At 35.2% G+C, this 438,837-nt stretch overlaps 7 protein-coding genes across 20 annotated transcripts; 3 read left to right on the top strand and 4 right to left on the bottom strand.

Annotated features, from left to right (window-relative positions):
• Positions 1–7,981: 7,981 nt before the first annotated feature.
• On the top strand, positions 7,982–215,216 carry LOC129004640 (NAD(+) hydrolase sarm1). 10 transcript variants are annotated; one of them, XM_054433200.1, is made up of 18 exons: positions 7,982–8,133; positions 71,941–71,991; positions 116,906–117,043; positions 123,360–123,914; positions 172,694–172,795; positions 174,030–174,185; positions 189,811–189,915; positions 190,538–190,692; positions 191,503–191,732; positions 192,856–193,553; positions 193,849–193,973; positions 194,732–194,884; positions 202,316–202,398; positions 207,068–207,167; positions 209,227–209,538; positions 210,061–210,184; positions 210,595–210,728; positions 214,412–215,216. In XM_054433200.1, exons 1-17 carry the CDS (start codon positions 8,050–8,052, stop codon positions 210,709–210,711), a joined length of 3,288 nt encoding a protein of 1,095 aa, XP_054289175.1. In that variant the 5' UTR covers positions 7,982–8,049; the 3' UTR covers positions 210,712–210,728; positions 214,412–215,216. The 10 variants fall into 10 exon arrangements, with proteins under 10 accessions (XP_054289175.1, XP_054289167.1, XP_054289191.1 ...); XM_054433192.1 differs by having other exon boundaries at positions 210,577–210,728; XM_054433216.1 differs by lacking the exon at positions 71,941–71,991 and having other exon boundaries at positions 210,577–210,728.
• Positions 215,217–218,632: 3,416 nt separating this feature from the next.
• LOC128983364 (mitochondrial E3 ubiquitin protein ligase 1-like) lies at positions 218,633–229,337 on the bottom strand. Its single transcript, XM_054402621.1, has 3 exons — positions 228,969–229,337; positions 220,749–220,794; positions 218,633–219,258 (listed from the first exon to the last, which is right to left on the bottom strand). Exons 1-3 carry the CDS (start codon positions 228,979–228,981, stop codon positions 218,910–218,912), a joined length of 408 nt encoding a protein of 135 aa, XP_054258596.1. The 5' UTR covers positions 228,982–229,337; the 3' UTR covers positions 218,633–218,909.
• A 9,659-nt stretch (positions 229,338–238,996) lies between these two features.
• On the top strand, positions 238,997–273,575 carry LOC129005039 (charged multivesicular body protein 6-A). 2 transcript variants are annotated; one of them, XM_054433802.1, is made up of 6 exons: positions 238,997–239,329; positions 249,701–249,810; positions 254,849–254,972; positions 258,355–258,471; positions 260,549–260,708; positions 273,442–273,575. In XM_054433802.1, exons 1-6 carry the CDS (start codon positions 239,267–239,269, stop codon positions 273,558–273,560), a joined length of 693 nt encoding a protein of 230 aa, XP_054289777.1. In that variant the 5' UTR covers positions 238,997–239,266; the 3' UTR covers positions 273,561–273,575. The 2 variants fall into 2 exon arrangements, with proteins under 2 accessions (XP_054289777.1, XP_054289785.1); XM_054433810.1 differs by lacking the exon at positions 273,442–273,575 and adding an exon at positions 263,003–263,214 and having other exon boundaries at positions 239,003–239,329.
• Positions 273,576–277,114: 3,539 nt separating this feature from the next.
• LOC128983207 (coiled-coil domain-containing protein 137) lies at positions 277,115–305,100 on the bottom strand. Of its 2 annotated transcripts, none has more exons than XM_054402413.1 (6): positions 304,773–305,100; positions 297,743–297,936; positions 297,080–297,189; positions 295,790–295,955; positions 283,078–283,295; positions 277,115–277,342 (listed from the first exon to the last, which is right to left on the bottom strand). In XM_054402413.1, exons 1-6 carry the CDS (start codon positions 304,847–304,849, stop codon positions 277,163–277,165), a joined length of 945 nt encoding a protein of 314 aa, XP_054258388.1. In that variant the 5' UTR covers positions 304,850–305,100; the 3' UTR covers positions 277,115–277,162. The 2 variants fall into 2 exon arrangements, with proteins under 2 accessions (XP_054258388.1, XP_054258389.1); XM_054402414.1 differs by having other exon boundaries at positions 304,711–304,827.
• Positions 305,101–315,539: 10,439 nt separating this feature from the next.
• LOC128983324 (uncharacterized) lies at positions 315,540–328,421 on the bottom strand. Its single transcript, XM_054402572.1, has 2 exons — positions 326,594–328,421; positions 315,540–315,699 (listed from the first exon to the last, which is right to left on the bottom strand). Exon 1 carries the CDS (start codon positions 328,233–328,235, stop codon positions 326,667–326,669), a length of 1,569 nt encoding a protein of 522 aa, XP_054258547.1. The 5' UTR covers positions 328,236–328,421; the 3' UTR covers positions 315,540–315,699; positions 326,594–326,666.
• A 7,526-nt stretch (positions 328,422–335,947) lies between these two features.
• Positions 335,948–362,272, bottom strand: LOC129004613 (uncharacterized). Of its 3 annotated transcripts, none has more exons than XM_054433168.1 (3): positions 361,998–362,272; positions 341,528–342,175; positions 335,948–339,937 (listed from the first exon to the last, which is right to left on the bottom strand). In XM_054433168.1, the coding sequence occupies exons 2-3, from the start codon at positions 342,130–342,132 to the stop codon at positions 339,379–339,381; spliced, it is 1,164 nt and encodes a 387-aa protein (XP_054289143.1). In that variant the 5' UTR covers positions 342,133–342,175; positions 361,998–362,272; the 3' UTR covers positions 335,948–339,378. The 3 variants fall into 3 exon arrangements, with proteins under 3 accessions (XP_054289143.1, XP_054289133.1, XP_054289124.1); XM_054433158.1 differs by lacking the exon at positions 361,998–362,272 and adding an exon at positions 344,226–344,365; XM_054433149.1 differs by lacking the exon at positions 361,998–362,272 and adding an exon at positions 361,394–361,784 and having other exon boundaries at positions 335,952–339,937.
• A 133-nt stretch (positions 362,273–362,405) lies between these two features.
• LOC129004629 (uncharacterized) lies at positions 362,406–392,522 on the top strand. Its single transcript, XM_054433180.1, has 3 exons — positions 362,406–362,472; positions 369,280–369,915; positions 390,820–392,522. Exons 2-3 carry the CDS (start codon positions 369,290–369,292, stop codon positions 391,385–391,387), a joined length of 1,194 nt encoding a protein of 397 aa, XP_054289155.1. The 5' UTR covers positions 362,406–362,472; positions 369,280–369,289; the 3' UTR covers positions 391,388–392,522.
• Positions 392,523–438,837: the final 46,315 nt, after the last annotated feature.

Below are 438,837 nucleotides of genomic sequence, written 5' to 3'. Positions count from 1 at the left end.
GTCGGTAGCTTTTGATGGTTCGAAACTGGACTCTGCTGTTACTGATCCTAGTCAGTAACAAAGCTACACAGATCATCGCACTCCATTCTATTCTACACCCATATCCAATCCTTCGGTTGCATGGCAACTTCAACAGAATTATCACAAAATTCATGCAAGGATAGATAAATAGATGTATAAAAAATATATCACAGAACATTGAGGTTTCTTTATTTTTTGCTTATCGTAATCCTGTATAAATATTGGGAGTTCCCCTATTATATGCAACAGCACAGACATTATATTGTATGTAATGTAGTGGACTTTGAGTTGATTTTAAAGCCTCTGGCCTAGTCCACACATGGAGACTGAGTCTGCAGACAGTAGACAGACAGTCTGTCGACACAGTTTCGGATACAAGTTTCCGATGTGTTTTGCGTCCACACTAGCCAGCCAGTGTTTAGTGTTTTCATGTTTGTTGGTATGGTGACCGAGGAGGACGTAATTATATCCTGTGCGGTCTTCATTTTTCTGAACCATGGGCCTAATGAATATAGGAAGAGACGATGTTGGACCCAAAATACAGTGTGTTCTGTTTCCCGTTCGAATGGGAAACACGGAGACAAGAGACAAAACTTTTGTCTCAAGTCTGCATGTGTGGACGTGTCTGGAGACAGAGGAGACTGGATACAAGCCGAAGGTGTTCAACTTTCAGCCCATTTAGTTAGACTGCAAAGCGGTAATATTACGATTTTTGGGCGGTAATAAAAGAGCTGGATTGAGTTTCTTGAAAGTTTTGGAATTAGTTTTGAATGATTTATATTATTATATGACATTTTATTGAATTGCCATCCCTTCAAGTTTGAAATCATAAGACCAACAAAGCCCAGCAAAATTTCAAAATCTATAGAAGCTAATATGTTGTAAGAAAGACTTAGTAAACCAAAAGTATGGCTTTTATTCATTCAAAATTACAACCATGTTTTAGTTAAGAACAAATACAATATTTACAAACAAATCAAATAATAAATATTATCAGGTGATAATGTTCACATCACCACATTCTCCCCCACTATTTTTCAAGGTAGGTATAGCATATGTAATCCCTTAGATATGACGGAGGCTTGGCATTCCTCTTGGGACGTAGTTCCCCCACAGCCGTCTCTGAAGTTGGGGTCTGAGATACCGTTTGTTGAGTTTCATTTTGAACTTCATTGTGGTCAATGTCTGAATTTATATTTTCAACAATCTCTCTCTCTCAGTAGTGTCGTCTTCAGGAGGTAGGCCAGCGGGTGCAAGATGTCTCAGGGATACTTGTGATTCTGACCCATCTCTTCTTCTGACGAGAGCGTACTGTGGATTTGATTCCAAAAGTTGAACTGGCTCCACAAGGTCATCATATTTATTAGATCTTACAAACTTTCTAAGCAGGACAGGACCAGGAGCAGATAGCCAAGATGGTAAGGAGTCTCCATTGGTAGTTCTTATGCTATGTATAACCCTTAATTTGGCAAACAATTTATTTTTTGAAAACTACTTTTTCCTTGCAATATTTCAATCAAAAGGGTCCAAAGGAACTTCAAAAAAATAATTTTAAAATTCTTATAAGTATTTTTCACAAATTTTTCATTTGTGCCATTTTTGGCACTTTGCCAAAGATGCGGAGATTTCTCTAGGAATCTTATGTTGAATTAAATACAACAAGTTTATCTGTATAGCACTTAAAAATAAACTTTAGGGTTTGAATAAGTCGACATTATCACATATTGGATATCAAAATTGTATAACTATAATTATATGTAAGATATAAAAAAATCAATTTCTCAACAAAAGTTATCAATCCCATATAAAATGGTATAAACGTCATTATAAAAAATAAACTAAAATGTATACACATGTAAAACCTCTACAAAAACTATGTGATTACAATAGAAAATACATTACATATTATATAATTTATTGATATCTCATTAGTCATGCCCATCAGGAAAATCGTTTGAAATTGCATTAGAGTATGTCCATCAAGAAACGTCATCTACTTTTGGTGAAACCCCACAAAACAATTGCTATTTTCTTTCAGTTACAGCCTCGCATTGCACTTTGAACACTCTATCGACGATTTTTATTTTTGCAAAATCTGCATCGACCTCTTGATGTATACAAAGAAAGGGTAGTGTCCAACACCATCAAAGCGTACATCTTCAACATACATCAGCGCAGCTGGTGTGAGAAGAAGTAAATCCTTGTCTTTTAGAACTTGTCTTTTACTCCTTTCTGTAAATAGCCTACCAAAGTCTTTATCGGAATGCACACTCAACTTTCATATAAGAAGATTTACTTTTAGCAGGAAATAAAATATTTTTGGTAGATATTTGTTGCCATGGATGGTCGGGATTTTTTGTAAAGCCAAAGTCTTTTCTAAACATCCTAGTGAAAAATCTTTCCTCACAAAAACATTTTTATTTTACAATTTGTGATAATAAGAGACATACATTTACAAATATGTAACTATGTACCTTTCACTTTTTTATAAACAGTGTGCCACTTTAGGTGTGCTCAATAAACTAAAAAAAAATAACTGCATCTTTGGTAATGTGCCGTTTTTGGCACGCCCAAAAATTTTCATTGTTCCCTGGTTCTTTGGCAATGTGCCATTTTTGTCACACTCAAATTGTTTAGTTTAAAAAAAAATCAATATTCATATTTAAGCTAATTACCTGGGTTATGTTTTCTCATCTTTAATCTGTGCAAATCACTTAGATATATAAGTAAACAGCCAAAAATATTGAAATAAGAAGTAATTTACTAACCTTCTACACTAAGCCTCCATACTTCCTTATCTATATGTTGGTCTAAAGTGATAGTAATTTCCAAAACATCCACTATAGTGCACTAAACCATAATAGCAATAGGCAAAGAACCTTTGGACGCCATTTGTTGGAATTAAAAAGTTAACAGGAGAACGTGACATTTTTTTGAATCCTCATGTGCCAATAATGGCACGCTGTCAAATTAAGGGATAAAGAATCTTTCGTGCGGTGTGCAGTTTGTCGCAATGCATAAAAGAGATCTGACTGAGTGAAGAGCCTCCTGTAATACTTGTTCCCATGCAGCAACTGGCAGGTTGTGGTTTTTCAAAGCTAGTAGGATGGTTCGCCATATTGTTCCATTAAAGCGTTTAATCTGAGAGTTCCCTCTAGGGTTATAAGGTGTTGTATGACTTGTAGCTACTCCATACTTGTGAAGAAAGTCCGTCAGCTCACGCGACACAAAAGATGAACCTCTATCTGAATGTACAAAGGACGGAGCTCCAAACATAAAAAGTAGATCTGAAAAACATTTGATAACTGTTGCTGAACTAATGTCCTTACAGGGGTAAGCAAATACAAAACGAGAATACTCATCCACCATGGTTAAAAGGTAACGGTTTCTGGTTGTTGATGGAAGAGGGCCCTTAAAGTCAATATTTAGACGTTCGAAGGGCGTGGTTGCTTTGATCAATTTTCCTTGGAATTGGTGAAATATTGTCTTCACTTCTGCACATGTTTGACAAGCTGACGTCATCCTTTTTACATCATCCAGAGAGTGTAGTTTAGATTTTTAGTTCTAATCCAATGAAACATTCGAGTGACTGCCGGATGGCAGAGAGATTTGTGTAATTCAAACAACTTAGCATTATCCTAGCGAACCGCACATGCCCGAGAGAGCGTATCTACTTTAACATTCTCCCTACCAGGTCGGTACACTATTTCATATTGATAAGGTGTTAGCTCTAGTCGCTAACACTCATAACTTAACGCTATCTCATAACTTTGTCGTTCTTGATTTTGCTTGTATGCCTCTTGTCAAAAATAAATGATAAAGCTTGCTTATCTGTGTATAATCTGAAGTCTCTTCCGATAAGAAATGGTTTCCATTTTTGAAGGGCTTCGACAATTGCAACGGCTTCTTTTTCAACAGCTGAATACAGCTTCTCAGATTTGTTTAGAGTCCGTGAGAAAAAAGCAATTGGCCGATTATCTTGACTCAAAGTTGCTGCCACGGCTATGTCAGATGCGTCAGTCTCCACTACCAGTGGCTCTTGCCCATTCCTAGGAGTAATTACCGAGTTTGCAATGTGTCAAGTTTGAGGGCTTCAAAATCTGCAACCGCTTCCTGTGACAAAGGAAAAGAATTGACTTGTGTCAGGTTTCTTATTTGATCAGAAAACCGATGTATCCATTTTGAATAGTGCGCGAAAAATCCTAGGACTCGCTTTAGTGAAACTTGGTCTTTGGGCACAGAAAGTGACAGTAGAGATTCTAGCCGATCTGGATCAGGTCGAATAGAGTTATGGGAAACTAAATGTCCCAACAAAGTTATTAAAGACTGGTTGAACTCGCGAAGAATGTAAGCCTATAACTACTCAGCTACCCAAACTATTCGTGGTGCATTACACTATAGATGCTGGGTTAGTGGACTCACAATGAAGTCTGAAAACACTCTTAGTATCCATTGGAGGTATTTATTGCATCAGCTCCTGAGCTTCTCACTTGTCCTTTGACTGATGAATTATTTGTTTTTCTGGAGTTTATAATAGAGTTGGATACAACTCGGACTCACTCATCCAACTAACGCTCAATCCAAACGAGTCTTCCTGTTCGACTTAGTGTTATAAGAGCCAGTTAACTTTTTATCCAAAACTCGTCTGTCCCAGTAAAGTGTGCGGGAAATTGAAGATTGCTCAAATTACGAAGTTTTTATCTCTAGAAGATCCGAGTAGGGATGTATTGTAACCACGAGAACGTAATGTATAGAATTATCCACCCCCGGAAATCGGACCAGGCAGTAACCAGTGTTGTATTATGGTGTTCAGCTCCTGTGTGTGGGCAGCAACCCTGCGGCTCAAGGCAACTCCGAATTTGGTATTGTCAAGTGACAATCGTATCTCATCCTTATATAATAATAATTGTATCTTCTAACTACTTACTCAATGCACAATAGTAATGTATTTCCATATAAGCGAATGCCGAAGACGGTTATCAATGTTGGTGGAGCGTGGAGGGAGATAAATATTAATTTAAATGCAAAATCGCGATTGTTATTGTTAGTACAACCAACACAAGATCAGAAAGACAATGATCATGAAAGAGTTGACAGAAAATCAATTAATAATAAAACACTTTATCTGCCCTGCCAATGTTGGATATTCAACTACGTCGGAGTTGTCTTGTAAACATGTTTGAGTTGCACCGTCGCATCGATTTGTGCGGCAATCTTATACAATTTTAAAAAAAGTCTTAAGTAGCTTTAAACGACATTTTTTTAATATTAGTAGGCCTAAATATAAGCACATTAATAGACAAATTTATATACTATTGGATAAATTCATAACCTAAATATTACCTCATATATTTTTCTTCAGTTCAAGGCAAGCCGTGCCAGGTCTTCATAGCTACGATCTCAGAATAAAAAACCGTATACTTCATCAAGTAAAAATTGGACTGTACAACCGTAAGACAGTTGAATAGTTGAACTATATAGACAGTTGTTGTCAATGGATATGAAGTAAGAATGGAAAACACAACTTCACAACTATAATACAGTTTTTGACTTTGCGTTATAGTTGACAAGGAACGCCAAGTCCCTTGTACAAGCCCATAGGCTGTTACAGACGGACGATTGAGAACAGACTACACGAGTTACAGTGTGAAAATATTCAAGAAAAATTGTATAGTGGCCAAAGATGTGCCATTGCAGAGCAATATATTACACTCAACAAATCGGTGACAATTTTATTCAGAGATGTTTCCAACTAAAAAAATACACAGAATACATTTTACATATGCGTCCAGTATATCAATGTAGGTATTTATAATTAGTGTGCCAGTCTAACTGTTAATTAATTCGTCTTCGCACCATGAATGTCATCAATGTAACAACCAATACAAATGCTTCTTCTTCTCACAAGTCGTTGTAAACAGCTGTTTAACCCGCATTCCATGGAGGTCGTTGGCTGCATTCTGGATCATTAGTTCTAAACTGCTTCAACATGTAAACCACATTCGTAGCGATGTGCTAGGTGGAGTTTATGGCTGTCGTATATTCCAAAATTCAAATAAATTGTGACCCTCGTCTTTAGTCATGTGCAGTTTTGTCGTATTTATTAGCTTCAATTTCGGTTTATTAGTCGAAGTCATGTTGCTAGTTGACAACCTGATAAAGAGGTTTATTTATTGAGTCGGCATCTATGATAAAATTATTCTATGTTAATTTTATGGATCTGTCCATGAGCAAAATAAAATTACAATGAAATTTGGTTCTAAAGTGAAGTGTGTTATGTGTACTCAAACGTGAACATAGTAGATAAGTTAATAATTTTGGTCCAAAGAATATGTTTCTGTTTCTTGATTATTTTTTTCGGGGGTATGGTACATAGGTAATATATGCTATAGCATATATCGTACGTAAATTGAACTACTCACCTTATGACTATATGGTTGTCGGTTCGATGAAAAAAATACAAAATCTGCTGGCTAAGCTGTCCGATATGTATAATATGTTTCGTAAAGGCTAGGTACGTTGGTTAAAGATCAACGATTGATCGGGTTAACCTAAAACTTGTTATGCTTTCCGGACTCCGGTGTGCGCATACTATATAGTTTTCTTAGAATCTTTGCATCTCAAGAAAAGTTGTATTGTACAACATGTAATGTTAATGTTATTGTGTCAAGACAAGGCGCCAGTACAAAGATTTTCACGGTTGCCGCCTCATCTGCGCCGCCTATTTTTGGCGCCCTTTGACCCATATTTACTTGGCAACGCTAGAATAGGCTCTTATAGAACAGGCTAGAATAGGTGTTTTGTGTTGTGGTCGTGACTGTTTTCGGCTCTTGAGTTTAACGTTATATATATATATTAGTGCAGAATTAATGTTTACATTACGAGACATTGTTGGCGTCCATTAAGAATGCCGTAAGTCAGCTATTTATTTATTTGATAGTGGTATCTCTTGCTAGCCCAGTGACTAGGCTGACATTGTTGTGCTAAACAAAAAAAAGTTATAGGAACACCATTTTAAGCTTTGATTGGAAATTACATATTAATAAAACACCTAGTGACTCTATTCACACCGCCTTCTAACATTACTTGTTACTGAAAATTATATATCACCGCTATACTTGTTTTACATGTTATATTGATATCTTAAACCCTCTTTAGATCAATGTTATAAATTTAAGTAGTAGCTTAAATCATTCGTCCATGATGTTCATTTAATCTGCTGCAAACCCATAGGAATTGCCAATTTTTATTTTAGTGATATTTACTTTTTTATAACATTGTGTCATTCGAAGATAAAATACAGAAGCTTTGTAGGATAATAAGGCGAAGTAAAACAGAAACCCCAACCCCATGCATAGGAGAAAAGGAATGCCACAATACTACTGTACAATGTACATGGTATTATACTAATACACTGCACAATAATCTGTTAGTATCATAATACATCCTCACACGTACTACTGACCTCTAGATGTGATATACATACCTGCGAAATGACTAATACAACTACGTTATCGTACAATTATTTATCTTCAAGTACCATAATTTATACAATGTTACCTCTATGCATTAGTTACATTCTCTTTGGCAACAGTAGTGTTAATATATTCAACAATTCCTCTACATCATAGTTCATACTCAGCTGGGTCAAAGCTATAGATGAGTAGGCAACTCTCTGAGAGGAGTGACTTTAATACAGTATTGTCCCGATACAGTATTTAATTCACACTCGTACATATTGGGTCTGAGTTACACACTCTCTGACGGAAGTAACGTCAATAGGTACAATATTTTCTCTGAGATAGAGTTAAGGTTAATCAGTACAGTTACAGTCCCCGATATCACAATTCACAATACACAACTCTGTGTCTGGGATCTCACTCCCCGAGAGGATTGCGTCTCTTCCACTTCCACTTGACTCTCACAGACGCTGGTCTGTGGTCAGTCCGCCCGCGTGTTCTCGCCGTGCGGGACGTGTCGCAGTCGCAGTGTCCGTGTATACACGCGTGTCGTGAAGTGTCAGTGATCATGCACACCAGTATACCACCTCCCCGCCTCAGGCAGTTCAAAAGGAGTATCACTGCACCGTCCGAACCCTACTCCAGATTTATGGTTCGTAATTATTATAGCATTTGGTAACTTTGTTTTTCTATAGTAAAAATATCACCAGATGGTTCCTTGCGTTATGATAAACCCCCATAACCTTTTGTAAATTTAGAATAAAAAATACCGGTATATAAAATAAAATCGGACAAAATGATAAATAGATACAAATTATTTATATCCGTCAAAATAGGCGCTATCAAACACGTCGTATGTAGAAATACTGTTTTGACAATGGCAATGCTATGAAAAGGCGTAATGAACCTTAACATACATACCAAGTTTTATAAAGATCGGTTGAAAATTTTCAAAAATAAAAATTTGTATGTACAAAATACAAAATGGTGGATATCTGGTTAACGAAGCGATTTTGGAAAAAATGCTATCCCTGATTTTCTCTTTATTTTGACCCATTGAACCATTTCCCGGAGTTTGGATGTTTACTTACCGGACACCCTGTAAGGGATGATCCTGGCTAATGAAACAGCTGATTTTAGTCAATAACGAAGATACACAGATCATCACACACCATACTACACTCATCCTTCACTCATATTTGGGTTAAAATACGCACCTAGGTGGCGTCCCCATTTAAATGATGGATAAATTAATAACGTGAAAATATGTATAGTTTTTATAAATTTTACTGAAACCATGTAGCGTATGATGACGCTATACTATTCTAAATTATTTATTTTCCAAGCTCTACAAAATAGACACACACAATAATATTAATTCCAAAGGATTGGGTATTTTGGCTATAGGGAAACCAAAACGATAAAGTAAATCGGTCCCGGGTCTAGACCTTAGCATGAGACCTACGGCAATAGTTTCGAGATGGTGTGCGTGAGTGTTCTACTCAATCAAGCTAGAACCACTGAACCGATTTAAAGAAAATTTCGCATCTATGCTACCTCGGCTTACATAGAAGGTTAACACATTGGTTTATTCCTCGTCTTAAATTTTCTTTGGACTACGTACGCCTCAATGGCTTCGGAAGTTTCAATGTTTACATTTCGGAGGATGTAAATAGCCAAGTACCTATTGAAATCAACTGTAATATTTGACAGTTCATTGATTTGTTTCCACGACAACAACTGGAAAACTCACAGTTAACGTATTTTGCATTGACATTTTAAATGTGAACAAGCAGAACTGTAAAATGCAGTTGATTTCACAATTCCTCACAGCTGCCATGCATCAGCCATGTTTTGGCTGAACTGTTTTTACTGTACACTACCGTTCGTACACTTTTACGGTTGTACCTAATCTTAACACACTGCAAACTACTTTTTAGTGGTATAGGTAAATCAGTGCGAGCTATATTCTGGATTTCTGAATGGAAACCTGATTAGTTTATATCCAGTTACGAAAGAGGTTATTTTACGATCAACCGGTTTGTAGCCGTAAAAAGCAGTTAAACCTTTCCACTGAAGAGGATTATGTCACCGTGCTGACTTTAATCTTTAGATACACCGTATGATTTAGTACGGAAACTGCAGTATGTGGTTGTGGTTGTGGAGTGATAGTGTAGTTTATGCATTATAATGTTGCATTCACTGGTTCACATTGGAAAACGGAATGAAAACATGAAATGTGAGAAAAGCAGAAGAGCTACAAAAAGAATATTGGAGTTAGGTCTACCCATAGGTCTACTGGTAATAACTTACAGTTTTCATGAATTTTACACTGCAGCCTTCAACAAAGATACAGCGATAAACCATATTTCGAGTAAACCTAAATCATAATATGGCTAGTAAATTACGCCACAGAATAAAGAGTATTCTGTGATTGTCGATACTTGTGAACTATAGTGTTGTAGTCACACAATAAAGAGTACGAGAGGTCGTCCAGTGGTCGAAACTCGACCAAAAATATGTAATGTACTCACTTATCTATTTTCACCCCACACTGTAAATAAAACATGTGATTGGAGTTTCTTCCATTTTGTTTTGATTTTCTGTTTATATTTCGTTGTTATTTCGTCACCAGCATGGCAACGCATAAGATCCATGTTAATTTTTTCAAATTTGTAAACTCATTTTTTGTGCTTATCTTTGAGCCTATTTAAATTTATAAAGGGATTCTGCACACCTACAGGAAAATAGCTTTCTAACGGTATGCGTAGATTTACCCCACGATTCACACGAGCTGAGAAAAAAGGTTTTAAAGAAACATGCTTGCCTATTAATATATAGATAGATTCTGTGATTGTCGATACTTGTGAACGAACGTGTTATAGTCACACAATAAAGAGTGTTATGTGATTGTCGATACTTGTGAACTATCGTGTTGTAGTCACACAATAAAGACTAGGCTACTTTTGTAAATTGAAACATAATTAACACAACTGAATTTATTGAACTCACAAATCAGACTAAACTAAAAAGTAAACAAAACATAATAATATAAACAGTCGTCTGACAGATGTTATAAATAAAACATATGGACTTATTTCTTGATACATAACACTCCTCCCCCCGTTAGGTAGTCCTTCAGATATGCTGGTGGTCGACGGATACGAACAGGTCGAGGACTCATGCTCATTGAAGTGTTTTGGGAGTTTGATCTAGAGACACGTGACCGAACAGGTTGTGGACTCGTGCTCATGCTAGTGGAGTCTTGAATTAAACCAAAAACGTTGAAACCAGCATCTTCTTGATGAGGGTTAATTGAACCTTCTATACCACTAAAGGAATTGCGAGATTGTTGCATCACTGATGGTCGCATTGGTTGTACGTCTGGTGTTCTCATCATAATAGGATTGCGAACCATTGATGGTGGCTGCACTGGAGTGATATGATGTGCTTCTGGTGTTCTCGTTTGAATAGGATTCTGGAGTAGTGGGTGGAATGGTGGGTTTACTGGAGATTCAGGATTATCCAAGTGTGAGTTGGTAGATGCTTTTGATGTTTCTGAGCGAGGTCTCAATTGGTCAATATGACGTCGTATTTCAATGCCTTCTTTTGTTATCAAATGGTAGCTCAGCGGCCCGGTTATTCTAGTGACTTTAGCAGGAATCCACTTTGGTCCTCGCTGATTACAGTTTCTTGCAAATACGGAGTCATTTTCTTTAAATTTCCTCTGAGGTGACTGTTGGTAATCGTGAAGCGCTTTATCCAAGATTTTCTCTTCTTTGTCACTTGAAGAATAATCTGGGTGAACTCTGTCTAAGATGGTTCTAATACGCCTTCCGAACAGCAGTTCACTCGGTGACATATTAGTAGAACAATTTGGCGTTATATGAGATGATATTAGGAACTGAGCCAATCTTTTTTGCCAATCTCCTTGAAGTATTCGTCGCAAAGAATTTTTTGTCGTTTGGACCATCCTTTCTACCTGACCATTCGATGACGGATGGTATGGTGCAACCACGACGTGGCGGATGCCATTGCTTTCATTAAACGATCGAAATTCTTGTGAAGTGAAAGCCGACCCGTTATCAGATACTATTGTGTCTGGAACACCATGTGTTGCGAAAAGGCTTCTGAGGACCTTTATAGTTGATCTTGAATCTGTAGAAGGCACCAAAACTACTTCTAACCATTTGCTGAAAGAATCGACAACAATCAAAAACAACTTGTTTTGGAAGAGCCCAGCGAAATCTATGTGGAGACGAGACCAGGGTTGTTTCGTTTTCTCCCAGGGAAGAACTGTTGCTCTTGGAGGGTTGTGACGACTTTGTTGACATGCTTGACAAGAATTCACTATGTTTTCTATGTCTTGATCAAGTTTTGGCCACCAGAAATAGCTTCGAGCCCACGCCTTTGTTCGAACAATGCCCTCATGTCCCATGTGCAGAAGCTTCAGAGCTTGTTGCCTGAGAGTGGATGGAATGATCACCCTAGTTCCCCAAAGTAAACATTGTTTGTATTGAGAAATTGAATTTTGACGAGAAATGAAAGGCGTAAGGTTGAGATCTGAGTTATGAGTTGGCCAACCACGTTGAGTCCATAATAGTACTTTAGATAGAAGTGGATCCTTTTCTGTTTCTTTTGCTATTATATTAGCGGTGATTGGTTTAACCTCATCGGATTCAATGTATAGCACGTCATTCAAGACTTCATTTATCTCTTGATCAACAACATTGGAGGAACATGGAAGACGACTCAAACCATCAGCATTCGGAATAGAAATCCCCGGTTTGTATACAAGATCAAAGTCATATCCATTTAAAAGGATACTCCAGCGAATCATTCGAGGTGACAGTGTGTTTGGTGTTTGTTTATCCACAGTGAAAAGACCCAGAAGTGGCTTATGATCTGTTCTAATTTCAAAAAGCCTCCCATATAAGTAATTGTGGAATTTTTTAACCCCTCCAATGATGGAAAGTGCTTCCCTATCTACTTGAGCATATCTTCGTTCTGACTGACTCATTGTCCTGGAATAAAACGCAATTGGAACTTCCTTTTCCCCTCGAACCTGACTAAGCACACAACCAATACCATAAGGAGATGCATCACAAGTTAGTATAAGATGGCTGGAGGGATTGTAATGAGCCAGTATACTATCGGAAGAAAGGAGTTTCTTTGAAGCATTGAAAGCAAGTTTATGTTTTTCCTCCCACCGCCATTTAACATTTTTGTCCAATAAGCGATGTAAAGGTTCTGCAACATTGGCTTTGTTGGGTAAAAAACAGTGATAGAAATTAAGTAAACCTAAAAATGCCTGCAGTTGTTCCTTGTTAGTCGGCTCAGGAGCATCTTGAATGGATTTGACTTTGTCCGGGTTAGGACGAATTCCGTCAGAGCTCACAACAAATCCCAAGAAGTCAACTGATGTAGATAACAAAGAACACTTTTCGCTTTGGAGTGTAATCCCTGCATCTCTAAAACGAGTGAATACTTCTCTTAATGTGGTAATCAATTCGTGTATTGTTCCTGCTTTAACCAAAATATCATCAAAGTAAGGGATTACATTGTCCAAGCCCGAAAGCAAACCCTCAATAAAATGTTGAAATATAGATGGAGCTGAGCTAATACCGAATTGTAGTCTTTTTGGTTTAAAAGCACCCTTGTGTGTAATTAGTGTCTGAGCTAGTGCCGACTTCTCGTCAGCAACCAGTTGTTGATAAGCTTGGGCTAAATCTAACTTAGCAAAATATTTCCCTTGGTTTAAGTTTGCTAAGAGCTGAGAGATTGGTGGAATAGGGTACAGATGATCTTGGATAGCTTTGTTTAACGTTGCCTTATAATCACCGCAAATTCGTATTTTACCATTGCTTTTTACGGAAACAACAATTGGTGTGGCCCAATCCGATACCTGAACAGGTTCTAACACTCCCTGATTAACTAACTTATTCAGCTCTTCTTCTACTGGGGCCTGCAATGCATAAGGTAAAGGGCGCGCTCTTAAGTGAATTGGGTTATAATTCTGGTCAATTTTCAGTTCGATTGGAGGTCCTTTATAGCACCCTAAAGAATTTGAAAATACATCGGAAAATTCACTTTTCAGATGTTAAACATCCAGCTGAGCTTTACTAAGAACTTCAGATTCATGACAGTTGATTGAAAGTACTCCGTTTACTTTAATGTTAAGACTTTTTTGCCAATTACGCCCCAATAAACTATTTCTATTACCTTCAGTTATGACTAACGGAAGGAAACCATTGAGCTTACCGTATTTCACATAAACATTAGTCTGACCTAAAACACTTACAGGTTTACCACTGTAATCCTTGAGTTTCCAAAGAGAAGGTTGCAGTTTACAGTTTTTATGAGAAATTTTATTCCATAGTTCTCCTCCTATGATAGAAACACCTGCACCAGTATCAACTTCCATTAGAACTTTGTGATTATTTATGTTGACAGTTGTATACAGTTCCGGAACTTTAGTGCAGTTAACTTCCTGGACGTATTGAGTTGTTTCGTTATTTGATTGAGGTGGAAACGTTTCTTCTTGTTCATAATTGGTTTCCTCTGACAAAACTTCATGAGCCCGCTGTCCCTTTGATCCGTGTTTTTGGCTAAAATATTCTTTGGGGCGTGGTTTCCCTCCTTTACAAACTCGTGCTAGATGCCCAATTTTCTTACAAATATTACAAGTAGTCTGTAGATGGGGACAATCCCTTCTAAAATGTCTTAGTCCACAACCAAGACAAACATTAGGTGTAACAGAGTGAGCTGGATTGTTGTTAAATTCAACAAATTTCCTGTTTGAATGGTCAATTTTATGTGCATTAGCAAAACTTGAGCAACTGAAAGAAAGTTCCTTAACTTACTTTCAGTTTGAAATAATTCATTTGACTTAGCTGCAATAACAACATCCTGAAGTTTAATAGTAGGTTCTTTCAAAACTTTATTCCTTAACTCATCACTTCTAGATCCAATCAAAATTTGCATAATTAATTCCCTATCCAAGTCTTTGAATTCACAGTTCACAGCTAATGTTCTTAGTCGAGAATAGAAAGAGTTAAACGACTCTGATTCTGCTCGATGACACTTCCTAAAATTAAATATTTCAAAAAGGACATTTTTGGTAGGAGCGAAATAGTCAGTTAATAGTTTTATAACATTTTTGTACGTTATTTCATTAGGTTGTGGTAAACTGTCAAAAATGTAAGTCACTTCCTCACCAGCTAGATTAAGTACTAGTGCAGTTTTCCTTACATCATTTGTAATGTCTGCAGCTAAAGCATACCTCTCAAATTGCTTAATCCATGTACCCCAACGCTGTGCGACACTTGCAGGATTTGTATGGGGGTCAAAACGATCAGGCTTATTGAGATCCATTATCCAATTATCCTCGTCACCAGTTTTGTAAATTGAAACATAATTAACACAACTGAATTTATTGAACTCACAAATCAGACTAAACTAAAAAGTTAACAAAACATAATAATATAAACAGTCCCTGACTGTATAATAACATAATAATGATCCCCCTTGTGTTAAACTAATATAATAACATGTTTAGTCATCTGACAGATGTTATAAATAAAACATATGGACTTATTTCTTGATACATAACAGCTACTCTACTCACCTTGACGCATCAATTACGACAAACTGTGAACAAAGATCAACGATAATAGAATTTTCAAGAATGTCCGTTGGTTTTCGAATTCTCTTCCTTTTTCGCCCCATATAAAACAAAACTTTAGCTAGTAAATCATGAAACAAGAAATTGGTCACAATGATTGAAATTATTATCTATAGTTCGGCCGCTTATGCTAACCAATGCTAGAGGAGGTCGGTCGCTATATAAGCGGCCCAACTATACATGCGAAACTGCCTCCAGTGTATCCTAGCCCTCAAATTGACTCGATTTCGACAAGTGTGCGAGAGTATTGCAATGAATGGATGTTATGTTCATTCATGCGCTGTAAAAAGAAGTGCTGAACATTAGACGAGTAGCCTACTGTAATACAATTTTCAAGAATTCTACCTATTAGCGTTCCGTAGTGTTTAAACCGTATCGAATTCTTCCTTTTTAGATAAAAAAAACTTACCAACTTACGATTTCAAGCAAACCACATGTAAATCATACGTGAAACGCCAACATAACATGTGTGTGCACTTGTGGCTAATATCGACGACATACGACACTGCCACCTCGCCCTCCATTGTCTCCGCTCGATTTCGAGCATCGCGTCGCCTCATACAGTAGGTAAGTTACTGCGACAGGTGTGCGAGTATGTCGCAAGTATCATTCGTCACTCTCCCTGCCATTGTCTTGCGGGGACAACATGGATTCGTTATAGGTCAGAGTTAACTGGCAATTGCGTGAGTAGTTTTCACTGTTTGAAAGATAAGGCAAAAAGTAAGTATAGAACATGTATTACAAAAGAATGGAAGACATCAATACAAATGGAAGTGGCACAGTTATGTCACATGTACTTGATCAGATATTGCAATGTGCTCAAATTCACGTACGTGTTCTTGCTAAGTCTTATTTCGCAAAAGATTTGAAAGACATCTGCAAAGTGTCGTTGCTTCAATAAACTACCAGTATTTTCATAAACTGTCGTAAACATTTGACGTTTAACTAAGTAACAATTGTAAATGGGCCAAACTTTACAATTTTTAATTTTTAAATTTTACTAGCTATTGTCAGATTACTAGAGAGACTAGCCACTAATGTGTGGTTTAGGGTCAATTGTACAGGATTAGTTTTTTTCACCCATAGCCCAGGCAACGAATGCAAAAAAATTGTATACAGGAAAACATTTGGAACAATATTTTTGACTTCGTAACTTTGTTTGGACTCTGTGAACATATCAAAAGTCCCCTCTCGTACCCTGTGAGCAAGGCGTAAGGGCTCAAAGGTGCACATTTTCGGATTTTCGTTAAAATATCGAAAACTATGCGTACTAGTGAAATAACTGCTCTTAACACAATTAAATTTTATAAAATTTGGAACAAGCGTTGTTCAGTAATATCTTTTGATATCTTGTAAAGTTTTCTCTTTATCTGCTATTGAAAGTCTTTACATTTACAAAAATACATTTCCCTCACATTTGTCGTTCTTTTCAATCCAACAACTCTCCCCAACAAAGAATCTAAAACATGCTTTCCAGATGGTTATAGAGCATCAAATTAATACCTTTCGAAAATATATGTAGTCCTAAGGATATTTCCTACATTTACTCTTACGATATTTTCAAATTGTAAAGAAATATTTAAATAGTAAAATCTTAAGTTTTAGGACAGCTGTCAATTAATTAACCTTTCAAATTTTCACCATTAACAGGCAACGTAATAACAGAAAAATGCACCATTATATACACGTAATGAGTAACTTATGTCTAAATAGCACGGTTAATAGTGTAGATTATTTGTATACTTGTGGGCTTGCTGACCGGATTCCTCACCTTCCGGACCTTGATAATATGAATTATGGGCCATTTTCATGGTAGAATATGTTGCAATTACCATGTCTATGCTTATGTGAGTGCCTGTAAGGCATTGGGGACAATGGGAACGTTACATAAATCACAACTATTACATTAAAACAAAACTATGTTTATTGACATAGCTAAGTGAATTCACATAAAACATGACATAGGTAGATTGCATTGAGTATATTTTCTTGTTCTGTTAATGGTTCTGACAATGGTTTTATACTGTGCTCAACACCTCAAACAAGAATAATCATCTGTCGATTTAGTTTAGCGCTACAATCAATCAATCAATCAATTCAAATCAATCAAATCATTTATTATCATGGACATTTACATGCATTGACATTGTCAGTGGAGCAGAACACAAAATATCAATGCTCATTGTCTAAATAATCAGAGGTATCTTGAGTATGAGTCTGTTGTACAAATTCCTTTTAACTACAGGGTTAACAATCACAATATACTATAAACAATTAACAAATACAACACGGTTGATTTAAGTTCAAGTCCATTGTATTCGAGAAATGTTACTTCCAAGTATTTTTTTTTTAATTACGGTGTCCTTTGTGGTGCAGTAAAGAACCAATAAGACCGAGTTGCACAGTCAAGGTTACAGGATGCGAGAAAATACACTCGAACTTGAATGTAAAAACGATTTCGTCCCACGCGACCACGCTTGACATTTATGGTTCCAAATGTCTCCTGGACTAAGCGACTAGCGACTTGGACGGAGTTTTATTCTTCTTTTTGCTGACCACAACATCAATTTTTTTTTAAATTTCGTTTTAACTAGTTTACCAAGTCATTTTATTCTCCTTATATTAATGTTTTTAAAAGATACCCATGAACAGAAAAAATAATTCAAAATGTTGGGTTACGCATCTTGTACGATGCAATGTATATAGCTTCAAGTGATTCTGTATTCAAGAGGGAAAGTAGCAAGGTGCCAAGGGGGCAGAGGCCAGAGGCTCAACTCCATGGGGGGCTTGGGAGAGTCTTGGGGTTTGGATTTGAGTAAGAGAGAATCAGTCACGTCTACGACCTTATGTGAGTCATTCCAACAATCCTAGCGGGAGATTATCTCATTAAAATACTAGTTGATCGTTCCCCAGAATTTGTACGTACCATGAGTAGATTATATTTTTACAAGTTACTATTGGTGTTAAGTTGGAGTCTTTCACGAATGTTAGATATGATTCTGTAAAATTAGGTTCTGTCTGTCTTTCCACCACGTAAATACCACTGGTTAGGTTGTAATGTTGCATCATAGACACTGTGAATATCGTATCTAGGCAATTTTGCAGGTTTGATTAGTTGAATCGCGTCTTTTTCTCAGGGCTTCAAAGTTCTGAGGTGTGGCTTTGGGAAGTAAGTGATTTTTCAGTATACTGTTTCCCCTTGGCCAGTATACTGAAAAATCTGTATACTGGCCAAGGGGAAACAAAAATTTTACCATAGATAAAACATACTCCCTTGACTAAAAAATTGACTAACGAATTTTAATTTTAGCGAATTTCCCCTATAGGGAATAAGCTATTACCGTAGTACTCATGGTAAGACCTGGACCCGGGACCGATTTACTTTTTCGTTTTGAGGTCCCTAGAGACCAAAAACACCATCCGTTCAAATTAATATATATAAATATCTAATATATAAAATTCTCGTGTCACAGTGTTTGTCTGCAAACTCCTCCGGAACGACTTAACCGATCGTTATGAAATTTGGTGTGTAAATTCTGTAGGTATGCGAATCGGACGTAAACTATTTCCCGTTTCGAAATTCTTAAAAGGGCTCCGCCCCAGTGGCTCTGGAGTTTCCCATGTTAACCTTATGAGAAATGGAATTAATGAATCTTAACAGCTGTTTCAATTAAACAAGTTGGTTCTGTTCTATAATGTTCAATAGCATTAAAGTTACAAGGATTACCAACAGGGTGCAGCACTATTATTTCTTTTACATTTATGACAACAGCTAATTTGCAACCAAAAGGTGAGTGAGCGTAGCGAACGAACTTCAACCTGGAGGCGAGTTAGCGTAGCGAACGAGCTAACCTGAAGGCAAGTGAGCGCAGCGAACGAGCTCCAACCTAAAGGTGAGTGAGCGTAGCGAACGAGCTCCAACCCAAAGGTGAGTGAGCGTAGCGAACGAACTTCAACCAGGACGTGATTGAGCGATGCGAGATCATCTTGAAAATTAAACGTAACGGTACTTTCTTTCCATCGGTCTGTCTTAGGGGAAACCTATAACTTAGGCGATACGAAGTTCGCCGGGTCAGCTAGTATATATATATATATATATATATATATATATATATATATATACTGTATATATATTTATATATGTGTCCGTTAGCGCGATAACTCGAGCAAAAATCATCCGATTTTGATGAAATTTGGTACAAACGTGTAAACCTACGTTTATTCGAAGGAGTTCGCGAACCAGCATGATCGTACTATGGGAGCAGGGGTTTATGGGGGTTTTTATGGGGCAAAAATTGGTTTTTCCCATTTTTGACCCAAAAACTTAAAATTTAGCATTTTCTTTCCTAACCATTTTGTAGAGCTTAAAAAAACAAATAATTTAGTATATAAATAAATAAAAATGCCTTTTTTGGCCGTTATATTGAAGCGTTATTATGCGCCTAATGGTTACGGAGAAAATTCTAAAAAATTCCCATGCTATTCTTATGGAGAATAAGTAAACTGTTGTTGTTTGCTTGTTTATGATCATATTTTGATCAAATTTGGGAAATGATCATACTAAATCAATCATACTAAACTATTAACATTTTACAAAAAAAAAACACCTTTTACCCTCCCTGTTGCAGCAAACCTAAGTACTCGTTAAACTAATGTTATTTAAATAGGGAATAAACGTGATATTTTTAAGGAGACATTTTAGTGTAAATCCAATCAGGCAAATGGAAATTCGCTTAGTCTGCAGGTTTGCTGCGGCGGTGGTATTTAACTTATGAAATTGACTGACTACTGTATATAGAATTACTGAATACTGTACATCTTAATGCATTTTAATACATACTGGAGGTAATGCGTTTATTTTTTAAAATTGTATAGGTCATTTCCCAACTGAAACAACAACGAATATAAAGTAACCTATATGCGTCTTCATAAACTTTTATGGCTTCAGCATTTCACAACGTCACTTTATCAACTAGACTCAAGCTGACGTAGGCGTGGACCAATATATACAAGTGTCACTTTAGGAGGCAGATGCAATTAATAACAACAATAGCTTGCGGGACCGTATATCAGGTCATCTTCAGATCTGTGATGGACTTAAAAGGCAACAGAAACCGAGGCCTTCTTGATATATTACTCACTCCTCTATATCATTCTAATGTGATGTTGAAATATTATCATAACAATATTTGTTTGTTATAAAACAATAGTGTCTGTCCAACAACACACAAGAATTGGCAGAACGAGTCATGATCTAACTCTACTGTATTAAAAATGTTTTAGGATTTCACTTGGTCTAAGCTGTTAAAGAAGTTAATTTTCAATAACTATGCTAGCTTTTGCTTCTTCATTAAGTACTTCCTTGTGACTAATAAATAAATTCCCTAGCCGCAGAAAACCTGCACGCTAGGGAATTCCCATTGCCTGATTGGGCTTTTAGTCAAATCCGTCCGTGAATATTCCAGATGTATTCCCTATTTGAATAACATTAGGTTTGACAAGTACCTAGGTTTGCTGCTTCTGGAAAGGAAAAAAGGCGTTTTCTTAATGTCAGTAGTAGGCATATGTTATATCAATAAATTTGCCAAATTTTATCGAAATATATTATTCATTTACAAGCATAGCCAATCTGTTTACTAATAATAAATAAAATTTCATTCACAATGTACTGTACTGTTTAAATAACTTGTCTACATAATAAAACACTTTATTAAATCACACAACGCTCCATGATCGTAAAACAACGCTTCACTATACGAAATTATTTCGGTAGTTGTAATGAAAGTTGGCTAAATTCCGGTTTCAAAAATACATTTTTTTAAATATTTTTTTTCAAAAATTTCCAAAAGTTAGCAATACCACCAGAATACCAGAATAGTTTCTGTGTTTATTGCTGAAGTTAGAAATAACTTAGAATTTAGTAAATCGGAATCCGTTCACGTTGTTGTAATGCCCCAATAAACTACCCCCACCAATGTTTGGCAATGTCAAGTAGCAATGGGTATTTCTGCTTTAATCTCGGAGACCTCAGCCAAAGTGCACCTGTCATAACACAGCTGATCTATTGTTGGACGCGCGCAGGGCAGCCAACATGCAACAGTCACAATACAACAACACAAACAATATATAATGACAACACGACAGTACTATATGAAATGCGAGTAAATTTACAAATTACAAAGTGGTTTGTTGTTGGTCTAACTAAAGTATACAAATGTATGCTTTTGGCGAGATCTCAAGGTTAATGTCCTCTATGATAAACAGGCAATTACTTGCATGCTAAGGCATCCGCTAACTAATGTTGTAACCAAATAAAATTCCCTGATACATGCTGGTACAAGCTAAGCAAACAAAAAAAAATTAATAAAAATTAAAAAAACAAATTAAAAATAAAATAAAATTTTGATAAGCTGGTTTACAATGCTAAAAAGTATCCTTGTCTTTTCCGTGACAATCCATTATATAACCGTCCATTATACAATCGCAGCAAATGGCTCTATCAGGCAAATAAACGAGTGATGAGAGTTGAAGGCAAATTAACAATTGTCAGATTCATAAAGAAGCTATAAACGCAACGATGTTGAAGGCGGTGTGGGCTGAATGATGATGGATCCTCAACATGAAGGCGCCAGAAAATTGCTACTACAAACACTGGGAAATGAGCTTCGCTGGTACAGTGCCTACTGCCTAGTTGATCTCTATAGTGTTGTTATTCAACACGTCAGCGTACACGTGGTCCGTGTAGGAATAATAATACGTCTTGGTCTCACTGAGTAGGGCCTATTTCAAGGAAATGGTTAAGATTTTGACTTGAGATGGGGTAGCCGAAGAATGGCAGAAACATTAAATGCGAGAAATTACGTTAGGGTTTCTCAATAAATACGGTAACCATATTTCCATATAGAGCGTATACACTTGGAAGTCATCTCCCTTCTCAGCATTGGTTGCGATAAAAGGCTGATGTTTTTGATCCCATAAAAGGCCCTTTATTTGCAATACGTCTTATGTCAGTATCTCAGGTAACAACATATCTGATTCAAGACCATTGGTATTTGCCAAGACCTCATTTGTATCAAAATATCCATCTAAAACCACATGAAATTGGGGGAAATAGCTCCAATCAAATTAAAAATTAACATGATTTTTACAATGTACATAGTTTTGTATAAGCTTATTTCAAATTGTGCTAACTTTGGAAATTCCCAGACAGTAAATAAGTAATTGTTTGATTTATTTGACTGAACATTAGCAATGACTTTACAGCACCGCGGGCAAACCTTGCCTAGACAGACCAGAGAACGAAGCTTTCAACCAGAAAGCACGATTGTAAATTAATCGGCAAGGTCTCGGAGAATGATGGAGTTTGTTTCTTAAATTTACTGCAGTAAAATATACAAACGTCCAACAAACATGATCAACTAGATTGCGTTATCAATAACGGCTATACAGGGTGATTGGTACTCAGTGTGACAAAATTTTTTTGGTGTAAGTACAAAGTAAATGAAGTGTGATAATGCATATCAAATGCTCCAAGTCTAAAAATTAGCTTCCTAAAAAATTATTTTATGTGTTTAAAAATAACCAATTTAATACAGCACAGAGAAGCAGCGATTTCTCAACTACCTGTATATGGATCTGAGTAGATACTGTCATTATCGTGTTCTACGTTAAATTTTGAACAAGAATAATAGAAAATGACGGAGGATCAGTTGTAAAAATTCCATTGTAAATAGATTCAAAGATAAAAATTAAGATGTTTGATAAAAATTTAAAAAAAACAATGGTCTATTGCATTTTTCACACCCTGTATACAAGAAAGTGTCGGAATATGTTAAAAACTGCGCCATTTTATGAGCTTTCCAACCATATGGTACACCATTGAGCTTTATGTCTGCTTATGTATGCTTTAGTGGTTTGAAGACTACAAAGCATGGTGTCTTTAACATTTAAAACATAGAAAGTCGGCGCATGTATTAAGCAAAAGTTGTATTTTTGTTTCAGCTTGAACAGTAAAAACAGTAAAAAAGTTCCCTGTTTTCTGGTATTCAAACCACTAAAACAAACAAAAAAAACACACCTCAATAGTGTAGCATATGGTTGGAAAGCTTATAAAATGCCGCAGTTTTTAACATATTCCGACACTTTCTTGTATACAGGGTGTGAAAAATGCAACAGACCAATGTTTTTTTTTTTAAATTTTTATCAAACATCTTAATTTTTATCTTTGAATCTATTTACAATGGAGTTTTTACAACTGATCCTTCGTCACTTTCTATTATTCTTATTAAAAATTTAATGTAGAACACGAAAATGACAGTATCTACTAAAATCCATATACAGGTAATTGAGAAATTGCTGTATTAAGTTTAAAAGCATGGTTATTTTTTAAAATTATAAAATAATTTTTTTGGGAAGCTAATTTTTAGACTTGGAACATTTGATATGCATCATCACACTTCATTTACTTTGTACTTACACCAAAAAAAAATTGTCACACTGAGTACCAATCACCCTGTATACGTACAAATGGTTAGCAAAAGTGTAGTAAAATCGATCTAGGTATACGGAAAAATCTTCAACCATATTTGGTACCAAAAAACATAGACGCAGATGTATAAAGTGTTTATAGTTTATGGCAAAGTGAAACCAAAACTAATAAACTGTGTGATCAATAACTGTCAGTTTTATCTAGAGCCAGCGAAATGGCGTCAGGGCAACCGTCCTTCGTACGGGGTTGGCGTATGAGTATTCCATTGTCTGTGATAAAATGCTTATTGCAGTCATACTCGCACTCTGCGAACGCAATGGGGGATACGGTTTGAAAAAAATAATATTTTTTAATATTTACGATATGGATATGCTATAGAATAACACATCAACCACAGCCATAACGTTCTACCACTGCACGTAAACAATAGAAAGAAATAATATATTATCAAACAATCGCACAATATCACAAATTATTTATTAAATTAAAAACATAAACATAACTAACTGTACAAAATTCTACTTAGACAGTTCTCATTGTCATTGTGTATCACTATTTCACAGCTTTTTGTTGCTGCTTTGTTTGGGTTTGTATTAATTGGTTTAAACATTTAAATTAGCTGTTGTCATAAATGCAAAAGAAATTAATAGCGCTACACCCCGTTGGTAAACTTTATATTTTTTAATGCTATCTTAGAATCAACTTGTTTAGTTGAAAAAGGTGACAAAATTCTTTAATTCCTTTTAAAAATTAATATTCATAAGAATAACATGGAAACTTTCACAGGGTTTTCACAACTTTAAAGGAGTAGGTCTACTGATCTACCTCCTTTCCTTTAATTCCTTTAATTTATGATAAATTGTAAAATCATCTATGTTCCCCTATGTAGTGTTGAATGATGTATTCAACTCTAGAAATATATTCTTTAAAAAAATTATCTTGAAGGTAATTTATCACAATAATAATAAAGAAAAATATTTTTTGTTCCTCGCAATTCTAAACATTCCATCACGAACTATAATAACAATAAAATTTTATATTTGCAAAATTTCTTATATTTGCAAAATTTCTCGTCGGAACGTTGACCACAGTGAGATAAATCTGTGCTCAAGGCACAAGGCAGGTTGGCGCGCAGTCTATCAGCTGATGCAATCAGCTGTTTACTCGGCATTAACATAACCACAGCCACCTGAATATCGACGTCGACATTCATCTAAATCTGTACAAAGTGTATTCAGAATCAGATTCAGGTAGGTGGTAGGCGTTCCTTGGAAATCCGTTTGGCAAAGCTACTTAGGTTCTGTTTTCAACTGTCAATCAGCTGACTTTATTAGACGGTACAGCTGAATAAGTGATTGCCTTATTATTGTAACAGGTTGCACTGTTTAAAGTGAAAACCGAAAGTTGTACCATCGGTTAGAAAGCACTGATTAGGAAATTAGGTGTACAATCATTGATCTATGTTGCGTTTGAATGAGCGTGCGATTCTCTGGCGTGCTTTCTCTAATCTCTACAAATTGATAAAGATAGTTAACTCTTACATTTTTAAGCTGGATAGGTTGACATTAAAACTTTTCAGTACTACCTTAAATAGGCTTAACGTGATATAGTACTCGATGGATAGGCCTACTGGTTTACAAGTAAATCTATATCGTTGGATAGAATTCACCTCAGGAACATGATTACATGGTCACAGCACTCCCCAAATCTCTATTTCCATTCCATTGTGATCGTACATTAAGTGTATTGTGGATACCCATTGGCGGAAGCTCAGCCATTTCATTGACTGATGCAAATATCAAGAAGCATTCTCACCTTCAAAAGCTGAGCTTAAGCTGCAGTAATCATACTTACTGCGGATCCTCAAATACTATGGATTTTTCGTAAAAGCTGTGTAAACATACGAGTCAAGGCCGTTATGTAAGATATTCAACTCAAGTGATCGTGGTAGAACGAATCAAATCAAATCAAATTTGGTTTTAATTCCAAGTTATTTACAATGCACCTATATACATATTGATCATACGAAACAATAGTAGTACTGTATTAGTAGCATAAATTTGGCTAGTTGTAGTGTATTTCTTAAATGGCAAGAGTTTGCGAACATCTTAATGTAATGACAGAAATAATTTTCACAAACACAAATAAGTTATCCTTATTTTAAAAACGTCCGTTTTTCATCAAGAATAGTTCCATGATCATGATATAAACTGTGTCGACGGATCATTATTTCGTGTTTTTTTATCTATATATATAAAAGGCAAAGCCCTCACTGACTGACTCACTCACTCACTCACTCACTCATCACTAATTCTCCCACTTCCCATTTACCTAGGAGGCTGAAATTTGGTACACTGATTCTTTAGGCATTAAATAGGAAAACTAAGTGGTTTTTATTCTGATCGGACTCTCGGGCTCCGCCCCAGTGGCTCTGGAATTTCCCATGTTACTCTTATGAGTACTTATATTTAAATGGAATTAATGAATCTTAACAGCTGTTTCAATTAAACAAGTTGGTTCTGTTCTATGATGTTCAATAGCATTAAAGTTACAATGATTACCAACAGGGTGCAGCACCATTATTTCTTTTACATTTATGACAACAGCTAATTTGTAACCAAAAGGTGAGTGAGCGTAGCGAACGAACTTCAACCTCAAGGCGAGTGAGCATAGCGAACGAGCTAACCTGAAGGCAAGTGAGCGCAGCAAACGAGCTCCAACCTAAAGATGAGTGAGCGTAGCGAACGAGCTCCAACCTAAAGGTGAGTGAGCGTAGCGAACGAACTTCAACCAGGACATGATTGAGCCATGCGAACGAGATCATCTTGAAAATTAAGAAGTGAAACGGGGCAAAGCCCGCGGGTTACAGCTAGTATATATATATATATAAAATAGTCAAACCCAATTCGAAACACATTTGCCTGACTTATTGGATTCATCCCAACAGAAGACAAACACCGCCGGACCCGAGACCATGGACCCTCAGGCGTGTCTGTGATTTGTCCACAGCAACGTAGTAATGCAGTGATGGTAATGGGGGCTGATTTGAAAGTGAAATGTTCACATTAGCCGAGCCCTGGAGCACATAGATGGATCGCTACCTCGAGAGATTCAAAGACTTGAAGAACATGGTTCTACTTCTTACGATTCTGAAATCTGAGAAAATTCAAACTCCAAGATTCCTTGAAAGTATGGTCTGTGTATGTTTCTCAGCCAAGGCCATTTATTTTAAGTCCAACTAGCTATGTACCCGTTCTACGTACGGGTTGAATGAAATATACGGTACAAACAATACAATGAGGAATCTTATTACGTCAAGTATACATTCAAGCAGTTAAAATTACCATGTCATTCTTATGAAGAAAGATAAAACTGTGGTAGTTTGGTTGTTTATATTTTAAACAAATTTTGCAATTTTTTGCATTTGCTATAAACGTTTGATAAAACACGTTTTTCCTTCCCTGTCGCAGCAAACCTAAGTGCCCATTAAATATAATATAATCCAGATATGGTATGACTTGTTTTCTGGGAATAGTTTAGTGAAAATCCAAGACAAATTGAAATTCGCCTAGCCTGCTGGCAGGTTAGCTGTGGCGGGGGTACCGGTATTTAAGTTTTAATGGACCCAGCTACGCGTAGTGTTTAATTCCTCTATGATTCAATCTCGTTCAGCCTATCCTGAACAAAGAAGGAGGCGTTATTGGATACCTTCCATAGGTTTATCCTGATGGTTGGGGGAAAAGTCTATTAGTTTTGTCGGCAAACCAATTAGTTTAAAATTGATGTTTATTTTATTCCTTTGTGGAATTTATATTGTGTCTGCAATAACCTTAGTTTGTATACAAGATGAGGGGTTGACATATACATTTTTTATCCTGTTAATGATTAGACATGTAATAAATCATCATCTGTCCACTATTGTAACATAAACACAAAATGCGTTAGAATGATTATCGTGAGCAACATTTGCATGGGGATTTAAAGATGAATATTTAAATTTGGTTTGCTTTACATTAATTGTTCAAAAATTAAAAACAGTCCCCAGACTTTTTAAGTTATACTTGTACGAAAACGTAATGTTATGCGAACGGTCGAGCGGAGACAGGAAAATAAGGAGGATATGGGGATTTGAAAGATGATTCCATTTGTTTTGTTAAAAACTGTCGTAGAGCAACATTCGGGTAAACCATAGATTAAAAGAGTAGACAATAGACCCTAGACCTATGGTGGAACTTCAAAATACCTCCCCTGAAAACATCTTCTAACTTTGTTAATACGGTCCAATTAACCCTGAACCACAAAAAAGGTTCGTCGGAGCTTCACCGTGATCTAAAACCACATAATAAAGTACAGGCAGAATAGGTTGTGGCTCAGTCGGTAGCGTACGGTACTGTTGTACAATTGATTAAACAGTGCAATTGAAAAGTCCCGGAACGGTGTAATATATTTTTCCATTACCACAGAAATAAAATTCCTCATTAGTTGATACGAGTAGAGGTAATACCAGAATATGACCTCACTTTCGGCGTTTTAGAGGCACTTTTAGGGCACTTTTTATAGGGGAAAAATGAGAAAAAAATGGAAGAGCTTTTTTTGGCCACTTTTTTAAAGATCCAGCTCTCGACCTATACACCCCTATATAAATTTTCTACTTTTTTAATACTGAAAAACACGTCTGGAATATGGCTCATTTTTTTGGCCACCCGGCTCTCGGCACGCGAACTCGGGCGCGCTCCTGGTCGCGGGTGTGCTCTAGGCATGCTCTTGACCCATGGCGTGCTCCCGGTCGCGGGCGTGCTCTTGGCATGCTCTTGACCCATGGCGTGCTCCATGCTATGGTCGGGCTCCTGTCCTATGCTCCCGCTCCTGACTCTAATGAATGACTGAGTGTAACCCAATGACCCCAATCAAAACTAATTGTTAATTTTTTCTGCCTGTCTGGCGCCAGTCTGTCTGGGGCAGGTTTTTTGACAATTTTTGGGTATAAAAGGGGGAGATTCTATCGTATCCTCACTCACTTGGACCACCTCGCCCGCCTGGACCACCTTGCCCGCCTGGACTACCTCACCCGCCTGGACCACCTCACCCGCCTGGACTACCTCGCCCGCCTGGACCACCTCGCCCACCTGGACTACCTCGCCCGCCTGGACCACCTCACCCGCCTGGACCACCTCACCCGCCTGGACTACCTCGCCCGCCTGGACCACCTCACCCGCCTGGACCACCTCGCCCGCCTGGACCACCTCACCCGCCTGGACTACCTCGCCCGCCTGGACTACCTCGCCCGCCTGGACCACCTCGCTCGCCTGGACCACCTCGCTCGCCTGGACCACCTCGCTCGCCTGGACCACCTCGCCCACCTGGACTACCTCGCCCGCCTGGACTACCTTGCCCACCTGGACCACCTCACCCGCCTGGACCACCTCACCCGCCTGGACTACCTCGCCCGCCTGGACCACCTCACCCGCCTGGACTACCTCGCTCATCACCTGAATCTTCTTGTTTTAACATGTAAGCTAGACTAGTGTAGGCCTAATATATTGTCGCGTGTCGGGTCATGGGATCAATTGGTTGTGACCAATTGATGCTTGTACTCATACTTGTACTCTGTATTTCTTTTAGTTTGAAGTTTAGTTTCTTTTAGTTCTTTTAGTTGAATTTAGTTTTGATTTAGAAAATTATAATTGCCAAATCTAATTGTGTGAAATAATTTTGAATATTAAAAATATAAAATTAATATTCAAAATTATTATTTTTATTAAATGAAATTTTTTAAATGTAATTTCTACTATATATAGAAGATGTCAACCTAGTTTTTTAGTTACATGTCAATTGTATGCTGCTTCCCTATCTAAAATGTAACCTTATTTTGTTATTACTATTTTCAAGTGAGTCAAAAGTGTACAAGTTATTTTTTTAAAACTTAGCCGAATCTCAATCACTGGGGACTTTGAGTCAAAAGTGTACAAGTTATTTTTTTTAAACTTAGCCGAATCTCAATCACTGGGGACTTTGAGTCAAAAGTGTACAAGTTATTTTTTTAAAACTTAGCCGAATCTCAATCACTGGGGACTTTGAGTCAAAAGTGTACAAGTTATTTTTTTTAAACTTAGCCGAATCTCAATCACTGGGGACTTTGGGTCAAAAGTGTACAAGTTATTTTTTTAAAACTTAGCCGAATCTCAATCACTATATAATTTTTTCATTGGTAGTCTTCTCTATATAACTAACACTAACTCTGTATAAATGTAGACTCAGCATTCTGCTAAAAAGAGTTTTTATTTAAGATTTAGAATTTAGTTTTGATTTAGAAAATTTTAATTGCCAAATATTATTGTATAAAATTGTTTTGAATATTAAAATTTAGAATTATGATTTGAATTATTACTTCTCATTAATTTAAATTGTAAAAATGTAATTTTTACTATATAGAAGATGCCAACCTATTTTTTAATTTCATATATAAAAATGAAGACCACATGTCAACATTGTTTTGCATCGCTCTCCAAAAAAAGCAACCTTATTCGCCACTACAAGGTAATACATAAAATGAAGGTGAAACTGTGCAAAGTTTGTGATTTAATCTGTGATAGTAACATAGCTCTAAAATCTCATATATTACAAACTCATAAGACTTGTAATTTCTGTAAAAGAAATGTTGTTGGTCATTTTAAAAGACACGTAAATTCTTGTAACAAATGTCCATATACAATGATTAAATTTGTCGGTGAATCGATTAAAACTGAACTTAAAAGTACTCTTCAGTCTTGTCCTCTACCGATAAAATGGACTTTAGTAAGGAGAATCAAATTTATAAAATATACAATAGATCAAAACGGAAAATTAGTTAATGAGAAAGAATGTATTGCAGATTTTAGAAGCCTTACTATCCTAACCATTGAGAAGAGAGATTTAAAGCATCAAATTGAAAATGCTCTTTTAAAGATTGATACTTCCATGCACAAATACCAAGCCGAAGGTAGTGGATGGATATATGACTATACTAAATATTGGCAGTTGCACGTTTACAAGTATAAGCCCCTAACTCCAAAGTCATATATCCCCACACCAAAAAGTATTAAATTGACAAAAGCAGTTTTAAATATAAAGAATGCTGATAATAAATGCTTCCTTTGGTCAATTTTAGCAGCTTTACATCCAAGGAATGCTAAAAATGCTGAAAGGGTATCGAAATATGCACCCTATGAAAATCAGTTAAATATGACAAACATAAAGTATCCTGTTAAAATATCTGATATAGATAAATTTGAAAGACAAAATAATATAAGTGTTAATGTATTTGGAGTTGAAGACCAAAAATTTATATATCCATTAAGAAGAACCAAACTGAATAGTAATGCTCACATAGATCTATTATTATTACAACAAGGTTGTAAATCACATTACTGTTTAATTCGTGATTTTGATAGGTTAATGCTACGGTCAACAAAAGATAACAGTAAAAAGCATTTTTGCAAGTTTTGTTTACAACATTTTTACACCAAAGATAAATTGGAGCGTCATATAACATATTGTAAAAACTTTGATGTCCAACGAGTGGAAATGTCTAAACAAGATACATTACAATTTAAAAATTATAAATATCAACTTAAAGCCCCATTTGTAATTTATGCTGATTTTGAGTGCTTTATAAACTCAAACAAGCATATTCCATCGGGATTTGCATTCGTTGTAGTGAGAGATTCTAAGATTATTTCTGAAGAGTTATATAGTGGTGCAAATGTTATGGATGTGTTTTTCGAAAGATTATTTGAGACTTATGATTGTATTAAAAGTCAAATGGCGATATATATTCCCCTTGTAATGACTCCTGAGCAAGAGGCATCTTTCCAAAACTCAACACATTGTCATATTTGCGAAAAGCCTCTATATTTTGATAGGGTACGTGATCATTGTCATTCAAATGGCCGATACCGTGGAGCTGCCCATAATGATTGTAATTTAAACTATAAAGTAACAAAGAAAATACCAGTATTCTTCCATAACTTGAAAAATTACGATGGACATTTAATAATGCAACACTTGGGAAAATATAATCGTAAATTAAATTGCATAGCCAAAGATATGGAAAAGTACATTTCATTCTCTGTTGATGATTTAGTATTTTTAGATTCCTACAACTTTCTATCCCTTCCATTATACAAATTAGCTTCCAATTTAAATACATTTAGATTTATAGACAATCCACTACTACAACGTAAAGGCGTATTTCCCTATGAATATATGACAGGACCAGATAAGTTTACAGAGTCTCTACCTCCAATTGAAAAATTTTACAGTACTTTAACTAAAGAACATATCTCTCCCAATGAATATGAACATGCAAAGCATATCTGGACCCATTTTAATATACATAATTTACAAGAATATCATGATTTATATCTTAAAACAGATGTATTGCTACTGGCTGATGTGTTTGAGACATTTAGAGACCTGTGTTTAAAGGATTACAAACTTGACCCCGTACACATGTATTCACTTCCAGGACTAACATGGGAAGCCTGTCTTAGAATGACTGGCATAAAATTACAATTATTTCAAGATATTGACATGCATTTGTTCATAGAAAGTGCAATCAGAGGAGGAGTCAGTATGATTTCCACACGTTACGCTAAAGCCAATAATAGATATATGGGTGAACATTATGATCCCAATCAAGAAAGTGTCTATTTAATATATTTAGACTGTAATTCACTATACTCTACAGCAATGTGCGAGCCACTACCCGTGGATGGATTTCATTGGACGAAAGAGATAGACTACAAAATATACAAAAACAATCAAAATGATGAGTTTGGATACATTTTAGAAGTTGATTTAAAATATGATAAAAGCTTACATGATTTACATAATGATTATCCATTAGCACCTGAGAAAATGAATGGCAAATTAATACCTAATTTAAATGACAAAACTAAATATATTTTACATTATAAAACATTACAAAAATATGAGGAATTGGGTTTGGTTGCTACAAAATACCATAGAATTTTAAAATTTAGACAGTCCAAATGGCTTGCACCCTATATTAATTTTAATATTGAAAAACGCAAATGTGCTAAAAATGATTTTGAAAAAGACTTTTACAAATTGTTAAATAATAGTCTCTTTGGTCGAACAATTATGAACCAACGCAAGTTTTGTGATATATATCTCAAGGATGAATCACTATTAACAAAATATGTCAATAATCCAAGGTTTGACTGTAGCAAAAAGTTCGATAACAATTTACATGCTATACATTTAAATAAATTAGTTGTAAAGTTTAATAAACCTATATATTTGGGAATGACCATTTTGGATATTAGTAAAGTAATAATGTATGATTTCCACTATAATTATATGTCAAAATTTAAGAATAAAAGATTTCTAATGACAGATACAGATTCTTTAATGTATTCTATAGTTACAGAGGATTTTTACAAGGAAATAGAATGTGACTTGCACTATTTTGATACCTCTGGATATAGTAAAGACCATTTCTTATACTCTGATAAAAATAAAAAAGTCACAGGCAAGTTTAAAGACGAATTAGATGGTCATATTATGTATGAATATTGTGGTTTAAGACCAAAGTTATATTCTTATATTCCTCTAAAATGGTTATATGAAGAAGACAAACAAGCTTTAGAGGTGAAGAAAGCTAAAGGAGCTGATGGTGCTACAGTTAAACATCTCCTTAGACATCAACATTATTTGAACTGTCTTGCCACTGGACAAGATTACTATGAGAATGTGACAAGAATTAAATCTACAAATCATCATCTTCAAACCTTAACTATGAATAAGAAAGTACTATCGTTTGACGATGACAAGAGGTTTATTCTGGAAGATGGTATCAATACTCTTGCACTTGGTCATTATAAAATTGATCAAACATAAATCTATATTTGCCATTATTCTTTAACCTTTCTTTGTCTATTACAAAAAAGCCATATTTAGTTTTATCCCAACATTGATGACAGAGATTTCTAAATTGGTTAAATGAAAAATCATTACCAACATGATTGTTATATACATGTTTTAAATTCAAATCATCTTGTTTAAATAATATTATGAAATTTACATTATCACGTAAATGTTTATGTACTTTGCTGTAAGATTGACACAAGTAAAAACAGTTAATATTTTTATGTCGACCCATTGAGAAAAATTGTGTAATATTTGGACTATTTATATCATCAAATACAACAACTGACTGTGATTTTACATCATTTGGTGTGATTTCACAGTCAGTAAACGTGTGTAATTTCACTTCGTCACACAAACTAAATATTTCAATTATTTTTTTATATTTTTCTTGTTCTAAAGATTTTGATATTAAATATAGGTTTGTAAATTTTAATCCTTCCTTTCTTACAATTAAATTATAAATTACAACCGTTTTCCCACTTCCACTGGGACCACAAATAACACATCGAATATTGGTAGGAAAAAGACCCAAATTCTTTGGTATATTTTCCTTAGTATGTACTATTTTAAATTTGTGTTTTTGTTGAATAAAAGACATTTTTTATATAATAAAAATGGTAAAAAATAATAAGAAAACATGTAAAAAGGGCAAAGGTTTATTCCTAAAGCCTTACAGGGGTCGAGGGTTATTGAATACTCTTATAAATAACCTTCCATTTCCACTTCACATACCATCATATCGGTACTGTGGACCTGGAACGAATATACGTGAGAATTTAGCTAAAAATGTACCTCCAAAAAATAAACTAGACTCTTATTGTAAAGAGCATGACATATTCTACATGAATAATCCCGATACCGCTGCTCGGAACAAAGCAGACATGAGATTAGCAGACTTAGCTTGGACTAGAGTAACAGCCAAGGATGCAAATCTTGCTGAAAGAGCAGCTGCTTATGCCGTGACAAATTTGATGAAGGCAAAAGCAAAGATGGGAATGGGATTAAAATTTAATAAAAAATATGGACAACTACCAGCTGTTAGAGGCCGCAAAAGACGTGCCTCACTTCCGGGGGGTGTACCTAAAAAACGAGCTAAAAAATCTAACACCAAGAGTAAAAGAGTGCGGAATAGTTAATTTAGACAGTTCATCTGGCACACATTGGACAGCATATCGTAAAAATAAAGATATTGTAATTTATTTTGACCCATTTGGAATCCAACCTCCAAAAGAAGTAATTAAATATTTTGAGGGACATAAAATCTTCTATACTACTGATCAAATACAAGATTTAAATAGTTCCATTTGTGGAATTTTATGTTTATCATTCATAAAAAATTTTTGTTTATAAAAATGGATTCATTTACTATAGCATTTTCGGGTACAGAGCCAGAGCTAAAGTCAGTGTTCTTTCCTCCCATTGAATTAAATGATGATTATGTAATTGGATTAGTAGATTTTCAAAGTTATAATTCTATATTTAATGTTAAAAAACCACTAAATACTTTAACATATTACAAAGTAGAGAAAATAACATTACCAAAGGGAGAGATCTTAGTTGATGATTTAAACCAATTATTAAATGGTAAACTTAAAGTTATAATAGATAAAAATGGAGAAGCATTAATTAATACTAAATCCAAACTTTTATTTAAAGGGCTTATTCCAAAATTAAATCAACTTAAAGGCAACAAATTAACCATTGGAGAAGGTGATGATGTTTTCTATTATGACCACAATGCTCCAGTTACAATAGAAATTTCTGAAGGAACATATGAGGTGGTTGAGCTTGCAAAGGAAATTCAAAAGCAAATTCCAAACTTTTTCCTTACAGCTAATAATAAAACTATGAAAGCGACATTACTTTCTAGCCACGTGTTTGATTTTACAAAACCATGTTTAGGGTCTGTTTTATTGGGATTTAAAGGTGTTTCTACTCCTGGTGTTCAGTTTGAATCTACAAATAAAATAAACATTAATAATGTAAATGTGATTAGAGTAAAATGTAATATTGCAAACGGGTCCTATTTAAACGGAAACAAATCACACACCATACATAGCTTTTATCCAGAAGCTCCTCCTGGCTACAAAATTATTGAAGTTCCAAGAAATATTATATATTTTCCTGTAAATAAGAGAAGTTTAGATGTTGTCAGTATTACATTTGCCGATCAGCACGACAAGGCAATTGACTTTAACGGAGAAGAAACTACAATTACTTGTCATATAAAAAAGATATGAGAATTTATAAGAATTTATCTATAAGTGCACAAAATGCTAGGTTCCTACGATCAATAGGACTAAAGTTAAAATTTTCTATTAATAAAAATGGAAGATTTTCTAGACGTTACAGGGAAATCCCAATTCGACGATAGTGTGGTTAAAATTACAAATCACTCCTATGTTCCCCACAACACTTTGGCAATAAATAATTCTGATGAAATTCGAATATGTATTAATAATCAAGATTTGCTAACTCTCCCATGTAGGAGTTATCTGTATATTAAGGGAGAAATTGAGAATCATGATAAAGGTCATTTTATAAATAATGCATTTGCGTTCTTATTTGATGAAATTAGATATGAAGTTGCAGGTAAAGAAATAGACATTGTAAGAAACCCAGGAATTTCTAGTCTTATGAAAATATTGAGCTCTTACAATAAAACAACTAAATTGTCAAATGTGGCATTTGATTCTGACACGAATTTAAAAGAGTTCCATAAAGGTGGCAAGTTTAGTACATGTTTGCCATTAGAGCTGTTAATGGGTGTATTTGAGGATTTTAATAAGGTATTAGTAAATGTCAAACAAGAATTGGTGTTGAAAAGATCCAAAAATGATTTGAATTGTATATTAACAACCACTAGTGCTCCAGCGAGTGGCACTGCTGATACGATTCCTAAAATTACACTTAACTCAATTCAATGGGTGATGCCACACGTGATACCATCAGATGGGGAAAAGTTACAATTACAAAAGATGTTATTGCAAAATAAAAATTTGCAAATTGCATTTAGAAGTTTAGAGTTGCATGAACTTCCATCATATCCCAATACTACAAGACATACATGGTCAGTAAAGACATCTTCCAGTTTGGAGAAGCCTAGGTATATTATATTTGGTTTCCAAACAGCTAGGGATAATAGTGCACGAAAAAGAACTGATGAATTTGATCACTGTAAATTAAAAAATCTCAAAGTATTTCTAAACTCTGAATATTATCCTTATAGTGATTTAAATCTCGACTTTGAAAATGGAGATGTCTCTAAAGCTTATGAGATGTTTATGAGATTTAGAGAGACTTACTATAATACTATCCCAGATCCTATGATAAGTAGGGCTGAGTTTATGAAGAAATATCCACTAATTGTAATAGACTGTTCTAGACAGAACGAAACAGTGAAGGAAGGAATTGTTGATATTAAATTAGAGATTGAAACTGCAGAAAACGTGCCAGCAAATACATCTGCATATTGTTTGATAATACATGATAAAGTGTTTGAGTACAATCCTTTGTCAAATGAGATAAATAAAATGTAAATAAAAGATGAAAAACATTCAACAAGAATTGGTTGACTCTGCAAATCAAATACGAGAGAAATATAGAGCTTTAAAACGTGGCAAGTTTCTAGAGGCTGAAGAGAGGTTTCAAACATTCCAACCTTTAATAGAGCCATTACAAGAATTAAAAAAAATCTCCAAAACAGAGAGGCCTCGAATGGAGATTCTCCCAATGACTCCATCTAGAATACCAATAATACCAAGATTGCAACCATTACAACAATCTACTCCACAGAAATTAGATTTTGGTCTTTTAGCATCAGACTATTTAGGAAATTACCTCAGTAAAAGTAGTATGACAGACACTACATATGGTATTAGACGAGAAGCAAATAAATTTTTTATTGGAAATAAGGAAGTTGACATTGCCAATGATGATGTTACAATTGCAAATAAAACCTACAAGGGGACAAAAGGTTTGTGGCAATTGTTAACTTTAAAAGAACCTGAGGATTATACTCCGGCTGATTTGCAAAATTATAAAGAAATTTTGGAAGCTACAAATGGGCATTTAAAGAGTTACAAAGATGGTGCACCAATTTCAAGTAATAGACATACTAAATATCTTAATATAATTAAACCTCTTTTTAAATCTGTTGGTGAAGGTTTGAGACAAGTGACTGGTAATAAAATAGACTATATTTATTGGGATGATCCTAATGAGCTTGTAGATAGGTTAAGACTTCTTTGGCTAAGTCGCCAAGCCGGTAACTCAGGAGTGGATAATGAAATAGATTCCATTATTGAGGAATTAAGAGAAAGTGGAATTATTTATTAAATAAAAATATGTTTATAGATAAATTTTATCGTTTATATAATCCATATAATAAGCCTGCAGAACCCAGGGCTAGTAGTGAACCTACTTTAAATTTACAAGACGATAGTTGGAATGGTTTAAACCATAAAATTGGTAATGTTAAAGATGGGGAGTTTGTAGATGATGTATCAACTTTGGGACAGACATTAACTAGAAAAGGTGATGTCTTTTTACAAGGTAAAACTAAATATGAGTTTTTAGAATCTAAGAATAAAAATTGGAATGCTAAAAAACAGAAAATTACTAATGTGGGAAAGGGTGAAAGTTTAGATGATGTGCCCACTTTACAACAGACTTTAATACGAAAAAAAGATGGTACATTTGTACAAGACAATAATAATTATGAATTTTTAGAATCAGAGAATGGTGTTTGGAATGCTAAGAAACGGAAAATTACTAATGTAGAAAAGGGTGAAAGTTTAGATGATGTGCCCACTTTACAACAGACTTTAATACGAAAAGAAGATGGTAAATTTATACAAGACGATAATAATTATGAATTTTTAGAATCAGAGAATGGTGTTTGGAATGCAAAGAAACAGAAAATTAGTAATTTGATGGACGGTACAGATAGTAAAGATGCTGTGAATGTTTCACAAGTTCCAAAAATGGAAGCAGGCTATTGGAATTTTAATAATAAAAGGTTAGTACGTGTTAAACCTGCCATTGATGACACTGACTGTGTTACAAAAGAACAGACTATAACTTATAATAAAAAACTATATTGTTGGGATGCCAAAAATCAATTTATAAGAAATCTACCAGAGGGAAAACATTTGGATGATATTTGTCTAATGTCACAAGCTATGCATTATGATGGATCGAAATTTGTGTATGGAGAAAAAAATTTTAATTTGATGGAATACAATCCTGATTTATTAGTTGCTGACCCCACATCTTTGAGTGGATTTAAGTATATAGATAATAGACCATATATACCAGAAAACTATGTATTTAAAAGAATGGAAGATAATCTATTGATTGGGGCTAATGGTGATGTATTTAGAGTTACAGGAAAGGATGATGTTATAAAAAATGAATGAAATTGCATACGAACTTCATAAACCTGCAAGAAAGAATTTCATAAGAAGGTCTTTCAAAGTATTAGGTATAAATGAAACCGTACAAATAGATTTAATTGATATGCAAAACTATGCTAGAGAAAATTCTGGCAATAAATATATTTTAACTTTAATAGATACATTTTCTAAAAAAGCTTATGCTGCTCCACTAAAGAATAAGACAGGGTTAGTGGTTACAGAAGCCATTAAAACCATTCTACCAAAGGGGGTTAAAAACATTCAATCTGACAATGGAAAAGAATTTTTTAATCAATATTTTAACAAACTAATGAAAAAATTAAATATTAATCACTATCACACATTTTCTACAACTAAGGCTGCAATTGTGGAGAGGTTTCAGAGAACTTTAAAGAATTGGTTATATAGGGAATTTAGTGCTCAGGGGAGTTATAAATGGTTGGATTTACTTCCAAAGTTAATTCGAAAATATAATAATAAGGTGCATAGATCTATAGGAATGAAGCCTAACCAAGTGAATGTTAAGAATAGTAAATATGTGCATGAGAGGTTGACTTCTAAAGTAGAGCAAGTTAAAAAGCCAAGATATAAGGTAGGTGATAGCGTAAGGATTTCCAAGTATAAACATGTTTTTAGTAAAGGTTATACTCCAAATTGGACAGGGGAACTATTTACAATAGCAGAAGTTAAGAATACAAAGCCTGTGACTTATATCTTGAAAGATGAAAATGGCAATATAATCAGGGGAGGCTTCTATACAGAGGAGTTGTTAAAGACAAAGTATAAGGACATGTATTTGGTAGAGAAGATAATTAGGAGAAAGGGTGATTCGTTGTATGTCAAATGGCTTGGGTTCCCAAGTAGCCAGAACTCATGGATTTCCACTAAGGATGTCCAAGGGAGCACGCCCGAGTTCGCGTGCCGAGAGCCGGGTGGCCAAAAAAATGAGCCATATTCCAGACGTGTTTTTCAGTATTAAAAAAGTAGAAAATTTATATAGGGGTGTATAGGTCGAGAGCTGGATCTTTAAAAAAGTGGCCAAAAAAAGCTCTTCCATTTTTTTCTCATTTTTCCCCTATAAAAAGTGCCCTAAAAGTGCCTCTAAAACGCCGAAAGTGAGGTCATATTCTGGTATTACCTCTACTGATACGTTCCACTCACGTGTCTGACTTTCATGTGGGTGGGAAATCCCAGAGGCCTTAAACCTCTTTAACAAAAAAAGACAAAGACTTTACTCTAAGCTCGAAGTTTACGAATATTGAATACTAAGCGTGCGTCAATAGTGAGCCGATGAATTGCATCGATATTCCAATTACATATAGGCCTCGTAGACTCTGACACAACATCATATTTTATCTGAGCAACACACAAAACTCCTACCTAGGCCATGTAGGTCCCGGCGCCAGCTAAGTACTCCGTACTCCCACATATGCCGCACATTGCGTTTATGACTTCTTTATGTCCCGGACGGCAACTGGTCGTTTTTCTAGATTGCCGTGTAATGGAATGATTCTCGGGACCTCCGGTCTCCGGTCGTTAGGTGGTTGCGTTGGTGGAAATTGAGTCGTTCGAAAATCGTGATTTCCTCGCAAGTAAAATAGCGCTCTAAATAATCGTACACCATTGTAAGACACTTGTTGTCTTCCTTAAGGTATACTATAGACTTTGACTATGGATAGAACTAGGCATCCTTGTTATCCTTATATATAATACGCGAAGGCGATTTTTACGAAACACTACTCCTCCGTTAATAATGGAAGGATTTTTACAAACGATGTGTCAAAATTAAGTTTTTTTTTTTTTTTTTGTAAACGCCCCCGTCCCCAATTCATGTAATAAAAGTCCTCGGGCTTTGCCCCTCAGGCCATCGAAATCCCAATTATTTCTTATGAAGAAAATATGTTGTTTACTTAAACAGACGAAAGATTTATACTAATTACAGCTGTTCATAGTAAAAACATGATACACACAAGAGCGTTCGTTTTCAGGAGTTCGTTTCCAGTTTCGATAACTGGAGTGGAGTGATTGATAACATCATCTTTTAGTTGACTCTTTTAAGTAATCGGAAATTGTGACTATTATTACTTTTGAAATAATATTTTGCAATTGCTCGAATTCGAGCAACAGGTGCACTAGTTCTATTTTAATTGTTGCAGTTAAAACCAGTTTTATTTTGGAGTAAAAATAAACGTAGTTGAGACGAGTCATAGACAGAGTGCGCTAATCAAAATCGCTGATTTTTGTCAAATGCGCAAAATTTTATGACAAGCCAACTGAAAGAAGAATTTATTATAATACATAGCAAATTTTATGTCACATCAACTATTACAGGATCGAAAATGGGACAAGTAAAATTTTTGACCTAAGCACACTTTTGAGTTGCTAATACAACATGACCAATTAAATCAAATTGGGTTAAGCTGGCCTATAATTGATTGACTGTATACTTTAGTACAATTACAATACCCACACGTTAATAATGATATTTATAAAGACGTTTTATTTTCACACATACATACTGTATGTAGTTTTTTAAAACAGATCAATTACTGTAAGTTAGCTTGGCATAAAAATCTGGTAACGATTTGTATGGTTTGTTGTATGAGCCGTAATACCAGAAATAATTATTGTTTACCGTACCAGTATTATAACATCTCGGCATTTCGTAACAACAACAATTAAAATCCAGGAACGATGTTTCGAATATTAATTTCGCCCGTGATGTTAAACTAAAACCATTTATAATTTTCATAAATTGTTAACATTACCTACGTTATTATTGAATTTTTTAGGTTTATCACACTTTTAAACAGCGAATTAAATCTTAATCTCATAACATTGTTGTAAGAAATACTAAAATCAATTCTTGATAACAGTACAGTTTATAATGATTATAGTATGTCATGATATTAAAATATCGATGTGTTCATTAGTAAAAGAGATAGCCAACCACCTTTTAGAAAAAATATCGTTTTCTTTTTGCTTTTATATTCAGAATTTGTTCCAATACATTATATATTTTTTGCTGGTTTATATATTAATTACTATAAATTAAGTTTTATCGTTTTTATACTATAATGATTATTGGTCATTATATAATGACCTATAATAATTGGTTTTATACTACTTCTTGTTGAAAAACTACCAACATCGACATGAAAACATTTCAACAAGTTTTAAAGGTTTAAACTAAGCTTTTAACATTTGGTTCTCGTCAGAAAGAATGCTACTCCGTGCAACATATATACCCCGGCTCTACTGATTGTAGCTGGGAGGACCGGTGCTGCTAGGTGTCGAGAGTTAGAACTACTTTACTCTCTCTAGTGATTACCACTACACTAGGCTACATGGGAGTGTACTATACTGTACTGTACTTGTATACTACACACACTTACACCTCAGCAGCGGCATTTGTTCTCCTTTTGATAGATTTGGTAGATAATATGAATTAGATGATCAGTTTCACAAACTAGGAACCATAGTGAAATTTATTGGCGTTTAAAGTAGGCTGAAAACTACAGTAACTTTCATACTTATTTACCATAGTATCAGTAATCAGTGGTTTTCTTTGACTTAGTTATTATTTGAACTACATTTTCCTGTCAATAGTTTGATTGGTTAATTATGTTAATAATTGGTTTTATAAATACAGTAATTGTTAATTCTGTTACCAAGCACAGCATACTCTGTGTTTATTATTTAATTAAAACGTGCTTGATACAATTAAAGAGCAACAGAAGATTTTATGTTTCATTTTTTGTAACAATTAATACTTAGTTTAGTTGGAAATATGTAGGAAAACATTTAATTTTATTTAACATAACATTGTGCATTTATTTCTAAATAATGTTTATGAGCGTAAGAAACAAATAATAATTTAGTATATCGAACTGTTTTTACGCACAAAATTCTAAAATACTAAAAAGTGTTTTATATGTGACCGTGAACGCGGTAACTTGAGTAATTTTTGTCAGATTTTAATGAAATTTGGTTTGAAGGTGTAAGGTGGGATAAACATTAATGAGTTTACGAACCAACATGATCGGACCATGGTAACGGGATTTTACAGGGGTTTCAGACCATGACAACGGACCATTTGAACCCCCCAGCAGAGCAAGATACAGTATTTCAGATCATGAGATTTTTGGAAAGCGCGTTGCAAAGTGTTAGGAAGCGAAGGTCCATTCCATGCTACGTTGGCCCGACAAGAAATTCAAAATTTACTTACCAGCTACAAAGTAAAAATGTTGCTTCAAAACGACAATAGCGTAGAAATGTTGAAACAAGTCGACAATGGCTTAGAAGAATATATTGTTATTAAAAATTATTACAAGTACATATCTAAACTATATCAATGATATACAATCAGATAAACGCCTACCTACAGTACATCAGTAGACTAAGCATATTTTTTATGTATCCGATAAAATCAACTCAATAGATTTTTATGTTTGTTACTACCTTTCAAAATAGTTTTTTTATGTTTTTTACTACCTTTCAAAATAGCATTTTTATGATTGTTGCTATAGTTCGGCCGCTTAGAAAGCGACCTCCTCCAGCATTGGTTTAGCATTAGCGCGCAGGTCGTTTTCTAAGCGGCCGAACTATACCTTTCAAAATAGCTCTTTTTATGTTTGTTACTACCTTTCAAAATAGCGTGTTTTATGTTTGTTACTACCTTTTAAAATAGCTTTTTATGTTTGTTACTACCTTTAAAAATATCAGTCCGATCATGCTGGTTCGCGAACTCGTTCAAATAAACGTAGGTTTACACGTTTGTACCAAATGTCATCAAAATCGGAAATGGGAAATTCGCTAAAATACACTAAATCATTTTATACGTACAAGTTTGATATTGTCAATTAAAATGTTTTGTGTGGTGTAGTTAGCCTAAATACAAGAGAGGAAAGTCGAGGGTTTTGATATAAAATATGTTTATTTTACGAGATAAAACTGAGTACATGTTTGTGTTTGTACTAGAGGCGATTCCCGAAAAATGAATGCAACAATGGAGGTTTACATATGGTCATGTGATGAGAAACAGATAGACTGTTTGGAACAAGGACGTTTAAATTAATACTAAATCACAAAGACAACTTGACTGAACACGATTTTTTATACCCTCGTGATTTCGTTACAATTCCACTTTATATGAAATGAACTCCATTCGAACTCTCTGATAGGCCCAGTTATAGGTCCTTTATATTTATAGCTGTACTGAAATAGCTCTTGTTATTGGGAGACAAAACATCGGCTATTCTCTTAACCACATTCCTCTGAATATGGAACATCTTGTCTTAAATAGTTCATGAAAATATTAGCTCAACTTTTAATTCACATTACACATTCTATAAGTGTTATGAAAGTTATCTTCAAAAACTAAAATCTTTCACAGACGCAGTAGTTTTCAAGGCATACATGTCCAAACTCTCCCCTAACTTTTCATTCCTATTACCATATAGGATTTGAAAGGGCGACTTTAAAACCAAATTTCAAAAGAAAATCACCGTCGGAACCACTGTTGATAATGGTTAATGAGAAGTGATCCTCCTTTTAGCGTATATACTGTATAGGGAAGAAGCTACTACCCTAGGTTGCACAAAAGACCTAGAGACCCAGGACTAATTTTCTTTACCATTTGCATAAATAATATCATACAGGGTGAATAAAAAGTCAAGACCCCCATCTAATATTTTTCAAAGTAAATATACAGAAATATCCTTTTGTTGGTCCTGCAATCTTAGCAGGAAGTTTCATTTTATGATATTGAAAATGTTGAGTGTCCAACAAAAATGGGGGATTTTGGGGGCAACTCAAAAGTATTAAATGCAAACCCCCTTCAAGTGACACCTAATTTGAAAGTGTTTACATACACTTAAGGAATGGTGAAAACCAGAGTTCGTGATCTCTTCTCTATCCAAAATGGTAGCCAATATTACCATTACATTGATTTTTTCTTATGTTTTAATGTGGAGATTTCAATACATTTGACGGGCTACCATGTTAGATAGAGAAGAGGCAGCGAACTCTGATTTTCACCATGCTTTATGTTTTTGTAAACACTTCAAAATGAGGTGTCACATGAAGGAGGCATACATTGCAAAATTTTTAGTTGCCCTAAAAATCCCCCATTTTTGGGAGAACTTGACATTTTCATAATCATATATGAAACTTCCTGCTAAGTTTGCACGAACACCAAAAGGATAGATATGTATATTTACTAAGAAAATATTAGATGGGGGTCTTGACTTGTTATTCACTTTGCATGCATTATGCGTGGGTGCTTGCGTGTGTGTTTGTGTTCCGATTTTGATGAATTTTGGCATGCATGTGTAGAGCTGGATGGACTTGAATAAGCTCGCGATCCACCAAGATCGCGTAGTAAATCATGCCTACTCTTTGTTCTGATGGAATAGAAACTAGGGTGGGTATGCATATTTTTTTTCAAAAATTTCTATTTAAATTTTTATTTTTGAAACAAAAAAATGATTTTCATTATATCCAGCTTATAAAGCTTACAAAAACAATTTTATGTTTTATGATATTTAATTAGACAAAGACGAGACATGTGGCAGAGAGACTAACGACATCTTATTGGACACGACTTCCGACACTGAGGTAGGAGTTTAAACTATATATTTGTCCATTAAATTCCATGTTGATGGCCCCTGGATTACTTTATATGACTATAATAATGGTACAATACCTCGTCAAGTAGTCCAAATGATGATTGAGGTTAGAAACCTACATGTTTCGCCGTAAATACGGCATCGTCAGGGTTACAAAAACGAAGACATCGATGTCACACGCACACAATAAATACACGGATACGAACATTTAATTACGGAAAGACAAAATAAACATTTAATTGACATTGATAGGCCTATCACACGCACACGATACGGACGGTCCCGGCGCAGGTAGTAGACTGCAGTGTCAGACTCCTTCCTCGTTGTTGTCCATGTTATCAGTAGGACAAAGGTCAGGTGGGCGGTTATTTTGGTGAATTATATATATTGGTGAATATTTTGGTTCGCTACTCGCTACAACGAACACAGGCCCAAACCACGTTTAATCAAACAAAATTCAGCGTTTGCCCAGCATTTAATCGACCTAAACCATAACATGAGTGAGATTGCTGACGGTCTTGAGGTGCTACATAAATGCAGGAAAGGTAGTAAACTAAACAAGTTAGAGGAATTTGAAATTTACAAATTGTACCACGACAACACTGCCAGTGGACATATCCTCAACGAAAAACTGCAGTTCCAGTCACACTCTATTTTCAATGTGCTAATTCACCAAAATAACCGGCCACCTGACCTTTGTCCTACTGATAACATGGACAACAACGAGGAAGGAGTCTGACACTGCAGTCTACTACCTGCGCCGGGACCGTCCGTATCGTGTGCGTGTGATAGGCCTATCAATGTCAATTAAATGTTTATTTTGTCTTTCCGTAATTAAATGTTCGTATCCGTGTATTTATTGTGTGCGTGTGACATCGATGTCTTCGTTTTTGTAACCCTGACGATGCCGTATTTACGGCGAAACATGTAGGTTTCTAACCTCAATCATCATTTGGACTACTTGACGAGGTATTGTACCATTATTATAGTTATATATTTGTCCATTTTTTACGCAAGCCAAAAAATGTAAACACGTTAAGGATGTACTGATACTGTATTTGATTTAATATTTACTTATATTCTTCGTCATTTGCGCTTAAGTAAGAAATTCGCGTAGAACTAAGCCACCAACAGAATGCGCTTATGTATATTACTGACTTCTGTCAAACGCGTCAACTTGTTTGACCAAACCAAACTGAAAAAAAAAACTTATTGTGAACTATACAACAGCACTATTTATGTTACATAAATACTGTCATAACCACAAGAATGTAGGAAAAATATTATTTAAGAACGTAGGACACTCGTTGATTGGCTCATTCAATTAATTATACTGTATATATGTTTTTTTTATTAAAAAAAATGCTTCAGCTGATGCAGGTAGATGAAAGTCAATAATAGTCGAATATAGAATTTAGCTTAATGGTTTGTATACAAAGAGTATTGAAAAATTATATTTTCAGATTGTCTAGTTACAGCAGTCCTCACAAATAATATATTACAAGCCCAACTTTTTTAGTTATACTTTGCGGAAATATGTTTCATCTGGGATTGGAATATTATAATCAAATATGGGTGAAATAATATGTACCATACAATTATTTTAGTATGTTGTTTTACTGATCTCCAATAACACTAAGATGAGGTTATTTAAATTTAAAAGAGAAGCAGGTCAGCTGGCTACCTCAGCCCAAGTAGAACTTCATTCCTCGACACATTGACTACAGCTGATGACACGTCTGCCCCGACCGCCGACCTCTCACATTCACATGCTCATCGCTCATCGCTGGTCTATTACGTTTTTATTTTGTACACTCGCATAGTTGCTATAATTGCTGAGTATTAAGAATAAAATTATCTATATTATTTAAAAATGGACCGCTTACACCTATCTGTTTATACTCCTCAAGTCACTGGACCTAACTATCTAAAAATTCTGCACAACGATAATTTACGTATCGGGAATATGTGTCATTAGAGGTCATACAAAATAGGAGTTCGTATTTTACCACGGCCCTATTTTACAACCATCACAACAATACTAGTATCTCTACTACCAGCGCAGCAACTTACAGTAATTCCTAGACCCATCGTCTATCCCGTCACCCTCTCAGCGGCGTAAGTACCTAGAGTGCAGAGTGAGGTGTGTCGACTTATAACCCATTGTTTGTTTATTGAGCCGTAAAAGTCAGCTGTTTAACCACAGCCTCATTTCCATCGTGTAAATGTCATGGTGTGAAGGTGGCGTCACTTCTACAGTGACATGTGGACGGGTAACTCATCATTGTTGGCACCATCGGGCACAACCATCGACATATAAAACTAACTGGATTGCGCGCAGGCCGTAAGGGTCGTGTAGAACTTTCCGAGCCAATACAGGAGTGTATCGGGGTTGCCGCTAGGGCAAATTGAAGGCAGCATGTGGGATATAGCGCGCGAAACCGTGTCTTCGACACTTGACCTTGCGCGCACGTGCGTGTTACAATAACCTCCCTCAAAAACTATTTTGTTAGCATGTAGAACCTTTGCTGGTAACGTTTTTCTTAATCATAAAGGTAATAATGAATTTGGCGAGGAAAGCCATGACATGAAATTAATCAAATTAATTGGTATTATGTTTAACAAAATTATATGCCACAGCATTTCTAAGCGTAAAGCTTCTCTGTCAAAGCTTGGTATGCGGCAGAAATTAAATAAGCTTATTCTTTTTAGCAATGTTTAGGCTAAATATGTTTCTTTGTTTTACAAAGTTTCCTAAATAAAATGTTCTTATACAATCTAACCTCGTTCTTACTAATACCTTACCCCAGAATATTTGGTATTTTACGAGCAACTGATAAAACCCATTTTAACATAAACTATTTTGTATTGTAACATTGAAACATAATTATTGGTTTCGTTAGAGTATTAAGTGAAGAAAGAACAAAGTCGTAAAGGTTTCTTAATTGTAATATTTTATTACTTTTACCAGCTGTGTGCCCGTTCTACGCACGGGGCTCTTATAGTAGTCAGTTGAAACCTTCTTATATTGGTTTGCATATTTTCAGATTATGCTGGCAAAACTATTACCTAATAAACCTTCGCAAATACAGTATCTGACAGTTTCAAGCCAAAACATATGCTTCGCAATTAAATGTCACGCGGCTCGTGTTGGTCCATATGTTAAATCCAATGATTAAACTAAAAAGAGCTTTATAGGCCTAGACCTATGAGGCATATCCCTAAGGTAAGTCTATAGTTGAAAGTTAGTTCCACAATGGCTAAAAGTATTTAAAGTATTGCCTCAACCTCACCATTTAACACTTTATTCGGGTTGACATTTTCATTACCTTTTTTTCGTGACATTGAGAAAAAGGACACTAATGCGTTAGCAACAGACATACACACAAAAATACAGAACTTAATTAAGGAATTTGCAACGCTTCAAGCATAACAAGTACATATAAAATTAGTATTTGAAATCTTTCTCAAAATCATAAAATTGTATCATAACAATTTATTTTAGCTTAGACTGAAGATGACCCGAAATGCTGTCAAAATGACGGCTTACAATATGAAATGAAGTACTATTAGACGATTTAGATTGGTAATTTATAATACAAATGACCAAAAGAGGCCACGAACTATTGATACATGAACAACGTAAATCGTAACGATTCATGATGGTTTGCTGAACAAATGTTTTACTAAAATGAGTTATCACTGTCTTAGCATAAACGAACATTTTGGAATCCAGACAGAAAAAGCAAAACTTATACAGTTTAGACAACAATTAAATTGAATACGGCTGTAATAAGGTGCAACACCAACGATAACTTATTTGTATCTAATCTATATTTATATAGATTCCATCATAAAAAAATTAAAATCGGAATTTAAATTATATTTGTTAAGGAACCTCAGTGTGAAATATCCGCCGTCAGTTAATATTTATTAATAATTGTTGTAATTAATAACTAAAAAAACTCGGTTATTTACAGGGTTGTTTTTACACTTTTATTACTTGTACAAAAGTTCATGAAAATTGATTATTAAAATTCCTTACATCGTTTTAGTAGAGAGTAAAGGGCTGGATAAAGTGCATCGTCCTGGCCGCGACAATGCTAAGATGTGGCGCAGCGAGACGCTTAATCCCACATGACACCTGCAAAATCTAAAACGCAACCCCGGTCGTTGGCTCAGGTCGCGGAGCCTAGCAGCCAATCCAGTTAGTTTTATATGTCGATGGGCACAACATTAAGGCCCCGGGTACGATACGAGCGGCGAGCGGCGAGCGGTGAGCGGCGAGCGGCATGAGCGGCGCCGCTCTGACATCGGGTCTCATTTGGTTGCGTGTAAATTTGTTGAGGGTGGCCACGATACGTCTGAGCGGCGAGCGGCGGTGAGCGGCACCGCTCAGCGCCGCTCATGGTTCCAAGTCAAAACCGATTTTCGCGAAAACGCCGCTCGCCGCTCAGGTGAGTCATGCTTCTGTTCGGCCTAAAATTACAGGGAAACAGCAACAAACATGCGATACGGGTCGATACGTGAGGTGCAGTCCGTGGAATGTTTGTGAAATGACCAGCACGGAAGTTTTAAAACACTTCAGTCACCAGAAAAGTATGGGAAAAAATTATGGTTAAGGTTTTTCTAAAAACTAAGTTTTTCTTTAAAGGCAATCAATTGTCAGATAGCAACCAAAGTTGCAATACGTCTTGCAGGTAAGCATAGTTTACCATTTTATACTAAACTAACTCATAAAACTTGAGAAATTTCATGAGCGTTATAAAAGTGCCGCTTGTATCGTGGCCATCACCGCCGCTTACGTGCCGCTCAGGTTGCCGCTCGCCGCTTTCCGCTCACCGCTCGCCGCTCGTATCGTACCCGAGGCCTAACATATGCACGATTGCGTCTTGGCTTCACACATATCGTTCTGTGCATATCGTACTTTTTAGTTGTCATTTTACCGATCACAGTACTGTAGTTCAATGAGTAATGTCATAGATAAAACATACTCCCTTAGTAGATTTCTCATTCTTATGGAACAACTAAAGCCAATTTTATCGTTTGTTCTGCCCGGTTCACTGTTGGAGGTCGAGTTTTGTTTACATTTTGTTTTTTTGTTATTTCAGTCATTTAAAACCTCGTTTAACCAAATAAAACGATATAATCATAAATAATAACTCATCCTCTAGCTATATAACCAAACAGTAAAGCATAAATCATTAAATTCACTCCAAAATAATAGAAACAAAATTTCGCAAACATTAGACACCAGTGTCACCGGACATGAACTAGTCACGAAAAACGAGCCTCAAAAATTACAATGGGATGGGAAGTCTACTTGGGTTGGTACCCACAGAGAAGTAATATAAATAAATAATATAAAATAAATAATAATAATAATAATTAATAAATAATAAATAAGTAAGTAAAATAAAATAATTTATATTACTTCTCTGTGCGGTACCTATAATTGCGTTGCTATAATGCATTGTACACCTAGTATTAATTCAATAATTTTATAATACAAACTTTAATGTTTGTTTATAATTTTTATCCAAGAAGGTTTTTCGGTCGTTAGGTCAATTGGAAAGAGTTATAACCACAGAATGGCTTGATCTTTACCATCATCAACGTTGCTGGAATTGCGAATGCCATGGCGAAACTGCTGCAACTTCACAAAACATTATCTTACACCGAATATGTAAGCCTGAGAGTTATAACCACAGAATGGCTTGATCTTTACCATCATCAACGTTGCTGGAATTGCGAATGCCATGGCGAAACTGCTGCAACTTCACAAAACATTATCTTACACCGAATATGTAAGCCTGAGAGTTATAACCACAGAATGGCTTGATCTTTACCTTCATCAACGTTGCTGGAATTGCGAATGCCATGGCGAAACTGCTGCAACTTCACAAAACATTATCTTACACCGAATATGTAAGCCTGAGAGTTATAACCACAGAATGGCTTGATCTTTACCATCATCAACGTTGCTGGAATTGCGAATGCCATGGCGAAACTGCTGCAACTTCACAAAACATTATCTTACACCGAATATGTAAGCCTGAGAGTTATAACCACAGAATGGCTTGATCTTTACCTTCATCAACGTTGCTGGAATTGCGAATGCCATGGCGAAACTGCTGCAACTTCACAAAACATTATCTTACACAGAATATGTAAGCCTGAGAGTTATAACCACAGAATGGCTTGATCTTTACCATCATCAACGTTGCTGGAATTGCGAATGCCATGGCGAAACTGCTGCATCTTCACAAAACATTATCTTACACCGAATATGTAAGCCTGAGAGTTATAACCACAGAATGGCTTGATCTTTACCTTCATCAACGTTGCTGGAATTGCGAATGCCATGGCGAAACTCCTGCAACTTCACAAAACATTATCTTACACAGAATATGTAAGCCTGAGAGTTATAACCACAGAATGGCTTGATCTTTACCATCATCGACATTGCTGGAATTGCGAATGCCATGGCGAAACTGCTGCAACTTCACAAAACATTATCTTACACAGAATATGTAAGCCTGAGAGTTATAACCACAGAATGGCTTGATCTTTACCATCATCGACATTGCTGGAATTGCGAATGCCATGGCGAAACTGCTGCAACTTCACAAAACATTATCTTACACAGAATATGTAAGCCTGAGAGTTATAACCACAGAATGGCTTGATCTTTACCATCATCAACGTTGCTGGAATTGCGAATGCCATGGCGAAACTGCTGCAACTTCACAAAACATTATCTTACACAGAATATGTAAGCCTGAGAGTTATAACCACAGAATGGCTTGATCTTTACCATCATCGACATTGCTGGAATTGCGAATGCCATGGCGAAACTGCTGCATCTTCACAAAACATTATCTTACACCGAATATGTAAGCCTGAGAGTTATAACCACAGAATGGCTTGATCTTTACCATCATCAACGTTGCTGGAATTGCGAATGCCATGGCGAATTTGCTGCGACTTCACAAAACATTATCTTACACCGAATATGTAAGCCTGAGAGAATTTTTAACTTTTCGGCGAAAAAGAAACAGCGTATGATCATTGGTATGATGCAATGGCGCCTGCAGACGAAACATACTGCACGTACCACAGGAGAAGGTAGTTCTTGTGGTTCCAAAGTGACGGCGCTCAAGCAGCCCGATATGAGATCCAAACCACAGACAATGGAAGAAACCATTGTTATTACAGTAATATATTGTCTGTGTCCAAACCACAAACCTATCTTATTGATCAAATTTTGAGATAATCATATTAGATTCGAAATATTTACTGGATATTACTAAAAACTATCATCACTAGTAATGTGTAATATATTTAATATATGAAATACATGTACGTAGTTAGGATAAAAATCAAAATCTAAAATCAAATTGCTTAAAGGTAAATAAATGTTTACACCAACTATTTTTCTTAACTTATAGAGGTTATAAATAATACAGTATTTTAAACTACAGAGTGATACTTTAATACTTTCTTATTAAATAGCGACCATACAAAGTAGGCATTTTAGCAGTAAAATTACACGATTTTAAAAAATCACAAGAAAATCATTTCGAAAAATGGAGAGTTGTTTTAACACAAATCTTAAGGGGTCATAACTTTAAGTAATATAAGTGGAAATTAATGATTCACCTTAAAAAATATTTTTTTAATAGGCCTACAATGTCAGTAAAATGGCGTCATTGGTTTTGCACACATAATTGAATTCTGAGATGAAACCCACCCATGACGTTTTATTAGGGTTTGTAAAACGTCTGCAATAGTTTTGTAGCACTTTTAAGTGCTAGCAGTGGCTTCAAAGTTATTCGCCCAAAAGAGCGCTATCAGCCCGCCTGATCGAAACATATTTATCGTAATATATTTATTTATTTAGGTCAAAAATTATTTGGCTTTTAGCTTTTCCTGATGGCGCCTGAGATAATGGTGATAGACTGAACTCACAACGGAAAGGGCGCGGAGCAGAAACCACACTATCCAAGTTTTTGCAATATGCTTCAAACAAACGCACGTTGTGCACTAAACGTGACTAAACCCAACGCTTTATGGCTACTGAAATTTCCACTTATCTATACGCCTAAAGGCATTTCGCCAGAATAATTTCCTTTATACCACAGGATAACGAATGGCTAGTCCCTATTCAGTGGTAAGACTGTTTTATTAATCATTGATTTTATTGATTTCATGAATAAACGATACAAGTACCGGTAACCTGAAAAATACAAAGAAAATTTAGTAACGTAATTGACTACGTATATCAATTCTGTAAAGATAGGTTTGACTCTCACATATTTTACTTCTCAAAAGGCAAGTTAAAAATAATTGTACCATGAAATAAAAATCAGTAGAAAATATTAAACAAATGACAGAATGGAGTGCGCTAGAGGGTGCGGCGGCAATTTCGCAACTTGGCGGGCTGGCGAGAGGTGAGGCCGGATGTGGGGAAATGGAGGTCTTTGGTAACCTCTGTCAATACGACACCTGTTGAGTGGGCGGGACATTACTGCACTGCACTTTGGAGGCCTTTGTCTACACCAGCGTGTAGTGCAAAATGCTACTGGACTACTGGAGATTTGGTGGTCTTTGGTAACCTGTGTCAATACGACACCTGTTGAGTGGGCAGGACATTACTGCACTGCACTTTGGAGGCCTTTGTCTTCACCAGCGTGTAGTGCAAAATGCTACTGGACTACTGGAGATTTGGTGGTCTTTGGTAACCTCTGTCAATACGACACCTGTTGAGTGGGCAGGACATTACTGCACTGCACTTCGGAGGCCTTTGTCTTCACCAGCGTGTAGTGCAAAATGCTACTGGACTACTGGAGATTTGGTGGTCTTTGGTAACCTGTGTCAATACGACACCTGTTGAGTGGGCAGGACATTACTGCACTGCACTTTGGAGGCCTTTGTCTACACCAGCGTGTAGTGCAAAATGCTACTGGACTACTGGAGATTTGGTGGTCTTTGGTAACCTGTGTCAATACGACACCTGTTGAGTGGGCAGGACATTACTGCACTGCACTTTGGAGGCCTTTGTCTACACCAGCGTGTAGTGTAAAATGCTACTGGACTACTGGAGATTTGGTGGTCTTTGGTAACCTGTGTCGATACGACACCTGTTGAGTGGGCAGGACATTACTGCACTGCACTTTGGAGGCCTTTGTCTACACCAGCGTGTTGTGCAAAATGCTACTGGACTACTGGAGATTTGGTGGTCTTTGGTAACCTCTGTCAATACGACACCTGTTGAGTGGGCAGGACATTACTGCACTGCACTTTGGAGGCCTTTGTCTACACCAGCGTGTAGTGCAAAATGCTACTGGACTACTGGAGATTTGGTGGTCTTTGGTAACCTGTGTCAATACGACACCTGTTGAGTGGGCAGGACATTACTGCACTGCACTTTGGAGACCTTTGTCTACACCAGCGTGTAGTGCAAAATGCTACTGGACTACTGGAGATTTGGTGGTCTTTGGTAACCTGTGTCAATACGACACGTGTTGAGTGGGCAGGACATTACTGCACTGCACTTTGGAGGCCTTTGTCTACACCAGCGTGTTGTGCAAAATGCTACTGGACTACTGGAGATTTGGTGGTCTTTGGTAACCTCTGTCAATACGACACCTGTTGAGTGGGCAGGACATTACTGCACTGCACTTTGGAGGCCTTTGTCTACACCAGCGTGTAGTGCAAAATGCTACTGGACTACTAGAGATTTGGTGGTCTTTGGTAACCTCTGTCAATACGACACCTGTTGAGTGGGCAGGACATTACTGCACTGCACTTTGGAGGCCTTTGTCTACACCAGCGTGTAGTGCAAAATGCTACTGGACTACTGGAGATTTGGTGGTCTTTGGTAACCTGTGTCAATACGACACCTGTTGAGTGGGCAGGACATTACTGCACTGCACTTTGGAGGCCTTTGTCTACACCAGCGTGTAGTGCAAAATGCTACTGGACTACTGGAGATTTGGTGGTCTTTGGTAACCTGTGTCAATACGACATCTGTTGAGTGGGCAGGACATTACTGCACTGCACTTTGGAGGCCTTTTTCTACACCAGCGTGTTGTGCAAAATGCTACTAGACTACTGGAGATTTGGTGGTCTTTGGTAACCTCTGTCAATACGACACCTGTTGAGTGGGCAGGACATTACTGCACTGCACTTTGGAGGCCTTTGTCTACACCAGCGTGTAGTGCAAAATGCTACTGGACTACTGGAGATTTGGTGGTCTTTGGTAACCTGTGTCAATACGACACCTGTTGAGTGGGCAGGACATTACTGCACTGCACTTTGGAGGCCTTTGTCTACACCTGCGTGTAGTGCAAAATGCTACTGGACTACTGGAGATTTGGTGGTCTTTGGTAACCTGTGTCAATACGACACGTGTTGAGTGGGCAAGACATTACTGCACTGCACTTTGGAGGCCTTTGTCTACACCAGCGTGTTGTGCAAAATGCTACTGGACTACTGGAGATTTGGTGGTCTTTGGTAACCTCTGTCAATACGACACCTGTTGAGTGGGCAGGACATTACTGCACTGCACTTTGGAGGCCTTTGTCTACACCAGCGTGTAGTGCAAAATGCTACTGGACTACTGGAGATTTGGTGGTCTTTGGTAACCTGTGTCAATACGACACCTGTTAAGTGGGCAAGACATTACTGCACTGCACTTTGGAGGCCTTTGTCTACACCAGCGTGTAGTGCAAAATGCTACTGGACTACTGGAGATTTGGTGGTCTTTGGTAACCTGTGTCAATACGACACCTGTTGAGTGGGCAGGACATTACTGCACTGCACTTTGGAGGCCTTTGTCTACACCAGCGTGTAGTGTAAAATGCTACTGGACTACTGGAGATTTGGTGGTCTTTGGTAACCTGTGTCAATACGACACCTGTTGAGTGGGCAGGACATTACTGCACTGCACTTTGGAGGCCTTTGTCTACACCAGCGTGTAGTGCAAAATGCTACTGGACTACTGGAGATTTGGTGGTCTTTGGTAACCTGTGTCAATACGACACCTGTTGAGTGGGCAGGACATTACTGCACTGCACTTTGGAGGCCTTTGTCTACACCTGCGTGTAGTGCAAAATGCTACTGGACTACTGGAGATTTGGTGGTCTTTGGTAACCTCTGTCAATACGACACCTGTTGAGTGGGCAGGACATTACTGCACTGCACTTTGGAGGCCTTTGTCTACACCAGCGTGTAGTGCAAAATGCTACTGGACTACTGGATATTTGGTGGTCTTTGGTAACCTCTGTCAATACGACACCTGTTGAGTGGGCAGGACATTACTGCACTGCACTTTGGAGGCCTTTGTCTACACCAGCGTGTAGTGCAAAATGCTACTGGACTACTGGAGATTTGGTGGTCTTTGGTAACCTGTGTCAATACGACACCTGTTGAGTGGGCAGGACATTACTGCACTGCACTTTGGAGGCCTTTGTCTACACCAGCGTGTAGTGCAAAATGCTACTGGACTACTGGAGATTTGGTGGTCTTTGGTAACCTGTGTCAATCATCGATGTATAATAAATAAATACATCGATGGTGTCAATACACCTGTTGAGGGAGCAGGACATTACTGCAGAGCACTTAATTAAACTTTATTACTGAAGTACCTATTATTTGTTTTCTGTTGTGTTTTAAATGCCACCAAAGTATTGTATTATAATTGTAGTCTGCAGACTCAAGGAAACAAGATCAATTTAGTTTGTTTATTAGACATCCATTGTTAGCTTTCAAGTAACGAGTTTAACAATATTGTTGTTAAACGCTCTGCTATAATAGAAGGCTGTCCTAAAAATGTCGCCCAAATGTTATGATTTAATTTGGATTTTTCATTTACTAGGAGGTCAAGTTGAGGCTGTACATCGCCTAGTGTTTAGCCGTAGAGTTTGGTTTGAGCCAGCAGTAATCGACGGTGGTTTGTCTGGCAGAAAGCAGTTATAAATCCATCCGCAGTTCCTGGCAGCTTTACAACTTAACATATGGCTGAGGTGTTTATGTACGCAGCAATATGCATTTCTGGATCGCAATCTATAGTTATAGGGTCACTGCACTTGGAGGACTGGCCTAGCGATAAGACAATAACAAGTGTAAAAGTGATAATGCTCCACTTGAGCAGTGAAGGTGCTTATGACGTATGCAGTGTTATGCAAACCAATAGCCTCACAGGCCAAGTGGTAATATAATTACTCTTACAACAATGTTTTGTACGTGTGAATATTTACAAAGGATATATAACTTGTGACCCCGGTTGAGGCCGCTTGTGCCATAAACATTCGACCATGAAAATTTGATAAATCGGATAAGGTAGTGGTAGGGTCATTTTCTTTGATCGGAGTCTTAATAATACAGTACAGTATTATGAGTATACTTGTATGATTGGGTTTTTTAAAAATCAGACAACCTGACCAAGATTGTACCAACCGAATCGCTTTCAACCTATACTAAGACGTGTTAGTCTCTTCGTAAATGATTTTCAATGCACGCTACTTCGACTGATTCAGAAATGACTGCAGAACACCGTTTATGTTGTTTAGTCTACTGCTCATGCTGGAGCTGGATCAAAACCAAATAGTAGGTACCATCGATGTGTATATATACATCGATGGTAGGTACTTCCAGTTGCTGGGAGGGGACACCGATGTATAAACAATGTAAAAAAACTACCGGCGCGGCGTCCGGCGGTTTCGCCGGTAAGTGTGTCCCATAGAACTACAACAAGTCTGTTTATAGTTCTATGGTGTGTCCCCGGCCTAAATGTTAGTTTTATATTGTTTTATAATGTTTTGCTACGCAAAACTAGCAAAATTGGCACAAACCTCGATTATGGTCACAATTTCATTGGAAAGTATTAAAGTATTATTCTTGGTTGCATTAAGAGACCTGCAAGTGATTGCGAAGTAACTTACAACGATAAAAATAACTTTTATGAATAAATCACCTCTCGTAACAATTGACACATTCAATGGTGAAATCATAAAAGTTGAAGTATTCATTGATCAACACCATTGATCCATTTCCAAAATCTGTGTTGGAATCGTATTTCTGTAACAGAACCTCAATATCGTGTTGTAAAGTATTCAGTTGATGTCGCCTTACCATACGTAGGTCTACCGGTACAATGTTGGAATTCACAATAAAGATTCCAAGGGCTATGGCACTTTTTGACAACACACAACACACAACAGATAAATGATTTAGTGCAGATAGGTTTATCTTTGTTGCGGAAAATGTAAAATACATTGCAGATGTCAGATGTCACTAGAGGCATTGTTATACTCTGTGCCTCAGTTTCGCGCCGAATCCCTTACCTTTCCCGCGGCTGCAGCCCGGCTTGGCGGGAGTGGTCCGCGTCCACTGGTTCGCCCACGGGTGCATTCTTGCAGCGAGAAACACCTGAACACTTGTACTGGACACTGGACCGAAACACTCACAAAATATAGTGTCGGAGCGGAGTACTATGCCTTGCACACGGGGACACCATAGTGTACAAAATACAGCTAAAACCCCCTGATACAAAATTACTTGAAAGGCGTCTTTTTAGCGAATTTCCCATATAGGGAGTAAGCTATTACCTTATTACTCATGGTAAGACCTGGACATAGACTCGGGACCGATTTACTTTTTCGTTTTGAGTTCTCTAGACACCAAAAACACCTTCCGTTAAATATATATATATATATATAAATGTTTGTGTGTGTGTCCATTAGCACAATAACTCAAGCAAAAATGATCTGATTTTGAGGTAAATTTGGTACAAACGTGTAAACCTACATTTATTCGAAAGAGTTGGCAAACCAGCATGATTGGAGCATGGGAACGGGGTTTTATGGGGTAAAAATGTATTTTCCCCCCATTTTGTCCTTAAAGACATAACATTTTGTAGAGCTCAAACAAAAATCAATTTAGAATATTGAAGCTTTTTTATGCTAATAGATAAAATAAATAATTTATAAATATAATACTTGTTTAAAATTCCACGTTTTTAAACGCACTAAAAAGTAAAAAAAAAATTATAACTATGTTGAGAGGATAACTTGTAAGATTTAAAACAAAAAACGTGGGACGCATGCTAATTTACAATTAACTACACCTATTGAACTATTATGATCTTATTGCATGCGCCCCACGTTTTTCGTTTTAAATCTTACAAGTATTTATTCTCTCAACATATTTATAAATTATTTTTTTACTTTTTAGTGCGTTTAAAAACGTGGTATTTAAAAAAAGTATTTTTATTGATAATTTTGTTCCTACTTTTTAGTCTTTAATGTGTAAATATGATTTATTTTATATGGCCTGTTAATACATAACCAAAATCTTATTATCTGTAATCAGATATTTTATCTTTACCTTGAAATGCTTGTTTTAAATTTTTAGAATATCTCGGGAGCAGAACCTGTACATCTTAAACTCTGATCTTCGAACTGTAAAATTTAAGTATTTACAGCTGACTTAAATTAATTGATATATTTACATACTTTCAAAATATAAACATGGTAAATTTGGAGCCCATGGGGCGTAGCCCAAGGGAAATATGAAAATGAAATTATAATATTGCATTGTCATCCATTTGTGAGCTATGTTTCAAGTTTCAAGTCTCTAGCTCATCGGGAAGTTAGTATAAAATTGATTGCAACATTTGTACCGGATAATAAAGCGAGCTAATAAAAACGTAAAAAAATGGAAATTTAAAATTGCCATGTTATTCTTATGAATAATAAGTAAACCGTTGTAGTTTGCTTGTTTATAAACATATTTTGATCAAATTTGGAAATTTACGACATTTGTTAATAAAAAACTGTCATCAGCATTAACATGGGGATGGAATGTCTAGTTGTTTTCCTATGTATTTTCCCAAGACGACCACGCGCATTGAACTGTAGGTAGACTTCCACCAATTTGCATGGACAGAATGTTTATGGTACTCCCTCGGAGGAAAGATTAATACAATTAGGTGTTCTGATGTGTATTATTATCAGATATCACATTAGCTACGATGACATCGGAGTTATTGATCGTAATGACTAAACGTTTAGCTGAGAAGTGTTTTGTGCAAGTGTTATGAGATAATTATCAGTTTAATCAACAGAAGAATATTTAAATGAATTGGAATGAGGCACAAATGACTTTGTTGTCATGTGAGAGGCTAGAAAAGAAAATAACAACAAAGAAGAGGAAATTACAACAAAAATTTTAATATTTTATATCAGATTTAATATTTCAAGTTTTATAATTTGAAAGTCGTTTATCGACGACATCAATCGTTTTCAAATTACATTAGTTGTGTTGTTTAATAGACTATTGGAGTCGTATTAGTCAAAGGTTCTATCAATAAATAGTGAAAATTAAGTCAAATTAGATTTTTAGCACTTTTCATTATGTCTGTCCACAAGCTTTTTAACAAAATTTTACCCATCATATTTTAAGAAATGCAAAATTAACAACTACAGTTAATTCCTAAGTTCCTCAAAATTGTAAAATGATAAAAAGTGTACAATAATCCTATATGATTCTTCCAGAACCCCCAGAAAGCAAAGGCAGCAACAGGAGGTAATCTATATAAATAAAATTAGAGTTTTGTCTGTACATTGCTTAGAATAATGAACTTTTTGGTTATTTTTACATTTCATAGGTCAGAGAAACCGAATCAAACCTTATCTCAATTTCTGTCTGTCTGTCTGTCTGTCTGTCTGTCTGTCTATCTGTCATTCTCTTGGTAACGCTAAAATACGCACTTTATTACAACTACTCCTCAATAACTATAGCACTGTCCCGCCTGAAACTTATTTTCCAAATACTATACATATATGAGATGGTTTTAGACGTATTTCATCGAATATGAGACAGTTAGATATTTAACAGTAAACCCTTGAAAATCAAGTTTTTGTCGATTTTTGACGTGGAATTTCTGGAAGCCCATGTTAACCTTATGAGAAATGAAATTATTGAATCTTAACAGCTGTTTCAATTAAACAAGTTGGTTCTGTTCTGTGATGTTCAATAGCATTAAAGTTACAAGGATTACCAACAGGGTGCAGCACTAGCACTATTATTTCTTTTACATTTATGACAACAGCTAATTTGCAACCTGGAGGCGAGTGAGCGTAGCGAACGAGCTAACCTGAAGGCAAGTGAGCGTAGCGAACGAGCTAACCTGAAGGAAAGTGAGCGCAGCGAACGAGCTCCAACATACAGGTGAGTGAGCGTAGCGAACGAACTTCAACCAGGACGTGATTGAGCCATGCAAACGAGATCAGATAGTAAAAATAAAAGTAAGCCTACCGTTATAGGATCGACCGGCAGACACAGAGGTAATTTAACCTTTTATTGATTGTCATACCGATCCGGAACAACAAAAAACAACATAAAATGAAGCTATGTATAATAGTTTGGCCAGCATATCTTAAAATATGCAAACCAACTGCTGTTCGTTATATAAGAAGGTTTCAACTGAATATTATAAGATCCCCGTGCGTAGAACGGGTACACAGCTAGTTAGAAAATAAAGGCAACTAATCATAAATGCGTTGGGCTTGGAAGGAATATGAATATGAAGCGAATATTATCATTACGGTTAGCATCATTAATGAAACAAACAATATAATACACACCAAAAATAGAAAAAAAACAAGTACCTCACAGTACAAAACAAGGCATGTTAGAGAGATGTATACTGCGCAAATACTTGCATCTTAACCTTCACACAGGCTTCATAAAAGTGTTGAAACTGCATTAAAGCCATCAATATTCAATATACTTGGACATGACAGAAAATAATTATGCACTAAGAGAAGTGTACAAAGGCGTTAAGTTTAATAATGTGTATAGCGTGCCAAGAGACGCACCTAGCATTGTTCATGACCTTACAATTGGTTTGGGCTAGCCGCCATCTTGGATACAAAGTATGGGAACAGAACGGCGGAATTGAAACGCAAATATATTCATCTGCCCACAGACAAGAAGCCTCAATGATTGGCCATTGGAACACTCTGTATCTAATTGATAACTGAGCCGGCAATGAAAACCTGTTTGCACGCATTTCCTTTTTCGGAACGGAAATGATTCCAATGTTTTTGTGTACGACTTTCTGTCTTGCAATTTAATTTGGGTTTCGATAGAAACCTCCTAGTTAGGAATTATTTTTATTTGGTCCCAATACATGTCCTTGTGTCTGTGAGCACTACAATAGCAGTGATAAGTTGTCAGTTGCCACATTCCGCTCTAGTGGAATACGTTCCTGCATTAGATACGTTGGGCACAGGCGGGCATATATTTGAGGAATTTCTATAACTTTATTTGATATTTTTTGCAATTGATTAAAGTACCTAATAGCTTAAATTAAGAATGTTAAAATCGTGTTAAAATTGAATAATATTCAAATAAATATTAATTGCACGAATAATTTATAGGATTTGAGATCCCGAAATTACGTTTGTTTGCTTGCTTTCCAATTAACAATGATATTGGAAATCCAATCTTAAAATTACCTCCCATTCCACCTCTCTGCTTTACTACTGTAAACTGATCAGTGGACACACCATTGCGGGGGTAACGGAGCGAGTGCCGTTCTATTCTTTGCCGGGGGGGGGGGGGGGGGGTTAAACTGTCAAAAGCGTCAGATAGGTCCGAGTGCCATTACAACCTATAGTTTGTGTATTCATTGCCAGAGCAGAGTGATTCAGGAGAGGGGTAGGCCTATTAGTAGTAGGGGGTGTAGTGGGCAGGATGTAACAGATACCGGTTAAAGTTTCTTAACTGGGCTTGGGCTACCCTAATATCGATTGAAAATTAATATCGATTCGATCGGTAAACCTTCATTCAATTTGTTCATAATCAGCAAGTTTGGTTAGGTTAGGTTATAACAGTTTCATTGTTCAACATTTTTGCTAAAACAAACAAAATTAAATAAACAAAACAAAACAAACTTTGCTAAAAAAACAAATTTAAAAACAAATTTTGCTCATCCCCCCTGGCCGATCTTTCCACCCCCATACTCGCCGTACCGTGGAGGTGGAACCGGTCACTGATATCTGGCTGGCACTCGCCCCACCAAGCCTGTAAAATCAACTGTAAAATGACCCTCGTCAAAGTAAGCTCCCTATACAGTACTCTTCGGCGCGGCGCGCGCCGCTGCGTTAACGGCGGGCGCGGCATGTTTGTGCGGCAGCCATGGAATTGGTGGAGGTATCAGGGCTACCAACTAGGGACTTTTATATTTACTTCAATCTTTAATCGTAGTAGCCTAGGCCCTACTATTCGTAATATTACATACACAAGACTTGCAAACTGATGATAAGAAAAAACGGCACTCGGCCATGCACTCCCATTGCGGGATCGGGTGCGTGATTGTCGCCTGCAAATATTTAATAGACAGTAATCCCCCGTCATCTCGATGAAGACCAAGACTCAACACGCCGATCGCTATTAACTATGGACGACCCGATTACGTTAATGCAATTAAAATTAAGATAAGTTGTGTCTATCGATACATTAGTTTTTGGAAACATATTTCTACAAACTGCATGTATAAAAACAAGAAACATAAGCAGTTGACCTCTTCAATGTCACAGAAACCTGTTTTTCATCCAATAACCCGAAACCGGAAATTTATTAAATTTAGTTACCCGCGAAGCCAAGGTGTAAGTAATCGCGGTTACACAAACCGCGAGACTATATTTAGACTGGCGCCGTGTTCAAAGTAATCTGCTGTCTCGAGTAATGTGACAGTTCAGTGGAATAGCAGACGACACGGTCCAGAGGAATGGAACAATCGGTAGGTAGGAACAGCGGACCATTGGACCGGACCGTTCGCGGAACGACGGCACGCGGAGTCGGAATGTGTGACTCACTCATTCATAGGTTGTTTCTTGAGTGAGGTGACTCACCGTACAATCAGCGACCGCTTTTAAGGTTGGAACGATATTTGCTGATATGTATCAATTAATTCATAATTTCAATTTTCTGCGATATTTTCCAAGGTACAGCAAGCGGATTTATTTCGTATTGTAATTGTTATGTAGTAAATAGAAACGTTTAACTTTTTCATCAACCAATTTTCATCAAGTGGACAGTCTTTGACATATAATAAAAACAGGTTTCTATGAATAACCACCTCTCGAATGTTAGATTAAATGAAAAGTTCATAGGGTAAGGCTATTATGTGAAAAGAAACTACGTTATACAAATTCTGTTGATAAAGTTAGCTATATATTATAATAAATTCATATATAGCCTACAATGAAGCGTTGTTGTATGCATAACGTGTATGCGTTTCATGCCTAACGGTTATCAAGAAAATTAAAATACCCCCGCTGCAGCAAACCTGCAGACTAAGAGAATTTCCATTTGACTGGATGGATTTCTACTAAAATATTCCCTGAAAATTGTCAGATTTATTTCCTATTTAAATAACATTAGTTTTAATGAGTACCTAAGTTTGCTGCTATAGGGAAGGTATTGAGGTGTGTTTTTATTGAAATGTTGATAGCTTAGTACGACATAGAAAAATTGCCAAATTTGATTAAAATAAATCCATAAACAAGCAAACAACAACAGTTTATTTATTCGCAATAAGGATAATATGGGAATTTTAAATTAAGAGTTTTTTTTATTATCTCCGTAACCGTTAGGCATACAACAATGCAACAATTTCAATTTACTTGGGCGCCCGCAGGATTTGGAACAGGGGGGCGCAATATATAACAAACATCTGGGGGTCCGGGGCCTACCCCGGGAAAATTTCTGAAAATATAGTGTTTTAAAACATATTTTTACGGTATTTGGACATTTGGTGACACATAGAACCAACCAAAACAAAATAGTATATTGAGCATCAAGGAGAATAAGTAATCGTGTTTTGCCAACATTCAAAATTAATAAGCGATTTGAAGTTAAGTTATTATGTATAATTTATATAGTTAAAACTACAAGCCAAACGAGAATTAGGAAAAATTTAAATTTACAGTTGAACTAGAGCTCGCCCCGTGTTCGAAAACTCTACCAAATGTATGTATTGTGCAAACTTCTCTATTTTCACCCCACGCCGTAAATAAAACATTTAACATTTTACAAAAAAAACACCTTTTTACCCTCCCTGTTGCAGCAAACCTAAGTACTCGTTAAACTAATGTTATTTAAATAGGGAATAAATGTGATATTTTTAAGCAGACATTTTAGTGTCAATCCAATCAGGCAAATGGAAATTTGCTTAGTCTGCAGGTTTACTGCGGCGGGGGTATTTTGATTTTCTGATTATATTTTTTGTTAGTTTGTCACATGGCAACCCATAAGACCCATGTTAACTTTTTAAAATTTCAAATTTTTTTTGTGCTTATTTTTGAGACTATTTTAATTTATAAAGGAATTCTGCACATATACAGGCAAATATCTTTTTAACAGTATGCGTAGATTTTCCCCTGCAATGTACAGGAGCTGAGAAAAAGGATTTTAATAAACATGCTTGTCTATTAATATATAGAAATAGCTAATGGCCCCATGGTTAATCTCCATAAAAAAGTTGAATTTCCATTTTTGACCCAATTAACATGAATATTTTCAAAATACAAATAAAACCTGCACATATAGAAGCGATAACCTTTCTTTTGGTACAACCCACGTGTAATTCGGTCCAGTAGTATGGTAAGACTAGCTGTCATAAGTTTTCCAAACGTTTTTTAATATATAAGATCAAGACTAGATAACAACCAAGAATGTGTATGTTTTGTTTTCTGAATAGTGTTGTTAAAGTATAAGAATCGTACATCTGTGAGTCAACTACTTATTCGACTTAAACATCAATTTAAAACATTGAAATATAGAAATGACCATTATGAAACGTAAACGTACTTTTATAAAATTTCTTAAAACCCACTTTTGATTAAAGAAAGTGATTACAGAATATTTTTGGGTATTAAATTTATTTCTTATTTTTTAGCCGGGGGTGCAAGTGCACTCCCTTGCACCCCCCCCCCCCTGTGGGTGTCCAGTATGATATTAGTAAAGCAAGAGTTGGGGGCTTAAAACCAACGAGAAAGGTTTATTTTTCTACAAAAATAACACAATTCTTTGAACCTAAACAGCTTATCAAATTGACATCAAAGTCGTAACGGAATTCCAGGGACTGCAAACTGCGACATCGACATGTGAGTTTTTTTTAACAACGAGGCGCCAAGACTCCTAAGAAAAGACACTTGAACATGTGGTATATTTATAAACTGACCCTGCACTCTGTCGGCAGTGAATAGAACTACTTCGCGCCGCGCCGGCAAACTCGCCTGTGATAGGCTCGTCTCAACCAATCACAGCCGAGTTTCCTGTCCAGAATATATCAAGAAGTTTGCCAGTTTTGTAATCAGTTTTGTTGTTTACGCGCTGTGTAGTTCGCGGGTGCCCCTTGCGCTGTGTTTTGGTTTTGTTCAGCTCGTTTTGTGTTTTCCAGTCTACAAATGAGGGAATTACCACAGGCGGCACAGCGGGAGAAGATGCCCAGAGGAATATTCCCTAGAAAAAAGGTCGGTCGGTTAGGTTATGTTTCAATTGACGTAATATAGATAACAGTTTTACAACTATTTAACAGTTTGTGCGGCTCCTACCTTAAACCTTAGAGCATTAGATTGTTCATTCATAAACTACAAACGAGTTAGCAAAGAGATATGTGACCATTCGTATTTTAGCCAGTTATTCCATAATAATAATAATAATAATAATAGGCCTACATAATAATACCAGTCGTATATTTACATGATTAATATAAGGGTAGCCCAGTTAAGAAACTGTACCCTGAAGATTTATTATGTATCAATAAGCTGTGTGGTAGAATCAAAAATAATTTCTTTGTATGTAATGTAAACATGATCATCTATAAGAATACAAAAGTTAACTAAGGTCAAAAGTAAACAACAGAATAAATTACATCAAACCTAGTCAATGATCAAACGCAATGCAAAAATTATAACTTATATTACAATTTTAAATGTGCTAAAATCACCATTAATGTGCCCTTAGCAAGCGGGTTTGTCGAAAAACTAATAAATGTTTTTGGGGAAGTTTCACATCCGTGAACCTTGTTAGCTTTATATAGATTATTTAGGAAAACATGCAAATCTTATTTTTTGGGTTCAACCAAGGCCGCACTAGATATACGTTCAACAATGGGAAACTTCTCTAAAATCCCGTTCCCGTAGTCCGTTCACACTGTTTCGCGAACTCCTTCAAATAATTAATGTATGTTTACATGTTTGTTCAAAATTTCATAAAAAATTGTGGTTTTTACTCGTGTTGTCGTATCCATATAGCCAGTGTACCTATATATGAATTTGAGCAAATGGTGTTTTTGGCCTCTAGGGACATCAAAACGAATAAGTAAATCGGCCACTGGTGTAGGTCTTCCCATGAAACCTACAGTAAAAGTTTTTCTATTTATGGGAAATTCGCCAAACCTTTCATAATTTTCGTCGCCTCGAGTAAACAGGCCCATATCACAGACAGGTTCATATCAGGTAGGCCCCTCTATAATGTGAAATGCACTCCTGCGTGGAATTTAAATGCTGTAAAATGCTTGTTTACGGACCTTTTACTGGCTGGCAGTTATTCTACAATTTCAATACAAGCAGACTCAAGTGTTTGAAAAGAGGTATAAACAAACATAAGATTCTAGGAGTTTCCCCAGCAACAAAAACTGTTTGTTTTTGGTAGTTATCTTGCATATTTGAAGGTAACAATATAATTTAGCTTCCTGTTTACCTCCTTTGTACGGACAAGACGTCAAGACATGATGTATTAAGCAGCCCTCAAAAACCTTTTTTATTTTAATAAAGAGGAAGGAGGTAACTCATATAAATTATTATTCAGTTCTTCGCGGTGGAACCATAAGAGTAGGGCCTAGGTCCTGAATTACAAGAACCTGTACATTCCGACAATTATTCCAACCGACCACTTTTGTCTTTTGATATTGAATAGGCCTCTAAATTATATACAATTGAATAATCATTATTGGGTGCTAACGGTTGGTATAAAAGACAAAGAAGACGCCAATTCCCTGTCTGTGACTGTATGATTTTGCCAACTCCCTCTTTAATGCCGTGATAGACTCCTACAATATATAAAAAAACAATACGCTTTGAAACATGCAATATGCAACATGCAATGTTTATTTGAAATTATGCAATAGTTTATTCAACTAAACCACGACCAAATACTTGGAGAAAAAAGTTATGGTATAAAATTAACCATCGTAAAGCATTTAGACTAAAGGAGACAAAACAGTGGAAAGACATATTTTAATTTGCTCTTTAACTAACTTGATCCAAAATGAAAACAAATAGGATAGGTACGCAAGGTATCGTCTTAAAGTGGAGCAAATAGAAACAGCAATACTGTACCTTCCGACAGTGAAATTTGGTTTTTAATCACTACAAGTCTTAGAGACATTTGGCAATCTGAAATTTCCACACGTAAACAAATCTCAGACAGAATAATATCGTACCATTCATGGTTTTTTATAACATTTTATTTCTTATCCACTCGTCTTGGCAATCCAGGGAAGTACGGTAAGCATAGCACTGAACACTGTTTAGGATAGACAGTAGTGTGTTTAGCGTTATCACTGTTATCTACAGTGGGTGGCCTTGGGCCAGGTCACGTGTTCAACACCAAGGTGTGCCTCCACCTCCACTGTCGCTCACTTACCACTACCACCACAGAATACAATGGTACGGGTACGACACAAACTGTTTGTATTTTAGCGTAGCGTAGCTACAGATATACATTGTATATCAAATTGTATACAGATATACATGTATATCTGTAGCCCTGGGTACTACCACACCACACCACTCACTGTGTACCATAACTGTTCAGACCGTTACGGTTACCCAGTTATGAATACTGTAGTAAAGCATACAATCCGTTACCAGTACTCCAACCGGGATACTTTAGAGTAATTTAAATTTAATTACATTAGTGATTGACACCCCTCCCTTCAATCATTGTATCATTGTATTTTACGCTGACGTGTATGTAGGAGTCCTGAGGACTATTGAAGCTAGGTAGGCCACCTACCTTACCCCGGTAGTATGAGGGTGGGACGAGATTTGTTGCACGTTTACGACACGAGTACAACGATACAAATTTACTATCCATTATATCTTATTCATTATATTACAGTTTAAACTCGCAATATACTATCTTTACCGTCAATATTAATCGAGACTACATAATCCATACAATCACCCAATTATACTTTTCATCCTCCTTCTATCAAATCTCTTTGAGATATTGCCAAATACCAAGAACGATGCTCGAACGGTTTTCGCACCTTGGTAATAAAAACTGAAAACCCCATGTGTCACTGAATTTCCCAGAAACTGAGAGCCAGAGTCGAGTGCCAACTTTGCCAATCTGACAGGACGAAAATAGAGTTGGCTGTTGGTAGTAGGGCTAGGCGACACCGAGGTTTGGAGTACATACATTATTGGAGTGGGGGGGGGGGGGCAGATAGCCGGTGAAATTGTCAAATAAAAATAACAACCAAGGTCTCAGGACAAGGTGTAAAAAAATACACCAGCCGCAGCAAACCTGCTGACTAAGCTAAGAAAATTTTGTGTTTTAAGGGTAAAAAAATGAGTATAAAACCAATTTTTACCCCATATAACCCCTGTAAAATCCCGTTATGATGGTCCGACCATGCTGGTTCGTAAACTCATTCAAGTTTATCCCGCCTACCCCTTTAAACCAAATTTCATCAAAATTACCCAAGTTATCGCTCAATCCTGTATCATTTTTTTTTTTATAGGTCTTTCCGTGCCCTTTCGTATAGTGTGAAAGGAGCGTTAAGTGTTCCTGTCAACGGTAGCGAACTGGCTCAACCCAGGTACTGTAGTTTGTTGGTGGGCCCCGGCACCACCCTACGGTATATACGGAACAGAGCACCATACTCTAAGCTCTAAGTAAACACTAGAGGTATAAATATTTCGAAAATTTCCCTCGTTTCCTGCAGAACCCGAGTGGTGGTCGAGGTGTTTTACAACCCTGCGACACTGACCCTCATAACCCGTTCTAAATTATGGTGGTGGTTAGATTACGTGTTCGGCGGCTTAGGTATCTTTTTGGACGGTCATAAAACTCGTGGTGGTTAAATATTTGACATACAAAGTGGCTTCGAAAATGCCCTCCAACGAACTAATCTAAATTTGAGGTTATGTTTACCTGTCATCTAAACAGATGGAAACGTAGCTCAAGTAGGGAATAAACTGCTTGCACAGGTCGGTCCGATGTAAGTGATTATAAGTACTGTACTGTATAACCTAAATGTAGCCCGGTCCTATCCCCATTTTCTTCCGCCGATGGGTTTACAGTTTTATAGCTGATGTACATATACCACTGTCCGTTTATCTTTTTCCCAGTCTATGAGACGTAGCCAGAGCTATGGAAAGAATCTCAACAGAATCCATAAAATAACATAAAATAAAATAAACAGAATAGTGATAAAGAACCGTCTTGGACAAATGAACACCTGTTTTTTTTTTGTCTTTTTTTGTCAGCTGAAATATTTGACTTCTGCAGATGAGCAAGTAGGCAAAATAACACAACTTATTTCGGGTCTTTGTAAATGCCCTTGATTTCGAATTCAGTTGGTTTTCTTTTTAATTTGTATTTGCCTTTCTATGAGCATTAATTAGTGGGATGAGGAACAGTTGTTAGTGTTCTAGGCAGATGTGTAACCTGGGTCGTTCACCTCACCTCGACGTCGCCGCACCCACACCACGTCTGCCCTGTCTTGGTCCTGTAGTCTGTGCATGCTAACTTGGCACTACTTGTGAGTTGCAGTCTAGGTAGCAGAGTTGTTGTAGAGAGCTCGCATTCAAATCTGAAGGTAGCTGGCTCGATTCTGGGCCAAGATGCCATTTGTTTTGGGGGTAATCATTAATCAATTATTGATGTTATTCATGTTATTAATAATTGAAGTTAACGAAAGATTAGGCTACCGTTGGATAACAACCAGAGCTTGGACAGTTTTATAAAAAAAACTCATGTAAAATACCAATGGTATAAAATGCACGAAAAATATGCTATAGAGTCCATCCATGGTTCACGCAATAGATTGGTCATTCTGTTCTACCCCTTTACTACAGCATCCATACTATAGGTTTCAAAGCAAATCAAAATTTGTTATGTCATATTTTTTGTATCCTAGGCCTAAACGTTGTTAAGGAATATCTTTCAGAAATCGGTATACGTTTTCTCTTCTTACTGATATTTTGTGTTACAGGTAGGAGGTTTGACCCCAGCCACCGCCAACCCATGGATTTTTCCCAGAGAGGTAAACTCAACTACATATTTAAGTGGAAAATATTTCTAAAAAATTGATCAAAATCCAAGCGCTTTTGGTAAAATATAAAAATATGAAATTAATCCGGCTCGAAGGACCAAAGCTTTTGAAGAAGTTTTTAATTATCTTGACTTCCAAAAGTAAGTACGCGCACTACTAAACGTGAAGTTGTTGGTGGCAGAGAGGAAGACCGCGGTAGACAGTCACGGTAGAGTCACTTCCAGCACCAATCAGCATCAGCTGTTCCAAGGTCAAGGTCAAGGTTGGGTCAAGGCCTTCATCGTCGCGTCAACTCGTCCGTGAATAGGCGACTGTCTTGACTGACTAGCATAGCATTTGGAGTACAGTACACCCTCTTCTGTGTCTGAGTGCAGTTACAAGTCCGACTGGTTCCAAAATAATGCAATTTAGTAAAGCTGTGCGTGGTACAATTTGTTATTACAAGGGCTCTTCGGAGAGAACGTGGTATTTCCACTAATGGTGAGAGTTGTAGCTAGCAAACTGTATAGCTCTTGGCTTTAACATAGCATTTGGTTAGAGTGTTGCAATGCAGTAACAAATCTGTCTGGCGCAACGAAATTAAGGATCATAATTATATACGATTTCCGATATAGTGACGCTTCAGGTTTTAAATTTTCACATTCAAAACTCGTGTATGAGGCATGACATTACAACGGAAGTGATATCATAGGATTCATAGCGGTCCCATAAACGTTTTGATAACTCTGTCCTGGCATTGACAAATGGTCCATTACCAACTTACAGGAGATCGAGATAAGGACGTTGGCCTGCTATACCCCAATGTTCGAGTGTTTATCATAAATCATGTTGAGTGTAAGTGTATTGCGGTCGAAGTTGGTGTCAGAACGTTCAATGTGAATTACGTTCCACACCACAGCTTGTTAAAATGTGTTGAATTTGCTTGTTATTCGTGTTCTGTTTCTTCGCATTTTGCATTTTCCCGTATTGTAACGAACGGACCAAACCCTGGACTTGCTACTGTCACAAACTGTCTAGCTTGGTAGCTTGGAGAATTCATTCCACCCGGTTGTCGTGGTCTTCATGAGGTTTTCAAAGCATTTGAAAAATCCTTGAGGGAAATTGGCATGCTCTCTTTTTTAACTGCCTGGACAAGAAGTGGAGAGAATCCGCACCTACAAACTCATGCAGTAGTTCACATATCACATACATAAGATCTCCTTTCCATTAGCGAAGGTTTCTGAGGGTGTGTTGTGTGTCAGCCTACAGTTGTACACGTACAGTACTCGTATCAGCCTGTTTGCTTTACGGCTATCACCAGTCCCCCAACAGCGCCATGGTTGTATATTGTATGTTTATCATTCATGCAGTAAGCGATCGTGTTCACTTCGTGTGTTATCTTTGCTAGTTTGCAACCAACATTTCACCAGCTTGACCCAGAAACAATACACGGAGGTGAACTAAAGTTGTTTTTAATGACACGGTGATGTGGGTGGTGCATTTATCAAATCACTTTTTACTCTCTTGACCCAGAAATAATATACGGAGGTGGACTAAAGTTGTGTTTAACGACACGGTGATATGGGTGATGCATTTATCAAATCACTGTTCACCCTCTTGACCCAGTAACAATACACGGAGGTGGACTAAAGTTGTGTTTAGTGACACGGTGATATGGGTGGTGCATTTATCAAATCACTGTTCACCCTCTTGACCCAGAAACAATACACGGAGGTGGACTAAAGTTGTGTTTAGTGACACGGTGATATGGGTGGTGCATTTATCAAATCACTTTTTACTCTCTTGACCCAGAAATAATACACGGAGGTGGACTAAAGTTGTGTTTAACGACACGGGGATATGGGTGGTGCATTTATCAAATCACTGTTCACCCTCTTGACCCAGTAACAATACACGGAGGTGGACTAAAGTTGTGTTTAGTGACACGGGGATATGGGTGGTGCATTTATCAAATCACTGTTCACCCTCTTGACCCAGAAACAATACACGGAGGTGGACTAAAGTTGTGTTTAACGACACGGGGATATGGGTGGTGCATTTATCAAATCACTGTTCACCCTCTTGACCCAGTAACAATACACGGAGGCGGGGGCGGACTAAAGTTGTGTTTAGTGACACGGTGATATGGGTGGTGCATTTATCAAATCACTGTTCACCCTCTTGACCCAGTAACAATACACGGAGGCGGGGGCGGACTAAAGTTGTGTTTAGTGACACGGGGATATGGGTGGTGCATTTATCAAATCACTGTTCACCCTCTTGACCCAGTAACAATACACGGAGGCGGGGGCGGACTAAAGTTGTGTTTAGTGACACGGGGATATGGGTGGTGCATTTATCAAATCACTGTTCACCCTCTTGACCCAGTAACAATACACGGAGGTGGACTAAAGTTGTGTTTAACGACACGGGGATATGGGTGGTGCATTTATCAAATCACTGTTCACCCTCTTGACCCAGTAACAATACACGGAGGCGGGGGCGGACTAAAGTTGTGTTTAGTGACACGGTGATATGGGTGGTGCATTTATCAAATCACTGTTCACCCTCTTGACCCAGAAACAATACACGGAGGTGGACTAAAGTTGTGTTTAGTGACACGGTGATATGGGTGGTGCATTTATCAAATCACTGTTCACCCTCTTGACCCAGTAACAATACACGGAGGCGGGGGCGGACTAAAGTTGTGTTTAATAACACGGTGATATGGGTGATGCATTTATCAAATCACTTTTTACTCTCTTGACCCAGAAACAATACACGGAGGTGGACTAAAGTTGTTTTTAATGACACGGTGGTATGGGTGGTGCATTTATGAAATCACTTTTTACTCTCTTGACCCAGAAACAATACACGGAGGTGGACTAAAGTTGTGTTTAATGACACGGTGATATGGGTGATACATTTATCAAATCACTTTTTACTCTCTTGACCCAGTAACAATACACGGAGGTGGACTAAAGTTGTGTTTAGTGACACGGTGATATGGGTGGTGCATTTATCAAATCACTGTTCACCCTCTTGACCCAGTAACAATACACGGAGGCGGGGGCGGACTAAAGTTGTGTTTAATGACACGGTGATATGGGTGATACATTTATCAAATCACTTTTTACTCTCTTGACCCAGTAACAATACACGGAGGTGGACTAAAGTTGTGTTTAGTGACACGGTGATATGGGTGGTGCATTTATCAAATCACTGTTCACCCTCTTGACCCAGTAACAATACACGGAGGCGGGGGCGGACTAAAGTTGTGTTTAATAACACGGTGATATGGGTGATGCATTTATCAAATCACTTTTTACTCTCTTGACCCAGAAACAATACACGGAGGTGGACTAAAGTTGTTTTTAATGACACGGTGGTATGGGTGGTGCATTTATGAAATCACTTTTTACTCTCTTGACCCAGAAACAATACACGGAGGTGGACTAAAGTTGTTTTTAATGACACGGTGGTATGGGTGGTGCATTTTTGAAATCACTTTTTACTCTATTGACCCAGAAACAATACACGGAGGTGGACTAAAGTTGTTTTTAATGACACGGTGGTATGGGTGGTGCATTTATGAAATCACTTTTTACTCTCTTGGCCTAGTCACCTTAAGGGTCGCTGGTACTAACTTATTTGATGAAGGAATTGAAAAAAAAAATGCTACGACGATTAACAGATTTTCATCTCATTTTCATATGGTAGCCTATCCAACATTCACACTCAGATTTCAAACCATGCATTTTACTCCTAAGATTTAATTTGGAATCATCCGGTTTATTGATAGGTCTATACTAGCTGTTGTACCCGTGCTTTGCAACGGGAAGAGGACACAAAATAGAAACATTTGAATCTTAACATCTGTTGCATATAATAGTTACACATCCGCCAACGCTTTTAGAAACAAAATTCAACTTTTATAGCCTTAATAGAAACGTTTAAGTTATATGACTTTTAAATCTGGTAAGTGGACACAACTATTTTGGTTTTGATTAATTTTAAATCTTGTGTAGGCTGATATTAGAAAAAAATACCAAATCTTCGAATAAAACATTGACATAGGCTTACATGATTTACCTTCATCTTACATATCTTTTAATTTATTATTGCCATTTTAAATTTCAATTTTGAAGTTGCAAAAATACTAATTATTAAATTTAAATGAACATCAAATCCTTCCATCTTCAGTTTCTTCACTCATAATAAATCATTAGCAAAACTAAGTCAGCTGTTATAAACTTTAGAAATATTGCTGTGCCTTATCAATACTGTTTTTTTGAAATATTAAAGAGACTATATCTATAGGTACTATAAAAAAAAATTAAACAAATAATTTAGCATTGAAGACAGCAGACAAAACTAATATGATTATCAAAGCATCAAGGACTAAAACATGTAATAGCAAATACAGTATATGTTTCATTGCATCTCCCGATTCTACTCTACAAAAATATCAACAAACAACTTAATATACAAACTCGTTCTTTTAATCAGTTCCATCGTCCATTGCCTTTACATTTTCACAATTACCATTAAGTAAACATAGTATCAGATATTTCATTGATTTTAGAAACAAAAGAACACTGTGTACTGATTAGTTTTATGATATTTTCCTTGGTTTAATTTAATCAGTGGTTTGACAAAACACAAATAATAAATGTATCAAATAAAGTAAATGTGAACTGAAAGCTGTGTTAAGATAAAATAAGAGTATTTTGTATTAGCATTTGATAATTAAATATAGTTACATATATATAACAGATTTTAGAAAACAAAAATCAACGTACAATTTAGTTATTGATGATATTCTTTAGTTTAGTTTAAGCATAGGTTTAGCAAAACACAATAACTTCATTTACCTAAATATACATATAAAAAACAATGTGATGTGCAAGTTATGTTAAGTTAATCTAACACATGTTAAGCAGTTTCAATTTATTTAAAGTAGGCTCCAAATTCATACAAACAATCTATACATTGTAATTTTGATACTGTTTCCATGAAAACATATCAATAACTTTATTTTCATAACTTAGACGCTTTGAGTGGGGCCTTGAGTTGATACAGCAACGGTTATAGAATCTTTTTTTCTATAATCATTGACATAGTTTTAGAATAAATAATCCATGATAAAAAGTTAGATTAAAATAAACCTACCTCATAGTTATGGAAAATATTATATTTAATTTCTTTGTATCAGCTGTCTAAAATTGTGAAATATGCAGTTTAGCAGTTCTTCTTGTTTACATTTAAATGCCAAAGCAAATGTAAACAAACATTGTTAGTGTTCTCATCACAGCCATGGAGACCAATCAATATTTACTTTTAAAATGTTCACCTCAGAATTTTTAAAGCCAAAGGGGCAAAGCCTACGGTCAGTATCGAAATGTGAATAGTCCTATAATGGTCCTTGGTATGGTAGCTATCATTTTGTATAATTTAAGCCCAGTTGGTTCGGTAGTTTTTGCACCTATTAGTAATACACATACAGACAGACACCATTAGATTTTTATATAATAGTATAGATTAATAGTACACGATTAATCAACAGTTTAAAAAGTGACTTTCCTCGATGAAAACTAGTTGAAAAACCCGTTACACGAACAGAACACATGCCACATGCTGATGCCATATAGGAGTTGGGCAGTTAACTCACCTGAGATAACCATCGGATATTACTCTCGTTGGAGATAACTGTCATAGTTATCTCTATGGAGATCTCAGCTTAGCTTATACGATTTCGTGCGAGGCCAGAGAAACGTTAACTTAACCCTAGACAGGTCATCTGACGACTCTCTGGCATCGCCACAGTCCCTTAGGTCTGCACCACTGAGTCAATAATGTATCGACTAGTACAGTAGGCTGTCATTAGTTACTGTACGGTACTGTAAAACGAGAAAAAACACGAAGAAAAATAACAAACAAATTATGACAAAGGAATTGTGCAGCAATACAAAATGGAATTTACATAAACATTTTGATGACAAATTCAAATACAAGCACTATTTGGAATCAAGAGTATAGGGAATACAATCGCAGGGAATTATACGTGAATTCTTTGAACCGGGAAAAACCGGGAATTATGCGTGAATTTTGTATTTAACCGGGAATTTTTTGCCGCGATCGCGCTTGACGACGATGACGTTTCCGTGACCGTGGGTGACGATAACGACGTTTCCGTAACCGCGGCAGACGATGACGACGTTTCCGTGACCGCGGGAGACGACGATGACATTTCCGTGACCGCGAGAAACGACGATGGCGTTTCCGTGACCACGGGAGACGATGATGATGTCCAAACGGCCGCGGGATATGTTAGTGATTTTGCCGCGATCGCGCATGTGGACGATGACGTTTCCGTGACCGCGGGGAACGATGATGACGTTTCCGTGACCGCGGGAGACGAAGATGACGTTCCTGTGACCGCAGGAGATGACGATGACGTTTCTGTGATCGCGGGTGAAGACGATAACGTTTCCGTGACCGCGGGTGACGACAATGACGTTTCCGTAACCGCGGCAGACGATGACGACGTTTCCGTGACCGCGGAAGACGACGTTTCCGTGACCGCGGGAGACGACGATGACGTTTTCGTGACCGCGAGAGACGATTATGACGTTTTCGTGACCGCGTGTGACGACGATGACGTTTCCGTGATCGTGCATGCGGACGATGACGTTTCCGTGACCGCATGAGACGATGATGATGATGTCCAAACGGCCGCGGGATATGTTAGTGATTTTGCCGCGATCGCGCATGTGGACGATGACGTTTCCGTGACCACGGGAAACGATGATGACGTTTCCGTGACCGCGGGAGACGAAGATGACGTTCCTGTGACCGCGGGAGACGACGATGACGTTGCCGTGATCGCGGGTGAAGACAATGACGTTTCCATGACCGCGGGTGACGGCAACGACGTTTCCGTGACCGTGGGAGATGACGATGCCATTTCCGTGACCGCGGGAGACAACGATGATATTTCCGTGACTGCGGAAGATGATGACGACGTTTCCATGAACGCGGTAGATAACGATATTTCCGCGACCGCGGGAGACGATAAATTCATTAAAATTTACTTAGAAAATATGGGTGTAATGGAATAAATTAACGAACTAATGAATTTTAATGAGCGTTGGTTGTGACCTCGAGCCCGCCGAGCGAGCGACCAATATTGAGATATCTTCTAATATTACCTTTAAGTATCTTGATGGAACAATGAACATAAATAATGGTGTTTGGTAATTTAAAAACTTATGTACTGTACAAACAACAGTTTGCCTATAGGAAATTGAATACTTGAAACAACCATCGAATACATACCTTGGTAGTTGAGTGAATGTATTAGTATTGTGAACAAAATGTTGTCTTTTTGATCCTGGCAATGTCATTACTGTAGCTCTTTAAATGGTTAAAACTCGCATTGATCAACGGGATTTTAATGAATGGTTTAGACTGTGCCAAAAGACCAGCTGACCTTGATCAGTAACTGCCATTTTATTCATTTTACAAACATTCACCACTTATCTTCAGCACCCTGGTGTTTTGGCGTCGTTCTAAGCTAATCCAACCCAACATTTCTAGATTTACCTGTATGACCTTGATCAGTAACTGCCATTTTATTTATTTTATAAACATTCACCACTTATCTTCAGCACCCTGGTGTTTTGGCGTCGTTCTAAGCTAATCCAACCCAACATTTCTAGATTTACCTGTATGACCTTGATCAGTAACTGCCATTTTATTTATTTTATAAACATTCACCACTTATCTTCAGCACCCTGGTGTTTTGGCGTCGTTCTAAGCTAATCCAACCCAACATTTCTAGATTTACCTGTATGACCTTGATCAGTAACTGCCATTTTATTTATTTTATAAACATTCACCACTTATCTTCAGCACCCTGGTGTTTTGGCGTCGTTCTAAGCTAATCCAACCCAACATTTCTAGATTTACCTGTACAACATTTTGATGATCGTAAACGTAAAACCAAATTTGTATTCACTTCTTGTAAAGCCCTATATTTAGTAATGGTCTATTTTTAATCACAACAAAATTTGATCACTCTCGTTGATAAAATCTACCATTGGAGGCGTATACTTAAACCTCTAATTGTCAAACAAGTTTTACGAATTCTCAATATAAAGTCAAGTTAATTAATGAGCAGTTTGCAATGAAGACTCATAGAAAGTTGAACTGCAATTTTTGTAATGGAAATGCTATAGCTAATTGGCCAATCAGATCGCGGCTCACGTCTGCCCTGATTCTGTTGAAGGTAGGCCTGATTATTGCTTTATATGAACGTTCAACTTATCTGATAAAGTTCAAGAAGGAGCGGCGATGAGTCATGTTTTTGCCAAGAAATATGTGTAGAAGCGCGGCTTTTGTAAAAATGAACTGGGGCCCATTTCATAATAAAGTACAAACTAATATTAGTAAATCAGCTGATCTCCCAATGCAAATCTAATGGAAATTACAAGTTACAAGTTGTAACTTGTAGTTTATTATGAAATAGGCCCCCTGCTTAATTTGCCTACTACTTTAGGGCCTTTGTATCAATCTAACTTACAAAACATTTAAACTGGGTATAATATTTTTTACTAAAACCTACATGCAGGCTAAAATTTGTTTTTCCTTGTATTTTTCCCAATTTCGTCTTAGTTTAGTAGCGCTGGACTTCTATTTTGGAAGTCTGGACATAAATCCCACCAGTTCCGTTTGTTTGGAAGGTCCAGGTCTCCATAGATCTTGGGTCCAGGTAGCTTACCCAGACTTCGCCACCACTGTATCTAAATCTACATCCCTAAAACGTACCGGGGCTACGCCATGTCGGCTTTTCCTTTGCACTTATAATATCTGAAAAACTAACCCTAACTAGGTTGATTTGATTTAAATTAGCTTATTAAATTATGAATGTTATATTTTTTAAATTGTTTCATACTTTCACAGCAGCTAATTACGGGATACCCTTGTAACGATGCTACCGATTTTTAGCGATGATGTGTGTGTATAATGGAATAATGGAAGATTTACATGGATAGATTAGGGTTACATGGAAGTAAACACCACTAAACACTTATTCTCTCGTGACTCTCTCGTGAAATGCCACTGGCGTAGAAAAACAAGTTAGGAACACGAACTTTAGTTACCACATGAGTGGCTAGGTGTTGGTGTGTTCCAAAGATAAATTGGTTAGGTTAATTGAACTGAGGGTGTAAGAAGCGCTGGATGTGGTTTAATTTAAAGGGAAAATGGCTTCACATTGAGGCTGATCGGGCCCATTGCCGTAAACACCCTAAGTCATTTTTTGACGAGCTGTGATTTATTAGTTTGCAACATGAAGACCTTATAACATAACTACTAGGCCTACCTGAAAATCTCAGAGTTGCATTGACATGATTAACTAATACATAGTCTACCTTACTATGGAATACTGAATTCTTGACTGAGATAATTTTGAATTACTTGGATTGGCAAGAGAGAACTATTGATCACGTATGTAATTTCTGTTACATTGTCTCAACACATTTTATGTCGGTTTCTCGTACGGGGAAATCCACTTTTTAAACCCCCGTTGCCGGCAACCCCTAACAAAAGCTAATTATTTCGTGTTCGGAATTTGGCAATCTTAATAACTTAATATATTTTAACTTATTTAGGTACATCAACCGGCGCGGCGATGTCAATCGTCCCAGCCAGGGAAAAAGAAAGGGGAGGGACGAGGTTTCAGATTCGGTGATATCAGTTTCTACGACTTTTGACGACTGACATTTGTTATAGCCAGACTGAAAGGGATTTTGGCCAGTACCTTGTTGCTTGCGCACTGGGTATATGTATGAAATGGTGACGCGCATACCCTGCAGGTTCTAATCTCTTAGAAAATAAAAATGTCTCTATGTAGAGAAAACCCATATCCGTTGAAATCGATACGTATAAATATTTTATTTTGGGTTGTGACCGTTATTTTATTTGATTTTGCCTTCCAATGAAGATTCTACTTCTGAGCTTATTGTTGGTTCCGTCCATAGAACTACAACTTTATTTCTATGGTTCCGTCCACCGTCCACCGCCCTCTTACTTCCGCCGCCCACGGTAACAATCAGCTGTCGCGCGCGCGGTACAGTGACTGGCATTATCTCGTTAGCCAAATAATCCCCTCAGGAGGGATCATGTGTCTTCACTCAACTGGTTTGTCTAGATCAGCTGACAGCGAGGAGGTGGGTGTCGTATCAAGTGGAGACTGTGTGTTTATGCATATGAGAATACAAAATGTGATGATTCAAATGTGCACATTTTGCGTAGGTAGGGCCTATGCTTTAATATTAGTATCATTGCTTGATAAAAATATAGAATATGGCCGGGTTTTAAATTTAATTAAATTGGGAAAGTAAAACAGTACACTGATATATTATCCTTTATATTAATAGGTAAGCACGTTTCTTGAAAACCTTTTTTCTCAACTACTGTGCATCGCAGGGAAAGTCTACGCATACTGTTAGAAACATATTTTCATGTCTATGTGCAAATCCCTTTATAAATTGAAATAGGCTAAAAAATAAACACATAAAGAATTTAAAATAAAAAAAAAATAACATTGAATTGTATTGGTTGCCATGCTGGTGACGAAAGAACAATGAAATAATATAAACAGAAAATTAAAACAAATGGAAGAAATTCCAATCACATGTTTCATTTACAGCGTGGGGTGAAAATAGAGAAGTCTGTACGTTTTGCCTGTACATTGTCTGTACATTCATCGCTTGGAGATAATTTTCCTTGTAAATAGTTTGCACTTGTAGGTATTTCTTGAGTTGATCTTAGCTTTTTACTTAAAGCTTCTACATTATTTTGAACAATAGTCTGACCTCTACAAATTAGTTCATAGGTCAGTTCTTCCTTGATTAAATAACTTATATTAAAATTAGCCATGATAATAAAAACTTTATCTAATTATTAGCAACGATTCCACACGTTCTTACAAAATTTATCATCCAAAATTACCCATACTTTTTTGCTTTGCTTTTTTGATTTTTTGCCTTGCCTGTACATATTTTTGCTTTCGAATATGTACAGGCTTTCGACCACTTTACGACCTCTAGTTACAATACAAGTAAGCCACAGGTTAGGTTGGTACACACATAATATACTGTGTAAATAAATATCTTTAGATAACTCCAAGTATAGAATAGAAATAATAAAATGGTATCTGGATATTGTCCATTTATAATTATTTTCTATGAGCTACTGTATTAGTTACTAGCGAAATAATTGGCAAACGCCTTTTATGTAGGCAGTAGTATCAAATTGGAGCGATTCTGTTAAAAATATGCAATTGTTTTATTTACTGAGGTATAAAATTGCATATGTAGGGTAATGATTTTTTAAAAATAATTATAACTTTCAAGTTATTATTTTTGTTTGTGGAGAATTACACTAGGTTAATTGTTTTCGCCAAGAAAAAGTCACTGTAGTCATAATATTCCGTGTATTGATATTTCTGTATTGATATTTCAAAGTGGAAAGTTGTACCATTTCCAAAATTTTGTTTCTATTGATCTCAGTCAGATTTTGATTTTAGACGCACGCTTGCGCACGCGTGCGCCACCAAAATACTTCATTATTAGCATTAATTTTGTATAAACATTTTAACGAGTAATTCTGTAACAAGACGTTCCCATCAGGTGTTGCCAGGCTAATTACAGGTGTAAATTAAATGTGGATTCTCAAATGAATCTTCATTATAGTAGACAAGCTGCCTGGATGTGCGGGAGCGGGCGGACCTTGAGTCTTGTATAAATCATCCAGATACAATCCAGCTCATGTATAGGAAGTATCAGATTTACTGATATCTGTAGACACCTAGCTGTAAGCCGTGAATTGTAAAACTGACAAATTAACTATAACAAGTTATGATGTATTAAAATATACACTAGTGTGCCCGTTGCTCAAAATCGAGCAATTGTCAAGTATCGGTATTTACAGGAGTTATTAAAAAACCACAGTCATCTTCTATGAGTGCTCAAAATCGAGCAATTGTCAAGTACTGTTATTATATACAGGCGTTATTTAAAACTGCAGTAATAACAGTCATAATTTTCTATTTTGACAAGTTTAATAGACTGAAAGCTTATGTAACTAATTGAAATACTCACTCTATTATTAACGGGTTGAAATAATGAACACTTATTGTAGAGATATTTTATCATTTTTTAGAAGCCGCCTAATTTTTTTGTGTTATACAAATATTTCCCTACTTATAGACAACATGTTAACAGCTGTAAACATTTCTTGCATGTATTCATTTGATCTGACATTAGGTAGGTTTTCTTCACCACTGTGACAACATGATTTGTATATTCTTCATGATTTTTTTACTTGCAAAATAAGTTGCATAGCAGAACTGGTAAAAATTATTCATCCCTCCAAGTGTTGTGTATCTGGATTCCTTACTGTTAGCATTGCTGTTAGACCAGGCCTATCTCCTACTCTTCTCATACGTATAGATTTCCTCTTAACCTCCCCCTGTTTTACATATTTCTTCTTTAAACTCAAGAAATTTTCAGTTCTTCCTACAAAGCTGATTGACTTTTTGAACCTCCTGAATATTACAAACATTAATATTTACTCCCAAGAAGCTGGCGAGTTTCTTTTTATATACAGCTGTTTTTGTTATTAAATTTGTTCAATGTAATTCTTATGGTGAAACCCCGGACTTGAAAGGATCTCACGCCCTTAAGGGTAAGAACTTTTAAATTCTAAAACCTTAATGCAAAAACTACGAAATGAGCCGAATCTTTTGAACGTTGAATTGGTCCACATATAAGGGAGGAATAGTGTTCAAAAAAACAGCTCTCACGTATTAATATAAGAGATTATTAATATTATTATAATTTAACGAACTCTTATAAATACTAGAGCATATAATAAGCTGATCCATTTGAAAATTCGGTCAAAAATACCTCGGTCGCGGAAAAAAGCGTATACTGTATTAAAATAACGCTTTCAACTGTAAGCTGAAGTGTTCGATTACTGAACATTTCCCCCAAAATAATTAGTCCTTGATGTTGGTTAGACTTCCAATTTTAGTAATTATATCAAACATTCGCCACATCATAAATATAGTAGGCTACTGTATTATGTGAAGACTTCTTGTCACTTTAATATTATGGTGTTTTCATTTGCGTCGCCCCTTGTCAGTTCAGTAACACCCTGTGTATCCACGTGTAGATGTTGATAGTCCCATGTCAGTTCAGTAACACCCTATGTATCCACGTGTAGATGATGATATCCCTACCACGACCGTGAGTCATATTCGTGTCTCAGAGAGATAATTGATGGCTGAGGAACCGGACCTCACGACTACCACTGGGATTGTTTGGGATAAGAATCCACCCGGATATGAATGAATTTAAACACAAATTTTAATCGAGTCCCATTGAATGTGGCCTGCTTAAAGATGTATTTTGGTTTTGATTTTAGGTTCGAGGAGCTTGGTAGTGTAATTATTACTTATGGGTGTACGCGTGATTTACAACGGGGTTTGCCCACATAGATACCTAACTTATATAGAACTAGTTTAGAAAATGTATAGCGTCAGAACCGGTAACGGAACATCCCAGAGAATGACGGATTTTAATAATCTAATATTATTGTTTTCTGGGAATTCAAGCTACCGAAAAACGGGAGTAAACCAGATTTTAAGAAACTATTTTTAAGATAAGTGTTTTACACGATTTTTTTAGAAATCTTTACTGTTCCTTTCTATACAATTTACAAACAAAAAGATACAGTGCATACAAGAAACAATAATCACAGAAATAGTCTAAAATACTTCGTTATAAAAATTGAGGTAATCTTTCTTAATGTTTATGACTGGCATCAAATTTCAAATAAGAAAAACATAACACTAACATTACACTTAAAACAAAGTAATTAATTAGTTAAATATTAACAATAAGATCTTATCTTAATAATATAATTTATGTTTAGAACAAGAACTCGGTTAAACCATCCTAGGTAAACCTAATAAGTAAACTTATTGGACCAATGAGTGAGGAGGACAGTTTCTACATAACCTATAGGATAATTTAACAGAGTAGGGTTAACATTGGTGGCAGATTGTCTCCATGACGACGCCACGGTATTATTGGCTAAAGAAATAACTGATTTTTGTAATCTTAAGCGTTATCTCACGCAACTCTACACTCCCATTGCATTTATCAGCTTCAAACCATGTGTGCTTTGCTGCCGGAATTGAATTTATTTTATAAATATTAATGATAAGTAATTTGATAAAAATTCATTTTTACGGAGCAAATATTGACCTTGCCAATCGTAAGTCAGATGAAAACTGGTAAAACGCGTTCAACAAACATTGATTATTTAAATTTAATTTAATTACAAACCAAGATATTGTCAAAAATTCCTTATGGCAGTTGCCAGATTCATTGTTCATTGCATAGCTATTTTCCTAGTCTACGTCTTAGGTACAGGTTGCAAAGAGTCAGATGAACATATGTTAAGAGTACACAATCAATTGATAACAGCCGTTCGTCTCAATCAGCTGATTCATTCATTCTTGGAACCGCCGTGTGACGCATCTCCCGCCATAACCTCTGATAACCATTTAAACGTCCGTGACTCACTCATTCGGCGGTCTGTGTTCTTATGATTACGCCGAGGAATGCGAATATTTTCACTCGTGTTGAACGTGAGTGTTTTTAGCATTAGTCGTTTAGATAAGTTTTATTTTTGGAATATGACTAAGGACTCTTTTGGTTAAAATGTGGCACATGTTAAAATTATTGTAGTCGAAGATTTTTACTGAAAATATCACGAATACTAGAAAAGACCCGGTATGGATTATAAACATAAACAAATGACGTTTTTGGCCCAAAAGTAAACAAAACCATATTTTAATTAATGCTATTAGTGTAGGGGTTTTTTTTATTTTCGGACCAAAAACGTCATTTGTTTATGTTTACGATCCATACCGGTATTTTTCTAGTATTCGTGGAAAATATGTTGTTACATTTAAACAAATGACATTAACATCGATGATATTAAATGTTAAAAAAAAATCATTAGTTTGTTGTACTAACTTCATATGATTAGTATTGGGTTACTGGAAGTTAAAAATTGGAAGAATTAAAAAAATTATAGTGTTAAGTTGTATCATGCTTTGTTGTCGTTATTGTATTACTGTATATACATTTGAGGCAATGATTTTCTGTGACATGACAGAGTTAGTTTGTATATCAAATCAAATCAATCTTCATTTTTAACAAATAATGGAGCAGAATTACATATGTAACATAAAAATTATCACATGGGCTTTTGCTTGTGCTTGATAAGAGTTCATCACTGGCTGCTAAATATTGATACTATTTACACAAAAGAAAAAAATTACCCTCCTTAGTCTAATATAATTTAAATGCATACGAGCTGTTGGCCCGTCCTACGTACGGGAATCGAGTAGTCCATTACAACTGTATATAGTGTGTCTACTAATTCAAGCATAGCTTAAGCAGTTCAAAACTTACCGTAAAGAAAAAGCTGCCAAGATTAATTAAAACATGTAATCATTGTTATTTTCCTAACCTTTCCTCAAAAAGCCAAGTAGTACAATATTTATAATCTTTCTTTTGAAGATTCGTGAGCTTCGATTCGTATACAGCAATGGTTATAGAATCTTACTTTTTCCTATAATCAATGACAAAATCACAGAGTAAATAAACTAACCTCATACTGTAGTTTTATAAAATATTTTTTTATTCAACCAGCTGTTAACAAATTATATAGCAGTAAAACAAACTAAATATTTTAAAGAATGCTAGAAAAATTAATTAGAACATCTAGTATTTTACTATGATAGTGGTTTAAATACCTTATTCATGCAATCCAATTGTTGTCTCCACAACTAGTTTCAACCTGCTAGGAGGTCATCATCAGGTGAGTACAAGGATGAATTACTTCATATGAAGGTCGTCAGTAACAGTTTTTTTACATTTACACAAACACACGACGAATAATAAACACATAGTGCGCACACATATTTTACCCACACCATAACTAGTATTTTACTATGTAGGCCTATATTAAAAAAAAATCTCTTATCTTCTTACCGAATAAATGAATGTATCAATGATTATAGCAATACACGTAGTGTAAATAAGTCAATTCTATGTATGTCATTTCATTTTTCATCCAAATGCTGAATTTGTTTTGAAAACGCTGAATGTTTACAGCTGTCACGTTAAGCAAATATACCAAAAGCTAGAGTAAAATGTTAGCGTCGGCTGCTAGACTTTTTTAAATTGTAAACTTAATTTCTAAAAAAACTGAAACCCTAAACTTAAAATATGGCTTCGACATTCTCTAGTTCTCAAAATTATCTTTCATTCAACACAAAAATCATGAAAATCCATCAAGTCGTTGATTCAGAATCGTGAAATAAAAAACCCCTGTTACGTTTTAATATATAGGATTTTAGGCGGAGCGAGAGTAGGAAATGGATTGGGGGCTGCGGGTTTGGACAGTAATCAAATAGACTCAGTTTCTTTTGTCGGTAAATGTTAAATATTAAATATTAAGAGCTTTGCACCATTTGTGACGAAAGAGTATTAACGTTATTTGGTGAAGGTAAATTTAAATTTATACAGCGAATGGGAAAAATATGTATATGAAATAAAGCTACGTAATAAAGTAACTCGCACAAACATACCATGATAGACCTAACTCATATAAGCTCCAGAAGCTCAAATCAAGTTTGTTTATAAAGTTTTACGATTTGGTTTTGTAAATATTCGGAAAACATTAAAACTATTACTATAAAACTATAACTATAAAACTATAACTATATAACTATAACTATAACTGTAAACACACAACGTAATGTCATTTCTTATGTAAAAAATCCTTTTAAAATACAATTGTATGAGCAATCGATGTGTTAGGACTATCGTGAAACGACCAAGATTATTAGCAAAATCAGGAATTTCCAATTAGTTAACGTTGCCACTTTATATAATTTCAACCAATATAATATAGTAAACACCTGGATTATCAAATCTCGTCCTGTCACATGCTCTAAAATGAAATGATAAGAGGTGATAAGAGTGAGTCAAGAAGGCGATAAGCACAATCAGTTGGTCCAAATGGAAGAGATTCAAGTCATTAAATGTAGTCGGGACGTTTACTTATCCGATAATGTTTCTAAACAAAATCGTACTTAGTAGTGTGTTAAACTTCGATAATTCTATGTTGTTAACTTTTCGAAGGAAATCTCTAGTGTATAAACACATCAGAAGGCATCCGAAGTGAATTTATAGTTTATTTTTAACATACAAACCTTAATTTTCTTTGTTATTACTGCAAAATACCTATCGATTGAATATTTTTTAGATCATGGTTCAATTCAAATTGATTGACACTCGTTGTTGACTTTTAGAAAAGTCGTGAGTTTATTATTGTTATATATCTGCTGGCAACACCAGGCGTGCGCTTTCAATGTTACATTGACCCAATCTTCACAACCCCAGGGAAGAAGAGGATTTTCAAAAATAAGTGTTATGTTATCTAATAGGTTCAAAACTAGTGGTTACTTAACGGAAACCCATTGACTGTATTACAGGTATTTTTACATTTTATATGTAGATTAGAAACGTACCCCTCTAGGGATACGAAACAACTGCATCTACTAGTAAGTTAAGCAATAAATTCACAAGTTACACTGTTACTGTAAATAAACAAGAACAAATTCTAACATGAAGCGTATTCCCCGCAAAAACAATGTAATGGATTTGTCATAGCTTGTTGATTGGTATATTCATATTGCTATTCCGAGTAATTGGTTCCAAAACTCCTGTAATATAGTGCATTCCTAAATACCTTTATTCGTTCCATTGACTTTTCATCGGTAGCACTTTATCTTTTTTTCTTCACATCTTATTACACTTGTGTCTTTTGTGTCGGGGAAGGTTCTTTTCCTTTCTCTGCATGGGAATGATCACATTGCCATACCTGTAAAGAGTACGCAAAATAGCTCATTGCCAATCGCGAAATCAGCTGATTTCCTAGTTTTCGTTTCTAGACCAACCACATCCGCGGATCCGGTACGTTAGTTATCAACCTGTATAACCTTTAAAAAGCAAACATAACCTAAATGGCATTTTATGCACATCTATGAAGTTAATCTGTGTGTTATGAGAAGTTAATTATGGTGATGGAAAAAATCTTGTCTGTATTACCATAGATTAAAGAAGTATACAAAAGTGGTATTTAATCTCTGGTATTACGAGCACAAACTTAGATTGCCGCTGCCGCTCTCGAAATATACGGCCATATGCAGTTCTCGAGCGGGATATACTTACTTTGCGCTCTTAATACACAAATTTAACTATCTTGTACAAAACTCATAACTAATTTTCTGTACGGGCTTCCTTCTGCTGTAGTAAATAGGTCCAGAATACGCGTTCTTAGAACGCAGCAAAACTGATTATGAAATGGGTTTGTGTAGAAATATTAACATTGACTTGATCGTCAGACACTTTGCGAGGGGATTACATCTCAAATATAGTAAAAATCAAGTAATCCTAGTAAACAACAAAAGATCTATATATAGAGGACATAAATTAACCTGTTTTCAACAGATTTATAAGGTTAACAAATCTACAAGTTTGTATGTGTAATCAATGTGATATATCAGTATTCTCTCTGTCTCGCTCTACCCACGCTCAAGTAATTTGCTTGGAAACTCAATAACAAATAAATATCGCGCGGAAAGTTCCGGAGTCGTCCTAAGTTGCAACACGTTGTGACAGGGGAGTAATCAGTTTGAGCTACTTATGAATAATAGTTGTGGGACGACCAAAGACGTGGGACTGCTCAAGTCAGTGATATGTAGACATGGATGTTTACATTCTGTTGCAAGTTTTTATAATGCCGTATGGATTGTATAGTCAGCTGCCTGAGTAAATCGGATGAAAGTTCTACCTTTTCTGGAGGATGCGAGCCGCCATTAAATAGGAGGCATTTCGTAGTATGGTAGTCGTAAAAATTATACTAATATTATGAAGGTTATACTAATATTACTGTATTAGGAAGGTCGGATTGGGCTGAAATTTGGAAAGCTCATATTCCTCATTAACTCATAGGTCTATTTGTATCTTACAATCACTTGGGCTCCTCCTCATTGGCTCTGGAGTTTCCGATGCTTGCCTTATAGGACAATGTATACATAAGTAAAAATAATAAAATACTCTTGACAGTTGTTTCAACTAAAGAATTAAGTTGGATTTTATGATGTTCATGTTATAGCAGTAGCAGTAAAAAGTTACATTGTTTAAACAAAGTGCAGCTCAGCACTATTTCTTTTCGTTATCCCCGTTGTAAAGCACGGGTACAGTAGCTAGTTTTCTAACAAATGCACCTCTTAAGAATCTCTTACGCGTTCAAAGAGTTAGGGTAGCCTGCAATTTTTATTTTACCAGGATCAGTGAATATACATACACCCTTGATTAATTCTACACTCGAATATATTGTTTTCATTGTTTCGCCTTCATTCTTGTTGTTTAATTCGTTGTGAATGTAAATTGATAAAGTTGTAATTCAAACTCCATCTTTGGTCGTTTCACACTCAACATACAATACAAAGATTGCAACCGTGCAAATTATTTTGTATATTTTTGAACATAGATTTCACGTGCCCGCTGATAGCTTTGTTATTTTGATGACTTGGTTGAATACCATATTAAAGAACGTATACTGTATGTCCTTATGTAGATTTCGTTTTAATGTTTAGGTACTATTTATTTAGTGATACTTTGACTCTATATTTAAACTAATAAAATACAATTTTAACCAGTTAAACGGTTTATTTGTATACTGTTGTTAGTTTCAACTAGTGCACTTTAAAATTAACTCTAAAATATTGAACAAAATGTTGTCAACATAATTAATTGTGATCTTAATCGTAGCAATAGGATGTGAAAATCGCAATAGATTAAAAATCAATTATTATAATATAGTATCCCAAACAACTACATTGGTGTTCGAACTTGGTATTGCACATTTGGTTTAACTACAAGTCTGTTTACGTCTTTACTCAGGTTGTGACGCAGGTTGCAGATTCTGGAACGCAGTCATCGCATTCCCAGCCAAACTTACCAACGTGGCAGCTGGAAAAGCTGGTCCAGATGTTTTGATTCAATTTGAGTATTTTTAGTCTGTTTCTGGTTTAGACCATTTATATTTTGGGAATTTGCTGCTACTCGAATTCGTACCACTATCGTGTTCAGTGTGGAATCGTGTGTTTAACCTGCTCATTAAATTTGATAATTAAATACCCGGTGTCGTTTAGCCACACACAACTAGCCTATGTGGTTCAGCTAAATACTCGTACGATTGTCGTACCATTCACTATGATAGTCAAAATCGTACATAGTCCAACCAACAGCTGAATATATTACAAGATCATAGTACGGTATTGACAGTTTGTTTATAATTTCCACCCTAAGGAAGCCTACCTTCCCACCGTTTGGGACGGCCTCGCCAATTTAGCGGGCTTTAGGCCGGCGTGGCGTTCCTACAGCATGATTCAGTGGGCTTCATTCATTGTGATGTGAATTGTGACTACTGTACTGTATCACCTGACATTAGTGTGAGTGTGAGTGCCACAGTAGCGCATGCGCAGCACGACTCACAGCTGGTTCTAGTTTTGTTCTGGTTTTCTCAATTGCGACCAGTTTACTTCGTTTCCTTGCTCGGTTGCGTTTATTGTTCAGTTCGGTTTTCTTATTTAGTGATTGTGTGTTTATTATGTAGATTAGCTCGCTCGCTCTCAATGCATTGTTTATATGGTTAAAATGTCATTTTTATTTCCATGTAATTTAATTTAACGATGGTAAACTTATTGTTAGAACTTATGTTTATAATGGTCAAAGGTAGTATTCAAAAAAAATATTAGTATTCTATCAACTAATAATATATTATAACTCATTAGTTTCAATTGCATTGCCAATTCAAGTAGGCCTCATTATACCGTGTTTAGGTTGAATGAAGATAGATTCTGTGCAATAATGCTAATACTAGAATTAAAAATGTAGTACGAAATTGTTCTAATAGATTTGAAAGAGCTGAAATTAGTCCTTGTCATTAAAATTCCCTAATAATAGCTGAATGTTATTGCATTCATTTTAGTCATTACGAATCATATAAACAATGATTTGTTTGATTAAATACGTTTGTTTGCTATTGAACTCAGTTGTGGTTTTATAGTGGTTTAGATATACAGACTTAAAATGTGTACCGGTATTGTTGTTGTGAAGATAGTTTTTCAAAGACCTATGTAAGCAATCAAATCATGAGTGTAAATGGTTATCTTGTATCCTATTTTCGTACCTAAAACACGTTGAACAGAGTTTATTTTAAACCATGACGCCGACAGTGTTTGTTTATGTACCGTTGTATGTGTATGTGTATGTACGCCCCGCGGTGTGAAACTATTCTGCACACAACACTACATAACAGCTCCACAGATCTAATATTGACGGTTGTTCACTAATTCAGTCGAGTTGTGTTGAATTCATGCGTGGGGCGGATGACGAGGCGTTGAACTATTACATAGTACAGTACTGTACCTAGTACCCAGAGATGGGCCTTCAAAATACTCTCACTGACTTACAAACATCTACCTAGTGTTCTTATTGTAACTGTTGGTCGTGCAATGCAGAAAGGTCTACCTTGAGTGTTCTATAATCAAATGTTCCCATCATTAACTTGGTACAGTATACTGCAAATGAACTCATCGTCCTACTGTGGTCAGTTAAGCTTGTTCTGGACGTTTCACTACTGGTTATTTTAAAGTGTTGATGTAAACTCGACGTTTATAAATTATCTAATTGTAGATTTCACAGTTTATGTTTTACCACTGTCAATTTGATTGTTTAATTTCTGTAATAAAATGGCACAAACAGTAGTTTACAAACAGATTGTCCATTTTAATCGTAGCAGCTTAAAAGGTAGTTAAGTAATATGTATAGAGAATGGATGTAAATGGACATGTATAAACAGGTATAACCTGAGGCCAGGTATAACCCGAACTTAAAGAGTTACCAGGCATAAACTACCTTAATGATGACGACTGCCAATACAAAGTAGTTCTGACAAATGAAGATTCTTGATTCTTAAAACATCTCAAAAAGATAACCCGCTGAGGTTGTGTTCAACCAAATTGAGTTGCGTCACGACATTACTTTATTACATAAGACACATTTTTGGGAAGTCATTATAATTATAATTCTCAAAGGAATATTTTTTACTTGGCCTTAAAAAGTACCGAGCTATGGAATTGGTAATTTTTAAACGTATCATTCAACGTGTTTCCGCGAAATCTTATTTTTTTAACAATTGACCATGTGATTCAATGGATTTTACTATAACACTTTACCTTTCATCAAATCCACATTTCTACGTGTTGTATGCTGTAATGTTAAGTGTTTACATAACTTACCATTGGACAATTATACAGGGTGTTAATTTGAAAACTTTCCATATCTGTTGTGTGCAAAGGTAAGTTTTTAACACTTGTTTGTTCTCATTTCCCCCTAATTTGGACATGCCAAATCCAATAAAATTATTTTCAATTTCGAAAAATGCCCCAAAAGGGCCCAATTTGGGGGGTAGGGGTGCTTTTTGAGAAATTTTCAAATATAAACATGGGTTGTGTGATACATCAATTTAAAGGTCTAATCACCCCGACTATTTTGGTGCAATAAAAATGTAATTATCTTTAACCGTATGTACAGGGTGGGTCAAAACGTTTTTAAAAACGACTTTGAAGTTAAGTGCCGTATTACCCAAACTACTGAACGGAACAGCGCCAAATTTCTTTCCAAGCTTATTCTTGATCTACTCTTTAAGATAACTTGTAATAAGGGCATTTTCCATGTTATCTTCTAATTTTTAAAAAATATCAAATTTTAAGAATAAAAGAAAGGTGATAACTCAAAATTCTTAAATAGCAAGGTATGACAAATTTCATACCACGTGAAAGGTCCTTTTTTAACAAACATTTTACGTATTTAAGTTTTCTTTCTATCTCTTACCGTTTAAAAATTGCAGTAGAAAAACTGAATTTTCCATAGTAATATTGTAACTAGTTTTCTAATAAAACAGCCAAAATTCGTCTCTAGACACATTTAATGGTGCATTAACTGAAGGAAACAATTCATAATTATTGATACCCTGATTGAGTCGTTACGTTTTAATTTGTGAAAAACAAGTCTTATAGCTGATGAGGACAACCTACATGTGGGCTGCTTTCTGTATACCATTGACTAGTCAACGGTAGTACTAATTTCAAAAAGTACTATTTTCTGTAGCATCTAATCGAATATGGTGTACACTTTAAAAAATAGACTTTATTTTTACTTATCGGGCAGAACAAAAGTGTTTCAGGATAACTGCAAAGTGTTTAACAATAAATATCCAGGCAAGACCTTAAGTCATAAAGCTGTAAATGATTTGGTTAAGAAATTTCTGAAACTGGCTCAGTTCCCAATGAGAAAAAAACAGGATGAAGGGTCCAAGATGAACTGACACAAGTAAAAGTAGTTGATCAATTTGTAATTAATCATTACATCGTTGAGCAAAGTGCAATGTGTTTTGTTAGAAAACTAGTTATAATTTTACCATAGAAAATTCAGTTTTTCTACTGCAATTTTTAAACGGTAAGAGATAGAAAGAAACATTTTTATTGCACCAAAATAGTCGGGGTTATTGGTCCTTTAAATTGATGTATCACACAACCCATGTTTACATTTGAAAATTTCTCAAAAAGCACCCCTACCCCCCAAATTGGGCCCTTTTGGGGCATTTTTCGAAATTGAAAATAATTTTATTGGATTTGGCATGTCCAAATTAGGGGGAAATGAGAACAAACAAGTGTTAAAAGCCTTACCTTTGCACACAAAAGATATGGAAAGTTTTCAAATGAACACCCTGTATAACATCAAAACTTTATCACATTCTTCTCTCACTGTGTATAAAAGGAGTATTAACCTAATTTGTTTGTTTATATTGATACTAGCAGAGTACCCGTCCTTCCCAGTTATACTCGTGCTGTGCCTTTAAAATGGGGGAGGACTCGGTTTGAGAACATTTGGTTCTTTAAATTTATGGTATGCTATATTATAACTCATCTACCATAGCCATAATGTTCTACCACTGCACATAAACAATAGAAAAAAGTAAATTATCAAACTTTCGCACAATATCACAAATTATTTATTAAATTATAAACGTAAGCATAACTGTAAACAATTTATAATTTGACAGTTCTCATTTTGTATCACAGCTTTTTGTTGCTGCTTAGTTTAGCTGTGTCATACAAGCAACAAAAAAATTACAGTGCTGCACCCTTTTGGTAAACATTGTGTCTTTGTAATGCTATTAAATATCATAGAACCAAGTTGTTCAGTTGAAACAGCTGGCAAAATTCTTTACCTAATTCCATACAAGAATAACATGGAAACTCTGAACACCCGTGGGGCCTAGCCCTATATTATTTTAACAACTTTAATACGTCTATGTGTTTCTCGAGACTATTAAGTACCTCTCTGCAAAATGTCAGCTCGATCGGTCCAATAGTTTTCACGTGATGGAACTTTGGTTATAACACAAACATCCATACTACTTTCACATTTATAATTTTAGTGGGATGTTGACTTCAAATATTTAGAGAATTTCCTCTATCTGATACATGACTCTCAGATGTTTTATTCCCTGGTGCTAGACAAAGTTTCAATCCATACTAAGCTGTGAAAAGTTTTACTATATTTATCACATTAATCACTGAGATGATTGTTCTAGACTGAGACAATCAGTTGTAGTTTCCCATGAACTGATTGTGGTACACTGTAGCATTTGAGGCCGACCTCTTCTCCTTTTGCAGAATCTTGAACTGCCTTGACTGTTTACCTCTCATAACTTGTCAGTTAGAAGTTGATGATTAGATCTGACCGTGAATTGTATACTTTTAGGAAACCCATGAGTTTATACGACTAGGTATAGAATATACTAAATAATTAGGGCTCACTATGGATATTGAACAGATTCTTTAATCGAGGCATAAGCTATTCAAGGTACAGTGTATAAATTAATTGACGAGTTTTTATTTTTTTTTATTTTACACTATTTTCTTTACAGTTATTTTCAATATTTATTTATATGGCCAGTTTTCTAGCCTTGAAAAAGTAGGCAACGTAGGTAATAAAGTTTTAAATGTAAATCTTTAGAAGGATACGTCTTAGTGACATACTGTCATGTGAATAATAACAAATATGATATATAATATCGAAATACAGCGAACTATTATCGTAAAAAATGTTTAAAAATATAAACATTTAATGTTGTTGGATATTACGTACATAGGCTTATACGTACTGTTGAACGATAAACTAACAAACAAACGCTCCATAACGTGAACATGTAAAGTTTACAATGTAAGCGTTTTCGATGACACAATCAGTTGTATGTGGTCCACAAAATGGGGTCACAAACAATGCAATAGTTTGTCAGCGAATCAGCTGATCCGGCTAACAGCTGTTTCTGACAACCAGCCGATCCAGGTGCACCTTCGTAAACAGATGTTGTCTTTGTGAAGGTGTCAGTGCTCCGGGGATTTACAGTGTTTTTCATGATCCGAAGTTTTGTGCGGTTGATATTCACTTGTGTCCCGTTGATCTACACTCACATTATTTTTATTTGGTGGTTGAAAGTGATGTGGACCCTTTATGAAGTCCAGACTCTCATTTGGAGTTACTCGACTCACTTCAAGGATGTAAATTTTAATTTGCCGGTTAGTAAGAGTTACCTTTAATGTTTTTAATTATTTATGATTTCGACGAATTCGTAAATTATAAATGTTGAGGTATCAAACAATTAATTTGGCTTGTTTGTCTTAGAAAGTGTAATATCACTAATGTATCTTCACTTGAAAAAAAAAACATATTTTATAAGTTTATACAATCGGGTAAATTAGTTTTATTTTTAGCTCTATAAGCGTTGCCATTTGGTTTATGATATGAAGTTATTGAATTTATTCGATGCACCTCATTTTTATTCACCGTGAAGCGTCCACTTAAGTTTTAGAAGAAAATAACGAACAACGTTTTTGTTGTACTTCAATACTCTTAATACTGCGTCATTTTTTCATCAGAGGGCCAGGCTTTCAAGTGACCATGATTATTGTGCACAACATAATTTATCATGAATATCGGATGAAGTGTAGGCTAATACTGCAAATAATTTATTTACATTTTCGTTAGAGTAATTCCAACTTAGCTAGGATATAGAATTGGTTACAGTATGAGTGGTTGCGAATTATTAGGTGACCATGCTCAACGGCACGCTATTAACGCCATATATGGTGTTCTAACAAGCGAAATACATGTTGTGAATCGATTCCTTTACGCTGTACTACTTGATACATAATGTAATTACTAAAATGTTTAGATGCCATATACAAACTACTGTACCAGAAACTGCCTTAGGCTGTAGGGGAGGGATATGATCGTTTTATGTTTTTGTTTGATATATAATGAAAGTTCAAGTTCTGTGATTCTATTCAACTGTAATATTTTTGTGATGTCATCGTTAATCAAATGTGATTCCATTATAGGTTTATTTTAATCTAATAAAAGCGCAGATTGTTTCTGAACTAAATTCTCATCAAGCAACAGTTTCTGCTCTGTTTAACTAAGTGCTTTAAGTGTACAAACGAAGGTAAACTATATCTTATCATCGCCAGTATTCCGCGTCTTTATGTTGCTTTTCAATGTTATCTTAACTCTGATAAGTAGATGTGTACAGTACAGGTAACTCGTGTCAAATTATATCCCTTCGCATTGTATAAATTACCACTTATAATGCTTATGTAACCTATTGTCTACCACCTATGGACCTATGTGGCAAGTAAAATATTTATCATCAATATTTTATTAACATAGATAGGCACTATGTAAGTAAAAACGTAGGGATATAAGTAGGGACCATACAAGATTCTTGTCATTCGCCTATTGGGTCTGATGATGATTGGAGTGTCCAATCGAAATCGATTACCACTTACCATCTTTAAGTATATTTATCGTCTTGTGAGTTATCAGTAGAAGCGTAAATATACAGTGTTTTAAGTGTCGTTAGCGTATCTTTTATTTACTTTCCGTAAAAACTTACACTAAAATCAAACTATCAAAAGTGTACACACTGAGTTTATTGCGGGTGGGGGTTTCATTACGGCATTGGAAGCTGGAACGAAGCACGGATAAACAACAGGGCTCTCATTATTTGGTTGCTATGTCCACCGAACACTGAATAAAACGTTTACTTCTTGGTAGTGTATGCGCTGTATACAATGACCACATACCCTATACAGTATATCTCTCGTTGCGGTAGAGATCAAACGTTCTTATCAGTGATTGTTCCTTTCCTCGCCTGTTGCCGCAAATGATTGACAGCTGTCAGTTTATCTCTTATCAGGAGGTCAAGGTTGTTTGTTATCTTACGCAATCTTCTCTCTTCTTTATTCACTTTATCTTGTTCATCGCGCTTTATTCGTTGCTCTCGTATTGTTTTTGTTACAAACTATTCGGAGTGTATCGAAACAATAATCTTTGTAAGAACAAGTATTTGCGCATTCGCAATCCGTAATATGGTCTAAAAATATTAGGAATCCTACAAAAACTATCCATAAGATAAAAGCGGAAAAGATCCATGTAACAACATGTGACTGATATAGAGCCTATAACTATTATGAAGTTTGTACAAATTCTTGATGTACTATTTATTTGTCATGGCGACCTTGCACACTAGTACAGCAAAGGTATTATATCTGATCCTAAACACGAAACCCAATTATTTGGTATAGTGCACTGAAGAAATCTTGATTATAAGAAATCGACTTTTCACATTATGGCAGTACAGTGTAAGCCTATGAAACGCAAAACTGTCCTTTAGCATCTGAAACTTAAGTTTTGACTGTGGTGTCAAGTTATTTCGTTTATCTGTTTTACTATTGTTTTCCACGCATATTCCTTGGTTTTCTCACGTAACGAGCCAAAATCATTGATTCATAGCACAGTGACGCGCTTGATCTAGTTTTCTACGTCCGGATCTGGAGGAGGCACTGTAGGAATGTAGGGCAAGAAGATATCTTGTTGATTGAGGTTAAGTTTGGCGTATTTTGGGGATAACAGTAAAATGTATTTTCGGATTGATACAAAACATATGCTTATACTTCTGTAAGGTTTCATATATTTCTCAGTTATCTAAGTTAGTTTGCTGAGAATTTCATCAACTATTAGGCAACATTTTTTATAGGTTATTTTGCGCCAGCGGCGCATTCTCAAAGACCATACAATAGCCATAGCTTTTCCTCAAGACTCTTATTTCAATATCAGTGTAATGTTTTGCGGTAAAATACTATGCGTAGTAGAACAGACATATTTCTACCATTGCTCAATAATACACCATAAGTCTATTTTATGATCAAACCACAATGGTATTCATCGGAATGCCCGTTTCTTTTGAACTGCATTTTTGTAATTTGCTAGCAAGAACAATTGAAAAGAACCGGTATGGATCACAAACATAAACAAATTACGTCTTTGGCCCGAAAATAAACATTATTTAACATTGCCTAAATGGAACTGCCAAAATATATGTTAATGCTATTAGTATAGGATTCGGGACAACAACGCCATTTGTTTATGTTTATTCATACCTGGTTTTATTCCAGTATTCGTGTTTGCTAGGACACTGCAGATGGTTTCATCCGTCATAGACCCCTGACCATCATGGCTCGCATTAACAGGCAAACAATTTAGAAGCAACAATTAAGGTTATGCAATTAATATAAAATTTGCATTTAAAGTTGTTAGCAAAAAATAAATCAACCCAGAACAGAGCCTAGTATGGATATCGATTTTAGCCTAAAACTACGACATTTCTAACGATTTAAAGTAAATCGTTTCAGCCGTTTTTGAATTCATTGTGCGCGCAAATGTTACTCGTATCTATATATCTAATTCCGTAAGACCAAAATTTTACAATGAAATTGTGAGTGAACGGCCGTAGAAAGCTGGGAGAGGTCTCATTTTAAAGGTCTCGGCATGACATTTTGGGGAAAAATATTCATTTTTCTTAATTATGCACCAAAACGTTGTTACGGAATAGAATAATTCACATTTAAATAGCATTGGAATCTAGGTAATGTCTGCTTTGTTTAGGTACTTTTTTTTAAAGAGGTTGGCGGCCTCTTTTACCCTTGCATTTGCCCGTCCACATAGACTAAGCGCCCGTGCGTGGATCGTTTACTGCAAAGTAAGGAGTGAGCCGGTACAGTACAAAGGTGAACTGTACTGATAAAATGTTATCGGCAGTGACCAGGATCCGATTCCGAACCCACGACATCGCTGCCTGGGGCCCGAAGTCCGCGACGCTACCGACTGAGCCACCGACTCACTAAAGCTTTAAAACATGTGGTTTAACTTTATTTAAATCATATGGTAATATCATAGATAAAACATACTCCCTTAGTAGATTTCTCATCCTAATGGAACAGCTGAAGACAATTTTATTGTTAGTTCTGTACGGTTTATGTAGAGGTCGTGTTTTGTTTACAATTTGTTTCCCGTTAATACAGACATTTAAAACCTCGTTTAACCAAGTAATACGATTTAATCATAAACAATAAATTGTCCCTTAGTTATTTAACCAAACAGTAAAGCACAAATCAAGAAATTAACCCTAAAATAATAGAAACAAAATTTCGTCGACACTAGCCCCTAGTGTGGCGTACATGAACTAGACATGAAAAACGAGCTTCAAAATTTACAATGGGATGAGAAGTCTACTTGTGTTGGTTAGTCTATGGTAATATGTAATGTAATATGTCTATTATAAAGCTGAAATATACTTTTTCCCAATTTTAAGGGTCTGGATTAGTTAATGAAGTACGATTGGTTGTGTTAGTTATGTTGAATAAAATTTTAAGTTAGAAGTAATTACTGGAGTAGGCAAAGGGGTATTTTTCATGCTAAAAATAAAACTAATATCTAGAGATCCTAATATGCCGTTTAGGTTTACAAGGATTCAATTCCCACTGCGATTAGCTTTTGCTATTACTTATTATATTAAAGCGCAAGGCCAAACCTTCACAAAAGTTGGTATTTATTTGAAAAAAGGGGGAAAACCAGTATTTACCCATAGTCAACTTTACGTTTCTTTTAGCCGGGTAAAGCGGCCAGGTGATGATAAAATAGTACTAGAACCAAATAAAGACCAAGGAATCGACCAAAATGGATAGGTCTACTATAAAACAAATGTTGTTTTCAGAGAGATTTTTTTTATAGAAGTAGCATTTTACAATTTGGATGATGACATTATCTCTATGTGTTTTATCTATGTGAATTTGTCTATATTCAAAAGAAATTTATATATACAGTATTTAATTATTAGTCATGAAGATTATTTGTATATTACTGTGAATATGCGCTATTTATTTACAGCTATGCCTTAGTCACTAACAAGACTACAAGATCGCGCCACTCATCCTACACTTATCCTTCACTCATATTTGAGTTAAAATACGCACATAGTGGTCCCCATCTTAAATAGTTGATAATTGATAACTAGCCAATATGACTGAATATTCCATACAGCATAGGATAACACAGTGCTACTATTTCTCAATTGGTCTTCTTCGTATATACACGGTTATGTTTGCAAACGATGAGTCAAGAATAAAAAAATCTAGAAAATGTGCATTTTGATCCTTTATTTTTAAATTTTATTCTATTCAAATGTTGTGTTATCAGCATACATCAATACATATTTAAAAAGGTTTGGACATAAAAACATTAAACTTCAGCGGTTGTTTGATAATTATGTGAGGGATAATAATACTTAGGTAAAAGTAATTATTTAACGCCTATTGGTTTAATACACGCCTCTATTAAGTTGGCTAAAATCACTTCAAAAATGATTTTGGTTTTAAATGTGATAGTAAGTAGCATTCAAATACATTCCACATCTGTAAACACTTAGTAAATTCAAACTTGAAACTTGTATGAGGTTCTGATCATTGACGTAAACGTAATTGATGTAATTCGCTAGCTACGAACGTCACGAGTTTTCTAATTACAGTTTAGGTGTAGATGATTACTGATTAGTAGCCTACTACAAACTGAGTTCATCAGTGGTGTAGGCCCTACTGACCTATAGTCTCGTGTATTATATTGTTAATATGATAACCATTCCGAATGGTTCATATTAAATATCGTAAATACGTAATTACCCATGTCAAAACTTAAGAATAAAAAAGATAAGATATGCACACACTTTGTCTTATACTAATGCATCTCTACAGATTTATAGTTATAAAATGTTGTAGTTGCATTGAGAGCGAGATGATAGTATATATCAGGTTAGCTTACAGTTCCAAGGTAACTACAGTGTTTGCTTGAAAATAAGCCTCTCTGGTGGTTATCCTATACTGTAAAGGAGTGAGAATGCGGGCTTCAGCTACCAACCACAAGAGCGGGGACTCCGTCGCCCTCAAAATGAAGAAGACAAGGGACAGGGCGGAGTTTTTCAAAATGGTTTGTTTTACTTGTTTAACGTGTTTAAACTATATCTTGTCAAAAATTGCAAATATAAGGTATATTATCCATATCCCTGCTTCAAATTATAGCTTCATTCCAAAATTCAATTCATCATTTCAAATTATTTCACAATTTTATACAGAATAAACAACCGTAACTGTAAATAATATTATTCATAATAATAACAAATTTTATCAAAACGAAATGTTTTTCTAAAATAATAAAACAGTTGTAATAATACAAATATGCTAAAGTAAAATATCTTAAATCGATTTTAAAATAAAATTATACTGTGGTTTAAATACATTTTGATTGTAAACAAAAGGAGAACACCTTCAATTTCTCAAACTTGTATCTTTATTATTTGATTTTGTTAAGTTTTTTCTATAGTCAATGGGAATTGGTCATTATCTACACAATTTTAAGCAATTTAAAATAATGTTGTTTTTTTACGCAACCCAAATTACAAGTACTGTGAGACCCTGTTTATCGTCAAGACAAGCTCATATATTGGTATATCTGTTTTCTGAATTAATTCTCGATCAAATTATATGCAGTGTTGCGTACTTTTTATGAGGTTTAGTGTTATTGGGACTTATTGTAAGAATAAGTAACACTAAACATTTGCTTTTCGCAAGCTAATAGCGTATGTATTGTAGGTAATTATTTGCCTGTTTTCTACCAGTCCGGTTTCCTGAATTGTTTGACAAGTCAATAAATAGTTGATTTATAAGGTACTAGATTCACACGTACGTTGAAGAATACGTTAAAAGTTAATCATAGATTCTATGCTATAAGGATGGTTTTAAATTAAGTTTCCAGGTGTATTCCAGTACCTATTAAATCAACAATTTATTGACTTGACAATCATTTTTGGAAACCGGATCTGTAGAAAACCAAAATAAACGTAAGCAATACACACTCTCCTTCGGATCGGAAATGGTCGGATCGGAACTGAATCATAGAAAACGAAGAAAACCTCTAGTGTCTAGCTAGGCTATCCCCATTCCATGTCTTATTTCCAACCTAATTGAAATTAAACGTGTTTAGATTATGGCTATGTAATTGGCTTATAATTAATTTTCCTTCCTGTATTATTGTGGTGGTTGTAATTTATAATGATTTTAAACAACATTTGGAATGGTTTCGTTTTTGTTTTGCGAGAAATTGTTCATATGGCTCGTTCTTTTTTTCACTAAACATGCTATCAACATTCCGGTTTTAACGCCTGCCCCTAAACGAAAAAATACTATCATATTTACTTTTGCATCAGTAAGCCTATGAGGAGAGCATGATTTTATATGTTACCGTTTCTAACAATGAATTTGAACAATAAAACTCGTTAATGAATCAATGAAGCCAGGTGGTTCTATTTCTTTGAAAACGTAACAAACATTTCTACGTAACAACTGAAGAAAAAAATATGCCAACGCAGTAGCAGCGTTAAATTTACTACTCAGAACTTGTTTGAGCAAAAATTAGCTGACACAAAATCTGATTCCCCGAAGAACACCTGTTATTTGACGTCACTGCTCAGCTGATCGAATATTGGTAGCACTGACTTGATTCTGTTGTATTGGCAATACTGATAGTGCGATGGTCTCGATAGTGCTGATTGCTGATAGTGAGTCAGTATAGTGAGCTAATCAACAGTCCTCGGTGCTGCAGCGGAGTATTGTGCAGTATTGTGCAGCACTGTGCAGCAGATGCAGCGATGGGTAAGCCGTTCTTCAGCGGGAGTCAGCATCAGCAAGTGACAACAATATCTGTAGACAAGAGTGTTAGGCTCAGGATAATCACTTATGGATTCGGGCAGGTCAGTTAAGATGATTTGTTCATTTTTGTATATTTGTTGGTCGATAAAAATGGCAATGAGTAGCTGATTAGATTAACAATTATAAATAGTAAAGGATTAGGTTTTTTACGATTTCATGTTTTTTTCGGTTGAAAATAAATTTGATCACAGTTCAATAACATTTCAAATATGTTGGAGGGAATCCGGACTTAATTTGTAGGGCAGTAATTCATTAAATTCAGTAATTGATTAAAATGGTGTTCACCTGTTTTAATCTATAAAACTTGATTTTTTTTATTAAAAAGAAGAGTGTTCATTTATTGAAAACCAAAATCTACCGAAACTGCAATATCGGATAATTTATTTTACTTTCTAGAAAATTACGAGGAACTAAACAAGCCTAACTGTGAATAGTGTATCGTTCGAAAATGCTTTTTAGTATGGTTTTTACATTTACATTATCTACCATGATGGTTTGACTAAATGGTTTGTATCGGATTTTTGTAATATAATATGAAAGGTCAATATAATATACTGCTCATCTTATGTTGATTTATTTCGTATGTGTATATAATGCACAATAAACTTTGGTACCTGAGTCCATCCCTCTTTTACAATACCGTACAATACAATATGTGTATATATAAGTTATAAATAATAGCATGGATAGAAGTAGACAAAAGTAGTGTCTACACTCCTTTTATCTATGATAATAGTTAATAAATAAATACTGTAATAGCTATTAGTTACAGATACCTCAATTACAATGATACATGTGCAAATTTATGATATCGCGAGATTTTGTTTTGTACAATTTGTGTTCTTAACCACAGGCATTACTTTTTACACTTATTTGTTAAATCTCATTTCTTATGACATCGCTTAAGAAATTAAAATAGTTTTTGTGTTTGAGCCGATGGAAATTCCTAAAAGTTCCGTATAAATTAATACTTTAGAAAATTTCCCATAATAGGGAATAAGCTATTACCGAAGACCTGGAATCTAAAATTGTCATGTTATTCTTTAGGAAAATTAGTAAATTGGTGTAGTTTGCTTGTTTATGGATACATTTTGATCAAACTTGGCAAATGTATTTATTTTATAATATATGCTATTGATATTTTACTAAAAACACACTTTATTACCCTCTCTGTAGCAGCAAACGTAGGTACTCGTTAAACGTAAAGTTATTGAAATAGATTTAATTGAAAATCAAATCAGGGAAATGGAAATGGGGGGTTTGCTGTGGCGGGGGTATTTAGTTTTCAGAGCAACATCCAAAATGGTGATATATTAATTTCTAATAGCTTAAACAATTTAAAAATTATTTTTAAATTACCTATAATAGTTTTTCACTTGTGATTTGAAAAATAAGGCATCTCCTGGTTGTACAATGTACACGTATAGCTCTCATATCGGACTTGTGATGCTTTTACAGATAACACGCTACAATAATAGACGATGGGTGATGTAATTTTAACAGCATTTAACTTTGAATATAAGCCTGCTTTTAGTTTACATCTCGCTATTTAAGAATGTAGATAATATTCTTGATCTTTTTTTAAACATCTATAAAGGATCCATTAGCTTAGTCCATAACGTACAAACCATGGTAAGCCCATACAATTTTCCACAGTCATCAATTCTGAGTTTTCACGCTCAACGTATTTATTAAGATAAAATTTCAAACAAAGTTTTATTCTAATGACAGTGATTGGTTACAATTAGTAGCATAAACTCTCGGGGAAGTTAAGAGTATATTGTGTGTTTACCGCACTCGTATGGAAATCCCATACGTACGGAATTACGTATGGGAACGACCACACTCGTCCGGTAAACACATATTTTCTGTGCTAAGTAACGTCATGTAATATTGTTATCCAAGTCCGTCTATTATCTGGAAAACTTTCTTGGTTAAGTGTTGTTAACTTGAAGGTTAAAGTTTTTTTTTATCTTTTACGAAACTTTTTTAGATATAGCTGTACTTTTTAAATAACGGATATATCACTATTTCTGGTTCAGAAAAATAAACAAATAGAAACACATTTCAAAACATTTTGATTTTACCTAAACTATAGCATAACCAAACTAACTAAGCATAACTAACTAAGAACAGCAAACAAACTGCCATGGGAAACTTAAATAATTGAGAAACAGTATTACGATTTTACTATAGAAATAAAATGTATTTTCAACTATAGATTGAAAAATGTTGGATTGTCAATATGTGCATCATAACATTGTTGTACTTTGTACTAAATTTGAAATCACACTTTTCACAATTAAATCATTATGTAGTTTTAAAAAGGTGCAGGAGGTACTCTGCATATCACTCATGATTTTTTTGAAAGAGCTAGTCTTGGTGGTATGGAAAAACTCAGCAGAAAATGTCGCCTTGTTGCTTCTGTCAAAAGCCACAATGGAGAAAATTTTAAGCCATCATTGTGTCGCTGTCTGAGTGGGCGTCAACTTGTTTGCGCTGCCATAACCAGAACTAGAAGTATTCATGAGTTTTGTCGAGTTACGTCACAGAACTTCATAAAGAAAACATTAATCATGCGGCTGATGATTTGTTGAGAATCCAACTACTTGGTTCTGTTGTGCGATGGTTTTGAACTTTATCTTTGCTAGATGTTATATATTCATCACGAACGAAGATTTTAATATTTATTGTAAAAAACACAAAAATAATAAATCTAGGGTGATAGTTTGGTCTCTATCTTTAAAAATGATATCTACCGTGTTTTACCTAATTATTTAGCCAGTACAATTGAAACAAATGCAGCATATATGTAATCACTTTGGAACGATTAACGAAATTATTCCCAGCTTGATTTTACTGAGAATATACATGCTATCCTTTCTTTATTCTGTGGTACTACAAAACGATTGAATTTTACATTGTAAACTGCAACATGCCGTGGGCTTGAAATTTGAATTTGTTACAGTACCATCATGGTTATTATAGTAAAAAAATGCTTTCGTTCCGCGGTAACTATCTACCCCTAGAAAAATTAATTTTTTATGTGAATAATGTCAAAGCTTTAGAATTTCCAACGATTGCTCATTTGCATTAGAACTATTGGAGTTAGGAACTATTAACAAAATACAACCTTTTGATGTTTTATTAAGTTCTTAGTAATTCCAAACTTATAGTCCACATTTTCAACTGATACAAAACGTTAATCAGATACACCATTGTATTAATCACTTAAAAATTAAAGATACGGAAACACTAATACACTAATACTATTAATACCAACATTGACTATATATACCTATAGTACCAATTAGCCTACAGTACTAAAAAAATAATACTAAACACTAATAATACGCAAATCAAAATAATCCAATTATACATTCCCCAGCCTTGATAGCCGAAACTATAGACACAGACAATAGATTTGTACTATCTATTCTATATCTATTCTATATATAATTCAGTTTTAAAAATCTTTGTACAACTAAATCTAGAGTTCTACTGGACCGATTTTATTAATTAATGGGTCGATGGAAAGCTTAGGTCGTGTAGATTTGCAAATAATTATGAAAGTTTGTTTTTATTATGATTTATGGTGAAAAATTTCAAACAAACATGTTTTCCATAAGAAATACATTGAAAACGGTGTTTTTCACACTTTTTATTTGGGTGCGACTTTTAGCTGCTTTTTTTAGTGTTTCCAAGAAGTGTATGGTATCAATTTGTAGGAAATTTTATTCTCTTTCAGAATATCACCTTCCACTTTGGTCGATTTCCTCACCATTTAAAAGTTATTTGCAAAAAAGCTAAGCAACCTCCGAATTTATAATAATGAGAAAATATTGAGTTTGGGATATTTTTGTTAAACTTTGTACAACTAAATCTAGACTTCTACCGGACCGATTTTGTTAATTAATGAGTCATTGGAAAGCCTTACTCATGTAGATTTGCAAATAATTATGAAAGTTTGATTTTATTTAATATTTGTGGAGGAAAAATAAAAATAACAAAAATACTTTAAAAACTGTTTTTTCAGGTTTTTATTTTCAAGTTTATATTTGTAGTCAGCTTTTGGCTGCATTTATTAAATAATTTCAAGAAATACACAGAAGTTATTTGTAGGAAATTTTATCTTCTTTCAGAATATCACGTGCATTTTCTACGATTTACTCACCATTTAAAAGTTATTGTCAAATTAGATAAGTGACCTCCAAATTTTTAGTTGTTAAAAATACTGAATTAGGGATATTTTTGTTAAACTTTGTACAACTAAATCTAGACTTCTACTGAACCGATTTTGTTAACTAATGTATCGTTGGAAAGCCTAATTTGTGTAGATTTGCAAATAATTATGAAAGTTTGATTTTATTAAATATTTGTGGTGAATAAAGAATAAAAAGCAAAAATACATTAAAAACCGTTTTTTTTTATAGTTAATATTTTAAAATTTCAATTTATAGTTAACTTTAGGTTTCCTTTTTTGAATATTTTCAAAAAACGCCCAAGAGTACTTTGTAGCAAATTTTATTCTCTTTCAGAATATCACCTTCCACTTTAGTCGATTTCCTCACCGTTTAAGAGTTATTTGCAAAAAAACTTAGCAACCTCCTAATTTATTGTGGTGAGAAAATATTGACTTGGAGAGATTTTTGTTAACTTTCTACAACTAAATCTACAGTTCTACTGGACCGATTTTATTAATTAATAGGTCAATAAAATCTGTATAGATTTCCAAATAATTAGTAAAGTTTGAGTTTTATTTATTTATGGTAGTAATGCGTTTGCCGGTATGAATAATCAAAAAAAATGTTATGGTAGTAATAATGGGTTAGCCAGTATGCATCATCTGATCATATGGAACTGTTATTTCCTTGATTTTTCTTTGTTTACATTTAGTTGTTTACTATTTGAATTGGCGGTTGAGGTGCGTAAAGCTGAATTTTTATTTCAGGATTAGTGTTGCCTACAGTATTATTTTGAGGCTTCTGTTTGGCTGAGGGAACATCATTACCGCGACGATACGGCTGATGCCATCGGCCTCGGTGGGGTAGTGGATAGAGTGATGGGGTGATGATCCGAAGGATCCGGGTTCGAATCCTACCCGTATCACAATTTTTTTGTATTGGATTTTTTTCATTATCAACAAGTTTGGTTGGTTAGGTTAGGTTATGACGGTTTAATTTTATAATAAAAAAATATAAAATTGAATTTGAGGCATTTATAATTTTACTCTATGAACAAAAATAATTTTTCAATTACTAAACCTTCGTTATAGTCAATCAGAAGCCTCTAAATGACACTGTTTGCAAAATTAATCCTGAAAAACAAATTGTGCGTCCGTAAAGTGTGTTTCTAAAGTGATGTTTTTAATCTGTACCATTAATAAGTATTGGTAAGATAAATGATGTATGGATTTCATAACCAAAAATTATTATTTTAAACTGTCAATTATAAATTATTCAAATTTAATTTATAATTCACAGTTTAAAATAGTATTTAATATTCGTTATTTTGAACTGTTAATTATAAACTAAATATTTTACATTAGTTGAAAAATGAATAACTTTACTCTTCACTACATGGTTGGTGATGGAAACTGTTTCTTTAGAAGTGTCTCATTTTTATGCCATAAATCTCAATCCAGATACAGTGATATACGATCCACGGTAGTTGATGAAGTCGTCAATAACTGGGACTACTATTGTCCTTTGATCGTAGGGGATAAGACATATAGACTAGAAGTAAAAAACGCGACGCAATACAGAAATTTGATGACCAAAGATGGGGAATACGCCGGTAATGTCGAAATCGAAGCTGCAGCAAGAGTTTTTGACTGCCAATTCAAAATATATGCTGAGAAATTGGATTATTTTGTAACGGTTGGTGAAGGCACAACGATCTATAAACTACGATTCTCAGGAAATGTGGATGCTGGGCATTACGATGTTTTGATAGACAATAGTATGCCTGAGAATCAAGAGGATATAATCTTACCAAAATCAAAACGTGGCCGTGCATCAAAAAATAGAAAAAGTAAAACATGTTCTGGCAGACGTGAATCAACAGCTCATAAAAATAAATTGAAGAAACCAAATTATAGTATAGATAAAGATTTACTCCAAGGGGTAAAAAAGTGTTTATCAAGCAATCAAAAGGATGGAGACCTAGAAAATGAAAAAGAAACAGAACAAGATAGTCTGACCAACACTTCACTCAGAGATGATGCAACTTCCTCAACCTCCTTAATTTGTGTATTGGGAATGCCAATACACAAATTAAATTAAAAAATTGGATCTGTCGCTACGAAATCTTAACACAAAACGGGGGTTATGTAATGGCACACGATTAATTGTTAAAGAACTCAAGCCCAATTTAATAATTGCTGAGGTTTTAACTGGATCAGCAGCACGTGAAATTGTATTCATTCCAAGGATTGACTTAGCACAGACGGACACAGATTTACCATTTGTTTTAAAAAGACGGCAATTTCCTTTAAAATTAGCGTTTGCTATTACAATAAACATAGCACAAGGCCGCCATTGGATAAAGTTGGGATATACCTTCCAGCACCAGTATTCAGCCATGGACAATTGTATGTTGCAATATCAAGGGTTAAAAGGTTTGAAGACATAAAAATTAAAATTATCCCTGGCAAAGAACAAGGAAGATTGTTAAAACATTCAGATGAAGTCTTTACAAAGAATATTATTTACAAAGAAATACTGTAAATAAAATATTTTTGTAAAATTTTATTTGTGTTTTTCATTATTTTACTCTTTTAGAAAATCAGTTTCTAAACAATTTCATTCTTAAAAAAATGTTCAGGTACTTACAAGGGCATATATTATGTACCACTGTACTTTCTAGGGACCGTTGTATTTAACTACAACGGGCTCTGTTGCTAGTTGTCTATAAATGAGTACATTTATCATCACTGGCAAAACTTTATTTGTCTACTTACTATTGTATTTACAGTACTACTGATTACAAAAATTGTCAAATTTATCCCTGAACGATTAATGTTTCAGGTAGAGGTATGCTGCGCGCATATAATCAAAAACTTAATCCCACCTAAATAGCTATTTATTTTCATTTTTGTTTTGTTTTCAATGCATGAGAGAACGCATGCGCACGCGGAACCGGAAGTACCGTGCACAGTGCAGTAGGCGTCTGTCTGTCTGTCCGTCGTAACCTTGACCGGTGCCCACTACAGCACGGTACCGGTCCCAGGTACAGCGGTTCTGGAGGGATTTTATCCCGAATGTGGGATAAAATGAGTTTGCATACCCTTAATGTTAGGCTATTTGTTGATATCAACACATGTACAATCAAACTGCCTATGATTCATTATATGTTTTATAACATGTAGTGTTTTGTGTTTATTTCATGTGTATGCTGTAAGTTAAGAAGCGATTTACTGCGTAGTGAGGGACAAAATAGGATAAACGGGATAAACGTGGTGACGAGAGTAAATACTTCTAGCGTCTGTTTAGTTGGTTCTGGTGTCAGGCGGCTGATGCCGTTTCACCGATGTTCTGTAATCGCAGTAGTTTGTAGTTTTCTAGTCATGTGTCAACCTATGTGAGCCTACATTGACGGTGGATTGACGTAAGTTTCCTGTGTTTGAGCCATCTTGTAAGGCTACTTACTTACATGTTCTGTAATGATGACCTTGTGGGTATTGTTGTCCATACACGTGTGAGTGATGCGTCTACAAAGTCTTGCTAGATCTGTATTGTTATATGACTCGTTACGCAAGAGTTTATAAAAAAATAACAATTCAAGTATTTGTGCATTTGATTAATTTGTTTGTCATTGTATAAGCTTGTTTATCAGCTAGGTCTTATAAATAGGTATGATATAAGCTCCACTGTTAGTGTACACATTTTACTTTTAGGTACTAACAGTAGAATACAATTTTGTTTGGAGAAGAAATATAGAAATGTTGGGCCGCGTGGCACGTACAACTTTAAACCTTGAAATACCTAAAGGAGTTGCGTAAGGATGACAAAATCGAAACTATTCTCTTAACACATTTTTATCCTTACCAATTAATGTACAAGTCATATATAATTAATAGTTTCACGCTGCACTATGACTGGTAGTGCATTAACATTTTAAAATCATTTAATAAAGTAGTACAATCAAGTGAAACAATTAAATTTAGTTCAATATGAGTTCTTTCTAATGCACGCGAATAACACCCCTTTGTAAAAAGTAGCCCTTTGTTGTTAAAGCTAACTTTTTGGTAAACTATTAAAACGCAGTTAATGTAAAGTATTGCGTAGGTATGCACGAACACTGTAATACAGGTAGACATTTTATTGATATATGGAACTATTTGTGCTTTGTTGTATTCACATTTAATGGTGATAAGTGGGATTTATACCCAGCATTCCGGAGCAGAATGCTCATGCCTAACTACTACAATTCACAAACTGCGCCCCCATTATTAGGTTTATGTATAATCCATATAAACTATCTAAGTAATCTGTATTCATCAGTAGTACACTTAAGTTGTTTTATTTGTCAATATTTTTTCCACTTATACTTATGTATAATTTTACCTAACTAACATGTCACCTGGTTACTTGTTGTAAAGTTATATGTAATGAAAAGTCTTAAATATTTAATTACTACTACAAATAACTCGAGTCCACGCCCACCTGCATATGGTAACATACACAAACCCACGACCCCACGCCATGTTGCAATTGAGTTGTTTATCCCAGCAACTTCTGGTAAACAGTGATAAAATATTGTGATCTGTTTGCAATGTATTACTGACGTTTATTACTATACCACAGAGTTATTACAAAACTTTTCAATTAACTACCTATGTATGCTAATTATCCATCATTGATGTTTATTTTCTGTATGTGTATACTCATGGAAGGGAATTTATTGTTTAGTATTTTTTGTTGCTGAAAGAGCACAAACAATATTCATATTTATTACTTTGGATGAGATAAAACACATAGAAAACCGGTAAAACCAATTAAACCTCCCATGGGACTGTGAGCTCTATATATATTATATATATAATTATGTATCAAAAGCCTTCTTCAGTCTGCTGTCAAAGGCAATCTATATAATTAATACGCTACACGAAAGTTTGTCGGTTGAACTCCTCCGCCATTTCTTAACCGATTTTATCCATTGACGTCTCATTGGAAAGAGCGTGTCGCGTAGATTTGCAAACTGACCTTACATTTTTGAAAAAGTCCCTTGGGCTCTGCCCCAGTGGCTTTAAAAGTTCCCATGTTATCCTTATGAAGAACATAATTGTTTACATTTTGATCAGCTGTATAATTTTATTGCTGTTATTTACTTTTCAAAATTCAATGAAACACATTGAGTACATTTATTTACTACTAGCTGTACCCGCGGGCTTCGCCCCGTTTAACTTCATAAGTATTCGCATGGCTCATTCACGTCCTGGTTGAAGTTCGTTCGCTACGCTCACTCACCTTTAGGTTGGAGCTCGTTCGCTGCGCTCACTTGCCTTCAGGTTAGCTCGTTCGCTACGCTAACTCGCCTCAAGGTTGAAGTTCGTTCGCTACGCTCACTCACCTTTTGGTCGGAAATTAGCTGTTGTCATAAATAAAAAAAAATTAATAGTGCTGCGCCCTGTTGGTAATCCTTGTAACTTTTATGCTGTTGAACATCATAGAACAGAACCAACTTGTTTAATTGAGACAGCTGTTAAGATTCATTAATTCCTTTTAAATATGAAAAATCATAAGATTAACATGGGGAACTACAGAGCCACTGGGGCGGAGCCCGAAAGGGTTTTTGAGATAAGAATATGCTTTAATGTTAATCGGGAATGTGAGCTATCATCATGCCAAATTTCAGCCCAATCCGTCCAGTAGTTTATGCGTGATTGAGCAACAAACACACACACAAACACACACACAAACATACACACAAACATACACACAAACTCACAAACTTTCAGATTTATAATATTAGTAAGATAAGATAAGATTTGAGTTTGTGTAAACATAACCCCCAAGACGGATCGTGTTAGTATGGTTGTATCTTAAATTTGTGTATTTATCGTTGTTTTGTGTCGCTATGATGGATTGTGTTAGCATGATTGTAACTTAAATTTGTGCATTTATCGTTGTTTTGTGTAGCTATAATTTGTTTATTATTTGTTGTTTATTTCTTTTAAATGTCTCCGACGCAACGACAACGAAACATAGACAGGAGGCGCAATCGTGATAACGACCGCAACTACAGAACAGTGGCGCGTAATAGGCTTAACTCATCAGCTTAACAGTCTGAACATGAACCTGGACAACTTCAACTATTTGGTTACAAATGCGCCCTTACACTACCCCAAAACGACTTTTCGTTCTCAATTGGCCCTCTATTAATGACCTGTGTTGCCTGTACAGCGAGGCATTTTGAGAAGGAGAGAACCGTCCGGAATGCTTTAGGTTTATCAATAACGAAGATAAACAGGGTCTGAGTTACACAACGGTAATATTTGAGTTGACTCTTTTAAATTCATTGTAAATATGACTGTTATTCAATCTGAAATAACTCCTGTAATACTTTGTAATTGCTCGAATTCGAGCAACATGTACACTAGTCAAAGAATTATAGAGAAGAATTAAGTTTAAAGTAACCTTCAGTGTATTTGGGTACGAAGTGGTATGCCATGCTACCCCAGATGGCTCATATTTGAGAGACTGGACAATCATTTTGGAGCAATCATAGACTGACACATGTAATTTTATTGTAACCTCCTTTAGTTAGTATCTACAGCATCTACACAGTTATCGAACTGGCGCGGAATATTCATTCCACCTACCTCCCATGAACTACTGAGTAAATTCCTCTCCTATACTTTGAATCGGGAGGGCTGGAACTGCACTCACGGTCAGTCCCTGGTCCTAATCCAACTACGGAACTGCACTCACGGTCACTTTGAACCTTTCTGGGGGTACCGGAACTGCACTCACGGTCAGTTTTTAATTAGCCTATTTTTAACACCATGATTGAATTGATTAAAACTTATTAAATTAGTTGAAATATATTGAAAAGTTTTGATTAAATTAATCTAAACGTCAAAAAATAAACTTACTACTGACATTGTAAAAAATACACATGTGTACAGAAAATTCTAGCATAGTATTTACGATAACATGATAGGCTATATTCCTATTATAACGAAGCTTCTTTTGTAAAGGTTAGGTTAGGTTAGTTATTGTTGTATTTATTGGGACAGACACTAAAACGTGTATTAAATAAAGTATTGGATAAAGTAAGACAGAGGACGGAATAAACAGATGACTAAGGGGCTAGCGAAGCGTTCAGCCGTGAAAGACCGATTTTTGACCGTGAGTGCAGTTCCATATGGCTTAGGCGGGCTACCCTTCCAACCCTTGTAAATTCCTTTGACCGTGAGTGCAGTTCGTTGTCAGCCTTTGAATCAGTATTTTGACCGTGTTTTTGTTTCAGATGTCAGATTTCCCGACCGAGGGGACAGACAATGTTGACGTCACACCAAAGATGGCCGCCGTCATGGAGAACTTCCAGAAGAAGAATTCTGTTGGCTCCATGCAAACACAGAAGACGGCCAGTTCTTCGGCGCAACAGGTAACTATGCAACTAACTTATCCTACTTAAAAATATAAATAGTTTGTTATGATAATAACAAAATATGAATCGGTCAAACTTTATTTTTTAGTACTGTACTGTAATTTCATTTAGGATATGTCAATGTTTGGTGCGTTGTCTCTTTATTTCTGCCAACAGGTGTTTGTAAAGTAAAGACAAATCCAAACCCTCCTTTTGTCTCTGTCCAAAGTCAACCTTGGGTTGACAATTCCATGGATAACAAAAAATCATGGAATAATTATTTGATCAAAATAATTTTATTTTTCAGTATTGAGTAATTTGTACGAGGAAAAGTTGTGGTCAAAAAAATGAACCTAATACTATACTCTTTCAAAACGTTTTCCTGCGTGTATACAACTAATAACCACAACCCAAAATGTATTTTTATGTTTTCAATTTGTGTAACATAATAGGCCTATCGATTTCATCAGTGAATTGGCAACTCCAACTTAACTCCAGCGATTCAATTTTTGTGGCGCTCTGTCAAACTACTGTACTAAATCTGAAAGCCTTTTCCGGTATTTCGCGTGCCTTATCACACAAAAGTTAACAATTTTATGCGACTAAATTTCAAGATGGCTACCACTGATAAAGACCCTTAATATCTGACATTTTATAAAATAAAATAAAATAAACATCAAGGCCAATGGCGTGAATCCATAACATTGGAATTTAGAACACAACAAAAGGCACATCTAGTAGTAACGGAGTAGTTTTGTAGCAAACATTTAAGTCCACAGAACATGTATTCTGGGTTAAAGGGTTGAACATTACCTTACAGACTACACTGATTACAGTTACAAAAACTAAATTGTTATGGAAGAGCTCGTATAGTAGTTTTACGTGCATTTAATATTTCAATGTATATTGTTTTCTCTTGACGGGGGCTTTTTGGTGAAATAAATCCGTATATTACGGTGTTCTTACCTAAATTTTATAGATTCGAAACGTTACTATACCGTATGAAAAAACATCACTATATACCAGACACTTATATAACTCCTTTGAATCCCATATCCAGCTTGAAATACGCTCTGCTCTTATTACATGAGCAGCGTAGAGAACTTCATAATAAGCTACTAATACAGAACTATCAAACAATTTATAGTATATTTCACCAGACAAGTTCTGTATATGCCCAAATCACGATCTTACCTCCGCCAGAAATGCTTCAAGGCTATCTCTAGGTTGAGTCATCATCATTCAATAGTTGGCAGACTTCCACCTCTTGGTCTATAAACAGTTATCAATTAATTGCCAAAGGTCTGTGTTTTACACTCGGGAATGGCATCAGAAGATTCGCGTGCTTGCTTATCGCAATTCTCGGTAAATCTTGTTTAATCGTTGAAGAGTTCAGTTCGCGATTGTTCGTCCAACATTGCGTTTCGTAGTTGATTTTGTGCCGTGGACTTGTGTTCCTTGTACTACTGTAATCGCAATGAGTTGGTAAGTGTCCTTTGTGGACTTAGTCCTAGCTTTTCTAGCTTACGTTTTACCATCTTGCATAAGTTTCTATTGATGTTAAAATTACATTGCGTATTGTAAAATGTGAAAGTTCCCAGATAATAATACAGTAATGATTTGCAAAAGTAAGTTAAATAAGCTTTCCATTATTTTATTTTGAGTTGGTTGACTATAAATATTGATTTTAGGAAGACTAACAACATCAATCGAAATGCTTCATAAAACGCCCGTTATGCCCTTTGATTTCAAATAGTCTTAGGGATCTCTAGTTTTTTACTTTCTCCCCCTATACCATAGTATATGGAGAAAGTATTGTTTTCGTCAAAATTTTCGAGTTTGAGTTTTGAGTGGATATATTTGTTTTGGGTCCCTCTGGACCCAAAAAAGTGGTTTTCGAAGTGATGTCTGTGTGTGTGTGTGTGTGTGTGTCTGTGTGTCTGTGTGTCTGTGTGTCTGTGTGTCTGTGTGTCTGGATGTGTACAGAGCTAGAGACTACACCTGAGGTCCGATTTCGATGAAATTTGGTATGTAGGTTCTAATCCATGGTATCTCCAGGCGTTTTTTTCATTTTTTTGAAATTTTGATTTTCAATGGGGATTTTCCCATAAAAACCCATAAAATACCGGAAAAATCGGATTTTCTCAAAAATGGCCCGAACGATTTTGATAAAGATTTAGTATGTTGTAGCCCTTTAAATTCTGAACAAAATGGTACAAATCCCATTTCTGTAAAAATTACGGTTCAAAAGTTATGGTAAATTATGTTATTTTCCCATAAGAACCCCATAAAATAACGAAAAATAGGATTTTACACAAAAATCCGGTTTCGATTTAACATAGTATGTTATGGTCCTTACAATTTTGATAGTTTCTTTTTCATTTTTATGAAATTTTTATTTTTAATGGGGATTTTCCCATGAAACCCCATAAAATAACGGAAAAATAGGATTTTTCCAAAAATGGCCCAAAAGGTTTTTATAAAAATTTAGTGTGTTATAGTTCTTTATATTCTGAACAAAATGGTACAAATCCCATCTCTGTAAAAATTACGGTTCAAAAGTTATTGTAAATTATGTTATTTTCCCATAAAAACCCCATAAAATAACGGAAAAAAAGATTTTCCCAAAATTGTCTCGAACGATTTTGATAAAAATTTAGTATGTTATAGTCCTTTAAATTCTGAAGAAAATTGTACAAATCCCATTTCCGTACTCTCACCGCTTACACATGATAAAGGTTGTTGACAAACTTATGGGAGAAAGTATGTGTCAGAATGCTGATACCGTTTATTGTTTTTTGTTATGGGTTGGCTATAAATTATATCATTTTAGCCGGGACTTCTCAAGGATACCTATCTCATTGTAATAAGAAACCGATAATTGATTCGTTCGAATTTTTGGAATCAACAAACAAGTTTACCTTCCGCTCAGAGCAAGACGGTTTGATGATTCATGTTCTAATTGCGAAAAATTACGCAACAGATGTCAGTGATTATCGATTGTAGTCCAAAATTAACTTTAGACGAGTTATTTTTGCCTTATCTCTTAGGCTCTTTGACAGCCCACTCAGATCGCATTTTGCTCGAGATGGGCAGCTCGCGTGATTTCGAGCAATCAAGACATTTGTATTTCAGAAGACGTGTTCAAGTAAGTTATTGTCACCACCTTTTGTATTTCTTCAACACTTTATCGGGGTTTTTCATATTTCAAATCTGAGATACAGTAAAACGAGGTTAAATAATTGAGGTGCAAACGTTGAAATCCATCAAGTGTAAATAAAGCTTATCAATTCTATTGTATTGATCATCAACCGCCATATTTTGAGAAAGAAGGAGTATTATTTTACATAGCACTTTGGTCGTACTTGATTACTTTGATATTTTGATGAAACTGATAAAGAAAAGATGCAAGAAGCACCACCGAATTATAAATAAAGTGTTGTCCTGTCCTAGCACCTGTGCACTGTTTCAGATTAAATGTTGAAGACTATTTTTTAAAATAATATATTTTAATTCTCTGTTTGAACGTTTTATCTTTTCCTGAAACAGTTTATCCTAGAAACGACAGAAATCTAAAATAGGGAAATTCACTAAAATCAACATACGTTCGAAATAAGCTCTACACATTTTAATGATGCAATCAACATCTCTTTCACTTAGACATATCATGCTTTGCCATGTTTTTAAGTACAAGGGGAGCAGGTTTAAAAAAAATGGCGTAGCCTATGGATACTGTGTAAATACTGTGGAAATAGTTAAACTATTTTAGGTTATATTCTAATAACGACGCAATACATGCGCCAGTTATAGGATATTTGACAGAATCTCGTGTTTTCAGATTGTTGAGAGTAGTTTTGGTTTTTGTTCCAATATGTCCAGTTTGTGTAAAAACCTTGAAGATGCATACCACAGCCCTGCAGCGTGACCGGTATGGATAAGGATTTGCAACATGTCATCACTTAACTTTTAAAAAATCAACCATGTTTTCTTTGCCTCAAAATAACAAATCACCATGCCTTGTTAGTTAGTGATTTGCGCATTGCGCACCTGTTTATTTTCAGAATGTTTCCAAGGCAAGCGTGAGTTTGTACCTTTGCCAATGAGCAGCCGAGCCAAACATTAAGGTTATCGGTTTTAAATATTTACCATCGTTATTATGAAAAACTAAATGCAGTAATCGTTTTAGAAACATCGTGGATAATCAAGCCAAGCGGTCGCATTAGTGATTGTTATTCTAGATTTTGGGAAACATATACACAACATAAACATGTACAGTCATTATTGTGCCCCGTTGATGAATAGTACCTGTACGAATACCTGTAGTATCGTCACTCATTCATTGAGCGGTGCGAGCAAAGCTCATACGTCGACTCTCTTGCATCGTCATTCGCAAACTCCTTCCACACGGCCGAAGCAATGGTTTAAAATTTTTTTGTCAATAATGAGAAAACCCAATTTTAACCCCATAAAACCCCCCAGTAAAACTCCGTTTCCATGGTCCGATCCTGCTGGTTCGTTTATTATTTATTATTATTGTTTATTATCGTATAAGTTTATTGTTATTATTGTTGTTTATTTAAGTTTCGCCCTTCGCCTTCAAGTCAAATTTGATCAAAAGCGAACAAAAACCTGACCACGTAAGGGGAGGAAAGGTCCAGGTAATGAAAAACTAAATTCAGTGGTGTGGTCAGGCATAATCCACATAGAATCGCGTTCACGGACGTATTATACAGTACTGTACAAATTTTAACGAATGGTGCAGGGACATCCAAATGAAAAAGTATACCGGTCTCTGGTCTAGGTCTTACCATCCCACCTACGGTAATTGCTACTTCCCTATAGGGAAATTCGCTAAAAGCTACACAGATTATCTCAATCCATTCTACACTCATCCTTCGCTCATAATATTTAAAATACACACCTAGGTGGCGTCTCCACCTCGAATAATTGACAATTGAAAATAATTTAACCAAACCTCTGAGAAATCATTAAAAATATTATTAAATTAGCAAAAATGTACCAAGTTTACACAATTTTGTTGGATTCTCAGCAGTGCATCAAGCAGCAGCCTTAAAACAGCGAAAAGTTTTCCCAGTTACATAAACTGCTCAAACCCGGAACTTTTAAAATTTCCATTCCAACTACATACATTTATTATAAGTTTTCATATTTATATTCTGGATTAAATTGCTCTTGGACCAACAGATTCTACTTCTTCTGAAGAAGTTTATTGTGTTCCTATCGATATGTACGAATCCGATCACGGAAATCTTGCCTAAAATATGCTCTTGACAGTTTTTTTGGCCCACTTGCTATTTAATGTGAATTTTGTAAAGCACTGCACTTAACTATTAGAATATTTCCACAAGTGCAATTTATTTCAGCATCTGATGGTATAATATAGTATATCAGTATACTAGTGGGTTAATCTCCCTCAAATCACGATCCCATCATACTTCATGAAGGATTTAGATGCACGATATCATCACATAAAAACACATATTGGCTACACTCAGAAATAGGCCAACAACAGTGCTATAAAATAATGCAACCGCTCTGTCAGAGAAAAAGTTGATATACTACCCCAGAGTTTTTAAGCTTGGAATGTAAATGCATGTTTCTGAAAAGACATATGACATCGCTGTGTTTTTGACTTCCTTTCACTGGGGAACAATATTATGCAACTATTTTAACCCCCTTAATAATAATTATCTCTACACAAATATTGTCTCAATTCTTTTAGGTAATAATAATAATGAAGCTTGATGGTGAGGGTCGATGACGCCCTGATAACTCCGCTTAGTTTTGTAGACCCCTCTTGGATCTCCACCTAGTATAAATGTAACATGGACGTTTTAAATCTGTCTAATATCCCCAAAAACCTTCCATAAACTAATACTATAAAGGAAGGACCTTTACGCTATTTTTGTACGCTTTTACTATTCACTAAGATTAGCTGATTGTGGTTTGGACCATAATATTGGTTTTAGTGAAGGCTATTTTTTTGTTTTTTGTGTACGTTACACAGTCATGTTTTGTAATCATTAATTCCATGAGAATAAGATTTCACTTGTCCATCATTTTCAAAGAATCCCAACAATGTTGACACCTCAGATCAAAATAGACTTGGTGACCAGTCTGGGATGTTGCCAAATCGACAAGTGCTTTCCTTGGTATTCGCATCGTCTTCCTCAGGCCTCGCCACGTCACACGTTGCCCACGTTGGTGTAGGTGTGCTGTGGCGTGACGAGTCATCGATGTTCGTAGGTCGGCGCATGACCAGTTCTCTATTCCTATCTGGGCGACGCTCCAACAATGTTCCCTCTTGTTGCAGATGCTGTCCAACTCGTCGTCGCGGGTGGCAAAGACGTGCACTTCCTCCAGCTCCTCGACGACCCAGAGGCTCCACATGAGTTCAGAGATGAAAGCGTCCTCCATGAAGTCTGACCTGACCGAGCTCAAAAGCTCCATCTCGGAGATGAAAAATATTTCCAGCGTCAACTTCAACTCCATGAGGAAATCCGTGGAGGATTTAGTAGAGCTGGATGACGCCGGAGGAGGGGAAAACGTAGAACCGATCGTCACGTTTCCTGACACTCCTGATGTGAACGGACCCGGGAACGCGACCGGGATGATCCTAGCACCCGTTACGTCGGCGGCGGCAACGTCTTCCTCTACTACCACGGAGTCCTCGGTCAAGTTCGAACAGAAGAGGATGAAGGTGGTGACAGACCAGTTCAGTGCCGAGAAGGAGATGGCCAACTCCGAGGAGCGCAGGAGGGTGCAGACGGGAGAGGTGAGCTACCAGGAGCAGAGCGCAGCGCAGGCCATGAGGGCGAGGCTGGAACTGGAGGGTGTGTCAGCGGAGAAGAGTCTCAACATGAAACAGGTCAGTGTATAACAAACACGTAAACTTATTTATATGAAAATTCCTTAACACCCTAGATTTATTCAAAACTGGTGTACAGATAAGAGTTAGAAAATGGTCGTGATTTTTTATTTTTTTGAGGTAAAGAGCTAAGCTGTAACATTTTAGTGTAGAGCCAAAATCAAGAATTTTACATTCTTCTAGTATAACTGTAGTCTTGGAGGTGTTCAAATGAAATCTTTTAAATTGTTGAAGGTCTCATTTTAAACATTAGATGCATTTAGGTAAGTCGGTGGCTCAGTCAGTAGCGTCACGGACTTCGGGCACAAGGCAGTGATGTCGTGGGTTCGGATCCTGGTCACTGCCGTAAACATTTTATCAGTACTGTTCACCTTCATACTGTACCGTTTCACCCCTTGCTTTGCTGGATACGTTCCACGCATGGGCAGTTAGTCTATGTGGACGAACCGCAGGGGGCTCACGCTTGCGTGGGTTCGTGGCCTGGGCGACCACGCGGACCCTAGCTCTCCCAGAGGGGAGGTAACTGCCCGGTGTCAGACCCGGCACCTCAGGTAGACCACAGTTATGGACGACTGGTAAGCGCCAGCCCCTTAGGGGGAGCCTCCAGTGACATTCCCTCCATTCAGGGTGGGGGGGGTGTTTAGCTCTCAGTGACGCCGTTAATTCCGCCTCTCCTCATCTACCTGTAACTGTGGTTGTGACTGAGTCCTACCTGTTGTGTTCGACTGACATTTTGTGAGGCATATCCTCGACTTTGGAAGTAGCCTCGTCCTGGGAGGTGAAATACCTAGCCCCCAGAGGGGAGGTAAATGCTCCGTGTTGGTATCGGCATTTTCAAGTTGGCCACAGACATGGACGACTGGGCATCGGGTCCCAGTGACATTCCTTTATCCAGGATGGAGGGGTGTTTAGCTCTAGGAGAGATGGAAGTACATCATAATCTCTAACCTACCTGTGTCTGTGGTTCTTTGGGCTTCGGCCTGCTTGTTGTGTGCGACCAGCATTCAGTGGGCAAATCCTCGACTTTGGAAGTAACCTTTCCTGGAGGTGAAAACGGGCAAGTACCCGCAGCTCACGGGGACACTCAAGGGCAACGTAACTTTCCGCAGTGTGAGGGCAACGGTTTGTAGGTACTTATGCAAACCAATCCCTGTCTCTGAGCACGGACGGTATGGTTATCTTGAGTGTGGGGGGTTCTTCCCGGAACCTCAATTGAGTCAAGGGTGTCGCCACCTCTGGTGGATAGGTTCATCCGGGTGGGTCCCACTTCTATACCTGCCTCCTTTTGGGAAACCCTGATGGCCTGGCAGTGATGTTGGGTCTGACGGGCAAACGAAGTAGATCGGGTGCTGGGTCCGAGCCCGCCAGGGGTATCTGGGGATCTATCGCTCTGGTTATCTCTGGTTTCCCAGCAATGGGTAAGGCCTCGATCGGGCAGCGGTGTAAATGGGAGGTTGGGGTTCCCCCCGTCAGCGTGCTGATGGTCCCCTTCCTCCTGGCTTCTGATGGCGGGTTCTGCCTGTCAGGGATTAGATAGGTCCCGAGTGTTGCTTGCACTAAATGCGTCGGGGCGCTCTACTATGGACCTCTAGGTCCCGGCCTAGTGGAACCCAGGTGGAGTGACGCTTAAACAAGCAGCCGGAATCCCTGGTTAGGATTGAGGGGCAACCCTCTTTCCGAAGGGTCTGCTTCGGCAGCCGGCGAGCCTGATGACCTTAAGTCATCCGCCCATGATGTGCTAAAGGTTGATGCGTAAGCTTCGGCCTACATCATGGGGCCCGGGTATGTCCTGAAGGATAGGTACCGGGTAAGCAGTCAGGGGGCTTCGGCTCTCATGACAACAAATGTAAATGTAAATGTAAAAATGTAAATGTAGTCTATGTGGACGGGCAAATGCGAGGTTAAAAGAGGCCGCCAACCTAGTAAAAACACCTCACTTTCTTTTATAAAAACATAAGTGGCGCATTATTCGCCCAATCATCATTTCACTCTTACCTCGCAATCGCAATGGTATTTTTAGACTCACAATTAAATGTTTAGACCCACTATGTCCAGTTAATCATACTCAATTCCAAATCAACGTCGAAAATACGTCCGGCACCATGGATAACCCCAGAAATCCGCAGATTAATGGCTAGACGTGATTGTATTTTTAGGAAAGCTAAACGTTCTCAAAACCAAACAGAAATGGAACAATATCGTTATCTTCGAAATAGAGTGAAACAGCTTTTGAGAAATTCAAAATTAAGACACATCCGTATGCTTTTTGAAAATAAAAATCAATCCTCTAGGGTTTTATGGCGCAATGTAAAAAGTCTTGGGCTTGGGAAGCAGTCTGAACCACAGAGAGTGAATGTCCCTCTCAATGAATTAAACGCTTTCTTCTCTTCATATGGTCAAAATATCGACCAACAACATGTTGTAAATTACATAAACGAAATCAGAAACCTCCCTGATCAGGACCTAGGACATCCTAAGTTTACTTTCAGACCTGTAGTGCAGTCAGATGTTCTTAACGCAATTCGTCGGATTCGTAGCAATGCAGTCGGATCAGATGGCATTCCAATTCGTTTTATAAAAGACATTCTCTTTGCTATACTCCCAACTGTCACATGCATTTTCAACACATCACTAAGGCAAAGTGTTTTCCCTATTTCTTGGAAGTCTGCCCTTATTCGTCCATTAAATAAGATCCCAGCCCCGGCATCTTGCCAGGATTTCAGGCCGATCAGTATATTGCCCGCATTATCAAAAGGCCTTGAAAGAATTGTGCACTGCCAAATGACGGAATTTCTGACTGACAACAACATACTTTGCAGCTTTCAGTCTGGTTTTCGAACGGCACACAGCACAGAAACAGCACTATTACGTGTGACGGACGACATTAGACAAGCAATGGAACGTCGGCAGGGTACAATTCTAACACTATTTGATTTTTCGAAAGCTTTCGACTGCGTAAATCATAATCTTCTTCTGGAAAAGTTAAGGGCCATAGGGTTTTCAAATGGTGTATTGGACTGGCTGGGATGGGGACGCGGAAAGGTCGCCCCCGGAAACATCACCCCCCTACGTCATATTGACGTCAGAGACCGGGGGGTGATGTTTCCGGCCGCGGACACTCAATTTCAGCTGCAGCATGCACTCGTCGATATGACGAGTTATTTTTTAGTTCGCGTATTAATTAGATAATTATATTCACTTATCATATACAATTACCAGATTTTCTAATTAGAATTGATGTTAACCGGATACGTTAACCCCGATCGTTTTCAAAATGCACACCCCGGAAAGGTCCCCCCCTGTCATGATCACCCCCGGTATACCTGCTGTAGGGCTTGGGCTCGTGACTCGAGCCAGCTATTGTTCACAAGGGTAGAGACTGTCCCATATTACCACCGCTCGACTGAACTCGCAAGAATGGGAAGGATTTGGTATTATTACGCAAACGTTGTGGATATTAAGATAAATACAAATTAACACTTTGATATTGTGCTTTCTCTAGACATTTCCCCTTAATTTTATACATCAAATGATGTATTTGACATCAAATGATGTATAAATTACATATAGTTTTTGACGTATAAAATGTATTTGAAACACGTGGAAATGAAATAAAATGTTTATAGTAATAGTGACAATTAAGTAAGGAATCAACTCGTATTAATATGAGCATGCTTCAACCACTCAACATCATAATACAGTCAGTACACACTTGACAAACATATTTTCACATTTCCTAATTCTTAAATTGTAAACATTGAGCAATAAATGCTGTATATAATTTTTATACATTTAAATAATTCTCTGGATTTTATGGTAAAAATAAATGCATTGAGAATATTCCTGATTTGATATTGGTGAAGGACTCTTTCCCGTAAAAAAGAATTTAGAAAGTAAATATTGGTTAGTTTCTTCGGCAATAAACAGGAAAAAGCTCACACTGTTTACGTTTGCGTTGACAGAGAAGCAAGCAACAGTGTCACATTCACTTTATTTCATGATTTCACACTGCTGATATTAAATAACTAAATTGAAATTGAAGTAGTACAGTTATTCCATAAACGGTCGCCCATTGTTTTGAAAGTTACACATTTATATCTACCTGTAGTTCGCAGAATATTATTAATACGTATAACTTAAAAGTTTGCAAGAGAACATAGTCCTAAGTATAGTATCCACTATTCTCAGAGTATTGATTTATGGAATTCGTCTGTAATTTGCAGACTATTAATTCGTAGAGTACAACTGTATTTATAGCGGGAAGTATTTTTTGTAAAATAGCTTAGACTTCCCCACTTCAGGTATCCCTCCCAAGAATACCTTAGCCAAATACGTTTGTTTAACATAGTAAAGGAAAAGTTTAGTTAGTTATTTACTAAAGTCAGTTTCATCTTTTTACTATAATTCGTACATTAACATAATTCATAATTATCAGTGTTATCTAGCCTATGTACTTAATTAATTTGGAAGGGGTTAATTTGTGAACAGAACGCCTCATTGAGTTTTAAACAGATTTTGAAAATGATAATGTAATTTGTAAAAAGTATACTCTGAAGTTGCACTAACAATAAAATCAGCTCAAAATATAGTAGGGGATTTTCCCCAGTGTTTTCTAGAGACCTCCTACACCGGTTCACATTTTTATAACCCTCGAAATTTTGGTATATCGATATAGACTACACACATTCTACAAACATGACATAACTTTCATGGCATAAACTTATAGGCCTACTTACACAGATTTGATTTCAGACAAATCTTGATTTTACCCAAGGGTAGAAGTATTAGAGATGTATAGTTCAAATCAAATCTACAGATTTCCTGAATACGAAGATCCGTTACGGTAGGAAAAAACAACATTTAAAATTGAAACAGTATGCGGGCAAACACCGACGATCAATATTTAAGTAAACTACTTGTAACATAAAAACGTCAATGACAGTTTGAAACCAGCTGTTAGTTAAAACAGCACTGAAACGACTTTAAAAATTATTAGCGTCGGCTGCTAGACTAAAAAAATTAAACTTAAAAAAATGAAATCATGGCATTGACATTCCCTTCCTTAGAAAATTATATTTATTTCAACACAAAAATCACGAAATCGCGAAAGTGGTTGATTCAGAATCCTGAAATGAAAAAAAAACTCTGTCACGTTTAAAAATATAATATAGGCCTATCACAATTAATTGCACACTCTAGTGGAAATCGATGAAACCCACCCATATGAATTCTTGCTTATCCGTTTACTTTTCCACTCTTTGCGTTTTTGTACATGCCAAGTCAAGTCTTAAAACATTACATTTAAAACAATTGTATTAAATCTTCCACAAATTACAAGAAACAGTGACTCATCCATTTTCCCCGATTCCGAATATTTGTGCGCAATCTTGGCGACTTATGTTCAATCTCCAGCATTTTGGAGGTGTTCGCAATTCAGACACACCCGTTCCCATAGTCCGATTATGCTGGTTCACGAACTCGTTCTAATAAACTTAGGCTTACACGTTTGTAACAAATCTCATCAAACTCGCAGCGTTGTTGCCCGAGTTACCGCGCTCACGGTCACATATACAGGGTGTATTTATAAAGTCACGCATGGGCTTAATATTTTCAAAACGGCAATAGATAAATCAATAAGATTTGGTACATAAACACCACACCTAAAAACAACGTTTTAAAGACTGTCAGTTTTCTGTCATATAATGGAGACATCCCGCAAGGAGTCAGAAGGAAATCTTAAATAAGAGCATAGGTTGATATTTACAGATAACCGTAGGCATATTCTACAACTTAGTAAAACGTTATTTTTTGTATTAAAGCCATTTTTCATTTAGGACACAAATGATTTTTCTTTTTGCTTTCTTTATTTGTTGTGCTCTTGGTCTTTAATGTTTACCAGGTTTTTAATGATTTATTTGTTGCCAAAAACAATTTAAGAATAGTTATTTGTGTAACTAGTGGTGAAAGTGGCACTTTGCTGCACACGAGAGCAATGTTTACGCACGAGCCGCAGGCGAGTGCGGAATGATCTCGAGTGCAGCAAAGGCCTTTTTCACTCGTGTTACACATTATATTTTTCCTACAGTCATTATAAAGCATATAAATAATTAGTCTTTCAAACACTATACAACACGTTTTTAGGTTCAGCTGGCAACACAAATGGTGCCCTAGAGAAAGTAGTACCCGCGGTCCGTATCACTCCGCTATTTTACCTCGGCAAGAAATATGCTCCGCGTTTTGAGAATATAGTTCCGTATGTTTTTGTAATTTGAAGTGGTTTCCGCGCCTTAAAAAAATGCTTTAAAGGTATTTTCTTGTTTGTTAAGATCGTAGGAATATTTTAAAAACGTTTAAAAGAAAAGTCCAGAAAGTTCAGAAATACCGAAACTATAAACACGAAATGGCAGGTTAAATCGTAGTTATAATAGTCAATCAGCTGTTCATAGTATTATTATTTTTAAAGTGTTGCCAACCTATTTCCAAGCGTACACGGATTACGTGCATAATAGAACCACGCTGTTTTGTGTTGTTTCGTTGGAATCCTGATGTGCGGCAAAGTATAAACCGTACGGCAAAGTATAAACCGTACGGCAAAGTATAAATATGCAGCAATTAGCAGCTTTCTGTACTATAAACAGTACAAGGAAGCCAACTTTGTCAGGTGACTGTAGGAAAAATATATTTAATTATTTACTTACATTATTTTTTTACGTAGTTAAAATGACTAAGTATTTGATTTGATAATTTGAATTATTATCAACATATTTTTCAACCTTTTCCCATATAAGAAGGTGTCCAAACACTACCAAATAGGTAAAGGTACTACAGTAGCAAAATGTGTATTTATAAAAAGAAATAAAAATAAGAAACGAAACACACAAATTTAAAGTGCGTAACACAAAAAATTTATCTTTATGCTTTTTTCTTCTTTTTGTCCTCTTGATTTTGATTTTGATATATTTTATTGTTTTAAATTATATTGTAAATGAAGTTTGTACCGGTACTGTATAAATTCCTTGACACTTTGTAGAATATTAAATTGTTATTCAGTTATATGTTTGTATTTTCTTTCCATAATTAAAATGTATAGGCCTATTAGACGATTTAGTACTCATTGTGTGTATTTATTTCTCAATTTAAGTACCTGTCTTCCAAACTTTGTTACAAAATCCTAAATTTGTGTTAGCGAATTTCCCCTATAGGGAATGAGCTATTACCGTAGTACTCATGGTAAGACCTGGACCCGGGACCGATTTACTTTTTCGTTTTGAGGTCCCTAGATGCCAAAAACACCATCCGTTCAAATTCATAAATTTGATGAAATTTGGTACAAGCGTGTAAACCTACGTTTATTCGAACGAGTTCGCGAACCAGCATGATCGAACCAAGGGAACGGGGGTTTATGGGGGGTTTTATGGGGTAAAAATTGGGTTTTCCCATTTTTGACACTAAAAACTTAAAATTTAGCAATTTCTTTATAAACCATTTTGTAGAGCTTAAAAAACAAATAATTTAGTATATTGAAGCGTTAATTATGCGCCTAATGGTTACGGAGAAAATTCCAAAAATCTGTAAATTTAAAATTTCCATGTTATACTTAGAATAAGTAAACTGTTGTAGTTTGCTTGTTTATATACATATTTTAATCAAATTTGGAAAATGCATTCATTTCATACTAAACTATTATCATTTTACAAAAAAAAAAAACACCGTTTTACCCTCCCTGTTGCAGCAAATCTAAGTACTCGTTATACTTTGATGGTTCAAAACTGGACCCAGCTGTTCCTGATCATTGGGCTTTAAATAAATGGTCCTGGCTAATGAAACAGCTGATCTTAGTCAGTAACAAAGCTACACAGATCATCTCACACCATTCTACACTCATATTTGGGTTAAAATACGCACCTAGGTGGCGTCCCCATATCAATTGATATTGATATTGATATATATTGAACTAATGTTATTTAAATAGGGAATAAATGTGATATTTTTACAGAGACTTTTTAGCGTAAATCCAATCAGGCAAGTGGAAATTCGCTTAGTCTGCAGGTTTGCTGTGTCGGGGGTATTTTTAATAATTATAACTGGCACTTTGTGATACATTAATTGAAGTATATACGAATGTTACTATCGTTTAAGCGATGTAATACAAGTTTACAGCTCAACATTTCAAATTTTGATTACATATTAAAAATTTGAACTCACGTATATTTTCCCCTTAGTAATTATGAAACATAATTTTGCAAACTTCAGTAGCAAAAAGGTTTTCTAAACATATACATCTTATAACAAAACTAATTTATTGGTATATCAACACTGATTGAAAGTCCTCTTCTCGATTTAAAGTGATTCTGATATTTTGATTATACTTTCATTATAAGGTACTTTTTTAAGGAATTAAGGTACTTTTTGGCATAACCTTTAGAATAGTATCATTTACATATTTGTAATTACTAACAATTAATTATTTCGATAAGTTTAAGGGATTAATCCCCTAAAAGATATCATTATGTTTATTCTTATTTAATAATCTGTTTCTAATTTTCAAATTATTAATTAAATCGGGGCCAAACCTAAAGCAATGCGATTCATTTTTAATACATTCAGAAATGATTATATTTTACACAAATGTGTTGCTTAACAATTACCATAGGGTGTAAGGTAAGTTTACTGATGTTGATAAGTATAACTACCATTTAATGCAACAGAAAAAATGTATACTTTACGCATTATCGTTGGTTATGAATTAAGTACCGGTATAAAAGAATCATTTTTTAAAGTCAATCTTTGCTCGCATTATTTAGTTGTCTTAGAAGTTTATACACATCTAAATCTACTGATTGATATTCCACCACAGCGTCTGCAATTTTCTTCTGTGGAAAAGCTGTTGTCCAAGCGACAATAATAATGAACGAGCGGCCGACCCTCAGAACAATGGACTGAGGAGGACGGGCAGCAGGTAGGCTGCCGAGCAGCCCAGCCCTACTAGGGGTAGCGTTTCAGGGGGGGACGATTCCGGGGTGTACATAGGGGATGCCTTGCCGGGGAAGACCTTTCCGTTTCTACTTGTTTGAATTAAAATTAATAACATAATTAGTTCATATCAACTAGATTTTGATAAATTACTTGTCAAGCCCTTGGGGGGGAACGATTCCGGTCGAGGACATAGATTTTATACCAGCTGGTTGTCTGGTTTCGTGACGTCACGTTTAGCCTGGGGGGTGATGTTTCCGGGGGCGACCATTCCGGCGACCCGCTGGGATCTTATCTGTCAGGCAGGCGGCAATGTGTTGAGGTTGATGACGTACGATCTGACTGGGAGACAGTTACTTGTGGTGTGCCTCAGGGGTCAATCCTTGGCCCTCTACTGTTTGTACTATACATAAATGACCTGAGCTCAGTCCTCACACACTGTAAATACCATATGTATGCCGACGACTTACAGATTTATACGCATTTCTCAGCAAAATATATCAATGACAGTGTTCTAAAAATCAACGAAGACATCGAGAAAATCATTACCTGGACTGAAAAACATGGACTTAGACTAAACCATACAAAAACAAGACCAATAATAATTTGTCATTCACGTTTACGAAACTCAATTGACCTTGACACAGTGAACTCAGTAACTATAAATGGGACAGCTTTACTTTACTATGACAAAGTGAAAAATCTAGGACTTACTATAAACTCGACGCTTACTTGGGGAGATGCAGTATTAGACATACGTAAAAAGGTGTTTGCATCAATCCACTCACTGAAGAAGTTACAGAATTTTTTACCTTTACACATAAAGTTACACCTAGTAAAATCACTTGTCTTCCCTCACTTCACTTACTGTAACTCTGTGATCAATGACATGACTGTAAATCTCGCTGATGCTCTCCAACGCACTCAGAACTACTGTATAAGATTTGTTTATGATCTGAGACGTAATGAGCGCATCACTCCTTTTTATGTTGATTCTAAATTACTAAAACTATGTGACCTAAGATCAATAAAAATTCTTATGATAACCTATTCAATATTAAAAACAAAATTTCCAAAATATTTTTTAAACGACTTCAAATTTGTAGCTGAAGAAAGTGTAAGAAATTCACGTTCTGCTTCAGTAACTTTGCGTATGCCTCATCATAGAACGGCAGTTTATGACAGAGCGTTTGTTGTTTCTGCTTGTCGCCTTTGGAATGATCTCCCTCTAGCCATAAAAACCCTTGATAGCCGTCCCCGGTTTGTGACAGCACTAAAAAATCTGTTTTCTGGACGTATGGCCATGGTTGGTATATCCTAGGCGTGCGCTTGGTTGATCACTGACAGGTGTGCGTGTGTGTGTGCTAGTTCTTGCGAGTGTGTGTTGTGTGTGTGCGTGTACGTGTGTAGGTGTGTGTGTGTGTGGGTGTTTATGTAAGGTGGTATGTTTTAAAAGTTTATTGTTTCTTTTTACATTAAATATTGTAAATAGATTATAGTATTTTATTTGTATTGTACATTGTTTTGTTTTATTTGTATGTTTAGATTTGTATAAACAGGTTAAGTGTAAGAGAGGGCCATGTGGCCCTAACTTTGCCTGACTAAATAAATCATTTTCATTTCATTTTCATTTCATTTCAAAATATACAATACTTGATCTTAAATTAATCAAGTATCAGACAAGTGAATTGCTGTGATAAAGTTGGGCGTGAGAGGCGGACTGCGACTCGGCACATCAAAGTCAATACTGTAGTGGTTCTCTCCGGGCAATATATCAGAATCAGTCGGGTCAAACGAGCGAATGTCAAGACTACTTGTAACTCGTCTGACTGCGATGAAGTGATTTGTTAACTGGTTCAAATGGTGTACAGTTTGAAATTGGATTGAGGCGCTTAAAAATGCACGAAGCTATCTGGGTTAAGTAAAAAGTGCGTTAAGTAATATTTAGTCCCCAGATTTTGTTCAAGAAAGATTATGAACGATCTTGTTGAAGTTTCATAGAGCAGTATTGTAGCTTAAACCCCGACTGGGCTAACAAACAGGCTAACAAACTAAAGCTGTTTTTTTTGTTTTTTTTTAAGGGAAGGCATCAAAACGCATTACGTAGTTTTCATCCGTTTTGCACGAATACTCTCAAGAACCATTTGGTTTGGAAGGAACCGAACCTTATGTGTTCTAATTGGTGATAATAATTTATCCATAGAGTACTTTTCCTTATAACATGGACATTATTACAATAATTGATTTACAAAAAGAACAAACGCCTAATCATTTAGCAATTCGTATTCGTCGAGTCAGTGAAGAATCCCAATATTTTCTCTGCGTTCTCCCTTCGTTGCGAAGAACGGGCGGAGCAACTAATAGTTAGTAATTCTGCTAACTCTTCTTACGGCATTAATATGTTAATTTGTACTATACCTATGCTATTTATTCTGTGTGTTTACATCGTGTGGTTCAAGGAGGACAAGCAATATTAGATTGTTTATTTTAGTTACAATAATACACAGGTCGGTGAAATAACTAGTGATGATCATGTAAAAGACAGACGTCATCATAAAAGGAACAAAAACTTATCCTGTATTAACACTGTTATCAGAGCATAAATTATAAATTACATAACTGTTATCCGTAAGCATAAACTAAAAATTATATAACTGTTATTAGTGAGCATTCACTAAAAATTGCATAACTGTTATCAGTGAGCATTCCATAAAATTATATGACTGTGATCAGTGAGCATTCCCTAAAAATTGTATAACTGTTATCAGTGAGCATTCACTAAAAATAGATAACTGTTATCTGTGAACATAAACTAAAAATTATATAACTGTTATCAGTGAGCATTCACAAAAAATTATATAACTGTTATCAATGAGCATTTACTAAAAATTATATAACTGTTATCAATGAGCATTCACTAAAAATTGCATAACTGTTATCAGTGAGCATTCACTAAAAATAGATAACTGTTATCTGTTAACATAAACTAAAAATTATATAACTGTTATCAGTGAGCATTCACTAAAAATTGCATAACTGTTATCAGTGAGCATTCACTAAAAATAGATAACTGTTATCTGTGAACATAAACTAAAAATTATATAACTGTTATCTGTGAGCATAAACTAAAAATTATATAACTGTTATCTGTGAACATAAACTAAAAATTATATAACTGTTATCAGTGAGCATTCACTAAAAATTACATAACTGTTATCAGTGAGCATTCACTAAAAATACATAACTGTTATCTGTGAGCATAAACTACAAATAGCATAACTGTTAAAATTTAATGAGTTTTATTCCAAACAAAACTCTTAACGTTATATAACTGTTAATAAAAGACACAACTTACACCAAACAAGCTTTATTTTTAGCACGGTGTGCAGTATTCATTTGTACACTTTTTTGATATAGTGCTAGTTAAAAACACTGGAAGAGTGATAAATCTTTATCAAGAACGAAAACACATTGCTACTTATTGTAATCATACTCGATTACGCGAAAATTCGTAATCGACATTCAAGTACTATAAACATAAAGCAGTTTAAACATGATATTTTTTGTATGATAAAATCCATTTTTGCTCGATTTTTCTGAAGCAGAAGATATTAAAGTTTAAATCGGCCTGTGGGATCAGAAGGGAAACCGCTCCTACAAACAGCTGATTTACATCTGAGTGCCATATGGACACAACAATGCGGGAATAAGCTGATTGTAAACTGATCAGCTGTGTGATGACCTACATGCGCTCGTGTCTTTATTATGGCGTGTTCGTTCGCTGGGAAACATAGCTGGATTGTTTTTGTTTGGTTTTATTGTTATTTAAATTGCAATTATGATATTTTATACGCCGATTGTTTGTACACAGTAATCAAATGGCTTTGAATAAGCCGGCCATGTAGAGTTTTCGTAATTACTGATTAGTTTATTTTTTTAGTTTTTTCAGATTAGTTTTTATTTTTTCTTGATCTTTTAAAAGAAATGTGGTACAGTTTAATAATTGACGTGAATGAAAGGGACAAATAAAACTGACTTGAACATTAGGTACACTCGTAACACAGAGTAAAAGGCTATTATATTGCATGTGATGTTAATACAGGGCGAGACTCTAATATTGCCAGTTATCTACAACGGATGAAAACAGTTTTTTACTTGTTCGGCCGTTTTTCTCCCCATAAAAAAATAAGTATCGACATAAACAAAACTTCGATTCTTAACAGTTTGTTTTAAATATTTTATTTTTAATTCTGTTGAAATTAATAATATAATAGAGAAACTTCTTGAGGCGCTTGAGTTATATACCTTAGAAAAGTTAATATTTAACTAAACTATCTGCACAATAACGAAGAGATAATATTATTATTTTCATATTTTTACATTCTACTAGTGCACCTGTTGCTCGAATATGAGCAATTTCAAAGTATTACAGACGTTATTTCTAAACGAATAACATTCATAATTTCCAAAGACTTGAAAGAGTCAACTCAAAGATACAGTAATATAATCAATCATCCCACTCCAGTTATCGAAACTGAAAACTAATGCTCCTATTGTGTATCTTGTGCAGTGAATACAAATTACTCCTCTTTGTTTAAGTAAACTAATATTTTCTTCATAAGATATACATTGGGATTTTGATGGCCTGTGGGGCATAGCCCGAGGACTTCTATTACAGAAATTACACAAAAAATACTTAATTTTGACACATAATTTGTAAAATCAGTCCATTATTAACGAAACAGTAGTGTTTCGTAGAAATCGCCTTCACGTATTATATATAAGGATCCCTTTACCAGAAGGATTTTATTGAAGAAGTTTTTTTTTCGTCAACGTTTTCGAGTTTGAGTTTTGGGTGGATATTTTTGGGCCCCCCCTGAACCCAATAGTGGTTTTCGAAGTGCAGTGTGCTTGTGTATGTGTACAGAGCTACAGGCAACACCTGTGGTCAAACTTTTATTAAATTTGATATGGGGGTAGGCCTAAAGCTACATTAGTTTTGTACAGTAGGTAACTATGGTATATATGACCTTTTAATTTGGATTTTTAATGATGATTTCCTTATAAAATAATGGGAAATCTTAATAAAACTCTCTTAGAACGAGTTTGATTAAAATTTAGTATGACATAATCCTTTTAAATTTAAACAAAAAATATTACAACCTCCATTCTTTAAAAACTACGGTTCAAAAGTTATTGAATTTATGATAACTTAATTTTTATGATTTCCCCCATACAATAACATGGTTAATCCCACTGCTTCCCCTTGATAATGGTTGTTTACAAGCTAATCGGAGAGAGTATGTGTCTTATTGCTGATACAGTTTATTTCAAATAGGTTATAACGATAATGAAAACAAATCAAGATACTAGCGTTTTCGATACACAATTGAAAACGACAACTAGAACAAGTCCCTCTCACGCGACAGTTAAGATTAAACCGAGGGCCAAATAATAAATATCATAGGTTAAACTCCGGAATTCAAGAGTTTATACTGTAAGAACGGTTTTTAAAACGCCCTATTCCATCGAGGGTTCTCTCTGCTCTCTAGTTGCGTTATTTCTTGCAATTACAAGAACTTGTAGAAATTCTGTCCAAGTTAGTTTAATGAATGGATCGGCCTTGGGGACAGGAAATCGTAGGAAGTGGGAGGAAAGGAACCAAGGATAAACTGAGAAGAAGAATAAACGTAGAATGGAGGACCGATGATATGAAAACAGAACTAATTGGAAACAGCCTTATTCATTATGTAGCATCCTACTCTAAGCGAAAATATATGACTAAAATTATTGTGCAAATATGCTATTGATCATCAGGAATCGATTAAACTTAATTAAATTTGCAAAACATTTTCATTCCTTGATGAAGCTTGTAATCACGTAGGCGTGGTCCCACCATCCAGAAAATGTTATACATACAGAGGGGAGCGTTTCATAAACTCCAAATTTCACAAACTCCAACGCTTAAAATATTAAATAAACAGAGCGGTTCATAACCTCCAATTTTCATAAGCTCCAAATCTATAACATTCAAATAATCACTGTTTCACAATGTCAAAATTTCACAAACTCCAACGTTAAGATACCAAATAAACAGTGCGGTTCATAATGTCCAAATTTCATAACCTCCAACGGTACAGTCTGAGCCAGAAGTCTCTACAGTGGTTGCCACAGTAGATAGCAGGCACCGTTCGCCAGCGCTCAACTACTGATACGTGCATTTTATGATTGAAGAACACTCAGCTGTGTGACTCAAATATGTGTTAGCACACAATGTGCAAATCAAATTTACATTTTTACATTTTTAATACCTTTAATTCAAGCTTTCAGCTGAGTTTCTTAACTGTTCCGTCTCTCAATTAAAAAGCCAATGATTACATTACAAATATCGTAAGAGATTTTTTTACCGATGAAAAATTTTAAAACATATAAATATGTTTTATAAGTATATTTTCTAATAGCTGTTAAAACGTCATAATGATTACATAAGTTGTTTTTTTGTTATGTGTAAAAATAGCCCTTTGTTAGAAATGTGCCGAAAACCTTGTACTTTATTCATTCTACCCCTTAAAAGGATGAGTTTAAACTACATAAAAAGGTAGAAACTAACATACATAAACGCAGAAATACATTTTTATAAGTAGGATTTAACTTATACATCATATTGTAGGTATACTGGTCACGTTTCAATAAAAGCTCATACTCGAGTATTTACACTTTTTTACTCGACAGCAGTCTCGTTTCTCTTTGCAACTTAATGTGGCTAGTTCAATAATGATAAGTTTTGTGATAATTTATATTTTGATTTGCCTTTTCAGTGGAGAGCTAAGCATTGTATACCTTTTATTTACCAATAAAAATGCGTAATCACAAACAGTGGAGTCTTTGACTGTCGTATAAAATATTAAGGTATGAAGTTGTTGTTGTTGTAACGATTATTGCATATTCTATTTAAAAATAGTGTTCAATGTAAATAATTCAACAAGTTATTAGATAGGTACCTTTTATAGTTTTTAGATTCTATTTAGCAAATTTCCCTATAAGAAAGTACAGTAGCTATTACCGTAGGTGGCATGGTAAGACCTAGGCCCGGGACCGATTTACTTTTTGATTTTGATGTCCCCAGAGGCCAAAAACACAATTCGTTAAAATTGTTATATTTGTATATATATGTGTACAGCTGTCCGTGTGAAAGCATGCATTTTCTAAATTTAAACCGACGACAGTCAGGCATTGCCCTGGTGTCTTAAAATGGTTATTGCGAAAGCAAGACAAAAAGGAAATTTTAGTTTCTTAAATTCAGAGGGTAATTCGGATGAAATCATCATTATTCTTTGGATTATGACTATTTCTCCTTTAAACTTACCACTGATAATTTTTGCTTCAATCATTTTTGGTGTCATTTTTAGCGAATTTCCTTATAGGGAAATAAGCTATTACCGTAGGTGGCATGGTAAGACCTAGACCCGGGATGGATTTACTCTTTCATTTTGATGTCCCCAGAGGCCAAAAACACCATTCGTTAAAATTTTTATATATGTATATATTCAATTCAATTCAAACAATTTTAATTAATGCAATTTTTTTAAAATACATAATCCCTTGTGACATGCAAAGCACGCGCGGGATGAAAAACATATTTTTATTAATACATTTCATTTTCTTGTTTGTGGCAGAAAAAAGCTCATTTTTCCTTCTTTGTCACTTTAACAGAACAGTGAGTAGACATTTCCTATTGCAACAGTTTTAATCATATAAATAACACTTAGACAAATTAGAATAATTTAATAAGAACACGGTTTTTAGAAAGACAATAAATTCTACATGCAATTATAAATAGTTATTTATCTAAAACAAAGCTAAAAATAAGTAACAGATTAGTTATGCTATATTATGATTGATAGAAAACAACAAAGCTTTTGACTTTATCACAGACCTTTTATCATTATAAACTTCATTACCGAACATTTTTACAAACGCATTAAAAATTTTGGACCAAGACAACAAAACTGATGCCTACTAGTTTCCTTTTTAAAAAAGCTTCCTGCTAACAAGTAATATTGTGCTGATCGAGATATTCTATTGACAGGTTTCATTTTAAACATGTACGGATATTAAAAAACAAACATAATCAAACAGTATACGTGCAATTGATTGAAGGTTAAAAGCTCTTCATGTTCCAAAAGATAACTTACTCTATCATATTTTTTAAATCCAAAAACAGCCCTCAGTGCATGTCTTTAATTGGTTCGTGATGACAGGTTGTAATATGGTAGGATAAGTACCCCCATAATGTACTATTCCATATCTCATCACACTTTCAAACCAGGAGATGTATACCTTTTTTAAATGCTCACTCCTAATGTTGTCTCTTAAGTGATATAAAGCATAATTTATTTTCCTTAATTTAATTGAAAGTTGTTTTACATGCTGCTCCCACTTTAAATGATGATCAACAAACAATCCTAGATATTTAACATATTCTACTACTTCAATACAACTGCAAGAACAATTATACAAACAAGGGTGTTTACGGTACAATAAATTAAATTCATTTTGTAAATTTTCTCGTGATTGATTATAATGTTTTGAGTGAAGTGCTTGATTTGCAATTTGACAACCCTCAAGGAGTGGTTTATTGGGCCACATTATTTTTTGATATATATAAACGACTTGCTGGAGCTTGATTTATGTTCAAAAATATTTGCCTATGCTGATGACACAGCTCTTGTGTGCTCAGCTTTCAATAAAAGGTCGCTGAAACTAAAAATAAGAAAAGATTTATACACGATATCAAATTGGCTAATTGAAAACAGATTGTTAATAAACTCCTTAAAATCGAATTGTTTATTTTTCGATGTTTATATATAACGATGTACGGAGGGATAATGCTACTTGATATTTAGATTCAGTGATATCACTACCGACCGTCCCCCCTCCGCTCCGCGCCACTTCCGGCGTTCGAGGCCGGTAGCACCATGGTGGAAGTAAATATTATTTACTCCGTATTTACTCGAGCCGTGCGTCGATTTTAGGATAAGTAAAAACAGTCGATGATGCGTAGAACCATTGCAATAATTAAATGCTGCTAAGTTTCATCGTAGGTGAACGCATTGCTTAGAATCTGTTTTAAATTACACAAGAAATTACAATATGTATACATGTACTAGGTCGGCCGCTTAAGCCGCGTTTACACCGGAGTTTGAAACACGAGTTGCAAACAGAAATTGCAAACATCTCTAAAAACGCACATTTTTAGACGAAACATTTCGCTGTTGCAAACAGTTTTTCAGTGTTTGCAACAGAAATTTTTGTTTCCACTTGAAGTCGGTAAAGATCAAAGGGAGTTGCAAACTCTCTGTTTGCAACACTAGTTTCGGTCACTATGAGCCGTTGAAACACGAAACAGAAACATTTCTCCGCCATCCCCTAGGCTACCACCTCCACTCTCACTCACGTGATCACTGCGACCCTGTGTCTCGATTCAGTGTTAAATTAATCGGGAAACTGCTGTTTGACTGTCAATGAATTAACACTAATCTCAAATGACAAGGTCGTCTAATTTAAAAATAAAAAAACGTCTCATGTGAATTAAAAGGGTTATAATTAACTCCTTGCAATCTTTAAAAAATAATAATAATTTTAATTTGATGATTTATACAATCACCGATGTTCACCCAGCATCGTCTCGGCCTACGTTGCTTTGACAACACGACACACGCCGCCGCGGCTAAAATGACATCGTCGAAACTTGACACTTGACATCCTCGGAAGGACTGATCCGAGGAACCAGAACGAGGAGAGTCATAATCAAGGTCGAAATTATTTCAAACAATTTCATGAAACATGGAAACAAATCATGAAATAAAAATTGCAAACATTTATTTGAAACTACTGTTTGCAACTGCTGTTTGCAATAAAAGTTTGCAACTTTTTGTTTGAAACTCCGGTGTAAACGCGGCTTTAGAAAACGACCTCCTCCAGCATTGGTTTAGCATTAGCGCGCAGGTCGTTTTCTAAGCGGCCGAACTATAGTGGATGCTAATCCACTAGTGGATCTGCTAACATTTTTAATGGTTACGTAACACTAAACATTACGTCAAGTTATTTATAGGCCTACTGTGAATTTATATTTATTCTGTGATTTACCTTTCGGGTTTTGGACGACTTTTAACTCGATGCAAAAAGTATATGTAACATAGTTACTACTCGGTGTAACATATTATGTTTTTCCGAGGGAAATATATTCTTCAATAACCAAAACGATAACAAATGATAAAATTGTAAGTAGAACCTTTGTTTTAGTAGGGTGATCCTTAATCCGAGTAGTTTTTGCGTGGACTAAATAAGGATCGATATACGGTTTTTTGTTAGTTTTTTATATGTCAAAGAGTCGTTTTCACCAAAACTGTTACTGTTAACACGAATAGATTTTTTACTAAACTCTGTACTACATTAACATTTCACTTCATGACGGTTACCCCTATTGTAATAAAAATACTAAACGGCCCAATCCATCCCATGTATTCCATCCCATGTATTACATGTATTATCGGTATTATACAACATACGAAAGGTGACAGTTGATTGGGCCGTTTAGTATTTTTATTACAATAGGGGTAACAGCTATTGTAACAGAATTAACAGCTGTTTAATTCAAAAGTATTATCCACATCATGAAAATGTAAACAAATCTGTGGAGGGATCTTTAAGGGCTTCTGGGGCAGAGCCCTAACGGGATTCACTTCGTTTTTTCTTTTGGTAACTCATCTAGAGACCAAGACCTTTCTTTTTACACCCCTACCAAGTTTCTACGACTACTAGTAGTTGTTCTCTCAAATTAGCGGAGACAAAGATTCCAATTAAATATTTAGATTCCTCCATGTTAATCCTATGGAAGAAAATCCAACTTTGATGGAAGATCCTGCCCAAACTAATAAAGATTTCAAATAATGAAAAAGACTTTGCAAAACTACAGATCAGGGCCATTCTTTTGACACTTTAATCATCGAAATCAGTCCAAAAATGAGAGAGGAGGTCTGTTTACAAAAATCGGCTTAGCGTATTATCTATATATTAATTTGAAACTGTTTTTCTTTTTCATAGCTATTTTGAGAGAACGGCTGGGCGTAGAAACTCGGTAGAGGTGTCTAAAGAAAGGTCTTGGTCTGTAGATGAGCCATCAAAAGAGAAACATGGTGAATTCCCTTGGGGCTCTGCCCCAGTGGCCTTTGAATTCCCATCCCATGTTATTCTTATGGAGGAAAACGGGGTTTTTGTCACAGCTAATTTGAGAGAACGGCTGGGCGTAAAAACTTGGTAGGGGTCTCTAAAGAAAGGTCTTGGTCTGTAGATGAGCCATCAAAAGAGGAACGAGGTAAATTCCCTTGGGGCTCTGCCCCATAAGCCTTTAAAGTTGCCTCTTCAGATTTGTTTACATTACGACCATATGCATAATTCTACACTACTTTTTAATGAAACAGCTGTTAATATTTAAATTGTGATTTATTGAATTTGTCAAAATGGGGTACAGTATTTGTAATGGGGTTTTCTGATTTTAAAATTGATTTTCTTCTGCATCGTGTCATGTTTTGCAATATAATGTTCTATTACCAAATCAGTGGAAAATCCTAATATCACAGTAACTCTTAAAATTATTTCTTTTGGAGTTAACTTATATCTATTGTATAGGTTGGTTTCTGCCTTTTTTACCACTTCTTGGAGATTGTACGTAGGTGATATTCGTTGGCATATTGCATCTGTAGACAAAACTTGGGTTGGTGTAGTTATTAGAATGGAAAAGAGCGAGAAATCCTGAACAATTTGATATAGGCTAAAAATAAAACTGAATTAACACTGTGCTACATTTCTTGAGCAATCCTTGAAATACCGATTTGCAAACAATGAAAACATAGAAAAAGTCATAGAACAGAACCAAGTAGAAGAAATAGAAATAATGTTTTTTTACACTAAAAATACTAAAAAAACAAGATCAGCTTTTTGAAAAAAGATAAGGTATTTACAAAAGATTTTGTTTATATCTAACTGTTGTGTAGATCGTGAGTATTTCCATAATCTTTTAGTCACCTGTAATGCTTCACAATTGCTCGAATTCGAGCAATAGGTACACTAGTATATATAGATTTCCGTAGTGGTTAATTATTCTATTCATGAGATTTACTTTCCGGAGAGAATTTGTAGAATAGTGTTTTATTAACTGTAAGGCTTTCTGTAATATTATTTATAATATGTTAACTTAAATTATCACTTACATTTCATTACACAGTTTAACTTTAACTAGTCTGAATCTCAATTTTTCAGTGAATATAAATTAAAATGTATGCAGGACTTAGCTCCAATTGATTAGGGGTTTAGGTTGGATAAGAAAAAGTACAGTCCAGCAAAAACTTCGCACCACGGCCTTGCTGGCGTTGCAGTCAAGAGGGAAGCTATCGTCAAGAGGAAACACCATACTTTGCAAAAAAATATATAGGCCTATCTTTTGTTTTGGTCAGAGAGGTTCTGCCTGTGGCTAAGTTGTAGCCAATAGTTTAATGCATAAAATAGCCTGTATTTTTTAATTTTTTACAAACAATGTTTCTGTAGATTGCTTAAACAGGTAGGGCAATTTAGCATTTTGCAACGTGTAGAAAGAAACTACAATCGTACGCGTGCCGTATGGACTAATGTTTAATTACCTAAGGACAAAATAAAAATTAATTTATCTTTTACTGACTTAAAAAAAAAAAACTGCAAAATCGGCATGTAAACTGCGAACTCAATTAGGCCTTTTACCATCAAAAACCTTAACTTTAGCAACAAAACCAAGATACCAGAAAACGCCAAATAAAATTTTAACACAAATCACTAATTTCACTAATTAATTATGGATTCAATATTAAATGGAAAACTCCTGCTTTGTTTCTATTTCAAAAACATTATAATGAGCTGATATATCCTAAACGTTTCTGTAAACATTTGACGCTTACTTTAGTGTTTAATCAATATTTTGTTTAAAGTGGAATGACCTCAACGGCTACTCTGGAACTAACCTGAGAATTAAACTAAAAAAGTTCATAGAGACAATATATTTTTTCACTAAAGCAATTACCATGACAAGTTCCAGTGAGCGGGATTTATTAATTTTGTTTGGAGAAGGTTTTAACTAGGTACATTCTGTTTCTCAAAGGAAAAGGGGTTAAAATCATATAGACTAGCATGCATAGTATGAATAAAGCACAGGGAAAACCTATAACAGTAATATTTTGAGGTAGTTTCCTTTTCTTTATATGCTTGTCAATGCTGGAGAAACATAATTTCGTGATTGGTTTCGACAAATGGGTAATCAAACCCTAACCATGCACTGCAGTGGCAAAAATGTTAGACGTGAGCCGTTGATTAGCTTTTTCAAATATAGATGAATATAAACTCGTTAAATGTTTTAAAATAAAATCATAATATATCCATTGAATATAACATGTAATACTATCTAACAACTAAATGGCTAAAGAGGATGAAGAAGCAAATAAATAGGTATTGTAATGTGGTCTCAACCATGGTCTCAACTATGAACCCGCTGAACGTTTTAAATAGGCCTATTTCGATAGAATGTAAAGTCAATCGCACTTTTAGCAGGAATTCCACCACATAAACTTAGAATAAGAGTAGTTTCTATTTTTGTTTATATTATTTTGACCAGAACCAAATCTAGGGTAAAGTTTAGTCAAAGGGATGCATTTACACTAATTTAGTTTACCTTAACGAAAGGAGAATAAAAGTAGAAATAATAACTGGGCCAGGTCGCTAATTCAGTGGGTTTTACCAAGAACTTAAATTATCTCCACATCTTTATATGCCTTTTCATATTTCACGAAGACAATTTCCGAAATTACAATCGGGGAAGCATTTATATCAAAGAATTTTGTTAACTATAGACTACCGGTAAGCATTAAAATGCACAAACATACGCCTGTAAATTAAGTTACCATTCTCCGTAATGTAATGACATATTTGATGTAATATAATGATAATTAAATGCTAGAAACTCAGTTTCTATATCCCGTAAACTGATGCTGAGCCGGCCAAACTCCTAGCGCCAATGCCGCGCCAAGCGATTTTATGCCTATTTTTAATCGCTTAAAAATGATACAAGCAGGCTCCGTATCAAAAAAAGCTTCAAATAAAAAATAAAATTCATACTTTGATCTAAAACTTTGCCTCAGGAATTTTTTTCCTGACCAAAAAATAAAAAAGTTCCTCGCTTACTACATTTTTCATGTTTTTTATGGTGTTAAAAAACAATCATCTGTTTTAATTTGCCTAAATAAATTATAAAAATTATGTTAAGGTAAAAACTAGCTACATAGTAATGAGCACTGGTTTTTCCAGAAAAATAATATATCAATTTGAAATTTGTATGTTAACAAATAAGTGTAGCAGAGCAGGTTGAGTGAATGTATGTTTGTGTAAAACAGAGAGGTTCATTCGGCCCGTCCGCCTCGGTATCCCGCCAATTCGATTGACTTATGGCAGAGACTGTACCGTTGGAGCTTATGAAACTTGGAGGTTATGAACCGCTCTGTTTATTTGATATTTAAAAGTTGGAGTTTGTGAAATTTGGACATTGTGAAACTGTGCTTATTTGAAAGTTATAGTTTTGGAGTTTATGAAGTTTGGAGGTTATGAAACACCCTGTTTATTTAATATTTTAGACGTTGGAGTTTGTGAAATTTGGACATTATGAACCTCACCCATACAGAGTAGGCGCTATACGCACACTTCCTTGTTTGACGAACTTTCTATAGTAACAATGTTAGAGTTTTGGCATGAGGTGCATTTTGGCGTTGATCTCGGAGATATCAAGAATTAAAAAGTTGTTGGAGTTTTGAGTGAATTGTGGTCAACAGATAAGACGTATTTGCGGCACTTGTACATTGATTCCACCAAACGTTACGTGATAGGTATCCCTAACAAATTGGTTACTAATAGTGGGGTCGTATAGCTGCATATAGTGGCAGAATATTTCAGTTCTGGCAGAGAGGCTGCAATTTTAGGTGGTTATAGTATACAAGTTTCTGAACCTAAAACCGCCCAGACCCCAATTTTTAAGGACCTCGGTCGTCCGTAATGACGTCATCAAAATGGCGGCCGTAAGAGGATGCTGGGTCCCCATGAATTGGCTATAACGACCGAATGCCTGAACCGATTTTCATTAAATTTGCCACACAAGTGCTTGAATACATTATCTCGGCTTGGGTTGAAAATGGTCAAGTTTCATCAAGTCATTTCAAAATGGCGGCTGTTCAAAACTAAAAAAATTATGAGGAAAATAATTGTGAATTGTTTTATACAGGGTGAGTTTTAAATAAGTTCCCCCCCCCTACTTTTTTATACATTTCTTAAGATATCAACTCTGAACCACGTCAGATCATTGTAGAGTAGCAAGTACTTCATTTTGACTGGGTTTAAATTTTTAGCCGCCATCTTGGATCCGCCATATTGGATACAAAGTTATTTTTTCAAATGTAAAGGTAGGGTTGTGACCCACCATTTCAAACAAGACTTTTACGCTGAATACGATGCTGCAATCCGCTTTAAAAAATGTTGATCCATTCTAAAGTTATGAGAACTTTTTATAACTTTATTTTTAGTCCATTATAACATTGTGCATTTACAAACTAAGGCCATAATCTCAAAATAGTGCTAGATAAAGATAAGTGGACACCACCATTCATTGTTGACCTATTTTCACTCGGTTATGACGGATGTATTTTTTCAGCCGCCATCTTGGATCTGCCATTTTGAAATGTGATAAATTATTTTATCCATTTTTGTTATCAAGCTTTCTTGATAAAATATTACAATTATTTTTATTTAAAATGTCAATATTTTAAAAATCAAATATGACAATGAAAAATGGATTGCGGCATTGAATTTAGCATAAAAAAGTAGTTCAAAATGATGGGTCACAACACCACCTTCATATTTAAAATAATTTATCACATTTCAAAATGGCAGATCCAAGATGGCGGCTGAAAAAATACATCCGTCATAACCGAGTGAAAATAGGTCAACAATGAATGGTGGTGTCCACTTATCTTTATCTAGCACTATTTTGAGATTATGGCCTTAGTTTGTAAATATACAATGTTATAATGGACTAAAAATAAAGTTATAAAAAGTTCTCATAACTTTAGAATGGATCAACATTTTTTTAAACGGATTGCAGCATCGTATTCAGTTTAAAAGTCTTGTTTGAAACGGTGGGTCACAACCCAACCATTACATTTGAAAAAATAACTTTGTATCAAATATGGAGGATCCAAGATGGCGTTCAAAAATTTAAACCCAGTCAAAATGAAGTACTTGCTACTCTACAATGATCTGACGTAATTCGGAATTGATATCTTAAGAAATGTATAAAAAAGTAGGGGGGGGGGACTCATTAAAAACTCAACCTTTATAAAACAATTCACAATTATTTTCCTCATAATTTTTTAGTTTTGAACAGCCGCCATTTTGAAATGACTTGATGAAACTTGACCATTTTCAACCCAGGCCGAGATAATGTATTCAAGCACTTGTGTGCCAAATTTCATGAAAATCGGTTCAGGCATTCGGTCATTATAGCCAATTCATGGGGACCCAGCATCCTCTTACGGCCGCCATTTTGATGACGTCATTACGGACGACCGAGGTCCTTAAAAATTGGGGTCTGGGCGGTTTTAGGTTCAGAAACATGTATACTATAACCACCTAAAATTGCAGCCTCTCTGTCAGAACTGAAATATTTTCCTGCTACCCAACCTGACTATAAGTATTATTAGGAAGATCCTTGTGAGAGTTATGTTGAAGGAACATATTTTAATTCTAGATATATTTCAATTTCTAAAACACCCACCATGAATTGATCCCATTACAGTATTGTGATCCGTTTTAATTGATCCCTATTATAATATATGAAATAATAATACACATTTGACAATCTCAGCATAAAATCCAGACTCCCTCTATATATTCCAACAAGTTTGTTTACATGTTTCCCAGATGACAATCACCTTCGCACTTTCGGGTCAATCACACCAGGCCACGTGGTAATGTGGGTTGGTTCTGGTTTGGTAGGTTGGTAGGGGGTGGAGTCGCGACAGTTGTAGGGGTAGAACAATCGATACACTCCAACTCCAGTCGATCCGTAACCGCGGTATGGGACAGCCTCTGGTGCTACGGAATGGGACTGCCCGGACTATCGAGAGGGTTCGGAATAGCGGGGTTGTTCAGAGCAGTGGGGAGAGTAGGGTTGCTGCGACGAGGGCTCGCCACCATGAGTGGAGACGAAGAGGAGGTGAGGTACACTAACACACTGATCGAAAAAATTAATTTGTGTTTGCGTCAATACTGTTTCGTTATTATTCCTCTGTGTTTAAATATTTTTATACACCAAAAACAAAATAATTCCAAATAATTTGGTAACCTACCATTCCAGGATGGACAGTCCTAGGCTTGTTCCCAAAAATTAAAAGTCTGTAAACAAATATTTATCAAATAATAATTAAACATGTACATTAGCTAGCCCACCAATGAAAAAGTATGGTTATAAAACAACTTTCTACTTAACTAGTTTTAAGCGAATCGCTTTGGAATTTGTATAGATAGGTTGTAGCTATATCTCTTGTCACATTGATCGCCGTAGGCGAGTGAGGAATGGTTTCTCGAGTGAGGCAATTGTACTTTGAACTCGAGTTGCACATTATACTTTTCCTACAGTTACCATAAAACAAATAAATTGGTGAAGAAACATAACCTATTTTTACACAGAAGTGAACTTTTAATATAACATTTAATGTGAAGTGACAAATACAACAGTACAACAGCTGACCAGCTGATTTACAGCCAGTGCGCATACGACGTTGCCTGCATGTTACGCGCTCAATATTTCGTGCCTTCACGTTGCAAATCTGGAGTGAGACAAAGTAATTAGAGTGAGACAATGTTGACATTGTCTCACTGGTGAGCGAATTGGCCACTTTGCTTTCTCAAATCAGTGAGAGAACATGTACATTGTTAGGTAACTGTAGGAAAAACTATTGTTCTATCTGATGATTGATGTACAGACAGACAGTCGGTATTGAGTAGTCTTGGCCACAGACTTCTGATTTGACAATCGTCAGTCACACTCTGTATACTTTTGGGTCCTCATTTGGTTGGGATTGCCACTAAATCTTTAAATGTTCACTTTCTTACGTAAGTCATAGCTCAGACTACAATCGAAAACCGCTAAGTTTGTCAATCGTCAGTCACACTGTCTACTGTTGGGTCCTCATTTGGTTGTGATTGCCACTAAATCTTTAAATGTTCACTTTCTTACGTAAGTCATAGCTCAGACTACAATCGAAAACAGCTAAGTTTGTCAATCGTCAGTCACACTGTCTACTGTTGGGTCCTCATTTGGTTGGGATTGCCACTAAATCTTTAAATGTTCACTTTCTTACGTAAGTCATAGCTCAGACTACAATCGAAAACCGCTAAGTTTGTCAATCGTCAGTCACACTGTCTACTGTTGGGTCCTCATTTGGTTGGGATTGCCACTAAATCTTTAAATGTTCACTTTCTTCCGTAAGTCATAGCTCAGACTACAATCGAAAACCGCTACGTTTGTCAATCGTCAGTCACACTGTCTACTGTTGGGTCCTCATTTGGTTGGGATTGCCACTAAATCTTTAAATGTTCACTTTCTTCCGTAAGTCATAGCTCAGACTACAATCGAAAACCGCTACGTTTGTCAATCGTCAGTCACACTGTCTACTGTTGGGTCCTCATTTGGTTGGGATTGCCACTAAATCTTTAAATGTTCACTTTCTTCCGTAAGTCATAGCTCAGACTACAATCGAAAACCGCTACGTTTGTCAATCGTCAGTCACACTGTCTACTGTTGGGTCCTCATTTGGTTGGGATTGCCACTAAATCTTTAAATGTTCACTTTCTTACGTAAGTCATAGCTCAGACTACAATCGAAAACCGCTACGTTTGTCAATCGTCAGTCACACTGTCTACTGTTGGGTCCTCATTTGGTTGGGATTGCCACTAAATCTTTAAATGTTCACTTTCTTCCGTAAGTCATAGCTCAGACTACAATCGAAAACCGCTAAGTTTGTCAATCGTCAGTCACACTGTCTACTGTTGGGTCCTCATTTGGTTGGGATTGCCACTAAATCTTTAAATGTTCACTTTCTTACGTAAGTCATAGCTCAGACTACAATCGAAAACCGCTAAGTTTGTCAATCGTCAGTCACACTGTCTACTGTTGGGTCCTCATTTGGTTGGGATTGCCACTAAATCTTTAAATGTTCACTTTCTTCCGTAAGTCATAGCTCAGACTACAATCGAAAACCGCTAAGTTTGTCAATCGTCAGTCACACTGTCTACTGTTGGGTCCTCATTTGGTTGGGATTGCCACTAAATCTTTAAATGTTCACTTTCTTCCGTAAGTCATAGCTCAGACTACAATCGAAAACCGCTACGTTTGTCAATCGTCAGTCACACTGTCTACTGTTGGGTCCTCATTTGTTTGGGATTGCCACTAAATCTTTGATTGTTCACTTTCTTACGTAAGTCCTAGCTCAGACTACAATCTAAAAACCGCTAAGTTTGTCCTTCGAATTATCACTGCCATAGTCGAGTTAACACAAATGTTGAAGTTAAACAGATTAACATCTAAATAAGGGATTACCCTAGTTTTAATGTGTTTTGATTAATTTGGTCAATGTAAATGCTTAAATATTCTGTAAGCCTGGAAATGTAAAATTACTAATATATTTATTTTATCCTCATCAACTAATTTATAATTATTGGTTTACAAAAATGTATTTCAATATACCATTGTTTGTTTTTATCCACGTAAAACCCTGATAATAATAAATAACTTTCACAAAACTATGTTTTTGTAATGAAGTTGGTAAATTAATTTGAAGCATTTAAGTCTCAGCTGTGACCTTTTGACCTTCATAACGCAGTCTCAGATTTCGTGACGACGTAACAACGTTGTAACACGCGACACAACACAATATAGATCTCGCACTCTGAGTCGCCATACAGTATACAGTACAGTTGGCAGGTCTTACATTTGTATTACTCTGCAGTGTTGATAACTTAAGCTACTGTGTAATAACTAAGAAAACCTAAATCCACAGAACGAGTAGTGTAAACAATAACCCTAGTAGCACAAATATGTATTATATAAATATTTCATATATTTAAAGTTGTATTTGATAGAACCTCGAATAAAATATATAAATAATATATCTTTAATAATAGTTTGATATATTCAAATATATATTTTAAATATTACCAAAAAGCAATGCAAAATATCAATTAAATATAAGTTTTGAATATATCAAATAGATTCATAATATATATTGATAAAATAAGTATAGAATCTATAATAAACATATTTTATATTTATATTTTTCCTATTAAATATTTAAAAAAATTATGTGTTGAGAATATTTTAAATATATATATAAAATATTTTTGAAACTATATTATATATTTAAAGTATTTATAAATATATTTTGAAACACATCAGATATTTTAATAATAAAATAATAATATATTTGTTGAATATATAGCCTATAATCTATTTTAATTAGCAAATAAATAATTGGCATCTTTTTGTTTTTTATAGTGTCTATCAATTTATACATGCATTTTTTGTACGATAATTGCTATTGTGAAAGCGTTAAAATTAAGTAAATAATAATACAAACTCTGAACGGTGTCACTCTATCATGCACGTAAAGAAAAAAATATGCATATAGTTAAGAGGCAGTATACATGTTCGACAGCTACATGTGGGTCAAACGAAAAACACGTGTTGATGGGTTTTATTTTTTTAATTACAATATGTGACATTGAATGTGATCATAGAAATCTCGAATGATTGGCTAGAAAAGGGTGCTAGTGACTGGCGACCTTTTAAGAAACTAATTACGGTTGTATATGACGTTCTAAAAATAATCATTTGATTTACATATGCCATAAATTACATAATATTTGTCATAATATTTAAATTAGTTTTTGTAGTTTACTTTATTTGTATTCGTGGAGACTACTCACTATTCACTACAGCACTATTTAACTCAACTACTTGATGCCAAAACAGATTAACAGAATCATATTATACTGTAGTACCGGTATCAAAAATATTTCAAGTATTGCAACCATTGCAACTGACGGCCACTCTTTCATCATTTGAAAACTTATTCTATCATCAGTCACAAATAGCTCAGAGGTAAGGTAAGAGGCTCATAAGGAGAAGGACCCAGGTTCGAGACCCATCCGGGCCAAAAAAGTTTTATCCAGTAATTTTTTCAAAATTTGTTTTTGTGAACTATTTAATCAATTTACTCAACTAATAATTGTGCTTTTCATACTAAATCTTTATTATTTTGTGTTTTTATGTTTAGGCCCCATGGGATGTTTGGAAGTGATATTAAATACATTTTTTATTTAAATATTATTCACTAAAATATATTATTGGAACATATTTTTTAAATATTTAATAGGTTCAAAAACATATTTTTTATATATTTAATATATTTTAAATATTATATAAAATTGACATTAATACACACTTGAGATATATAAAATAGATTTTAAATATATTTATTCATATGTATTTAATATATATTTGTGCTACTAGGGAAAGCGTCCTCTACGTAAACTGTAAAGGAACGTCTACAATTTTCTTTGGCTGATCCATAAGGACAACAAATCTATAAGAGAGTATGCTTAATGTATGTTAAATCAATGCTTGGTATTAACTAACCAGAGACAAGCAGTGTTGACAATGGTTGATGACTCAGTCAGCTGTTTCACTGTTCGTGTCTTGGCGGTTAGTTTGCGCGGGATGTTGGAATGTCCACGCCGTGGCCTGTCAACAGGGGTGTGCTACGACGGAGATGGAACCAGGTACAGTGGTACAGTACATTAACGTATTTCATTTCTAATTTGTGTCTTGCTTGCCAAATTTATAGAGGTGTCACGCCACACGTTCGCGGTAACACCATGATCACGAGACGATCCATTTTTTCGGTCGCACAAACTTTGCAGACATTTTACTTTACCACCGACATTATCTAAAGACTCAATGAAACTAAAATAAAACCTAATTAAATAAATTAAAAAAAATAAATAAATAAATAAACCCAAAAATACCGAAAAACTCTCGAGGTTACATAATCAAATTACAGTAACTGAAAAACTGCAATAATTTACCGGGTTTTGAACCTCGATTATTTGAAGTTAAAAATATATTTTTTCGGATTGCGACTATGCTGCACTCTGGTGGTATTCTGGTTCCCACCCATCCAGAGTAGGGTCGTGGCAATGAAAAATTACCCAACGACGGGTCCGAGTCCGGGCATCCGCAGACCCACAGTGAAAAAAACATGTCGTAACACTGGTATCGTGTAAATCAATGTCCTATTGGGACCGGCTAGTAGGTTGTATCTTCCAGGGAAGCTCTCTCCCACTCTCTCCTCCATACCCTTGCTAGCCTACAACGACGTAATACCTGTTCTGCTCAACCTCCCTTGATAGTATTAAGATAAGACAATCACCCTTTGTAGGAAAAGAAAAAATCATAATGTTTTCCTTCTTTTCTGAAGCGAATCAAATATTCTTGTAACATTTTAAACGTTAAAAACGTCTGCCTTATATACATAAGGAATATGTTTAATCTATTAGGGTCTAACTCATTGGTGTGCACAATAGTAAATCATTTGATATGCTTAACGGTTCATGGGTGTTAACACTCCCTGACCATGTTGTACCGGTACACACCTACACGCACCTACACTCTAACCACAGTCCCATACCAACACGACCTTCACAACACGCGTGTACTACTAGACTGTCCGTTCCGCATTTACTCCGACACTTGCTGCCAGAGGTATTAATAAAGCCGTGACGGACACAGCTTAACAAATTGTCTGTCGAGTTTGTGTTTATATTTATGTTTTTCGGGCAAGTTTCCTCGTTGTACAAGCAAGCATACTGAGATTATTACTCTGTAGGCCTAGTGCTGTTATTTTGCAAGGTTTCGAAGAACTATCGTATTTCTCAGAATAGAATTATTCATGTATAAATATTACAATAAGCGATATTTTTTTACGGTAATGGCATTTGTTTTTGTATGAATAAAGGTCATGCAACTAATTTTCTTATGTCTAACATGGCTTAAAATACTAATCCAACAAGTCGATGCATATTCTGCGTCGAACCAGAACGTGCAGGTGTGGGGATTTTCAAACAAAATAAAATGTATTAACCTAAATAAATTTTAGGTAAAATTTGAACCTACATTCACTCCGACAAGTTGGAAAACCAAGTGATTTCGGTTGGCGACTCGGCCAAACGGTTCCTCTTTACCAACCAGGGGGATATGCGCCAGTTTGCCAGATGTCCACTCACAGTGATAAATTATAATCTCCGTCGCAGACTGAAAATACATCAAGCCTTGCATGAAGCTCTAGACCATTGTGATTGACTGCGTGTATCAACAGTGATACGCAATAATTATGCTTACAGACATACGAATGTTTATCACTAAATTTATTCTGTCTTTACTATTATAAAATTGAGGTGGTGTCTGTATGTCTGGCTGCCAGTCTGTCTGTCTGTCTGCGGCTGCCACGACTAAAATACTAAACCGATACAGCCAAAATTAATCACAAAAATGAACCACATATCTAGCAATGTCATCGGCCTATTTACTTCCCTGAGTTCCTCTCGGGCTCTGCCCCTTGGATGTCCAAAGTTTTGAGGTGAGGTATTTAAAAGTAAATATTAATTGGTCTAAATGGATCATGAGAAAATTCACAATCTTTGTTTACATTTGCGTTGAAATTTCAATCTAAACATTCAGAACTGCTAAATGCGTAGGCCTACTTCACAATTTCAGACAGCTGATCCAAACAAATTAAACAATAGCTATTTACCTTACAAGTGTAGTAAGAGGGTTTTTACATCACGCAGGTGAAGGTTGTGCAACGAGCGGAAGCGAGTTGCATAATTTACCTAAGTGATGTAAACACGCTCTTGCGTAACGTGTAACGTACAAGATTTTACCTGACCCGACAATATACAGGAGGTTACGAACAATATTAATCATCATCCATTCAAGGCCCCACTAGAAAAATTTCACTCATCTTCTAACAGTAACGTTCATTTACAAACAAATGCTAGGTTAGGAAAATTCTTCAAAACATAACAATAACATTGCGCGTTGAACGTCGTTGGCTCCATAGAGGTATATTTTTTAAGTTAACCACTCAATGTGATTTAAATGGGTTTCATTACATCACCGAGTGAGTTTTTGATACTTTACATCACTCGAGAAGTAAGGAAGTTGTATACATCACGCTTGGGATAGGGAAGTGTAACATGGTGGGTTAGGTAAAATGTTTTACACAACTATGTGGTAGGTTTATTTATGTCATTGATTATGGAAATAAAGAAAGATTCTATAACCGTAAGTTATGAAAATTATGTTATTGATATATTTGAATGTAAACAGTAGGACAATTACAATGTTGGTCTTACTTTTGTATAAATTTTGTGGCTTTTGTCTATAAATTCTGGATTGGGCGGTATAATACATCTTCCCGTTGCGAATCACGGTTACAGCAGCTAGTACGTAAATAAACCAATACATAATGTTGTTACCGGTAACTCCTCAGTTATCTTGAAATTCTATGAGAGGAATGTTTTATGAGATTCTGAGCAACTCAGAGTTGCATACCAAATTGTATGTATACAATTGTGGTAATAAAAGAAATATTTAAGGTAAATGTACCAGTAGCTGACAGTGCTCCAGTAGCTGACAGTTTGAGTTTCTTTACATTATAATGTGGTCTCTTAAAAATATTTACACATGATTGCATTGTTAGAAGAACATATGTTTATTCTTGATTTGTTTACAAAAAAAATCAGTTAAATTTAGCCCATACTTGCGAAATGGTGGTGGTTTGAAAGCGACCCTGTCCGTACACATCACATTTAGTCGATTCCCTTAATGAAATTGTTAAGAAAGTTAGTTTGGTTTTTTGTCATTTCGCTAAATTTCTTAAATAGGCCTAGTATTAATGATTAGGCTCATTATTTTGATCAATTATACCTTTGTTGACAATTTCATGAAAAAATTGGGGCGTTAGGGGTTTTGGATTTAAAATTATATCAATGTCAGGCATTGGTACACAAAATCCATACAAGTTCCAATAGCTGACAGGGGATATTTGCTACTTGCACAATATTAAATTGGTTTCACCCAACGAAATTTGCATGCTATTTATAATTTATGTGATCTCACATTTTTATAAAATGATTTTAATTTTTTAATTTATAAGCCAAATTATCTTAAAAAATGTATATTTTTTTAAAATATATATAAAATATATACAGGGTGACAAACAAGTCTGGAAACGGTTTAATATCTTTTTAAATAAATCCGTTAGAAAATTCAAACCTTTCACATCAACTTACATGTATGAAAACTACTTTTTCCAAGCATTATCATTTTTTTACCTCTACCAGGGGACGGCCCACGAGGAGTAGGTACATAATCTTTAATGTAAGCATATGTTGATATGCACATCATTTTAAAGGTCTGGTCAAGTGGAGTCCATTGCCAGAAACTGCGTCAAAAAAGGTTCATCCGTTACAAAATGGCGGCTGTCCAAAGTTCTTGTGGAATATACCCGCACAGGCCTTAGTATTCGTAAATACTCGTATTAAACATTAGCTTGAGAGCTGAAACTGTATTTTTAAGTCAACTAGCTCATAGATTAATATTATAAAATCTTCAAAACAAATTTTACCGAGTTTCAGATTTCCCGGCTAATGTTGAATATGAGTATTTACCAATACTAAGGCCTCTGTAGGTATATTCCGCAAGAACTTTGGACAGCCGCCATTTTGTAACGGATGAACCTTTTTTGACGCGGTTTCCGGCAATGAACTCCACTGGACCAGACCTTTAAAATGATGTGCATATCAACCTATGCTTACATCAAAGATTATGTACCTACTCCTCATGGGTCGTCCCCTGGTAGAGGTCAAAAAATGGTAATGCTTGCAAAAAGTAGTTATCATACATATAAGTTGATGTGAAAAGTTTGAATTTTCAAACGAATTTAGTTAAAAAGATATCAAGCCGTTTCCAGACTTTTTTGTCACCCTGTATATATATTTTAATGTAAATATTATTTATTTTAAAATATGTAAAATAAATTTTCTTAATAACGTTTTATGTGATTTTATAATTTAATTATTAAGTTAGATTTTATTCGTCTTATAAATTATAAAACCTTTAGGTTTAGCAGCTAATACATTTAAGTTGCAGTGTCAGCTACTGGGACAACTGACTGTCAGCTACTGGTACAAGCACTTTTTTCACTGTCAGCCACTGGAACACGTACAAAGGTTGAATTAAGTTTAAAAATGTTATAAAATATATTTAAAAAACCCTTTTTGTATGACAAATTTGAAAACTACACTAAATTTAGAATCACATAAAATCCGTAATATCTCTTTAGTTCCTATTTATTCAAAACCACGGATTATTAAGTGCGTATAGTTTCTTATACTGTCAGCTACTGGTGCGTTTACCTTAGTTATAAATTACCTGCATCGAAACCATCCGGCAACTATTTATGCAGTATCTGGCCTGACTATTATCAGTAGGACTCGATTAAAAACCCGATTAATTCTAAAAGTAACGACTACGCTTGTAATGCATCCTATTTAATTAACTACTATGTAAGCCAGTGTGTAGTTATTTTCAAATGCGTTCGAGGTGTTGCATTTTCTAGACGTGAGTAGTTTTTGGTCTCAACACTTTCCAATTATCAAATAATTTTTCTGATGTTGTTTTTGCTTTTTATTTATCTTTGGAATATCATAGTTTTCATCTTACAATTTGCACATTGCAAACGTGAAACACTTACTACTCTAAAAAAAACGTCCACACATTTTTTCAAACGATTGACTTCACGACGAATTGGCTACCGATTTTACAGCCAACACACGTAGTCAAACGAATTAACCTCCAAAGTTACAGCCTGTAGCACCAAGTCCAACAGTAACGACCAGATTGTGGGTATTTTGAGAGTCCAGACGAAAATCGATTATAACCGATAATGCCGATGTTGTTTAGTCATAGACCGAACTGGCTGGGAATTCTGCCAATGAAGCGATTCGAGAATCGACATACCGAAATACGTAATTGGACGCGCTGATCGAATCTTTTCAGACTGCTTTCAAAAATGTATATTATTTGTAGACAATATAGTATATTACCGGTACCGTACTTACTAGTGATTGCTGAGGTGAACACGTTTATTTAACACGAATGATGGAGACCGGTAAACCGCTGAGCTGTATTTAGGTTGTAATTCAAAAGCAGCCCGCAGTGTTAACTGATTGCCGCCCCTCTGTAGGCGGTGAGCTGGCACAATTCATTAAAAAAAATCTTACATCTTCCTGATTTCAGTGAGTAAAAACTTAATGCGATGTAACCAAATAGGTTTATGTTTTCCGTACAGTACAGGGTAACCGGATTGTTATATGAATAATTATTTTAGTTTAACGTAGTAAGCTATAGTTAATGCGATTGCCACCGGTAAAATAACTTGAAACAGGTACGCGGCAGACGAAAGCGAACTTATTTGGTTGATAGTTCGATAACATGTTTCGATATATCGCAAGTCGAAAAGCCAACAGGTATGCCAACTGCTAGCCAGGTGTCTAGATTTAGCCGGGAAATGTAAGTCATTGTTGTCACAGATGTGTTAGAGAAGAGATGTGTTAGCAGTAGTACCAACTGCCATGGCGAAAGTAAGTTGACACATTTTATAGATTTTAGAGAAAGTACTAAGGTTCTTTTATTGTATATAGAATTTTTCTCACGAACCTCTTATTTAAACTTCATTATGACTTACACTACCTTGCAGGTTATGAGTATATTATCCATAGGACTATTACATCAGAAAATATAACCTCCTAAAAGTAAAACACAATATGTTACTACTATGTTTCTTAACTTTTGTAATTTAGCTTGATTTTGCTCATGCTTCCAACACAGTGACATAATAATACTGAGATCAAGTTTGGTACCTTTTTAATTCTTTTGTTTACCTACTAATTGATTTTTTAATTCCTAATTTAGTTATATTAAATCAGTAAAGACCTAATTTTGTTAGGCCTATTTGTAAACACGTACTGTTCAGTTTTCTCTTGTTAAAACTAACTAACCAACTGTGTTGATTCCTAAATAGAACCATAGAATAAAGGAGTAGACCTACTCTTTTGTTCAATGATAGTACTGCTGAGTTTTTCTGATTAAATTTTTTAAGTGGAAACCCAAAAACTATTCATAGGCCAAAGATTTAATTAGTACAATTTTCATATTTGTCAGAGACTGATCATCCAGTTACCAAAGTAGCAGACACTGGTCCGTAAATCTGTTCCTGTTTAGATGTGCTATTTTAAGAAGCAAACATCTTCATTTTCTCTGTCCATTTGTATTTAGATAGCTCTCAATAGTATTGTACTTATTCAATCATCGTTGGTATGTCAAGTTCCTCAGAGGGTTTTCATTGTGCATAGCTTGAGTTTCCTTTTAGGGAGATGAGGGGCTTCCACATTAAACAGTTGATTTTTTCTTTATATTATAACATTAAGTAGGCCCTATTCGTATTTTTCCATTAGCAACTCTAGAAATCAAAGCTGAACATTCTTAGACCATGGATGATTTTTTTGTCATGCTGCAGTGAAAACTTTTATTTTCACTTTATGCTTTGCGGAGGTACTAAATTAAAGTTGTCATTTTTACCCTAAGGAGAACTCCGAGAACATACCGAAGGGTTTTAATTTTTTCTTTAAAATGAGCTGTTTGTTTTCCTCATCTAAAAATTAAACAAGAGTCCACAAAGAGCCTCTTTAGGTTCTAGTGATAACGGAAATCTACCATTTGCTCTATAAATTATTTTACCTCGGTTCACATGTCTGGGTTTTAAAATTAAATAGATAAATACGAATCCCACTTTGTTGACAAGTTATTTTGTAGTCACTTACGTTGGTCACCATGTAAAATTAGATTAAAAAATACGAGAAACCACCTTGTCTTTAATGATAGTTCGCTGTAAGGCTACTTGCTCAATTTAATTGCATGCTTCAGCAGTGGAAAATGTATAAATCCCCTCCACGGTGGTACTTACTACTTATACGGAACATGTTGCTGATACTACAGTGGGGTGGGAGAAGAGAAACTTGTATTCAACATCAGCACACTCAAGCAATATATCTTAATGCAATGTTTCTAGTAGAACACACCATCCCTACATTAACATAACAAATTCTGATTTGTTGACAAAAAATACAAAACGTACATTTTAAGATTGTTGTTGACCGGTATTGTCTTAACTGAGAGTTGTTGGCGACATTACAAGTAATTAGCATACTTATGAACTGTTGTTGTACGTATATGAATAGTATGCTAAGGGGGCTCCAAGGCCGCAATTTACCTGTTATATTCCACAGATTTGCTCTCTGTAAACACGAAGCTGTTTGTTCTTTGGTAAATTAGTTTTAAAGCTATCTCCAGTTTTAAATTTAGTAAACTTCTTATATTCTTTTTTAACCACTCGACCCAATGTTCAACAGCACCTTCAAGTGTGTTTAAATGCTACTTATTAAAATATGAATGTTTATCACATGATAAATCATTTCCTCAAGATGCTGTAAAACAGCCAGCTGTCATCGTCATTTGGGGACCGAGCAGGTTTTTACATCCCTTAAGGCTGCAAAATCAGCTGCCCGCTTACTTTCTTAAAACATGAATGTATATTAAATACACAATCAGTATACCATAGCATTGCAATATGTTTTATTGTCACCGCTGCCTAGCAAATATTTATTATAATATTAGTATGATTATTTTTGCTGATTCCTCAAATTTCTTCACATAACCTTAAAGTTGTAGTTGTGTTGACTATCAATGTGCATTATTATTGTGGTGAATAGTTTATTCTGTTCTTAGCTTTTTTCTGTTTCAAAAACGAATAATGTTAAACGCGTATCCACGCGTAATGATGAAACGCGTTGTGGAATAGTTGTAATAGTGCGGTGAAAAATAGCGTTCGTACCACGGACCTTAAAAACTATCTCGAGCCCGCAAAACCTAATTTTCGGCTTTAGGTACGAAATATACTATTAAGACTTTTTTATATAGATCAAATAGTATGTAAACACTAGAGTCACCCCGTGAAATAAATATTCCATGCTGGAGATCGAGATCTCAATATGTAAGCCTACTGCATTAGAAATTAAAATGTAAAAAAATATTGGTTTACTACCTACATGAATATTGTTTTGACTTCTGAGAAATATTGTTTCTGTTTTTCGTAAATTTTACTCTATGCATATGCTGAACTCTAATTCTGCAAGCCTCGTTCTCACGAACCGCGGATCTCCCTTATATGAGCGCTTGGAGTGCATTTGATAATTTGCGTGCATGTTGAAGTGTACGGGAATAAAAATTGAGTGGAGAAATGAAGCTGTATCGAGTTTTTGGATTTATATATGAACAGGAACCTTTAATTTGGAATTCACAATACGAAGACCATAAAGGCAGAAATAAATTGTACGATGCGGGGAAACGAATTCAATCGCATTTCAGCGTTGTAACTTCACTAGGATTGCTTTCATAGCAGTGAAAGCCAGTTGAGCGAAGCAATCATGTATCACGGGTTTTAATCAAGCAATAAATGAAAAAAATGTTTATACATATGATACAAACATACAAAATACAAATGTTCCCACACTCTGCACTGCTAGCCTTTACTACTTCCTTACCACTTCCTACGTCATGGACCTGTTTCCCTCCCTTCCTAGAGCATTTTAAGATTGCAGATACATTAATCTAACTGCCCCAGACGGTTCCCACACACCGCACTGCTTGCCTTTACTACTTCATTCACCACTTTCCTACGTCGTGGACCTGTTTCCCTCCCTTCCCATAGCATTTTAATATTTAGATACATTAATCTAACTGCCCCAGACGGTTCCCACACACCGCACTGCTTGCCTTTACTACTTCATTCACCACTTTCCTACGTCGTGGACCTGTTTCCCTCCCTTCCCATAGCATTTTAATATTTAGATACATTAATCTAACTGCCCCAAAGCGTTCCCACACTCTGCAGTCTGCACTGCCAGCCTTTACTACTTCCTTCACCACTTCCTACGTCGTGGACCTGTCCCTTGCTTCCCATAGCATTATAGTATTGCAGAAACATTAATGTAACTGCTACAAACGGTTCCCAAACTCTGCACTGCCAGCCTTTACTACTTCCTTCACCACTTCCTACGTCGTGGACCTGTCCCTTGCTTCCCATAGCATTATAGTATTGCAGAAACATTAATGTAACTGCTACAAACGGTTCCCAAACTCTGCGCTGCCAGCCTTTACTACTTCCTTCACCACTTCCTACGACAAGGACCTGTTTCCCTCTCTTCCCATAGCATTTTAGTATTGCAGATACATTAATGTAACTGTTACAAACGGTTCCCAAACTCTGCGCTGCCAGCCTTTACTACTTCCTTCACCACTTCCTACGTCGTGACTTGTTTACCCTCTTGCCATAGCATGATACAACTATCCAACTATCACAAACGTTTCCCACACTCCGCACTTCTCGCCTTTACTACTTCCTTCACCACTTCCTACATCGAGGACTTGCTTAAGTTTACCATGTATGAGATGGATCCATGAATGTGATTCGCCGACGATTTTTTAAAGATAAAATGTTATTTGTTATAACCTTATTTAGCTACATAAATCAAATCTTTTAAATACTGTACCTAAGAAAGTATGTTTTATCTATGGCAATGCCTATTCATGGCAATAAACTTTCTTATTCTTATAGTGGTCGTTTCCAAATTATGACTTAAATTTAAAACTTAGACTTTCTTTGTATTATTTGATTAGAAAAATACCTAAGAAAATTAGAAACCCATCCAAATTTCCTGGCAGTCAACCTCCTCGACAATAGTGAAGCTACATATAGGCTCAAAAGAGTTAATCCAATAGACCTTCCAAATCGTTTTTAGTTAAACTTTTTAAAAGTTTTTTTATGTTAGTGCACTTGATGGAGTGTAACTAACCCATGTTAAGATGGTTATAAAATTTACTTATTATTCTAGTATTGAATAGATTGTAAATAAATACTTGTAAAAAAAAAATTTGATTAGTTGTCATCATACAATTTTTTCCCCTTTTTACTGTTTTTAGGTTGTGGTTTGATTTTAACATATGCTATAATTCTTTGTTTTGTTTACATTTACGTCGTTATTTTGTAACCATCATGGCAACCCATAAAGCCAATATTAAGATTAAAAAACTTTGAGTTACTTTAAAATTATATAGGCATTATCAAAAATTGAAATTGGTTAGGCCTACGTCTAAACCATCCAAACATTTGACAAAAAAACCTTTGTAAGTTTGGCTAAAATATGTTCAGCCGTTATGGAGATTAAGTGTTATAAAGATTGCATTGAAGTTGATCCCATAAAGAGCTTCGCTTCGCTCCGCTCAACTAAAAGTTTAAAAAACATGAGAAAACCTAACGGAATGCAACCACCTGGTACCACACGGACCACGGACAAGCTGTTCTCACAACGCGTGTCAATACGAGCCCCTGCTCAAGGACATCCGTGGTCTTTCAATATGAGGCCAGTGATAATATAAACTCTCACGCACTTACAAAGTTATAGAGTATTTATTGTGGATAATCACCTTAAAAGGAACTGTCACTGAAACTAGAATTAATTTGTTAAGCCTTCCTAAAAAAATGAATGTCTTTAAGAGGGCTGAATTAAGAAAAAGCTTCGCTGTAATGCACGGCGTTTTCCGTCGGGCGGAATCTATCAGAATCTACCGGGCTTTCCGTCGGTGAGTGTTTTAACATGGGATCAAATGGGACCCTTTTATGCACGACGGAATCTCCGTCGCGTTTCAGAATTCCGTCGGAGGCCGACGGAGGACATGAGGGCTGTACACATGAGGCCTAGGACCGTACACATGGCAGCGGTTGGAGCCGCGGTTACGCTGCGGTTGCGGTGTGAATTGACCGTCGCTCGACAGCCAGTACTGTATTTACCCAATTATTTTTCTTTTGAACGCGTAACGCTTGACAATTATTTTCAGCAAAAAACTCAACTAACTCATGCCACGCAATCTTTTTTAATTTATTTCCTAAACGTATCTTCTTTTTGTACTTCGTTACTGAACAGTTCAGTGTCAAATTTTTCTGGTTCCACAGCACCACGCATGGCCATTGTAAACTTACACAACGAGCACTACATCAACTCCAGCCACAGCTACACACTTCGCCAACACAGAGAGCGATGTCCACAGGGCAAGCGCGCAGATGTCTGTGATCAGAGAGCACAGAATAGAAATTTATATTTATATTCTGTGCTCGCTGTCTGTGATCCTATAGTAGCAACTGCAATCAACCGCGGCGGCTACCGCTCTCATGTGAACGCTCTCATGCCAACTCTAGTAACTTCAACCGCACGGGAGCACGGGAAATCTACGACCGCCGCGGTTTGTTGTGGTTGATTGGAAGAGGACGGTTGCATGTGAACGGTCCCATTTGCTCCTTTGTACTTTCAACCACCGCGGTTCCCGCGCAATGGCGACCGCGGCGGCTGCCGCCCTCATGTGTACAGGGCCTTTTAGACTCCGCCGAGTTTCGGCGTTTCGCCGGAGCTTGTTTTAACATAGGTTAAATGGGACCCTTTTATGCAACTGCGTTTTCCGTCGGGCGGAATGTAGTGCTGCCAACCTACCCCACGCTCTGTCATCCACAGTATTGAAATCACCTTAATTATTGTAAATAGAATATCATTATTCATTGTAATTGATTGAAGAGTACAAATATAGAGATGTAATTAGGGGAAAAAATTACTGCATGAGAATTACATTTTTGTTTAAATCCGCGGAATAATACAAACTTACTGTTTCGTAGGAATAATACGACTTACGTATTATCGGGACTGAAATGGGAATTTTTGTATCAACGGTATCACCCGGGATTGATAAGGTAATTTTGGTACCAAAGGCAATCAGCATCACATTGGCAAACTTGCAGTACTGCCAACACTGCCATCTCCTTTGCCGTCGTATATTTCTCTTCATGTACAAATAAGTATACACCAATACACAAGGATCCATCTTGGGTCACTGACGATGGCCAAATGAACGAAGTTGGTAGCACTGACCACCCCCAACACGGGCATCAGCGGATTCCGCTCGGCGGAGAAACTGCATAAAAAGGTACATCGATTTCGCCCAACCGAAAACGCCGTACATAAAAGAGGCCATTAATTAAAACATTTAACTTAAACACAACATTTAATTTAAACATTTAAGAGGCCGTTAAACATTTGAAAAGTATTTAAATTGCATGAAATCCCTAATGTTTTGATATGCAGCAGGCAAAAATCGTAATTAAAGGCAGAAATAGTGTTTGATTAGGAATTTACGTTGAATGAGTCTCAGTTTAAGTTTCAGTTGCTTTGATGATGCGTGTAAAAAAATAGACTAAAATAGTCTATTTTGAATATATGGAGCTTGAAAGTAGTAAATTTTTCATCTTTGGTACCAATTCACAGGGAGAATGCGTAATGCGATTCTCACCAAAATTAGCATTCAGGTGTGGAACAATAAGACAATAATCACTCGCTATTTTTAATTTTTTTTTAATTTGGTTTTTTATGAATTTTTTTAATTAAATAAAAAAAATTAAAATAGCTGTTTGTTTTGGGGAAAAATGTATCTGTATGTTGTAGTTTGAAAAAAAGTGATATGTCAACTCGTTTGGGCTGTGAATTCGTACCTTTGATGCCTTGCGCTGTCGGAGCACTACTCGTTGAGATTGTGTACACTAACACCGGGGCATTAGAATACAATGATAAACGTATTCTTTCAATGTTAAAAGATCTTAATAATTACGTGATGTTAAAGTATTCTACAGCCCCGGTGTTCTGCGCATGCGCCAAATCCTTTCTAGCTAGTAAAGCTTAGTGGCTTTCAAAATTCAATTGACCGTTTGTTGATTAAAAAATAACTCTTCTTTGAAAACTGAATTTAGAAGTTGCGTTAAAACTTAACAATTATATTTTGAATTTATATTGAACAATACTGTTGTTTAATTTTTCTTGCTACCATTTTGGTAGTCATGCAAAGTAGTAAAATAATTAAGAAATTACCAAGGTTATTCAGTTCATTAATCATTACCGGTACCTATTTATATAACCATCACGACACTATCTAATAATAATTTCTTACTGTATTTAAAACCCTTTCTATAAAATAGTAGGGTATAGCATTTATTCGACAATGATTGTAAAATTTCCCTGGATCTGATTTAATTTCTGGGAGGAAAGCTGTCTATCAACAGATTGATTGGGTGAACCCAATGTTGTCTTTCTATTTAGTCCAGCATTTTACAAAAACTGACATACAGCGGACACTCAATAGTCGACTTCCTCGTCACATATGTTAAAACAATACTGCAGTATAAGACGAGTAGACATAATATGTAATTCTAATATTTACTTTTCTTAATTTTGCTTGAAACCAAATGTTGAATCATGCTTGAACCATTGCTGAATAAACAAAACGCTTCAAGCAAATCGTTGTGCTTGTGCAACATTTTGCTTCAGGTGAAATGCTGGATCAGTGTGCGCCCAGCCTTAACAAACGGGAAACGGAGCGAGTGCCGTTCTATTCTTTGTCGTGGGGATTATAAACTGTCAAAACCGTTAGATAGGCCCGAGTGTCATTTGACTCCCCAGAGCGTAAGAGTGATTCAGGGGATGGGTATTAGTGGAAAGGGGTGTAGTGGGCAGGATGTAACGGAGACCGGGTAAAGTTTCTTAACTGGGCTACCCTAATTTTAAATTAATATCGATTCGATTAGTAAACCTTCATTCATTTTTTTCGTAATCAGCAAGTTTGGGTTGGTTAGGTTAGGTTATAACAGTTTCATTTTATCCCTAAAACAAATTTTGCTCATCCCCCTCTGGTCGATTTTACCACCCCCATACCCGACGCACCGTGGAACCGGTCACTGATACCTGGCCGGCACTCGCCCCGCCAAGCCTCAGGCTGTAAAATGACCCTCGTCAAAGTGTTTAGTCAAACGGCACTCGGCCCTGCACTCTTAACAAACATACCAAGTTTCATAAAGATCGGTTGAACAAATTCAAAGATAAAAATGTTCATGTAAAAATACAAAATGACGGATAACTTATCTGGTTAACGAAGCGATTTTGGAATAATGTTATTCTTGATTTTCTCTTTATTTTGACCCAAGAAATCACTATGTAAATTATGTCCCCACCTTTTTTGAACACCCTGTATTATATGATATATGAATTTGAACGGGAGTGGTTTTTGGCCTCTTTGGATATCAAAACAAAAAAACTACACCCTTTAATTTACCACAATATTACCACAATTCCTGCAGTAATAGCTTATTACCTATGTGGGAAATCGCTAAGTTCAAAGCAATACTGAAAGAGTGATCCGTGAACTAACGTTGGAAGGTTTTAAGTGAAGAGTCTAAACGTTCTGAAACTAGAATTGATCTTTAGTCAATATAGCTCTGAATGTTGTTCTTGCAACATGTGTTTTATTTGACACTCCCAAGGAAACAACTCTTCATTTCAGGAGAGAAATAACAAATTGGCTAGACCTGGATAATATTTAGGATAGATTTATTGGTAATCAGTATTGGTATTGGTTCATCATCACTCCCGATAGAAAAATCCGGCTACCATTTAACCTATGTGAATTTTTAACCGACTTCCCCACTACCAACAAAAGGAGGAGGTTCTCAATTTGTTTGTGGCGATGTTTTTTTTCTATGTATGTTCACCAATTGCTCTGTGATTCTTTTACCGATCAGTGTGGTTCCACCACCAAAATAACCAGGAGAGTTTCTATTTGGTACCTTATATATTATGTTTAAGTATAATATTTGTTTCGGTGAAAAATTCTGAAAACCTTAAATATTTAACATTTATTTTGTTTACATTTGTGCAGATTGTTTACATTTGTGCAGAGAAGGCAATAAATAATAATAACATTCCTACAGCTGTTAGTTGAAACCATTTAAATGAAGCTACAGACAATTCTTCATGAAACAGTTGCTTCATATTGATCAATAAACTATTTCTTGCCATGGAGCCTAAATTAATTACATTGAGAAAAATGCATTTTGTTTTGGTTACTATAAAAAATGTATTTTAACGTTTGACCTGATTTGTGTATACAGTAATTCTGTTTTTAGTATTGAATATTCTGACTTACAAAAACATATATGTTTCTGTGAATAGCTGTATGATATTGACAAATAAAGGTGTATTATGAAAACCAAAGCATTCGTAAAACAGGTCTAAATATAAATTAAATGCAATTATTCCTTACACGACCTAAGAAGTGTGACAGTGCATAATCGTCAATTGTCTTAAAAGTGTTAAATATTTTAATTACTAAACACGCATTTGCAGATGTGGAATGTTTATTAATATTCTCTACCCAGTTACTATAACATATCAATACTATTATGCCTGCTTCGGAAAGTCCTAGAGGAAGATGATTTGCAATTTCGACTAGGCTATATCTTGAGCAAACAAAACCCCCTACATGACTTACACCAATAATGGACAACTCTTTCTTTCTTAAGGAATATCTAAAAATGTTTATTTTCATACCCATTGATTATGTAACCTGAACAGGTGACTCAAGCAGTTTTAAAATAATTATTGTTCTGTGGAACTTTTGATTGTTTCAAACAGTTTTGCTTATCAAAAAACCTCAAGTAATTAATATATAAAAAATTATACAGTCACTAAAAATCATGAAATAATTTATTTTTGTAAAAAAATACAACCGACTTCAAACGCTCTAAAAAGAATGAAATAATTTCAATCAAGTAAACTTTTGTATTAGGCAAGCTCACGTATTTCAAGTCGGCGCGGCTCAAACTGCAAATATGATTGAAATTAAATATTGTGTGTGTATTTTGAAAATCAATAAATTGTAGCTGGATAACATAAATATATAAAAAAAATATACTGAACTGTTTTGTTTATATATTAAGGAAATATTTTCTTGTATTTTATGTTTACTTCAGAATAAATGCATTATGAAAATAACACACACAAATGTTCTATATGAATAGGAAAATAATTTAGTTTGATATTATGATAGGGAAAAGAAGCTAGTTTAGTATTAAAACGTTACTTTTCCAAGTTAGAAACATTTAAATGCTTTATAATCTTTTTAAAGATACTCGTTAATACCACTATAATGCCGATCTCTGATTACGGTAATAAAATAACACTTAACGCATAACTATGAAAAAGACATGCAGATTAACACCTTTAGTTATAGATAGTCACCTGCAATATGGACACCCTCTTTCAATTTTGTATCAAAAATCATCATAGAGCCGCGCTGACTTAAAATACGTGAGCTTGCCTAATACAATAGATTACTTGATTGAAATTATTTCATTCTTTTTAGAGCGTTTGAAGTCGGTTGTATTTTTTTACAAAAATAAATTATTAATCTTTAACCCATTACATCTATAATCAGTAGCTTCTCTTACTCATTATACCAATATTCTGATATGCTTGGCCCCCTTGTCTTGATCAAAGTCCACTTCTCTAGTCAGAGGTGGTGATATGGTTAGGATTGTCCGCTTGAAATCCATTGTAATGTAGGTGATAGTGAGCCTGCATCACTTAAAAGTATTGTGATCATTGTTTGTCTGTGTCATTCTCTGTTTTACATTCATTGAGATGGTGAGTAGGTGTTACATTAAAATTTATTGTCAACTTTAATATTTTCTCTTGCGTGATTCTCTGTTTGAAGTCTATTGAGGTATCGAGTATTGAGGTATTGAGGATGAGTTAGGGATTGTTGTTGATTATACTAATGTTTCAACCATACCAAGCTGAAATAAATACTTACTGTAGACTGTAGCATTTTTTACGCCAGATAAATTGTCATAGTTCAGTCAAACCTCGTTAGTACGAACCTCAGTAAAATGAATTCCTCGATAAAACGATTTCTAAATCCCTTTGAAACTTTTATAAAGGTCAATGCTAAAAACATCTCTGTACACACCTTCCTAACCTGTAGCACCTCTGTAATTATTAAGATAAAAACCTCAATAAGAGGAATTTGTTTGTGACATAGGCTAGGACTGATTAACCTCTATAAAACGAATATTCTTAGCAGAAAACCTCTATAAGACAAATTTCTCATGATCTTAACCTTCTTAGTCTGATTTTTCAAAACAAACAGAAGCTTGTCTCAACATGAAACCCCCACCCATCCCTTTTCCTTCCTCAGTCATTGTCTCAGAGCTAGGAGAAACCTCTTTATTAAGAATACCTCGATAGTAAAAATTTTTCCCCTGCTCCTTGAAATTAGTCTTATAAAAAATGGAATTTCAGACACACTCTGTGAATGGCTCATCGCTCATCCAAATACATTCTTCTTCCTTAACAAATTGGCTAGAGCTGGATAATATTAACAGATACTTAACAATTTAAAGTCTGTGGTGATTCTCTGTTCGGAATCCATTAAAAGAGGTGAGGGAATCTGTATACAACATTTTTGTCGTTCCGCTGTCTCCATTTAAAGTAATTTTTATCTTGTTCTGCAGGAGCAGAGGTCACTTAAGGCAGGGGAGATCACAGCACAAGAGAGTCAGAACATGAGCGCAGCCACCATGAGACTACAGACAGACTCTTTTACTGCTGAAAAGGTAATTCTTAATAATTTACATCTCTGTACATAGCAGTGTTGAGTTTGTATCAACATTTACATCATTGCTAATTTGGTTTCACAGCCCCTACACACCAAATTAATTTAAAACAAACTCAACATGTTCCTTTCCAGTAAACTTGTAGACATTTTGTATTGTATAATAGAACCATGGTAAAACTAGTATTATGTGGTCTGAAGCATGTTTAAGCACAATTTTCCTATAACAATTATCATTAAAAGCACAGAAATATGAAATTATAATATTAACACCAAGTTGCTACTTAGTAATGGCGTCCATATTGATATTTAATAGCATGACCAGTGACCACCCCATCAGCAGATAGCTTGATGTTCTGTTATCATTGAGCTGTCAAGTTGTTTAGCACTGTGAGGTGACAGTTAGTAGAACTAAGCTTGAACACTCACCTGTTCTGTTCAGTTACAGTGTAGGCTAGGCTGGTGAAGTTGAGATAGCAGTGGGAAGTGTAATAGTGATAGTGATGGTTGTTGACATTTATCAGGGTTTGAAGTTTACAAGTAAAAATATTGAAAGAATTCACATGTATTTCAGTTGGAAAAGTACTATTAATTTATAATCTTTAGTCAGACATTTATTGGTTCAAGGCCATTTTGAACACCAAAAGTCAGTTGAATTGTATTTGTGATATAGTAACATATTATACTGTATTGTTACTTAATAAATAATAAGAGTTTCACTGTGGGTATTATTTAGCGTTAAATTGTACTCAGAAAATTCCTGTAAAGAAGAAAGTGTGTTTAATTCATTCGCTTGTTAGCCTGTGTCATTAATTATCTATTAGAAGCCTGCCTACTACACCCTATTTCGAATTAGGATATTATTTTTATTTCAATTGTTGTTAAATTATTGTGATGGTATCACTAAATACAAAAACAAAATATTTGCCGATTGAAATACTTTCTATTCACCAAAAACTAAACATCACTGTGGAAACTTTTACAAATCTCTAAGAAACTGGAAAAAGCATATTAGAAGTTAAAGAGTGTATGCACTTCATAAGACAGTAATCGCCGAGAATTTGGACACTAAATCTTTAGCGACAAAGGTTTTCTGAATATCGTTCAATCATTAGAGTTGACATTATAGTTGAACTGTGCAAACTTCGTGAGTTGTATAGTTGAGTTTGTGCACCATGGTGCTCACCTGGTCCCCGGACAACCAGATTCAGTGGAAACGTTCTGAATGGTTACAGAAGGCCATGCAGCAGCGCCAGATGGTCAGCAGCACTGGGATATTCAGCAACCAAGAGAAGACTCAGCATCACATGGCGCAGAGCTCTCAGGCCAACATTACCATCACGACCAAGGGAATCAGCACCAAGTCTTCATCCCTACTATCCTCCTCCCAGGTAGATATAACCTCATAGCACAAACAGCAGTAGCTTTGAAAACTTGAGTACTGGTAATGTATTTTTATTTAATGAGTTTACTAATTTTAAATTATAAAACTAGTCTCAAATATTTAATCCAATTCCAAATTTTATAAAAAAATACCCCCGTCGCAGCAAACCTGACAACTAAGCGAATTTCCATTTGTCTGAATTGATTTTCAATTAAATATATTTAAATAACATTATAGGTCAAGTACCTAGGTTTGCTGCTACAAGGAAACTAATAAAGTGTGTTTTTTAGTAAAATATTAATAGCTTAGTACAAAAAAATAAGTTTGCCAAGTTTGATCAAAATATATCCATAAACAACCAAACTACAACATTTTACAATATTCTCCATAAGAATAACATGGGAATTTTAAATTTACAATTTTTTAATTTTCTCCGTTACCAATAACCGTACAAAAATACTTTTATATACTGAATTATTTGTTTTTTTAAGCTCTTTAAAAAGGTATAAAGAGAAATTGGGAAACATTGTGTTTTGAGGGTCAAAAGTGAGAAAAACCAATTTTTACCCCATAAAACCCCCCGTAAAGCCCTGTTCCCATGGTCCGATCATGCTGGTTCGCGAACTCATTCAAGTTTATCCCGCTTTACACCTTTAAACCAAATTTCATCAAAATTGGACAAAAATTACTCAAGTTATCGCGTTCACGGACACATATATATATATAAATCTATATATATATATATATATATATATACATATATAAAAATTTGAACGAATGGTGTTTTTGGCCTCTGGGGACATCAAAATGAAAAAGTAAATCGCTCCCGGGCTTAGGTCTTACCATGCCACCTACGGTAATAGCTACTTCCCTATAGGGAAATTCGCTAAAAAAAAAAAAAAAAAAAAAAAAAAAAAAAAAAAAAACAGTAGGTTATAGTAAGAATACTGTTGATCGGTTCTCAATGTTATTTACCCACTTGATTTCAAATCCTGTTTAAATTTACAAAACTGTTATTACCATAATAGCAATGTCTTGAGCATCTCCACAATCACAGCAACGTTCGTGATGATTTCCCTTGATTGTGAAATTACCCATGATGATTTACCTGCGACTGCGATATCAGGCACTTTCATGGTGATTTCCCAACTGTAGTGATTTCTAGCGATCACAGCAACACCCGTCATCATCTCTCGCAATTGTTGCCACAACCGTGATGATTTCTTACAACCGCGGCGACTTCCGCAAGTAGGGCAACATCATGATTATGATCTGTGATTTTTTTTATTGACACACAACGCATTTTTTAAAGTGACTTTTACTAATTTCAAATGTTCGACCTCCTACTACATTCCACATTATCAAAATTCACGTACAATTTCCAGTTTTCCTGGTTTCCAGGTCGGCTAAATAACTTATCCTGTTTATTAGCCAAGTCATTGAAACTTAATCTAAGTTGAGTATTGATGTAATATTATGTTTAACTAGCTTACCCCGTCGTGGATTTTCTCACGAAAATTTAAGTTAAACAAATGTGACTACTTAAGTTAAACTAAGGGAAAACTTCTTCATTTATAACATTATCCTATAACCAGGAGCTTCAGACTGCTCACTCTGAAACCATCTAAATAATGTTATTGGCCAGAAAACTATTCCCACTGTATCTCCTTTCACATAGGTTTACACGCTTAAACCTAATTTTCCAATAGGCCTACTCTGTTAGTTAGTTCTCCCATAACTTGATTGAAAAGTATTAATGTATCTTAAAGTAACATAAAAGATATAATCAACAGATCCATTATGACAGATTTAATGAAAGATATAAACCCTCAAAGGCCCTTAACAGGTCTACAGTGTCTATGAAGTTTTTACCAAGTGGAATGTTCTCACATAAAAAGTGGGTTTTCTCACCTCTCCAATAAAAGGAATTATTAACACTCGATAAGTCAATATCATGCATACATTTCTCTAAAAAATACATAAAATCTAATTCTTGACATATTCTGCCAAAAACGTATTGTAAAGCAACATACTCATCTGAAATTGCATGATTGTGACATTGTTTTGAGATATGGTGATCAGTGAGTGAGTGGTATTTGCCTTTTTAGCGAATTTGCCATATAGGGAAAAAGCTATTACCGTTGGTTTCATGGTAAGACTTGGACCCTGGACCGATTTACTTTTTCATTTTGATGTCCCTAGATGCTATAAAAACACCATCCTTTCAAATTCATATATATATATATATATATACAGGGTGTTCATTTGAAAACTTTCCATATCTGTTGTGTGCAAAGGTAAGGCTTTAAACACTTGTTTGTTCTCATTTCCCCCTAATTTGGACATCCCAAATCCAATAAAATTATTTTCAATTTCAAAAAATGCCCCAAAAGGGCCCAATTTGGGGGGTAAGGGTGCTTTTTGAGAAATTTTCAAATGTAAACATGGGTTGTGTGATACATCAATTTAAAGGTCTAATCACCCCGACCATTTTGGTGCAATAAAAATGTAATTGTCTTTAACCGTATTTACAGGGTGGGTCAAAACGTTTTAAAAAAGGACTTTGAAGTTAAGTACCGTATTACCCGAACTACTGAACGGAACAGCGCCAAATTTCTTTCCAAGCTTATTCTTGATCTACTCTTTAAGATAACTTGTAATAAGGGCATTTTCCGTGTTATTTTCTAATTTAAAAAAAATCTCAAATTTGAAGAATAAAAGAAAGCTGAAAACTCAAAATTCTTAAATAGCAAGGTATAAAAAATTTCATACCACGTGAAAGGTCCTTTTTTAACAAACATTTTACGTGTTTAAGTTTTCTTTCTATCTCTTACCGTTTAAAAATTGCAGTAGAAAAACTGAATTTTCTATGGTAAAATTATAACTAGTTTTCTAACAAAACACATTGCACTTTGTTCAACGATGTATTATGATTAATTACAAATTGATCAACTACTTTTACTTGTGTCAGTTCATCTTGGACCCTTCATCCTGTTCTTTTCTCATTGGTAACTGAGCCAGTTTCAGAAATGTCTTAACTGAATCATTTACAGCTTTATGACTTAAGGTCTTACCTGGATATTTATTGTTAAACACTTTGCAGTTATCCTGAAACACTTTTGTTCTGTCCAATAAGTAAAAATAAAGTCTATTTTTTAAGTGTACACCATATTCGATTAGATACTACAGAAAATAGTACTTTTTGAAATTAGTACTACCATTGACTAGTCAATGGTACTACAGAAAGCGGCCCACATGTAGGTTGTCCTCATCAGCTATAAGACTTGTTTTTCACAAAGTAAAACGTAATGACTTGTTTGTCAATAACAAACAAATACAATACAACGAGAGGTATCAATAATTATGAATTGTTTCCTTCAGTTAATGCACCATTAAATGTGTCTAGAGACGAACTTTGGCTGTTTGATTAGAAAACTAGTTACAATATTACTATGGAAAATTCAGTTTTTCTACTGCAATTTTTAAACGGTAAGAGATAGAAAGAAAACTTAAATACGTAAAATGTTTGTTAAAAAAGGACCTTTCACGTGGCATGAAATTTTTTATACCTTGCTATTTAAGAATTTTGAGTTTTCAGCTTTCTTTTATTCTTCAAATTTCAGATTTTTTTAAAATTTGAAAATAAATGGAAAATGCCCTTATTACAAGTTATCTTAAAGAGTAGATCAAGAATAAGGTTGGAAAGAAATTTGGCGCTGTTCTGTTCAGTAGTTCGGGTAATTCGGTACTTAACTTCAAAGTCTTTTTTTTTAACGTTTTGACCCACCCTGTAAATACGGTTAAAGATAATTACATTTTTATTGCACCAAAACAGTCGGGGTGATTAGACCTTTAAATTGATGTATCACACAACCCATGTTTACATTTGAAAATTTCTCAAAAAGCACCCCTACCCCCCAAATTGGGCTCTTTTGGGGCATTTTTCGAAATTGAAAATAATTTTATTGGATTTGGGATGTCCAAATTAGGGGGAAATGAGAACAAACAAGTGTTTAAAGCCTTACCTTTGCACACAACAGATATGGAAAGTTTTCAAATGAACACCCTGTATATGTGTGTGTGTTAGCACGATAACTCAAGCAAAAATGATCCAGCTTCGATGAAATTTTGTACAAACGTGTAAACTTAACGTTTATTCGAACGAGTTCGCGAACTAGCATGATCGGACCATGGGAACATGGTTTTATGGGGGGGATTTATGGGGTAAAAATTGTTTTTTCTCGTTTTTGACCCTCAAAACTTAAAATTTCCCAAACTTTCTCTAGACCGTTTTAAAGAAATTAAAAAAAACAAATAATTTAGTATATTGAAGTTGATTATTGGTTACGGAGAAAATTGTAAATTAAAAAGTTCCATGTTATTCTTATGGAGAATAAGTAAACTGTTTTAGTTTGCTTGTTATGGATATATTTGGATCAAACCTGGCAAATCTATTTATTTTATTCTAAGCTATTAATATTTTACTAACAAACACACTGTATTATCCTCCCTGTAGGCAGCAAACCTAGGTACTCGTTAAACCTAATGTTATTTGAATAGATTTAATTGAAAACAAATAGATATAAAGAAGTTAATCAGGTTAGTTAATCAGGCAAATGGAAATTCGCTTAGTCTGCAGGTTTACTGTGGCGGGGGTAGTTTTAAGTGTAGATTGAGGGCATTGTAAGAAAGCTTCTAAGCTTGAAAGTTTTAAAATGATAAACACATAGATACTTTGGGAAGGGTTTAATATAATTTTTTCTTTTAGGACTGGGTCTGTCCTACAATTAAGATCATAGAGCTGTGTGATGGGAAATGAGAATAAATCGATCTTCTTTTAAGGTGCACAGCAACCTTTACCCGGTACCATTAAAAAAAGTAAACTGTCCCTTATTATGTCCATGTCATAGTTGATATCTTGCTCATTTAGGATGCATTGATGTATGTGTGTTAGTGATCTTAATCACAAATGAATCATTCTTTGTGTAATTCTAATTCTACAGTAGTTTTCCTCATATTTATTTATAAAATGTGCAATTACGATCCATTCACTCATTATTCATCACAAACGTTTGTGACTCCGTGGTCAAGTGATTGCCTTTTTTACTAACTCACAGTGTATTGGTATTCTTACTCAGTTGTTCTTAAACTGTTACCAAACATGCATTTCAATCCATTTAGCATCCTGAAGGACCTGAATCTTTCAAACAAGGGCAAAATTTATTTAGTAAGTAATTTTTATTTTACTAGTGAACCTGTGCGGCTCAATGCCCCGCAAAAACATATGAATTTAGAAAACAAATTCATCGTGTTATATATTGACTCGTTGAAAATTAAATACAGTAATAATAAAGCATTAGAAAGGAAGCAATCCAGCCCTTTTCTAGCTGTATGCGTATTATATTTAGTAAATTAATAAGTGTTCAAGTTCAAGTATGTTACGGGGTAGTTATTTTTTAAGACTTTTAAAAACACATTTAACAAAACATTTTATCATATCAAACCAATAGGCAGTGAATGTAGCATATACCTATGTAGCATATTTTGAGGGTCATAAAATGCTGCTTGAAGACAACACTTTTAAAAATAAACACTGAAAAACAATATTTTTTTCACAAAAGCACTTCCATAAATACTACGATTTTAGTTTTAAAGTTACCTTCAGGAATATGACCCTGGTCAGAATTTTCCGTAATGAATATGCTTGTCCTACTATTAAAAGATGTAGGCCCTAGCCTTACTTAAAACAACATATACATATATAATATATAGTTGCTCATGACTGAAATTGGTCTGGCTAAGAACATTGCTGCTCTTTAATTAAATTGCTTGTGCTGCAAATACCAAAGATAACAGAAATTAGCATCTTTCCATTTTAAAAGGTAACTTTGTTTCAGACGGGCAAATTTGTTATCCTCGAAATCAAAATATGTCCTTACTCACTTGTTCCATGTTAGGACTTTAGATTCTACTTTACATTGTTTTTAACCGTTCCGATCATGAAGCCTTGGGCCATTAATGAGGCCCTTTTTGATGTATTAATATCAATAAAACCACTGCCTCCTTTTATTAGTCTAATCTGTGTCTTGGCAATCCACTGACCTCTATATTTAAAAACTCAGTTGGATTTCCTAGATGGGTGCCTCTGCCTTCGACTGTTTTCGAGGACCCACTCTTCCCCTTGACATACTGACAATTAATTACCTAACTTGTAAAGTTCATGTAGTAATTCATTAATACTGTTAGTTTATAAAGAAAATTAGATAAAAGGTACTTGGCTTGGTGCTTTCATAACTGCAAACTCAAAATACACCCACAAGTAAAAAAGAATCAAGTTATTGGTTAAAAAAACTTTGTGTAAAAACATTAGTCACATGAAGTAGATGATTTGTTTGATTTCTCGATCAGCTGTTTCGTTTCTAATGAATTAATAATGTCAAAGATTTGTGATTTTAAATATATCAATTATTATAGTAAAATTTTCTAAATATGGTAACTTTATTCTCAACTAAATTTTACTATTCCCAGCATTAAAATAAAGTAGTGAGATCCATTAGGAGTATAGTTTAAGGCACACAATCCTTGATTGAAATGTAGTATACATTAACAGTCATAATACACAGCAATTATTATGTAGTAGACTTTGACTATTTTCAAGTAACAAACATATGTTTCCGTAAATAAAAATTATCTCCCTTGTTATCCTTATGGAGAAATACGAAACTTTAAAGGGCCCCAGGGCCTCACTCTCTAATTATTTCCTTAAAAAGAATGTTTCCTGCACAACTTCACGTTACGCTCTTTCCAATGACACCAAAAACATGTCAATTGGTTCAGTAGTTTCGGAGGAGTAATTGTCACAAAAATCGTGCTTGCGTATTAAATAAGTACTTAGTGTACATGTTGCTCGAAATCGAGCAATTTCAAAAAGGTACAGGAGTTATTTATAAACAAATAACTTGTTTAAAAACTAATAACAGTCATAATTCCCGATGATTTTAAAAGAGTCAACTAAAAGATTATTAACTAATGGAATTACTCACAATTTACATAACAGTCCTATTCCAGTTTAAAGGGTTAATTTTTAACAATCAAACTGCCCATGGACGGAAAAAGGTAAGCTTACAATTTAAGACAACGTAAAACGGCTGCCAGCTTTTATAAAGTACCCGTACCTAAGTTATTTAGCCAATTTGTAGACAATAAGGTGTAGGCCACTTTAAACTCTACAGACAGAGTTAGGCAAAAACTGGCAGAACTCTGAAATAGTGTTATTTATACGGCTTACTCATATGCCAAATCCTTTAAATAAAAATTCAATAACTAATAACTTATATCATTAAACACAAACCAAATACCAAAACTATACATATTTTTAATACAACATAGATAATTTACACATTGACTATTTACAATTAACAAAATGTTCTTCTCACTATTAATGTTTGCTTCGCAACGGGAAAAATCTGTTTCATAATCATTGAAATAGATTTATAATAAATAATCTATCATAAAGGTTAAGATTAAATAAACCTACCACATAGTTGTTTTATTTTTTTTTTATCAGCTGTCTGAAATTCTGAAATAGGATTTGACAGCTCTGGTTGTTTACATTTAAATGTCAAAGCAAATGTAAACATTGTGAAATTTCTCATGCTTCCATGGAGACCAACTATTAATATTTAATTTCTGACAACAGCTGGAGTTTCAAAATAATTTTTGTTCCCCATGTTAATCTTATGGAGAAATACAAAACTTTAAAGGGCCCCAGCACCTCACTCTTTAATTATTTCCCTAAAAAGAAAGTTTCCTGCACAACTTCACGTTACGCTCTTTCCAATGAGACCAAAAAAATGTCAATCGGTTCAGTAGTTTCGGAGGAGTAATTGTCACAAAAATCCTGCTTGCGTATTAAATAAGTATAGATAGATTTTCAATAAACCATTTCAAGATTTAAAGATGAGATAGAAACATAAATTTTTATGTGATTTACAGTGGTGTCCCTACGCTGCTTTTTCCAACAAACCTATATTCAGCGACCCGATTTTTCCCCAACAATGGTTAGCGTTCTTGCACTGGAAAATGTACGACTACTCCACTGGTGCTTTATATCAAAGTGCACTATACCTGTATATATCTTCTATATATAAAGCCAAAAGTACCCATGAACTTTTGAGAAAACTACAAGTCACATCCCCATAAACCATATTATACTTAAAATGTTTGTCATGACGAGAAACCTTGTGCAAAACCATCCATTTTTTCATAAATTGCCCTTTAAGGTCATAATTGCTTTCCAAAGGGAACTTTCCATATGGTTAATGTTAAAAATACCTCAGCTGTTCTTATTTTGTATGTTACTAGCAGTTTTACCCGTCCTTTGCAACGGGAAGAGGACACGATATAGAAAGATTTTGATCTTTACATCTGTTTTCTAAAATAGTTACCCATCCGCAACCCTTTTAGAAACAAAATTCAACCTTTATGGCCTTTATAGAAACTTTTGTGGCTTTTAAATCTGGTAAGTAGTTGAAACCATAATTTTGGGTTTTAATGATTAATAATTAGCCACCATACCCGTGCTTCGCAACGGGAAGAGAACGCTAAAGAGAATAATTACCATTCCATATATCTGCTGTATGTAGATAAACTTTTAGTAATCCACTTAAAATATTAATTGGCTACTTTCATATCCCAGACATTATTTTTTTGGGAAATAAACCATACAAATACAACAGATTTTTATAAACATTTTGGAAAAAAGAAAGGCAATAAGTTAATGAAAAAAACTTCAACTGAAGGGTTATAATTGATTAAAAACAAATTTGTTAAAAGTTTGACATATTGATAGTAAAATGTACAGTTAAACATAGAAAAATATCTAATCAATTACCTACTAAACAGCTGCTTATTTGCATTAGTAATATTGAAATCAAGATGGAAGTTGTTTTCAGAGGCTATTTTTACATGAAAAGATTTTTCATTTGCTAGAATAGTTTGCTAATTAAATATGTTGCTTTATGACAAAAAATATAGTTCATCACACGGCAAAAAGCGTCTTTTCAACCCTCGCTCATTTTCTGAGCTCGAATGACTCAGGGAAATGAGTCACTCCACGCCCTAGTGATGAAACCCTAATTTCCTTAAATCCTCATTACCAACAATACAAAAAATATTCCTACCAAAAACCAAAAGAACTACCTACTACACGAAGAAGATCTGTTCAACTACACACTATCTATTTCATGGTCCCTGGACATATTGTTGTCCATCAGTGAGAGACTACTATTTCCCCTTATTCAAAGCAGGCAACTTACATTTTGCTCCTTGCAAATCAATCCCCTACACTCCTTCCATCAGGAGAAAAACATCTTGTCTGATATGACAGGCACTGAACCATTCTTAACCAAGAACCATGCAACCATAACAGTTAAAAGAAATGTATTTTCGTCCCTCCTCAAACCTAAAAAAATTGTTATACTTTTTATACTAGATTCTCTCTATCCTCGCAAAACTGATATCTCAATCAGACTGACAGAATACAAATTATTTATGAGCAATAGAGATATGAGACCAATTAACCCTAAGTGATAATCCACAATTTATGGAGGTCGATCTAGCCCAAGTGCGAACATTCCCAGTTGTGTAATGCTTACAGTCAGCTAAGTTAGCGTTTAGTCGGCAGCTTGAGCGTTGATCTACTTTAGTGTTCGCGCTACACTAACAGTTAGTGTGTGTGTTTAGTTTGTATGTTATACCTGTCAGTGTTTGTGAAATCGTGCTTTCAATCATGGTTGTTCTGAAACAAATCAATCGGGACAAGGTTTTCCCCAATAGGAGAATCTCTCAAGTAAGTGTATAGTGCTGTTGTTTGATTTAAGAAAAGAAGATGCTAGAGAATTAGATGTAACTTATTGAAAAAAATATGCTGTTGTAGAAATAGGATATCTTTGAAAACTACAATAGTTAATGGTAATGTTATGGAAATGGTCCAACAGCAATGTTATTTATCAGGGTAATCAATGCACTGCAAGAATGGCTGGTGAAACAAGCTGTTTACTCAATCAAGGAATTATTTAATATTTAATCTCTTATATATATAGAAGGCCATAAAATACTTTTAAAGCAAGAGATCTAAATTAACACAACACCATTGTATTTCTTTAAGAAATTACAAATAAAAAAAATTTCTATTGTTCATTTAGCTTATATCAACATCTATGTATATAATACGCTAAGCCGATTTTTGGCATTTTTTTTAACAGTCCTCCTTCTCATTTTTGGACCGATTTTAATGATTTAAGAGTAAAAAAAATGGCCCTGATCTGTAGTTTTGCTAAGTGTTTTTCATTTTCTGGAATCTTCATTAGTTAGGGCAGGATCTTCCATCAAATTTGGGGTTTCTCCCATAAGATTAACATGGGGGAATCTAAATGTTTAATTGGAAACATTGTCTCCACTAATTCGAGAGAATGGCTGGGGAGGTGTCCAAAGAAAGATCTTGGTCTGTAGATGAGTTATCGAAAGAAAAACAAAGTAAATTCCCTTTGGGATCCATCATCTACCAATACAATTTTAATACTATTTAAAGGTTCTTCCAAAAGAAGAGATACCAGTTAACATACTAATAATAACTCCGATGACGTACAGATTTAAGAAATATTTGATTCATTGAATGATCAACCATATTTGGTAACTAACACAATTAATATCATTTTTACACTTATTACTCTTTAAACAATGCTAAATGCTCAAAATATGTATAATTTCACACAATTTAGCGAAGTTAGATGAAGCCTCAATAAAACCGTCGATTTCGACGCGTTTCACCTACCGTAGTAAATATAACTAGCTGTTACCCGGCAATTGTTTTGTATAGGTTTGAATAACCAACATACTGTATTAGTCATGATTTGAAATAGTGCCACAATGTTTCCACAGAGTGCAGCACAGAAAACTATTTTACTTTAAGTCGAAATGTATTAAACCCCAAATGCAGCACACCTGTGCACTCAACAACGTTTAAATTCTCAAATGTTAAATATGTAAACATAAAAAGCTTTATCAAAGTATTATAAACAACAAAAGGGATGGCTTGGCTTAATATTTTTATCTTTTGTTCTATACCCACATAATCTAACATAAATTATTAAGTGAATAATAACCGTGCGTGCTATCTCAGGTATTCAAATGCCTCTCAATTTGACATTAACCCACCACTTTACTGTCATTAAAAGAAGGAACTCCAATAATAAATCCACCAAAGCTGTGCAACGTTACCAGACTGACGAACAATATACACTGGAATTTTGCGACCGCAGCTAAGGTTGCTTGCGTGGCGGCCGTGCTGCTCTTTTTCTCATTCTCTCTCTCTCTCTCTTTAAGCCGATAAAATTTGGCATGAGTGCGTAAGGCTATAGGGTTAGGCAAAAGTCTGGAACCCCCCAGTTAACTTTTTTTCGCGTTGCAGTAGGAAACCCTAACTCGGCACATATTTACAACATAAGAAATCACACTTTTTCATGAAAGTTACAACTTTGCCCCAGCCCCCAAAATGGGGTATTTTGGGGGCAGCCCCAAATTTACAAATGTAAACATCTACCATGTGACCCCTCATTTTAAAGGGTTTATCGAGAGAAATTGAATGACGCAAACCAGAGGTCAATATTACACCCCTAATCAAAATGGCAGCCATTTTAATATTTAAGATGACCAAGCAAGATAAAGTCTGGACACCCCCAGTTAGCTTTATAATGTGTGGCAGTGGGAAAACCAAACTCGGCACATGTTTACAACATAAAAAATGCACTTTTTCATTAAAGTTAGAACTTGTACCCGAACCCCAAAATGGGGTATTTTGGGGCAGCCCCAAAATTTCAAATTAAACACCTATCATGTGACCCCTCATTAGGGTTTCGCAAACTAGAGGTCAATATTACACCCCTAATCAAAATGGCAGCCATTAAATGAATATGTGATAGATTATAACCAAGCACTAATTTTCAAAATTGAATATTGAACCTACTTTTTACAACCTAGGTACTCAATGTGTTCTCTCTGGACTGTATGGACAAGTCCCATTCTTGTAAAAATATGCTTTAATTTTGAAAATTAGTGCTTAATTATAATCTATCAAATATCCATTTAATGACTGCCATTTTCATTAGGGGTGCGATATTGACCAATATGCGTAATTTAATTTGTCTTGAGAAACCCTTTAAAATGAGGGGTCACATGATAGGTGTTTACATTTGAAAATTTGGGGCTGTTACCAAAACAACCCATTTGGGTGTCTGGGGCAAAGTTGTAACTTTGATGAAAAAGTGCAATTTCTTATGTTGTAAATATGTGCCGAGTTTGGTTTTCCTACTGTAAAACGTTAAAAAGTTAACTGGGGGGTTCCAGACTTTTGCCTAACCCTGTATAAACTTGAATGAATTTGGGAACCAGCAAGATCGAGCTTTGGGAACTCTGTTATAGGGTTAAAAATGTTGCAAAAATTGGGTTTTTCCAAATTTTACTCTTAAAATGTGAAAATGCCCAATTTTTACTTCATTCATCACACAGCTTTAAAAAATTATTTTGTACATTGGGTTGTTGCGTACCTTACAAAGGTAAGGTTGTTGTATAAAATAAAAATAAAAAAAACATTTAATCCAAACGGGGAATAAATCTTGCACGTTTTTTTTTAGAAAATACTGTTTTTTAGTAAAAAGTCCAATACAAATGGAAATTTGCTGAGTCTGCAGGTTTGCTGTGGCAAGGGTATTTCTAATGCTATGCAAATTTCACCTCACATTTTGTGACATCATCAGGGTCCCTATATTCTAAAATAGGTACTGTAATAGATGAGTGAACGAAGTGAACGAATCTATGTATCGTGTATAGCGGAGTCGGAGAAAAGTTGTCTGTGAGTCCGTGTGTTCGCACCAAAAACTCAAGAACCGTCGCACTTATAGCTTTCAAATTTTGCACAGATAATTATGACACCAGTGGGAAGACCTCATTAAAATTCTAGACGATTCCGCTCAGTAGTAATTATAAAACCCTTAAAAAACATTTTTAAATTTGTCCCATAAGAATAACATTAGGAGCTACCTTCTTCTTCTTTTTATTTGTTTACGTTTTGCGACCAACAATTTTGTTGTCTACTTAAGACAGAGAGAACGACATTTACTCTAAGCTCTTTCATTCATGGAGTAAACAGTTTGGCGTCTATGAATATATATCATTATAATTTCACAGGTTTCAGAATAATGTTGTTTAAGTTAATTAAATTTCACAACTTTTTGAATGATAAATTGAACTTTACAATATTAATCGGCAGTTATATACCGTTTATGTTCAGTATTAAAATTCACCTTCAAACTAAAAATATATATGTATATATTTAGAACAAAGCAGCTTTTTACATTATTCAATTTAATGTTGGCATTGAATATTAAATATTCAATGTTAGTAATACATGAATGTTAAATATTCAAGATGTTAGTAATACTAAAATGCTATGCGAAGGGGGGGGGGAAACCGGTCCACGACGTAGAGAGTGGTAAAGGAAGCGGAAAGGTGAGCAGTGCGGAGTGTGGAAACACTTTGTGACTGTTAAATTAATATATCACTATAATACTTAAATGCTATGGAAAGAGAGGGAAACAGGTCTACGATGTAGGAAGTAGTAGTGAAGTACGTAGTCAAGGCGAACGCTTCGGAGTGTGGAAAGCCTTTGTGACAGTTAGATTAATGGATCTGCAATAATAAAATGCTAAAGGAAGGGAGGGAAACAGGTCCACGACGTAGGAAGTGGTGAAGGAAGTAGTCAAGGCGAGCAGTCCGGAGTGTGGGAACCCGTTGTAATAGTTAGATTAATGTATCTGCAATCCTAAAAATGCTATGGGAAGGGAGAGAAACAGGATCTGCAATAATAAAATTCTAAAGGACGGGAGGGAAACAGGTCCACGACGTAGGAAGTGGTGAAGGAAGTAGTCTAGGGGAGCAGTCCGGAGTGTGGGAACCCGTTGTAATAGTTAGATTAATGTATCTGCAATTCTAAAAATGCTATGGGAAGGGAGAGCAACAGGTCCACGACGTAGGAAGTGGTGAAGGAAGTAGGAAGTAGTTAAGGCGAGCAGTCCGGAGTGTGGGAACCCTTTGTGACAGTTAGATTAATGGATCTGCAATAATAAAATTCTAAAGGAAGGGAGGGAAACAGGTTCACGACGTAGGAAGTGGTGAAGGAAGTAGTCAAGGCGAGCAGTCCGGAGTGTGGGAACCCTTTGTGACAGTTAGATTAATGGATCTGCATAAATAAAATTCTAAAGGAAGGGAGGGAAACAGGTCCACGACGTAGGAAGTGGTGAAGGAAGTAGTCAAGGCGAGCAGTCCGGAGTGTGGGGACCCTTTGTGACAGTTAGGTTGTACCTGCAATACTTAAATGCCATAGGAAGGGAGGGAAACATGTTTACGACGTAGGAAGTGGTGATGGAAGTAGTTGAGGCCAGCAGTCCGGAGTGTGGGGACCCTTTGTGACAGTTAGGTTGTACCTGCAATACTTAAATGCCATAGGAAGGGAGGGAAACATGTTTACGACGTAGGAAGTGGTGATGGAAGTAGTTGAGGCCAGCAGTCCGGAGTGTGGGGACCCTTTGTGACAGTTAGGTTAATGTACCTGCAATACTAAAATGCCATAGGAAGGGAGGGAAACATGTTTACGACGTAGGAAGTGGTGGTGGAAGTAGTTGAGGCAAGCAGTCCGGAGTGTGGGAACCCTTCATTAGTTAGATAAACATATGTTGGAGTTTTAATCATTTTTATATGATATAATTACGATATCGTTTTAAATCATTATTGTAAGCCATACGATATTTTTAGGAGATTCCTTACGTCGTGCTTTGGCAATTAGGTTTAAGTTAGATTAGTTCAGTTTGGCTTAGTTTTTTTATGATAGGCCTCATAACAAATATGGAAATAGGCTTCATTTAATCAAAAGACATGTTGTACAGGAACGATGGATTTACCTCCTATCGATAACTGTTGGAAATCCATTACGTATATTACCAATGACATTGGTTAATTAATGGATGAGAAGTTAGGATTGTTTTTGACTAAGATTTAGTTGATTTGCCCATACAAATAACATTGTGTTCACCAGTGACACCGGTAAGTAGGCTAGGTGTGGGTGGACTCTTTCATTACCGGTACTGCGCATGTTCACTCATCCCGTTACGCGCAGAATAAGCGTACTACTAGTATTAGGAACCTTTTGTTGATGGTTTGAAACTGGACCCAGCTGTCCATCATTGATAGGGGTTCAATAAATGGTTCTGGCTCAGGTCTTAGTCAGTCACACTAACAAATCTAAACAGATTAAGGGCCTATCTCACTCACCTATAGTATATGGACTCATATTCAGCTTTAAATATGCACTTAGGTGAGTTTAGTCTTGATATTTAGGTACTCTATCTTTACTGTCTTCACTATATGTAGGCCTTATGGTCTTTAATGCTACCTAATGTGCAGTTTATCACAGTACAAAAAAATCCTGTTACAACATTGGGTAAACTAAACACAAAAAATCTTCAACAATACAAGTTTCTGCAACTGGACAATCTCTAATAACATATTTATATTTTCAGATGAGTTCCATGATAAACGGAACTGTAAAGAGCCTCGAGGATAGTGGAGGGTTGCAGAGTTTTGAAGATCTAGAGAATCTCAGTGTCACTTCAAGTCCTCAAGAGGTAAAATCCATAGATAAATATCATAGCGAATAACTGAATATGCATATTGTTCTAACTGTGATTATTATAACATTTATTTGGCTGAGCTATGAGCTCAATATTTTGGATGAGTAGTAAATCGCTCAGGTTTTAAATTGTTGTAAACATTTATTCCACCTTAAAAATCGCCATGAGATGTTCAAAACTCTTATTTACTGTTTCTTATTAAGGATTTCAACAACATTTTGTTTCATTCATCAGGGCAGGAATAATCTTTTTATCTCTTAATCTAGTGGTTATGGTACTTACGCTTTACTCTTTATTTTGGTCTTATTTGCTATCTGACTAAACTTTTTTTAATAGTTCAAACATCACAATCCCTTCTCTGTATAGATGCTCCCTATTTTTCCTCTTTATTTGCTTCCTCTTCCCCTATTCTCTTCCTCTTAGTAGTTTATAATTTTTTATCATTTCTAGGTCGTCTCTTTTTGTTTTATCAACCACATTTTACCTGTTTTCTTCTTGTTTCCTTTTGTATAAGAATACCTGATCACTTTTTACTGGAGCAATCTTGTCAGATTGATTGTGTTAGTTACTAGGTGTTAATGATTATGATTTATTTATGCAATGTTATCTTCATCAGGTGGCAGCTGCAATACACAAGTACTCCAAATTACTCGACTCACTAGTGCAGAGTATCAGACGGGGCGATGGCAAGCGAGCTCCAAACATCCTCAACAACATCAACGAAATGATGAGGAAAGCCTGGGCAGTGCCTGCCCATGGTCACGAACTGGGGTAAGAATTTGGAACATGTTTTTTATGAAATGAACATTTGTGTGCTTCTTATTTAATTTAATATGTTTAAACTTTTAAAATCTTTAGAAATGGAAACCATTATTGGTGCCAGGTCTCCTTTTGGGATGATATTATTTTGTTGCAGGAAAAAAATGTATGTGCAACTGTTGTTTTTTCAATAATTTGAGAGGGAGTTAAAAGAGTAGAACGTTGCATATTAGAATGATACACTCTCAAAATACATTCATATTTTGTACCTGACCAAGAATAATTTTTTGTAATAACAATAGGTAGAACTAAATATTTACGTGTCTGTTATTTTCAATAGATGCTTTTTTGTCTAATGTCAGATAAACCAATTTATCACTAAAGGATTTATGGTTAATGGAGGTTTCATTGATTTTTGGTTTATCTGAAGTTTATAATTTTTTATTTAATAACACAAGAACACATCAGGACTTGTCATAACAACTAGTGATATAAGGTATTGAATAATAAATAGTTGTTATTGTTCATTCCACCATTTTAAATTCATGTTTTAATAAAAAAAAAAAAATGTTGATAACCTGTACACATTCCAAGAAGTATTCCAAAGTAAACTATGCAATAACTTCATTATCCGAGCTATGTTCTGGGTACAGCTGGTCTGTAGTAAGATTTTTGTATTCCAGTCCTGAGTTGATATCCTGCCCATACCTTATCATTGTGTTTAGCCAAGTGGCAATGACAAGACCTGGTACTGGTAGTTCAGAGTCCAAGTCCCTCAGGCTAGGACAGCTACCTCCTCTAATAGCTGCTATTTTCTGTTAGGTATTCACTATGCAACGCTCTCCGAGACTGTGGTGGCTTGGATCTTCTGATGAACAATTGTTCTGTGGACGACCGAGAAGTGCAGTTCAGTTCGGCGAAGCTGCTGGAGCAATGTCTGACGACGGAGAACAGAGCTCACGTCGTAGAGAAGGGACTTGAGAAGGTGGTGAAAGTAGCCTGTGTATGCACTAAGAATGCCAACTCTGTGGACCACTCAAGGGTAGGAACAGGTGAGGATAAATGTAGCATTCAGTTACATGCAGATCATTTGTAATAGATGAACTAAGTTTTACAATTATTTACTATACAAAATTTAGATTAATAATATAGTTCACTTGTTTTTGATTGTCTAATGGTGGTATCCAATGTTTTAACTTCAGAAATCACTGTTTCATTACAAAGTATTGTAGCTTGAGGGAAAACGAAAGGAGGTTGGTATACAAGTTTTATTGGTAGCTGTTTTCAAGTACCGTACCATATTCAATTGAGAAAAGAGCCAAAATTAACCATCTAACGGGATTGTGCAGTCAACTATACTATAGTTAATTAGAACATTACTCGAGTTCCATAACTATTCAATGTTTGAATGTTACTCTATTCGACTTACTCAATTTGATATTTTTAACTCTTTATTTGAAATGTATAAATTATAAAACAAAAACTAGAGATAAGTTAAGTTATCATTTTCAGTTCATCATGTAAGGACACATTTACAGTCCTCAAATAGTTTTTAATGTTGTTAGAAAGAATTTATGACGGTATACAAACATACCAGTTATGATAACTAGGCCTACCTGAAAACTGTCAACTTTTACAAAGGCATCATGAAATTAAACCTGCCTTTTTAATTTCATGATGCCTTTGTAAAAGTTGACAGTTTTCAGGTAGGCCTAGTTATCATAACTGGTATGTTTGTATACCGTCATAAATTCTTTCTAACAACATTAAAAACTATTTGAGGACTGTAAACGTGTCCTTACATGATGAACTAGAAATGATTAGCTTAACTTATCTCTAGTTTTTGTTTTATAATTTATACATTTCAAATAAAGAGTTAAAAATATCAAATTGAGTAGCATAGGATTGAAATTGAAAGCATAGATACATGCATACATATCCTCTTCTGATGTTGACTAAGGCCTCTACTCTTGCCCCTCCACAGTCTTGCCCGCTTCCTTTACCATCTTCTATCTCTATCCTCCCTTCTTCACATCACTTGCAATCTCATCTATCACTTTCTTCTATGTCTTTCTTGCAGTCTCCTTAGCTCTAACCATCAACTTCTTTTTTCCTAAGAACTTTCCCTTCACAGATAAGCCTAAAGGAATACTGATAAGATGTTTTGCATTCTAGGAATCCTACAACATCTGTTCAAGCACAGTGAAGGGACGTGTAGTGATGTGATCAGACTGGGAGGACTGGACGCAGTGTTGTTTGAGTGCAGGAAGAACGATATAGAAACGTTACGCCACTGTGCTGGTGCGTTGGCCAACCTGTCTTTGTATGGAGGTGCGGAGAACCAAGAGGCGATGATCAAGCGTAAAGTACCCATGTGGCTGTTCCCTTTGGCATTCCACAACGATGACAACATCAAATACTATGCCTGTCTTGCCATCGCGGTCTTAGTAGCTAACACGGAGATTGAAGCAGCTGTGTTGAAATCAGGCACTTTAGACCTCGTGGAACCGTTTGTAACATCTCACAATCCTTCAGAATTTGCCAAATCAAACCTCGCACATGCACACGGACAGAGTAAAGATTGGCTGCAGAAGCTGGTGCCAGTGTTGAGCTCAAAACGAGAAGAGGCGAGGAATCTTGCGGCGTTCCATTTCTGCATGGAAGCGGGGATTAAGAAGCAGCAAGGGAACACAGAGATATTCAGAGAGATTGGAGCCATTGAGCCGCTGAAGAAGGTCGCTAGTTGTCCTAATGCTGTTGCGTCCAAATACGCAGCTCAGGCGTTGCGACTCATCGGGGAAGAAGTTCCACATAAGCTGAGTCAGCAAGTACCTCTCTGGTCATCAGAAGATGTGAGAGAGTGGGTGAAGCAGGTACGATCATCTTCTTAAACTTGCTCATTACATTACATATTGGTTTGAGCTTTTACTTCATGGCCTGTTCATAGTTATTATGTATGATTTGTAGTATAGAAAACTGAAACCTAATGCAGCACTCCATAAGTTTAATTAAAACACAAATCATTAAAGATTTAGATTTTTGTTGAGTGTAATATGTTTGTGGTTCACTACTTGTTAATTATCATAACTCACAAAATTTGCTGAAACTATATTTCAACACCATATTTTACACACAAATACAAATGTTTAAACAATTTTTTGTCAGTAGATTGGGTTTCTTGAGTACGCCAACAACTTTATCGAGAGTAGAGTTGATGGAGATTTGTTGCTGCAACTGGCTGAAGAAAACTTAAAAGAAGATATCGGCATTGTTAATGGAATCAGAAGACGGAGGTAAGACAACTGGAACACTTTTGGGGGTGGATCTGAAATTGTTTTCAACTTATATAGCAAACACTAAAATCTAGAGAATTAAAGAAAAAACATTATCAACATTTTGGACCCTTGAAATAGTATATTTCCTAACATGAGTACTAAGTGAGTCATGATATAGTTGAGACCATTTTTGGAAGTGCAAGATTTATCGAGCACCTTAAATAGTCGAGAATATGTATAGACCCACTTTCACTCATCGTGTTTTGAACTTTACTTTTCGCTACACTACAAAGACTAATTATTTTCTTAATTAAAACAGACATTGAACAATTCTTTATTACAGTTAGGAACATTACAAAACTCATAGCATTCGTACAGTTTTGGTGGTTGAAAACTGAAACCGATGACAAAACAATAACAAATCTTTGTTTGTTTATGTCTGCAAAATCCAAAAAAAGATAGTAAACATTACTTTTGCATAGTAAACATTCTTTATCCGTAGTAAACAATGTAATGATGAATTTTCGCAAAAGAATCAATCATGGTTGAGTTGGAGTTGTAACCATTTGATTGATTAAAAAACTGATAAGAATAGCTTGGAAAGTAAATAAAAAGTTAAATTCCAGCAATCAGTCTTGTATTGCCATTAAAAACCAAACTGTATCCTATTTAAAGTGTATAAAGTGTATATGTTTAAAGTGTTAACTCATTGTAGTGACTGAAACTGAACTGTTGTGGAACTGAAGTAGTCAGTAAAGTGTATACTAATGATTTAGATTCACAAGAGAACTTCAAAACCTCAAGAGAATGGCCGACTACAGCAGCAGAGATGCAACAAATCTCAATGCTTTCCTACAGAACATCGGACCCGAGTTTTCCATCTACACGTACTCCATGTTGAATGCAGGAGTTGACAGGGATTCTATCAGGTCTGTGGAATTTATTTTACAACAGAATCATATTGTAAAAGTATACCCATCTCTTGAAAATTGGAATCAAAACATTCCAACCATAGAAACATTTCGAAAAGTCCAGCGAAAGCAGCAAAAGTAAGAAAAAGGTCAACTTAACTAGGTCCCTGCGTCACGACAGGAGTTCAATGGACAAATTAATCTACAGACAAAGGTAAGTTTTGTATATGCCTATGAAGGCTTTCAACCCATTTGCATCGTCTTATTTATTTACAAAAAATACCAGTATCACTGAAACGTTAAAAAGAAAAAAAGATTTTTTCGACTATTTTTTATAATGTTTTATAGTATTTTTTTTTTTTAGAAGAAAAAAATAATAAATATACAGGGTGCGGCAGAAAGAACTCCCCTATTAGGAAAGCTAATAAAAACAAAACCAAGTAAGATATGACATTTTTATTGCTCTTAACCAAAAACACACATTATGCCATTTAAAAAAATATAAAATTATAGTGTTTGAAATAAAATGTCGTTTTAATGATCGATAATTTAAAATTATCGTGTTTTAAATCAAATGTCATTTAAATGGCGGCCTCCAGTGTTAACACATTGGTTCAAACGTTCCCGGTAGTTGTCCATTACCTTTCGGGTCATGTCGGGTGAGTTGGCTGCAACTTCATGCCTTATTCTTTCCTTCAGGGCTTCCAAACTTTGAGGGCGATGTTCGTATACCTTAGACTTTCCATTTATAGTCGAGTAAATCCGTACGAGAACCCTAAAAAAATTGCTTTAAATTGTTTTATTGGTTATTTTGACTTAAAATTATGTGTATTTTCCAGGAAAAAAAGTCTAATAAAATCGGAGTCTCGGAAGTCCAAAATTCAAGATGGCGTCCAAGATGTTGGTCAAATGTGTCCGTTAGCACAATAACTCAAGCAAAAATTATCCGAATTCGATGAAATTTGGTACAAACATGTAAACCTACGTTTATTTGAACGACTTCGCGAACCAGCATGATCGGACCATGGGAACGGGGGATTATGGGGGGTTTTACGGGGTAAAAATGGGTTTTCGACATTTTTGACCCTAAAAACGTAAAATTTTGCAATTTATTTCGAAACCATTTTAGGGCTCAGAAAAAAATTAGTACATTGAAGCGTTGTCATGGGTCTAATACATAGTTACGGAGAAAATTAAAAAAAAAATTAAATTTCAAACTCCTATGTTTTTCTTACGGAGAATAAGAAAACTTGTTGTAGTTAGCCTGTATATGAATATATTTTTATCAAATTTGGAAAATGCATTTGTTTTATACTAAACTATTTAACATTTTACTAAAAACACTTTTTCACCCTCTCTGTCGCAGCAAACTGAAGTACTAGTTAAACTAGTGCTATTTAAAAAGGGAATAAATGTGACGCTTAGGGTGCAGGTTTGCTGCGGTGGGGGTGTTTTAATTTATGACTATTTTTTTCTTGAAAAATCAAATAATAGGTCTTAAAATAAAGATCACAAGCTAGCTAAAATTCAACATACATATGTTATTTACTTAAATAAATATCTATACATTTTTAGCCCGAAAGGATTTTTTAGATAAGAATAGGCTTGTATTAATCGGGAATCTGAGCTATCATAAAGCCACATTTCAGCCCAATCCGACTAGTAGTTAATGCGTGATTGAACTTCAAACAAACAAACTGTCACATTTATAATATTAGTAATAGTATAATATAGTCACACTTTCTTGTGGTTAGTAGTAGAGCATTATACAAATAATAATTCATAATTTTCATCAAGTTGTACACTGTTATGATCACTTTACGAACTGGCACATTGTTCTCCAAGCTGGTAAAGTCCACAAGCTGTAGTACCGGTACAAGGTAACCCATACTTTGTTGCAGGAGCATTGCAAATTCTTGCAGCCAGTAGAGTAGTTGCAGTGAGCAAATCTTACAAATCTCTGGAGCGGCACTTTGGGTCATCGAGTTGTTTTTATTGTTTATTTTTTTCCAGCAGAGCATCTCAACATTTTTTTTTACATTAATTGAACAAAAAAACTCTTCAAATGAATAATAGTTCTTTTCTTTTTTTAGCAGTTGATTCACTTGATGTATGAAATAATTTTGGTTTATTTTACTTTTTAATTTGGTAGGAAAACTATTCAAAAATTTTGATCCCATGAAGGTTTCCTTTTTTTAGTTTTTTCATAGAAGCTAAGATTGATAAATTTATATAAATTTTATTTCTAGTTTCATATGGATGGACATTTTTCCTAATTTCCAAATTTTGTTTTAAAATTCAGGGACAAATTCATAGATATATTTCTGACTTACTACCGTGAAATGGGGCAGTTGCCTTCATAATAATTAATAATAATTTTAACCTTTACATACATTTGGTTCTCGAAATGAAAACTATAACAGAATTCGTAAGATTACAAAACAAATCTTCAATTTTAAACTAGAAAAGATGTGCAATGTTTGGCAGTATGATTGCAGCTCTGATTCATCGTTCTCCGGGCTCAGGCCAAACCGTGTGCACGTTTCCATTTGTTATGTTGTGTTATTGATTTAATCATTATTTTACAATTGAATTTCATTGACACATCAGAAGCAACTAATATACGACTCCAACGGAAGGAAAAGCAAGATATAAAAAAAGAAACACTGTTAATTTTAAGTAACATAAAATTGATAATTTTAAAAACATATTTCGAATATTTGTCTTTTTATATATGGCTTTTTATTGTAGTCTAAATTAGGGGCTATGGCCCCTACAGGCCACTAGTTATAGTACATATTTATTGATCAGACAGTCAAAATTTGTAGTTTTGAAAATTGATCTTTTACAGTTATCGTTTGTCTAAGTATAGCATGATTCTTATAGCATTTTTAGTTTCAGAACTGTATCTAAATTTTTTGGGCGTTCCTCCATAGATTGCCAGACCATAAGACAAAATATTTTTATTTTAGAATGTCCAGGTTACATTAGTGACACTGGCCTAAAAACATATAACCCTGAAGAAAGTTTTTGTATTATGATTTGTGTATATTTAAGATTTGTGTCTAGGTTAAGCCCAAAAATTGAGTATGCTTAAGATCTCCTATTTTTACGGGGTAAAAATGGGATTTTCCCATTTTTCACTGTAAAAAGTTGCAATTTATTTCCAAACCATTTTGAAGAGATGATAAAAAAAATAATTTAGTATACAGACGCGTTGTTGTGTGCCTAACGGTTACGGAGAAAATAAAAAAGTGTACATTTAAAATGACCATGTTATTCTTATGAAGAATAAATAAAGTGTTAAAGCTTGCTTGTCTATGGAAGTATTTTAGTGAAATTTTGAAATTTTGTCCATATTGAAAAAACCCCGATTTACGAGACTCCGATTTTATTAGACTTTTTGTATATTATTTTACATACCTATTGGAAATGTAAACCTTCAAAAAATCTTTTAAAGCAATTTTTTAAGGTTAAGGGGTTTTATTTCATATCTTGGCTAGACTAAATTTGATCTAAATAACTGTAAACATGAACAATAATACGATTGGAAACATATGAAGTAAAAAAAAAACATCTAATTAACAGCAGTATTGCCAAAATAAACCTGTAAACATTATACATGTAATTATTTTTGTAATTAACTATTTGTGTTTTATTACTAAACTACAATTGAATGAGCGGAAGCGAATCCTGTGGAGTTTAAAAACAGCTGATTAACAACAGTATTACCAAAATATACCTGTTAACTTTATACATATATTTTTTTTTATAAACTACTTGTAAACTATTACAAAATAAAAGAATTAAATGAGCGTAAAAAAAGTATTGAAACAAATTCTATTACTTGACTCAACACAGAATTCGCTTATGACAAATATGTGTGTGTTTGTATCTGTGGAGACGATACAGGCCACGATGAATTGTTATCCAAGCGTACCAATTAACAATTAAGATATGGTAATTTTCAGAGTACCCATAAGAATTACATAGGTTTTTCATAACTATCCCACCACCACTTAAGATAATTTAATGATTAAAAATACTAAATTGCATATATTTTTTAAGGATTTACAACATGGGTATAGCACAGACTAGGGATAAAAAGTTTTGTTCCCTATAGTGACTAATATTGAAATAAGTTATTTACTACTAACAACTTAAGACAGATTTTTACCTATTTTCAACCCCATACAACACGTTTACTGTATATTATTTATCTTAAATCATGAATAGTTTATAGATAATACAGTTTCAAAGGTTTGTACCAAATTCGGTCTAAATTGGAGGTTCAGAAGAAAATTTACAGGGAAAATAGTAAGGTTTATTATTTTTTCAAATTTTTGGACGCCATATTGGAAAAACCCAATTTCCGAGACTCCGATTTTATTAGACTTTTAGTATGTAATTTAACATACTTTTTGGAAATGAAAACCATCAAAAAACCTTTTAGAGCAATTTTTTTAAGGTTAAGGGGTTTTTTTCATATCTTGACTAGACTATTAAATGATATTTTATTTAAAACACGATAATTTTAAATTATCGATTATTAAAACGACATTTTATTTAAAGCACTATAATTTTATATTTTTTTAAATGGCATAATGTGTGTTTTTGGTTAATAGCAATAAAAATGTCATATCTTACTTGGTTTTGTTTTTATTAGCTTTCCTAATAGGGGAGTTCTTTCTGCCGCACCCTGTATATTTATTATTTTTTTCTTCTAAAAAAAAAATACTATAAAACATTATAAAAAATAGTCGAAAAAATCTTTTTTTCTTTTTAACGTTTCAGTGATACTGGTATTTTTTGTAAATAAATAAGACGATGCAAATGGGTTGAAAGCCTGGTTATAATATTAACATTAAAATTAATTAATCTTGTGGTACCACCCCATTAAAGGAGGTTTGTTTACCTTGGGCCTCAATGGGTAAAGAAGATTTTTTTAAAGGAATTTTTTAATGACATTGAACTCATTATATACGGTCAAGCTTTGGTGAACAGCATTAGGAAACCACCAAACACAATTACTTTTGGGGACCTTGCTGCAATGTTAATCGATAGGAGATTTTACCTTGGAAAACCATATGCTACAGTCAACATACTTTTTTTAACGGTGTTGTGCGAAGTCAATTAAAAATGGGACCCGCTGCAGACAACCCAAGGGAACCACTCCAGTAAGAAAAGACATTACAAGTGCTGCCCTACCTTGCCAAAAGATTGGAAATTCTTTTAGCACTGAGGGAAAACAAGGCCGACCATGCCCGCTTCTTCTCTCATGAAATTCTCAATCATATTTTTGGGGTGCTTGAAGTTTTTGTATCTGGAGGTCTCTCACACGAAGATGTGAGATCAACCAACCCTGAAATTGATGTCAGTACTCTAGCTGCGACTCATGATGAGGCCGACACATGCGTTGTGCTACATGCTGTCCATTCCAATAGCAAGGGATTCCGACATCTGTTTTCTGCTGATCAATAACTTCCAGGAAATTTACCAACATTTGCGGAGAATGCTCATCTTGCCCGACCGGTGATGTTAGATCCCGAGTCATATAGCCGGGAGCTTAACCAAAACCAGTACATTACCATCCTTATGAGCATTGAGCCTGACCCCACAGCCTGCACAGATATCCTAGCCTGTAATTGTTTATCCAAGTGTCTATATACAATGTGAATGAGCAAGAAGAATGGACTTACTTGCACCAAACTGTGCCACACCATTCTCGACAACGCTTGAACCTTTTAAATGGTTGATTTATTGTGTTTATATATTCTTTAAAATATGGCAATTAACCATAACCGTTTGAATCTGAAATGTTCTTTTTCCCATATTCCATGTTCTCTTCGGAGGACGGAAGTATAGGCGGTCATGTTGGAAATCCGAACTCATAGGAAGTAAATAATGAACAATGTGGTTTCAATGCGTTTGGCATCCGAAAAAATTCCTTGTAGACGTTTAAATAATTATTTTAAACAGACTAGGGAGATATACGATAACAGAGTTTTTGGATGCCATCTTGGAACATATGCCCCGAAAACTTTATGTAAGTGAATTTTGAATGTTACAATGTGTTTGGCATCCGAAAAACCCCCTATGCAGACGTTTAAACTACGATTTTAGGCCCACTAACAAGGGAGATATGGGCAAACAGAGTTTTCGCCGCCATCTTGGATACCGCACTTCCGATTCAAATTTTGCTTTGGCAACAGGTAGATCCGTACTCAGCAGGGTCGAAATACCCTAAAAACTTTGTTTCCCCAATCGTTACATGAAATGCTTCTTGCATTGTTCTTTTAGCGAATTTCCCTATAGGGAAGTAGCTATTACCGTAGGTCTCATGGTAAGAACTAAGCCCGGGACCGATTTACTTTTTCATTTTGATGTCCCCAGAGGCCAAAAACACCATTCGTTCAAATTTTTATATATCTATATATAGGGATATATATATATATATATATATATATGTGTCCATCCGCACGATAACTTGAGTAATTTTTGTCCGATTTTGATAAAATTTGGTTTGAAGGTGTAAGGCGCGATAAACTTGAATGAGTTCGCGAACCAGCATGATCGGACTATGGGAACGGGGGTTTATGGGGGGTTTTATGGGGTAAAAATAGGTTTTTCCCATTTTTGACCCTAAAAACACAAAATTTCACAATTTCTTTTTAAACCATTTTGTAGAGCTTAAAAAAACAAATAATTTAGTATATTGAAGCGTTATTATGCACCTAATTGTTACGGAGAAAATTCAAAAAAATTGTAATTTTAAAATTCCCATGTTATTCTTATGGAGAATAAGGCAACTGTTGTAGTTTGCTTGTTTATGAACATATTTTGATCAATTTTGGAAAATACTTTTAATTCTTACTAAACTATTATCATTTTATAAAAATATCTTTTTTACCCTCCCTGTTGCAGCAAACCTAAGTACTCGTTAAACTAATTCTATTTAAATAGGAAATAAATGTGCTATATTTATGGAGGCATTTTAGTGTAAATCCAATCAGGTTAATGGAAATTCGCTTAGTCTGCAGGTTTGCTGCTGCGGGGGTATTTTAAAACGTGCCTGCTCTACTGTATGCGTTTTTAATTTCTAGTATAGTACCCATTATGTTACATGTGCATACAGAAACGTCATACACAACACTTAAATGAATACTAAACGGTAAGAATTAAGAGCTCTACTTTAAGGTCAATTTGTTTAGAGTTTAAAGGGTATAAATTAGATATAATAATAAAGGAATGACAAAAATAAAATATATTAGGTAATTAATGTATAATGCTTATGGACTACTCAGATTTATCACTTTTACCATAGAATGTTTTAAAAGAATTGTCTGGAAAAAGCATGTATATGTGATCTGTATATTTTAAAGTTTTTTTTTTACTTTAGAGTTTGGTTAATGTTTTAGAGAGGTAATAAGTGTGTATTGATCTGTTTAGGTGTCTGTCAGAAGATCAACTCCTGAATGAATGTGGCATCACTAACAGTATACACAGACTGAGAATATTGGAATCCATCAGAGGTTTGTATTTTAAACAGACGAGCTACAAAAGTCAATCCCCAATTTAGCAGTAGAGGCAAATCATCCTTTTGAAGTACTGCACCGTGTTTGATATGTGGTTCAAAGGCATTGTCATTTTCCCCATTGCTGGATAAAACTTTGTATTATAATTCTTTGCCTTTTAATACGCTTGTTCTGTGATAGAATTAGCTGTGTAACCTTGTTCATGATTTTGCATTGGGTAATGTTTATATCAAAGTCCTGTTTCTTCCAAACTCAAATAGCTTGTCCTTAAAAACTTACCGTCTGATCTGTACTTCCCAAGGCACTTTGGTAGATCCAAGTATTTTTCTGTAAAGGCCTTAATCCTAGATTTAACTAAAATAGGAGTGTTTTAAAGGAGAGTAAAATGTCTGAAATATATTTTTTTCATCTTTCAGCTTCTTCTTAAGGACAACCCCAAATTATAACAATTATACGTTTCTCTTTTCTTTCCTCTAATGCTTAGGAGGTAGTAGGTAGGGTTAACCCCGAGTCATATAGCTGGAAGCTTAACCAAAACCAGTACATTGAGCATTGAGCCTGACCCCCTGTTAACAGAATTTGGATTAACCGAAACGGTTCTATAAAATAATATAGGGCTGTAAAATGCTTTAATAACTTCAGTTGTCTGGTATGAAGTATTTTCTTTCCCATTGTAACATTTTTGTAGCTGAAATGAAACACTAAATTATATAGACATTCTCTTAAATTCATTTTTCCTACACACTGTGGAACACACTGTGATACATTGGCTATTTTTAGTATATGATGGGTTAACCGAAAAATTAGTTATCCGAAACGGCTCTCCCCCCTTTATTTTGGTTAACCGGGGTTCTACTGTACTGTATATTTTTTATTTTTGTACATGTATTTTTTTATTTGTACCAGATGGTTACAACAAGATCACAGTTGAGAACAATTAAACATGGTGTACCACAGGGTTCTATTTTGGGTCCTCTACTATTCCTTACATATATCAATGGATTACCCAATGTTATTTCAAATTCAACAAGAAATAACATCTGTTTATATGCCGATGATTCTAATCTTCTTGTAAGCGGAAAATCTGTTCATGAGATAGAAACATCTGCCATCGATAACTTGATGAACATCAATAATTTTTTTTTCAGATCATCAGCTATTACTAAATCTTTCCAAAACTAATTTTACACGCTTTAATCTAAAAACTAATACCAACTCAGATTACCCAGCACTAAAATTAGCCGGTGAAGATATACAAATTATTGAGAACACTAAATTTCTAGGGTTGTACATAGACAGTAAATTAAGCTGGAATTATCATATTGATCATGTGGCAAATCGAATGTCAACAGGCCTATTTGCACTTTATCCATTATCACAATTTTGTAAACTTGAATCACTAAAATTGGTTTATTTTGCTCATATTCACTCACATTTATCCTTTGGTATAAGTATTTATGGAGGAACATCGCAAGCTAATTTAGACAGAATTTTAATTCTCCAGAAAAGAGCAATCCGCATTATGTTAAATTTGGATTGGCAAGATTCTGTTAAGGAAAAATTTGAAGAACTAGGCATAATGACTGTATATAGCTATTATATCTATCAATGTATATTATATACTGTCCAAAATTCAAATAATGTCTCACTGGTAGGGGATTCTCATCAATACTGTACCAGAAACAGAAATAACTATGCAACACCTTCCCATAGATTAAGATAAGATCAAATGATAAGATGTAGTAACATACGCTTGTTCTGTGATAGAATTAGCTGTGTAACCTTGTTCATGATTTTGCATTGGGTAATGTTTATATCAAAGTCCTGTTTCTTCCAAACTCAAATAGCTTGTCCTTAAAAACTTACCGTCTGATCTGTACTTCCCAAGGCACTTTGGTAGATCCAAGTATTTTTCTGTAAAGGCCTTAATCCTAGATTTAACTAAAATAGGAGTGTTTTAAAGGAGAGTAAAATGTCTGAAATATATTTTTTTCATCTTTCAGCTTCTTCTTAAGGACAACCCCAAATTATAACAATTATACGTTTCTCTTTTCTTTCCTCTAATGCTTAGGAGGTAGTAGGTAGGGTTAACCCCGAGTCATATAGCTGGAAGCTTAACCAAAACCAGTACATTGAGCATTGAGCCTGACCCCCTGTTAACAGAATTTGGATTAACCGAAACGGTTCTATAAAATAATATAGGGCTGTAAAATGCTTTAATAACTTCAGTTGTCTGGTATGAAGTATTTTCTTTCCCATTGTAACATTTTTGTAGCTGAAATGAAACACTAAATTATATAGACATTCTCTTAAATTCATTTTTCCTACACACTGTGGAACACACTGTGATACATTGGCTATTTTTAGTATATGATGGGTTAACCGAAAAATTAGTTATCCGAAACGGCTCTCCCCCCTTTATTTTGGTTAACCGGGGTTCTACTGTACTGTATATTTTTTATTTTTGTACTTGTATTTTTTTCTTTTTATTCTTCCTTTGGAAATGATTGGTACTATTTAATTGTATGATTTATGAATAGTTTGTTGATTCATGTTGTTATTTCTGTACAGTAAATGCAAGGACCTGAAATGAAATGAAATGAATGAAATGAAATGAAATGAAATGAAATGAAATGAAATGAAATGAAATCAACTTTATTCATAATTTGCAAACATGTGCACAAATGGCGTCATTACATTGGATCAAAATCATAATACTTAATCCTAAAAAAGTACAAGACATAATCGAAAATGTTCTTATTCTAATATATTATGTAGAAGGAAATATTCATTCTTTGAGTACAGTGGTTTAGTTAAAAAGTACATTTTTAGCTTATTTTTAAATTTTTTAGTTTTTGTATAGTCCTTTAATTTTGTTGGAAGAGCATTGTAACATTTTATACCCATATACATTGTTTTTTTTTTCAAAAAATCTTAATCTATGGGAAGGTGTTGCATAGTTATTTCTGTTTCTGGTACAGTATTGATGAGAATCCCCTACCAGTGAGACATTATTTGAATTTTGGACAGTATATAATATACATTGATAGATATAATAGCTATATACAGTCATTATGCCTAGTTCTTCAAATTTTTCCTTAACAGAATCTTGCCAATCCAAATTTAACATAATGCGGATTGCTCTTTTATGCCGGATATAAATGATGAATTTACTAAGTGTGCAAATGGTTTTTTAAGTAAACTCTGGGCATGCTTTATTACTGTTATGGGAACATCGTCAAAGCCTGAAGATAGTTTATTATCAAATTTTGAAATTATTTTACTGATATCTGTCTCACTGATTGGTTCACATCTAAATTTATTTTGTTTGTTATTTATTACTAAATTAGGTACTGATAAATTTGGTGTATTTATTTTTGGAATTACATCAGAATCAACTACATTGACATAAAAATCATTAAAAGTGTTACATATAACAATAGGGTCATTATATACTTTAGAATTTACCTCTATTTCATCTATGCTCTTCACAACCTTTTTTTTGTTTTTTATATTTAAATTAATTAAATTCCAAGTTGTCTTGGATACATTCCCTGAGCTCAAAATTTTTTCATCCATATAACTTTGTTTGGCTTTTAAAATATTTTTCTTAAATGCTTTGTTCATTTCTTTAGCTGAATTCACTAAATATTCATTTTTTGTTATTCTCCCTAATGCGCTTTTTTCTATAATTTTTTCCCTCTCTGTTTGTAGCTCATGATTATTCCAAGGGACTTTTTGATCAGTATCTCCTAACTTGTTGTTGATGGTTATTTGTGTTTAGTTATATTGAATGTTTAAAGATTTGTTTGATTGGTATTACACCGGTGGGGCACACGGGAGGGACTAAGGCTAACATATCTTGTAGTGTCAGCGTTCGCCGCTAGAACCGCTAAGTTGAAAAAATTATTTTTTTTGTATTTTTAGTTATAAAATTAAAATATTGTTTTAAGATTATAAAATAAATTTTTAATTTTTAAAATAAAACTGTCATAACATAACCTAACCAACCAGACTTGCTGATAATATAAAAACTGTATAAAATAAAAATCTAATTAATGATTACCAATAATTTTTAATTAATTATCAAATTAATTTTAAAATTTAGTATATAAAATAAAACTGTCATAACCTAACCTAACCAACCAAGCTTTCTGATATGAAAAATTTGTTGACAAAAAGTTAGTGCCACTACCGGGATTCGAACCCGGGACCTCCTGAACATCTAATCGGAACGCTACCAACTAAGCCACGTACGCCGCTGAAATCACATCGTTTCGTTACGGTAATTGTGTTGCCTCAAGAGTAGACATTAGCCACTAGAGATATGACGTCACTACACCTTTAGCCTTAGTCCCTCCCGTGTGCCCATTCCGGTATTACACAGCTCGAAGCATGTTTCTCCATTTTAAATATCTGCTTTATGCTGTCATCTTGTCTTACATTGATCACCATTATAATGATTTTAACTGTCATTTTAAGGTAAGTTTTTGGCACAAAATCTATTATAATTTTACTTGAATACTCTCATTAGGCTTTATAGCCCACACCCTGCTGTGGGAGACTAACAAACGTTTCTTGATGTTAATCTTATAAATGTGTAGATTGTTTCGGAAGATACAAGTTAAGATAATGTTTTATGATGAGATTTATTTACATTTTTCAGAAATGGAGAACAGTCTCACCAACTCTTGCGAAGAGAACTTGGACAAGTCCTTAGATGTTTTTGTCAGCTACAGGAGATCAAATGGTTCTCAACTTGCAAGGTACTGTGTTTGCCTATCTTGAAAATTTAAATTAAAACATGTTGCATGTAATATAAAAGTAAATAAGTACTGCACAAAATTAAAAGTTTGATTCACCACGTAGAGTAGTATTTTACGGGTTTGGTGTTAATGTCTCTATCTTTGTGTGAATTGTGTGTCTAATTACATGTCACATGTTCATATGTTAGAAAAGTAAAAAAATCAATTACAATGTTTTTGTCATACTACAGCAAAAACAGCATTTTTAATAATCAACTTTTGTAAACAGTTATAAATTTAGATTTTAACAATCGTATCCATCAAAATTATTTATCGATTGAATTATTAGGTAAGGTTTTAGCCTATTGTTGTCGATCGCTCAACATCGATGGTATAATATACTGTAACACAATCGTAATAGACAATGATTGAATCACTTACTAAACAGCTGATTAGCTGATTAGCTGATTGAAAACAAGCTGGAAGTCGTTTTAAGAGGTTATCTTTAAATAAAAAATTATTTTGTTTTCTAGCGTAGTTTGTTAATTAATGATTCAATATGTCAAAAAATATAGTTCACCACACGGGCAAAAAGTGTATTTTTAACCCTCGTTCATTTTCCGCTCGGGTCAGAAAGGGACATTTTAGGCCCTAGTGATGAAATATAACCTACTATTATACCTTTTATGTTTATTATAAAAATACCCCCGCTGCAGCAAACCTGCCGACTAACCAAATTTCCAGTTGCTTAAATTGATTTTCAATTAACTGTAATTAACATTAGGTTTTATGAGTACATAGTTGGATTTAGTTGGTTATGGGGTTTAACAACTTCCATTATTCCAAATGCCTTGAATTTTTCTTAACAATAAGATTATTTTGTTGTAATATTAAAATATGTATTGTAACATTTATTTCTCCTTGTGTGTAGTTAGCTATAGGCCTATTGTATTCATTAACTGACTATGCTAATTTTAGCAGTTTTATGACATTGTCAATAATTTGTATAAATTCACAAGACAATAAACACATTTCATTTCATTTCATAGGCTTGCTGCTTCAGGGAGGGTAAAAAAGTGTGTTTTTAGTAAAATATTAATAACTTAGTATAAATTAAATAAATTTACCAAGTTTGATCAAAATATATCCATAAACAAGCAAACTACAACATTTTACAATATTCTCCATAAGAATAACATGGTAGTTTCAAAATAACAATGTTTTGAATTTTCTCCGTAACCAATAATTGTATCAAGACACGTTGATATACTAAATAATTTTTTTTTAGGCTCTTTAAAAAGGTCTGGAGAGAAATTGGGAAATTTTGTGTTTAGAGGGTCAAAAATTATACAACCAATTTTTACCCCATAAAACCCCGTTCCCATATGGTCTGATCATGCTGGTTCGGGAACTCATTCAATTTTATCCCCCCTTACACCTTCAAACCAAATTTCATCAAAATCCGCCAAAAATTACTCAAGTTATTTATTTGATTGTTTTCCCACCAAAGTTCAACCTATTCGTATAACATTTTACCTGTCATACTCTACAACAGTACAGTATTTTTTGTTATTTTAAATTAAGTAATTTAATCAATATTTGTTCAATTTTCAAAACAGTGAAAGGTGGTTTATTTCACTCGGTTACGGTTACATCATATAAATAATGTAACTTGAAACTGAAGGATTTCAGGATTTTATAATATAAATTACTTCTGTATTGCGTCTTGTACTTCAGGCCAAAGTTGTGTAAACAATCTCTCACTCTTAGAACATACTCTCTTGTTTTTACTTTTAGGGAAAATATTAAAGAACTTATGTTTTGTTTATGTTTTTTAGAACAATATGTTTAGTTGTTTGACTATTTAGCTTGGTACACTATTGGTAGGTTGTTGTTAGGATAATTATTGTTTATTTTTGTTGTTCTTTAATATAGGTGGTATTAGTTAGTTATCTAATTAAGACGGACGGATATTGCCCTAAAGAACAGATGTGAACCAGTACTGAGAAGTGCCGGATTAATATAGGTTACTGTAGGCTATTTATTGACTCTCAGTCAGTGTAGGATGTTGGTGTTACAGTCTACTGAAGGTCCATCTACAGTTGAGAGGGTTCTCTGTGTTCATCGATGTGGAAAGGCTGGAGGCAGGCAAGTTTGACAACAACCTACTGCAGAGTATACGTCAAGCCAAACACTTCCTACTGGTGCTCACCCCTCAGGCATTGGAGAGGTGTATAGCCGACAGCGAGTGCAAGGACTGGGTCCATAGAGAGATTGTAGCAGCCCTGCAATCCAACTGTAACATCATTCCTATCATAGACAACTTTGAGTGGCCAGAACCAGAACACCTACCAGAGGATATGAGAGCTGTTTGTCATTTCAATGGAGTCAGGTAACTACTGTTGGAAATAATTTATATTCAAATTGTGTACATGCTTGCTATTTTTTCTTTTTTACAAACAAAAACAATAACATCAACTAATATCATCCTGATCAGAAATTAATTTAACGTGTTTCTATGAAATGACTATGAAATGGCAAATCTAAACCTAGAATAATTCATAAATTTCTCTTAGTTTTAAACACTCTTAGTTTTATATCCTTATTAGTCCCAAACATAGTTGCTATAAAAGGCTTACCTCCCTAGTCCCTAGTCCAAATCGTTGTCAACAATATTATGCTGGTCTTTTTTGCAATCTTTACATTGTTAAAACAAAATAAATAATAACATACAACTTTAACATAATTCGCCAGCTATTAAAGATAACACTATCTTGTTGGATCGGTCCTCTTGGCAGCAGTTAGTAGTGTTGCATAAAATGGATTGTTACAAATATTATTATTTATATTTCATGTTTAACATTAGAAAGTAATAGAATAGTAAGCATAACTATGTTATGTTTTTGTTGGCTAGATGGATCCACGATTACCAAGACGCATGTGTGGACAAACTGGAAAGGTTTATGAGGGGAGAGCTTAATATGAGAGGTGGAGTGGATGTGTTGAGAGGGGTGGGGGCTATGAGCACTAGTGGTAAGGTGAGTAAGTTGTTCAAACTTTTTCTTTTTGATCTTTTAAGTTCAAAATATACATCTTCAAATGGGCTGAGCCTCTTTTCAGTTAGAGCTACCAGAGATTGAATAGTGGTATACAAATGGGTCACCCAATGCATTGATCTGTGGACATGTTAAGCAGATATTGCAAGCAGCAAGGACTGTTACCACTTTTGGCACTTTTCCTCCGTAAAACTGATTCAATTAATGTTTTGAAGGTGTCAAAAATACTGTCCTATACATTTAAATTTGTAGACAATGTTATCAATTTTCAATAATTGACGCTGAAGAGAATGACCAAAGCCTTAACATTTTGATATGATGGATGTCTACATTTTATTTTAACTTGAATAAATTTTCTTTTCTATTTTTAACAGTCTGGTTCGTCTATTCAGGGCGACGTAACCCCAGGGACCCCGTCTATTGTCCGAGCTCCTCCCACCTACCAAAGGATGCACTCCAATGAGAGTGGCAAGGGTAGCGACAAAGATGTCAACGGCAACCGAGATTGACTAGAAGGGCCCGCCAGGTATATTACTATTTTCACCATTTTGTATTGATAAAATCCAACAATACCGTATATCAAAGATATAGGCCTATATTCTATTTATGTTTTGTCTTATTTGACACACCAATGTGTAATATTAAAGGCAAAGATAAAAGTAGGATGCTTGTTTTATTAGTCTTAATAAAGATTTAACTATATAATAAATTACTCTCTAAGTGATGGTTTGAATTATTATCTTTTGTTGATATATTTCCATATTAACAATACTGTAAGCGACTTGTAAATGACTTGTTTGCCAGCGGTGTGTGCAGGGGGGGAGCTGCACCAACTCCCACCGCAGCCATAGTTTCTGTGGCATTGGTCGGACAACGCTTTCTAAAAACATTCGACCAGCGCTGTTCGCGTTGTTTTCCTTTTTGGCGTACATTTTTTTTTCAAATTTAAATTTTTTTTTAAATTCAAGTACCATATAGAATGTAATTACTAAGGCTGGGCGATTCCATTTTTATGGAAAGTGGGAGTTCGTATCGGACGTTGACGACACGAAAAGCGGTTGGTTAGTCTTGGTCGGCCATTACTTACCGGTATTGCGCAATATTAGTGTTATTGTTCGATTGTTTTTTTCAGTATGATTTGGTTTTGAGTGTCGTATTAGTTTACATTATTAATTAATCGTTTCGTCCTAATATTAACAATGTCAAAACTGACAGTTTTTCAAGAGAATTGGCTAAACGAAGTTGAGTTTAGTTCGTGGCTTGTGCGTGTACTACTAAACACAAAAGAAAAAGCTGGAAAACGCCAATAGCTTGAAGTCAGTAATTTTTATGTGTTATTTAGTTATTATATCTAAGTAAGAACATTAATTTAACGCAAATCACCTGTATTTTTGGTCAGGGAAAATTATATATTGGTCAGGGAATTTAAAATTACTGATGCAGTAACCACCCTAACCCCCTGATTTATGGCCTGAGGGTAGTGGTCACCGGAGGAGGGGTGGGGAATCAAAAATGTTGAATCCCATCGGAGGCGTTAACTTTTTGTCAAAGATTTCGCTTAGAATGCGATTACTTCTTAACTGTACATTTTTTGTTAGAATTTATAGTTTTATGATCAGAACTATTTTCGATAAGGAAACCTTTTTTCGATTTTTTCACTATCAGCAAGTTTGGTTGGTTTGGTTAGGTTATGATAATTTAATTTTATAATACAAAAAAATTCCTAAAAATTGAATTTTAGACATTTGTAATTTTATTTTATGAACAGAACTATTTTTTTTATTAGTAAACCTTAATTTGATTTTTCATCATCAGCAAGTTTGGTCAGTTCGGTTAGGTTATGATAGTTAAATTAAATTTAATTAAAATTTAGCCTACAAACAATACGTTTTGAGTTTTGACAGCCACAGTGATAGAGCCAACAATTTGCCGCGAACAAATCAGCATGATCAGTTCGACACCACCCTAAAACTCGACAGGTCAACAGACTGTAAATTAAGAGGATTACAGCCTCGGTCAAGTACCTACACCCGTTTTTGCTAGGGATGGGTAGATTCCTCTTATTTTTATTCCGATACCAATTCTTGCAAATCGATTCCCGATTCCGATTCCATCGAATCCTAATAAGTAAAAAAGTCCTAATGAGTAAATTACCATAGAAGTCTAGCCTAATTATGAATATCAACAATTTTTTCAGATTTTCCCAACTCACCATTTAAAACGTATATTATTTCTTTATGACTTTTTAAAACTCTATAACTCAAATCAGACAACTGAGATTTTGCATTTTGTTATCAAAAATATATACAGACTACAATTGAACAGTCCAATCAAGCCTACAAAAAGTAAATTGTAAATTATGAAGCTCGTTTTCGTGCATGTTTTTGTGTATTACAACAATCACATATCAGATAATCAATGCCACAATCATCTTTCGTTCATATTCCGGTTAAAATACACAGCCAGTGATGCGTGCCGGTCTTATCTGGTAATATGCTCTATGGTATATTGTTTTTAAACGCATTATTGTATAAAATTCACATTATTCCCCATGAAGTAATTATTGTATCAAAGGTTAATAGATTTAACATGGATTATTCTTACAACTTACGTAATTTGATGTTAAATTCACATTTACATTATTGAATAGATTTTTTTTATTAATCCAAAATTCAACCAAATTAGAAAGTAAAGAACATTTATTCTCATGCTAGGATTGGTACAGTTATTATTGCAGGATTTTGGGACAGTTAGACTTTAAGTGATACATACTGTTTTTAACGGCAAAACACAGTTTAACAATAAAGAGATCAAACAAAATTACCCTGTTTAATTGTAAATATGTAAATAAAATCTCAATCCTTTGTCAACAATATATCAATTAGCCTACAGGTAAATATAAAATATCTTATTATCCATTAAGTTACTATTATTATAGCAAGATTTTTGCAGACATTTGCCAAAACCGAATAGTAAAAACAAAGTAATGGTAAATGTCTGCAAAATTCCAAGTAATAAGGTAAAATTGCCATCACTTAACTTAGTCTTTTAAAACCATAAAATAATAATTAATTGTTTCCTACTTATGAAAAGCTAATAAACTTAGCATTTATCGTAAGAAGTATTAGGGATTGTGATAAAATATTTTCGTTCTTAGTTAAATTAATTGTTATATAAAATTACACATCATCCAACGTATATTTGACTACTAATTTGGCAGTGGTTAGAGGATTGATTGTTGTAGGTCGGCCGCGGCGCCGAGCCGCCACGGCACTACGCGCTGTGCATACTGGTGCATTCAAACTCTTATTATTGGCGTAATTGTTGGCTTAATATTACATAAGTCATATGTATAGTGTTTGAAATTTAAAGCTCTACATTTTACTAAATGGGTAATATTTACCTATTTTAAGTATTAATGGCGTAACATCTAAAAAACATAAACCTTACACATTTTACATTATAAAAATCATATTTAAAGCTACCATTACAATATATTTATACTATGAAATACTAATGAATATGGTATTTTCATGAAGTAAACTTTCTTTAGTGTAGTCTCAGCTTCATACGACTATTATAAGTCAAATAAATTTGAAGTTATTGCATTTTCCAAAAAACCTTCCAAGTTTATTTGTTTCGCCACCATTTTCCAAGATGGCGGATTTTGCTGAAGTGGGATTTTTTGGGAATTCCCAGGAAATGTTAAGGGGTGTGTCCCAAACACATCCCAGAAGTGTGTTTACCTTTGAACTAATTTGTTCTAGGTTATTCACTATCTGTCTGGTACTCTTAAGCAATGTTTTTACAACGTTAAATGATTGCCCAGGTTGCCTCGGTTCATTGTTTTTAGTCTTGATACATTACACCTTACTTACTTACTAATGGGCCATCAGACCTTAGTAAAGGAAAACACCTCACAATAATGGATTGTGGCATCACACAACTTTCAAAGTTTGATGCCCCAGAGATGGTGTTTTCAGCATGTATTGCGTCCAATACCAATACTCTTTTTGGTTCCACCAAAGACTCGCCAATCGATAATGCCTGCTCAAGGGTTATGTGGAATGTTACTTTGGATAGTTTCTTTACTCCAAGGATTTGTTGATACTAAACATCTAAATCAACTGGAATTTAATTTTCAATCTGTGAGTTTATAAACATTTACTAAATATTAATGGCAATCAAAACATTGTTATTTTGTTGCAGGCGACGCAAGTCGTCCAGTCCATTGACGCCCGCCTGGCGGCCGCCAACCAGTCCAATCTCGTCAGCACGAGCACGTCGCCGCAAGTTGACATCACCACCATCGCGCACACACAGTGTGGAAGGTCTGTTGGATGCCAGTAACACTGCGACTGTGACATCTCCTCCAGAGACCCCACTGCCACCGTCACGCACTCACAGCTCCGACGCTCTGTTGCAGTCTACGCCCATGGAGCGGTCAATGAGTCTCAACGATCAACTTGACACTATATCCGACTCCATCACATCCGGCAGCGACTCCACACTCAAGCGAAAGCGCAACTTCATGGACCGTTGTGTGAATAAAGTACGGTCGTTGATAAAAAAATAGACCTAGTCACTGCATATTGAGATCTCATTCTTAGTAGATTCGTTGTATTTCTGTAAATTTGGATTGTAAAATTGTACGAGTTACAAATTGTACAAATTTTGTAAGAGTTATTTATTATATAGATTTTATTGAGATCTAATATTTTTGCCTTTATACAAACCGCCTTTCTCGAGCAGCTTTTTGTACATAGTGTTTTAAATAGTCTGTATAGTGTTATGTAAGTGCCTGTTTGCTAGTATAGTTCATTTTACATGGCGAGCTAATGTTATTTTTATATTGTAGACTTTGCATTAGGTTAAGTCTAATTTGCCAAATTAGTCTATTGAAATAGTTGTATGTGATAATTTATGTACTTTAGGTCTGTGAACGATTTTAATTTATTTAGAAAGTCTATTTTGAGATACACCTAACAAACTGGAAATAAAAATATTTTTATTATGACATTGTTCATCTTACCTATAGCCATATTTTAAATCACAGAGCTACTATTGATCTCAATGTTAAAATTCCTCATATCTTTTTAATAAAATGGTCCCAAAACCTCTCTAAATATTGTGTTAAGTATTTATTTGATAAAAACAATGTTTCTGGAAATGTAAAATAAATCAATTGTATAACTTTGATGTATAAGCGGTTAATAAATTCAAGCAATACAAATTGAGAAAATCTAAAATCAAATAATGCTAAACAAACAAATGATAACAAAAAATGCCAACTAAAGATTAATTTATCAGTAATTTATATTTAGAAAGAAGATAACATACTTGGGTCACAAAATTTTGTTTTCTATAGTTATTTGTGTAACTAGTGGGCGGAGTGGCACTTTGCTGCACACAAGAGGAATGTTTACGCACGAGCTGGAGGCGAGTGTGGAAAGTTTCTCGAGTGCAGCAAAGGTAGTTTGCACTTGCGTTACACATAATATTTTTCCTACAGTTACTATAAAGCATATAATAGTCTTTCAATTTTTCAGACACTGTACAACACCAAGGCGTATAAAAGAAGGTGTCTGCATAGTGACGTCAGTGCGAGCAAAACGTGTTTTATTTTACCAAATCATATGTTTTCTTATAATTTTCCAAAGACTTTCGAATGAATATCATTACGAATTAGCATTGAATATATAACACTATTTAGCGTTTTATATCCGATATATATAGTGTTGTATTCAATATTGAATAGTCATAGTGTTATAGAGTATATTCAATGGTGGTGGTATATAACATTTTGATATTGAGTACCTTTTAATCGAAAAAAAGTAAAGCGGTAAATACTGTAACTGTGGCTGCCAAACAGACAATATATTTTTAAGTGACCATATACAAATAGTTTTCAATATAATACCTTTTTTGCAGCTTCTACTTATGTTTTATATAATTGAAAAACTCTCATTTAAGTACCCTTAGTCAAAAATAAATAGTTACAAATAAATTGACAAGATTGTATTGATGTATATTTAACAAAAACAACACAAAACGAAATATATAGCTTAAGTTGTAGAAACTTTATTACACTTTAGTGACATACCCAAGTGCTAAACTACTAAACCCGTAGGGAAGCCCCTCGAACTATGATTTTTCTTAATAATTTAAAAAATTTCCTAGACGCTTACCGAATGGCCTCTCTCGTTTTGCAAAGTGCAAAATCGCGACCGCAGCAAACCATCGCGAATACAGGACGTCACCGCAATCACAAGAAATCATCACGGCTGTTGCCGCGATTGAGATATGGCCGCAATCACAAATATTGTCATGGATTCTGAGATAATCGCGGATGCTGCCGCGATTGTGTAAGACACGCATAACGTGACTGCAATTATTATTATGTAGTTTTGTGCTGTTTTGTTAAATATATGTAAATACAATTTTGTCAATTTATTTGTAACTATTTATTTTCCACTAAGGCTACTTAAATGAGGGTTTCTCAATTATATAAAACAAAAGTAGGAGCTGAAAAAAAGGTATTATGTTAAAACTATTTGTATGGTCACCTAAAAATATATTGCCTGTTAGGCAGCCACAGTTACAGTATTTACTGCCACCATTGGATATCCTGTATAACACTATGACTATATTCAATACTGAATACAACACTTTATTTTATATAAAACGCTAAATAGTGTGTTATATTTTCAATGCTAATTCGTAATGACTGCCATTCGAAAGTCTTTGGAAATTACAAGAAAACATATGATTTGGTAAAATAAAACACGTTTTGCTCGCACCGACGTCACTATGCACACACCTTCTTTCATACGCCTTGGTACAACACGTTTTTAGCGCAAAATACATCCTGTACAAAAATAATCTACACAAGATTGTAAATTTCATTCTTGTTTAGAATTTTGTGTAGATTATTTTTGTATAGGACGTATTTTGTGCTAAAATGCATAGTTTCTTTTTTATATTTAATCCTTATATAATATGTGAAAGTGATTTCTAAGAAACACTACTCCTCCGTTAATAATGGACGCATTTTTAAAAATGAAGTGTCAAAATTAAGTATTTTTTGTGTAGACGCCCCTTTTCACCAATTCCTGTAATAAAAAACCTCAGGATTTGCTCCAATGGCCATCAAAATCCCAATGTATTTCTTACTAGCTGGCCCGACAGACGTCGTCCTGTCCTAATGTGGTTTTATGTCAAAAGCTCGTTCATTTTCAAGATGAGCTCGTTCGCATGGCTCAATCACGTCCTGGTTGAAGTTTCAGTCCAGTTCTTAGAATTGAAAAGTTTCACTTTACAGCTGTTTACTTTCATATCCGCATAGTTTTCTCATATCCACACAGGTAACGAACCAATGAGGTTCAAGTATTGAGAGAAAAGAATTAAAATTGTAATGCTTCGAACGTCAACGTCAACTAATCAGCTGATCAGCTGATCAGTTGACCAATTTAATTGTTGATCCGACTTGTTCATGTTGATACTCGCGTATTCTTAATTAAGTTGGTGGAAGTCCAAAAATAAATGAAATATTTGCCGAATTGTACCTGATACAATATTATTTATGGTAAGAATGCTGCTAGCAATGTAATATTTAACGAAGTTTAACAAACACGTAATTTCAGGAAATCAGCTGATTATACAACAAGTCGTTGCATCACTTTCAGTGGCAATGACAATACACGAAAACATAACCTCTCTAAAAAGTTATCAGTAGTGATTGTTAGTAATTAAATCCAGATTGATAGTAATTAAAAAACGGTCGTAGGTAAAGTAGTGTACGCAACTCGCGTTAATAGTCTTTACGACACTCGTAGAAGTTTTTAAGGCACGAGCCTTGGCGAGTGCCTTAAATTTTCTACTCGTGTCGTAAAGACTCACTTAACGCAATCGTTGCGTAAACTACTATTACATTCCACTGACACTACACTGTTTTAATAAACTTCCCACGCATGGATTTAGTTCAGAAAACAGCTGTTTGCCGCCATGTTAATCGGACTAGTTTTTACCAGACTCCAACCAGCTGATTATATTTGGCAATGAGTGGTTATAAACAAAAACAACCTCTAGTTATGAGTAGTGATTGTTAGTCCTTTAGTCAGTGGGATAATACATAAGGATTTGTGCAGATTTTTTATGGTTAAGTTAGCTTAGAGTAGTATGGCATAAAATATCGTATGTCACTCATTCAAAATATGTTTACCGGACTCGTATAGTAATCAACTTCGTCTCACATGGGGACGACCACACTGATCCGGTTAACAACTATTTTCAGGACTAGAAATGTAATATACTATTACAGATTGCTTGTTAATTTAGCCATTTTAAAATCATCACTGATACTATAATATAGTCAACAATATATCAATTCTAGTTGAAAAGGGGTTTGCAAGTGTATACCATAACACAAAATTTCAAAATCTCTCTATTTATTTGTTATAGATAACAAATATCAACAAATAATTAACAAATAAACAGCCTATAATATAATGAGACACCCTGTTGTAAAAGTGTAAATAAATAGAACAAGGTGCTATTCATGGAAATCCAAAATGTCAATATAATTCAACTTGTTAATTATTTTAAATATTAAAAACACACTTTATTTGGGAGTGATTCTAGTTTATTTTACATTATATACAGGCCATTGTCAACTTTGGCCCGATCAAACATTGTTAGATCTGCAAATCTAGATATAGATGGCTTTCTTGTTTTGTATCACTTGTTGGCACATGGGGCAGTGTTCCTTGATCTGGTCAGAGCAGTCCTCACACAGACAAACATGGCCACAAGGAAGTAAACAGATTTCTCGGGGGTTGTCGAGACACACAACACATTTCAACTCATCAGGAATGTTATTACTCTCTTTAAACAAGCTTCTTTGCTTCTTCCTTGCTCTAAGGTTCTCATTTTTATCCTCCCAACCGGCTGGAGAACTAGATTGTCTGCTGGGCCCCGCAGTGGACTGTTGAGCATTTTTGAAAAAGTTGCCAGCCAAAAACCCTGCAGCTGCAGCTCCTACCCCCAACAACACTGCCCTGCAACAACGTAGTTAGTTGTTTAAAATGAAATACATCATTTTTATCTATCGATAATAAATTTGATTTCAAGTACACTTATTGTTAAATGGGAATTGCTAAGCATGCAACGTAGGTCCATTGAATTAATGATAAAACAAATATTTTCTACATTTTGCAAACAAGCAAAAAGCAAGATGTCATATTGGTTTGAAATAATGTTTGTTTTCAGTAGATTTTACAATTCAATGATTTTTTTTTATAGACATTGAACAAAAGTATGTAAATTAAGTTGGCACTCATGTTATAACGGAATGGCAACTTACAAGAATAAAGTAGATTGTTACTTGCTAGAACTAATACGTAGTTTCCACAAGTATTATGAAATTGAATCCAAAATTAATGGATTTTATGGGAATGGACAGCTGTAATGATCAGCTTAATGAGATCTTCTAATAGAGAGAAGCATTTCAGGATAATGTAGTTACCGAGATACAAAAGACGAAACTGAACACCTGTTCTAATAGAACTTCTTTTGAAAAACAGAGTTTTAAAAAAACAGTCATCAAAAATCATTAGATCTATACGTCTGATTGGAATTTGGAAAGTCGTTTTAGTCTGTCTCCACTAAATTGAGAGAACGGCTGGGCGTAGAAACATAGTAGAGGCATCTAATGAAAGGTTCTGGTCTGTGGATGTATGATCTCTAAAACCAAAAGAGTATGTCTCTTATACTGATTTTACAAAGTGACAATTGTTAGTAGGCCTACTTGATAATATTGACTAAAGACTACATTGGTAAAACCACAAATGCTCTTAGAGTTTGTATGAATGGCCACAGATATGATGTAAACCATCCTGATATACAAATACCTGTGGCTATTCATGCGAGAGAGAATTCTCAAAATTTTCAACAGTGTTATTCATTAAAAGGAATAAGAAAATTGGCAAAAGACGCATCGGACTTAAAATTAAGACAGCTTGAGCAGGCTCATCAACTAATACTAAAATCTAAAACACCATCTGGTCTATATTTTAGATAGTATGCAAAACATATTTTCTTCCTTTCTTTCTATCAAAATTTTATTTTTTACTTCTTTATAAATTATATGTATTTTGGATTTTTGCTAAACCATCTGATACAGAGTGGTAAACACTTCTATTTGTTTGTTTGTTCCTGAAGAAGGCTAATGCCGAAATATAGAACTTTTTTTTAAAGAGCGCGATTAGTTTATTTTGTATAGTGATAATATTCACAGAAATTGTGAAACAGTCATAATATTGTTTAGGACATTGCAGAACTGACTTTCTGTCTTCAACATTCCAGTTGGAACATCATGGCGATTCTTTCATGGAAGATGCCTGGATTCAAGTTTTTTCTAATTAATTATTACCTATACTTTACTTTTGTGATTAATTGTTCACAGAATTTGTACTAACTTGTATTCAAGGTATCTAATATGTTTACTTTGTATATATGTTAACAGAAACATTTAGGAATTTCAACTTACGCTCCAAGGCCAAATCCACTTCCTTGGTCGTTTTTGCTATCTTTTCCTAAAAAATAAATAAAACTTATAAAAGGTTAAATAAAATGTAACTAACTAAACATACATTTTGTAATGATGATTGATGTCAACGTCAACACCCTCTTTATTTTATAGTACCTGGGGACCAACGGGAAAATCATTAGTAAATAGTAATATCGTAGTTGACTATGTGTAAGCAGCATTCATGATTCTTATTTACTGTGGTCCGTTTACTTGTTATTTTTTGAACCAACACACCCAATAATCGAAGCATTAAATAAATAGGGTATCTGATAATATACTACATTGGATAAGTAGAATTATATGTAACTGGCCATAAGACCCTTTTGGAACTTATTCTTAATGCAAAGGTCTTAAGCCTTTTTCTAGTTGTAAAGGTTTAGTTTGTAAAAGTCGAATTATTAAGGTCATGGTCACTTTAATAAAAGTTTGTTGGGGTCGAAGGAATAGATAATTCTCCAAAAGGTAGGTAGATGGAGAGGGGCGCAATTATCTCTTGGGCTTATAGTGCATTACATGCAAACCGCAGGCTTGATGAAGGTCGTAACTAACATAGGTTAATTGTCATCATGCAAAACCTCTGTGTCTCAAATTTTTACCCGTCCCCCTTTCAGTTTTGAGATATCGGGGTCCGTCTAGCCCTTTCGTTGCTAGAATACTTTTTTGTAATTTTGCAAAAAATGCTAAAGTTATTTACTTATTTTGTCCGAAAAGTGCTAGGCTTGCCTTGGGGACAAAGTTTAGTGTGCAATTTCATGGTAGGTAAGCCTCTGGATCTTAAATTGCAATATAAAAATGGTTTATGTTACCTTTTTTCCCCCATGTTAATCTTATGGGAGAAAACCCAACTTTGATGGAAGATCCTGTCCAAACTAATAAAGATATCAAAAAACTAAAAACACTTTGCAAAACTACAGACCAGGGCAATTATTTTGACACTTTAACCATCAAAATTGGTCCAAAAATGAGGGAGGAGTTCTGTTCACAAAAATCGGTTTAGCGTATTATATATATAGATAAATTGAACAAAATTGGAGAAAATAATACATTAAAAAGGAGAAACATATTAAATAACTGATAACACATTATCAGGGGCATTAACAAACATTATGGGAGAAAATATACAAAATAATAGAGAAATTAATGTTAATGATGAATGGATGACATGTAATATTAGGCCTACAAATTATCCCCACAGAAATCTGTATGCTATGAAATAAAATACAGATTTCAACAAAATATGAAATGGAATCATGAATCATGAATATGAATGATACTTAAAGATAAGTATGAATAACATTAAATGATTGATTTCCTGGATGATAGAACATTGGGTGATAATACAACAAAATTATAATCTACAGTAACAAATGTGTAGGACAATAACATTAAAATGGGGATAGATAATAGAATAGAGTGTTCATGGCCTGGCATGGGAAGAAAGGGATATTATGGCCGTAGTTTCATACTGTTCAATATCAAATAACTTAATTGTTTCTTTGTTATTAAGAAGATCACAGTTACTTGTTAGTGCGTATTGTTTATAACTTTATCACCTGGGTATTAGTTTATGGAAAACACAATTTAAGGGGTCACGCACTCGCGATTAAGGTCCATGGCACAATTTGGTTAGAGATGATGATGCACAAAAGTCTATTGATGGATGAAACACATTATGAAATTTATTGATATACGATGTCTTCGAAGATAGGGTCATCATTATCTATCTCGTCAATCACAGCTTCTATTGCTCGGATTGGTTCCAAATATTTCTTGAGGGCTGATATATGGTAGGGGCCGTATAAAACATCTTCATCTTCTTTAGCTGACTTACCTCTCGGTTGTCGCGTTTGTGGCATGTATGCCAGTTTTGTCTATCATGTGACCCAAGTATTTGACTGAATCCTGTAACCATCTGCATTTTGACATTTGTGCGCGGATACCCATATCTGTAAAACGTTTTAGCACCTCTCTAACACGACATATGTGTTCCTCTCATGTGGGAGCTGTGATTATTACATCATCGAGAAGACATGCAACTCCTTCCAAGTCCGCCAGTACTTGATCCATTTTACACTGAAATGCCCCTGAAGCGATTTTAATCCCAAAAGGAAGACAGGAATATCTGAAAAACCCTTTGTGTGTGGAAATAGTTAAATATTTTTGTAAGCAAGTGTCAACTTCCATCTGTAAGTAAGCATCCTTGAGATCGATGACTGTGAACTCTTGTCCTCCAGTAAGTTTCGCTGTAATTTCTTCAAATCTGGGCATAGGGTAGTTGTCTGAAATCATATACTTGTTGATCGTGTTTTTAAAGTCAGCACATATGCGTATTGCTCCAGAAGGTTTTACAACAATCACTATAGGTGAAGACAAAGTAACAGGCTCCTCACTCGTATTCACTGGCGTCAAGACTTGGTTTTCAACTAACCGCTGCAGTTCGTCTTCCACAGCTTTGCGTAAGGAAAATGCACCGATGTTTCGCCTAGTGTTTCAATTTGTACCCCCGTGTAGGCAGTAAGATTTTCACAGGGGTAAAGTGTTGGTGATCCAATCGATTTCCACAGTTTTTCTCCAATAATGCTGTAAGCTGCCCCTGGATTGTAAAGCATTTTTACCTTACGTTTGTTCATTTCAACATTGATCATTACTTTGGAACCCTTTTCCAAAATTCGTATTTGGTCAATGTCTGAATACGGAGCGTTATCCTCATCCAAAGAATTTTCAACAACCGCATTTCCTGCCTTCAAACATGCACGAGAAAAATGATTATTACCATTACAAGCTTTACAAACAGCACCCATAGCAGGGCAATCCTCGTGATTTGCATGTCTCTTGTTACCGCATTTAAAACAGTGTATTCCCTTGTTGAGTTTAAGAATAGGGCTGTTTCTAGTATTTATTTGTTTTGAGTCTGATTTGTCTTGTCTTGTGTGGATGTGTCGATTTGTCTCGTGTGTTGTGGATTTTACTCTGTTAATTTTTATGCTGCGCATTTCCTGTTGTTGAGTGTCCACATTTTTAAGTAACGTCTGCCGACTCGACTACGCTAGAAAAAGACGTGTTTGTAGATGCGTGAAGTCAAGCGTGAAGTTCAAACTGCCATTTATCATTGTTAATTCCAAGGATGAACTGATCCCTTAAGCGTTCGTCCAGACCATCACCAAAAGCACAGTGTCCGGCTAGAGACCTTAAGGCTAGTTCAAACTGGTTTACAGATTCACCATCGTGTCTGAATCTACTTGAAAAGCTGACTCTTTGTGAAAGAGGAGCGGTTTGTTTGGTGTAGTATTTATCTAAGATTGCTACAGCGTCATTGAATCCAATATTACTTACGGGTCTAGGATGCACCGAGTCGAATACAATTTTGAAAGGTTGTGGGCCTAAGTGTCCTAGTAAAATGTCTTTGTTTCTTGTCTTCATTCTTGACATTTTGGTTCCTTAATCTGATCTTCAATCGTTCATACCAGTAAACCCAATCTTTGGTCATCCCGTCAAATGAGCTACACTTAACTTAAAATCAATATTTTTCGACTGCGCCACTGTAGAGTTGTGGTTTATTATATTAATAGAATAACTAATTATACATATTTTGAAAACATGATGTGTATTCTATGTGAGTAAACAAACAACTGAACTGTAAACATATCGACAATTAATTCATCTTAAAACATGTGACGATAATACCAGCTGGTACACTACACATCTCCCCTTCTTCTAAGAGCTGACTGCCGTTCGCAAATGATCTGCATGACATCCCCGGTTCATACCATCGACGTTTACAAGATATGAATAGGCTCCATTTACTTTCATTATCTTGCCTCGCTTGAATCCTGATCCGGACGTATTTAACACCCAGACGTGGTCATTCTCTTGAAATACTTTTAATTTTGATTCGTGTTTGTTCAATCGTTGTCTAACTAATTCTTCATCTAATTTAAGTTAGTATCTGCGTCGTTAGAAGAGCCTCTCTAGTGTGACCCGCCGGGGGCCACATCGATTCCAAATACGGGCCTGGCTGAGCCTGGCCTACAAGCTCGAGATGTTGGCGGGGGGCTTGCAGGTTCTAATCATCGCCACTGCTTGTTTAACTGTCACAATTTCTGGCTGAGTGTCACAAAATGTGACATAGTAGGCCTATGAGACTGTAGGCCAAGTTTGACAGCCTAGCTTAGGCCTAACACTCTATAAATGATAAAAAATATTTAAGACCAAAATCTAGGCTATTTTTTCGATTGAATGAATCGATTACTGAAATGTAAGTTACTGTTAATATTGTTCTTTGAAATGGCGACCATACAAAATAGGTATTTTAACCCTGGAACTGCCGATCGGTCATTTTATGACCGACAGGGTCCGTTCCGTAGTGCCATCGGTCACAAAATGACCGATCCAGTATTTTTCATATATATAAGCTTCTACTCATCGGAACGAAGTATTTTATGCATCAATGTAAAGCCAAAGAGGTTGGCTGCCTGCTAATATGACAGTTTTTACGTTTTATTGTATTGGCGGGCCTGCTAACATATGTTGATAAAAGTGTTTGTTGTTTCTATGCAGTAGTGATGTCGTCTGTAAACACGGTCGGTTATCTCGTATTTATTTCGTTGTTTTTGCGTGTTTTTCGGATCAAAAAGTTGTTTGTACTTATTGATAAACTCGTTTACCTAGTTATATTCAAAGAGTGTTTTAGTAGTTTCCATTGTTATTTGTGAATATTTAGCGAACAAAGTGGACTTTGAAGTGACATTATGTGTGGGGGTTAGTTTGTTTTGTTGGATTACAAACTTGATATTTTTACAATGGAAAATTATGCAGGACGATCCAGTGATTTACGTGAATTATTGATGAACGATCTTAGTGAAACTAATGATAATATTGATTCTGAAGTTGAGCCAGTGGAATCAGAAGAATCAGTCGTGGTGCCGGTAGGCCTAGGGGCAAGCCCATCAGTAAGTCAGCCTTGTGATGAGACAGGTGATGAATCAGATCTTGATGTAGACATTTATGGTTTGACACCTGAACATAGTGTTACAGACTTCTCCTCTGGATCAGAAGATGACTATGTCCCACATAGCAGTGAATTAGATACCAGTCAAAGAGAAGTAACAGATTTAGACGTAGGCCTAGATGTACCAACCGTAGGTTTGGGCCCACCTGCTCCACCTCCTGGTCCTGGAGGGGATGCAGCAGCTAGGCTAGGAATACCCCCAATTCCAAATATTACTAGGCCTATTTGGACAAGGGTCTACCCCCCAGAACCTGAAGGGGAGGATATAGAAACTAAGTTTACTGTGAGAAATACTGGGATTAGAGACTGTCCACCCCGCAACAGCAAGCCAATTGCTTACTTCAATTTGTTTTTCCCCTACGCAATCTGGATGTTATTCACAACTGAAACCAATGCATATGCATCCAGAGAAGTAACTCGAAGGAGATTGTCGGGGGAATTGAGGGGACAGTCACGCTTACGACACTGGGTTGACGTAACATACAGTGAAATGAAGAAGTATATAGCGCTGGTGATAAATATGGGCCTAATTGGAAAAAAATCTTATTGACTATTGGGACCAATCTTTCAGCCAGAGAGTTCCATTTTTCCCTGAAATTATGTCAAGAAACCGTTTCCAGGCTATATCGTCAATGTTTCATCTCACTTCAGAGCCTTTTATCGCTAAAGGAGAACCGGGTTATGATCCTTGGCAGAAAATAAGGAAACTCCTAGATCACTTGAATGATGCTTTCAAAAGACATTTTGTCCCTTCCCAGAACCTAGCAATCGATGAAAGTATGATAGGAATGAAGAATCGGACAATATTTATACAATATATGCCTAACAAGAGACATGCGCGCTTTGGAATTAAAAAATTTGAAATATGTGACAGTGCTACCGGTTATTTGCTCCATACTGCCCTTTATAGTGGTAAAGACTTTTTGAGTGATGGAGATAATCCATTCACTCAAAAAGTTATATTTGAGATGATGAATCAGACTCGATTGTTGGGGAAACATCATCATGTCTTTACAGATAACTTTTACACTAAGCTACCCCTAGCCGAAGCTTTGTTACGCAACGACACATATCTAACTGGTACAGTAAACAAGAAGTCTAAAGATTTATCCCGAGCAGTGGTAGGAACACAATATGAGGCAGGTCAAACTGTTTATTTCAGGAAAGGAAAGGTGTTGCTCGTCGGCTATAAGCAAAAAAAGAAGAGGAAACCCGTTTATCTTATAACAACTGCTTGCCATGCGGAGGATAGAAATATAGTTAGTCGCAGTGGGCTACAAGCTGTGAAACCCCTAGTTATTCACAAGTATAATCTATCTATGGGGGGTGTGGATCAAAAAGATAAATCCATATATCATCACTCATGTACCAGGCCAACTCGCAAGTATTGGCGAAAGATATTCTTCAACCTAATGGACATGGCCATGCTAAACGCCTACATTTTATACTCCAGGAACACAGATCACCCTCTTTCAAGGAAAAGATTCATGGTGGATATTGTTGAAACACTTGTCAGGCAACAACCACCTGCAGAACCTGTTCAAGTAAATCCCTTGGAACACAATCTAGTGCAGTTTCCATCGAATCAAAGGAGAGTCTGTCCCGTCTGCGGAAAAAAAAGCAGCTGGAGGTGCCCTGGGTGTAATGTTGGTGTTCACCCACAGTGCTTTGGGAGGTTGGAACACTTTTACAGGCCACTAAAGTCAAAAAAAAAGAGACCAGCCACAGAAAATGAAAGTGACTCTGACTAAAGTCAGGAACAACAATCTCCCTCTTCTGGCCAAGTTGCCTTCGGCCAAATTTTTGCAGTTCCTTGTAAAAATATTGCTATTGACAATCAAATCTTGAATGTTTTACTTTATTACTTTTGTGTTTATGCCTGAGTAGGCTATTTCAAATAAGAAAGTGAATTATAATTTTGGTTTATTATTGTTATGTGACTGTTTGTGAACATTTATCTTCTTGGAGTTTATCGTTACCGTGGATACATAGTCCAAAAATTAGCAGGTATGCTTTTCAAATTATGTTTAGTTTAGATTTTTGTTGAATTACATTGTTTAGTAGCACATTAGGACTGACTAGTGCTGTATTTCATGACTTATAATAATTCTAGACACATATGTTTCCCATATGTCTGGTTCGCGCAGAATTTTCACCGAGCACATCATGTGAAAAATCTCAAATTTTATGAATAATATATTACCTACTTTTTCAGTAAACAAAATTTATTTCTAAAAACTAGATAAAATTTGCAACAAAATGTATATATTGGAATTCTTGTGGCATTTCTGATGTGTATTGGACATGAGACATAAAATGCGGAAATGATTTTTTTATAAAATTTGTGTATAAAAAAATATGGTGTAAAAATTTTTTTTGTTATTTTACAAAATAAATTTTACCATTGTATTCCTTGTTATTTTCTGAATAAAATGATGTATAATACATTACTTAAGTCATACAAATAATATTTTTTACGAATTTTTAAAAAAATGTATGTTAATTGCTGAAAAAAGTGTTGGCATTTGAAGAAATTTAATTGGCAGTTCCAGGGTTAAGCCAAGTATGAATGGAGATGAGTGTAGGATGAGTGGCGCGATCTTGTAGTCTTGTTAGTGACTAAGGTCGACATTCCTTAGACACAGCTGTTAATTAATAGGCCTAGCCCATACAGCTAATGGCAACTAAGGGACCTGCAGTTTATAGTGGAATCCGAACAACATTTTTGCCTTGGTAATTACGAATTGGTCTAATTATCAGGATAGTCGTAGTACTCACCCGTGCAGACGTTAATCCACACCATCTTCTAGGCCTAGGTATCTTATTATTCTATAGGCCCTACCTTACAACCATAACTTATCTTATGTTCATGCTCTCCAATCCCCAAAATACATCGCCGCACCTAAGTTACAGATGATATCTCTGTGGCAAAACCCAAATTCTGTTCTGAATAGGTTTATTACACACACAATCTTTCACACATTTAAGGCATTTAGCTATTAATGGCCTTAATAACATTAACCAAGTTGGCGTTGGATGCTAACTTATCAAGTTAAAAGCAGATTAGAGCCTAGGCCTAGCCTAAAGCCCAGAATTAGGATCAGGCTTTAGTAACTTAAGTTAGGCAATACAATAAAAATAAATGGAAAGTCTTGTAAGCTATAACTTACTATTTTCGCTCATCTTAGTTCGTTTGTAAAAGAAAAAGTTCAGTTCAGTATTACAATTAGATCGAGACAAGGGCAAGGGCAAAGCTGATTCTATAAAATGGTAGCCTATTCTCGAATATTATTTACTCACTTGTACTAATACAACAAAAGACCACAATCAGATTTATTTTCCAAATACTAAACCACTAACGTAATTTTGCCTAACTTAGAACCATCTGCCCTTGTTTACTTATAAGTAATTACTAATAATTTAGTTAGTCTGTCTGTAGTCTGTATGAACGTCTGTCGTCTGTTCTGTTTGCTGTTTCTGTTTTTCTGTACTTCCTTGTCCTTCTTTCTTCTGTTGCTCAGTTGCTGTTCATTCTGTTGCTTTTTGCTTTGCTTTGCTCTTGTTCTTGTTCTGTTTTTGTGATTTGTTCAACGTTGCCACCAACTCTGAGTCTGGGTGAAAAGTCCCTAGATCAAGGAAAGTTTGTCCCTAGAAATCCCTAGATGTCCAAAAATGTCCCTAACTATCTCCCTAGACTTAAAATTACGACAATTAAGTAAAGAAAAACAAGTTTTTAGCGTATAACACGTTTTAGAAGATCTACACTCTGATATCTGACCCCATCGGATTACCGAAAAATAAAAGTAGGTATCGATTCAATCAATAACCAAACATAAACTAACCATAAAGTCCAAAAGAGAAATTTAATCTATAAAAAGCGATGGAGTTGGATATCAAAGTACAAAATATTTTCTGAAAAATCAATATATTTTTCTAAAAAAAAGTCAGCTAAACAATCCAGATAATCTTGTGCTCAACTTTGAACTTTGATACCCGTCAATCTAACTCCATCGTAGCTATGTTATGTTATTAGTTTAATCGACTACTTGATTCCCGTAAGGCCCCCTACACACTGGGCCACCATGGTGGTGACACCGGTGGCGACACCATGGTGGCTACGTTACATTAGCATTGATTTAAATGGGACATCTTCACACCGAGCTTTGGTGGCGCGTCTTGCCGCGCGACCAGAAGTGCGGTGGCTCGGGGTTGCGATTTTCAAAAACACCAGTCTGGTGGCACCACCACGTCGCACAATGGTTTCTTATCGGACTGTTCACATTGGAGCGACTGGCAGCGCCACCAGTCACTAACAGTGGGCATTACATGGCATTACTCAGTATACTTATTTACTAATCTTTTGAAGTTGTTAAGGTAATAAATATGGGGAAACGATTTTAATGTTACAACAAAATGTATAGGTACTCTATTTCATTTACATCTTTTCGTAATTAATTGCAATGTATACATTGAGTCAAGGTATTACAGTGTATAAATAAATGGTATATTAACTATTTATTTATTTAATTTTTCACAACGTTAGTGGCAGTTTCTCTTCTCGAGATATTTTATCTTTCAGACGTCCCAGAAGCTCATCAAAACTTTAAACACTCATTCTTGAGTAAGTGTGAAACGTGTCAGGATTATTTCTAAGATCTTTGTAGTGAATGAAAAAAGTGAAAAAAGTACTTAAATCTCATAAAAACGGATGAACAAAATACCCCCGTCGCAGCAAACCTGCATACTAAGCGAATTTCCATTTACCCGGCTTGATTTCTACTAAAATATTCCCTATAAATTTTCAGATTTATTTCCTATTTAAATAACATTAATTTTAGTGAGTAGTTAGGTTTGCTGCTACGGGGAAGATGTTGAGGTGTGTTTTTTCAATTGAAATATTGATAGCTTAGTATGAAATAAGCCAAATTGCCAAATTTGTTTAAAATACATCCATAAACAAGCAAACTAGAACAGTTTATTTATTCTCCATAAGAATAACATGGGAATTTTAAATTTACAATTTTTTTAATTTTCTCCGTAGTCAATGAACATTCAAAAAAACTTCAAAATACTAAATTATTTGTTTTTTATGCTCTTCAAAATGGTCTAGAGAGAAATTTAGAAATTTAAAGTTTTTAGGGTCAAAAATGAGAAAAACCCATTTTTACCCCATAAAACCCCCCATAAACCCCTGATCCCATGGTCCGATTATGGTGGTTCGCGAACTCGTTCGAATAAATGTAGGTTTACACGTTTGTACCAAATTTCATCAAAATCGGATCAATTTTGCTCGAGTTATCGTGCTAACGGACACATATATAAATAAATAAATATACATATATATATATATATATGAATTTGAACGGATGGTGTTTATGGCCTCTGGGGACCTCAAAACGAAAAAGTAAATCGGTCCCGGGTCTAGGTCTTACCATGAGACCTACGGTAATAGCTTATTCCCTATATGGGAAATTCGCTAACAAACTACGTTTTTCTTATGTTTTCATGATTTCAAAAAAAAATATATACGCTTTAAGCGCCTGCCTCTTCGACGTCCAACTGTGAGGTTTGTGGCTACAGCTGCTCTGGTGGCTGAGCTGGTGGTCCATGCGCATTTTGACCGGCCACCAGTGTCACCACCGGTGTCACCACCGGTGTCACCACCGGTGTCACCACCGGTGTCGCCACCATGGTGGCCCAGTGTGAATAGGCCATAAATATAGGACGGGCCAACAGCTAGTCTTATTAAAATCAGGGGTGATTATTTTTTTTATTACTGTACTAGCTTTACAGGGAGGAGAGGGGCTTGTGTTATGCAGTTTCACAGGGGAGGAGGGAGAGGTTTAAAAATGACGAAAAATGAGTTACGCAGTATGTGGAAGGCCCCCTTCCCCTTAAAACATATGAGAAGTGGTTGATATAAATTAATTGCTGATTTAAAAAAAAATACCTTTTTTTGTAAACGTTAATCTGTTGTATATAGAGTTTAAATAAACTCTTTTTCATAACAGTAACATAACTTCAAAACTAATTGTATGCCATTTTTTACTCAGGTGAAATTTTAACCTAGATGGCATACCCTACAACCATAGATTAAACATACTCCTCAAGTAGATAAGTCATATATATCCCCATATATATGAGGGCCCCCCGTTGAGTCGAGCTCGATTCCCCGGCCAAGTTGATGGCGAGGTAGTTCGTGTTAGACCCGCCGCAGCGCCACTGGTGGCATTTTGGCGCGGCATTAGTCCAGAGAACAGCTGTTTGCCGCGGCATTGGTCCAGAAAACAGCTGTTTGCCGCCAGCTTAATCAAATGGGGTTTCCTTGCGTACTACTGTACTGTAATGAGTTTTACCGGACACCAATCAGCTGATTATACTGTATTTGGGTGGCATTGAGTAGTTATAAACAAAAACATATTATGACTAGTGATTTTTAGTCCTTTAGTTGGTGGTAATATATCATGATTTGTACAGATTTCGCTACACTACTGCGAAATAAACTGTTTTCGCTACATTTTTATCACCTGCAAAAATGTTACAATTACTTATTACATTGTTAATGTTATTCAAGTTCTATAATACACTAACATCAGTTTCTTTTGAAGAAATAAGTAAATAAAACACACATACAGTTGACACAAAACACAAATAACATTTTATTATAGACATTTGCATTTAGACCTATTGTTTACAGGATTTTTTAATTAATTACCAGGAACAATAATGGTTAGGTTATTTCTTCGTAATTTTAGTAAACTTCACGTATACACACGATTTACAACTCAATAAAAAGACGACCTTTTCCTAACAAATGCGATGTTATGTAGAAAGGAATGAATTAAAAATAAGTTTATTAAATCATTTGTTTGACAGGACTGTTATTTGGGCTAGTAATTGGCGTATTGATTGTTTTACGCGGGCTACTTTTTTTTGCTAGGAGATTTTAATGTTTCAAGAGCAGTTTTTCTAATTCCTCATTTTACTTGCCTTATTTTTCTTTCATTAAAACAATCCCCCGCCTATATTCTAAGGTAGGTGATAATTTACCTATATAATATACTTATACTCTAATATACTTATACTCTAATATACTTATATTCTAAATTAGGCACCTTCCTTTAGTATTATCCGAGAAGTCGGGGGTTTGAATCGTCTAAATAATCACTTTCCAAAAAGATTTTCACTGCACACTACCATTTTTTGGGATCTAAAACATCAGCTCTCTTACACTTCTGTACCCACACATTTCTCAAACTTTGATTTTTTGGAAAAACTTGATACACTACATTTTTTTTTGTATTAGAGCGGTTCATACGAATTGCAACACTGCAGCCCACCATGGTGTAAAATACTCTTTAAAAGTACATGATATGAAACTACTATTACGTGTAAAATAATATCATAACCAAACAATATACTATTTCTATGTAAAAACGTTATAAATAGAAGATAACTGCAAGCGTAAAAGCACGTGTTGCAATGGCAGTGTCTATCGGCATCTCCCACTGCTACGTCACAGCGGTGGAAGACTGGGACGGGTGGCGTCGTCCTGTAATCCAGCTACTAGGAGGTCACGAATTGTGGATAATTATAGGGATGCACTGTGGATGCGATGCTACCTGGTGTGGATTAACGTCCGCACTAGTGAGTACTACGACTATCCGCAGTACTATCCTAAATAATTAGACCAATTCGTTAATTACGAGGAAAAAAATGTGGTTCGGATTCCACAATAAACTGTAGGTCCCTTAGTTGCCATTAGCTGTATGGGCTATTAATTAACAGCTGTGTCTAAGGAACATGTCGGCCTTAGTCACTAACAAGACTACAAGATCGCGCCACTCATCCTACACTCATCCTTCACTCATATTTGGGTTAAAATACGCACATAGTGGTGTCCCCATCTTAAATAATTGATAATTGATAATTGATAATTGATAATTAATTGATAATTGATAATTGATAATTGATAATTAATTAATTGAAGGTGAGGTGCGCGGGGCGAGGGGGGGGGCAGCATCAGGCGGCACGCGTTCACTTCAAAGGACTGGGCCAGCCCTTGTATGTTAGTAGTCCTGCCCTCAAGGTCACACCTCCGAAACGCAATCAGCCCACTACTAGTCTTTAACTCTAGTCATAGTCTACCCCGTCCACCCACGCAACCAGTCTTTGATAGTTTGTTAAGCTAATAAAATAATATAACAAACTAATTACAAACATCCTCAATTAACTTCACAAAATGAATTTTCGAGTGTACAACTTTATAAATACTGTACGTTAATTTAATACAAATAATATGGCAGTGTTATCAATCTTAAAATTTGATAATCATTTTAATGTATAAATTCCATTTCCTTTTTAGCAAAATGGCAACTCCTGTAAAGAAATGTAGTCGCAACCGATGTTCGTTCACCGGCTGTGAAAGAAATAAGGCATCTCATCCAAAATTAAGATTTTATTCCTTCCCTGTAGCAAGACCATCTATTTGCGAGATGTGGATCACTAATTGTGCTAATGAAAAATTAGATACCTGTACAAAAAAAACTCTAAATAAGAAAGTGGTTTGTGAATTGCATTTCGAAGATGACTCTTTTTGAATACACTGAAAACCCGATTACATGCATGTGCCGTGCCAACACTACTGTCTCTAATAGAAGAAACGCCTTCCGACAATGTGCAAACAGACTCGGTACACGATGTGAATGTGACTCGGTACACGATGGACAGATTGAAGCCAACGTCGAGAAAACCCCAGACACAAATACAAGTCAACATCATATTGAAGACGAGATTATCGCTAGTTCCTCGCGTAGAGAATTATTTGCCGACCAAACGTCACCAAAAACTCCCCAGACCCCTTTATACAAAAAATTTAAAAGTGTTAAGGGGCGCCAGCCTACACCAAAAAAATGTGTTTCTCCAGGAAAAAGTAAACTGGCTAAACAAGTTAAAGCCTTGCAAAAAATAAATAAGATGTACCGACAGAGGCTCAACAGATTAAAAAATAAAGATAAGGTTCTTACTAAGGACGATGTTATGGATGCTATTAAGGATATGCTACCAGATAAGGTGTCGAAATTCGATGCATGCAGCTAAAGCATGCTGGCGCAAACAAACTGCCATGGTCCGAGGAGGAGAGGCAACAAGCTTTGGCCATGAGGTAAAAATTAATTTATATTATTATTTGTACATATTATAATATAGTTTACTTCAATGAGAAATACTCACATGTTCAATGAACTTAATAAATCAACATCCCCCCACAAAAAGTACTGTAAAAGTCTTATAAACAGGGTGTGTAACATTGAATTAAACTTTCACGTTGTTTGCTGTAAAAATATCTTGTTTAACCATACAATACATGTGTGCCTTGTGTTTGTGTACATTGTCTTGATGGGCCGCTAAACACACGCACGCACACACTCGCTGCGGTGTTGCTCTGTTCTATTTTTAGGAATCTACCTGACCGTTCACGCTTATTCGTTGTTGGCCACAATTGCCGTCTACCACTACCAGCCACTGACTCACCTTTTACTGATGAATACTTTAACATATTTATCGTTTACGTTACACAAAATTGCTATCACGTTAACAGATTCAACTGACTGATAACAAATAACAAAATTAGCCGACTGTACAGTATTTAAATATAAACACATGTACTTTATTTACAGATGCAATTTGTTGTAGATAAAGGTTAAGTTATATTTTGTAATTAATACTCCACCTGTAAGCTATTGTATTTTCTTATGACTTAAGCTAGTTGTAATATTTGATTTGTAGATACAAATCACCGACCCTCTATGAACAGATGAGGAGCGATGGGTTTGCATTGCCAAGCCCCTCTACCATCGCAAGATGGTTAAATGAGATTGACTTGAAGCCTGGCGTGTAGCCCTGCACACACCAGAGCGATACTCCGTGCGATACTGGAGCGGGCGCGATACTTTTTCTTGGAAATTCTCTTGCGATACCAGTGGTCCGTGCGATACCATGGAGCCTTATGGAGCCGCACACACCAGAGCGAACCGCGATACGCGATACCGAGGCGAATGCGATACCGTAGCGATAGTATCGCGGTATCGCTGCATGCACTGTTTGCAGCGCTGTATCGCGGCGATACCAATGTGGCCAAACGATGAACTAACGTGTAAAAACAATAACAACATGTTTTGTATCACCAAACATTTACTTGAAGTTGTTTATACATATCCGATGCACTATGATTTATATCACGTTTTAGCAACTAGAAATTTAAAATAGGGTTCGTCTTCATTATTTGTTATTAAACTACGTTTTTCTGAAGAATTTACAATAGAATTCCCAAACAGTCAGACATCTTGGATTTATTAATTATTTAAACCATTGAGGAGTATGTTTAATCTATGCTACAACAGTAGTCTTCTCACCCCAGGGTCTGACTTAGGGGAGGTACGAATGAGGCATTAGTTCAAAATTCCTCCGTGAACAGCGCTGTAGTAGAGAGTACTTTGGCAAAGAAGGTTTACTAATCGCAAAAATCGTTCTGTTCATAAAATAAAATTATAAATGCCTCAAATTCAATTTTATTATTTTTTAATTATAAAATTAAACTATCATAACCTAACCGAACTAACCAAACTTGCTGATAATGAAATAATATAACAAAAGTTTATTAATAGAAAAAATAATTCTGTTTATTAAATAAAACTAGAAATTGTTCTACTAAAATTGTATAATGACTTAATAATAAAATTAAACTGTCATAACCGAACCAAACTTGCTGATAATAAAAAAAATCTTGGACAAAAAGTAATACCACGAGCGGGATTTGAACCCGGGATCTTCATCATGTCAGCCCGGCACGATAACCATTAGACCACCGAGGCAGATGACTACTGATCGTTTTGGCGTTCCCTCAGCTAATAAGAAGCCCACAGCTGTCATCGTAGCCTCTTCTATACCTCCCCTGAGTAAATACCCTCACCCCATTGTAAATTTTGAAGCTAGTTTTTTGTGTCTAGTTCATGACCTGTGACACCGATCGCTATAGTGTCGTCGAAATTTAGTTTCTATTATTTGAGGGTTAATTTCATTAATTGTGCTTTTTTGTTTTGTTGTATAACTAGGAGACGAGTTTTTGTTCATGATTAGATAGTTTTTTTTGGTTAAACATGTTTTTAAATAACTGAAAAGACAAAAACAATTTTTTAAAGAAAACACGTCCTCTACAGTGCACCGGGCAGAACTAACCACAAAATTGGCTTCAGCTCTTCAGCTGTTCCATAAGGATGAGAATTACTTCTCTGTAGAGAAATCTACTAAGGGAGTTTGTTTTACCATGGATAAAACATATTAGTCCCATCGATCTCTATTATTTAGTCCCTTAGTAGATTTCCCATACTTATGGAACAGCCGAAGCCAATTTTATTGTTAGTTCTGTCCGGTTTTCTGTAGATGTAGTGTTTTGTTTACAATTTGTTTCTTGTTATTTCAGTAATTTAAAACATCGTTTAACCAAATTAAACTATCTAATCATAAACAATATCTCGTCCACTCAACTAGCTATATAACCAAACAGTGAGACACAAATAATGAGAAAACTAACCCTAAAATAATATAAACAAATTGTAAACAAAACACGATATCTACAGAAAACCGGACAGAACTAACAATACAATTGGCTTCAGCTGTTCCATAAGGATGGGATTATGGGAAATCTACCAAGGCACTGTTTTATCGTTTTATCTATGATAAAACAATTATGTTTCATCTATGGTTTTACCACTGAGCTAAAATTATAACTGGAGGTAGCACTGCCATGGCAGAAGTCTGTCAAAAGCGAGTCGCTGATTTTGTTAGGTTGGTATAGCAGTAAGTTTTCTTACCATAGCAATAACATGGCTTCTTATAACTAGGTTGTATAGCAGTGAGTTTTTTTGTCATAGCAATAACATGGCTTCTTATGGACACCCACCTCACGCAAACATGGCGGCTGGCGACACGCATCTTTGACATTCAGTGCTACCTCCAGTTTAGTTAGAATTATAGCTCAGTGGGTTTTACCTATGAGAGACTGTTTTTAAAGCAAAATTGTTGCCTGTGGTTTGCCAGATAATTTTAAAAAAAAAATTAGCTCCACACCACTTATACCGTAATAAGCTGCGCGCGCACTACGGCGGCACGGCACGGACGGGCGGGCGGCACGGCAATTTTGAAAAGTAACATTGAATGTCATATGAGTGCGCCCACTACGGCGGTACGGCCGGCAACGGACGTTCGGCAGCTTCCGCCGTTTGTTAAAAAGTCCGGGACACAGAACTCCAGGACATTTTCCGAGCTGCCGTGACGCCCGTATCGCCCGTACCGACCGGGAGCACTGCACACCGACCGGGCGGGCGGCACGGAACATCCGCCATTCTCAAGTGTTTTCGTGTGTTGTAAACATAGATGTTATTAAGTTGATTTTTCTCGTTGAGAAATACCCGAAACTGTACAACATGCGACATCCGGAATATTTTTATAACGTCCGGCGTGACAATATATGGGCAGAAATATGATCTATTATGAAACAATCAGGTAAGTTTTACACATAATCCTTCTACAAGATCAGGAAACAAGGTGTGGAACTCTCCAAAATTTAGTCTTTTCCTGTTTATGTGGTGTATCTAAAATCTTTGCTTGCACCTTCTTGTCTCCTCTTCCTCTGCTAAAATTAAACCTACTATCACCACTTTATCTACATCCATCTTTACTCACAATTTTTAGCTCGCAGACGGTCAACTGTCCTAAATTGCGAATGTGCGGATGTCCCGTCCCGTCCGTCCGTGCCGTGCCGCCCTAGTGCGCGCACCCCCTCTTAAAAATGCCGTCCGTGCCGTACCGCCCATCCGTGCCGTGCCGCCGTAGTGCGCGCGTAGCTATACAGTAATTTATTGAGATGTAGGGAAGTAGGGGTGTATAATAAATGATGAAACGCGTAACGTAATATGTGGACTAACCCTTAGTGATAAATTTAAAACTTGAGAAAATTCATAATCAATGATCATGAAATAACTCGACAAGCAACAAGCATAAACTGGACCCCCGAGGGGTCTGACATTGACATTTTTGGCACTTTTTCGAACACAACAAACCAACAAACTGACTAACAAGGATGGGAAAATCTGCCCACCAACACCAACTAGCCTAACAAAAACAAACTCTAACTCAAACAAAACAGTCAAAACTCACTACTCAGCTCAGCAAGCAGTCAGCCAGCACTGTCAGCAGCCAGCACTCAGCAGTAAAAAGGAACAACATAACCTCATTTCTTCAATAATAGTGTATCTTTCTATCAATCCGAATCTACCTTATGATTTTGTTTATTATTCCTGAATACAAGTGGTAGTTAATGTTAGTTTACTTGAAAATATCGACTATTTCCAAACAAGAAAAATTTACTTGATATTAATACATTGATTAAATATTATGATCTACTGTGATCATGGGTAATATATTTGGTAAAAAGAAGGTTTCGAAAGTTACTGAACACGACAAAGCTGTTTTGGTAATATTTAGAATAGATTAGGATACCTTATTTAGACTACAGTTATGTCATAAAATCATGAATTATAGGCCTAACGCCTAAGTTGTTAAAAAATGAATGCTAAACCTAATTGGCTGCACTTTACTTGACGTCCTACACTCATTCGAATGAAAATATCGATCGATATATCGATTAATCGATTGCTTCATTCGATATATCGTTTGGTTAGTTAGGTAAGGTTAACCTAACCTAGGCCTAACTAACCAAACGATATATCGAATGAAAATATCGAATCGAAAAAAAAAACAATCGAATGAGTGTAGGACGTCAAGTAAAGTGCAGCCACCTAATTAGGTAAAACTAGGCTGTCTCTTGTCTCATGCACTTCACTAGACTAAAACTTATTTTTTGACCGTAAGTTAAGCTCTTCTAAAGTGACTAGGCCCTATAAACCTGAACTGTTGAGAGTGGCATGAGCAGCTAAACTGTACCTAGGCCTAGGTAAGTTAACCCTAGTAGTGGCCAATGTTAGAAGGGGGGAATAGCCAAACACATTTTGGCGATTTTGCAGACTTTTTTGTAAGGATCAAAAAATTCTAAATGAAATTTCAAAAGTAAAGTCTTGTTATTACTAGGGTATATTTTTAGCCAAAAACCCGTTGGTAATTCTGAGCAATTAGCCTACTTGGTCAACCCCAAACTTTTTCATATTTTACTACGATCATAAGGATGATCGCAGAAAACAAGAAACATATAATTCAAGTCCCGCAAGGCCATTGTACAGGTTGCCGAGCGATAAGAACCGGTTCAAAGTCCACGCGATAACAGAGGCTTGCGGGAGACGTGCGGAAGGTCAGTTGTGACAGTAGGCCTACCGTTATGTTAGAAACATATAATTCAAGCCCCGCAAGGTTAGGTTAGGTTAGGTTGGGTTCCTTAACCCTTGCCTTGGTCCTTTAACCTTGCGGGGTTAATTCATAACCCTGAATATAATATAACTAATGAATAAGGTTAATTCATAACCTAACCTAACCTTGCGGGGCTTGAATTATATGTTTCTTGTGTTCTGAGAACATCCTTACAACTGTAGTAAAATATGAAAAAGTTTGGGGTTGACCCAGTAATTTGCTCAGAATTACCAACCCGTTATTTACATTTTGTAGTAAATTCAATTCCCTATAGAAATGTCTAACACACGGGGAAAATTATTTTTTGTACATGTGTTAGGCTATGTAAGAAAATACGAAAAATTGCAACTTTTGTCATGTAAGACGAATAATTAGTACTTAACTCGGAGATAACTCATGTACATAAGGTAATTAGTGATTAGTACCGGTACATATATTCTTGTAGGTTATATACTAAGGAATATAAATATGTCATATTGTAGACAGTAAAACATTTGTATTACCCGTTTATGATACAAAATATTAGAAAATTACCATTAACGTAGAAACAAATTCAGACATGTTATAGGCTACGGTACCTAGTAAATATAAATTGCAGCCAATAGCATTTTTGAGGCCAAAAAGTTATAAACATGTTATAAGTTAGTAGGCCCTACATTCGATTCCATTCATAGAACTGTCCCTAACATATGAGGAATCAAATGTTTTTTTATATAATGTACATGTGTTAGGGGGATAGAAGAAAATACGAAAAATCGCAACGTTTTTGAACGTGTCACATAAGACGAATAATAACTCGAAGATAAACAAGGTAACTCGGTCAGACTGCCCTTTACTTCCGTTGTTGACAAAAATGATACCGTCAAAAGGGGCTACTTTGTACGTGGGGGCTACTTTGAACCAACTTAAAAAAAATCATAAGTAGGCCTATTCCCCATACTTTGTATTAGTTTTAAAAGTTTTATATCTTAAAATAAAGGTTAACTCCTATTCTTTAGGAAACAAATATTAAAACATTGTACAGATTAAATAAAAATACCCCCGCCGCAGCAAACCTGCAGACTAAGCAAATTTCAACTTGTCTCATACATTTTTATTAAAATATTTCCATAAATAAGACATATTTATTCCCAACTTGTGTACCTGTTGCACGAATTCGAGCAACTGCTAAGTAATAGTGTTTTCTATAAATAGCCTTACTCATAGCCGCATTAGGTTGTCCATAATAACGATTAAAAATATAAAATACCCCCGCCGCAGCAAACCTGCAGACTAAGCGAATTTTAACTTGTCTGATTACATTTTTACTAAAATATTTCCAGAAATAAGACATATTTATTCCCTATATTTAAATAACATTAGATTTAACGAGTGCTTAGGTTAGCTGCTACGGGGAAGGTAAAAAGTGTTTTTTGACCATACGTCAATAGTATAGGATGAAGCAAATAAATTTGCCAAATTTTATCAATATATATCCACAAACAAGTAAACTACAACAATTTTCATTTTCTCCATAAGAATAACATCGGAATTTTAAATTAAGACTATTTTTGAATTTTCTCTGTGACCGTTAGGCATATAAGAGCCCTTCAATATCCTAAATTATTCCTTTTTTTAAGCTCTACAAAACGGTTTAAAAAGAAATTATAAAAATTTTTGTTTTTAGGGTGAAAAATGGGAAAAACCCATTTTTACCCCATAAAATTCCCCATAAACCCCCGTTCCCAAGGTCCGATTATGCTCGTTCGCGAACTCGTTCGAATAAACATAGGTTTACACGTTTGTACCAAATTTCATCAAAATCGGATCAATTTTGCTCGAGTTATCGCGCTAACGGACACATATGTATATATATATATATATATAAGAATTTGAACGGATGGTGTTTTTGGCCTCTAAACGAAAAATTAAATCAGTCCCGGGTCCAGGTCTTACCATGAGTACTACGGTAATAGCTTATTCCCTAAAATGAAAAATATAGAACTGAACATACCTTTTTTGAGCAAAAAGAAAAGAGTTAAAGTAACCCCAAGCCTGACCATCTTAGAATTATTTGGAAATGACCGTTACAAGGTAGCCCCGACCCCGGGGATTCTTTGTAAACTCAAAAAATACATTTTTTAAAATTAGGTAAGCTATAAACAACACTGAATTTTTGTCCTATAGGGCCTACATTGTTTGATAGCCTATACAAATACGGACAATTAAGTTAGCATTTTTTTCTAATCAAATATCTTTAAAAAAAAATTATTCAAAAAAATTGTTACAAAGTAGCCCCCTTTGACGGTAGTGAGCAGGGCTGCTATTTCTCAACACTAAATTATTCTACGTTTTTTCCGCTACAAAACAATACTATTTTTGAATAATTATAAACAGGTATTCCATTATATAGCCTATATTTATGGAATTTTGAAATGGACCCAATTGGTCCATTGGCCATTTGTTAATTTTTGTAAAATTGCCTGTTTTCTGAAAATCATAATATGTTCTTTGCTATTAATTTATCGTTCAAATAATCTATACTAAATATACAGCAAATCCTCTGATGTCCAGCGGTACTAACCGCTTCTAGATAGGAACAAAATTAACCTTGCTATGATGTTCTAAGCCTTTTGTGTTTAGCGCTTGGGAAACACTACACTACAAGTGTTAGTCGATTCACACAGAAATTTTCATTCAAATTTAAATTGCAATTTTGTTGACATATTGAAGCTAGAAGGTTCATCTATATAAATAAAATGAAAGTTTAGAATGCCATTAAATAAAAGATGTGTAAAATAAAATAGGTGTATTCTGAAATGAAACCTAAAAAACAATGAATGTAAACAAAAACAAAGTAAACTTATTAAACATAACATATGGTATTTTTTTAAACATAGAGTATGTTAGAAAAGACACATCAGCTATCTTTTGAATGGTATATCAATTGTCCACTTTAGAGTTAATATCAATTATTTTTTCCTACAGTCACCCGACAAAGTTGGCTTCCTTGTACTGTTTATAGTACATAAAGCTGCTAATTGCTGCATATTTATACTTAGTCGTACGGTTTATTCTTTGGCCCACATCAGGATTCCAACGAAACAACACAAAACAGCGTAGTTCTATTATGCACGTAATCCTTGTACGCTTGGAAATAGGTTGGCAACACTTAAAGATAATAATACTATGAGCAGCTGATTGACTATTAGAACTACGATTTAACATGTCATTTCGTGTTTATAGTTTATGTTCTCTTTTCGGTATTTCTGAACTTTCTGGACTTTTCTTTTAAACGTTTTTAAAACATTCCTACGATCTTAATAAACAAGAAAATACCTTTAAAGCATTTTTTTGGGCACGGAAACCACTGCAAATTAAAAAAAATATACGGAACTATTTTCTAAAGTCGCGGAGCACATTGCTTGCCGATGAAAAAATAGCGGAGTGATACGGACCGGGGACTACTTTCTCTAGGGCACCTATATGTGTTGCCAGCTGAACCTAAAAATGTGTTGTATAGTGTTTGAAAGACTAATTATTTATGTGTTTATAGTGACTGTAGGAAAATATAATGTGTAACACGAGTGCAAAAGGCCTTTGCTGCACTCGAGATCATTCCGTTGCTCTTGTGTGCAGCAAAGTGCCACTTGCTCACTAGTTACACAAATAACTATTTATAAGAACATTTTTGCACATAAATGGACCAAATTGGTCCATGGTCATTCTAAGAGTGAGTGGTGAAATGGACCAATTTGGTCCATTGGCCACTGCTAGGGTTAATGTGTAGGTTTTTGGCGATCTAACCATTTGTTCATAAATCATCACCACACCACAGTTAATGTGAGGTTGTTGACTGTATAGGTTTTTCCATTATATTATGTTAATATAATATTTTATTGTAAATTCTAGCTATCCACTAAAATCCACTAAGAGTAGGTAGTTCCAAGACTAGAAACTTTCTTAAACTTTGATAACATATTGACAATTAGCCTATATGCCAACTAAACTAAACAATTGACTTAGTAAGAAGCCTACAAATATTGTTGTAACATATAACTTAATACAAAGGACATTGAACCTGAGAAAATAATACTCATCTGTGATAGGGTCTGCGAGGCCACATATTTTGCGGCAGTTATGTTAGGCTGGGCTATCAGAAATATGTTTGTAGGACTTTCCTTGTTTCGTTATGAATCAAACGATACCAGGTGAGTCATACTTTCTATTTATAAAAACCCAACCTAACATAATCACAAGAGTGTGCTGTATAAGGGTGGCCTCCATATAATACCATAGTACCTGTTAAACTCTCAGTTTTAGAGCTATAATTTGCTTTAGTTCAAAATGTGTCACTTAAACTTAGATCGTTTGATGACATTTGCCTAATCAAACCCAACATTAACTTTTGGAAGGGTGGGTCTGAGTTCTTATTGTCAAAAAATTGTTTGATGATCTCTGACATTGTTTCTTTTGTAATTTATCGCAGATGAGTATTATTTTCTCAGATTCATTGTCCTTTGTATTAAGTTATATGTTACAACAATGTTTGTAGGATTCTTACTAAGTCAATAAATTGTTTAGTTTAGTTGGCATATAGGCCAATTGTCAATATGTTATCAAAAAGTTTAAGAAATTTTGTAGTCTTGGAACTACCTACTCTTAGTGGATTTTAGTGGATAGCTAGAATTTACAATAAAATATATTTAACTTACAGGCTAAGCAACATGATATTATTAGTTTAATTTTTATATACCTAATTTTATTAGTGAGTATAGTTAAAAACAGGTGATAAAATCAACTAGCGTTGTAACATACTTTCCTTTGGTTAACTTAAATTGACATCATGTCATTCCAATAATTTTGAACTATTCAATTAGAACTAGGCCTACAGTACAGTACGTAAATATCTCTCAATAGTTTTCAATAGGTGTATTTACTATTTATTAGTCATAAGTTCTTTATTCAAAAATAACAAAATAATACATTCTTACTTATGTATTTGAAAAGTCATTACAATTTAGTGAAAACTGAACGTTCCTTGATCAAGGTTAGTAATCAAGGTCAAGGTGATAAGTTATGTACAAAGACTACTAAATAAACCATTTGACTTTTGGTTAAATCGTTAAATATAACAGGAATGACTGACTACATGTCAGCTTTAGTTTTTTTCTAAACCTGAGTAAATCAGTCTCCAGCTTTAAATTAGCTGTTGAGGATGTTGGTTAAACAGTTTTATTTAGCATAACTAATTGGGTCTATAGGCTCTTATCTAATAATACTATAAAACAGGCTGTAAATCTTTGTTGTTTCACATCAAATATTAATAAGATTACAAGTTATGGGGTTATGGAGTAAGCTTATCTATCATCACTTCATTCTCATAGGTGGCATCCCCATATCAAATGATAAGTTTAATGTTAATACAGTAGAACCTTGATAACAAGACTCTCAAAGGGATTATAAAATAAGACTTGTTATCAAGGTTGACTTCTTATCGAGGTTTGCAATAACGTGTGATTAGGTATAAAATAATCTCAAGGTGATTTGGAAATGATCCTTGTTATCAAGGGTGGCTTTTATCGAGGGTCTTGTTTTCGAGGTTCTACTGTAATAATGATTGATTCAAAAACTTTATTGTCTTGATTAACATTTAAAAGTCATAAGTAATTTATTTAGCCATGCTTTGGCTAAGAAATTACATTACTAATGTAAAATTTATTGAATAACACTTGTTATGCCTGTAATGTGTAAAAAATGAAAACACTAAAATTCCCCTGCCACAGCAAACCTGCCGAATAAGCACATTCCCATTTGCCTGATTGGATAAAAAAAAAAAAAATCGGACTTATTCCCTATTAAAAATAATTTTAAGTTCAAGCCAAGTCAAATAAAATAATCTTTATTCACGAGGCACATGAAAGTACATTGTCAACTAAAAATCAATCTAGTACCTTTCTAAAAAGTCCATACTTATTTAACAAGTAGTTTAATCTATAAAAAAAAAAAAAAAAAAAAAAACAAGCAATCTGTTTCCAAGAAATATAATACGAATACAGATTATAAATTATTTCAGACTATAGGGAGTGAAAAAGAATTCATTAGGCCTAAGGGAATATAAGGGGATTATTCTACCAGAACATTTTTAAATTTCTATATAAATTTAGTGATATTTTCTTCATTTTATGTAATCAGTTAAATGCTTTAAAAATGTCAGTAGTTTTTTTTTTTCATTGAAATTTAATTTATGTTTCATTGGAATGATGTAATTTTACTTTCTCAGTATCGTTTTTGTCAACATTTTTTAGTTTGAGTTTTGTGTGGATATATCTGTTTTGGGTCCCCCTGAACCCAAAAAGGTGGTTTTCGAAGTGATGTCTGTCCTTGTGTGTGGGTGTGTGTGTGTGTGTGTGTGTGTGTCTGTCTGTAGGCCTATGTGTGGATGTGTACAGAGCTACAGACCACATCTACGATTTTGATGAAATTTGGTATGGAGGTACTTATCCATGGTATCTCCAGACGGTTTTTTTAATTTTTTTTCACAATTTTTATGTTTAATGGTAATTTTCCCATAAAAACCCGTAAAATAAAAGAAAATAGAATTTTCTCAAAAGTGACCCGAACAATTTTAATAATAATTTAATACACCCACTCATTAAGATAATTTAATCATGATTATAATTTTTAATCATTTAGATATAACTGAAACTGAAACTGATATAAACTGAGCTATTTAGAAATAAGCTGTTCTTATTTTTTATTTGTTGTTTGTTTTTCCTGTAAAATTTACGGCTCAAAAATTATTGTAACTTGTGTTATTTTCCCATAAAAACCCATAGAATAAGGGAAAATCGGGAAAAAAAATCGGTATCGATTTAAATTAGTATGTGATGGTACTTATAATTCTTATTAACATAGTGCAATACCCCATTTCTGTCAACATTATGGTTATAAAGTTATTTTAACTTATGCTATTTTCCCATTAAAACCCATTAAAAAATTTAAAAAATGGATTAAAAAAAAAACCGGTTCTGATTGAAATTTGTCTATTACGGTCCTTAAGATTATAAAAAAAATAGTGCAACCCCCCATTTCTGTAAAAAAATACGTTTCAAACAAAAGTTAATGCAACTTTTGTGATATTTTACCTATTAGACTTCTTTCACACCAGTGCGGTGCGGGCCCGTCCTGTCCCGTAAGACCCTTTCACATTAGCTGCCCGGACACGGGCGTTTCCAGGCTGAACCTTTGTGATTTTTAGGTGTATTTGATTGAAATGAATAAAATGAAGGTGGCTATGCTACTTGTTGTCCGAAAATAAAGTACAGTGCTCCGGTGCTAAATAAGTTATTTGGATCGAAGTCTTGTGTGTAAAAAGTTTCATTGTATTTTTTAAAAATATGGTGACAGCTGCGGGGTGATGAAAGGAAGGTCTTAAACTTTTGTAGAATGTCCAATATATATCTAATTTTAATTCTTAATGTACCGCTTGCCATGCTTCCTTTACTACAGCATAACTATGGCATGCTTTCACAGTTTTAGCTAATTTTTCCCTATAGAAAAGAATACTTTTTCATAGCTGGCAAAGTAACATACAGATCCAGGACAATTTTTTGTTTTGATGGACACATATGAAAAAAAAAATTCTGTCATTAAAATTTTGATATATGTATATTTATATTTGTATGAGGTTTTTGCTAAAACCACACCTCATTGCCTTAATATAGAATGCAATTTAAATGGTTGTTAAACCAAATGTTTTTTTATTTAATAAATCAGGCATGTTTAATGACATTTTTGGTAAAAATTTTATCAGGCAAATGGAAGATGGTTTGCTGCGACGGGGGTATTGTCTCTCATCACTTGCCTTAAAATCAAACCAAATATAATAACACTTGACCAAACTATTCAAGTGCTCGATATCAATGTCTTACTCCATATCGAAAAAAAACAAACTTCCCTATTAAGTTGACAAGAGTACTACAAAATCAACCTCACTCAACCACTGATAGACGCAGACTGTTTTAACTACTGAATTATGTGCGGGCGAAACCAGCCGTCCCGCGCAGTAAAAGCGTACATAAGAGCCCATGATCTAAAAACTAGCCATCCGGTTCCGTCCTGCATTGGAAGTTTAGGTTCCAGCGGGTGATTTTTCAACCCGGACAGAGGTTTAGGTTTGTCCGGGTGAACCCGCACTGGTGTGAAAGCTCCCATATGATTCAATAGTCTAAACAGCTTCGTGCGGTGCGGGACAGTCCCGCACAGCGCTGGTGTGAAAGAGGGCTTAAGTATCATAGTTTTAGTTACTCTCAACGCTTACCCATGATAAAGGTTGATGACAAGCTAATGGGAGAAAGTATGTGTCAGATTGCTGATACCGTTTATTTATATCGGGGATTGTACATGTGGCTTTTAAAGTTAAAACTTTCTAAATAATGGTTTCCGATAATAGATGTATCTTTTAAATACACTGCCCATAAACATTTTAAATACCTACCTAATTCTTTAAATTAATTTTTTACATTTCCTTTGTATCGCTTTCATCATGTTATAGCCTACTCCAATTTCAATATTATCCTTATACATTAGCCCATTTTTGCATTTTCAGTATAAGTTACTGTCCATATACGGTGGAACGAGTACATAGGTTTTCTGTTAAAGGGAGGGTAATCAAGCTTAACAGTTACCACTCCCGTGTAGGCTGTGAGCCGACATCAGCCGTTTCGCAACCATATTACATGTTGGCTTAAAAAAAAATGTTCTAAAATTTTTTTATATATTTTTTTAAATTTTTATTATTAGTGTAATTGGAAGTTGAAATACTGTTAGGCTTAATGACCCGCATAATAAATTAAACCTAGGGCATAGGCCCTTAAAATGAGAGTAGTAAGGGATAATAATAAATATAGGCCTAAAAATGTTTTTTAGTAAAATGTTAAGAGCTTAGTAAAAAAATATATAAATTTGCTAACTTATTTTGAAATAGGATAAACAAACTACAACAGTTTACTTAAGCCTACTTAGAATAAAGTAGGATTTTAAATTAACATTTTTTATTTTCTCTGTAAATAATAACAGTACATAAACACTCTAACATACTAAAATTATGTTTTTAAGCTATAAGTTACAAGATGGTTTATAGAGAGATAGAAATTGGGATATTAGAATAATAATATGTTTTGGGGCTATTAGTTTTGGGGCATAAAATCCTGGGTTTCCATAGTTTGATCTATAGGCTAAGACCTACGATAATAGTGTATTCCCCATATGAGAATTGGCATAAACTTATACAACTAATTGAAGTGATTCTCTTGGCTGACCCAATGAAGCTTCAAAACTTGTTCTCTTAATAATAGATAGTGTTGATATCAGCAAAGGTATAAAAGCTACATATTGTAGCCATGATATCAATACTATAGGGAAAAATGAACAAAAGAACTAACCCTTAAGTTAATTGCTGTTGCTTTATTTTTTAAAAGCTAACTGGTTTCTTAATTTTCAGCAAGTGAAGAATCAAAGAGATAAACTCCGTCAGTATCAAAGGCGAATTGAAAAGAAACTAGAATCAGAAAAGGCCCTTGCAAAACAACTTCTTTCTGATGGAAAAAGAGAGTAAGAAAGTACAATGCCGTATTTAAATAATAATTTATATGTTTTTTGACCCCATTGGCAATTTTTAACATTTTTAGCGAATTTCCCATATAGGGAATCAGCTATTACCGTAGTACTCATGGTAAGACCTGGACCCAGGACCGATTTACTTTTTCGTTTTGAGGTCCCTAGAGGCCAAAAACACCATCCGTTCAAATTTATTTATATATATATATATATATATATATTATTTTCTTGCATGTTTAGGGCTACTAATATAATAAAAATCAAAAACATAGTTAACAAAGTAACCTTTTAGTAATTATTTTATTTTTAAATAAATTTTACTTACTCTTACTTCTGTGGCCACACAAATCCCAAGTGATTTTTGGCCTCGCCAACAATGCTTCTCCACTGCTGTCTCCAAACTTGTTCTTAACCTCCTGAGGTCCTGCCTCACTTGGTCATTCCATCTTAATCTGGGCCGTCCCAGCGGCCGTCGTCCTTCTGGTTGCCAAATCCATACCTTCTTAATCATACTGTTAACATCTCTTCTATATACATGTCCCAGCCATCGTAATTTTCTGCTCTTTACCATTGCAATAATATCTGGGTCATTATAAAGTTCTCTTAATTCTTGGTTCTTCCTTATCCGCCATTCACCATTGTCATTAATAGGTCCAAACACTCTACTTAAGATTTTATTTTTAAAAAATTTAATTTCTTTTCATTTTGCTTTGTAAGCCCAGCCTCTTTTCCATTCTGCCCTTATTCCAGTGATGGAGACTTCTGCTCTATATAGTAGAACTGGTTGTATTATTACTTTATACATCTTTATTTTAGTTCTTCTGGTCAGGAGTCTACTTCTAAATAGTTTTGTTAGACTCCAATAGCACCATTGAGCTGCTGCTAATCTACATTGGATTTCGTCGTCTTGTCTGCTTTCACTTGTTATTGTCACTCCCAGATATTTGAAATTGTCAGTTTTTGTGAATTTAAAATTTAAAACTTCCAAGTATGGTTGGTTATCAGGTAGTCTACTTATCTTCATTATCTTAGTTTTCTCTTAATTTACTTTTAGTCCCACTTTTTGTGTTTCAGTGATTAGCTTTTCTGCTAGCTCCTTAATATCTTTTTTATTTTCTGCTATAAGTGCCACATCGTCTGCAAATGCTAGAACGTTTGTCTTCCCGCTAATCTTTGCACCTCCCTGAAGACTGCTCACCTCTCTCAGCGCTTCTTCAATGACTAGATTAAATAATAATGGGGATAGTGCATCGCCTTGTCTTAGTCCTGTGTTAATTCTAAAGGTGTCTGAGTATTCATTTTTTACTTTGACTTTTGATATGGTCTTAAATTTGCACATTTTTGTAAGATTGGCAAGTTTCTTTGGAATCCTGTGTTTTTCCATCAACTTCCACATTTTTTGTCTTGATATGCTATCATAAGCTTTTGCAAAGTCAACAAAAAGAATATACAAGTCTTTGTTGTGTTCCCAGTATTTAGATGCTATTTCTTTCAATAAAATCTGGTCGGTTGTTGATCTGCCTGCCATAAATCCTGCCTGGTGTTCTCCCACTATGTTTGCAGCGTATTTTTCTATTCTATTAAGAATTATTTTAGAGAGGATTTTGTAAGTTGTGCTTAAGAGTGATATTCCTCTGTAATTTTTGCAGTCTAGTTTGTCACCCTTCTTATGGATGGGGACAATTACAGCTTCCTGCCATTCAACTGGTATTTTCTCTGTTCTCCACATTTTCACAATCAGCTTGTATATATATTCTTCTAGAATCGGGCCTCCATTCTTAATTAATTCTACTGGTATCATGTCTCCACCTAGGGCTTTTCCATTCTTTTGACTTTTTACTACATTTTTCACCTCTTCTCGGGTCGGCTCATCAATAGCATCATCTACATTTTCTGTACCTATTTGTATTTCATCTCCTATTCCACTGACCTCCTCACAATTCAATAGGACTTCAAAATAATCTTTCCATGTATTAAGAACTTTTTGTTTTTCACTAACCAATGTGCCATCCATACCTCTGATTCCAAAGACTCGTGGTTGATACCCCTTTTGAAAAAATCTTTCAGTTATTACTAGATTACTTGACGAAGTGTTATAAAAACGGAAATTAAAAAATCTATTGACTATTTAACATGGGGTAAAATTTTAAGTCTAATAGGAGTGAGATCTGGAGATCTATTGGACAGATTTACATGCAGGTTGTGTTAAATGAAATGTGTCCCATGTGCCTGAAAAGTTTACTATTCCTTTAGTAAATCTTATATATTAAAAAGCTTTTGGAAAACTCATGACAATTAGCCTGACCATATTACTGGGCCGATTTACACACGCGTTATACCAAAAGAAGGTTATGGAAGAAATTTTAATCGCATGTTTTATTTACAGCGTGGGGTTAAAATAGAGAAGTTTGCACAATACATACTTTTGGTCAAGTTTTTGACCACGGGGTGAGCTCTCGTAATTACTAAAAGGGTAAACCTCCATGGACCATACATAAAAGTTCTAAAAATGCTCACTAGAGAGCAGAACTGTCTTTTGGTGGAGTTTTGGGGAATAAGATGGCAGCCATATTTAGTTTTCTGTTCTTTGTTTTCTTATCACTACTTGCTATTAATAAACAGAATATCCTTTTTCACAAGGCGAGTATATTTCTTTTGAAAACTCCATGTGTACAACAAATAATGAATGTCATATGCTAAAATTGTAATTTTGACTTTTGATTTGGGAGACACCTGTTATCTTTCAGAAAACATATTCTCTGGATATATAAATCCATAGGTTAGGATTTACAAGTGAATTAACAGAAAAAAGTACCTCCATGTAGGTAACTCCCATGGTAATTACTATACAGGGGTTTTTTTTTTAAGCTCGCATCTTTATTTATGTAAAAACCGCAATAGATAGAAATATGCAGTTTGCGGGAATCATCTATTGACGTAGGGGGCCCAATTGTTTTGAATTCAACGTTACATTTACATTCCCCCCCTTTCCCCCCTGCCCCAAACTTAATTTTTTTAAATACCAAGGTACCCCTTGTGACATATCAAATGAAAGAGTATGAAAAAAGAAAATGTTTGATGAAAGAAATTGAAAATCGGTTCATAAATTTGCGAGATATTTCCCCCCCCCCCTCCCCGGAACTTAATTTGTTTTAATAGCAAGGTACCCCTTGTGACATATCAAATGAAAGAGCATGAAAAAAGAAAATGTTTGGTAAAATTTATTTTTAATTTGATATGTCACAAGGGCGGGTACCTTGCTATTAAAAAACAAGTTATGGGTAGGGGAAAAGGGGGTGATTATCTCACAAATTCATGAGCCAATTTTAAATTTTTTTCACAAAAATTTTCTTTTTTCATGCTCTTTCATTTGATATGTCACAAGGGGTACCTTGCTATTAAAAAAAAAATTAAGTTCCGGGGGGGAGGGGGGGGAATATCTCAGAAATTTATGAACCGATTTTCAATTTTTTTTAATCAAACATTTTCTTTTTTCATCCTCTTTTATTTGATATGTCACAAGGGGTACCTTGCTATTTAAAAAAATTAAGTTGGGGGCAGGGGGGGAAAGGGGGGGAATGTGAAGTAACGTTGAATTCAAAACAATTGGGCCCCCTACGTCAATAGATGATTCCCGCAAACTGCTTATTTCTATCTATTGCGGTTTTTACATAAATAAAGATGCAAGTTTTCAAAAAAACACCCTGTATATAATATAGTAGCCTATATTATTCATTCTCGACCTCTACAAAAATACTTTAAATGTGTTTAGTTTTTTTTATTAGTCTTTGAATAGTACCTATATTAGAAATAAATATTTTTTTCATAATGGGTGGAAATTCCACTTAATTTTAGAATGGCTCTTTTGTAAGGCAACGGCCCAAATCCTGGTTTTAGCGGATTTCCCATCTAGGGAATAAACTATTACCGTAGGTCTAATGGTAGACATAGACCCGGAAACGATTTATTTTTTTCGTTTTGAGGTCCCCAGAGGCCAAAAACACCATCCGTTCAAATTCATACATATATATTTATATTGTTCTTGAGGATTTCTTGATAGAGTTATGAAAAGTGAAACATGAAATGGTACAAATTTTTGTTTAATACAAACATTTTCAAGCAAAGAGAAATTAATGAAAATGTAAAAATGAACAAAACAAATAAATATGAGCTGTTTACAAATAGTTGAATTTTGAGAACATATGATTGAGTACAGGTCAAAGAAAAATAAAATCAGCCTAAAAGAAAATTAAAATTCAGCTGAGTTGAATCACATTTTACTATATTAGATTCAAACCAGAGGGGAACTTTGTTTTCAGTACCAACTGGTCAGCCAATTCAGAATTTATTAAGACCAGTTGGTTGCATTTAGGGTTTTGATGTGGGTTTACTTTGTGAAGGGCTTTAAGGGTATAGCAGCCTTCAAAATTTTGGTTGTGGTGAGCGCCATGATTATAGATTGGTTTTCTTTTGTCTTCATGTACCAAATCAAAACAATGGCCTGTCATTCAAACTCTTAAAGAATTTGAAGTCTGGCCAATGTATTCTTTTGGACAAAGTTTACACGACAGTTGATAAATCACATTGTGAGTTTCACAAGTTGATCTACCAACAATCGGATAAACCTTGTTTGTAACTTTGCTATCAAATTCAGTTGTACTACTCATAATTTTGCAAATACCACATCGGGGCTTGTGACATGGTTCACAGCCGTGTTTAGAATTGTTTGAAGGCCGAGAATTTTGAATTTTGGGTCTCACCAACATGTTTTTGTAATTTTGTGGCCTTTTAAAAATAACACGTGGTGGTCTGGAAAATAAATTTTCTGTACTGGGAGAAGAATTCAAAATATTAAATGCTACTTTCATTACACTTTGATTTTGTTTAGTTTATCTTATAGATGTCTGTGTAAAGAGTGACCCTTACTTTGTCAGTAAATAAATATGTAATTTGTTAAACATGCTACAATGTTAGATATGTATAAATTGGTTGCAGTATTTATTCTAAAGTTGGCAAATTATATATCTTGCAGGAGAGCAAAATTGTTGCTTCGCAAGAAGCGTTTCCAGGAACAACTTCTGGAGAAGGCAGATGGGCAGCTAGAAAATTTGGAACGGATGATACATGACCTGGAGTTTTCACAAATTGAATTACAGGTATTATAACAAACTAGTGCACCTGTTGCTCGATTTCGAGCAATTGCATAAAGTATTCCAGGTGTTATTTCAAAATTAATAACAGTCATAATTTCCGATTACTTAAAAGAGTCAACTCAAAGATAATGTAATCAATCAATCCACTCCAGTTACCGAAACTGAAAACTAACTCACTCTAAAAACGAACTCTCGTGAGTGTATCATGTGTTTACTATGAGCAGTTGTAATTAATACAAATTATTCATCTGAATTAGTAAACCACATATTTTCTTCATAAGAAATACATAGGGACTTTGATGGCCTGTGGGGCAAAGCCCGACGACTTTTATTACAGGAATTATAGTGACTAATTACAGGATAATAAGTCACCAAAACAAAAGTGCAATTAATCACCACCAGACCTAAGCCGATTCTCCACTCTCCTAGGGGGTCGTTGCTGACTACGCAACTCGGGCTTCGTCCTAACTAAGCCCAGAGTGCCTAAAACAAAGTGAGTTACACGACGACTTGCCAGTAAAAACCACAACGCGAGTTATCACCAGGCGGGGTCTACTCGGCCACTATAATCCTACACACACAGCTCTAATGCTCAAGCTAACAATCAAACAGTTCACTCAATAATAATTCCATATAATATTACAAGTATACAATAGGCAGTGTGACTAAACCTCTAGTAGCTGGTCTCAATAAATACCAAGCCAAACAAGCAAAACTAAATGTCAGTTGCACTACTATTAAATTATTGAGCTACTTAGTAGCAGATAAATAAATATTAAATACGTTCCAAACACTAGATAAATACATTATCTGAAAGCCGGTACTCCGCTATCCAAGCTACCAAGATAATGTGTTGGATTACTAAACAAGCTGTTCAGGTTAAATAAAAATAAAAATGATTAATCAATACCAACCCTACTGCTACTACCACTACTGCTACTATATCAACGTTATATTACTTAGCTGGGCTTCTGTTAATAGGCTAATAAAATTAGCTACTAGCCTACTGGCCACGTGCTTCCAACTACGCACGCCAAATCGTGCAGCCTAGGATTGTCGGGCCTCACAGTTATTAGTAAAATAACTAACACATGTAAAACGCAAAATAATATCTACTTCAGTCAATAAAATATATTATTTGCGATTTAGCGCCTGCCCAGAACCGTCAGGAATATACTTTAATATTATTCCTGACACCTGTAATCCTAACTACCGTCAGGCTTTGACCAGCACGGTTATAACTCTAACTCTCGCAATAAAATCAGAGATTAATATTATCAAACTAATAATATCAACTCCTGGTACTTTCCTGTTAAAGGGAACATTCATTATTATCGATGATTTTTGTCTCGATATATCGATATTTTTGTTTACCGATCCATTACATATTGACAACTGATCTTGTTTAGGCTAAAATAGTCTATTATATGGATATAGAAATGAAACTGTTCTAAGCTAACCTAACATAACCAACCAAACTTGCTGTACTATTTAAAAATTCCTTTTGATAACAGAAAAGGCAAGTTAAACATGTAATGTTACACAGCAAGTTTGGTTAGTTATGTTAGGTTTTTTTTTTAAGAACAGTTTCATTTCATTATTATATTGTTTGTTGATACTGAACAATATGTTTCAATTTGTTAATATCGATATATCGAGAGAAAAATCATCGATAGTAATGAATGTTCCCTTTAACAGGAAAGTACCCAACTCCTTAACCAAAATTAAAAGAACGTCGTCAACTCACCAATAGTGAGTCTCAACACTCAACTCAACACCGACACTCACTGTCCACCAGTCTCACTGTACTCCCAACGTACACGCCAGTCTTCTCCACAGGACACCAACACCAACCTTCCTCACTGTCCGGGATCCACAACTAGAATGTCTGTCCTCGACTATACGGTAGCTCCAGGATACCCAAGCTTATCCAAACTGATAAGCCGGGTCAAAGGGCGCTAGCTAGCTTCGCCGCCGCCGCTTGCTTACCTCAACAATCGGTGTGCCGCCAAATAGCAAAAATTTACCCCCCTAGGAAAAATAACTCGTTACAATGAAATAAACCAAAGTTGCCTAATTTGATTAAAATCTAAACTAGTGGTGTTTTACCGTGACGCCTCGTGCGGGATTTTCGTGCGAGTAGGGTAACCGGGCTTTCCGGGCGAGTAACGTACGATACTTTACATCATACTACACAGAAAAGTTAGTACATTTTAAACTCATAACAACACAATTTATCTAGGACATAACATAAATTATAATATTTCATAATTATAATATTATTAATTACAATTGTAATATTTATATTTCAGGTTTGCTGCGGCGGGGGTATTAATAATTTGTGGTACTGTAATTGTTAGAAAACCATGAATGTCGGATACTATCCATTTTCATAGTAATGCCAATGTTTAAAAAATTCAAAATTATGGTTTTAAATACAATTCTGAGAAAAAATGGCAAAAATACTGGTAGCTGCACTCTGTACACAATTTGTACCGAGAACCGAGGTAAAAAATATTGTACCGTACCAAACCATACCGACTTTTTATTATTTGTACTGTAAATTTTCTGTACCGCAGACCCCTATCTAAAAGTACGCTTTTTTTATGACATCCGAATCTTGTCCGGAACGCCAGAATGGATTTTTGGGGTAGCTCAAAAATGTTAGATCTAAAGCCCCTTAAAGTGTTGAATAATTGTAAAGGCCACCAGTAAAAAAAGAGTATTGACAGAAACTAGAGGTCCCGTCGTAAAAATCTATCAGGTCGATAGAACACTCTTCATTGCCCTAAAATAAGAAACCACCTTTGTTTGTGCTACTTTTTGTTTGTGGTTAAATAAAGAATTTTTCATTTCATTTCATTTCAATAAGCAAATTAACACTAGTTTGTCAGTTTCATATACATCTAATCTGATGGTTGTAATTTCCTGGGGTAAGAAATTATAAACTTGAGATTGTTATTAGTTATGTGTTTTCAGTACATTTTTTCAAAAGATTCTCACATACAGGATGAGCTAAACGAGCCCCGCACTTTCTGAATTTTATTTTTCTGTTAACTTAGAATTTATGGTTATTATTTGACCATTTATTTTGACATGGTTTGTAAATATGTTAGTGTAGGGTTCTCATAGCCTATTTCAATGTCATTTTTTTGCAAGCTATATAAAACAACACTTATTTTTGCCCACAGCACGTTATTGCTGGGAACCCTATTGTTATTACATATCTTAAAAAACTTAAGTATTCAGAAGTTCAATTTTGTTGTAAAGACTTCCTAACCTTCAACCAATTGGCAGTATAAACAAATCTTTAGTACCTACATAGAATACCAATGTGAAAAGGTTTTTTTAAATTGTGTTATAATATAAATTACTTATTCATCAGGTATTGGACGGACTAAAAGTCGGCAATGAAGCACTTAAAAAAGTTAACGATATGCTTAACATTGAAGATGTAGAGAAAATCCTGGATGAGACAAGAGAGGCAGTAGACAAACAAAAGGTGAGTTTGAAACTTTCTCTAGTTAGAAGACAGGCGATAGTTACAGCAAGAATCAGAACTGTCGAGTCTTTTACTGTGTCCCCGAGATGTATATAAGAGGTGGGCCAGTCTGAGCGAGCCCCTCTCCTTCCTCGCCACTAAAGTCTTCACATCCACCAGATACCATTGGATGATGTGTTGCATTGTTTATGCCTCTTTGTACCTCGCTATTTTAAAAATTTTGTTTATTTTGCTTGGTTTTTAATATGTTGATGTGTTACCTATTCTTTATTCTATTACTTTTTATAGGTGTTTAGCCCTAAGGTTCTACTAAACTACTTGATGGTTCCATGATTCTTAATTTTAAAATAATTTTTAGAGGAATGATATGTCAAAGATATTTAGTTTTGGTTTCAGTTTTTTGAAAATTTAATTTTAATCTAGTATCCAACGCTAAGATTTTAAATTAGATTTTGGTGACAATAGCTGTTGTACTTGGCATTGTCAATTATAAGTTTGAAACTCTAATATAGGCTATATCTTGAACCTTTGCTGAGAGACTGGCTTTTGTTTATTGCTGAACAACTGGGCTGATTTTTTCAGTACTTATATAAATTTACAGTCATGAGTATTATTTATTGTTTTAAAATGTTACTAAGTTTGTTTGTTATTTTGTATTGTTAAGAATAATGCTCCTTTCTTGTGTTGAAATAAATGTCAACATTTTTTCATTGAAGTAGGCCTACCGATATTCTAATAATCACCTGTGATATCACACAAATCATAAATTGTGCACTCTGGCAACAACACAGTTGCAAAGATTCAACATAATGTGACAACAATTCCACATTTAGAGATAAAGATTACATAGGCTTATGTAGTATTTATTTATTTATTTATACAGTGTGTATTGTTATAATGAATCAATGGTATGTCTATTCGTCTATTAGATGGGTGAGCGAGCTGGTCTAGTGGTTAGAGCGCGGGACTCCGGTTCCTGGGGTTCCGGGTTCAAACCCCGCCAAATCACCAATGGATGTTATCTAAGTGATATTGCCGTAACCCCTAGGTCTAGCCTGTAGTAATGTGAAAAACAATTCCGGGCTCGTGCCTAGCGTCTTAGGACAAAAAAAGGAAAAAATATTGTCTATTAGATAAGAGGACGACTGATAATTAATGTTTCTATAGTAAAAGTCTAGATATTCTATTTTTGTTCATTTTTAATTTAGCATCCCATTCATCCCTACTTTATTAAAATGAAATACATATTGAGATACATTTTTTACATACAATGATGATGCTTCCAGTTGTAATCGTCATGATTTACTCCCGTCATTATTGATAGGATAGCAACGCAACTAGTAAATTATATTAATCCTTAATTTAAATTACTGTCCATATCTGCAATTCATTGTTGTAACACTTGTAATTAACCAACTCTATTCCGGTGTATGGTTAAGCACATAATTTCATGATGAATATATTTATTTATTTATTTCATGTCATTACATCATATATTTTTGTGGAGACTTAAGTACAGTTTATTCATGCATATTTTTCTAAATCATACATAGTTACATAGCGCACATACAACAATGGTCATAAGACCGTCTGCTGGGTTGGCAAAATAAACTATCAAATAAAACTAAATAAACTAAATTTACAAGTGTAATTCGTATTAGTCAACACTGCTCATGGGTGTTTTGGGATCAGGGAATTCACTGGTGTTGCCTCGACTGTAACATATGCTTACGGATGTTGGTACATTTGGTTGAGGAGACAATCAAAACCAGTAAAAAATAATTTTAAATTAAATGTTATCAATATTGTAGGCCTATGTTATATTTTCTGTCCATGACCCATTATCTGAACACCCCCCCAATCCCTATTTGTTTTGGATAATTGACTCTCTACTGTAGATTAGTTATTATTAAATAGTAAAAATATTGCATCTATAACCTATCGAATCTGAAATTTTTTTATAATTTGGAGATTATTCTAACACTATGAATTTGTTACACTTTTCACTGAAGTACTTTTATTTTAACAAATGCAAAAATAAAATAAGTTTACTCAATACTAACATTGGTAATTACAGGAAATCGACGACCTGCTAAGCGGAGTGCTGACGAGTGAAGATGAAGAGGCTGTTGATCAAGAATTTGCTGAGTTGGTGGCTCTTGAGGAAGCATCCGGAGACAAAGAAGAAGAACAAACAGACCTGGAACTACCAGAGGTGCCGTCCGATGAACTACCAGGTACTAGAGTATGCCAAGTCAGTTTAGAGCAGTGCAAAAGATATATTGGAAAGAAAACTGTTTGAGTTTCATTGGTAACATTATTTTATATTATTACTAGCCAGACATAATTTGTGTTTTATTCATACTATGAACCCGCTGAAGCCATGACTTCGCTACAGGCTAAAATTAATTACCTTTTGCGTTTATTTGCCGTCTAATAACAATTATTAAGGATTAAATCCATTCATCTATAATCAGAAAAGCTAATAAAATATTATGTGACTAATGAATGTGTCGGATTTTGGGTAGGCGTACTCACGGTCCTAGGATCAGAATCAGAATACTTTATTCTTGAACATAGAGTACAGAATAGGCGTCAAACATTACAGAGATTTAAATACAAAACAGCATAAAGTTGTTGGGCTTTGAGGCGCTGTCGGTAGTGATGGTTATTACTATGAGGGTTGTTTAGTTCTCACTGGAACATCGGTGATGTTCTCCAGTTCATGAACTCCTCAAATGTATAGAATGGTCTCTCCACAAGCCAAGCCGATAAGCATTGTCTGGTGCTGCTTATGCTGGGGCCTTTTATCGTCTCTGTAGCAGGTTCAGGAACTTCACTCCCATGTAGGAAGGCTTTTCTTAAAAAAGAGTTAGATGATGGACTGGAAGTGTGTAATTCACAGCCTGTCGGGTGTTATGGCTGTGCATATCCATACCTCGTTGGAGCTGTAGCCTGCTCGCGTAAGTAGCCTCAGCTAGGATGTACCTAGGCCAAACTATTATAAAAAATTTCCATTTTGTAAGAATCAATGTATTCTCTATCTAAAATGTTTTGTAACATCCTAGAGATATTTTAATAAGCCTTTAACCTTAACAAATATAAAGAACAATGTTAAGTTCCAAAGAAGAGAACTGCATTAAGATACTTACCTACAGTTAACTCTTGAGTAGAGATCCTCATAACTTTAAATTAGAATATTATAAGCATGCCATGTTGTCTCTTGTCCAATTACAATGTAGGCCCAAGCCAAAATTAGGGTGTAAATTTGTTTTTGACTAAATCAATCACAACATTGTATTGTTTGAAGATGGAATAAATGACTATTCATTTTGTCTTGATGTTACAAAGTTAAGTCAAAATCTGTTGGGAATCGGCAGAATACACAGGTTTGCTGTAATTTCACTTTGTATTATCTTTTAACAAAAACTACCAGTATTACTACAGTACAGTCTGGTTAATGATAATAGCTAGTAATAAAAATAAAATCTTAGGATAGGAAATTTCCAATGTTTTTATGATAGGGCTTTTAGTTTTTAATCTATACATATTACAAAAGTCATCGCATGAGCAATAACTCCTGAAATGTAATAAAATGCTTACGTAAAACACTTATACAATATGTTTTTAATGTTGTACAATATGGTAATAGTAGTAGTTAACCGGGAACTGCCTTGTTTTGAGATGCAAACCTGAGGGAAAAGTAAATTTTCAGTTTTCGTTTTTAACAGATTTTACTCAAAACCCTTTTGAGATAGAAAAGAATTTGAAATACAAATGTTGTGGATAATATCATTCCACACCGATGATTTTCCATCAGATTTAAGATTCAATCATTGGTTCAGCTTAAACAACCCATACCAATATACTTACTTAATCAAACTTCACCGGAAAAAGAATTTACCCCCCTAAACCCCCTTGAATTTTGTAAAGCCCCGTCTTATTGCAGACCTTCACCATATAGTGACCATCCATGTGAAATTTTATGATTCTATGTCAAGTAAGTTATTATGTCAGTCAATGGCATTTTGCAAATATATAACCAATAAAATTTCCAAGATGTTGTTGCTATTTAATGCACAAAATCTTTTTATATTCCCATCGAGGTGTATTCAAATAATGTTAGAAGATTAAATGTACTTTGTGGCATACAGTGACGGGTTTAGACCAACACACCATATCAAACATAACTTGACGAGGTGATATTTTTGGTTTTTTGCTCAGTTTATTTTGACAGTTGCTCCTAAAAAGCAATACACTCCATACAACAGGAGGGTCAGGGTAGGAGACTACCTCTGTTTCCAAAGTAAACACGTACCTCTGTACTGCACCTCTTTTTCATCAGTCATTCAATCTGCTTATTAATCTTTTTGTTAATTTTTTACATCAATTTTACAATAATTTCTAAATACATCTTGAAGCATTTCCATCCAATTCTGGTTATTATTTTAGCTAAGATAAGGGGCCTGTCATATTTTACTGTGGTAGTGTATTATAATAATTATTAACAAAATATTCTGGTTTTTTACAGTCCCAGAAAAGGAACAGGGAAAGATCAAAACCAAAGGGAAGGAAAAAATCGCAATTGCTGCTGATTAAGATATGAACAAGCTGTATTCTGTGATGTTATATAATTATTGCCTTAAGTGTGTTTCTAGTGTATAAAAAGTGTGCATATTAATATATTCAAGCTCAGCCTTGTAAAATTTGTTTTGAAGTAATAATCATTGACCATCATTCCAAAAAAGAAAATTTTCTTTTTTTATCACAATCCCGTCTTTATGTATAAATAATTTCTTTGTATTATATAGGATGGCTGAAAAGTAACTTACACCCCATCTTAACTTTTCAACCATTTGAGATACCCTGTATGAACAATATTGATCGGATTATTCTTCCCTTTTGTTCTATATTATTTTGCAATGTGATAGTTTAGGTGATTCAGTACCTGCTGAACATCTATCATGCCATGTGAGCTATGACCTACTACTTTAGGGTCATGCCGCTGATGGTGAAGATATATTGGTGATCCAGAAACGTGCTGTAAGACTTATTACATTTAGTGACCACCTTGCCCACTGTAAACCCATCTTTGCAAGACTGGGGATCTTCACTGTTTACAGCCATTACATCCTGGCATGCTCACTGCTGATCCATGACAACTGCAACAAATTTCAACTTCGTTCAGTGGTTCATGACCGCCAAACAAGGCAGCACGAGTTACTTGATGTGCCCAGGGTTAGCGAGATCCAGAAGAGTTATAACACAGGAGCAATAAAAATGCCTAATAGTATGTTGGTGTAAGTTTAAGTTAGTTAGTTTAACCCTCCCGCGGTTTACCGTCGATGCATCGACGCCAGTTCGCGGCCGTAGACGGTTCGCCGTCGATCGATCGACGGTAGGCACGCTTTTAAAAATAGCGTCTAATCGGTGTTATAATTTGTTATAAACTTCAACTTATATAGTATTGTTGTACTCTCCAAATTACAAGCTTTCCTCTGATGTCTGTCTTTAGACGCCTTGCTCTATGCAAACAGCTTTGACTACGTTAAAAGTATTTGTTGTTGTTTACGCCGATACGCTGTTGGTTATGTTTGTTTACATCTGTTCTTCAAAGTCAAAGTCAAATCATCTTTATTCACAATATGCACACAGTACATGAGAATAGTGTCAAATCAAAACTTAATACTACGACTTTGACTAAAAGTTAAACAAATCCTCAAACGAGTACAGTGGTTTGTGAAGAAGGTAATTTTTCAACATCTTCTTAAATTTATTGATTTTATTTTCTGTTTTTAACGCAATAGGAAGGATGTGGCGTTGACTTAGCCACAGCTGTGCCTTTGGTCTATACTTTGTTTAGTATTTATTATGAACAGCTGTTGCTAGTTTTGTTGAAAATAGTTAGTTTTGACTACGTTATGATTTAGTACACTTCTTTATGTGTTTGTAAAAAATCATTATCAAATATTCGTTCATATAGTGGTGAAATTAATTCATACAGATTAAACATCGCTATATATTGGTGACCCCGAATAACGACAACAAGAAGCACAACATTCCTACATCAATATTACCAATGTCGCTAGAAGAAATCGAAGCTCAATTGGCGAATCTACGGGAGCAACAAAATGAACTTTCCAACAACGTTCAGCAACGCAACGACCCTGGTAATGTATCAGTGAATCGAGTTGCAGTAAAACTTCCACCATTCTGGGCCGATCGACCTAGACTATGGTTTGCTCAGGTAGATTCCCAGTTCGCCATCTCAGGCATCACAAATGATGACACTCGGTTTCACTACGTCGTTTCTCAGCTTGAAACACGTTACGCAGTGGAAGTAGAGGACATAATCACAAATCCACCTGCAACAAATCGTTACGCGGTACTTCGTTCGAAGCTAATTGAAAGGCTGTCTAATAGTGAAGAAGAATGTGTTCGCCAGTTGATAAGCGACGAAGATGTCGGAGGTGATGATGACCTCCTCAACCTTCAAACACATCCCTCAAGCCTCCAAACCCGGCATCATTGTTCAGAAACTATACAACTCGGTCTGGTCGAAATGTAAAGCTCAAGCTTCCTGGACTTCCAGTCTCTGCGGGGGGCTGATGTGGCGTTGACTTAGCCACAGCTGTGCCTTTGGTCTATACTTTGTTTAGTATTTATTATGAACAGCTGTTGCTAGTTTTGTTGAAAATAGTTAGTTTTGACTACGTTATGATTTAGTACACTTCTTTATGTGTTTGTAAAAAATCATTATCAAATATTCGTTCATATAGTGGTGAAATTAATTCATACAGATTAAACATCGCTATAAGTCTATGTAAGTATTTTGCTCCAATATATGAAGGTTTTTTTTTCTTCATAAAATGCTAATCTGTGGTGAGTGGGTATGACGGTAATTTTTTTTGCGTGTTATTTCGGTGAGACTGCACAATGTTCTGTTTTAATGGATTATGAATTGCTATTAAGACCGTGTCGTAAATATATTGTCCATATACAGTTAATATTTTTAAATTTTTGAAACACTCTTTTGCTGATTCCTCAGGATTCAAATTGAGAATTATTCTGACAGCTTCCTTTTGTTTCTTCAAAATTTCATTCAAGTTTTATTTTTTTGTTGACCCATATAAAGCCAAGCCAAATGAAATATGGGAATGAATATGCGCATGTTATATCATCTTTAACACACTTACATCAGTGCATAAATATGACATTCTGCGTAAGGCAAATATTCCTGAGTTAATTTTAGGAAGGATTTTTTCCACATGACGATTCCAGTTAAAATTCTCATCTATTTCCAACCCCAAAAATCTAGTAGACTTTTCAATTTCTATTAGCTTAGAGTCAATTGCAATTGTGGGTTCAAACTTTCTCCTGCACTGAGCAGTCTTAAAGGAAACAAAATTACTTTTTCATCACTCCTTAACGAAAGTAACTATTTTCGATAACATCTGACATCAATGAAAGTAGTCGTTTCCCAAGCTCTAATTTAGGGCGAGGGAAAATCGATCAGCTGATTTTCCCTCGCCCTAAATTTACTTTCCCTCGCTCTCAATTAGTTATCCATTTACTCACTACCTGCGCTAGTGTTTTGTTACGATATAATTTAATGATTTCGATCAGCTGTATGTATAGTCAAAAGTTCTTTTATTGTTTTATTTTACGGTTTAATCCAAATTTATTGAAAAAATACGTAAGTTTCCTTTAGAGTATTTTCTTTTATTTTTTGTTCTAAAATTAACCGAAAATATACATACGTATCCTTTTAGAAGATTTTATTTTATTTTGATGCTAATCAAATTAATTGAGAAATAAATTAGTTGTAATATTACTGAGGTCTGCTATTCTGTGTTTGTGTATTTTTGCGTCGTGATGAAAAGTATCGTTCATAACTCGTACCGAAAGTTATTATCCGGCACTTGCTCCATTATTCCCGTCCTCGGCTTCGCCTTGTACGTGAAAATAGCTCTCACATACTCGGCTTCGCCTCACACGTGAAATTGGGGTTCCCTGTGTTCGGCTTCGCCTCACACAAAATCTTGAGCGCGCGCCTGAAAATGCCACTTTCGGTCCTAGTAATGAAATATACTATTTGATGGATTTAATTTTAATTTATGATTGTTAAAGAAGTCTGTTAAATTTAGCCAACTCTAGGCAAGATAGGATTTCAACATCTTCGGCGGTTTGCGCTGACGTTCAGATTTGAATCATCAGCATACATCACCAAGTTGTCTTGTGGTATTTTTTTAAGTGGGGACACCATGTGTTATTAATTTTAAATTTGACTTTTCTTTTGAAACTTTATTATACTCCGTATGACTTAATTCAACGTATTGAAATTTTCCTGACAGGTATGACTCAAACCACTTCAATGCAATTCTATGCACACCAAGTGACTTTAGTTTATGCAAGAGTGTAGGGTGATGAACAGTGTCAAATGCTTTTGACAAATCCATGAACATTCCTACACAAACTTCTCCTTTATCAACTGATTTAATAATAGATTCAATAAAATTCACAGCAGCAGTAGTAATTGATTTGTTGGAACGAAAGCCATGTTGAACACTATCTATGAGATCGTAGTTTTCCAAATATTCCACAAGCTGATTATAGACAACTTTTTCAAAAATTTTGGAGACTACCGGCAGTAAAGCTATGGGACGAAAATTTGAAGGATCTTTTGTATCATTTTTTTTTATGAATAGGTATGACTTTGGAGATTTTTAGCTGATTAGGAAAAATTCCAGAAACAAAAGAAGAGTTTATCAGATGTGCTAATACTTTGCTAAGTTCGAATTTTGCTGCGTTTATAATTGTAATTGGAATCTCGTCATACCCACTTGATAATTTGTTTGAAAAAGAACTAATTACCTTTTCCACCTCTTCTTGAAAAGTGTGTCTAAATCTAAAGCATGGGTTTACATCAAATATTGGGGGTTCTATTTTTACATTATTCCCTATATGCAAATCATCATGACCATTAATACTAACTTCTTGAGCAACGTTATTAAAATAATAAAGTGGTTTAAATACCTGCATAAAAGTTATCCAAAATGTTGCTCACGGCAACCGGTTTCAATCCACAATAGGGATCTTCATCAGGCCGATCAGGATGTCAAAACAATTTTTATCTTCTTGCGAAGGTCGTCAACAGGCGTAAAAAACATGCACACATAGTCACAAACACGAAACACGGACATTTAACACTAAAGACACGGCCGAAATTATTGCGACGACTCATCCCCGGCGAAGGTATAGTCTAGACTGCCGATGGTCAGTGGAATCCAGTCATCCAATCCTTATCGGCTGTTTCATTCGGGTCTACCCCCTCCATCCACACCCTTCAATACCTTGATTGTAGTGTCATAAATATAATTAGATGAAAATGACAGCTTGTCGTTCAGGACGTTCTGTTTTTACAGCTTTATATATTTCAAATTCTTCTAATGTGCTTGTCTGAGATCTGTCTTTTGAAGAGTGTAAAATATGCATATTTCTGTGTATATCTGAATAATTATGGTTATTTGAAACTAGGTGGTCAGCCACGATCACGATGAAATTAATAAAATAATCATTTAAAATATTACAGACCTCTTTTGGGTTAGTACATTTCCGACCTTCAATATCCAATGAGATGTTTTCTCTAATATTGGGCTTTTTATTACCTATTTCAGAGTTTATTATTTCCCATACAGTTTTTTGTATATTAATGGATTTTGATATTTTTCCATTACAATAAGAAATTTTTGATTGTTTCAACTCATTTTTATACCAATACATTTGTCCTTTTATTAATTTTGATAGATGAGGATCTTTTGGGGGGGCCACCAGTTGACCGACAAGATACTTGGTCGTCTGGCCACTAGACCGTATTTTTTAAATAAATACATAAATACTGAAAACCAGTACGTCGACAAGTTATTTCGTCGTCAGTCCAGTTGACCGGCCTGTAAAACTAAATTATTATAAGTGAGAAACAAACTGCTCGGCAATCAACCCTACCGACTTACAACTTGCTCGTCTTTTAGGTGGGGATGTGTTGAGCGGCAGCGCCAGCAGCGCGCGCAGCTGTGGAGGTAGCTGCAGGCGTACCAACTTCTGTTTCTTGTAGTGGCGGTTTTTATTCCGTCGATTTTCAGCTATCACAATGCAGCGGACTAGCAAGGTTTTTATTAAGTGTTATTGTTTGTTTCTCGATATATTAATCGATATATTTTTGAAATAGAGTACAGTGAATATAAATAGGCCTATATTAGTTTACTTCAATTAAATAAATGTTTTATTTAGCTAAATAAAAAAAACGCCGATTGAACAAATAAAATTTTGACAGACAACAGGAAGTCCTTAAGGTGATCAAACAAGTTTTTATCTTTACTAAAGAATTACTGAAATTTGTTAACTTACTGCTGGCGACAAAGGTGGTACCATGCATAGGTTTATCATTAAATAAGATAAACATGGACAACGTTATGCGGCTATAAGTCAGGAAATATTTGTAGATACATTAAAAAGCAATACCAAGTAATGAAATATCATAAAATATTTACAGGAAATGTTGATTACTGTACATACATCGTGAGTATCTACATGAGTTACACACCAGTGATTTTTGAGTTGACTCTTTTAAACTCATTGAAAATATGACTGTTTGTCGTTTTGAAATACAGTAACTTCAGTAATACTTTGAAATTGCTCGAATTCGAGCAACATGTATACGAGTTTGAATATTAAATTAACTGACATATTTTTGTAATAGCAGGGTCAAATATTGTGAACAGTGATGAGGTAACTACCGTTATATTTATTCAATAGAGAAATAAATACAAATTGATAATACCGGTTATTTAAAGCCTCGTTGTCTTTAATTTTCCCTCTTAAAAAATAAAACAAAGAATGAATTTTAGACTTTTTTTGACATTAGTTTGTACTATTTCTCCTTGAATGACACAGCTGTCTTGGTAAGCAACAGTTATCTTGGTAAACTATTTATTTGCTGAAGTGCACAGTGTGCTACTTAGCCTGTGAAACGTCTTTAGTTTTATGATTTTGTTGTAGGCCTATTGAAAACCTCGTCTAGAAGGAATTCACCGTATTGCCTGCGTTACCGGGGAGACGTTTTCCTCAGTAAAGTCTGTACACGTCTTCAGTTTTAAACATAAACATGTAATTATAATTGAAGAAGTACATGTTTTATGCTCTCATGTTGTTGCATGGTTATTACCAATAATCACAGAGCACAGAGCCAGACACTATCCGTGTTAAGTAGTTCATGAACTTCTGGAAAGACACTCTTTTTATTGTGATCTGACAACAACCAGTGAAGGAGAGGTGGTTGTTAACATAAAATGGTTTACGCCATACTACACTGTTTTAACGAACTTCCCACGCAAGTATTTAGTCCAGAAAACAGCTGTTTGCCGCCAGCTTAATCAAATGGGGTTCCATTGCGTACTACTGTTATGCAATGAGTTTTACCGGACACCAATCAGCTGATTATACTGTATTTGGGTGGCAATGACTGGTTGTAGACAAAAACATAACCTCGCTTAGAGGTTATGACTAGTGATTTTTAGTCCTTAAGTTGGTGGTAATATATAAGGATTTGTAGAGATTTAGTAGTATGGCGTAAACTATCGTACGTAACTCGTCCAAAATGTGTTTACCGGACTCGTATGGTAATCCCGTACTCGTATGGTAATCCCGCACGGGAACGACCACACTCGTCCGGTAAACACTTATTTTCAGGACTAGTAACGTAATATACTATTACGTTACCTTTTTCCTGAAACAAATCTATATCCTCTATATCTGATATCCTTATTTCGCAGACATCAATTAAAAAGAAACGGCTCTGACAATTGTTTTTAACGATTGAAAATATTCGTTGTTTGGAGTTCATTGTTGGTGATGGTGAGTTAATGATGATTTTATGTATTTTGGTGTATGGTGAGTTAATGTTGTTTAAAGGTATATTGCGGCCATTTCCCATCTCAATGAAAACATTCAATACACAACTATCCGGGATTTTTAATCTGAAACCCATCCTCGGATTGCAGATCCCGAAAGAATGTATTAAAATAACAGTCGGTTTCTATAAAAATTAGTATGTTATGGCCCTTTAAATTCTCAAAAAATAAGGTTCAAAAGTGATTGCAGCTTTTGTACTTTTTCTCTATAAAATATCGTAGTTACTCCCACCGCGTACCCACGATAAAGTTAGTTGACCAGCTTATGGGAGAAATTATGTGTCAGATTGCCGATACCGTCTATTTAAACTGTGCGTGACACAATGAATGATAATGATGATAATATTTTACTTTTGTAATTTTTGGCGAAGCCACTACGTATAATTATTGTCATGATTGTAATACTCTGTTTATTTCTTATACTGTAAAATATTTATGGCCAAACCACCATAAGATAAGCTAATACGATAAAAATCATTGGCAGCGTTATTAAGAAATGTAAGCATATCAAGTTGATCGAATAGTGGAACTAATTATGTGGAATGTTTGCTGAATAGCATGACACACTGTGACGTTTGACTTCTTTCTAATGTCAACGAACTCTGATAACCAATGTAAATTTTAATCCGATAGACCATGTGGTCCTATTGTGTTTTTATGTCAAATGCTCTTTCATTTTGAAGATGAGCTCGCTTGCATCAATCAAACACGTCCTGGTTGCTGTTCGTTTACTACGCTCAATCCGGATATTGTGGCTACACAAATGCCAATAAAAATAATGAATAATAATCAGCTATTCGCTTAGTTAATTTTGAAATGTTTAAATTGTTCAGATCAGACAAATTGACAACAAAAATTGCGTTGTAAAAACTCACTATGACATATTGCTGATGAAGGTATGCGAAGGGGTGGCAAGGTCATCCAACACGGCTTCTCTTTCATCTACGCAGTACTAGGCCTCCCTGGACTTCCCCAATACTTTCGTTCTCACGCCAATGAAGGTCAGGTCAGGTTGATTGGAAATGGAAAGAAGTTGTAAAAGGTGCTTGTCATATTTATGATAGTCTCTATTCATTTAGGGATTATAAGGGTGTTGTTAAGTTAGGGAAAGCAGACGTGGTGGCGTTCTTTTGAAGATATTGACCGCCCTAGTGGCGAGTCCTGCACCCGTGGACTTTCCCCAAGACTACGGTTCTCACAGTGATGTATGTCCAGAGAATTGTAAATTAAAACTGATTTATATAAGTTCCTCGTTATTTTTATGATAGTACCTCACCTATTTAGTGAAAGTTTTTAGGGATGTTCTTAAGTAAGAGAATAGGGATGACAGACACGGTGGCGTTCTTTAGAAGTGGTAGGTCCCACTCCCGTAAACTTAAATATTTGAAGGGTTTGTTTTTTTTCTTTGGAGTAAATATAAGCATTGACTTTATATATATATAGCCAATGATATAAGGCAAGGACTTATACAGATCTTAGCAACAACATTATTTTCTTCCGCGTTCTCTTCCCATTGCGATCACTTATATAGTTAAGTCTTTTTTGTTTTACTTGCGATATCAGTAATGCTCCATATTTATTATGTTGCCAATTTATTGTTAATTTGTATTTTTCAAGCTTCCATGTTAGTTTTACCTGATATTCTCACAGCAATGGCCTTTTCGAACAGATACAACTAATATTGGCACGGGCTTGGAAATATGTTTCAAATCAGGCGAAAGTACTTTGGAATCACACGATTAGCCGACATTTATATTATAGAAAGGATTTCATGTGTTCTAAATAACAATCTCTCTAGACATCGCCAGAAGTTCTTTTACCATCCATGCGATTCGGGCAACTTTGTCTAGCGATCTTTTAAGCTCATGATACCCAACATCTGTTGACCATTATTAAGTCACTGGTATCGCGGTTGGTTAGTAAGTATCGTTACCCTTTGGTTAGTAATACATCATAAAACCCAAATACATTATATAATCAATGCTCAATAACATTCATAGGAATGCCCTTTTCCTTTGTATTCTATTTTGTAATTTGTTACTGTAGTATAGACCAGCTGTGTACCCGTTCTACGCACGGGGATCTTATAGTATTCAGTTGAAACCTTCTTGTATACAGTATTTAAAGAACAGCAATTGGTTTGCATATTTTCAGATATGCTGGCCAAACTATTATAGGCCTACATAACTTCATTTTATGTTGTTTGTTTTTGTTCCGGATCGGTATGACAATCAATAAATGGTTAAATTACCTGTGTCCGATCGTAATGTATCCTATTACAGGAGATGCATTTCGGCGAAATTAAATCGCCATCATCAGTCCTAATATAAGGTTGAGCTTCCCCATAAGGTGCGTCTTGGAGTTTTTGAAACACATACACGAACTGTACACACATATGACGAATAAAACATAAATACACGGTAGTCCTACTTTCATTTTTACTATGGACATCTAAACGCGCGTCGGTCGTGTGCCGAGTCTCGACTGAAAACGCTCATTTAAAAAATGTATGTTTCTCAGCCATAAACAACACTGATTCAAGGTCTTTTCCCCAGTTATCAAAACTCAAGAACAATTTTATACACAAAGAATCTATATTTTCATTTACGGCTACCCTACAAATTATTGTACTTGCGATTAATTAAATCCGTTATGTAAGGGAAAACGTTTTTAATCTTACTTGGTTTGGATTTGCTTTCAAAACGTGATCGGAATTGGTTACGGACTACGTCATGTGTAAACAACATTCAATGTAAACATATCAGTGACAGCTAGAAGAAATAATCTTGATTCGAACAGCTGTTCGTTATTTCATAGATGAATATGTGATAAACATTGGGAGAAAACTTTACAAAAAATCGCACAAAATTGGGTTTTTAAACGCCCGTCATTTTATTTACAAAGTATTGACGACATATTTTAATGGCTAAAGACAATCTCGCCCATCCAGTGAATACTTAAAAATGATTTGGAACTTGATAGGTATACTCTTGTTTTTCAGGAGAAGGCCGCGTAAAATGGCTCTTGGGCCGTGACAGACAGGAAGACAGGAAGACAGACAGACAGAAATTTCTGCCCGCGAAACTCCTACCGGAAACCGGCGAGAATAGAGGCCCGTGAGACAAGTGGGGCCCGAAAAATTGGAGTTCATTCTTATTGAAATGTAGTATCAATCATTCAATAATTGTATTGAACAAGTAATAACATTAATGTTAATAATAATATGTTGTCATCATTTAGTTTTGTTAAGCCTATTCAGTGATAACGAACTAAGGCATGGTGTAAGGAAAAAACATAGTTGTGCTATTCTCGTCATATGCTGGCGTCACCCAGATTGCAAACAACCGTTTCACCATTTTAAAAAAATCATAAAAACAATAACAATCAAATCAAAACAAATATCTATTTATGTAAAAGGCAAAGCCCTCATCGACTCACTCACTCATCACTAATTCTCTTACTTCCCATTTACCTAGGAGGCTGAAATTTGGTACACTGATTGTTTAGTTAGGAATTAAATAGGAAAACTAAGTTGTTTTTATTCTGATCGGACTCTCGGGCTCCCCCCCCAGTGGCTCTGCTCTGGAGTTTCCCATGTTAACCTAATGAGTACTCATATTTAAATGGAATTAATGAATCTTAACAGCTGTTTCAATTAAACAAGTTGGTTCTGTTCTATGATGTTCAATTGCATTAACGTTACAAGGATTACCAACAGGGTGCAGCACTATTATTTTTTTAACTTTATGACAACAGCTAATTTGCAACCAAAAGGTGAGTGAGCGTAGCGAACGAACTTCATCCTGGAGGCGAGTTAGCGTAGCGAACGAGCTAACCTGAAGGCAAGTGAGCGCAGCGAACGAGCTCCAACCTAATGGTGAGTGAGCGTAGCGAACGAACTTCAACCAGGACGTGATTGAGCCATGCGAACGAGCTCACTTATGAAGTTAAACGGGGCAAAGCCCGTGGGTACAGCTAGTATACTTGGCAATACAATCAGGTGATTCTTGTTTGCAATCTGGGTGACGTCAGCATATTACAGGAATAGCACACCTATGTTTGGGAGTTAAGTGTATAATGACCATGAACCCGACGATGGAGTTATCTCCGAAACGGCCGTAGTGCTAAATCAATAGAATTGGGAAGACTGTAGGCCTAAGTAGCCTTTATATGCAATAGGTTTTTTTAGCCTGTGATAAAAGTACGTCAATCTTCTAAATTTACCAACTTTGAGTGTATGAGTTAGCCTAATTATAACCATTGATAAAAACTAACCGAATAAATAATTGATAACATGTGTAGTATATTAAATATAACACCTCCTTTGAAATGAAACATTCTGATACGGATTAAAATATAAGGTGGAGTATTTTTATTTTATTTCAAAACTTTCTACAAATACTGATATTGATATAATGATGTAACTTTATCATATAAAACCATGACTGAAATACTTAACACACCCTTTTATGGAACATAACCCATAATATATCCACTACTACAGTGTATTTATGATGAATCTGTTTGGCCATTGTATTGTTCATAAAAAAATAACTCTTGGGGGGAGGGTGTTTGATTATGTTGTATTGGTGGTCTAAAAGTAACTCATGAGAGGGGGCCCAAAAGTTAAGTTTGCAGGGGGCCCCGAACAAATCTGTTACGCCACTATCCGGACTGGCCTCGGTCAGTTGTAGTTTTTCATGATAGTCATTTATTACAAAATTTGTTGAATGATCATTTTTAGGTAACAGCTAGGGGACTCAATCCCGGGATTCCTCTCAGCCGATCCCGGGAATAAATTATTTAATGTTTTTATCTTTTTAGCCATTTTAAATGAGCGAGAAGTCCCCTCATTATGTCCTTTAATGTTACAAACTGGCCTTAACAGTGTTACACTGCACAATTTTGACGGAACTTTCATCACCGTCAGACACCTGATGTTTTTGTCAAAAACATCGAATAAGTTCCTAAGTTTTCCAGAGTCGTTAATTTTAAGGGACTTAAATCCATCAAGGCTTTGTAATGCAAATTGATTATGAGTTGTTTGTTAGCAAATCTATCTTGAAGTAAAGAAATGGCAAGGTCATAATTGTCAGCAGTTAATTGTAGACCAGCAATGCATAGTTTGGCCTCTCCATGCAATTGAAGTTAAGATAATTGAACTTATCTACTTTATTTAAATATTGCTGATAGTGAATGGCAGAGTTGTACGAGTCCCAGAACTCTTACCATTTAAGAATGTTACCGTCAAACATGGGTAGGATTAGTTTAGGCAGTTGTACTAAACTGAGTAAGTTTTCCAACACTCGCTCAGACAAAAGACCATTTATTTATTGTCAAGATTGACAGCTTTTGTGTTAAAAGACTTCAATTCTTACCTTCAAGGTTGCTAAAACTTGCTCACTGTCAAGCACGATACCAAAAAGGTCCTTGGCGACGTCGGTACCCTCCACATTTGCCGACTGTTTCTGTGTCAATCTGTTCCATCAAGGCGAGCTGAATAGCCTTGCAGAGTTCCCAGCGTCGCTAGCAGCGCGTTCCTCAAAGTCAAGCAGTGTAGTCGCCTCTGTAAGGGTAGACTTCGCCATGAGAGTAGCGGCCTTCTTCCTCAGTCGAGTCATCATGTTCAAAGTACAGTTAAAGTTGTACAGTTGAAATACGTGTAATAAAGATCAGTTTCGGGTGGATCGTTGCAGCTCTGCTACCATATCGGAATAGTATGTTGGTAAAGTTTATGTTAGTTAGTTTAAGAAGTTTAAAAGTTTGATAAGACTGAAATGACAAATTTCCAGAATATTTTTACTGGTTCGCCTATTCACATGCTAATGTTGTAAATATATGTTTTGTATTTATGTCAGTTTGTTTAAATGTATGAAATTTGTGAATTTGAAAGTCTGACGCCATCAATCCCTTTTGGGTAATAGATGAAGATACAGTAATAAGGTAACCAATAAAACCATGGCTAGATGTCAGGGGTTTTATTGCATGTACCAACCCACCAGAATGTATACATTATGAATAATGCAGTTGATTTTCAAAACTGTGAACTAGTATACGTATAACACAGATAGCAAAACCAGATAGTCTAGATTAAGATATATAAATTGAGTTGTTTTGAAAAGCAGTGTATTTTTGTACTGGAAACCACTTCAAATAAAAGACGTTTCTATTCTAAATAAGGAGTTAGTAATGGGTAGCAGAACATAGTTGGATACTTTGTTTCTAAACCATTCCGATACCATACAAGAAGTTCAGCACTCTTAATACATTGTGGAGATACAGTTAACATTGTTGGCCTACAGTACTAAAACCACAAGTAGATTTTTCATCATGGCTCTATATGATTTTTCAACTATGAAGTTGAAATAACCAATGTCATAAAAAAAGTGTATATGCTATATACAGTACATACATAATAAACATGTTGCTAAAGCAATGCTGAAAATCGCTTAGAAATTAAAGGTGAGCAGAATCTTTAGAATCTGATCTTTTAAAAATATATAGGTATACATTTTTTTTATTAGTTACGATTTTTTAAATCCTAAGTTTAATTTTACCGGGCCACCTACGGTAATAGCTACTTCCCTATAGGGAAATTCACTAAAAGACTGTTATCCATAAAGATCCTATTTGCAGTTAAGTATATAGCAATGAGAAGAATAGAGCCAAGCAGGTTAGAAAACCAACAAGACAATTAAGATTTATTCATAAAACGAGCAATATTATGTTACAAGTATAGAACGCTTAGCTTTCATCTGTCTGTAGGCACTAATGGCATCAGCCTGAGCAGATTCAAGTCTTCTTCTATCGGACATTGACAAGTCCTTACGTTTCCCGGTCAGGTCCCTCCTCTCTCCATCCGTAAACATCTTTGATAGCAGAAGTCCAGGTTTGCTAGCAGGCTGAAACGTGATTTGAAATGTGAGAAATTTGTGATATATAATTTCACTTTGTAGGTACTAGCACAGAAAACGTACTACTATAACCCAGAATGCCAACCGCATGGTAAAAAGCATTAAGCGGTTTGAGAGAGCTTTGCCTGTCAATCGTAGGCAGCGCCACCAGCGTTGCCATGCGATAGCATAGCAACGCTGGTGGCGCTACCTACGGATTGACAGGCAAAGCTCTCTCAAACCGCTTAATGCTTTTTACCATGCGGTTGTCATTCTGGGTTATAGTAGTACGTTTTCTGTGGTACTAGGTATTTGTAGGTACTCTCTCAGGTCCGCCATTTGAGCCGAACAAACAACAAATTAAACAAATAATCTATTTTCAAAATAAAAACATTATAGTTCATCTTACGAGTACTTAAAGTCCATTTTTTATGCTTGTAGCTCTCCCTACAATGGTCCCTATAATTTATTTATTATATCAATTGATATTGATATATTTGGTAATTGATTGATATCGAAAATGGCTCAATTAGTAAGCCCTCAATGGTTCTAACTTCTTACTCTCAACAACAGTTGCGACGCTTCCAAAGGGCCAATTGGGTCGGGCCCACCTAAAATAAACAGTAAAGTATATTTTTAAATACTTTAATTAAATGAAATGAAAAATTCTTTATTTTACCAGGCAAAGTTAGGGCCACATGGCCCTCTCTTACACTTAACCTGACAAACTTAAATATAAATAAATAAAAATACAATGAAATTTCTTAATCTAATAGAAAATATATATATTTAACACATCAAGAACACATTAAACAAAAATTCAATTTAAAAAATAGTAATTATTATAAATAGAATATATACAAAAGAAAACACATTCACACTCTCACACGCACACACACCAGCGATCGCGCAAAGAAGCAGAAGCCCTAGGACACGCCAGCCGAGACCATTTGCTCAAAGTAGAGATTTTTTAGTGCCGCCACAAACTGGGAGCGTTTATCAAGGGATTTAATGTGTAGGGGTAGGCTGTTCCAAAGACGGCAAGTGGTAACGACAAAAGCCCTGTCATAAGCGGTGGTCACATGATGAGGTATACGCAATGTGATCGAAGAAGAACGAGAAATTCGTGAACTACCTTGAGACACAAATTTAAAATCTGATGTAAAATATTTCGGAGAGCCTGATTTCAAAATTAAAAAGACCAATGACAAAATTTTGATGGATCTTTGATAATTTAATTTCAAGATGTTTGCCTCAAGGTAGTATGGCGTGATATGCTCCTCACGTTGCAGACCATAGACAAATCTCAAAGCGTAATTCTGAGACCGCTGGAGCATACCCGCCTGAATCACAGTTACATGCATACTAATCAATGTACCTTATAAAGGATGATGTGATCTAGTTTAAAAGGAATACTGTATGACCTTTCTGTCATGACAGTAGCTGCTTAAATAGTTACTCATTGGGCCATTTTTACAGCCAAAATGTTGTGTTATTATTTTCAATAATGTTAACAAACCCAGTGGGCCACGGTCCGTAATATAGGCCACTGCAAATAATTTGTCAAGATAGGTACCATTTTAGGCAAGGTTTCTGTGTTTGGATGTTATTAGACGGTAAGAGCACAATAAAATTCTTCTGCAGATGAATTTTCTGTTGGAGAAATATAAGCCAAATTATAAATGTCACAATGCGAGTTTGTAACAATATTATATGGGTAAGTTACATAGATTTTTTAGGCTGCAGCTCAGTGCACTTTAAGAATATATATTTTATAGATAAATTAAATGCTTTTTGTTGCTGAGTATCGCTAGTAAACATGCACAACCCTTTTCGTTAGTCTAATAACATTCAAAGGCTCTCTAAAAGTTAAAGTTCTTTTTTGTATACATATCTATATTATGTTCTTACTAAGCTGAATGAATACATCGAAGTGACCTCTCTGAAAAGTCTGCAGTTTTACAGCTTAATGACTTTCTAAATCATGCACATATTTCTACATGAATATTGAAAATGTTTTATCCAGTTGCTGTAATTTGTAAACCACTATTATTTTAACAAAATATGGACACGGCTCAAATGGGCACCGTGCCCTTCTGCACTGGTATTATTTTGTATTGTATTACACAATCGAAGATTTTTCCAATGATTGAAAGCACGAATGACAATAATCTCATGAACCTATGATGATCTGTCTAGAATATGATAAAATATAGGGAAAAGGTGTGAAAAAGGCAGACACCAACCCGTAAAATAAATACTAGGTGGCGTTCGCAGAGGCATCCACAAAATTGAGCGGAGTCATCAAGCCTTCATATTATATTGTTTTTGTCGTACTGCAGTAAAAACAGTAGTTTTTAATGAATGCGTTGCGGGTCCAAAGAAGCATTTTTACTCTTTAGGGAGTAAAAATCTTTTTTAGCCTCTATGGAGTAAAAATCAGCTGTTGTCAACTCAGTTGTAAATTTCTATTGTAAACGATTGAATGTATCGAAGTATGTGTCGATGCTTGCTTCGTAATCATTTTAACCTAAAGTCTACAGTCTCTTCCTATAGCATTTTAGCATTGCAGATACAGTAATCCATTCCCACACTCAACACTGCTCACCTTTTCTACTTCCTTCACCACCCCCTACGTCGTGGGCCTGTTTCCCTCTCTTCCCATAGCATTTTAGGATTGCAAATACATTAATGTAATTGCCAAAGACAGTTCCCACACTCTGCACTGCTAGCCTTACTACTTCCTTCACCATTTCCTACGTCATAGAACTGTTTCCTTTCCTTCTCATAGCATTTTAAGATTGAAGATACATTAATCTAACTGCCACAGACGGTTCTCACACTATGCTCATACTTTACTGCTTCCTAATTCACTTCCTACATCGTATAACTGTTTTCATCACTTTCCATAGCATTTTAGTATTTTAGATATGTTAATCAAATTACAGTACCACAAACATTCCCCACACTCAGCACTGCTAGCCTACTACTTCCTTCACCTCTTCTTACGTCGCGGACCTGTTTCCTTCCCTTCCAATAGCATTTTAGGATTGCAGATACCTTAATATAATCGTCATAAACAGTTCCCACACTCCAGACTGCTCGCCTTTACTACTCCCTTCACCACTTCCTACGTCACGGACCTGTTTACCTCCCTTCCCATAGCATTTCAGGATTGCATATACCTTAATCCATCGTCATACAAAGTTCTCACACTCTGGACTGCTTGCCTTTACTACTTCCTTCACCACTACCTACGTCACAAACCTGTTTCCCTCCCTTTCCATAGCATTTTAGAATTGTAGATTTCTTAATCTAATCGTCATAAACAGTTCCCACACTCCGGACAGCTCGCCTTTACTACTTTTAATTCCTTCACCACTTCCTACGTCGCGGACCTGTTTCCTTCCCTTCCAATAGCATTTTAGGATTGCAGATACCTTAATCTAATCGTCATAAACAGTTCCCACACTCCAGACTGCTTGACTTTACTACTTCCTTCACCCCTTCCTACCTCGTGGACCCGTTTTCCTCCCTTCCCATATAATTTTAGGAATGCAGATACCTAAATCTAATCGTCGTAAACAGTTTCCACACTCCGGACAGCTCGCCTTGACTACTTCCTTCACCACTTCCTACATCGCGGACCTGTTTTACTTCCCTTCCAATAGCATTTAAGGATTGCAGATAACTTAATCTAATCGTCATAAACAGTTCCCACACTTCCGGACAGCTCGCCTTGACTACTTCCTTCACCACTTCCTACGTCACGGGCCTGTTTCCCTCCCTTCCCATAGCATCATAGTATTGCAAATACCTTAATACAAAGGTTATAAACAGATCCCATACCCCGAACAGCTCGCCTTGACTACTCCCTTCACCACTTCCTACATCGCGGACCTGTTTTCCTCCCTTCCCATATAATTTTAGGAATGGAGATACCTTAATCTAATCGTCATAAACAGTACCCACACTCTGAACAGCTCACCTTGACTACTTCCTTCACCACTTCCTACGTCGCGGACCCGTTTTCCTCCCTTCCCATAGAATTTTAGGAATGCTGATACCTAAATCTAATCGTCATAAATAGTTTCCACACCACACTGCTCACCTTTACTACTTCCTACACCACTTCCTATGTCACGGACCTCAAGCTAGTGTCGTCATTTGATTATATTTATGATCCATACTGTTTTTGTTCTAATATCTGTGAATTAATGCCATCAGCTATTTCTTTATCTACTGCATTCAAAAGTCAACAGCTGATCATATGTTTTTGTTTATGTGTCAAATACTGCTTCCATAAGGATTACATTGAAACTTTGAGACCCAGTGGGGCGGATTCCTGAGAGACTTTTTTAACGCCATATAGATGTTGGCACTCACCGATATGGTCTTTATCACTATGCAAAATTTGAAAACGATTGATTCAGCCGTCTAGGAGGAGTTTGCGTATTACGAAATGCATAAGAGTCGATGTATAAGAGCTTCTCTCGCTTCGCTCAATAAGATAGTTCAATAAGAAATAATTGTAAGAGTTATTGTGATAAAAGAATTTTTCACTGATTTCGTTATGGAACTTTATATTGCAACACATGACATGATACAGAAGAAAATCAATTTTAAAATTAGAAAATAACATTTCAAATACTTCTTTTGGACAATTCAGTAACTCCCAATAAATGAGTGTTGTTTAGAATACAATTTTAAAATTAACAGCTGTTTTATTAAAAAGTATTATATAAATGACTAAAATGTAAACAAATCTGTGGGAGGGATCTTTAAAGGCTTCTGGGGCAGAGCCCTAAGCGAATTTACTTCGTTTTTCTTTTGATAACTCATCTACAGACCAAGACCTTTCTTTGGACACCTCTACCAATTTCTATGCCCAGCCGTTCTCTCAAATTAGTGGAGACAAAGTTTCCAATTAAATATTTGAATTCCCCCATGTTAATCTTATGGGAGAAAACCCAACTTTGATGGATGATCCTGGCCAAACTAATAAAGATATAAAAAAACGAAAAACACTTTGCAAAACTACAGATCAGGGCAATTGTTTTGACACTTTAATCATCAAAATCGGTCCAAAAATGAGGGAGGAGTTCTGTTTACAAAAATCGGCTTAGCGTATTATATATATAGATTTTAATTTAGGTGTTCACGTAATAGGGCTGCTGATATATTAAATTATTGTAGTAAATAATAATAAAGTACAACTGAGCACGCTGAATATATACAGGATTAGTAAAAAGTGTGGAAACCACCTGTTATTTTTTTAACGGCCCTACACACTACCTGTATCACGGTGTTACTACCTGTATACTAGAAAAACTAAACCTGGCACACCTTTATGGCATGTTATGAAGTACTTTTTGGGCATAACCGCCACTTGGTGTACATCCCCAAAATGGGGGATTTTGGGGGGAACTCAAAAATTTCAAATGGAAAGACCCATCGAGTGACCCCTCATTTTGAAGGTCCTGGTAAAAGAAAACCAACGCAAACTAGAGGTCTTAACACAGTAAAATATGGCAGCCAATCTACTCCCATGGCCATTTGTACCCCAAGAGGTACTTGGCCTTGATTGGAATAAATCATAATATTTCAAAATCTGATGATTCATTTTTTCAAACTTAATTAGACATTGGCAAAATTACTTACCTATTTCTAAAAAAAAAAAAATGTTCTAATTTGTTTTAAGATTCTTGAAAAAAACCAAAGAGCAACTAAAAAACCATACTTACTCTCCTTGCAATGCCTTCGTCGCTGGTGATGATGGCTTTCCGAGGCAGAGCTGTCAGCTGTGGTGGTCTATGGACAACCTCGTTAAATTCTATTTTGTCTCGGAGTTGATGGAAATCGTCCTTTCCATCATCAACTCCTTCCCCTTTCAATTCTCTGAGGTGTTCCTTCTTTGCTTGATGTCTTAAACGACGTCGTCCTGTTTTGCTTAGTAATTCCTCTGCAGAAGTTTTACCAAGTTAGAGCTTATTTTTAAAGAATTAAATGAGGCATAGAGAATTGAAAATAATCATACAAAGTAGACCCTTCTTTAACTGAACCTGGATTGACTGTCGCTTGGATCAACCGTTTGAGCTCTGACAAAAAAAGAAGTCGGTTTATCTATCCTGAATTTTAAAACTGCTCAGTTTGACCAACCTTTTCTAGGAGTTAAGACACTTCTCTTACCATCATTATTGCAGTCATTAAAAGAATTGTGTTCATTTTTTATAAGTAGTAAAATTATTTATGATTATTATTATTATTATTATAAATAATAATAATTGAATTATACTATGTACCTGTAAAAATTATTATAATAAGGTAATGGATATGAGTTTTCCTCTCAAATAGCTTGCAGCTAGTGTTATATATACACGCCTTCCTGATAAGGTTGTTGGTGATTTGTATTTGTAAGGTTGGCTACACAGCCTGTGTTATATACTAGGCTTCTGACTTCTGGATAACCTCAATGACTGTTGTAAAAATGTGACTCTCAATCTAGTAATGTCCAAATGGTTTGATGTTAATAAAACTAAACTTTAAATGTTCAACTGTGTTTTTGATTTAAGAAATCCTGAAAACATAACATGGCGCTGCGGACCTTCAGAAAAAGGACAAAGCCATTGGACAAAGTGAGTGTAGTGGTTAGGAGTTCAAGTTCTTATTTGTATACATATCTATATTATGGGGTCCGCGGAATTGGCTAACTCTGGAACTCGCTAACCCCATGTTAAACGCCCTATCTTCAAATTTGGTTGATGAGAGGAACTCACTAACTTGTTCGGTTTCGGAATTGGCTAACTCCGGAACCCGCTAACCCGATCTAGAGCCGGTCCCTCGGCGGAACTCGCTAACTCCCAATCAGAAGCCTCGCGGGCCGTCCAATGGGAGCCAAGCACGAAGATTTTTAGCCAGTGATGCCAAAAGTGTAGTACCTATATCGGCACCATAATGTCGTATCCTACGAATAATTAGGATTAAGATCAACGTAGTCGACTAAATAAATATATATTCAGAAGTATGTTTAATATTATTCTTATGATTATTAGGGTAGAAAATGCATTATAGTCTTATCACAGACTAACCAACACAAGTAAATTTTGCATCCCATTGTAAACTTTGAAGCTCGTTGTTCGTGTCTAGTTCATGTCCGGTGACACTGATCGCCAATGTCGACGTAATTGTGTTTCTATTATTTTATTGTTAACTTTATGATTTGTTCTTTACTGTTTGGTTATACAACTAGGGGACGTGTTATTAGTTATGATTAGAAGGTTTTCTTTGGTTAAACGAGGTTTTAAATGACTGAAAACAAGAAACAATTGTAAACAAAACACGACCTCTAATGACAGTGCACCGGACAGATCTAACAATAAAACTGTCTTCAGCTGATCCATAAGGATGAGAAATGTACTAATATAAGGGGGTATGTGATTTTCTTACTTAAATAGTAGCTTATTGGGATGCAAAAAGATAATACTGTACATTTAATTTGGATCTTTTACATGTTATGAAATATCTATTTTCGTAGTCCACCATTTGTTTCTTTTATTCAAATAAAAACCATTATGTGAACTTCTTCAAATAAAATTTTCAAGTTCGTATTTTATATACTGGGCTTGTAACCTTGAATCGTAAAATTGAACCATAATTCATGATAAAATTTGCACGTTAAACGTCATTATAGAAATACATTGTACCGGTAGTGGTAATGTATTTTTTTTTTAAATAGAGCTATTGAATTTTAATAAATATTGATCAATACATTATAAAGTGGGAAGCCTAATGTATTCATGGATTGCATTACAAATTTGTCTATGCATAAATACAACTTGTAAATTTCTGTTATCATAGGCTATTAGTTAGAACTCGGGTCATCCTCTTAATTTTTTTTTTATTAATATTAATTTTACGTCTTTCAGTAGGCCTTCTTTATAAAAGTCTGGAGTTTTTATGGTTCTAAATGAACCCAGTCGTTCTTGTTTGTTATCATTTATATGAATGGTGGCCATAGCTAAAATTACCTGATCTTATCCAAAAACAAAGCTATTGTCTATTGAGTAGCTCAGTACCGGGGTTCCAACGGGGAATTGAGCAATGGCTTGGTATAGTTTATTTCGATTGTAAAAGCAATATAAAGGAAACCCAACACTCAAATCAGGAAATTCCGCCAAGTCGTTGATTAAGAATCGTGAATTAAAATAAACCTGTCACGTTTTATTATATGAATATTATATCCTCTCCTATTATTTACTAGTGATGCTTAGGTGTACAATTTACAAACTGTTTTAAAACATGTAACAATATTACTAAAAAATTCAACACATTTTAGAATTAGGCAACTATTTACTAGTAGGCCTACTATGCTTTGGTTTAAACTATTAGAATAGATTTAGGCCTCTACAGCTATTCTATAAATTGATATGAAACTTAGTCTATGTCATATTTGTACACGTTGGACGATTCATAGATTAATTTTAAATCTATGAATTAGTTATGAAAGTTACTGTTGAGGATTTTATATAGTATTGCTTTGCTTAATGCTATATAATCAAATATCTTTTTAATGTATCTTTTTATATCAGCTGCTTGTGATTATTTTGTTGTTCTAATATGTTCACAGTTTGAAGTGTTAATGTTTTAATATCTTTCCTTTTTACATCAATTATTAATAAAGTATTTTATGTATTTTATTCCCTCATTTCATCAGGTTATGGGCCCAGAAGACGTTTTTGATATAATTCATTTTGAATATGTATAAAACTACATTAAAATGAAGAATTCTGGACTGATTGTGTTTGGTAAGATTTCTAGGCTTATGAAAAATATTTTGTTACCCAATTTCTTGAAATGAATTTTTATGTTGTTTGACCTAAAATGGAAACTACACAAGAAAACAATAATACAACTCATACTATTACACCTACCTCAAGTAATACAGGATTGTCTAGTATGACAAATATTATAATGGGAGGAAATAGTAATGTTGAACGTCTAGAGGGTGTTTCAAATTATAACAATTGGAAGTTTTCAATGAAAATGGCATTAATAATTGATGGACTTTGGGATTGTGTATCTGATGATACTGAAATTAAAGATAAAAACAGAGATCAAAAGGCTCTTGCAAAAATTTGTTTAAATGTTTTGCCTACTTGTTATCCTTATGTTAGGAATGCTAACACTGCTAAAGAAGCTTGGGATAATCTCCAAAATGCTTTTGAAAACAAAAGTTTGGTTAGAAGACTTAGTCTTTTAAGACGTTTACTTAGAACGAAATTGGAAGATTTTAGCACAATGGCTATGTAAATGGAACTTTGTCCTTAGTTCAACAGTTAGCAGACATAAATCACATTGTTGATGATGAAGAAGTTGCAATGTTACTTCTGGGTGGTTTACCTTCAGAATATGAACCGCTTATTATGGGTATTGAAGTTACTCAAACAACTGTCTCAAGTGAGTTTGTTAAGAATCGTCTCTTACAAGAGGATTTTAGGAATTCTGAAAATACTTCAACTGGAAGTGAATCAGCTTTGGCAACTAAACATTCTTATGCCAAGAAAATTGAGAAGTTGAAAGATTCAAAAGGTAAGTTTAGACCACAGAAGAAAATTATTTGTCATAATTGTAACCAACCTGGACATATTAAGCCTAACTGTCATAATCTTGGCAATAATTCTCAGCACAGATCTAAGGCAAATTATGTTGGGAAACACAAAGAAAATGACAATCTGTTGCTTACAACTGTTTTCCATACTGAAAATATAAAATCTTATGAATCCAAAGTTGGTCATAATGATTGGGTCATTGATTCAGGTTGTACAACTCATATGAGTAATCAAATGGTGAAAAATGGTAAGTTTGAAAAGAAGGAAGTTTTGGTGGCCAATAATGCAAAACTTACAATGGTGATATTGAACTTTATATAGAAAATTCTAATAAAGTTACTGTTAAGGATGTTTTATACATACCAGAACTTACTACTAATTTGTTGTCTGTAAATAAAATTACAGAAAAAGGAAAAATAGTAGTTTTTGACAAAGATTCGTGCAGAATTTATTCAGAAAATGACTGTCGAATAGAGGGAAATAGTGACATTTCTGCTGTGAATGACGGTGGTGTATATAAACTAAATTTAATTGAGCCAACAGAGTTGAATGGTCACTCTAAATTCAAAGAATATAATTCATCAGCTGCTCTTACAGTTGCAACCAAAGGTACGTGGCACCGTAGATTAGGTCATCTAAGTCATAAAGGAATGGATTTACTAAGAAATGGTTTAGTTAATGGAGTAAATTATTCAAAATCAGAAAAGGAGAATACTTGTACCACATGTATTGAAGGTAAGATAACAAGAAAATCTTTTCCTAAAGGTCAAAGTATCAGAGCTACTTCATTACTTGAGCTAATTCATTCAGACTTATGTGGACCAATGTCAGTTAAAAGTTGGGGTGGATCTCTTTATCTTTTAACATTCACCGATGATCTCTCAAGAAAAACTTTTGGTTATTTACTTAAACACAAAAATGAGGTTTTAAGTAAGTTCAAAGACTTCAAAATGGAAGTAGAAAATCAAACTGGCTTTAAAATTAAGCGCTTGAGAACTGATAATGGCAAGGGTGAGTATGTTAACAAACAATTTGCAGATTTTCTACGTTTAAATGGCATTGTTCGTGAGACCACTATACCCCACACTCCAGAGCAAAATGGTGTAAGTGAACATGTTAACCGAACACTAGTTGAAAAGACAAGATGTTTACTTCAAGATTCAGGTTTAGGAAAACGATATTGGGGAGAAGCTATAAACACAGCTATCTATTTGAAGAATCGTAGTCCTACAGCAGCTTTAAAGAATGCAACACCAGAGGAAGTTTGGACTGGTTCAAAGGTTGATCTAAGTCACTTACGGGTTTTTGGCTGTAAAGCTTATGTTCATATTCCCAAATGTTACGGAAAGAAACTTGACACAAAAGCAAAGCCTTGTATTATGGTTGGGTATTGTGAACATTCCAAAGGCTACAGACTAATTGATCCTAAGAAACCTTATTCTATTATAAAAGCACGTGATGTACTTTTTGTAGAAGACCAATGTCATTCCTCTGATGTGAAAGATGACCTGAAAAATGAAAGTCGACAAGTTGAATACACTGTTATAAACAGTAGCACAACTGAACTTGTGGAGGAACCAAACAATGATATAACATCTGTTGACAACGAAGAAAATCTTGTTCATTCTAACAGTGAAAGTGAACAGGAAGTTTCAGAAAATGAAAATTCTTATCTAGACAATTCACATGATGAAAATGAACAGCTAGTTTTGGAAGAAGGGAATTCTTTGATTGATGATAAAAGACCTGAACGTGATCGCAGAAAACTATTATGGATGAACGATTTCGTTTCATATCAAGCTGTCGATGTTTTTGATGAACCGCAAAATTTCAATGAGGCAATTAAAAGTAATTTCAAAGAAGAATGGATGAATGCCATGGATGAAGAGTATAATTCTCTGATTAAGAACAATGTTTGGGAGTTGGTTGATCGTCCTAAGACTGAAAATGTGGTTAAATGCAAGTGGGTTTATAAAGTTAAGAAAAATGCTGATGGTGATCTTGAGAAGTTCAAAGCACGCCTTGTTGCCAAAGGTTTTAGCCAAGAATATGGTGTTGATTTTACAGAGACTTTCTCTCCTGTTGTGCGGTATTCAACGATTAGATTATTGTTTTCTATTGGAAATGAACTTAACATGGATATTGATCATATTGATATAACTACAGCATTTTTGAATGGTTCTTTAGAAGAAACTATCTACATGGAACAACCTATTGGTTTTGAAAAGGGAGAAAATAAAGTTTGTCTCTTAAAAAAGAGTATTTATGGACTGAAACAGGCAAGTAGATCTTGGAATAAAACTGTTCATGAATTTTTGACGAAGTTAAACTACAAACAATCTAAATGTGAACAGTGTGTTTACATGAAGAAACAGAAAAGTGGTTTAACAATTCTAGCTTTGTATGTGGATGATTTTTTTATTTTCACTAATGATAAAGTTGAAAAACGAAATCTAATAACAGCTCTTCAAAAAACTTTTGAAACTAAAGTTCTAGGACCTGTTACCAACTGTCTAGGTATGAAAGTGACTCGAAACCGTAAAGAGAGAACCATATCACTCTCACAAAGTAGCTATGTGACAAATCTTTTGCAGCGTTTTAACATGACAGAAGGAAAACCTGCATCTACACCAATGGCAGTAAACTTGAAGCTTGAAAAGGTTTCTAATGAAGAGAAATCCAATTATCCTTATCAACAGCTGATTGGTGGACTTCTATATCTTTCAGTGTGTACAAGGCCTGATATATCGTATGCTACAAACTATTTAAGTCAGTTCAACACATGTCATGATAAAAGTCATTGGATTGCAGCAAAGCGTGTACTGAGATATCTAGTTGGGACTAGAAAATATGCACTTACATTCAAATCTACCAATAACTTCAATTTGGAAGCATATGTTGACGCAGATTGGGCTGGAAACACAATTGATAGAAGATCGACAACTGGTTTTGTCTTGAAAGCTGGAGGATGTGCAGTTTCTTGGGAATCAAGGAAACAACGTACTGTTGCTTTATCCAGTACGGAAGCGGAATATTTACAGGGTGTCTACCAGTCGGGAATTCCGGGAAATTCGGGAAAAAGTCGGGGATTTTGAAAGGTCGGGAAAAGTCGTGAAAAAGTCATGAATTTCGGCCGAAAGTCGGGAATAATCTAACCTTTCAAAATTAGGGATGAACGGGTCCCAAAACTTTAAAAAAATGTTCTGGATCTTATATTTCTGATCATTGGGACGGGATTACATTTGAGGGGTGGGGGATGAAACGAAAATGCATCGGAATTCCAATTCGATTCAGTGATGATCAAAATAACGATTTGAATCATGGGCATTCAGGGTCCATAATATACGTTTTTGAATCAGCATCCATACGTTATGGAATCAGTATCTATATACGGTATTGAATCATTATCCAAATAACTTTTTGAATCAGTGTCTATACGTCATTGAATCAGTATCCATATACGTAGTTGACTGTTACATTGATACTGTTACTTTGACTATCAGTATCCATATAACTTATTGACATTATTCAAATGATTGACATTAATTATATAAGCTATTCATTGAGATGAGACATTGCTTAGCCATACAAGTTATTACCATCCAAGTACATGGCACACACTGAGACATTGCTTAGCCATACAGGTTATTGCCATCCAAGTACATGGCATACACTGAGTACTGAGACATTGCTTAGCCATACAGGTTATTGCCATCCAAGTACATGGCATACACTGAGTACTGAGACATTGCTTAGCCATACAGGTTATTACCATCCAAGTACATGGCATACACTGAGACATTGCTTAGCCATACAGGTTATTGCCATCCAAGTACATGGCATACACTGAGACATTGCTTGACCATACAGGTTATTGCCATCCAAGTACATGGCATACACTGAGACATTGCTTGACCATACAGGTTATTGCCATCCAAGTACATGGCATACACTGAGTACTGAGACATTGCTTAGCCATACAGGTTATTGCCATCCAAGTACATGGCATACACTGAGTACTGAGACATTGCTTAGCCATACAAGTTATTACCATCCAAGTACATGGCATACACTGAGACATTGCTTAGCCATACAGGTTATTGCCATCCAAGTACATGGCATACACTGAGACATTGCTTGACCATACAGGTTATTGCCATCCAAGTACATGGCATACACTGAGACATTGCTTGACCATACAGGTTATTGCCATCCAAGTACATGGCATACACTGAGACATTGCTTAGCCATACAGGTTATTGCCATCCAAGTACATGGCATACACTGAGTACTGAGACATTGCTTAGCCATACAGGTTATTGCCATCCAAGTACATGGCATACACTGAGACATTGCTTGACCATACAGGTTATTGCCATCCAAGTACATGGCATACACTGAGACATTGCTTGACCATACAGGTTATTGCCATCCAAGTACATGGCATACACTGAGACATTGCTTAGCCATACAGGTTATTGCCATCCAAGTATATGGCATACACTGAGACATTGCTTAGCCATACAGGTTATTGCCATCCAAGTACATGGCATACACTGAGACATTGCTTAGCCATACAGGTTATTGCCATCCAAGTACATGATATACACTTAGACATTGCTTAGCCATACAGGTTATTGCCATCCAAGTACATGGCATACACTGAGACATTGCTTAGCCATACAGGTTATTGCCATCCAAGTATATGGCATACACTGAGACATTGCTTAGCCATACAGGTTATTGCCATCCAAGTACATGGCATACACTGAGACATTGCTTAGCCATACAGGTTATTGCCATCCAAGTACATGATATACACTTAGACATTGCTTAGCCATACAGGTTATTGCCATCCAAGTACATGGCATACACTGAGACATTGCTTAGCCATACAGGTTATTGTCATCCAAGTACATGGCATACACTGAGACATTGCTTGACCATACAGGTTATTGCCATCCAAGTACATGGCATACACTGAGACATTGCTTGACCATACAGGTTATTGCCATCCAAGTACATGGCATACACTGAGACATTGCTTAGCCATACAGGTTATTGCCATCCAAGTATATGGCATACACTGAGACATTGCTTAGCCATACAGGTTATTGCCATCCAAGTACATGGCATACACTGAGACATTGCTTAGCCATACAGGTTATTGCCATCCAAGTACATGATATACACTTAGACATTGCTTAGCCATACAGGTTATTGCCATCCAAGTACATGGCATACACTGAGACATTGCTTAGCCATACAGGTTATTGCCATCCAAGTACATGGCATACACTGAGACATTGCTTGACCATACAGGTTATTGCCATCCAAGTACATGGCATACACTGAGACATTGCTTGACCATACAGGTTATTGCCATCCAAGTACATGGCATACACTGAGACATTGCTTAGCCATACAGGTTATTGCCATCCAAGTACATGGCATACACTGAGACATTGCTTCGCCATACAAGAAGTTATGTATACCTTGTAGTTCTGATTCTATCCTCTTATTTTATCAATGTAAACCAATTGAAAGATTCAGTATTTAAATCTTACAAAGGTTTTTATTTGTTTACACCCAAACATATCTTTATTTATAAAATGAATAAAATAAAATAGGTAACATACTTAACAACATGATGCTGCAAGTAAAAATTATGAAATAGGCAAGAAGCTCACTGATATTTCTAGAAATACTGGTTCTTCTAATGTATGATTGAAAACAGATATTTCACTCCACTGAGAAGTATGAATAGAAAAATCCATGTTGCTTCGAACCGAGTTACATCAACATTTTTTTAAATCGAATCGTTGCTTTGAGTTGAAATGTTTTGCTGCTTCACACACCCCTACATTTAATACGGGATTTTCTTGGCATGTGATACGTTTCGATCTTCAGTGATTTCGCTGGGTCGTAAGTGACAACATATGTTGACGAAGGTACCGTGACCGCGAGACGGAAAAAGGTGTAGTAACATGGAGAATGGACCGAGTGTTTGGTCGGGATTTATATAAAAATGGTAATGAAAAGTCGGGAAAAAGTCGGGAATTCCATTTGAGATATCTGGTAGACACCCTGATTTAGCAATGAGTGATGTAACTAAAGAGGTGTGTTTTATGAAAAACTTCTTAAGTGAGATAAGTGACAAGCTCTACACTGTTGTACTGTATAATGACAATCAAAGTGCTCAGAAGTTTATTCAAAACACTCAAGCTCATAATCGCACGAAGCATATTGATGTTAGACATCACTTCATAAGAGAAGCTGTACAAAAGAAGTTAATTGAAATTAAGTATTTGCCAACTGAAAATATGACGGCTGATATTTTAACCAAACCTTTGTCACGTGAAAAATGTAATCACTTTGTGACGGACTTGGGACTTAAAGACTCAGATTAAATAAAAAAAAGATGTTTGATTAAGGGGGAATGTTGAGGATTTTATATAGTATTGCTTTGCTTAATGCTATATAATCAAATATCTTTTTAATGTATCTTTTTATATCAGCTGCTTGTGATTATTTTGTTGTTCTAATATGTTCACAGTTTGAAGTGTTAATGTTTTAATATCTTTCCTTTTTACATCAATTATTAATAAAGTATTTTATGTATTTTATTCTCTCATTTCATCAGTTACGATGATTGATGACTGTATTAATTAATAGTTTTGGTTTATTACGACATTACGATTAAATTTGTTTTCTGTGTTTGAGAACTTGTGTGTATTTTAGCTTAATTTCGTAGAGGTTTAACTATTTAGTACCTATTAAACTGAATTTTCAATAGTTTTCATATTCAATTATTTTCTTTTATACTGATGGCATTTACATTTAAGACAAAATCATAAACATTAAATTGGCCATTACAGTTAAATAAAAAAACACCTTTTCATGATTTTTTTATTGTCTTTGAATTACTTTGGGCTAGTTGTCTGTTAAAAGTAGAATCGATAACAAATAACAATAACATTTACTGTATCTTCATTGACACTGACATTTTTAAATTTGGCAGTATACGATTATTTCGTCGTACAAGGTTGGCAACGCTCCGTGCGTGGGCGCGGCCGGGTTAGCGACTTCCGCCGCGAGACAAAATCGAGTTAGCGGGTTCCGGAGTTAGCCAATTCCTGACTGAGACGGTTAGCCAGTTCCAGAGTTAGCCAGTTCCGACACGCGACCGAGTTAGCGAGTTCCTGAGTTAGCCAATTCCTACGTCTCATATTATGTTTTCACTAAGGCGAATGAATACATCGAAGTAACCTCTCTGAAAAGTCTGCAGTAAATTGCAGATTTCCAGCTTAATGACTTTCTAAATCATGCACATAATTCTACATAAATATTGTAAAATGTTTTATCCAGTTGATCTAAACTACTATTAATTTAACAAAATATGGACACAGCTTATATGGGCATCGTCCGCTTCTGCACTTGTATTATTTTGTATTGTATTACACAATGGAAGATTTTTCCACAGATTGAAAAAATGAATAACAATAATCTCATGAACCTATGATGATCTGTCTGGTCTAGAATGATAAAGCATAGACAAAGTGGTGAAAAAGGCAGACAGAAACCCCGTACAATAGATATAAGATAGTTCAATAAGAAATAATGTTAATAGAGTTACTGTGATAAAAGGATTTTCCACTGATTTTGTAATAGAACGTTATTGCAAAACATGACATGATACAGAAGAAAATCAATTTTAAAATCAGATAATAACATTGCAAATACTTCTTTTGGACAACTCAGTAACTCCCAATAAATAAATGGGCGCGTTCTGGGAACGTGTACCGGTGCACCGGTGCAGATTAACCGGTGGCTTACTCATCGGTGCCGCCCCGGGGCAAGAGTCTTGGTATCCCAGAACGGTTAGTCACCGGTTTACGGTACACATCGGATTATAATTTACACATTCATCTACTATTTGCTTTATTACATTTAAATCAAACAAACAGACTTGCCCTCACGGAATAAATTATTAGAAAATTATTATTTATTATTTATTACGTAATATAACCACCTCATTGAAAAAATTTTCACTCATTACGCAACATAACCTATAAAACTAATGAACATTATTATAACGGTGGACCCGCCATCTTGCCGTAGCTACAAGCTGTTGTCAAAGAAACTGACCAATCAGAGGCTGCCGGTGTATTATGCACCGTACAATTTCTCCGGTGCAGAAATCTTGCATCGGTGGAGGAAAAAGAGGAAATAGCTGTCTGCTAGGTTAGCTCACCGGTCACCCAGAACAACACATTTTTTGCACCGGTGCACCGATACATGTTCCCAGAACGCGCTCAAAGTGTGTTGTTTAAATACAATTTAAAAATTAACAGCTGTTTCATTAAAAAGTATTATCCACATGGTCAAAATGTAAACAAATCTGTGTAGGGATCTTTAAAGGCCTCTGGGGCAGAGCCCTAGGGGAATTTACTTTGTTTTTCTTTTGATAACTCATCTACAGACCAAGACCTTTCTTTGGACACCTCTACCAAGTTTCTACGCCCAGCCGTTCTCTCAAATTAGTGGACACAAAGTTTCCCTTTAAATATTTAGATTCCCCCATGTTAATCTTATGGGAGGAATCCCAACTTTTATGGAAAATCCTGCCCAAACTAATAAAGATTTCAACAATTTAAAAACACTTTGCAAAACTACAGATTAGGGCCATTTTTTTTACACTTTAATCATTAAAATCGGTCTAAAAATGAGAGAGGAGTTCTGTTCACAAAAATCGGCTTAGCGTATTATATATATAGATAGATGTTGTGGGTGGATAATTTGGGGTTTTTAAGCCAGTCAAATTAAGTATTACTTTTCAGTATCTCACCTGCTACTTTCTTTTTTTTACTGTATTTTGATTTCCGGCTATTAGAGGCTTCAAGTTTGTCTTTAAACATTTTGTCCACTGGATGCACCTCCACTTTGTCAAACTTGACCTCTCCAGTTGTTTCATCTCTTTTCATTTTCATGTTGTGCTTGACTTCAAATTTGACCTAAAAAAGGATATGAAAATGTATTAAACTAAATTGTTAAAAAAACACTCATAGATTAGTCAAACTTCAAATTTTGGACATATATTGTAATTGAAAATGTGATCCAACATAGCTGAAAAGATCAGGAAAAATCTTATTTGTATGGTAAACAACTAACAATTATACTATAACTAGCTGTTACCCGCAGGCTTCGCCCCGTTTGACTTCATAAGTTTTAGTGGGCTAAAACTATTGATTGCCGTACCGGTTTGGGTGGCATTTCGAGTGGCTTTTCGTGGTTGCTTCGAAGAACAACAGTGGACTTAATAAGCTGTCAGGGCTGAGCCCTAAGAGAGCATAGTAAAATAAAAGATTACTATGACCATTAAGCCTGCGGTTGTATCAACCCTATTTATGAAAAAAATCAGCTTAATTGCTCAAGTAGTTTTCAAAATGCCCAAGTGAGAATGTTTGTTTTTATTATGAAAAACGAGTGTCCTCTTTCAAAAACAAGTGTTCTCTATAAGTGATCACTTGCCAGTGCAAGAGGCAACCCTCTGTACCACTAGACAACTCTCGCGAGTGAACCCGTGTATTTATTCACAAGTTATTTTAGAGTAGACTAGACATGCTTAGTGAACACTCTCAAGTCATCACTTGTTTTTATTCACCTCGCTCTATAGCTTGTCCAACATCCTTTATCATAGGTAAGCAATTAAAGTAACTATGATATTTAATAGGCAAAATCACAAAAGTTGCATTAACTTTTGAAACTAATTTTTACAGGTTGCACTATTTTGTTTTGAAATCATAAGGACAATAACAGACAAATTTCAATGAGAACCGTTTTTTTTAAATCAGTTTTTTCTAATATTTTATGGGTTTTTATTGAAAAATCACCATTAAAAATCAAAATTAAAGAAAAATAATAAAACGCCTCGAGATACCATGGATTAGCACCTACATTCCAAATTTCATCTAAATCGGACTACCGGTCCGACAGACACACACAGTCGGACAGACATCACTTTGAAAACCCCAAAACTGTTATAACTACTCAAAACTCAAACTCAAAAATGTTGAAGAAAACAATACCTTCTCCGCATACTATGTATAGGGGGAGAAAGTTAAACAGTCTCTCTTACCTCTTTAACAAAGTCATTTGTGGCTTGACTGACACGATACAAGAATGTTTTATTAGACTCTCCTGGACGTTGGACCAAACGAGGTAGGGTTCGGTCAGGCTTTGACATTCCTAAACAAAACAAACTCTTAAATGGGACAATAATCTAGAATTAGCAATCAGGTGGTTTTAAGAATCCTTTGTTCTTTTGATCCCTACAGTCCCTCTGGGAGTAAGTATTATAACTTAAGTACCACGTTTGGACTTTGAATTACCAGTGTTGTTACTTAGTGCAATATACTGTTTGGTCTGATCAATAGCCGAGCAGTTTAGGAGACATCCATAGGCCATGAGACAAAACTTTAGAGTGAGAGTTCAACACGTAGGGAGTCCACTGGTCTTTTGGAAAGCTAGGTGGGAGAGGTCCATCTAAAATAATGGTGGACAACTCAAGGTTGTTAATATGATTGGTTCGATTATTTGTGAGTTGCACCTTAAATCAGGCATTTAGCAGTTTTTTTGCCTACTCTTCTCCTCTTGATGTGTGTGTATCCACTAAAAGCTTTCTTAAAGGATTTGGATTTCTTAGGATGTTCTTAGGATAAATGGGAGGTATAGAAATAGGCGTAGTGAAATCATTGATCAATACATGATTGAAGTTCAATTTGTTCAAATTGATTGTTACCTGGTAGTATTTTTTCTGTTCCTAATAATCTTGAAGTATCCATAAGATTCTTCTTGTGTTTTTCCTTCTTTTTCTTTTGTTTGTCAAAAAATCCTTCTTTGGTCATCTGCTTAAGTTTCATGAGTCTTTCAACACTTTTTGGCATTTCTTGGAAATCAACTTCTTTGGGAGGAGCATTTATTTTATTTTTTAAGCTGGAAGTATAGTAAAAGTAAAGTATGCCGCATATCATATGCTACATAGGCTATAACTAGGCTATACTAATATATTATATACTAGAGAACCCGTGCGGCTCAATGAGCCGCATAGTATGAAACATAACGCCGAGGAAAACGTTATGCTTAAATTTGAGTAATTCTAGTTACATCTTAGAGTTGTTTAAACACTTGTTAGAAACTAATTTTAAATATCTCTATTTGCGTCGACAAGGCTCACCTAACTTCTAATGAATGCTAAACGATCTGCTTCAATTGGAGTTAACATGTTGCAACAAAGTTTTTCCAGCATTGAGAATTGAAGAAAACTGTTACCTTACTGATAACCTGTGTTAAGTATTTAAGTTGGTCATTTTATTCCTTTGATTTGAAACATCCCCCTAATCAAACAAATTTTCTCCGTAGAGAATCCTGAAAAGTTGGGTGATATCAACCATTTCATGTGCTCCATTTTTTACTCACAAACTCTGGGTTACCAACTGGACAGCCATAATCTGTTTTGAATAGGCTAAGGCAGCAACACCATGGAAAGTTGGTTAACGTATTTTAACTTGTTATCTGTCAGTCACAGTATATATGCCCCGCATCAGAACATTCTAACGTTGTTCAGTGGAGTTTCTCTTAATACCTGTCCCAAAGTTTTGAAAGTATGGATTCATTTGTCGAAATAGGTTGGACAACTTTTGTAAGATTTGGATAGCAATTGTCATTTTCTCTTTTTGAACAGCGTATATTATTTGCCTTTCCTGAACCATAAAAATAAACTTGGCCGTAACTACTTGTCGTTGAATACATAAACACTAATTCCTTCACTTATGTTTGGTCTAATATTGCCACTAAAACTTTCAATAGTAAATAAGCTCTTGAAACTTCTCATTTTTGACTTGAAATGTCTGGATTGTGCTGGTGAATTTAGTCAAAAAACTTTGTATAAGTTTGTCCAAGGAACTGGCAACATAACCTAGAAGTAAACAATCCATTTGCGTTTTTTCTCATTTGAAGTAGAGCGAGTAACACAAAAGTTTACAATAAAAACATAAGGTCGGCCAAGATTTGGTATAATCTTACTACTTGAACTTATCATAGTCAAGGCATTAATATAGTTTGTACTAAATGTTTTGAAACATCTTGATCTGTCAGTGTAAGAAGTAAACATTTCTTGCATGCATTCATTTGATCTGACATTAGGCAACTTTACTTTACCACCGTGACAACACGATGTGCTTCGTAAGTAAGTTGCATAGCAGAACTGGCAAATATTGTTCATCTCACCAAGTGAATGTGTATTTTGGATGGGTATCTGTTAGACCAGGCCTCTCTTTTTCTACTCTGCTCATACGCATAAGATATCTTATTATTAATTGTCTCCTCCTACCGTTTTCAATATTTCTTCTTTGAACTTGTAGGCTAGGCATATTAGGAATATAAGTGACAGTTAGAGGAAAGTTTAGGTACAGTCCTAATCATCACTTTTCTTTATGTTTTTTGGGTCGCTGAACACGAATATGAGGTTTGCTGACAGATATTTTGCCCGGAACATTGGTTATTTTGTGAAAAACCTTAAAATTTGGGCACTTTTTTTGGTTTTTCGGGCAAATCTCGGTAAGTATGGGTTTTTGAGAAAATCCTGCTTTGTGAAATTAAAGATGACAAAATTTACTACAAGTTTCCTGTATAATGTTTCTTTCTACGACGAACCGTTTCGCCACTAGAGCACACTAAAAAAGGCCAGAAGTACAACAAATTAAAAACATTGCTAAATGCTGCCGTTTTACATTACGTTTCAATGGAAACAACCCATGTTACGATAATTTTAACTATTTATTCATGATAACAAACTTAAACACACTTAAAAATACCCCCGCCGCAGCAAACCTGCAGACTAAGCGAATTTCCATTTCCCTGATTGAATTTACACTAAAATGTCTCCTTAGAAATATCTCATTTATTCCCTATTTAAATAAAAGTTTAACGAGTACTTAGGTTTGCTGCAACAGGGAGGGTAAAAAGGTGTTTTTTGTAAAATGTAATAATTTAGTATGAAATGAATGCATTTTCCAAATTTTATCAAAATATGTTCATAAACAAGCAAACTACAACACCACTGTCCCAAATATAACAACAACCCACATTATATCAGACCCCACCCAAACACAACACAACCCAAATACACAACCCAATATTAATATCAGACCTTCACCTATTGGGTCTGATGATGATTGGAGTGTCCAATCGAAATCGATCACCACTTACCATCTTTTTTGTATATTTACCGTCTTGTGAGTAACAGTATAAGCGTAAATATATGTATAAGTGTTATAAGACGTTTCTTTTATTTACTTTCCGTAAATTTAATAACACGTACAATGCTGATCAAGAAGTTATTTACAAACCAATTCATCCCTAATACACGGGCTTCTTAAAAAATCACATGATAAGCTTTTCTCAAGTAAGCTTAGACAATTTCATACACAACATCAAATGTTAATTTAGTTGGATAGACCAAAATGAAACAATTTTGAACATTTTATTACTCAACATCATAGAACTGTCAATAAACGCCCGAACAAGATATATTAAGGCTATTAGTATAAGAGTACCTGGGGACCGAGCTTTGCTCGGGGAAACTCATTAGTGTACTCTGAAAGCAGACTTAGCATTACAGATACATTAATCCATTCCCACACTCAACACTACTCACCTTTACTACTTCCTTCACCACTCCCTACATCGTGGACCTGTTTCCCTCTCTTCCCATAGCATTTTAGGATTGCAGTTAACTTACATTAATGTAATTGCCATAGACAGTTCCCACACTCTGCATTGCTAGCCTTACTACTTCCTTCACCATTTCCTACGTCATAGACAGGGGTGCCCATCCCTCCCTAGACTCATGACGCAACCCCCCCCCCCACACCATAAATGAGGTACACAACAAATGAGAACTATTATTCCGCCGCCCAGCATTATTTGTAAAACTAAAAGTTTTATAATTTTTTTTAGATATAGAAAATTCAAACCCAGTTAATCTGTATAAATTAAGTTATAGTTTCGTCTGTACACTGCCTAGAATTATACATATTTTGGGTTATTTTTACGTTTTATACATTGAAGAAGTTGAAACATGTGTTATCTCAATTTATGTTTGTCTGTCACGGCCCAGAGGGCATTTTACGCAGCCTACTCTAAAGAAAACTAGAGTACCGATTATGATTCTAATGGTTTAATCGTATTCACAGGATTGGCGAGAGTGTCCTTAGCCATTAAAATATGGCCTCACTATTTTGGCAATAAAAAAACGGACGATCAAAGACCCAATTTTGTATGATTTTTCAAGTTTTTTCTCCGTGTTTACTACATACGTCATTTAAGAAATACTAATAATCTGTTAAGTGAACACGTCATAAATGAAATTACGAACAGCTGTTTTGATAAATATTTCCTTTTTCTAGCTGTTACTAAAATGTTTACATAAATGTTGTTTACGAATACTGTGTATAGAGCTAACCATTTCCGATCACGTTTATAAGCAAATCCAAAACCAAGTGAGATTAATAACCGTGTGGCTTTGGCTTACGGGTTTGATTTATCACGGTCACTATTATGTAAGTGTAAATTAAATTAAATAACTAGCCATCATCCAGGTCGGGAGCCGGAGATTCTGTGTGTATCAAGTTGTACTTGAATTTTGATTACCGGGAAAAGACCGTGAATCAGTATTGTACAGGACTGGAAAACTTATCTTTCTATATAAAAAAAATTAGAGTTTCATAAGTCACCTCAATTTAAGGAATTTTCTTTATTGCCAGAATATCTATATAGGGTTCGTAACCTCTGCTTAACGAATTGTCAGCGTCTTTCTCTTGATATAACGACCCCCTCTCTCTCCCTTTGGAAACATCCCAGCTCCTTTGATGAAAATGAAATGGAAACAACGCTTGCGCCAACAATCGTCTGCTGTGCGCTATGTTACAACGAATTTCAGATAGTACAACAGCTGGGGAATGATGGCGATACAATGCTTAGTAACTGTGATTGAGTGAATAGTACCTAACCATGGTAACTTTAGTAAGGCTGTGATTGGGCAATGAGTAGGCCTAAATATAACGACTTGTTGAATTTGTGTATGAATTGAAGAGAAACCTAATAAAGAACAAAGAAAAGGAATAACAAGATTGTTCTCGTTACATTCTTTTTTAACCCTCCGAGTGTCCCTTGTTTTGGCCTTAATGTCTGCCTATTTTTAGCTCATTTGCAAGGTTTTATTATTAAAACGGATCTGAGAAGCTTAAAAACAATGTTAATTATACTGTTGTATATACCATTTTGTTTGGAAAATCATGGGCTTCAATATTATATATAAAACATAAGGAACATTTGTTCAAAAAAAATTTTTTAGGTAAAAAAAAAATATTTTGGAAAATTTTCAAAAAAAAAATAAGTTCACGCTCAATGAAATTGTATAAATTATAGGCCTATAAATATTTTAAAATAGCCACTTTGTTCTAAATTTTATGAGGATTACAAATATATAATAATATAAGGAAGTCGATTTGCAAATAAATAAGTTATGGGCAAAAAACAGATTTCAGTACATAGCGTTTAGCTAAGAATGCATAGCCTAACCATAGCTAGAAATCTGGCTGATAATTTACATCAATATCACTACCTACTTCTTCAGGATCATCAACCAGCCCTTCAAAATCACTTAAATCTTCTTATAATGCACCACGTATATCACTACTTTTGATTTTTAACACTAAAACAATGATAAACTTAATAAAACACATCAGTCATCGGTCCGAGGTTATAACCAAGCTGTTTACAAATACGCACGTCAGCTGTCTGCTACAATTACGATCGGCTCGGAGAACATAAAGCGCTGAGACAGACCTCTGGAGAAAGCTTAGAATCTAACGAAAAGAACGATACCTAACTCGATCCAGTTCAATCCGATTCAGTCAGTCATAGAGCCTTCGCCGTAAATAGTGTTTGCGTGTCGCTGTAGTTAAATAACACTCGGAGGGTTAAGAGAGTTTTTATTATCTCTAAAATATAAATTACACTTTTTATTACTTATCTATCAATTCCTATGTTGTTATACAGCACCTACCGGTAGCCTATCAGTCTGAGTCTATCATGAGCAGTAGCTAATAACACTTTCTAAGGTTTGATATTTACGTTATTTATAGCAATGCAGTGTTTGGCTGGTTATTAATTGAGTTTGATTTGGCTATAATTTTAAACGTTGCCACAACACAACCACTTGCAACTACCACGCAACCACACAACCACACAACTTGGTTGCGTACAACCAAGATAAATGATTTGAAATGTCATTATTGCACAATAATAATGATTGTGCAATATTGAATTTTGTTTATAAAAATGCAAATCGTGACGTTACAGTAATGGCTGTTTACAGAGTTTTAATGGGCTTGTCATATGTTTATATACTATATTTGATTACCGTATTTTTAATTACCCCCCTCCCAATTAACTCAAGCAATCAAGTATCTACACAATAGTGTAAAGCATTGTAGCCTACGCTACTTGATTGTATTTTAACGAGCTTTATGTCAACCCAATCACAGCTTCACAGCAGTTGAGCCATTCCGTGCCCTCCCTTGATCTCACGTCTTGCTAATCTTGAATAATAACTTCCTACACGAATCCTAAACTATCCTAAAATCCTATTGTAACTAATTGAATTCAATAGTAGGCCTATAACTATTGTCATTAATTAATCGACTTTCCATCTAGTGACTTCGTAATATATTTTTGATTGTCGTCACATTGAACACTGTTGCAATTAACTTTAGCAACCCCCTTTTGAATTTTTGCAACCCCCCCCCCAAGAATTTCAATGACGCAGTCTGCGTCACAGCCCCCCCTTGTGGGCACCCCTGTCATAGACCTGTTTCCTTCCCTTCTTAAAGCATTTAAGTTTTACAGATAGGTAAATTTATCTAACTGCCCAAACGGTTCCCACACTCTGCACTGCCAGCCTTTACTACTTCCTTCACCACTTCCTACGTCGTGGGGCCTGTTTCCTTCCCTTCTCATAGCATTTTAGGATTGAAGTTACATTTAGGCTATAATCTAACTGCCACAGACGGTTCTCACACTATGCTCATATTTTACTACTTCCTGAGCCACTTCCTACGTCGTGGACCTGTTTTCATACAGATAAGGCAGATAGCCTACCTTAACCCTAGAGCTGGCAATAGTGTAACGCTGTACTGGCATAGGGATATTATTGATTATGTAATATAATTTTTAAACCATTATAAAAATAAGAAATATCAACATTTTGTTCAGAATAAGACAAAGAACAATAATATAGGTGGTTTACATGGTTACCAAAAAAAAATTTTTTTGAGCGGAGCGAGCGAAGCTCTTATACGTCGACTCTTATGCATTTTGTAATACGCAAACTCCTCCTAGACGGCTGAATCAACCGTTTTCAAATTTTTGAGACCCAATGGGGCGGATTCCTGAGAGACTTTTTTAACGCCATATAGATGTTGGCACTCACCGATATGGTCTTTATCACCATGCAAAATTTGAAAACGATTGATTCAGCCGTCTAGGAGGAGTTTGCGTATTACGAAATGCATAAGAGTCGACATATAAGAGCTTCGCTCGCTCCGCTCAACAAATACCAAATTATTTAACTAAGTTAATAGTCTTTAGTGGGCTACATACTGCCTTAATCAAGAGATGTTAATTTGTAACATGACTTTTCAATACCTACAAACTTATTTTGTAATTTTGGAATAAAGAACTAGGCCTACACTGGCCTACTCACTCACATTTCTTCTCTTCTTGCCTGCTGCAAATGTGGATCTTTTACACCTTTATGTTTTTTACCAGGAATCTTTCTACCCATCTCAGAAAAACCAAGGAGGGTAGCTTAGGCCTACTTAATAAATGAAAAATAAATATTATAAGGAAGAAATGTTGTCTGATGCCTGTTGCTTTACATCTACACTATAGATTAGAGGATCAGAGGATGTTTTAATTTAACATAACAACAATCGAAATGAAATGAAATAAAAGCAAACTAGCAAACATAACTTCGTAGCTCGTAGCAATGGTAGGTATGGTACTACTGGGTACTGACTGACTGGACTGGTGGTGGTAGGTAGCAATTCTAATGCTGCAAGCTGCGATGTGTAGCAATCGTTCGTTGCTTCGAAGTTATGTTTTTTTTCCCTCTCTACACCTCTACATAGTTCGTTCGCTTAGCAGGCAGGTTTAATAGACCAGGCAGCCTCGATGTACACAGTTTTATATGTCGATGATGTACACTGACTAGTGACTACTGAGTTGTGGTTTATCTGTGGTTGTGGTTGCTTCCAATTTCATCCTGCAATTAAGGTTTTTGTTGGTTCACATAGATTTTGTTATTGAACATAAATGTGCACAATCAATGATTCACGTTAATATTGTTTTGGTTTTTTTAATGTACCTAATTATAATGTTGATGTTATTATAATGTAATTATAATGTTCTTTTTACGGCCATTTCGCCTCAGTAAAAATCCTATTTTTTTTTAACTGCAGCTAAGCATTTGCCACGGCCGCCTTTGGTGAGATAAGTATGACCGGAGTATGTTTTATCTATTGTATGACTTGTGGGGTCTCATAGTGCATAATTTTACAGTGCCTGATAGTGAATTCGTTTTAAGGTGCCTAATTCCAATTTGTCCTATAGTGCATAACTGTTATGCTCTATAAAACAGTTTCACTATTATTCACTATGAAACATTTTGCTTTCTCGTAGTGCATAATCATGAGCTTTCTTACAGTGCGTGGTTCAAATTCTGTTCTATAGTGCATAACAACAGCGGGGAGTTCAAATTGGGTTGACGCGTGGTTGACGCTGAGGAGGATTCATGTGTAAACGGTCAAGCCAGCAGCTTTTGAAATTCCGGCCAGTTTCAGGTCTGTAAGATGCACCATATATTCATACCACGATATTTCCCACAAAGTGTACGATATTTTGACTTTTTTCGATACTCGACTTGCAACCTAACGAGACCTTCCCTGGACGACCAAAACGAGGACCACCTTTAACTCAGCTATAGTTAACTTATTTGTAGTAAACCATCATGATATTGATCTTACATGTTTGATTAACAAAATATCTGATATTCTTGAAACTCTACGAGGAGTCTATGACAAAAATGAAAGTCTTGTCCTAAAAAATAATGAGTTGTATTGCAAAAATCTAGAACTTCAGTCTTATATAGATAAATGTAAAAATGTAAAATAGGCTAAACTTAATGAGACTTTCCATTTCCAAGATACCTACTGTAGTAGAACAAAATGAAACTTTATCTAAACAGTTAGAATTAGTTAATGGTAAAGTTAAAGACCTTAAATCTCAACTTGACAAATTAAAATCATTATCAAAATCGTTCGGGCCATTTTTGGGAAAATCAGATTTTTCCGTTATTTTAGGGGGTTTTTATGGGAAAATAACATAATTTACAATAACTTTTGAACCGTAATTTTTACAGAAATAGGATTTGTAGCATTTTGTTCAGAATATAAAGGACTGTAACATAGAACATTTTCTATCAAAATCGTTTTGGCCATTTTTGAGAAAATCCTATTTTTCCGATTTTATGGGGTTTTATGGGAAAATCTCCATTAAAAATCAAAATTTCTTAAAAAATGAAAAAAGCTATCAAAATTGTAAGGACCATAACATACTATGTTAAATCAAAACCGGATTTTTGTTCAAAAATCCTATTTTAGCGAATTTCCCTATAGGGAAGTAGCTATTACCGTAGGTCTCATGGTAAGACTTAGGCCCGGGACCGATTTACTTTTTCATTTTGATGTCCCCAGAGGCCAAAAACACCACTCGTTCAAATTTTTATATATGTATATATATATATGTGTGTGTCCGTGAACACGATAACTTAAGTAATTTTTATCCGATTTTGATGAAATTTGGTTTGAAGGTGTAAGGCGGGATAAACTTGAATGAGATCGCGATCCAGCATGATCGGACCATGGGAACAGGGTTTTATGGGGTAAAAATTGGGTTTTCTCACTTTTGACCCTCAAAACACAAAATTTCCCAATTTTTCTCTAAACCTTCTTAAAGAGCTTAAAAAAACAAACAATTCAGTATATCAAAGTGTTTTTGTACGGCTATTGGTTACGGAGAAAACTAAAAAAATGGTAAATTTAAAATTCCCATGTTATTCTTATGGAGAATATTGTAAAATGTTGTAGTTTGCTTGTTTATGGATATCTTTTGATCAAACTTGGCAAATATATTAATTTTATACTAAGCAATAATTATTTTACTTAAAACACACACTTTATTAGTTTCCTTGTAGCAGCAAACCTAGGTACTCGTTAAACCTAATGTTATTTAAATAGATCAATTGAAAATCAATTCAGCCAAATGGAAATTCGCTTAGGCGTCAGGTTTGCTGCGGCGGGGGTATTTCGTTGTTTTATGGGGTTTTTATGGGAAAATAACATAATTTACAATAACTTTTGAACCGTAACTTTTACAGAAATGGGATCTGTACCATTTTGTTCAGAATTTAAAGGGCTACAACATACTAAATTTGTATCAATATCGTTCGGGCCATTTTTGAGAAAATCCGATTTTTCCGGTTTTTATAGAAAAATCCTCATTAAAAATCAAAATTTCAAAAAAATGAAAAAAAATGCCTGGAGATACCATGGATTAGAACCTACATACCAAATTTCATCGAAATCGGACCACGGGTGTAGTCCCTAGCTCTGTACACACCAAGACACACAGACATCACTTCGAAAACCACTTTTTTGGGTCCAGGGGGACCCATAACGGATATATCCACTCAAAACTCAAACTCGAAAATTTTGACTAAAACAGTACTTTCTCCATATAACAGAAACTCCATACTTTCTCCATATGGTATAGGGGTAGAAAGAAAAAGGCAAGTGCCAACCTTACATTATATATAAGCTAACCCGATAAGGAATAATTACATGTTCCTTTGAAAATGATATGTCACACTTATTTCATAATTAAACATTTTCTAAGATCAATAAAGCATAGATTTTTGAACAAAACATTTAAAACGTATCATAAATTCATCATTTTGTTGAAACTATAAAAAACTTGCCATGCAGTGGAGAATCAATTTAAAATCATAAATAATAATGTAAACAGAGTTAAATTTGGAGATAGCATTACAAAATTGTACCCAATTCAAGCTGGCGTTCCCCAAGGAAGTGTTCTCGGACCTGTACTATATACGCTGTTTACAGCCGATCTACCTGAAAATGTGAATACTTCTGTGGCCACTTTTGCTGACGATACAGCTATTTTAGCGTCCCATCCTGATCAACTCACTTAATCTTCAAAATTCCCTAGATGACTTAGAAGAATGGTTGCAAACATGGAAAATAAAAGTGAATGAGAGCAAATCTACTCATGTGACCTTATCACTACCAGATTAGGTACTTGTCCTCCTGTAACCTTAAATAATGTCCAAATTCCGCAATCCCACGAAGTGAAATATCTCGGCATGACGATTGACAAAAGATTAACATGGAAAAACCATATCTGCAATAAAAGAATGTACCTAAATTTAAAATTTACTAGGTGGCGGTCGCAGAGGCATCCACAAAATTGAGCGGAGTCATCAAGGGTTCATATTATATTGTTTTTGTCATACTGCAGTAAAAACAGAAGTATTTAATGCATGCGTTGGGTGTCTAAAGTATCATTTTTAATGTTTAGGGAGTAAAAATCGTTTTAAGCCTCTAAATGGAGTAAAAACCAGCTATTGTCATCTCAGTTGTAAATTTCGATTGTAAACGATTGCAATGGATTAATGTATCGAAAATATGTATCGATTCGTGCTTCGTAATCATTTTAAGATACAGTCTACAGTCCCTTCCCGCAGCATTTTAGCATTGCAGATACATTAATCCATTTCCAAACCCAACACTAAGCTCACCTTTACTACTTCCTTCACCACACCCTACGTCGTGGACCTATTTCCCTCTCTTCCCATAGCATTTTAGGTTTGCACATACATTAATGTAATTGCCAAAGACAGTTCCCACACTCTGCACTGATAGCCTTTCTACTTTCTTCACCATTTAATACGTCATAGACCTGTTTCCTTCCTTTCTCATAGCATTTAGGTATTACAGATTCATTTATCTAACTGACCAAACGGTTCCCCCACTCTGCACTGCCAGCCTTTACTACTTCCTTCACCACATCCTACGTCGTGGAGCCTGTTTCCTTCTCTTCTCATAGTATTTTAGTATTGAAGATACATTAATCTAACTGCCACAGACGGATCCCACACTATGCTGATGCTCATACTTTACTACTTCCTAAGCCACTTCCTTCGTCGTGGACCTGTATTCATTACTTTCCGTAGCATTTTAGTATTTTAGATACGTTAATCTAATTGCCACAAACATTCCCACACTCCGTACTGCTAGCCTTTACTGATTCTTTCACCATTTCCTATGTCGTGGGCATGCTTCCATCCCTACTCCTAGCATTTCAGCATTGCAGATACATTAAAACTACTACAAACGGTTTCCAGTTCCCACACTCCACACTGCTCACCTTACTACATCTTTCACCTCTTCCTACGTCGCGGAACTGTTTCCCTCCCTTCCCATAGAATTTTGGGAATGCAGATACCTTAATCTAATCGTCATAAAAAGTTTCCACACTCCAGACTGCTCGCCTTTCTTACATCCTTCACCACTTCCTACGTCGCGGACCTGTTTTCCTTCCTTCCCATAGAATTTTAGGAATTCAGAGATACCTTAATCTAATCGTCATAAACAGTTTCCACACTCGAGACTGCTCGCCTTTACTACTTCCTTCACCACTTCCTATGTCGCGGACCTGTTTTCCTCCCTTCCCATGCATTTTAGGAATGCAGATACCTTTATCTAATCGTCATAAACTGTTTCCAAACTCCAGACTGCTCGCCTTTACTACTTCCTTCACCACTTCCTACGTCACGGACCTGTTTTCCTCCCTTCCCATAGAATTTTAGGAATACAGATACCTTAATCTAATCGTCATAAACAGTTTCAACACTCCAGACTACTCGCCTTTACTACTTTATTCACCACTTCCTACGTCGCGGACCTGTTTTCCTCCCTTCCCATAAACTTTTAGAATGCAGATACCTTAATCTAATCGTCATAAACAGTTCCCACACTCCGGACAGCTCGCCTTGACTACTCCATTCACCACTTCCTACATCACGGACCGGTTTTCCTTCCTTCCCATGGAATTTTAGGAATGCAGATACCTTATTCTAATCGTCATTAACAGTTTCTACACTCCGGACAGCTCGCCTTTACTACTTCCTTCACCACTTCCTACGTCGCGGACCTTTTTTCCTCCCTTCCCATAGAATTTTAGGAATTCAAATACCTTAATCTAATCGTTATAAACAGTTTCCACACTCCAGACTGCTCACCTTTACTCCTTCCTTTACCACTTCATACGTCACGGACCTCAAGCTAGTGTCGTCATTTGATTATATTTATGATCCATACCGTTTCTGTTCTAATATCTGTGGAATAATACTACTTCCTTCAACACTTCCTACGTCGCGGACCTGTTTTCCTCCCTTCCCATAGAATTTTAGGAATGCAGATACCTTAACCTAATCGTTATAAACAGTTTCCACACTCCAGACCGCTCGCCTTTACTACTTCCTTCACAACTTCCTACGTCGCGGACCTGTTTTCCTCCCTTCCCACTTCCCATAGAATTTTAGGAATGCAAATACCTTAATCTAATCGTCATAAACAGTTTCCACGCTCCAGACTGCTCGCCTTTACTACTTCCTTCACCACGTCCTACGTCGCGGACCGGTTTTCCTCCCTTCCCAAAGAATTTTAGGAATTCAGATACCTTAATCTAATCGTTATAAACAGTTTCCACACTCCAGACTGCTCGCATTTACTACTTCCTTTACCACTTCATACGTCACGGACCTCAAGCTAGTGTCGTCATTTGATTATATTTATGATCCATACCGTTTCTGTTCTAATATCTGTGGAATAATGCTATCAGCTATTTCTTTATCTACTGCATTCAAAAGTCAACAGCTGATCATATGTCTTTGTTTATGTGTCAAATACTGCTTCCATAAGGATTACATTGAAACTTTGAGACCCAGTGGGGCAGATTCCTGAGAGACTTTTTTATCGCCATATAGATGTTGGCACTCACCGATATGGTCTTTATCACCATGCAAAATTTGAAAACGATTGATGCAGCCGTCTAGGAGGAGTTTGCGTATTACGAAATGCATAAGAGTCGACGTATAAGAGCTTCGCTCGCTCCGCTCAAAAAATCTTTCCTGGCTCCTAAATAGTAAATCAAAACTGACCATTGCAAATAAATTATTACTATACAAAGTAATCCTGAAGCCAATTTGGACTTATGGAATCCAACTGTGGGGAACGTCCAGTATGTCGAACATAAACATCATCCAACGATTTTAGTCAAAAGTTTTAAGGTTCATTCTGCAAGCCCCGTGGTCTGTTAATAACAATATCCTTCACAAGGACAGTGGAATTCCTACGGTTGAAGAGGAAATTACCAAATTTAGTGCAAAATATCTAAAGAAACTTGAAAATCACCCTAATCACCTGGCTCTAAACCTCTTGTACAACAGTACCAGTATATACAGGCTAAAAAGGCGGTGGGGCACACGGGAGGGACTTAGGCTAACATATCTTGTAGTGTCAGCATTCGCCGCTAGAACCGCTAAGTTGAAGAAATTTAATTTTTTATTTAATTTTTACTTATAAAATTAACTTTTTAATTATAAAATATTGTTTTTAAATTATAAAATAAATTTTTATTTTTTAAAATAAAACTGTCATAACATAACCTAACCAACGAGACTTGCTGATAATATAAAAACTGTATAACATAAAAATCTAATTAATGATTACTTATAATTTTTAATTAATTATAAAATTAATTTTAAAATTTAGTATTATAAAATTAAACTGTCATAACCTAACCTAACCAACCAAACTTGCTGATATGAAAAATTGTTGACAAAAAATTAGTGCTGTTAGCAGGATTCGAACCCGGGACCTCCTGAACATCAATCCGAAACGCTATCTACTATTCCACGAACGCCGCTGAAATCACTTCGTTTCGTTAGGGTAATCGTGTTGCCTCAAGAGTAGACATTACATTAGCCACGAGATATAACGTCACTACACCTTTAGCCTTAGTCCCTCCCGTGTGCCCATTCCCTAAAAAGGATTCATGTTTTGGATCCAAGCACACGTTTTGTTTGAACAATTTAATTTTCCCTTGTTTATTTACATATTTATTTTTTCATCGAAATATTTTTAAGTTAGCTCTGTCAATGGACAGAGATTAACTAACGTTTTATTAAAAGTTGTTATTGTATTTGCTAAATGTTCTAAAAATGAACAGATTGTAAATAAAATTGTGACAAAAAAATAAATAAATAATAATGTAAACATTTAATTTTGACAGTTTCAGTAGACCTTTGGATACAATTTTAATAATAACAGCTGGTTCATTAAAAGTAGTGTAAAATTATCCATATGGTCATAATGTAAACAAAATTGCTGAGTGAACTTTAAAGGCCTCTGGGGCAGAGCCCCAAGGAAATTTACCTCGTTTCTCTTTTGAGGGCTCACATACAGACCAATACCTTTCTTTAGACACCCCTACCAAGTTTCTACACCCAGCTGTTCTCTCAAATTAGCTGTGACAAAAACCCCGTTTTCCTCCATAAGAATAACATGGGATGGGACTTTAAAGGCCACTGGGGCAGAGCCCCGAGGGAATTCACCACGTTTCTCTTTTGAAGGCTTATCTACAGACCAAGACCTTTCTTTAGACACCCCTACCGAGTTTCTACGCCCAGCCGTTCTCTCAAAATAGCTATGACAAAGAAAAACCGTTTCAAATTAATATATAGATAATAGTGATTTTAAAATAGGGTGAAGAGAGTCGTGTTCTGAGTTTTCAGGTTCAGGATGGGGAGTTTGTGTTTCAGTAGGTTTATGTTTCGATCCGTTTGTAACATTGGCATAAGTTTTGTGTGGGGTAGCAAAGTTTTCGCTTTGTGAACTTCAACTTGCTGGAGGATTGCGGTTTTTGGTTGACAAAGCAGGAAAATGAGTACTACTTGAGTTCATGGTGGAAGGAAAAAACCATGACTTGAGTTGTATTGAACTTGATTATGGCTGATTTCCGTTTGATTAGTTGTTGGTTGATTTATTTTGCTGATTGCTCATATCTTAAGGCTGACGTAGTTAGGGCAACCACGATAATTATCTGTATGCGACTCATTACAGTTAACACACTGGACTGGATCTTCTCTCTTTTTAGGACAATCTGAAAATAAATGGTTTCCTGTATATTTAACACAACGGAGATCAAGTTTGCAATAGTTTTTAGTGTGTCCATAGTGTTGACAGCTAATACACTGAGGTATGGATTTAGACTTTTGCTTTAGTGCAATCTGAATTTTTGAATGGAAAATAAATTCAAGGCCAAAAATGTCATTGCCAGAGTCGGAGTCCTCGAGCTCGATGGCACAAAGAGGTATTGGATATTTATTTTTGTTGTATAGTCTAGTAACTTTTAGAGCTGGCAGATTCATTCGTTTAAGTTCTGTGTGAATTTCTTCGTCAGAAAGGGAGATTGGGACGTTCCGCATTATGACAGAGAGACGTTTGTTTTCAGGAGAACAAAAAGAGTGATATTGTACTTTTAAATTGTCAAAATGTGCTGTTAGTGCACGGAAGTCATCCGATGAAGACACATTTATTTTGATGGTACTACCTTTGTTCACGGTAAAATAATTTTGCGTTAAGACTTTGTCAAGGTCTGCGATCAAAGCTTGATAATTGTTCGAGTCATGAAGAAAATGGGTGGAATGCGAGATTTATCAGAAGAGTTAGGAAATTCGTCAGTTTCGTCATTGTCGGTAGTGGATGCTAAAGGACTAAACCTGTTTTGTATTACTGTTTTGTATCGTTTGGTGGATGGTTGGAAGTTTGAAGATGATGATTTAGCTTTTCTATTGGATACTAGTTGAAATTCACTTGATTCACCTTCATGGTTGTTTTCTAGTTCCATTGTGCTAACTTCTAGTTGGTGTGATGAATTTGTGAGGAAAATTTTGTTTGGTGGTGCCGATGAGTCGTCTAAAATATGATGCTTACCATTGTTGACTGTAGTAATATTTTGACTTGTTGATGGGTAGCTATGGTCTTCATGATAGGTTAGAATTGGAGGTTTCAAGACAGAGTTTGTCCCGTTCATTTAATGTGTTAACTTATATGAAATTTATAGAAAGTTCGAAAGAAACACAAAAAAGTAACTAAAAATAGAAAAGAAACACTTCAAAAGAAAATCCAAATTATTAAAAAAAGTAAAAATAGGGAGAGCAAAAAACAATAACAAGCGTTATTAACCATATCATCAGCTGGATCCCAATACATTAGTTAAACAATTAAATAAATCCCAGCTGTTTTGTTTTGAAATGTAAACAGTTTGCATCTTTTTAAAAATAATTAGAAACCCGACAAAGAAATTTTAACTACAGGACACGACGGGATAAAGGTTTTGCATTTTATTTTCGTTTAAACATGCCAAGACGACAAAGAAATATTGCTGGTCGGACACGGCGAGTTTACATACGGCAAGCAATGCAAAACGTAAGGAGCCCAGACAAGGAGCTGGAACCGTGAGTGGCAACGTGTACACTTACAAAATCACACTGACAAATACAAGTACTCAGCAGCACTCACTTGGCGAGATGGCATTAAACTGTCAGAAATGTGGTGCGCTACATTTTAAAGAAGAACAAAGAGGACTAGGCGAAGGATTTTCATCCTGCTGCCATAAAGGAAAAGTGAATCCACCATTATACCGAGAAAGCTATTATATCCAGAGCCTACTTAATGGAGCAAATCATTTGAGCAGAAACTACAAAGAGAACATTAGATCGTACAACTCTGCACTCGCAATGGTCAGCACTCGAGCTAAAATCGAAGAATATAACGGTGGAGGGCCTTTCATGTATAAGGTGCACGACACAGTTAATCACTCAATTGGCACCATTCAACCGTAAGAAGGGGAGCATCCCACATACGCCCAAATTTATATCTACGGCGTCGAACCCGCTGTTCAAGAAAGAATGCTAAACAAAGCTAATGGCTCTTGCAGCACTGAACTCATGCACATTTCGGCTAAAAACTTTGTTGATATTAATCCATACGCGCAGGTTTTCAGCATAATGAGCTCCGTCCTGCAAAATACTCCTACTGAACAGCAAAAAGAACTTAGAATGCATATAGCCAACGATCAAGCTCAAGACCAACGTTTGATACAATGACGCAACTTCTAACGACGTTGCTATAATATCCTAATTTATTATTTGTGCGAATTCGCACGGGTTCACCTAGTTTCATACTTAATACGCCAACCCCGTACGGACGGGTACTCTGTTAGTTGCTAATAAAGTGAAAACTGCATTTCATTCTGATGTAATAAAAATATAATCTTTCAATAACAACTTTATTAGTTTTTTACATATTTACAAAGCATGGGCTTATAGTTTACATTAATTTTTTGCATTAATTCATGCTGCTCATGACCCTAATTGACGTTTAAGATGGTCGAAACTTCACTCTTGCCTATTTTAATTTCACGATGGATCTGGAACAAATTAACTTCAATAAATTAATAGAACTAGAATGAAATACGCTGTACTGGAGTACCACAACATCGCGCAACTCATCCCCATTCATACTTGGCTTAAAATACCTACTTTGTATGGTCGCTATTTCAATGAAATATATTAAAGTATTAAAAGTATAAAGTATAGACACCCCTCTTGGTGTAGGACACCCCCAATAGCTCCCCTCCCCTTGACAAGGCCCAAGAACCGCTATTGTTTGTACATTTTTAGTTTACTGCAGGCCCGGACTGGGACAATTTGGGGCCCTCAGCTACATGCTGTGAAGGGGCCCTATACCGGGGGATTATTTTTATTAGGTCTTTGTAAACAAGTTTTTTTTCTCATTATTTTGGCATTTTTTTTTATAAGGAGGAAGAAATTTAGCTAGGTATTTATAAAATATTAGGGTATTTATTTGCCGTATTATTTATTATTAAAATCAACTTTATTATTTATTAAATAAAAAGTTTACATTATTGTTAGGATACTAAAACAATACAATACACACTGTAGAAGTATCAATAAGTGTTAACTTATAACAGAACTCACATCAAAGTTAATAAATTGTGTCAACATTATTTGTGTGGAAATAATAATCACAAAAAGAATTTAGATATTTGAAAAATAATACTAACAAGACAAACACTGTATTAATCAGTAGGCCTACTTAACAACAAGCAAAAATATTGAACTATAATTACACATAACATGAGTCATAACACATGGAATATTCACAAAAATTACACATACATTCACAATTAATAAGCACTGTCTACGAGGTGAAAATTTACTCACAAACGAATACACACATAGGCCAAAAATCGTGTAACGCAAGAATATTAAGTTGTATCATAAAACCATTGATATATAATTAGATAGGCTAAACATGCTCCCTAGATTTCTCATCCTTATGGATCAGCCGAGGACAATTTTGCTGTTAGTTCTGTCTGGTGTACTGGTTCGTGTTTTGTAACAATTTGTTTCTTGTTACTTCAGCTAAAACTCGATTAACCAAATAAAATGATGTGATCATAAACAATAACTCGTCCCCTAGTTATATAACTGAACGGCAAAGAAAAAAATCACAAAATTTACCCTAAAATAATAGGAACAAAATTTTGTCGACACTAGTCATCAGTGTCACCAACATGAACTAGACACGAAAAAAGACCTTCAAAATTTATAAGAAAGTCAAGAAGCCCACTCTTGTTGGTTACTATGGTTGTAGTTACTAGTAATGACCAAGTCTAGTTGTATTAATAGTCAAAGCTATTATGTTCTTAATAAAAACATGAATTTAAAATAGAAATTTCTTTCCAATAGAGCATAATGCCCTTAATATCACAATATTTTTATGTAGGCAAGACGATGCAGTAGCTGGTTGATTGACATTGATTTGTCCATTGTGCAATTCTAGTTGTACTCTCTGAATTATCTCGTGTTAGAAATTTTAACAGTTGGATTTATGTGCTAGCCATGTTTCGAGCGTTAACGCAAGCACATACGTAGCTGACCTTTGCAGGCCCGGTCTGGCTCCGTTGGAGGCCCTCGGCTAGATGTTGATTTGAGGCCCCCAGCCAGAAATAAAACCATGGGGTGCTCTCACGGCAACAATTAGTTAGCATATATGTTTGCTGCATGCTGCAGGTTCATAAAAGGGGCCTAATGTGGTTTTAAATGATTAAAAGTTTTTGATAATTTTGATTAAATTAATAATTGCTAAATTTCCATAAATTAAAATCTTTGTATTTATAAATTTAATTCCAAGGTATCAATCAATTTAAATTTGATATAAAATTTGCTCATATTTCTATTCACCTCTACAGCTGCCGTAAAGCTGCCGTAAAGTTTAAAGGCCTATTCTTAAAATTGTTTTAAGTCTTCAATTTAAAAATAAGACCAAAACCTAGTTCTTGGAGTTTTTGCCATACATGGTAAAAAAGCATATCACGTACCACTTTTGAATTTTGAATACATCTATGAATGGACCACATTTACTGTTTATCACACACTTTACTCCATAGTTGTACTTCAGCAACAAAGACAAACAGAAATAATCAAAAGTATTTTAATTTAAACGTTGTAAGGCTTACAAAAAACTTTTGATGATTTCCGCCTGCCTGTTTGCGACTTCTCATTGTTAGCAGAATCGGAACTGAAACCAGCTAACCTGCTAACCATAAATTCAAACAATTTGAATTTAATTTGTTTTTATTTTGAAATATTTCCTATCCGTTTTTATTTTACTTGCGCCACTTGGGTGCACACGTTTCATTTTATAAACTGAACGATTCACGTGTTAGTAATCTTTCAAACAATACGTGATAACCCACTACGTAGGAATGATTGGAAACAGTCGTCGGACCTTTTGGTGTAGAGATGGGGGCTGACTTCGAATAAAATCAGTTGTAGATAAACTGACGGATAGGAATTGGGAACAGTTTTTAGGGATGATACATAAAATGTAATTGCATTTATTTTTGTTGTTTAAAAAATATAAAATTGCCAAGACACTGTGTTTTATATACTGATGATTTGGATTTTAATGCCTGTAGTAAAATCTGTTTTAAAAACCAGGTAACAAATAAATAGGAATATTTGTTATACCGAGTTAGAGACATTAGGCCTACTGAATAATTTAAATCTTGCAGTAATAAACTAAAAATTTTGTATTAATCGTAAATGTTGTCATTCTATTACGTTTTATACAAAAGTAACAAAATATTAATGCAAATGACAGCAAACAATAGGAATCAAGCGGGAAAACTCCAATGTTTAAAGTAAAATTATATTCGATAATTTTCTTTGCAATGACTGAAACCACTGCACCGATTGAACGCCACCAGTTGTTGTTGTAGTGGAATTCTCTCGGTTTTTCATTCGACTGAAAAAAAAACACTGGTTTTAAAAACGACCGATTGACAAATTGACTAGTCGATAGTTTTTTTTCCAGTCGGTTGTCCCATCACTATACTAGTACAAGCGCTAAGCGGTCTGCTTGAGTCCAGACTCCAGACATATCGCAGACGCGCCGTGGTCACTACCGCGGAGCGCTGGGCACTGAGCTGATTCGAACGGTGTGTTGCAGTGAGATCGGTGACTATCCTCTAGTACCGAGTGACTATCACTGTACTTAGGGGCTACCCCTAACTGTAATTCAATTAAAAAAAATAGTATTGTTTATTAAAAATTGTTTTTGCAAGACTACGTCGCTGTGAAACAGTTAAAACAAAATATTTTTTATTATAACTAAATTTTTTTTTATTGATTTTTTGGCTTTTGGAGGCCACCTTGAGCCGGAGGCCCTCGGGGATCGCCGGCCAGCCGCCCTGGCCAGACTTATACATACGCCAACCTCGTACGAACGACGGGTACTATGCTAGTGTTTATAGATCCTATACTGAGTAAAAAGTAAGTTACAACAGTAGTAGGCCTACGGTTTTGTGAGTGTTAAATTCTGTAATTAGTTGTTAAAATTAAGTTAATTCGTTTGTTTTATCGGATTCCACTATCAACTATAGGTCCCTTGGTTGCCATTGGCTGTATGGGCTATTAATTAACAGCTGTGTCTAAGGAACATGTCGGCCTTACTCACTAACAAGACTACAAGATCGCACCATTCATCCTACACTCATATTTGGGTTTAAATACACACATAGTGGCGTACCCATCTTAAATAATTGATATAATTGATTATTGATATTATACCTGCTTGTAGCTTACGATGTTATTGTTATCTCGTTAATTGTAAAATGCATGTACCTACTAAATTATGTACAATCATTTTGTAAACTGGTTTATGCTACAAATAAATGATTGAATATTGCAGGACAATAGGCCTGAATTCAGTGATACACATAAAGTCTCGTGATAGAAGACATATCACGCGTAGCATAGTATAATAAATGTTCACGCAAAGTATAGTACCAGTGTCGTAGCCCAGGAACGAATTTTCTTCTCTAAAGACTCAAATTCATTCCTGGGTTTTGGAATTGGTGTACTGCTATGCGTTAACATGTCCTCTATTGTGTATCACTGTATTTGGGAATATTGTCCCCAACCGGTTTTTGTGCGAGCACATCTTCTTTTTAGCGAATTTCCCATATAGGGAATAAGCTATTACCGTAGTACTCATGGTAAGACCTGGACGCGGGACTGATTTTTTTTTCATTTTGAGGTCCCAAGAGGCCAAAAACATCATCCGTTCAAATTCATATATATATATATTTATAATATATATATATACTAGCTGTACCCGCGGGCTTTGCCCCGTTTAACTTCATAAGTATTCGCATGGCTCAATCACGTCCTGGTTAAAGTTCGTTCGCTACGCTCACTCACCTTTAGGTTGGAGCTCATTCGCTGCGCTCACTTGCCTTCAAGTTAGCTCGTTCGCTACGCTAACTCGCCTCTAGGTTGAAGTTCGTTCGCTACGCTCACTCACCTTTTGGTTGCAAATTAGCTGTTGTCATAAATTTAAAAAATAATAGTGCTGCGCCCTGTTGGTAATCCTTGTAACTTTAATGCTATTGAACATCATAGAATAGAACCAACTTGTTTAATTGAAACAGCTGTTAAGATTCATTAATTCCTTTTAAATATGAAAAATCATAAGGTTAACTTGGGAAACTCCAGAGCCACTGGGGCGGAGCCCAAGAGTCCGATCAGAATAAAAACTACTTAGTTTTTCTATTTAATGCCTAAAGAATCAGTGTACAAAATTTCAGCCTCCTAGGTAAATGGGAAGTGGGAGAATTAGTGATGAGTGAGTGAGTCAGTCAGTCAGTCAGTCAGTGAGGGCTTTGCCTTTTATATATAGATATGTGTCCGTTAGCGCGATAACTAGAGCAATAATGATCCGATTTTGATGAAATTTGGTACAAACGTGTAAACCTACGTTTATTCGAACGAGTTCTCGATCCAGCATAATCGGACATAGGAACAGGGGTTTATGGGGTAAAAATGTGTTTTTCCCATTTTTTACCCTAAAAACAAAAAAAATTTGCAATTTCTTTCTAAACCGTTTTGTAGAGCTTAAAAATTATTTAGTATATTGAAGCGCTGTTGTATGCCTAACGGTCACGGAGAAAATTCAAAAATAGTTTAATTTAAAATTCCCATGTTATTCTTATGGAGAAAATAAAAATTGTTGTAGTTTTACTTGTTTATGGATATATATTGATAAAATTTGGCAAATTTATTTATTTCATCCCATACTATTCAGGTATGGTCAAAAAACACTTTTTACCTTCCCCGTAGCAGCAAACCTAAGCACTTGTTAAATCTAATGTTATTTAAATAGGGAATAAATATGTCTTATTTATGGAAATATTTAGTAAAAATGTAATCAGACAAGTTGAAATTCGCTTAGTCTGCAGGTTTGCTGCGGCGGGGGTATTTAACCCTTACGACAGCTCTCATTTGACTAAAATTTGTTCCTGAGATACGACTATAGTACCCTGTAGTCTGTATTACGCTACACGGGCCTATTGTCCCGAAATAGACTTCATATCTGGCGAGCACTCCACTTTCTTGGTGAATTATTGGCAGATCCACATCAATAGGTTATGTTTGTAGTAAAACATAACTTGATGATAAACACAACCAAATGTTATTATACAATAATATAGCCTTCAGATCTATTTACTTTGAAACCATTTTAAAGAGCGGGTACTTTCCTGTTAAAGGGAACATTCATTATTATTAGCAAAATTTATAGACAAAATCAAAACAGTTTTAGTAGAAAAAGCATATTACACTCTTGAGGAATTTTTCAATGACTCCTGGGAACAGACACCCATTCTCTCATTAACCTCTCCTATCATAAACAGTTCCACCATGCTGTAGCTTTTCTAGGGGTACCTTACTGGCTAAATCTTAGGTTTTTTATACATTTAGAATTCCTTATTTATTAGAAACCTTGACAATGTACCTGTCAGTGAATTACGTTTGAAATAACTTTAACAGATGTTATGTGCAATAAAGAATTGTCATTTGTCATTTGTCATTTATCGGTGATTTTTGATATATTGCAATTTTACTTTTTGATCCGATATATCGATAGCTTAATTGTTCAGTATCAACATGAACAATTAAAAAAAATATTGAAATGAAACAGTTCTAAGCTAACCTTAAATAACTAACCAAACTTGCTGTACTATTTCAAAATCCCATTTGATATTCCCCTCATGCTCTGTTATCAGAGGGAATATTGAAATAGTAAGTTAACTACAGAAAGTTTGGTTAGTTATGTTAGGTTATCTTAGATCAGAAAAGTTTCATTTCTTAATCCTACATATATTTTTGCCTAAACAAGAACAGTTGTAAATTTGTAATTTGAATGCGTTTGAAGATATTAAAAAAGAAAGAATATGGATTGTTAAGCAAAAAACATATCGATAAAAAAAATCATCGTTATAATGAATGTTCCGTTTAACAGGAAAGGGTGAACCTTAAAAGAGCTTAAAAAACAAATAATTTAGTACACAGAGGATACGCGTCCGGTAACCGGACGTGGATTAGGCGTCCGGCAATGACGTCACCGGGTTGTGGGGGCCCGAAACACCATCATCACAACGATACAATGTACAGCCATCGGTGTTCGAGGTGTAGTGGATAGAGTGCTCGGCTGATATGTATGAGGTATCGGGTTCAAATCCCCTCGGTGACTTTAACTTTTTTTCAAAGATTTTGCTTTGAATGCCATTTCTTCTTAACTGTAGGTACATATTTTGTAAGAATTTTTGGCATTTAGCCTATAATTTTATTTTATGAACAAAATTTAACTTTCATTCGATTTTTTCATTATCAGCAAGTTTGGTTGGTTAGGTTACGTCATGACAGTAAACTGCCAGACATCTAATCCAATTTAAATGAAAATGTTTTTGTACAATTATTGGTTACGGAGAAAATTACAGGGAAAAGTTGTAAACTTAAAATTCCTCACTTTATTAGCCTCCCTGTAGCAGCAAATCTAGGTAGCCTACTTGTTAAACCTTATCATAAATATTTAAAACAAAATTTTTATTCTTTTCCGAGTTCGTTTGGTTCTGCTACCGGACTGATTTTCATGATTGAGGTCTCAAATTGAAGGTATGCACACACAGATTTGCTATCAAGCAGGGGTGCCCACAAGGGGGGGCCGTGACGCAGACTGCGTCATTGAAATTCTTGGGGGGGGCTCAAAAATTCAAATGGGGGGGGGGGGGGGCTAAAGTTAATTGCAACAGTGTTCAACGTGACGACAATCCAAAATACATTACGAAATTGCCAGATAGAAAGTGGATAATTAATGACAATAGTTATATTATTGAATTAAATTAGTTAAAATAGGATTTTAGGATTGTTTAGGATTCGTGTAGAAAGTTATTATTTAAGATTAGCAAGACGTGAGATCTAAGGCTGGTTTTATGCACCGCGACAGTCGCGAGTCGCGCCACGTCTTGAGGCTGACAAAAATTTCACGCGACAGCGACACTTTTTTGTCGCGTAAACTCACATCCGGTGGTGGGGGAATTAAAGAAATCAGTCTGTTCTCAATCCAATGTTGTGTGTAGTGTTTTGATGTAGAAGTGATTATTAAGTTGTTTAAATATAGACCCTGTAGTGTTGTACACGTTAATGACAAAACCCCAGTTATTTAAACAACACATACAATTTACAGTTGGAATTGGGTCAACCCTCTTAAAAATGTCATTACATAATATAATGATGTAATTTATATTACAAATAAAGAGTAAAGAACTCATTTATATACTAATTATTAACATTAATTAATATAAAAATATGGAGAATATACCACGTGGAGTATGAAAAATACTACTGTCGCGGTGCATAAACGTGCCCATTTGATCCAATAGAACTTGAACCGCGCGCGACACATTTTTTTAAGCTGCGATTCTAAAACCTGTCGCGGGTATTTAGAGTCGCTCTGCAGCAGTTTGTCGCTGTCGCGGTGCATAAATGCTCCCATTTAACTCAATAGAACTTGAGTCGCGCCGCGACACGCGACTGTCGCGGTGCATAAAACCGGCCTAAGAGAGGGAGCGCACGGGATGGCTCAACTGCTGTGATAGATAAAAGATAACGCGTGGTACAGACACGTCCAGCTACAAGACCGCGACTTAAGCACAGCAAAACGCTTTGTTGACATAAAGCTCGTTAAAATACAATCAAGTAGCAAGTAGCATAGGCTACAATACTTAACACTATTGTGTATACTCGATTACCTGAGTTAATATGGAGAGGGGGGGATACAAAATACGGTTAATCCAATATAGTATAAAAACAGATGAAAAACTCATTAAAACGCTGTAAACATCCATTAAGTCACGATTTACATTTTTATAAACGAAATTCAATATTGCACAATCATTATTATTGTAAATTTCAAATCATTTATCTTGGTTCAGTTGTACAAACGGCAACGTTTAAAATTGTAGCTAACTCAAACTCAACTAATCACTAGCCAAACATTACATTGCTATAAATAACGTAAATATTAAAGGAACCTTTAGAAAGTGTTATAAGGTACTGCTCATGATAGACAGATAGGCTATCGATAGGTGCTGTATCACAGCATAGGAATTTATAGATAAGTAATAAAAAAGTGTAAAATTATATTTAGAGATAGTTAAAACACTCTGAAAAAAGAATGTAACGAGAACAATCTTGTTATTCTATTTCTTTGTTCTTCTGTTCATTTAATAGGTTTCTCTTCAATTCATACACAAATTCAACAAGTCGCCATATTTAGGCCTACTCATTGGCCAATCACAGCCTTACTAAAGTTACCATGGTTATCACTCAATCACAGTGTACTAAGCATTATATCGTCATCATTCCCCAGCTGTTGTATCTGAAATCTGTTGTAACATAGCGCACAGCAGACAGAAGTGTATAACGGAGCAGACGATTGTTGGCGCAAGCGTTGTTTCCATTTCATTTTCATCAAAGGAGCTGTGATGTTTCTAAAGGGAGGGAGAGGGGATCGTTATATCGAGAAAGACGCTGACAATTCGTTATGGATATTCTGGCAATAAAAAATTCCTTAAATTGAGGTGACTTATAAAACTCTAATTTTATTTATATAGAAAGATAATTTTTCCAGTCCTGTACAACACTGATTCACGGTCTTTTCCCTATACTCAAAATTCAAGTACAACTTGATACACACAGAATCTCCGGTTCCCGACCTGGATGATGGCTAGTTATTTAATTTAATTTACAGTTACATATTAGTACTCGTGATAAATCAAACCCGTTATGTAAGCCAAAGCCACACGGTTATTAATCTCACTTGGTTTTGGATTTGCTTACAAACGTGATCGGAAATGGTTATAGGGCCTACACAGTATTATTAAAGAACATTTATGTAAACATATCAGTGACAGCTAGGAAAAGGAATCTTTATCAAAACAGCTGTTCGTAATTTCATATATGACGTGTTCTCTTAACAGATTATTAGTTATTTCATAAAAAATGACGTATGTAGTAAACATGGAGAAAATAAACTATAAAAATCACACAAAATTGTATTTTTGATCGTCCGTTATTTTATTTCCAAAATAGTGAGGCCATATTTTAATGGCTATAAGGACTCTCTCGCCAATCCTGTGGATACAATTAAACCATTAGAATCATAATCGGTACTCTAGTTTTCTTCAGAGTAGGCCATGAGTAGGCTGCATAAAACCTTCTGGGCCGTGACAGACGGACATAAATGGATATAAGACATGTTTCAGCTTCTTCAATGTATAAAACATAAATAACCCAAAATATGTATAATTCTGAACAATGTACAGACAAAACTATAACTTTATTGACATATATTAACTGGGTTTGAATTTTAAATATCTAAAAAAAAATTATAAAACTTCTTTTATAGTTTTACAAATAGTGCTGGGCGGGGGAATAATGTTTCTCATTGGTTGTGTACATCATTTAAGGGGGGGGGCTGTTGCTCAATTGGGGGGGGGGGTGCGTCATGAGTCTAGGGGGGGATGGGCACCCCTGTATCAAGCATCAGCATATATTTATCTATAATCCCACTCGACTTATACGTAAACAAAATTTGCTTCCCATGTATTTTATTATGGAAGTTAAATTTGGTTTTTCTTTTCCAAGTTCGTATGGCTCTTCTACCCGACCGATTTTCATGATTGAGGTCTCAAATTGAAGGTATGCACACACAGAATTGCCATCAAGCATCGGCATATATTTATCTATAATCCCACTCGGCTTATACGTAAACGTAATTTGCTCCCCATGTATTTCTTATGGGATTAAATTTGGTTTCTCTTTTCCGAGTTTGTTTTTTCTACCCGACCGATTTTCATGATTGAGGTCTCTAATTGAAGGTAGGCCTACGCACGCACACATATGCAGCAAATGGAATTTCGCTCTGTCTGCATTCTTGCTGCGGCAGGGCAGGGGTATTGCATTTAGGCCTATATCAGCAACAAAAGTATTATTTTATCCAAAAGTTTTGCTCCCCAGAGCCTTCCGCCCTGGAGCGACAGCTCCACTCCACAGTCACTACGCCACTGATGTTACTTGAGGAATTGTTACGATTATTACAAGGTCTAACTTAGTTGTACTGAACTCATAGGACAGACTCTTTAATTCTGATTCTGATGGTGCTCATGACACTTGAAAAAAGAAAAAAAGGATCAAAACCAGTAATATTTTTTTACTGTGGCTTTCAGTGTCCTTAACACAGGTGTGATGCTGCTTAACTTTACTTAGTGCCTAGTAACTTTAGCCTATGTACCTACGGTAGGCCTACATTTTAACAAATAAGATTAACATAAGCCTACTTCTACATGTAGCCTATATCTTACCTTGTATAAAATTTATATAAATTTATCTTACCTTGTATAAAATTTATAAATCAGCAAAATAAGTCCTGTTCTTTCAACAATTTATCGTTTCCATTTGTGGATTATTACGAGTACATCATTCTATATACCAAAACTAATGCACTGTTAGATAACTTTAACTGCCTTCTCATTTCTTGGATTTCTTCCAGGCATACATCCCATACCAACAGGTTACCCAACTGTTCCAGCTGTGGGCACAGTCCAATCAAAGTTTCAACAGTTGCCATCGATATACTTAGAGATGAAAGGGACACATTTTTGAATGGAATTAGAAGCATAATATGTTTTATTGAAGACGTTAGGATTGATGAGAAGAGTTGTTGGATATAACAATCAGACATGTAAGGGTTTTTCATGGCTAAACTCACTTCCATGAGTTTATTTGATTTGTGTAAAACATAGCTGATAAGATTGTATGGAATTCGACATGTTTCAGATTCTGGCCAACCGACTCTGAGAAAAAATACTTCTAAACTATATAAAGAGCATTTCTTTCTGTCAGAAAGTGACAAATCATAATCACAAACAAATTTGTTTGATCTTATCCAAAGTCGTTTCAAATTACTACATTGTTCACACACAACTTTCAAATGACGAGTAGTAAACGTATCACAAACAAAAGATAACGATACTAACTGATTACCGTTGACATTAAGAAATTGAACAGTGTTAGTCCCAGGAGACATTGGTGTTCCTAGGTTATATACCAGTTCAAGTATACTGACACTTGAAATGGCATGAAGGAATTTTACATCTGTGTCACTAACTCTTACTTTAAGACCACTTAGTTTTGGACAAGTGTTAGCAACAATATTCACCATTTTTTCATCACATTTCAACTTGTTAATATCTTTGCATGTGCGGCTTATCGTTCCTAAATTATTCACGTGGGCGAGTTCAAGTTTCTTTGGCATCTCTAACTTTGAATTATACTTATCAAAATGCAACAAAGCGTTACCACTTTCTCTATATCCTAGAAATTTAAGACGGTCCAAACCTTTTAATAGTTCAGATATTCCTTCTGGTGTTACAGAGCATTCAAATAATGTAATCTTTCTCATAGAAGGGCATCCTCGATGGGTCTCTGATGGGATAAGACATCTGATTCCATCATCAGTAACTGTGTGATTGTATGATACATCTAGACTATTTAAGTTAGGGCACCAACTGCCTATTTTGTCCAACATTTCGTCATTGCAAGTAGGGAGTGTGAAGTCTATTCCTGAGGTTTGAAGAGAAATTTCAACCAAATTGTTTAAGTTGGGAAGTTCTTTCAAAATAATATTTTCTAAATATTGAATATCTTCATCCTTTACCCTTCCTATGTAACGGAGGCAACTCAAATTCAGCTTTCCGAGTTTAGAAACGATTAAGCTATCCATTAAACTTGCTACATTCGGAATGCTATCATCACCCATTTCACTTTGAATAAATCTGGCATGACAGTCTATCATATAATGAAAAATCTGATCATAGATTGTGTGTGGAATATGGTCTGTAAATAGACACTTTACTTCTTCCGAATAGTGTATGTAGTCAGTGTAAAATGTTTTATTCCACTTTTGAAGTAAAACTTTTGAAACTTGATGGAGAGCTAGGGAATATAGCTGAGGTGGCGGCTTCTTTACTGCCATGTTTGGAATAGTGTCTTAAAAGCACTTAAATAAATTTGAATACTTGCAATCATTATCAGCTACAGAATAGTTATGAGTATTTCATTTCAAACCTAAATTACATATCAAATAAATTGCTCAGCCAAGAACATAAACAATACAGCACATCAAGAACAATAACTACTACATGACATAACATAACCTCTATTACAAAATTACAGTACGCTCGCTCACGGGCACGGGTTTCGTTGACCCCACTAGGGTGGGAGGTGGGATCCAGTTACGCAAGGCTCACGGGACGCTCCTTGACGCACAATTAATTCTATTGGCTCTCATGTGATCATAGCATGACGTCAGTCTCTTCTTGAGGGAACACCATTACCGCCCGCAACAATACGGTGAAAAGCAAACAGTCATATTATTAAGAGATTAAATTTGCCTTATGGCAGATTACAGTATCAAGATTGTTTCCTTTAATAAAAAATCATGTAGGCTATGTCTATTACAAATTAAACCCTTCTATACAAAACACTTCTACGTCCACTATATTGTTGTACGCCTGCCCAGTATGGGGAACTGGTTCATCAAGCTCAATTCGTAAACTGCAAACGTTTCAAAATAATGTTTTAAGCATAATTAAAATATCCCTGGTATGTCCGAACCCGTCAAATACATTTAGAACTGGGAATCAAACCTATAGAAGATTTCATCAAGAAAATTACCTCAAAAATCTTTACAAAACTTCCATTAACCAGCAGCATTAGATTTTATAACTCAGGTCAACCTTCTGAAATCCTGAGACTCCGGCTAAACCCCAGATTGCCTCAAGATGTTTTATTATAACACTTTTTTCATTTGTGTTCCATTGGTGGACAGCGCCTTTACAGTCCGACCAGCTAAAGTGACAAAAAGTGCCCGAGGGGCTAGCCATAGCTGACCTCTACCTATGTCAATGTAATTAATAATGCTATTTTGTTTCTTATATTATACATAACCTGTGTAGCAATGTAATGCTGATCGGTTAATAAATTTTTATAAAAAAAAGTATCGGTGGTGTAGTGGATATCGTTCCAGGCTGAAAACCTAAGGGTAGATGGATCCAATTCCACCGGAGGCACAAACTGTTTGTCAAAGATTTAGCTTAGAATGCGATTACTTCTTAACTGTTAATCTTTTGTTAGAATTTGAGGCATTTATAATTTTATTTTATGAACAGAACTATTTTTTTTATAAGTAAACCTTCATTCGATTTTTTCATTACCAGCGAGTTTGGTTAGGTTATGTATGACAGTTTAATTTTACTGTCAAAAAATTGTAAAATTGAATTTGAGGCATAAGCCGGCAGAATTGACCCGAATTGTCCTATTAAGTTTTTTTTTATTGTCGATATGTGATATCTAGGGTAAGTAGACCCTAAAACCACCGGGTACTTTTTGGTACCCTTGGGCAACATCCGCCATTTTGGAAAATGGCGGGAAACGTAAATTACACTGCCCTGCTAAGCACAGTTGTGGTAACTGACATCTGGGTAAAATTGAGAAAATAAGGGTAGTATGTTTAAAACTATGCCCTACAGTCAAAAATTGACTTAAAACAATTTTTTTGGTCACATCTTATGTATTTTTTAACGCTAAATCTTTTTCCAAAATTATTTTTAACATGAAAACATTCTAAATACTTAAGAAATTAGATAATGCTTTAGTTCTTATCAATTACAAACAAATATACTTGGCCATATAGTGGCAACTTAATTTTCCTAAGCCAATATGTTGTATCTCTGCAGATGCCACAAACTGGTCCAGCAAAATCATGGTTATTGTTTCAAATGCAACAAAATATAAGGATCCCAAAATAAACAAAATTTCTGGATTGAAATATTTTTGATACTATGATTCTGTTTTGGCAACAAGTTGTTGAATTGTTTTTTATGGGGGGTTGGAGAGGATACTGGTATTTAAATATATATGAATTATACCATTAGTGATGTTATTATAATTGTTATATGATTAATTAATCTTCCCCCTTAAATTGATCAACACCTACTAAAATTTTCTCAAATAAGTTAGAAAATTGAAATATAAAAAAATATTTGTATTTATTATTAATTATTATATATTAAGCAGGTGTTCCACCACTGTATCTAGTATCGCAACTATCACAACATTATCGGTAACTTATGACAAAAGTCAGTAACTTATGCATTATGAATTTACCTATTTAAATAATTATTTATAATATAGAAGCACACAACACTACATATATGTATGTTAATCCATGTAGGTTCGTACATACCTGGTATAAAATTATAAACAATTGTATTATATTTTCCAAAAAAATTCTTTATAAGAAGAATTAATTAATTACCATGCTTTAACTGTACAATAATGATAAACATATTTTATTTTATTTTAATACCTTTTCAACTACTTCATTACATTTTAATACAAAAAATGTTAAGCATTATAAGCTGTTATATAAACATGAATGATAAAACATATTTAGCTAGTATATATAATCCAAATTAAATGCATGCGACTTAAAAAATGGACAAAACAGGGATAAAACCCATTAATTAAGATTAAACATCTCATATTTAATCAAACATCAATAATCAAACAAATTAAACATTTATTTCAACATTGTTGAAACTTGTTTTTAAGAACTACACAAACTATTGTCTAATAGTTTTGTAAACAATTTAAATATTGTAAAAAAATAGATTTTAAAATTGTTGAAACTTGTTTTTTTAAGAACTAGACCTAAACAAACAATTGTTAAATACTTTTGTAAACAATTTTAATATTGTTTGGAAAATTGTTTTAAAATTCTTTATAACAAAACTAAGAATAAAACAATTTTAAAATTGTTTTAAAATAGTTGCAACTTGTATTAAAACTTATTTTGTATACTGCATAAAACTGATTGTTAAACAATTTAAAGATAATTTCAATCTTACATTAAAATTGTTGTAATGTGAAGTTTAAATCAAAATGCTTTTTAGCGAATTTCCCTATAGGGAAGTAGCTATTACCGTAGGTGGCACGGTAAGACCTAGACCCGGGACCGATTTACTTTTTCATTTTGATGTCCCCAGAGGCCAAAAACACCATTCGTTCAAATTTTTATATATGTATATATATATATATAGACATATATATATATATATATGTCCGTGAACGCGATAACTTGAGTAATTTTTGTCCGATTTTGATGAAATTTGGTTTAAAGGTTGAAAACGGAATGAACTTGAATGAGTTCGCGAACCAGCACGATCGGACCATGGGAACGGGGATTTACGGGGGGTTTTATGGGGTAGAAATTGGTTTTTCTCACTTTTGACCCTCAAAACACAAAATTTCCCGATTTCTCTTTAGACCTTTTTAAAGAGCTTAAAAAAACAAATAATTTAGTATATAAAAGTATTTTTGTTTGATTATTAGTAACGAAGAAAATTAAAACATTGTAAATTTAAAATTCCCATGTTATTCTTATGGAGAATAATGTCAAATCTTGTAGTTTGCTTGTTTATGGATATATTTTGATCACACTTGGCAAATTTATTTATTTTGTACTAAGCTATCAATATTTTACTCAAAAACACACTTTATTAGTTTCCTTGTAGCAGCAAACCTAGGTACTCGTTAAACCTAATGTTATTAAAATATATTTAACTGAAAATCAATTCAGACAAATGGAAATTCGCTTAGTCAGCAGGTTTGCTGCGGCGAGGGTATTAATGGTTGTAAAACAAATATTGTAATACAACTTTAGATTTTTTTTAACAATTTGTATGGTCATTTTGGATCAGCAATCGACGATCTGTCAATCTTGTTATGGGGCATCCTTTCCTCCCATCAGGTTTTGGTGAGACACCATTTTCCTTAGACATATCTTGAATAATCCTATCATTGGTTTTGTTATAGCACAAGGTTGTAAAAAAATACTACCAACTTTTTGAGACGTTTTTGTTATGAGTAATTTCCATAAGTAGGTACATCTTCATTAAGATAATCAGATTGACCTGATAAAAAATCTCAATTTCATTTATCAAGCCTACATTGTCTGAACCATAAACCCCTTCACTCAAGTCATAATTTATTTCATCAGATTGGCCTGTAAAAACTTAACTTACAGCTTAATTTATTATGCTTACATTATTGGCAGAATAAATGACCTCTTCTAAAGAAAGGTCCATCATTTAATAGGCCTACAAGATACTCTGTTAAAATTTTGCAGTAAAAAATGATACTATTAACAATATTACCAAGTGGAATGTCAATATAAAGGAAATTAAATTCATTATATGATAATAATAGGTCGCCTCAATTCAAAGAGACAAAAGCTTTGATTCCAACAACACGGCACTTATATAGGAATACTCGGCCAATAATGGGGATGATGCTAAACTAAATTGCCGTAACTGAGGGATTGCTAAAGCATTTTGTGGTAACATATCATTCCTAAGGGAAATCGTTGTATCTGTTGTTGGATACAACTTAAATACCCTAGTAAATGTAAGTTACAACAACTGCGCTTGGTAAAACACTCCTAAACTGCAGATACGGCAAAGAAAATAAGCATTTTATAAATAAATACAACAACATATACGGCATTTAAGGCTATTTATATGATCCTAAGTATGTGTAGAATCACATGGAAACAATATCTCATTTTCCCCAAAAATGTCAGTTACCACAACTGTGCTTAGCAGGGCAGTACAGTGTAAGCTTCTACTTAAACCGTTAAACCAATGTAACTAATAAACTATTTAATATAGAACAATGCAAGTTCTTTTCAAATGTTTATGGTTAAATTTCCCTACTCAGAAATACCTTATATTAAATATATATATCATTTGTTTCATGGTCAGTATTTCTTTTCAAAATTTATAATTTATAAAAACATAATGACATATTTCTTTTAATTTCAATTTTGCGCCTTAATTACTCAAAATATGACTATAATATATATTATACAAATTTTAGACCTTTAAATTTTGCATCAAATACATCTAATGGATGCTTTGTTGGATCAAGGGTAACGCCAGAACAAAGCGATAGAAAATACATTTTTTTATTGATTTAAAATTAAAAATAAGGATATTTTACATGTTCAATAAAATTGTAACATCTTTCCTGAGATAATCCGGTACTTCTCTCTGGCTGTTTTTTGTATTAAAATGTTTGTAAAATTACCAAATTCCATTTGAACTATTACTTATTTATGTTTAAGGACTTTAAGGCCGATCTATTCATCTCCACCCCAAAGAAACGATAATTTTTCAAAAAGAAAAGTTTAAATTGTGATCAAATCATTGAGTTATTATTATTAGATGTTGTATGTATTGCAATAAAAACACTCCAGTAAACAACTGGCATATAAGTATATAAAATGCTTATTGCAGTTAAGGGTGAGGTCATGGTTTAAGAAAGTTTGTTCCTTTTGTTCTACCACTGCCCCTGAACCATAGAAAAAAGTAAAGGTCTCATTGGGTACCTACCACAGCTTTTTGTTGCTAGTTGGTTCAAATTAGCTTTTGTCATAAATGCAAAAAATAATAGTGATGCACCCTGTAGGTAACCCTTAAAACCTGTTAATGCTATTTAATATCATAGAACTAACTTGTGCAGTTGAAAGAGCTGAACAAATTCCTTTTGGATATATTTTTTATCAAACTTGGCAAATTTATTTATTCTATACTAAGCTAATAGTATTTTCCTAAAATCACACTTCTTAACCCTCCCTGTAGCAGCATAACTTAGATACTCGTTAAACCTAATGTTATTGAATTAGATTAAATTGAAAATGGCTGCAGGTGTGCTGCGGCGGGGGTATTATGGAATTGTAATTGATGTAGAAAGAAGACTTTGTGGTGGTACACATGATTAACTCTAAGCTATATAAGATACTAAAATACCCCCGCCGCCGCAAACCTGCAGACTAAGACTAAGCGAATTTCAACTTGTCTGATTACATTTTTACAAAAATATTTCCATAAATAAGACATAAATTTATTTCCTATTTAAATAACATTAGATTTAACAAGTGCTTAGGTTTGCTGCTACGGGGAAGGTAAAAAGTGTTTTTTGACCATACGTCAATAGTATAGGATGAAATAAATAAATTTGCCAAATTTTATCAATATATCCATAAACAAGTAAACTACAACAATTTTCATTTTCTCGATAAGAATAACATGGGAATTTTAAATTACACTATTTTTGAATTTTCTCCGTAACCGTTAGGCATACAACAGCGCTTCAATACCCTAGTAGCACAAATATGTATTTTATAAATATTTTATACATTCAAAGTTGTATTTGATAGAACCTCGAATAAAATATATAAATAATATATCTTTAATAATAGTTTGATATATTCAAATATTTATTTAAAATATTACCAAAAAGCAATGCAAAATATCAATTAAATATAAGTTTTGAATATATAAAATATATTCATAATATATATTGATAATAAGTATAGAATCTATAATATACATATTTTATATGTATATTTTTCCTATTAAATATTTAAAAAAATATGTGTTGAGAATATTTTAAATATATATATAAAATATGTTTGAAACTATATTATATATTTAAAGTATTTATAAATATATTTTGAAACACTTCAGATATTTTTATTACTAAAATAATAATTTGTAGAATATATATAATCTATTATAATTGGCAATTAAATAATTTGCATCTTTTTGTGCATCAATCATTTTAGTGTCTATCAATTTATACATGCATTTTTTGTATTATAATTGCTATTGTGAAAGCGTTAAAATTAAGTAACTTAAATACATACTCTGAATGGTGCCACTCTATCATGCTTGTAAAGAAAAAATTACGCATATTTAAGAGGCAGTATACATGTTCGACAGTTACATGTGGGTCAAACGAAAAAAGTTTTGATGGGTTTTATTTTTTAATTGCAGTATGTGACTATGAATGTGATCATAGAAATCTCGAATGATCGACTAGAAAAGGGTACTAGTGACTGGGGACCTTTTAAGAAACTAATTACGGTTGTATATGTCGTTCTAAAAATAATTATTTCATTTACTTATGTCATAAATTACATAATATTTGTCATAGTATTTAAATTAATTTTTGTAGATTACTGTATTTGTATTCGTGGGGACTACTCACTATTCACTACAGCACTATTCAACTCAACAACTTGATGTCAAAACAGATTAAGATTCATATTATACTGTGGTATCACAAATATTTCAAGTATTGCAACCATTGCAACTGTCGGCTACACTTTCACCATTTGAAAACTTTGACTAACAACAGTCACAGATAGCTCAGAGGTAAGGTAAAATGCTCATGAGTCGAAGGACCCAGGTTCGAGACCCATCCGGGCCAAAAAAATTTTATCTAGTTTTTTTCCAAAATTTGTTTTTATGAACTATTTAATCAATTTACTCAACTGATAATTGTGCTATTCAGGCTAAATCTATATTATTTTGTGTTTTTATTTTTAGGCCCCATGGGATGTTTGAAAGTGATATTAAATACATTTTTTATTTAAATATTATTCAATAAAATATATTATCGGAACATATTTTTTTTAATATTTAATAGATTCAAAATCATATTTTTTATATATTTAATATATATTAAATATTATATAAAATTGACATTAATACACACTTGAGATGTATAAAATAGATTTTAAATATATTTATTCATATGTATTTAATATATATTTGTGCTACTAGGGTATAGTAAATTATTTCTTTTTTTAAGCTCTACAAAACAGTTTAAAAAGAAATTGCAAAATTTTCTGTTTTTAGGGTCAAAAATGGGAAAACCCAATTTTTATCCCATAAAACCCACCATAAACCCCTGTTCCCATGTCCGATTTTGCTGGATTGCGAACTCGTTCAAATAAACGTAGGTTTACACGTTTGTACCAAATTTCATTTTTGCTCGAGTTATCGCGCTAACAGACACATATATATAAACAAATATATTTATGAATTTGAACTGATGGTGTTTTTGGCCTATAGGGACCTCAAAATGAAAAATTAAATCGGTCCCGGGTCCAGGTCTTACCATGAGTACTATGGTAATAGCTACTTCCCTATAGGGAAATTCGCTAAAATCAATCCCGTCGGTCCCAATTAGTAGCGTCGGTCGCTTAAAAATTTGACTGGCGCTACTATTTGTATTCGCTAGTTTGTGCCTTGCAACGGGGTCAGTATGCAAAAGAGTTAAATGGTTCTTTCAAAATGCCAAATAGTTTCACTCCCTACCATGAATTTTAGAAACGAAATTGAACTGTATTAGCCTACTTAACCTGATAATAGTAATAGGTCTAGTACTTTTTTGTTAACTTATACTGTGAATACTTTATTTAGGCTACCTAGGATATAAAAACAATGATAAATTTTAAGGTATAATAAAAGAACCTGTTTAATGGTTTGGACTGTAAACGAAAATATATCACAATAGTTCCAAACCTGTCAATAGTGTCAATATGATGATCAATCACAATCAATGATGAATATGATCAATTACATAACAATATGACAATAAGCTGTTGAATTATTAACACACGTTTCGTATGATTAGAAACCAATTATTGCCATCTATAAAAATTATTGGTTTTTTCTTTTTCAAATCGGGTTAGCTCTTCTACCCGACCGATTTTCATAATTTTCGGCCTTAAACTAAAGGTATGGACGTACCACAGATTTGCCATCAAGCATCGGCATTCGTTTTGACATATATTTCGAGCTATGCACAAACTGCCTCCCCGTACATTTCTTAAGGGAGTTAAATTTGTTTTTTTACGAATTCGTTAGGCTCTTCTACCCGCCCGATTTTCATGATTTTGGTCTTAAAATACGGACGTACCGGTACCTAATGCACACAGCTAAATCACGAACGGCACGATGGTGTCAATCAGCTTTTTTGTTAATATCACGATCTCAGTTTTGAGCGAGAGACCGTGGTCTGCCATCTATGCGTTTATGGTACGCATAACTCTGTTCAGCTTTTTCTGAGCCAGCTCGCGCTACGTTTAGCTATCAAAACTGCAACGTCATCTACGTACCCAATCAAAATAGTTTCTTCATTTTATGTTGTTTGTTGTTGTTCCGGATCGGTATGACATACAATAAAAGGTTAAACTACCTGTGTCCGCCAGTCGATCCTTATGAGGATCGACTGGCGGACACAGGTAATTTAACCTTTTAAAATAGTTTCCTCAGACCTGAATTCAGAAGGCTGCCATACCCGACATTCCAGAGGTCTGGGCCGAGTATGGAACCTTGGGCAGCACCGGAAGTGACACTCATCGTCCGTGGGCCTTCTGTAGTGTCATACATGAGGAGGCGGAACCGGAGATAATCCTCTATGATACGCAAGAGGTATGCCGGAACGTGGAAGGTGTTCTCCAGAGCATCCAGCATATCACACCACCTCGCGGAATTAAATGCGTTTCGCATTGAGGCTTTCTGGGTGGTTTAGGACCGAGACCTATGTACTAAATTTCAGATGCGTAGCTCTTCTAGAAGTATGTTAGAATGTGTATACCTGATAAGTCAGTCAGGGAGTCGGTGAGTTACACATGCGGCTGTATATTTAATTAGATTCTTTTACATTCGTAGATAATGATGGACAATGGAATATGAACAGTGCTAATTTTCGTTCATTATAGAACAGTTTTGAAGCAAAGAGAAGACAAAAATTAACATGTAAAAATAATGAACAAAATAAATATGAAAGTAAACCGTTTACAAATTACTGAATTTTGAATGAGAACATGTGGTTGAAAACATACCAGAGAGAAAATTAAAATCAGATGTGTTCGTAGACGTGATAACTCGAGTATTTTAAGTCCAATTTTGATGAAATTTGACTTGACTTGATTTGACTGAATTGAGTTTTTTCAGCAACATCGGGTCATAGGAACGGGGCATGGAGCTATGGAGTTTTAACATTTCCAATGATTTTTTCAAGCTTTTACTCTTAATAAATGGAAATGCTCAGTTCACAATTGCGACCATCATGTAGAGCTAGAAGCTGGCAATGAAGGAAATGACAAGTGGGCAAACAAAGGAGCTGAAAGCCCGCTCATGGGTCCAGAACCGACATGTGGTTATCCGTGGGATGGGCATAGAACATTTAAGGAGCTAGGAAGAAACAGAAGGCAACGTACAAAGAGAATGCTGCAGACACCTATCGGTGCGATAGTGGCAGATGCTCTTGGGCTGAATAGGAAGACCTTGCGGAAGGTGGTTGGCTTCATTAGCGGCCATTGGTTATTTCGCGGACATCTACACAAGATGGGAATCAAAGTTGATAGCCTCTTATGTAGGAAATGTGGAGAGGAGGAGGAGACATCCTTCCACGTGATATTTTTGTGCCCAGCCCTACAAGGTCTGCCTATGAGATCCTTTGGCCTATCAACTGGAGATCAAAGGGAAGAACAGTTTACCGATTTTTTTCAAACACTAGACTTTGCCCCGAGTCAAGCCTAGCACATTCGGACAAAATAAGTACAGTAAATAACTCTAGCATTTTTAAGAAAATTACAAAAAAATTCTTGCATCAAAAGGGTTAAAGAGTTGTAGTAAAACTAAAGGTTATGGATAAAATACAAAAATAACTGTACACCATCTAAGATCCCATGTTATTCTTATAACAATCACTGTTATAGTTTGCTAGTGTATGGATGTATGTTGATCAAACTTGGCAAAGAAAAAAAAAACATACTTTTACCTTCCCTGTCCCGTAGCAAAAAAACTCGTAAAATCTATTATTTAAATTGGAAATAAATATGTCTTGTTATAACTGAAATTCGCTTAGTATGCAGGTTTGCTGCAGCGGTGGTATTTAGAATTACACAAGTACTACTTTTTTACTAAACAATTGCTTTAATATCACTTTTAAACATGAAAATTAACATACTTTCTTGAGATCAAATAGTAAAAAAATACAGTTAAACTATATGTCTGACATACAGTATTTTACAATGCTAAACAATCGACCAATAAGAATTTTTGTTAGTGTAAGTTTATTAGTGTATAATTTCAGGTTTCCAAAACTGTATACTGTAAAGACATCAATTGAATGTTCTACAGAATTAAAGCTAAATTAATCTCCTTCTTACACTAAACTGGTAGGTTCTTTTGACTCTATTCCATTTTGTGCCTTAGTTCGTAATTTTTACTCATAAAGTCCATCACAATATCCCTCAAAGGACATTCATTTTCAGGTATACCAATGTCTTGAACACTAGGACAACTCGGCTGTGAAAATTTTAATTCATCTTCCTGTAGACTTTCCAGCCAGTTAACTGAAAAACCATCCTCTACAGACTCGACGATGTTGTGCAACGTGACACATGTTGGCACAATGAGTGGAATTGATTTCGCTAAGAAATCTGAACTCTTACTGAGACAACGGAATCTTCCTTTGAGCCGTCCAAAACCACAATCAGTGACTTCTCTTGCAGATTCAAGGTAAAGGTTGAATGACTCTTTGTACTCATCACAGGGTTCTGCATACGGAGTAAGTAGCCAAGGAAGTGTTGGATGTGATTTACTCCCAACTAAATAAAAATCAATACAGCCATCTTCTATGTATTTTGGAGCCGAAGGAAGATAGTCTTCTACATTTCGGCACAGTTCAGAATCTGTCAAAACCAACGCATGATGACTTGTACCTGGTTTGTTGCAAGAAATGTTTCTAAACCTGAAAAATATTTAAAAAAACATTAGCAAGAGACCAACAAAGAATGTATGTAAATAATGTTAAAAATGTTCTTCTTTTGGCATTATTGCTTGTATTCCTCTAACGTAATTAGACTATGACGTAGTACACAGATATCAGTGAGAGCTAAGGCCTATTTCACGATTTTAGTAAATAAAACTTAACTAGTGTACCTGTTGCTCGAATTCGAGCAATTTTTAAGTATTAAAGGCGTTATTTTAAAACGAATAACAGTCATAATTTCTGATGACTTTAAAAGATTCGACTCAAAGATTATGGAAATACTAAAGATGTAGATAACAGATCGATATAATCAACATTTCTTGTAAATATCTTATAATTTTTCAAAAGCTGATCTTGTTTTTTAGTGTTTTCTACAAATAGCCTTACTCATAGCCGCATTAGGTTGTCCATAATACTGATTATAAATATAAATACCCCGCTGCAGCAAACCTGCAGACTAAGCGAATTTCAACTTGTCTGATTACATTTTTACTAAAATATTTCCATAAATAAGACATATTTAAGTATTCCCTATTTAAATAACATTAGATTTAACGAGTGCTTAGGTTTGCTGCTACAAGGAAGGTAAAAAGTGTTTTTTGACCATATGTCAATAGTATAGGATGAAATAAATAAATTTGCCAAATTTTATCAATATATATCCATAAACAAGTAAACTACAACAATTTTCATTTTCTCCATAAGAATAACATGGGAATTTTAAAGTAGGTACACTATTTTTGAATTTTCTCCTTGACCAATACCAGGCATAACAACAAGGCATACAACACCGCTTCAATATACAAATTATTTATTTTTTTAAGCTCTACTTATCACTCACTAATTATTTATTTAATAGCCTATTTAAAAATTTCGCCTAGTAATGAACAACTTTGTCAATCCATTAGCTAGACGACTTATACTCCTTTTGAAATAAAAATTAGATCTTTACATACATCGGACGAGACGTAGTACTGTCACAAAGTTAACATTAGTCTTATTGGACTAAGATGGCTACAACTGATGAAGACTCTGAAGTAGGGAACAAATTTAGGAAAAATTGTAATGAAAATACAGGCAAATGGAATTTTTTATTATAGCCCCTGTTTCTTGTTAAGTATTGATTTTAGGATAAAAAGAAAAGGACTTTTTTGTAAAAAATGTAATGTTCTTTATTTATGAATTGATACATTTTCCTGTTAGAGGGAGCCGTTTTCGAGATATTTACAAAAAACTAAAAAAGTGAGCACTTATACCCCCTCCCCCCATAGCTCACATCCCACCAATCAGGAATTTTAGTATGTTGTTCAGGAGGGTCCCTTTCCTACAACTGTACAAAAATCCGGGACTACATGATTTTTTCCCCACTCATTTAGCTGTGTTGAGTGGGCTATAAAATGGCTACAACTGATGAAGACTCTTGAATAGGAAATAAATTAAGAAAATATTGTAATAAAAATACAATCAGGCATATGGAAATTTGCTTAGCCTGCAGGATTGCTGCATTGGGAGGTATTTTGATTTATAACTATTCAAACGACCTATTAAGACAGATTAAAGCCTACTTACATATACTTGTTATCAACGACTGCTTGTAAAATCATTGAAGACCAATCCTTTTCATTTTTGTAGTCTGTGCAGTTTTTGGTTGGTGGGTTGATAGGAATATGGGTGCAGTCAACAGCTCCAATCACTTGGGGAAGGCCACAAAATCCTTCAAAATCATCGGCAATGTCTAAAGCTTCTTCTAAAGTGGGCATTCTAACGTGTATAGGAAGAAGGAAATCATTTATAGCTTTGCAAACCTGATTCAGGCAGACAAAAACAGTGCTTTTATGAACACCAAATAGGTTTCCGACTACTGAGTATTCACAAGCATTTGCCAACTTGTAGATTGCTATGGCCACTTTTGTGCTGACATCTAGTGAACCTTTTCTGTTTAGTAACACAACTAATGTATCACAATTTTCTAGTTTCCCTACAATCCCGTAGAAGGTGTTCTTCGACATATGAAAATGTTCTAACCAGGTGTTGTCCGAAGCTGATTCCTGGATCATTTGCCACCATCTTTTAGTTCTCAGTTTACTGCCAATCCTTCTAACTCTGGCTGGATGATTAGCAACTAGTGCATCGATAAAGTAGGAGGGACACAGAAGACGGCGTGTACGAAGCATTCGTTTCCGGACATCGCGCCTCCTCCTAAGCTGGATCCGCCGTCTGGAACAGTGTATAAACATTATTTGAATTATATTGTACACTATCTTAGCTCATTTAATATTAAAATTATAGTATTTTAAGGCACGTTACTGGTTAGTTTTAGGATCAGAATCAACCATTGTTGAATCAACAGCTCTATTTTAAAAAACACTCACTCTTTAAACCGTTTGTTTAAATACATATACTGTATATGTAGATAGGACTATGTCCGTAGCATGGCCGCTAACTCTAGAAAAGCTCATCCAATTTTGATGAAGTTTGTTCAGAGGTGCCCATCCCACCCAAACCCAGAGGCGCAATCCCTCGCCCAGGCCAAAGGAGGTGTTCTCCCCCAATTTATGCTGCCCTCTATTTTAAACCTACCCTCCCCCGCCAATTTACCTGGCAATTTCCCCTTTACCACATAAAACCAGCATTTCAGGTATTTAGTAAACTTGAGGTAAAGAAAAAAACAATAAACTCGGTGAATTACTCTACTCCAACTACAGTACTGTAACTGTACAATAACATAACTTTTTACAGGGCCTAAGAAGTTCAAACAACTTTAAGTGCATGAATAATACTTTGGCAAAAAGTATCTTGTTTCAAAATTCACGAAATAAGACAGACTAGGAGGAGTTACTCACCACTCCCAGGCTGTCTACTACAAAAATCGCCAGGTTAAATACCCACAATACCTTAAATGCCACCAGTAGCCTACAAAATGTTTTTGTGACAAAGTAATTTTATCATTAATTTTGATAGCCGCAGGATTGCGTTTGCATCTTGTCAAACGATCCTTAATAAATGTACGGTAGTGTCAAATTTTAATTGCTACATATTATGTTTTGGCGGTTCTTTAACTCTACCATCGTCAGGCTTACAAAAGGATCCACTTCTAGAGGTGTCGTCAGAATATGTTAGACGCATTAAACACAAAACTATAACAGATGCGTGTTATTGCCGCGGGCAGTACTGGAAGTAAAATGAATCAGGTTATGACGGACTGACGTGGTCTCTGGATTGTCGTCTGTGTTATCAAAAGCTAGTGATGTAAAACGCATTTATAACTCGGGGCAAATGACCAGGATAAACGCCCGGGCAAATGCCCATTTTTCATAAACGCCCGGGCATTTATGGATTTTACATAAGTAATTCATTTGCGGCATTTTTTATAGGCAAAAAATGCTTCTTTTAAAACAAATTATGAATTCTTTTAGATAAATAAGTTAAATAAAAATCTTGTATAGGGATGCAGACAATTATAAATAGAAAAAGTTAGGCTAACAATAGTATTTTAAATTTTACTAACTTGATTCTTAAAGAGAAAATAAAATAATATTATACCTGCATAGGAAATAAACTATAAACCAACGTAGTACGCCTGGCCTAGTTGACAATACAAAATAAATATTTTTTGTTTCTTTTATATAGGTAGTTAAAAGGCCAAAAATATGCTTTTTTTAAGTCAAACAGTTTAGGCACTTTTGTCTTAAGAGTTAAGGTAAACCAGTTATTTTTCAGCAACCCCTACAAATATAATTTTGGATAACAAATTTAAAAATTATTGTATACGCAATGAAAAGAAAAAAACTCCTTGTTTTCATTAATTCCCAAGATGTGAGCTTTTCTAATTGCTTTGCGCAAATTATGATTTAGGGTAAAGTTATATTTTACACTAAACCCCTTCAAATATAATTTAAATATTGAAATAAACATTATTTTGTATTTAAAACAATCAAAAACACAAAAACACCTTGTTTCCAAAAACGCCCGAGATGTTGCTGATGTGGGCATTTATTTAACTGTCTCAGGCAAATTGAGAAGACAACACAGAATAATTGTTGACCCTAAACTAAGCTTAAACTATTTCATAACTAGAATTAGTCTCCCCTGATAATTAATCCAATTACTATACTAAATACTTATGTTTAATTTTGATGGAAGGTAGCCAAAGCAATGCCGGCGAATTCGGGGTGAAAAGCTTTGATACGTCATCAAGATGGCGGATAGTTAAAGTACTCCTTGTTTTGCTGTGCCTTGAAAGATAAATTTAACAATAAATACTTACAGTTTAAGTTCCAAATGTTATCTCTAGTGAGAGTGTAGTGAAAGTTTTATGATAAGTATATTCACCATCAAAGGACACTTCTTTTGGATAAGTAATCTATACTGATAACAGTACTTGGTTTTCCTGATCGGGGCCGTTATCTGTCTACCTGCTCAGACCGGTCAAAGGCCAACTAGCTGATAGCAATAACCCAAACCCCAACTGTCATTGTAAGTCTGGACTGTTTGTTTACAAACATAGCTTTAAATGTTTGCTACTTAAATATTTAATATATTAAATATTTAATTTAATTTAAAAAAATTCAGGAAATGGAATCTAAATCCAAAACTGGAAATAACTTTAAAATTAGCCCTAATGTCAAGCATGCTGATGTAAGTAAAAATACACAGGGTTGTATTCCAGATGGAATACGGACTAGGGCTAAAACAAAAGCATCAATTATTGAAAAGTGTCAGTACAAAAATAAACTTAAATCAACCCCTGGAAAATCACCAACTGGTCCAATAAAACCCATGTCAGCTAAAAATAAAGTAGCAATCTCCCAGTCACAGGAAACTCAAACAGATGATACATTTATTCCTACGAATAAAAATACTGAAACGCAAACTGAAATTAGTAGTTTGTCGGTAACACGAACGGATGAATTGCTGGGAAAAAAATGGCTGACTGATGGCACTATTCAACCGTATTTTGAGCTATTGAATTCCTGTATACTTTCAGAGCTTTCGGCAATTGCTATCAATCCTGTAATTAGTCATGCAATAAAATGTATTGAGGTTTTTGAACACTTTGTTGAGCCACTAAACCTCGATAGGAAACAAGTTATGATTATCCCTGTCAATGATTCAACAATCCTAGATCAAGCTGGAGGATCACATTGGAGCGTCCTTTTTTATTCTAAACATGACCATCATTTTTATCATTATGATTCAATGGATGGTTTTAATACCACTCATGCAGAACTGATTGTTAGTAAGCTAACAAACTATATGAAATGGGACAAACCATGTTTCACTAGCATTAAAGGCCCGCAACAAACAAACAGTTATGACTGTGGGATCTACATGATAAGTGTGACAGATATGGTGATCAATGACATTGTTAACAATAAGAACATTAATATCAATTATATCCAAGAATCAAAAATTCTCGATAGTGACCTCATTTTGAAAAGATCCTGCATGGCTTACATAATTAACAACATGCTAATATCAAAACAAACACTGCTGGAGCTTATCACCAAGCCATTAGCTCACAAAATACTCTACAACAAGTCTACTGAATGTTTTGGAAATACTTCAATCAACCAGATGACCAGCTCTCAAATCACACAAAAACCTGTGCCTACCAGGAACGAAAATTGGATTACAGTCAATAGGCCAGGATCAAATATTCAGAAAATGCAAGTAAGGGACACTAAACATTTTTAAGGCCCGTTCACACGGGGCAAGTTTACAAGCTACACGCCAGCGTGTAAGAAGCCGGCGAGTTGGCGAGTGTGCTTGTGTTCGTTCACACGGAGCTTGTCAACTCGCCAACTCGCCAACGTGTAGAAAGACGCCGGCGAGTCGGCGAGTGCGCTTGTAGTCGTTCACACGATGCTTTTTCCACTCGCTCAGTAGCTGGCTTGAACCAAATCCTCCAACATCTTTGAGTAACAAGCGCACAAGCACAAGCAACTGTGTTCACACTGGGCTACTTTACCCGCCTACTCGCTCAAAAGCTGGCGAGTTGGCGTGTAAAGTAGCGGCAGCGTCAACTTTTTCCAGAGCTTTTTTACAAGCAGCTTTTGAGCTAGTACGTCGTTCACACTGAACTATTTTACTAGCTGCGTGTAAAAAAACCGGCGTGTAGCTTGTAAACTCGCCCCGTCTTTACAGCAAGAATCGTTTCAGTGTGCTAAAGAATTATGAACCATCAGACAATGACCTTACTACAGCTTCTCACAAGGAGGAAAAAACTCTCAGCACTAGTAATAAAAGAGAGAGTAAAATTAATAAGTTATATGAAGGCCAAAAAGTCAAAACCAACACTCACCAAAGTACAAACACTGATCGCAAACCAGCTCTGTCTATTATTGGCGATAGTCATGCCCGTGGTTTGGCCAACATCCTTCAAGCAGAGAGCGGTGGGAGAATGCACATTTCTGGCGTAACAAAACCAAACGCTAAATTTTCACACCTGAAGAGAGATATTCTAAATACAAGGGATTTTACCACTTTGGTTTTATTTATTGGTGCCAACAACGCCTACGATTCTGATCTGGAAGAAATTTTTGGAGGCCTAGAGTCTGTATTGCTCCAAATCAAATGCAATGCAGTACTACTGTTAAGTATACCTTTCAGAAAAGATTTGCCACTAAACCACCCAATCAACTCCAACATATTTTATTTAAACTTGTTTTTAAATGACTTGGCAGGTCGAATAAAATCCTGTGAATTTCATGATATAAGTCTTTTACCTGAACGGTTTTTCTCACACGATGGGGTTCACTTGGCATTGTCGGGGAAAAGATATTTATGTGACAAGCTAATGAAAAGTTCATTCTTAAAATGCCACTTTAATGCACTTCCTCAAATTGATGTTTCTTCCACCAGCCATGATGTCACAGCTATGGCAGTACCGACGTCTCCTTCAGGAGATGGGATATTTGTTTTAGAAGCTAACATGAGGGATGTTTTCGAACAATATCACCATGATTCATCGGTCGCTCTGGCCCACACTATCTCGTCTGACTTTCAACATCATAGACATATGTCGGCTGGTGTAGCCGTGGCTTTCCGAGAAACATATGGCCGACCTAATACTTCAGACCTTAAATATAGCAGACTCGCCTGCCAAGAAGTGGATAATGGACCTACCATCTACAGCCTGGTCACCAAGGATCACTATTGGGGGAAACCGACTAATTCAGACTACAACGAAGCTTTTAACCAGCTTATAACAGACTTCAAGACTAAGAAGCTTTCAACCCTCATCTGCTCAGCAATGGGATGCGTCAGAGATCTAATAAAGCCACAACAATTTATTCAAAATGTTATTAACTTCCAACGGCAGACTGGCGCACGTGTGATCATCGTCTCCTATGACCAAAAAGCCGGGCGGAGGTTTTGGAGAGGACTTAGTCACAGCGAGTTTGTGCACACCTTGAGAGAGCTGATCCCACCAGCTGCAGCCACCCTTACACCGCTGGAGCTGACTGGCGCCAACACCTCCACCACACCCTGTCCCGGCAACCACCTGCCCACATCTCCCCATGGTTCCAGCCGGTGCCAAAGTGTGGTGAGTGATGTGAGTCAGCCAAGTGAGAGTGAAAGTGGAGGTGATGGTAATATCACCCTCAGCCCTGTCACTACCCCTTAAATGTCAACCACCCCTAGCCCTCCACACTCTGTCAGTCCTCCCCACTCTCCAGATTTAAAATCTCCATTCAGAGGGTTTGCAACCCCTAATTCTGATCAACTTAATTATATAACTACTAAAATAGAAATGTATAAGATCAACAGACCAAATGCCATACCTTTTTTAGGAAATTTGACCACGTTCCCCCCATTAGTTACAAAGTAATACCTAACATGACTGATGTGTTTGATAATGGGCAGTATTCTTATCCAGAATCTGATAAAGGCGACAAAGGTATCGGTAATGAATCTGCTAATTTGCCTAATCTTACTTTGGGAAAAACTTGTAATCATTTAAACAATAACCTAAATAGTTTTAAGCGTTTTGGCCCCCCAAAAAATTCTATCAATAATCTGGATAAAGTTGACCACAATGTAGTAAAGATTTTTCATCAAAATATACAAAATGTTATAAACAGAGTTGAACAGTTGGAAGTCACATTGTCTGAAGTTAATCCTAGTATTATTGTGCTCTCTGAGCATAATATTAAAGACCATGAAATAACTAGCTTTAAGATTGATGGGTTCAAAGTAAATGCCTCTTATTGTAGGAAATCCTATGCCAGGGGAGGAGTTATGATTATGTCTAAGAATCATATTCAATGTTCACAGTTTGTTACAAATTCCTTTGTCAGTGATTTATGTGAAGACAAGATATTTGAGTTCTGTACAGCTAAATTTACCTTTAATTCATTCACATTTATTGTTATAGGGATCTATCGGTCTCCTGGTTCTGATGTTTTTGACTTTATAAAAAGATTGAATATTTTAATTTTAAGTATTAATAAAAAATGTGATTATATTATAATGGCAGGAGATTTTAACATAAACATTTTAGATAACCACAATGTAACTAGGGAATTTACTAATTTATTAAGAAGCCATGGTTTTAGATACATGGTTGATTTTCCCACTAGGATATGTGACACTACTGCAACTGCAATTGACAACATAATTACTAACATCCCTCAGAATAAATTAAAGGTGTATGGGCTGATAACCGCTCTCTCTGACCACGATGCACAATTTCTTGAAGTTAATTGGCCAGGGGCTGATCTAACAAAAAATAGTTTTATAACACATTTCAAAAGAAAATACAATGATGACAATAAAAAAAAAATTCCTTAGTATGCTATCAACAGAAAGTTGGGATGATGTGTATAATGCTACAGTTGAATCCAAATTTAACACTTTTTTTTACATTTTCTTTTATTATTTTGATAGTTGTTTTCCTAAAACAAAATGTAGAGTATATAATAAGACTAATAAGTGGTTTACATCTGATCTGTTTAAGGCTAAAGAGGAACTGATTAGTTTGACCAATCAACTTAGACAAGATAAATCTGGTGTTAAATTAAAAAGTTTAATAAAGGATAGAAAAAAAGATTTCACTGATCAGGTTATTAAGACTAAGAAAGATTTTTATAGTAATCTTATTTGCAATTCAAGCAATATCTGTAAAGCAACTTGGAATATTATTGGCAATGAAACTAAAATGAAAGAGAAAACAAAGTATGATAATATCAAGTTAAGACACGACGGATTGTTATTTGATAAACCTGAATATGTTGCCTCTATATTTAATGAATATTATACCACCTTGGTGGAATCTCAAATAGTACCTAATGCAAATCTATTGTCATCTGCAAATGGCTTACAACAAACCAAAAAAGTTAACAGCAAACTTGGTATTTTTGAAGCTATTACTGAAGAGGACTTTGAGAGTGTACTAAGATCATTTGACAATAAATATTCTGCTGGATATGACGACATACCTATGCCTATCATAAAACTTGCCTCTGTTTTTCTAAAGAAACCATTAACACATGTAATTAACTCGTCTTTCATTTCTGGCATTTTTCCTATTAAACTAAAAGTCTCAAAAATCACCCCACTTTTTAAATCAGGTGATGCACAAATTGCTTCTAACTACAGGCCGCTATATTTACTGTCATCCTTTTCCAAATTGTATGAGAGAGTCGTTGCACAGCAATTGACAAAATACTTGGAGTCTCACGAGATTATTTCCAATGAGCAACATGGCTTTAGACAAAACAAATCAGTCATAAGTGCAAGCACAGATTTCATAGAATCAGTCATTGATTCTATAGATAAAGGAGAGCAAACCGTAGGAATTTTCATCGACCTCAGCAAGGCATTTGATAGTGTTTGTCATACCAAATTATTAAGTATTCTTTCAAATTTTGGAATAAAAAATAAAGCTTATGATTGGATCAAATCTTATTTATGTAATCGAACTACTTTTGTTGAACTGAAATATGTAAACAAATATAATCAACTTATATCTTGCCGTTCCAGTAACAGTCCGTTGAAATATGGTGTACCACAAGGATCTATATTGGGACCTTTATTCTTTTTATGTTACATCAATAGCTTAGCAAATTTCAGTGATCAAAGTAAAATCACTTTATATGCAGATGATGTAAATATAAAACTATCCGGATACCATGCAAATGATATAGAAATATCCTCTTTTATAAAACTTAATGCAATCCAACAACATTTAGCTGATTTAAACCTTTTATTAAATAAACAAAAAACTAAATATATTAATTTTTCCGCTTCAAATAGGAAAAGTGGGTCTGTGGTAAAGAATGTTTGTCTTAATGATTCCTTTATTGGTGAAGTTAAGGAAACAAAATTCCTTGGTTTAACTGTTGATAGACTTCTTAGCTGGAACACTCCTGTATCTCAAGTTTGTAAAAAAATGTCAACAGGTATTTTCATCCTTAGAAAATTATCACCATTTTGTGATATTAAAACCCTTAAAGCAGTTTATTTTACTTTTGTGCACTCTCATGTCTCTTTTGGTTTGTCGGTTTATGGTAACACCTCTAATGAAAATTTAAACATGATACTTATATTACAAAAAAAGCAATAAGAATAATAATGAAACTTAAGTGGTTTGAGTCAGCCAGAGAACATTTTTCAAATTTAGGAATAATGACAGTTTACAGCCAATTAATCTATGATCTGATTCTGTGGATTAAAATAAATCAAAATAGTCATTGTATGCTAGGTTTTAACCACAGATATGAAACTAGAAATAAGAATAATTTTTGTTTTAATAGACATAAGTTAACATTTTATGAGAAGAAGCCAACATATTCAGGCATCAAATTTTATAATTCATTACCAGAAAACATAAAATGTATAACTGATTTTGGGTCCTTCAAAAAGAAATTGAAGTCATTTATTATTGTTAAACCTTTGTACAGTTTTAAAGAATTTTTTTAAGCATATGTCATCAGTAACAGTTAATTTAATTTCTTACAGTGATTATAATTTTAATTTATTATTGTATTATATATACTTGTACTTACTAGTTTATAATAGTACTTGTTGACGCCATTCTGTACTCTATGTGTACATAATGAATAAAGAAAATTTTGATTTGATTTGATTTGAATTAAGAGTAAGGGTTAACAGTTATATTTTACAGTAAACTCTATCAAATATCACTTAATCTGTTAAATTAAGCATTTATTTGTAATTTAAAGCAATGACAAGCACAAAAAACACTTTGTTTTCATAAATGCCCAACATTTTGGCATTTATAACTGCCACGGGCAAATGCCCTCATAAACGCCCATTTATAAATGTCCCGCCCACTGTGCATTTGCCCGCCCCACATCACTATCAAAAGCTGATATTGGACTAATTGTAGTGACGAAGGAGAGTGTTGGAAATATCATGGGATTCATAATTGAGTTTCCCATTGAAAATTATTTACAATAATAGCTAATTTATGTGAATTGATAATCTGTCTGTAGTAATCGTTTCATGTTTTGTGTTAAATGTTTGAAATGTATTCTGACGACACCTCCAGAAGTTGATAATTTTGTAAGCCTGACAATGTTAAGAGTTAACACGTTCATTCGACGCCGCGGTCATTGCCACAGACCGAGGTATACATTTGAATCTTACACATAGACCGGCTGTCACTTGAGACGACGGCTCGACTGTATCACTTCTGGATTCATCAATTGCCGAAGAACTTGGTATCAAGGGTGAGATTGTTCAATTGACAACATGTTGGTCTAACAACACAAGACACTTTGAATCTCAATCAAAGAGAATAGATCTAAAAATAAAAGGATTTTACGAGGATGAAATCTTTACATTGAAAGGGGTTAGAACTCAGTCCACTTTAGAGTTACCACACCAACAAATAGACAGTGACAAGTTGAGGAAAAACTGGCCACACTTAGACTCGATCAACCAACCTCTTCCAATAGCGAGTGTCAGGTCCACTCTCTTGATAGGCCAAGACAACTCGACAACTGTAATCTAATTCTAACCCGTGAGATTATTGAAGGTCCTACTAACGCCCCATTACTGTAATGGTGCCTTCTTGGTTGGACTCTACATGGGAAATGTGCACAATTCAGAGATCGTGTGGATGAGAATTTTACCCTACTCTCATATGAAGAATCTTCACTTCATGACATGGTAAAGAAATCCTTTGAATTAGAGAAATATGGAGAAACAAGATCAAATAACCTGAAATTGTCCATAGAAGAAGAACGTGGAGTATCAATCCTTGAGGATACCATAAAGAAAACAGGAAAGATGACGAATTTAATTTTCCTCCAAGCTATGACAATGTTCTTAGAAGATTAAATACTCTTGAAAAGTAAATGGAAAAATATCTGGAATTTAAAGAGGCTTACACAACCAAGATTGACGAATATATGGAAAAAGGTTATATTAGAAAAATCAGCCCTGAAAAAGCTGCTATCATAACAGGTCGAACATTCTATCTACCCCACTTTGGAGTATCAAACCTGATCAAACCTAACAAAATAAGATTAGTTTTCGATGCTGCTGCTAAACCTCACGGAGTCTCGTTCAATGATGCACTACACAGCGGCCCTGACTATTTCAATCCATTACCATCTGTGCTGTTGAAATTCCGGTTAGGAAAATTTGCTATCGTGGGAGATATAAAGGAGATGTTTCACCAAGTAAATATAAGAGATGAAGACGTTGGCTCACAAAGATTTCTGTGGCGAAAAGACAAAACCAAACCCCCAGATACCTACATAATGAAAGCGATGACCTTCGGAGCAACATGTTCACCAAGCTCTGCACTGTTTGTTGTAAACATCAATGCAAGACAGTTTCAATCTTTGTATCCTGAAGCTAGTAATTCCATACTGACTTAAGAATATATGGACGACCTGAGAGATTCAACCGACACAGAAGAGGAAGCTAAACGACGCGTTCAAGAAATAATTGAGATACATAGAGCTGGAGGGTTCCAAATTTGTAACTGGATGTCTAATTCAAAACAAGTACTTTCGAAAATTCCTGAAAACCTGAAAGCTAGCCAAGCCAAACATTTGATGCCCGATACTTCCTACAGAACGAGTACTTGGATTATGGTGGGACGCTGAATCCGACTGCTTTGTGTTCCATCGCAATGTCGAAAAACTTGAATTTCTCGAATCTGGGTATCCGACGAAACGAGAGATTCTTAAAGCAGCTATGTCAATTTTCGATCCTCTAGGTCTGATTGCCCCTACCACAGTAAAAGGGAGACTACTGGTTCAGGATATATGGAGAACAAAACTAGGTTGGGATGATGTTGTGACACCTGAACTTAGTGTGAAGTGGAAAGCTTGGATGGATGAGGTCAAAAGTCTTCGAACACTGAAAATACAAAGGTGCTGCTTCAACACACGAGTCAGTGACTCAGTTGAACTTCACATATTTGTTGACGCAAGTGAAGAAGTTTTGCTGCAACTGCATATCTGCGTCAGGAGAACAAAGACACTTACGAAACGACATTGATCATGTCACGTGCCAAAGTGGCGCCCATCAAGAACCTGACTATACCTAGACTGGAACTCCAAGCGGCCGTTTTAGGATGAAGAGTAGCTTCTGCTGCCGAACAAGATTTGGGCGTTTAAATCCAAAAGAAAACGTATTGGTCTGATTCTCAAACAGTCCTACACTGGATTAAGTCAGATCCAAAAAACTATAAACAGTTTGTCCCTGTAATAGAATTGGAGAAATCCAAGAACTTTCTTCGGCAGAAGACTGGAAATGGGTCCCGACAAAATTGAACCCTGCCGACTATGCGACTAGAAGCATGAAAAGGTTCAATTCTGACATTCAAAACACATGGCTCCATGGTCCCCAATTTCTATCTTTAAACTGTGAACACTGGCCCGCACAACCACCAAACCTACAAGTAAAAGAAGATCATGAAGCGAAACGCCAGTTTACCGGCTTACATGCAGATGTCGAAGCAAAAATAATTGACATTTCAAAGTTTTCATCATGGGAGGAACCGACTAGAATTGTTGCTTGGATTTTGAGATATGTCAATAACTTAAAATCGAGGTGCAAATCAAACGACAAAACTCAACTTCGATTTGGACCAATAGACTACAACAGCCTCGTTGAGCTGGAACCTAAAGAACTGAAAGCTGCCGAAGAAATTCTTTTGAAATCTGCACAGGATGAAACCTTTGGTGAAGAAAGGAAACTTATGATGAGAAAGAAGTCTATTCCGAAATCAAGCCGCATTTATTCGTTCTCTCCATATTTGGATTGTAACAACATGTTAAGAATGTCATCAAGAACCTCAAACTCACCCGAACTGACAGAAGATCAGAAAAATCTTATAATATTAGATGGTCGACACTTTACTTCGAGATTGATAGGACAAATGTATCATAACGAATGTTTCCATCAAGGTCTCGAGACAGTTGGGTGCAAGATAAGAAAAAGATTCTGGATAACAAATCTACGACCACTTCTAAAGAAAATTAAGAAAGAATGCATGAGGTGCAGATTGAATTGTGCAAAGCCTGTTCCCCCCCCAAATGGCGCCTCTACCAGAATTCAGAGTAACAAGAACTAGCCACCCGTTTTTCTACACTGGAGTAGATTACTTTGGACCGATAGAAGTTACTGTAGGGAGGAAACACGAGAAACGTTGGGGAATTTTGTTCACATGTTTGACAACTAGAGCTGTCCACTTGGAAGTTGCACATTCTTTGAACACAGAAAGTTGTATTATGGCAATCCAACGTTTCATTAGCCGAAGACCTGTCCATCGGAGATGTTCTCGGACAACGGGACAAACTTTGTTGGGAGTGACAAAGAACTCAGGAATGCTACTAAGTGTTTAAACAATGTCCACATTCAGAGGGTCATATCCAGACAAGGTATCAAATGGAACTTTATTCCTCCTCGAGCCCCACATATGGGTGGATGCTGGGAGAGACTCATCAGATCAGTTAAAACTGCATTAAAATTTGTCATGCGTTCCCAGTATCCTAAGGATGAAGAACTTCGAACCTTTCTTGTTTGAATAGAATTTATCCTCAATTCAAGACCACTGACTAATGTACCAATTGACCCACTCGATCCAGACCCGCTCACTCCAAACCATTTCCTTAGAGACGCCTTCAAAATAGATATCAATGAAGATAAACTTTGCAGAAGGCAACTAACTCGAGTTAAGACCCTACTGGACAACTTTTGGAAAAGGTGGATTCATGAGTATTTACCCTGCTTGACAAGGAGGTGCAAATGGCATAAAAGAACTGTTCCGCCTGAAGTTGACGACTTGGCAATAATCGTAGACGAAGACAATGCACGTAACACCTGGCCCCTTGGAAGAATATCTGCCCTATACCCCTCTTAACCTAACCTCTTAATACCTCTTAATATACCTCTTATACAAGTAAGAGTTGTTGACATCACAACACCAAAAGGTACTTTTCGGCGTCCGATGACAAAAATTGCCATTCTACCTGAGGAGGGGGAAGATGTTAATGACTAATTTCATATATATGTATGACCATTGATTAATCCTTATATTTGTGCTGTATGATTTGTTTGTGAAGATTAATTAACCCTAGAACGGCCACATAGAGTGTTTCTGTAGGGCCAGGCAGTTTTTGCCTTCTGTGCAGCGTTTTACTCTCACAGTTGTAAAACCCTTATTTATTTACCAAAACGTATAATAGTTTATACCATCGGATTTGGGACATTCTAGAGAATATAAATCAATCAAATACAACAATCTAGTTCATAAAAATAATTTTTTGTAACAAAAAATTAAAATCATAAATTTACAAAAACAAAATTTCAAAAGTATGGAAGCACAAAAAATCAAATTTTGATTCTTTTCAAAAATTCAAGATGTACAAATTGTTTTACTTTGATTTCCCTACATAAATATGTCAAAACATTTGAAACTACTATAAAACATTTTGAGTTATGTTAAAAAGTGTAAAACTCTGCACTTTTTCTGAATTTTACATACCGGTACTTATATACTTTTTAGGCCTACTTTTAGAAATAGATCAAAAACATGAAAACAACACATATTTTCTGTTAGGGAAGTAAACAAGGAACAAAAAAAGATATGATTTTACATGCAATAGCTAAAAAATAAATATAGTATTTCACTTAGAAAAAATAAATTTGTTTTTACTTACGGAAAATCATAAAAAAACTTTGAACTTCAAATGTAAGTAAAAAAATAAATATTTAGATTATACAAATTTCAAGATATACAAAATGTTTGAAATGTTATGCTTATTTAGAAGATATATAGTTTATTGGGTATAAAAAATGTTTTTACTTTTTGAAGCAACAAAATATAAAAAAGAACACATTTTTGGATCCAGCACTAAGTTTTGCTCTAAATTGTCTACAAATTACTCTTCCTTTCTCGATTATAATGGATAATTGTTGCTGTTTACCATACCAAATAAGATCTATTTAGCAAAATAATAAGATTTGTATACTAGGTAACTATAGAATCAAAAATAAATGTTTAGTTTATAAACCAACAGCTGCACGCACCCAAATAATAAAAACATCTGACCGCGGCGCGACAGGTATTTGGACATTGCATCATTTTGACCAAAGAGAAAAACAAAAATATCACTGAAGGAAACTTTCAACTATAGTAGGTTCGAAAGAGGATTTCTTCCCCTTTATTTTCATATGTTTCTTTTTTTCCTCGTCAAAATACATGCAGAGTAATAAATAGTTTTCCAAAAGACTAAAAAAGTCGTTTGGCCATATAGAAAACTCTTACGCAATTTGTTTATAGAGGCTTTGTAAAAAAATCACAGCTTGTAAACTAACAATGCTAGACAAAATCTATCAACGGACAGAATGTAGAGAAAAAATCCCTGGATTCAGTGGTACCAATCAAAATCATCTACGACGTAGAATAGCTTTGCCACGTATTTTAGAAAATGGCTGATTTTGCCTTTGCTGCCCGATCGATAAAGCCCGCGAGGCGCGAAACTCAAATGTGTTTTGTTTATTTACTTTTCCTGCGTTATTAGTTGACGTAAATGTGTATATAATGTATGGAAATTGTAGCTCATTTGATTGTCTTTCTAATGGTATAATCCGTGTTGTGATTACTGCATATTATCAGTTCCAAATATTTGCTAGAAAAAAAGTCTGTAGCAAACGACTAAAAAAGTTGTTTGGCCACCATCTTACCCAACGACTAAAAAAGTCGTTTGGCCGTTCTAGGGATGTCACATGTTTTTATTAATGTTAAAATGAGTAAATAAATAGTGGTTGAAATGATGTACTGAAATTGACTATTCTTTTATTTGACTTTGATAATTGACAATTTAATATATATGACAATTTAATATATGTAACAATTTCAAACTTCAAATACAAACTCACATGCGTCAGGGCTTTGAGAGCCAAAATTGACCACCGCACGGAGTTGGACATGTGCCGCGAGGGATCCGAAGTGACCACTGCGCGGGGTTGGACAGTCGGTTTTAATTGACATATTTCTGACCACCGCGCGGAGTTGGGATAAGCCCTCAAATTCAGTTTCGGTCGTATGCTATTAAGATAATTATTTAGCAACTGCAGCTGGCGAGCATTACCATCAAATAAGACCAGAGTATCATCAACGTAGCGATAGTAGAACAGGATTTTATTTTATTTTTGTTCTGAAAGGATATATGAGTTCTCTATGTGGTTCAAAAATACTTCGGACAAAATTCCTGACAGAGGGGAACCCATAGCAAGGTCGTCAGATTGGAAATAAAATTTGTTGTCGAAGCTGAAGTAGTTTTGTTTTAGAGTAATATCTAACAGGTTAATCAATTCGGTTAGCTTCAGATGTTAAAGATTGGGTATTCTTCAGATGGTTATCGATTAGTTGCAATGTTTCATGAATGGGTACGTTAGTGTATAAATTGATGATATCAAAAGAGGCCAGCTTGTGATGATTTTTTATTTCTATGTTTTTTGTTTTGTCGACTAAGTCTATGCTATTCTTCAAACTATGGCTGTCTGTGAATTCAAAATATGATCGAAGTATTTGGTCGAGTATTTTAGCAACTTTGTATGCCGGCGCAGTTGTGAAATTTACAAGAGGGCGTATTGGGACTTCAGGTTTATGAATTTTTGGGAGTCCTCTCAAGGACGGTACTGAAGGGTTCATAATTTTTAGGATCTTAATTTCCTCGGGTCTCAAAAGATTCTTACTGGAACTGATTGCCTTGTTGATAACACTGGTGTATTTGAGAGTTGGATCCTTATCTATTAGGGTGATGCCATTATCATTGATAAAACGGGTTACCTTATCTATGTATTCAGTCTAGTATAAAATAACAATGGAGTTGCCTTTGTCGGCTTTTGTGAGTATGGCGTTATTGTCTATTAGTTTATTCCGAGATGAAATCCTAGTTTTTGATTTTGAATTTTATCCACGATTAGTTAAGAAAACCGAAATACAGTTTGACAAACATCAAAACGATCTCTTAAACAAAGGTTTGAAGTACAGTTTTCCCAAAAACGATAAATCTGGTATTTTTGATGAGTTAATAGCAGCTGAGTCCGCTATAAAGTTTGTTCCTAATACTTACGGACGAACGTAACGTATTACGTGCAGTTGTAAATAGCAAAAATAAATCAAATACATAACAAGAACAACAATTATTCCTTCCTTTTACAACAATATAAATATCCTTTTATTCAAAGAATAAAAGGACGAACACAAACGAAAAACGGACCCTCAACAGTAGGCTATTAAGAATAAACTGAATTAAGAACAAATAAACGGTATCTGCATTCTGACACATACTTTCTCCCATAAGATTGTCAACAACCTTTATCATGTGTAAGCGGTGAGAGTAAATGGGATTTGTACAGTTTTGTTCAGAATTTAAAGGACTATAACATACTAAATATTTATCAAAATCGTTTGGGCCATTTTAGGGAAAATCAGATTTTTCCGTTATGTCATGGGTTTTTTTTAAGGGAAAATAACATAATTTACAATAACTTTTGAACCGTATTTTTAACAGAAATGTGATTTGTACAATTTTGTTCAGAATATTTTTAAAGGACTAGGTATAACCATAGATAAAACATACTCCCTTAGTAGATTTCTCTTCCTTATGGAACAGCTGAAGACAATTTTATTGTTAGTTCTGTACGGTTTATGTAGAGGTAGTGTTTTGTTTGCAATTTGTTTCCCGTTATTACAGCCATTTAAAACCTCGTTTAACCAAATAATACGATTCTAATCATAAACAATAACTTGTCCCCTAGTTATATAACCAAACAGTAAAGCACAAATCAAGCAATTAACCCTAAAATAATAGAAACAAAGTTTCGTCGACACTAGCGCCCATGTGTCTTGTACATGAACTAGACACGAAAAACGTGCTTCAAAATTTACAATGGGATGAGAAGTCTACTTGGGTTGGTTAGTCTATGGTATAACATACTAAATTTTTATCAAAATCGATCGGGCCATTTCTGGAAAAATCCTAGTTTCCGTTATTTTATGGGGTTTTAGTTTTATGGGAAAACCCCCATTAAAAATCAAAATTTGTAAATAATGAAAAAAACTATCAAAATTGTAAGGGCCATAATAACATACTATGTTACAGCAAAACCAACTTTTTTGGAAATCCTATTTTTTGTTATTTTATGGGGTTTTTATATGGGAAAATAACATTTAATTTACAATGACTTTTGAACGGTAATTTTTACAGAAATGGGATTGGTACCATTTTGTTCAGAATTTAAAGGGCTACAACATACTAAATTTTTATCAAAATCGTTCAGGCCATTTTTTAGAAAATCAGATTTTTCCGGTTTTCTATGGGTTTATATGGGAAAATTCCCATTTATCAAAATTTAAAAAAAATGAAAAAAACTCCTAAAGATACCATGGATTAGAACTTACATACCAAATTTCATCGAATGTAAGTGTAGTCCCTAGCTCTGTACACATCCAGACACACAAACACACAGACATCACTTAGAAAACCACTTTTTTGGGTCCAGGGGGACCCAAAAAGAATATGTCCACTCAAAACTCAAACTCGAAATTTTTGTCGAAAACAATACTTTCTCCACATACTATGGTAAGTTATAGGGGGAGAAAGTAAAAATCAGCACCACTTAAATACTCTGTAGCGGCTGCCTAGGTCACACTTTCTTCTCGTTGCAAAGCACTTAAGTTATAACAGCTCGTAATAGTAAAATTGTGTTCTTGGAGATGATCGATCATTCCGTTATGTCTATCTAAGTTAACTAAGAAAGACATTTACCGAATTGGTAATTATTTACTTGAGGGTGACCAAGCGTTCTATAGTAAGTTATATATCATTAGAAACTAGATTTTCACCTGAAAATAATGGTGCAAAAATATTTCTGCTGCCACAAAAACTAAATTTACTACGATTTTTTAAGTTTATTTTAATGTTTTATTAGGAACATTGAATCTGCACTAGCCAACAATGTTTACACTGTAAAATCGAAGTTAATAAGCACAATTCACATTTATTGATTGATTATGTGCCATTTTAATGTAAATATTACCCTCACAACCCACACTTAGAAAGGTAATGATGTTAATTTATGTAGGCTATAACTTATGTAGGCCTATTAGGTATTTGATTAAAATTAATTAACATTAATAAACACCTCTAGTTCAGACATACTTATTTAATCTGGATCTGGGGACTGGATAATGAAAATTGAAGAAGGAATTCATTTACTTCTCTTCACTTAACCGAGTGGCTTAGCTAAGGTTTTGACCATGTAACCGTTATGTTCCATTATGATAATAGTGTACCGGTAGTGGCAGTTTTAATAAAAAAATTGAAACTATTCTAACCTAACCTAAACAAACTTCTCGTACAGTTTAAAAGACATGTGAGGTTGGTAGGTTGGATGTTATGTTGACTCGTGACTGTATTAAGTCCTTTGAAGGTAGGTTAGATTAGGGAAGTTAAAGTTTAGGTTATAATGAATCGAGTTGTTGATTTATATTATCTCCAGACTGTTTAACTTATGCACTTTGGTAAAAGTAGCCTAGGCCTACTAAAATAACTTACAAACACAATAAATAATAATTTCAAAAATGCTGCGCAATTGGTAGATATACTATGTAAAATTGGGTAGGCCTAACCTAACCCAAGGAAACTTGCGACTTTCTTGCCTGTATGAATAGCTTTAACTTACAGATGTTGTTGTGTCAGCGAAACTTTAACATCCAACTCCATCGGATAGGCCTAACTTAATCGAAAATATAAGTAGGCCTAGGCCTACAACTTCAATTGGTAACAATATCCATAATCTAGCTTTCAGTAAGTTAGGTATCTAAGTTATTCTAGGCCTATTACATATACAACAATCAATAATAGGCCTAGGCCTACAATGGAATCGGATATCAGTTTTACTGGTAGGCCTATGTACCTATGACTTGCTTACCTCTTAATTAAATCCCATGTATTCCTTATGATTGTTTGTATGGCATTATTCCTCGCAGCAATCAACAATTGCAACCCAACAATAAGTTCAGCAGGTAATAGGGTATCAATGTCACTTTGTAGGTTTTTGTCAGACATTACAGTACTTTATTAAAAGAAGGCACAGGCACAGAACTGAATCAATTCAATTAGAGAATGTTATTAATTTTACACAGAAAATTTCTTGACATACTTCTGAATTCACTATCAATAAGATTAGTACTGACTGAAACTGAAAACGGAACTGACAGTAGTGACAGTACTGTCTGTAATAATCTGTAATCCCAAAATTATCATCATACCATGAATGAACGAACATAAGGGATATTGCGATACTATCGATATCAATGCATATCGATATTTTCGTTTCGATATTTCCGATAATGTATCGATATTGGGGTTTCGATAATATCGTGATATCGGAAGAATTTTGTCGATATCGGTTCTCGATATTGCATTTTCTATTAGATCACGATTACTAGAAAAGTATTATATTATAGAAAAATATACTAGAAAAAAATATTTTTCTAGTAATCGTGGTTTAGATCAAGTATTAGTCGACATACCTCACCGCCGCCTTTCCGCAGCCTTCGAAAGTGGCAACGTCGCAGTAGTGGTGTTGTGTTTTGTTTGGAAGCAGCCCAAGCAGCTAATGGTAACTTATTGTATTTGTGTATTTGTGAAAGATTGGTTACTGGACTATGACAATATTAACTCCGCTTAAAATGTACAGATCTAGATTTTTAATTCATATTGTTTCGGTTTTCCATTCTGTATGTTTTATTTTCAATATTTTAATAAATTTATATTCATAGATGTCACCTGTCTGCCATGTTATGTTATGGGACGTCTGTCACTATACTAAACAACACCACTTACGCGACGTTGCCAATTCTACCAGGTCGCGGCCTGTATTTAAAGTGCCAGCGGCGCCGCGCCAGCCACTACTAGCCAGGGTCAGAACATAACCAGAAGCAGAAGGTCGTTGTCACTCCCACTCGTCTCGTCAGCCAACTTGGAATCGAACTTCAGCTCATTTCAGTCAGTTCGGTTCAGACTAGTTCAAACACAACACAACACACAAACACACCAAGACCAAGACCAAGTCGGTCGAATTTGTTTCCTTAGTCAATGGTCGAAGTCACCGACTGTCAAATTCTACCCGCCTCTGCACTAATGTTTAAGTTTATATTTTGAATTTGAGTTTCGTTCGTTTGTATCTTACTTTTTACTTGTACTTTAATTATTTAAAATGTACGACTTGTAAAATCAAAACTCTTTAAATGCTTTGGACGGACTGGTAGAAAATGGAATTTGCTCAAAGTGATTTTATTTTACCAACGGAGGTTATGATAGCAATTCAGCTTTTATTTGCTGCGAGGAACAATGCTATTCAAACTATTATGACTAATACGTGGGATCTTATTAGAAGGTAAAATTACTCTTTGCTTTACTGAAAATAAAACCTTAAGGGTACAGTTTCTTAACTGGGCTATAGTAACAGGCCGGACTGGGACCATTTGGGGCCCTCAGCTACATGCTGTGAAGGGGCCCTCTGCGGGAGGATTATTTTTTATTAGGTTCTTGTACACGAGTTTTTCTCACTAGTTTGGCATTTACAAAATATTAGGGTATTTACTTGGCCTATTATTTATTAATAAAATCAACTTTATTATTTATTAAACTAAAAACATAAATTATTTTTAGGACACTACAACAATGCAATACACACTGCAGAAGTGTCAATATAAGTGTTATAACGTAGGTAGAGCCTACTTCAAATTAAAGTTTAGTATTATTCACACCAAAGTTAATAAATTGTGTCAACATTATTTGTGTGGTAATAATAATCACAAAGAGATTTTATAGAGATTTGAAAAATAATACTAAGTTACCAAGACAAAAATTGTATAATCAGTAGGCCTAAGAAGGAACAAACATATTGAACTATAAATACACATGAGTCATAACACATGGAATATTCACAAAAATTACACACACATTCACAATTAATAAGCACTGTCTACAAGCTGAACATTTACTCACAAATGTGCCAAAAATCGTGTAACGCAAGTAGCCTATAACTTAACTAGATAGGCTAAACATGCTCCATAGATTTCTCATCCTTAGAGTAATGAGGACAATTAATATTGCTGTTAGTTGTGTCCAGTGTACTGTATTGGTCGTGTGTTGTAACAATGTGTTTCTTGTTACTTCAGCAATTTAAAAACTCAATTTTAACCAAATTAAATGATGTAATCATAAACAATAACTCGTCCCCTAGTTATATAACCGAACAGTAAAGCCAAAATCACAAAAATAACCCTAAATAATAGGAACAACAATTCGTCGACACTGATCAGTGTCACCAACTAGACTCGAAAAAAGACCTTCAAAATTTACTAGAAAGTCAAGAGGCCCACTTTTGTTGGTTAGTTTATGGTTGTATTTACCATTAATAAATAACCAAGTTATATATTGCTGTTTAAATTCCACCTGCTCTCTTTTTAAATACCACGTAGGCCTATACTCTGTTCAAACAGCCGTGGCACCTGACGGATTAGGAGTCCCCATGGGAACCCTTGGGGCCTCCTAATCCCTCAGGTGCCACGGCTGTTTGAACGGAGTATAGTAGGCCTTCTTGAAGAACACGATTAAATTATTCGGCTGAGTCTGACAAAATAGGCTACCAGTACGATACATCTTTAGTAGGGCTTAGTAGCCGAGATTTTTTTTTACTAACTAAAATAATAAACTTTAAGAAATCTGGCTACAAAATTAATATGGGGATGGAATGTCTTGTTGTATTAATAGTCAAAGCTATTATGTTCTTAATAAAAGTATGAATTTCAAATAGAATTGTCTTTCCAATAGAGCATACTGTTAATGCCCTTTCTTAAAAATTTTTTTTTTCTAGGCAAGACGATGCAGTTTAGATGGTTGACTGACATTGAATTGTCCATTGTGCCACAGAAAACGTACTACTATAACCCAGAATGCCAACCGCATGGTAAAAAGCATTAAGCGTTTTGAGAGAGCTTTGCCTGTCAATCCGTAGGCAGCGCCACCAGCATTGCCATGCATTAGCATAGCAACGCTGGTGGCGCTGCCTACGTATTGACAGGCAAAGCTCTCTCAAAACGCTTAATGCTTTTTACCATGCGGTTGGCATTCTGGGTTATAGTAGTACGTTTTCTGTGATTGTGCAATGCTAGCCGTACTCTCTGAATTTTCATGTGTTAGACATTTTTACAGTTCGATTTATGTGCTAGCCTTGTTTCCGTGCGTTAACGCAGGCATATACGTAGCTGACCTTAATGTTACTGCTTTATAGATGCGCAGTGTAAAAAAAATTGAATTCTAAGGTCGAATTTTGTCAACTGATTTTCAAATCCGAATTATTCCTATCCACTTCTAATCACCATCGAGAGGGCCGGGGGACCTGCGGACCTAGCCTGTATAGTAATACCGTACCGATTGAAACTATTGATTCGATTAGTAAACCAGGGCCGGTTCTAGGAATTTTTCAGAGTTAAGCGAACACCCGAATAAACGCCACCTAGAATTCCCCCCCCCCACCCCACCCCCCATGAACATAACTTAACCCTATTTGTAAAATTTTTTTGGAAGAACTTTTTTTAAATTTAGGCTACAAGAATACTTGCAATTAAAGACTTTTCAACTACTGTTTATTATCCACAGAAATTTAACATTTTTACACTTTTACTCCATTATATACACTTTAGAAAAATCCAAAGTTATCCATTTATTTTTAAATGAGAAATACATTTTTACAGGATGACATGGATACGATATAAGTTTATAAAGCATATTACAAGGAAAAACAGGTCAACAAGGACAAGAGAGGAAATTTTAATTGAATCAATTAAACTTGAAGAAACCATGAAAAACCAAATTAAAGTAGCCTATTACCTTGACAAAAAGAATACAGAATATTCAATTAAGAGTGCAATACAACGTAGGAACTACTGCTCTGCTCTAGGAGGGGAGAGTGATCAGGGGAAGAAGGGAGGGGGAAGTTTCTTGGTGTCAAAAGTGGCGCTGCGCGCTTATCTCGACCATGAGTCATGAAATGAAACTCACAGGCGCTGTGTTGTACGCTGCCGAGCGTCAGCTCACTACAAATCGAAACTGCAATCAATGCCTTGAGTTGAAGTGCTGTGTACAAGTATAGCCTACACATTTTTCAAGTGCTGTTGGTACAAACGGAATAAATGCCTTTGGTGTGGTACTTTGGATACTTGAACTCTGAGCGAAAACAAAAACAAAATTAAGTTGTTCACTTGTCAGTTGTTTCCAATTTCGTCTTGATAAAAAAAAAAATAGTGTCCCGTTGGTGCCACTTTTTCGTAGCGCCATATGCGACCATGTAGTTTGCGTATGGGTTAAACCGGCCCTGTAGTAAACCTATTATTTAACTTGAGGTTAGCTTGGTGAACTTTCTATGATTTTGTCTGCTAACTTATGTGAGTTGAAACGAGTTTTGAGAGATGGGTTTACCTCAAGCTATTTAGAGTAGGTAGGCCTAGACATAAATGACTAGGAACTGAGATTTTTGAATTTCTTATCTTGACCACTTCACTGACCAACTATATGTACATCAAGCTTCTTTACACTTCGATAAGACTTATACAGGTAGTCTTGTTATTAGGCCTAGTTTAAAACGAAGCTCTACATTGACGGTTTTGTAGCTAGAACAGTCTTAATAACTTAATTAATGTCTTCTGCCTCCACTGCGTAACAAATCTCAACTTTGAAACAATGTAGCGGAATGGGGTGTCATCACCTGTAGTTCCTTAGGTAATACACTGAGAATTCATCTTTAAAAACATTGACTTGCATTATCAGAACAGTTTTACTTTTATTACTTGATACATTACAAGTGTTGGTGTGTCTATGAACATCAGTTATAGATCCACTCATATCCGGCCACCATGGGAGCGAGCCGCTGTCTGTATAAACCAATATATAAAAAAAATAACTAAAATAGGCTACTTAATTTGTGTAATCAATCAGAATAAATATCAAAACTATTGTTTCAGTATCTTTTGAGATTGGTTTCTCTTAAAATACCTACATTAAAACACATTCAAATAGGCCTACATTGAATACATGTTTGGAAAACCACCAGAAAATGTTTTAAGGCCTAGGCCCATAGGAAAAAGTGCGCAAGTATCGGTAATTCAAATAATAACACTGTCAGTTAGATAACAAAAAGAGGAGGCTAAAATTCCCAAACAAAATGGTTTTGCAGAGACCATGGTCTGTAATTTTCTACTGGACATTCTCGTTCATTTTTTTGTCGTTGATAAAACAAAGCAATTATTGTATTCGTATTGTATACTAACCACACTGGAAATAACCAATCAATTGTTGAAGTACTGGTAACAAACAGATTTAAGCCGTGAGAGCACTTGAGTCACAGGAGACTAGTGCGTGCAACTATGTGTCTGTAAGTCGTGGGAAATACATTTTGATATTGGCTTCTGAGCATAAATAAATAAATAAATAGCCTACTTTATTGTCTTGACAATATAGATTGTATCGACAGTACAATTAGGTATGGTATTAAATAAAACTCTTTAAATTTTTATGCATTTTTTGTTGAAGTCTTCAATAGAGTAATTATTAAATTGACTAATATATTTAATATTTAATTTATTAAAGTAAGTAATAAAAGTAATTCAATAGCATGAGCGTCCATCCATATGGGAAAGGGGGGGGGGGCTCGAGCCTCCTCTATGAGACCCCATGTAAATCACATTTTTATCAGATAGTGGAGTAAAACATAAAAGTTAAATATAACTTACATAACAAATTATCAGACAGTTCTCTCTCCTGTATGGATCAGAAAATTGGACTGTGAATAAAAAATCTGTAATGACAAAATTATATATCAACGATAAACAAAACTACGCCTATGAAGTAAGGGCCATCCTCTAAGGATAAACATTTCGCGGCCCCTCTCTTCACTGGGGGTTATTCCATACCCCCAGCCCCTCCAACACCCCTTATATAAAAGTTAGATGGACACCCATGTTTCAGAGAAGTGGGCGGATAAACCGAGAACCGGTAAAACAGAGGCCAGATATCAGGGGTTCTGTACTGAACTCCTCAATTATATAAAGCAAGTTTTATATTGCTAGCCTAAATTAGGTTATGATACTTGAGTTTAAGTTACCAAATGAAGTTAATTCAACTGGGTGTCACTTATGTGACAACCCATTTTATAGTCTGATTTTTAACTAAAAGCGGCTGGAGCTCGGCCGTACCTGCGAGTGACCCGAAACACGCACGCACACTCACCATCACCCTAATTGCCTAAAAGCCCCGATCCCCTTCACTTTCTAGAAATATAACATCTGTTACCTCAAAATCGCAAATCATTTTAAGTTAGATAGGCCTATACAGTAAAATGTTTAGTGTTAGTAAATTTGTTGTTCAATTCCATGAAAGAGTCCAAATACGAAATTATTATGAAAAGAAATAGTAGAAAAAAATATTCGTAACTTCTACATTTTACAAGCAAAAAATATATTGTTTGGTATCGTTTTACTTAACATTTTGAGCTGAAGTCAAAAGCATTAACAGATTTAATAACAAAGGTAAAATTAAAAAAGTTTATAGATAAATTTCTTTTAGCCAGTGATGACTCACATGGCAGGTCTCTGGTTCGTCCTAAACCCTTGCGTGTGTGTGTGTGAAAGGCCTAGGCGTGTGTGTGAGTAGGGTCGACCCTTCAGCCAGCCGCGTTCCCTGAACAATCGTAGTACTGTACCTATAGATCTTCACCTACACTTTGTGTTTTGGGATTTGATTTATTATATTTAAATTGTCATTATTAAAACATTTTAACAGTGTTTAAACCCAAACGTAGTTGCTAGCCAATTTCAATAGATGCTCGGTTTTTGTAGACGGTGTAAATTAATTCAATTTTTCTTACAAACCTAAGGTATCAAATATTGACAAAAACAGTGCTGTAGTTTTCTTGTATCAGTTTTTTTATTCCTACGATAACTTATTGAAGTTTGATAGAAAATATGTCAACATGTTCATAAAACACTAAATAGTTGCTCTACCCATACTTTGCGACATAGTTTTGATTCTTAAAAAAACAGTAGAAAATAGTTACAAACTAACCATTGATTGTAGAAACAAAAAACTTAACTGTAACACTTATTTTCATACAATTTTCTTTGGTTTGATGTTTGATTTAATCAGAGGTTTGGCAGATTAAAATTAACTTAACAAAAATGTTAAGAAATCAAATGTAGGCTACATAATACAGATGAAAAAAATGTGGTTTTCAATTAGGTTAAATTGCTACAAAGACAAATAATATTTGCTTCAAAAGCTTCATCCTGAAACTTTTAATAACCACGTACTTAGACCTAGAAGATTTTAAGCAGACGTTGGCTGAGTTCATGTTCTTGTACCTGTGAGTGAAATTTCAGCTCCTGCATGTGTGATCATTTGGTCCAGCTACACTCTACAGTACAGTACACCCAAAACAAACACACATATTAATAGACACCACTTCTTTTCTTTATAAAGAAATAGCATAGAGATTAAACGTGTAGTAACTATTCCATAATATTTCTATGTGGCAGTTATAACAGTGTGCCAGAATTGAGTAGGTTATGCCTACTTAAAACATCATAACTCGTACATCTGTGTCATTATTACATCAACGGATGTAGAAAAGTGTTAAATAAACCTATTCAATCCTCTCACACTGAATGGTAATTAATTGATGTAATGAACATTTATGCTAAAACAACTTACGCCTTTAGGCAATTTTAACTTAGAAGTGTTAAAATGTTTCAGGCGTCGTAGAATGTTGAGAAAGAAACAAGAGATTAGAAGGAAACGACACAGATATCATCGCCAGCGTCTGTTCCCAAACTTTATGAATACTATTGTTGCAAACTTTCCCATTAGACAAAATATCAAGAAGTTCAGGACTATCAGGTGGTGGGAAATGGCGAGAAACTCCCTCAGTGACAAGGATTGGATGGAACATTTCCGAATGTCCAAAAACACCTACCTTGGCATCGTAAATGAACTGGAAAAAAGTAAACTGGCTGTCTTGCATGCTCAAAAGGGCGCTTTGGATATAGGCACTAAATGTGCTGTGGCTATCTTCAAACTAACTAACAAAAGAAATTATACATTTGTTGGAGGCTTATTCGGCATCCATAGCAGTACAGTGTTTTTCTGTATTAATCGTTTTTGCAAAGCAGTTAATGAGGTCCTCCTCCCTCAATATTTAAGAATGCCGAGTTTAGAAGAAGCTGAAGAAATAGCAAGTCACTTTGAAGCCACGAGTTGCCTCCCTCAAGTTTTAGGGGCTATTGATCTCACTCACATTCCTGTCAATGTACAGAAGCATCGGAAGAAATTCTTAAATTCAAACCGATGGCCTTCGTTGATACTACAAGCAGTTGTGGATAACAGATATTTGTGAGTATTATTAAGTACCGTACTATTCCTATTTTTACTTTTTTCCCTATGCAGAAAATATAGTTTTCGCCAAAATTTTCGAGTTTGAGTTTTGGGTAGATATATCCGATTTTTGTCCCCCTGAACCAAAGAAAGTGGTCTTCAAAGTGATGTCTGGTCGTGTGGATGTGTACAGAGCTACATACTACACCTGCTAGCCGATTTTGAAGAAATTTAGTATTGGGCCTGATCTACCCAATACAAGGTATCTCCAGGAGTTTTTTTTTTTCAAATTTTTAGAAATTTTGATATTTAAGCATTATTTTCATGTAAAGTCCATAAAATAGTCTGAAACTACTAGTAAATGACTAGTAAAATAGTCTGAACAATATTCTTTGAAATTTAGTATGTTATAGTCCTTTTAACTCTCAAAAAAGTGGTACAACAGATATCACTGTAAAAATTAGGATTCAAAAAGTTATTATAAATTATGTTTTTTACTTTCTCCCCCTACATAGTATATGGAGAAAGTATTGACGAGATTTGTTTACATTTCACATCAGGATGATTCATTGCAGTTGTGTCATTTGTTTATGTTTAAATGATCCGTACCTCTTCTGTTCTAATATTCGTGGATAACATGTGTTTTATACAACAGATTTTTTTATTTGTAATTTCACATCAGGATGATTTCATTCTAGTTGTGTAATTTGTTGGTAATTTCATGTTAAAGGGAACATTCATTATTATGGATGATTTTTTATCGATGTATCGATATTTTTGTTTCCCTTTACGATCCATTACAAATTGACAACTGATCTTGTTTAGGCTAAAATCTAATCTATTATGAATTATAACTGCTCTAAGCTAACCTAACATAACCAACCAAACTTGCTGTACCATTTTAAAAATTCCGTTTGATTACAGAAAAGGCATGTGGGAATATTAAACAGAATTTTTAAATGTTACAGCAAGTTTGGTTAGTTTTGTTAGGTTGGTTTGGAACAGTTTCATTTCAATATTTTTCATTTTTTTTTTATACTGAACAATATTTATTTATTGTAGTTGTCAGCTGATAGGTTTAAATTCGTTAATATCGATATATCGATTGAAAATCATTGATAATAATGAATGTTCCCTTTAACAGGAAAGTACCAATTTGTTTATGTTTATGATCAATACCGCTTCTTTTCTAATATTCGTTGATAACATTAACATTTGTTTTATACAACAGATTTTAGCGAATTTCCTATTTAGGGAATAAGCTATTACCGTAGTACTTATGGTAAGACCTGGACCTGGGACCGATTTACTTTTCCGTTTTGAGGTCCCTAGAGGCCAAAAACACTATCTGTTGAAATTCATGTCTCCGTTAGCACAATAACTCGAGCAAAAATGATCCGATTTTGATGAAATTTGATATAAACGTGTAAACCTACATTTATTCGAACGAGTTCGCGAACCAGCATGATCGGATTAAATTTGTAAATCTAAAATTCCCATCTTATTCTTATGGAGAAGTCAACTGTTGTAGTTTGGTTGTTTATGATCATTTTTTAATCAAATTTTGAAAATAAGTTACAGTTGAACCTCTATAAGACGAATTTCAAGGGGTACGGGAAAAATTCGTACTATAGAGGTATTCTTAATAAAGAGGGTCGTTTTATCGAGGTTTAATGCTGCTGTTATTCTTCTTATAGAGGTTTCTTCTCGCTCCAAGGTTTCTCCAAACAATGACTGAGGAAGAAGGAGGGATGGGTTTCATGTTGAGACAAGCTTCTGTTTGTTTTGAAAACTACGTACTATGGAGGTTAAGATTATGATAAATTTGTCTTATAGAGGTCACGTTCGTCTTGTAGAGGTTTTGTGCTAAGAATATTCGTTGTATAGAGTCCTAACCCCCCTGTCCTAACCCTGATATAGAGTTGTAATCAGTCCTAGCCCATGTCACAAACAAATTCGTCCTATGGAGGTTTTTAAATTACTTCTACGTTGTATAGAGGTGTTTTTAGCATTGACCTATACGAAAATGTCAAGGGGATGAAAAAAAATTCGTCTTATCGAGGAATTTGTTTTATTGAGGTTCGTACAAACGAGGTTCAACTGTACACTCATTTCTTACAAAACTATTAACATAAAAAAAACTAAAAAAAACTTTTTTACCCTCCCTGCTGCAGCAAACCTAAGTACTCGTTAACCCTAGCAGTGGCCGATCGTCGTCTGGTGACAATCTGACGTTGATGCTTAGAATGGCCAAAGTCGTCTGGTGACGATCTGGGCCGAAATTTGTTTAGCGGTAAAAAAAACACTTACAATCAACTCAGATGAGAATAATATATATACCATTCAAAAGATCACATTCTGAACTTTCATTTTATTACATAAACAAACCCTGTAGCAGGTAAATAACAATGTCACAACGATTAGAAATCAAATGAATTTTTGGCGCGGCACGACTTTTGCAGCCGACACTTGGGAACTGGCAAAACACGTCTTGTTTGGCATTACCCTGCTCGGATAATTTTCGTTGTGGGATGTTGCGGGTGGTACCACTGGATAGCCATTGATTTTATCTTCATTGTGGTAGTAATATTTAGAACGAAATATTGAATGCACAACCGGTACGATTTTATGAAAACAGCTGTTTTCGAAATTTTTAACAAATGGCCAATGGTCGTCAGGTGACGAAGTGGAAAATACGAATTACATACACTGTAAGTTATTACTAGTCATATAATATGTCATTTTGAAGAGGAAGAAATATAGATTGTGAGAGTGGCAGCCCTGCGCTCAGGGTTATTTACGTCTGCTCACATATGAAGACGACGGAAGTGAGTCATTACTGCAACAGCTGTCTTGTGTATTCGCCATTGTTTGTTGTTGCCGTGAGTGTTCGCTCTGGTGTTATCCGCAATTTATTACTAAATACGTTATTAGTTCGTAGTGTTAGTGTTAGTGAAGTTTGTGTGTGTATATAACAGTAATCTTCATGCATTTTATTATGCATAAATATTACTGAATTGTGTGAAATAGTGTTCATAAAAGGTTATATTTTGTTAGCATCATGTCCTAAAATGACGATTCTGACATTCAGAGATTGTTGTACAAGACGGACCTTAGTTCGCCATGCTATATATGCTATATAATGATATACCCAAGGTGTTATACATTTTTATAAAGGTAAATGAATACACTACAACATGTTTATAATGGTTTGGGTGTAACAAATTTGGTAAAAAAGTTATATATTAAATACTGTACACTCCATTTTCTCGAAATGCTCAAAAAATTCAAAACGTTCTGAAATTGATACATAATCATAGGTGAAAATAACTTGTTACCATCATACTAATGACTTTTTTGGATTCCTTACTTCATTAGCTTTACAAATATGTACATATCATCAGCCTACATAATGTTTTAGGGGTAGCGGATTTTTATCCCCCTGGAATTTTACCCCCTGGGCAAACGTGACGTCACAAACCAGGGGGTAAAATTCCGGCGGCGAACTTTTGAGTTTCGCGACATCAGCTCGATGGATTAAACGCGAAATTAAACATATATTTTCACTGTTGTGAGTTTAATCAGAACACATCAAATTATAAAAACCTAGAATGTACGGCCCGGATTTTTACCCCCGGAATTTTACCCCCCGGAATTTTACCCCCTGGAATTTTACCCCCTGGCCAGATATAAATTAGTGAGAATGATTAATTATCGTCATTCAGTTTTAATTTAATGGTAAACATTTTATTATTAAGTAGCCTATCTTAATTTATATGTAACATTAACTAATCGAACAGGGTTTTAATATTAATTTTGAGATTCGAGTGTCAGGATTCGATCTTTGAAGCCAACTGTTGGTTAATATGATCAAAATAAAACAGCGAATTCTGTTTACAATGTCCACAAGACCGCGGGAAGCAGCAAGAATTTTGAAGCAATTTTTGATTTCGATGTCTTGACGACCGCGGGAGACGATTACGATGTCCACCGGACCGCGGGAGATACAATAATGATTTCTACAAGGCTGCGAGGGATGATCAGAATTATGCCGCGATCGCGCAAGACGATGAAAATGTCCACATGACCGCAGGATATGATTACCATTTTAACAAAATCGCGGGAAGCAATTACTTTGTCCAAACGACCGCGGGGGGGGGGGGGGGGAGGCGATGTAAGATGTCTTCACGGCCGTGAGGGGTGATCAGAATCCGACCACGATCGCGCAAGAAGGCCATAATATCCACATGACCGCGGGGAAAGATCAGAATTTTGACACAACCGCGGTAGACAATTACAATGTCTAGACGCAGCCGCGAGGGATTCTCAGAAGTTTAGTTTACCAAAATTCCATGCAAATACAACCACAAAAATTTTTAATTTTCCAATTTTTTTGCGCCCCTCAAAAAAGCCAATTGCCTTGCACCCTAGACACGTGCCTATTCGGTAAATCGGCCCTTTTATACTTTAGTGATGAGATTTGTTTACATTTCACATCAGGATGATTTCATTCCAGTTGTGTCATTTGTTTATGTTTATGATCCATACCGCTTCTGTTCTAACATTCGTGGATAACATGTGTTTTATACAACAGATTTTTTTATTTATACTGTAGTGATGAGATTTGTTTTCATTTCACATCTGGATGATTTCATTCCAGTTGTGTCATTTGCTTATGTTTATGTTCCATACCGCTTCTGTTCTAATATTCGTGGATAACATGTGTTTTATACCACGGATTTTTTATTTATATTGTAGTGGAACGGTTCCAAGCCGAAATACGCTATTAAGGTGGGTTTCAGGGTTCCGAACAACTGGGAATATAACAAGAAAGAAACCACCAGGCCTTGTTAGAACTTCGAGAACGCCGGAAAACATTACCAGAATAAGAGCAGCATTGATAAGGAGTCCAAGCAGGTCTGTGCAAAAACATGCTCAAGAGCTGAACATAAACCGTGAATCGGTAAGGAGAATTCTTCGGAAAGATCTTAAGTTTCATCCTTATAAAATACAGGTAGTGCAGGAACTTGAAGTGACTGACTATAATGTACGAGTAAACTTTGCCTTACAACGAGCCGAACATGATATTGTTAATGAGTGACGAAGCCCACTTCCACCTTACTGGCTCGGTAAACAAACAAAACTTCCGTTACTGGTCCAGTCAGAATCCCCATTCATGAAAAACCTCTACACTCGCCCAAGGTTACAGTGTGGTGTGCGGTATCTCATTCCTGTGTTATTGGGCCGTTTTTTTTTCAAAGAAAATGGTGTAACAGTGACAGTGAACTCCCATCGCAATGTTCACATGTTGAACATATTTTTTTGTCAAGAACTTTGCAGACGTAAAATAAACCTAAGAAGGGTTTATTTTCAACAGGACGGTGCTACAACCCACTCTGCAGACCAATCAATGAGAGCCTTGAGGTAAATGTTTCCTAACAAGGCGATTTCTCGCTTTGGTGACATACCGTGGCCGCCAAGGTCACCTGTCTTGTCTAGCTGCGATTACTTCCTTTGGGGGTTTCTTAAGGAGCGTGTTTGTGCTCACAAACCACACACTCTAGAGGATTTGAGGTTGGCAATCACAGAAGAGATCAATGGCATTGAACAAAACCTTCTGACCTGAGTTTCAGATGATTTTCAGACCAGAATGAACATTTGTACAGGGCTGGATTTCTGTACAGGCCGGGGGTATCTGGGGATCTATCGCTCTGGATATCTCTGGTTCCCAGCAATGGGTCAGGCCTCGATCGGGCAGCGGTGTAAATGGGAGGTTGGGGTTCCCCCCCGTCAGCGTGCTGATGGTCCCCTTCCTCCTGGCTATTGATGGCGGGTTCTGCCTGTCAGGGATGAGATAGGTCCCGAGTGTTGCTTGCACTAAATGCGTCGGGGCGCTCTACTATGGACCTCTAGGTTCCGACCTAGTGGAACCCAGGTGGAGTGACGCTTAAACAAGCAGCCGGAATCCCTGGTTAGGATTGAGGGGCAACCCTCTTTCCGAAGGGTCTGCTTCGGCAGCCGGCGAGCCTGATGACCTTAAGTCATCCGCCCATGATGTGCTAAAGGTTGATGCGTAAGCTTCGGCCTACATCATGGGGCCCGGGTATGTCCTGAAGGATAGGTACCGGGTAAGCAGTCAGGGGGCTTCGGCTCTCATGACAACAAATCTAAATCTAAGGGCTGGATTTCCCAATAGGCCCGGTAGGCCCGGGCCTATGGGCGCAAGGTCCCAGGGGGCGCACGGCCGAGAGTAATTTTTTTTATACTTAGGCTATTAAAAATTAAAATAAATAGTCATAGGTGATAAATAAAAAAAAAAACTCCAAAGCATTGTGATTCTGAAGTTCATAAGAGGAAATAATTGTTAGGAAATTTAAACTATTTTTCAGAATTACGCATCAATTTTGTTACGAAATTGGGAACGAACATTAGTTATACGGGAGTAGGCTGTTCTATTGACGTTGACGAGCGCCCATCGTATTACCACTGCACTGTCACTATGCTGGCTCAGGCTCGGGCTCGGTACTACTGATCAGAGTGATAAGGGGCGCATGCGTGCTGGGTGTTAGACATTGTTACCACCCTCACCTCACAAAACAAAAGTTATTAAGTTAACTAATCTTTTCATTAGCTTTCAACAATCTGCAGGATCAAGTTAAAATATCATAAGTTGTGTTGAATATTAAAACGACAATGAATTTACCTTTAAAATTAACAAAAAAATATCATCTCAGATTGCATTAGATTTTAGAACAATTCAATACCCTCCAAAGCACCATAATGCTGTCATTTTCTCCTCAGATCTAAGGATTGGTACGGTTGGCCGGAATATTGCTCTGTTTTGCTTTGGAAATATAGGTAACCTAGATGCAGTACGACCATGGATTAAATATAACTCAAGTCGACTTCTTATAACATTGTTAATTCAAAAAATGTCCATGTCAAGTTCATGTTGGTGATACTGGACGTTAGTTTTGACGTAATTTTGTTTCTATTATTTTAGGGTTAGATCTATGATTAGTGTTTTAATTTCTTGTAATATTTACAGGAGACGACCTATTGTTGATGATTAGATCGTTTTTTTTATAACTAGATTTAAACATAGATAAAATCTACTAAAGAATGAAAAAATCTTACTTAAGAAAAAGATGAAAAATCTACTAAAGAAGTATGTTTAATCTATGGTATCACATACTGTATGGAGTTCATCTTTTTGGACCTGGAATTGGAATCAATGACCATGTTTTTTTTGTGCAGGTATGCTCGGTGGGTTGAGTTGTTTTGTTTCAGTCCCACGGCCACAAACGTGACCATTTATTAAAAGCATAAAATTGCTAAACGTGTTTAAGACGGTATTTTGTTAAGGCTAAACAAGTCAATTCTTAAAAAAAAAAGCTATGATTCCAACGAGGAGTGGTATTCAAGAAATTTACTTAGGCCTATGGTCATGATATAGTTTTTAATAAAGGTTTGAAGGAAAGTAACTGTGTCCAGACTAGGGGGCGGAAAATGATTTGGGCCTAGGGGCGCAAAAATGCTAAATCCGGCCCTGCATTTGTAGAGAAGTAGATGGCCGCCATATGTGTGACGTCATTTTCAAAAAAATGACTGGCAACAAATGGCAAATGTTTACCTCACTATGTACAGTATTAAAACCATTTTATTCCTTTTGACTACTGTGTACTACTTATTTAAAAAATGTCCCGTTCCTTTGTGTCACCCTGTACAATGGTTCTTATAACGCTTTTCATTGAACACTTAGATCCACTATCAGATGCCACTACGTAGCGGCCGGCTCGGCAACCCGCTCCCGTGGCGTGTGTGTCCGCCAAACCAATAGGGCAGCACGAAAAACTCAGCACAGAGCTGTGTAATAAACTATTGACGTTTGTTTGACTTTAATGTGTTCTGAAATAATTTTATACTTAGTCAAAATATTTAAAATGGCTGGTTTGCCGTTCCCAGAATTATTTGCTAAACATTTTTTTAGATTAAAACCTGTTTTTTTAAATTTTTTTAACCCTCAAAATTTTGCCGCCCCTAAAATTTGCCTATTCGGAAATATGTCCCTGAGTTTCACGCACAAGCTCATTGATTTCATGATGAAATCTGTTTTATTTACAAGTAGCATTTAAACACAATATTCATTCAAAGCACTATTAGAACTTTGGAATTGTAAAATAACTAAGAATATTTGCAGTTGTGTTCTTTCCTTTTATTAATCTTCTAAGTTTAACAATCAGTTTAGTTAATTAATTAGTTTAGTAACAATCAGTTTTAGTTTAAGCATTTTTTTTTAGACATAATTAGTTTTAATCGAGGCCTAGACATGTACATTAACAACAGCAAACACTTTGAATACCATTTAATAAAACATTAAAATACACTAATTTCACTACAGCTCTTTAACCAATAAAGATACAAAAAAACATTGAATACAAAAATTGTAGCTAATTTTAAGGGCTGTGGTTTGTAATGAAACCCATGTTGCCATTTGAAATTTTTTGAGATAACAGCATTTGAAACTTTGGAAACCTTCCTAATGGCTGTGTGTATGTGAACAAGTGGTCCTCCTTACTACTTCTGAATATACACACAGCCATGGAGAGATTAGTCCTGGGAGAGGGATCACCCTGAAGGACCAGGACATGCCCTATCACTTTTAGATAACAAGCCTAACTTTTGCATGAAATATCTGTCTGTAGACTAATTTATTCGAATCACGTCTTTTATTTAAGTAGCTAAACCTGTTATCATACTTTTGACTAAATAACATTAGATAGGGATGCATTGCACGACGTCCAAGTGCCACGACGTCCAATAATATTTATTCAGTGCCACGACGTCCAAAACATAATTTTTGAGTTGTTGCACGACGTCCAAGTGCCACGACGTCCAAAAGTACAGTAACTGCCAAAAATATAGTCTTTCTACAAGCTTTGGACGTCGTGACACTTGGACGTCGTGAAACAACGCACTATAGAATTGTAAAAAAGTTACATTTGCGGGAGTGTTGCACGACTTCCAAAGTCGCTGCCAGTTGCACGACGTCCAAGTGCCACGACGTCCAATAAATATTTGACTGTTGCACGACGTCCAATATAGCTCAGCGCTGTTGCACGACGTCCAAGCTCCTTCATGATGACCGGTTACGATGACCGGCTACTTGCCGAATAGTGTTCTCTCGTGTAAAATGCTTATGGAACGTTTATTAGTTATATATACATGGGTATATGTTCTTGTTCAGAAATATATATACTATGAATATTTGAACCATTAATTGAAACATCATAAAGTAAAAAAACATAAAAAGAAAAAAATAAACAAGGCAACAGTTGGAAAACTATAAGGTTTACATGGTTTGAAAAATGATGACATTTTCTTAACAACCGATCAACGTCATTATGTTTGGAGTAAGCTTTTAAATACTTATTTTTTCAAGACTAGATGAATGTACATTGATCAACATGATCTTTGAAAACTATTTTTTATACCCTCATTTTAATTTTTACTAGTATAAAGAATAGAATGCCTTTTTTGAACTGTTTTTAGGCTTCAATTAAATGTCTTTATGTAGCAAATATGTTTGTTAATAGTATTCACTTAACATTGACTTAATTTCATTTCAATAAATTTTGTGTTTGTGTTTTGCTACACCACTTATTAAATTGCAACCAATGAGAATCTATATAAATAAAATTTGTGTTTTGTCTGTACATTGCTCAGAATCATTCATTTGTAGGTTATTTTTACGTTTTATACATTAAAGAAGCCGAAACAAGTCTCATCTAAATTTCTGTCTGTCTGTCTTCCTGTCTTTCTATAACACTCAAGATGACATTTTACGCAATCTTCTCCAGGAAAACGAGAGTACCTATCAAGATCCAAGTCATTTTAATGTATTCACTGGATTGGCGATAGTGTCTTTAGCCATTAAAATATGGCCTCACTACTTAGTAAATAATATTACGGACTTTAAAAAATGCAGTTTTGTGCGATTTTTGTCAAGTTTTCGTCCAATTTTTATCACATAATGATCTATGAAATAACGAACAGCTGTTCGGATCAAGATTATTTTTTCTCGCTGTCACTGATATGTTTACAAATACCACAACCATTTCCGATCACGTTTTGAAGGCAAAGCCCATTTATCCAAGTGAGATTAAAATCGTTGTCTTACAAAACGGCTTTAATTAATCGCAAGTGGAATAATATAGTGAAACCGTAAATGAAATGTAATAACATCATCCAGGTTAGGAACCAGAGATTCTTTGTGTATAAAATTGTTCTTGAGTTTTGATAACCTTGAATCGGTTGAGTAGTATTTGCGCCGAGTAGTATTTGCGCCGCGTAGCACCAGCGCCGCGCCAGCTAATTAAATGAGGGTTAGCAGTTTTGACAGGTTAACAAAGGCGGAACCAATCAACTGCACTAATATGATTATTGATGACGTAGTTCCAACCACATTTTACTTTCAGCGTAAAGTGGTTGCATGCAGTCACCTCGTGATCCGTGCTAATGGTTACACATACATAATTTTAAATCTAATAACTGCAAAATTTATGCCACCACAAATATCTGCAAATATTGTTCACTGGTTGACAACAATACACAGTATACTCCGCCGTTTCAGTATAAAGGCTACCTAAAACCAATTAATTACCAATAACTCAAAAGAGAGGAAATTACGAAAAAAATTAGTTTGTTTCTGTACCAGTTTTGGCAGTTCTGTATACATCGCGGTTCGTGAAGCCTGGGAGTTGAGACAGGCCTTATATCAATTTAAGTTTATCTTAAGTCTAGAAATACTGTACAAAATAACTCTCTAAAACGTGTAGTGGCAATTACCACAAATATACCTCACTTTAGGCGTATTTCCCCATAAGAATAACATGGAGATAATTTTTTTGCCACTAATTCCAAAAATCCTGATATTTGTCTACATATCCCTACATATAATCCTCATATACTATATTCGGAATCAAGCTAAAAAGCTAATTCTTTCATTTACTGACCCATTAAATATAAAGTACAGTAGGTATAATATAACCTCAATTTAGGCACTTTTTCTCCTTAAGAATAACATGGGTGAGTTTTTTAGCCATTTTCTAATGACCCTGCTTTCGGCCTATACAAGCCCATGCAAATGTTCAATACTATTATACAACTCAATAAACATTACAAATCCCCATCCATTTCCCACGAATATTTTAAAAATCATCAACTTGACAGTGCGAGATTTGCACGTGAACTCGGGCGTGCTCCCGGCCTATGCTTATCGCTTCTCGTACGATTTTGATTAAATTTGGCATGAATGTGTAAGGTTGAATCACCTGGATTAAGTTTACGAACCACCGATATTGGAATGAAACCTGTTGCTATTTGCCTACACATATAGGTATAATATAAATAAATTAACGATACTAACGTCTTCTGTACCATAATGTTAAATTCGCAAAAAATTGATGTTATTACCGTAGGTGGCACCGTAAGACCTAGGCCCGTGACCAATTTACTTTTTCATTTTGTATAGATTTATATACGTCCGTGAACGCGATAACTTGAGTAATTTTAGTTTGCTTGTTTATGGATATATTTTGATCAAACTTTGCAAATTTATTTATTTTATACTAAGCTATTCATGTTTTACTAAAACTCCACTTTAATAGTTTCCTTGTAGCAGCTAACCTAGGTACTCGTTAAACCTAATTTTATTTACATACATTCAATTGAAAATCAATTCAGACAAATAGAAATTCACTTAGTCGGCAGGTTTGCTGTGGCGGGGGTATTGTCTGTTTAAGTGTTATCACACAATGAAACTGTGAACCTGATACCATAAGGTTTTTTTTGTGAAATAACTTTTAACCCGTTTTGATTAACCAATGTTTTCGATTTAGGTGTCCTTGTACATCTTATGATATAGCAGACGGACGAATGGTAGCTAAAAGTGTCAATTTGGGCTTGCCCCCCCCTCAAAGTTATTGATTTATTTACATGGTTAACTTTTTTAGAACCTGTAATTATGACAAACCTTTTTATAATGGGGTTTTATGTATGAACCCGTGATCCTTCACTTCGATGTATAACCTTTAGATAGCAAACAAAAGACGAAACCATATGGGTCTAAACTATATAACGTTTTTAATCACCAGTTGTAAAAAGCCTTTTTAGTCCCTAGGGAGTACAAGTCAACTGTTGTGAACAGTTGTAAATGTCGATTGTAAGTAATTGCATGGTTCGACATTATTTATCGATTCATTTATTCGGTTAGAGGTTTCAGAAAGGTTTTATTGTAGCTTATTGTTGCATTCTTATCAATTGTGCGACATATCGATGATATAATGTAGGCTACAGAATTGTAGTAGACGAAATGATTGAAAACTGAGCCCTTCTTTGTGGATTCTACGATGTTCATTTTGCTAAATTCTACTCAAAACTGACAATGACAACACCATTGAGTGACCAAAGGTAACATTAGGGAGTGGGTTACTACGAAAGGTATGGGGATATATACCCCTAGCAAATCCCCCTAATACCAATATGACGAGCTGTTTGCATTCCACATAGCACCGCAGACTATCCTGGTGCAACTATTTTCAAAAAATTTCATAGGAAAACAAAAGTCCCCCTTTCTCCTAAATTAGTAATGTGATAAGTAGAAAATATCTACTGGTCATAATAATTATAGCTCAGGAAAAATATCTATACTAACTCAATACTGCATGTGGTGGTATACAAGTGTTTCATCATTTTTTTTGTGCAACAGTGCACTACTAGTACAAGTTAATTAGGAGTATGGAAAACGACACTATTTACAAGCAACTCAGTCAAGTAATGTGTAAGTAATTATGACCCTCGTCACTTCTGCATCATTGAACTAATCAAACTCCGCGGCGCTGGAAGCACGGTTTAATCCGCGGCGCAAATGCTACTCGGCGCAACTGCTACTACACGCCTTGAATCAGTGTTGTATAGGGCTGGGAAACTTGAATTTATTAATGATCGTCGCCAATACCTTACTAACTCATTGACGGCGCTTCGATGGTGGTTGTGTAAAGTGTAAAGTAAAAAATCACAACTGCAGTGGGTGATTGTAACAGAGGTTTACGGTTTATGGATGATGCTAAACTCGCTTTTCCAATGTGTCACTTTCTGTTCCTACTCACCGTATGATGCAATCGCTGGACCATACAGCCAATAGGCCCATAGCCCATCTCTTGGGTACTTACGCCTACCCAATTATTCATAACAACCTTTTCGACGACAATCCTTGTTACCGGTACTTTTCCCTAGAATACACGGCCTCCCTACTTAAGAAATAAAATTACAAACGTCCAAAAACCCAGCATTGCGTGATTTTTGTCACATTTCATTCTAATGTTAAAAGATATACCAATCATTGTTTAGAGAATAGGCCTGCGTAATCTATTAAATAACAAACAGTTGTTTTTATAAGGTTGTTTTTTTCAAACTGAATAAGTTTACATTAAAAGTTGTTTACGAATAAAGCAATTAATGGGAAATAATTTTGATTGCCGATAACTTTTCACGAGAAAATCCAAAACCAAGAAATCAATAACCTTGGGACTTGATTAACGCATTTAATTTGTCGGACGTAATTCTTAACTGTAAACGTTGGTTTTTGGTACTGGTTTTGTTTCCTTAGAACCGTTGGTAGCAGCAAGAATAATTTTTACGTACCAACACATCACTGTAATTTACAAATTAGTTATCGTTGGTGTTGCACCTTATTTATACAGTGGTATCACAGCCTTATTCAATTTAATTGATGCCTTAACTGTATAAGTTTTGCTTTTTCTGTCTGTATTCCAAAATGTTAGTTTATGCTAAGAAAATGATAACTCATTTAAGTAAAACATTTGTTTAGCAAACCATCATGAATTGTTTACGATTTACGTTGTTTATGTATCAATAGTTCGTGGCCTATTTTGGTAATTTTTATTATAGGTTAAATTACCATTACCAATCTAAATTGTCTATAGTACTTCATTTTATAAAGTAAGCCGTCATTTCGACAGCATTTCGGGTCATCTTCGGTCCAAGCAAATATAAATTGTTATGATAAAATTTGATGACATTGACAAAGATTTCAAATTCTAATTTTATATGTACTTTGTTATGCTTAAAACGTAGCAAATTCCCTAATTAAGTTCTGTATTTTTGTGTGTATGTCTGTTGGTAACGCATTTATGTCCTTATTTCTTAGTGTCACGAAAAGGACAAGAGCACCTTGATAATGAAAATGTCAACACGAATAAAGTGTTAAATGGTAAGGTTGAGGTAGTACTTTAAATGCCTTTAACCATTGTGGGAAGTAACTTTCAACTATAGGCCTTAGGGCTATGCCTCATAGATTTGTTTTGGCTTGAAACTGTCAGATACTGTATTTGCGAAGGTTTATATATAATAGTTTTGCCAGCATATCTGAAAATATGCAAACCAACTGCTTTTCTTAATATAAGAAGGTTTCAACTGACTACTTTAAGATCCCCGTGCGTAGAACGGGCACACAGCTAGTATCATATAAATAAGTTGCACACAGGGTTCTTTTGTTTCCCCAACTCTAAAATACAACGCACATGAATTGAAAATGTTATAGGTTTAATAGTACTGTAGCGAATCGAATATCAATAAAGTTAACGTATAACAATAAATTTACATATTCCTAGATTATAATTGAATGTGTTTACGAAGGAACACCACAACCTCAAAATTCAACATTACAGTATATTTACTCAAGATTTATTGTTTTCATATAGCACAGTTGACGTTGCCAACTAGCGTGGGAGCGGAAGTCCTGATAAAGGCTGGTTCTCGGAAAAGTAATAAAATAATAAAATTGTAGTTTGAATGAAACATTTTTTTTTAATTTTGTACAGGATTCATGGGATCCTCAGCATCAAGTACAAACTGCAAAATATGTGTCGAAGGTCTGATTAGACCTTCCGAGATTTAGACCTTCAGCAACTGATCCGTTTTTTACCTTCCTTTAATTTATTCTTTTTCATGTTGTGCTTCATGTAACATACATAGACTAGAGGGCCGCTCATGCCCTTGACAAATAAATTAACATTTTCGCACTAATACAAATCAATATCGTCATTAGACAAGAATTAAAACATAAAATTTATAAACAAAACCTACCACGGCATAATCTTGAACAAGTATGCCTACAAACCTACGATAAGCATGTTTGTTATTATTATACTTAACCTACAAATGCTATGACTTAGGGCATACGTGTTTTCCTACATAAAACATGCGAACTAATTGCGAGTGCGACGTGAACTTAGAAAAAGACTAGTAAGAATTTACAACTGTGAATTTCTCAGAATTGATTGACAGTTCAGATGAACCTTTGGCCACAGACTACGGAAACGTACAGTATTATTGTATTAGTATACTGTATTTGTATTATTGTGTTACTAGCAGAGTACCCGTCCTTCGTACGGGGTTGACATATAAGTATAAATGCTTATTGCAGTTATAGAAGAGGACACGATTTAAAAAAAAAAAAAAAAAAAAACTGGTCTCTTAATTTATACGGTATCCTATTGTGTAGCACACATCTACCATAGTCCTGATGTTCTTGCACCTAGACCATGAAAAAAGTAAAGTTCTCATTGTGTACCACAACTTTTTTTGCTAGTTGGTTCAAATTAGCTGTGGTCATTAATGCAAACAAACAACATAATAGTGCTGCACCCTGTTTGGCAAGCCTTATAACTTTTTAATGCTGTTTAATATCATAGAACCAACTTGTACAGTTGAAACGGCTGACAAAATTCTTTAATTTTTTTAAATATGAATTCTCATAAGGTTAACTAGAGAAAGTCCAGAGCCAGAGCCACCGGGGCGGAGTCTGAAAGAATTTTTGAGGTAAGAATATGTTAATCGGGGATGTCATCTATCATCATACCAAATTTCAACCTTGTCGGTTTAGTATTTTTCGCGTTTGCTTGTCACAAACATCCATCCATCCATCCATACATCCATGGTTTGCACTGTAAACAAAAAGCTATCACAATAGTTCCATACCGACAAATAGGAAAAATAGGAAAATATAAATAAATATGGAAAAAGGGTAATTTTCTAACATATTTTAGTGAAATTATATAATCAGGCAAATGGAAATTCAGTCTACAGATTTGCTGTGGAAGGGGGATTATATTACGGTTTACACAAAAATAAATCAAAACATAAACCTCATAACACTCAGGAAAAGGGCCTAGGTTGATAGGGCAATGATTATAGAATCCTAATTATTTCCTATATCCATGATGAATGATTTCTTTTAAAACGAATTATTCCCACTGTTTCACAGGAAACATTTTTAACCATTGTAGTAACATCATTATAGCTTAAAAAGTTGATAGTTTACATAATATTTAGCACATTTGACGGATAAAACTTTTTTGAATTCGTCATATTATAAGTGTATGAAAATTCATATATCTGTGTATCAATATCTACTTATCTCATTTCTGTTCAATGGAAGTTATACAATTTCAATGATACCGGTACTTAAATGGGAAGTCTTACAGCTGTTATAAAACTGTGCATACATTTTATCTTACGAGTAAATTTGCTACCAATTGATATAGTATGACAATTCTATTCTACTGCAGTACTTAGAATTCTACCACTACTCACATTAAACCAACCATATTTACTTTTGGGCTAGTGATTAATTTATTGTATTAATCATACAATATAGTGAATAGTGTAGGTAGTCATTTATTTATTTCGTTTCTATGACATAGCTCTATTTTGTAGAAATCAATTATGCAATCATAACAACAGAAATACTGCATCATTACATTTTACGGTGACATAGTATTTATTTTACATATAAAAAATTTTAGCTAATGCAATAATTAGTTCAATTAGAACCATTGAATATTGAATAATTTAAACGATAATCGAAGACGAAGCGGTTGACAACTTTCAAACAGTTGACTAGGAATAGTTGCCTTCAATAATTGCAATGCGAACTGTATGCACTGAGGTCGGCAAACAGTGTTAGTGTTCACAGTGTGCAGGCACTTTGGACGTCGTGGCACTTGGACGTCGTGCAACAGTCAAATATTGATTGGACGTCGTGGCACTTGGACGTCGTGCAACTGGCAAAGGCTTTGGACGTGGTGCAAATGATACGTCTTTACAATTATATAGTGCGCTGTTTCACGACGTCCAAGTGCCACGACGTCCAAAGCTTGTAGAAAGACTATATTTTTGGCAGTTACTGTACTTTTGGACGTCGTGACACTTGGACGTCGTGCAACAACTCAAAAATTATGTTTTGGACGTCGTGGCACTGGAAAAATATTATTGGACGTCGTGGCACTTGGACGTCGTGCAACACTCCCTTAGATAGCACCCTGTAGATTCTTGCAAGTTATTTCCCTATTGGGAAATTCGGTAAAATGCGCTCATAATCAGATGTTTCGGCCCTCCAAAGTCATTCAGCAGATAGGTAGTTGAGCCAGACCCCTCATTGTGCACATTCACTCACATGCACACATTCATCCGCACATTCATTTATGTTTAAAAAATTTTATCTGTAATTGTCTGTCTTAAATATTGTATTGTTACCTATTGACAACAACAATGTGTTCTAATGGTTTTATTAAGTAAGAGGTAACTTAGTAGTTATTAAGGAGTTAGTAAGAGTTATTAAGTAGTTTGAAACTTTTGTTTCGATAAAAGTCGCCCAGACTAAATTAGGATTGGCAACGTATGGTATACTGTATAAACCTTATATTGTCAATGTTTTATATTGTCATATATTGTTATATATTGTGTTGTATATTGTGTTTTATATTGTCAAAAGCCAATGATGGAAAATTAAAAAAAATCCCCCGCCTTAGCAAACCTGCAGACTAAGCAAATTTCCATTTGCCTGATTGGATTTACACTAAAATGTCTCAATAAAATTATAACATTTATTCCCTATTTAAATAACATTAGTTTAATGAGTACTTGGGTTTGCTACAGGGAGGGTAAAAAGGTGTTTTTTTTTTGTAAAATGTAATAGTTTAGTATGAAATGAATGCATTTTCCAAATTTCATCAAAATATGTTCATAAACAAGCAAACTACAACAGTTTACTTATTCTCCATAAGAATAACATAGGTAAGAATTTAAAATTTACAGATTCTTTGAATTTTCTCTGAACCATTAGGCGGATAATAACGCTTCATTATAGTAAATTATTTGTTTTTTAAGCTCTAAAAATGGTTCAGAAAGAAATTGCTAAAGTGTTTTTGGTCAAAAATGGGAAAAACTAATTTTTACCCCATAAAACCCCCGATAAACCCCTGTTCCCATAGTCTGATCATGCTGGTTCGCAAACTTGTTTGAATAAACTTAGGTTAACTTGTTTGTACCAAATTTTATCAAAATCGGATGATTTTTGCTCGAGTTATCGCGCTAACAGACACATATATAAATATATATATATGAATTTGAATGGATGGTGTTTTTGGTCTCTAGGGACCTCAAAACGAAAAAGTAAATCGGTCCCGGGTCGAGGTCTTACCATGAGTACTAAGGTAATAGCTTATTCCCTATAGGGGAAATTCGCTAAAAGGGTAGGTAGGCCTATGTCAGCTTTCAAACATGAATCAGTAACAAAGTGAGCACCAATCTGGGACATTTGTTGAGTTGCCAAAAATGTTGCTCCCTGCATCCCTGATTTTCAGCCTATTATTATTTATAAGTTGAATTAATAGTATAATTTCATCACTAGGGCCTAAAGTTACTCTTTTTGACCTGAGGTCAACGGAAAATGAGCAAGGGTTAAAAAGTCACTTTTACCCGTGTAGTGAACTATATTTTTCGTCATATTGCATCATTAATTAACAAATAAAGCTAGAAAACCAAATGATTGTTATGTAAAGATAACCTCTCAAAACGGCTTCCAGCTTGTTTTCAATTCTGCTAATACAAATAAGCAGCTGTTTAGTAAGTGTCCATCATTTAGACTATTACGATTGTGTTACAGTCATAGAACTACAACAAGTGGAATGCCGACTCAAGCTGCGCTAAGCGCTTAGAAACGAGCCGTCCCTATTCGGCTCCCCCCACCACAAGTCAGTGTTGTGGTGCATAGTGTACTATGCGACACATGCTCCTAGCCTATGTTTCGCATCACTAGTTCACTAGCCTTATTGTTTAATTAATCACTTAATTGAAAACTGTTTAATACGATGACATGCCTGTATACTGCGTGGACATACAAATGCAAAAATTATCTTGATAGGTAAAAAAAATGTTCTGCAAACAAAATAATGTTTAATGAGCTTTCCAAAACTCACACGCATTTTTTAATAACAAGGAAATTAAGGTTAGATTAACAGGACATATCTTAAGTAACAGTGTTACTGATGCGTTAGAGTTTCTGTTAATTAGTACAAACTCTGATTTTGAATTTTGAGGAAACAATATAATTTATTCGAATTTTATACATATTATTTAATTTGATGAAGACTCTTATGACAGCTCAAAAAAATGACCCATGAGACTATATGTGTGGTTTTAAAAAAATTTGGACCAATCATATTTTTTTAGAAAAAGCAAATCCCATTGATCACTTTAAAATTTGTGATTAAAAAATTCAAAATGCTGTTGGGCCATTTAACACTAATCGTCCTCAGTAGAATAAAATGTCTCATTATTAAGAAGATTATTTAACAAGAAATACTTGAATGGTGAACAAATATGTAAGAGTCAGTATGCTAAGATAAGGGAAGTTGGTTGAGTCTTGTGAGTAGGTACCGTAAGTAAACGGGTAATTTAAGGGATCATTGTTTTATAATATACTAAAAAAACCTTCGCACCTGTTTTTTAACACGCTTTAACCTACCAAATTGTTCAGTAAAAGGCTAATTTAGTAACTTAAATTATAATTTCATCTTAGCAAACAAAGTTTCATAAGACCAGTTGGAGCTATTTTCTCTTGTATACGAGCCAGGCACGGGTGTAATAAAAACTGAAACATAGATTGATATTTACGCAGTTTATGTTTAAGAACCAAGTAAATCCATTATCATTATTATCAATATCAATTATTGAGATGAGGATTCCACCTAGGTGCGTATTTTATCCCGAATATACAAGTGGTGTGAGTAAGTTTGAGTGAATAATGAAGCGAAATGTTCTGTGTGGCATTCAATGCACAACAAACAATAAAACCTACTTGTAAAAACTAAGTGTATTTTCAATAGTGTGATAAAGAAATCATCACACAACAATAAATCACCACAATCAAGTTCTTAATAATGATGATAAAGCCTGAAAACCTGACGGAATGTGTAGGAAAACGTAACGCGCCCATTGTAATACATGGGACAGTGTCGCTACGTACACTGACTTGGGGTGGGGAGAGCCCGTCCGCGGCCGGCTCGTCGCTGCATTGAGTCAGCGTTCCATGTTTATAGTTCTATGGTTACAGTACATTATACCATCAATATGTCGAGCAATCGACAACAATAGTCTACCTAATAAATCAATCGATAAATAATTTTGATCAATATGATTGCCAAATTCAAAATTTACAACTGTATACAACAGCTGATTTTTACTCCCTAGAGAGTAAAAATGCTACCTTAGACCCACAACGCATACATTAAAACGGCTGGTTTTGCTGCAGTATGACGAAAAGTCCATTTTTTTAATTGGTGAATACATTTCAATTGAAATAAAATATACCAATTGGAAATTCAATTTGTTTGCAAGTATTTCAGTCATCAAAGCATTGGTTTATTGGTTTCATGATGGTATTCTTTCTTTCCTGAATAATGATATTGGTAGGCTATTAGTGTTTATATGCACAATGTACATCCATGTATGAATATAATACCATATTCAATTTCTGTTTTTTTTTTGTTTTTTTAGGTTTCGTGATATTTCCTGCAACAACCCAGGCACAAGGAATGAAGTTGAGGTTTTTCAAGACTCTGATTTGTATAAAAACGTTCAAGAGTTGATGCCTTCTTCTCCAAAAATCCTCAATGAGACTGAGATGGACTTGTATTTTGTTGGTAATGCTGTGTACCCTCTATTACCATGGTTGATAACACCGCACTTGGACCCAGAAGACGATGTGAAAGAATCATTCAATATTTATCTGAATACCGCTCTAGATGTAGTTCAAATTGCTTTCAACAAACTGAAAGGAAGGTTTCCATGTCTAAGTAGGAAGTCAGAGTTTCTCCATGCTACCTTACCGATGATCATTACTACCTGTGTAGTTTTGCACAATATTGTAGAAGTTTCAGAAGATGAATTTCTACCAATTTGGTATGAAAGTTTGAAGGAAGGTGAAACAAAATATCCCCAACCACCAATTTACAGTGACCAATGTCTGGAGAGTGCAGAAGGTATCACTAACAGGGAGTTTTTAACTCAATATATGGCTGACAATTTTGAATTGGTGTCACAAGTTACAGAGACACCAAGCTGAGTAAACTCTTCCAATACCTTACCTGTAAGCTATACAGTACATAGGTTTTGGATGTAACATAGAGCACAAGGCCTAGGTTTTTGGGATTTTTTGTAAGGATAGCTGGTTTACCTGAATGAGAAAGAGTCCTAACCAGCACAAGAGACAAAAAAAAAACACTATATAATATATAAAACTCTCAGTTAAAAACAACTTTATTGCACTCAGTTATTGATGGAAAGATTTAACAGTTAAATACGCTCTCTTCCTTATAGTGGATAATACTGTCAGTCAGGGACATATTTCCGAATAGACGGACTAGGCGCCCGCCTAGGGCAGCAAATTTTAGGGGCTGCAAAATTTGGGGGTTAAAAAATTAAAAAGGGGGATTTTTTTTTTTTTAAAATAAACGTTTAGCAAATAATTCTGAGAACGGCAAAACAGTAATTTGAAATATTTTAATAGAGTATAAAATTATTTCAGAACGCATTGTAAGTCAAACAAAAGTCTATAGTTTATCACACGTCTGTGCTGAGTTTTCCGTGTTGCCCTATTTGGCTGTGCTGAGTTCTCGTTTTCGAATGCCGCAGGAGCGTAGTGGCGAACGAAGAAAACACTTCCCCTTGTTTACTGCTTCATACTTCATACGCCACTACGTAGCGGCAGCGCTAGATGAAAGGTTGAAGAGTTGAAAAAAGGAAAGTGTAAACAAAATACTTACTACTGCACCAACTTAACTCATTTAAAATTGTATATTATTCTTTTAAGTAAAAGTACGTACTTTTTTCTTTTTGATTCATGCTTTTTTGTTATGAAACAGTTCTATAAGTAAACATATTTGTTTCATTTCAAAGCCAATAGCAAGTAGCATGCCTCTAAAGTGGATCTGACTTAAAGTGTTCAATGAAAAGCGTTATAAGAGCCCTTGTATACAGACGATTTTGTGTGTCGTTTCACGCCCCAAAACGTGATTATAATTACTGATTAGATAAAACACGTTGCATTCCGTGTATCAAAGTCAAAATCATATTTTGTATTAAAACGGCGCAAAAGAGTCTGTTAAAAGGGCTCAAAAAGTTATTAAATTTGTTGATGCACTATGCAATATTGCTGATTATTTTTCTACAAAATCAGCTGACAGGGCATGTATTGGCCATTGGGGTGATATTAGTGAGGTCGGGGAGTGCGCTAACAAGTTGTGGGGGGGGGGGGGGGAGGCTTCAGTAAACTTCGTTGCCTAGAGGCTGCAGATACTTAAATACGTCCCTGCTGTCAGTGACAGTGAAATATTTTTATGCTTTGTTATATAGTGTACAGTTTTGTGCCAGTTTGGACTCTTTTATTCCCATTCAGGTAAGCCTTCTATCCTCACAAAAACTCCTTTAAAATGTAGAAATTCTGAGGATGTTATTAATAGAGATGAGATTAATAGAAAAGAGTCATAGTTTGATTACTTCAGGGAGTGACAAATGAAGTTTGTAACTCTACAAGAGACAGTACAATTTGGCTGCATTCCATTATATATTCCAGCATTCAAACAATCAATGCATAACTTATATTGGAGATATTGGCAATTAATAATTAAATATATAATTAAATGTATAAGTTCAACAAAGCCAATATACAGGGTGAGTTTTAAATGAGTTCCCCCCTACTTTTTTCTACATTTCTTAAGATATCAACTCCGGACCACGTCAGATCATTGTAAAGTAGTAAGTACTACATTTTGACTGGGTATAAATTTTTGGCCGCCATCTTGGATCCGCCATATTGGATACAAAGTTTTTTTTTTCAAATGTAAAGGTAGGGTTGTGACCCATTAATCCAAACTAAAATTTTACGCTGATTACAATGCCGCAAATAGTTTTAAAAAATCTTGATCCGTTCTAAAGTTATAAGGACTTTTTATAACTTTATTTTTAGCGCATTTTAACATTGTGCATTTACAAACTAAGACCATAATCTAAAAATAGTGCTAGATAAAGATAAGTATACACCACCATTCATTGTCGACCTATTTTCACTTGGTTATGACGGATGTATTTTTCTCGGCCGCCATCTTGGATCCGCCATTTTGAAATGTGAAAAATTAATTTAAATATGAAGGTGGTGTTGTGACCCATCATTTTCATTTACTTTTTTATGCTGAACTCAATGCCGCAATTCGTTTTTGGTTATCAAGCTTTCTTGATGAAATATTAAAATGATCTTATTTAAAATTTCAATAATTCAACAACTAAACTTGCAAATGAAAAACTGATTGCGGCATTGAGTTCAGCATAAAAAAGTAGTTGAAAATGATGGGTCACAACACCACCTTCATATTAAAATTAATTTGTCACATTTCAAAATGGCGGATCCAAGATGGCGGCCGAAAAAAATACATCCGTCATAACCAAGTGAAAATAGGTCGACAATGAATGGTGGTGTATACTTATCTTTATCTAGCACTATTTTGAGATTAAGGTCTTAGTTTGTAAATGCACAATGTTAAAATGGGCTAAAAATAAAGTTATTAAAAGTCCTTATAACTTTAGAACGGATCAAGATTTTTAGAAACTATTTGCGGCATTGTAATCAGTGTAAAATTCCTGTTTGGAATAATGGGTCACAACCCTAAAACCTTTACATTTGAAAAAAAACTTTGTATCCAATATGGCGGATCCAAGATGGCGGCTAAAAATTTATACCCAGTAAAAATGAAGTACTTACTACTCTACAATGATCTGACGTGGTCCGGAGTTAATATCTTAAGAAATGTAGAAAAAAGTTGGGGGGGAACTCATTTAAAAATCACCCTGTATAATAATTTTATTTATTATTAAACAATGCATGTTAAATATGCTAAGCCAATATAACTTTTATTGCAATGTGTTCTTCTAAATCTTTAAGCTATTTTGCCTTATTTTCATAGTATGTTTTAAATAATGTATGACATATGAGGCTGGTCTATTTGTATATACCCATTTAATGCAATGTTTCTTTTAACTCAACTATTTGTATTTCATGTGAGAGAAGCATCGATCTCTATTATTACAAATGGATCGCGCGCTGTACTGCTGAGAGATACGCACGTATCGGTCCGCCGCTCCCCCCACCACGTAAGGTTGTTACTGTCTCTCTCTTACTCATTACGTCTTATGGCGTTTCCACGTTTGCACTCACAAAATGCGCTATATCTCTGTTCATAGTGGCTCGATTGTCAATTTCTTTACACAGTTGTAATCTGCATGAAATTGCGAAGATTATGGTATATGTTTTATATTAAAATAACTCTTTTAGCGAATTTCCCTATAGGGAAGTAGCTATTACCATAGGTGGCACGGTAAGACCTAGACCCGGGACCAATTTACTTTTTCATTTTGATGTCCCCAGAGGCCAAAAACACCATTCGTTCAAATTTTTATATATGTATATATATATATATATATATATACGTCCGTGAACTTGAGTAATTTTGGTCCGATTTTGATGAAATTTGGTTTAAAGGTGTAAACTTGAATGAGTTCGCGAACCAGCATGATCGGACCATGGGAACGGGGCTTTATGGGGGGTTTTATTGGGTAAAAATTGGTTTTTCTCACTTTTGACCCTCAAAACACAAAATTTCCCAATTTCTCTTTAGACCTTTTTAAAGAGCTTAAAAAAACAAATAATTTAGTATATAAAAGTATTTTTGTTCGGTTATTAGTAACGGAGAAAATTAAAAAAATTTTAAATTTAAAATTCCCATGTTATGCTTATGGAGAATATTGTCAAATGTTGTAGTTTGCTTGTTTATGGATATAGTACCTGGGGACCGAGCTTTGCTCGGGAAAATCATTAGTTTGCTCTGAAAGCAGTCTTAGTATTGCAGATACATAAATCCATTCCCAAACTCTACACTGCTCGCCTTTACTACTTCCTTCAGCGCTCCCTACGTCGTGCACCTGTTTCCCTCCCTTCCCATTGCATATTAGGATTGCAGATACATTAATGTAATTGCCACAGACAGTTCCCACGCTCAGCACTGCTAGCCTTACTTCTTCCTTCACCACTTCCTACGAAGAGGACCTTATTCCTCCCTTCCCATTGCTTTTAAAAATTGCAGATACCTTAATCTAATCATCATAAACAGTTCCCACACTCGAGACAGCTCAGCTTGACTACTTCCTACACCACATCCTACGTCTCGAGCTTGTTTTTCTCCCTTCCCATAGCATTTTAGAATTGGAAATATCTTAATCTAATCGTCATAAACAGTTACCACACTCCGGCCAGATCACCTTGACTACTTCCTTCACCACTTCCTACGTCGCGGACCTGTTTTCTTCCCTCCCCATAGCATTTTAGGATTGCAGATACCTTAATCTAATCGTCATAAACAGTTCCCACACTCGAGACAGCTCGCTTTGACTACTTCCTTCACCACTTCCTACTTCGCGGACCTGTTTTTAGCGAATTTCCCTATAGGGAAGTAGCTATTACCGTAGGTCTCATGGTAAGACCTAAGCCCGGGACCGATTTACTTTTTCATTTTGATGTCCCCAGAGGCCAAAAACACCATTCGTTCAAATTTTTATATATCTATATATAGAGATATATATATATATATATATATGTGTCCATCCGCACGATAACTTGAGTAATTTTTGTCCGATTTTGATAAAATTTGGTTTGAAGGTGTAAGGCGGGATAAACTTGAATGAGTTCGCGAACCAGCATGATCGGACTATGGGAACGGGGGTTTATGGGGGGTTTTATGGGGTAAAAATAGGTTTTTCTCATATTTTACCCTAAAAACACAAAATTTCACAATTTCTTTTTAAACCATTTTGTAGAGCTTAAAAAAACAAATAATTTAGTATATTGAAGCGTTATTATGCGCCTAATTGTTACGGAGAAAATTCAAAAAATTGTAATTTTAAAATTCCCATGTTATTCTTATGGAGAATAAGTCAACTGTTGTAGTTAGCTTGTTTATGAACATATTTTAATCTAATTTGGAAAATACATTAATTTCTTACTAAACCACAGTACCTTTTAATATTTTACATAAAAAAAACTTTTTTACCCTCCCTGTTGCAGCAAACCTAAGTACTCATTAAACTAATTCTGTTTTAATAGGGAAAAAATGTGATATTTTTAATGAGACATTTTAGTTTAAATCCAATCAGGCAGATGGAAATTCGCTAAGTCTGCAGGTTTGCTGCAGCAGGGGTATTATCCTCCCTTCCCATAGCATTTTAGGATTGCCAATACCCTTATCTAATCGTCACAAACCGTTCCCACACTCCGGACTACTCGGCTTGACTACTTCCTTCACCACTTTCTACGTCGCGGACCTGTTTCCCTCCCTCCCCCTAGAATTTTAGGATTGCAGATACCCTAATCTTATCTTCATAAACAGTTCCCACACTCCGGACAGCTTGCCTTTACTACTTCCTTCATCACTTCCTACGCCACGAACATGTTTCCCTCCCTTCCCACGGCATTTAAGATTGCAGATACCTTAATCTTATCGTCATAAACAGTTCCCACACTCCGGACAGCTTGCCTTTACTACTTCCTTCATCACTTCCTACGTCACGAACCTGTTTCTCTCCCATCCCAAGGCATTTAGGATTCCAGATACCTTAATCTAACTGTCAAAAATAGTTCCCACACTCCGGAAGACTAGTCTTGACTACTTCCTTCACCACTTTCTACGTCGCAGACCTGTTTTCCCTCCTTCCCATATTATTTTAGGATTGCAAATACCATACTCTAATCGTCATTAACAGTTCCCACACTCCAGACAGCTCGCTTTGACTACTTCCTTCACCACCTCCTACGTCGCGGAGCTCTGTTTCCCTTCATTCCCATAGCATTTTAGGATTGTATATACCTTAATCTAATCGTCATAAACAGTTCCCACACTCCGGACTACTCGCCTTGACTACTTCCTTCACCACTTCCTACGTCACGGACCTTTTTCCCTCCCTTCCCATAGCATTTTAGGATTGCAGATACCCTAATCTTATCGTCATAAACAGTTCCCACACTCCGGACTGCTTGCCTTTACTACTTCCTTTATCACTTCCTACGTCACGGACCTGTTTCCCTCCCTTCCCACAGCATTTTTTGATTGCAAATACCATAATCTAACTGTCGTAAACAGATCCAACACACCGGACAACTTTCCTTTACTACTTCCTTCACCACTTCCTACGACACAGACCTGTTTCCAAACCTTCCCTTCCTATAGCATTTTAGGATTGAAGATGACCCTTATCTAATCGTCATAAACAGACCCCACACTTCGTACTGCTTACAATGCCTACAATGTATCGAGCAATCTACAGTATAATCTTTGCTCAATAGTAGCTAGCAAGTTATGTTTTCCCTTTTGTACTGTATTTGTAATTTGCTAGTATACTGTGGGTAGTTGGCTTATTATGAACACGTGCTATAACTTCAAGTATTTTGTTTACTTTTTCCTTGTTATTTAATTCAACCAACATGGTTACTTAGCAACCCATAAGACTAATGTTAAAAAAATGTGACTTTCAGTGTCGTTTTTCTACGTAATTAGATTTTTGTTGGGAGTTCTAACTGCATGAAGCTCGTTTTTAGGCCAAAAATAAACTATTTACAAGATTTGAAGAAAATCGTTTTCGAGATCTTTCTGCAAGCAAGCAAGCAAGCATACATACAAGCAAACATTGCTCGTATTAGAGTATAGGATTTTGATCAGACTTGGCAAATTTATTTATTTTGTACTAAGCTATCAATATTTTACTCAAAAACACACTTTATTAGTTTCCTTTTAGCAGCAAACCTAGGTACTCGTTAAACCTAATGTTATTAAAATATATTTAACTGAAAAGTGAAAATCAATTCAGACAAATGGAAATTCGCTTAGTCGACAGGTTTGCTGCGGTGGGGTTATTTTAGATTATATTATATTAATTCTTAAATCTACTAAATACGGTTTGTTATTGCCACTTTTTAAATTATTTATAAAACTCTTATCAATGCTAATGATTAATTAACTTAATTTAGCATACACACTCATGTTTTTAAAGTTTAATCTTATGTTTTTTATGCATTTAACGTGTAGGAGAGGACCCATGCTGATCCACAGCTTTAACATAAATATATTATCCAAGAAAATCAAATTTATGATTTTTGATTGAGTAATACAGTATCTTGAGCTTAACTGATTCAAACGATCAATAAATCAAATTAAAGCCTATACGTTACTGATAATTTTGAGTCCAAAACATATCAAAATCATGAAGAATACTGGAGCTATTGATTTTTAATCATAGAAATGTAGCGTGTCACCGTCCCTATATCAAGTGTAATATTTAGTTGTTTTTTTGCTTTTGTATTTAGGTCAAGTTGTAACAGTTTCCTTAGTTCTTTTCGGCTTTTTAGGTTTATCTAACGGCGAATCACGTGATTTCAATGCAAGTGTAAGAACAAAGAGACGCGTTGAAGTTACTATGATCCCGTATTGGAATAGGGAGGGGGCACACGGGCAATGTCATCTAGGTATTAATCGCACTTCGCCCATCGTACTGTCGACATCTTTGCTCTTGCTCATAATGAATAGGGACGGTGACACGCTACATTTCTATGATTAAAAATCAATAGCTCCAGTATTCTTCATGATTTTTATATGTTTTGGACTCAAAATAATCAGTAACAGTAACGTATAGGCTTTAATTTGATTTATTGATCGTTTGAATCAGTTAAGTTCAAGATACTGTATTACTCAATCAAAAATCATAAATTTGATTTTCTTGGATAATATATTTATGTTAAAGCTGCGGATCAGCAAGGGTCCTCTCCTACACGTTAAATGCATAAAAAACATAAGATTAAACTTTAAAAATATGAGTGTGTATGCTAAATTTAATTAATTAATCATTAGCATTGATAAGAGTTTTAGAAATAATTTAAAAAGTGGCAATAACAAACCGTATTTAGTAGATTTAAGAATTAATATAATCTTAAAAAGAGTTGTTTTAATATAAAACATATACCATAATCTTCAAAATTTCATGCAGATTACAACTGTTTAAAGAAATTGACAATCGAGCCACTATGAACAGAGATATAGGTAGCGTATTTTGTGAACGCAAACGCGGAAACGCCATAAGACGTAATGAGTAAGAGAGAGACAGTAACAACTTTACGTGGTGGGGGGAGCGGCGAGCGGTCGGACCGAAAACCCAGCACACAGCGCGCGATCCAGCTGTAGTAATAATAGAGATCGATGGAGTGAAGATGCTGGTGGTTATTGGTAATATATTTATTGAAATATAATTTTACTGTAATTATAAAGGATACAGTGTTGTAAAGTTATGCCATATTGAAGATATATAAATAATATCAGTTTTATAAAATTACATGTTTGTCATTTTTGTGGTTTGTATATACCTATGTCTGTTTAAAACAGGTTGTCAGTGTTTAAAACATGTTTTCTTACAGTTACCTAACAATGTACATGTTCTCTCACTGATTTGAGAAAGCAAAGTGGCCAATTCGCTCATCAGTGAGACAATGTTAACATTGTCTCACTCTAATTACTTTGTCTCACTCCAGATTTGCAACGTGAAGGCACGAAACAGTGAGCGCGTAACATGCAGGCAACGTCGTATGCGCGCGAAATACGTTGGCAGCACTGGCTGTAAATCAGCTGGTCAGCTATTGTACTGTTGTATTTGTCACTTCACATTAAATGTTATATTAAAAGTTCACTTCTGTGTAAAAATAGGTTATGTTTCTTCACCAATTTATTTGTTTTATGGTAACTGTATGAAAAGTATAATGTGCAACTCGAGTTCAAAGTACAATTGCCTCACTCGAGAAACCATTCCTCACTCGCCTACGGCTCGTGAGTAAGGATTTCTCTCGAGTGAGTCAATTGCTCACTTTTCTCACTAGTTGCACAAATAACTAATGCATAAATAAAAGTGCACATAAAACTTCTAACAAAATTACTACCCTGTAACAAACAGCAAATCTGTTGTACTGTAGGGGAGGCTGGGCAACAATGGAACATGGGCCACAGTGGAACAACTATATTTATTTTCCTACAGTCACCCGACAAAGTTGGCTTCCTTGTACTGTTTATAGTACATAAAGCTGCTAATTGCTGCATATTTATACTTTGTCGTACGGTTTATACTTTGTCGTACGGTTTATACTTTGTCGTACGGTTTATACTTTGTCGTACGGTTTATACTTTGGCGCACATCAGGATTTTAACCAAACAACACAAAACAGCTGGTTTTATTATGCACGTAATCCGTGTACCTTACACTTAGAAATAGGTTGGCAACACTTAAAGATAATAATACTACTACTACATCAGCTGATTGACTATTATAACTACGATTTAACCTGTCATTTCGTGTTTATAGTTTATGTTCTATTTTCGTTCAACGCTTTGGTTTGAACACAACCTGAAGTGTAGTATTTGAAATATGAATTATAAGTGGGCCTAACACGTTTAAAATAATGAACTCAGTGAAAGTAAGTGTGAATATAATGAAAATGTTTTATTGCTATATTTTGAAGAACAATCTACTTGTTTATTATGTGTTTATACTGATTATTACTGTTTATACCTGTACTCTTGAAAATAAGTAACACTTAAAGACATTACAACTACAATCAGCTGAGTATTTCCTATTCCGTTCATGGCTTGGGTTTAACCTAACCTAAAAACGTGTTTTATATAGTTTGAAAGACTAATCTATACTATTATATAAAAATCTAATGGTGTCTGTCTGTATGTGTATTACTAATAGGTGCGAAAACTACTGAAACAAACTGGCTTACATTTTACAAAAATATAGTTACCATACCAAGGACCATTATAGGACTATTCACACTTCAATACTGACCGTGGGCTTAGCCCCTTTGGCCTTAAAAGTTCTGAGGTGAGGATTTTAAAAGTAAATATTGATTGGTCACCATGGCTGCAATGATAATTCTCACAATGTTTACATTTGCTTTGACATTTCAAAATAAACAAGAAGAACTGCCAAATTGCATATTTTACAATTTAAGACAGCTGATCTAATGAAATTAAAAAAATATACTATTTCAGACAATTATGTGGTTGGTTTATTTAATAAACATTTTTTTAAAGATCATTTATTCAAAAACTATGTCAATGATTATAGGATATAAAAAATGGCTCTGCTTTCGATTTTAAAGTGTTATGAAAATAATGTTATTGATATATTTTCATGGAAACAGTAAGAAAATTAAAATGTATAGATGTTTTGTATGAATTTGGAGGCTACTTTAAATAAATTCGAACTGCTTAACATGTGTTAGAATAACTTAACATAACTTGCACATCACATTGTTTTTTTTTTGTTTTTTTACATGTACCGGTATATTTAGGTAAATTTAGTTATTGTGTTTTGCTAAACCTGTTGTTGCTTAAATTAAACCATAGATAAAACATACTCCCTTAGTAGATTTCTCATCCTTGTGGAACAGCTGAAGACAATTTTATTGTTAGTTCTGTACGGTTTATTGTAGAGGTCGTGTTTTGTTTACAATTTTTCCCCCGTTATTACAGCCATTTAAAACCCCGTTTAACCAAATGATACGATCTAATCATAAACAATAACTTGTCCCCTAGTTATATAACCAAACAGTAAAGCACAAATCAAGAAATTAACCCTAAAATAATAGAAACAAAGCTTCGTCGACACTAGCGCCCATGTGTCACGTACATGAACTAGACATGAAAAACGTGCTTCAAAATTTACAATGAGATGAGAAGTCTACTTGTGTTGGTTAGTCTATGATTAAACTAAAGAATATCATCAATAACTAAATTGTTCCTCGTTGATTTCTGTGTTCTAAAATCTGTTGTGTATGTGTAAGTATATTTAATTATCAAATGGTAATACAAAATACACTTATTTTATGGTAACATAGCTTTCAGTTCCCATTTACTTCATTTGATAAATTTATTATTTGTGTTTTGCCACACCACTGATTAAATTAAACCAAGGAAAATATCATAAAACTAAGCAGTACACAGTGTTCTTTTCTTTCTAAAATCAATGAAATATCCGTTACTATGTTTACTTAATGGTAAGTGTGAAAATGAAAAGACAATGGACGATGGAACTGATTAAAAGAACTGGTTTGTATATTAAGTTGTTTGATGATATTTTTGTAGAGTAGAATCAGAGATGCAATGAAACATACTGTATTTGCTATTACATTTTTTAGTCCTTGATGCTTTGATAATTTTATTACTTTTGTCTGGTGTCTTTAATGCTACATTATTTGTTTGGATTTTGTTATAGTATATATATAGTTTCTTTAATATTTCAAAGACTATTGATAAGGCACAGCAATATTTCAAAAGTTTATAACAGCTGACTTAGTTTTGCTCATGATTTATTGTGAGTGAAGAAACTGAAGATGGAAGGATTGGTGATTTAATACAAAGAAGAGTGAAATTAAAAACATGTTCATTTAAATTTAATAGTTCGTATTTTTGCAGCTTCAAAGTTGAAGTTTAAAATGTCAAAAATAAAGAAAAACAAGGTAAATCATGTATGTGAAAGTTTATTCAAAGATTTGGCCAGTTTTTCTCATATCAGCCTACACAAGATTTAACATTATTCAAAACCAAAATGGTGGTATCCACTACTTACCAGATTTAAAAGTTATAACTTAAACGTTTATATTAAGGCCATGAAAGTTGAATTTTGTTTCTAAAAGCGTTGGCGGATGTGTAACTATTATACGCAACAGATGTAAAGATTAAAATGTTTCTATTTTGTGTCCTTTTCCCGTTGCAAAGCACGGGTACAACAGCTAGTTATTTATATGCTTTATAAAGACTGTAGGAAAAATATAATGAAAATAACTATTTTATTTGGCTAGTCCGCCACCTGCTGCATTCTGTGAGTGAACTCCAAAACTGTTCATCCATAGTTCATTGGTGCAAATGGCTGCCTCCATGTAAGGAAGAGATATTATTCATACTAGTGTCCCTGTTGCTCGAATTCGAGCAATTGCTAAGTATTACGGACGTTATTTTAAAACGAATAACAGTCATAATTTCTGATGACTAACAGATTCGACTCAAAGATTTTGGAAATACACATGATGTACATAACAGATCGATATAATCAACATTTCTTGTAAATACCTTATTGTTTTTCAAAATCTGATCTTTTTTATTTTAGTGTTTTCTACAAATAGCCTTACTCTCATAGCCGCACAAGGTTGTCCATAATAACGATTATAAATTTAAAAAAAATTATTTCTATTTCTTCTCCATGGAGGTGTTCTATGATTTTCCTATGTTTACATAGTTTGCAAATCGGCTCTTTCAATGATTACTAAGAAATGCAGCACAGTGTTAATTCAGTTTTCTTTTTAGTATATCAATTTATCCAGGCTCCATTGTAATATTTACGCCAACCCAAATTCAAATGCGTAGTAAACATTTCATTTCAACCAAGTTGGTAAATGTATGTAGCAAACTGTTAAATTAGCAAACTTATTGACTGTTTACAACATATGTTCTTCTTCTCACTTTTAATTTATGACAACAGCTGGAGCTTCATAAAAATCTTTGTTTCCCATGTTAATCTTATTGAGAAATATAAAACTTTAAAGGGCCCCAGGGCCTCACTCTCTAATTATTCCCCTAAAAAGAAAGTTTCCTGCACAACTTCACGTTACGCTCTTTCCAATGAGACCAAAAACATGTCAATCGGTTCAGTAGTTTCGGAGGAGTAATTGTCACAAAAATCCTGCTTGCGTATTATATAAGTATAGATTTTGTTTTTGACATCTTGAAGTAACTTTTCCAGGTTGTTTCTTCGCAACTTTAACTTTTATTTGAGGTTATTAGAAATAAGTGTCACACATACCAGTATAAAGAACAACTCTTTCTTAAACTTTTAGACTAGTTAGCATATGTGTACAAAGTTCTAAAGTGGAATTAGGGTTAGTTATTCTTATCAAACAGACATGGGCCACAATGAAACAGTTGATGGTGACCCAATGGCATGTGTTTCATTGTAACAAAAATTATTATATGGTACTAGCTGTACCCGCGGGCTTTGCCCCGTTTAACTTCATAAGTAAGCTCGTTCGCATGGCTCAATCACGTCCTGGTTGAAGTTCGTTCGCTGCGCTCACTCACTTCTAGGTTGGAGCTCGTTCGCTGCGCTCACTTGCCTTCAGGTTAGCTTGTTCGCTATGCTAACTCGCCTCCAGGTTGAAGTTCGTTCGCTACGCTCACTCACCTTTTGGTTGCAAATTAGCTGTTATAAATGTAAAAGAAATAATAGTGCTGCACCCTGTTGGTAATCCTTATAACTTTAATGCTATTGAACATCATAGAACAGAACCAACTTGTCTAATTGAAACAGCTGTTAAGATTCATTAATTCCATTTATATGAGTACTCATAAGGTTAACATGGGAAACTCCAGAGCCACTGGGGTGGAGCCCGAGAGTCCGATCAGAATAAAAGCAGCTTAGTTTTCCTATTTAATGCCTAAAGAATCAGTGTACCAAATTTCAGCCTCCTACGTAAATGGGAAGTAAGAGAATTAGTGATGAGTGAGTCAGTCAGTCAATGAGGGCTTTGCCTTTTATATATATAGACTAGCTGTACCCGCGGGCTTTGCCCCGTTTAGCTTCTTAATTTTCAAGATGAGCTCGTTCGCATGGCTCAATCACGTCCTGGTTGAAGTTCGTTCGCTACGCTCACTCACCTTTAGGTTGGAGCTCGTTCGCTGCGCTCACTTGCCTTCAGGTTAGCTCGTTCGCTACGCTAACTCGCCTCCACGTTGAAGTTCGTTCGCTACACTCACTCACCTTTTGGTTGCAAATTAGCTGTTGTCATAAATAAAAAAAAAAAAATAATAGTGCTGCACCCTGTTGTTAATCCTTGTAAATTTAATGCTATTGAACATCATCGAACAGAACCAACTTGTTTAATTGAAACAGCTGTTAAGATTCATTAATTCCTTTTAAATATGACAAATCATAAGGTTAACATGGGAAACTCCAGAGCCACTGGGGCGGAGCCCGAAAGCCCGATCAGAATAAAAACTACTTAGTTTTCCTATTTAATGCCCAAAGAATCGGTGTACCGAATTTCAGCCTCCTAGGTAAATGGGAAGTGGGAGAATTAGTGATAAGTGAGTGAGTGAGTGTGTCAGTGAGGGCTTTGCCTTTTATATATTTAGATTAATTTATTAGTTTGAATCCCAACTATGGGATTTTCCATCAAAATATCCTTTTTTGGAAATTTATATCAATAGGCAAATAGTCTTGACTGGCTGTAGACATCAATATTTGTTAAGAGGATGAAAGTGAATTTTGACTTGCACACTGTGAACTAATTACGAGTAGAAGCATTTGAAAATGTTAGGTTTTTACATGTGTAATATGTGGCAAATAAACAACATTTATTGTACTGTATTTTTGTATTTTAATTCATTGTTCCACTGTGGCTCTATATTGGGCCACAGTGAAACACCAACTAAGGTTTTTTTTTAACAGTCCATAAAATCAGTTTCCATTTCATTATCAATTTAAAAATATTTGTAATGTAGGGGATGCAGGAAAGGTTGTTCTATAAGTACATTTATCTTCTGAAGCTTTTAACCAAATACGTAAAACACCCCCGCCGCAGCAAACCTGCAGACTAAGCGAATTTCAACTTGTCTGATTACATTTTTACTAAAATATTTCCATAAAAATAAGACATATTTATTCCCTACTAGCTGTACCCACGGGCTTTGCCCCGTTTAACTTATTAATTTTCAAGATGAGCTCGTTCGCATGGCTCATTCACGTCCTAGTTGAAGTTCGTTCGCCACGCTCAACACCTTTAGGTTGGAGCTCGTTCGCTGCGCTCACTTGCCTTCGGGCTAGCTCGTTCGCTACGCTAACTCGCCTCCAGGTTGAAGTTCGTTCGCTACGCTCACTCACCTTTGGTTGCAAATTAGCTGTTGTCATAAATTGTTTAATTGAAACAACTGTTCAGATTCATTGATTCCTTTTAAATATGAAAAATCATAAGGTTAGCATGGGAAACTCCAGAGCCACTGGGGTGGAGCCCGAATGCCCGATCATCATAAAAACTACTTAGTTTTCCTATTTAATGCCCAAAGAATCGGTGTACCGAATTTCAGCCTCCTAGGTAAATGGGAAGTGGGAGAATTAGTGATGAGTGAGTGAGTGTGTCAGTGAGTCAGTGAGGGCTTTGCCTTTTATAAGTATAGATTTAAATTACATTAGATTTAACGAGTGCTTAGGTTTGCTGCTAAGGGAAGGTAAAAAGTGTTTTTTGATTATACGTCAATAGTATAGGATGAAATAAATAAATTTGCCAAATATACAGTGTGGTAGAAAAGTCCCGGAACGCATTAACAAATATTTTACCAATATACATAAAGAAATGAGACTTGCAGTGCCGGATTTAGGGTACTTGCGGCCCTAGGCCAAATTGCTTGAGCGGCCCTACTCCTGTTGTGGAAATTCCTTGCGATCACGGAAGTAATCGTGAATATATCCTATGCATCAAGGGAACATCATCATCGACACCCGTGATCGTGGATGAAATCGTGGACATCTCTCCTAAACCAAGTCAAAGCCATCATGGGTATCCGTGACCACGGCAAAATCGTTAACATCCTCTGCGGGATGCAACAAAGGGACATAATCCTCGACACTCGCGTCCGCGGCGAAATCGTAATCATATCTAGTGAGCTGTGACCTTGAGGACATCATCCCCGTCACCCGCGACCACAGTAAAATCGTGAACATCTTCCGTGAAGCAGCAATCACGGGGACATAATCATCGACACTTGCGATCGTAGCAAAGTCGTGTTTAAAGGATCTACCGTGGACTGCAATCATGAGGACATCATCATTGTCACCCGCAGCCGTGCCAAATCGTAAACATCCCCCTCGGGAAGCCCTCACTGAGACATCCTCATTGATATCCCCAGCCGCAACGAAATCGTTATCATCTCCCGTGAGGCGCGATCGCGGGGACATCATCGAAACTTGCGACCGCTGCTACTTATTGAACGTCTCCCGTGGGCTTCGATCATGAGGATACATCACTGTCAACCGCGGCCACGACTAAATCGTGAAAGTCTCCCGAGGGCCACAATCACGGGCACAACATTGATAGCTCGCGACAGCGGCTAATTCTTGAACGTCTCTCGCGGGCTGCGATCATGAGGACACATCACCGTCACCCGCGGCCACGGCAAAATCGCAAACATCTCCCTTGGTCTGTGAAGAAATCATTATGGTCACTTGTGATCAAGGCAAACTGGTGTTTTGAAAAAATTAATTATTTTTTAATCTAAAAAAACTTTTTTCAAACCTCTGCGGCCCCCTTTTGCTTGTGGCCCTAGGCCGTGGCCTAATCGGCCTAGTGGTAAATCCGGCACTGGAGACTTGGTATATAAATAATAGTCATAAATCTCTACTCTTTTAAGCCTTTATCACTTTTTTATCCCCTAAGGGGGACGGCCTACGAGGAGTCAGACAAAATTCTTAAATAGCAGCATAGGTCGAATTTAGTATCAAATTAAAGGTCATAGATAGTAGAAAACAATGCCGCAAACCCGAACTCAAAAGGACAACTGAGTCAAAAATGACAGCTGTTCAAAGGTTCATTGAATTAGCATTGCTATTATACGCTACCTCCTCAAAGGGACGATCGCGATAATTAGGAAGAAAATCATTAACGAAAGCCCAGGTCGATATGCACATCAAATTGAAGGTCTTAAATAGTAGAACACAATACCGCAAATTTGAGTTCAATAGATCAACTGAGTAAAAAATGGCAGATTCAAGAAATATTTAAACGGCCGCCATTTTTACTTTCTCCCCCTATACCATAGTATATGGAGAAAGTATTGTTTTCGTCAAAATTTTCGAGTTTGAGTTTTGAGTGGATATATTTGTTTTGGGTCCCCCTGGACCCAAAAAAGTGGTTTTCGAAGTGATGTCTGTGTGTGTGTGTGTGTGTGTGTGTGTGTGTGTCTGTGTGTCTGGATGTGTACAGAGCTAGAGACCACACCTGTGGTCCGATTTCGATGAAATTTGGTATGTAGGTTCTAATCCATGGTATCTCCCGGCGTTTTTTTCATTTTTTTGAAATTTTTATTTTTAATGGGGATTTTCCCATAAAAACCCATAAAAAACCAGAAAAATCTGATTTTCTCGAAAATGGCCCGAACGATTTTGATAAAAATTTAGTATGTTGTAGCCCTTTAAATTTGGAATAAAATGGTACAAATTCCATATCTGTAAAAATTACGGTTCAAAAGTTATGGTCAAATATGTTATTTTCCCATAAAAACCCCATAAAATAACGAAAAATAGGATTTTTGAAAAAAATCCGGTTTTGATTTAACATAGTATGTTATAGTCTTTACAGTTTTGATAGTTTTTTTTTAATTTTTTAGAATTTTTTTTATGGGGATATTCCCATAAAACCCCATAAAATAACGGGAAACTATGATTTTCCCAAAAATGGCCCGAACGATTTTGATAAAAAATTAGTATGTTATAGTCCTTTATATTCTGAACAAAATGGTACAAATCCCATTTCTGTAAAAATTACGGTTCAAAAGTTATTGTAAATTATGTCATTTCCCCATAAAACCCCCATAAAATAACAGAAAAATCGGATTTTCACAAAAATGGCCCAAACGATTTTGATAAAAATTTAGCATATTATAGTCCTTTAAATTGTGAACAAAATTATACAAATCCCATTTGCGTATATTTACTCTCACCACTTACATATGAAAAAGGTTTTTGACAAACTTAGGGGAGAAAGTATGTGTCAGAATGCTGATACCGTTTATTTACTCTTTTGTCCGTTTGAGTTTGGGTTTGCGGCATTGTTTTCTACTAAACTAATACCTTTAATTTAATACAAAACTCGACCTATGCTGCTATTTAAGAATTTTGTCTGACTCCTCGTTGGTCGTCCCCCTTAGGGGATAAAAAAGTGATAATAGCTTAAAAGAGTAGAAATTTATGGCCATTATTGATATGCCAAGTCTCATTACTTGATCTATATTGGTAAAAAATTTATTAAACCGTTCCGGGACTTATCTTCCACATTGTATATCCATAAACAAGCAAACTACAAAAAATTTCATTTTCTCTACAAGAATAACATGGGAATTTTAAATTACAATATTTTTGAATTTTCTCCGTGACCGTTAGGCATACAACGGTGCTTCAATATACTAAATTATTTATTTTTTGAAGCTCTACAAAACGGATTAGAAGGAAATTGTAATTTTCCCCATAAAAGCCCCCCATGAACCCCTGTCCCCATGGTCCGATTATGCTGGATCGCGAGCTCGTTCGAATAAACGTAGGTTTACACGTTTGTACCAAATTTCATCAAAATCGGATCATTTTTGCTCGAGTTATCGCGCTAACGGACACATATATATATGAAAAATAGAATAATAGGGCTACTATATATAAATAAAGGTTATACATTAATAAACTTTGTACCCAAGTAAAAATAATTTATTAAAATATTTACTGACTCGGCTCTAAGGTCATTTTTTGAAAATAAACGTTTTTGTTCATCTGCTTTTTTGGACGTAGCCCAGGCGTTTGATAAAGTCTGGCACACAGGATTATTGTTCAAAATTAAAACTTTGCTGCCCCATACATACTATGGAGTGTTGAAATCGTATTTGTCCAAACGTTTTTTTTTCAAATTAAATATCAAGATATAGTTACAGATGTGCATGAAATTGAATCAGGTGTACCACAAGGCAGTGTTCTTGGACCTATTTTGTATATTTTGTTCACTTATGACCTTCCAAGTACTCAGGGTATTACGGTTGCAACATTTGCAGACGACACTGCTTTTTTATCATCAAATCAGGATCCTATTCTGGCATCATCAAACCTTCAGGCTGCATTAGACGATTTGTCTCAGTGGCTACAGAATTGGAAAATTAAAGTAAATGAAACAAAATCCGTTCAAGTTACATTTACTATGTCTACAAGAACTTGTCCCCCAGTAACATTGAATAATGTCATGCTTCCACAATCCAACGAAGTTAAGTACCTTGGTATGCATCTCGACAGACGGCTTACATGGCATTCACACATTTGGAACAAACGACTTCATTTAAATTTAAAAACAAACAAACAAAATTGGCTCATTGGTCGAAATTCAAAATTATCTGTTGAAAATAAATTACTTTTATACAAAATTATATTGAAACCTATTTGGACCTACGGTATCCAACTCTGGGGAACCACTTCCAACTCAAACATAGAAATAGTTCAAAGGTTTCAATCGAAAACATTGAGAAAAATTTTACAAGCACCTTGGTTTGTCACAAATAAAGTAATTCATCAAGATACAAAATTACCCTATGTTAAAGAAGAAATAAAGAAACGAAGTGAAAAATACCAAAGAAACCCATCCAAATTTCCTGGCAGTAAACCTCCTCGACAATAGTGAAGCTACATATAGGCTCAAAAGAGTTAATCCAATAGACCTTCCAAATCGTTTTTAGTTAAACTTTTTAAAAGTTTTGTATGTTAGTGCACTTGATGGAGTGTAACTAACCCATGTTAAAATGGTTATAAAATTTACTTATTATTCTAGTATAAAATAGATTGTAAATAAATACTTGTTAAAAAAAAAAATTTTCAAAGTAAACAAAAATCAAAATAAAATATGTAAATAAAAAATAACATATGATGATATTATAAAAATGTTCTAACTTGTAACATAATGTTGTCTTAATTGATTAATTTATATACTATATGATGTGTATTTAGTAATAACTAATCATTGTATTTAAAATATTTGATTTTTTATTTTTGTAGTCCATTATGAACTACAAAAATAACAAATCAAATATTTTAAATACAATGATTCCAAAATTAAATAATCCAATATATAAAACAATAGCAAAATTGAGAAAATATTAATGAAAATAAGTACAACACATCATAGTATACAGGGTGGTAAAAAAGTCCCTGGACAGTTAAATATTAAAATAAATAATGCAGATAGAGCTACAATACTTGGTACAAATTTACAGGGCATAAAACTATATTTTAACACATATTCAGTGATCCAATAACTCTTCAGGGGGACGGCCCACAAGGAGTCGGAAGAAAATCTTAAATGGAAGCATAGGTCAGTATGCACATAAAATTAAAGGTCTTCTTTAGTAGAATACAATGCCGCAAACCGCACTTCAAAAGGTTGATCCTGCGCAAAATGGCAGATGTTCAAAGATTTCTTGAATCCGCCATTTTGAATCTTTGAACGACTGCCATTTTTTACTCAGGCATTCTTTTGAGCTTGAATTTACGGCATCGTAATCTACTAGTGAAGACCTTTAATTTGATGTGCAGCATGTGCATATCGACCTATGCTTACGTTAACAATTTTCTTCCGATTCCTAGGGCTGTGCCCCCTGAGGATAAAGCGTATAATAGCAATGTAAATTAAATGAATCTTTGAACAACTGTCATTTTGTGCAGGGTCAACCTTTTGAAGTGCGGTTTGTGGCATTGTATTCTACTAAAAAAGACCTTTAATTTGATGTGCATATTGACCTATGCTTCCATTTAAGATTTTCTTCCGACTCCTTGTGGGCCGTCCCCCTGAAGAGTTATTGGATCACTGAATATGTGTTAAAATAGAGTTTTATGCCCTGTAACTTTGTACCAAGTATTGTAGCTCTATCTGCATTATTTTTTAAAATATTTAACTGTCCAGGGACTTTTTTTACCACCCTGTATAAATTAATCAATGAAGACAAAATTATGTTACAAGTTAGAAAATGTTTATAATATCATATGTTATTTTTTATTTACATATTTTATGTTGATTTTTGTTTTTGTTGAAAATAGCCTTAGAGCTGAAACTATAGTCAGTAAATATTTTAATAAATAATTTTTACTTTTTTCATATAAATATTAATTTCTTTTAGCGAATTTCCCTATAGGGAAGTAGCTATTACCGTAGGTCTCATGGTAAGACTTAGGCCCGGGACCGATTTACTTTTTCATTTTGATGTCCCCAGAGGCCAAAAACACCATTCGTTCAAATTTTTATATATGTATATATATATATATATATAGATTTATATATATATATATGTGTGTCCGTGAACACGATAACTTGAGTAATTTTTATCCGATTTTGATGAAATTTGGTTTGAAGGTGTAAGGTGGGATAAACTTGAATGAGTTCGCGATCCAGCATGATCGGACCATGGGAACAGGGTTTTATGGGGGGTTTTATGGGGTGAAAATTGGTTTTTCTCACTTTTGATCCTCAAAACACAACATTTCCCAATTTTTCTCTAAACCTTCTTAAAGAGCTTAAAAAACAAACAATTCAGTATATCAAAGTGTTTTTGTACGGTTATTGGTTACAGAGAAAACTAAAAAAATGGTAAATTTAAAATTCCCATGTTATTCTTATGGAGAAAATTGTAAAATGTTGTAGTTTGCTTGTTTATGGATATATTTTGATCAAACTTGGCAAACTTATTTATTTTATAGTTAGCTATCAATATTTTACTAAAAACACACTTTATTAGTTTCCTTGTAGCAGCAAACCTAGGTACTCGTTAACCCTAATATTATTTAAATAGATCAATTGAAAATCAATTCAGCCAAATGGAAATTCGCTTAGACGGCAGGTTTGCTGCGGCGGGGGTATTTTTACATTCAGTTTTTCTCTGTGTTTTCAATTTCTAATATTGTTAAGTTTTCTTCAATATTAGTAAACTTATGTTTGGATTTTAGTAAATGATCTGCAAAATTTGATTTCATTGATGTTTTGTTCTTTGATTTATATGCCTGTATATATTCGTTGAATCTAACTTTAAAATTTCGATATGTTTGTCCAATGTAGTAGTTGTCACAGTCAGTGCTTTTAATTTCGTAGATACCAGATGCATTGTACATGTTTTCTGTATTGTTTGTTGTAGGATTGTTGGTTTTATTGTGTATAATTTTAAAAATGTTATTTTTTGTTCTTGAAGAAGCTAGTAATTCGTAATAGTGTCTCTTTTAGGGGGGGAGATGTTTTATACATATTGTTGTATCTCTATGTTTTAAATGCTATGCATTTAATAATTTAATCATTTGTTAGTTCAAAAATGTGATTCAATTAATGTAAATAGACCAGTGACAAAATAAAGCTCATTTTTCAACTTATAATTTATTTCAATATATAAACTTAGAATACATAACAGAAATGGCGACAAGAAGAGCCTAACGTGTGTTTTTTATTTGTTTTTAAAGTTTATTCTATATATATTTTCAAAATGAACCAAGAACAGTTTGAAATATTAATCAAGACCTTGTCTTCAGCTATTCAAGGTATGTCAAAGACTCAACAATCCAACATCACATTAATTTCCAATTTCGAACAATTTGACTCGGGAGTATTTCATTTGGTCCAAAATCGTTTGGTCCACAAGTTGTAAAACAGTTTCTTTGGTCCAAAATCGTTTGGTCCAACACTTGTAAAACAGTTCGTTTGGTCCAAAATCGTTTTATCATCCAGTTGGGGAGTATTTCATTTAGTCCAAAATCGTTTGGTCCACAAGTTGTAAAACAGTTCGTTTGGTCCAAAATCGTTTGGTCCAACAGTTGTAAAACAGTTCGTTTGGTCCAAAAGTACAGGCAAAACCAGAATTACAATTGTGCATTGTGGAGTAAACTTATGAAATAGACTGTACGTTTCACTGTGGACCATTCGATCGGGTCGTTTTATCCAAAACTCTAATACGAGTTCGTTTGGTCCAAAAGTATGAACTATTGCGTCCCTCACATAGAAGGCGTTCAAATAATCGCCGTCACGTCGTCAACCCAACCGCCTGCCTTCCGAGGCCTATTTGTTGTTTTGTGTTACGTTTCTAAATAATTGATATGTTTGCATTTATATACACGTACATATACATATATTTATTTATATATAATGTGTTTGTGTAATGTTTACTTTTTATCCACAGTCAATCTTAAAACAACGCGTTTTAATTCCCTAGATTTGTGGATAAACATTGACTTTGCTTTGAGTTTGCATTTAATGTTAAACAGATGGTTTATTTAATTTATCTATATATTAAAATTCAATCTATTTTTGTTGTGTGTTTGTCATGGTATTTGTAACAATTATGTAGTTAATAATACAAATATATAAAGTTAATTTCTCATCGAAGATATATCCTATTTGTAAAACTTCCCAAAATGTTATGTTTACTCCCCATGAGAACCGTGAATAAATTATTGAAAAGAAAAGAGTTTGTAATTGTTGTACCTTTGTAATAGCTATTTACATTACAAGTGTAGTAAGAGCGTTTGTTGTGCAACGAGCGGAAGCGAGTTGCATAATTTACCTAAGTGATGTAAACACGCTCTTGCGTAACGTGTAACGTACAAGATTTTACCTGACCCGACAATATACATGGGTTGACGTACAATATTTTTCACTATCCATTTCACTCATCTTCTATCAGTAACGTTCTTTTACTAACAAAATTGCAAAAGCTAGGTTAGGAAAATACTTTAAAGCATAACAATAACATTCAAGCGCATAGCTGATTTCAAGCGTTGATCGTCGTTGGCTCCATAGAGTTATATTTTTTAAGTTAAGCACTCAATGTTATTTAAATGGGTTTCTTTACGTCACCGAGTGAGTTTTTGATACTTTACATCACTCGAGAAGTAAGGAAGTTGTATACATCACGCTTGGGATAGGGAAGTTTAACATGGCGGGTTAGGTAAAAATTATATTATATTTTTAAATATTTATATCTTACTAATATTTTAAATGTGAAAGTTTGAGTGTTTGTTTGTTTGTTTGAAGTTCAATCTTACTAATATTATAAATGTGAAAGTTTGTGTGTTTGTTTGTTTGTTTGTTTGAAGTTCAATCACGCATAAACCACTGGACGGATTGGGCTGAAATTTGGCATGATGATAGCTTACATTCCCGATTAACATATAGGCATATTCTTATCTCAAAAATCCTTTCAGGCCCCGCCCCAGTGGCTCTGTAATTCCCCATGTTAACCTTATGAGTATTCATATTTAAAGGGAATTAAAGAATTTAGTCAGCTGTTTCAACTAAAAAAGTTGGTTCTATGATATGGAAAAGCATTAAAAAGTTATAAGATTTACCAACAGGGTGCAGCACTATATTTTTTTTGCATTTATGAAAACAGCTAATTTGAACTAAGCAGCAACAAAAAACTGTGATTCGCAATGAGAACTGTCAAAGTAGGATTGTTTACAGTTATGTATATGTTTTTCATTTCATGAATAATTTGTGATATTTTGCGAATTGATAATTTATTTTTCTCTATTGTTTAGGTAAAATGGTAGAACATTATGGCTATGGTAGATGTGTAATACTATAGAATACTGTAAATTTAAAAAAGCAATTTTTATCAAACTGTGTCCTCCACCCATTGCAATCGCAAAGCTTGAGTATAACTGCAATAAGCATTTTATACTTATATTCCAACCCCTTACGAAGGACGGGTACTCTGCTAGTTTTTATATATTTTTATATTTTATATTTTTAAATTTTATCTTATCTTTCTTATCTTATCTTTTATATATTATCTGTGCTCTAACTGAGACAAATAGAGTGAAATTATAACAAAAAATGTCAGCATTTATCATTTTTTAATGAGTAATAAATAAGTGTAGAAACAATAATGGCTATTGCGTTAGTTACAAAATATTGTTGAACATTCAATGAATAACATATTTCTTATATCGTCTATCATAGGAGTTATTGTTCCTATGCTAATTGTTGTCTCTTCTTTTTGATGAATATAATACGAGGAATGCTTTTGGAAGAATCTTTAAATGGTATTAAAATCGTATCTAAATATATAAAAGGCAAAGCCCTCACTGACTCACTCATCACTACTTCTCCCACTTCCCATTTACCTAGGAGGCTGAAATTTGGCACACTGATTCTTTAGGCATTAAATAGGAAAAGTAAGTAGTTTTTATTCTGATCGGACTCTCGGGCTCCGCCCCAGTGGCTCTGGAGTTTCCCATGTTAACCTTATGATTTGTCATATTTAAAAGGAAGTACCTGGGGACCGAGCTTTGCTCGGAGAAAATCATTAGTTCACTCTGAAAGCAGTCTTAGTATCGGAGATACATAAATCTGTTCACAAACTCCACACGGCTCGCCTTTACAACGTCCTACACCATTTCCTACGTCATGGACCTGTTTCCCTCCATTCCCATAGCACTTTAAGATTGTAGATACCTTAATCTAATCGTTATTAACAGTTCCCACACTCCGGACAGCTCGCCTTGACTACTTCCTTCACCACTTCCAACGTAGCGGACCTGTTTTTCTCCCTTCCCATAGCGTTTCAGAATTGCAGATACGTTAATCTAATCGTCATAAACAGTTCCCACACTCCATACTAATCGCCTTTACTACTTCCTTCACCACTTCCTACGTCGCAAACATGTTTCCCTCCCTTCCCATTGCATTTAAAGATTGCAGATACATTAATCTAATCGTCATAAACAGTTCCCACACTCCGGACAACTCGCCTTGACTACTTCCGTCACCACTTCCTACGTCGCGGACCTGTTTCCCTCCCTTCCCATTGCATTTAAAGATTGCAGATACCTTAATCTAATCGTCATAAACAGTTCCCACGCTCCGGACAACTCGCCTTGACTACTTCCGTCACCACTTCCTACGTCGCGGACCTGTTTCCCTCCCTTCCCATAGCATTTTAGGATAGCCCATACCCTTATCTAATCGTCATAAACAGTTCCCACACTCCGGACAGCTCGCCTTGACTACTTCCTTCACCACTTCCTACGTCACGGACCTGTTTCCCTCCCTTCCCATAGCATTTTAGGATTGCAGATACCCTAATCTTATCGTCATAAACAGTCCCCACACTCCGGACTGCTCGCATTTACTACTTCCTTCATCACTTCCTACGTCACGGACCTGTTTCCCTCTATTCCCATAGCATTTTATGATTGCCTTTACTACTTCCTTCACTACTTCCTACGTCACGGACCTGTTTCCTTCCCTTCCCATAGCATTTTAGGATTGCAGATACCTTAATGTATTCGTCATAAACAGATCCTAGACTTCGCACTGCTACCCTTGACTACAATGTCTCGAGTAATCTTAAGTATAGTATGTTTTATCTATGGTATAATCAATCTTTGGTATAATCTTTGCTCAATATTAACAAGTGATGTTTTTCCTTTTGTACTGTATTTGTAATTTGCTAGTATACTGTGGGTAGTTGGTTTATTATGAACACGTGCTACAACTTCAAGTCTTTTGTTTACCTCTTCCTTGTTATTTAATTCAACCAACATGGTTACTTAGCAACCCATAAGACTAATGTTAAAAAAATGTGACTTTCAGTTTCGTTTTTCTACGTAATTAGATTTTTGTTGGCAGTTCTAACTGCATGAAACTTGTTTTTAGGCCAAAAATAAACTATTTACAAGATTTGAAGAAAATCGTCGGAGCCGTTTTCGAGATCTTTCTGCAAGCAAGCAAGCAAGCAAGCATACATACAAGCAAACATTGCTCGTATTAGAGTATAGGATTAATGAATCTTAACAGCTGTTTCAATTAAACAAGTTAGTTCTATTCTATGATGTTCAATAGCATTAAAGTTACAAGGATTACCAACAGGGTGCAGCACTATCATTTTTGTTTTAATTTATGACAACAGCTAATTTGCAACCAAAAGGTGAGTGAGCGTAGCGAACGAACTTCAACCTGGAGGCGAGTTAGCGTAGCGAACGAGCTAACCTGAAGGCAAGTGAGCGCAGCGAACGAGCTCCAACCTAAAAGTGAGTGAGCGTAGCGAACGAACTTCCACCAGGACGTGATTGAGCCATGCGAATACTTATGAAGTTAAACAGGGCAAAGCCCGAGGGTACAGCTAGTTGGTTTATATTTTGGTTTATCAATCACGCATTAACAAATTATCATATTGGGTTTGAATTTTGTATATACCTTGCTCATATTTCGATTAATAAGTTTTTTCGGGTTACGCCCCGGTGGATCTAGAATTTCGACAGACAGAAATCGAGATGATACTTGTTTCGGCTTCTTTATTGTATAAAACGTAAAAATAACCTTAAAATTTATAATTTTGAGCAATTTACAGATGAGTCTCTAATTTTATTTATATAGATTATAATAAACCAGAAAAGATTATTTTAAGTTTACTTGTAAGTTCGGGTTTCCACGTTTTTTCTTGTAAGTTCAGTTGCCGCAGGCACAGCCATCACGTGACCTAGCATTACTCACGTAGGCCATGCTGACCACTAACTTGGAATTTCCTTAGTGCCTTCAATCTGGCTAGGCAAAATGCAACACAGCCATGCTTAACAATTGCTGTTGGCTGGTCAGGGGCGCGCACCATGAAATTATGTCAACGTGATCAGTCTTGACTCCGATCAGTACAATTGTTGCAACGACGTTGCACACTTCAGCGATTTTATCAGTTCAGTGCTATGCTAATTGAATCTGTTTGTTTCAGTTTCAGTTTCATCCTTTTATTGATTTCCCTCAAGGGGTACATCAAAAAATACATTTACAAAATACAATTACTGTACATGCAAAATAACCAAGGTTGGTAAATAAGTTTTACTAATAACTAGGCAAATAAATAATCATATAAATATTAACATGCAATAAATAATTCAATAAATAACCAATAAATATCTCATAAATAAATACTGTATAAAAATAGAATACCAGTAGAAGAACAATAAATATTTACACTGATAGCTGAGCCAACATTCAAAATTAATTATATTCAAAAAACATTAAAAGAAAGAGATCCGCATTGAATTTTTAAACCATGGTTTAAAATGGTTTATGGAATCTGTTTGTTGGGAAGGCACGTTCTTACTACAAAGGGAGACCCACCCTAAAGCTGGTTAAGTTTTATTTTTCCTTCGTCACGTTGTTAATCAACGTATCTTTGAAAGGATGAGGAGATGATCCGGTACAAAATGTACACGACCTTTCTGTCATGACAGTAAATGGTAAAAAAATGGTGATCACTCTTTATGAAATTTGTTTTACAGTTAAGGTGTAGTGTTATTAAACAAAAACCCACTTAAGGCCAATCAAGTGGGCCACGGTCCGTAATATCGTACAAAAGGTAACATGCTACTGCAAAACATCTGTCAAGATATAGGTACTACTGTAATTTAAGGTTTCTGTGTTTGGATGTCATTAGACACGATAAGAGCACACTGAATTTCTTCTGCAGATGAACAATCTGTTGGTTACGAGAAATACAAGCCGAATTAATAAATGCCACAATTCAAGCGCTTTAAATTGACTCTGGCCTGAGAAACTGTTTATAGTATGGAGTTTGGGCCTTTTTTATGTCACCATCTGAGTAAGTAACTTAGAGAGATCAATGATTTTTGTTGCTGAGTAGCGCCAAACATGTACAACACTTCTTTAGTTGAATAACATTCATTGGCTCTATTGTGTATTCTTTCACTAAGCTGAATTAATACATCAAAGTAAACTCCCTAAAAGTCTGTAATAAACTGAAATTTAGGATTAATAACTTTCTATAACTTATCATGCATTTATTCATAAAATTATTAAAAATTTAATCCAGTAACTGAAAACCACTATTATTTAAAAAAAAAAATATGGGCAACGTGCCTGAATGTTTGTCTCAGACAATTATGCATATCACAAAGAGTAGACCTATAATTGATGTACCTTAATGATATGTCTATGATAAATAAAAGTAGCCTATTTAACATTCATTTTCATAGACTGTAAAAGCCTTCTGCACTTTTATTATTCTGTATCGTATTACATAATGGGAAATTGTCCAATGATTAAATACACATGTATAAAAATAATCTCGTGATGATCTGTCAGTCTTGAATAATAAGACAAAATATCGGCAAAAGTAGTCAAAAAGGCAGACACCAACCAGTACAATAGATATAACATAATGCAATAAGAAATGATTGAAAGAGTTACTGTAATATTAAGATTATATAACTGTTCGTAATGGAACGTTATATTGCTAAACATGACATTATACAGAAGAACATCAATTTTAAAATAAGAAAATACTGTAAGATCCTTATATACAGGGTGTCCCGGAACTCTCTACCAATATTTTAGGGCATTGCTCCTGGGTAAGAAACGTACCTAAATATCATATTTAAATTGTCTGGAAGTCCTTAGTTACTCACACAGCCGCCATTTTGTTTTTTTCAGTTATTAATTTTTTTCTAAAGAATGGTTAAACATACGAAATGGAAACTTCGCACAAATATTTATGGCAACTAGACAAAGCTACCAAAAAATTATCACGATTATTCAAATTCATAAAACAAAATGGCGGCCATTTAAAATTTTTGTAAAATCAATGGTTTTTGAGTTATTTAAGAAAGAAAAATTTAAATGGCCGCCATTTTGTTTTATGAATTTGAAAAATCGTCATAATTTTTTTGTAGCTTTGTCTAGTTGTCATAAATGTGTGTGCAAAGTTTCCATTTCGTATGATTAACCATTCTTTAGAAAAAAATTAATAACTGAAAAAAACAAAATGGCGGCTGTGTGAGTAACTAAGGACTTCCGGACAATTTAAATATGATATTTAGGTACGTTTCTTACCCAGGATCAATGCCCTAAAATATTGGTAGAGAGTTCCGGGACACCCTGTATAATTCTGTAAGACAAAATTTTTACCAGGAAATTGTGGACGTCCAGAAAATATGAGTAGGCTAATTAATGTAATTTTCATGTTCTATTTTAACCTTTTGATTAAGAATTATAGACAACCATGATCAATAGTAAACACTCCATTGTAAATAGGTACCGGTACAACAATACAAATTAAGGTGTATGATAAACATTTAAAACACGTTGGTCCACTTAACACTCTGTATATTAGAAGGTCGCCAAATGTGATAAAAACTGTTAATTTATAAGATTTCCAACCGTATAATACACTATTGAGCTTTAAGTTTGCTTATGTACGCTTTAGTGGTTTGAATACAACAAAACATGGCGTCTTTAACGTTAAAAACATAGAAAGTCAACATGTTTAAAGCAAAAATTGTATTAATATTATTATTGTATACGACGGCGGATATTTGAACGCCTTCAATGTGAGGGACGCAATAGTTTATACTTTGGACCAAAAGAACTCGTATTAATGTGTTGGACCAAACGATTTTGGACCAAATGAACGGCAATATAAACGTACAGTATATTTCATAAGTTTACTCTACAATGCAACATTTTACTTCTAGTTTGGCCTGTACTTTTGGACCAAACGATTTTGGACCAAACGAACGTGTTTTTAACTGTTGGACCAAACGATTTTGGACCAAACGAACGAGTTTTTAACTGTTGGACCAAACGATTTTGGACCAAATGAAATTGGATAAAACGATTTTGGACCAAACGAACGAGTTTTTAACTGTTGGACCAAACGATTTTGGACCAAACTAACGGCAATATAAACTGTGGACCAAACGACTTTGGACCATTTGAAGATGATCCTTTGACTCAAACAAAGAAACTTTTCTACTATACAAAGAAAGATTAGAAAATTACCTAAAGATAAAGAATGCTTTTGATGATAAAAATATTTGTGTCCAGCTTTTTCTCAATAGTGTTGGTGTAGGTTTTAAAACATATGACCTTTTGTCTTCACTCTCAGCTCCAAAAAGTATTAATGAGCAAATCTATGATGAAATTACAAAATTATTAGACAATTACTTTCCAAAAACCAATGAAATTGGAGAACAACATAAGTTTTTATCCAGAATCCAGGCACAAAATGAATCAATAACAGACTATGTAACAGCTCTTAGGAAACAAATTGCAACTTGCAAACTTACCTGTACATCATGTGAAGCATCTGTATCTGACTTATTCTTAAAATCACAGTTTATCAGGGGAATTCATGATTCTTCAATTAGAGAATTATTAATCCAGACCAAGGACTTAACATTTGACATTGCAGTAGAAAAGGCAATAGCAATTGAAGCTTCTAAAATAGACAGTGCAACTCTGAACAACTTTTCTAGTCCTCAAACATCGTCACAGGCAGAAGTCAACAAGTTAGGCGTCATTTCACCAAATCCTTGGGGGGGGGCAAACACTGGGGGTATAATTGTCAATTTTGGAGAAAAAAAGAGGGGTTTAAACTTATTTTTACTGTCAAAAGCACTTTGAATAAAAACAAAATTATGAGTAAAATTTATTTAAATTTGTAGAAAATTAATAAAACTAGCAATTATTGACAACAGACAGGAACATAATAAAATGTGATTACTTCCATGGTGTATTAATATTATTTTTGTTATTAGATTTATGACCAAATTCTCTTGTACAACATTTAGACCTATAGTAATGAATGCAGTTGTACTCATAGCCTATAGTTTATAGAAGTTTGATTTGGTTTTTAAATAAAAAAAAGTATTTAAGTACTTAAAAGCAAATCAAATTTCATTATCAATAAATTAATTGGACACAATTAATTTGAATGTGCTACCCACTAAGACACCAAAAATAATATTTTGTTTCAAATTACTGTAGAAGAATAGGCAGATTTTTGATTGCCGTGCTTTTTAGGATTTGACAGGAGAAAATATATGTATATTAGCTAGTACAGCATATTTTTTTCTCTAGCCCAGGAACCAGGGGGGGGGGAATGCCCCCCCCCCAAATGACGCCCCTGCTTGATCAATACAAATAAAATCTTAAATGAACTTATTACTTATTCCTAATTAGATTATGGCTATTTTGGTAACTAAGTGCCTTCTTTTGTCAAGTATTGCTAATAACGTAGTAGATTTAAGTATGGATTTTAGTAGGCTACGTTTTATAAATACTTGGATATATCATTTTTGATATTACAGAAATTACATCAATGGACAAAACTATTGTCTAACGTATGTTTCCGATCTTTGGGAAGAATATTTTATTTTTTCTTGCAATACAAAATCATGCTTTTGCTTTGGTTACTTTGTTACAGAAAAGCTGCATTAACTTTTGAGCCGTAATTTTTACAGGAATGGTTGCACTATTTTGTGTAGAATTATAAGGACCTTTACTGACAAATTTCAATCAAAATTGTGTTTTTTTATACAAACAAACTTGCTGACAATCAAAATTAAATGTTTAAATAGAAGGAAAAGTAATTTAACACAATACAAAATAACATCTAATTATAGTCCATCCGTTTGGCGGTTGAGTAGTATTTGCGCCGAGAAGTATTTGCGCCGCGTAGCACCAGCGCCGCGCCAGCTGATTAAATGAGGGTTAATAACTCAAAAGAGAGGAAATGACAAACAAAATTAAGAGTTTTTTTTCTGTATCAGGTTTGGTATAGCACATAATACATCGCGCTTCGTGAGGCTCCGTATTTAGCCCGGACGTGTTTGACGCGGACACCCTCAAAATGGTGGTTCGCGCGGACGGACGCTTTAGAAATCCCCGCGCCAAGGCCGGGTGGGTAATTCGGCACCTTTCGCCCCCATTATCGAGTAAGGACGCTCGGTGGCGTTTCCCTCACAACACAGGGATTTATAATTATCGTAACCAGAACTGGCCCGTAGCTACCAGTGGGAGAAAAAAACTTTTATTTATTATTAATTCCATTCGGATTTCAAAAATGAAACATTATTATTATAAGACCTGTATAATTGCAAGCACGTTGCAATGTGCAACGGAATCTATATTATTATAAATTATAAATATTGGTTCTAGTAATCACTTTTAAATTTAACAATAAAATTTAAAAAAAATTGAAAGTAAAGCCTTTAAATTTTAGTATTACATAAAATATTGTTGTTAAGCATAACAGAACCACTGAAAAGGCAAAATATATCACTTACAGAGACTTTTCAAATTTTAATATAGAGAATATGATTGAGTGTGCTTCCCAGGTTAAATGGAACACAGTCCAAAACATGAGTGATGTAAACAATATATTAAACTTCATAACCACTGCTATTTTAGAAATGTTTAATCGAAATGCCCCATTAGTAACAAAAAGGGTTACTAGAAAGAAAGCACCGTGGAGAAACCAAAATATTATATATCTCACAAAGCAAAAGAACTTTTGGAAGAAAAAGCTAATGATTTCTAGAAATGACATGGACAAAGATCAATACTGTAGAGCTAGAAATGCTCTAAACAGTGCTATTAGAAGAGCCAAACGAAATTATTTCCAGAAAGAATTAGCAAAATGCTCAAATTCAAAGGATTTTTGGAAAAAAATTAAGATGAGTGGGGCAATTAAGGCAAAAAATTCTGAACTCCCATCATTTCTTAGTAATCCAGATGAAATTAATAAACATTTTTCAATGATGGGAACTGGCTCTCAATTTCACTTTGAAACTCTTGATTATTACTTAAATAACATTTCTCAGAGTGTAGAAAACACATTTTCTTTTAGAGCAGTAACAGTAAGAGAAGTAAAAGATGCCATAAACAAGATCACCTCTATGGCTGTTGGCATTGATGAGATAACGATCAGCATGATAAAGATGGTAAGTCCGTACTGTATTGAGGCCGTCACGCACCTGTTGAATGTTTCGTTGGCTACGGGGGTGTTTCCGGATGACTGGAAGGAAGCCATTGTCATTCCTCTGGCCAAAGTTGGTGCTCCCTCTTCTTTGGCCGATCTTCGCCCCATCTCTGTGTTACCCGCCCTCTCCAAGGTCTTGGAGACTATTGTTGTCTCTCAGTTGGTTGAGTTCCTGGAGTTGGAGTCAATAATTCCAGCAACACAATCTGGCTTTCGTAGGGGGTACAGTACTTCAACTGCTCTGTTACTGCTTTGTGATGATGTCATAAAAGCTAGAGCTGAAAAGAGGTGTACTTCTCTGGCAATGCTGGATTTTTCGCAAGCCTTCGACTCTATTGATCACGATCTACTGTTGGCCATGATGTATCACTACAGATTTGACCAGCAGGTAGTGTCGTGGTTTCACTCCTACTTGAACGGAAGATGCCAAAAGACCAAAGTTGGATCTGAGATCTCCGCCCCCATGCAAAAGTCCAAAGGAGTCCCACAGGGCAGCTGTCTTGGACCTGTCCTGTTTACTTTGTTTGCCGCATCTATGGGAAGAGATTTGCGTCATTGTCGGTTGTATTCATACGCTGATGATGCTCAGCTGGCTTTTCAGCATGACGCTGACCCAGCAAATCAGGCAGTCTCTGATTTCAATTCTGATTTGGATTCCGTCTTTGCATGGTCTATGTCCCATGGCATCAAGCTGAACAGAGACAAATGTTCATTGGTGACTTTTTCTGTCAGCAGGGTTGTTCGGTCCGAGCCCCTGTCTGGAGTATGCCTTGGCGGAATTCCGCTCAAAGAGTGTAAAGCTCCCAAGCTTCTTGGGCTTCATTTCGATCCTGAGCTCTCCTTTTCTGATCATGTGAGTTACGCATGCCAGAGAGCAATAGGTCGTCTGAGAATGCTTTACAGGCATCGTGACTTGTTCCCCAAACCCACCAAATTTCGGCTTGTGCAGGCACTTGTACTGTCTGTGTTTGATTACTGTCTTCCGGTGTATGGTAATGTTATATCACTGGGAGACATGAGTCGGATGCAGAGGGTGCAAAACATGTGCGTCAGGTACGTCTGCGATCTGCGAAAATTTGATCGAATTTCATCAGACCTCACATCTCTTGGCTTATTGCCTATGGCTGACCTGTGCCTTTTACGCACTTCCTGCATCATCCGGAGGGTACTGTCAGAGGAGAGACCTCAGTACCTGAAGGTAAGACTGAGAGCTCGCTCTGAGATGCGATCCCGATGCACACGGCAGGATGACATGCTGGAGATGCCCCGTGTGCGCTGTGAGTCCGACCGTTGTGGGTTTTCTTATTTTGCCCCTAAAATCTGGAATAAATTGTCATCCAGGACTGAGCCAGGGGTGTTGGACAGTGAAAAGTCATTTAAAAAATATATAACAAATGGTTTGAAGAATGGTAAAATAATTAGGAATAGAGAACATATTTTAATTTTTAATTAGCCTAACTTAAGATTTGAGAGTTGCTTTTGTTTTATATTATTTATTTATGTTGACGTGAGTTGTTTTGAAAAACATATGTTGTAATATGAAAAACGCTGAAACGTTTGGGGATCGAGCTGGCGTAGTGGTTAGAGCGCGGGACTTCAGTCCCTGAGGTCCCGGGTTCGATCCCCGCCAAGTCACCAATGGATTTTATCTAAGTGATAATGCCGCAACCCCTAGGTCTAGTCTGAAGTAATGTGAAAAACAATCCCAGGCTCGTGCCTAGCGTCCTTAGGACAAAAAAAAAAAAAAAAAAATATGAAAAACGCTCAAGAATAAAGACGATTTTCATTTCATTTCATTTCATTTCAAATATTGCACATGCTTATGAACAATGAACCTGAGCATGTCCCATAACAGTTTACTTGATAATGATTACTTAGGTGTCTATTTTACGATCAAAATTTAAACTTCACTTTTAGTCCTGAACCACGGATGGGAACAAGACTGTTTCATGATTCTCAGCCTGTATTTTATATACTGCTTTACTGCGGTTCCGGATTCTTTTAATTATGACACATCTATATACTGTACTAGCTGTTTGCCCGTTCTACGTACGGGAATCTTATAGTAAGTTGAAACCTTATTTTCAGAACAAGATTTGGTTTGCATATAAATATTTCCTGATATGCTGGCAAAACTATTAACTGTATAGGAATACATGTAAACCTTCGCAAATACAATATCTGACAGTTTCAAAGCCAAAACGAATGCTTCACAATTATATGTCACCCGATCGTGTTAGTCCATATTTTATATCTAATGATAAAAGGAATTGCTTTATAGATCTATGAGGCATAGTCCTAAGGTAGGCCTGTAATTGAAAGTTACTTTTCACACTGGTTAAAAGTAGTTAAAATACTACCTCAACCTCACTACTGCACACTTTATTCGGGTTGAAATTTTCATTAACAAAGGTGCTTAATGTTAATACTTAAAACATCTTGTCTTTTCCACTAAACACTCAGAAATAAGGAAATTAATGCGTTACCAACAGACAGCATACACACACAAATACAGAATTAAATTAGGGGATTTCCTATGCTTTAACATTGCAAACAAAACAATTATTTGAAAGTTTTTATAGTGTCATCAAATGGCTAGTTGTAAATAGTAATGTGCTTGTACATAAAAATGATTCGTACTGCTACCACCGGTTCTAAGGAAAAGTAGCAGTACCCAAAACCAACGTTTACATTTAAGAAAATAACTATAGTACTTACGACCAATTCAAACTATCCTTCTAATCAAACTGTATTAAAGGTGTTAATCCGTTGGCAAATAAATAAATAAATAAATACACAGGCCACAAAACATGTAACATGTAACGTTAACAACGTAGCCTAAAGCTTTAAAAACTCACTATGGTTTGCTAAAAAAAAAACTTTCACTTGATGGGGTGCAGTACCGAAGTTATTAATCTCCCTTGGTTTTAATTTTCTTTTTAAGTTTTCGAAAATCAAAGTTATTTCCCATTAATAGCATTATTTGTAAGTAACTTTTAATGTTAACATATTAATGACAGTTTTTTGAAGAAACCACCTTTATCCAAACAAAGGTTTCTTATTTAAAAGATTGCGTAATCTCTAAACGATAATCGGTACATCTAGCAAACATTCGGAGGAAATGTTACAAAAACGCACAAATCTGGGGTTTTGGACGTTTTTAGTTTTACTTCCTAGATAGGAAAAGTACCGATATCGTTGTCGAAATGTAAGTAGAAACCAAACGTGAACAACACATTGGAAAAGCGAGTTTAGCTACATCTGTAAGTTAAACTTCTGTTATGATCACCAGCGAAATCAGATAGATCTTCCAAGATTTCAGCAACATCCACGATCACCCACTGCATTTGTAATTTTTTACTTTGCACTTTACACAACTGTCCTTAAAACGTAGTCAATAAGTGAAAACCTTTTTGTAAGCTATTGGTGACGATGATTAAAAAAATTTAGGTAAGTTTCCCAGCACTAATACAACACCTATTCACGGCATTTTCCCCGGTTATCATAACTCAAGAACAATCGTTGCATTTGCGATTAATTAAACCGGTTAATTAAGGCACAACGGTTTTAATCTCACTTGGTTTGGATGTGCTAACAAAACTTGATCGGAAATGGTTGTGATATTTGTAAACAAATTTTAATGTAAACATATCAGTGACAGCTAGAAGTGAGAACTAATCCAAACAGCTGATCGTTATTTCATAAAATGTAATAGTAAACATTAGAAAATTTGACAAAAATCGAACTAAATTGGGTTTTTGATGGTTCGTTTTTTTGTTTTCAAAGAAGCGAGGCCATGTTTTTATAGCCAAAGACACTCTCACCAATCCAGTAAATACAGAAAAATGATTAGAACCTTGATCGGTAATCTAGTTTTCTAGGAGAAGGCCGCGTAAAATGACATTTTGGCGTTACAGACAAATGGACAAACAGACATACAGACAGAAATTGAGATAAGACTCGTTTTGGCTTTCTTAGGCTATGAAACGTAAAAATAACCAAAAACTGCATGATTCCAAGCAATGTACAGACAAAACTCTAATTTTATTTATATAGATATTAACTAGGTGGCGTTTGCAGAGGCATTTACAAAATTGAGCGGAGTCATCAGGGTCATATATTGACGTTTACATATTGTTAATCAACGTATCTTATAAAGGATTATGTGATCTAGTTTAAAAGGAATATGGCCTTTCTGTCATGAGAGTAGCTACTTAAATAGTATTTTCTCTTTGTGCCATATTTTACAGCCAAAACATCGTGTTATTTTCAATAATGTTACCAAACCATTGTGCCAAAGTCCGTAATAAAGGCAGGTGCAAATATTTTTTCAAGATGGGTACCATTTTAGGCAAGGTTTCTATGTTTGGATTTTATTAAACACGATAAGAGCAGATATTTCCACATAAATATTTGATGTGTGTAGAATAATAAGATAAAATGTAATGTAGGCAAAAATGGTGAAAAAGCAGACACCTACCCGTACAATAGATATAAGATAGTTCAATAAGAAATAATTTAAGAATTGCTGTAATAAAAGGATTTTCCACTGATTTCGTAATGGAACGTTGCAAAACATGACATGATAAAGAAGAAAATCAATTTTTGTTTAATCAGAAAATAACATTGCAAATACTTATTTGGTAGAATTCAGTAACTCCCAATAAATGTGTGTTGTTTGAAATACAATTTAAAAATGAACAGCTATTTCATTAAAAAGTATTATTCACATGGCCAAAATGTAAACAACTCTGTGGAGGGATCTTTAAAGGCTTCTGGGGCAGAGTCCTAAGGGATTTTGCTTAGTTTTTCTTTTGATAACTCATCTACAGACCAAGACCTTTCTTTGGACACCTGAGGTGTCACACCTCTACCAAGTTTCTACGCCGAGCCGTTCTCTCAACTTAGTGGGGACAAAGTTTCCAATTAAATATTTAGATTCACCGATGTTAATCTTATGGGAGAAACTCCAACATTGATGGCCTGTGGGGAAAAGCCCGAGGACTTTTATTACAGGTATTGGTGAACGGGGTGTCTACACAAAAAATACTTTATTTTGACACGTCGATTGTAAAAATCCGTCCATTATTAACGGAGGAGTAGTGTTTCGTAGAAATTGCCTTCACGTATTATACATACAAGGATACTATCATTGACTATCTATCTATCTATACTATTATAAAGAAGAGGTGGTGTCTGTGTGTGTGTGTGTTTGTATGAGCTAATCTCAAAAACTACTGAACCTATTGGGCTCAAATTGCACACACATGAAGCTACAGTTCCGAGGATACATATAGAACTATTCCCGCTTCAATATTGTCCTAGGGCTCTGCCCCGTAGGCTTTCAAAAATTGCAGGTGAGAGATTTCAAAGTAAATTTTGATTGATGGTATCCATGACAACAAAGAACAAACCTACAAAGTTTAAAAATGTAAACTAGCAGTAACTTACTAACTGTCAAATTAATTTTGATTTCACAATTCCATACAGCTGGTTCAAACATTCATTTAAATACTGCATGAATATTAGAACAGAGAGGGTAAGGATCATATTTAAAATAATGATGTCACTATCCTGAATGTAAACATTATTTAACATTACTTAAATGGAGCTGTCAAACCATACGCTAATGTCACTTTATACTTACATGCCAACCCCGTACGAAGGACGGGTACTCTGCTAGTACTATTATAAAGAAGAGGTGGTGTCTGTGTGTGTGTGTGTGTGTGTGTTTGTATGAGGTAATTTCAAAAACTACTGAACCGACTGGGCTCAAATTGCACACAAATGAAGCTACAGCTCCGAGGATACATATAGAACTATTACCGCTTCGATATTGACCTAGGGCTCTGCCCCGTGGGCTTTCAAAAATTTGAGGTGAGAGATTTAAAAGTAAATATTGATTGATGGTATCCATGGTAACAAAGAACAAACCTACAAAGTTTAAAAATGTAAACAAGCAGAACTAACTGTCAAATGAATGTTGATTTCATATTTCCACACAGCTGGTTCAAACATATTAAATACTGCACGAATATTAGAACAGAGAGGGTAAGGATTATAAATTTAAAATAATGATGTCACTAGCCCGAATGTAAACATTATTTGACATTACTTAAATGGAGCTGTCAAACCATATGTTAATATAATTTGAATTTCATTAGTATATGAATCTTTCAGTTACTTCATTTGTTTATGTTTATGATCTATTATACTGAGTCTGTTCTAATATTTGTGAAATGCTGTAATAATATTTTAGAGGGAATAATTCGTTGTAAAAAAATTGTTCATGGATATAGGAAATAATTAAGATTCTATAATCATTGCCCTATCAATCTAGGCTCTTATTCTGAGTTTTATGAGGTTTATTGTGATAGTTTTTCGTTTACAGTGCAAACCATGAAATACATTCTTTTATTATACCTTAAAATCTATCTTTGGTTTTGTATGGTAGGTAGCATAAATAAGTAATCACAGTAAGATTTAACAAAAACGTACTATTATCAAGTTAAGTAGTACAGTTAAATTTTGTTTCTAAATTTGGCATTTGGAAAACCATTTGGCATGTTTCTAAGAACCAACATTGTCTCTTTTGCATACTGACCCCGATGCAAGGCCCGGGTATAGCTGCTAGCAAATAGAATAGTAGCGCTGATTTGCAGTAGCTGTTCAAATGGCGCTACTAATTGCACCAACGATATTATTAGGTTTAACGAGTACCTAGGTTTTTGCTGCCTACAGGGAGGGCAACGAAGTGTGATTTTAAGGAACATATCATTAGCTTACTATGAAATAAATACATTTGCCAAGTTTGATAAAAATTGATCCATAAACAAGCAATATTACAACAGTTTACTTATCCTACTAATATTATAAGTAAGAAAGTTTGGATGTATGGATGGATGGATGGATGTTTGTGACAAGTAAACGCGAAAAATACTAACGCTAGTTTTAACCAACTAGCAACAAAAAGTTGTGGTACACAATGAGAACTTAACTTTTTTTCATGGTTTAGGTGCAGTGGTAGAAAATTAGGGCTATGGTAGATACTGTAGGACACTATAGGATACCGTATAAATTAAAAGACAAAATTTTCTTAAACCGTGTCCTCTCCCATAACTACAATAAGCATTTATACTTATATGCCAACCCCGTACGAAGGACGGGTACTCTGCTAGTACTATTATAAAGAAGAGGTGGTGTCTGTGTGTGTGTGTGTGTGTGTTTGTATAAGGTAATTTCAAAAACTACTGAACCGACTGGGCTCAAATTGCACACAAATGAAGCTACAGCTCCGAGGATACATATAGAACTATTACCGCTTCGATATTGACCTAGGGCTCTGCCCCGTGGGCTTTCAAAAATTTGAGGTGAGAGATTTAAAAGTAAATATTGATTGATGGTATCCATGGTAACAAAGAACAAATCTACAAAGTTTAAAAATGTAATCAAGCAGAACTAACAAACTGTCACATGAATTTTTTTTTCACAATGCCACACAGCTGGTTCAAACAAATTAAATACTGCACGAATGTTAGAACAGAGAGGGTAAGAATTATAAATTTAAAATAATGATGTCACTAGCCCTATTGTAAACATTATTTAACATTACTTAAATGGAGCTGTCAAACCATAATATGTTGTAATTTCATAGGTATATGATTCTTTTAGTTACTTCATTTGTTTATGTTTATGATCTATTATACTGAGTCTGTTCTAATATTTGTGAAATGCTGTAATAATGTTTTACTGGGAAAAATTTGTTGTAAAAAATCATTTACAGATAGATACCGGTATAGGAACTAATTAATATTCTATAATCATTGCCGTATCAACCTAGGTCCTTATCGTGAGTTTTATGAGGTTTATTTCTTTGAATTATTTTTGTGTAAACCAAAAACAATATAATCAATATAAACAATATAATATAATATAATATGTATATAATCCCCCTGCCGCAGCAAATCTATACACTGAGCGAATTTCCATTTGCCTGATTATAATTTCACAAAAATATGTTAGAAAATTACCCATAATTTTCCATATTTATTTATATTTTCCTTTTTTTCTATTTTTTGGTTTGGAACTATTGTGATAGCTTTTCGTTTACAGTGCAAACCATTAAACACATTCTTTTATTATACCTTTAAATCCATCATTGGTTTTGTATCGTAGGTAGGCCGAGCCTAAATAAGTATTAACAGTATGAGTTAACAAAAACGTACTATTATCAAGTAAAGTAATACAAAATTTTGTTTCTAAATTAAATGGTAGGAGTGAAACCATTTGGCATTTTCAAAGAACCTATGTGTATCTTTTGCATACTGACCCCGTTGCAAGGCACGGGTATAGCTGCTAGCAAATACGAATAGTAGTGCTGATTTGCAGTAGTAGTTCAATAAAATAAAGGCTGACCGGCACAACTAATTGTGACCAACGGGATTGATTTATTTAGTACCTTATATGCATTAGAAATCATGTACTACCACAAAGTCTTCTTTCTACATAAATTACAATTCCATAATACCCCCACCGCAGCAAACCTGCAGCCAAAGCAAATTTCCATTTGTGTGGCTTTATTTTCAATTCAATCTAATTCAATAACGTTAGGTTTAACGAGTACCTAGGTTTGCTGCCTACAGGGAGGGTAACGCAGTGTGATTTTTAGAAAAATATTATTAGCTTAGTATGAAATAAATAAATTTGCCAAGTTTAAAGAAAATCTATTCATAAACGAGCAATATATTAAAACAGTTTACTTATCCGACTAAATATTATAAGTAAGAAAGTTTGGATGTATATGGATCGATGGATGGATGTTTGTGACAAGTAAACGCGAAGAATACTAAACCGACAAGGTTGAAATTTGGTATGACGATAGCTGACATTCCCGATTAACATACATATTCTTACCTCAAAAATCCTTTCAGGCTCCGCCCCAGTGGCTCTGGCCATGGAGTGTCTCATGTTAACCTTATGAGTATTCATATTTAAAGAAATTAAAGAATTTTGTCAGCCTTTTCAACTGCACAAGTTGGTTCTATGATATTAAATAGCATTAAAAAGTTATAAGGCATGCCAATAGGGTGCAACACTATTATGTTTTTTGCATTTATCACCACAGCTAATTAGAACCAACTAGCAACAAAAAGTTGTGTTGCACAATGAGAACTTTACTTTTTTCCATGGTTTAGGTGCAGTGGTAGAACATTAGGGCTATGGTAGATGTGTGTTACACTATAGGATACCGTATAAATTAAAAGACCAAATTGTCTTAAACCGCGTCTTCTCCCATAACTGCAATAAACATTTATACTTATATGCTAACCCCGTACGAAGGACGGGTACTCTGCTAGTTATTGATAAAACATAGTCTCTTAGCTATTAACCTACAAAATCAGAGCTATATTGCTTCGGTAGTTTAGGTGTGGTTGAAAGAACTGGGCGCTGGGAGGCAAAACGCGATAATTCCTCGGACGATCCGGTAACAGAGATATTCCCCGCGAGCCGGGTAGATGCAGGGAGACGTCCGCTCAATTACCCACCCGAACCAGTTTTGTCCGGCTCACGCACTGTCCGCCTCACGCACGTCCGGGGGAAACACGGCACCCTTCGTGGAGCCTGGGAGTTGAGACACGCCTTATATCAATTTAAGTTTATCTTAAGTCTAGAAATACAAGTTCATATTAAGTTTACAAAATAAGCCTCTAAAGCGTGTCAAGTTGATGATTTTGAAAATATACATGCGAATGTATGTAATCCACCAACATGGAGTAAAATATCATAAACTATAAATAACTTTACACATGGCGGGGTGCTATGGTACAATTTGGGGTTGCTCGTCCTGCTGAAACTATAGCGTTCTGCAGTGAATAGCGTTTTTACACTACTCAATTTGGATATGTTCCAGCTGCAGTGAATATCGATTTTACATAGATAGAAATATATATTGGAACCAAAACAGGTGAAACATACAACATGGAGTAAAATATCCTGTACACATGGTGGGGTGCTATGGTACAATTTGGGGTTGCTCCTCCTGCACCAGTGAATAGCGTTTTTACACTACTGAGTAGTACACTAAAGGAAAATATACAAACATATTGCACACAAATTAATAAAACTAATAAATAAATTAATGAATTTGTAAATTCGTAAAATACAACAATTAATTATTATGAAATTTATTCAAACAGGTTTTAAAAAGTTAATCTAATATAATAAAAATAAAAAATAAATAACATGGTGGTGATAAATTCCCGTAACAAATAAATATTTAAAAAAAATCACAATTTAAAAAGGGGCAAAGCTAAATAAATTACATCACACACAACTTAGACATATTGCACACAAACTATTTAAAAAAATCGATTCGTAAAATAAAATAATTTGTAATGAAACCATTGACTGTTAGATACAGAAGTTGTTGTATTAATAGTCAAAGAATGAAACCCAATAAAAAAAGTAAACAATAAACGGTATCAGCATTCTGACACATATACTTTATCCCATAAGTTTGTCAACAACCTTTATCATGTGTAAGCGGTGAGACTAAATGGGATTAGTACAATTTTGTTCAGAATTTAAAGGACTACATACTAAATATTTATCAAAATCGTTCGGGCCAACTTTGTGAAAATCAGATTTTACCGTTATTTTATGGGGTTTTTATGGGAAAATAATATAATTTACAATAACTTTTGAACCGTAATTTTTACAGAAATGGGATTTGTACCATTTTGTTCAGAATTTAAAGGGCTACAACATACTAAATCTTTATCAAAATCGGTCGAGCCATTTTTGAGAATATCCGATTTTTCCGGTTTTTTATGAGTTTTTATGGGAAAATCCCCATTAAAAGTAAAAATTTCAAAAAAATGAAAAAAACGCCTGGAGATACCATGGATTAGAACCTAAAATTTAGGTACCTACAATACCATTTTAGTACCAAATTTCATCGAAATCGGACCACAGGTGTAGTCTCTAGCTCTGTACACATCCAGACACACAGACATCACTTCGAAAACCACTTTTTTGGGTCCAGGGGGACCCATGACGATTAGATAAGGGTATTGGTAATCCTAAAATGATATGGGAAGGGAAGGAAACAGGTCCGCGAAGTAGGAAGTGGCGAAGGAAGTAGTAAAGGCGAGCTATCCGGATTGTGGGAACTGTTTATGACGATTAGATTAATGTATCTGCAATCCTAAAATACTATGGGAAGGGAGGAAAACAGGTCCGCGACGTAGGAAGTGGTGAAGGAAGTAGTCAAGGCGAGCTGTCCGGAGTGTGGGAACTGCTGTTTATGACGATTAGATTAAGGTATTTCCAATCCTAAAATGCTATGGGAAGGGAGGAAAACAGGTCCGCGACGTAGGAAGTGGTGATGGAAGTAGTCAAGGCGAGCTGTCCGGAGTGTGGGAACTGTTTATGATGATTAGAAAAATTAGATTAAGGTATTAGCATTCCTAAAATGCTATGGGAAGGGAGGGAAACAGGTCTGAGACGTAGGAATTGGTGAAGGAAGTAGTCAAGGCGAGCTGTCCGGAGTGTGGGAACTGTTTTTGACGATTAGATTAAGGTATCTGGAATCCTAAAATGTGATGGGAACGGAAGCAAACAGGTCCGCGACGTAGGAAGTGGTGAAGGAAGTAGTAAAGGCAAGCAGTGTGGAGTTTGGGAATGAATTTATGTATCTGCAATGTGCAATACCAAGACTGCTTTCAGAGTAAACTAATGATTTTCCCCAAGCAAAGCTCGGTCCCCAGGTACTCTCCTGTAATATGAATAGTCATAAGGTTAACATGGGGAATTACAGAGCCACTGGGGCGGAGCCCGAAAGGATTTTTGAGATAAGAATGTACCTATATGTTAATCGGGAATGAGAGCTATCATCATGCCAAATTTCAGCCCAATCCGTCCAGTAGTTAATGCGTAATTGAACTTCAAACAAACACACAAACTTTCACATTTATAATCTACTAGCTGTACCCGCGGGCTTTGCCACGTTTAACTTCATAAGTATTCGCATGGCTCATTCACGTCCTGGTTGAAGTTCGTTCGCTACGCTCACTCACCTTTAGGTTGGAGCTCGGTCGCTACGCTAACTCGCCTCCAGGTTGAAGTTCGTTCGCTGCGCTCACTCACCTTTTGGTTGGAAATTAGCTATTGTCATAAAGAAAAAAAATAATAGTGCTGCACCCTGTTGGTAATCCTTGTAACTTTTATGCTATTGAACATCATAGAACAGAACCAACTTGTTTGAAACAGCTGTTAAGATTCATTAATTCCTTTTAAATATGAAAAATCATAAGGTTAACATGGGGAACTACAGAGCCACTGGGGCGGAGCCCGAAAGGATTTTTGGGATAAGGATATGCTTTAATGTTAATCGGGAATGTGAGCTATCATCATGCCAAATTTCAGCCCAATCCGTCCAGTAGTTTATGCGTGATTGAGCAACAAACACACACACAAACTCACAAACTTTCAGATTTATAATATTAGTAAGATATATAAAGCCAAAAGTACCCATGAACTTTTGAGAAAACTACAAGTCACACCCCCATTAAACCATATACTTAAAATGTTCGTCATGACGAGAAACTTGCGCAAAATTATCCATTATTTCATAAGTTGTCCTATAAGGTCGTAATTGCTTTCCAAAGGGAACTTTCCATTTACCTAATGTTAAAAATACCTCAGCTGTTATTATTTGTTTGTATTCTGCTTTGTTTATTTCATCTTAACTTAACCAATCAATAGTTTTATTAATGTTAATACTAATGTAGTAAAATGGGGTGGAGCCCGTGGGTAACAGCTAGTATAAGTAAGATAAGATTTATTGTTAGACTGTGGTTCCGTAAAGGTCGATTCACACATATCAGTTCAGTCACAGTTCTGTTACAGTCCAGGGGCCCTATTTTTGAAATGGTTGACAGTTGAGTCGATCGTCAGCACAGCACTCAACTCAACCAACAACAAGATTTGGTATTTTTGAAACCCAACAGTTGGGAAGCGAGTTGGGAATCACTAGTTGAGTGACTCGTGGTGGAAATGTAGAGCATACGACCGCACGAAATTCAGATGACGTCATTTTCAACCAATCACAATGCAGAGTTCTTGCGATCTTCGATTTAACCTCTTCTTACTCTAAAATGTGGCAGCTAATCTCAATCTACCATATTACGAGACACTGAGGTAAAACTGTCAACTCCGTTCTTGAGAGATTGAGGTTATGTCTTCAATCTTAGTGATTGCAAAAGTACCTTAACTTATAAAATAAAATAAACTTAAGTATTAAAAATAAAATTTACTATGGATGTTTGTTTTAGGGTGTAGCTAATTATAAGTTTAGGCATATCCTAAATACATTATTATTTGCTTTCTTCGTCTCTATTTTGAAACACATCACCTTATTTTAGTTTCCTTCATCGGTTTGCTTGATGTTATTTTAATTGTGTTTTTATTTAGGGTAAAGGTTAAAGCGGCTATTTGCCATTGCACTGAAAGCATATCGTAACTTAAATTAATTTGATACCTTTATTAGGTGAATGGTATTGAAACAAACTATGATATTGTTACCACAATCTTTAATACCTTAAATCATAGGTCTAATAACAATAGGCCTGATTATCTTTTAATAAGTTCAATTAGTATGCCTAGTGCATTTCAAACAAATTAAATTGTCTTATAACAAAGTAAATAGATTAAATAGTCTAGTATTGACACAGTAAATAAAATTAACAATCGCATAAAGTATTGGGTGCTAAGACATTGACAACAAATACATAACCTCTAAATCGCAATTAATTAGTAAATTAAAATT

The sequence above is a fragment of the Macrosteles quadrilineatus genome, unplaced genomic scaffold, assembly GCF_028750875.1.
Source record: "Macrosteles quadrilineatus isolate MER2022 unplaced genomic scaffold, UCM_ALF_1.0 Scaffold_1__1_contigs__length_201487025, whole genome shotgun sequence".
In the NCBI taxonomy this organism is placed as follows: domain Eukaryota; kingdom Metazoa; phylum Arthropoda; class Insecta; order Hemiptera; family Cicadellidae; genus Macrosteles; species Macrosteles quadrilineatus.
Note: the sequence above shows the minus strand (reverse complement) of the source record. Positions and strands in the feature narration are given on the sequence as shown.

Coding starts and splice junctions, on each gene's coding strand:
- LOC128983324 (XM_054402572.1), bottom strand. CDS start 328,235: ATGGCAGTAAAGAAGCCGCCACCTCAGCTATATTCCCTAGCTCTCCAT.
- LOC129005039 (XM_054433802.1), top strand. CDS start 239,267: ATGGGTAATATATTTGGTAAAAAGAAGGTTTCGAAAGTTACTGAACAC. Junction 239,330..249,700: donor AACACGACAAAGCTGTTTTG/GTAATATTTAGA, acceptor CTTAATTTTCAG/CAAGTGAAGAATCAAAGAGA. Junction 249,811..254,848: donor CTTTCTGATGGAAAAAGAGA/GTAAGAAAGTAC, acceptor TATATCTTGCAG/GAGAGCAAAATTGTTGCTTC.
- LOC129004613 (XM_054433149.1), bottom strand. CDS start 361,530: ATGTCTGACAAAAACCTACAAAGTGACATTGATACCCTATTACCTGCT. Junction 342,176..361,393: donor ACATGGGATTTAATTAAGAG/GTAAGCAAGTCA, acceptor ACACTGTTCCAG/ACGGCGGATCCAGCTTAGGA. Junction 339,938..341,527: donor GTCGTTGATAACAAGTATAT/GTAAGTAGGCTT, acceptor AATATTTTTCAG/GTTTAGAAACATTTCTTGCA.
- LOC129004640 (XM_054433192.1), top strand. CDS start 8,050: ATGCACACCAGTATACCACCTCCCCGCCTCAGGCAGTTCAAAAGGAGT. Junction 190,693..191,502: donor GCCCATGGTCACGAACTGGG/GTAAGAATTTGG, acceptor ATTTTCTGTTAG/GTATTCACTATGCAACGCTC. Junction 210,185..210,576: donor CTATGAGCACTAGTGGTAAG/GTGAGTAAGTTG, acceptor TATTTTTAACAG/TCTGGTTCGTCTATTCAGGG.
- LOC128983364 (XM_054402621.1), bottom strand. Junction 219,259..220,748: donor AGTGGATTTGGCCTTGGAGC/GTAAGTTGAAAT, acceptor ACGTTGTTGCAG/GGCAGTGTTGTTGGGGGTAG.
- LOC129004629 (XM_054433180.1), top strand. CDS start 369,290: ATGTTGAGAAAGAAACAAGAGATTAGAAGGAAACGACACAGATATCAT. Junction 369,916..390,819: donor GTTGTGGATAACAGATATTT/GTGAGTATTATT, acceptor TTGTTTTTTTAG/GTTTCGTGATATTTCCTGCA.
- LOC128983207 (XM_054402413.1), bottom strand. CDS start 304,849: ATGGGTAGAAAGATTCCTGGTAAAAAACATAAAGGTGTAAAAGATCCA. Junction 295,956..297,079: donor CAAATGACTTTGTTAAAGAG/GTAAGAGAGACT, acceptor ATCCTTTTTTAG/GTCAAATTTGAAGTCAAGCA. Junction 277,343..283,077: donor ACGAAGGCATTGCAAGGAGA/GTAAGTATGGTT, acceptor ATCACGTTTCAG/CCTGCTAGCAAACCTGGACT.